Source organism: Drosophila ananassae, chromosome 3R (assembly GCF_017639315.1).
Source record: "Drosophila ananassae strain 14024-0371.13 chromosome 3R, ASM1763931v2, whole genome shotgun sequence".
NCBI lineage: Eukaryota > Metazoa > Arthropoda > Insecta > Diptera > Drosophilidae > Drosophila > Drosophila ananassae.
The window spans coordinates 16,522,795-17,067,518 of NC_057930.1; the positions used below are offsets into that span (position 1 = coordinate 16,522,795).

The 544,724-nt window shown below is 43.8% G+C and overlaps 84 protein-coding genes, 5 long non-coding RNA genes and 1 other non-coding gene across 124 annotated transcripts in view; 51 read left to right on the forward strand and 39 right to left on the reverse strand.

Moving 5' to 3' along the window:
- Positions 1 to 9,971: 9,971 nt before the first annotated feature.
- On the forward strand, positions 9,972 to 10,603 carry LOC123257437. The gene is made up of 2 exons (XR_006507516.1): positions 9,972 to 10,222; positions 10,288 to 10,603. It is a non-coding gene; the product is annotated as an uncharacterized LOC123257437 (long non-coding RNA).
- Positions 10,517 to 11,460, reverse strand: LOC6498439 (deoxyuridine 5'-triphosphate nucleotidohydrolase, mitochondrial). The gene is made up of 3 exons (XM_001962788.4): positions 11,401 to 11,460; positions 11,234 to 11,343; positions 10,517 to 11,173 (listed from the first exon to the last, which is right to left on the reverse strand). The coding sequence occupies exon 3, from the start codon at positions 11,171 to 11,173 to the stop codon at positions 10,622 to 10,624; it is 552 nt and encodes a 183-aa protein (XP_001962824.2). The 5' UTR covers positions 11,234 to 11,343; positions 11,401 to 11,460; the 3' UTR covers positions 10,517 to 10,621.
- Positions 11,461 to 11,620: 160 nt separating this feature from the next.
- On the forward strand, positions 11,621 to 13,978 carry LOC6497063 (ran GTPase-activating protein). The gene is made up of 5 exons (XM_001962787.4): positions 11,621 to 11,948; positions 12,007 to 12,688; positions 12,763 to 13,261; positions 13,310 to 13,483; positions 13,547 to 13,978. The coding sequence occupies exons 1-5, from the start codon at positions 11,843 to 11,845 to the stop codon at positions 13,874 to 13,876; spliced, it is 1,791 nt and encodes a 596-aa protein (XP_001962823.1). The 5' UTR covers positions 11,621 to 11,842; the 3' UTR covers positions 13,877 to 13,978.
- Positions 13,979 to 14,039: 61 nt separating this feature from the next.
- On the reverse strand, positions 14,040 to 20,183 carry LOC6498438 (DNA topoisomerase 2). Its single transcript, XM_001962786.4, has 5 exons — positions 19,920 to 20,183; positions 18,494 to 19,096; positions 18,011 to 18,434; positions 14,930 to 17,952; positions 14,040 to 14,870 (listed from the first exon to the last, which is right to left on the reverse strand). Exons 2-5 carry the CDS (start codon positions 19,061 to 19,063, stop codon positions 14,517 to 14,519), a joined length of 4,371 nt encoding a protein of 1,456 aa, XP_001962822.1. The 5' UTR covers positions 19,064 to 19,096; positions 19,920 to 20,183; the 3' UTR covers positions 14,040 to 14,516.
- Positions 20,184 to 21,677: 1,494 nt separating this feature from the next.
- On the forward strand, positions 21,678 to 24,398 carry LOC6497064 (alpha-tocopherol transfer protein). 2 transcript variants are annotated; one of them, XM_014906026.3, is made up of 6 exons: positions 21,678 to 21,834; positions 23,145 to 23,307; positions 23,378 to 23,472; positions 23,537 to 23,881; positions 23,942 to 24,120; positions 24,180 to 24,398. In XM_014906026.3, exons 2-6 carry the CDS (start codon positions 23,172 to 23,174, stop codon positions 24,295 to 24,297), a joined length of 873 nt encoding a protein of 290 aa, XP_014761512.1. In that variant the 5' UTR covers positions 21,678 to 21,834; positions 23,145 to 23,171; the 3' UTR covers positions 24,298 to 24,398. The 2 variants fall into 2 exon arrangements, with proteins under 2 accessions (XP_014761512.1, XP_001962821.2); XM_001962785.4 differs by lacking the exon at positions 21,678 to 21,834 and adding an exon at positions 22,744 to 22,864.
- A 5,705-nt stretch (positions 24,399 to 30,103) lies between these two features.
- LOC6497065 (transcription factor Maf) lies at positions 30,104 to 33,642 on the forward strand. Its single transcript, XM_001962784.4, has one exon. The coding sequence runs from the start codon at positions 30,673 to 30,675 to the stop codon at positions 32,251 to 32,253; it is 1,581 nt and encodes a 526-aa protein (XP_001962820.3). The 5' UTR covers positions 30,104 to 30,672; the 3' UTR covers positions 32,254 to 33,642.
- Positions 33,643 to 48,062: 14,420 nt separating this feature from the next.
- Positions 48,063 to 49,819, reverse strand: LOC6498437 (nucleoside diphosphate-linked moiety X motif 19). Of its 2 annotated transcripts, XM_001962783.4 has the most exons (6): positions 49,674 to 49,818; positions 49,373 to 49,614; positions 49,043 to 49,303; positions 48,782 to 48,863; positions 48,513 to 48,720; positions 48,063 to 48,454 (listed from the first exon to the last, which is right to left on the reverse strand). In XM_001962783.4, exons 1-6 carry the CDS (start codon positions 49,749 to 49,751, stop codon positions 48,252 to 48,254), a joined length of 1,074 nt encoding a protein of 357 aa, XP_001962819.2. In that variant the 5' UTR covers positions 49,752 to 49,818; the 3' UTR covers positions 48,063 to 48,251. The 2 variants fall into 2 exon arrangements, 1 of the variants encoding a protein (XP_001962819.2); XR_001408650.3 differs by lacking the exon at positions 48,063 to 48,454 and having other exon boundaries at positions 48,578 to 48,720; positions 48,782 to 48,871; positions 49,674 to 49,819.
- A 409-nt stretch (positions 49,820 to 50,228) lies between these two features.
- Positions 50,229 to 51,919, forward strand: LOC6497066 (proteoglycan 4). Its single transcript, XM_001962782.4, has 2 exons — positions 50,229 to 51,191; positions 51,264 to 51,919. Exons 1-2 carry the CDS (start codon positions 50,255 to 50,257, stop codon positions 51,803 to 51,805), a joined length of 1,479 nt encoding a protein of 492 aa, XP_001962818.1. The 5' UTR covers positions 50,229 to 50,254; the 3' UTR covers positions 51,806 to 51,919.
- A 1,230-nt stretch (positions 51,920 to 53,149) lies between these two features.
- Positions 53,150 to 54,312, forward strand: LOC6497067. Its single transcript, XM_001962781.4, has 2 exons — positions 53,150 to 54,032; positions 54,094 to 54,312. Exons 1-2 carry the CDS (start codon positions 53,158 to 53,160, stop codon positions 54,206 to 54,208), a joined length of 990 nt encoding a protein of 329 aa, XP_001962817.2. The 5' UTR covers positions 53,150 to 53,157; the 3' UTR covers positions 54,209 to 54,312.
- Positions 54,313 to 58,393: 4,081 nt separating this feature from the next.
- LOC6498436 (nucleoside diphosphate-linked moiety X motif 19) lies at positions 58,394 to 59,867 on the reverse strand. 2 transcript variants are annotated; one of them, XM_001962780.4, is made up of 4 exons: positions 59,625 to 59,867; positions 59,355 to 59,569; positions 58,952 to 59,294; positions 58,394 to 58,833 (listed from the first exon to the last, which is right to left on the reverse strand). In XM_001962780.4, exons 1-4 carry the CDS (start codon positions 59,718 to 59,720, stop codon positions 58,429 to 58,431), a joined length of 1,059 nt encoding a protein of 352 aa, XP_001962816.1. In that variant the 5' UTR covers positions 59,721 to 59,867; the 3' UTR covers positions 58,394 to 58,428. The 2 variants fall into 2 exon arrangements, with proteins under 2 accessions (XP_001962816.1, XP_014762128.1); XM_014906642.3 differs by having other exon boundaries at positions 58,692 to 58,833; positions 58,891 to 59,294.
- Positions 59,868 to 59,983: 116 nt separating this feature from the next.
- Positions 59,984 to 61,305, forward strand: LOC6497068 (nucleoside diphosphate-linked moiety X motif 19). Its single transcript, XM_001962779.4, has 2 exons — positions 59,984 to 60,169; positions 60,252 to 61,305. Exons 1-2 carry the CDS (start codon positions 60,077 to 60,079, stop codon positions 61,242 to 61,244), a joined length of 1,086 nt encoding a protein of 361 aa, XP_001962815.2. The 5' UTR covers positions 59,984 to 60,076; the 3' UTR covers positions 61,245 to 61,305.
- On the reverse strand, positions 61,260 to 62,714 carry LOC6498435 (cytoplasmic tRNA 2-thiolation protein 2). Its single transcript, XM_001962778.4, has one exon. The coding sequence runs from the start codon at positions 62,511 to 62,513 to the stop codon at positions 61,302 to 61,304; it is 1,212 nt and encodes a 403-aa protein (XP_001962814.1). The 5' UTR covers positions 62,514 to 62,714; the 3' UTR covers positions 61,260 to 61,301.
- A 122-nt stretch (positions 62,715 to 62,836) lies between these two features.
- LOC6497069 (zinc finger protein swm) lies at positions 62,837 to 67,508 on the forward strand. Of its 2 annotated transcripts, XM_001962777.4 has the most exons (6): positions 62,837 to 62,956; positions 63,245 to 63,528; positions 63,600 to 64,059; positions 64,119 to 66,419; positions 66,476 to 66,604; positions 66,666 to 67,508. In XM_001962777.4, exons 2-6 carry the CDS (start codon positions 63,470 to 63,472, stop codon positions 66,888 to 66,890), a joined length of 3,174 nt encoding a protein of 1,057 aa, XP_001962813.1. In that variant the 5' UTR covers positions 62,837 to 62,956; positions 63,245 to 63,469; the 3' UTR covers positions 66,891 to 67,508. The 2 variants fall into 2 exon arrangements, with proteins under 2 accessions (XP_001962813.1, XP_032310880.1); XM_032454989.2 differs by lacking the exon at positions 62,837 to 62,956 and having other exon boundaries at positions 63,041 to 63,528.
- A 402-nt stretch (positions 67,509 to 67,910) lies between these two features.
- On the forward strand, positions 67,911 to 72,072 carry LOC6497070 (DNA topoisomerase 3-alpha). The gene is made up of 5 exons (XM_001962776.4): positions 67,911 to 68,151; positions 68,219 to 68,852; positions 68,937 to 69,398; positions 69,460 to 71,757; positions 71,816 to 72,072. Exons 1-5 carry the CDS (start codon positions 67,987 to 67,989, stop codon positions 71,974 to 71,976), a joined length of 3,720 nt encoding a protein of 1,239 aa, XP_001962812.2. The 5' UTR covers positions 67,911 to 67,986; the 3' UTR covers positions 71,977 to 72,072.
- Positions 72,073 to 72,148: 76 nt separating this feature from the next.
- On the reverse strand, positions 72,149 to 78,016 carry LOC6498434 (rho guanine nucleotide exchange factor 18). Of its 3 annotated transcripts, none has more exons than XM_032455219.2 (3): positions 77,609 to 78,016; positions 76,776 to 77,536; positions 72,149 to 76,247 (listed from the first exon to the last, which is right to left on the reverse strand). In XM_032455219.2, the coding sequence occupies exons 2-3, from the start codon at positions 77,476 to 77,478 to the stop codon at positions 73,018 to 73,020; spliced, it is 3,933 nt and encodes a 1,310-aa protein (XP_032311110.1). In that variant the 5' UTR covers positions 77,479 to 77,536; positions 77,609 to 78,016; the 3' UTR covers positions 72,149 to 73,017. The 3 variants fall into 3 exon arrangements, with proteins under 3 accessions (XP_032311110.1, XP_001962811.3, XP_032311111.1); XM_001962775.4 differs by having other exon boundaries at positions 77,602 to 78,016; XM_032455220.2 differs by having other exon boundaries at positions 77,594 to 78,016.
- Positions 78,017 to 78,631: 615 nt separating this feature from the next.
- LOC6498433 (protein lev-9) lies at positions 78,632 to 86,630 on the reverse strand. Of its 2 annotated transcripts, XM_001962774.4 has the most exons (16): positions 85,784 to 86,088; positions 85,097 to 85,399; positions 84,846 to 85,025; positions 84,600 to 84,791; positions 84,357 to 84,533; positions 83,581 to 83,763; positions 82,648 to 83,450; positions 82,370 to 82,577; positions 81,322 to 82,298; positions 81,110 to 81,217; positions 80,726 to 81,048; positions 80,524 to 80,669; positions 80,339 to 80,453; positions 80,160 to 80,278; positions 79,944 to 80,103; positions 78,632 to 79,790 (listed from the first exon to the last, which is right to left on the reverse strand). In XM_001962774.4, exons 1-16 carry the CDS (start codon positions 85,833 to 85,835, stop codon positions 78,863 to 78,865), a joined length of 4,974 nt encoding a protein of 1,657 aa, XP_001962810.1. In that variant the 5' UTR covers positions 85,836 to 86,088; the 3' UTR covers positions 78,632 to 78,862. The 2 variants fall into 2 exon arrangements, with proteins under 2 accessions (XP_001962810.1, XP_014762127.1); XM_014906641.3 differs by lacking the exons at positions 78,632 to 79,790; positions 79,944 to 80,103; positions 80,160 to 80,278; ... (6 more) ...; positions 82,648 to 83,450; positions 83,581 to 83,763 and adding exons at positions 83,908 to 84,287; positions 86,541 to 86,630 and having other exon boundaries at positions 85,784 to 86,164.
- Positions 86,631 to 86,659: 29 nt separating this feature from the next.
- On the forward strand, positions 86,660 to 93,012 carry LOC6497071. Of its 2 annotated transcripts, none has more exons than XM_032455491.2 (10): positions 86,660 to 86,750; positions 88,061 to 88,185; positions 88,248 to 88,450; positions 88,588 to 89,854; positions 89,914 to 90,019; positions 90,083 to 90,891; positions 90,948 to 91,695; positions 91,753 to 91,943; positions 92,013 to 92,488; positions 92,547 to 93,012. In XM_032455491.2, exons 2-10 carry the CDS (start codon positions 88,115 to 88,117, stop codon positions 92,765 to 92,767), a joined length of 4,092 nt encoding a protein of 1,363 aa, XP_032311382.1. In that variant the 5' UTR covers positions 86,660 to 86,750; positions 88,061 to 88,114; the 3' UTR covers positions 92,768 to 93,012. The 2 variants fall into 2 exon arrangements, with proteins under 2 accessions (XP_032311382.1, XP_001962809.1); XM_001962773.4 differs by having other exon boundaries at positions 86,688 to 86,944.
- On the reverse strand, positions 92,972 to 93,924 carry LOC6498432 (dolichol-phosphate mannosyltransferase subunit 1). The gene is made up of 3 exons (XM_001962772.4): positions 93,734 to 93,924; positions 93,469 to 93,679; positions 92,972 to 93,402 (listed from the first exon to the last, which is right to left on the reverse strand). Exons 1-3 carry the CDS (start codon positions 93,835 to 93,837, stop codon positions 92,992 to 92,994), a joined length of 726 nt encoding a protein of 241 aa, XP_001962808.1. The 5' UTR covers positions 93,838 to 93,924; the 3' UTR covers positions 92,972 to 92,991.
- Positions 93,925 to 93,961: 37 nt separating this feature from the next.
- On the forward strand, positions 93,962 to 100,295 carry LOC6497072 (centrosomal protein of 104 kDa). 2 transcript variants are annotated; one of them, XM_014906027.3, is made up of 8 exons: positions 93,962 to 94,452; positions 96,496 to 96,663; positions 96,722 to 97,802; positions 98,198 to 98,336; positions 98,395 to 99,380; positions 99,434 to 99,579; positions 99,655 to 99,756; positions 99,816 to 100,295. In XM_014906027.3, exons 1-8 carry the CDS (start codon positions 94,413 to 94,415, stop codon positions 99,950 to 99,952), a joined length of 2,799 nt encoding a protein of 932 aa, XP_014761513.1. In that variant the 5' UTR covers positions 93,962 to 94,412; the 3' UTR covers positions 99,953 to 100,295. The 2 variants fall into 2 exon arrangements, with proteins under 2 accessions (XP_014761513.1, XP_001962806.1); XM_001962770.4 differs by having other exon boundaries at positions 93,963 to 94,452; positions 98,222 to 98,336.
- LOC6498431 (transmembrane reductase CYB561D2) lies at positions 94,888 to 97,922 on the reverse strand. Of its 2 annotated transcripts, none has more exons than XM_014906640.3 (4): positions 97,816 to 97,922; positions 95,676 to 95,948; positions 95,361 to 95,553; positions 94,888 to 95,285 (listed from the first exon to the last, which is right to left on the reverse strand). In XM_014906640.3, the coding sequence occupies exons 2-4, from the start codon at positions 95,838 to 95,840 to the stop codon at positions 94,954 to 94,956; spliced, it is 690 nt and encodes a 229-aa protein (XP_014762126.1). In that variant the 5' UTR covers positions 95,841 to 95,948; positions 97,816 to 97,922; the 3' UTR covers positions 94,888 to 94,953. The 2 variants fall into 2 exon arrangements, with proteins under 2 accessions (XP_014762126.1, XP_014762125.1); XM_014906639.3 differs by lacking the exon at positions 97,816 to 97,922 and adding an exon at positions 97,685 to 97,807.
- On the reverse strand, positions 99,761 to 100,703 carry LOC123257339. The gene is made up of 2 exons (XR_006507386.1): positions 100,567 to 100,703; positions 99,761 to 99,940 (listed from the first exon to the last, which is right to left on the reverse strand). It is a non-coding gene; the product is annotated as an uncharacterized LOC123257339 (long non-coding RNA).
- Positions 100,594 to 104,565, forward strand: LOC6497073 (ethanolaminephosphotransferase 1). Its single transcript, XM_001962769.4, has 5 exons — positions 100,594 to 100,948; positions 101,197 to 101,265; positions 101,354 to 101,976; positions 102,033 to 102,213; positions 103,299 to 104,565. The coding sequence occupies exons 1-5, from the start codon at positions 100,862 to 100,864 to the stop codon at positions 103,626 to 103,628; spliced, it is 1,290 nt and encodes a 429-aa protein (XP_001962805.2). The 5' UTR covers positions 100,594 to 100,861; the 3' UTR covers positions 103,629 to 104,565.
- On the forward strand, positions 102,335 to 103,165 carry LOC26514738. The gene has a single exon (XM_014906876.3). The coding sequence runs from the start codon at positions 102,609 to 102,611 to the stop codon at positions 103,050 to 103,052; it is 444 nt and encodes a 147-aa protein (XP_014762362.1). The 5' UTR covers positions 102,335 to 102,608; the 3' UTR covers positions 103,053 to 103,165.
- A 1,200-nt stretch (positions 104,566 to 105,765) lies between the features above and the next one.
- On the forward strand, positions 105,766 to 107,225 carry LOC6497074. Its single transcript, XM_001962768.4, has one exon. The coding sequence runs from the start codon at positions 105,886 to 105,888 to the stop codon at positions 107,047 to 107,049; it is 1,164 nt and encodes a 387-aa protein (XP_001962804.1). The 5' UTR covers positions 105,766 to 105,885; the 3' UTR covers positions 107,050 to 107,225.
- A 920-nt stretch (positions 107,226 to 108,145) lies between these two features.
- On the forward strand, positions 108,146 to 109,644 carry LOC6497075. Its single transcript, XM_001962767.4, has 3 exons — positions 108,146 to 108,523; positions 108,581 to 108,758; positions 108,828 to 109,644. Exons 1-3 carry the CDS (start codon positions 108,223 to 108,225, stop codon positions 108,880 to 108,882), a joined length of 534 nt encoding a protein of 177 aa, XP_001962803.1. The 5' UTR covers positions 108,146 to 108,222; the 3' UTR covers positions 108,883 to 109,644.
- LOC6497076 (protein ref(2)P) lies at positions 109,618 to 112,182 on the forward strand. The gene is made up of 3 exons (XM_001962766.4): positions 109,618 to 109,789; positions 110,231 to 111,709; positions 111,780 to 112,182. The coding sequence occupies exons 1-3, from the start codon at positions 109,618 to 109,620 to the stop codon at positions 111,923 to 111,925; spliced, it is 1,797 nt and encodes a 598-aa protein (XP_001962802.1). The 3' UTR covers positions 111,926 to 112,182.
- LOC6498430 lies at positions 112,001 to 115,547 on the reverse strand. The gene is made up of 3 exons (XM_001962765.4): positions 114,848 to 115,547; positions 112,855 to 113,077; positions 112,001 to 112,788 (listed from the first exon to the last, which is right to left on the reverse strand). Exons 1-3 carry the CDS (start codon positions 115,226 to 115,228, stop codon positions 112,457 to 112,459), a joined length of 936 nt encoding a protein of 311 aa, XP_001962801.2. The 5' UTR covers positions 115,229 to 115,547; the 3' UTR covers positions 112,001 to 112,456.
- A 1,849-nt stretch (positions 115,548 to 117,396) lies between these two features.
- On the forward strand, positions 117,397 to 123,967 carry LOC6497077 (CD109 antigen). Its single transcript, XM_001962764.4, has 7 exons — positions 117,397 to 117,704; positions 119,130 to 119,858; positions 119,919 to 120,345; positions 120,416 to 120,759; positions 120,822 to 121,375; positions 121,447 to 123,584; positions 123,647 to 123,967. Exons 1-7 carry the CDS (start codon positions 117,622 to 117,624, stop codon positions 123,884 to 123,886), a joined length of 4,515 nt encoding a protein of 1,504 aa, XP_001962800.1. The 5' UTR covers positions 117,397 to 117,621; the 3' UTR covers positions 123,887 to 123,967.
- A 1,427-nt stretch (positions 123,968 to 125,394) lies between these two features.
- On the forward strand, positions 125,395 to 126,428 carry LOC6497078. The gene has a single exon (XM_001962763.4). It carries the CDS (start codon positions 125,657 to 125,659, stop codon positions 126,323 to 126,325), a length of 669 nt encoding a protein of 222 aa, XP_001962799.1. The 5' UTR covers positions 125,395 to 125,656; the 3' UTR covers positions 126,326 to 126,428.
- Positions 126,429 to 127,702: 1,274 nt separating this feature from the next.
- Positions 127,703 to 129,047, forward strand: LOC6497079 (transmembrane reductase CYB561D2). The gene is made up of 3 exons (XM_001962762.4): positions 127,703 to 128,318; positions 128,379 to 128,571; positions 128,655 to 129,047. Exons 1-3 carry the CDS (start codon positions 128,013 to 128,015, stop codon positions 128,963 to 128,965), a joined length of 810 nt encoding a protein of 269 aa, XP_001962798.1. The 5' UTR covers positions 127,703 to 128,012; the 3' UTR covers positions 128,966 to 129,047.
- Positions 129,048 to 130,692: 1,645 nt separating this feature from the next.
- On the reverse strand, positions 130,693 to 139,769 carry LOC6498429 (protein spitz). Of its 5 annotated transcripts, none has more exons than XM_032455233.2 (3): positions 139,623 to 139,769; positions 133,779 to 134,045; positions 130,693 to 131,665 (listed from the first exon to the last, which is right to left on the reverse strand). In XM_032455233.2, the coding sequence occupies exon 3, from the start codon at positions 131,431 to 131,433 to the stop codon at positions 130,744 to 130,746; it is 690 nt and encodes a 229-aa protein (XP_032311124.1). In that variant the 5' UTR covers positions 131,434 to 131,665; positions 133,779 to 134,045; positions 139,623 to 139,769; the 3' UTR covers positions 130,693 to 130,743. The 5 variants fall into 5 exon arrangements, with proteins under 5 accessions (XP_032311124.1, XP_014762124.1, XP_032311123.1 ...); XM_014906638.3 differs by having other exon boundaries at positions 133,783 to 134,045; positions 139,623 to 139,768; XM_032455232.2 differs by lacking the exon at positions 139,623 to 139,769 and adding an exon at positions 134,417 to 134,871 and having other exon boundaries at positions 133,783 to 134,045.
- A 488-nt stretch (positions 139,770 to 140,257) lies between these two features.
- On the forward strand, positions 140,258 to 141,721 carry LOC6497080. Its single transcript, XM_001962760.4, has 2 exons — positions 140,258 to 140,568; positions 140,630 to 141,721. Exons 1-2 carry the CDS (start codon positions 140,398 to 140,400, stop codon positions 141,569 to 141,571), a joined length of 1,113 nt encoding a protein of 370 aa, XP_001962796.1. The 5' UTR covers positions 140,258 to 140,397; the 3' UTR covers positions 141,572 to 141,721.
- Positions 141,722 to 141,808: 87 nt separating this feature from the next.
- LOC6498428 (actin-binding protein IPP) lies at positions 141,809 to 145,138 on the reverse strand. The gene is made up of 6 exons (XM_001962759.4): positions 144,257 to 145,138; positions 144,147 to 144,200; positions 143,938 to 144,075; positions 142,956 to 143,800; positions 142,642 to 142,897; positions 141,809 to 142,578 (listed from the first exon to the last, which is right to left on the reverse strand). The coding sequence occupies exons 1-6, from the start codon at positions 144,734 to 144,736 to the stop codon at positions 142,444 to 142,446; spliced, it is 1,908 nt and encodes a 635-aa protein (XP_001962795.1). The 5' UTR covers positions 144,737 to 145,138; the 3' UTR covers positions 141,809 to 142,443.
- Positions 145,139 to 145,349: 211 nt separating this feature from the next.
- LOC6497081 (peptide chain release factor 1-like, mitochondrial) lies at positions 145,350 to 146,693 on the forward strand. The gene has a single exon (XM_001962758.4). It carries the CDS (start codon positions 145,458 to 145,460, stop codon positions 146,634 to 146,636), a length of 1,179 nt encoding a protein of 392 aa, XP_001962794.1. The 5' UTR covers positions 145,350 to 145,457; the 3' UTR covers positions 146,637 to 146,693.
- On the reverse strand, positions 146,681 to 147,626 carry LOC6498427 (exosome complex component RRP41). The gene has a single exon (XM_001962757.4). The coding sequence runs from the start codon at positions 147,453 to 147,455 to the stop codon at positions 146,706 to 146,708; it is 750 nt and encodes a 249-aa protein (XP_001962793.1). The 5' UTR covers positions 147,456 to 147,626; the 3' UTR covers positions 146,681 to 146,705.
- Positions 147,627 to 147,795: 169 nt separating this feature from the next.
- LOC116655996 lies at positions 147,796 to 148,572 on the reverse strand. The gene is made up of 2 exons (XR_004311022.2): positions 148,218 to 148,572; positions 147,796 to 148,085 (listed from the first exon to the last, which is right to left on the reverse strand). It is a non-coding gene; the product is annotated as an uncharacterized LOC116655996 (long non-coding RNA).
- A 64-nt stretch (positions 148,573 to 148,636) lies between these two features.
- Positions 148,637 to 155,732, forward strand: LOC6497082 (phospholipid-transporting ATPase ABCA3). 2 transcript variants are annotated; one of them, XM_001962756.4, is made up of 15 exons: positions 148,637 to 149,071; positions 149,204 to 149,327; positions 149,384 to 149,587; positions 149,656 to 150,126; positions 150,186 to 150,338; positions 150,401 to 150,579; positions 150,651 to 150,867; positions 150,927 to 151,227; positions 151,289 to 151,601; positions 152,403 to 152,554; positions 152,616 to 152,802; positions 152,889 to 153,126; positions 153,186 to 153,800; positions 153,864 to 154,875; positions 154,931 to 155,732. In XM_001962756.4, the coding sequence occupies exons 1-15, from the start codon at positions 148,889 to 148,891 to the stop codon at positions 155,376 to 155,378; spliced, it is 4,797 nt and encodes a 1,598-aa protein (XP_001962792.1). In that variant the 5' UTR covers positions 148,637 to 148,888; the 3' UTR covers positions 155,379 to 155,732. The 2 variants fall into 2 exon arrangements, with proteins under 2 accessions (XP_001962792.1, XP_032310895.1); XM_032455004.2 differs by having other exon boundaries at positions 148,945 to 149,071; positions 149,232 to 149,327.
- Positions 155,733 to 157,534: 1,802 nt separating this feature from the next.
- LOC6497083 (E3 SUMO-protein ligase ZBED1) lies at positions 157,535 to 160,329 on the forward strand. 2 transcript variants are annotated; one of them, XM_032455282.2, is made up of 3 exons: positions 157,535 to 157,944; positions 158,005 to 158,179; positions 158,235 to 160,329. In XM_032455282.2, the coding sequence occupies exons 2-3, from the start codon at positions 158,043 to 158,045 to the stop codon at positions 160,090 to 160,092; spliced, it is 1,995 nt and encodes a 664-aa protein (XP_032311173.1). In that variant the 5' UTR covers positions 157,535 to 157,944; positions 158,005 to 158,042; the 3' UTR covers positions 160,093 to 160,329. The 2 variants fall into 2 exon arrangements, with proteins under 2 accessions (XP_032311173.1, XP_001962791.1); XM_001962755.4 differs by having other exon boundaries at positions 158,025 to 158,179.
- Positions 160,330 to 160,573: 244 nt separating this feature from the next.
- Positions 160,574 to 166,662, forward strand: LOC6497084 (brefeldin A-inhibited guanine nucleotide-exchange protein 1). Its single transcript, XM_001962754.4, has 3 exons — positions 160,574 to 161,737; positions 161,921 to 165,957; positions 166,016 to 166,662. Exons 1-3 carry the CDS (start codon positions 160,942 to 160,944, stop codon positions 166,151 to 166,153), a joined length of 4,971 nt encoding a protein of 1,656 aa, XP_001962790.1. The 5' UTR covers positions 160,574 to 160,941; the 3' UTR covers positions 166,154 to 166,662.
- An 878-nt stretch (positions 166,663 to 167,540) lies between these two features.
- Positions 167,541 to 169,458, reverse strand: LOC123257354. Its single transcript, XR_006507416.1, has 4 exons — positions 168,598 to 169,458; positions 168,490 to 168,532; positions 168,057 to 168,247; positions 167,541 to 167,922 (listed from the first exon to the last, which is right to left on the reverse strand). It is a non-coding gene; the product is annotated as an uncharacterized LOC123257354 (long non-coding RNA).
- An 809-nt stretch (positions 169,459 to 170,267) lies between these two features.
- On the forward strand, positions 170,268 to 176,755 carry LOC6497085 (carbonic anhydrase). The gene is made up of 3 exons (XM_001962753.4): positions 170,268 to 170,546; positions 175,550 to 175,708; positions 175,773 to 176,755. Exons 1-3 carry the CDS (start codon positions 170,513 to 170,515, stop codon positions 176,390 to 176,392), a joined length of 813 nt encoding a protein of 270 aa, XP_001962789.1. The 5' UTR covers positions 170,268 to 170,512; the 3' UTR covers positions 176,393 to 176,755.
- Positions 176,756 to 176,839: 84 nt separating this feature from the next.
- LOC6498426 (tRNA-specific adenosine deaminase 1) lies at positions 176,840 to 178,150 on the reverse strand. Its single transcript, XM_001962752.4, has 2 exons — positions 177,220 to 178,150; positions 176,840 to 177,158 (listed from the first exon to the last, which is right to left on the reverse strand). The coding sequence occupies exons 1-2, from the start codon at positions 178,110 to 178,112 to the stop codon at positions 176,840 to 176,842; spliced, it is 1,212 nt and encodes a 403-aa protein (XP_001962788.1). The 5' UTR covers positions 178,113 to 178,150.
- Positions 178,151 to 178,183: 33 nt separating this feature from the next.
- Positions 178,184 to 179,369, forward strand: LOC6497086 (STING ER exit protein). Its single transcript, XM_001962751.4, has 4 exons — positions 178,184 to 178,417; positions 178,483 to 178,643; positions 178,698 to 179,006; positions 179,077 to 179,369. Exons 1-4 carry the CDS (start codon positions 178,297 to 178,299, stop codon positions 179,227 to 179,229), a joined length of 744 nt encoding a protein of 247 aa, XP_001962787.1. The 5' UTR covers positions 178,184 to 178,296; the 3' UTR covers positions 179,230 to 179,369.
- On the reverse strand, positions 179,213 to 180,003 carry LOC6502471. Its single transcript, XM_032455172.2, has one exon. It carries the CDS (start codon positions 179,859 to 179,861, stop codon positions 179,367 to 179,369), a length of 495 nt encoding a protein of 164 aa, XP_032311063.1. The 5' UTR covers positions 179,862 to 180,003; the 3' UTR covers positions 179,213 to 179,366.
- A 2,348-nt stretch (positions 180,004 to 182,351) lies between these two features.
- Positions 182,352 to 188,199, forward strand: LOC6497087 (protein son of sevenless). Its single transcript, XM_001962749.4, has 7 exons — positions 182,352 to 183,742; positions 183,797 to 184,154; positions 184,225 to 185,147; positions 185,211 to 186,059; positions 186,116 to 187,009; positions 187,074 to 187,704; positions 187,762 to 188,199. Exons 1-7 carry the CDS (start codon positions 182,678 to 182,680, stop codon positions 187,803 to 187,805), a joined length of 4,764 nt encoding a protein of 1,587 aa, XP_001962785.1. The 5' UTR covers positions 182,352 to 182,677; the 3' UTR covers positions 187,806 to 188,199.
- Positions 188,200 to 189,763: 1,564 nt separating this feature from the next.
- Positions 189,764 to 192,101, forward strand: LOC6497088 (cysteine sulfinic acid decarboxylase). The gene is made up of 3 exons (XM_001962748.4): positions 189,764 to 190,758; positions 190,958 to 191,325; positions 191,383 to 192,101. The coding sequence occupies exons 1-3, from the start codon at positions 189,988 to 189,990 to the stop codon at positions 191,978 to 191,980; spliced, it is 1,737 nt and encodes a 578-aa protein (XP_001962784.1). The 5' UTR covers positions 189,764 to 189,987; the 3' UTR covers positions 191,981 to 192,101.
- On the reverse strand, positions 192,090 to 195,898 carry LOC6498425 (DNA polymerase subunit gamma-1, mitochondrial). 2 transcript variants are annotated; one of them, XM_014906637.3, is made up of 4 exons: positions 195,630 to 195,854; positions 193,832 to 195,570; positions 192,961 to 193,771; positions 192,090 to 192,906 (listed from the first exon to the last, which is right to left on the reverse strand). In XM_014906637.3, the coding sequence occupies exons 1-4, from the start codon at positions 195,641 to 195,643 to the stop codon at positions 192,252 to 192,254; spliced, it is 3,219 nt and encodes a 1,072-aa protein (XP_014762123.1). In that variant the 5' UTR covers positions 195,644 to 195,854; the 3' UTR covers positions 192,090 to 192,251. The 2 variants fall into 2 exon arrangements, with proteins under 2 accessions (XP_014762123.1, XP_001962783.2); XM_001962747.4 differs by having other exon boundaries at positions 193,832 to 195,898.
- Positions 195,899 to 196,033: 135 nt separating this feature from the next.
- Positions 196,034 to 197,839, reverse strand: LOC6498424 (actin-related protein 2/3 complex subunit 1A-B). Of its 2 annotated transcripts, XM_014906636.3 has the most exons (3): positions 197,751 to 197,839; positions 197,420 to 197,685; positions 196,034 to 197,352 (listed from the first exon to the last, which is right to left on the reverse strand). In XM_014906636.3, the coding sequence occupies exons 2-3, from the start codon at positions 197,490 to 197,492 to the stop codon at positions 196,292 to 196,294; spliced, it is 1,134 nt and encodes a 377-aa protein (XP_014762122.1). In that variant the 5' UTR covers positions 197,493 to 197,685; positions 197,751 to 197,839; the 3' UTR covers positions 196,034 to 196,291. The 2 variants fall into 2 exon arrangements, with proteins under 2 accessions (XP_014762122.1, XP_001962782.1); XM_001962746.4 differs by having other exon boundaries at positions 197,420 to 197,771.
- Positions 197,840 to 197,901: 62 nt separating this feature from the next.
- On the forward strand, positions 197,902 to 199,439 carry LOC6497089 (origin recognition complex subunit 5). The gene is made up of 2 exons (XM_001962745.4): positions 197,902 to 199,038; positions 199,093 to 199,439. Exons 1-2 carry the CDS (start codon positions 197,941 to 197,943, stop codon positions 199,375 to 199,377), a joined length of 1,383 nt encoding a protein of 460 aa, XP_001962781.1. The 5' UTR covers positions 197,902 to 197,940; the 3' UTR covers positions 199,378 to 199,439.
- On the reverse strand, positions 199,392 to 200,540 carry LOC6502470 (DNA polymerase subunit gamma-2, mitochondrial). Its single transcript, XM_001962744.4, has 2 exons — positions 199,850 to 200,540; positions 199,392 to 199,793 (listed from the first exon to the last, which is right to left on the reverse strand). Exons 1-2 carry the CDS (start codon positions 200,538 to 200,540, stop codon positions 199,393 to 199,395), a joined length of 1,092 nt encoding a protein of 363 aa, XP_001962780.2. The 3' UTR covers position 199,392.
- On the reverse strand, positions 200,537 to 201,039 carry LOC6502469 (glutamyl-tRNA(Gln) amidotransferase subunit C, mitochondrial). Its single transcript, XM_001962743.4, has one exon. It carries the CDS (start codon positions 200,981 to 200,983, stop codon positions 200,537 to 200,539), a length of 447 nt encoding a protein of 148 aa, XP_001962779.1. The 5' UTR covers positions 200,984 to 201,039.
- Positions 201,040 to 201,202: 163 nt separating this feature from the next.
- On the forward strand, positions 201,203 to 201,867 carry LOC6502415. The gene has a single exon (XM_032455289.2). It carries the CDS (start codon positions 201,245 to 201,247, stop codon positions 201,863 to 201,865), a length of 621 nt encoding a protein of 206 aa, XP_032311180.1. The 5' UTR covers positions 201,203 to 201,244; the 3' UTR covers positions 201,866 to 201,867.
- Positions 201,868 to 202,037: 170 nt separating this feature from the next.
- On the forward strand, positions 202,038 to 213,408 carry LOC26514994 (mucin-2). 5 transcript variants are annotated; one of them, XM_044716147.1, is made up of 3 exons: positions 202,038 to 210,651; positions 211,066 to 212,918; positions 212,988 to 213,408. In XM_044716147.1, the coding sequence occupies exons 1-2, from the start codon at positions 202,043 to 202,045 to the stop codon at positions 212,864 to 212,866; spliced, it is 10,410 nt and encodes a 3,469-aa protein (XP_044572082.1). In that variant the 5' UTR covers positions 202,038 to 202,042; the 3' UTR covers positions 212,867 to 212,918; positions 212,988 to 213,408. The 5 variants fall into 5 exon arrangements, with proteins under 5 accessions (XP_044572082.1, XP_044572081.1, XP_032311175.2 ...); XM_044716146.1 differs by having other exon boundaries at positions 202,038 to 206,377; positions 206,756 to 212,918; XM_032455284.2 differs by having other exon boundaries at positions 202,038 to 205,801; positions 206,180 to 212,918.
- Positions 213,409 to 213,831: 423 nt separating this feature from the next.
- LOC6502416 (DNA-directed RNA polymerase II subunit RPB3) lies at positions 213,832 to 214,725 on the forward strand. The gene has a single exon (XM_014906762.3). The coding sequence runs from the start codon at positions 213,832 to 213,834 to the stop codon at positions 214,657 to 214,659; it is 828 nt and encodes a 275-aa protein (XP_014762248.1). The 3' UTR covers positions 214,660 to 214,725.
- On the reverse strand, positions 214,666 to 215,516 carry LOC6498423 (probable 28S ribosomal protein S23, mitochondrial). The gene is made up of 3 exons (XM_001962738.4): positions 215,344 to 215,516; positions 215,131 to 215,292; positions 214,666 to 215,077 (listed from the first exon to the last, which is right to left on the reverse strand). The coding sequence occupies exons 1-3, from the start codon at positions 215,385 to 215,387 to the stop codon at positions 214,714 to 214,716; spliced, it is 570 nt and encodes a 189-aa protein (XP_001962774.1). The 5' UTR covers positions 215,388 to 215,516; the 3' UTR covers positions 214,666 to 214,713.
- Positions 215,517 to 215,607: 91 nt separating this feature from the next.
- On the forward strand, positions 215,608 to 265,816 carry LOC6497095 (centaurin-gamma-1A). Of its 2 annotated transcripts, none has more exons than XM_014906030.3 (8): positions 215,608 to 216,498; positions 258,989 to 259,221; positions 262,586 to 262,727; positions 263,106 to 263,240; positions 263,311 to 264,609; positions 264,673 to 264,790; positions 264,852 to 265,227; positions 265,294 to 265,816. In XM_014906030.3, exons 1-8 carry the CDS (start codon positions 216,165 to 216,167, stop codon positions 265,615 to 265,617), a joined length of 2,961 nt encoding a protein of 986 aa, XP_014761516.1. In that variant the 5' UTR covers positions 215,608 to 216,164; the 3' UTR covers positions 265,618 to 265,816. The 2 variants fall into 2 exon arrangements, with proteins under 2 accessions (XP_014761516.1, XP_001962766.1); XM_001962730.3 differs by lacking the exon at positions 215,608 to 216,498 and adding an exon at positions 248,179 to 248,838.
- Positions 220,084 to 220,891, reverse strand: LOC6498422. The gene is made up of 3 exons (XM_001962736.4): positions 220,749 to 220,891; positions 220,406 to 220,684; positions 220,084 to 220,343 (listed from the first exon to the last, which is right to left on the reverse strand). The coding sequence occupies exons 1-3, from the start codon at positions 220,785 to 220,787 to the stop codon at positions 220,134 to 220,136; spliced, it is 528 nt and encodes a 175-aa protein (XP_001962772.1). The 5' UTR covers positions 220,788 to 220,891; the 3' UTR covers positions 220,084 to 220,133.
- LOC6498420 lies at positions 222,844 to 223,757 on the reverse strand. The gene is made up of 2 exons (XM_032455364.1): positions 223,632 to 223,757; positions 222,844 to 223,568 (listed from the first exon to the last, which is right to left on the reverse strand). Exons 1-2 carry the CDS (start codon positions 223,708 to 223,710, stop codon positions 222,919 to 222,921), a joined length of 729 nt encoding a protein of 242 aa, XP_032311255.1. The 5' UTR covers positions 223,711 to 223,757; the 3' UTR covers positions 222,844 to 222,918.
- LOC116654468 lies at positions 224,284 to 225,264 on the reverse strand. Its single transcript, XM_032455363.2, has 2 exons — positions 225,106 to 225,264; positions 224,284 to 225,035 (listed from the first exon to the last, which is right to left on the reverse strand). The coding sequence occupies exons 1-2, from the start codon at positions 225,173 to 225,175 to the stop codon at positions 224,326 to 224,328; spliced, it is 780 nt and encodes a 259-aa protein (XP_032311254.1). The 5' UTR covers positions 225,176 to 225,264; the 3' UTR covers positions 224,284 to 224,325.
- On the forward strand, positions 226,421 to 227,512 carry LOC6497092. The gene is made up of 3 exons (XM_001962733.4): positions 226,421 to 226,579; positions 226,644 to 226,809; positions 226,867 to 227,512. Exons 1-3 carry the CDS (start codon positions 226,474 to 226,476, stop codon positions 227,456 to 227,458), a joined length of 864 nt encoding a protein of 287 aa, XP_001962769.1. The 5' UTR covers positions 226,421 to 226,473; the 3' UTR covers positions 227,459 to 227,512.
- On the forward strand, positions 227,628 to 228,769 carry LOC6497093. Its single transcript, XM_001962732.4, has 2 exons — positions 227,628 to 227,819; positions 227,980 to 228,769. The coding sequence occupies exons 1-2, from the start codon at positions 227,678 to 227,680 to the stop codon at positions 228,726 to 228,728; spliced, it is 891 nt and encodes a 296-aa protein (XP_001962768.1). The 5' UTR covers positions 227,628 to 227,677; the 3' UTR covers positions 228,729 to 228,769.
- On the forward strand, positions 228,964 to 229,893 carry LOC6497094. The gene is made up of 2 exons (XM_001962731.4): positions 228,964 to 229,193; positions 229,259 to 229,893. The coding sequence occupies exons 1-2, from the start codon at positions 228,994 to 228,996 to the stop codon at positions 229,809 to 229,811; spliced, it is 753 nt and encodes a 250-aa protein (XP_001962767.1). The 5' UTR covers positions 228,964 to 228,993; the 3' UTR covers positions 229,812 to 229,893.
- A 1,320-nt stretch (positions 265,817 to 267,136) lies between the features above and the next one.
- LOC6498418 (protein SMG5) lies at positions 267,137 to 272,616 on the reverse strand. Of its 3 annotated transcripts, none has more exons than XM_014906633.3 (6): positions 272,461 to 272,616; positions 271,878 to 272,028; positions 270,177 to 271,819; positions 268,777 to 270,114; positions 268,460 to 268,618; positions 267,137 to 268,386 (listed from the first exon to the last, which is right to left on the reverse strand). In XM_014906633.3, exons 2-6 carry the CDS (start codon positions 272,015 to 272,017, stop codon positions 268,145 to 268,147), a joined length of 3,522 nt encoding a protein of 1,173 aa, XP_014762119.1. In that variant the 5' UTR covers positions 272,018 to 272,028; positions 272,461 to 272,616; the 3' UTR covers positions 267,137 to 268,144. The 3 variants fall into 3 exon arrangements, with proteins under 3 accessions (XP_014762119.1, XP_014762120.1, XP_001962765.1); XM_014906634.3 differs by lacking the exon at positions 272,461 to 272,616 and adding an exon at positions 272,126 to 272,408; XM_001962729.4 differs by lacking the exon at positions 272,461 to 272,616 and having other exon boundaries at positions 271,878 to 272,408.
- Positions 272,617 to 274,108: 1,492 nt separating this feature from the next.
- On the forward strand, positions 274,109 to 277,742 carry LOC6497096 (angiotensin-converting enzyme). 2 transcript variants are annotated; one of them, XM_001962728.3, is made up of 8 exons: positions 274,109 to 274,214; positions 275,153 to 275,212; positions 275,280 to 275,826; positions 276,170 to 276,533; positions 276,592 to 277,158; positions 277,223 to 277,363; positions 277,422 to 277,594; positions 277,657 to 277,742. In XM_001962728.3, the coding sequence occupies exons 2-8, from the start codon at positions 275,174 to 275,176 to the stop codon at positions 277,671 to 277,673; spliced, it is 1,848 nt and encodes a 615-aa protein (XP_001962764.1). In that variant the 5' UTR covers positions 274,109 to 274,214; positions 275,153 to 275,173; the 3' UTR covers positions 277,674 to 277,742. The 2 variants fall into 2 exon arrangements, with proteins under 2 accessions (XP_001962764.1, XP_032311431.1); XM_032455540.2 differs by lacking the exon at positions 274,109 to 274,214 and having other exon boundaries at positions 275,071 to 275,212.
- Positions 277,743 to 277,840: 98 nt separating this feature from the next.
- Positions 277,841 to 280,380, forward strand: LOC6497097 (angiotensin-converting enzyme). The gene is made up of 4 exons (XM_001962727.4): positions 277,841 to 278,162; positions 278,215 to 279,164; positions 279,233 to 279,793; positions 279,852 to 280,380. Exons 1-4 carry the CDS (start codon positions 278,022 to 278,024, stop codon positions 280,156 to 280,158), a joined length of 1,959 nt encoding a protein of 652 aa, XP_001962763.3. The 5' UTR covers positions 277,841 to 278,021; the 3' UTR covers positions 280,159 to 280,380.
- Positions 280,381 to 280,504: 124 nt separating this feature from the next.
- LOC6502418 (acylphosphatase-1) lies at positions 280,505 to 281,104 on the forward strand. Its single transcript, XM_001962726.4, has one exon. It carries the CDS (start codon positions 280,633 to 280,635, stop codon positions 280,981 to 280,983), a length of 351 nt encoding a protein of 116 aa, XP_001962762.1. The 5' UTR covers positions 280,505 to 280,632; the 3' UTR covers positions 280,984 to 281,104.
- Positions 281,105 to 283,090: 1,986 nt separating this feature from the next.
- LOC6497098 (angiotensin-converting enzyme) lies at positions 283,091 to 326,402 on the forward strand. Its single transcript, XM_001962725.4, has 9 exons — positions 283,091 to 283,640; positions 283,725 to 284,231; positions 284,677 to 284,835; positions 284,896 to 285,136; positions 285,192 to 285,916; positions 291,515 to 291,618; positions 291,673 to 291,771; positions 325,711 to 325,851; positions 325,920 to 326,402. The coding sequence occupies exons 1-9, from the start codon at positions 283,404 to 283,406 to the stop codon at positions 326,227 to 326,229; spliced, it is 2,523 nt and encodes an 840-aa protein (XP_001962761.3). The 5' UTR covers positions 283,091 to 283,403; the 3' UTR covers positions 326,230 to 326,402.
- LOC116656088 (skin secretory protein xP2) lies at positions 293,658 to 296,462 on the reverse strand. 2 transcript variants are annotated; one of them, XM_032455542.2, is made up of 4 exons: positions 296,229 to 296,462; positions 295,555 to 296,019; positions 294,904 to 295,494; positions 293,658 to 294,782 (listed from the first exon to the last, which is right to left on the reverse strand). In XM_032455542.2, the coding sequence occupies exons 1-4, from the start codon at positions 296,238 to 296,240 to the stop codon at positions 294,777 to 294,779; spliced, it is 1,074 nt and encodes a 357-aa protein (XP_032311433.1). In that variant the 5' UTR covers positions 296,241 to 296,462; the 3' UTR covers positions 293,658 to 294,776. The 2 variants fall into 2 exon arrangements, with proteins under 2 accessions (XP_032311433.1, XP_032311432.1); XM_032455541.2 differs by having other exon boundaries at positions 293,658 to 295,494.
- LOC6498416 (mantle protein) lies at positions 305,037 to 307,110 on the reverse strand. Its single transcript, XM_001962723.4, has 2 exons — positions 306,968 to 307,110; positions 305,037 to 306,328 (listed from the first exon to the last, which is right to left on the reverse strand). Exons 1-2 carry the CDS (start codon positions 306,977 to 306,979, stop codon positions 305,495 to 305,497), a joined length of 846 nt encoding a protein of 281 aa, XP_001962759.1. The 5' UTR covers positions 306,980 to 307,110; the 3' UTR covers positions 305,037 to 305,494.
- Positions 316,617 to 319,314, reverse strand: LOC6498415 (zinc finger protein 512B). Its single transcript, XM_001962722.4, has 3 exons — positions 319,181 to 319,314; positions 318,921 to 318,955; positions 316,617 to 317,888 (listed from the first exon to the last, which is right to left on the reverse strand). The coding sequence occupies exons 2-3, from the start codon at positions 318,930 to 318,932 to the stop codon at positions 317,067 to 317,069; spliced, it is 834 nt and encodes a 277-aa protein (XP_001962758.1). The 5' UTR covers positions 318,933 to 318,955; positions 319,181 to 319,314; the 3' UTR covers positions 316,617 to 317,066.
- A 1,381-nt stretch (positions 326,403 to 327,783) lies between the features above and the next one.
- On the forward strand, positions 327,784 to 333,022 carry LOC6497100. 3 transcript variants are annotated; one of them, XM_044716317.1, is made up of 5 exons: positions 327,784 to 328,436; positions 331,005 to 331,179; positions 331,233 to 331,350; positions 331,405 to 332,105; positions 332,176 to 333,022. In XM_044716317.1, the coding sequence occupies exons 1-5, from the start codon at positions 328,134 to 328,136 to the stop codon at positions 332,280 to 332,282; spliced, it is 1,404 nt and encodes a 467-aa protein (XP_044572252.1). In that variant the 5' UTR covers positions 327,784 to 328,133; the 3' UTR covers positions 332,283 to 333,022. The 3 variants fall into 3 exon arrangements, with proteins under 3 accessions (XP_044572252.1, XP_044572253.1, XP_001962756.1); XM_044716318.1 differs by having other exon boundaries at positions 331,405 to 332,109; positions 332,190 to 332,333; XM_001962720.3 differs by having other exon boundaries at positions 327,785 to 328,436; positions 332,190 to 333,020.
- A 729-nt stretch (positions 333,023 to 333,751) lies between these two features.
- LOC6497101 (tenascin) lies at positions 333,752 to 335,196 on the forward strand. The gene is made up of 4 exons (XM_001962719.4): positions 333,752 to 333,987; positions 334,047 to 334,604; positions 334,662 to 334,865; positions 334,916 to 335,196. The coding sequence occupies exons 1-4, from the start codon at positions 333,809 to 333,811 to the stop codon at positions 335,172 to 335,174; spliced, it is 1,200 nt and encodes a 399-aa protein (XP_001962755.1). The 5' UTR covers positions 333,752 to 333,808; the 3' UTR covers positions 335,175 to 335,196.
- On the reverse strand, positions 335,111 to 339,974 carry LOC6498414. The gene is made up of 6 exons (XM_044716220.1): positions 339,607 to 339,974; positions 338,863 to 339,426; positions 338,224 to 338,724; positions 336,419 to 336,856; positions 335,582 to 336,118; positions 335,111 to 335,520 (listed from the first exon to the last, which is right to left on the reverse strand). The coding sequence occupies exons 1-6, from the start codon at positions 339,894 to 339,896 to the stop codon at positions 335,211 to 335,213; spliced, it is 2,640 nt and encodes an 879-aa protein (XP_044572155.1). The 5' UTR covers positions 339,897 to 339,974; the 3' UTR covers positions 335,111 to 335,210.
- On the reverse strand, positions 337,213 to 337,770 carry LOC116656001 (platelet endothelial aggregation receptor 1). The gene is made up of 2 exons (XM_032455043.2): positions 337,505 to 337,770; positions 337,213 to 337,449 (listed from the first exon to the last, which is right to left on the reverse strand). The coding sequence occupies exons 1-2, from the start codon at positions 337,669 to 337,671 to the stop codon at positions 337,251 to 337,253; spliced, it is 366 nt and encodes a 121-aa protein (XP_032310934.1). The 5' UTR covers positions 337,672 to 337,770; the 3' UTR covers positions 337,213 to 337,250.
- Positions 339,975 to 340,183: 209 nt separating the features above from the next.
- Positions 340,184 to 341,474, forward strand: LOC6497102 (cell death abnormality protein 1). Its single transcript, XM_001962715.4, has 3 exons — positions 340,184 to 340,675; positions 340,744 to 341,286; positions 341,345 to 341,474. Exons 1-3 carry the CDS (start codon positions 340,356 to 340,358, stop codon positions 341,439 to 341,441), a joined length of 960 nt encoding a protein of 319 aa, XP_001962751.1. The 5' UTR covers positions 340,184 to 340,355; the 3' UTR covers positions 341,442 to 341,474.
- A 4,733-nt stretch (positions 341,475 to 346,207) lies between these two features.
- LOC6498412 (multiple epidermal growth factor-like domains protein 11) lies at positions 346,208 to 348,901 on the reverse strand. The gene is made up of 2 exons (XM_001962714.4): positions 348,602 to 348,901; positions 346,208 to 348,101 (listed from the first exon to the last, which is right to left on the reverse strand). Exons 1-2 carry the CDS (start codon positions 348,821 to 348,823, stop codon positions 346,299 to 346,301), a joined length of 2,025 nt encoding a protein of 674 aa, XP_001962750.2. The 5' UTR covers positions 348,824 to 348,901; the 3' UTR covers positions 346,208 to 346,298.
- Positions 348,902 to 349,737: 836 nt separating this feature from the next.
- On the forward strand, positions 349,738 to 353,775 carry LOC6497103 (multiple epidermal growth factor-like domains protein 11). The gene is made up of 5 exons (XM_001962713.4): positions 349,738 to 349,932; positions 349,995 to 350,097; positions 351,458 to 351,513; positions 351,579 to 352,500; positions 352,564 to 353,775. The coding sequence occupies exons 1-5, from the start codon at positions 349,862 to 349,864 to the stop codon at positions 353,542 to 353,544; spliced, it is 2,133 nt and encodes a 710-aa protein (XP_001962749.1). The 5' UTR covers positions 349,738 to 349,861; the 3' UTR covers positions 353,545 to 353,775.
- Positions 353,601 to 371,374, reverse strand: LOC6498411 (leucine-rich repeat-containing G-protein coupled receptor 6). 3 transcript variants are annotated; one of them, XM_032455242.2, is made up of 15 exons: positions 371,283 to 371,374; positions 363,258 to 364,169; positions 362,229 to 362,300; positions 361,490 to 361,633; positions 361,004 to 361,147; positions 360,352 to 360,423; positions 360,223 to 360,294; positions 358,713 to 358,781; positions 357,481 to 357,618; positions 357,254 to 357,394; positions 357,113 to 357,178; positions 356,904 to 357,047; positions 356,480 to 356,847; positions 354,583 to 356,358; positions 353,601 to 354,472 (listed from the first exon to the last, which is right to left on the reverse strand). In XM_032455242.2, the coding sequence occupies exons 2-15, from the start codon at positions 363,812 to 363,814 to the stop codon at positions 354,165 to 354,167; spliced, it is 4,071 nt and encodes a 1,356-aa protein (XP_032311133.1). In that variant the 5' UTR covers positions 363,815 to 364,169; positions 371,283 to 371,374; the 3' UTR covers positions 353,601 to 354,164. The 3 variants fall into 3 exon arrangements, with proteins under 3 accessions (XP_032311133.1, XP_044571972.1, XP_032311134.1); XM_044716037.1 differs by having other exon boundaries at positions 371,082 to 371,372; XM_032455243.2 differs by lacking the exons at positions 361,004 to 361,147; positions 371,283 to 371,374 and having other exon boundaries at positions 363,258 to 367,179.
- A 1,229-nt stretch (positions 371,375 to 372,603) lies between these two features.
- On the forward strand, positions 372,604 to 373,932 carry LOC116656035. The gene is made up of 2 exons (XR_004311049.1): positions 372,604 to 373,487; positions 373,565 to 373,932. It is a non-coding gene; the product is annotated as an uncharacterized LOC116656035 (long non-coding RNA).
- Positions 373,933 to 378,012: 4,080 nt separating this feature from the next.
- LOC26514813 lies at positions 378,013 to 380,224 on the forward strand. Its single transcript, XM_014906890.3, has 2 exons — positions 378,013 to 378,381; positions 378,439 to 380,224. Exons 1-2 carry the CDS (start codon positions 378,219 to 378,221, stop codon positions 379,878 to 379,880), a joined length of 1,605 nt encoding a protein of 534 aa, XP_014762376.1. The 5' UTR covers positions 378,013 to 378,218; the 3' UTR covers positions 379,881 to 380,224.
- A 1,361-nt stretch (positions 380,225 to 381,585) lies between these two features.
- Positions 381,586 to 381,657, reverse strand: Trnaq-cug. Its single transcript has one exon. It is a non-coding gene; the product is annotated as a tRNA-Gln (tRNA).
- Positions 381,658 to 385,930: 4,273 nt separating this feature from the next.
- Positions 385,931 to 391,667, forward strand: LOC6497104 (very long-chain-fatty-acid--CoA ligase bubblegum). The gene is made up of 6 exons (XM_001962711.4): positions 385,931 to 386,088; positions 388,136 to 388,401; positions 388,500 to 388,845; positions 388,917 to 389,416; positions 390,331 to 390,922; positions 391,027 to 391,667. The coding sequence occupies exons 2-6, from the start codon at positions 388,163 to 388,165 to the stop codon at positions 391,348 to 391,350; spliced, it is 2,001 nt and encodes a 666-aa protein (XP_001962747.1). The 5' UTR covers positions 385,931 to 386,088; positions 388,136 to 388,162; the 3' UTR covers positions 391,351 to 391,667.
- On the reverse strand, positions 391,605 to 394,110 carry LOC6498410. The gene is made up of 3 exons (XM_044716597.1): positions 394,018 to 394,110; positions 393,572 to 393,947; positions 391,605 to 393,059 (listed from the first exon to the last, which is right to left on the reverse strand). Exon 3 carries the CDS (start codon positions 392,576 to 392,578, stop codon positions 391,919 to 391,921), a length of 660 nt encoding a protein of 219 aa, XP_044572532.1. The 5' UTR covers positions 392,579 to 393,059; positions 393,572 to 393,947; positions 394,018 to 394,110; the 3' UTR covers positions 391,605 to 391,918.
- A 5,052-nt stretch (positions 394,111 to 399,162) lies between these two features.
- LOC6497105 (long-chain-fatty-acid--CoA ligase heimdall) lies at positions 399,163 to 401,512 on the forward strand. Its single transcript, XM_001962709.4, has 2 exons — positions 399,163 to 400,272; positions 400,403 to 401,512. Exons 1-2 carry the CDS (start codon positions 399,203 to 399,205, stop codon positions 401,376 to 401,378), a joined length of 2,046 nt encoding a protein of 681 aa, XP_001962745.1. The 5' UTR covers positions 399,163 to 399,202; the 3' UTR covers positions 401,379 to 401,512.
- Positions 401,197 to 403,764, reverse strand: LOC6498409 (insulin-like growth factor-binding protein complex acid labile subunit). The gene is made up of 4 exons (XM_001962708.4): positions 402,880 to 403,764; positions 402,122 to 402,715; positions 401,865 to 402,065; positions 401,197 to 401,586 (listed from the first exon to the last, which is right to left on the reverse strand). The coding sequence occupies exons 1-4, from the start codon at positions 403,723 to 403,725 to the stop codon at positions 401,539 to 401,541; spliced, it is 1,689 nt and encodes a 562-aa protein (XP_001962744.1). The 5' UTR covers positions 403,726 to 403,764; the 3' UTR covers positions 401,197 to 401,538.
- A 7,999-nt stretch (positions 403,765 to 411,763) lies between these two features.
- LOC6497107 (neuronal acetylcholine receptor subunit alpha-7) lies at positions 411,764 to 465,494 on the forward strand. 3 transcript variants are annotated; one of them, XM_001962705.4, is made up of 13 exons: positions 411,768 to 412,022; positions 413,020 to 413,815; positions 432,466 to 434,040; positions 440,136 to 440,275; positions 449,793 to 450,128; positions 450,346 to 450,421; positions 453,492 to 453,686; positions 454,560 to 454,646; positions 456,106 to 456,215; positions 460,276 to 460,427; positions 460,682 to 460,804; positions 460,891 to 461,029; positions 461,267 to 465,494. In XM_001962705.4, exons 3-13 carry the CDS (start codon positions 433,182 to 433,184, stop codon positions 461,417 to 461,419), a joined length of 2,370 nt encoding a protein of 789 aa, XP_001962741.1. In that variant the 5' UTR covers positions 411,768 to 412,022; positions 413,020 to 413,815; positions 432,466 to 433,181; the 3' UTR covers positions 461,420 to 465,494. The 3 variants fall into 3 exon arrangements, with proteins under 3 accessions (XP_044572533.1, XP_001962741.1, XP_032311135.1); XM_032455244.2 differs by having other exon boundaries at positions 411,797 to 411,851; XM_044716598.1 differs by lacking the exons at positions 450,346 to 450,421; positions 453,492 to 453,686; positions 454,560 to 454,646; ... (3 more) ...; positions 460,891 to 461,029; positions 461,267 to 465,494 and having other exon boundaries at positions 411,764 to 412,022; positions 449,793 to 450,134.
- On the forward strand, positions 419,512 to 420,874 carry LOC6497106 (fibrillin-1). The gene has a single exon (XM_001962706.4). The coding sequence runs from the start codon at positions 419,626 to 419,628 to the stop codon at positions 420,760 to 420,762; it is 1,137 nt and encodes a 378-aa protein (XP_001962742.1). The 5' UTR covers positions 419,512 to 419,625; the 3' UTR covers positions 420,763 to 420,874.
- Positions 465,495 to 476,203: 10,709 nt separating the features above from the next.
- Positions 476,204 to 530,566, forward strand: LOC6497108 (AF4/FMR2 family member lilli). 2 transcript variants are annotated; one of them, XM_044716639.1, is made up of 8 exons: positions 476,204 to 476,927; positions 477,090 to 477,659; positions 477,820 to 478,082; positions 478,213 to 479,442; positions 526,772 to 527,320; positions 527,456 to 527,656; positions 527,759 to 528,476; positions 528,546 to 530,566. In XM_044716639.1, exons 2-8 carry the CDS (start codon positions 477,263 to 477,265, stop codon positions 528,980 to 528,982), a joined length of 3,795 nt encoding a protein of 1,264 aa, XP_044572574.1. In that variant the 5' UTR covers positions 476,204 to 476,927; positions 477,090 to 477,262; the 3' UTR covers positions 528,983 to 530,566. The 2 variants fall into 2 exon arrangements, with proteins under 2 accessions (XP_044572574.1, XP_014761518.2); XM_014906032.3 differs by lacking the exons at positions 476,204 to 476,927; positions 477,090 to 477,659; positions 477,820 to 478,082; positions 478,213 to 479,442 and adding an exon at positions 505,636 to 506,316.
- LOC6498408 lies at positions 480,808 to 482,151 on the reverse strand. Its single transcript, XM_001962702.4, has 2 exons — positions 482,014 to 482,151; positions 480,808 to 481,955 (listed from the first exon to the last, which is right to left on the reverse strand). Exons 1-2 carry the CDS (start codon positions 482,065 to 482,067, stop codon positions 480,930 to 480,932), a joined length of 1,080 nt encoding a protein of 359 aa, XP_001962738.1. The 5' UTR covers positions 482,068 to 482,151; the 3' UTR covers positions 480,808 to 480,929.
- Positions 530,567 to 531,618: 1,052 nt separating the features above from the next.
- Positions 531,619 to 544,724, reverse strand: part of LOC6498407 — a 16,821-nt gene continuing 3,715 nt past the window's right edge. Inside the window, exons 2-6 of the mRNA XM_001962700.4 lie at positions 535,353 to 535,755; positions 532,920 to 535,285; positions 532,723 to 532,860; positions 532,452 to 532,659; positions 531,619 to 532,390 (exon numbers count right to left, since the gene is read on the reverse strand). Of these exons, the coding sequence (XP_001962736.1) occupies positions 532,080 to 532,390; positions 532,452 to 532,659; positions 532,723 to 532,860; positions 532,920 to 535,285; positions 535,353 to 535,755 (3,426 nt within the window). The 3' untranslated portion in view covers positions 531,619 to 532,079. The remainder of the gene's footprint in view (positions 532,391 to 532,451; positions 532,660 to 532,722; positions 532,861 to 532,919; positions 535,286 to 535,352; positions 535,756 to 544,724) is intronic.

Here is a 544,724-nt window from a genome sequence, read left to right on the forward strand (position 1 = left end):
TTCCGTGACGTCACTGACTTTTGTGGCTGAAAATTTTTCAATTTTGGGCCGCCACCAGGCTCGGAGGACTAGGCGAACAGAAATGGCCAGTAGGTGGATTCTAACAGTCTTATGTGAATATCTCGGCCATTTTGCTTCGAATCCAGGATCGTGATATGTCATAAAAAGCGCAAAAATAAGGCGCGTCGAGTGGCCAACACAATCTGGTCTTAGCCAAGTTAACACCGATGGGAAGTTAAAATGGGCCCAAAACAAATATTTTTCTAAGTTACTGTTTTTTCGATTATGTATATCTCGGCCATTTCCCAACCGATCTGGAAGCGGGGTACCATATTGAGATCAGATTTTTAATGTCCTTCGATATCCACCAAAATATCCTTCATATCCTTGAACAAAAATTTTCCCGATAGTGAATACTAAATACATTCGATTTTGTTCGAATTCAAGGATAAAACGTCCTTTGATGCAAGAACTTTTGATGAAGTTCGAAGGACCTTAAAGTCCTGACTCTGATATGGCATTCTTTTCCAAAATCGGTTATGGATTTCCCGAGATATAAGCTAAGGAACTAATCAAAAACAAAATGTTTGGCCAAAAACATTTTTCCCACGGTGTTAACTTGGCCATTACCAATACTTTTTAGCCATGCAGGTGGAGACTCTTTTTCCGCATTTTTTGAGCCATCCCAATCCAGGATTGGATGCGAAATGGCCGAGATATTCACAAAAAACATTTTCAAAAATCGAAATCGACCTATTGGCCATTTCTGTTCGCCTAGTACTCCGAGCCTGGTAGCGGCCAAAAATTGAAAAATTTTCAGCCACAAAAGTCCGTGACGTCACGGATTGAACCTCTACATGTGACGTCACACTGGGGGGTGTCTTGGCTAAAGGATCCACATATGTCCCACACAGGATCCACATTTAGATCCGTTACATTTGAATTCAAATTCAAAAATAGATCCTGCCCGCGCCTACCCGGGCTTTTTCAAATATTCAAATTCAAAATTGTGGCCCGCCCCCGCGAAATTTAAATATGAACCGGTGACTTTAAACGGTTAACCGGTTCAGCCAAGACACAGCCCACTCCAGCCAAGATACCACCAAGTGGTGACGTCACGGATCGCAGCCTATTCCGTGACGTCACTGACTTTTGTGGCTGAAAATTTTTCAATTTTGGGCCGCCACCAGGCTCGGAGGACTAGGCGAACAGAAATGGCCAGTAGGTGGATTCTATTTTCTGAAACAGTCTTATGTGAATATCTCGGCCATTTTGCTTCCAATCCAGGATCGTGATATGTCATAAAAAGCGCAAAAATAAGGCGCGTCGAGTGGCCAACACAATCTGGTCTTAGCCAAGTTAACACCGATGGGAAGTTAAAATGGGCCCAAAACAAATATTTTTCTAAGTTACTGTTTTTTCGATTATGTATATCTCGGCCATTTCCCAACCGATCTGGAAGCGGGGTACCATATTGAGATCAGATTTTTAATGTCCTTCGATATCCACCAAAATATCCTTCATATCCTTGAACAAAAATTTTCCCGATAGTGAATACTAAATACATTCGATTTTGTTCGAATTCAAGGATAAAACGTCCTTTGATGCAAGAACTTTTGATGAAGTTCGAAGGACCTTAAAGTCCTGACTCTGATATGGCATTCTTTTCCAAAATCGGTTATGGATTTCCCGAGATATAAGCTAAGGAACTAATCAAAAACAAAATGTTTGGCCAAAAACATTTTTCCCACGGTGTTAACTTGGCCATTACCAATACTTTTTAGCCATGCAGGTGGAGACTCTTTTTCCGCATTTTTTGAGCCATCCCAATCCAGGATTGGATGCGAAATGGCCGAGATATTCACAAAAAACATTTTCAAAAATCGAAATCGACCTATTGGCCATTTCTGTTCGCCTAGTACTCCGAGCCTGGTAGCGGCCAAAAATTGAAAAATTTTCAGCCACAAAAGTCCGTGACGTCACGGATTGAACCTCTACATGTGACGTCACACTGGGGGGTGTCTTGGCTAAAGGATCCACATATGTCCCACACAGGATCCACATTTAGATCCGTTACATTTGAATTCAAATTCAAAAATAGATCCTGCCCGCGCCTACCCGGGCTTTTTCAAATATTCAAATTCAAAATTGTGGCCCGCCCCCGCGAAATTTAAATATGAACCGGTGACTTTAAACGGTTAACCGGTTCAGCCAAGACACAGCCCACTCCAGCCAAGATACCACCAAGTGGTGACGTCACGGATCGCAGCCTATTCCGTGACGTCACTGACTTTTGTGGCTGAAAATTTTTCAATTTTGGGCCGCCACCAGGCTCGGAGGACTAGGCGAACAGAAATGGCCAGTAGGTGGATTCTATTTTCTGAAACAGTCTTATGTGAATATCTCGGCCATTTTGCTTCGAATCCAGGATCGTGATATGTCATAAAAAGCGCAAAAATAAGGCGCGTCGAGTGGCCAACACAATCTGGTCTTAGCCAAGTTAACACCGAAGGGAAGTTACAATGGGCCCAAAACAAATATTTTTCTAAGTTACTGTTTTTTCGATTATGTATATCTCGGCCATTTCCCAACCGATCTGGAAGCGGGGTACCATATTGAGATCAGATTTTTAATGTCCTTCGATATCCACCAAAATATCCTTCATATCCTTGAACAAAAATTTTCCCGATAGTGAATACTAAATACATTCGATTTTGTTCGAATTCAAGGATAAAACGTCCTTTGATGCAAGAACTTTTGATGAAGTTCGAAGGACCTTAAAGTCCTGACTCTGATATGGCATTCTTTTCCAAAATCGGTTATGGATTTCCCGAGATATAAGCTAAGGAACTAATCAAAAACAAAATGTTTGGCCAAAAACATTTTTCCCACGGTGTTAACTTGGCCATTACCAATACTTTTTAGCCATGCAGGTGGAGACTCTTTTTCCGCATTTTTTGAGCCATCCCAATCCAGGATTGGATGCGAAATGGCCGAGATATTCACAAAAAACATTTTCAAAAATCGAAATCGACCTATTGGCCATTTCTGTTCGCCTAGTACTCCGAGCCTGGTAGCGGCCAAAAATTGAAAAATTTTCAGCCACAAAAGTCCGTGACGTCACGGATTGAACCTCTACATGTGACGTCACACTGGGGGGTGTCTTGGCTAAAGGATCCACATATGTCCCACACAGGATCCACATTTAGATCCGTTACATTTGAATTCAAATTCAAAAATAGATCCCGCCCGCGCCTACCCGGGCTTTTTCAAATATTCAAATTCAAAATTGTGGCCCGCCCCCGCGAAATTTAAATATCAACCGGTGACTTTAAACGGTTAACCGGTTCAGCCAAGACACAGCCCACTCCAGCCAAGATACCACCAAGTGGTGACGTCACGGATCGCAGCCTATTCCGTGACGTCACTGACTTTTGTGGCTGAAAATTTTTCAATTTTGGGCCGCCACCAGGCTCGGAGGACTAGGCGAACAGAAATGGCCAGTAGGTGGATTCTATTTTCTGAAACAGTCTTATGTGAATATCTCGGCCATTTTGCTTCGAATCCAGGATCGTGATATGTCATAAAAAGCGCAAAAATAAGGCGCGTCGAGTGGCCAACACAATCTGGTCTTAGCCAAGTTAACACCGATGGGAAGTTAAAATGGGCCCAAAACAAATATTTTTCTAAGATACTGTTTTTTCGATTATGTATATCTCGGCCATTTCCCAACCGATCTGGAAGCGGGGTACCATATTGAGATCAGATTTTTAATGTCCTTCGATATCCACCAAAATATCCTTCATATCCTTGAACAAAAATTTTCCCGATAGTGAATACTAAATACATTCGATTTTGTTCGAATTCAAGGATAAAACGTCCTTTGATGCAAGAACTTTTGATGAAGTTCGAAGGACCTTAAAGTCCTGACTCTGATATGGCATTCTTTTCCAAAATCGGTTATGGATTTCCCGAGATATAAGCTAAGGAACTAATCAAAAACAAAATGTTTGGCCAAAAACATTTTTCCCACGGTGTTAACTTGGCCATTACCAATACTTTTTAGCCATGCAGGTGGAGACTCTTTTTCCGCATTTTTTGAGCCATCCCAATCCAGGATTGGATGCGAAATGGCCGAGATATTCACAAAAAACATTTTCAAAAATCGAAATCGACCTATTGGCCATTTCTGTTCGCCTAGTACTCCGAGCCTGGTAGCGGCCAAAAATTGAAAAATTTTCAGCCACAAAAGTCCGTGACGTCACGGATTGAACCTCTACATGTGACGTCACACTGGGGGGTGTCTTGGCTAAAGGATCCACATATGTCCCACACAGGATCCACATTTAGATCCGTTACATTTGAATTCAAATTCAAAAATAGATCCCGCCCGCGCCTACCCGGGCTTTTTCAAATATTCAAATTCAAAATTGTGGCCCGCCCCCGCGAAATTTAAATATCAACCGGTGACTTTAAACGGTTAACCGGTTCAGCCAAGACACAGCCCACTCCAGCCAAGATACCACCAAGTGGTGACGTCACGGATCGCAGCCTATTCCGTGACGTCACTGACTTTTGTGGCTGAAAATTTTTCAATTTTGGGCCGCCACCAGGCTCGGAGGACTAGGCGAACAGAAATGGCCAGTAGGTGGATTCTATTTTCTGAAACAGTCTTATGTGAATATCTCGGCCATTTTGCTTCCAATCCAGGATCGTGATATGTCATAAAAAGCGCAAAAATAAGGCGCGTCGAGTGGCCAACACAATCTGGTCTTAGCCAAGTTAACACCGATGGGAAGTTAAAATGGGCCCAAAACAAATATTTTTCTAAGATACTGTTTTTTCGATTATGTATATCTCGGCCATTTCCCAACCGATCTGGAAGCGGGGTACCATATTGAGATCAGATTTTTAATGTCCTTCGATATCCACCAAAATATCCTTCATATCCTTGAACAAAAATTTTCCCGATAGTGAATACTAAATACATTCGATTTTGTTCGAATTCAAGGATAAAACGTCCTTTGATGCAAGAACTTTTGATGAAGTTCGAAGGACCTTAAAGTCCTGACTCTGATATGGCATTCTTTTCCAAAATCGGTTATGGATTTCCCGAGATATAAGCTAAGGAACTAATCAAAAACAAAATGTTTGGCCAAAAACATTTTTCCCACGGTGTTAACTTGGCCATTACCAATACTTTTTAGCCATGCAGGTGGAGACTCTTTTTCCGCATTTTTTGAGCCATCCCAATCCAGGATTGGATGCGAAATGGCCGAGATATTCACAAAAAACATTTTCAAAAATCGAAATCGACCTATTGGCCATTTCTGTTCGCCTAGTACTCCGAGCCTGGTAGCGGCCAAAAATTGAAAAATTTTCAGCCACAAAAGTCCGTGACGTCACGGATTGAACCTCTACATGTGACGTCACACTGGGGGGTGTCTTGGCTAAAGGATCCACATATGTCCCACACAGGATCCACATTTAGATCCGTTACATTTGAATTCAAATTCAAAAATAGATCCCGCCCGCGCCTACCCGGGCTTTTTCAAATATTCAAATTCAAAATTGTGGCCCGCCCCCGCGAAATTTAAATATCAACCGGTGACTTTAAACGGTTAACCGGTTCAGCCAAGACACAGCCCACTCCAGCCAAGATACCACCAAGTGGTGACGTCACGGATCGCAGCCTATTCCGTGACGTCACTGACTTTTGTGGCTGAAAATTTTTCAATTTTGGGCCGCCACCAGGCTCGGAGGACTAGGCGAACAGAAATGGCCAGTAGGTGGATTCTATTTTCTGAAGCAGTTTTTTGTGAATATCTCGGCCATTTTGCTTCCAATCCAGGATCGTGATATGTCATAAAAAGCGCAAAAATAAGGCGCGTCGAGTGGCCAACACAATCTGGTCTTAGCCAAGTTAACACCGATGGGAAGTTAAAATGGGCCCAAAACAAATATTTTTCTAAGTTACTGTTTTTTCGATTATGTATATCTCGGCCATTTCCCAACCGATCTGGAAGCGGGGTACCATATTGAGATCAGATTTTTAATGTCCTTCGATATCCACCAAAATATCCTTCATATCCTTGAACAAAAATTTTCCCGATAGTGAATACTAAATACATTCGATTTTGTTCGAATTCAAGGATAAAACGTCCTTTGATGCAAGAACTTTTGATGAAGTTCGAAGGACCTTAAAGTCCTGACTCTGATATGGCATTCTTTTCCAAAATCGGTTATGGATTTCCCGAGATATAAGCTAAGGAACTAATCAAAAACAAAATGTTTGGCCAAAAACATTTTTCCCACGGTGTTAACTTGGCCATTACCAATACTTTTTAGCCATGCAGGTGGAAACTCTTTTTCCGCATTTTTTGAGCCATCCCAATCCAGGATTGGATGCGAAATGGCCGAGATATTCACAAAAAACATTTTCAAAAATCGAAATCGACCTATTGGCCATTTCTGTTCGCCTAGTACTCCGAGCCTGGTAGCGGCCAAAAATTGAAAAATTTTCAGCCACAAAAGTCCGTGACGTCACGGATTGAACCTCTACATGTGACGTCACACTGGGGGGTGTCTTGGCTAAAGGATCCACATATGTCCCACACAGGATCCACATTTAGATCCGTTACATTTGAATTCAAATTCAAAAATAGATCCCGCCCGCGCCTACCCGGGCTTTTTCAAATATTCAAATTCAAAATTGTGGCCCGCCCCCGCGAAATTTAAATATCAACCGGTGACTTTAAACGGTTAACCGGTTCAGCCAAGACACAGCCCACTCCAGCCAAGATACCACCAAGTGGTGACGTCACGGATCGCAGCCTATTCCGTGACGTCACTGACTTTTGTGGCTGAAAATTTTTCAATTTTGGGCCGCCACCAGGCTCGGAGGACTAGGCGAACAGAAATGGCCAGTAGGTGGATTCTATTTTCTGAAACAGTCTTATGTGAATATCTCGGCCATTTTGCTTCGAATCCAGGATCGTGATATGTCATAAAAAGCGCAAAAATAAGGCGCGTCGAGTGGCCAACACAATCTGGTCTTAGCCAAGTTAACACCGATGGGAAGTTAAAATGGGCCCAAAACAAATATTTTTCTAAGTTACTGTTTTTTCGATTATGTATATCTCGGCCATTTCCCAACCGATCTGGAAGCGGGGTACCATATTGAGATCAGATTTTTAATGTCCTTCGATATCCACCAAAATATCCTTCATATCCTTGAACAAAAATTTTCCCGATAGTGAATACTAAATACATTCGATTTTGTTCGAATTCAAGGATAAAACGTCCTTTGATGCAAGAACTTTTGATGAAGTTCGAAGGACCTTAAAGTCCTGACTCTGATATGGCATTCTTTTCCAAAATCGGTTATGGATTTCCCGAGATATAAGCTAAGGAACTAATCAAAAACAAAATGTTTGGCCAAAAACATTTTTCCCACGGTGTTAACTTGGCCATTACCAATACTTTTTAGCCATGCAGGTGGAGACTCTTTTTCCGCATTTTTTGAGCCATCCCAATCCAGGATTGGATGCGAAATGGCCGAGATATTCACAAAAAACATTTTCAAAAATCGAAATCGACCTATTGGCCATTTCTGTTCGCCTAGTACTCCGAGCCTGGTAGCGGCCAAAAATTGAAAAATTTTCAGCCACAAAAGTCCGTGACGTCACGGATTGAACCTCTACATGTGACGTCACACTGGGGGGTGTCTTGGCTAAAGGATCCACATATGTCCCACACAGGATCCACATTTAGATCCGTTACATTTGAATTCAAATTCAAAAATAGATCCCGCCCGCGCCTACCCGGGCTTTTTCAAATATTCAAATTCAAAATTGTGGCCCGCCCCCGCGAAATTTAAATATCAACCGGTGACTTTAAACGGTTAACCGGTTCAGCCAAGACACAGCCCACTCCAGCCAAGATACCACCAAGTGGTGACGTCACGGATCGCAGCCTATTCCGTGACGTCACTGACTTTTGTGGCTGAAAATTTTTCAATTTTGGGCCGCCACCAGGCTCGGAGGACTAGGCGAACAGAAATGGCCAGTAGGTGGATTCTATTTTCTGAAACAGTCTTATGTGAATATCTCGGCCATTTTGCTTCGAATCCAGGATCGTGATATGTCATAAAAAGCGCAAAAATAAGGCGCGTCGAGTGGCCAACACAATCTGGTATTAGCCAAGTTAACACCGATGGGAAGTTAAAATGGGCCCAAAACAAATATTTTTCTAAGTTACTGTATTTTCGATTATGTATATCTCGGCCATTTCCCAACCGATCTGGAAGCGGGGTACCATATTGAGATCAGATTTTTAATGTCCTTCGATATCCACCAAAATATCCTTCATATCCTTGAACAAAAATTTTCCCGATAGTGAATACTAAATACATTCGATTTTGTTCGAATTCAAGGATAAAACGTCCTTTGATGCAAGAACTTTTGATGAAGTTCGAAGGACCTTAAAGTCCTGACTCTGATATGGCATTCTTTTCCAAAATCGGTTATGGATTTCCCGAGATATAAGCTAAGGAACTAATCAAAAACAAAATGTTTGGCCAAAAACATTTTTCCCACGGTGTTAACTTGGCCATTACCAATACTTTTTAGCCATGCAGGTGGAGACTCTTTTTCCGCATTTTTTGAGCCATCCCAATCCAGGATTGGATGCGAAATGACCGAGATATTCACAAAAAACATTTTCAAAAATCGAAATCGACCTATTGGCCATTTCTGTTCGCCTAGTACTCCGAGCCTGGTAGCGGCCAAAAATTGAAAAATTTTCAGCCACAAAAGTCCGTGACGTCACGGATTGAACCTCTACATGTGACGTCACACTGGGGGGTGTCTTGGCTAAAGGATCCACATATGTCCCACACAGGATCCACATTTAGATCCGTTACATTTGAATTCAAATTCAAAAATAGATCCCGCCCGCGCCTACCCGGGCTTTTTCAAATATTCAAATTCAAAATTGTGGCCCGCCCCCGCGAAATTTAAATATCAACCGGTGACTTTAAACGGTTAACCGGTTCAGCCAAGACACAGCCCACTCCAGCCAAGATACCACCAAGTGGTGACGTCACGGATCGCAGCCTATTCCGTGACGTCACTGACTTTTGTGGCTGAAAATTGTTCAATTTTGGGCCGCCACCAGGCTCGGAGGACTAGGCGAACAGAAATGGCCAGTAGGTGGATTCTATTTTCTGAAACAGTCTTATGTGAATATCTCGGCCATTTTGCTTCGAATCCAGGATCGTGATATGTCATAAAAAGCGCAAAAATAAGGCGCGTCGAGTGGCCAACACAATCTGGTCTTAGCCAAGTTAACACCGATGGGAAGTTAAAATGGGCCCAAAACAAATATTTTTCTAAGATACTGTTTTTTCGATTATGTATATCTCGGCCATTTCCCAACCGATCTGGAAGCGGGGTACCATATTGAGATCAGATTTTTAATGTCCTTCGATATCCACCAAAATATCCTTCATATCCTTGAACAAAAATTTTCCCGATAGTGAATACTAAATACATTCGATTTTGTTCGAATTCAAGGATAAAACGTCCTTTGATGCAAGAACTTTTGATGAAGTTCGAAGGACCTTAAAGTCCTGACTCTGATATGGCATTCTTTTCCAAAATCGGTTATGGATTTCCCGAGATATAAGCTAAGGAACTAATCAAAAACAAAATGTTTGGCCAAAAACATTTTTCCCACGGTGTTAACTTGGCCAATACCAATACTTTTTAGCCATGCAGGTGGAGACTCTTTTTCCGCATTTTTTGAGCCATCCAAATCCAGGATTGGATGCGAAATGGCCGAGATATTCACAAAAAACATTTTCAAAAATCGAAATCGACCTACTGGCCATTTCTGTTCGCCTAGTACTCCGAGCCTGGTAGCGGCCAAAAATTGAAAAATTTTCAGCCACAAAAGTCCGTGACGTCAATCATATATTTGTACTTAAAAAGGAAACATTTCATGACCAGTAACACGTGTCCCTGCCAAATAGGTGCTAATGAAGCAGTCGATACGAGTTTGCGAAATTCCCAATGCATCCCAGATGACCCCATGCATAGGGTGCAGAAAACGACGACGACAAGGACACGACAACAGCCGGCATAGGAGGAGCCCATCATGAAAGCCGGACCAAGGGATGCGACGAAAGCTAGCTGTAGCACTGGAAAGCCTGTAAGAAAGAGTTAGTTATATACTAGATATCCACAAAAAGCCGTGAAAATTTCTTACAAAGATCATGTCCCCCAGGTGACTCCTCCGAAGAAACACACCCTACAGAAGGTTACCCATGATGGTGACCTGACCACCACCTCCACTCAGCACCACCCAACCCTCCAGACGCCAGAGACCCACAAACACGATCAGCAAGTCGGAGCCTCCCAGGTAAGTCTAAAATATTTTTTGTATATTTTCTGGGGTATTCGCTTTAACTTTATGAAAAATGTATGGATGCATAACCCAAAACAAAAATTGTGGATAGTTTTCAATGCTTTTGGAACTTTATGGATTTTGGAACTAGATGGAGGTCCCTGTTATGGAGCCGAATGTCGAACATTTCGCTTAATACTAAGATGATTTAAAGTTAAACAGATGCAGGCTCAGGCTCAGACACCTTCTCCCCGTTGCCGTTTTGCGCCTTGGCTTGCGGTAGATCCTTGACGCCGGTGGAGCCAAATCCTCCTTCTCCACGCTCGGTATCCTCTAGCTTATCGACCAGCTCCAACTCTGGATAGAAAATGCGCTCGCAGATAAACTGAGCAATGCGGTCTCCGCGTTTCACCTCAAAGTCCACGTCGGAATGGTTAAATAGAACGACGCCGAGGTTACCACGGTAATCTTCATCTACCACTCCGGCACCCACGTCGATGAAGTTCTTAACCGCCAAACCAGACCGCGGAGCCACTCGTCCGTAGGAACCCTCTGGGACCTGGACTTGTAGGTCAGTTTTGACGATGGCCTTGCCACGGGCAGGGACAACTAAGTCGTAAGCACTGCGAAGATCCACACCTGCAGCCTTTGCGGATCCACGGACCGGCTCCAGGGCTTGTTCTGTGAGCTTGGCGAATCGCAGGACGCACTTGTCGATCTTCATCTTTTTGGCAGCTGGAATGTCGTCGGCAATGGGTGAAGGCATCTACAAGGAACACAATGAGTGATTTAATTGGAAAGCTCATTAAATGAACTTAACACTTACTTGCAAGTTTTGGAAATGAAAAATGGCGCGGCGTCGCCGGCTTTCATTACATTTTTTGCAAAAATTTGGCGGTCTCAACAGCTGTTTCTGCAGCTGCTAGCTTGTAGTGGCTGGTCTTACTATTAATTTACCGGTTTTTCAAAATTGGCTGCCACCAAGAAACTTACCCAAGTATAAAATCGTTAAAAAATTTTTAAGTTTTTTTTTTTGTTAGTCCCTTGTATTCCAAGCTAGGAAGCTATTTATTGCAAGAAAATTTCCGCTTTACGAAGCACCTCAAAACAAAGATCCCACATGCTGTGAACCAGCTGTTAAATTCCAAATAACGTATATTTTTTACTATATTTTTTAAATAAGATATTTATTTATCTTCGAACATTTAAAACTTGTGTAAAAACTAAATCCGTAAAGTGGTTTTAAAGTTTTTATTAAAATATATCGATATTTATTAACCTATCGCAAGCAGTGTGACCTTCGTATTGACGGCGAAGTACCAATAAATGCCATTTTCTAGCGCCTAATTTTGCGAGGTTAAAATTTCGCGACCGGCTGTAATTGTCCCAGAAAAGAAAGAAAATAACATTAATAGAAATATATATATAACCGACCATGACCGCAACCACCTTCAACTTCGCTAGCATGGCAGCCCAGCTGGGCGAGGAACAAGGAATTTCATTCCAGGACAAATCGCTCACCTGGAACACGGCAAAAGATGGTGAGTTGTTCAGAGTGACGCTAACTTTAAAAATGGCTAAGCACGCTCTTCCCAATAGTCCAGGATGTAGTGGACGCCTTAAACAAGCAGACAACAGTGCACTACCTCAATCTGGATGGCAACACACTTGGAGTGGAGGCGGCCGAGGCGATTGGTGAGGCATTAAAAAAGCACCCGGAATTCCGTAAGGCGCTGTGGAAGAACCTCTTCACAAGGCGCCTCAAAACCGAGATCCCGCTTGCTCTGAACCACCTAGGAGCGGGTCTGATTGCGGCCGGGGCCAAGCTCACAGTTCTTGACCTTAGCGACAATGCATTGGGCCCGAACGGCATGCGTGGCCTGGAGGAATTTTTGCGATCGCCTGTATGCTATTCCCTTCAGGAGTTGCATCTTTTCAACTGCGGACTGGGTCCCGAGGGCGGTACTATGCTGTCCAAGGCACTTATCGACCTCCACGACAATGCCCAGAAGGCGGGATCGCCTCTGCAGTTACGTGTCTTTATTGGCGGTCGGAATCGACTCGAGAACACGGGAGCCAAGGCAATGTCGAATGCATTCCGAACACTAAAGACCTTGGAAGAAATAGTTCTGCTTCAGAACTCTATATTTTACCAGGGTATTATATCCCTGGCCGAGTCCTTCAAGGAGAACGTTCACCTGCGCGTGCTCAACTTAAATGATAATATCCTGCGTCCCAAGGGAGCGGCTAAACTCGCCGAAGTACTGCCATATTTAACTATGTGCGTAGGTTGTTGAAATCTATTAGTTTATCTACTAGTTTAATGTACTAACTGTGCTCTTTAAACAATTGCAGGCTGCGTGAAATAAACTTTGGCGACTGCTTGATGAAGACGAATGGCGCCTACCATTTAGGTGAAGCCCTGGAAGCCTCTAACGAACAACTGGAGTCCATCGACTTGAGTTTCAATGAGATCAACAGCGACGGCGGCCTGGTACTGGTGGGCGCCATGAAGAACAAACCGAAACTCCGATACCTAAACCTGGATGGCAATTGCTTTCGAAGCGATGGCTGCGAACAGGTAATTGCGGAAATGTCCAAGTTGCCGAACGCTAAGGCCCTGCAACCGTTCGAGGAAGACAACTCCACAGATGAAGAGGAAGACGACGACGACGAGGAGGAAGGCGAGGGCGAAGGCGAAGCCGGCGAACTGGAAGAAGATTACGATGAGGAAGAGGAGGAGGAAACCGATGATCACGATCATGGCAATGACACCACCGAAGAAGCCGATGAAAACGAAGAGGATTATGCCGAGGAAACGGCATACGTCACCAGTAGCGCCTTCACAACCAAGGTAGGCTTTTCTTTTTTTTTACTATTAATTTATTAATAAAGTTATTAGCTCTTTAACGAGACAACGAACTCGAAGGCAGGCGATACTTTTGCCATCAACAAGACTATCAGCAACAAATGCTCGCCAGAGGAATTCGTTCTCAGCCAAAAGCCCTGTTCACAGAAAGATTTTGACGCGCTAGACGAGGAAAACAAACTGCAAGCCCTTAAAGGCATTATTAATGTAAGTGATCTATGATTTAATAATCCGTAGTTTCCAGCGATTCAATTTGTTTATGATTTTCAGCAATTCACTGATGATAATCACTTGCTGCTGCTCGTCTTCACCACCCTAAAGTGTGCCCATCTGGCGCAGTCTTCGAAACCAGCCCTAGAACTGGCCGAGTCCCTATACCAAGCAACCTTCGATTATGCCATAAAAACTAAGCAGGAGAAGCGCGTGCTTAACTATGTCCTCAAACAGTTGGAGCTATTGCGATCCGAGGAGTCCTTCAAGTCGGAGTACAACGTGAAGAGCTGCCGTTATGCTCTGAGCGAGGTCCTCAAGAAGCCGCAGTTCGCCAACGACAACATAAAGAATACATTTAAAATCTTTCTCGAAAATAATGATATCTAGGCTATGCAACCGCATCCAAGCCGCTCCAAAGAGATTGTTTATATAAAAAACGTTCCAAATCTTGGCTTTTTTGGTGAAGAATATAAATATATTTAAAATCAAGTAATATGTTTATTTATTTGAATAGTTCGTTTGAAAATTCAAAATGTTTAGATGGGAAATGTACTTTGGCATCCACCATTTATTCGTAATATGTTTTATATAAACTACAAGAATGTATTCCATTTGTATTTTTGGGTAAAGTTAATTTATTTACATGAAGTTGTGGGCCTAAGACTACTTTTATAAAACATGTTAATACGGAAATAGAAGTTCCTATTGGTGGATAGACTCTTAGCTCTGGCACAGATATCAGAAACAATAAATGAATGTATCGAAGTGAATATTTTAAAAAATTAAATTCAAACACAAATAGAATAGAATAAAACAGACGAGAAATATTGGGTGTGATTGAGGAGGGGTGTGTGAAATTATTAACAATTGGAGCGGTCGAATATGCTTATTAATGTATATGCCTCCTCGGTCCTAGTGTCTCCTAATTATAATGCCGATTGCGATCGCTCGTTTCTTGCTAAATTCTTTTTCTAGAATTAGGCGAGAAATGAGTTGAGAAACTATATTATGCGTGTAGTTTAGCTCTTCAGCATTCAAAATCAGAATCATCATCATCGACGTAAGCGACATCGGAGTCCTCATCGCTTTCGATGACGGCACGCCGCTTCTTAGGAGCAGACTTCTTTTTCGGTCCACCGCTGCTGTCTTCTTCCCTAACTCGCTTGGTTGGACGCTTGTTGGGGGATGACTCGCTATCGTCACCATCGCCGCCATCACCAGCATCGCTGTTATCTCCGTTGTCGGAGCCCACGTTGCCGGCACCTTCTTCGTCGGAGAAGAGGGAGCTATAATCGATCTTCTTGCTGGCCGCTCGCCGTCCTGGACGTTCCGCCCGTGGGGCAACCTCATCGTCGCTCTTATCCGAAGTCGCTTTCTTGGTCTGAAAATGAATAGAGTATGTGAGATTTTTGGATGACTTTCATTTATAACATCGCTTACCTTGGCCTTGCTAAAGTCAATCTTTCCCTGCTTGAGGGCTCCACCGTTCTCCTTCTTCTGGCGCGGCTTCTTCTCGGCTGGTTCCTTCTTGACCGCCTCTTTCTTGGCTTTGGGAGACGTTTTCGAGCCTCCCTCCACCAGGGCATCGAACTCATCCACCTCTTCCTCGGGCTCCGCCTTAACAGCGCCCTTGCCCTTCGGCTCCTTTTTGACTTTGGGTTCCTTTGGCTCCTTTGTGGTTTTGGCGCTCGCCGACTTCATCGCTGCAGCCATTTTCTTGATGATTTCTTCGGTAACCTTGAACTCGACCCGCTCGCCTTCGGGGTCAGGGAATACATCGCCAGCGCCCGGGGCAGCCGATCCCTTTACCTTACGCCCCTTAGCTGTGGTGGCGCCCTTTTGGCTCTTTAGCGATTTGGCCGTCTTGAGGTTGATTCCCATCTCTTCGAGTCTCTCCTTCTCCTCCACCTCGTTCAGTTTCTGCTCCAAGGCGTCCAAGTCGTCTAACCAAAGAAGCTCTGGAGTCTTCTTGCGAAGATTTTCCAGTTCGGCCAGCTTGGCGTCGCGCTGTTTCAGCAACTCGTTCTTCTTCTCCTCGGTCAACATCCACATGGACATGCCCAGCAGATAGTCGAACTTCTTGACATCGGTTAGCTTCTTGAATGCCTTTTCCGGATCGGCATCCTTCTCCTTTTTGACCTTCGAGCTGGCGCTGGGAGCCGCCTCTTCAGCTTCCTCGTCTTCATCGTCGTTTTCCTGCTCGGCGTCCTCCATCTTGATGCGGCGCTGCCACTCCTTGACAGGATCGGGGCGATAGCCGCGCTTCACAAGCTCATCACACATGGCCTTCCGCTGCTTGTTCTCCACCACCAGTGTCTTCTCGCACTTCTCGAGAATGAAGCGGGCCTGGTCGCTGAGTCGGTCTGCCTGGGCCGTCAGTTGCCCGACCAAGTAGTCCTTACGGCGTGCATAATACTCTAGCCGGAGCTTGTAGAACTCCTTTAGGACGTCCATTGTGGTTGGGAAGCGACGCAGACAGTTGTTTTGGTCGAAAGCGTGCATCTGGTTCGTGGAGAGCGACGAGGTCAGCTTGAACACGCGATAGAATCCTCCATCCTCGCTCCTGATGCGGTTGAACTCGCCGGGAGCGAAGCTGACCACGAATCGTACTGTGGTGTCCGTGTGGTACTCTCTGTACTCGGATACCACCGCCTTTACCTTCTCTGTACCGTTGGCCAGCGCCTCCAGGACGTTCTCCTTATAGTTCTGTGTCCACACGCCCACTGGCAGCTCAGTGATCTCCACCCGATCCCCGGGAAGGATTTGGATGTTACCAGTGTGCACGTACCGACCATCCGATACGTATTCCATCCGTCCCGCGAAATTCTTGTACCATGGATGCATGGCCACTGGCTCCTCGCTGTTTATCATTCGCCTCAAGTTCTTCATTATCTCACGGGGGTTGTGGTTGGCGATCTTGGTGGCCCACCCAGTGCCTATGCCCTCGGCTCCGTTCACCAGAACCATGGGAATAATAGGGAGATACCACAGCGGCTCGATCCTCTGCCCGTCATCGGTCTGGTACTCGAGCAACGGATCGTCGAGCGGATGGAAAATCAACCTGGTCAGCGGGGACATCAGGGTGAAAATGTAACGAGCACTGGCGCAATCCTTGCCGCCCGTCAACCGAGTACCGAACTGACCTCGGGGCTCCAGCAGATTAATGTTGTTCGAGCCGACATAGTTCTGGGCCAAGTTTACGATGGTCATCTGCAGTGACACCTCGCCGTGATGGTAGGCCGACATCTCGGCCACTGAACCGGACAACTGGGCTACCTTCACTTCGCGCTTATCGTTTCTCTTGAAGCAGGTGAACATGACCTTGCGCTGGCCGGGCTTCAAGCCATCCACCAGACTGGGAATGGAGCGCTCGTTGTCGGCGTTAGAGAAGAGAACCAACTCCAGGTTGATGAAGTCCGCGTAGGTGATGTGCTTGGTGCCTTTGGTATAAAGATATCGCTCCGGAAGTCCCAGCTCTTTGCGCCGCTTCACCTCGTCCATGTGGTTGGTGAGCCACACCTTTCGGGACTCGATGTGCTTGCGCGAGAAGGCCATCACGATGCTCTCGTCATCGACAGAGCCATCGTACTTGAAGAGGATTCGGTGGCGCTCCATGTCCTGGAAATACTCCTTCGCCTCCTTGGAGGTCGAAGTACCCAAACCCTTATAGTACTTGATATTGTACGTATGGTGATTGGGCGTATCGATCTTCCACTCTTCAAACTCCGGCAGCGAATAGAACGAGATCTCCTCGTTCTTCTTGGTAGCCTTCACGATCGGCGTAATGAATTCCTCGAGGAAGGGCAGGCGCAGTAGCTCCGGCCAGTTGGTGTGGATGAAGTTGATCAACAAGCCCTTGATGTGAGACCCGTCCTGATCCTGATCAGTCATAATCATCACCTTGCCGTAGCGCAATGTCTTTAGGTCGTCCTCGGTTAAGTACTTTTTCTTGTACTGCAACCCAATAATCTTGCAAAGATTGTTTATTTCGGCGTTCTCGGAGAGCTGCTTGAAGTTGGCCTCTCGGACGTTCAGCAGCTTTCCCCTGAGCGGAAACACTCCGTAGAAATTGCGGCCAATCACACCCAGGCCGGAGACAGCCAAGGACTTGGCCGAATCTCCCTCCGTTAGGATGAGAGTGCAGTTGATCGAGTTCTTGCCACCGGCTTCGTTGGCGTCCTCCAGCTTGGGTATGCCCTTGATTTTGCTCGACTTCCGTCCTCCCGTCTTGGCAATGTCGTTCTGCGCCTTGAACTTGGCCCACGCCAGGACAGACTCTACAATTCCAGACTTGGACATGTTGGAGATGAACTTTTCGGAGAGGGCGCACTTGGAACCGAAGCTCTTCGCTTGCAGCGTCATGTTCTCCTTGGTCTGAGAGTCGAATGTGGGGTTCTCAATCAAACAGTTGACGAAGATCCAAAGATGGTTGCGCACTTGGAATGGCTTGATGTTAATGCCACCTGGGGAAATTATTGGATATAAGTAAACTTTAAAGAGTGCAAAGTATGATCTCCTCACCTTTGTTTTTCTTCTTCAGGACCTCGATGAGCTGCTTAATGACACTGTCCACCACATGATCCACATGCCTGCCACCCTTGGTAGTGGCTATCGAATTGACGAACGAGACCTGCTGGAATCCGCGATCTGAGGGACAACAGGCCACCTCCCAGCGCTCGTTGGCCACCTCGTGGACGATCTTGATGGGCTGCCCAGCGTCGTCGTCCTGGTTCTTAATGTGCAGATCGATGTAGTCCTTGAAATTCTTCACCGTCAGCTTAGTTCCGTTGAGGAACACAGCAACGCCTTTCGTAGAAGCAGCCACGTCAAAGGCGCGGCGAGACATTAGAGCCACAATGTCCTCTTCCAGACTCTCCATCTTGAACTTGGCCAGATCGGGGCTGAATGTAATGCGGGTGAAGTCGCTGCCGTTGAAGTCCTTGATCTGTAGATAGGAAAGAGATTGAGAAGGAGCTCTCTGGAAATGATATTTTAAACACATACCGTTGGGTCGGAGGCCTTCGCCATATTGTTGCCCCAGGTCTGCTTGAAGCTCTTCTTGTACTGCTTCGTTGCCGTCTCCACAGTGAAGCTGGTGGAGAATATGTTGCAGAGCTTCGCACCATAGCCGTTCCTGCCGCCAGTGACCTTCTTCTCGTCGTCGTTGTAGTTCGAGGAGGTCAGCAGATGGCCGAAAATCATCGTTGGCACATACATCTTCTGCTCCTTGTGCATGGTAACCGGAATGCCCTGGCCGTTGTTCCAGATGGACACTACATTTCGCTCCGGATCAATGTCGATCTTGATGGTGTTCATGGACTTGTCGCGCTGCTTGTTGTCCGCCGCATTGACCAGAATCTCGTCGAAGATCTTGTACAGACCCGGCACGAACGAGAGCTCCCTTTGCACCATCCGGTTCTTCTCAAAGTCATACACCCACATCAGCTCCTTGGTGTACTCCACAGAGCCAATGTACGAGTCCGGTCGCAGCAGGATGTGTTCCAGCTGGGACTTTTTCTGGTACATCTGTTCGATGGACATGGCCCCGCCAGAGGCCTTGCTGCCGTTCTCCATGACGCTGCCGCTGCTCTTGTGCCTTTGCTGGAACTAGAAATGGACAACCATGTTTAGTATTCCGAAATCAAGTCCAAGTTATAGCCTCCGGTGCTAGCTATTAATCACTGTTGGAATTCATTCTTTAAAATCTTTTTTTTTAACTTCTTTTCTTGGTTTCTCTGGTACAGTAGTAACTACTTTTCGAAATTATTATTATTATTTTTTTTTACTTTCCCACTTTGTTCTTTCTATCAGCTTCTCACTTTTCAAAATAAAAAATACTTTCCTTGAAAAGATACCTTATGGAATGTCTACTGTATCTAGTACAGTAAGCATAAAAAAAATAAATAAAACGCGCGCGCGCGCAATGAAAAGATAATAATTGCTGACGCCCGGAACACCTAAACCCCTTTATGAAAATGTATCTACAATCAAGAAATAGTTTTAAAATGTAAACTAATATTTTTGGTGTTGTTACTGTACCCCTAGAGGCCCTTTCTTTGCGACACCCCTACTTTCGCGGCATTTTCGACCGGCTTTTGTGTCTGTGTGCGCTTGGGCACGGGTGTGAGTGTGTGCGATTTGTTATATTTTCCGGCACGAGCAGCCCTAAATAAACATAATCATAGACATTTTCTAAGTTATACCTTTGAACTAGAGTAGGTTATTCTTAAAGTATGGCTTGGGGGCACGAGGAATTATTATATTCTTGGCCTTAAATCCGCAATGCGTCTCTATACCGGCAGCGCCATTTTTAATTTGCAACGAACGACGCTTGCGGACGCGAGGTGTCGGGTACTGCGGAACTGACCCACGTAGTATGGGTTAACTTATAATCCATAATGATAGATTCCTTTTTATTGAGTTTATTTACCTGATTTAAAAGTTGCACACTTTTTCCAGTCGCCTTCTGTGGATGCCGCCGACAACCGATGGGCGGCAAAAACGAAATTTGCAGGCGATGCACGAACTGACGCACCACTCCAATCACTAATTACTTGCGCCTGGCCGATTTCTTACAAAAGTGTTTAGTGACTACACCGAGTTAATATATTGAAACATTTATATTTTCCACCCGAGGATTAGCAAGCCGACAACAAAAAAAGCAGACGATCAGAGTGACCAGTAGGGAATAAATCGAAATATCGACAGCAAGGATAGGGTTGTTGTAATATATCAATATATCGATAACCTTTTTGTAGAGACCATTTTTTACATACATCTTACCTTACATTTTACACCGAAACACAATTCCAGCGCCAAATTCAATTTTCTATCTTTTACTTAATTTATACCTTTTCTATAAAATGATATATTTTTGAAAGATTTCTCTCTTTTTATGCGAGTTTTTTTCCTTACACCGTTGCCAGATGTCTGCAGCACATCTAAGATGCCGTTAAATTTAAAAATGATTTTCTTCGATGCGTACAGATCTTTAAAATAAAGTAGATTACCAGACATTTTAAATGCTTTTATAAAATGGTTGATAACGCATTTTCTGTTATTGTCTTTCCTTTTTTTTTTTTTAAATCAATATATAAGAAGAAAGCCTTAATAATTTTAAATCAATGAGGAAAAAATAATAAGAACATTTAGAGATAAATAATTTATATGCAGAAATTACTTTTCAATTAACCACCTGGTAATATTACTCATAAAAAATTGATTGTAAAGGCTAAACGCGAACAGGTTTTAGCTTTCCTCCAACTAGCTGCCTGACCTTGCCCAACAAGATGTCATAATGGGCAGGCCCCTCATCGACACTCTCCTCTTACAATTATTTTGCTAAAAAGAAACCTGTCTTTTATTGGCGCAAAAACTACTTAAGGAACATTCTGGACCAACGCATTTCGAGTTTTGTTCTGTTGTTGAAAGCGTAGGAGGGCAAGAATATACCCTTCATCAGCCTGACGTCACAGGGCTCATTGAACTTGTCCATCAGCAGATCACGTTTAGAGTTGTATCCCGCATCCACAGTACAAATAATTTTTTGTTCGACAAGCATCTCTCTTTGTACTTCAGTATGTACCCTATTCTGTTGGGGAATTTTAGGCGTAAATTACATACATACCTCGTAACTGGGAAAAACATTCAAATGCAAAATAAAAATATTCAAAAAAACATCTCCATAAAAAATATATGGACTTTGGTTTCAATTTACTCAAAGTTTAGGGATGTATACGAAATTGTTTAAAGAATTACCTATTCTTTTAATTATAAATAATAAATATAGTAATAAAGTAAAGTTTAACACTTGGATTAAACAAAAAAGGATTCGATACCCGTTACTTCTCACTTTCTCCCGGTATTCTTTTAGTATTTAGTTGCATACTTCTAGGTTTCCAGATTGCTCGAAAAAGCCTTAAGAATAACATTTCTCGATATTTGGGAGAAAAACCTTTTTTTTGGGATCTTTGTGGATATTTTTAATATCCTTCCTCTGTAACATTCGATCGCACGAATACAATATACCCTTGATCTTTACGAGTACCGGGTGTAAAAACTGCTCAGTGATGCTGGCTACTCATTTTCCCCTTACTGGTTTTCTAGTTATTATTGCTCGGAAGTATCCATTGAGAGTTCTGGCCTGAGCTTGGGGCGTTTAAATTGCTTTGTTCTAAAGCATCTGAAGCTCAGTTTAAGTACAAACTTCTGCGATACCACTTGTGCCAGCTGAGTGCGATCTTTGTTGACTCGGATTACGCGTCGGGCCGTAAGCTAAATAAGCGTGATAGCCGGTAATCTCGGATCGGAAAAAACAACCACAACTCGGATCGTAGTATTACCTGGTAATGCAAGTGGAGACCCCGAACTAATGGGGTGATAAATCAGGTGTTGCCCGACGGATGGGGTTCACAACTAATTGCTTATAATTTAGCACATCAATTGAGATAGTAATTCTTCTAATTATCGTTGCGTGGGGGAGAATAGTGTCGAGGGGGTTCATTAACATTTGAACCCGAGAAGTGAGACAGGCGAAGGGTGGGCGAGGCGACACTTTAAATGTTTATCGCTAGAAAATATGGGCTACACCCCCCAGAAAAGCGTGAAAACATTGCAATGAGTCGGAATTCGTAAATATGATTAAATATTGACCCAGGCACTTTGCACATCTACCCACGTGCTGTGTATTTTGGGTGCTGCACTTTGAGATCGGGGTGTCATCATCGTAATCTGCGGAGTACGTGTTGGATTCGCAACACTGCAACACCGAACCCCAAGCAACCTGATTAGGAATTGACGATTTGCTTTACCCGCTTATCAGCGACCCGGGGCCTGTACGACGCAATCGTTTCAGTTGCGGGGATCAGACGAGGGCGAGGCTGGGTCTGTGACTTGGCCAAAGTTGGGATGGGGATGATGGGACGGAAACAAACAATTACAGTAGGCATCCAAAGTAGTTTCTTTAGTTTTCTATCTTTTTAATTAATTAATAATATTTATATTATATTTTTTAAGTTTAGAGTATCATTATTTTATTTTATTCAAGATTAAATGGATAACAAATTTATAAAATATTTATTTCTAAACAGAATACTTCTAAAAAAATTTATAAATACAATTAAAATAAAAATTGAATTCATATTAATTGCAGTCAGAAAGTAACTGAATTTTTGTGATAGACTGTTAACGGCTGATTAGCCGCTATCGCAAAACTCTGTCATGTCCATTGTTGTTCGATTTCTACTTAATATTTAATGGTCCCATACATGTGTAACGACAAACAACATTTTGCATGGGACTGGGAACATTTGGCCTCATTCCGTCCCGGGGCTCAGTTTCAGACTTGAAGCCGATCGGATCGCAACTCATCAAATGGTAACCGAAAAATCGAACATCTCTATAACTCCACTAAAAAAGAGAATATATTATAATATTTATATAAATAATATATGATATAGAAATGCCAATGTCAAAGTTGAATAGTGGCTAATACTGAGGCACGTGAGGTCGTTCTATGCATATACGAGACGAAACTCTATTTATTTTGTATAATTACCTGTGTTGTGTGAAAAACCCCTGAGAAACCTGTGCGAATTCTACGCGACTAACTAATAACAAATATTTACATGGCCCGGTTTAATTTGTTTCTATTCAGACGAACATCAGTAGTAATCCCCGCACTATGCCCGCCATCGAGCATAAGTTGAACGTCACCGAGGAGGAGGTTCCGGAGCACATCCGGCGACTGGCCAAGGAACAGGGCGAGTGTCAGAGTTCCAAGGGTCAGACCATTGAGCAGTTCCGCAGCTACATTATAGGTGAGTCTGCCAAGCTATAGGTTTCTAATATTTTGTGAATATTTTGTGAAACACCTTAAAAAACTCGCAGAGCGAAACGAGTGCCAGCCCCATCGGAATGATGACAAGTATCTGGAAAAGTTTCTGAGAGCCCGATACTGGAAGATCGAGAACAGCTATAAATTGGTGAGTATACTTTTTAAGAAACTATCTTTATATTCTATATATCCAACTTTATATTTTTTCACAGCTGTGCAGCTACTACAAATTCCGGGAACACAACAAATCCTACTACGAAAAGGTTCGCCCCTTGGACCTACGCCACGTTGGAGAATCCGACATCCTGACAGTGACGCCTTACCGAGATCAGCATGGCCACAGGATACTCATATACCGGTTCGGGTTGTGGCGACCCAATCGAGTGACTGTCGATGATATTTTCCGGGCTACTATTATTCTGCAAGAGCTTGGCAGCTTGGAACCGATCTCTCAGATTGTGGGTGGTGTTGGAATATTCGACCTTAAAGATTTGGGTTTCGAACACCTACTCCATCTGAGTCCTAGTGTGGCGCAGAAAATGATTGCTCTGCTTGTGGTAATATAATATTCTAATTTTTATAATTATTAACATTATTTAATTCAAGTTTCTTTTCAGACCTCCATGCCCATTCGTACTTCCGCACTTCATATTGTGAACCAGAACTGGGTGTTTAATGCCGCTTTCAAGATATTTAAACCCTTCCTCAATGCCGCCATGCGCGAAAAGCTGTACATCCATGGCAGTGATATGAGTTCCCTGCACAATCACATCAATCCGGAGCATCTTCCCAAGCGGTAAGTCTGCGATTATTTTAAGTTCCTGTGACTCTCAAACAACTTGATTCCTTTATCAGCTATGGTGGCCTGCACGAGGATTACTCTTACACGCTCTGGCTGGATATGTTGAAGGAGCAGTGTTCTTCGAATAATGTCCAAAAGGATATGGAACAATTGGGCTTCATTTTTGACTAGGACTCAATTTTAATTTATTTTAATATTTTTATAAAATTTTGTTCCATTTGGCACTGATGGTCTCTCACTAGATTTTATAAATAAGATGAATGGGAAACATGCATCAAAATTTTCTTTAAATTATCCTTTATGCCATAATACCTGAGATTCTTACGATAAAAGAGAAATCTATATCCAAGTTGATGTCCTATTTGAGGTTTGGTTATAGCAATTCGAGGTTAGATCCAACATAAAATTTTATATTTCGCACATTTGCCGGCCACATAATCCCTAAAACTCAGATCTGTGTCTGTGAACGGGCAATAATAATTTTGTCTAACCGAATCAAATGGTCTAACCGAAAAAATTTGTCTAACCGAAAAAATTTGTTCCGGTCAAGGAAACAGCGAGCCCGAACATCTTGGCCATGTTCGTTTTATGCGTTTTGTATGCAAAGTGGTATGTGTATGAGTGGTATGAGTTGTGTGTGTGCGTGGGTGTAGGTGCCAGAGCGAAACAACCATTCGTCGTTATGGTAATTGAGTGTTGGACAACGCATAAAATGCAGTTGGCGGCCATAAATATGTTTGCACTCTCGTCTGGCGACAGGATGTGAGAGGGATGCCATGATGTCGGAGAGGGCAAGGGAAGGACACTCCTTCTGACCGTTACAAATATGTTTGATATTTTTTATTGAATCCCGTATGACCCACCATCATCATCCCCTGCCACCGGAAGTCGTTCCCGTCTGCGTCCAGTTTGCAAACAATCGCTAAAAAACGTATGGAATACCAGATAAATATACTTATTATTCGGAAAATTCTACACTTGATATGTTTAAAATACAATTATTTATAATGGGAAGGGCTAGCCTAAGGTTTGCTGCTCCAACTGAACTGTATTATTTTTTTAAACAAACATTATTTGCAGGGTATTGAAAGTTCTTTACACTCTTTCCATCTTTTTCCTATGTCCGTGCTTCGCCCTCTGTTCAAACGATAGTGAAATTGATTTTGCTACCGAGGGGTCTAGGTTTCGGCACTGTGGCTACTGGGGATTTCTGGGCTGCCAGTGTCCGGTGCCTGTGTGTGAGTGCGTATAAAAGGCAGCGACATTTGTGCGATTAAAGCGACAAGATTAAAAAATTTATTGCACAAATATTTATGGGGGGACAGTAACAGTGGCATTGGCAGAGCCAAATAGAAAAAAACAAAGCGGAAAGACAAAAAACACATATCCCATAGCCTACATTTGGGAGGCACGGTCGCTGTCCCGTTATTAGTTGACTTCTGGCCTCTGGCAACACGTGTGTGATGCCGTGTCGATTCCAAACTGGACATAATTTATGGCTGGCAAACTGAATTTATTCGAATTTTATTGAAAAGTAAAGAAAAGGGAGTCTAACAGGGCTATCATGTGACAGGGATTCGTTTTCCTTTCTATTGGTAAAGAACAATAAGAAATTTTACCTTATCTGGTAACATGATAGGATTGTTATAGACTTTATACTATAAAGTATATGCTACTGCATAATATAGTTTATTTATTTATTATTATTGCTATTATTTTCTTCTTTAATTTATCATTTCAATTATGGATTATCTGGATTGGATTTTATTATTATTTTTTTTCATTTTATTTCCGAAAATTATTATTATCTGTATTATCTTTAAGAACTCCTTCATTTCGCACCCAACTCCAGTTTCATCGAAAAATTAGCCATATTATCCTGACGACACACTTGTGGGCGTATCCTTCGCTGTCAACTGTCAGTTGGCTGTGTCAAACTGACAGTCGTTGACATCCGCCAGGGTACCTGACCTTCAATTTTTCCAGTCTGGGACAGGAGGAGTGGGGTGGGTTCGCAACCCTAAACGAATAATTGCTTCCTAATGAGCCGACAAGGGTGACCGACCAGTAGTTACTGCAACCCTCACTCACACCCCGAAAGAGATCTCCTCCCTTCCGCATAGTGCCATTACACTGGCTTATCACTGAAAGCAGTTTATCATTCAGCGATTGACAGGCTGAGCCAAAGCAAAAGCAAAACAATGGGAGCAAATAAATTATGTCCAGCGATTTGTAAACAACTACCAAGCGGAGTCCGAACGGGTTCCAGCAGGGTCAGTCCATCTCCAAAGTTGGAGGGTTAAATTCCATAAATAAAGCCGAAGGCAGAATAATTGAAATATTTGCTGTCAATTTGTTGACTCCGGAAGAAGCTTCCGACCCGAGGCAAAGGTGTAAGCCGCATAAATACCGCCTCGTTATGGACATTGTTGTTGTGTCGCAGACACCGATTACCGCAGGACCGATCCTGCGGCAGGACGCGTGCTGTTTGCCCAGCGAACGACCACCCAAGATGATAAATGGCTGCGAAATATATTTTCCTTACACAATCGAATCTGGGACTGGGTGCGCCAAAGGAAATCATTGTTGATTATGTGGGATTGAGAGATCAAAGTCGGGTGTGCGGTTAAATAATTGTGGGTTATTTTTCAAAAGGATGTATAATACTTAAAAACAAATAGTTTTAAGCCATTTATTTTCCAGCAGAAGATTATATTTTTCCACATACATAGTAAGCTTTATCGATTGTGACTCTGTTTTTGTCGGAAAGTCCTTTTCTCATGTCATTACACCCGAGTCATCGGCGACCTCCAGGGGAGACTGCACTCGTGCTGTGATGTGCAGTTAAATGAGACGGTTTGAGGCCTGTAGAAGGATGCAAAGAGGACGAAGTTGGTCCCTTATTTGTATTTTTCAAAATTGATTTTTTGCTTTTGATTTGCCAGAAATTATTGCGATAAAACACGACCACACTTCTGAGGGATGATGATCTGGGGGTGGGGGAGAGCGTGTGGCAAGTGGCGGCACCATGATAGAATTGGAGCAATCAATCACATCACCACATGCCAGACTTGCGACCAAGTTCGAACGCCTTTTTATTTTATTCCCATGTCGCCGGGAAGTTGTAATGCTGCCTAATCCGGCGTAATAAACATTGTCAAATGCGTTCACATGGATGCGGGAGGAAACCATTATTGACGTCAACATACAAATCCACATCGTCATCTTCGTCAACAATTGAAATGCAATTGAAAAGAATCGCGTACAAATATTTGCACTTGGATTAAGCGGCAGACAATGGGAGGTCCTTCGCAAGGAATGCAAATGAGAAAGGATAAGTCGTAGAGTGCTAAGATCTTAATACAACGACTAAAATATGAGTATTAAAGTTCCCAGGTAGATCATATTTGTAAATAAACATGAGAAATAAATCCCATCTTTATGTTTTCTGAACAAATGGTGAACTTTTGGCATCTTTGTTTGCATACTTTTAGGCTTGAGAATCTAGTTCAAATAAACGATATAAATAAACTTTCCAGCACGTGTCTGATAACCCCTTACCACCAAACACCGACTTCTCGAGTCGAATATTAAAAATATTTTTAATTGGCCGCAAACAAATATTTGCACACCTTTAACCCTTTTGTAATAGGCTGAAGTGCTCCTCACACCTGACCAGACTTCGTCTACGATTTCCTTGTGGATTTCCGATGGTTCCACTACCCCGGTTAATCCCCCCCAGTCCGTCGGAGTGACTAGAAATCAGTGCAGACTGCCAAATGGAGCATACACAGGATAATTCGATTGTGTTCAATTTAATTTTGACAAGCTTCAATGAAGCCTGGTACTTTCGTCTCGGCCCCCACAACCTCTTTAGTCATACGAGTTTCCCACCCACAGCAGTTGATTTGATTTTGTTTTATGTTTTCCTGCTGGCGGAGATCCTAAGAAGCAGCATGTTTTATCCTCCTCGAACGCCCCCTTGTCCTTCCTCCTTTTCCAATTCTTTTCGACACAACAATTGCGTGCGGAATGGATGTGCCAGGAGTGGGGTGGCACTACCCCCGAACAGAAAGTGAAACAAAGTTTTTGTGGTCAGTAGTTGGGCTCTTAAGTTAGCGAATCGGAATGGTTATAACTAGGGGATGTGGGTTTTTTTTGGGGGTAACATGTATTCATAATTTAATTAATTTATTGTTGTAGAAGGAAATATTTTTTAGAGCCAAAAATGAAGGCTTAGAAGCTATCAAGAGCTAATTAAAAGTTAACCTTCAAGTTGGTAAAATACAAAACAATCCTAAGAGTTCATATTCCCACAAGGCACCCACCTCCTCAACCTCATGCTAAACCCCTACTTGTTGCTCAAACAGCCCACCAATCTCGGGCTTATTACATTAGAGAATACTGTTTGCCCAACGAGGCCAAAACACTTCCCCAAAACAAAGAAAAAACTGAAAACGAGAAAAAAACTACGACTAAGAAAACATACTCCAAATTAAAATAAAACAATAAAAACAGAGTAGAAGCCCGTGTCCAAGATGGGATCGAGGTTGGTAAGGTCCCGAGTCCGTTTTTTGCTGGCTCAGCAACTAAGTGCACCTGTGCACTGTGGAATCCTTTACCCAGAGCAAACACACAGATACTTAGATACTATACTGCCCACCACACGTGCAGCTCGTACGGAGAGTATTATATACGAGCCAAAACAAATCGAGCGACTTATCTCGGCTAAAACATCTCACATTGACTTATGCACTGGAAAATGGAACAGTGGACGAGGCCACACAGGATGTCTGGCCGTGTGTGACTGTGGGTGTAGTAGTACGTGTGCATGGCTGAGTGTGTTTTCCGCTATTCTTTGTATTCATATCCATCTCCCTATACATTTCCATTTCCATTTCCCGTACCGCCAACTTCTTAAAGCAATGGCCAGCCAAATAAGACTGGAAGTCGCGAATGCCGCTTGGCTATGTAGGAATTTTCTGTTCTAGCTGCTCATAAATATTCACAAACATACATACATACAAAGAGAGCCATGCACACTCACACTAACACACACACACACATAAGCTGACAGCATGGACAAGTGGGCGGAGCCGATAACAGCATAAGGTGTATGGGTATCTGTACATCTATGGGTGGTGTATGAGTGTGTGTGTGTATGTTTGCCATTTTTTATGCGCTCCATGGCAATTCAAAAACGCCTACTTCAAGAGCTCTGCCAAAATGAACTGAACAACAACAACCACACACCACAACAACAGCAACAAAAAAAACAGACCAACCACCGAAATGAGATCCCAGAAGGCAACGGAGCTCAGATGGGGGAGACGGAAGCAAACACGGCTGTCCGGAGCATAACTATGTGCTCCTGCACAGTAGCTCGAGATTGTGTTTTTAGTTTTTAGTTCTTTGTGAATTAGAATTTTTCTCATTGAGAAAATATACCGTTCTCCCAATATCGTATCAAATTCCTTGCCTACATTAGAGGGCCTTTTAAAAATTGCGCATTTGTGGCGACAAATTTAAGTATAATATTTATTATGCTCTGTATTTGAACTAGAAATACTATTTTTTATATTTTTTAGAAAATATTTTAGATTCCATTTTATATTTTGTTAAAATAGAGACACTGTGCAGTGCAGTGCTGAGAGCTTTCTCGGCTTGACTTTGGCTGCTTTTTGCACAATAAACCAACAACAATATGGTTCAAAGGGTGCTCGAGAGTTCGGCTCTGGCTGTGGCTCTCCGCTCTCGCAAGCTTTCCATTCCGCTTCCACTTCCAGCAGGAGCCCTCCGGGAAAAAGCCATCAGCGAATGGCGTGCGAGCTTGGATTGGTTGTTGTTGTGTTGGTCGGTTTTTTGGCACGACGTTTGTGTGTCGGCTTGTGGCACTTGCTGTGAGGCTGTTTGTATGTTTGTGTGTGTGCTGAGGTCGGACGATGCGCGCGTCGTAGTCACTCTGCCAGCCCCAATCCAGGGAACAGGGCTCCGGCCACCCTTCAGTCCAGTCCAGCGCCGGATCCGGAGTTCAGTCGCCACCGTTAACTCTTTCAAATTGGACGCAGCGAGCGGCGAAAGCGCGTTCGCGACAAAAGCCAAGCCTAGTGAGCGAGAGAGGAATAGTTAGAGCGAAAGCGAGATATTGCCTATGGATATTGCCTCGAAAAAGTGCGGATAGTGATCGTATCTATCAGAATTTAATATACAAAATTTTGATTAAATCTTAAATCAAACTAAAAATCTAACTCGAAAAATTTATATTTGTCGCAAGAGAAAGAAAGGATTCTTGTGGAGACAAATGAACTACATTTTATAAAAACCAACATAATAATCATAAAACTATAAAAAAATAAACAAGATTAGTATATCTACTAATTAGTTCTAACCGCCTAAATTCCAACCAGAGTTTAAATAAAAGAAACTTCAAATATTTAGTGTCCGTGGCCCGGAACGTGTAGTTGAACCTCCATTACGCCAGCATCCCGCGCATAAGCTTTGCATGTGAGGCCCGTAAACGACCTTCTTCGGTCCCTGGTCGATCCAATGAAAATGGAAGATCCCACCATTGCCGACACCTATGTCCAGGAGTTCGATCTGCACCATCTGGAGGTGGCGGGTGGCCCCGGAAATGCAACAGCAAACGGCCATCCGAATGCGGGTGCCACGATCACTGCCATTGGTCATGTGAAGCGCGAGGATCATAGTCCGCCCCAACCGGTGGCGGTCAAATGGACCACAGTTCATGGAGACCCCTCAAATCCGGAAGAAGTCTCGGAGCCGCTAGCACTGGCAGGACCAGAAGCCGCCGGAGCCGTGGAAGTTTCCCCGTCGCCACACATAAAGCTTCGTTCGTTTTCGGGACACCACCAGTGGCATATGGATGAGCGCCGCCTGCAGCCGCTCTCACCACCGCCGGAACAGTACGGACCGTTGCCTGGCCAGGCTATTTTGGTGGCCACATCCTCGGGCGCTAACACGGCGACAGGTTTACCTGGTGGTGTGCCGTCCACTCCGCCGGAAACACCGCCAGTGGTAGGCTCGCCCACGGGCAGCAGTAGCTGTCCGGCCCAGACATATGCCCACCATTATTCCCGGACGCCGGGTACCGCTGCCTCCGCCTCCGCCTCTGCTGCTTCCGCCGCCTCAGCGGCAGCGGCTGCCTCCGGAGCTGCGGCCGTCAGTGCCGGCCTGAGCCACGACATGATGTGGCTGACGAACTCCATTCGTGCGGACCAACAGCCGTTGGATTTGCGGCCCCTAGCATATCCGGGCTCGCAGGAGGAAGCTGAGGAGTGGGACCGGCAACGAGACTTAGCTCTGCAGGCGGCGGCGGCCCACCACCATCATCACGGACAGCCGCTGATGCAGGCACAGCACCATCCGCACGGCCCCACCGGCCACCCACATCCGCACCAGGTGGTGCTCCAGCAAGCCAAGTATCCGCATCACCACCATCACCACTTCCACAACCTCGAACTGACGCCCCTTAACATGCACTCCAATTCCTACGTTGGCGCCAACAGTGGACCTTTCACGCCCACTTGCCTGCCCCAGGTTCCGAGCAATGGAAGCGGCAGCACCAGCAGCGGAGGCGGCGGTGTGGGGGGAGGAGCGGGACAAGGTAATAGCGTTTCCGGCAGTGTTGGAGGTGGATCCTGCATGATTACCCGAGCGTCGCTTCAGCCCTGCCGTCCGCTCTCCGCCAGCTCGACGAGATCCTCAAACAACATGTCGCCACGCACTTGTTCCGGAGCTTACAGCAACGCCACACTAGAGGACTGCATCAATGATGACATGCTGACCACCCTGACAGTGCGGGAACTGAACAAACGACTCCACGGATGTCCCAGAGAAGAAGTGGTACGCCTAAAGCAAAAGCGTCGCACCCTGAAGAATCGTGGTTACGCCCAGAACTGCCGATCGAAGCGACTCCACCAGAGACACGAGCTCGAGAAGGCCAACCGGCAACTGAACCAGGATCTGCATAGGCTGAAGCTGGAGTACTCGAGGGTGTGCCAGGAACGGGATGCCCTGATGCAGCGCTTGCAGAGGGTGGGCGCCGCTGGCAATGGAGCAGCAGGCGCCACCGGGGATAGCCAGAGTTCCCAGGAGTTCTACCTTTGACGCCAGCTGGCGGCGACCAGCGGCTCCTCGTCATCCTCCTCCGCATCGCACCACCAGCAGCTCCACCTCCAGCATCGGGGACCGCAATGGAATAGTCAGCAGCTCGTCAACTAAGAACTCCTCCAGGTAGTAGGAAGGTATTCCCTTAGGACGCTTATTTTTTGAGCAGGATTGCGGAAATTATTAGTTTCCAAATCTTTTCGTTAGAAGTTTTCAATCTTATTATGATAATAATAATAGTTTCAATCCATAACGGTTCAACCTTTCAAACTTTTTCTATATTTTATATTAATGTTTTATCCTTATATTATTTAAAAATATCAACGAGCTAGGCTTCACAATTTGTTTAAATAATTTAATGTTAAAAGTCTACTCAGTTCCCGATATTTTTTGAAAAATAATATTGACGCCGACTCTTATAAATCGCATATCATTTCTATCATTTATTTAAAAACATTTCCATTTAAAAAATATGTATTTACTGTAAGAGTTTTGAATGAAATGTAGTTCCGGAAAATCGCCAAGCTACCAATAATTCTCTATAATTTTAATTGTGACAATAAATTTCAATTGAATTTAAGTTTGCGAACTTTTAAAGTGATCGATAGAGATTGATGTACATGTAGGTAGATTGAGATAGAGAGAGAGTGCACGTTTGGATGGAACTTTTGCTGATTATCAGTCTGACTTAAGCAGAGACCGATTATGAGAATATTTATTCAAACCCCAAGTATGTATAGAGAACAAACATTGTATAAAACAAAGAAACAAAAACAAGAAAAGTGAAACACACTTGCTGCTTCTGATTAACGATCGCTACTTTATTACAAATTACGAGTTAGTAACACACGCTTATTTGTTGATTAGTTCTAGCCTTAGTTTCTCTTCTAGTATTAAGCGAGAGCAGAAGCGAATAATAATAAATAAATAAATATCATAGTTGCGACAGTAGCACGCAGAGTTATTCTCAAAGGTCGTGTTTCCGTTTCCGCTTCCAAAATCCCGTTGCCAAGCCGTCAGCCGCCAAGCCAAGAAAGCAATAAAATCACTAAACTAAAGGTTGTATTATGTTTAAATATCTCAAACTTAATCTGATGTTGTATAAAGCAAAACTCAACTCTGAAGTAAACTAAAGCAAACAAGTCCTATACTATATAACGAGCACTCGATGAGAATGATAATGGCAAATGTAAATACACCTACACATACATTTTAAGGTTTTTGCAAATCGAATTCAAATATCGCTCTTTCTGAAATCAGAAGAAGATCACGAATCCTGAATGCAACTAAACGAATGATAAACAATTAAATAAAAACAATTGTGAGTAGTTGATAAGTGTGCATAAAACAATTTAGCAATAAATACATTTAAAATAAAATTAAATTGAATTGTTTGTCCTTTTCTCATGTTTCTTGATGGTTTTGGTCTTAAGAGCTATGGAAAACACGTAAGTAAAATCGAAAATATTCTAAATTTACAAAAAATGAACTCTAAATTTGACTCTTAAAGTGTCTTTTCCTAAGCTGTGGGTTTTATTTGGAATATTATTAAGAGTAGAGGAGTCAAAGTATGAAAGTACATATATACCTATAAGAAGTGTATTCTTGATCAGGATCATCTCCGGGGATAATCTGTCTGTAAAGCTATCTTCCTGCTAACCTGGCCCTTAAAAAAGATAACTCTCTGGTCTTAGTTTGACTGTATCCCCGGAGCAAGCTCTCCTTACTTTGTTTTGATAATATAATACTTCAGTATTTCATTGATCAGAAAATCACAAGTAGTTAAATATTATATTTATAGTTATAATATTTTAGTTATAAATTACTGTAAGGTATTATTCTATTACTAAGTTTTCTGTGATATAAGACCTCCTTACTTAAAACAACTTCTGATCTCGGGTGCGATCAATCTTAGACTTTACTCCTAGGATTACAAAAACGCCACCAGATTTCGGAGAAGTGCATTAGCTGTGTGGTCTGTCGGCATCGATAAATGGGCTTCCAGCGACGACGACCACCATCGCCAGCAACACTTTAAGAATCAAAACAAACATCTCGCCGACCGACGAGGATCAGGGAATTGTGTCGACAAAAAATAATCTTTTATCGCGTAACGAAGCAACCTACAGCAGCAGCATTGAATTACAGTCTCCAACATGGAGATCAACAACAGAGACCATGGCAATCCGGCGGATTGAGCTTAGAGCCAAGTGGCGTAACTCGGTATAGTGTCGCTACATCTGAGGCCTGAGTCCGGCTGGACCGTCTTGCCCTGTAAAAATTATCCATTAATAAAATTTTAACTTTGTTTGTTTTCATTGCATTCCAGATTGTGTTTGGACTGCGGCTGCGGCTCTGTCTGATTCTGATCTTGAATTTATTATTTTTATTTTGTTTATATGATTTCCTGCCCTACCAAGAACTCGCATATCCTCCGGTTCCCCCCAAAAGCTTATGTAATGAGACAAAACCACTCGATCGTCGGATTGCGCAAGAACTCTGTCGAATTCGAATTTTTTTATTCTCCCAAATTATGACTATCGCATTCAAGTGGCATTTTATTTGCTTTTTTTTTGGTTTTTATTTATTTTATTTCTAGCTCATTTCTTGGCCAGGAAGTATCGAATTTCTATATCATTCGCCGAATTCAAAAAGTTTTGAATAAAAAGTTTCTTTATCGAAAGTTATGTATAATTTTAATGAATATGAAAGTGATCATTGGTTTAGTTTTTTCTATTTATAAACCCTAATATGTATTGTAATAAATTTTAAAATATTTCAAATAATTCTCAATATTGATTGTCCCTTAAATTTAATAATATTCCAGTCCTCCTCTTCCCTACCCCTGGGACAGAAACAAATCCTATAGTATTATGAACTCCCATTCGTTTTCCACTTGAGGTCTGCGACATTTTCGGCTTTGTCCTCAAGTGCAGATTAAACAATAATTATGAAATTCTGATGCAAATCGCTGGCGACTGAGAGTCTCCTTTTCTAAGGACCCCCACCCCGGAGTTATCCAGACAGCTCTTTAGTGAATGTCAGGAGTGGATCAGCCGGAGTGGAAGGGGTCAAGCCTCGGGAGGGTGGTGCCGAGGAAGTCCCGGGCCTCTTGTCAATTGGAATTTATGGACACGGCAATGACAATCGGTAAATTGTCATGACCATGGGGCTAAGTTCATCTCGGGCATAATCAGTGCTTAGGGGCAGAATCCGAGACCAGAATCGAAGCCGAGACCATCCTGGACAACTGGGATGATTGTCAACATTATTATGGTCTGCACACACACACCGTTTGATTATGCTGCGTACTCGGGGCACTCTTTTTATGCCTGCAGTGCGACGTGTGACGGCTTTGATGAGAGCTACACTGGAATAAAAAATATATGAGAGTATTTCAAAGGTAATTAAACTTTTTCCCTTCAATTTAAGAAAAAATAAAGTAAAGAATATCCAATTATTTCATATCACAAGAAGTGTAAGGATTCTGCTACAGGCATATAATTTTTTCAAGTGTATCACAGAGATCGCTTGGAAGGGAAGAACATATCTTTTTCGTTCGTCCGACTTGCGGGGTGGTGCGTTTTTTATGATGCTTTTCAAGTGGATGAGCCAGCGCCGAGCGACACGCTTAAGTGGCTCGCCATCGCCATCGCCCCACTCCTCTCCAGCGTTGTCTTAATTCAATCGATAGTTCACACATGTAATCGCATGGCCGGATGATTGGGGGCTTCTCTTCCTGCTTTCAGCCTTTATTCTGTTGCCCGAGTTCCGTCCTTTCTCCGGTTTGCATGCCAAACACGTAACGTTGACATTGAAAGAGGACGGGGTGAGTTCTGTTCCTATTTTCCAATCTGACTTTAACCTTAAATCGTTAACACATTAGTTACCAGCAATTGCCATGTCATTCCTGGTCCTTGGCGAACCAGCGTCTACTCATTAGCTTAATGATGAGTGGAGCCAGAGTCCTTCAGCTCATTAGCTTTCGCCTTGTTTGTTGTTTGAAAGTTTTTCACAAAATATGCTCGTAAATCTAGTTGTGGCAGCTTCGAACAGGGGGAATAGATATCGCCAAAGGACAAGTGCCTATAAGTTTTTGGCTTTAAGCTTATCAATCATTTGTTATATACGATGTAGGTTTAGGCCACCAACTAATATTAAAAATTAGTAAAATTAAAAGGAAAGTAAAACACATGCCAGTTTTTATAACCCTTGTAATCAGAAAATTTAATATCTACAAGCATTGCCTCACCATTTGATATTTCGTCACCTCCTTTCCGCACTTTTGTGTTTCCCCATTTGTAATCTGTGGGCTGCCATCTCTTACAAGTCCAGGACCTGCATCCCTTTCCTACGATCCTTGTCTATTGTCTTGCGTTTTTTATTGATGGGCTGCCTTGAATGTTTTTTACGACTTTATGCGAACGGTCAGTGTCAAAGCCGTCCCCTCATCATCTGTTCAAATCCTGTACGGCGTCTGAAGATTCGTCCTTTGTCGTGCAGTTGGGTCAGTCGACAGGACGTCCCAGAGGCGATTCTCGTACATCCGATTGCAATGTATCTTTATCGTTTTATACCGCTTCCGTACACAGTGCCTCGACTCCGGCGTCGCATAATTTCCGTAATGACCAATGATATAAATGGAACTCATTTGCCAGTCCTCCCCGCTAGCCAGGACTCGGGCCAGGACTTCTTCGTGGAATTGATGTCCTGCCCTAAATCGTTTTGCACTCCGCCACTCCCTTTATCTCAAGGCTGCGGAGTTTTTCTGGACTTTGTCCAGAAAGGGCTTGGACTCCTTTAACGTTTGTAATAATAAATTAAATCACATTTCGGCTTTTTTCAGCTTTTAATACTCTAAGTAAAGGTCTTGAAGTCGCTCAGCTATTGCAGAATGAGGAATAATTTATACATTTTTTAGAAAAACTACAAAATAAATAAGTAAGAGGACAATCGGATTTTTTATTGAATAAGAAATAATAATTTTAGTTATTCTGAAGGCCTAAATAAAAGTTTCCGAACATCACATCTTCTTCAATTTATTCAACAATCTTAAAGCTGTATTACTTCTTTGTTTATTTAAATACTTTTACTCATTATTTTTTATGTAGGGTATTAAATTCCCAACATAGAAACAAATTCGTTCTTTTTTAGGGCGCTTGGTGTGCGTCCAAGTGTGTGGGCCACGGCATGATGTCTCTTCGGTTCATTGGCTGTGGCCCATAAAAAGAGGCAACTGGGGGAAGGGCAAATTGTAGCATAAAACATATGAAGACATTTGCCTCTGCCTTCACTCCGGGCCATTACAAATTGGTTGAATTTGATTTTGTTACGAAAAAAACCAAACTCTTCGACTCATTCTGCGGTGTCCACTGCCGCGTTGATTTGCAGTGTTCCGGGGATTGAGGGCGAGGGAGATGAGCAAAACTATTCTGGGGCAACCTTCGGCTGGAGCTCGCTGTTGCAGAAGGTTGAAGCAGTTGGCCACCACCCCATTTAGCTGACCCCCTTGCCTCCCGAAGAAGCCCCAAGCCAAATCCGAGAACTAAACCAGCCAGAGGTAGAGGTGGCGACACAGGTGCATTCAAATTGTTTTTGCCTTCATTACCTTTCGGTTTTTTTTCTTTTCACATTTCATTTCGGTGCATTATATTTTTTGGTATTATGGTTTTTCTTCACTCCGGGCTGGGTGTTTTCTTTCCGCCGATTCGGCAAAATGTATTTTTTATTCTTCTTTTGAGGAGGGGCTTATATAAAGAGGCAAACAAAAAGCTAGATGAGTAATGAGTACACTTGCCCATAGCTTAAGATTGGATATATGTATGTCTGTACTTGTGTGTTCACATTGCAGAGAATTATATATCCCCAATTATTATATCGGCTAAGAGTTTCCTGGAATTCCGAGAGGAATTCTTTAGGAGATTATCTCCATTCATGTGATAAGAGACTGGAAGTGGAAGTCTTCTCGGAATGTCAGGGATCCAGGAATTTGTGGACTCACATTATTGTCCTATTCTGATATAAAACTAGTTTAAATAAGGACAATTAACACATTTAACTTTAGAAGGAATGGCAATAAATTAGGTGACATTTGATCATATCATGAGAACACTAGACATATAAACAATAATTTGAAAACTACGTTCTGATTATTTGTAGAATCTTGGTTACCTCGAAAAAGTGTGCAACAACCGTGGGAACCTAAACATCGGCTTCCCTCACGTTCCGTTTGCATATATAAATATTTTTGAATCGAAACGAAACCCAACGTCATTGCACAACTCAGACAAGTGCAATTAGAGCCCTGAGATTACCAATCAGGTCTGTAATTTGAAATCTTCAGTATCGTTTGCAACTATATCTTTGATCTTAGAATTTTAAATGGAATTTTGTATTGCTTTTTAGATTTTATATTGTAATTCCTTAAAAAAAAAACTATAAAAAATATCTTTAGAAAGCTTCTAAAATTTGTTTATATCCAGGTCCAGTCTTAAGATATATTATTACATACATCTTATAGATTTGTTTGACACACATTTGATTGATCGCCAATATATTTAAATAACTTTTTGGTTTCACCTAGAAATCCTACATGACTCCTAGATCTTGTGGGATGATTAGAAATATACATATAAAAAAAAAAACACCGGCAACTGGGCTATGATTGCAACACGAGGCGTAAGGTGAGGGGGACTATCAACGTAGCTCGTGTCAGCAGTCGACGGGTCGACGGTGTCGGTCGATGAACCCCGGGCGGAAAACTAAAAAAAATTACTAAACCAGCAAAAAAATAATAATAATAAAAAGTGATTGGCATAGCAAAAATACGCTTCCAAGTCTCTACAGAAAGACTGCAACAAATTGCACGCGCGACTTGCATTCATAATGAGGTTACAAAACAATTTTCCCCTTTTCTTTTTTAAATAAATCAATTTAAATATTTCGCCAACATATTGTTATCAGAGCAACGAAACGATTTTAAATAACTTTTTGTCGAAACTATTTTTGCTGAAATTGCAATTAATTCGAGAGGGAAAAGAAAAAATGAGTAACGAAAAAACCTGAATCGATTGCAGTAATCAGCATTCCGTCAGTCCGCAGCTTAATTTATTTATTGTTTTCGACTTCAAATTGATGATTTAATTAATATTGAATTACATTGCCATTAAGACCGGCTCGATAATTATACAATATGCATCTGAAAGAGTAAATTGCAGGAGCGAGAAGCGGCTGTCACTGTTTTTGCAAGTTTCTGTACTATCTCGCTTGCTCCTTGATGTCGAAATTGTGGGACTGTACCTGAATTAATTTATGCCAGGGCAAATATTTAGCCAATAAACAAACACCCATACTCACATACGCACAAGTTTGGCGAGGGCTTATTAATTAAGAGGACACGACCACAACCACGGCCACGAGCAAGACCAGGACTCGGGAGCAAACAGCCTCATTTCCCTGGCACTTTGCTCTTTGCCAGGAAATCGGAAAATCATAAAAGCGTAAAATCGAAATGGTGGCTGCCGAGCAGACTACTTCCTGCCTCACTCTCCTTCCTCTCTGTGTCCTGTCTGCCTCCTTCCTGGCCTTCCAGCGCCACCGTCTCCCCTTTATTAACACGCATATCAATTCATTTTGATTGTAATTTATGCCGGAACCAATCGCTGCATATCGCTCACATCGCCCCCACTCCGGCCCCGGCAGCAGGAGGGCAATAAAATTATTGTTTGTAGATAGATGTTACTGATGCAGTTAAAACCAGCGCAGAGTCTGTCCGAGGAAAGTAAGACACATGCGGATTTCGATTTTGGCCAATTTTCCTTTGTTTTGTGTTTACTGGAGCGTGATCTTGAAATGGAAATCTCCTTTTCGGAGGAGGACATTCGCATGTGCACATGGCGGGTATCAGATAGATTTATGACGCTTTCCAAAGTATGATTTCAAAACTTGGTAATATTATAGATACTTGGCTGTCAAACGAGGGCTTTATGAGACCATAAGACTTTTATGATTCGGTTATTTCAGTTTTTAAAGAGGTAGACTACTTTGACAGACCAATATGAACCTTAAAGCTTGACTATCAGAGGACTATCATTACAAAAAAGTAAGCCATAAGCAGTTCCTGTATTCGATCTGCAATTGTCGAACAAATATCAATGGGAACAAGACCCTGACCGTGCAATCAACCTAATTGAACTGCTCCAATGGCCAACTTCTGGCCCCGCTTTCTTAGTCTCTAAAAGAAGAACCGGAGCGGGGTCGATAGGTCGGTCCTAAGCCCCAAGCGTTCTAAATCAAAAGACAAACGTCGACAAATGACCCAGCACAGTGAATAAATGAATACCAGAAAGCCGGCAAATCGCACTGAATGTATTCGGTAACAATTCATTAAGCAAATAGAAATGTGCGCTAAACGCATTAAGAGATTAGCACACATCGACCAGGAAACACAATGTTGGGGGAGCACAACAACACCCATCGATAAACCAATGGTCAGCCCAGGGCGGCAGCTAATGACCCTCATTTGCCAGTCCGCCCAGTGCAGGGAACTTGGTGGTCTGTGGCCCAGGCCAGAGACCAAATTTAATTGCAAGCAAAAAGGGGCCTTTCCGTGTGCGGTCTGATCTCCGATTGGTAAAGTGCCATTTCTGAATAGGTCTTATGCAGCATGTGTGGAAAGGTGAAATCACTGTTGCTGCTGGTTTGTTAAGAGCTCATTGTTTCGTCAACAATGTTGCCACGTCCCAGCCTCCCGAATGCGGTGATGCCTGGATGTCTCGACGTCAAATGCGAAAGCGGAAGTTGCCAGTTAAAATTCACTTAAGTGCAATTTAAGGGTTATGCCTAGGGTTTATTGTAAATAGTAGGAGAGCCTTGCATTGGATAGAGAAGGGGCTTATAACCAAAATTCACAATACAATAATACAATAATAAGCTAGAAGCTAGCTAGAAGGTATGTGCATAGAATTTGAACTAAAAGTACAAAAGTTGAATTAATTTTGCCCCGAAAACTGCGTGTAATCATATCCTTGTTTTCCCACTTCCTTCCCAATCGGGTTTACTCCAATCTTTCACGGAAGTGACCCACATAGAATCCTTAAACTCCAGGCGACCAAACATCACGTTCCATCTTTTTCTTTTTTCCCTATCCATTTCATCAAATCGCTTTCCTCTCTTTTCAGAGCTCGTCCTGTCGCTTTATAGTACGCTCGTCCGCTGGCCGTGTGATAAACGTTTATGATTATTTTATGTTCTATCTGTTCGAGACTCGACTGGAGTTGGCTTTCGCAATTTGACGCTGGAATATCCGGGGACTTGATTTAGTTTAAATAGCGCCGGGGAAGTTTCAAAAAGGTGTCCGCGTCAAACACAGGAAGAATCCACTCCAGCTAACAGCTAACTCCATTAAGTGAGTTCCAAAAAAGTGTTTTTCGAAGTCTATACAAGACAATTGAAACTCTAAGAAGAACTATTCCAAATAAACACAAAGCTAACGCCTTAAAAAATAAGATTATTTTTTCCAGTGTTCTAACTTCTCTTTGCGAATGCAATTTATGACTTTTTAGGGGGAAGATTCGACAAAAAAATATATAAAGAATATGTAGCAGCAAGTCACACGTGACTGCAATGAACGTTGCTTTCGCCACCCATCAACTCCAACACCCGATACCGCCCACATGTGTGGGGTGTCCGCTGTGGATGCGGGTCCTTAGTCGTGTCCAGCGCTGGCTACGTGTCATTTGTCCTATCTGGTCAGGCAAATCTCTCGCATCCCCTCGCTCTGTCCAGTGCAAATTCTGGGCCGGACAATTTCCATAATCGTTGGTTAAACAAGACCGCACACCCCACACACTCTCGCCAACGGAGTTGGTCAAACTGACCAGAGTTTATACTTCTGGTTTTATGACCGTAAGCCTTTCTGGTTACGCTCCTAAGTTCTGGTCAGATCCCTCTGGTCAGGACCTTGTTTGAATTATGCTTTTACATATTTTTATTCACTTAACACATCCCCTCCAGTGGCAAAGAAAAAAGGGGTTCATGGGCTTAATCAAATTATGGCTTATCTCGGCGGAGGTCAAAACGCAAATAGCCATAAACATGTAGATTAAATCCCCATTGACCAGGTCCGACCGACAGTCAACCGGTTGGTCACCCACATTGCTTCTGGCACCATGTGACCTTGTTTCTTCCGGGGATTTTATAGCGTTAATCCCTTTAATGGTGCCCACACAATGCACCGTACAACTTCACACATGTTTATTTTTAGTTTCGGTAATTAAAAGTCTAGTTTTATGTAAGCAACTAAAGAACAGCGAAGGGCTATCGATCATTGGTAAATATTTAACTAGTATGTATGTACTAAGTTTATGAATACTCTTGGCCATGGGTGAGGATGGCAGAATTATGTAGCATACATTTCAGCTACTTTTTAAAGTATCGTAAAAAGTTTTAGTTAATCGATTTTCAGACGCATTTCTTCTTATCTTATACTAAATTTTATTTTTTTTTTTATTTATTAGCATTAAAGAGAAAAAAAACTGGAAATTTTAAAATTTAGCAGATAATGAAGTGGGTGAAAATTGGCACGTATCCACAGAAGATAATAACTAGTTTTCACTATCGTTTCAAATACGGAAATGCTAAATAATAATTTATTACAAAAAGCGAAGGTGTTTCTTTAAAGAAACAAAATTGAGATAGATCGTTTCAGTGAAATTGAGAAATTGTGGGCAATGATTAAAAAAAAGAAAGTTTTAAAGAATGGCGTGTTCCTGTCTGTGAAGTCGACCTAAAGCACTTACTTACAGGTATCATACAGGTATCTCAGAAATTAACTTTAATTTAAGAAAATCCTTTCGTTACAGTAAAGCTCTAAAAATATTTACAAGACATTGGGATGTTTTTCTTGAACATGTAACTTCATTAAATATGAAATCAATATGTGGGTCTAAAGCAGTACCAAAATTTCCATCTCATTTAAAGGGAATTCTAAATGATTCTTTAGCATTGTTAGAATCTGTTCCCCAAAACGCAAAATGAGCCACAGGAAATACATAAATATCGACTCGAAATCTGAGAAGCAGTCGATATGGTACGGACCAGCAGGAGCAGTCAAGGAACCGGCATTATTTCATGCTCAATTCAAATGTTGTTCAATCTCATTCAAACAATTTGTATTGTAGTTTTATTACCACAATAAAACGGATTAAGCAGCTCGCTCTCCCCTCCAGCCCTGGGGGGGAAAACCAGAAAAAAGGATACAATGAAGTCAGACCCGAGAAAAGGGGGCGTACCGGCTCTGGTCGTGTGTGTTCGCCTTTTAAATTGGTTGAATTTCCGCACGAATTAAATTTTCTCGAAGCCAAGTGAAGGAGTGAAAAAATATTTCACGCTTCGGCTGGTTGTCGATTGGAGGGGAGGGCAGCAAGGAAGGGAATATTATAGAGTCCTTTCCGGAATATTTCACACTTTGCCCGTACAAATCAGCGACACGTGGCAAGTGCCATATAATTTATAACAGTGACTAAAGGCCCACAAAGACCTTCAGATTTTGATGGGGACGTGCTGAGTCTTTAATTTGATACCCTCAATCTGCTTAACTTTTCCGGCCTTTGAAGGAAACTTTAAACTTTTTTTCTATGCCTTACCTTCCATTGAAATGTCCAATTCATTTGGCTTAAAAATTTATTATCGTCAATCCCCAGCAAACGGAAAAATTAATTTTTCTTTTGTAGGATTTTAAAGAATATTTTCAGTCACTTTCTTTTTGATATCAAAGAAAACAGAATCGATTTACTTGGATTTCACGCTATGGCTGGTCCTTTCTCAGGGAAGACCTTTGTCGGAATACCCTGGCCAGCCATCTATTCGTACATATGTCTGATTCATATCTAAATCTATTACAATTCATATTCATATGCCAGGCACACAAACATCAACCCTCCTGCCCACAAAAATTTTGATTTCTAAGAAGGGCAGTATGTTTCACTGAAATAAGTTTTCGTAATTGTTTCTTTTATCTATTTTATTTGAACATTTTGTATTGTATATATCTCAAATCAATAAATATTCCTTGGACTATAAAATTTTCATAGATAGACGACTAAATATCAAGTCTCAACATTCTTTATGTACATCCTTGGCTTACAGTGTAGGTCCTGCCTGGTTCAATCAAGTGTTAAAGAGTTTTTTGAGGAACTTCTTGTGTCGAAATTTCTTTTTTACTTTCTACCCCTTTGGTAAGTGTTTTTCGTCTCAATGCTATTGCTTAGCCTAATATCCGAATAAACATACTTTATCCGTTATTGCCGTTAAATTTATGGTTTCTTAAATGCCACCCAGACTTCTAAGGAGCACATCCTGTAGAAATATGAGATAGAAAAAGGGGACTTTGAAAAGGGTCTTTTATGAAGTCAAATCGGGATCTTTTCAATCGAATCTTTTGGTCAATTGTTGCAGGATAAATGTACTACATTAATGCTTTTTCTTTGAGGTGAACAAAATGAGCATATGTATGTATGAAGAATGATTGCTGAAGAAATTATCTCTGTATTTAATTTTCAATTGCAATTAAACCAATGATACAAGGTCACTGTTTTTTGCACAGATGACAGAAAAGTGCCAAATGTGGCGCCGCTAACGAAATTGCAAATTTTGCACAAGCACCACCGAAATGCAACGCTGTTTGAACACATATTTTTATGATTCAGATTGTCTGTGTGGTGTTTCTGTGGAATGCAATAGAAATCCATGACAAAATAGTGCCTTTCACCTACCCCAATGCAGGCAGGCAGCAGTAGCAGCAACAACAACTGCCAAGGCAGGGAAAGCTCCATTTCCCAGTGTGCCCTTTGCGCAGGTCCGACACTGGAAAATGAATTACGAAGAGTCCTCCAGTTTTGAGGGAAAATATCCGAGAGGGAGAGCCCCAGGCCCCATCTTTTAGGCGTATGTATGTATGTGGGAATGTGCTGAGGCTGGGTGCGTAATGGTGACTTAGGTGTGAAACCTGCAAGGAGCCCGAAAGAGAAGGACATACAGGCGGCGAGAGTGAGAAAGGCAGCAAACAGCTAAATAGAAATTAACGGGAGCAAGTGGAGCTATGGAGCTACAACATCAACAATACAGGTTTGGAGCAAGCGCATAATTCATATTTCACAGAAGCGCTACGCCCACAGTGCGTATGTGTGCGATTCGAATTTCGGGGCGTGTGTTCAGGTGGTTTTCGTATGTAAACATACAAACAGGTATTACTTAAAATTCCCTTCAAATATTAATTAATGAGTTCCTTGAAGATAATACATTACTATCCATATGTACTTATGTAAAATAAATAAAAGTTTTTGCTTTTAAAAGGATCAAACGTCAAAAACGTAGCATATTTTAGATTCCTTATTATTCTAGAGTGGTTTCACCACTTCGAAGACATTTTTAACATAAAATAATGATGCATTACCATTGACCAACAACATATTTGCCAACATTGATATATCTTTTGGATGAAATATCAATTCTTTATTACTCATTAGAAAAAACCTATATTTAAAAAGGTCATAGACATAATGAAAAAAGAGCCTCACATTCTAGTTATTTCAGGTAAGCATTTTGTTCCAAGTACTAAATTTATAATACTAATCCCAGTAAGTATCATTTATATCTAAGAGTAAAAAAAAATATATATTTAAAAAAATGTCGAACATTAATATTATAACAATCTATAGAATCTTTTTATTAACTTCTTGATAAAATTACACATTTTTTTGTTGAATGTTTAGAAGCAATATATAATCCACAAAATATAAAATCCATTATCAATAAAACTAAAAGCCTAAATACCTGCATTCACTCGGACAAGATACCTGTGGGAGGATAAAGGAACCACCAAATAAAGACATCATTAGAAAATCATGTAGCGCATTAGTCGAACTGTCGTCGCCACACCCCCGTGCCGCAGCAACTCCCACACCCACTCCGGGAGGCAGCCGCAATTGCCATTATGTTGAACACGCAAGTCAATTGATGCAATTTGTTCGACCAGCCGGAGACGGAGGGCTAGAGAGCCGGAGTGCTGGAGTGCCGGAGCAATTTCCCCAGTGACAATCTGACATGCCGTAACAGGTTCACGGTCTGACGAATAGTGGGTGGTGCCCTGCGGGTGAACGATGTGGAAGGGTGGAAGGGCCTGCTCTCATCAACAGTTAGCAGATTTTACTGGTGCTCCAAGGGTTGCCAATCCGGCCAGCAGGCCAGCCGGTCCGCCCTTAAATGAATTGCGGCGATTTATTGCGGTAATACTCATTTAGACGACCTGCTCCCTGCTCCCAGCTTCCAGCTCCCAGGGGGTGGTGTGGCAAGGAGATGGTGGAGTCTAGTGCAAACAATGCACACAATAAAAATAAATCTCTCCTGGCGGGACAAGTGTGTGCGTGTATTTTGTTACACCCGTGGGAAGTCCGGGTGAGAAGTTGTCAATTACTTGTGAATCGATCCAACCGATGGTCCACTCCGCTTTGGCATTCATGTCACCACCAGATACCATGGACATCCTCGAATAATCGCCCTAATTGGGCGAAAAGTACGTGATATGCATTTCCACCTGGCAGGGCAATTAATAAACCCCATTCCCCCCAAGTTATCGGCGTCCACGTAAATCAGCATTATGTCGCCGCAATGAAAATGAGCTCTAAATTCAATTACATGGAATGTCTTCATCGTTCTTAGCCTCCTCGCCTCAAGGGGTCCTCTCTCCCGCATAAATCAAGATGTCCTTCCAGCCAGAAGCCAGTTCGCCAGGGCTTAGAATTTTAATTTACCCGAGAGACCTGTAACGTCTTAGTAGATGTAGATGCTAAGCGGCTTTGCCGCTCATAACTCACCGGGCACTTTGTCACATTATTCATTTAAATTTAATTTGTAATTTATGGGCGGCTTTGTCAACCTCTGCCGCCCCCAGAGGAACATCTAATTGGAAAGTTTTTAGAGGAGGGAAATTATTAAAAGTATTATTACTATAAATAATATATATAACTACATATATTGCCCAATAAAATATAACTTTTTCTAAATTTACACATATTTTAAACTTTTTAAAAATAAATCATAGTCCTTGCCACACCCGCCCACCTATTGTGCCTCTCTCCATGATGGTTAACTTCATTGGGGTCGCATAATAGCATAATTAATCGATATTAAATGAACAGCAACAAAACAATAAACGCCGGAAACCATCCACAAAAGGTTAAATTAAACGAAGTAATTGTTACACAGCCTTGGCCGCTACCCCTGCAACGGAGTTCCACCCCATCTCGAAGTTCTTCAGTCCCCGTTCAAAAGATAGTCCTGGCTGGGTACTTCACAATGCATAATAAACAGTTGAGCAAGCACGGAGCAAACAAAAGTGGGGACACGAAGCTCGTTGAGATTTTGATTTTTAAACGGCTCGCCGGGGGTGGCAGTTGTGGGCTTGAGCCTGGCCAGGGGTATTCAAAGGAAGAAGCTGTAATGCGCACAATTCAACACGGCAGGTGGCATTAAACAGCCCAAATGTGGTTGGAAAGATCTACACATAAAGTGATTTAAATGCATTCCTAATGGGATGAAATTATGTACTGTCTGGACTAGCTACCTCCTCTTCAAACGCATTCCAATTTGCGGTTTGAGGGGAGCGAATGAATATGCATGGAGTTGCGCTTTTGATGTGTCACTTTTCTCCAAGAGGGTTGGAATACTAAAGCGGCCACTTGACCGTAAGATAAGTTACAAGATCCGCTAACCTTAAATTGTACGTTTTTAATTAAAATTTCGCTATAAAATTATAATTAACGCCATTTTTGGAGACATCTTTTTGATCATTTGCTGGCCGGGTAAAGCCGCTTAAAATAATTTCAAAACAACAATTTGTGATGGCTCTATTTCAGGGGTCACGTTAAGCATCTTATCAGAGCTTAGCAGCTGGGGTCACCACTGCCCTTAATGGTCATCCAGTCAGCCCGGGAATGTGATTACAACTTTTGCCTCTCCTGAAGGAATTTTAGCGGTTTCAAGTGATTGTTCGGTGGAGTAAAATTAAGTTCCACATTAAAAACGGATCCTTCACTAGTATAGCGATGTATTTGTTTCGAACGGCTCTTAAACTCCTCCAAAGTTCCAGGAAAACTGATAATCTCTCGAACTAAATGCGGTTCTGGCACATAAAAGTCGTCACCTAAGGAATAAATTATACTTTTCATGAGAGTTAGAGGTATTTTTAATATGAAACTAACCTGGCAGCACAAACACCATCCGTCCCTCGCATTCGTAAGTCACTGGGACAAACATAGTTGTGCCTAGCGCACTGCGTTTTACAGCAAAATCCAAAAGACTAGTATATGTTTTTACTCCCATTAGTCGGGATAACTCATAAATTTGAGGAGGAAGAAGCCAAATTTCTCCAAGTTTAGTCATTCGTAGAAACTCAATCGGGGTTGACCACTATTTCATTTCAAAGCAAAAGATTCTTTAAAATTGTATTTAAAAAATCGAATAGTCTTACCAGTGTCTCTTTAACTTCAGAGGGCTCCGCCAGTAAGTTAGGTTGCGAATTCACAAAAGCCATGAAGAAGACGGTTTCATAGCTATGGGACTGCATCTTTAGTTTTGGACGTTTAGCTCACTTTTAGTTTCATCAGGACCGGATTAATAGTTTAAAATTTGTATATCTATTGGTGATGTCTATTTTTTAGGGCTCCAGGGCTCCAATTTTTCAGAGGCCCAGGATCCCTATACTTAATCCGGCCCTGACTCTGATTCTTACCCTTTTCGCATAAATCCAGGACTGGTCCAAGCAGACCACTCATGCAGACCCCACAGATCGGGCACAACCTTTAGCTCCCGACACAGGGTCAGAAACTCACTGGGTTTGTTGTGCACTCGTTGTTGCCAGCTTTTTAGATTGGGCACATTCTGAAGGGAGGCCACCGGACCAAAGTCCTTAAGATCCTCATGACTTCGGCACAGCAAGACACCCACCTCTTCAAAGCATTCCCGTATAGCATTCAGGCGCAACGTAATCTCTCTTGAAAACCAAACAGGGCAAAGATCAGTTTGGCAATCTTGGTGGAGTACCCGTAACCTTTGGACCTACCTCGACCAAATTATTGTGTTTTTAAAGAAACGATCGTAACAACCGGTGCCCTGTGGAGCCAGAATAGCAGGTCGATCATTGCTAATGAGTACCAGTCGACGCAGTTCCTTTTGGGGGACACCGAACTCCTCAAAGTACTGCAGCCAGGCCACGCTCTCATCGGCCTCATCCAAGAGGCCACCGGGGAATACGGTTTGATTGAGCACTACTGCCGTGGTGTCACTGCGTTTCAGCATCAGCAACTGAAAGATTTGGCCAATAAGCACTTAAAATTCTATATTTTCGTTAAAAAGTTACGTGCTTTATAGTCTTTGCTTGTTCCTTCATTTGGGGCCACAAGAATTACGCTGGCCGAGGTTCGCCTAATACCCGCCTTCATGACTAGAGATCAATAAATAAAAACATAAACTTTTCTGTTTTGTTTTGCTCCCCAAACAGCTGATGATAGTAATTCGATTCATAACGGCGATAAAAATTACCATGCGAGGTTGCCAGAGTGTTGCGGTGGATCCTATAGGAGATCCCCTTTTAGGGTTGGAAAGCGTGAAAAGGCGCGAAAACCTTTTGAATTTAAAAGGTTCTTAAAAGAGAAATGGACGTATATGGAAACAAAGTGTTCGATCCGTATCTGCTCACTAGAACATTCAGAATACCCATTCTTCTGCTATGAATATGCAATATTTGAATTTCGTGCGGAATCATAACTTTCGGTTATAGCTAGATTAGAGCATAAAGAATTGCGAAAACTAAAGTAAAACAAAAAACAATGAACAGCGTAAAGATTAGAGGCTGACACACGTGTTTAGAAACATATTTAAGCGTATGCCCTAGCCCAACTTCGACACTTGCAATTGCAAACCCACTTGAGAGCTACCCACAGAAATGAAGATTTTTGTAGCGTTTCTCTTTGCCATCGCCTGCTTGGCTGGGGTCCAGGCAGAGGATCCGATTCTTGAGGCCTTGGAGGAAACTGCCAAGGACGCCAAGGAAGCAAAGGCCCTCCTTATAAACATTAATGATGTTTCCATAAGGACCCAGGTTGCTCTGACGGAACAGCAGGAGTCCTTGAAGGTTCTGGATCTCATCAACACACTTGTAGGACAGCTTTCTACCGCCTTGGATATCAAGTCCCAGGAGACAGTTGCAGCCCTTCTTAACATTTCTAAGGAAGGCGAGGAGTACGCCAGCCGTACGGAAGCCGAGTTACTGCTCCTGGCTCGACTGCAGGAGGGCACCGCCCTGTTGATCAACCAGCTGACGATCAAAATGGAAGCCTACCAGCAGCACGTCCTCGACAGTTCACGCAAAATCGACCAGGACATCAATGGCCTCGCCAAGCTCATTACCCGGACTGTCCTGCCCCATTTGAATGGCCTGAAGTGCTCCCTTGACAACTTGGAAACCTCACAGATTAATGTTGAAGTTGAGCTGAAGGACCTGGCCGGAATCAGACAAGTTAGCGAGAGCACCAACCGAAAGTTAGACGTCTTGGAGCAGCAATTAAAGCAGCTGAATCACACCCAAGAGGTGCGCTTGGATGGACTGACCACAGCCGTTAACCACCTGCAGCCGTTGAACACTTGGAAGGTGGAGGGAGCTTTACGTGAATTGATCATCTCCCAGAAGCGTATTGAACTGGACCTGGAGCAGTGCAGCCGACCTTCCCACTACCCGCACCATGGCCATCATGAAGAAACATACGCTCCAAGCTATGGTTTTGAACCCTCATATTCTCCGCCTGAGCCCCAATATACACCACAGAAGCCCGAACCAGTGGATCTCGTACAGGTGTGGAATATTAAGGAGCCGCAAAAGCAGGGTAAGTTATTTGAACTCAAACTGAAATTTAAAGGATAAAATAACGATTTATATATGATCTTTATATTATTAGGAGAGCAGCCATCCTACCATCAAGTAAGAGCCTACGCCCAGTCACCGGAACCGAAGAAGCACTATCCAGTATCCCGGCGGGAACCACTGCCTTGGGAAGCTGCACAACAATATGATGCTGCCCCAGCCCTTGCCCACCGACCAGTTCCTGTTTCCCACCATCAGCCAACTTCCAACCCTCACCATGAGATCTGGAACCCAGCCCCAGTTTACGCCTCCACCTCAGAGCCCCAACGAAAGCCTTGCCCAAAGGAACAGCAATCGCTTGCGCCATCTTACGGACCAATACTGATTCCCCAGCAATCTTATAAGCCTGAGCCGCAAGAGCCCCACAACCTGAAACCATACGAACCCCAATCATACAAGCAGGAGACACGGCCAGAGCCCCATAAACAGGAAAGGCACCCAGACCAACCGCATAAACCTCAGGAACCTATTAACCCGCAATCTCATCATGGAAAAACCTATAGAGCTTCACCTGTCCAACCTGGAGAGTCTTACAGAATCTGGTACGCCGACGAGTCTTTGCCCAAAGGATACTAAACTCAAATTTTATGAAAATGATCTCCCGAACGATACAACCTTTAGAAATATTTTTTTCAGCACCCATATAGTAAATTGTAAACACATAATAAAATTTGAATAAATAATTATATAAACCATTACTATTAAATTTTAATATTATGAATTTAAGATTACCAATAACAATTAAGAACAAGTAAACACCATACCGCAGAAAGGAAACTCGAAGCTTCTATACCCTCGCATTTAAATGGCAACATATATGAATATTATATGTGTATTGAAAAAATCTGTTAAAACGGCCGTTTCTGAAAGGATATTTTAGTATCAGACCAATTTTATATACTACCTTTATAGGTAGTAGGACCTTGCATTTTTAAGAATGTCTAAAGCTTCTGCCCTGAAGAATACTAAAGGTTAGAATATTTTCGATCGTTCACTTTTATAGAAGCTATTAAGTTTAGTCGGCCGATCCTTATGAATTCAGTAGAATAGATCAATTCCTTTACGTAACTGATAACTGTTAAAATGTAATTTAAAACATCAAAGTTTTTAAATTTCAGATTGTTAAGTTATATGATAGTTAAAAGTTAAGTTTTCGAATTATACAACTTAAAAGAAAGCTACAAAGGAAAGAACTATGTGTTCCAAGTTAGGGACCGAGTTTCGAAAGCTTTAAAACCAAAAGACTAAACAGGCATATAGATGGAAAAATATAATGCATATATTGACTCAGGAAATGATCCTGATTCAAGCACTTTCTTAATATTTCATAGGTCGTGCATTTCGATCAGTCTCAGATCATACGATGTTTTATTTTTCAGAAAGAATATCTAAAATTCGTTCTTAAAATGAATTTCCTTTGCAGTTGGAAATAAAAACACATGTATACACAAGTACTTTCTGATTCTCGTGATATCTTCTCACCGTAGACCTATTTTCTGAATGAAACGCATAAAAGTGATGATATACCACGTTTTCTGTGTAATCTTTTTACCTGCTACCCACAAAAAAGCCGGTCAACTTGGTTATCAAAAAAGACCCATTTGAAAACAAAGCAGAAATGTCAAAACGTGCCAATCTCTTAATTATTTTACACTCTCGAAAATGTTGTTAAATGAAAAACTACTAGTTTGTGGCTTTAGTTTTATCTTTCCTACATAGTCCAACATTTTTTTCCGTTGCTTGAATCTGAAGATTATATTGATTTGCAGAATGCCCTTGGTGGGTCAACTCAGATGAAGATTGGAGCAAAGTTTGCAGCTGCACCCACGTGGTACTTTGTAGTTTGATAGAACTTAACTCGTTCGAAGACACGTTTTACACCATCACTTGCACTACATAAGCTGAAGCTTAGCACTACTAGAAGACACATGAGAAGTAGCATCCAAGCGAAAAACACCATGAGAAACCAACTGATCTTGGCCACCATCTGTATCCTCCTCTGCGTTACCTCAGCACAGGAGGTGGTATCAAAAGAAAATGAGTTACTCGAACAAGTAGGAGAACTTCTCCGACTGGTTCTCGATCTAAGCTTCCAAACAAAGGGCATAGAGGAGAAATTCCGACATCAGCGAGATGAGATCGAACGCATTGAAGGACTCGAAACTACTCTGGTGAAGTTGGAGACTGGCATTCTGGACAGCATCAACATCACCGCCGCGGGTGTCGGTAATTTGACGGCTTTCATTGAGGCTGCGCAAGCCCAAAACGACCAGGCCATTCAGAACCTCACCACGGTGGACGGTGAAATCCGAAACGTTCTGAGCGATGTGGAGGCCAACCAAAATAAATACGAAAAGGATCTGGATCAAGTGGCGGCGTCGATTAACACACACCTGAGTGAGATTGAACAACTGCTGCGGGACGCCATCGTTGGTGGACTAACTGACCTGGACCACAAGACCTTGATCCTCCAGCAACAACAACAGGAAATCAACGGCCAGGTTGGCCATGTACAGGAGCTTAATGGTCTGGCACGACAAGCCAACTATAAACTGCAGCAACTGGAATGCGGCCTTACCAAGCTGAACAGTTCTCAAACGGAAAGCCTAAACACCATCAAGGGGTCCGTCATTGGAATCCAGGTATCCTCTTCCCAGATCGATCAGAAAATCGGAATCCTCTTAGATAACCAGAAAAATATTGAAAAGTCCCTGGGAGGATGCTCAAAGTGGCGGCCTTATGAGCAAAAAGGTGATAAATCTCACGAAGTATGGACACATCCAGAACACGTCTCGGAATATAAGTAAGTACATTTAATTTAAAATGTACTTTAAAGGTAATTTAAATTTATTGCTTTTCATTAGACCCCACCAGGAACACAAACCGAAATTTGAGACCACCTATCCATCTGAAGAAGAAGCGACCTATCTGTATAAGCTTTGGTACGGAAAAGGTCCTGAGAAATCAAATGGTTATTAAAAGAAATAGAAAAATTTACCACTGATCCAAGTTTACCACCAAGATCTTTCCAATTGCAACGAATACAAACTAATAAATATAGTTTCTTTTATATTTTTGTGAAACTACTTTTGTCTTGCTCAAAATGTTTAATAAAATCCTTATATCTCATAAAATTCTTGCATTCTGAAAAAGCCATTGGAGCCCAATACGGCGCCATACGATGGCTATATCTTGGCCAATTTCCAGCCGATTCTTGAGCGGAATACCTTAATCGATTTGTAGATCGATTCTCCATCATTCTACATTTAAATCTAGAAACAAAATATTTTAAAGATTTTTTGTAAAATTTTGTGGGGGGGCCCCTTCGAAATTCATGAAAGGACTCCATGGCCCCTTACGATGGCCCCTTACGATGGCCCCTTCGAAATTCATGAAAGGACACCATGGCCCCTTACGATGGCCCCTTCGAAATTCATGAAAGGACACCATGGCCCCTTACGATGGCTATATCTTGGCCAATTTCCAGCCGATTCTTGAGCGGAATACCTTAATCGATTTGTAGATCGATTCTCCATCATTCTACATTTAAATCTAGAAACAAAATATTTTAAAGATTTTTTGTAAAATTTTGTGGGGGGGCCCCTTCGAAATTCATGAAAGGACTCCATGGCCCCTTACGATGGCCCCTTACGATGGCCCCTTCGAAATTCATGAAAGGACACCATGGCCCCTTACGATGGCCCCTTCGAAATTCATGAAAGGACACCATGGCCCCTTACGATGGCTATATCTTGGCCAATTTCCAGCCGATTCTTGAGCGGAATACCTTAATCGATTTGTAGATCGATTCTCCATCATTCTACATTTAAATCTAGAAACAAAATATTTTAAAGATTTTTTGTAAAATTTTGTGGGGGGGCCCCTTCGAAATTCATGAAAGGACACCATGGCCCCTTACGATGGCTATATCTTGGCCAATTTCCAGCCGATTCTTGAGCGGAATACCTTAATCGATTTGTAGACCGATTCTCCACCATTCTACATTAAAATATAGAAACAAAATATTTTAAAGATTTTTTGTAAAATTTTGTGGGGGGGCCCCTTCAAAATTCATGAAAGGACACCATGGCCCCTTACGATGCCTATATCTTGGACAATTTCCAGCCGATTCTTGAGCGGAATACCTTAATCGATTTGTAGATCGATTCTCCATCATTCTACATTAAAATCTAGAAACAAAATATTTTTAAGATTTTTTGTAAAATTTTGTGGGGGGTCCCCTTCGAAATTCATGAAAGCCCCTTACGATGGCTATATCTTGGCCAATTTCCAGCCGATTCTTGAGCGGAATACCTTAATCGATTTGTAGATTGATTCTCCATTATTCTACATTAAAATCTAGAAACAAAATATTTTTAAGATTTTTTGTAAAATTTTGTAGGGGGTCCCCTTCAAAATTCATGAAAGGACACCATGGCCCTTTACGATGGCTATATCTTGGACAATTTCCAGCCGATTCTTGAGCGGAATACCTTAATCGATTTGTAGATCGATTCTCCATCATTCTACATTAAAATCTAGAAACAAAATATTTTTAAGATTTTTTGTAAAATTTTGTGGGGGGTCCCCTTCGAAATTCATGAAAGCCCCTTACGATGGCTATATCTTGGCCAATTTCCAGCCGATTCTTGAGCGGAATACCTTAATCGATTTGTAGATTGATTCTCCATTATTCTACATTAAAATCTAGAAACAAAATATTTTTAAGATTTTTTGTAAAATTTTGTAGGGGGTCCCCTTCAAAATTCATGAAAGGACACCATGGCCCTTTACGATGGCTATATCTTGGACAATTTCCAGCCGATTCTTGAGCGGAATACCTTAATCGATTTGTAGATCGATTCTCCACCATTCTACATTAAAATCTAGAAACAAAATATTTTTAAGATTTTTTGTAAAATTTTGTGGGTTGTCCCCTTCGAAATTCATGAAAGGACACCATGGCCCCTTACGATGGCTATATCTTGGCCAATTTCCAGCCGATTCTTGAGCGGAACACCTTAATCGATTTGTAGATCGATTCTGCGTCATTCTACATTAAAATCTAGAAACAAAATATTTTTAAGATTTTTTGTAAAATATTGTGGGGGGTCCCCTTCGAAATTCATGAAAGGACACTATGGCCCCTTACGATGGCTATATCTTGGCCAATTTCCAGCCGATTCTTGAGCGGAACACCTTAATCGATTTGTAGATCGATTCTGCATCATTCTACATTAAAATCTAGAAACAAAATATTTTTAAGATTTTTTGTAAAATATTGTGGGTTGTCCCCTTCGAAATTCATGAAAGGACACCATGGCCCCTTACGATGGCTATATCTTGGCCAATTTCCAGCCGATTCTTGAGCGGAACACCTTAATCGATTTGTAGATCGATTCTGCATCATTCTACATTAAAATCTAGAAACAAAATATTTTTAAGATTTTTTGTAAAATATTGTGGGGGGTCCCCTTCGAAATTCATGAAAGGACACTATGGCCCTTTACGATGGCTATATCTTGGCCAATTTCCAGCCGATTCTTGATCGGAATATTTTAATAGATTTCTAGATCGATTCTCCATCATTCTACATTAAAATCTAGAAACAAAATATTTTTAAGATTTTTTGTAAAATTTTGTGGGGGGTCCCCTTCGAAATTCATGAAAGGACACTATGGCCCCTTACGATGGCTATATCTTGGCCAATTTCCAGCCGATTCTTGATCGGAATACCTTAATCGATATGTAGATCGATTCTCCATTATTCTACTTTAAAATCTAGAAACAAAATATTTTTAAGATTTTTTGTAAAATATTGTGGGGGTCCCCTTCGAAATTCATGAAAGGACACTATGGCCCCTTACGATGGCTATATCTTGGCCAATTTCCAGCCGATTCTTGAGCGGAATACCTTAATCGATTTGTAGACCGATTCTCCACCATTCTACATTAAAATATAGAAACAAAATATTTTAAAGATTTTTTGTAAAATTTTGTGGGGGGGCCCCTTCGAAATTCATGAAAGGACACCATGGCCCCTTACGATGCCTATATCTTGGACAATTTCCAGCCGATTTTTGAGCGGAATACCTTAATCGATTTGTAGATCGATTCTCCATCATTCTACATTAAAATCTAGAAACAAAATATTTTTAAGATTTTTTGTAAAATTTTGTGGGGGGTCCCCTTCGAAATTCATGAAAGCCCCTTACGATGGCTATATCTTGGCCAATTTCCAGCCGATTCTTGAGCGGAATACCTTAATCGATTTGTAGATCGATTCTCCACCATTCTACATTAAAATCTAGAAACAAAATATTTTTAAGATTTTTTGTAAAATATTGTGGGGGGTCCCCTTCGAAATTCATGAAAGGACACTATGGCCCCTTACGATGGCTATATCTTGGCCAATTTCCAGCCGATTCTTGATCGGAATACCTTAATCGATATGTAGATCGATTCTCCATCATTCTACTTTAAAATCTAGAAACAAAATATTTTTAAGATTTTTTGTAAAATATTGTGGGGGTCCCCTTCGAAATTCATGAAAGGACACTATGGCCCCTTACGATGGCTATATCTTGGCCAATTTCCAGCCGATTCTTGATCGGAATATTTTAATAGATTTGTAGATCGATTCTCCATCATTCTACATTAAAATCTAGAAACAAAATATTTTTAAGATTTTTTGTAAAATTTTGTGGGGGGTCCCCTTCGAAATTCATGAAAGGACACTATGGCCCCTTACGATGGCTATATCTTGGCCAATTTCCAGCCGATTCTTGAGCGGAATACCTTAATCGATTTGAAGATCGATTCTCCATCATTCTACATTAATGCAGCCCAGCACCACCCAACACCATACCGCATTGCTTGCCCGGATCCAGGCGGCCGGAGATCCACTTCATATGTCAAGATCAGCCAGTCGGAGCCTCGCAGGTAGATATTAAATATGTTTTTCGATATTTGATTTTAAAGAAAATAGATTAAGGTTTATAGGGGTAAAGGGTAAGAAGGCAGTTTCCCCAACCAAACCATGTCCCTCTATAACTTCTTCGTCTTCCACGAATTTCAAGGTTGGAAAATAGGGACCACCGGGGCCACCTTCGAGACCACCTATACATGTTTTTCTTTCTTTAAAATTTAATAAACCAAAATAAATATCATTCGTAATAACATTTATGCAAAGCTACAGTTTACAGTTTACTTGGGTCTAAAGGGTGAACCTGACCATCGCCTCGGTCAAAATTGATCAGCAAATTCGACTGATATTGGTTCCAGTGCTCTGAACGGTGCAATTTTCCCTTGGCCAGCAATCGGAAATCCTCGACTGACAAATTAATGTCGATTTTGTCGGGGGTAGCGTCCGGATCAGCGGGATACAATTCGTCCCCAGGCAAGAGATGCACAGTGCCGTCGGTGCATTTGTACATAACTGGATGGATCAGATCGGTGCCTTTGGCAGATCGCTCCTCAGCAAACTTTCGCAGACCTTCCAGAGAGCTAAAGTTAAGAAAACGGCTGAGCTCATAAAACTGCGGAGGCGGCAACCACAGCTCCCTCCTTAGGCATGCTTTAAGGTAATCCAACGGGGACCGCCACTAGAATATGAAAAACATTGAATTTATGAATTAACAAACAGAAACAAGCATATTTACGCATTCGTGCATTGCCGAGATCAATTATTTTGTCGTTTTTCTTATATTATGGTTTTCTCACCGCACAATCTTTCACTTCATAGGGTTCGATGTGGACCGTTGGCTGCTCTTCCAGAGCAGTCAAGAAAAAGGCGGTTTCAAAACGTTTTTTAAAGGTTGAGGGCGTTCGCCAGGCGGACCACTCGTGGAGGGACCACACATCCGGAACAACATCAAGCTGCTTGCACAACTCCAGAAACTGGCTGGCATCGTTGTGGACTACATGCTGCCAGTGGGCGCGATCGAATTGATCGTAAAATTTTCCGTATCCGCTGGTAGAAGTTAATGACTTTCTGTCCCGGCACAATAGAATACCAAGTTCCTCGAATGTTTCCCGTATAGCGGTCAACCGAAGGGACAGATTCCTTTAATGAGATGCATAGATGTAAATATGTTTGGCAACAAAAAATATAGTCTCATCTTACGGATCTATTTTCTTATCAGTCTCCTCTGCCTGGAAAATTTCTGGCCGTGGACCTTTCACGTGGCCCAAATCACGTAACTTGGCAGCGTCAATTTTGCCACGATGAAAATGTTCCAGCCAGGCTGGTGAATTGTCAGTAACATCACAAACTCCTCCTGGAAAGACTGATGATTCCGGCATAAAGCTGGACTTCTGAGTACGGGTCAGTAGCAGAGCCTAGAGAATGAATTCATTAACTACTTTGCATCAACAGATAGATGTTTATACTTACATTGTAATCAAAGGATTTTTGTTTCGGCGCCTGGTCCTTGGCCAGCAGGATAAGGCTCGAGGACGGGCGGATTTTAGCCAACACCTGCTTGGACATGATCGTTACTACAGCTGATATCGATAGTTTTTGATGGCCAGACAGCTGATCTACTTAGTACCCATTGGGTAACTAACGCAGTGGGTTACTTCATCGCCTATTAAATTTATTAATGGAAGCCATTTATTTTATTTTCCGTTGTTCATGCGACCTCACTATATTAATAAATAATAAATAAAAATAATTATTTGTGATCTACCTTTTCTTATTTATAATCAAGTAGTTATAAGCTACAGGGTATCAGCTACTCGAAACCATCTAACAACACTTTGGGAATAGTTTATTTTTGATTTGAGAAGCAAGTACGAAGGTTGTGGACATCGATCATGGAATATTTGTGGACTGGACTATAGACGATGGTTGCTCATAAAAAAAATGGAATGTATAGACCCTCTGCCAGCCTAATACTGGCTGCCAGGGAGGACCCCTCGGCTGAATATGACTACAGTGTATGTAAAATATTGAAATTTGTTCTAAAACCTTATAGACCTATGTACCTATCTATGTGCCTTCGATATCTTCTCTTTTAAGTTACTGCTGATTAAACGCTCGGAGCGCACTTCATATGCTTTAAATCACTGTGTATTCCCAGGTGGGGTGCTGGATCCGGAGGATGAATCTTCAGATTGGCTAAACTATTTCCGGTCATTTGGTGTCTCCGATGAACACCTCACGTCCCTTACCCAAGCTCAACAAACTCCTAGGCCGAAGTTTTTAACTGGTGGAGAGCATTTTTCCAGAGATGTAGCACTAAGGCTCACTGCTCTCCGAGAAACTTTTGAGGAGGTTGGCCTCTTAATCTGCACCAGCCAAGAGACTTTCAACAAATGGGATTACAAAGATGGACAACCGAGGACTTTGCTCCTAGAGCCAAGCGATCGTTCCGAGTGGCAAAACAAAGTGCACAACAACCCCAGTGAGTTTCTAGAGCTTTGTCGGCAGTTCAATGTCATTCCCAATCTGTGGACTCTGCAGGAATGGTCTGTGTGGAGAACAGCAGCCACTGCCTCCCGTAAATACGACACTGTCTACTATGTGACTGTTTTGGAAGAGCAGTCAGAGAAAGTAAGCCTGCTATTAGAGCCAGAGGAGGTAGACTCAGCCCACTGGATGAGCCCGTCGAAAGCTTGGTGTCGTTCCCAGGACGGAACTATTTGGCTTCCATTTACTCTTCTCTACGATACTGCCCGTCTAATGAACCTTCGTAGAAGGCAAGAGCTTCTGGACTTCGTTCAGGAAAGAATCATTCATGGTAGCACATTGGTGCAGCCCGTCTACTACCGTTGCAGTGACTGCATGTTCGGGGTGCTTCCTGGGGACGAACGCTATCCAAGTGAGCCCGGAAGCTGCACGCAATCAATAATTCTGCCTGAATCTATTGAAGAAATCAATTTAAAAACCAAGCAATATAACCGCTACATCGTGTATAACTTCCACAAGGTTGTGCTGGCTTCCAATGTCCCACCCAATGATGGTCACCTCCAGTTGCAGTCGCATGTGAACACCAAGCTGGCAAAGTTGTAGTGCAAAAGTCGGAGATATTGTAAAGTTTGGGTAAAAATATATTTCTGTTGCCTATGATTAACTTCCGTTTTTAAAATCAGCTTCTATACTACTGCAAGCGTGACACAGTTCATCATTTAATTTCATTCTTCGCTTGGAAATTATTTCTGGGTCTTCAATAGCTTCGTTCAGACGCACACCAGCCTCCGACACAGATCGGGAATACTCAATGGCGAGCAGTGTATCGGAAAGCTCCACATCCAGTGCTGACTGGCAGTGGTTACATTTAGCCTGCTCTGGATGCGTGCTCTCAGAAATTTTTCCTCCTGTTCGGAACACTGTGGATACCGTTGACGAAAAGTTCTTCTGCAGGTTGGCCACAAAGGCGGATGTGAGGTTTTGCAGACTGGCCGCGTCCCCCAGCTCTTGACCGTATCGGGAGCTTGCCATGAGCAGTGGCTGCAGTCGCTGGGCATGCACATAAAACTGCACCTCCTGCTCGGTCAAATCCTTAAGTGGTCTCAGCAGCTTAATACCGGCCGCCAGTCTGTCGTCCAAAAGAGCTACATCCAGTGCGGCACTTCCGCCACGGCCCAAGGCGATCGAAGTCAGTAGCTGAGTGGCCAGATCCACGCTTATGCTGGAGTTGAAGACATGACTGCAATGTAGCTTCTGGGCCACGGAGGCAATCAAGTTTTTGCGCTGCTGTTGGAGGTAATCCTGGCGACTTGTCAAACTGCGCAGTTGACTGAGTTTCTGGATGAGCTCATTAGATTCCTGGGCCACGGGGGAGTAGTCTTTAAGCAGTTTTAGGGAGCCAACCGGCAACCCCAGTGTAATCACGTAGAACTCGAATGCCTCATATCGTTTGGACAGCGCCTCGAGTGATTCCAAATCCGCAGGATCTCTGCCCTGTACCGGTTGATCCTCTAGATACACCATACGTGCACTGCAATGCAGCCTTTTGAATGTGTTTTGCGTCTGAGCGTAGTATAGCATGTCTAAAAGGACTAGGGACTCGGCTGAGCCGTCGACAACAAGGAGAACCTCGGCGTCTCTGGGCAGAACCTTTGCGGCACCCAGGGCGGCTCGGAATTTGTGCCTTACATACGCTAGGAAACAGTCCCGACATTCTGGAGTTCGGAAATTGAGTTGGAAGAGCTCGTCAGAGGAGATGTCACACTTGCTGCACTCCCCAGGGCTTAAGTCGATACCCGAAGGCACTGATCCCGCAACCATTGCATGGGTACCACCCTCATCCCCGAAATCGTCCTCTCCAATGCTGCACATGGCAATTATTTACGCGTATTTCACAGATTAATGAAACAAACCAGGGAGGAAATATAACATGGCTTGAGGTGATAACGAAGCAGTTTTCAAGCCATTTGCTAACCTAATTGGATATCAAAGTAAACATTTGCTGGAAGATCATAATTCTTTTTTTATATCTGCACAAACTCTTAATAATATTTTAAAACAATCTTCAACTGATATCTAAAATAAGCAATTAAATAGTATAAATAAACCTTTAATCTTCCCGTTCTTAGCTTTACTTTACTGAACAGCTGGCAACCCTGCGTCGCTGTTATCGGCAGCGCTACCGATAACGATTACTGACTCTCTTCAGAAGCAACCTTGCAACAGAAAAAGTTCAGTGAAAAACACAAAAATAGCAGTTTAAAACTATATTTTGTTGTACAAGAATTAATCATAAGTTTAATTTAAGGCCTAAGGTATGTCCGTAAAGTGATTGTGTCAGGGAAACTCAGTACTAAGCAACCTTAATTTGGGCGCAAAAAACTGGGTGCTGCTGGGACATATGTGAACTGTAGTGGTGTGCGTGCGACTGCCTATATGTGTGCTCGTCTCGTACGCAAGCAAAAAGTATCGGGTAGCAAAATCGAGAAACTTTCTTATTGACGATAGCTGGGGAAGAAGAAGAAGCAGCTACACTGTGACATTTAATTAAAGGGCAGCGAAAAGCGGCGAAAAGTGAAGTAATTGGTGTCATTTAATTTCAGCAAACCCAAGCGGAACCCAACTCGTCTTCAAGAAGTCAGAGAAGAATAGAAAGCAGTGTAGAAGTGTCGCCTGTGCGACAGAGGTCATCTTAAAAATACATTTTCGGGCGTGTGTGCATGTGAGTGCCCCCGAGCTCGGTTAACCCCCACCCAGACCAAATCTGCCTAGACCAACGCAGCCAACAATCAACTAAAACACAACCAATAGTACCATCCCGCCTCAGGATGATTCTGGAGAATTCGGACAAGCTCAAGGACTGGTTGAGCGTGGTCCTGGAACCTCTGTAAGTTCAAATAGAGTTCCTACTAGCAGTAATCAATTCTTAAACTAATATATAACTACTTCTATTAACAGCTGCGATGCGGACTCTTCGGCCTTGGCGCGCTATGTTATCGCGCTATTAAAGAAAGACAAATCGGATAAGGATCTTAAGCGGATTATGATCGAACAATTGGATGTCTTTTTATCGGAGGAGACGACGCGCTTTGTGGAGCGCCTTTTCGATGCCATTGCCAGCGAGGAGTACCTGACGCTGCCCGCTCCCGTTCCGACGGTAACTGGAGCTGCCTCTGAGCTGGATCTCGACCAGGAACTGGCCCTGGCTATCGACGGGGCCCAGGACGAAATCGAGGCCGTGCTTGCTGCCGACTCCCCTCCGCCACTACCAAAAGAGAATGTGATAACCCCCGATAGCAATCAGGCGCAACAGGAGAAGGTAAGCCACGATGCCATCGAGGCAGAGGCCTTATCGTTTACCAGCCAGGAAGCCAGCATTGCCTCGAATCCCGCGACTGACGCCAAGTCCGCCTTTGATGTAAGCACTTTTCACTCCTTTTTTTAAAATTTTAATAACTCTTGTCCTACTCTTTGCAGCACAAAACCAAAGAATCACACAACTCACAGTCCGCCTCCCACTACCATCACCACCACGTACGCAGCGCTAGCCCACCAGGCAGGAGCAGCGGGGTAAGTGGAAATGGAGGTGCAGCGGGCGGTGGCAGTATGGCGACTGGCTATGCCGACAAGGAAAACCAACCGCGTGACAGTCGACGGCGCCGTGCCTCCTTGCGTTCGCGATCCCGATCACGGTCGAGATCTAACGAAAGATCCTTCCGACGATCCCGGTCCCGCGATCGCCGGGTCAACGAACGTGAGAAAACCCAGCGTCAGTTTCGCAACAAATCCCCGCCAGGTTCGCAGACAGACAACCGTCATCATGGGCGTCGCAACTTTGACCGCCGGCGCATCGGTGGGAATGCGGATGACCGTCCACGCTTTGGCAACAACAAAGGCCGGAGGTCGCATAGCAGATCCATGTCTCCAGAGCGCAACATGAGACGCAACCAAAACTCCCCTGATCGAGTTACAGCTGGGCAAGGTATCCAAGCACCAGCTCTAGTGGCACCACCTACACCCGTCGAGCATCCTGCCGCCCATCCCCGACAGAGATGTCGCGACTTTGATGAGAAGGGCTATTGCGTGAGAGGCGAGACGTGCCCTTGGGACCACGGAATTAACCCTGTCGTCTTCGAGGGAATCAACAACTCGGCACTGATGATGTCCATGCGCGAGTACAATCCGGATGCACCAGAAATTTGGGCCCGTGGCGGAGGACCTCCGCCAGGAGCTGGCCAAGGACCAGTGCCACCGCCTGCACAGGCGGGTCCGGCCAACATTAATCCCTTCAGTGGTAGTGTGCGTCCTAATGCGTTGATGAGTGGATCGGGACCCAATCCGCTGGGTGTGCCCAACCCCGCTGACTATGCCCGTAACTCGGGCGCTCCACCGCCACCGCCTTCCATGATGCCATTCCCCTTCAATCCAACGGCCGTGACAACTCCGCTTCAACGCCAGCTTATACCCATACCTGTGGTGGATGGGGCACCCTCTGGTGGCGTGGCTGAGATCGGGAAGCGGCGGTTCGAACTGGAAGACACAGTGGCTATTGCAGACGTTCCCTCCAAGCGAAAGGTGCCTATCAACAGCCGACTGGGGCCGAGAGTCAACCCCAATATGCAGCAACACAACAGTTCCTTGGAGTTGCGCAAGGTGCCCCGCGGACTCAACACTATTGCTCATTTGAACAACCACTTCGCCAAGTTCGGCAAGATAGTGAACATCCAGGTGTCTTACGAGGGCGATCCGGAGGCAGCTATTGTTACGTTTTCCACGCACGCGGAGGCGAATGTCGCCTATAGAAGCACCGAGGCAGTTTTGAACAACCGGTTCATTAAAGTCTTCTGGCACAACGATAGCAGCGGAGTTGAGGTGGGCCAACTGAATCCTATGGGCGGTGGAGTGGGCGGAGGTGGCGGAGGCGGAAGGAAGAACACAAGCCAGTACCATTTGCATAACGTGCCTGCAATGCCGACTCCCAACGCTGACAGTGCCAAGATTAGCAATGCAAATCCCCTGACCGAAGCAGGAGCGGCGAACAATGCAACGCCTTTGGCGGAACAGGCCAGCACAGCGGCCCCAGCCTCCATGCGCCTCAAACTTAATGCGGCAGCGCCAAATGCAGGAGCAGCGGGTGGAGCGACAGGAGCTGCGGGCCGTCCTCTGAATCCTGCCACGTTGCGTAAGAAGCAGGAGGAGCAGCAGAAGGCGGTACACCAGCTTGCCAACGGACTGCGGAAGCGCAAACAGGAACTGCTTCAGAGCTACCTCAAGCAGATGAAAACAGCTCTGGAGTTGGTGGAACGAATGGATCCCCAAGACCCCCAGAGGGCTCCCACATTGGAAACTATCAAAGTACTGCAGCAGACCATCGACAAAATGCGGAAGGACGTCCATGCGGACCAGGACCAACTCCAAGCCCAGATCCAACAGCAGCAGCAGCAACTACCGCCTATTAAGAAGACTAAGGAGCAACAGAAGAAGGAACTGCTGGATATGGAGCTGGAGCTGATCGCGCAGCAACAGGAAGGAAACGATACGACAGCCATACAGAAGCGACTGGAGGAACTGCAACGAAACCTAGGTGTTGGCGGCGGCCAGGCCGGAATGAACCCCAAGGCACCGCACTTTGCATCCGCACCTGGAGCCGCGGGTGGCGTTGGACGGAAACGACCAAACCTTCCCGAAGGACCAACGCGTGTGGACCGGCGACCAAAGGCCATAGTAGTCACCGGATTTGCGGCCGAGGAGGCGGACTTTGTCCTGGGACACTTCAAGGTATGCCTCTACTATTAAGTAACCGAAATAAATATACATTATTTTGTTATCCACAGAACTTTGGTGAGATTTCCAAGCATGATGTCGACCGTGAGATTCCGCAGCTAATACTCTCGTATGCTACCCGCCTTAATGCCGAGCAGGCCGTGCTCCGAGGCAAAATGTACAAAGACAAGCGTCTTCAGGTTAGTGGTGAACTTCAGTAAGTGGAGGAATCGCAACTATTTTTATGCTACGTCTCTGTAGATTTCGTGGGCTCCGGTGGTGACACCAACGCCAGCCCCCATGGTGGCGCCTGTCGACAAAACTCAATCGCCAGCTCCCGGCACAACCGGCCTTGGGAACCCCAAAGAGTTTATTCAGTCCGTCAGCGAGAGTGAAAGCCTTTTGGGCAGCGACACCTTACCGGAGCTGCGTTTGGAGGATGAAGAGGAGGATGAGGAGTCCGAGGACCGTTCCTGGCGTCGTTGATGCACTGCCCTGCGCTACTAAAGCGTCCAAGCAAGCTCCATGTGGCTCAGAAGTGTTAGGAAACCCTTAACATGTATTTGTTGTTATTCTATATCTAACTGCGGTGTGTGCGGCCGTGCTATGAAGGAGAACTGCAATGCACTCGGCACACTTCCGCCATAATTAAACGCTCTAAATATTACTAATATTTTACTGAACATAAGTTATGAAATGCATAAAAATACGAATGAGTTTATAGCTAAGCCTAAGTCCGAAATAACAACACATAAAACTACAACTTTAAACGCGAAATTCAACCAAATCCATATCTCTGCTAGAGACGAAACATTGGTTAAGAGTCGTAATTCTTTGTATTTACACATTTTTCACTCTATCCTTTTCTTAAATACAAATATATATACCTATATATAATTGTTAAGATTTTATGTTGAGTTAAAGCTATAAAAACACTAAAAAACAAACAAAAAAATTGCAAAACAAAAAGTCCCCAAAAACAAGCGCAATGAAAAGTCAAAAATAATAACAAAAAAAGAGAAAAACATCGTAGAAACGAAAAAGCAAAACAGCAAGTTATATAGAGAGATATAATAAAGTAAATAGTTTCGTATTTCAGGATAATAAAATGTTGTTTGAATTGGATTTAAAGTATGGATGGATATGGATATAACCAAAAGGGGGAAAATTTGATGAGGCCACAATTCCACAGCAGTTACTAAAAACTGTACCTTCGGACTGAAATTTTAAATTTAAAAATCTCAACTCTTAAAAGTATATTAAAAAACTTTTTAAATTAAATCTCCAGCTTCCCCAAATTTAAAACTAAAATTTATTTGAATGAAAAGTTGTAGTATGACTTCTCCCAAGAAGAAGGAGCATATTGAAAAGATATATCACTGGATTGGAATGATATATTGTGATTTATTCAAAAACCAATTGGGGTTCCAAAAATGACGTCATAACTACAAGTTCACCTTCTCTTATGGTTCCGTGCTTCTTATCGATGGTCTTATCGATAACATCGATAAAACTAATCTGTGCCTCCTCTACTTTGACCGAGGCGCGATTAAATGTTTGTTTATTTCGGAGAAACTCATGAATGACGGCAATTTTAAAATGTTTACGCCATGCCCAAATCGCCTTACAACGTTGCTACTGCGCTAATACTGGAAAAAACATAGAAATGAAGTTCCTCAATGTAGCCGAGAAAAACGACGCCGCTAAAACGATTTCCGGACTCCTGTCGAATGGAACAGCACGGCGGGTAAGCCAATGTACATCTAAGCACTGTTGGACAAGCTTCTTAAACACTCCTTTTTATTTTCAATCAGCGTGAGGGTTACTCTGTGTACAACAAGGTGTATGACTTTGAGGCGGTTGTGCGCGGCAGCAACTCTAAGATGGTGATGACATCCGTTTCCGGCCATCTGATGCAACTAGAGTTCTTGGTTTCCTTTCGTAATTGGCGCAATGTCGATCCCGGCTCTCTTTTTGATGCTCCTGTGCGGAAGTCTGTCGGTAAGGACTACGAGCCAATAAAGCGCACACTGGAACGCGAGGTACGCGGTTGTCAGGGTCTAATTATCTGGACGGATTGCGATCGAGAAGGCGAGAACATCGGGTACGAGATCATTGACGTCTGTCGTGCCATCAAACCCAATATTACAGTATACCGAGCTAATTTCTCGGAAATTACGACGGTAGCAGTTCGCAGAGCACTGCAACAGCTTGGTCAGCCAGACAAGCGCCAGAGCGATGCGGTGGACGTACGCTCAGAGCTCGATCTTCGCACGGGTGCCGCCATCACTCGGTTCCAGACCATGCGATTTCAACGTCTGTTTCCTGCGAAGATTGCCGACAAGCTCATCTCTTATGGAAGTTGCCAGATCCCCACTCTAGGATTCGTGGCAGAGCGGTACAAGGAGGTTGAGGCCTTCGTTTCGGAACCATTCTGGAAAGTTAAAGGTATTCAAACTCTTTATCGCAGAATGTATACATTGAAATATTTTATTTTAAATAAAATATGTGTTAACAAGTTTTCCTTTTAAGTGATTCATACAATCGACGACCTAACCGTCGAGTTTAATTGGGCGAGAAACAGGCTCTTTGACAAGGAGGCCTGTGAAAACTACTTGCTGCTCTGTCTAGAGGTGCCCGCTCCGCGTGCACTTGTGGAGAGTGTAACCGTGAAGCCAAAGCACAAATGGCGACCCACACCTATGGACACAGTGGAAATGGAGAAACTGGGCTCACGAAAACTGAAACTTTCTGCAAAGGAAACTATGACAATAGCCGAGAAGTTGTATAGCAAGGGTTTTATTAGCTATCCCCGTACAGAGACGAATCAGTTTTCCAAGGAGTTTGAGCTTCTGCCGCTTGTTGAAATGCAAACGGGTAACGCTGCATGGGGACCCTTTGCCCAGCGAGTGGTGGAGTGGGGTCCGAATCCCCGAAATGGGAACAAATCCGATCAGGCGCATCCTCCCATTCATCCCACCAAGGCTGCAGATAGTACGTATCCGAAAAAAAATATATCTGAAATAATTACTGTAATCTGTTTTTATTTTGATAGATCTTCAGGGAAACGAGGCTCGTGTTTACGAACTGGTTGTCCGACACTTTCTTGCCTGTGTCAGTAAAGACGCTGTTGGTTCTGAAACTCTAGTAAACATTGACATTGCCGGGGAGAAGTTTACGGCCAACGGGCTAGTGATCCATGAACGAAACTACCTGGACGTTTATGTGTACGACAAGTGGAGCGCCAAGCAAATTCATCACTACGAGCGAAATCAGCGCTTTGAACCGACGGAGGTGTCACTTCATGAAGGCGCCACAACTGCTCCGCCTCTGCTGACGGAAGCCGACCTTATCGCTCTGATGGAGAAGCATGGAATCGGAACGGATGCGACACATGCAGAGCATATCAACACTATTAAGGAGCGTGGTTACATCGGAATGGTAGACAAGGGTGCCTTAGTACCAGGTGTGATCGGCATGGGTCTTTACGAAGGCTATGGTGCCATGGAATTGGCTCTAGCCAAGCCTCAGCTAAGAGCGGAATTCGAGCTGGACCTCAAACTCATTTGCCAAGGGCAAAAGGACCCAAAGGCAGTGCTCGCCGATCAAATTACCAAATATAAGCAATCATATCAGCAAATCACCGACAAGATTACCGCAATGGATGCCAAAATTGCTGCACGTATTAATGAGATGCCAGCAGAAAATACTTCAGGTCAAGAAGGAGCCCAGGGCAGTGAACAGAACCAGCCTGCGATGCAGACGCTGTTTCAGTGCCCCAAGTGCAACGTGGCTCCGCTTGCTCTAAAGGCCAAAAAGAACCAGCAAGGCTGGTACATTGGCTGCACAAACTTTCCAGATTGCAAAAACGCTGTTTGGCTACCCTCAGAGTGCAAAGATGTGACGGTGACGAATGAATCCTGCTCCAGATGTGGGGACAGTCACCGCTTGCTAAAATTCCGCTTTAGCACGCCCTATTATCGCGGAGTCTTCAACACGCCCCATGGCTGGTACAAGACATGCCTGCCCTGCGACAATCTCTTTCGGTCGACATTTAACATCAATTTGGAATCTGTAAAGCGTGTGGGCGGTATTGTAGATGAGGCAAGAGGCGGTGGTGATAGCTGGGGACCGGGACCTGGTGGTGGTGGAGGAGGAGGAAGTGGAAGGGGACCTGGGGGTGGTGGAGGAGGGAGTGGATCGGACGGAAGACCTGGCGGAGGTGGAGGAAGCCGAAATCTTGGCTCTGGAGGTGGTTTAACCTGGGGTTCTGAAGGAAGTAACGATGTGAATCCTACACGGAAAGGAAAAAAACCTGGAACTGGAGAAACCAAACCCAAGAAACCACCAAGCGAACCAAAACCAAAAAAGGCATCTAAAAGCTCCGAAAATAAAAACACGAACAGTAAATCAGCAAAGACTATTCGAAACTACTTCAGTGCTGCATCAAGCTCACCTGCAAACGAGTTGGACGGATTCTTCGATAGTAATGATGGTTTTGAAGAGGCCATGTTGATTGCTGCCGACACACTGGACGCGGATCGAGTGCAATCGCAATCCTCAAACGTGGTTGAACTGGATGATGATATAGCCGCTGCCTTTGCTGCAGACGATGATGCTGAGTTTGAGGCTTTAGTAAATGGAGGGAACAGAGATGAAGACCAACTGGATATGAGTCTTTCTGCCTGGGTGAAAGAGCAGGATGATGCCAACGAGCGTCCCATGGTGTGGGGAAGTCGAGCACGGGCATCCTCCAATGTGGCTTCTACACCTCCACCAAAACCAGCCCCCAAGCGAGCGAAATGGGACAGTACAGATTGGGATGTTCCTTCCTCGTCAGCTCCGATGTCAGAATCACCATCGGTGCTGTGCACTGGATGTCAACAGGCAGCTATTCAACTTACCGTTCGTCGCGATGGGCCCAATAAAGGCAGGCAATTTTATAAATGTCCCAAGCCCGACGAGTGCAAGTTCTTTCAGTGGGCTGATGAGCAGCCTGCTGCTCCTAAGCACAACAGCAACAATTCTTCCTCGTCTACCTCATCGTCTTCTTGGGGAACCAACCGTGTGACCACACTGTCTAGCCACTCACAAAACAGCTCTTCCCAGTATCGTAACCAAGGCTCAATGCGTTCCAATTCGAGCAGCACAGTCACAATAACTAAAACAAAAACCACAACTACAAATACTCCATCCCATGATGGAGAGGAAGTCAAGTGTAATTGCGGACAACTGGCCAGTAGGCTGATTGTTCGCAAAGATGGACCCAACCAGGGCCGGCCTTTCTTCGGTTGCCCCACACGGGAATCATCTTGTGGTTTCTTTAAGTGGGACGACGAAAATCCAAATCAAGGTAATATTTGAATCCTTAATTTTCTTGAAAAGTTTAGCTAAATTATTTATTCCTAAAGGTGGAGCTAGCAGTGGTTACTCATGGGGAAGTGGCAATCGAAATGTTCCTTCCAAAGCTACAAACAAATCCGAAGGATCCAAATCCCGAAAGTGTGGGCTTTGTCGCCAAGAAGGACATACACGCAGCAAGTGTCCCCGTAAGAATGATTTTGATATGTAGATAGTATCTGCATTACTATGTAGAGATACAGATACTTGTATTTATGTAAATAAAGTGTAAAAAACAAAAAGATTAATTAAAAATTGGAAAAAATAATTAAATGACTTTTTAGCAATGAGGAAGTACGTGGTTGGCAGAGGCAGAGCTTGTCTCTTTGGAATCCAATAAACTCTAATAGTATATTCTGGTATATTTTCAAAATTTTGACATTTATTGGAAAGAGCTTAACACATTGCATAGACTTTAGAATCTAGTGCTTCCATGTCCTATTTATACATACACATATGTAGCAAGGATAACATAGGATATTTTAAGCACACATACAATATATTACAAAGAAAGTAGCTTTGAATGTATGAAAAAAATTGATAAATAAAATAAATTATAGAGCCTCCCCAATGGACAGCAATTAAATTCGCATTTCATCAACTATATGAGTTGAGTATATAATCCAGGAATTAAAATTTGTTTACATTTTATTTGGTTTTGTTTTAAATTTATAACATTAAATACGTTTTTTTTGTAATGGAAGAAGTAGAATTGGTTAGGAAACACCCACACATATAATTGGTTTCAATAGCTAGTTGACGAATTTCATTTAAAAATATATATATATATAAATAAAAGTTAATAAATAGTTTACTTAGTAAGTTACTGAACAGTTTGAGATGCATTGGATTGGTAGCGAGTCATTGAAAAATACCATTAAGTACAGTACATATGTATTCTTAAACTAAATATATGCGATGTTCGGTCTGGAATGGACAGGTTGGATTCGTTCTTGGAGTTAAATAATTATATGTTTATAATTAAACAGCAATAGAGACACATGTTGTCATGTTCACTGAAATTGAACATCAATTTTCGAAAATCTAATTCACAAAAATGTGTTTTTGGAAAACGAATCTTCAAGTGGCGTTTGATATTGGAAGCTTATTGCTTGAGTTGCAATTGACACCAGTTCAATATGTTATTTGAGATTAAATCACGAAATCAGTTTAGTTTGGAATCTTAGATTTCGACTTCTGGCGTAAATTGGCGTCAAAAGTAAATCTCCTCCTCTTCGGCCTTGGCCCGCGGTGCTGTCCCACCGCCTACTCCAATGCCGGTCGTTCGGGCGATTCCCGTCCGACTGCTCGTCGGAGTCCGTTGCATATAATGAACGGTGGAGTCCGTCCGAGTTACTGCACTCGTAGTGGGCGTGGCCGCTGTCGTTGTCTGCTGGATAATCGCCGGGGAGCTGCCCGTACGCGAATGCTGCGGGACTATGCCCGATGGAGTCGTTGCACTATTTGCGGATGTGACTGCCCTCCTGTCCGCCAATTTAAGGGGAAACATCTGCTGCACACTGCCCGAAGACACAGACGGAGAGGCGCTATTAAAGCTGGCGGATTTGTCTACCCGAGAGCTGGAACTGCCACTCGAAGACAGCGAAGAGAGCTTCATGGGAATCTTCTGCTTAACTAGAGTTGCGTTAGCCTTTGGCGCATTATTCGCGCTAAGTAAATTCACGGGCGGAGTCTTGCAACTAGAGGGGCCACTCAACCATTTCTCTTTTCGACGATCTACAGTGCCGGTCACGCTTGGCGTTGTGTTTCCTGGTCCTGGGGCGCCTGTGTCGAGTTCGTGACCATCCTCTAGAGAGGCAATCGGAGCTAGGGGACCAGGATGTTGGGGATGATTGGTGTTGACCGGAGGTAAAGGAGTGCTGGGCGAAAGAAGCAAGCCTTGGCTTGAGAGCAACTCCATTTTCCGGTAGAGTTGCTCGCGTTGCTGACGCACATCCTCTTGCTCGGCCTTGATCTGTTGCTGCAGTTTCAACTGTTGAGCCCGCATCTCGTTAAGCTCGTCTTGTTGCTGCTTTTGTTGCCGCTGCCACGCGGTCTTCTCCTCCTGCAACTTGTCCTGTAGATTGCGTAGCTCCTCTAACTGATCCTTGTGTGTGTATGCGCTGGACCGAGGACTCTCCCTGTAGAGAGCTAGCTGCAACTGAAGACTGTGAATGCTGGTCATCTGCTGCGATATGATGCAAAGCAATGTCTGCAGATGGTGCGACACCTGCAGCACTGCATAGTTATTCTCCAGAGGCTGCTCCGGCTGCTTCGACTCCCGCTTCTCTTCAAGCTCCTGGAGTCGAGGTGTAAGCACTAGCTTAGCACCGAGTTTTCCCCGCTTTTCGTCAAATCCAGCAAAGGTTTCCGCTCGTTTCGGCAGAGTGGGCGATGAGAACTGTTCACTTTGCTTCTCGCTTACGCTGCTTAGTGCTCGTGGCACTGGCTGACCCGTAACTGCCGAGTATATGGTGGATGCCAGTTGGCTTATGTCCTGCACTGTGTTTAGGACTCGGCGCCAAAGCTCATTCGTATCGCAATCAGCGGTAACAAGATCCTTGTATGAGCCGAAAGCCGCCAAAAAGCTTGCTGCACTACCGCCATTAGCGGTACCAGTCACATCGCCAAAGGGTTGCTGCTCCTTGAGCAGATTCAGCTGCAACATAAGCTTCTCCTCCAGCAGCAATGCCTGCTCGATATCCTTTTGCCGCATCTTCTCGATAGTTTCACGCCTGTTGACGCCGATTCTCAGCTTTTCTTCTGCTGTGAGATCTTCCGCTTCAATGATATCCGTGGCCGGACAATCGAGTACAGCTTGTCGGATAGTCTGGATCCATGTGTTTTTGTCTTTTGGCGTTTGCACCTTCAGCTCGTACATCTCAGGGAAGTCCGGATTGGAGCTAATGATGTATATGCCTCGGGATTCGGTGCCAGCCTTTTCGCGAATGAGCAATTTTTGGAGCGGCACCACTCCGGCCTTATGTTCCGGGGTGAAAAACGAGTATTTGTTGTGGCCAGAGTTCTCACTAAGGAAGCATAGGCAATCAGTGAGTACTACCACCAGGACCAGTTGCGTCTTGGCCCTGCCCTGCATCAAAGTTGCCAAGCCATCGAACTTCAGGCGTCGCCGCGACTCCACGCCGAGTTCCGTTTTACGGAAGGGTTTGTTCTTGTAAATAGCAAACGATTTGGGGTCCACACGTCCATAAATCTCCAACTGCCGTTCCCGCAACTCCTTCTCCGCCACGCAAGCATCTACATCCACTAGGAGGGACTTAACCAAGTTTAGAGCATGCTGTAGTTTGTCCGTCTCCAACTTGTTATCCCGAGCGCTCTTCAGCAGGGGTTCAATCAATAGTGGATACTTGGTGAGACGCTGCGTCACAAACAGGATGCACTCAGGGATGCCCTTTTTCTTTAGGAGCGGATTTTGAAGGCAGTGTTTGTACCACTCGGCGAAGCTCTGCTCAGTCAGACACAATTTAAACTGCTCCAGCGCACTGCGATGATTGGCACAGAACTCGCCGTAGGCCAGCCTCAGGCACTGCGCCTGCTCCAGAGAAAAGAAGTCCAGCAGAATGTCCGCAATGCTGTCCACCATCGGCTGCTCACGCTGCTTGAGGCGCAGTTGACGTAAAAAGCATGTGTGCAGATCGGTGAGCTGCTGCAGCCTCGGGAACATGCTGTTCAGGTTAAGGGACGGAAAATGCCGTTCTAGACTCTCGACAAACACCTTCTGCATAACAATCAGCGTTTGGCAGTGGTGCTTTTCGGTCATGATGAATTCGTAGATGTGCTCCTGCCGTTTGATCTGCAGCTCCTTGAGTGATTTGAGCAACTCCTTTGGCACCCCAGGTGTCCATGAGTCATGTTCCTTGAGGACGATACCGAGGGACGGGTCGGCGCCCAGATCCTGGGCCTCAATAGGTGGTTCATTAAGAAATTGAAGATCGGAGCGGATGAGCGGCTGATCCTCTGGATTGCTAAACGCACCGGCATCGGGACCATCGTAGAAGTCCTGGCCGGATGCCATCTTTCGTACCTTGCACTCCAGGTGATGCTCCTTGATCTGGGCCAGTGTGATGTTTGCTCCGCACACGTCGCAGGCGCTTAGTTGTCCCCCGACTAAAGATTTCGACTTTGTTTTGGGCTTCTTTTTCCGAAAGAAGAGGGAGCCGCGCTTCGGGCGCTTCTCTGCGTTGTCGTAGACCTCGATCTTGTGGGATGCGTGAGAGCGCAACAGACTCTGGTTCTCATCTTCGCTGTCCGTCAGATGGCGGGCGATCGCCTTGATGTCCTCCTTGGCGATGATCGAGCTGGTGGAGATGCTCTTCTGCAGTGGTATTCGGCTAATTATCTCCGTGGCCAGGCTCCTTTTGGCTGCAATCCGCTCGAAATCCCGCGCCAACTCCGCCTCATTAAGCGAGTGGGTGGAAATGCCTGGAAACAATCGACTTGGTTAGTAATTACTAATCGTAAAGGTTTCGATTCGGAACTGCCAATGCCAGAGAGCCTCAGATAACAGGCCTTTGTGGAATTTCTTATCGAAATTGAAACTAACTTGGCCCCTCAGTCCCTACACTTTTTATTATCGGCATATCAATTTCAAAAATGAAAATAATTTTGTTTCTTCCTAAAATATTCCTAATATTATAAAAACAATGTCTTTCCTACTGTAGCCATTCGTAAATTGTTAATTTGAAGATATTTTGTAGGGTGTGACATATGTCGAAGACCTCAAAAACATACATTCGTCTCTCGTTTATAATTACTTTTTCACCTTTATGACTGGCCATAAAACAAACGCAACGGACATAAACAAAAAAATAGCAACAGTGCAATTTTTGATGTATTTTTTAAACGTTTGAAGACTGAATTCCTAACTCACTCTGGGTACTCTATTATAAACCAAAACTCTGAACAAAAATATTTCTATATTCTTAGAAATAAAACAAAAGGAATATATACCTCCGGTGCTATTTCTCGCCGACCTTCGCCGCTGTTCGGTGACACGGATCGTCTCCTGCTCCTCGCTGTCCAAGCTGGATAGACTGACGCTTTTGTTAGTGCAGTCGCCGCCGCCGTCGTCCACCGCTGTCCAGGACTTCCTGCGATCGGTGTGCAGGAGCAGACACTGCTGCGGCGCATTCGATGTCCACATTGCATATTGGGAAGAATGAGCACCGTGTGCTCCAGAGCCCGTACCTGCACCTGTAAGATCTGGTAACGAGGAGCTAAGAAGGGCAGCGGAAAGCATGTTATGGTTTCCCAAACCATCTTGCATGGGGTGGCTGGATGTGGAGGAGTTTTTCATTTGGACCACCGTCTCGCGGATACTCTGCAGCTGACTGAGTGTGTCCTCAAATATGTTGTTGTACTTGGAGGCGAGTGCCGGACTGTGTGGTGTCACATTAATGGTGGGTATCATGTTGTTGTTGATGTTATTATGCTGAGGTGCAGGAGTGATCACTGAAGGGGGAACTGGAACCGGAGCCGACTCGACAGGCGGGGCAGGAGCGTTAATGACGGGTATACAGTAGTTCTGGCTCTCAACGGTCACCCGCTGGACACCGTTTACAGCCGAAGAGGGGGAAGTGTTAGGATCGCTGCAGTTAGAGTTTAGAAAATCGGTCACTACATCGCCGTCGCTGTCGTCGCCTGCGTTATCCATAATCCCCTAGTTTGCACACAGCTTTAGTGCCGATCTCTTTTGTTTGGCAGCTGGAACCCTAGAAAAAGAAAGTTTAGTATACGACACGCTCTCACACCCACACAGGCAGACCCACAAACGAACCACGTACAACAAAACTCGCGTATGCACTTGTTCTCCGATTTTCCTCTCCTCTATCGATTTTCCTCCAACCCCTGCGACACCTTGTTGCGCGGGGAAATTGTTGCGCCTTTTCCAGGACTTTGTCACTTGTCCTTGCACTACTTCAGCTCAGCCTAAAACAACAACACAACAACACCTCGCAGTGGTGCGTGGGAGACGAAAACAATGCAAATCGAACGAAGGCTGCAGCGGAGGTCAAGTGGGGGAGGGAAAAATTAATACGTTGCACTTATTCGAGAACTGTTAGCGGTACGGGCTGGTTAATGCTTTTATTTTATGTTTTTATTTTAATTTTGTTTGAGACACATTCAGAGCTCAGAGCTCCGTAGTTCTATATTGGTATTTATTACGATAACAGAAACGGTCTTCTAAAATTCTGCATTCCTGCTGTTAACATTATGTTAACCTATGTTTCTCTGTTAAAATTCCAGAGTTGCCATACCTATTTATACAGCCACATCATAATGGGTCAAATAAATATGCGTTGTATAACGATATTTTTAAATAATTTATGTACGCGTGAGAAAAAAACGAAGGTTTTAAAATAAGAAATTTAAATGAACTAACATTGTTCATTATAATTAATAAATTGAGCTATATTTAAATATGTAAAAATATTTTGTAAGAAAATGTATACTAACTTGAATTTTTAATTTCTTTGCTGTTGTTTTTCATTAGTTTTAATATGAAAATAAAGACTAGCTCCTCCCGCATCAGATTATTATACAAATAATTTAATCCAAGCTTAAAACATTTAGGCGAAGGAGCCTCACAAACGACACCAAGGATCCAATAGTCGGGGAAACTAAAGGAAATCGGGCGAACAAAAATGTATTTAATTCCGTTAAGAGTCTCTAAAAGTATGCAACGAATATTATTTTTAAAATCATTCTTAGACTAGATAGTTAAATTATAAAATAACGTTTATGAATAGAACGATCAATGCTCGGGGAATATATTTTATATAAAGTACTCCGAGAAGGTATTGAAATTCATTCATGCGACGAACATTTATTAATAGTAAAATGATGAGCGTGCAATACGGGTACAATTACAATTGCAAATTGTCATTTAATTATATCGCAAGTTAATATAGTAGAGGCGTGACTATGCGCTTGAATGTGCTCTAGTTAGTACGCAATATGTTTTAGTATCACTCTGGTATAACGCATCAAGTTCCCAAGCACTCGTTGTTTGATTATGATCCGGACCGATCAGGAACTTATCCCATGGTGGTGGCCAGGTGCTTGGTGGAGCTGACAGGCGCAGGTCCATCGTTGGCGACACATGTGGGAATAGCGCTGGACCATTTTCCGTTCTTCAGGCACTTAAGTACCTTGGAACCACGCAGCTCGAGGCCAGCATCGCAGGTGAACGTGATGCTCTCGCCGATGGCGTAGTAGAACTTGACGGAGGACATCCGACCGCTGATGACCGTGCCCGGGTAGGAGCAAGCCTGGACGCACTTGGGTAGCCCACCCGACCAGCGCCCGTTGTCCTGGCAGGCTATGATCGGTTGGCCTTGCATCATGTACTCCGGGTTGCAATTGAACTGGACCACATCGCCGGCCCGATAAGGGGCCGAGCCTTGGGCGTAACCGTTTTGCGGCGCCCCCGGGTTGTCGCATTGCACCTCAACGCAGGTGGGCAGCGGTGCTGACCACTCGCCCGTCGGATTGCATATGGCCTCTGCTGGGCCTCGCAATCCATATCCAGATGCGCACGAGAAGGCCGCTCGGCCGCCCACCTCGCGCGACAGCACAGAGACGCGCGGCGAGCTCGCGTTGCTCCCCAACGGGATGTCGCCACACTCGACGCTCTCGCAAACCGGCAACGGAGCGCTCCAATTGCCACTCGGCAGGCAGAAAAGCTCCGAGGCCCCGATCAGCGAGTTCCCATTGGCGCAGGACAACAGGGCGCGGGTGCTGAGTTTAGTGTCGTTGGTGTTCACAATCAGTCCACGTCGCATCGGTATCTCCGGACAGTTGATTGCCAGCACAACCACCTCAACAGTGTGCTCGTGCCTCGCCGGTGTCATGCAGGAGTAGAAGCCGGTGTCGTCGCTAGCTGCGTCAAAGATGCTCAGCCGGTACTCAAGCGTCGAGTCCCGGCCCTCATCGGCTTCGGTTACCCAGCCCTCTGTGTAGTTCCTGAAAGCAAATAAATTGATGAGTTAAAACCTAAAAAAGACACGTATTTTAAATGGATAGTTCTCATTTACAAAAGGATCCCACTTTTGGAGGTAAAAAAAATCATTATAAAAAACAAATTTAAATAAAACAAAGATACTCTCCAATACCCACTTGTGTACATGACTAACGTTCCACTTGGGATTTCCAAAACGCCGCATCCACAGACACTCCATATGAAGAGTAGTGCCCGGATATACGATCAGCTTGCCATCATTGCTTTGGGCAATAGGTCCGTTCTGATGGCGGAATAGGATAGTCGGCGCTTTCTCCACTAGATTGATGGAACAGGTAAGGTTATCTTTTCCGACATCAGACCAAACCACTTACTTGCATAGTCATTTTCCTGATTGAGGCCAGAGCAAATGGGCTTGGTGTTGGTCCACTCGGAATGTATGCAGGTCCTTTCGTGGCTGCCGGTCATAGAGAACTTTCCAATGTCCACACACCTGACCGAGAGAAGCATTACCCAGACAGCTAATGAAGTGATTTTCTATCGAAAATGTTACCTGGAGATGATACTGGCTCCGGGAGGGAAATCCACAACATCTTCACGGATCTCCAGGTCATTGTAGAAACTAACCACATTGGGCTCATTGTTTTTAAACACACACGTTCCGTTCTCTGCGAATTAAAGCTATTATTTATGATGATCTGCAGATTAGCTGATTAACATTTATAACTGAACACTAACCGCAATTATAGGATCGTCCTATCCACTGCCCATTGTCGCAGATTATGCGCCATGTCTGCCTATCTCCGGCTGCATTGGGGATGCAGTTGAAGAAGATCTCTGTGCCGCTCTCGTAGGCGCCATCCAACTCCGGGTGGTCGGCATTCCTTCGGAGATCAAAGGACTGTAAAGGGTGACTCCCTCTGCCAAATCCATAACTCACTTGTAGATCAGGGCTCCGTCAGTAAGGCTGGGCGGCCCGCACATCTTCAGGTCGTCGTGGTCATCTGTGCCGTTGTCGTGGTGGTGATCGTGATCGTTTTCCACGTCATTGTGTGAGTCCACCTTAGTGTGAGTCGTGGGTGTGGGCGTGGCATGTTCCACCTCCTCGCGTGACTTCCTCAATCCGGACTCGCAGTGGATGCTTGGTGGGGTAAGAACGCCCTTGTGGCACGACATTTCGATGGGATTATTGTTGGTGGAGAGGTCACAGCGAACGCTAACAGTACTGCCATGACCTATGGTCAATCCCGCTCGATAGCCTCCCTGAAGTAATATTAAGCTGGTGACTTGTTTGAGATTAATTTTTCAACAATTGATATCTTACGTCGTAAATCACTCCCGGGATATTGGGCAAGGTGCAGGGCACCGAGGTGCATTCGGAGAAGGCATTCACCGACCATGATCCATGGGCACATCGGAGTTGAGCGGAGCCCTAAAAATTAGGAGAATACATATTGACAATTTTAGTTAACTTTAACAAAAAATATACAAAATTAAAACTTTTATTTAAAGAAAAGGTTATTTTTTATGGTCGACCTGAATGTTGAACCCATCCTCGCACTCCAGGGTAATGAACTCGTTGGACTGGATCTCCTCGTAGGTGGACAAGGGAGTAAGAGAGGGCTTGTCGCTTAGCTGCTTCGTATGCGGCTCCACTTTGTAATATTGGCCATGCTCTACGGCTGGAACCAAACAAGGCGCGGAGAGGCACTTTGGTGTCTCTGGCTTCCAAATTCCCCGGATACACCGTGCCGTAGCGTTCTCGCCCTTAATGTTTAGCTTGAATCCGGCGTTGCACTCTAGCTGAAGCATAATTCCAACGGCATTTCTACCCGGAGCCTTGCCCGGTCGCACCGTGGTGATATTGGCAAAGCTATCCCAGTCGAGATCTTCACATGGGCCGCGCAGTCTCTTTCCGTTGCCACCTTTTCCGCCGGCTTCGCCGCCATCGCTGCTGTCTACATCCACTTCTGGAAGTGTGGCTGCCGAAGGAGGAGGCGCCTGACTGGAATTCCGTTTACGTCGCCTCTTGACCATTTGAGCCTTGAGTTGCTCCATGTACGACCTAGTGGTGTTTACGTGGTTACTGCGCGGATCCATTGGCGGCGAATGGTTAGCCAACGGCGGATCATTGGTAACATGATGGACACTGCCCTTCGGTCGAGACCTCGTCCGCTGGTTAATATTGGGTAGGGGCACCACTCCTCTGTTTCCATTGTTTCCATGGTTGTTTCCGCGGTCATAGTCCTTATAGTTGGTCTTGCTTTGCAAGATCATCTCACCATGGTCGTAGGCATAGAGATTCTGACTCCTGGGGTCGTGGTCATAAATCTTGCGGTAGATCTGATCGTGGCTCAGCATTTTAGCCACATAGCGCTGGTAGCGCTCCTTGATTTTCTGGTAGTACTTCGAGAAGGCAAGATCGATGTCGGAAGGATGTGGTTTCGGCTTTGGGGCTGGCTGGGGGCTTCGTTTGACGCGGTAGTGGCTCGATGGCTGAATAGGAAGATTTACTAAATAGAAAAATATAGAGGGAATTTATCTACAATCTTTAATTATTATTTTATCTATAAAATACACCCACCTGTTTGGAGATATTTTTCATTCTCAATAAGTTGTCTTTGGAGTTGACGTTGCCGTCTTAGCAGGTACACAGATCTAAGCTGCCGGATCTGAAGAGAGCGACGACGACGGCGGTTCCAGCGCAGACGGGGATGCTGCCCCAGCAGACACTGTGGCAGCTCCAGAGGACGCCACTTACCACCCACGCATGTGGCTCCCGGCGGACCAATCTGTAATATAATTAAGTACATAAAGGTACAAAAATGTTTTTTAAAATTTTTTATGATTTTCTTGAATTACCTCTAGAACATAGCCCTTCTCGCAGTCGTACATTATCTGCTTGTTGTTCACTATTTTTTTCACATAGGGCCTGTAGTCGTACAACCCCATGTTGCCCACAAGTAGCACCTTCCCGTTCTTGATGTATCCGGGGAAGGAGCAGAAGACCTCGTCACACTTGGGCGTCTCCCCCGTCCAGTTGCCGAATGAGCAGGTCAGGACATAGTCATGGGGATCAGTCACATCCTTTCCCTCGGGACTGACCAGCTTAAAGCCGTCCTTGCACTTGAAGCGCGCCTTCATCCCGTGCTCCGTCTTGGGCGCCATTACCATTCCATGCTTCGGAGGCCGGGGCATGCTCTTGCATCTGGCGGGAACGCATCGTGGTATGATGCTCCAGGTGCCGTTGTTGCAGGTGGGTGGACTCAGCACTGAGACGGGAAACTCGTAGTTCTCATCGCACTTCACCTCCAAAGCCGTGCCGTGTTTCACCTTCTCCACGCCGCCGCCACCGATTGTCTGCGCCTGAGTAGGCGACTGTGTCGTCGTGGTTGTGGGCGTGATGATAGTTGTCCCATTCTCATCCGTGGTTATCTCGATGGGGATGACGATGCCCTGCGAAATGGTGGGCACCACACAAGGAGCCAGGCACTCGGGAAGGGCGTTCCGCCAGCGACCGTCGATCTGACAGACACTGGATCCTAACCCGTTGATCGTCATTTCCGGCTGACATCTAAAGATTATGCTAGCCCCCAGCCCAGTGCCGGCCTCAATGTTCTCAATCCATCCATTGTACAACACTCCAGGATGTCCGCAATTAATTTCTTAATTTTTATTTAAATAACAAGAAAAAGATTTATATCAAGAAAGTAAATCCAAAGAAAGGACGTACAAATATGTCTTATATTTCACCTCCAACTTAATAATTTATCAGCTCTTGAGTTGGATACTCACCTTTGCAGGTGGGCAGTGTGCCACTCCACTTGCGATCCGCACCACATCGGCTGGAGCTCTCGCCCACGAGGGTGTAGCCGTAGCGGCACTCGTAGCTCACCACCGAATTGTAGGCCAGGGTGGTGTAGGTGGCCTTACCGTTCTTGGGGTTCTCCGGAGTGGGACACACCACCGAGGTGACCACTGGGCAGCAGGGAGGAGGAGGAAGCAGGAGAAGCGAGTTAGCATGGGGAGGCTGGGAAAGGTGGGCTATGCTAAAAGTTACCACAAATCTTTGAAAGCCGCTGGCAATCGATCCACCAAATAAAACAACTTCAAGTTTCTTTTTCAAATGTTTCAATAAGTTTCTTTTGTTTTTGCTTAAGATTTGCGGTAACTTTTATTTATTCATTATTTATCAACATTAATTGGCCAACAACAACAACAACAAGGTATTGCATAAAATTTGAACAATCTGTTGGTAACGCTAGATCAATCAATCAATCAAATAGATGGATAGATAGATAAGGAGAGAGTGTTTGTGGTTAACAGGACAGCCATGAGCCCTGACCAAAATTACGCTTAATAGTTTCTTTCTCAGTTTCAGTTTTCTGTGTTTCAGATTCAGATTCTGTTCGGATTCTGCCAGCTTTAATTAGTTGGTAACTCAACAGGTCGCCTCGTCTAGGACAACGGCGCTTGGGTGGTGGTTACATTTGCGCTATCCGCTTCAAAGGTCAGAGGTCAGAGGTTCGGTTACTAGGCACTACATCGCTCTAATCGCATTGGATACTCACAGACACAGGTGGGCAGCTCCTTCGGAGTCCACGATCCATCCGATTGGCAATACCTCTCGTGTTTTCCCACCAGCTCATAGCCTGTTCCACAATTGTAGGTGATCTTGCATCCGTACGTATAGCACTCGCCGGCATGCCATCCGTAGGCCGGATCCGGAGGCTGTCCACATGTGCGGGCTGAAGTCAGAATATCAAAAATCATTAAGGGGAATCATATCCTAACATTATATAGAATTAACTCACGTTCGCACTGAATATCCGGACCATACCAGCTAGCCTGGTTGTCGATGGCCAGGCACTTGGCCCTGGGGAATCCGTTGGTCACGTAGCCGGTGTGGCAATGATACTGCACGGTAGAGTCCAGGTCAAAGGTCTCCTGCTCCGGCAAGGCTGAATTCCGAGCATGCTCAATCTGTGGCGGCTTCAGGCAATAAACTGTAATGAAATACAAATTAAAAAGGATTCAATTTCCTCTTCGGAGATACTTACTGTTCTGCTTACAGGCTGGCTCGGCACCGGCCCAATTTCCATCCGCCTGGCAAAGACGACTCTGCAAGCCCACCACATGGTAGCCATGGGGACAGGCATAGGATGCACGAGCTCCAAAGTGACGACCAGCAACAGTGACTTGACCCAAGGTGGGCTGCGCTAGTTCCGGGCATTCGCGATCTGTGTGACATTTCATTAAGAATAAATTCCTAATAAATATTTCTATTAAATTTAAAAATAATTTCCATTACCTGGCTTAATACAAGAGTTTCCACAAACGCCATCGCACAGGCACTTCTTCTTTTTGCTCTTACAGTCCTCATCGGAGGAACACTTCCTCAGACACTTTTGTCCTAGGAGAGTGGCCTGCTCCTCGTCACGAGGACACTCGGTAGATGGGGAGTTGCGAGGATTCTTGTAGACACGTCCATCATCGTCCGATTCCAGGGAGTCATCATCCTCATCCCAGTCGTCGTCGTCATCGTCCTGCTGTGGTATCTCCGAGGTGGTCTGTATGCTGGTGCTCATCGTGCTGGTGGTTGGCACTGAAATCACTGTGGAAGATACCATAAAGACCAGCTGTTATTGGAGGGCGATGGAAGGAGGAAATGTTCAGAAGCCACCCCTTGTTGGGGCTTCTGTTTTGGTTTCGGATTCGCGTCTATTTTGCTTCAAGGCGCGTGTTGGCAAAAACATTGACCTATTTCCCTCGATGCCTGGACCAGATGTCAGACGGCTTCGTCCCAGACTCTTTTGGAGCCTGCGCACTGGCCGACCAACTTATATAACCCAGCAGCATATACATTTTTCATCTTGCCAATTTTTGTGGATTGCCAAAATTTAATATTAATTTCATGTTGATTATCCTGCTTCTAGTTGCATTGAATCTTAAGTACTAAGCCTACTGGTAGGTAGTGGACTATTTGGTTTGTATTGACCTTTGTAGACCAGGATGGTGGTCACCAGACACTGTAGCAGCAGACGATTCATTTTGATTGTTTTTGGGTGTGGATTTTCCTTTTTGATTATTCTTCTCTTTGCCAAGTCAGTGCCAGTGCTTTATAGCATTTTATAGACTTTTAGCTCCTTCCGGAATACAAGCTTGTTGGAATTTTTCTTGCAGCTATGCGGGCTCCGGAACTTCTCACTTGGGGGTAAAGAAACGAATTGCACCCAGGCCAGCTGCTTTCGTCTTTTTCAGCCAAGAGATTTTGACAGATCAAGCGAACAGCAGCCAATTTGACAGCTTTCGATGGTGGTTGGTCTCTCGAAAAAAGCGAGGATACAAGGATAGTGGTAGAAGTATTAAAAAGTGTAGCCTATATTTTGGGGATTAAAATTACTTATAAGAGGATGTTCGATGTATTATTATAGTTTTAATTAATTAGTAATCATGTTATTACCAGATATACCAGACTAATACAAATTGAACACATCCTGGAACAATATCCTTTTTCTACTTTAAAATAATAATTGTACCGAAAAAATAAATATAGTGAAAGGTTGTAGTGGCTACTACTAAATAAACCCTAAATTAAACCTAATTTAAAAAAAAAAATAATAAAGATATTTAGAAAATGTTTCATTTGTATATCCAACGATTCAAAATGCCGCCTTTTCCTTTTCGCATTTAACGGTAATTTAGAAAGTAGAATGCAGCCCTCGCAACGTGAGGAAAGCTTTCGCTGTACGCACTCGCTGGCCCGACGAGCCATTTCCCAAAGCTCTCCGCAGGGCAGAAGTGAAAACGCACAGCTGCGGGAAAACTATCCCATCCGATTCCGATCCGAATCTGAATCCGACTAAACGAGAAGCGCGTACCGCCAACCAAAAAAAAAATATATATATAGATAAAAAGGAGAGGAGCGGAATACATACATTTTAGGCGGAATGTTTTCGGGGCGAGTGTGTAACAAACATTTTGATTAAGCAATTAATTAAGGCAAAGTGCATGAGTGCAGTGAGTGAAAAAATGTTTTAGATTCGGGTCGCTTGTGGTTCGGAATTGGGAACGGGTACGGGAACGGATACGGGAAAGGGCAGGACTACGGGTCGCGAGGGTCGGTTGGGGGGCGCATGTGAAAAGCGCGTAAAGAAAAGTAAGTGCCAGAAATTGTGTATTAAAATAAATCAAATAACCACTAAACGATGCATACACACAGTGCGCTGGCTGGCACCAGAGTGAGAGTGAGAGACGGTGCACAAATGATATCCCATCTGAACAAAAAAAAAAAATGCAGAAAAAAAGCGAATATATGGATTGCCAGATTCCGAAACAAAATCGTACTTCTACGATTTATACGAGGAGGATATGGGGCAGAGACGGGACCGGGAATGTCGACTTTGACAAATTAATTGATATTGAAAATTTTTCGAAATTCGGTCGCGACAAAATGTCGAACTAACAAATTCAAAAGCATATATTCTGTGTATATAGGGGAATTTATTTTTAGCCGTATCCCCCAAATACGAATTCTGAAAAGTGTGTGTGTGTGTCGGTTCGGAGCGATTGAAAATATTTTGATATCCAATAAATACTTAACTAAAGCAATATTTTGCATCTATAGAGATTTCGCTTTGGGGGGGATGGCCAGCGAGTGAGGTAGTGAGGAAGCGAAAACGGAGCAAGTGCGAGGCGGTGGGGCAGCTCGCGCGTCAACAATTTTCAAGCGTGTACACAAAAATCCAGCCAAGCGCATTGCCCGCAATAAATCCGAGACGAGACCCAGACCCAGACCCACCAGAACCCACCACCGAGCCACCCAGCCAACCAGCCATCCAGCCACCTAACCACCCACCCCACCCACCTTGTAGCCCCCACAACCAGCTCAGTCCGACCACTTGATTAACGCCAATGCCAATTCAAACGCAGAAAATCTCTATAAAAGTTCCAGCAGAGAGCATGCGTTCACCCAGAGCTTTTTCTCTCGCTGCGACACAGGATATATGCTCCGTGTCCCTAAGCACTTTGTTTTTGTCATTGACCTGTTGTGGAAAAAATTATAGCCATGGGAATTCATGAAAAATTTAAGGCAATCATTATGGAACGATTATAAAAGATAATTGCGCTGTCCCCAAAAATGAGACAAATCTTTTTCGAAGTACTTTTAATATTAAGTATTAATTACTATCCAAAGGATTATATATCCTTTCAACAGCTGTGAAGTTAGCGATAGGATATTTTAATACAGTGTGTTTCTGATTTTCAATTGCAGGACATAAGGAGTCAATTGTAATTTAAAAAGGAGGGAATCAATAGAGGCTGCATCATGGGTAACGTTTGCAGTTCCGGCCAAAAGAAAAAGAAGGACAAGGACAGTGCCTCCGAAAAGTCCGATGAGTGAGTGTCGTTTTATGACGTCGATTGTCCGAAGGAGATTGATTTCATTTCTGTAATTTTAGCTCACCTCCCTACCAGGAGGCTGACCAGAAGGACACCCTGATCTCCACCGATACCAATGCCGGCGATATGAAGCGCGCCCCCCTGGCAGCTGTGGAGGCGCTGCCGGAGGTGACACCTTTGCCGGAGAACAATGGCAACCAGCTGCAGGCCCAGAAGCAGCAGCCACCGACAGCCCAAGGAAAGAGCAGCGGAGCAGACAAGGGTGAGTGCTTTCTATGGACATACTAAAGCTCAATTGTACGCCATGGGATTAACTATTTTTAGATAGACTTGATTTTTAGACTTGATAGACTATTGATTTTTTTTAAGAAAAGTTGAATTTCTTTGATTTACCCACAGATTCCAGCACCACCACACCTCAGGGGGCGCAGGCGCCCAGTGACGTGGTCAACGCAAATCCGGGATCTGGGAATCTGAGCGTCTTGCAGGGCAAACCCCCGCCTAGCCGAAAGATCGAGCGGGACAAGAAGATCGTGGTTTACATCCTGGCGGACAATAGCACCGAGTACAAGAAACATAAGCGTGTCGTCCACAGCTTGTACAAACACTTCAAGAGCAAGTGCCAAAGCCGAGGCTTCGACTTCATCATTTCCGATGTGCACGATAGCGAGCCGGATACGGAGTTGGGCAATGGAAACGGTCGGAAGGACTTCTCACGTCTGCAGGAAGTAAAGCGCTGGACACAAACGCCACTGGAGGCACAAGGCGGACATGAGGAGGCGGCCAACTGTCTGTGCGAAATCACACGCCACTCCGCAGGAGCTTACATTGTGCCTGTGCTCTTCTTGGGTGCCACGCTAGGCACTCCAATGCTGCCACTTACCATCGAGAGCCAGGACTTCACCTCTGTGCTGGGTAGCGCCAGCGAGGCGGAGCGCCTTCTCCTTGAAAAGTGGTACACTATTGACAACTCCTACCAACCGATGTGCCACCGGCTCCACGCCCAACAGGTGGACCCTTACTCCGCCCAGGCAAACGGTGAGCTCAACGAGCTACTAGCTGTGCTGCTGCGCCTCTTTTCCGACGACGTCAAGGACTCGTATCTGACCACCGTCGTGGAACAGGAAATCAACAACACGGTGTTGATGAGCCAAGAGCTGGCAAAGCGCTGCATATGGATCCAGACAGGCGCCCAGCTATCCCGGGCACCGGAGAATGCCACCCAGCTGGAGCTGGAGGTGCAGCGAAGGATTAGCCGTGTCTATTCGGAGCTCAAGAGCCAACTGTGTGAGAAGAACCTGATCCGGCTACTGCCCACAATGAGCATCTTGGACGAGGAGCTTTCGGCCGTAATCGAGAGCCTTCTGGACAAGGCAATGGCCGGTATTTTCGAGGAGCACCAGCAAAAGAGCAGCATTCCCTACAACACGCTGGGCGTGGACCGGGTGCTACTCGAGGAGCTGCAACTGATTGGCCATTATTCGAAGCTTCTGGCGCAAAACTCAGCCAATTTCGACATCATGAATGACGTGAAGAGATATATACGAGACAGCACAGCCCAACCGTTGGTCATATCCGGTGCTCGAGGGTGCGGCAAGAGCGTCCTGGTGTCAAAAATCATGGAGAACGTGCATCGCTGGAAGCCAGAGGCCCAGCTCATATTGAGGTAAGAAAACGCTTCCATTTTTAACTAGAAACGTGATGAGAATCCTGTCCTTTTATCAGATATGCCAACTTGAGTGCCCGATCCTCGGATCTCACTTCGCTACTAGGTTCCATGGCCAATCAAATGTCAGTACTGGAAACAGGCCACCAATGCCAAGTACCACATGTAAGATAATATTATGATATAGGTCCAGAATTCTAATCCTAATTACATGTCCTCCAAATCCAGACCCTTGCTGCTTATTCTGAAGTGATTCGCGAGATCCTGGGGCGACAGCAGCGTTTCTTCGTTCTGATCGTCGACGGCGTAGATGAGCTGCAGCGTGAGGAGACTCTGGAATGGCTACCCCAACAGCTGGGCAACTCCAAGATTATCCTGACTGTCAGCGAACTGGAGGAGGAGAGAGACGATGCGGATGCGAGTGGTAACTCTGTTGATATGCTTGCCGCGCTGGCGCAGCTGGGCATACCACAGCGGTGTTTCCTGCGCCTTCGCCAATTCACAGAACGTCAGTGGCACGATATCCTCAGTTCCGGTGGCGGGGACTTCTATGCGGCCAATGGAGCTCTAAAGTTACCCGACGAATGGAAAACCCTTCACGGAAAGACTCCATACCACGCAAAGTCTTTGTGGTGGCTCGCCTGGCTGGGCCATGTGGCCCAACCTATCAGCGAGATCGGGGACATCTCCGGTCGGATCTTGCAAGTGCTTGAGTCCAAGTTTGCCACCGATCAGGTGGAGCTGCTCCTGTTGATTGTACGGCTTTCGCCTTGGGGAATCCGCGAAAGCGACTGCCTGGGTGTGTTTCAGAAAATGACCCAGCTGGAGGCGCAGGTCGCCTTTAAGATATGGTCCAAGTTCTGCTGGCTGATGGGACCAATGCTGTTAGGTCTTAAGAATATTAGAATAGCAGACAGGAGCTTTGGATTTGCCGTCCTAGCGAGGTACGCGCAGAAGCAGTGGCTGGTTCATGAAGCGCTGCGGGACTACTTCGACCGGCAGGACAGCGAGTTCAAGGGTATCCAGGGTGCTAACACGTAAGTACATCATATATTCGGTATATTCTAAAACTAATATATATTCCCAATGGTAGCTACAATTACCAAAAGTACTTAAAACTGCCTTATCATCACTTCTGTGCCGTCATCGAGGATAAGCCGGCGCCGCACAAGATCGACATACTCTTTAACTGTTTTTACTTTACCGACCTGCCCTGGATCGCCAACAAGGTACATGCCACAGGGCCAGACCACCTGCTTAACGACATTCTACAGGCAAATTGGCTAGCCACCAATAACGCCAATGACTCTGCCCCTAGCTATGTCCACATCAACTTCCTTAAGGAATTCCTCGAGCAGTATCTTCACGAATTAAGCTACGATGGCAAGCAGTTCTACACTCTAATGAAGTACTACCTGAAGACACGCTTCCGGGAATCGCCAGAGCTCAAAGACGACGAGAAGATAAGGTCCTGGTGGGAATGCACCAACGAGCTGGAGTTCGCTTTTCTGGAGATCTTGAATGCAGACATTGATGCGGAAAATGGTAATCGGCTGGAACCGGAACAGGAGAACGCCACCGTCGAGGGAGAAGCCCAGGAAACTAATCCCGTGAAGGGCTACGATGTGCTGATGAATCTTCCGCAGCCCGGATGCTATGTGGCTTCCTTGTGCACGGAGCGCGCTGAGATCTGTATCTGGGATGTAAAGAATTGCTGCCGCATTCGTGAGCTTCAGGGCATCCAGCAGCCTACGGCAATGTGTCCTGTCGGCAACTATGAAGCAGCAGTCCTATGTCGCCGTGAGATCCGTGTAATCAATCTTGACGAGGGAAAATTCAAGGTGATTTTCAATATTTTGACTTTGAATTTCATTTGCTAATAGATTTGATTTCTCCAGGTTACACTAAAGGGAGTAATGAACCAGAAGATGCCCTACTTTGGGTTGCATGATCAGAACCACCTGGTTTGCCTTTCCCGCAACCGCATGTATGTCAATCTCATGAACCTGGAGTCTGGTGACTGTGTGACCACTTTTAAGGCCGGCGAAGATCGCTTCCTTAACTCCCTATTGGTCTCTGGAGATGGACGGTAAATAAAAATGAAAGAAGCTACGTTCAAGAATTGATAGGCTGACACTTCCGGTTGTTTTATTTTCAGCATCCTGGTCTGTGGTGATGAGACCCAAAAACCCTTCCCTCTGCTTGTCTGGCATCTGTCGCAGCGCAAACTCCTGTATGATCTCCGCATCCCGCACCACGACTTCATCACCTCGCTCTCCGCTATCACCCACGAAGGATCCTACGTCTGCGTAGTGGCCAAGGAGCTGAATGAACCGACAACTCCCAACTTTATTGTGGTCTACGATCTTCAGAGCGGGACCTTGTTCAAGAAGTGGAAGCCAAGTTGCAACACCGTTTCCCTAGCCATCTCCCAGGTGAACGCTTGTGTGATAGCCGGCCTGGAGGATTCCAAGATTCTCATCTGGGACCTAGTCACGGGCAACTGCAAGAGCACTCTCATCGGTCACAATGCACCGGTGACTTTCCTGAAATTGGACCCACTAGGAAAGGTTCTGCTTTCCTATGACAAGGAGGGACGTGACACTGCAATTCGAATGTGGGAGTTGAATTCAGGTAAGTGTCTGGAGGTCTTTCCTATTTTTCCTGAAGCTAAATTATTTCTTTTCTACAGCCAAATCCCTTGCCGTTTTTAAGCCACCTGCTCAAGTTAGCACATGTGAGATACTGCCCAACGGGGCTTTTGTTGTCCTGGCTCTTAAGGACCGCAACGCCCTGCTGACCCTAGCTCTAAAGAATTATGGTGGCGGCTCGGGTAACGTCTTGGAGGACGATTGCGGCACTCTGTACGGCAATCCGGACAACCAGCGCAAAGTTTTCGACTTGAGTAATTAAATCAATTAATGCTAGTTATCATTATTCAAATTATAAATGAACTTATCGGAGGACGCCCCTGGGAAGAACTCTGAATTATTATTAATACGGCAAACAATTTCTCAAACATAATTCATAGTTGTATGTAAAATTCTTTAAACAAATCTTACCAAATGTACAAAAAAAAGCGAAGAAAATCCAAAGAAATTTAAAAGTTTAAAAATCTAATCTGTCAATAAGAATGTTTATGTGGTTGCAAAAAGGTACAACAGATTCTTGGCAAACTGAACGATCTCGGTGCCTCCAAGCTTGGAGCTGCCATAGATGCGGTCGACAAAAGTAATGGGCACCTCGCCGATGCTGTATCCGTGCTGGCGAGCTCGCACTAGCATCTCCATTTGAAAGACGTAGCCCTTAGACACACAGCTGGCAATGCACTTCTCAAGGACATCCTTTTTGTATAGTCGGAACGATCCAGTCAGATCGCTGGCGTTAGGTCGGAGCAACACCTGGGACAAGAAGTTGGCGCCGCGCGAGATTAGCTTGCGTTTGAAGTCCCAACCGTAGACGCCGCCGTCTCCTGCGTACCGGGTGCCAGATACAATGTCTAGGTCGTTCTTCTCCTGCAGCTTGATGAACTCGGGAATGAATTTGGGCTACGAAGGAATAAACCAGAGTTAAGTTCATCTACACGTCAGTTTAGCAACCTTATCTATGCTCACATGATGACTCAAGTCGGCATCGATAATTATTATAAAGTCCCCAGTGGCGTGCTTAATTCCATGGATGTAGGCTGTTCCCAGGCCCAGCTTCGATTTGCGAGGCCTCAGGATAATTTTATCCTCGCCGTAAATGCTCTGCAGGTCCTTCGCCACCTCCAAAGTTCCGTCCGGACTGCCATCGTCAATAACAATCACCTCGTACTCGTACCCACTGGAAAGGTAAACATTATTCGTATTTTTTAGCCATTTAAGATATTTTTCTCACCTGGCACTCATGTATTTCACAATTAGCCATATTATTATAGGTAAATTGTCCTTTTCATTGTAGGTGGGTAGCAAAATGCTGTATTTGTGACTGTTTGTTGGCATATCTAATTTTTGGTTCTTCTAATTTTGTGTTACGTTGCCACTCTTGGGATGCCACTGTGATGGCAATGTAGCCACTTTTGAGTCAAATTTAGCTATTTTTTACAGATTGTGAATGAAAATACTCAGTCATAAAGTAACGGATTATTTCCAATTCAAAAACTTGAATTTATAAATTTTTGAGCTTATTTAATATAAATTTAAGATCTGTTTACAAAAAACTGTTTTTGAAGGGTATCTAAGAACCGATTACGTTACACAGTCATGACAGAGTGGCCAGATCGGTGTTGGCCAGAACGAAACCGTCGACGGTTGCGATAAAGGCCAAAATCGGAAACTCAATAAAACCAATAAAAAGTGAAAAAATCCACCGAGTTGACACTTGGTTGTCACAATTATGTGATTTCCGCGACAGTAACGGTCTATTGTGATAACATTTATGTGCCCACACTAACCGACAGCGACGATAGTCAACAGACGTGGTGCAAGGACCTCCCTGAAAGGATGTCCCATCTTGGAGTCTAGGAATTCAAATAAGTCTGTTGTGGACATAACATTCCGTATTAAAAGTCGCCAAAATGGCCAAGAAAATTCCATTTAACGTGGTATTCGCTTCAGGTAAACAAACATTATAGTATATTTACATACAAAAAAAAAATCAAACCAATTTTATTTATTTCTGTATTTAAATTATTAAATTTCTTTATTTTTTAATTTTTTTTTTACATTTTTATTATATTTTTATTTTAGTTTTTTTTTCTGGTCATAAGTAAAAACATCCGTTTTGCGCTCACTACTCCTTTCACAACTTACTGCACTTGAGAAATCGATAAAACACGGATACGCCTAGTGCGCCAGGACGTTGGGATTCAAAAACGAATTACATTCGCACTTAATTGCAGCAAATTCAATTTTCCATGGGCCATTACTCCGAGGGGAACCAAACCACTGCAACCGCGATGACCATAATATTTCATTATAATATTGACATATTGCCGGCAGCCTCGGTTTTTTTAGTGTCTGCATATCCAATTAAGAATTGCGGCCAACAAATTGCATTTGGCGTCAAGCCAATCTATTTATTTAGTTAGCCTCTATGGTTTTTAGCTCCATCTCGAGTTATGAACTCTTTGCCACCTCCTTCGTCCTAGCCCTGTACCTCAGCTTTGGTAACAGGGATGCTACCGGTGCAATCACAGACAGCACATAGACGATAGTGGTGACTAGCATCAAGGCCGGAATGAAGTCATTGTCCACAAACTTGGTGAAGAACTTTGAATAGTAGCCCAGGAAGATTGCTCCCATACCAACAGTAAATGTGACAATGCCGCCTAGGTTGTGCCGGAAGCGCAGTTCCGATACAGGATGCATCTTCAGGGCGAACTTTGGCTGGAAATAATTCACCAATCCTCCCAAAATGCCAGCCACACAACCGAGGGTAGCCAGAGCTCCTGCAAGACCAGAATAAGTTAAATTATGCACATATCCTTATGAATATAAGTTGTGGAAACCCCGGATCCACTCACCTACACGTCCGTGCCAGGTGTTGAAGTGCACATCTTTACTGGAAAATTTACCGGCAGCTCCCAAGAGAATCATGAAACTGCCCACGATTTGCACGACAGCATGAAAGCGCGACTTGTTGCGGTGCGACATCCATCGGGTGAGAGGATTTACCTTGTAGTGTGACATCATGGCTTGGGCCATTAGGACGTGGAACTATCGTGGATAGGAAAGGAAAAGCCTTTTAGCTGATATTATGATAAGATAATGACGTTGCTATTTGACTACCCCGATTAATACTTCTAATAGTACTGATAGCATTATCGGTTTGTACTCACTCCGGTTCCACATAGAAACATATGCATGGCAGTATCCTTGAACTCCAAGCTGCGGGCGAGGATGAAATAGAAGACAGCCACCAGGAAAATTAGAATGTGGTTTATGCTGTTCAGTAAGCTCTGGATTTGCAGCCACGCATCTTTTCCCGTATAACTCTCCGGCATGTTGTCCACTATTATTTATGCTATCCGGAGAACGTAAGCAATGATACAGAAGTATGTTATTGAAGAACCAGGTGAAATACGACTAAAGTAACGTGTAGCTCGCAGTTGCTTAAATACAAAACAGAGAACGTGGACAAAAATGTATTAGAGAGAGCCACAAGTGAGATAGAGTCGCACAACTGAGGTTAGATGAATAGTTCCATGTCATAAAACTACACATTTTAATTAATTTAAAACACATTTTTTATGTTTTCATGGAAAATAAACAAAATTAATATAATAAATAAAATTATTAATAAAATAACTAACATAATATTGTGTCTAGTTGTGTTTTTCCCGATCGACCACTACTAGTGTAAGAGTATTATCAAATTCCTTTGAAGAGAAAAGTAAAATGATAAGAATTATTATGATGCAATAACATACTCTTTCAGGGTAAGAGTATCTACCGGGTTTAAGTCTGTCTATCTGATAATTTTAAATCTATAAGTGTAAAGGGCTATGGAAAAAATTTAAGAGTATGTGAACTTCGGCATTAACCGAAATTAACTCACTTCTTTAGCTTTATTTTGGGACACGTAAGAGAAATTGTCACTCAGAACCAAATACTCTTAATCAGTGCAAGTAATGATGACTATCAACAATTTTTTTTTAGACGAGGATACCAACTTTCCGGCCAGCGAACTGAATACCCACGGACCCACTGTGCATGGCTGGAGAAGTGCTTCGGAAAGAGGACTCACTACGCACGACATTATCCTCCGATTCCAGCAACCGGCCAAGATCTATCGCATCCAACTTCTAGCCCACCAGTATCTAATTCGTAAGTAAATCCATACCTAGCAAGTGTCCAATCTAATCCTAATTTCTTCCCTCCTAAGCTGAGAAAGTAGAGCTCTGGTTGCACTACTCACCCAAATCTATCCCCAGCACTCCGTCGTCGCAATACTTCGACTTCCTCGGCTTCGTCGCCCTAGCGGATAATGCCAACACAAACTACAAATCCCGAGAGCTGCAGAGCGTCACAGTGAGTCCCCGACGAGGAACGCACCTAAAATTGCGACTGATTGGAGTCCAGGGCAACGAGTACAATGCTGCAGGTCAGATCTCGCTGATGGCGGTTAATGTGCTGGGGGAAGATTTAGAATTAAACCCAAATAATGGAAACGGAAACGGAGAGGACAACTTGGGCAACGAGGCGCCACCGCTTGACACGGCCACCGGAGAGCTGGCTTTGGCGTCCATTTGCGATGACCTCCTATTCTCTATGTACGTGGAGGACTCCGTGGTCCAGTGCATACGGGAACTCGAGCAACGAAAGGCGCTGGCTGTGAGTGCTGAGCGTTTCGAGTACGCCCGAAAATTGAAGTTATGTATGACCGCTCTGAGGACTGCCGGAGAACGACTGGGCCGCTATGCTCTGGCCAAGCGACAAGCTGTGCAACAGGAGGACTTCACAACCGCCAAACTGCGAAAGGAGCAGATAGAGATGTACAGAGCGGCGGTACTACGACAGCTGCAAGTCCAGCAGTTGCTGGAGCCACAGGGCGTACTCAGCTCCAACGATCAGAGCTGCGAAATTTACGCGGCCGGAAAGCCCAGCCTGCCGGCGGCTCCCAGCCTGCAGGACGTCGCGCAGGCTCTAGCCGAGGCCACTTTCAGTCCCAAGAGCATGGCGAGCCTCAGTTTGGATGAAAAATCTTCCACCGACGGTTCCCAGGGGCAAGCGAGTAATGACAACGTTGTGGTAGCACCCGTTCCGGCCACGTTGCAGGCGGCACCCGCACCAGCACTGGGCGGTTGGAGGAAATCTCATGATGAGCTACCACAATCTCCACGCCTACCTTCACGCCACAGTTCGCCAATGTCTAGCCGGCAAGGATCACTCCGCAGGCGCAACAAAAGTGTTCCGCGCAACTCGTACGAGGACTACGAGGAGCGGGCAATTCCCACGTTGAGACAGTGAGTACCGTACCATGGGTAGACGTTAATCCGTTGTCCTTAACAGCATAGATAAGGAGCTGTTTAATTGGTAGCAGTAATAAATTTTTATGATTTTTTAAAGTAACAGTGTTGCATGTCATGGTCGTACTTGATTTTAATCAATAGTGTCGATTGTTCGATAGAAAATAACGGTCTACTAGTTTGAATTTGAACCAAAGAAGATTTTCATTTAAAAATTAACTAATTTAAGTTATTTTAAATACAATATAGTATACTAATCCGAAGATATCCTTTATTTCTAGTTAGCTTGTACTTATTCATGTATCTGTTCTTACTATTTCTATAATCCGTAATCCGTATCTTAAAACGTAAACGTTGCCGTACCGTTATCCCAAAATACAAACCGCTTACAGTTCGAATACTAATGAATTTTTAAGGGAATGTCAAGGAAACGCGCTGCTGGAGGCAGATCCAAACCGGGGACGTTCGCGATTAAATGACCGCGAGCGTCGCCAGGCAGCCTTGCCGATCCTGGTCTTCGGTAGTGAGTTGGTAAGTCCATTGGAATCCCTTAGCCTTTCTTTGCTTAATGTATTTTCTGGTCTTTCAGGTAGAGCAGTTCTATTCCCGACAATTCCAGGATAGAGAGGATGGTTTAATGCGCCTGCGGAATTTCCTGAAGGATCAGGAGCTTATGGAGGCCTCGGGTAACGAACTCGCCGCCAGCCCTAATAAAGTGGCACGAAGCGCAGCCTTGCTACTTCACAGGGCTGTGCGAGATGCAGTCTACTCGGTATTTGGTCAGGCTACAGAGACTGTGCGCGTTTTGTTTCTAGAATATGTACCCGGGCGGGTTTCGCCCAGTGAAGTAGCCCGCTGCGTCGATCGGCTTCTGCCCGAACTGCTAGCCAAATCCGGCGATCCATCTGCCCGTCTTCACACCCTGGCCCAGCACACAATCCTAAGCATTGCCGCCTGCCCTGAGGTAGCAGAGCAGCACTTGGTCGCACCGGCTCTATCGCGAAGCGTTGGATCCGGAACTCACCAGCGGCTGGCCATGAGTCGCCTACAAATGCTAGAGCAGTTGGTTCATACTCAAGGCATCAGTACGGACAAGCACAGTGGACTGACATGTCGAGCTCTATCCGAGTGCGGCTGCTCGGGCATCCACCATCCGGCAGAGCCGGTTCGCAAAGTAGCGGAGCGTATCCTGCTCCTGGTTTATAAGGTTAATCCTCGACTCGTACGCAAGCAGCTGCCTCCCGACGACGACATCACGAGGCGCAATCTTCTCTATCGTCAGTTGTTTACGGAGTTTGACAAGCTAGACCTAGATCGGAAACAGGAACTGCTCGAGGCGGCTACGTCCCCGGCTGATAAAGCCTCCACTAGTTCGGATGCGTCGCGACAGCTAAAAAGTCATAGCGGACATGCCACAAGTCCTGGACATTTAAATAGCTCCAACAACGGGTATGCCAGCTGCAACGGAAAGCAGCGATACAACGAGCAACTAAAACGCTCTATGCTTTCCGCCTCGAGTTCCCGGAAGGGCTCCGCCACTAACTCTGAATCTACCGAAGATAATGTGCCCAAAATGTAAGTATATTGATAACTCCTTTTAAAGAATTTACAAAAAATATGTTTTTCAGACGATGTCCTTTTTGTGAATGGTCGTGTGCTGGAAGCGATACTAGCCAGTTGGATAGACACTATTGGAAATCTTGTCCCTTCCTCACCAAGTGCCCTCAATGCAGCCAAGTGCTGGAGATAGCAGCACTTAACTACCACCTGACTAGTGAGTTTTAAAGATTTCTTTCTTTCTATATATGTAAATACATTTAAATGAATATTTATATCCTATTTTTTCCAGCTGAATGTGATGCCAAGGATAGCTATGTTGTTTGCGCCCGCTGCACTGAATCAGTCCATAAACAGCTCTACGAGCTTCATCAAATGGAAGACTATTGTCGTGGTAATTTCTTTCTTAAATATATTTTAATAATAATTATTAGCATTTGTAAAATTTTGTAGAATTGAAAACGGGAGCTGCGCGTTGTCCACTATGCCACGATGATGTCCATCTTCCACAGGATGGCGGCTGGAAGTTACACCTACTAAGCGGAGGCGGCTGTCCTGGGAATTCTCGAAAAAAGAATCTGAAAAAATAAGCTTATAAGCGGCGTAAAATTAACTGATCTATTTGCAAGCGTAGCGAATTTATTAGAGCAACTATACTAGTCAAGAGGAAACTAAGCAACTGCAGTCACAATAGAAATAAGCGTTATTTTATTTATTTTTACACTAAACATTCAATTTAGACAGATTTTGTTATGCCAATTAGTTAACTATAGATTTATTTTTATGAATTCATTTGTATGTTTTATGCGAAATGTGATTTGTTAATAGAGTTACAAGAATTTTTGAAACGTCCTTACAATAAATAAAGCCCATCCATAAAGTTTTAAACCAATCTTTGTGAGTATATGTCTTTTCTATTCAATGCACATTTATAACCGAGGCCAAAAGTGCATAGTTCATAATTTTTAATTGCATTGATTAATTAATATTAATTGCTTTGTGGGTGGAAAAATTGCTATCGAAAGTGCAGTATGAAAGTTTACAAGAATAATAATTATAATTATTAAATTATAAGAGGAAAAATTTTGAAAACAAAATTTAAATTAAAGAGATTGATTTTACAATTAAAGATTTAAATAATTTCAAATTCTATTTAGATAATTCTAACAATTTCAAATAACCGATAACCCCAGCGTTGCCGGACCTTTTAATGGGTTTCCTTTGGTAGCGCTACCACGCTGTGCTGCCAGACTTCTTAATTTATTTTCGATAAGACCGGCAGAAAAAAAATTTTGCAATAAAAATAAACCAGAGCTCCCGGCGCGACTTGCACGCTAAATTAAAAAGTCGCAACCGTTTGGAAACATGTTCTGAATTGGCCGTAAATTACATTGAAGGCAACATCAGGCGTTGCTTACATCAAACTCCCGCCGCCCCACTCGCCGGTCGCGTGTTTTTCCGTTTAGATTAAAATACTTCAAATTTCAAGAGCAGCAATCATGAAGAAAATGCAGACGCTGGTGAGGCGATGGATGGAGTACAAATACCTGACCGCAGCGCAAATCACTGGATTCGACAACTACAAGGTATGCAACTACATAATCTGCATTTCAGGAAACCCGAAGGGGTGGCTGTACCACGGCTGAAAAAGGAAGACGGTGGTGTGAGGGTCGTCCGCTGTTCTTCAATTTCAAAGAAGCCAAGCCAAACCAGTTCTTAGTACTTGTCTTTTATTTCAATTAAAATCTATTTTTAGCAACCTCAGTGCCAAGCAAACCAAATATCTTTTTGTCCGTTCCTCACTTTCCATTCTAATCCATTGTTTTTCTTACAGTACAGTGCCATCGACACCTCACCGCTGAGTCAGTATGTTATGCATCCCTTCTGGGATTGGCTAGTCAAGGTTAGTATTCTGAGAATTCATTGCTTGCAAAAATCAATACTCATAATGTGGGGGAAACCAACCCACCCAATCCGACTTACTCACTCAGTTCTTCCCGCGATGGTTTGCCCCCAACCTGATGACATTCCTGGGCTTCCTGTTTAGCGCCATGAACCTGGTGCTTCTCTCGTACTATGACTGGAACTTCGAGGCTAGTTCCGGCGAGGAGGGAACAACTCCAATTCCCACCTGGGTCTGGATGTGTACAGCGATCAACATTTTTGTGGCCTACACGCTGGACGGTATCGATGGCAAACAGGCTCGGCGCATCGGACTTTCCGGCCCGCTGGGCGAGCTCTTCGACCACGGTTTGGACTCATACACGGCCATGCTGATCCCGACGTGCCTGTACAGTATTTTCGGTAGGAGTCGCGTCTACTCGGTGCGACCGATGCGGATGTACTACGTCTGCCTTACGGTTTACTTCAACTTCTTTGTGTCGCACTGGGAGAAGTACAACACCGGCATCCTCTACCTGCCCTGGGGCTATGATTTGAGCATGTGGGGTAGCACGGCCATGTACCTTGTCACCTGGTGGATGGGCTTCGAACGCTGGAAGTTTGAAATACCGTTGGGCTCCTATGGAACACTGCCGCTGGGAAATGTCATGGAGGCGGTTCTGCATGTCAGCGCCATGGCGAACCTTCCGTTGGTGGTCCTCAATGTTTACAAGTGAGTTAAAGAATTATATTTAAATAATGGGACTCTAATGGCTGTTTTCTAATTAGCTCGTATGTTCATCGTACTGGTCGTCTGCTGTCCTTCTGGGAAGCTATCCGGCCGGCGTGGCCCTTCCTCACCTACTTTATTATCCTACTTGCGTGGCCGTTTTTATCACGAAATGACATTATGGAAACCGATCCTCGTGCTATCTTTATGCTCAGTGGCACTATTTTCTCCAATGTCAGCGTAAGTAATATTTAGAATCTAATAACCTGCTCAATGTTCCCTATTTTTTAAATTTTTCTTTGTAAAAATAACTTGGTTAGATTCTTTTAAATTTTATTATGAAAGGCTTACTTAAAGGTATAACCCAATTGCGGGGCTTTGATAAAAAAAAGGGGACATTCGACTTGTAGAACCAATATACTCCCATCCAGTTCAGAGTTTCCTTATCAAACTGTGTCGCGTGTGAATTAGAATCATATATGTATAATATAGATAAGGGCCGGGTGTGTCAGCCTCTATGTAAGTCCCCTGGCCCGGCGTTAACTGCCAAAAAAGCTATAACAATCATTGAGTCACTCGACTGCCCCATACCGGAATTGTTTTTGTTTAAAACTTTATCTGAATAAGTCTTCGGAATGCCACCCTTTTGCTGTGGAGGTCGCCGCTGCGCGAAGGACTTGGAATATGAAAAACTTCACCAAGACGGACGCGATTCTGCAAGGGAAATTATTTATACTACCATGCCGGAATATGAACGACCATTGTCCCTGAAGTTCTACGCACGACATGACTGGCCATATTTCAATTGCACCGATAATGATGTGCGCCACATGCGCGAGAAACTGGATCCTGAGTCCCTGAAAAACGCCTCCAAAATAGCCAAACTCCATGATGGCGAGGATCAGCAGTACGAGATGAAGCATGCGACACCACAGCCGATGACTGTTAACCAGATATACGGATGGTATTCGGATCGGGCCCACCGCTATCTTAGACGGGACCGCGGCACCTTCGTGTTTCCTCACGAGAATGATCCACTGTTTACGCAGGTTTTGATGGGCAAGCTAAATACTAAATAACTCATTTTGGATTTCTTTAATTCAAAAAAGTTCCAAAAATTAAAGTCATCTTAGTTTAAATATAGTATTGATATTGGCACAATAAATTAGGTCTAAATTTTTTGTAATTTCAAGCATCCATAGGTTTCATAATTAGTGGGAAAGTGTCAAAAAAATATCCAAACAACTCAAGTATGAAACCTAGGCAGAAAATTGGGTTCAAACTCCATCCATTTTGTGATATTAATAATTAATTTTTAATTGCAGTGCCGGCTGATTGTGTCCCAAATGTCCGTGACGAGATGTGATGCCTGGCACTGGCAAATGCCCATGTACGCTCTGTCACTATTAGTCAGCCTCTGGATACCGTTTTTGGAAAGGCCTCTGCTGTATATGCTCTTGATAGTGACGACTCTCAGCCACTGGCATTATGGTGCCAGTGTGGTCAACCAGATGTGTGAGCATTTCAATCGTGTCTGCTTCACAGTGCACAAGCGGGTGCCGGAGGAGGTGCAGCCGCCAAAGGCTCCATTGGGGCAAGACCAAAGAAATCTGCAGGAACAGGAGGTCGACCAAACTGCAAAGAAACAGGATTAGGCAGATGGCAAAAAGGACATCGTCAGCTTTTTAATGTGCATGCTTTTATCGGAGATTGCGCTATTCTCGTTTTAGCCGAGTGTTTTTTTCCACGCTCTTGTATCATCATGGAGGCTGTTTAGTTAAATGATTCTTGTGAGATTATGTATAATTTGTAATAGTTAGAATATACTTACGACAGTAATTATACTAGTTCTACACTAACGATGGACTTTCCCCCGATGACTATTTACGAAATGCTCTCTTCCAATGATAATTCATTAACTTGACTATTGATTGAATATTGAATGTAAAAGCTAAAGACCCGTCGTAGATCAAATGAGTGTACAAGTCATGACCAGTGATATTATCTGTTTCAAAGATATCACAGTAGTATTAATGAAAGCCAATAATTGCGGCCAGATAAGTTCCAGTCCATAAACTCAATTATGCGAGTGCTTAAGCCAACACAATATAAATCAGCTTAAAACACAGTTTAGCCTAGTAATTTAAATTTCTCTTCAATGATTATACTACAGCGCAAATCGTAAAAAGACAACGCTCGCTTCCTCTGACCTTAAATGGCAAACAATTTTTCAGTGTTATATATATTTGTCTAGACCTAATCGAATAATTTGTACGTGCTATGCTTAATTTATTTTTATTGTATTATTTTCATCTGTTCTACAATAGTAAATATACAACACAGTCACTAAGCCACTTAAAAATAAAATAACCGCAAAAACCTCTAATTATTTAAATACATAAACGTATTTTTGTATTATTTAAGCGAAACTCAATGTCATTCAACTGTAATGTGACGTCGTCCATAGCGCCCGCTTGTATAGATATATTCATGTACCCCCACCTGCACTAGAACCCGAACTTTCCGGATTCCCACCTGCCCCCTCCATTACTTAAACGACAGTATACAAATAAAATCATGTTTTAAAAATCACAAGCCGTGTTTTGGTATGAATTCGTCTTTTGATTTATGTTTATTCGCTGACCACTTTCAAGATCAAGATTCTCCAGATCGCAAAGTAAACATTTTGAAAAAGTTGATGAATCTACCTGGTGTTTGTAGGCCAAGCGAAGGGAATATTAGGCAATTTATTGTTCAATAATATTCAGCAGCTAATATTTAGTGAATTAAATTAAGGGTATACTTGGTTCACAAGACAGAGTTATCATTTTTATGGTCATTATTTGAGTTCTTTTTGTAAATTTTTTAAAGAATACTTGAATGAATTATTGGGATGGGCGTGCCTGTAGCTTAATGCTGCACCTATATTTGATTTATCCATAAATCAAATTAATATAACTCTCATGATCCGATTGATATCGTTTGCTCAGGTGACAGCGGTGCTGATTATATGCGTGCTAGGTCTGTTTTTCTATCCAGGGAGCGAACCAACCGCTTCCTCATTAGCTAATTGGCGTGAAAATCGAATTGAGAGCCCACTGTGCCAGGCGGTGAGAACCGATCCCATCATACACCCCCTCTAACCGACTCCGGATCAGCAGAGCCCATCCACTGACTGGGCAATATCAACAAACGGAGACGGACGCCCGGCTACCAAGTCACGCAGCCGAAATGGGCACGGCCGAACAAAAAGCGACGACCAGTAAGTGGCATAAATAAACCCAAAACCAGAACAAGAACCGAGCATTGAGAAGAGAGAAGAAAGCTACCGCAGCAGCAGAAGTAAAGCTACAGAGGTAGAAAAAGTGGTAAAGAAAGTCTTTTCCAATATGCCAAATAATATATCTGACAGGTCTTAAATTAAGTGTAGAGTATTAAGTCATACTCTTCATATACTTTTTAATTTTAAAAATTCGTATAATACTGTAGTTATTATTTCATATTATTTCAAAGCTATTTATTGAAGCTTCCATTAAAAATATATAAATAAATATCAGTAAGTCAGTAAACACTAAGTTTTTTAGAACATTTCTAAGTATATTTAATAAACTATTTTTAGATCCAAGTATCTCTGGATATGGAAGATCTATTTCAATAAAAATATGAAGTACTTAGAGTATATCTTATAATGAGAAATAACCTCTTAATAAACGCACCCATTTTTTCTCTCACTGCAGCGACACCGACTGTGTCGGAATATGAAAGTTGCGCCTGCGCCGACGACAACTTCGATGCTAACATCGCAGCCCTCCCTTCGAAATGGGGATCAGTTGCAAGGCAGAAGCGCCCGAGTCAAGAACGCCAAGCGGAGCAACCTGACCTGTACATTGGGATCGAGATCAATTGAGAAAAATGGCCTGGACCTGGAAGACTTTCACAATAGTGCTGTTGACAGTGGCGCTAGTCAGTTCCAGTCCCTTGCTTTCCACCACGGAACTACCGACAGATCTGCCTTCTCCGAAACCTCAAGATAATAAGGAAGAGCACTTTCCGGCCATGGCTCCGCCCCAGGCTATCGAGGCGGGCGGAATCAGTGGTCAGCCGGCTCTGCTGCAACCTCCACCACTACCACCCTCAAGCGGAGCGGAGGATGAGCCAGTGCGTCGTCGGACCGTGACCTACGACCAGCGGCAGGAAGGACAGTACAATATTCGCGCCGACCTCGAGAACTTTATGATCCTGCTGATTCCACCTGGCCCACAGGAGGGTATCAGCTTGCTGGAGCTGCTCGGACGGGGAGCCAATAGAGGTAACAGTGGTGCCTCAAAGCGGAAACACTCTCTCAAAGGCAATCCCCTGAAGTCCTTCTACCAAAAGAACCCCCTTCAGAAACTGCAACAGCCGCAGCATCTGCACCCTCACCAACCATCTCTATCGCAAGGCGTGCTTCCGGAATTCATCGAAGGTCGTTCCCCGTACCATGTGGACATCTCGGCCACTGATCCCGAGCAGGGGCAGCGATTACAGCGCCAGCAAGTAGATGTCCTACCTCCGCAGTTGATTCCTATGCCTCAATTGATAAAGCCCTACCACTTGGAAGCGGAGCCAGAGCTGATCCAGGCCCTGCCTCCAGTAGCAGCCGGTAGTGGCAGCAGCAGCAGTGCCGGATCAAACCTTCTTGATGGATACAGCCACTCGGGATCCCATTACTTCCGCGGATCTCGATCCCTGCAAGGCGATAACTATCTGGAAACCAATCGCCTGGGCGGCAATGAATTTGCCAGCCCTCGATCCATTAGTGCCCCAATATATCGCAGCGATGTGGGCGGCGGTGCCAACGGTCTTTATCCGCCAATCGATGCCCCATCCTATATTGTGAATCAGGGTCGCACCTGGCACCTGGACGAAGAACCTACCCGTGTTCAGGCTGCAGAGCCAGAGATCGTTAGTTTCGATCTGCTAGCAGACGATGACCTGGCCGATTCCCGCTCCCTGTTGCGGGATGGACTGGCACGCTGTGCTCGTGGAGAACGGCGGGATAGTTACGGCGCCTGCCGCCAGATCGAGGGCTACTGAAACAGAAGAGAAGAACTGCAAGACTGCCAGCCTATATATTAGCTTCGTATTCGCACACTTTAGACTTAAGCCGTAATATCGTCTTGCAAAGGATTAAAAATACATAAACTATATATATAATTGATCTTAAAACTATATTTTAATATTAAAATAAATTTTTTATTTATTGACTTATACTTATTTTGAACTATTCATATTTTTGGAATGGAAATAGATGCCGGAACTATTCAGGCTTACTTTTAGGCTTTTCAAATATATCATTTTTTTAAATAAAATAAAAGTAATATTTATAGCATCATAACGTAATAATTTGTAAGCTTTGAATGAAAACTTGAGTTGTAAATCACAGGTGAGATGTTTACCTTAGACCGAAGGCGGAAGTTGAGGTCTAGGCTAACGGTCCGGCAGCAATAATGATGATCCGCTGAAGGATGAGGCCAACATCTTGACAGCCAGGGGCTAACAAACGTCAGTTACCAACCAGAAATAAAGGCCAGCTGCTGGGTAATTTGTGGGTAGGTTCTCTAAGCGAAACCAGTTTACAGGTGGACGCACCCAGTTCCCATCCTCTTCCTGTGGCCAAGTCATTGAACCTGTACTGGCGCCCAGTACTGCAGCCCAACTAGATAAATGAAAAAATCAACACATTTCGGACGATGACCTACTGCAATTCACTTTATTAGTATACTGTTAATGATTTATCATTTTTTCTAAGGTTAGTCCGAATTGAGGTTAATGGGTTACTATTGAAACTTTTTATAAATGGGATTATATTTTAAAAATGTATCACAGAATTATGCAGAATTATCTCAACCATGCCATTTAATTAGAATGATTCCTTTTATCAAATCATTGAAATCAGAAACCCCCCGAGAATAGACTCAATCTCCAAGGATGATCCCCATGCTGAATAGAAGTTGTGTCTTATATGGCTGCTGGAGAAGCATTAGAAGTGCACCAATCGCAGATTCCCACAGTACCCTTGCAATGCGGAAGTCTTTGGGCCAAACATGTGGCCATTGAACTGGGTGTCCAACAATCGGGTTTTCTTGGCTTTAGAGAGGTCCAGCCATGCTGGGCCTGGCTTGGTCGCAGTCAAGAACCTCAGCTCATTCGATGCCCGCCATCGGAGCACGCTGGTCCTAACGTTTAAATCGGCAATCCGCTGGGAAGATGTGCAAGTTCAGCAACCGCCTCTTCATATTCGCCCTGTTACTGGTGGCTCTTGAAGGTGTCCTTACCCAGCCACTTGGTGGAAGGGGTCATCCTGGGAAGCAGAAAAATATTGTCAGTGATCTGCTAGAGGTTTTATACGACGACTATAGCGATAATAGCTACCAGCAGGAGGAAATCTTTTTTGATCAACGACAAAAGGGGGCGGAAAACCTTCAGCTAAGCGTGGATGGAGTTGTCATAAGCATGGCTCCGCAGATGGGTTCCAACTGGCTCTACACAATTGCAGAATATTATCTCAGTATTTTTATAAAATAAGGCACCGAAATATTGTATTAAAAAGTTAATTATTCCACAGGTGAAATGATGCTGCGTCAATCCACTCCGGAACCGGATGCAAATCAAATCTATGAAAAGGAGAGCGTTACAGAAGCGGATCCTAGTGCTGTAGAGGTTATAACAAAAACTCCAGATCCCCCCAAAAACGATTTGGAGAGCAGGCAACATCAGATTATATCCCCACAAAGCTCCAGTCGGTAGGTACAATTAATACAAACTTTATCTTTATTTTTATAATAACATTTTAATTTATAAATTTTCTTTAGTACGCCTGCTCAACTGCTCCAGTTGCTAAAAATGCTGAAAACGTCTCAAGTTTAATAACATAAATTCTAGATAAAAGCGTGTAATTTAACAAAATAAAATGCATATTCTTGTATACTATTCAAGTTTTTCGGCGGTAGCTAATATATTTACATAATTGATGCATTTAATTTGAATTTTAATTTGAATCTCTGCCAGTGCAACCCATTTAGTTTTGAGATACTAATGGGCAGTACTAAAAATGATGGCAGTTGGAGACGTTATCGATTATGTAAAATGTGAATATCGTAGAGTAAGAGCTGCCAACTTCTTTTTTATAAGCAAAATGAAGCTCCAGAAAATCGTAACGACTCAAAATGAAGCTCCAGAAAATCGTAACGAGAATTTTACGTGCTGATTTCTTGCTAAGAATGTGTATATCGATACATCGATATTTTTTTACGTTATCAACCGCCCCCCACATCGATAAGCAAAATATTTTGATTCTGAAGTCCAGCTTTGGCATTACTAAACAAATTTTTACCTTAAAAACTATAAAACAGAGTCAGCCCTAGATCAGATCGTGAGTTGCAACAATTGAAGTCGCGAACCTTCAGGAACATTCGGTGCAGAGGGTATATAAACGACTGGCCAACCGAACTGGTGCACATACCGAGTACCACCTTCGAAGAAACCTACGACGCAGTAGGCGAGAGCAAAAAAAATCTGTTGAACAAGTGAAACAAATTCCCTGCAACCATAAACAAATCAACTGCTGAGCTAAGCGAACGAACTAATAAAAACTTTACGAAAATGCCGGAAAAACTATTGAAAATCAGCTACCAGGGCGATGGAGCCCAAAAGAAAATAAATGCGTATTTAAGGATGCCGTCGCAAACCTACTCCGTTTTGCGTCGCGAAATCGAGTTATATTTGTTTACTGAGCGCCACCTGCCCCAGTGTGAGATCAGGACCTTCTGGATCGGTGAGTGTTAATCCAATTAAAGAAAAAAATCAAATATTTTGGCGAAAAATGCACTGCCTGCAATGCATACATACATGAAAGGTTTTGTAACCACAGCTGTGCTGGCACAATGGCTGCAATATTGCTGATTTTCTTGTTTTTTAAAAAGAATTATGGCCATGTCCTAAACTAGTTTTCTTAAAAATAAAAAAAAAAATAAAAAACCTATTTTTTGCATTGCCAATCCACGTACTCGTTTACTTCGAAATGGCTCTAAGCTAGGGCATTAAAATTCGATTTATAACGCCATGCACCTATACAATTATAAACTAAACCAGTTGCTAATTTTGCCACCCGACCCCCTTTGTGATTCACCTTTGAGATTAAAATAAAACCATTTGATAACCAAAACTTCATGACTCACAAATTTTTGTCTATTTTCTTTTGGGCTTCCCTTTTCAGATACCGATAATGATGAAATTGAGATTGTCAACCAGAATGACTATGACATTTTTCTGGCCAAGTGCGAGCAGAGTATGCACGTCCAGGTAGCTCCCCTCACTCCCACGGTGGTGGAAACCGATGCCATCAAGAAGGAAGCTTCCGCCGCCGGCGCTTCAGTTCCCTCGGCCGATGATCCAAGCAATTTCACCATCCACGATCTTGTTGAGTGTGACGGCTGCGGACTGTCGCCGATTGTTGGATTCCGGTACAAGTGCGTCCAGTGCAGCAATTTCGATCTCTGCCAGAAATGTGAAGCGGTCCACAAGCATCCGGAGCATTTGATGATTCGCATGCCCACCAATGATGGGCCCAGCTTGATAGAAGCCTATATTACAGGATCGAATCCACATGGCCGCCGTTGCAACCGTCGTTCTAGAGGCCACTGCCCCTTTGCAGAGGCTGCCCAGGGATCAACTCCATCGGGTGATGCACCCCGGGAGAGTCGTCGTGAGCGCCGCCATGCTCGTAAGAATGTTTTTTCCCATATTATGGAGGTGATGTCCAATTTGCCTCTAAACGAGCCAATAGTGGCTTCTACTGCTGCTACAGCAACTGCTCAACCGAAGCCCCAGACAACTGCTGCAACGGCTCCACCTACTGAGTCGGTTCCTTCGAAGCCAGAGGACAATGCTAACGCTCAAAAGGAACCCAAACCATCTGAGGAGAAGAAGAACTCCACGGCTTCAACTGAGGGGCCTACCATGAACAAGGAACCAGAGACTACCCCGGCTCAGGACACACCAACTCAAGGCAGTGCTCCCACAACTCCAGTCATAAATCTTGAGAATCTCTCGCAAATGGTACCACCCGAGTATATGCGTGCTGGTATCGAAATCTTGAACAATTTCAGTGAGATGTTTGCCAAGATGATCGATCCCGCTGAGTCTGCTGCTTCGGGCAGCTTTGCTCCATCGACGACCTCTGGATCCGAGGTCCCCAAGCCTACCCCAAATGCACAGTCCGCTGCTTCTTCAGTGAATCCATCTGGTCCAACCTCTACTGCAAGCTCCTTTGCTGAGGCTCCTCTTGATACAGAGCCATTGCTGCCAAAGGAACCGGCTTCACCAAAGGCCACCAACGAGCAGGAACCGGAGAGGCGCCGTTCGGAGAGTTTGGATCATGACTGGCAAATGGTCGACGGTAATGTCTCGGCTTCAAGTTCCAAAATGGCCAGCACTGATGCCTTGATTAGCATTGATTCTACCGGTCCCCCGGCTGCTCCTCAGCAGCAGGTGCGTGACTTTGGACAACTGGGCGAAATGCTCCGCCAACACATTAATGAAGAGGCCCGTATTGAACATGCCACAGCCAATACCCAGACCTCCCAAGTGGACACTGTAAGCACATCGACTTCAACCACATCTGTTTCGACCAACAGCGTCGGTACATCACCAGCAGCCCCAGAGGAGAAGCGCAGTGTTCCCGTCTACCACACCAGTAAGTCCCTGACACACCTATCCGACACCCTTGAAACGCATTGCTAATATTTATTCAATTATATTCGCAGATGAGGGCATTAATTCGGCCATTCACGCTATGATGGCCATGGGCTTCAGCAACGAGGGGGCCTGGCTCACCCAACTGCTCGAGTCGGTGAATGGAAACATACCGGCTGCTTTGGATGTCATGCACCACTCGCAAAATCGCAACTAAATCGGCGTTCTTAGTTCATATAAGCATATATATCTATCGTGTATCTTCAATATTTGTGAGCCCAATGAAATTGTGGTATTTTTTTAATCAGTTTACAGTGTACTAGTAGGTGCTTTTTCGCTTGGTGATTGATAAAACGCGCTACCAAAAAACAAAAAGTGAAATGTTTAAATGTGTTTTATGTTTCAAATAATCGAAAATATGTTATCAATGTATTCAATATATAAATAAATGCAATAAAACTAAAAGAATGTCAAAATGCTTCATGTTTTAAGTACGTTCGGAAAAGAAAGCTTACTTTCTACCCAAGATAATGGTAAAATTGACATGGATTTCATTGAAAAGCCTTTGTGGACTAGATAAGACTGTGTTTTGTTTTCGTGTTGAGTGCCTTCACCTATTCGGAAGTGACAAGTTTTTATTTGGTAATTGATAAACCTACAATACTTATTTGTGGAATATTAACATCCAATATTGTCTATCGATCTGATATTTTCCCAGAGTAACTCTACTCAATCAAAGAGTTTCCTTTTACAGATCATCCCTTGTGGAGACCGTCTCTGGTCCAATCACATGGCTGGTTGCCAAACCAATTAAATCTCTGGCAAATCGACGGAGCTCGTAGTTGACCGTCAACACAGTGGCAATAAACGTGAAGAACTTGAAAAGTTTCTGGTGCTGAGGCTTCCATTGCCTTCGCCCAAATCCGGTGTTATATCCAAACATTTGCGAAACCATCAGGGCGAGAAATCCGGCCAAACCGAAGAACCGATGGATCAGCTTCAAGGTGGAGCCCGCATTGATGAAATACAACGGCAGCCCAGTGACTACGCTGCCCAGCAGAAGTCCGCAGCCGATTATGCCTGTTGGCGAAATCCGTAGGATTAAATTATTGTCTTATTATGGAAAGGTATTACAGATAGACTCACCATAAAACCCGTGGTTACTCCGGAAGTGCCTAACCGTTGCATTTGGGTCTTCGCGTTTGCGTTCCAGCTTCTGCAGGGTCTTGATGGCAATTCCTCCGACGCCGACGAGGAAGGCCAGCAGCCCGAGAGCGGCGTGAAGACGATTAAGATTTAGAGCCCCTAGCCACGATTCCAGATACTTGCTGTTCCGGACCAAAAGAGCCTCTCCCATGAAGAACACAAACTGTGGATGAGAATTAGGAAAAGGAAATAAAAGATTAGTAGAAATGATCATTTCTGTTTAATGATAGAAAATTAAGGACTTTGCAACATTTTTTTTATGCATGGCAGGACATAATGGCCCACAACTATGGCCATATCTTGGCCAATTTTCATCTGATTCTTGAGCGGAATACCTTAATCTATTTGTAGATCGATTCTCCACCATTCTGCATATAAATCTTGAAACAAAATATTTTTAAGATTTTTTGTTAAAATTTCTGGGGGGTCCCCTTCCAAAATCGTGAAAGGTGCATGGCAGGACAATATGGCCCACAGCGATGGCCATATCTTGGCCAATTTCCATCTGATTCTTGAGCCGAATACCTTAATCGATTTGTAGATCAATTCTCCACCATTCTGCATCAAAACCTAGGAACAAAATATTTTTCAGATTTTTTGTTAAAATTTCTGGGGGGTCCCCTTCCAAAATCGTGAAAGGTGGATGGCTGACAATATGGCCCACAGCGATGGCCATATCTTGGCCAATTTCCATCTGATTCTTGAGCGGAATACCTTCATCGATTTGTAGATCAATTCTCCACCATTATGCATATAAATCTTGGAACAAAATATTTTTGAGATTTTTTGTTAAAATTTCTGGGGGGTCCCCTTTCAAAATCGTGAAAGGTGCATTGGCAGGACAATATGGCCCACAGCGATGGCCATATCTTGGCCAATTTCCATCTGATTCTTGAGCGGAATACCTTAATCGATTTGTAGATTGATTCTCCATTATTCTGCATCAAAACCTAGGAACAAAATATTTTTCAGATTTTTTGTTTATTTTTGTGGGGGATCCCCTTTCGAAATAGTGAAAGGTGCATGGCAGGACATAATGGCCCAAAACTATGGCCATATCTTGGCCAATTTTTATATGATTCTTAAGCGGAGTACCTTAATCGATTTGTAGATCAATTCTCCATCATTCTGCATCAAAATCTAGGAACAAAATATTTTTGAGATTTTTTGTTCAAATTCCTGGGGGGTCCCTCCAAAATCGTGAAAGGTGCATGCCAGGACAATATGGCCTCCTGCGATGGCCATATCTTGGCCAATTTCCATCTGATTCTTAAGCGGAATACCTTAATCGATTTGTAGATCGATTCTCCATTATTCTACGTCAAAATCTAGGAACAAAATATTTTTGAGATTTTTTGTTAAAATTCCTGGGGGTCCCTCCAAAATCGTGAAAGGTGCATGCCAGGACAATATGGCCTCTGCGATGGCCATATCTTGGCCAATTTCCATCTGATTCTTGAGCGGAATACCTTAATCGATTTGTAGATCAATTCTCCACCATTCTGCATCAAAATCTAGGAACAAAATATTTTTGAGATTTTTTGTTCAAATTTCTTTGGGGATCTGGGGGATACTGAGGGAAGCACAAGTTGGCCCCCGCGATAGCTATTGCTAGGCCAAATTAAACATTGTAATATACAATTTACGATTGTACGGTAGGATAACTTGAAACTTTAAAGAGGAAAGTTCACTACGTTGTATTACTAAACCCTCAGAAGGGTATAAAGAGAAACATGGTGCCCTTGATCTCACCAAAACAATGTCTCAATAGTGCCTAATGATATGCTGAAATATTCTTGTGTTTATCTACATATACATGTATGCACGGCTGTGTATCTTTCGGATTCCAGTTCTGAGTTGGAAAAGATCTTAAAAGTTTTATGAAGAAAATCGAACATTTGACCTTTGAAGGACCTTTTTCCTGCGAACTTACGGCGATTGTGCAATAGAAGGCATGTCCGGCAGTGTGTACCAGCTTGAGAACCAGGCATTTGTAGACAATGGCGCCCGTGATCCCCGCCAGCAGAATATGCGAGACGAGCGTACAGAAGCCAAAGTAGAATCCCTCGTAGGAGGAGCTGGTGGAGCTAATCCGCTGATCAGGAAGACCACAGACGTCGTCCAGACAGCCTTGTAATTGTTCGGCACTCGTCATTATCTCGATAATGGGGAATTTGCTCTTATCTACTACGTGAGATGCGCACGTTGGGGCGATAACTTCACTGCCACGGAGAACTACAGATCGCGTCCGCGCGGTGCGAGTGTTAGAATGTGTTTGGCGCTTGACGGCATGAAACAGCTGGGGAAAAAGCATACGATAGCTCCTCTCCGGAGAATTCCGCAAAGAAAATAAAACCCCACTTTCAAATCAAGTGGAGCACGGTGCTCAATTTTTGCTTTTCAAATGTGACTCAGCAGTCGGAACGGCCCGTTCACGTGTTTTACCTTGGCGCGAAAAAGGCGGCAGCGGCAATGGACACCACAGGTGGCTCTGACTGTGATTGTTGCGATTACTGTTATTTTTGGAGCATTCTAAAACCAGTTTGTGTAATTGACCAAGCCAAATATCCGGAATTAATCATTAGTACCATGCGTCCATTAAAAACACAATTTTATATATTGCGGACTTTTAAATATAGAATTCTAAAATAATCGTTATTACTAAAATACCTACTAAACTTATTAAACTTTTTTAATTTTAGACCCCCTTCTTGTTTCCTGTTCTACGGGCCTTTTCTATAAAAGCTTTATAAAGAAAAAAGCTTAAAGAAAAAAACTTCCTAAATATTTGGTCCACCCTAAAAAATAGCCTTTGATGCTCTAGACTATTTGGATACCCTTTTAAAGGGTTTTATAATTTTTCGTCGACAGAATATACCACTTGGCCTTATAGTAGTAGTTACTTCTTTCGCCAAGAAGTACTACTGTGTTATAATTAATATTATTGATCAGATTCGTCAAGAGTACATAAGAGTCGGTTAACACCGAAATACATAGTTTCCTTTCATGATAATAATAGGAAGAGTCTGATAACGAGCACCGAAAACGCTTCAGTGATTTCTGTACATCATATGTATGTATTTATGACACATGTAAGTACATCAGATAAGATATCATACAATATATAAATATTGAAACAAACTTAATAATAAACATGTATACATTAAACATTTTTTGATAACTTTTTCCTACAATATAGTTTATCAATGATATCAGTATATATATACGTACATCAGATTCGTACAGGGTATTAATCAATCGGTAGTAGCTATAGATAACAGAAAAATAAACACATATAAAAGAGAGAGCAGAAGGGGATCTACCGAACCACAATCAGGTTTAGCGAATCTCCTATATACAAACATTTCTTAGTCATTTCAACGTTATGTATACGCCCCGTTGCACATTCAATCGAAATACAAGCAGAGTGACGTCACTTTTCGGCAAACTGTGAGAGAGAAAAACAAATAATACAAGCAGAAACAGCTGAGAGAACCAACACAAAGTCGGAGAAATGAGATATATAAATGGGCTAGTCACTTCGCGGCAGTATTCCCAATTGAGAAGTCGCCAGTTAGCTTTAGCTAATCAACAAGTTCAACAAAACATCAAACGCAACCCAAAATAAAAATATTTATTAATTTTCTTTGGGGTTTTTTGAGCCTATTAGACAAAAACAAGCCCCAAATAAATCCCCAAAGTGATTCTACGAACGAATTTTGTGGATTTTCCCCAATAATATCCCACATCTCATGTACGTAGACCTTATGTGACATTTAGCAGACTCAGTTTCTATAGAAATAGAAAACTTTTTTAGATAATAGAATGACAATTATTGGTGACAATTAAGTGTAAATTATTAAACAAAAAAACCCACAAAATAAATCACTAAGTAGAGTTTTGCATGACTAGAGGTCTGTGACAAACATCAAATTCTTTAGATGTGAGCTTTAACAATTAAAAAATTAATTTAGGGTAAACCCATTTTCCCCGAGTTCTATATAAATGGCAATTTCTCAACAAGATATCATGACCCTGCCCATTAAAAATTACTCAATGCTTTTAAAAACAATTATAGACATGACGCAAATATTTGTTTCACAATTATTGAAATCGATTTTATCTTTTTAGTAATGTTTTTTTGAAATTAAATGGAAAAAAATCCAAAACTTTTTGGATTTTCCAAATTTAGGCAAAAAAAAGATTAAAATTTTAAAAATATAAAGCATATTTAAATATTTTGTATCGTAAGAGATTTAAATGATTTAAACGAGAGAGCTTGCCCAGCGGTATCTTTTATTCCAAGTGCCGGCATTTTTTGTGCTTTTTGTTTTGGTTTTCTTGCCCCTTTCGTCACAGATTTGTATATTTGTACGCGATTATATACAAAGCTCTCTTTACGTTATTTGCTTATAAATTTTATCAGTATCAGTATTTATTTATTTTTTTTTTTTTTTTTTTTTTTACGACTCTCAGCTCAGTCCCCGCCGGTTTGGGTCTGGGTTTGTGAGTTTCGTCGCTGTCGGTCGGGGGCTATAACAATTCCGTGAGCCCGTCGCACTGAACCAGTCTGAGCTCGGCTTGGAGCCCCATCGGTTGTGGCAGCTTGCAATAGTTTTCTGCAACATTTTTTTTGAATCGCTCCCAGGTGTACTAATTTGGTTTTTATTTTATTTTCATCGATATCGATCATCACACGCACACAAAATGCGTCGCGCAGACGCTTTTGCGATCGCGGTTTGTGCGACTCTGGCTCTTCTGCAGACCATGGAACCGGTAAAGGCTGAGGGGTAAGTGGAGTTCCTATATAATAAACGTATAATGTGTTAAATGATCCAACGAATCACACAGCCGTGGCTAAAATAGTAGGATTAATATATGAAAAATAGCAGGGTAAAATAAAAGAACAATAAAATAAAGGCAAATTAGCAGATTTTTTTCAATATACAATCTTACATACACATGTTTAAATAAATTTAGCCACGTTATAATTGATTTTCAAGTGGTTCTAATTCACATAAATGTATCTACATAGAACTTAAAACAATATAATTTAAAAAGTAATTCCCTTACTTTATTATAAATCTTTATAATTCATATTTAAAAGAAAAAACAACTTAAAAAGTCACTACTATTTTTCTGAATTTAGTCGTACAGATGTAACGTATTACTTTTTTAATTTATACATTCATATAGACCGGGTTTTCGAATTAATTATTCAAGGTAATTTTAACTACATGTTTTTGTTTTTATATACTGTTTTTATTTGTATATGAATCCCTTATCTTTGTCCTTGAACAGTCAAACTAAATTAAAAATATATATAGAAATACGTGCCAGGTAACATAAATTTTAAATACAAATTACCCATATACATCTCATATAGAGAGTACATCGTTTAAGCCAATATCTATATAGATTTTCTCAGCAATCTTTCATTTTTGTTTATTTTTACCTGTGATGCTAATTGAATTTCGAAGTTACCCATTTCTACAGATAATCATTTTTTCTGTTTAAAAAATACACACGTCTCCTCCAATCGTCGAGCTTAATTGAGACTGTTGTACTGTTTTTTATGAATAGCTCATTAATCTATGACACGATCGTACAGATCGTACATATCTATATGCAATTATCACTAATTACAAAAGACTGTAAAACTCGATTATTGGATACTATTCGAAAATTAAAAGCGGGAATAATTCCAGTCTAAATAAGAGCTTATTGGAGCTTATTCTGATGAAGCGAGACAAAACTGGTCATAAAAAATATAGAGATGACTGTTTTTTTTTAATAAATATTGTACGTGCCTGAGGACACTAACCGCTAAAAAAAATATTACTTTTTATAATGAAATTGGATTATGCAATCACTGTCCCAGGCTGTTTTTCAAATTTTTTTTTGTTCTCGATCTTAATACCGTTATCTCCCGAGTCTATTAAAAATTCAAAAACATAAAAAAATATAATGAAAACAAAAAGAAAAACCAAAAGTCAAAAATTTCAAAAGAATTTTATGAGCTCTTCACAGAATTGATAATGATGTAAGGTTAAAGGCGCCAAAGAACATCTCATAGTTTATAGTCGGCGTGATTTTAAAACAATAACACTGCTGATTAGCAGAAAATCATTAAAATTTAATAAAGCTTCGTTGGATGACACACATACATATATGAATATTTGATAATAAACTAATAACAAACAATTTAATTGCAGTAAATACACCATTGTGGGTCCCGGAACCATCCACTCCCACCGCGACTACAACGTGTCGGTTGCCGTTCACCAGACCAAGGAGCCGGTCACCCTAAAAATTGGAATCACAGGCCCGTCCTACAATGAGACCCAGACCGTGGAGTTGGCCACCTCCGATGAGTACAAACAGATCACCTTCAGCTTGCCGCCCCTCAAGTCGGGTGACTATAACCTAACGGCTGAGGGCATCAAGGGATTGGACTTCAAGAATTCCACAAAGCTGAACTATGAGGAGTTCAAGCCTTATATCAAAATCCAGACGGATAAGGGCAAGTACAAGCCCGGCGATACAATCAACTATCGTGTGATCTTTCTGAATGAGAACCTTCTGCCCGAAACGGCTTCGGACGAAGTGGTGGTCTGGTTCGAGGACTCCAAGCGTAATAGGATTAAGCAGGAGAAGCACATCAAGACCACTGGCGGAGTGTACACTGGCAAATTTGAGCTCTCCGAGTTCGCCACCTTGGGTTCATGGTCCCTCCAAGTCCAAAATAGCGAACAGGCGTCGAACAGTGGTAGTGGACTCTTCGGAAGACCCATTGGAGGTTTTGGTCATTTCTGGCGTCGCTCCGACGAACGGGTTAACTTCGAGGTGGAGAAGTATGTCCTGCCGAAGTACTTTGTCAGCATGGAAGCCAACCAACAGGTCTCTGTCCGTGATGGCGAGCTTAATCTGGTCCTGAAGGCCAAGTAAGTAGTCAAAAACTCCATGTACTCATGATCACACAATAATATTTATCCCTTTTATAGTTACACCTATGGAAAGCCAGTTAGTGGCAAGGTCTTGGTCAATGTTCACTTGGACGACACGAGCACTTGGGAAAATATTAATGGCAAGACCGAGCGCAAGGACTTCCCTGGACACTCGGTAATCGGAACCACCGACATGGTCAGTGGCAAAGCCAAGCTGAGTCTGGACCTCAAGGAGTTCGCCAGCTACTTGCCACACAAAACATCCTCTTCCTACGCCACAATTACGGCCACCGTCGAGGAAGATTTCACTGGCGTGAAACTCAACGAAACCGCCGGTGTTCAACTGTATCCTTACCGCTACGAAATGTCCTGCGTAGACTACTCCAGCTGCTTTTCGTTTAAACCGGACAAGGAATACGAGATAACCTTTAAGATAACCTTGGTCGATGGGACTCTTCTGACCGACACCAAGTCGGTGGTGAAGGTATGTCTTAGTTGGTGATAACCTCATTAGCCGGGAATCTCTAGTCGCTAATCTCTTCTCTTAATTGCAGGCCAAGTTTACGGAGGGAATCAGGCGCACCTACGGATGGTATCACTACGGTATGGAGGAAAATCAGCCGAAGCTGCCAGAGATCGAGAAGAAGACCCTCGTATTTGAGAGCCATCTGAATGAATCGAGTCTGGCCAATTTTAAGGTCAATCTTCCAGACCTGCCGGACATGGAGAACTTCACCCGCTACTACAGCATTGAACTGGAGTTTGTGGATGAGAAGCGAGAGCTCTACACCACATACCCCTACAGGGAGCCCAAGAAGCTGGACAAGCCCGAGGATGAAGAGGAGAAGGAGAAGGAGTGGTTCAAAGCCCAGGTTCAAAGGCCCAAAGACACCTGGAGGTAAGGGCACAGTATGGTAAACCCCATAGACGTTTTTAAACATCTCCCTCCTTTGTTCACAGCCTGAAGATCGGACAGGAATACCAAGTGACGTTGAACTCCAGTCGGCCACTGAAATACTTTGTCTATAACATTGTCGGCCGTGGAAATATCCTGGAGACCAAACGCGTCGAGCTTGCGGAACCCCAAAAGGTCTACAACGTCACTTTAAAGCCAACTTTCCTGACCGCGCCGAATGGTCGCATCTACTTCTACTATGTGGACGAAACCGGTGAGTTCCGCTATGCCGAGGAGAACTTCAGCGTGGAGGTGGAGCTGCAGAACACGATCGAAATCAAAGGACCTGAAGAGGTGAAGCCAGGAGCCGATGTGGAGCTGGAAATCAAGACTCCAGCCAAGTCCTTTGTCGGCCTGTTGGCCGTGGACCAGAGCGTTCTCCTTTTGGGAAGCAACAACGACCTGAACAAGGACTCCTTTAACTGGCGCCTGAATGGCTACGACACATCGACGCCCTGGCAGGGTGGATACTCTTACTATCCGGGAGAACGCAGCGGCGTGGTGACAATGACTAATGCCAACTTCTTCTACAATCGCACGGCACCTGTATCTCATATCGGTAAGTCTTACAAAGGATAACTTTCTCAGAACAACTATCTAAAATGTCCTTTCTTTTTATGAATATTTTAGAAGCTTTTGGTGCCGGTGGAAGCAACTTCGCCATGAGAAAAACCGCAGTGGCCCATGATGCCGTCCTGCAAACCACAACTGCCACGCTGGGAGCAGCTGCCCCTCAGGCAGTCGGATTCGCTGCAGAAGGTGCCGTGGCCAATACTCCTCCGGTGCGTAAGAACTTTGCCGAGACTTGGATCTTCGCCGATATTGAGAGCACTCAAGAGGAGGTCTTCAAGTGGGTGAAGACCATTCCGGACACAATCACCAACTGGGTGGTCACTGGCTTCTCGCTGCATCCGGAAAAGGGCCTGGGCGTTACCGACGACAAGGTCAACATCAAGACCTTCCAGCCTTTCTTCGTGTCCGTGCGACTGCCGTACTCCGTGAAAAGGGGCGAGGTGATCAGTGTGCCTGCCCTGGTCTTCAACTACCTGCCCAAGCAGCTGGATGTTGAGTTAACCCTGGAGAATACAGATGATGAGTACGACTTTGTGGATGCCTCCAATGAAGTGATCGGTGACCAGAAGCGCTCTCAGAACATTCGTGTTGGTTCCAACGAGGCAGCGGGCGCCAACTTCCTGATTCGGCCGAAGGTGATCGGAAATATTCTCCTCAAGTTCTCAGCTATATCGCCGCTGGCCGGCGATGCTGTACACAGGTCGCTCAAGGTGATTCCCGAGGGCATAACCAAGTACCAGAATCGGGCCTTCTTCATCAACCTCAAGGACAAGGGAGAGTTCAAAACCAACTTTGAGCTGGAGGTGCCGGAGGACATTGTTCCCGACTCGGAGCGCGTGGAATTCGGACTGGTTGGCGATCTACTCGGCCCGGTGGTTAAGAACCTTGAGAATCTGCTCCGACTGCCTAGTGGATGCGGCGAGCAGACCATGTCCAAGCTGGTACCAAACTATTTGGTCAGGGACTACTTGAAGAGCATCAAAAAACTAACCCCCGCTTTGGAAACGCGGATCAAGAGGAACCTGCAGGAGGGATACCAAAATATGTTGCACTACCGCCACGATGACGGAAGCTTCAGCTCCTTCGGACCCCACAAATGGAGGCAAGATGAACCCGAGCGCAATGGATCCACCTGGCTCACAGCTTATGTCCTCCGGTCCTTTAGCAAGATCAAGAATATCGTGGATGTGGATGAGCAGATTTTGGAGAAGGGTTACAGCTTCCTCCTGACTCGTCAGGCCGAAAATGGCAGCTTCACCGAGAAAGGCGAGTACTTCTATGGCTCTCAGCGATCAGCTCTGACTCTCACAGCCAACTCCCTGCTGGCACTGCTCGAGCTGGAGAAACCGGAAGCCTATCAGGGAGCCATCGACAAAGCGGTAGAGTACCTAGCCGCCAATACGGCGGAGTCCGAGACGATACTGCCCAAGGCCATTGCCGTCTACGCTTTGCAGAAGGCCAAGGCCCCCAGCGCCGCTAAGCAGGTGGAACAACTCAAGTCCTTGGCTCAGAAGGAGGAAGACCGCACCTGGTGGACGGAGGACCTCGATAAGTTGCGTGCCAGCAACGGTTGCGGTCGTTGGTGGTGTTGGGTGTGGAGCAACGATGTGGAGATTACCTCCTATGCCCTTCTTTCCCTCCTGGAATCTGGTGAGAAGGTGACGGACGATACGGTCGTGAATACAATCCGCTGGCTAGTTGCCCAGCGGAACAGTTTCGGTGGCTTCGCCTCCAGTCAAGACACCGTTGTCGGTCTCACGGCTCTGATCAAGTTCGCCGAGACATCTGGCTACGAGGCATCCAAGTGGGAGGTCACCGTGACGAACAAGGGAAAACGCGAAAAGACTGAAAAGCTAAAGACCACCGATGAGAACGATCTCCTGCTCCAGACCGTTGAGTTCCCTCAGGGCTCCAAGTCGCTGGAGTTTGAGGCAAAGGGAACGGGCGCTGCTCTCGTCCAGATCAGCTACCAGTACAACATTGTGGAGAAGGATCCCAAGCCCAGCTTCAAGGTGGAGACTGTTGTAAAGCCCGAGACCACGCCGGCCAAACTTGAGCTGGGCGTGTGCGTGGACTTTGTAGAGGAGGGTAAGGAGAAGACCTCAAACATGGCCATTCTGGAGGTGTCGCTGCCATCGGGTTACACTGCTGACGAAGAGAGCTTCCAGGAAATCCGCGACATCGAGCGTGTGAGGGTAAGTTATATTAATCCCATTCAGTTACAGGATAAAGAAATAACATTCCACTTTCTATTTAGCTCGTGGAAACCAAAAACGGAGACTCTGTGGTTGTGATCTACTTCGAGAACCTGGCCAAGAATGAGAAGAAGTGCATTCCCATCGAAGCCTTCAAATCGCATGCGGTGGCGAATCAGAAACCGTCCTCGGTTGTCCTTTATGATTATTACGATACCAACAAGAAGGCCACTGAATACTACTCCATCGATTCGAAACTGTGCGACATTTGCGACGATGCCGAGTGCAAGAGCAAGTGCTAAACTATGTCTATGATAAACCAAAACTAATTAATTAATTGTGGTCTTGTAAACGAACAATAAAACTATGTAATTATAATATAATTTGTTGGCTTTTATTTCATTTGGGATGGATAACAATGGGATAGGTTTTAGATGTAGTTTCCCTCAAGTACATCATACCCTTTACTCTTGGAGTACCGGGTATTACTAATCGGCAGACACCCCAAAATTATCATGCAGTCGCCCGCTTTCAGCAAGTCACGAGAGTTGAAGTACCGATCCAGTAAATCACTCCGTGCGTATCAATCTGGGCATGGGAACTACAGGATTGGATCTTTTAATAGGCGTTATTGAGCAAAGACCAATTCAAACTAATCGGGTTCAATGTCAGATGGCAGATAAGAATCTGCAAATTCACGACATTGGTAAACATTAAACTACTTTATTCCATTAAAGAATTACTTATCTCGCCGCAAACAAGTACCAACAAATTGTAAAATTTAATTACTGTTTGCCAAATCCCTCCAATTGGCGTCTGCCTCGATACCTTGGCCGGAGGAGTACTTAAAGTTTCTCGACTATATGATATCCGGTACTTCTTGTTTCTTCTTTCCAATCTTATACCTTGGGCGGAGGAGCACTTAAAGTCTCCCGACTATACGATATCTGGTACTTCTTGTTTCTTTTTTCCAATCTTATCATCTATATCCAACTTTGAGAATAGTTACGAACATTCTTGCTTGAAGGTGTTCTTAGAGTTTCCCGACTGTAAGATATCCGGTACTTCTTGTTTCTTCTTTCCAATCTTATCATCTATATCCAACTTTGAGAATAGTTACGAACATTCTTAAGATTCGTAGATCCTATAGGAGTAGATACTTAAAGATATATAAGATATATACTTAAAGGGGCGGATACCACTCCATTTCCCTGATACATTCATGTCGAAGAATTCAATATACCCCTTGACGCTACTAGTACCAGGTACTATATACCTAAAAATATATATAAATATTGGTATGTTTTGTATTGGGGCGTATGTCCGGTTAACTTTATCTTAGTACGTGCGATTTTGCATTCTGATAAGGCTATTCTGGCACGAAATACAAGTGTATTATGTATCAATAAGTGGAGCAAAGTGGAGGGTCACTCAACAGCCAAGAACCTAATTAATATTAATAATGCCTCTAAATTTAGACCCCGGCTCTAGGCATTTTCGGGGAATGGCCAACGTGCGCCCCGGCGCATAAGGCATCCGTGAAAGCTACGGTAAGCCCTCCTCCATTCCAAAAAATCTTACATACATACATACATATGAGTGGATGCATGGATGTCGATAAGATGACAGACATTTCATTGAATCGTTTAACATATGTATGATAATGCGAACGTGAACCGCCACTCAATTATATAGTATAATCCTTTGAGTCGAGTTGCATTAAAAATGAAATTAGCGGAAACGTGGCTGATATAAACCGATAACAAATATTATATTCTGGCAGCCAAGTGAAGTCTTAGGGCACTCCAATGGCAATAAAAACCTTGCTGGAGAATGTTGCTGTAACACTTGGTGCGAAATGTTTCAAAGTCTGGCATAGCTCTTAATAGTTTTCAGGATATTCTTAAGATCCTTATAGAACTTTAATATAATTTAATTCAATAGATACTTACTGGAGCGTGATATATAACTACCATTCCAAATAAATGTGCTTTAAAGTGCTTTAATAACAAAAAATATCTGAAATATTTGTGAATTTTCAACCGAATTAAATAGAATTTAATAAACCCAAAATGAGGGCAGAAAAATCCGAATCCACGTCCGTGTTTCAGCACATCGAGTCGGCTCTGTATGTGATCAACCAGCTATGCATCGGTTTTGTGACCATTTGGGTTAGTTGGACCTGCCTGCGCCAGGACCTCTCCGGCATCCGCCTCCACGCTTGGCTGGTTACCTTCGGATTTGTGTTCCTGATGGCCGAGGGCATGATGTGTTTCTACGACGGCAGCTGGCTAACCGTGCGCTATTCCCGCAAATATAAGACAACCTTCCATGTGGTGCTCCAGGTGCTAGGCGGCGGGATGGGCGTAGCCGGATGTCTTATTCAATTGATCCGGGACGATTGGTCGGTCAGTGTTACACTTCATGCCCGTCTGGGCTTCGCCGCCTTCATCCTGTGCCTCATTTCCCTGCTGAGCGGTCTGGCAGCGGTGCTGGCGAGGTCCATAGGACGGGTGGTTTCCCCGCTGATCAACAAAACCTTCCATGTCGTCCTGAGCTTCGCCGCATTTGTGATCGCAATGATGGCTCAGTTCTACGGATACACACAAACTGGAATTTTCAGCGGCCAAGGGCAGGACTTTGTGATCCTGATGCAGGTCGTCACCATGGTGGCCATGGTTCTGACAAGCATAGGAGCCATCAAATCCCTTTACCAAAAAATTGGGAGCTTGGCTAGCTAATTGGCTGCATATAGACTAGAAATTAGGAATATTTATTAGTTAATGCAATTGTACAAAGTTAATTAAGATTATTTAAAAAAATAAAAATAAAAGTGAAAAACGATAAAAATAAAAAAAAACATGTTTTTTACATTTAAAAGGGAAATAATTTTTAAAAATATTACTAATGCGGGTGAAATTAAACGTCCATGCGTAATGAGCATAAAAATATATAAGTTTTTTTATGATCAAAAGCAATAAAAATGACTAATTGATGTAATTACATTTTCTGTTTTAATTCTTGTAGCTGTATTGGAAAAATGGGGTTCATACAGGCAAGTAATGTATATTATGTATATAATAGACAATTTCTACGTACATGTAACTTTTCTTTTCTGCCAAAGCTTTTAAAAAGGGAAACTTTGGGTTTTTTTCTCTTAAATTAACAATTAAATTTTTTTTTAATTTTTTAGATATACATACATACGTATTACGTATTCGTAAATATACATTTTATTAGATATACATTAGGGCGGTTCGATTTGTAGGGGGTGAAAAAAATCGCTTAGGCCCATATGATTTTTGGATTCTTGGGATCAAAATAAGAAACTTTGATCAAGAGACCATACCTCTAAAATGAATTCTGATGTCCCTCGTTTTAACGTGAAGGAAAAATCCTGTTTGACCCATTTAGAGTGCCCCAATCGAGTCAAAATGTATGAACGACCGCCACTAACTTTGGAGGGTCGACCCACCCATGCTTGTGGTACCCCCCTAGGATCCCACAGGAGGGATTCTCCCTTACAAAAATATCACAAAATCACTGCACCTAAAAGTATGCTATGAAAATGTAACTCAAAACCTGTTGCTCCGCCCACCGCCTCTCCTCCTTTTCGTCCCTTGGTGGCCCCAGGGGGGTACCACAGGGGGGTATGGGTGGGTCGACCCTCCAAAGTTAGTGGGGGATGTCCCCCCTTCACATTAAAACGAGGGACATCAGAATTCATTTTAGAGGTATGGTCTCTTGATCAAAGTTTCTTATTTTGATCCCTAGAATCCAAAAATCATATGTGCCTAAGCGATTTTTCAATCGACCCACCCTAATATACATATATATTAGACAATAGATATATTTTAATTTACACGTGTAAAAAGTAAAAAAAGCCAATAGCTTAAATGCCATCACTGAAAAGCTGTTGCAGTGGGAAGATGTTCTCGTCAGTGTTGAAAAGTGCAAACTGATCATTGCCAAAGACCCGCTATCGTAAAATTCAAATCGTACAAGGTTCTATTGCGGTTTTGCGTTTTCCGCGGCTTTGTGGCCTGCACTTGAATAGCTTCTCCAGGACGTAACCGATATGAATAGGGCATAGAAATAAAACACTAAATCATTTTGTGGTCAAGAGCGGCGTGTGCGAAGATGACTGTGCAGGAAAGCCAGTCAGTCGCACTTCGCAGCCGAAGCCGTTGATTTAAAACGCGAACAACCGGCGAGGTTCAATGGGCGTATCTGCTTATTACCCCATTTAATTGCCGTCGTTCGTTCACTGGTTTCCCCAGCTGAATAAGAAACAACAAATAGTTTGCGTAAATTTGTGAGTGAATATTGGCGGGCAGTATTTATCAGTCTAGAATTGTATAAATGTTAACACGAAAATAACATTATTCGAAAGCACTGATAAGGCCCCGGGGGCGAACAGAAATTGAAATGGAAACTACATTGTCCGAAAGCCAGCAGCCGGTTGTCAGTAGCACGCAGAGAATCGTCGACTACGGAAGCACAATCCGCCCGGAATCCCAGCGCCGACCTTCATTTGTTTTCATCGAATCCCCGCGTCGGTATACGAAAATGAGCCACCACACCGCGTCCCAGGATCGCCTCCAGCGTGTGGAGTACTTCCTCAATGTTCTCAACCAGATGTGTATCGGATTCATTACCATCTACATTTCATATCTGACTCTACGGACCGGATTAGAAGGAACTGGTCTCCACGCATGGCTAGTTACCATTGGAGTAAGTCTTTCAAGAGGATGTCATTAGTTCCATGGATGGATTCTAAAGGGATATTTTCAGTTTTCCTTCTTTATGGCCGAGGGCGTAATGATCCACTATGAGGGCAACGTTCTGACCAATGGATACAAACGGAAAACGAAAACCACAATCCATTGGGTGGTCCTGACCCTGGGCGGAGGCTGTGGAGCAGCAGGTGCCCTCATCAAGATGATCCAAAAGGGATTTCTGTTGCAATCCACTCACGGGAAACTAGGTAGGTTGAGCAATTAAACAATTAAAAAAAAAGTGAATCCCATAACGTATTTGAATAACAAACAAAAAATGTTCTTCCCCTAGGGATGACTGCGTTCGTACTCTGCATTCTCGCCATGACATCCGGATTATCCGCTCTATTCTCTACGCGGGTGAAAAAGCTGATAACACCACTACTGAACAAAACGTTCCATAACTTTCTGGGATTTGCCTGCTTTGTGATTGCTCTGGTCACCCAGTACTACGGTTACCAGACGGGCTACTTCAAGAGTCGCAGTGAGACGGACTTTCAGATCCTAATGAAGTGCCTCACCCTCACATCCCTGGTCCTCTCCAGCTACGGGCCGATGAAAGCGCTCTATCAAAAAATTAAAAATATATCCCAGCAGTTTTAGGCGGCTGGATACAGTAATTATTTCGAATTTAAATAATGTACATATATGTATAGATAGCAAAAATATATTTAATTTTATTAGGAATTTAAGTGTCATTTTTTGACCTATCTAACAATTTTCAGGATTTGTTAGACTGCTAATCTTATCTCGGCTCCCAATTTATGGACCTCACGTAAGTTATAAAGCGATTTGCCTATGACTCGTGGGCGACTGGGGAAAACCTTTGATTTATTATGAAACCAAAGAAAGAAAAGTCTGTACTAGTCCGTTGACTAAATGACACACCAAAAATCCCCATTTGATTGATTTGGTTGATAACGAGAACTGAAAAATTGGGCAAGCGATACGTTTTCGAAGTTGTAAAAGACAAGTACTATCGTTGTGAAACTTTAGCTCTTATTATGATAATAATTAATGGAATTAAGAGAATTTTAAGTGGATCGGATAATACTTTCCGAGATTCAGATACAATCTTCAATCTAACTCCATCTCAAAACGAGGTTTTCAAAATCGCTTAGAAAAATTTCTTCAGAACTACTGAACCAATCTTGATGTCAAAAAGGTCTTTGAGATACAATTCACATCTAGAACAAGTTATTTTTATATACTATATACACCCGGTACTCGCATCCCTACATTCTAAACAATATCTTTCAAAACAAAATTCCTCGAATAAAATTTTGTGGCATAATTTTAGGTGTTACTGCAGTCTAAAATAATCCCTTATGGAATTGGAATATTAAATGTATATAACTGCTCTAAAATATGCGCAATTTAGATGTTTTTGTGTTAAATACATCAATTGGGCCTTTGTCTTCTATAATAATATTGTCTTCTATATAAATATAGTCTTCTGGCATTTAAAATAATTATCTTAGATCTCGGAAGACCCAGATCATATCTTAGTTCTCAGAAGATACAGATAGAGATACATATATCTTAGATCTCAGAAGATATAAATATATATCTTAGATATAGAAGATACACCTAGATGTAGGATTCCCTGGGCAGAGATTCCCATATTTTTCTTCAAAAACTTCATCGAAAATTATATTCAAAAATATTCTAATAACTATGTATCTTTAAATTTACTAAGAGTTTGAACTAACCAGTAATTTATTTAAGTATTAAATAATGATTAGAATAGACCCCTTACTGTCAACAAAAATGAACTCCAGTAATCTGTTTTAAATATCAAATAATTGACATTTCCCCATTAACGATATTAATGCCTGCGATAAAAAAAAAAATATTAACAGGAAGAACCATGACATTTTGGAGCCGCATAATTGATTGCATAATTATTTAACATATTTATTTAATTCCGCATTTCCACTAGTCCAATTAATAAAAATTAATATTGCTTGGTGCATTCATTTTGTTTATTTAAAAATTATTTTCTAAAAAATATCATTCTTCTTATATAGCTCATAATAAATAATACTTGGCGCGTGGATCGCGTTGTGTTTGTGTTTTGATACGGACATCAGATAGAAATAAAAATAAATAGCTATCGTAGGTGTAAAAAATACAATCAATTCGATAATACAAAGCCGGACATGGTGACACTTCTTCTCTGTGTGAAATGCTTTCGTTAAAAGCATGCTTTAGCTTTAGTGTTTGCTCTTAGCGTGTTTAGTAACTAGGAATTAGAACTTCAGGCTGACTAAAGTTCGCTTCAAAATTCGAGGCATGCAATTTTTTGTTTGTAGACAAGGCATATTCTGTTTTTTTTTTTTTTGTTGTGGTTTACTGCGAAGGTCTGAAGGTCGGACTCCTCACAGTTTGTTGCTGCGCCGGATGGCGAAGGACATCAGTGCGTGCTCCAGCCGCATGTGATAGGGTAGCTTGCGCTCATGGATCACGGGCTCATCACTGGCCAGTGAACAGCACTGATTGCGGCAGCACTCGCACTGCGCCTCATCGTCCTCGTACTCCAGCTGCTCCTGCTCCAGTTCGAATGCCTTCTTAGCAGCCCGCTGCTCGAAGCGCAAATAGAAGGCCAGGCAGACGAACAACATGAAGACCAGAGCGCACATCGCTCCGCTGGCGATGCTCGCCTTCTCCAGCATCGGACGCGGCCGCTTCGGCAGGTAGGTGTTGTCGATCTCCTTGTACTCGCACCGCTGTCCCATAAACCCGATGGCGCACTCACAGCTGTAGACCGGCAGGTCGGCTATCTTAACGGCAAAGCAATGGGCATCGTTCAGGCAGTACCACGCATCGAACGTCTCCGGGCATTTGTACGTGGGGAATGTGATGTTGGGACGCGCCGTGGTTGTTGTTGTTCGCATCGTGGTGGTGCTGGTGGTGGCCGGGGCCTGAGTCGGCGGCAAAGCTGTCCCGGACATGGATGACGAGATCGATGGCCTCGGCTTGGGCACCGTGCGACTGGAGCAGGCCTCACCGAGGCGCGGATACGCCAAACAGTTGACTATCACTACGGTAAGCAACATTTTGGAATGCATTTTTGATGCTTTTTTTGGACTTGCTTTTTTGGTTTGTATCTTTTGGTTTCTTACAGGTGTATAGACTAAAAACTAGTAACTAATCACATAAATAAATAGTATTCTAGTCGTTGTTTCGCTGCGAAGGCGTCGTCAGATCTCTTTGGAATCGGATTCGGAATCGGAATCGGGGCTCTACATTAAATTTTCTGCATATGGAACGTAAACGTTGAATTAGGGTAGGATGTTTAATCTGTGAGAGAAATAAAACGGAATTAGTGGCCAGTAACTGAATCAGAGGAATATAACTCTAGAACTGTGTACTCAACAAAAGGGGGGTAAAAAAAATCAAACTGCATGAAACCATAAATATTAATATAAATATAAATATATATAATTAAAAATTACATATAGTCAGTATAGAAGTTTATAAAGAATGTTATGTGTATGTATGATCCATTGTTTTACAATCTGGGTGTCTGAATTTTCTTTTTATTTTTCTATTTTTGATTTTGTTTCACAACCAATTCACTTTTTGTTATTTTTTTTTTTTTGTTTTTGAAATATAAGATTTATGTTGTTTCCCGTTGATTATCCTAGCTCATCAAAGCTGGCTGTGATATGCGTTGGGTATCCATATCACAACCACTTGATGAGGCTTAGATAAGCAACATCGTGCCGATGAAGATATAATTTATTCTCAATATTGCACCAGATTTTTGTTTTTTTTTTCAGCCAGCAGCTCCTTCACTTCCCCATAGGCCATTTTAGCTAAAAAAAAAATATTGACAAAAAAAAAATTTAATTAAATGAAAAATAATATAAATACCGAAGAAAATGTGCTGGTGAGAGTGTCAAAGAGGGCGAGTATTATGATTGATTGATTGATTGATTGATGTACGATACATAACGCTAAGCTCATCAAAGCTGGCTGTGATATGCGGGCAAAATGGAAATGCATTTCACAACCACTTTGTGAGCCCAGCAGGAATGTGCCAATATTTTTGTTGTAATTTTCAGATACAGGATTCGGAATCGGTATCGGGATAATTGACTGCGGGAGAATTACGGAATTTCCAATTTCGATTTCAATGCTGAGATGTGAGAGAGATGATGCGAAATAAATTAAACACTTTGATTTCTTCATTTTTTTATTATTTTTTTTTTTTTTGCTGTAATTTGCTGAAAAATCACTAATTAATATTATAATTTTATTTGTAATTTTTTGATTTTTTTTTTTTTTTGTCTTGAGCATTGCGTCGCTCCTCAAAGCTGGCTGTGATATGAATAGGCATAAAAAGGCAAACATTTCACAACCACTTTGAAGAATGACACAATTCTCCTGTGGGATGGCGCCGAGGTCAAGGTTCAGATTCAAAATTGAGACGACTCTTCTTCGAGTTCTATTGCGTTCTCACGGCCACGGACGCCAGAGATCTTTGCTTTCTTCTTCTTTCTCTTATTTATTTATTTCACAATCAACAAATACAAATACATATACATAACAACAACAATAACAAAAAGGAAAAACAATAAATGCGATGCCGGCAACAACAACATGATTATTATGACAATGACGAGCTTAAACACACACACACACACACACAGTCGTGCAAGAGACAACATGAATGAGGAGCAACAATGCGAATGAATGGAGCAATTTTGGAACAAAAAAAAAAAAAAAAACATCAACAGGCAACAGAGAGTGCGGTGATATGAAGAAGCAATGCACCCACAATAAAAATAATGCGAAAACAAAATGTAAACATCATTTTGGCGCCAGCCTGCCAGTAATTTGTCGCCAAAATGTACTTTTTTTTTTTCAATCCAATGATAAGGAACAACAACAACAGGATGGAGAGAATGGGGCATGGGATGGGCAGCGGAATCAACAAAAACACAAACAACACTGGAGACTGGAGACTGGGGGATGCATGGGTGTGGGCATAAATTATGTATACGAATGCTTTTTACAGTTAACAATTACTGCACTCTCTCTTCCCCCTCTACCGCGCTCTTTCACTCATCGTCAGAAGTAAAAGCGGGCAGCTTATTAAAATTTCCGTTATAAAAATTAAATCCTCCACCGCTCTTCAGCAGATCTTATGCATGTACACATGCGGTCATAAAAATAGCACTAATGTCAAAAAAAAAAAAAATAAATTATGAATTTGGCAAAATTTATTTCAATTCTACTAGTGTATAGGTCAAGATCAGGGGGGCGGGGCAGCCTAAAAGCCGAGAAATCACAGAAATAAAATAACAAAAAAAAACACAAGACAACATACATACAAAGCACCACAATAATTACAACAACAATAACTGCAACTATAAATTAATATGAGCGACAAAAAAAATGTGCATACATACATGACAACAACAACACCCGCTAATAAAATACTGTTGGGGCTGCTGTGGGACGCTTTTCTTCTTCTTTAGCTTGGAGACTTCTACAACTTCTTTGGAAAGTTTGTTGTTGCTGTCGTTTTTGTTGTTGTTGTTGCTGTTGTTGGAGCTTCTCTTGTAATTTTCATGTTGCCTTGTGCTGTTTCATTCTTGGGCGTCGCTGCACGAGTTCGTTGGCTCTTCTCTCGTGAGTGTGTGTGTGTGTGTGTGTATGTGTGTTTAGAAAACTGTAAGAAAAGCAGTGTGTGAAAAATGTGGTTAAAGAAAAATTCCGGCACACGAACAAGAGCTCCTCCAACAATAAACGCAAACGCACTCTCTCTCTGGCTTATATGCGCTCTCTCTGCAGCGTGCATTTTCAAAAATGTACCGGTTTTTATGATTCGCATTTGCAAAAAGTGCAAAAACAAGTCCCACAAGTTTTACATTATGGAGGGAGAGCAGAAAAAAAAGAGCACATTTAGCATGGACACCAACCATTTGAGGTGTGTTTATGCTCTCTCTCACACAGACACACACACTCACACACCTACGCTGCCCTCACTCCATTTATTCTCTTTTGTGAGAACGGTATAACGAATTTTTTTTTTTCCCCTACCACAAATATATGCTCGCGGTTGTATATATCACACTTATGTATGTGTGCGTGTGTGCGCGGGAATGTTGTCGAGAATTCTAAGAATTTTTGCACAAGCTACCAACAAAAAACAAGAAAAATGTTTTATGCGTTTCAATAATGCACACGCCTACGTTCCACCTTTTTTTCGGCGGCAAAAATCGGCTTTTAAGGTTATTTTTCCATTTCACTGAAAACCATTTATTTTCAATTGCCATTTTGAACTAATTGCGGTAAATTAAAATCACAGAAAAGCGTCCGAAAACACATCACAGCGGCACACGAGCAGTAGAAAAGTGTTTGTTTTGAAAGCAAACGAGATTAACGGATATGTGGCGCGTTCGGCGAACTCTCTAACTCCACACCACAGTTCTCTTCATCTGCCCGGTCCGTGAGTTGCTCACGCTTCGGCTGTTTGTTGCTGTTTGTTGAGAAATAATTAAGGTTGTTGATAATATACGATATTTTCGCCAAGTATTTCACGTTTTACACGATTTTTTTGAGTGTTCGCTTCGAACATAATCGGCTCTCGAGCCGGTTGGGTGTTGAGCGGTTGTGCCAGAGCGAGAAGTCACTATGGGATCTTCTTTTATATCTCACACTTCGCAACATGTTGCGTATTGTCCCGTTGGACCAGAGCGAGAGATCCGATGTTGCGCCTCTGTCCGGTGCAACATCCAACATGTTGTGTCAAGAGAAGCCCTCGGTTTTTATCAATATTCTTAATGTTTTTTTTGTTGAACTCTGAATAAATGACTTTATAATAACATCAGTCTTGAAAAATGTTAATTTCAGTAAAGTTTTATCCCCTTTCTAAGGAAGGTGCACCCTGTGTGAATTCGTTCTCCCAATCTCACCAATACTTTTACGCTCTTGCGGCGTGGGAGATGTGTGTACTCGGAGAGCAAATACGAAAATTCCGAAAGGCCGAACAGAAGCGTAGAGCGATGGGGGAGAGGGAGCTGGATGAAGAGAGATGAATTGGGGGATTTGCAGAAACTGCAACGGCTCTCTCTCTCTCTCGCTCTCTCCACTTCCCCGACTAGTTGCGGCAAAATAACAACAATGCGGCATGGCTTTGGAGCTTGTGGGGAACTACAGTTTTTTTTTTTTTTTTTGTTGCCAGAAGAGATCTCGCACGATATAGGATCAACATGTCCGCCCCACCCCGCCTGGCCGGATTCTTCCCACAAGGTAGCTTGGTGGGGCAAAAGTCACACAAACAAGAAGTGACGCAGGGCGGTGGTAGAAGAAACCGCCAACGCAGAGGTGCTGGAAGGGGGAGGGAGGGGGGAGGCGACAAGGGTAGCCGGCCAAACGGGACGAACAGGATGGAGTTCAGACGACATCTTTCTGGCTGGCTGGATGGGACGCGATGCGAATTTCATGGAACTGGCCCGAAGGTTGTGATGCGCAGGCGCGCGCACGTAAACAACATTCCATTCCCCGACGAATTTCTTTCTTAAAAAAGAGAGCTCTAGAAGCGCGCCAAAAATAAACTAGAGGGGATTTTAGGGTCTACCTACATGTTAAAATCATAATATTTTTTAATTTTAATTTAATTTAAGTTTAAAATCTATCCTATTTTTCCCATCAAATTTATTTTTAAATGAATGAGAAATGAAAATAAAATAGTATTCTTATACGGGCGGTTGTGGAAGTGAGTCTGTAGCCCCACGAAGCCCCTCCACAACTACTCGTTTCCGGTAGAGGCAGGCAGTCCGTCCGTAAAGTGGGCCGTCGACACCATTTAAAACAAATTTACGTCACAAGCGACAAAAAGCACTTGCAGCAACAACAACAACCTGGCACAACGTTTTCTGGGTTACAATGTTGGAGGAATGCAACGGGCGACAGAAAAAAAAAAAAAAACGAAAAACAACAAAAATACGATACATTGATTCGGAAGTTGAATCCGGAGAACAGAGCCACCTTAAGGCCGGCTCGGCTCTCCGCTTGGCTGTCAGTTTGGGTGTCACGGGTTCAACTGTACAAGCAACAAGGCGGCAGGGTCGAGGGGGAAAGGAAAAAAAAGTTAATAAATTGCCCTAGGACCTGTCCTCATTCCGTTGCCATCTTAGTCGCTACGCTTCTGCACTTCGTCTTGTTGTTATTGTTGTTGTTGCATTCTCCCAGTTGGATTCTTCTTCTGCACTGAGGGCCTCGCAGTTTCTCCCCTTTTTGCGGTGTTGCTTCAATTGTTGCACTTGTTGTGTGCGGTTAGGACATTGAACCAAAGCCACTGTATATATGTACATATAACACTACATATCTGCATGACACGCAACTAGATGGAAAGCTACCGTCAAAAGAATATTCCTAAGTTCTTGAAAGGCTAGTCTAGAAGAGTAGACATTTTCCATCTATTATTTTTAAATTTACAAATAAAATAATAAAAATTTCTTAGCAATTAAAAACTCAATAGAGTTAACCCCATCACAAATTTTCTATTTCTCTCTCACACACACATGTAATGAAAGGTCAGGCCGAAGAATTTTTGCCAATTTCTGGCTGGGTCGGCCAGTCTGGGTCGCGAGACATCCGACTAGACAACATGCAAATTGTAACGGTAATCATTAGACACGTACACTCACACACAAACACACACGCATACGCATACAATATCGCTCTCTGAAAGTATTTTATTATTGCCTTGCTCCTCCCTCCTCGTCCTCCTCCACCTCTTTCGCGCGCCGACCACTCTCTTTCTATGTTGAGTTCGACGGCCTTCTTACGTAAAATCGACATCACCGCACCGAATAAACGCGCTGCGGCATTTTTTCTTCTAATAAGCGGCGTGGGGATGGTGGGGGCCCACTCAGCCAGTGTTGCCATATCGAGCCTCACATCAAACTCGTTTTCACTGTTTTGACTTCACACACACACAAAGGTGTTCCAGTGTGTGTCTTTGCAACTGTACAAGAACTATGCAAGACCACGGGCAGCATAAAAAAAAACAACTTGGTACACGGCGCAGACGCCAAGAAAAACAGTCGCTCCCCTAACCTTCCCCTCCTCCAGCTCCTTTCCATCCCCCATTCCCCAACAACACAATCGCCCATCCCTGCGCTTCAATACAGCATACATTTGCTGTCTGTCTGGCCGGTCTCTTTATGTATGCTTTAGGTGTGTCAGTCTGTGTGTGTGTGTGTGTCGGTGAGCAGTTTTTATTTTTCTGAATGTAAAGGAAGTGGCACGTACTGTACTCAACACACCGAAGCCGCTAACGACGACAACAACAGCAAAAACAACAGGCAGTGACAGCCGGATCAGGCTGGGAATGTGGAATTGGGAACTGGGAATGAGAGCGGAGCGCGTCGCATTTGTGTTCCACTTCCACATTGTTCCTAAGCAGCGATGGCACAGTGGTTACGACAAGTGAGACGCAATGAAACCGAAATTCGATGATCGTGAGCAGATACGGGGGATAAGAGCGAAAGTAACCGGAAGTCCGTTTTGTGAAGACAATGTCCTACTTTATGGATAAGTTTTTGTCATATTTCTCATATTTGAAAGCTACGGGCTCTGGCGTAACAAAATGGGAGTTTCTCCAAAGAACAAAATATACTATGATTTCATTTTAAAAATTTAAATTAATAAGTTCTAACTTAAAAATAATTAAGAGTCTCTTCCAAGCGTATAAAGACAGGAATCTGACAGTTAATTTTAACTTTTTTTAATTACGTGTAATTTATTTTTTAAATAAAACGCGCCTGAATAGATTTCAATTTTCGAATTCTACAAATTTTTTTATGTTTAAAATAGTTTCATTAAGAAAACAACAGGTATAGCCCCAACACAGCCCACTGTGCGAGAGAAGAGACGCGTCTCCACTGCAGACAGACAACGTCGGGAAGAAGCAAAGGAAGACGCCATGCGTTCAGTGGCCTGGAAGGAGGGTTGATGGCGGGCGTGTGTGCCGCAATATTATAAACAGGAAATGGAATTTACCCACACGGATGCAGCACCGCACACACACACACATATATCACCTTACATACATAGTACACATAAATTGTCCGACAAACAGACGCGGTGCTTAATTGACAAATGAGCACACAAGAGATGGACTTCAGAGAGAGAGAGAGAGAGCGAGAAGAGACGAGAGAAGCGTTGATTGAAATCAATAGTGTGCGAAAGCCAAAGACAAGTGTATGTACATATGTCTTGAGACTTCCCGTGGAATGTGTGAAAATCGCGGCCAATGACGGCAATCAAATGCCGGGGAGCAGCAAGAATGTTGAACTCTGGAATGCGGCTGGAAAGAATATAAGAATAGGCATAGGCGGCGAGTCAAGCCACGAAACCTGGGGCACCTGATTCTTGGGCGATGCCACGCCCAGGCGTGTAGGCAGCTGTCTGTGGAAACATGTTGCACAATTGCGCTTGGCAGGGACCTCCTCTCTATATACAATCTGCAATTACCTTAACCCGTAGTATACACACACATATAGGCACTCACACCAAGGAACAATTGCAGATGGCGTGTAGTTTTTTCCCAGAAATGAGGAATGAATGAAATTTTGTTGTTTTCAGCGTATACCCACACAAGCTCACGGGCACACTCTCACACACACACATATATATATATATACATGCAATTGAGAGCAAGAGAGAAAGTCTACACGACATGCGCTCTGGCGGCCAGTGTGTATACAATTTGTTTACTTTTTGCGCTACAATTGGCAAATAAAACAATAATCCTGACATAAAACGCCTAAAAGCATTTTAACCTACTTTAATGTGGCGCCTACGACCACAAACAAGTTCTTCTCTTTCTTTGGTTGTACCACCGCTTCGTAAATATTCGCATTAAAATAAACAAAAATGTCGGCAAAATACCAAGCCTTGTAGTGTGCGAAAAGGAGATGGCCATATTAAAAAAAAAAACCACACATACATACACACAGGAGATTTACTGCTGCTTGCGGTGCCCACACACACCTATCTAGTATATAACTACTGCGTAGAAACGTCCAAACTTATATTTTGGAGTGAAAAAACTTAAATCGGGCTTTATTTCTTGGTTACATTTACTATTTCTTATTTATCCCTACTTTTTCCAGTTGTCCCAACCCGTCACTTTTTCTTTCTCACACATACACACGCGCATTACCTTCAACTATCTTGGGTTTTTGGGGGATAATTGTACAGTTTTCCTCGATTTTCCTTCATCTGGTTCACTTACTTTATATTTCGCTTCTTCTGTTGCACTTTTGAGGCCAGATTTCAGGCCATTTTCGTTTCAGAAAAGTTAAAGGGCGAAATCGGTGCTCCGTCGCGTCTTAATAAAACAAGTATGACCGTTGGTGAGGTGTCTCCCAAAATGCCCTATCCCCAAAATTGATGCACTTATATGGTACTATTTTTTCCAGAAAATATGGTATTTTCTGGTATTTTTTGTTTGATCGCTTACCAAGCTTCGCAACACTGACGCAACTGTTCCCAACATGTTGGGTATTGTGCAAATGCGCCAAAGCCAAATTTAAATGCATGTGTTTCTTTAAAGTACTGGCCTTTAAACAAGATTTTGTCTATGATTACAATTAAAAATTTCTAATATTTCTTAAATATTTTCAGTTTTTAGTTGCATCTAGCTTTTTTTATATCTGCAAAAGGTCTTATCCAATCAACTCCTAAAGATGGTTTCAAAGGAATTACATTTGATGTGACAAATGTCACAAACAGATGTGACAGATGTCACAAAAGATGTGAATATAAAAGATGTAATAAAAGACGTGTCAAAGGCTTAATTATTTAGAGATTAGTAATAGTAGTAGTAATTTCCCCGTTTTTATTTTTTTAAAACAGTATAAAAACAGTATATGTCCAATATCGATAGGACCAATGAAAATATCGATGGCTTGCCACCTCTAGAGACGCTATTTTAAAGTACTAGCGCGGCAACGAATTATATTTTATTTTGAAACAAACAGCTGCGCAGTAAAAGTACACAGGCCAAAATGGGATCCAAAGCAACCAAAATGGAGGGTGAATATCTGCCGGATACGCCCACACTGAACAAAATGCGCCTTGCCAGCCAGAGAAACGAGAATTTGGAAATGACGCCAACTAGGGAGCAGCTAAATCCACTCGATCCCCGCTCTCCAAATGGTTGTCGGACACCGCTGAACGTAATTAACAATGGAGTTTCCATATGGGCTTCAGTTTCTAACCATAATTGTATATATGTAGTTTTTGCAGACTGAGCCAAGAGTACAGGATTTTAAGGACGCAAATCCAGTGGTTCAAAGTGAAAACGCTTTTTCTCAGCTGCGCAAGCGTCTTTTAAAAGGATTCTCTCTCAATGATCCTCGCTCGCCGCAGTTAAACCGAACTCCTTTGGTTCTAGACGAGGTGCGCTCCCTTAATATGGATGACACCTTTGCCGACCTTTTTGTGGACACGCGGGCGCCATCATCCCGCCCAGAGGCACCGGACACCCCGTCTACTCCTGTAGATTCGGCCATTGCTGACGAAAGTTGCGATAGCTTTGGAACCCCACCAATGGAGCACAATAACAGCTCACTCGAAATCGTGTCCTTGCCCTACGATGAGGAGGAGACCATGCCTTGCGAAGCTAAGCTGCAAACCACTCCACCACAGCAGCTACATGTTGATCCACGCTCTCCGAGCGTTGGAGTAGATCGTACCCCGATCATCTTCTGCGACGACGAAGAGGAGGAGGCGCGAGAGGCTCAGATGCTGGAACAAATTCTCGAAACGTTGACACTTAATCTTAGTACTGATAGTAGCATGGCCTCGTTTGCCTGCCCGCCGAACGAACCTATTTCAGAAGAATCTTTCTTGCCGTCCAACAAACACTTGGAGCGAGTGCGTTTGGGACACAAGCGTCGAATTCCGCCCCAAAAGCCGGCCCGAGCCAACAAGCCAAAAATTTTCGTTGATCAGGAATCGCAGGTCTACAGCGGAGCGAGCATAGCTAAGTCGAGCAATACCCCGCTATCGGCCCAAAAGCGTACACCGCTTAGTTGTGTTAAGAACCGGGAGCACCTTCGCTCCCAGTCGACAGAGAAGGACTTGCGGCAGACGCCTCTCGCCCAGCAGAATGGCCAGGCCAACAAAATGGCACTACACGGGCGCCGGTTAATAACTGGCGACGCACTGAACGGCTGAAAGGTTTACTAACAATGGCTTAGTACCTTCAGCTGCCTTATCACCCACCTATATTTTACCAAATTATCATATTTTTCACAATTTACACGCATATCTATACGCATTTATTATAATTATCTTCATTTTATTAAAGATTTTTACGGTTTACAATGAATGTGTTTTTGTTTCGTAGCAGGATGGGGGCTAGGAATAAGGATAAAGGACACTCCCCACCTTTCACAAACAAAGATCAAGAACTGTTGTTAGATAAGTCGTTTATTTTGATAATACACCTATTATATTAATACAGTTTTCATGTTTTTGATTGTATTTATTTTGTTTTAACATTTTTTTTGTTTTGGTTCATAAAAATCCATTCCGTTGCAGAGTTGTGTGGATGGAACGCTCTTCCCAAGGGCGTCCGCAACACTACGCGCTTTGAAATCGAAAGTAAAATATATAATTTGAAATGAAAAACAACAAACAATCGATTGAAATAAGTTTCAGCAATTACGATACGTCCCTATTAAATAAGCAGTTGAATTTATTTGCCGTCGGTGTTTTGGTTTCGCTTTTTCAAAGGATAACTTCAATCAACTACGGAACAATCTGAAAGGCTGACTGTTTTTTCGATCTTGCTAACTACTAATAAGATTAGCATGTGTACTACCTGGTAAATAGCTGCGCTACGCTTCTCAAATAACATTTATCTTAACAATTCACTTACATATCTTTGGCAAGAGACCACTACATTCAAGTTATTCGAAGGGAATAGGACATACTTTTTTCTTGTGATGCTTGTGTTGTAACGTATACAATGGCGTAGAGCTAAAGAGTTATTACGTTTAGGGTTATGCTTAAACCGAACTGAGATTATGTATTTTAGGGCCATCTTAGACGACCACTGCCCCGGCCTCCGAGCGGCTAACAGGTAGATCGGGACAGTTTTTCCAGGTGTCTGATAGCGGATCATAGCACTCGACAGCATTAATAGTCACTTGAGCGCGATAGAAGTTTACCTCGCAGGGCTAGAAAGCGATTAAATGATAATTAGTAATGGATTTAATATTATCAATATAAATGCCAGGTACCTGATCTCCTCCAGCCACATATAGAAGTCCGTCGGCAGCGGCTACAGCGGGAATGGCTCGAGGTACGTTCAACGCACACACCATGGACCACTTGTCCTCGTCAAAGCTGTAGCGCTCCACGGAGCTGAGAATGTCTTGGCTAATACTGCTTCCACCCACCACATACAGATACCGATCTAAGACAGCGACGCCCATTTGGCAGCGGGCGGTTTTCATTCGGGCCAGCTGTGTCCATTCCTTGGTAACTGGATTATAGCTGCAATAAAGAGGCGGATAAATGATATTCCTGAAGCAGAGATTTAAAGCATGAGTACCTTATAAGGTCCGGCAAGTGACGGGTTGTCGTTGTGCATCCACCCACAATGTAAATCAGTCCCTCGAAGCTGACCACTCCCATGCTGAACCGAGGTTGTGGCATGTTGCCGATTAACTCCCACACATCCTGATCTGGATCGTAGCACTCCATTGAGCCGCCAATGTCGTCGCCAACCCAACCGCCAACCGCAAATAGGTTTCCACCCATTGTGCAGAGGCCGAACTCGCAGCGAGGCACAATCATGGGGGCTATCGGATGCCAGACGTCGTTCTGTGGGTCGTACACCTCTCCGTTGGCCAGGATCTGGGAGCCGCGTTCCCCACCCACCACATAGATCTTTCCGTTTAGGGCAGACACGCCCGGCAAGATGCGCCCCACCTCCATCGATGCTGTCTGGGTCCACTCGCGCCGGAATATATCGAACTTGGCCACCGTTTCGAAGATGCAGTCGGCCGAGTTCCAGGTGCGCGGCGTATCCCGATGCGAGCCGCCAATAATGTAGATATTTTTCTTGGCCAGCTGCCGGGGACAGACACGTAGTGGCACCAGCTGACCACGCTTCGACGCAATATCCCGGCAAATGGAACGCAGGGCGATTTTCACCGACATGTCCCGACAGTCATCTTTCAGCGCCTTGTCGATCACCTTCACCGGCACCAACGCCATCCGCACGTGGGAAAGGATGTCGAAAACGTAGCGGCGTCGTTGGGTAACATCGTGCTTGATCCAGCGCAGGGCCGCCTGGAACACTTGAGACTCGGAGTCCACGCGCAGCAGCTCGGAATTAAGCAATTGTGATAGCAAAGACTGTGGAGTTTCCAGAAACTCATCCTCCAGAGTTATCTGTTTGAAAACAAATAAATAAAATAAACAATTAACAGCGAAGAAAGGTACAAGATACTCGATAGGGAAAGCTATACAACAACAGTCTTTGGCCCGATAGAAAGATAGTAGAGTTAAGCCTTTCAAGTACCACTTACCGCTGGAAAATTGGCGTGGACAAAGTTCAATGCACTCTTGGCCAACGACTCGCAGTTGTGGGCTTCCGCAAAGCGTAAAATGCCCAGCGCATTAGAGGCATGCAGCTCTCGACAAAGAAACTCGCAACAACCGTCGACCTAAAAAGTAAAAACATGAAGGATTAACGTAATAACTATACTTTTAAGATGAAAAGTAATTCAATACTTACCACCTCGTTGAGCTGTAGCATGTCAGCGGCGGCAAGAAGCTCTTGGACATTGGACTGCAAATAATATAATTCTTTAATGGAATCTCCTTAGAGAGGATGCGGCAACTCACCTGCGTTATCTCACAGCGACCTGTGTAGATAAAGTCCAGCAGGATGTGAAGTATGTCGCCGTCGATGGTGTGCAGCACCACCGACTTCTGCTTGACTTCGTTCAGGCCGAGCTCGGGACGAAACATGGCCTCGAAATAGGCGCTGGCTGCGCTCAGAACGGCACGGTGGGCACTGAAGGTGGCCTCCCCGGCGATGATCTCCACATCACAAAAGCGTCCCTGTTCCCGGAGCTGGTTGAGATTGGACAGCACCTTGAACGGATACTGGGCATTGCAGTAGGAGGGAAGATTTGTGCGTTGGGCGGCGATGGCGGCTGCTCCCAGGACAGCTCCTGGCGTCGACGCGCCAAAGAAGTCACAGTCGCTGCTGGTGGGATTCGCATTTGCGTTCGAGTTCGCGTTCTGATTGGGACTCGGATTGCCATTGTGACAGTTGGCATTATATTCGTGGTGTATCTGGTAGGTTTTTAGCGGTGGCATTTCGTTACTTCTGATTTTGCTCGTTAATAAATGCACTTTTGAGGCAGCACCCAGCTCAATTGGATATCTTAATTAAACTTAATTGCTGCACTCTGCTCGGGTGTTGTTGCTACTTTTGTTTCCAGCCTATTTTCCATCAATCAGAAGAGAAACAAACACACACACACACGACCAGCACCAGACTGTTTGGTTGGCATTCCACACGCAGATCTATCTGCGATTGTCCGAATAATGGAACTTTTTTCTGTACCACAGCGTATTAGCTAATCATTACGATTCGTTAGTGGGAAACTCACATATTCTTTGTGATTTCTTTTATCTCAATATTTTTTTTTGCAAATAGTTGTAGGTGGTAGAGGTGGAGACACATCGATGTTAAAATCGATGTCATCGATGTTTTGAAAACATCGCTGACATCGATGTTTGGCAATGTGTACCCTGTGGCGCGTAATTCAAATTAACTGACTGATGATATTTAGCTTATCCGTTCCGGGACACTTATATTAATATTAAATCTAAAAAGGTATGAATTTAGTTCTGCGTATACTTTTCATTAAAGCATAAGAACAATTAAAATTTATTTCTAAAAATAATGGTATTTTTATGGTATTTCTTCATTTTGATAACATATGTTGGGGTTATTTTTTATTGTTATCGGTGGGGTCACGTAAAATTATTATTTAATTTTTATATTGAACCGATCTTCCTATAACTGACTGAAATGTTGGTGCGAAAACTTTTAAGCCCTCGCATGGGAAATCTGGCACGCCGCTGGGCGAGCACCAATCAGCTGAACTTTCAAAACGAGAAAATGCAGGGGTATTTGGAGTGCCTCCGCCAGGAGTACTACGGACTGCGGGTATCTGCCGGTGGAAACAGCAAAGCATATGCTCGCCTTGCACAACTTGAAGGCGTGGTGACAGCCTTGGAACAGCGGCGCGTCCTGGAACGCAACATAACCAGCGCCCAGGATATGGAGCTGGAAAAGGACGAGGATATGCGATCGCTAATGCAGGAGGAGAATGCCATCTATACCGACTTACTGAGCAAACAGGAGCAAACCCTGCTGAGGGAACTGCTCGCCATGGCCGACGATGAAGTTTACCCTGCGCTTATTTTTGGAATAAATGCTGGGGCCGGTGGCCAGGAGGCAATGTTATTCGCACAGGAGCTATACGAGATGTACACTAACTACTTCGAGCATAAAGGCTGGGATTACGAGGAGTTTGCCCACGAGACCACCGATATTGGAGGGATAAGGCATGCCAGCATCATGGTGAGCGGTGAAGATGCCTTTACCTGGCTGCGCCACGAGGCGGGTGTCCACCGGGTCCAGCGAGTTCCGGCAACCGAGAAATCCGGTCGCATGCACACCAGTACAGCCTCCATCACAGTGATTCCTCGGCCGGCTGACGTGCAAGTGCATATCGCCGACAAAGACTTGAAGATTGAGACCAAAAGGGCTAGTGGAGCTGGTGGCCAACACGTAAACACCACAGATTCGGCGGTGAGAATTGTCCATTTGCCGACCGGCTTGGCCGTGGAGGCACAATCCGAGCGTTCGCAGCTGAAGAACCGGGAGTTAGCCATGAGTCGCCTGCGTTCCCGGTTAGTGCAGCGGCAGCTGGAAAGCGCCGAAGCCAGTACAAAGGCCACTAAGAAGGCGCAACAGGGAAGTCTCAACCGCAATGAAAAAATTCGAACATATAACTTCGTCCAGGACCGTATCACAGACCACAGGCTTCAGGGCGGCACAATGCACAATCTCGATGGATTTCTCAAAGGCGGCGAGCAACTGACCAGTCTTATTGAAAAGCTGCAGCTGGAACACCGCAAGGAACGACTAAAGGATCTCCTGGAGGCTTGGCAGCCCCCGCAAGAGGCTATAAACAAAAGTTAAAATATATGTTCTACGTTAAATTCGATTTAAAAAACTAATATGCGTATATTGAACAGATCACTTTTTATTTTAACATACTCGACCCCAATCTGCCGCACTACCCATGTGCAACAGATGCTCCTTGACTACAGCCTCAAGAATATCCCGAATCTCTCTACAGCCGGCCATGGCCGTCTCAATCACTGTTTCCAAATGGTCTATGTGAAATCGTTCGCTCATTTCAAGGAAGGCTATCTTCTGGGCGGTGGGTAACGCAGCCACCGTTAGTTTTGGGCCGCCGGAAACCTCCTCAATGTGGGAGATATCCGTGAGTGGGATGTTATTCTTGCTCAGGGAGGCGGTGCAGGCCACTATCAGTTCGTTGAGGCAGATGCCGGCATCGATCAGCGCCAGAGTTGCTGCATTGAGGGCCACTGCATAGTTAGCTCCGTCAGCCTGAAGCACCTCCACGTAGACATCTATCTGGGATCTGGGATACAGCTCCGATTTTATGGCCGCACTGAGTGCCTGCTGCAGGTACATCTTGAACTCTTGTGACTTTCGGTCGCCGCGCGGTCTATTTTTGCGTTCCGCCGTGGAGAAGGTGGCTTGGCTGTACTGGCAGTTGATGATCACGTCATTGGACTCGGTTTTCTTGCCCTTGGCCTGGTGAGGTCCGTAGACGGCGGCCAGAACTTTGGTGTTTCCCTGTTCCATGTAGGCGCTGCCGTCGGGCTGTTCGAAAACGCCCAGTTTGCACTGTATGTGACGCAATTCATGCGGCCGCCTGCCGTCCAGACGCAAGCCCTGCTCGCTGAGGAGCTCAAAGTTGCTGGCCATTACTCAAAAGCGTAGGAAATCTTATAAAATCGGACTATAAACAAAAAATACACGTGCCGGGTTAAGAAGCAACAGACATTACATACGCTAATCAACACTAAGATAATATTTTACATTTTACAACACGGTTTTGTGACGATAACTTCGATGCATCGACATGGTTATCGTCCCATGACATATATAGAGGTGGAGAAACATCGATGTTCGCAAACATCGATGTTTTCGATGTTTTCAAAAAAAACATCGAGTGAAACATCGATGTTTTGAAAAAAAAAAATGTTTTTTTTTGTTTTTTATTAGTAGAGAATATAGCGCAAGTGAAAGACTAATATTTTTCAAATTACAACAAAGAAACAAAGGCTTTATTCGCAATTAAATAAAAAAAAAAGATCATCCGAATCCTAAGAGATCATCATATTCACATTTTGGTACGATTAATTAAGAAAAAATATCTTAATTTTTTTTAATAAACATTAACTTGTCCACTACACCAGGCTTGAGCCTAGTGCGCCGATCCGACACTATCTGTCCAGCTTTGCTGAAGCTCCTTTCGGACACACAGGATGTTCCTGGTACACAGAAGTATTTAAGTGCAACCTGTTGCAGCGATTCGTATATGTCTGCTCTTGTCTATAACAAAAAAGAATACTTTAAAATTTGTGATATTAACTTAATCAAAACTTCGGCTATATATAGAGTTTCCTCGCGCACGCCTAGGCATGCAGGTCGTCACCTCGTGGACTTCCGTCCACAGTGATTCACCTTCCAATATTTTAGTGGGTCGCATGTTTCCGGCACGTTTTGGGTTTCGAGATGTTGTCTTAGTAGGATCACAGCGTCGGCTCGCGGTGAATTTATCTTCGCTTTTAATTTAGAATCAAGGAATGAAAAAGCCTTGGAGGGGCCGTGTTCAACTGGTGGTGTAGGCTCCATCGGCGGTGTTGATTTTTCCATTGGAGATTTCTAGATTATACTATGGAGTTCCTGCTCCAAAGCTTTAGCCGCTTGCTCAGCATTGTAGGGTGATTCAAACCTGTCTTTTTTGAAGCGGGGATCAATAAAAAAAAAAAATTTGTGATGTGACAAAAACATCGATTGTGGCGAAAAAACATCGATGTTTCTAGAAAATTTTAAAACATCGATGCATCGATGTTTTCATCGATGTTTCTCCACCTCTAGACATATACCACCACCACACCTCCCCACCCTCCATTGTTGATTCGTAATTTTACAATCTCCCCACAATATATATGCATCGGCCTCCCCTAAAAGGAGGGGAACTTAATGGGCGGTTGCTACGTTGGATTTGATGAATTTTTCCCAAACATTCGGCCATCACCAATTTTGAAGGGTACGCTTGGTCAAAAAAAAAAGAGAAAAGGTGCTGAGAAGCAACAATACTCAGTGGAGAAAGTAGCCGCCGAACATCTACTATGGGTTGCAGCTGGAGTCCATTGTTCATTGTTTTCCTGCGAAAGAACCTTTTATACTTGAGATGCAATATTATACCGCTAAGCTGCATCCTGATCGGATGCGGCGGATTGTTGTGGGGCTACTTGCACTGGACCTTTCAGCCAGCGAGGTACCAGTTGGAAGAGTTCGAATCGAAGAATGAAGTAAGTAGGCAGCAGCTATCTCTATTTGTACTTTGTTCGTTTGTAGCGCACAGTAATGTTACACAAAAAGGCTGTTGTATAAAGACCGCATGACCCCGGTTAGCACCTAATAATATTGCGTCTTCCCTGTAGCTGGCGCTTAAACAATTGTATTTCCCAGCCAACGACGAAGACTACATATACTATGCCCCCAAAACACAGGATGTGGAGACGTTGTTGGACCTGGTGCGGCAGGACCTGGGGATTGCCCAGGAACGTAAGTAAATTTCTTAGTAAGCTAATTCCCTTGATAATGTTATCTATTCCCATCAGATTACCGAGCATATGGCAACAGTGAGGATATGCAAATGGAACTGGAGCTACAGTGCCGGGGTAGCTGCTTTGCGATTAACTTTAACAATTTGCCCAGTCCCGGCTCCGTTGGTGGAAACTTCAGTTACAGCCTAAGTGCGAGTCATATGCGTTTGTCGCCCAAGAAGCGCTTCGTAAACGATGTGGAGATCAATCACCAAAAAGGTGAGTCCTGCAGTTCCTCTCTTCATTGTTTGCCATTCAACCACACCCATCTTTGTTCCCCCATCCAGATGATGACGATTATATACGGGCTGGTTTCTTGACCTTGCAAAATATACTGGACAAACAATACTTTAAATATCAGAATTTGGCAACCAATTATGAGGTTTGGGTGAGCTCTATGCCCAACCTGGAGGTTGTTAGCATGGACAGCCATCGACTAATCTACTTTGGTACTCTGTGCAGCATCATCTTTAGTGTGGTTCTGCTGAGCACCTTTGTTGTGCCCTTTGTGGAGGAGAAACAGAACGGCCTAAAGGAGTTCCTCAACCTGGTTACGCCCATGAGTTTCCTTAATGGCCTAACCTTTTTCCTCATTCGTTTTGTTTTCTACGCCACATTTTTGCTGATTGTTTTGATTTTGGCGTATTTTTACCAGGCGCTCAATCAGATCTGTTTTGCGTATGTAGCCATACTTTATTTGCTGTACATATTGGCTACCATGTCGTATGCATACCTCATATCTGTTTGCTTTCATTCAGGTAAGCAATTATTTCGGAATACCTTATGTTTCCTTCATAAATCGAAATTTATTTTGCAGTCTTTTACGCGAAAATTGGAGGCCTAGTCCTGCTGATCATTCCATATGTCTTTAGTTTTGTTCAAAGTTGGGCCTCCTCGGTGGCCTACGTCATGTTCAGCACGAATGCGTTTCTTGAAGGATTGGATGTGTTCCAGACGTTCTCCAACAAACGTAAGGGGCAGAATGTATTTCATATTTCACTTTTCTTATGAAAAGAATTGTTTATATTTCAGATCGCCAATTTGCTGGGGCGGAGCTATTCCGTGAAATAAAATATGGATCGAGTCGCATGTTTTGGATTTATTGCGTTCTTATTTTCCAATCTATAATGTATGCCGTGCTCTACAACTATCTTGGTTGTGTGTTTCCTGGACCTGGAGGACTAAAGCGTCCATTTTTCTTTTTCTTAGATGTAACTACAAAAATATTATCATAGCTTTAGTAGTTATGCTTAGAAATAATGCCTAATTTTCACACTTCCAGCCTAAGACATACCAAAAACGACAACGCAATGAGTATACTACCGCTCCTCGGGGGGCCCAGGCTATCATAATCACCGAGTTGTGCAAAAAGTTCAGAACTGGAAACCGCGAAACAATTATTTCGGATAACTTGAACATGACAATCAACAACAAGGAGATTACTGTTCTGCTCGGGCACAATGGCGCTGGCAAAACCACGATGATGAACATGATAATGGGTATAATTTGAAGCATGAAAATTTTTTATAATAAACTACAATTTGCATTTTATTTTCAGGACTGGTGCCGAAGGACTCGGGAAAAATAATCGTGTGCAGTGAACGGGATGTGGCTTCTTATCGCCACCTTATTGGCTTCTGTCCGCAGCATAGTGTGTTCATGAGTTACATGACCTGTCACCAGCACCTCGAGTTCTTTGCCCAACTTCGCGGAGCAAGTCGCCGAGAGGCCAGCGAATGGGCAGATACCAAGCTAATCAAACTCGGCTTGGGCGGTAAACGAGACGAGTTTGGTCGAAATTTGTCGGGGGGCATGAAGCGACGCTTATCGCTGGGAATAGCCATCGCCGGAAACACAAAGTACGTTCTTTTTTTAATCGTTTACAATCGTTGCAAATTTTAATGCGGCTTCCGTTTTAAGAATTGTTATTCTTGATGAACCGTCATCCGGTCTTGATATTAACTCGCGGCGCGATCTGTGGGACATCCTGCTTCTTCTGCGCAAGGAGAAGGCCATTTTGGTGACAACGCACTACATGGAAGAGGCCGAGGTTCTGGGAGATACCATCTGCATCCTGGCCAACGGTAGGCTACAGTGCTCTGGCGCGCCCTTGGAGCTAAAGCGCAGATCAGATATCGGTTACCGTTTGAAACTCGAAGTAAACGACTTTACGTTCCGCGAAAACGAAATTATGCAGTTGATCCACTCCTACGTACCAACTGCTCGAGTGCTGGTGAGATATTACAAGGGTTTATGTTCTAATCGAACTTAAGGGGGCAGGATGGTTTCAGGGGCTGAAAAAAAGCACATTTTTGCGATTTTTTTTCTCATTTCTGAGTGAACGAAATGATCCAATTTTTTTACACGATAAATGGCTATATTTGTAGAGTATTTAAGAATATTTTTTATTAGGAAATAATTATTATTTATTCCGTGACGGCAGTCGGCCGGAGTCGTTTCAAAAAATTGGTCTCTTGCGGTGCGTAAAGTCTGGCCTTACAGTGTTATCTAAAATCAAAAAATTGAATTGATTTACTTAAAATATTTGTTTTTTGTGCGGATGAACGAAACCATTTTGAAAAATATGCAATTTTGGATTTTTGGCGCGGTTTCAAAGTCAAAAGTGCCATTTTTACATAAAAATCCGCCCATTTTTGCCCCTAAAAAAAGTAAAAAAAAATTAAAAAAAAAAAAAAGCGTTCGTTCATCCGCAAGTATTCATTGTATTAAAGATGTGTACAAAATTTTATTAAGATCCGAGCATTACTTTTTGAGTTACGTTACGCACCGACTTGAAAAAGTTGTTTTGAGAAAAACACGTCTAAAGTTTTAAAAGCAATGGAAAGTATATGGAGAGAAAAAAACTAGAAAATCGGTATCTCAGCAAGTTTTAGTCCGATCGACATGAAACTTTCACAGGATATTCCTAAGATAATGTTCTATTATATAAAAAATTTCTGAAAAAAAAATTTTTTTGAAGTCTCAAACCATCCTGCCCCCTTAATAATGAAACATTTACATCCATTTGCTATAGAATGTGGTGAAGCCAACTGTGTATGTATGTTTGCCGTATGCCTATAAGAGTACCTTCCATGAGATGTTACACAAGCTGGAAATGAAAGCCACTTCTTTGGGCATAAGCACCATCTCTATGACAGACACCTCCTTGGAAGATGTTTTCTTAAAGTGAGATCCAGTCGCAAATACTTTATTTCTTGAATAATCTAGACTATAATCGAATTGGCAGATGTGCTGGGGAACAGGATCAGGTGGACACGCCGGATGGCTCTAGGACCGATGCCCCTTTGTTGTCTGCACCCTACAAGCGCCTACCCAGTCAGCATATAGCGCCTAGCTTGTGGCAACTTTGGCTGGCAGTATTTTACAAAAAGTGGACTTTCCTCAGAAATGAATGGCTGTACTCGTTGATAATGGTAAGAACCGCACTCTATATAAGCGATAAGGTAGACCAATATTATTATCTCATTACCCACCCTTTTCCGGGTTTTCCCACAACTAGTTGAGCATTCCGGTGGTTTGCGATCTAGGCGCTCTGTTTACCATGCACGCCATGTCTGTGGTGGAGTACGAAGAGTCGCTGCCGCTGAAGCTCAGCCAGATGCAGAGCGGTATCGTCTATATTCATAATCCGAAACTGTACTATCCCGATGTGGAGCAGCAAATACGCCGACAGATCGAGCTAAATGGATTGATGGCGAAAACAATGGAGACACGGGGAAACAACGATGTGAAAAACGGTGGGTGTGGATTTTTATTTATTTATTTAAATTATTTCATCTTTGTTTTTATATTTCAGAGAGTCTTGATTTGCAACGTGAGAACCTCGCGGATTTCCTGCAAAATGTAGTGGGCATCATAGACATGGACCGCAGTACCGAGGACAGCCCGGCGTTAGAGATTTTCTTTTCTGGAAATCGCTATCACAGCTCCGTGGATCTTCTTAATCTGGTGGACTCCAGCATGCTGAAACTCAGCCGTCCAGAGTCCGACATCGATACAACTTACGTGCCAATTCGACGATTCGTCAGCGAAGTGAGTCCCACTCGGCTGGAATATTACGCAGTGATCGTATCGGTGGGCATGTTTTTCTTCATGTTCTATTTCATCTCCCTGCCTTTCCGCGAGTACGCTAATGGATTTCGCCAGCTCCAGACAATGTCGCGCTTCACGTTCTGGTTTTCCACATTTGCCTTCGACGTGTTGGTCCTGACATTTGTTTGTTCTATTCTAATGCTTCTGCAGCAACTGTTGATGCCACCGGAGCTTTACTCGACGCCGGAGTTGCGAGTGATCGTGATGAGTATCTTCTTCTATGGCTGTAGTTACCTACCGATTCTGTACTCGTTGGGGAATAACTTTAAATCTATTTCGACGATATCCACCTACCTACTCCTTATGCTGATTGTGTCAGGTACTGGTTTATATCCAAACTTATTATATCCAAGTATTCATATTTTCTTAATTTTTTTTATAGCGATAGTTCCGCTGATCACGTCCAGCAATGCAGCCGCCATGAAACTGCACGAGACCAAGATTGCTTTCCTGTGTTTCCTGCCGGACTTTAATTTGAACCACCAGTTGCGCATCATCAATGAGAACTTTATTACCCGTCGACGGGCCGGACTGGCTCAGCCCCTAATCTCTGAAGACCTCTTCTTTGTGTATGCTGTAGTTGTATGTGTCCTGGTTATGGCGCTATTTACAATTGTGCTAGAACACAAGTATCTCCGCCGTTCTCTCACTCAGCATCTGACGAGTTGGCGAACCGGTTGCCTGTACAACGCAAATAAAAACAAACGCACCAGCATCAGTCCCAGTACTCCACCTACGGAAATGGACGATTGTGCTAGGGAGGAGGAGCGTGTAAAGGTCCTCATGAAGGAGTCAACGCAGGACTACCCGCTGATTGTAAGCAATCTGCGAAAAAGCTACAACCAAGTATTGGCAGTGAATGGATTGAGTTTTGCGACGAACCGGGGAGAGTGCTTTGGTCTGCTTGGCGTGAATGGAGCTGGAAAAACAAGTACATTCCAAATGATCGCCGCCAATCTGGCCATTGACGACGGCAGCATTCGCATCGATGGCATCGATATTCTAAAGGATGAAGTGGGATACCGACAACGCTTCGGATACTGTCCCCAATATGATGCCCTGAACAAGTTTATGACAGCCGAGCAGTGTCTCCACTACATGGCTCTGCTTAGGGGCTTGAGTAGTGCCAGCGAGGGTCCAAACAGCGCAACAGAGAACGTAAAGTTCTGGCTGGAGAAAATGCATCTAACCAAGTACCAGCAAGTGCAGGTGCGCCACTACTCGGGCGGAACGAAGCGCAAGCTGCTGGCTGCCATGGCGATGATCGGGGCACCGACACTAGTGCTGCTCGACGAACCTACCACTGGCGTGGATCCAATATCCAGACGGTTCTTGTGGCAGTGCATTAAGGACTTCCAGAACCAAGAGCGAACCGTGGTACTCACATCGCATAGGTATGGCCTATAATAGTTTGTGAAATATACGATTTTAATACTTTTTATCTTCCAGCATGGACGAGTGCGAGGAGCTGTGCAACCGCCTGGCTATTATGGCTCATGGAAAGTTCAAGTGCTTAAACAACATATGCGCCTTAAAGCGATTAAGTGGGTTCACCATTAAACTGAAAATGCGGGAGGACACTGAAACGGACGAGAATGTGAATATAATAACGAGCACACTGAACAATCAGTTCGAGGGCCTGGAATTGCGAGAGGATCATGCAGGGACTCTCACTTACTTTGTGGGTACTCAGGAGAGTATAGTCCTGTGGTCGCATGTGTTCAAGATAACCGAAGATAACCTAACCGACCGGTTGGGCCATATCGTAGCAGATTATTCAGTCAACGAGTGCACGCTCGAGGATATTTTTCTAAAATTCGAGAAACAATCCAAATCGCAATCAACTTCAAATCAATCATCGGTTCAACAAAATCTAGACGGCCCCAATTTCGTATGAGATTGCATGGCGGGATTGCATATCGAAAAGACTGAGCCCAAGATTGCTGTCGGAGAAGACTTTCCCGGCATCCTCACATCTCCCCTGTAAAAATTCCATCGAGCATATTTTTTGGACAGTATATACATGAACTACGAATCTCCTAACCATTACGAGAATCAGTTATTCTTACGACGGCGAGCACTTGGGCTCAGAAATATCGGCATGATTTTCTACTTAATTTATAAATTTAGAGACTAATATCAAAGACATTGTCGGCATATATTGTGAAAAGAACCTATTTATTAATTATTTCCTAATTTCTAGAAATAGCTTACATTATAAATAAATGTAAACAGAATGTTTCTTTCAAAATATATTATTTTTAATGTAATTAAATCTGGGAAAGTCATTAATGCATCTTCTGCAGCGATATTGGCCTAGATATGGCCTTGGCAAGGGCCACTACCTCGGAACCTTTGATTTTCCTTACTTTTGAAGGGGGTCCATCGAAAAATATCGAAAAATGCGATCAAAAATGTTGTTTCCAGATTTTGATCTGGAATCGCAGGAAATCCCGCAGGAATCGGATGGATATTGGCCAAGTTATGGCTTTCGCAAGGGCCACTTTTTCGGGATCCTTGATTTTCCTTACTTTTGAAGGGGGTCCATCGAAAAATATGGAAAAATGGGATCCAAAATTTTGTTTCCAGATTTTGATGCAGATTTAAAGAGAATCGACCCACAATTCGTTAAAGGTATCCTGCTCAAGAATCGGATGGATATTGGCCAAGTTATGGCTTTCGCAAGGGCCGCTTTTTTCGGGATCCTTGATTTTCCTTACTTTTGAAGGGGGTCCATCGAAAAATATGGAAAAATGGGATCAAAAATTTTGTTTCCAGATTTTGATGCCGATTTAAAGGGAATCGATCCACGATTCGTTCAATGTATCCCGCTCAAGAATCGGATGGATATTGGCCAAGTTATGGCTTTCGCAAGGGCCACTTTTTCGGGATCCTTGATTTTCCTTACTTTTGAAGGGGGTCCATCGAAAAATATGGAAAAATGGGATCAAAAATTTTGTTTCCAGATTTTGATGCAGATTTAAAGAGAATCGATCCACGATTCGTTCAATGTATCCCGCTTAAGAATCGATTGGATATTGGCCAAGTTATGGCTTTCGCAAGGGCCACTTTTTCGGGATCCTTTATTTTCCTTACTTTTGAAGGGGGTCCATCGGAAAATATGGAAAAAAAAGGATAAAAAAATTTTGCTTACTGATTTTGATGCAGATTTAAAGAGAATCGATCCACGATTCGTTAAAGGTATCCCGCTCAAGAATCGGATGGATATTGGCCAAGTTATGGCTTTCGCAAGGGCCACTTTTTCGGGATCCTTGATTTTCCTTACTTTTGAAGGGGGTCCATCGAAAAATATGGAAAAATGGGATAAAAAATTTTGCTTCCAGATTTTGATGCAGAGTTAAAGAGAATTGATCGACGATTCGTTAAAGGTATCCCGCTTAAGAATCGGATGGATATTGGCGAAGTTATGGCTTTCGCAAGGGCCACTACCTTGGGATCCTTGATTTTCCTTACTTTTGAAGGGGGTCCATCGAAAAATATGGAAAAATGGGATACAAAATTTTGTTTCTAGATTTTGATGCAGATTTAAAGAGAATTGATCGACGATTCGTTAAAGGTATCCCGCTTAAGAATCGATTGGATATTGGACAAGTTATGGCTTTCGCAAGGGCCACTACCTCTGGATCCTTGATTTTCCTTACTTTTGAAGGGGGTCCATCGAAAAATATGGAAAAATGGGATAAAAAATGTTGCTTCCAGATTTTGATGCAGATTTAAAGAGAATTGATCGACGATTCGTTAAAGGTATCCCGCTTAAGAATCGGATGGATATTGGCCAAGTTATGGCTTTCGCAAGGGCCACTACCTCGGGATCCTTGATTTTCCTTACTTTTGAAGGGGGTCCATCGAAAAATATGGAAAAATGGGATAAAAAATTTTGTTTCCAGATTTTGATGCAGATTTAAAGAGAATCGATCGATCGATCGTGGCCCGATTGGCAAGGGCCACTACCTCGGAATCCTCGATTTTCCTTACTTTTGAAGGGGGTCCATCGAAAAATATGGAAAAATGGGAACAAAAAATTGTTGGACTAGTTAGTGGGGAAATTCAATTCAAGTCATCTAACAAATTCGAAAAACAAGCTCAACAGAGGATCGTTATTTTTTAGCAATGTTTATTAAAATGTGAAGTTTAAATTTTCTGCCGCGACTCCTTTTCATCACATTTTTACTTAAAAATATTCTTTCCAATATCAGAAACTTTCATTTCGCCATTTTTCTTTCCTAATCGTAATGATCGCGGCTCCAAATTAGAATAACTTTCGATTATTTCTGTAAAATACATCTTTGAAGTTTAGATAAAAATTGCAGTTATTATTAACGCGTTTATAAATAAAAGTTAAATTATTAAAAAAAAATTGTTTTAGTCAAACTGCACTAAGCCGTCTTGGAAGCCCAATTTGTTGTCCAGACCGAGAAGTTAAAGAGTTTGGATTTTAATCTGTGAGTGGAAAAATTTAGACTTAAGATGATAAGTCTATATTTAATCATTTTGACATATAGACAAGCGAATTCTTATCTAGTTCATAGCCCTCTCGAAGATGGCTCGTAGCCGGATTTGGAGGTACTTTGACAAGCTGGACCAAAACACAGCCCAGTGTCAGATTTGCGAGAAGACAGTCAAGACCAGCGGCAGCACCACCAATCTGATAAAACACATGAAAACCCATCCCCAGATGTAAGTGCCCTAGAACTGAACCTATAATTGTTTATAGAATTCTTCTACTTTTCAGTAATATGGCCGATAAACAGGCAATAATAGCTCGGGCCATCTTAAAACGAAAGCTTTTACATAGCCCTTCTGGCTTTGGCCGCCAATCATTGATAAAAACATTCAAGGATGAGAACACAGAAGCTGTAATCAAGTACGAGAAACGATATCTGCCGGGGTCAGTGGTGGAAATAGCCTCAGATGGTAACGAATGGGCATCAACTGAAGCTTTAACAGACACTCTAGAAGAAATCCCCTGCTCCGGAGACATTATCGAGTTTGAGTCCAAGGAGAATGTGGAAAAAGCTGATAAATGTAACCAATGCCAAATCTCAGATATGGATAAGGATGGGTTTGTCCAAGAAATCAGAAAGCAATCTAAACCGAGCAGCAGGTCCAAGAACCATTCCTTTCATCGGCATATGGCCTTCTTCGTTTGCCGCGACCGCCAACCATTAAATGTAATCTGCGGAGAAGGATTCCAACACCTGATAAACGTGCTGTGTCCCATCTACAAACCACCTAGTCCTTTGGAACTGCAGACTGTTATCTCCAAGGAGTTCAAGAAGCAGACGACCAAGCTACGCAAACGACTGTCCTCTTTACCCACGCTTAGTATCAGTTGTTCCGTGGCAACCACAAAAAACCAAAAAAGCTGGCTTGAAATGGTGGTCCATTTTCAAGAGCAGGGAAACCGAATAAATCGAAACCTTCCCGCCCAAGCACTACCAGAGACCTTCACCGCTAAAAACGTGAAACAGTGCTTCGAAAGAATGTGCAAGAAGTTCGACATTTTAAAGTCAAATATAACCTGTATCGTTACTATGAGGTCTCCCCTTTTGGAGGACGCGGTGATCTCCTTTCTCAGTGCCCAACGCCACTTGCCGTGCTTTGGCAACTTTATGATCTCCGTTTTGGAGGCCGTAATGCAGCGGCCCGTAGTATGTGAATGGTGCCAAAGGGTGAGTCGTTATGTAGAACGGCAAAAGGTGCCTCAAATCCCGATGAAGAGACAGCAACCCGTCACAGACTCGATGGATCGACCACTTAGTTTGTACCAAATGTTAAAAGGGTACCTTAAAAACAAACTCCTCAAATCGAATAGTTGGGAACCACCACTTTCTTCTGAAGAAGAGGAGCTAGCTCACGAGGTAGTGGATTGGCTAAGACCATTGATTAGTTCCATTAAAGAGCTGTGTCGAGCAAGTTTTTCGAGTGCTAGCCAGGTTCTGCCAATCACACTCACCCTAATTAACGAACTAAGGCAGGAGAAGACTCAGGTGCACCAGATTATACAGGATCTGCGCATATTCACGGTGCAGCGACTGCAGGAGCACTTCGAGTTCCTCGAGAGAAACAAACAGTTGGCTATGGCTACCCTATTGGATCCCCGGTTTCGAAAAATGCCCTTCCAGAACAGTGCTCTTGTGGCCAAGTACATGAAACAGTTGTACGACTTAATTCCAAGGAATAAGAAAACAGGCGAGCTTGTTCCACTTGATTCTAGTGAACATTACGACATCTGGTCGGCGTATTATAAGTTTTCTCTCGGGGAAAACAGCACTTCTCAAGAAAATCCGAGTGACAAACAGTCAGTCATCCCCATTTACGAGGACGAGGTATCTAGTTATTTTTCCTCTCCAATTAGCTCGGTGCGGGCTGATCCTCTGCAGCTGTGGCAGGAGCTGGCTCCTGCCCACCCCTCCCTATATGCTGTGGCACAAAAGTACCTTCACATTCCCGCAACGACTATGCCCTCGATACAAGTCCTTACTTCCGAAGGGTTTTCCCAGGTGGAGCAGAATTCAAAGCTGTTGGAAAATGCTATGGATAAAGTTATATTTTTGTCTAATGTTCCTACGGATGAATGGAAACTATAAGCAACAAACTCCACAGTTATAAAAAAGGATTTTTGGTATAAGGATTTAATGACGACGCTGTAGAATTGTATTTAAAGAAGAATAATGCGAATCCCTTTAAGAAATTATTAATGTAATAACAGTACACCTGGCCGTTGTTTATGTCGAAAAAGAAGAAACTTCACAGGTTGTATAAGGCGATTGATTGAGGCGAAATTTGATTACAATAAAGAAATTTGATCATTTATTTAAAATTAATTTTATTTCTTTCGTATAAAAGTTAAAAAAGGCACTATAAGTTTAAGTATAATTAACAAAAGAAGATTTATTAGAAAAAAAGTAGCATAATTTTTAATTTTACTAAAGATTAATCGAAAACCATTAATTGGAGTTCACAGATTTGATCACTTAAATTAAAATTTTTAAAGTGTAAGGTTCTTTTTAAAATTTTATTAAACAAATAAACGGTCACCAATTTTCTCGCTTTACAACACTGTTCTGGTATTTTTTGGTATTTTTTCTGACCGCTGTCACACTGCTGATGACGTTTTTTCGCATTGTATTTTGAAGCATATTTTAATGTGGAAAAAGTGAAACATTTGCAACATGCGATCGTACACATCACGAAAGTAACACGACGAGTCAACCAGTTGACAATTTGTCCAAAAAGTCTACCACACGACAGCCACTGGAAGGGCCGAGGCCAGAGGAGAGCCACTATCAAAAGGCAGCAGCGAAAGTTTCGTTGCTGTCGTTTCCGCTCAAGGGAGGAGTGGGGTGTCAAAATATAGGAGCGGAGGAGAGAAGGCCAGTGAAGAGGTGTCCAAGGAGGAGCAATCAGAATTCAACCGTTGGAGGCAGACGCCCAATATGCTAAGCACCAACTCCACGAAGACCAAGGAAATGTTCATCGTGCGTGCTCTTGAGAAGATCCTTGCCGACAAGGACATACGGCGCTCCCACCACTCGCAGCTGAAAAAGTCCTGCGACTCGGCGCTAGAGCAGATCAAGGCAGAGCTAATTAGTGCAGGCCAGATCGCCGAAGGCAATGAGCTGCCCTGTGCCGCTCTTCCGTTGCCCAAAAATGATGCGGCGAGCATTATTAATGCAGAGACCTATTTCCTACCTTTCGAGCTGGCGTGTAAGAGCCGTTCGCCACGAATTGTGGTCACTGCCCTGGACTGCCTGCAGAAGTTGATCGCCTATGGGCACCTGACGGGCTCCATCCAAGATTCTGCGAATCCCGGGCACTTGCTCATCGATCGCATTGTGGTTACGATATACGGGTGTTTTAGTGGTCCCCAGACAGACGAGGGCGTTCAGCTGCAAATAATTAAGGCCTTGCTAACGGTGGTCACTTCGCAGCATGTGGAGATCCACGAGTTCACGCTGCTGCAGGCGGTTCGCACCTGTTATGACATCTACTTGTCCAGCAAGAACCTGGTCAACCAGACAACCGCCCGCGCCACCCTCACTCAGATGCTAAATGTGATCTTTGCCCGGATGGAAAACCAGGTGTATGAAATGCCGCCACCGCCCAATCCCATCAATGGTAGCATTCACTCGGAAGACTGCAACGGAAGTACGGGCGGAGGTAGTTCAGACGAGACGTCTGCCGATGCCGACGAAGTCATCGCCTCTGAATTACTTGCGGAGATCATAACAGGTGGGTTGTAATCAACGAAAAGGGGCTGAGCATGATTGTAGTTTGTGGAGAATTCTCAACACATTGTAAGTGGTATGAGTCAGCTCCGTAATTACCCTGATAAGGTGCAGCATGAACAGCCGCGCCTGCTGAACGCTCATAATCATAATGAATAGAATAATAAAATGACAATTTATTTTTCAGCCGCCTACAACGAGGCTATGAAGGACGTGGAGTCTGGCGGAGAAGGCGAACCTGTGGCCAATGGAAATGAATCCTCACATTCCGACCACGACAGTGTGGAGTTGCACAGTGAAAACGATGCGGTGGTCACCGCCAAGTTTACTCACATTCTGCAAAAGGACGCATTTCTCGTGTTTCGAGCGCTGTGCAAGTTGTCGATGAAACCTTTGCCGGAGGGCCATCCCGATCCCAAGTCCCACGAGCTGCGCTCCAAGGTGCTATCGCTTCACCTGTTGTTGCTGATCCTGCAGAACGCTGGACCGGTCTTCCGATCCAACGAGATGTTCATTATGGCCATCAAGCAGTATCTGTGCGTGGCACTGTCCAACAACGGAGTGAGCCTGGTACCTGAAGTGTTCGAATTGTCGCTGTCGATATTCGTAGCTCTGCTGTCCAACTTCAAGGTGCATCTGAAGCGCCAGATTGAGGTGTTCTTCAAGGAAATCTTCCTTAACATTTTGGAAGCCAACTCGAGCAGTTTCGAGCACAAGTGGATGGTTATCCAGGCGCTTACGCGGATATGCGCGGATGCCCAGTCGGTGGTGGATATCTACGTTAACTATGATTGCGACTTCTCGGCGGCTAACCTCTTTGAAAGGCTTGTCAACGATCTCTCGAAAATCGCCCAAGGTCGCCAAGCCCTGGAACTGGGCGCCAATCCCATTCAGGAAAAGTCTATGCGCATTCGTGGCTTGGAGTGCCTCGTATCCATTCTAAAGTGCATGGTGGAATGGAGCAAGGATCTATATGTGAACCCCAACATGCCAGCTCCCGCCTTGCAAGTTCAATCCCCCACAGCAACAGATCACGATCAGCCAGATACCACCATCCAAACAACTCACAGCGGTTCCAGCCACAGCTTAAACTCGAATCAGGAGCAATTTCAGGACTTGCCCGAGGCCCTGGAGGAGCGAAAAATGCGGAAAGAGGTCATGGAAACTGGAATCGAACTATTTAACCGCAAGCCGCAAAAGGGTGTGCAGTTCCTGCAGGAAAAACAACTGTTAGGCTCCACCTGTCAGGACATCGCGCGCTGGCTTCACGAGGACGAACGGCTGGACAAGACCGTGATAGGAAACTACTTGGGAGAGAACGACGAACATTCCAAGGAGGTAATGTGCGCCTACATCGATGCCTTCGATTTTCGGCAGTTAGAGGTTGTGGCCGCCTTAAGAATCCTGCTCGAGGAGTTCCGGCTCCCAGGAGAGGCGCAAAAGATAGATCGTCTGATGGAGAAGTTTGCCAGCAGGTATTGCGAGTGCAATCCCCAAAACCAATTATTCCAAAGCGCCGACACAGTCTACGTGCTGGCCTTCAGCATCATCATGTTGACCACGGACCTCCACTCGCCGCAGGTGAAACACAAGATGACCAAAGAGCAATATATTAAGATGAACCGCGGCATCAGCGACAGCAAGGCGGACTTACCCGAGGAGTACTTGTCCTCCATCTACGACGAGATCGCTGAGCACGAGATTAAAATGAAGAATAATTCCGGGCTGCTGCAGCCGAAGCCAACTGGGAAGCAGGCATTCATCACGGAGAAGCGGCGTAAGCTACTGTGGAACATGGAGATGGAGGTCATTTCACTGACGGCCACCAACCTGATGCAGTCGGTATCGCACGTAAAGTCGCCATTCACCTCGGCCAAGCATCTGGAGCACGTGCGTCCCATGTTCAAGATGGCCTGGACGCCTTTCCTTGCCGCCTTCTCGGTGGGATTGCAGGACTGCGACGACCCTGAGATTGCAACGCTTTGCTTGGACGGAATACGTTGTGCTATCCGCATCGCTTGCATTTTCCACATGTCTCTGGAAAGAGATGCCTACGTACAGGCCTTGGCCAGATTCACGCTCCTCAACGCCAACTCACCAATAAACGAGATGAAGGCGAAGAATATCGATACAATCAAAACTCTGATCATGGTGGCTCACACCGATGGCAACTACTTGGGCAGTAGTTGGCTGGACATTGTCAAGTGCATCAGCCAGTTGGAGCTGGCGCAGCTCATTGGCACTGGCGTGCGACCGCAGTTTCTCTCTGGGGCGCAGACTACTCTCAAGGACTCGCTGAATCCCAGCGTAAAGGAACACATTGGTGAGACGAGCAGCCAAAGTGTGGTGGTGGCCGTGGACCGCATCTTTACCGGGTCCATGCGACTGGATGGTGATGCCATAGTGGACTTTGTAAAGGCCCTGTGTCATGTGTCGGTGGACGAACTGCAGCAGCAACAGCCGCGAATGTTTTCGCTGCAGAAAATCGTTGAGATAAGTTACTACAATATGGAGCGTATCCGTCTGCAGTGGTCGCGCATCTGGCAGGTCCTTGGCGAACACTTCAACACAGTTGGCTGTAACAACAACGAGGAGATTGCATTCTTTGCTCTGGACTCGCTGCGTCAGCTTTCGATGAAGTTCATGGAGAAGGGCGAGTTCAGTAATTTCCGATTTCAAAAGGACTTTCTGCGACCTTTCGAGCATATTATGAAGAAAAACGCTTCACCGGCCATTCGCGACATGGTGGTTCGTTGCATCGCCCAAATGGTCAACTCGCAGGCTCATAACATTCGTTCCGGCTGGAAGAACATCTTCAGCATCTTCCACCTGGCAGCGGGAGACCACGAAGAACCAATCGTGGAGCTCGCCTTTCAAACCACGGGCAAGATAATCGGCGATTTGTATCAGCGGCAGTTCGCCATCATGGTGGACTCCTTTCAGGATGCTGTAAAGTGTCTCTCGGAGTTTGCTACCGCTCGTTTTGCGGACACCAGCATGGAGTCGATTCGGCTAGTGCGCACCTGCGCCCAGTGCGTCCACGAGGCTCCACAGCTATTTGCAGAGCACGCCGGAATGGAGAACGACGCCTCGGTGGCTGAGGAGGATCGGGTGTGGGTACGCGGCTGGTTCCCCATGCTCTTCTCGCTCTCCTGTGTGGTCAACCGGTGCAAGCTAGACGTCCGAACTCGTGCCCTGACCGTGCTATTTGAGATCGTCAAGACCTATGGGGAGAGTTTCAAGCCCAACTGGTGGAAGGACCTGTTCAATGTGATTTTCCGTATCTTCGATAACATGAAGCTACCTGAACACGTCACCGAGAAGTCCGAATGGATGACGACAACATGCAATCATGCTTTGTACGCTATTATCGATGTTTTCACGCAATACTTCGATGTCCTGGGTCACCTGTTGCTGGAGGAGCTGTTCGCCCAGCTCCACTGGTGTGTCCAGCAGAGCAACGAGCAGTTGGCGCGATCTGGAACGAACTGCTTGGAAAACTTGGTCATTTCGAATGGCTTTAAGTTCAATGAGTCCACATGGGACAAGACGTGTCAGTGCATCCTGGACATTTTCAACGCTACGCTGCCGCAGGAGCTGCTCAGTTGGCGGCCAAAGGCACATTCCAGTAATAGCCAGCCCCAGGAGCACAATCACTTCGAGGCTCTGCATATTCGATGCGTGGTTCAGCTGGAGCTAATCCAGACAGTGGACAACATTGTGTTCTTTCCGGCCACATCGCGCAAGGAAGACGCGGAGACACTGGCACAGGCGGCCGCCGACCTCACGGGGGGCAGGAACGGTTCGCAATCGCAGCTCCTTGACTGCCAGCGCGAGGAACAGGGCATGTACGGTTATTTGCGTACACGCCAGCTCCTGACCCTGGCCGACTGCCTGATGCAGTCGCACCGCTTTGCCAAACGCTTCAACGCCGACCAAGAACAGCGCAGCCTGCTCTGGCGAGCCGGATTCAAGGGGTCGGTGAAGCCCAATCTGCTGAAACAGGAGACGTCCTCACTTGCGTGTGTCCTGCGTATATTTTTCAAGATGTATGGCGATGAGAACCGACGCAGCGACTGGCCGGGAATCGAGAAGGAGTTGGTGCAAGTGTGCAAAGAGGCACTGGGCTACTACCTAAGCCTGCAGAGCGAGGCACATCGCGATGCCTGGACGTCGCTCCTACTGCTCATCCTCACGCGTCTTCTTAAAATGTCCGATGCAAGGGTGAGCTTTGAACTTAATATTTAACCACAAATAATTAGCATGATTAACTCTATTTCAGTTCGCCACTCACGTATCCAACTACTATAGCCTGCTCTGCGAAATGATGTGCTTTGACCTCAAGCCCGAATTGCGAAGTGTCCTTAGGCGTGTCTTTATGCGTATCGGTCCAGTATTTAATATTATGAGCGCTAAATAGTCAAGGAGGAGACAGAGCCACCTGGCTAGCTGACTACTCACTCGGCCATGTTAATAGTTCGATCGTCCCCAAATCTCCCTCCCTCCCAAAATCATTGTTCCATGAGCACTCCTCGGTTCCCTCGGCTTTGTTGTTTTGTTTGGCACTTAATCTTACAAGCGAGTATATATTTTTATTATATTTATAAACAATACATAGTCGAAATGTAATGTTTATTAGGTTTAAAGGAGAATGTTGTTGTTTTTATCTACATATTTATATACATAACTATGTATATGCTATATAAGGCTTTAATGTGTGCGTGTGTATAGTTTCCCTCAGTTACGAATTTGGATTTGTTTTCCCTGGTGTAACCACATCATAATAATTCCCTTTTACCGGTTAATGAGTAGCCTAAATACCGATTAAACGAGCATATTTTGCAGCCTGTATATTGCTAGTGTTAATTTAAATCAAAATATACCTATATGAATATATTTCAAATATACAATATTAATGTATTACAAAAATATAGTCTATGATTTATTGGTTTTATGAAAAGTCTTTGCTTTTTGTCGCTTTTTAGGATCAAGTTCAAGGTACATTGTCAGATCTGATCTGATCATTTTCCTATAGATATTTGCCAATCTATAAAAAAGACATAAACATTTTTATATTTCTTGTCTCACGTTCTTAAGTTTGATTTAAATTCGAGAAACATTTCGTCTTGTTAAAAATAAAATGATGGAAATTAAGTGGTTCGCATTTTGTTGGTGTCACTTGGCTAGTCTTTGGGGACCCAGATTTATGGCATTTTTATTGTACCCCAGATATGTGCGCCGAATTCATTGAAATGATGTTAAGAGCTTTATGCCATTATGCTGAATTCGGACAATAAAAATTTATTTTGGTGGAGCTATATATTATTCATAGAGTATCCTTACGAGCGCTGTTGATTAATAATAAAATTGGCAAAGAAATCACACCTAGGGATATTAATTTTTAAATCTTTATTCTGTGACATGTTTAAAGAAATATTTTAATTTTTCATATTAATCAAGAGGTTTCTGATTCGGGCCCTCTAAGTAAGTAACTTGGGTAAGATCTATCCAAACTTTTAGGTGAAAGAAAGGTGATCATTGGAATATTCCAAGAGAAGTTCGAGGCCTTGCCTTTGTGCAAAACTTGTATCCACTATCCACATGACATGGAGTGATATTTTTCGTGCCACTTTGTTTGTTTGCTGGTTAAACAATTCGATTAACACGGAGAGACTACAAACTGCCCGAAACTGAGATGATCGGGCTGGAATCAATGGGGCTTTGTATGGCGAAGAATGCAGGGAATGAAGTCTCCCCTGGCTCCAGTGTTGAATGTGTGAGTTGGAAATTCTTAGCCATACGCTAATAAATCTTGTTAATATGTCAATTTTCGTGGAAACTTAATCACGCTCTCGATTTCTGATTCGATTTGCGAAAAATCACAACATCAGGTGCTAATTGAGGGATTAATTTTGATAGAACCTACATGTTTTCTATCAAGATAAATTATAACAGGCGTACAGCTTTACCTTATGACTGTTCCCAAAATCTCACCCAATCCCTCTTGAGCTAATCATAAACCGGAGTTCAAGATCTTTGACAAGCCACGCAGTCAGTTTACTTTATTATCGTATAATACACACAATAAATCCGGAATTATAATGGTAAACAGGTGCTTCCAAAACAAAATAAAAGAAAATCCTTAGCCACGCGTGTTACCAGTCCAGAAATACCTAAAGAAATAAACATCTACCAATAAAAGAATAAAGAAAGACAAACAATCTTATATGTTTAAAAAGCCTTTATGCTTCGGTTATCAGGACACATTATTAGGTAACCCAAAATAGTGTCCACCAAATGAGTTCAAAAACTGTTCCAATTACCTTGAAAAGTTGCTTGAACTCTCCAAAATATATTTTCGTTGCAAATATGTACGTCAGTAGTGATAGAAACGGTTACTTCCTGAGATTCAGATTATCAAGATTATACTAATCTCCCGACTTTTGGGTAAATATTTAAATTTTTTCGCGAAACTACAGTTGTTTATGTTTTTTTTTGCAGAGCGTATCCGAGTCTGTAAAAAAATATCTTAAGTTATTAAATCCAAACTATGTACGTGGCTCTGGGTTATTTTAATAAATAATATTTTAAATCCTACAAATCCGTTAAAAAATAATGATTTTGAATAGGATATTTTCTTAAAAAGAAGCAATTATATATAGAATAGTATATAAATTAATGTTTTATTTATAATTTATTTAATTTCTTAGAAACTTAGAACCTTCTAAGATTTATTTCAATTATTCTCTTTGTTACCTTGTGGTGGTAGGTTTTTTATTCTTTTCCTTTAAAGACTTCCCTGATTCAGTCAAAAAAAGTTGATTAGTCACGTGGGTTCAGTTAATTCCCATTAACAATAATTACCCGACCTTGAAGTGGGCTGTCATCGCGGGAGCTTAAATCAAATTCTATCCAGATATTGTACATTCCCATTTTCATTTCCATTCCCATTTCCATTTTGCCATTTTGCCATTTTGCAAAACGGCGAGCGGAATGAAAAAAGGCGGAAGCAAATGACTATAAGCTGCACGTGAGGTAGGCCAGTGGGGGGATATGGCTGAATAGACCTCTGTAAAATAATCATATTAATGTAAAGTAAATAGAATATGCAGATAATTGAAAAACAAGCCGAGCCGAGTTGAAAAGTGTGCGATAAGATTTAATCCAAACGCAAACACCCGCCAAATTGGTTGCGCATACGCAGTGGTGGCCGTAGAGGGGCGAGTACCGAATAGATAACGATCGAAATTGGGCGATTTGGAAAGAAAAACAAAGTCTATCCACAACAATGGATAGTGTTAGCTTGTGGATCCATGTAACCAATTTATTCTATTGTCCATTTGGGGGAAAAAAAGTGAAACAAAAGCGTCGCAGAATTGAAATTAGTGACAAATTTTGAGCTTAACTCGCTGAAGTGGCTTCGTGCTACTTGGTGACTGTGGATTGCCTAATGGACTAATGGAATAACATGACCAGCGCGTTGATGGGAATATGACGGAGGATCCCTCTGGCCCTTCTCAACCTGCTTACCCGCTTTTCCAACCCAAACCGCGAGAAAGCTCTCTGTGGGCGCAGCTCCCCAGAAAAGTGCCACGATTAGCGTATCATCCCTCATCCCCCATTCCCCATCCGGACCATATATTGAGATATATATACATACATATAGATGTAAAAATATATAGATGTGGATGTGCTGTCGAGCGCGCGATCGCGATCACGCTTTAAGTCAACAGCAACAAAAACAATGCACAAAAGTTCGACAACAAAACCGAAATAAAAAAATAAAATTAAGGCATGTATGAAGCAATTTAGAAAAGTAAATGCACAGTGGAACATCAAATTATGTCATTTTATGGATATACATTTTAATATAATATATATTAAATAAATAAAAAAAATCCTAAGCAACTTCTTAACTTCTCATGATCTAGAATCTAGTCGAAAATCCCTATAATTGATCGATCGTGCTTAACAATAATCGATTAACACTTTCCGCTCTCGAGTTCAGTTCCATTTCCTCTTTCTGTCCACCGACTCAGTCCCGGCCTGGCAGCACTTGGTGTAGAGTCAAGGTCAAACCCAGGCCAGGTAGTGCAAAAATAAACAGACTTTGGTGTTAGACGCTCTGCGAAAAGCGAATGCGAACTAATTACGTATTCGCCCCATAGTACCGCACTCATGTACGGCTCGCTGGCTGGCTGGCTGGCTGGAGAACGGCGGCAAACTATTGAACCCAGTAGCACTGTCAACGGCTCCAATGACGCCGCAGCCGGGCCGCAACTATTTGCCCGTCCCCCTGAGCCGCCCCAGGGTGGTTCCCTGCCTCCCTGCCTCCCAACCACCCACGGTTTTTGGGTTAAACAGTAGTTTATTTCACTGGCTTTCACGCTCACCTCTCAGCTTTTTCCTACTCTCTTTTTTAGCCGGCGCTCTCTTATTTTTTTATTATTTTTTATTCTGCCCACCGCTCGTAAGGTGCGTACTGCTGCTGCTGCCACCGCCGCCGCCGACGACGACGACGCTGTCAGGTTTCAAGTCAACGCCGCCGGCCGAGTCCGGCAGTCTACAATCAGCGGACTATCCAAGCAGTCATCGTTCCGTTCACCAGCAAGTGATTCCGCGATTCTCCGGTGCTGCCATTCCCGATTCCCGGTTCTCTATAAAGCAACCAGCCCGATCCCCAGCGAACCCAGACGCGTGTCATAGCCCGCGAGTTAAGGTCCTCCCGTGTCCAGTTCCTTCCTCTAAATAGACATCTAATATCCACCCAATAACCAAGATGAGCCACCACTGGGGTTACACCGAGGAGAACGGTAAGCTTGGAAGCTTCGGTTGTGGGGGCGAAGAGCTCTTCTCTCCGAGCTCTTCGGTTGTTTGTTTTGAATTTTTTTTGGACAGCCTCCGCGGAATCAGGTTCCCGCTTTGGGTTTGTTTATGTTGTTTACGGGCAAGGCGGAGAAACCGCTTCTCTTGGGACGTCTGGCCTTCGTCTAATCAGACATCGCCGTCTGCTTTTATTTCCATTTTTGAGTCATAGGCACGCTGCGCATGCGTGCCATTATATCCAGTATTTGCATCGTTTATTTGCCGCCTAGGGGGCGTGAGGAAAGTAGTGAGATGGGATCTTCCGCGATTTTTCACAATGTTTGTTCACCGCGAGACAGTGTTTTATAGGAAAACACATCTGTTATCTGTTATCTTGCCCAGATATTACGGCAGGAATTTATTCCCTTATTGTTCTTTTGGGACAAACCTGATCTATCTGAGGAAAAACGTCACGTTCCCGAATCAGACAGAGGTCTATAACTGAGTCGTTATGCGATAAGATATTTTCCAGATACACACGGGCGCAGGCATCGAGGGGCCTAACCCAATAAAATCCGGTTAAACACAACAATGTGTGAGTAACTTCTAATAAATAGGTAATTAGTCAGATAGGTTACCACTTAAAACACTCAAAGGAAGTGCAAGATTTCTGTTATCTCAAAGGGTTTAGGCAGTTGACGCAATGAAGAAAATGAAATAGAAACTTAACTGGTGGGGCTTACTTCCGAAGTAAGATCCCACTAATGATTACACAATGCATTTGAACGCCCTGCACTTCGATTTCACGCTTCATAGGCAAACCGAACGACTGACGGACCGACGATCGGAGCGTAAACAGACCCCGTCACTAGACTTGGCCACCTCATGAATAATGGGAATATTAATTAAGTTTTAACTCGGGGAGTTTCGCACGAGCTGTGTCTCGTGATTTGGCTTTTAGCGGCAGGGCGGGTGCTTCCCAACAACCAGTCGCTGAAACAAAAACAGTCAAACGGGTTCGAACTCAATTCGCATTCGCATTCTCGAGCGATCGAGCGATCGATTGTCTCTTTCTGCAAGACCTCTACCGCTCTCTGTCTCTTCTGCCTTGAAGGCAGGTTCATTTGCTTGTCAAGTGCATGTTCTTCGGCGGCTAAGGACACACACCGAAGACCGGTTCTACCGCCATCACATTGCCAAAGACATCGACGTATACGTAATATTCATGTTATGTTTGTGTGAAATACATGGCATTAATAGAATATATCGATTCGGACGACTGGCCGCCATATCATTTCAATTAGAAAATCAAAAAATCTACAATTTTTGACAATATCAATTGATTTGCTTAACTGGTCGTGATTGCTCTGATTGATTCGATGCTGATACTGATTGGTAACTTTCCAACGCAAGAAGACCCTTATCAGTGGGCGCCTACTTAAAAGACGATCCTATAATGGCCCAGCGATACATACTTTCCAAGTCGTAAATATATATATATATTTTTTTTTTTTGAGAAGCGATTGTGCGATCGGTGCAGCCAGCCACCCTTATCAATCGCTCAGGTTGCTTCTCACCCCTGGCCCTGTCAAAAGTGTCTGAATGGTAACCGCCACGCTTCCATCTGGGCATTTCAGATTACAACTCGCGTGTTTATGTGTGAAAGATCAATGGAGTGTTCCGAAATCGGAATCCCATCTATCAGCTTAGCTCTAACTTTTCCACTTAGACTACTGGCTTAAAAACAACTCTCAAAAAGCCTTAAAACCATGACAAAGTTATCTAAGAAAGATAAAATGAAATAGCTTTTGTCAATGTTTTCGCAAAGAAAACAAAATTATTTCTCCGTATCTTGAAATTGCCAAAGTTTAAGTGATCGATGGATTTTTAATGTTCCTAAATTATACTTTTCCTTGTCTTATCAGTTCCTGAAGTTGGATCAAAATTACTTAAGAAATAATTGATTCACAGTGTATATGCTACACTCGTATAGACGAACTCTCAATTCGCACATCAAAGTTCAATTTCATGAATGTCCATCAATTGAATACGGTTTTTATTTGCCATATAATCGCCAGATCAAATCCAGGCCCCCGCCATTAAAGCCAATATTTATGAGGGGACAGGGAGGAATAAAAAATAGAACTACGAAAACAATTTCTCACGCAAGGAACGTGCGAGATATCGCCAGTATGATATTATTTTTGGCCGGCTCTATAGATACAGCAGTTGACTTGCCCATCCAGATATTTTATCGAACGTGCTAATAAAATGATTCTGACAGGAATCGTATTTATAAATATATATACATCTTTATATCTTTATATCTGCGGTTTTCTTATAAAGAATCCGCCAATATATGGGTTGGAAAATTTTCGAGAAATAAAAAAAACAATTTAACTTAGCATCCATAAATATAAGTACATACACTTTTTACGAAACATGAACGTGACCGAAACTTTTGAAAGTAAAGGCTACGATGGACCTTTAGGCTGAAAAAAAACATTAAGAAACGTACTCAGTTGGTTTCCTTGAGTTACGAGTTACGAATTCAATTATTTCATTGTCGGTTTATTGTCACCATTTCACATGCAAACAAATAATTACAAGCTAAAGGTTTTTGCAGGTGATTGAAGGGTTGGACGGGGAAGTCGATTGCTTTCTAGTTAGATAAATGGTTCAGCTTAGACCGAGAAAGCCCCAAGGGTTGTGTGTACTTCTGGGGCTTCCTCAAGGTGGCCCATATAAATGGTAGAGAGACAGTGGGCCTGGATCGTTGGTCAATCGAGGGGCCATAAAAAGCAAAGGCACTTGACCCATCAGTCCAGCTATATATCACCTGACTGACTCATATATATCTCCGTATACGGGACGTTTGGAGGTGGGGTGTACTTTCCCAAAACCTGTTTTTGTGAGCACTTCCTTACGATCGTCGCAGGAGGAAAAAAACACGCAACAAACCCATGCCTCCGTCCATTTCCGATGATTCCGGTTGAAATTATCATGCAAGGCTCGCTTAGAATCGCTTAGCTCGTAAATTCGTAAATGCTAATTGCTTATGTTTTTTTTTTTAAAGCTTTTTTAGAACAGTCGTAACGAGTATTTTTTAATTGACTCTCGTGTTGTATTTTTGCGCTGTCTTTACTTTTATGGCGAAAGTTTTTGTGTACAACATTTTTATTCTTTGATGAATCACTTAAAAAAAGGGAATATTCTATCGGAGTTATAAGTAAGTTCCCAATGGAGCTTGTTTCCGGAGCAAGTTCTCCCTGACAGCTGCCAATTTTCCTGGGTTCTGGGTAATTTATTTGCCGTAATTCAATGAATAAATCGCTTGGATTTTATCACAACATTAAAACAACAATCGCAGTGGGGCTTTTGTTCGTTGTGATCTAAATTGGATGAAATAAACTGCAAAACGAGGATGGGAGAAGTGTTTGAGAAGTGTGGAAATAATAAATTTGCAGTTCATAAAACTCATTTAAAAATGGAGCTCTAATAAAGCTCCGTTTGATCAGCCTGCTGGGACTATCAAGTTACCAACATGAGGCCTTTTATTTCCTCGTTTTTGTTCGTTTCTGTTTAAACAAGTGTGACATTTCCTTGCCGTTCTTTACTTTCTTTTAAAGCCTTTTCCAGTCGTTGCACAAATGCCGGCATTTGATATTTAAGTACTTACAGCTAAAGCCAGTAACAAACTTGTTAGGTAAACAAAAGCAAATATCTAGTTAGAAGCGTACAAAAATTCATACTAAAACGGAAAAAAGCTGCGGCATTAGTTTAAGTCAATATGTGTGGGAATACCTCCACCAGTTTTTAACTCAAATATGTACAAAAATACATATACAAAGAAATATATGATTGCGGAGAATAAATATGGCCGGAAATTTGCACTTGCCTGTGAAGTTATAAAAGGATCGTGCCACACATGATTTGTATGCCCAACGTGGCGTATACGTGACTTTCATACGACCGATCTTCGATTTAGGGATTTTCTATAGAAAATTCTTATATAATATGTATGGCACACCATGTTTGTCATCAACTAGAAAATGGAGGATTTTGATAAATGCATTTCACCTGACTTTTATTTATTATCAATATTATAGAGGACTTTGGGGGACTTTAGTGAAATGAATACTATATGTTAGGTACTGAGCATTTGACGCTTTGAGCTCCGTGATTTATCATATGACAGAAAAGGCTTTGCTTGGTGTCTTCGGGCTAGATAAGAATGGTGGTTGCCTTCGGGGTGGCAGTCTTAGACAGGTACCATGTTACCCTCATAACCCTAGAACATTTGTTGGTATGGTTTGGACAAATGATTCAACGCCTCCGGGCCTCCGACCCCCGATCCTCTTGAAACTGAAACTTTGCGGTTTATCTGGAGCGTGCGTCTGCAACGAACCTAGTATCACATGACTTGGGGCCTGCGGTCTTAAGAGTGATTTTGCTGGCACGTGACGTTGTTCTGTGCCAATATTTGCTCTGACTTTGCAACCTACCGCCAGCCAGTAATTAAAAATAATACGCATAAACTGCAGTACACAGTAGAAGAGTAAATACTTGTGTTGTCACAGCCGGTTGGTCAGATAAAAAATTTCTATGCAAATATTATGACTGCCAGTTGAGCAAACGATTAGCCTGGCGACATTTTAATAAAAAACCAAAGAAGTTTACTCAATGTTTCAGTAAATAAATTAGCAACCTTATACTATAGGTCGTATGTTAAAAATATTTATCCATTTTCTTATTGATAAATAAATGAATATTTATACTGTCGGCCAATAATGGAGTCTTTCCTTTATTGTCTCTTCCATCAAGATTTGATTTGGCCCCCTAATGACCCATAATTATCGTCTCTGGAGTGTTTTCCAATAGCGAAGTGATTGATTTTACTTGATTTATTGTTTCTTATCGTTGGATTAACACTTAAAGTACCTTCGGCAAACACAAACAGTCATTAAATGGATTTATATTTAGCCCCTCTCCTTTCATTGGATTATTTCAGGACCTGCCCACTGGGCCAAGGACTACCCACAGGCATCGGGACATCGCCAGTCCCCCGTTGATATTACCCCCTCCAGCGCCAAGAAGGGCAGCGAGTTGAAGGTAGCCCCTCTCAAATGGAAGTATGTGCCGGATCACACCAAGAGCCTGGTCAATCCTGGTAAGATATATTTTATTTACAATTATTAGAGAAGAAATTATTAATTAATTAATGATTTTTACAGGCTACTGCTGGCGCGTGGATGTTAATGGCAATGAGTCCGAGCTTACTGGCGGACCATTGGGCGATCAGATCTTCAAGCTTGAGCAATTCCACTGCCATTGGGGCTGCACAGACTCCAAGGGCTCTGAGCACACCGTCGACGGAGTGTCCTACTCCGGAGAGCTTCACCTGGTGCACTGGAACACCACCAAGTACAAGAGTTTCGGAGAGGCGGCTGCCGCTCCGGACGGCTTGGCAGTGCTGGGAGTATTCCTGAAGGCTGGAGACCATCATGCTGAGTTAGACAAGGTTACCAGCCTTCTGCAGTTCGTCCTGCACAAGGGAGATCGTGTGACTCTACCCGGAGGCTGCGATCCCAGCAAACTACTTCCCGACGTGCATACCTACTGGACATACGAGGGTTCCCTGACCACTCCCCCATGCTCGGAGTCGGTCATTTGGATCGTGTTCAAGACCCCCATCGAGGTATCCGATGACCAGCTGAATGCCATGCGCAACCTCAACGCCTACGACGTGAAGGAGGAGTGCCCATGCAACGAATTCAACGGCAAGGTCATCAACAACTTCCGTCCCCCGTTGCCGTTGGGAAAGCGTGAGCTGCGCGAGATCGGTGGTCACTAAGTTCCTTGGAATCAGTCGTTTCAAATTGGATGGTCATATGGATTCGAGACACTCGATTAGCTGTTTGCACCCACACATCACATCCCCCGATAAACAGCGCGCCAGGACTACGCCTCGATCTGGACCTGCACATCCCACTGTTAAAATATCGTCGTTAGATCGTACTACTCCCAGAAAGCATAACTACTATATGTGCATTCGCATCCTTATTCACATCTGTTTATGTCTAGCTTTAAATGTAAACTTAATTGTAAATGTACGCCTGTTGGATTGTTTGTTCGTTAAACGTTTGCAAAATGACAATTAGTATATATTATTATGGTATTAAAAACTAAATATAACACGCTTAGATGTTGCATATGATTAAAGCGATTTTTATTCTTATACTAAAATTTATTTAGAACTATATCACAAAGATTGGGTTAAATATTTATATACATAAGCGAGCTAACTTTTTACGGCAGGTTTTTGAGTAAAATTTAGTAGTCGACTTGGCTTTGTGGTCCAGTTAAGAAAGAATTCATCTTTTAATTGTAGCCAGGCTTCTTGGTAAACCGTTGACCAGCTTTTACATGTTGCGTATGTTATTTCGTCGAGGTTGGTACATTTTCTGCGAAACTTTTCGCTCAGATCAGGGTTGGTGCTAATGCAGTCCAGAAATGTTAGAAAAAGTTTAAACTTGCTGATTTCCAAGGCAGCTTGTGGAGAATTTATCTTCTTTTTGGTCAACCCTTGACGTTTGCCATTTACAGATATTTCATAGGGCCTGCGAAAAATGAAATATTTTATAAGAAAAATCTAAAACGGAGGAATCTTATAGAACTCACTTCTTATTCTCAGGGAGTAGAGACCAAACCAACCCATTCGGAGAGGGCTGCCATTCAGCACACTGAGCAAATTCAAAAGAAATATCAGTGCTTATGCGAATTGTTGGTTTTTGAGGCTGAAATCTTGGGTGACTAAAGTTACGGCCCTCCCACCGTTTATAGATGGCTCTATTTAGAGATTCGAAGTGTGCATCAGCACAGCAAAAGTTGAGGGTGCTAAAGTAGATTGGTTTCGATATCAGCGAGTCCAGAAGCGCTCCCTGCACGCCCAGTACATTCCACCTAGACAATTTATCGCTACAAGACATGGATAAGGTGGGAATTCCACGACCGGGTTTGGTTCTGAGAGCTCCTGGTGTCTGCTGCATGGCATCGATGCATGCTTCCTTCGATTCAATGTCCTTGTTTATTAGTTTAGCCCCGGTGAATATAACATCAGACTCTTCGGAAAGCCGGGGACGCTTTTTTGCCCTCTCAGGATCCTCTTCTACCACGATGCAGGCATCTCCGCAGGGCGTCTGAGTGCTCAGAAAGTGATATTCCACGTGATCGTCGAGGTCGTAGCATTGACTGTCACAGTTCCAATGAAAGATTCGGTCTTGTCCTAATTCGTGGTACAGATAGCGTTGGAAAGCTCGTCGTGCTAGAACTTCAGCATGCGAATCATTCAGTATGAATCCATTCTCGCAAAGTTTTGTATGTGGAATGCACTTGGTGCCCAATCCTAAGGCGACCACTTCATGGCTCTTCGTTTGCAGGTTTGACTCCACGATTCCAGCCAAGACCGTCCACTGGTTGGAGGTGGGTTTCCCAGTTTTTGGCAGTGATTTATATTTATTGTAGCAGAACGTAGCAACATCCTGTACAGAAGGATCCTTATCGTTATCACACATGATTATTGTTTATTTTAAACTAACGCAGTGTTGGAAAACGTTGGCGGCAGTATTTTTCTGGTATTTAGTATCCAATTCATTTGGCAATTCGTTTTTCCTCGTTTGAAATTTGGTCGCACCGGTAGTTTATTTACATTTTTACAATTTTATGAAACTAAAAGATAAACAATAAATAGCCAGAACCATGCCTAAAGTAGTTTCCCGAAGTATTATATGCTCCGACACGAAGGATCAGGAAGAGTACAATGAGGAAAAGCCGCTAAATATCTATTACTGCTTGTGTAATAAGATGGCTTTGATATTAGGTACGCATTGTTTTGTTGAAATATAAATTCCACCAGTTTCTTTTATATTTAATTTCTTGTTTTAGATTGTTCCTTAGAGCAGCTTCCGTTGCGAGAAGTTGACAATGCACGTGTAATAAATGCGACTGAGCATGCCAACAAACTCACCTACAATCCAACGCCAAGGATGATCTACATAAAGCGCAAGAGCAGAGGCAATGCTATTGAAAAACAGTATCGTTACAAGGTAGTAATCAGTTAAAACTGAGTTGATTTTTAACTAAAATTAATTTAATTTCAGTGCCGAAGCTGCAATTTGCCACTATACTATCGCCACAGCCCAGACTCGAATGTAACGTTTGTGATGTTCAATGCCCTCATGCGAAACAAAGGAGACAAGCCCTTAACCAAAATTCTCAGCTCTAGCTCCGAAGCTAAGAGCAAAACTTCAACTTCCACACAATCAGGTGCGAGTGCCGCTGGGGAAGATTCGGGCATTGTTGACGCCAGTGGAAAGAAGGTTATGGTAACAAGGCACACCAAGAATATGGGCAAGTTCAGTTCGGTCACTGTATCCACCATCGACGAGGAAGAGGATGAAATCGAAGCGGTATGTTTTTTATTATATTGTTATAACTCGAACCATGCTAAAATTGGGTTAATTCTTTTTTTTTATACAGCGTGAAATTGCCGATAGTTATGCGAACAATGCTCGGATTATAGAAAAGCAGCTACAACGCAAGGGCGGAAAGCTTAGTGATGTAGGGATCAAGGGAAAGACGGAGGATGCACCCCCACCAAAAAAACAGCGAGGCACACTATTAGAAAGATAATATTTTCCTAAATAAAATTTACAATAAGTCAAATATGTATGAGCATTATTATAACAAGACAAAAGCCTAAAAAGTATTCCATTCTTTAAAGAATACCAGAGACGCTTTTGTATAATTATATTTAGCCCATCAAATTTTTACCTAATATTTTTTTTTTTGGGTTTTAAACTTGGATGCTGGGTTAATAATTTTTTTAGCCGCTGACGCATCTTTTCCGCATGCTCCTTATGAGACAGGGCGCAGTTTACAAAGCCACATTCAGGACAAAAAGAAAAATTCAATTTCCGTGGCGATTGTGACCTAGATTTACTCATTTTTTGCATAACCTTCTTCATCCGGGTAGTGGTTCGTGGAGAACTGTAGAGGGCCGTTAAGGGTCGGATGGGTTTCGGACTCACCAAGGACTTTTCCAATGCCTTCTTTTGGTTGCTTGAGACCATTTGACTGGCACGACTGGCCCGTTCTTCAGCAAGCTTTATCTCAGTAGGAGTTTTGGACAGGCTCCAAAAATATTCGATCCACTTTCGCCGAAGAGTCTTTATATATTCAGCATCTATTGGTACGGGGATGCTGTGTAAATTACGGTGGTCTGTTTCCTGCGCAGAATTATCCTTAAAGGAATGGGTAGCCATGCTCCAAGATATCAATTTTTTAGTACAGATAATTTCAGAAGCTGTTTATTTTCGTTGTATAATATTATCATCCAAATAGTGACATTTTGATTTTTTTAAACACGAATTGTATGTTAGTCCCCTTACACAGCGCTATATAACCAAACAATGATATATTTCGAAACACAAAATCATGAAAGGAGCATGGGAGGCAATATGGCCCCGCCGATAGCTATATCTTGGCCAATTTCTATCCGATTCTTGAGCGGAGTACCTTAATCGATTGGTGGGTCAATTCTCGATAATTCTGCATCAAAATTTCAGGACAAAATATTTTTTAGATTTTTTGTTAAATTTCCTGGGGGTCCCCTTCGAAAATCATGAAAGGAGCATGGAAGGGCAATATGGCCCCCGCCGATAGCGATATCTTGGCCAATTTCCATCCGATTCTTGAGCGAAACACCTTAATCGATTGGTGGATCAATTCTCCATAATTCTGCATCAAAATCTAGGAACAAAATATTTTTTAGATTTTTTGTTAAATTTCCTGGGGGGTCCCCTTCGAAAATCATGAAAGGAGCATGGAAGGGCAATATGGCCCCCGCCAAAAGCTATATCTTGGCCAATATCCATCCGATTCTTGAGAGGAACACCTTAATCGATTGGTGGATCAATTCTCCATAATTCTGCATCAAAATCTAAAAACAAAATATTTTTTAGATTGTTTTGTTAAATTTCCTGGGGGGTCCCCTTCGAAAATCATGAAAGGAGCATGGAAGGGCAATATGGCCCCGCCGATAGCTATATCTTGGCCAATTTCCATCCGATTCTTGAGCGGAACACCTTAATCGATTGGTGGATCAATTCTCCATAATTCTGCATCAAAATCTAAAAACACAATATTTTTTAGATTTTTTGTTAAGTTTCCTGGGGGGTCCCCTTCGAAAATCATGAAAGGAGCATGGAAGGGCAATATGGCCCCGCCGATAGCTATATCTTGGCCAATTTCCATCCGATTCTTGAGCGGAACACCTTAATCGATTGGTGGATCAATTCTCCATAATTCTGCATCAAAATCTAAAAACAAAATATTTTTTAGATTTTTTGTTAAGTTTCCTGGGGGGTCCCCTTCGAAAATCATGAAAGGAGCATGGAAGGGCAATATGGCCCCCGCCAAAAGCTATATCTTGGCCAATTTCCATCCGATTCTTGAGCGGAACACCTTAATCGATTGGTGGATCAATTCTCCATAATTCTGCATCAAAATCTAAAAACAAAATATTTTTTAGATTTTTTGTTAAATTTCCTGGGGGGTCCCCTTCGAAAATCATGAAAGGAGCATGGAAGGGCAATATGGCCCCGCCGATAGCTATATCTTGGCCAATTTCCATCCGATTCTTGAGAGGAACACCTTAATCGATTGGTGGACCAATTCTCCATAATTCTGCATCAAAATCTAAAAACAAAATATTTTTTAGATTTTTTGTTAAATTTCCTGGGGGGTCCCCTTCGAAAATCATGAAAGTAGCATGGAAGGGAAATATGGCCCCCGCCAAAAGCTATGTCTTGGCCAATATCCATCCGATTCTTGAGAGGAACACCTTAATCGATTGGTGGACCAATTCTCCATAATTCTGCATCAAAATCTAAAAACAAAATATTTTTTAGATTTTTTGTTAAATTTCCTGGGGGGTCCCCTTCGAAAATCATGAAAGTAGCATGGAAGGGAAATATGGCCCCCGCCAAAAGCTATGTCTTGGCCAATATCCATCCGATTCTTGAGAGGAACACCTTAATCGATTGGTGGACCAATTCTCCATAATTCTGCATCAAAATCTAAAAACAAAATATTTTTTAGATTTTTTGTTAAATTTCCTGGGGGGTCCCCTTCGAAAATCATGAAAGGAGCATGGAAGGGCAATATGGCCCCCGCCGAAAGCTATATCTTGGCCAATTTCCATCCGATTCTTGAGCGAAAAACCTTAATCGATTGGTGGATCAATTCTCCATAATTCTGCATCAAAATCTAAAAACACAATATTTTTTAGATTTTTTGTTAAGTTTCCTGGGGGGTCCCCTTCGAAAATCATGAAAGGAGCATGGAAGGGCAATATGGCCCCGCCGATAGCTATATCTTGGCCAATTTCCATCCGATTCTTGTGCGAAACACCTTAATCGATTTTTAATTGATTATCCATTTTTTTGCATAAAAATCTTAGAATAAAATATTTATTATAATTTTTGGGGAATTTTCTGGGGGATCCCCTTCAGAAGTTTTAAACTATGCAAGGAAGGACAGCGATTTGTGGTGGAGCGTTTCGGCTTTGTTCAGCATCAAATCCTAAGATCAAAATATTTGTATATGATTTGTGAAAAGTTTTAATTCCTAATTTGATAATATTATTAATGAAAATATTTTTTGAAATACTAATTGTCGTTATGAAATATTATCGACCATTTCAATAACAATTTAGGGAAATTTGTGACTCATCTCTAGTAGCAGATTTCACAGTGTTGGAAACAGTGTTGCATATATTTTGAATTTCCTGTGCTGTAAAACGTTCGTAGTAAGCAGAATTTGCAGAGAAAAATATTGAAGATACATATACTATACTGAAAGTGCCCAAGCGAATCGCAAAGAAACGAAAAACGAAAAAACAACGCGAATCATTGAGTGAACACAATGCGACGCTCGCAGTGGCGCCGCAGAACGCTCTAGAGCTTTGGAGCTTGCTGCTCCGGTCGTCGCTTGACAAATACAAACAACGGGCGTGGAGCGGGAGGAGGAGCTAAAGAAGGAGCAGTAGAAGCAGCAGGGGAGGCACCTACGGAATAGAATGTTCTCCGGACCCAGCGGCCATGCACACCACCATCACCATACCATCAGCTACGGTGGCGGAATCGGAATTGGCGCTGGTGGTGGTAGTGGTGGCGTTGGTGGTGGGGGCGTTGGAGGGTCTGCTTTGCAAGAATGCGATGGCTACGACTTTACCAAGGGCGAGAACGCGGCCCGCTGGCGTGGCCTTTTTGCGCCCTCTTTGAAGAAGGTTTTGGAGCAGGTTCATCCGCGCGTCACCGCCAAGGAAGATGCACTTCTCTATGTGGAGAAACTTTGCCTCCGTCTTCTGGCAATGTTATGCGCCAAGCCACTGCCCCACTCCGTTCAGGATGTGGAGGAAAAGGTCAACAAATCGTTTCCAGCCCCAATAGATCAATGGGCCCTCAACGAGGCAAAGGAGGTTATCAATTCCAAGAAGCGAAAATCCGTCCTGCCCACAGAGCGGGTTCACTCGCTTCTCCAGAAGGACGTGTTGCAGTATAAGATCGACAGCTCGGTTTCAGCTTTCCTTGTGGCCGTTCTCGAATACATTTCCGCCGACATTCTCAAAATGGCTGGCGACTATGTCATTAAAATCGCTCATTGCGAAATTACCAAGGAGGACATCGAGGTGGTAATGAACGCCGATCGCGTCCTCATGGACATGTTAAACCAGAGCGAGGCACACATTCTACCCAGCCCGCTGTCGCTGCCGGCACAACGAGCCAGTGCCACCTACGAAGAGACGGTCAAGGAACTGATTCACGATGAGAAGCAGTATCAGCGAGATTTGCACATGATCATCCGAGTCTTCCGCGAGGAACTGGTTAAGATCGTCTCGGATCCTCGAGAGCTGGATCCGATATTCTCGAACATCATGGACATCTACGAAGTGACGGTAACACTGCTTGGCTCCCTTGAAGACGTCATCGAGATGTCGCAGGAACAGAACGCGCCTTGCGTTGGCAGCTGTTTTGAGGAGCTGGCAGAGGCTGAGGAGTTTGATGTGTACAAGAAGTATGCGCATGACGTTACATCTCAAGCGTCGCGAGATGCACTCAGTAATCTATTATCCAAACCAGGAGTAAGTTGATTTTATGCTATATCTGACAAAAGCCTAATATTTATTCTAATCCAGGCATCATCTCTTATCTCCGCTGGACACGGCTTTCGGGATGCCGTCAAGTACTATCTGCCGAAGCTGCTATTGGTTCCTGTCTGCCATGCCTTTGTTTACTTCGACTACATAAAGCATCTCAAAGATCTCAGCTCGTCGCAAGACGACATCGAGAGCTTCGAGCAGGTCCAAGGCCTGCTGCATCCGCTCCACTGCGATCTCGAAAAGGTAATGGCCGGCCTCTCCAAGGAGCGCATGGTCCCAGTCAGTGGACGTGTGCGTCGACAGCTAGCTATCGAGCGAACCAGAGAGCTCCAGCTTAAGGTGGAGCACTGGGACGATAAAGACGTGGGCCAGAATTGCAATGAATTTATTCGGGGTAAGTGTTCACTCAAACTATCTTTAAAAACAGGAATTTAAAATTAAATAAAATACATGTTTATTTGCAGAGGACTCACTGAGTAAGCTGGGATCTGGCAAGAGAATATGGAGCGAGCGCAAGGCTTTCCTCTTCGATGGTTTAATGGTGTTGTGCAAGGCAAACACGAAGAAACAAACACCATCAGCGGGAGCTACCGCCTACGATTACCGGTTGAAGGAGAAATTCTTCATGAGGCGTGTGGAAATTATTGACCGGGCGGACAGCGATGACCTTAAGAACAGTTTCGAACTGGTTACTCGAATGCAACCGGCCCTAGTACTGACGGCAAAGAACGCACAACACAAGCATGATTGGATGGCGGACCTGTTGATGGTGAACACGAAGTCAATGTTGGATCGAATATTGGATAGCATACTGCAGGACATTGAAAGAAAGCATCCACTGCGAATGCCTAGTCCGGAAATATACAAATTCGCAGTGCCGGATAGCGGCGATAACATTGTACTTGAGGATCGGGAGAGTGCTGGGGTTCCGATGATCAAAGGAGCGACTCTGTGTAAATTAATTGAGCGACTCACCTATCACATCTACGCGGATCCTACCTTTGTGCGCACCTTCCTCACCACATATCGATACTTCTGCTCGCCCCAACAACTTTTGCAGCTGTTGGTGGAACGTTTTAACATCCCCGATCCCAGTCTAGTGTACCAGGATGCTGGGATCACGGGAACTGGTGGCATCGGCGGCGGTGGCGGCGATAAGGAGCACAAGAATTCGCAGCGCGAGGACTGGAAGCGCTACCGCAAGGAATACGTCCAGCCAGTGCAGTTCAGGGTACTGAATGTACTTCGCCACTGGGTGGATCATCACTTCTACGACTTTGAGAAGGATCCAATGCTGCTAGAGAAACTCCTCAACTTTCTGGAGCATGTGAACGGCAAGTCCATGCGCAAATGGGTAGACTCTGTACTCAAGATTGTTCAACGAAAGGTAAGGCCACTTATTAACATACTTTCTGAGATAAATATTTAAAATAATGCTTTTCACTTACAGAACGAACAGGAAAAAAGCAATAAAAAGATTGTCTACGCCTACGGGCACGATCCACCACCCATTGAGCATCATCTCAGCGTCCCAAATGATGAGATCACCCTTCTAACTCTGCATCCCCTCGAACTAGCTCGACAGCTTACATTGCTAGAGTTCGAGATGTACAAGAATGTAAAGCCCTCCGAACTAGTGGGCTCACCGTGGACTAAAAAGGACAAGGAGGTTAAAAGCCCTAATTTACTAAAAATCATGAAACACACAACCAACGTGACCCGCTGGATAGAGAAGTCCATTACGGAGGCGGAAAATTATGAGGAGCGGTTGGCCATCATGCAGCGGGCTATCGAAGTGATGATGGTGATGCTGGAACTAAATAACTTTAATGGAATCCTCTCCATTGTCGCCGCCATGGGCACAGCATCGGTTTATAGACTTAAATGGACATTCCAGGGATTGCCGGAGCGATACAGAAAGTTTTTGGATGAGTGTCGGGAGCTGAGTGATGATCATCTGAAGAAGTATCAAGAACGCTTGCGGTCTATTAATCCCCCTTGTGTGCCATTCTTCGGTCGCTACCTGACCAACATACTCCACTTAGAGGAGGGCAATCCCGATCTACTGGCCAATACCGAGCTAATTAACTTCTCGAAGAGACGGAAAGTGGCCGAGATAATTGGGGAAATCCAACAGTACCAAAATCAACCATACTGTCTCAACGAGGAGTCCACTATCCGACAATTCTTCGAGCAACTAGATCCGTTTAATGGTCTGTCCGACAAACAGATGTCCGACTATCTCTACAACGAGAGCATGCGCATTGAGCCAAGGGGCTGCAAAACGGTGCCGAAGTTTGTAAGTAATTTAAATATATAAGTCTCTGTTTAAATATTAAACTCAAATTTTTATAGCCTCGTAAATGGCCGCACATTCCGCTTAAATCGCCGGGCATCAAGCCTCGTCGACAGAATCAAACCAGCAGCAGCAACAAGGTGAACAGCACTTCGTCTGCGGCCGCCTTAGCATCGACAACGGCCACCACAATAGCCACAGCTGCTGCGCCATCAGCCCAGGCGTCGAGTACGGTAGATCCAAGCGCAACAACGACCAATGCTGCAACTGGAACTCTCGCCGGTGAGCAGAGCCCACAGCACAATCCTAATGCGTTCTCAGTTTTCGCGCCGGTTATAATACCGGATCGAAGTACTTTAAGTAGCTGGAGCGGCACACCTCTACATACTAGGGTGGCACCGGTGGACAACAATAATGGGGAGGTTGCAGTGCCGGCACCGCATCTCCCCCGCAAACCAGCGGCACACGTATGGTCGAACAATCCTAGTCTGGCCAATGCGTCGAACATGGATGCGTTTAGTCCGTCGCTGCCTGAACACTTGCAACTGCAATCGCTGCCGGACAGCAATACGTTTGCTGATTCGGATGCCCCGCCCTCTCCTCTGCCAAAGCTGGTGGTCAGCCCGCGTCATGAGACTGGAAACCGCTCGCCATTCCACGGACGAATGCAATACAGCCCAACGCACAGTATCGCTAGTACTGTGACACTAATGGGAATGGCTGGAGGTAATCTGGCTGCAGAGGAAGTTAGCCCCCAGACGGGTGGATTTTATTACAATAGCGCCAATCAGGGACACACCGGAGCAGTGCCCATCTCACCCCACGTCAATGTCCCTGCGGCTTCAAATCTAGAATATCGAGCGGTTCCGCCACCATTACCGCCCCGCCGCAAAGAGCGAACGGATAGTTGCGCGGATATGGCCCAGAAGCGACAGGCGCCAGACGCACCAACAGTAAGTGTCCCCTTCATCTTAGCAAGAATCATATTTTTCTAAAAACATGTGTGTTTTTCCGCAGTTACCCCCGCGTGATGGCGAACTGAGTCCCCCGCCAATACCACCCCGGCTCAACCATTCCATGGGCATTAGCTACTTGCGTCATAGCCATGGTCAGGGAAAGGAATTTGTGGGAAAGAGTAGTTTGCTTTTGCCCAACACCAGCAGTATTATGATTCGGCGGAACTCTGCGATTGAGAAACGGGCTGCAGCCGCTGGCCAACCAACAGAGCCGGCGGCGATGGGTATACCTAACACTACCTTGGTGACGGTGTCGCAAAGTACGGCGTTGGACGAGCAACCGCCACAGTCAATCTCGCCTGCCCTGAGCTCATCGACCACCACATCGCCACACACATCAACTCCCGCCACTCCCATGTCGCCCAACATTCCCAGCCATCCGGTCGAGAGCACGTCGAGCAGCTATGCGCATCAGTTGCGAATGCGACAACAGCAGACTCATTCGGCGATCTACTCTCATCACCATCATGCGCAGCATCTTCCTCACCATCACCCCCAGCACCAGCATTCGAATCAGCAATCGCAACCGCGTTCGTCCCCCAAAGAGTTCTTTCCGATAACCAGCAGCTTAGAGGGCACCCCCAAACTTCCACCAAAACCTAGTCTGAGCGCTAACTTCTATAACAATCCAGGTGAGTAACCAAAGTAGTTATCTCTAGTATCCAGATACTTAATTGTTTTTTGAATAGATAAAGGTACGATGTTTCTTTACCCAAGTACAAACCAAGAATAATTTAAATTGCCTGGCGATGTGATAGGACTAACAAACTATGATCCGTAAGATTCATTGTTGAGGGTACCGCAGCTAAATAAGAATGGAGCGTAAGATATATACGTAGGCAGAGTTATGTATTCTAGTTGGCATACATGTATGTATGAAAATATGGACCGAGTTGGATCTGAGGATTTTAAATAATTAGAAACTCATAAAAAAAAACAAATACACTCTCATTTACAAAGGAAACACACCACAAGGAAAACTCACAAAAAACAAACAAACAAACAAATGCAAAAAAAAGAAATTATGTTATTATATAATTATTATTATAAATATTTGTAAATATTGAGAACATTGTATTGATTGTAGAACGTAAAACAATAAAATATAACAATATTGTTAGACAGTTGGTGATGTCTTTTCCTCCATTCGGTTAATTGGACGATTATATTCATAGAAAAGCATAAAGATCTTCTAAATTTGTAGTAATTTTGATGTTATTAGTTTTTTGGAGGCTGTCTTTTAAAGACTTCTGGTATGATTTTTTTATAGGCTCAATGACCCTGAACTAACCACCATTAACCAGTAGCCAGCAATCTCCTACTGCAACATCTGGCAGAATCACATTATCTCCAGCATAATTGTATCCGTTAATTACATATTGTGATAATTAGCTACGGTAGGAAAGAGAACCCAGTCGGAGGTTTAGCAACTAGAGCGGCTGTTGGCGGGCTAATCGACGGGCTGTCTCAGTGCATTTTTTGTGCAATTAAATAAGATGAATACAGAATACGCGTATGGAACAAGTTGTTGCCTTTCGCTTTTCTAACGTCGGCGACGTCATCGACATGACACCGCTGACAAAATGCTTCCTGAAATTTTTGGCTTCTCGACGGAACTGGTTTTTTGTTTTTCAATTATTTATATATTCTCCGGGGGAATGCGTGTGTCCAGCCCCTTATCACAAGTTATTGGCGGAGTTATGGGTGCATCCAATAAATTCCCCCAGTTACTGCCCACCGCCCAAACTGATGTGTCATCCGATGAACCGATTCTCAGGCTTGGTGAAGTACCGAAGGCTCAACCATAAAAATTTGTTTACTTCGTTTATATTAAGATCGTACCTAGCACGTGCTGGTGATGTTGTCAAGGTGAATAACCACGAACAAGTCCTTTAAAAATATATCGTTAAAGGAACCTCATACGTGATATATATTGTAGAATCTAGATACCCATGTACCGATCTATCATTTGTGGAATTTCCGTTGAATGTGCACTTTTATTTATAGAGATTCAATGTACTCAAGGCCAATGCCCAAGATCAACAGCAGGTATGGCGGGGGCTTTCGTTTTTCTTCAAACTTGACCAACATTTGGGTGGCAATTATCAGAATCTAAGCGACCTACACCAACCCACCCATTCTCGCCTGCAGCACCTTTTTCCTATTCTCCCCGATATCACGTTTCAGTTGTGCAATTTACACAACAATTGGCCAAGAATTATTCAATGAATTTGCATTTAATGCATTTGATTGCCGCTAATGAGAGAGAAACCACAACAGATCCCATGGATGTGGATGTGGAGGTGGAGACTGGAGGCCTCTGCGCATAATCATGAATTACCTACATAATTATATTACATGAGCATATCAATTAGGCAATTAGCCAAAGCAACCTCTCGCCTCGTAATCACAACTTAAATATTAAGAATTCCGATGAATGGGCCAGGGAAATCCCTTTTCAGTGAAAGGCCCCTTAACCGATGACTGGCACCTAATGTGGTCCGCATCAAGGAACCGTAGTGCAGCAGGTGGGCTGTTGGGCAGACACACTTTCCCCCCCAAGGTTCCGACCACAACCAGAACCAGAATTCAACGAAACGATTCGAGCCAATCCGAGTCAATCCGACGACGACAATCGCTGTCGGTTCTCGAGCGGCATTGTCTTTATGTAAGTGGCATTCGGTTTCGGATTTTCAAATTGTGGAAGTCGGCAAGCTTTTATAAAAGCAGCAACAACAGCGCCAGTTCATTCAGTTCGCCACCGGATCATTCAGAATCATTGTCAAGTGCAGTCTGATACCCAGCCAGTAGCAGGGAAAGGACCAGGAACCCACAACACTACCCGATATAATATATAAAAACAGAAGCGTTAGCCAAGTCATTTACAGTATAAACATTAACCGAGAGCCAAGAAAATGTTGGCCAGCAAGAACTATCCCACACATCACTTTAAGGAATCTATATTTAAGCCTTACAGTACAAGTGGCGATGATTTGGCAAGCGTTAACACACTGACAGCATCGGCAGCATCCGCAGCAATGGTGGCGACCACGTCGTCATCGGCTGATACTGTCGCAGTTGATTTTGAGAACGCCCGCAGAATGTTAGCCACAAACGGAGGTATCGCTAGCAACGGTAACAATAATAACAACGTCCTGGATTCCAAAGATAGTTTGTCTGGCTTTGTGGCCAGTCATCCCGCCGCCCAGTTTGATGGATTTATCCGGGCCTGCGTCGATGAGATCATCAAGCTGGCTGTGTTTCAGGGCACCAATCGCTCCTCCAAGGTCGTCGAGTGGCACGAGCCCGCCGAGCTGCGACAGCTCTTCGACTTCCAGTTGCGCGAGAAAGGAGAGTCGCAGGATAAGTTGCGTGAACTGCTCCGGGAAACGATCCGGTTCTCCGTGAAGACAGGCCATCCATATTTCATCAATCAGCTGTATTCGGGAGTGGATCCATATGCCCTAGTGGGTCAGTGGCTCACCGACGCCCTCAATCCCAGTGTCTATACTTACGAAGTGGCGCCTCTTTTTACTCTGATGGAGGAGCAGGTGCTGGCAGAGATGCGGCGGATCGTGGGATTCCCCAATGGCGGCCAGGGGGATGGCATCTTCTGTCCTGGCGGCTCCATAGCCAACGGTTACGCAATCAGCTGTGCCCGCTACAAATACACACCCGAATCCAAGGTAAGTATCCATTTGGATCCCCTTCAGCTCCCCAGTCAGTTGTAGTTTTACGGAAGTTGACAAACCGCATACGGTTAAGCGATCGGATCCAGCAAGCTGGAAATATGAGTCATGATACCTAATTAAGATCACAAGTGAAATTTAATTAATTAGCAATAATTAAAGACATCATTAACAGGAGCCCCCTCTTCCGTTACAGAAAAATGGGCTCTTTAATGCCAAACCCCTGATCATCTTTACTTCCGAGGACGCCCACTACTCTGTGGAGAAACTGGCCATGTTTATGGGCTTTGGGAGCGAGCATGTCCGGAAAATAGCCACTAACGAGGTAGGAAAGATGCGAGTGGAGGATCTGGAGAATCAAATTAAGATGTGCCTGGAAAACAACTGCCAACCGCTGATGGTCTCAGCAACAGCAGGAACCACTGTACTGGGTGCCTTCGACGATCTAGTGGGGATCTCCGAACTGTGCAAGAAATACAATATGTGGATGCACGTAGATGCTGCCTGGGGTGGCGGAGCTCTCATGTCCAAAAAGTATCGTCATTTGCTCAATGGAATCGAACGGTGGGTACAAGAGGAAACTATAATTTAAATCAGAACTCATAATTTTTGCATTTTTAGGGCTGATTCCGTGACCTGGAATCCCCATAAGCTGCTGGCCGCATCCCAGCAGTGCTCAACCTTCCTGACGCCCCACCAGCAAATCCTGGCCCAGTGCCACTCAACCAATGCCACGTATCTGTTCCAGAAGGACAAATTCTATGATACCTCCTTCGATACGGGCGATAAACATATTCAGTGCGGCCGGCGAGCGGATGTGTTCAAGTTCTGGTTCATGTGGAAGGCCAAGGGCAGCCAAGGATTGGAGGCGCACGTGGAAAAGGTCTTCCGCATGGCTGAGTTCTTCACCGCCAAGGTTCGGGAACGTCCGGGCTTCGAGCTGGTACTTGACCAGCCGGAGTGCACCAATATCAGCTTTTGGTACGTCCCTCCCAGTCTCCGGCAGATGGAACGCAACCGTGAGTTTTACGATCGCCTGCACAAAGTGGCGCCGAAAGTTAAGGAGGGAATGATCAAGAAGGGTTCCATGATGATCACCTACCAGCCGCTTCGCCAGCTCCCGAACTTCTTCCGTTTAGTCCTGCAAAACTCGTGTCTGGAGGAATCGGATATGCTCTACTTCCTCAACGAGATCGAGTCGCTGGCTCAGAACTTATAAACTTGTTTGGGTGGAAGCGGCAGCTTGTTTCCTGGCTTAGTGTTGAAACATTCTCTTTATCTTGTATGTTAAGTATTATGTGCGACAAATAATATATATTTATAGGTGATTTGACTTAGAATAGATCTGTAGTTTTATTGAAAGAAATTCCTAAAACAATCTTACAGAGACTAACAATACTATCAACTATCGAGGGTCAAAGTATCAAAAGGATTTTAAAATTAATTAACACATGTCATTGGCACTTTGCAATTTAAACTCATAGGGAAGATCACTGCCTGATCCATGGCCACTTACTGACATCATTTCCACCAGCATTATCTATTGCCTCAGCGATGCTCAGACTCTGCCCAGGCTTAATCCCATATCCAATGCCAAGGCCGTGCGGATTGGAGGGAGTTTTGCAGTCCATGGTACACTCCTTCCGCAACACAGTGTCCACCTCAACGGATGAAAAGAAGGCCACCGACATGGGTAGGTCTTTGAGGCCGATCCGAGACACGCAATAGGAGCGGGTCATTAGATTCGTAATGTGCATGGCCAGTGCCGCTTTATAGGCCACTTCCTCCTTAACCAGGTAGCGCAGCTCATCGTGGAAGCTCAAACAGAAGCGAACATGGGGCCCCATGAGCCATCGCATACTGACTAACATCAGGTGCAAGAAGTCCACGGCTCCACTTTGCACCACCCAGTTAATGCGAGTGGGCAGGAAACGCTGCTCCTGCGTCGGATCTGAATCGGCTTCCAAAGCGCGGCTCAGACGACCTCCTAGGAACGGTGTTTGAGGTTGCGACTGCGTGGCAATGTCTTCCAGTCGATTGAACATGGCACTTTCGGTGCCGCCCTGCCAGATGGGACGATGAAACACCTCTCCTATAGTCCTATTTCGCTGAATAGCCAATCGTGAAGCTTCATAACTGCTGTAACTATACGAAGAAAACTTTAAAATTTAAATTTTGCAATAATTAGGAGCCACTTACGCCCTATCATCCAGCTCATCATGGAACTCTTCGCGGAGGCGATACTCCCGTTTACCCTTGGTGATGGAAAACATCTTCATGGCCTTGGCCTTGGCCTCTGAAGCACTGAAGGTGGGATTAAATTGGCGGAGCAGAGTCTCGGCAAATTGCTGCCCAGCTCCGTATATGCGTGCGTAGTTGATTACTTTGGCGTGATCACGAGAAATGCCTACTGCCTTGGCAGTGATAGAGTGCATGTCGCTGCCATTCGACTTGCTTCCGCTAAGAGTCATCCAGCCAAGCGGCGTGGCTCCGTGCTCACCACATGCGTAGGCATCACCCAGCACTGAAGCGATCCAAAGTTCTTGTGAGTCCACATCGGCACCCACCAATTTGTAACCGGGAGGAGCCTGGACCATGGAACGCAGCTCAGATCCCAATCGATCCGGACGGGAGTTAGAGGCAGTCATCCAAGTAGGCTCCATGGCACGACGTGTCAGTGTTCCGCAAGCTACAACTTGAGGACAAATGGCTCCGTAGGCTCTGATCGGTGCCACATCCGGTGGCAACTGTTCAGGATCTAACCAGACTACCATCTGGCCTGTTATGCGGTCTCTATTGTTGCGCCAGTAGGACATCATGCGAGCGATCTCGATCACCCGAGCGGCCGCATGACACGAGGGATCGCCGCTGCTGAGAATGTTCTCCGAAAACTTGTTTAAAAAGTCCCTGGACAATGGGTTGCCCACTCGAAAGCTGGGTCCATTCTTGTGTGGCAGTTTAAGAAAGAAACAGCAGTCGTCTAAAACTTTGTTGCACCATACTCCAGAGCCTAAAAATATGTAAGATTAGGTCATTATAAGGCCATTATTATATTTATTCCCATTCTCACCTTGATACTGTGCCTCCAGTCGCTGCTGTTTTTGGGAGAGCTTCTTCTTGTGGTCTTTTTTACTTAAAACCTGCTCCAATTGATCGGAAAGCATGTCCAATGCGAACTCACTCTCCCTTTTTGACGCCTGTTGCCGAGCATACTCCGGAACTGCGCAACGTTCTAATAGTTGCTCAATGGGCAGCCGCTCATTCCCCGCACCTTCACTCCGAAAGGGAACTAGGAAGCCCCAGCCTTGTTCCCTCTCGTAGTGGAGTGGATATCCCTCCCAGCAGAGGGACAAAAGCTTTGGAGCAATTTGCATGCCGGTGCTGATCTCGGTAGGACCAGGAGACCACGATTCCTGTTCATTTTCCAAAACTTCATCATCGTTTTGACTATTTTTTGGTGGCTTTTGACACAGCTTACGATACCACAAAGGGTAGCCTGGAAGCAAGGGCCGCCGAGCCGGTAGTAGGCTCCGCTGATCGTAAAGGTATTGGAATTTGGCCTGCAGACGACGCTGCTCAGCAGTAGATCCGCTATCGGGTTGTTCCACTGTTGGTAAAGGCTTTTGCTTGGGCGGCTGCTTTAACTTCAGCTCTTGAACGGACCAGTCTTCGTCCCACAACCAGAGATTCTTACGGTACTGCTCATCCAGAAGCAGCGAGCAGGCTTCCTCTGCACGACGGCCCAGATGGTGCTTCGCCTCAATGTTAAGGTCCTCGTAGGTAAGCTGCGATTCTCGTATGTAACGTTCCCAGTTCGAGTTGACTGGCAAGTAGGCAGAGCCCATTTCCAACATCCCCGCTAAAGATGCAGGATGCGGAAAGCGCTCAGCATACAACGGATACAGAGCCTGAAGAACACGATGGGTGGCTTCCACATCGCTGGCACAGTAGTTGACCAGCGACTGAAAGTGCTGACGTACTTGTTCTAGTGTCCCTTCCACAAAGATGTTTCTTGGCTCTTTGGAGAGCGGCTCACCACCGCAATAGAGACGATGCACCTCTACTAAACTGTTTAGAGAGCTTTTGTCCAGCCAGCCTAGATCCTCAGGAGCAGGCTCTTTTTTCGACTTCAGCATGGCTCGTTGGTAGCTGGTCACCCCACTGACGCACATGTGCAGCGACATGGTGTCCAAAAAACGGTATCCCGTGTCTTCGATCAAGTACTGCTCCTTCAGTCGGGCCCTGTCATAGGAGACGTTGTGTCCCACTACCAGGCCTGGTCCTTCAGTTCCCAAGGGTATAAGTTCGTCGGATCTATAATGAGGTCGCTCAGAGTCTGTGTCTATGTCTAAAGGTTCCATATTTATTAATTTCGGACGGTGTTTGGTAAGCTTTGGGCTAACCCAGGAGTACCATCGCTCCGAGCTGACTGCGGTGGCTAAAACTGGGGTCGGTCCTTCATTAACGCAGACCTCCACATCAAATATGAGTCCCTTTTCCAGAGGATGATCCACTGGACTGGGTTCCCCATCGACAGGATCATAGGCAGTCCAACCAGCGAAAAATTCCCACCGTTTCGGCCTCCTTGGGAGCTTCTCGCACTTCACGAGGGGCAACAGCAGCTTCTCGTACGGCTCCACTTGCTCCTTAGCTATATTGAGAAAGTGCTCCTCAATGTCCCTGCCCTTAAGCGGTGGTAGCTTCAAATGGACATCCGGCACTGAGGCACTACTCTCAAAATCGACTCCATGGCGGCGTAGTTCTTTCTGGTAGAGTTTCGCTGAGGCAATCTGCTGCTCGGAGGTACTCCTGGGGCATTCAGGAAAGAGTTGAGCATGTAGATTTCGGGAGATCATTTGAACTTTTACCAAATTCTCGGCATACTCCGCAGGTGTTTCCAGATTTTCCGGTGTCTTCGGTTTGTTTACCTTTGGTTTCATTTTACGGAAGATCTTTATGCTACTACTGGCGTAGTGCTCCCGATTGGCTCTGCTGGCATAGTTTCGCATCAAGCATAACTGCATAGTTATCTTATTAAATTTAATTTAAATAAAAAGTGTTTGGGATACGCGCGGTCATGAAGTAAACATTATGGTGCCCAACGTTTAGATTTGTTTTTCAGAATAAGGTCACACTTTGTTTACAGCCAATTAGTTTATGCGTTGCATTTCACGAACATGAATAAATAATATATATACATATCTTTTTATAATCTTAAACTATCTTTTCCATTTATAAAATTTAAGTGCTAATATCCAAAGACTTTTCGAAATGTTAAGAATAAAAACATTTTATTCAGTTTGCTATAAAGGCGAAACACATTAAAACATACACACAGACTTTCGGAACCATTATGGAAGTGGAAGAAAAGAACAATCTCTTCAGTTAGTTTATATAAAAATGCTTTCTCGCATGGTACAAAACAATGGGAAAAGCGATTTTGAAAAACATTTTGGCAAATACTGCGCACCTGGCCAGGCCAACACACTCGCTAACAGACAATAACACGTTACTCTAGAATCCAGACACACTAGATCTGAAGGTTGCGCATTCCACCATTGATGCCACCCTGCTCAACGCTCCAGATGACCAACTGTCCGTCGACGCCAGAAGTGGACACTTTGTTGGCGCACGCTTTGTCCCCGGCGTAAAGTCGCACGCTTGTGATGGCGTTCTGATGAATAGAGTCCACCACCGTGTCCGTATTCTCAGTACGCATGTTGCGATCCATCGACTGGAATATGCGCATGGCGGTAATGCCGCTGGCTTCGCGTTTCTGCGACTTGTCCAACTTGCCGCTTAGCACGAGCTTCCCATCGGCCGTAAGACTGTAGAGAAGCGGGACACAGCTGTAGCCGGCCACCACGACGGAGGAGGGCGAAACCCACTCGCAGGAGAGGAAAGGCAGGTAGCCGGTACGGCAGCGAACTACAGCGTTTCCATTGGTTGCATCAGCAATATTGACGCAGCTATCGTGGCCAACCCAGCATACCTTGTTGCCATCGCTGGAGAAGCTAACACTGTTAATCCATCCTCCGCCGGAAGTTTGCGAGTTGCGGAATTCCGCCATCAGCTGACCAAGAGGCTTTCGGTTGCCCCACGGCGTTGGCGTTGGTGGCTCTTCGATGTCCTTGATAAAGGCAGAGAAGACTCGCACTTTGTAATCCGTGGATCCGGCCACCAAAAGAACATTGTTCGGGTGCCAGTCCAACGACGTGACCGTCGATCGGATGGGCTTCTTAATGTGCTTGGACACCCACCAGTCGTTTTCAGACTCGAAGTAGCACACAGAAATGAGACGGGCACCCGATCCCACAGCGAACTTATTTTCTGACGGCGACCATTTAACACAAGTAGCCGCCCGATTGATGCGCAGTAGCACTAGCGTCGGCTTCCACTTGCCGTCCTCACCTTGGGACCACACATAGGCGTTTCGGTCGGCGGCACAGCTTACGATGCGGTTGGTGTTCTTGGCCCAGTCTATGCCCATCACCCGCAAATCATGCTGGTTGAGCACGTCCGCCAACTTCCAGTCGTTGCCATCGCGGCTGTATATGTGGATCTCATGGTTGTTCGGCGATAAAGCAATCTCTGCAGAGGCACAAAGCAAGTGAGTCACAATGGATGAGTAATTGGGAACAACTGGTGTGCCACTTACGCGTGCGGTCCTTGTTCCAGGCGTGGCAAGTAATGGAGGCCAGGGAGGTGCCAAACGTAAATGTCTCAGCCATCGTGGGGGCTAAATGCACTTGGAATGCAGAATGATGTCAGGATCCTACCACACGTAGTTTCTTCGGTTCGCCGGAGTTTTCCGTTCGAGTGGGCGTTGTTTCGCAGGCGGAGCTTCTATCTAGGTTTAATCGCGGACTCTGGGCCGTCTACACGATTAAGCTAGCGTTGGAGGGATAGAGAGCTCAGGTTTTCCTGCACAGGTAAGGAAAATCCGCGTTAAAAACTTTACCGAAAAGTAAAATGCACAATTTAATCACCCAAAGTGAAGCAAAAGTATCGGCGTTAGGGATGGACTTGCACCGTCGCCGCCATCGGCAGCGGCGCATCAGCGATAGTTGACCCTGTGGCAACTACTAGGTAGACCCCCGAAGACGCAATGCGGTCACACAGAACAAAACAGAGTTCGCGCCCAGCCGCTTGTAAACAATTGGGAACCGCAGATCCAAAATGACCGAAATTTGTGCGGCTATGGAGGCGCTGTTCCCCTGCCGGGAAGCTACTATCGAAACACTGGGGGACCTGATAGGAGACTGCGAAGACGTCTACCCTTCGGCCATCTACCTCTTCGGACACAGTGGAACAGGAAAGACATCCATAACACGGGAGTTTCTCAGGGAATGTGGCAGGAGGCAAAAGGTGAGGACCGCCCACTTGAACGCCATCGAGTGCTACACCACGAAGATCATGCTGGAGAACCTATTGGATTCGTTAGCTTCCGGGCAAGGTCCCATCAAAGCCGACAACATGCTGGATTTTGTGGAGCAACTGCGACGGTGGCACGACGATCCAGAGGGACTTTCAGAAGGCTTCCTCATTGCCGTGGATAACGCAGAACGCCTCCGAGACATGGACGCTAATGTTTTGCCGGTGCTTCTTCGATTGCAACAGCTCACCAAACTTAATCTGTGTGTTATTCTCATGTCGCAATTACCCTTTGAGAAGTTCTACAACAAAACTGGTCTGAGCGATGTGATCATTCTCCATTTGGCCCAGTATAACAAGGGAGAGACTCAGCGGATCCTGGCATCTGATTTTTCCCAGATGCGTGGTAATTTAATTAAAAAATATGCCAAAGAACATGATCGCTTAGAGATATTCAAGGAGGTCATGACCGAGGACTTCTACAATAACTATATGAACATATTCCTCAGCGTTTTTTACAAAGCATGTCGGGATTTACCAGAGCTTCAATTAACTGCAAGGAAATGCTTTTCAATCTACTTGGAGCCTGTGCTGGATGGCAGTGTAGAGGCTACAGACATATCCCGCCTTTGGCGACATATCGCAGGTCCTCTTCGATCGGCTCTTACACAAATCTACATGCGCATTGAAAAGCCACTAGACGAGGCTGAAGGTTCGACCAACTTAGAGGATCAGAGTGTCCGTAAAATGGCCCAGTCGCTGGAACTGCCGTACTATGCCAAGTATCTGCTGATTGCTGCATTCCTAGCCAGTCACAATGCCGCGAATCAGGACAAGCGTCTCTTTGTCAAGCACCACGGGAAACAGCGCAAGCGAATGCAGACTGTTAACGCCAGAGCGAAGGTGGGTCTATAGTCTGTTAGTCTCACAAGAAATTACAATTGAATTCTATTTTAGACCACCGAGAAAATGTCAACATTTGTGGGTCCTAAATCCTTTAGCATCGACCGTCTTCTGGCTATTTTCTACGCTATTCTCGAGGAGAAAGTGGGTTTAACATGCAATCTTCTATCCCAGATCTCAACCTTGGTCCACCTCAAACTGCTTAGCTTTGTCTCCGGCGAGCAGAACATTATGGACGGCTCCGCTCGGCTGGAGTGCACGGTGGGTTTGGAGTTTGTTCTTCAGATCGGAAAGGTGGTGGGCTTTAATGTCCGTCAATACCTCTGTGACTTTATGTAATGTTAAAGTTTAAGTTTAATCTTTTCTGAATATATTCAATAAATAGTCTGGTACATCGCTGATGTGTATTGTTTCCGCTATCATTGTGTCCCGGCTGCGCAGCTGCAGCAATCCATTTTTTAACGTTTGGTTGCTTAACATTAGGGTATAAGGCACCCCTAGCATATCCGATTCTGACAGGTACTCTGATGGTCGCTGCGAAGACTCTTTGGTTAACTCAAAGCCACTTTCTTTGCAGAGGCGCAATCCACTTTGGCTGATGACGTTCGTCAAGTGCAGGCATAGATCCCTCAAGTCCTCGGATAGACTAGACTCTCCGTCAAGGCAGGCGATTCCGCATTGATAAGGAGCTAGAATACGGTTTAGCAAAAGAGATTGGGTTTCTCGTCTATGATCGCATCCATCCAAAAGCAATGCTAAGGAAAAAAAAAACGTTTATTAACTCATCATTTAATGTTTTAGTTCTTATTACCAAAGGTAGCCGTTTCAAGCTCAATAGTAGATCGTATTACTGTTGGAATAACACGCTCGCCAGTTCGGGAATCGGGCAAAATGAAGTCTTCATTGTCTTCCATCTTAACGAGACTCAGTTTCTCCACAACAACTTCTCCTGCTTCTCCATATTTGGATGTGATGTCAATGGCCTGATACATTTTAGAGTCGAGGTCCTCCGGCAAAGGACAGGGAAGAATGCTAAACCTACTGGGGTCCGATGAGAGTCGCATCCACCAGATCTTACTCTCACGTTGCATGTTGTAGAAGTGTTCCAGGGCGCGGTAGGGTTCTACCAGAAAGTCTGTTGTTAAAACTGTACCCGGCCCATTAATTCTAAACAGTGCATTATCGTTGAGGACACACGAATTTGTGTGATGTTTGATCAACGTAGGGCACTTTGCCTTTCTGGGATGGTCTTTAAGAAGCTTTCTAAAATTGTTAAGAAACTGTGGGCTGCGAGCAAAGAAGAAACGATGGAGGTTGGAGTCTGAGCTAGAATTCTCGGAGCTCCCCAGATGTGCGGCTAGTGGTCGCAGATTTAACCACTGCTGCTGGAGAAGTTTGGAGTAAACTATCCCATGGGAAAACAGCTCCAGTTGATTATCTGCCAGCGAGCGAATGAAGCCTGCGGAGGCCAGGGACGTCAAGCAACGCTGAATACGATTCATTGTTCCAAAGGAATGTTGCCTGGCGGGGAGACAAAGTAGTCCTCATCCGTCACTTTGGCGTTGCTCAGAACTTTGCCACGACAGTCGCCCTCTGTCACCAAGTCGTTGCGTAACTGGAGTTGCTGCTGCTCCAATACCGTATAAAGTGGACGAACGTTGTCGGTTTGGATGTGGGTTATCTTGTCCGCAAACTGGATGCTGCTTTTAAGGGTTTCTAATGCCCGCTCGCTGTCCAGATCCACCAAAGCCAGGCGCTCTAGCAATTGAATGCTCTTTGGGTCAAGTTCTATTTCGTTGGCACTGGTATTCGGGAAGGCGGCCTTTACTGGTGTCTGCGGAACCTTGGTAGGGTGGGTAAGTTGCTTGAAGTTCAATTTCTCGGGTCGGACTTTCGTTTTAGTTGCAAATTTGCAATAAAAACGTTTATTTAACAGCCGCAACATCCTCACAAATACTAGAAACCCCAGACCCCACGAGCAGAGTTGCCCATCTTTTAAATATTTCAAAATATTTTTTTTATTTTGGCCTAAAAAGTAATAAAACAAAGAATCGTTGAAATTTCAATTCAATATTTTTACGTTTAATTATTAAGATTATAAGGTTTTTAAAAATTGTTTTAAATTTGTATTAACCTTTCCATCAAAACAGTAGCAAAGGTGTCTTTGGTCACACTAATTTTTCTATTTATTTATTTTGCTTTTCAGATGGACCACGCTACTGCAGATTTAAAGGAATTTATCACTGATCTTGTAATGCCCCACCAGCGGTGCAATGTCAACATCATTTCGGACCACATCACCATGCTGGATGGCACAAAGATCAAGAAGCAGCATACGCGGAAGCGGAGAGCCCACAAATCAGCGACTCTGAACCGTCGGGAATATGCTAAGTTAGGCTTAAATACGCTTCCTACAAGACAAATGAAGTATGAAGATGCCCTGCCACTTAACAGTCTATGGAAGGGATACATTCAGGAGCATTTGGGATTGAGGGAAGGCGATCAGGTTCCCCAAGTCCACGATTCGCGGTACGAGGAGTTCAGTAAACAATTGGTTAAAATGGATTTGCATGGCGCCCAGCTGACTGTTATTCAATCTAAATGCAAAACCCTGGAAGGACTACATGGAATATGCGTAATGGACACAAAAAACATTCTAAAACTTCTTGGCCTTGATCATCGTATAAGGTCCATACCGAAGAGCGAATGCGTCTTTGGATTAAAAGTAGGCAACATGGACTTCACCATCTTTGGCCAACACCTCAACATTCGACCCGCGGAAAGAAGTGTGAAAAAAATAAAGAGTTATGTAGAGCCTTTCAAATAAAATTAAAATGTATTATTTTTAGTAATAAGACATAGAAATACACATTGTTACATTAGGGGTCCAGTCCAGTCTTCGGAGTTTTTTATTTCCGAAAACTCATGAATGATAAGGATGCTCTGATTTTTCTTTTTTTTTTTTTACGACTGTAATAAATTATTGTTATATTTGCTTTTTAGAATGGAAACAAAATTTTTGCAAATGATTATACTTATTGTGATATTGGTGCATTTTTTTCTACTATTGGTAATCTTCTACGTATGTTTATATTTGGATAAGCCTGCTGCAGCCGAGGACCGAACTTCCGATAAATACGAATCTTCAGCACAGCTTAGAGCACAAGATCCAGACCTTCCACACGCCTCAGGTCCAACAGAAACAATAGCACAGTCTAATGGTACCCCAAAATCCCAAACTTCCACGGTGACAGGGTCAATAAGTAACTCGTATCCCAATGGGAATCCTGTAATACCATTTTGGAAATTAAAAAGGGATGTAACAAGTGAAACTAATACGGCAATGAGAATGTTACAGGAAACATTTATACCAGGCTCTGTTAAAGATTCCAGAGATGCAAGGTCTCAAGAGGAACTTACTGTTCTTAATCCGAAAAAACTTTCAAGACCAACGAATACCCCAATAAGATCGAACAGAATTTTGAACAACAGCGACATTGTAAGTATTTTAAATCCGAATAATGTAACAATGCCAAATAAATCAGTTAGGAAAAGCTCAAGAGAAAAAATGGATGCATCCAATCCAAATATAAAAAATACATCAGAGAAGAAAGAATATCTACGTAAAAAAACTACAAGAAAGGAAATATTCATATCCAATCCGAATAAAGAAAATACATCAGAGAAGGAATATGTTCGTAAAAAAACTACACGAAAGGAAATTTTTATATCCAATCCGAATAAAATAACTACAAGAGAAAAGACAGTATATAAAGGAGAAAAAACCACAAGAAAGGAAATATTTATAGACAATCCGAATAAAGAAACTACACCGATAAAGACAGTAGCTGAGACCACAAGAGAAGAATTAAATATACCCAATCCGAATAAAGAAACTACACCGATAAAGACAGTAGCGGAGACCACAAGAGAAGAATTAAATATACCCAATCCGAATAAAGAAACTACACCGATAAAGACAGTTGCTGAGACCACAAGAGAGAAATTAAAAATACCCAATCCGAATAAAGAAACTACAACGGAAAAGACAACAAGTACTAGTAGAAAAACAACCAGAGAAGAAATAATTATTCCAAATCCTAATAAGGAAACAACACCAGGAACGTCTAAGCCAGAACCGCAGAAAACAACACGGGAGGAACTGAATCTTTCAAACCCAAACAAGGTTACTACACCTCCATTTAAAAAAACAACAAGGGAGGCAATACTTATTCCCAATCAATTTTTAGTTTCTACAACACGAAAAACGAAATCTACGAGGAAGCCTATTGTTGCAACAAATCCATTTAAGGATACGACTACATTCTTCACAAAATCAACAAGGGATGAAATTGAAGTTCCTAATACATTAGGAGACTCCGGAATATCCAAAACATCTAGAGCTTCATTATACATTTCAAATCCATTTGAACAAACAACCAGAGATTTATTATATATTTCCAATCCATTTGAAGAGGCAACTGCTGGAACAACAAGGGCACCAATAGTTGTTTCCAATCCGTTTGAACATGCACCAACTTCGCCAACCACAAGGAAGCCAGTGGCAATTCCAAATCCATTCGAAGATTCTACATCACGAACGGTGGGAACTACGAGAGGGGAACTTATAATTCCAAATCCGTTTGGGCATTCAACTGGAATGGGCGTAGACGACACTACCAGAGAGGCGCTAGTGGTTCCAAATCCCTTCGAACCAACAGCGACATCGTCTAAAACCACAAGAAAGCCAATGGTTGTTCCAAATCCTTTCGAGAATTCCATATCTACAACGTCGGGTACAACGAGAGAGGAATTAATGATTCCCAATCCATTTGAAGGCAATACAACACAAAATCCCTTCGCTCCCACAACGACTAAATTAAAAACTACAAGGAAACCACTGGCAATTCCAAATCCTTTCGAGGATTCGACGACGCCGGGAACAACGAGAATAGAACTAATGATTCCCAATCCATTTGAAGGCAATACAACACAAAATCCCTTCGCTCCCACAACGACTAAAATAAAAACTACAAGGAAGCCACTGGCAATTCCAAATCCTTTCGAGGATTCGACGACGCCAGGAACAACGAGAATGGAACTAATGATTCCCAACCCATTTGAAGGCAATACAACACAAAATCCCTTCGCTCCCACAACGACTAAATTAAAAACTACAAGGAAACCACTGGCAATTCCAAATCCTTTCGAGGATTCGACGACGCCGGGAACAACGAGAATAGAACTAATGATTCCCAATCCATTTGAAGGCAATACAACACAAAATCCCTTCGCTCCCACAACGACTAAATTAAAAACTACAAGGAAACCACTGGCAATTCCAAATCCTTTCGAGGATTCGACGACGCCGGGAACAACGAGAATAGAACTAATGATTCCCAATCCATTTGAAGGCAATACAACACAAAATCCCTTCGCTCCCACAACGACTAAATTAAAAACTACAAGGAAACCACTGGCAATTCCAAATCCTTTCGAGGATTCGACAACGGCGGGAACAACAAGAAAGGAACTATTGATTCCCAATCCGTTCGAAGGCAATACAACACAAAATCCGTTCGCTCCCACAACGACTAAATTAAAAACTACGAGGAAGCCACTGGCAATTCCAAATCCTTTCGAGGATTCGACAACGGCGGGAACAACAAGAAAGGAACTATTGATTCCCAATCCGTTCGAAGGCAATACAACACAAAATCCGTTCGCTCCCACAACGACTAAATTAAAAACTACAAGGAAGCCACTGGCAATTCCAAATCCTTTCGAGAGTTCGACATCGGCGGAAATAACAAGGGAGGAACTTATGATTCCCAATCCGTTTGAAGACACAACTAGCATGGAAGGCGAAAACACAACCAGAGAAGCGATAGTGGTTCCCAATCCTTTCGACAACACAGGGACTACTTCGAAAACGACAAGGAAGCCAATGGTTGTTCCAAATCCTTTCGAGAATTCCACATCCACTACGGCGGGAACAACGAGGGAAGAACTTCTGATTCCCAATCCTTTTGAAGACACAACTAGTATGGAAGAGGAAAACACAACAAGAGAAGCGATAGTAGTTCCCAATCCTTTCGGCAACACAGGGACTACTTGGAAAACGACAAGGAAACCATTGGTTGTTCCAAATCCTTTCGAGAATTCCACATCGACAACAGTGGGAACAACGAGAGAGGAGCTTATGGTTCCCAATCCGTTTGAAGGCACAACTAGCATGGAAGGGGAAAACACAACCAGAGAAGCGATAGTGGTTCCCAATCCTTTCGATAATACTGGGACTACTTCGAAAACAACAAGGAAGCCAATGATTGTTCCAAATCCTTTCGAGAATTCCACATCCACTACGGCGGGAACAACGAGGGAGGAACTTCTGATTCCCAATCCGTTTGAAGACACAACTAGTATGGAAGAGGAAAACACAACAAGAGAAGCGATAGTAGTTCCCAATCCTTTCGACAACACAGGGACTACTTGGAAAACGACAAGGAAACCATTGGTTGTTCCAAATCCTTTCGAGAATTCCACATCGACAACAGTGGGAACAACGAGAGAGGAGCTTATGGTTCCCAATCCGTTTGAAGGCACAACTAGCATGGAAGGGGAAAACACAACCAGAGAAGCGATAGTGGTTCCCAATCCTTTCGATAATACTGGGACTACTTCGAAAACAACAAGGAAGCCAATGATTGTTCCAAATCCTTTCGAGAATTCCACATCGACAACAGTGGGAACAACGAGAGAGGAGCTTTTGGTTCCCAATCCGTTTGAAGACACAACTAGTATGGAAGAGGAAAACACAACAAGAGAAGCGATAGTAGTTCCCAATCCTTTCGGCAACACAGGGACTACTTGGAAAACGACAAGGAAACCATTGGTTGTTCCAAATCCTTTCGAGAATTCCACATCGACAACAGTGGGAACAACGAGAGAGGAGCTTATGGTTCCCAATCCGTTTGAAGGCACAACTAGCATGGAAGGGGAAAACACAACCAGAGAAGCGATAGTGGTTCCCAATCCTTTCGATAATACTGGGACTACTTCGAAAACAACAAGGAAGCCAATGATTGTTCCAAATCCTTTCGAGAATTCCACATCCACTACGGCGGGAACAACGAGGGAGGAGCTTATGGTTCCCAATCCGTTTGAAGACACAACTAGTATGGAAGGGGAAAACACAACCAGAGAACCGATAGTGGTTCCCAATCCTTTCGACAACACAGGGACTACTTCGAAAACGACAAGGAAACCATTGGTTGTTCCAAATCCTTTCGAGAATTCCACATCGACAACAGTGGGAACAACGAGAGAGGAGCTTATGGTTCCCAATCCGTTTGAAGGCACAACTAGCATGGAAGGAGAAATCACAACCAGAGAAGCGATAGTGGTTCCCAATCCTTTCGACAACACAGGGACTACTTCGAAAACGACAAGGAAGCCAATGGTTGTTCCAAATCCTTTCGAGAATTCCACATCCACTACGGCGGGAACAACAAGGGAAGAACTTCTGATTCCCAATCCTTTTGAAGACACAACTAGCATGGAAGGCGAAAACACAACCAGAGAAGCGATAGTTGTTCCCAATCCTTTCGATAATACTGGGACTACTTCGAAAACAACAAGGAAGCCAATGATTGTTCCAAATCCTTTCGAGAATTCCACATCCACTACGGCGGGAACAACGAGGGAGGAGCTTATGGTTCCCAATCCGTTTGAAGACACAACTAGTATGGAAGGGGAAAACACAACCAGAGAAGCGATAGTGGTTCCCAATCCTTTCGACAACACGGGGACTACTTCGAAAACGACAAGGAAACCATTGGTAGTTCCAAATCCTTTCGAGAATTCCACATCGACAACAGTGGGAACAACGAGAGAGGAGCTTATGGTTCCCAATCCGTTTGAAGGCACAACTAGCATGGAAGGGGAAAACACAACCAGAGAAGCGATAGTGGTTCCCAATCCTTTCGATAATACTGGGACTACTTCGAAAACAACAAGGAAGCCAATGATTGTTCCAAATCCTTTCGAGAATTCAACAACGGCGGGAACAACGAGGGAGGAGCTTATGGTTCCCAATCCGTTTGAAGACACAACTAGCATGGAAGGAGAAATCACAACCAGAGAAGCGATAGTGGTTCCCAATCCTTTCGACAACACAGGGACTACTTCGAAAACAACAAGGAAGCCAATGGTTGTTCCAAATCCTTTCGAGAATTCAACAACGGCGGGAACAACGAGGGAGGAGCTTATGGTTCCCAATCCGTTTGAAGACACAACTAGCATGGAAGGAGAAATCACAACCAGAGAATCGATAGTGGTTCCCAATCCTTTTGACAACACAGGGACTACTTCGAAAACAACAAGGAAGCCAATGGTTGTTCCAAATCCTTTCGAGAATTCGACAACGGCGGGGACAACGAGGGAGGAACTTATGGTTCCCAATCCGTTTGAAGACACAACTAGCATGGAAGGCGAAAACACAACCAGAGAAGCGATAGTTGTTCCCAATCCTTTCGCTAATACTGGGACTACTTCGAAAACGACAAGGAAGCCAATGGTTGTTCCAAATCCTTTCGAGAATTCCACATCGACAACAGTGGGAACAACGAGAGAGGAGCTTATGGTTCCCAATCCGTTTGAAGGCACAACTAGCATGGAAGGGGAAAATACAACCAGAGAAGCGATAGTGGTTCCCAATCCTTTCGATAATACTGGGACTACTTCGAAAACGACAAGGAAGCCAATGGTTGTTCCAAATCCTTTCGAGCATTCCACATCGACAACAGTGGGAACAACGAGAGAGGAGCTTATGGTTCCCAATCCGTTTGAAGACACAACTAGCATGGAAGGGGAAAACACAACCAGAGAATCGATAGTGATTCCCAATCCTTTCGACAACACAGGGACTACTTCGAAAACAACAAGGAAGCCAATGGTTGTTCCAAATCCTTTCGAGAATTCGACAACGGCGGGGACAACGAGGGAGGAACTTATGGTTCCCAATCCGTTTGAAGATACAACTAGCATGGAAGGAGAAATCACAACCAGAGAATCGATAGTGGTTCCCAATCCTTTCGACAACACAGGGACTACTTCGAAAACAACAAGGAAGCCAATGGTTGTTCCAAATCCTTTCGAGAATTCGACAACGGCGGGGACAACGAGGGAGGAACTTATGGTTCCCAATCCGTTTGAAGATACAACTAGCATGGAAGGGGAAAATACAACCAGAGAAGCGATAGTGGTTCCCAATCCTTTCGACAACACAGGGACTACTTCGAAAACAACAAGGAAGCCAATGGTTGTTCCAAATCCTTTCGAGAATTCAACAACGGCGGGAACAACGAGGGAGGAACTTATGGTTCCCAATCCGTTTGAAGATACAACTAGCATGGAAGGAGAAATCACAACCAGAGAATCGATAGTGGTTCCCAATCCTTTCGACAACACAGGGACTACTTCGAAAACAACAAGGAAGCCAATGGTTGTTCCAAATCCTTTCGAGAATTCAACAACGGCGGGAACAACGAGGGAGGAGCTTATGGTTCCCAATCCGTTTGAAGACACAACTAGCATGGAAGGAGAAATCACAACCAGAGAAACGATAGTGGTTCCCAATCCTTTCGACAACACAGGGACTACTTCGAAAACAACAAGGAAGCCAATGGTTGTTCCAAATCCTTTCGAGAATTCGACAACGGCGGGGACAACGAGGGAGGAACTTATGGTTCCCAATCCGTTTGAAGACACAACTAGCATGGAAGGGGAAATCACAACCAGAGAAACGATAGTGGTTCCCAATCCTTTCGACAACACAGGGACTACTTCGAAAACAACAAGGAAGCCAATGGTTGTTTCAAATCCTTTCGAGAATTCGACAACGGCGGGGACAACGAGGGAGGAACTTATGGTTCCCAATCCGTTTGAAGACACAACTAGCATGGAAGGCGAAACCACAACCAGAGAAGCGATAGTGGTTCCTAATCCTTTCGACAACACAGGGACTACTTCGAAAACAACAAGGAAGCCAATGATTGTTCCAAATCCTTTCGAGAATTCCACATCGACAACAGTGGAAACAACGAGGGAGGAGCTTATGGTTTCCAATCCGTTTGAAGACACAACTAGCATGGAAGGCGAAACCACAACCAGAGAATCGATAGTGGTTCCCAATCCTTTCGACAACACAGGGACTACTTCGAAAACAACAAGGAAGCCAATGGTTGTTCCAAATCCTTTCGAGAATTCAACAACGGCGGGAACAACGAGGGAGGAACTTATGGTTCCCAATCCGTTTGAAGACACAACTAGCATGGAAGGCGAAAACACAACCAGAGAAGCGATAGTTGTTCCCAATCCTTTCGATAATACTGAGACTACTTCGAAAACAACAAGGAAGCCAATGATTGTTCCAAATCCTTTCGAGAATTCCACATCGACAACGGCGGGAACAACGAGGGAGGAACTTATGATTCCCAATCCGTTTGAAGACACAACTAGCATGGAAGGGGAAATCACAACCAGAGAAGCGATAGTGGTTCCCAATCCCTTTGATAACACAGGGACTACTTCGAAAACAACAAGGAAGCCAATGGTTGTTCCAAATCCTTTCGAGAATTCGACAACGGCGGGGACAACGAGGGAGGAACTTTTGGTTCCCAATCCGTTTGAAGACACAACTAGCATGGAAGGGGAAATCACAACCAGAGAAACGATAGTGGTTCCCAATCCTTTCGACAACACAGGGACTACTTCGAAAACAACAAGGAAGCCAATGGTTGTTCCAAATCCTTTCGAGAATTCAACAACAGCGGGAACAACGAGGGAGGAACTTATGGTTCCCAATCCGTTTGAAGACACAACTAGCATGGAAGGCGAAACCACAACCAGAGAAGCGATAGTGGTTCCTAATCCTTTCGACAACACAGGGACTACTTCGAAAACAACAAGGAAGCCAATGGTTGTTCCAAATCCTTTCGAGAATTCAACAACGGCGGGAACAACGAGGGAGGAACTTATGGTTCCCAATCCGTTTGAAGACACAACTAGCATGGAAGGCGAAACCACAACCAGAGAGGCGATAGTGGTTCCCAATCCGTTCGACAACACAGGGACTACTTCGAAAACGACAAGGAAGCCAATGGTTGTTCCAAATCCTTTCGAGAATTCCACATCGACAACGGCGGGAACAACGAGGGAGGAACTTATGGTTCCCAATCCGTTTGAAGACACAACTAGCATGGATGCAGAAAACGCTACTAGAGTGTCGCTAGTTATTCCCAATCCGTTTGATCATCCATGGCAAGCTATAAAAAGCACAAGAAAGCCCTTGATTATTCCAAACCCGTTTGAAAATATGGCAACAACAAGGGATAGGTTTCACTTAAGTAACCCCTTTATGGACTATGAAGATGTTACCAGGACGACAGGAGGAAAAACAACGTCAAGGACAACTCGAAGCCCAATAACGTCAAAGACAACTAGAAGCCCAATAGTTATCCCAAATCCGTTTGTGAGTGCCACAAGGACAACGGGAAAAGGAGCAACGAAAACAACGAGAGAGCCAATAACTATCCCGAATCCTTTTGAGGCATCTACACCAAGAAAGGTTATAAGTGTTTCCAATCCTTATATGGGAACAACAAGGGACAGGTTCCACTTTAGTAACCCGTTTATGGATTATGAAGATTCTACAAGGACGACAGGAAGAACAACAACGTCAAAGACAACTAGAAGCCCAATAGTTATCCCAAATCCTTTTTTGAGTGCCACAAGGACAACGGGAAAAGGAGGAACAAAAACCACCAGAGAACCAATAACTATCCCAAATCCTTTTGAGGCTCCTAAAAAGACAACTGAAAATTCAAAAACGAGTAAGACAACGAGAAAGCCTTTAATTATACCGAATCCGTTTGAGGTTTCTGTATGGACGACGTCAAAAACAACAACGACGAAGATTACGAGAGAGCCAATAGTTGTGCCAAATCCTTTCAAAGCTCCAATGACATCTACACCAAGAAAGGTTATAAGTGTTTCCAATCCTTATATGGGAACAACAAGGGACAGGTTCCACTTTAGTAACCCGTTTATGGATTATGAAGATTATACAAGGACGACAGGAAGAACAACAACGTCAAAGACAACTAGAAGCCCAATAGTTATCCCAAATCCTTTTTTGAGTGCCACAAGGACAACGGGAAAAGGAGGAACAAAAACCACCAGAGAACCAATAACTATCCCAAATCCTTTTGAGGCTCCTAAAAAGACAACTGAAAATTCAAAAACGAGTAAGACAACGAGAAAGCCTTTAATTATACCGAATCCGTTTGAGGTTTCTGTATGGACGACGTCAAAAACAACAACGACGAAGATTACGAGAGAGCCAATAGTTGTGCCAAATCCTTTCAAAGCTCCAATGACATCTACACCAAGAAAAATAATAAGTGTTTCCAATCCGTATATGCCAACAACGAGGGACAGGTTTCACTTTAGTAACCCTTTTATGGAGTATGAAGATTATACAAGGACGACAAGAAGAACAACAACGTCAAAGACAACTAGAAGCCCAATAGTTATCCCAAATCCGTTTTTGAGTGCCACAAAGACGACAGAAAAAGGAGCAATGAAAACAACGAGAGAACCAATAACTATTCCAAATCCTTTTGAAGCTCCTAAAAAGACAACTGAAAAATCAAAAACGAGTAAGACAACCAGAAAGCCTTTAATTATACCGAATCCGTTTGAGGTTTCTGTATGGACGACGTCTAAAACAACAACAACGAAAATAACGAGAGAGCCAATAGTTATCCCAAATCCTTTCGAAGCTCCAAAGACGTCTACACCAAGAAAGGTAATAAGTATTTCCAATCCCTATATGGGAACAACAAGGGACAGGTTTCACTTCAGTAACCCGTTTATGGATTATGAAGATTATACAAGGACGACAAGAAGAACAACAACTTCAAAGACAACGAGAAGCCCAATACCGTCAAAGACAACTAGAAACCCAATAGTTATCCCTAATCCGTTTTTGAGTGCCACAAGGACAACGGGAAAAGAAGCAACGAAAACAACGAGAGAGCCAATAACTATCCCGAATCCTTTTGAGGCTACTAAAAAGACAACCAAAAAATCAAAGACGAGTAAGACAACAAGAAAGCCTTTAATTATACCGAATCCGTTTGAGGTTTCTGTATGGACGACGTCAAAAACAACAACGACGAAGATAACGAGAGAGCCAATAGTTGTGCCAAATCCTTTCGAAGCACCAAAGACGTCTACACCAAGAAAGGTAATAAGTGTTTCCAATCCCTATATGCCAACAACGAGGGACAGGTTTCACTTTAGTAACCCGTTTATGGAGTATGAAGATTATACAAGGACGACAAGAAGAACAACAATTTCAAAGACAACGAGAAGCCCAATAACGTCAAAGACAACGAGAAGCCCAATAGTTATCCCTAATCCGTTTTTGAGTGCCACAAGGACAACGGGAAAAGAAGCAACGAAAACAACGAGAGAGCCAATAATTATACCGAATCCTTTCAACAGTTCTAGAAAAACAACAAAAAAATCGAAAACGACTCAACCAACGAGGAGGCCCATAATTATACCGAATCCATTTGAGCATTCTACAAGAGATCCAAGACCAACAAGATTAAACATATTTATTTCCAATCCGTTTAAAGCATCTACTCCAAGAAGGGTAATACATGTTTCCAATCCCTATATTCCTGTGAAGAAAACTACCAGAGAGAGGTTCCACTTTTATCACCCGTTTCTGGAGTACGAATTCTTACCGCAATAATATTATTGTAATATTGGCATTCAACAACCGCATACACAACAGCTAGAAATCGGTATGATTTATGACTACAAAGTCACCAATTCGTATTTATATCTGCATTTTAAAAATTTTTGTATTTCAGTTTTACGTAAGCAGGTTGTGAATGGACTTAAGACTTTGTTGGTCGCTGTCATGTGTGGATGGTCTATGAGAAGCTTTTTAAGATTGGGATCTGCTACCTGATAAGGTTGGAGCAAATCAGCCAAATAAGCAAATCAATTTGTACCAGGACGGTAACCAATCCAAGAGCAGATTCTCATTGCTCATAGCAATGTTTTATGGGGAGAGTTTAAAAAACTCTTTGTTCATAATCGGATGAAGTTCGTGGACTTTTGGCAAAGCTAATACTTTAAATCGCAGGCTATCCTTAAAAGTGACATCGGAAGAAGATCTGCCTTTTATAGTAAATTGACACAAATTTTATGTTTTATATATGAAGAGGATTTTTTAAATTGTAACGTGAATTGTAATTGTTTGTGACAATAAAATTTGTTTGTTTTGAATATATTAGTTTTTCCTTTTAAATCCTAAAAAGTATCTTTGCTCTTAGAAAGAACCTCATTTTATGGTTAAAAATTCCCAAAATAAATTCAACTTTTTTAGACAACTGTATCAATTTTTAGTTTACATAATACAACATGATAGTTTCTAGCTATTCATTTTTTCTTTCCACTGGGAACTAAAAAGTTAAGAGTATCAAAAGTGGAACACTTTGAAATTAAATTTCAAAAAAGACGTCTATTGCGCCAGTGTTTCACTTTACAACACTCAAAAACGATATGTTTCTTATCGTTATCTGTCTGTCTACCTTATGGATCAAACCAATCGATATTTGATAAAAATAAATATTTTTGTCATCCCTAGACAAAAAGCGGCATTCTTAATATTTTTTCTCTATTTGTCTCTGAAGGCAAAAAACTAGCGATATGCCTTATGCTAATCAGCCGTCTGTGCAAATAACCGAGCTGACCGATGACAACGTTAAGTTCGTCTTGGAGGATACTGAGTTGAGCGTTGCGAATAGCCTGCGACGTGTGTTTATTGCTGAGACGCCGACGCTGGCCATTGATTGGGTGCAACTGGAGGCCAATTCCACAGTACTGTCGGATGAGTTCCTGGCGCACCGCATCGGCTTGATTCCGCTTATCTCCGACGATGTGGTGGAGCGTCTGCAGTACACTCGTGATTGCATCTGCCTCGACTTTTGTCCCGAGTGCAGCGTAGAGTTTACCCTGGACGTAAAGTGCAACGAGGAGCAGACGCGCCACGTGACCACCGCCGATCTCAAGTCGAGCAACGCCAAGGTGTTGCCCGTGACGTCGCGAAATCAAGGAGAGGAGGACAACGAGTACGGGGAGAGCAATGACGAGATTCTGATCATAAAGCTGCGCAAGGGTCAGGAACTGAAGCTTCGCGCCTACGCCAAGAAAGGATTCGGCAAGGAACATGCCAAGTGGAACCCTACGGCAGGTGTTTGCTTTGAGTATGACCCTGACAACTCTATGCGCCACACGCTATACCCAAAACCAGATGAATGGCCGAAGAGTGAACACACCGAGTTGGAGGATGATCAGTATGAAGCTCCCTACAATTGGGAGGCCAAGCCGAACAAATTTTTCTTTAACGTCGAGTCCTCCGGTGCTCTCAAGCCTGAAAATATCGTGGTAATGGGCGTTCAGGTGCTAAAAAACAAGCTGTCCAATCTGCAGACACAGCTCAGCCACGAGTCACAAAACGACGCTCTGGCCGTTTGAGTCGTGTTCCATTTTAACACACAAATGTTTATTATAAGTAAAAAAATGTATTGCCTAATCCTTGAACAAACTGTCTATGTTAATGCCCACTCCTGCATCCCGTTTGGTTTTGGGCGGAGTCGGTGGGGAGGAAGATTTAGTAGCTTGGCTTTCGCTTGCCTCCTTAAAATCACTCAAAAGCTGAGTTTTCGTTTCTGTGTCGAGCTCTGGAGCTGCTTCCTCTGGGGTGGCCTCCAATCGGGACTGCTGACGCTGCTCGGCCAACAAGTCCAGAGCGGTTTCGTAAATTTTCTGATCGTCCAAAGCACCTTGGGTCTTCAAGTTCTGATAGATCTGAACGAACTGTTGCGACTGGGAGCTACGCCGGTTGTCAAGCAAGGATATCGTTTCCTGGGGCTTGTTCTGCCTATGAAGCTTCCTGAATAGATCGTAGATTAGAGTCTTGGAGAGGCAAAATCATGAGAGACTTACGCTCGCACCACATCTTCGCCGTAAAATATTTTCTTCACTGGGACCTCGGGTGCGACCCTGTCGAATCGGGGCTCCGCCTTGGGAGGAAATGCGGCATAAACATCGTACCAAATGGGCTTGTCCTCAGCTTTCATGGCGCCGCCTCGGAGAAGGCCCTGCACTCTGAAAAACAGCTGTGTCAGAAAAGATTAAATAATTCATGCCAATAAGAACCTTGTGAAGATAGTCCCAATCTTTTCCAGTCTGCTTTGAGCCATGTTGGACAAGTTTTAATTGATAGTTATGCAAGGAAACCACCGGGAAGTGTTTTTATTTGTTTACAGGTTATGGAATAAAATCCACAAGATCCACAGATTCGCAGCGCTAGTGGTGTGCAAATGTTTATAAAAAGGGCTGCCCAAGCAAAGACCCGAACCATCCCAATACAGTGTTGTAAAGCGAATACAGTAGTTCATGTATCGATATCTTTATATTTTGATATATTGATATTTTTGATATTAAACAACCCTATATCAGACGTAAAACCTGGAATTTAAAAGAGCTGAATAAACTATTAAATGACAACGCATTGTACGGAAGCTCGGGTCGGCGGCTGTGTAATTAAAAATCTGCGAAAATCCAATGACAGTTCCTAAATGTGTTTATGGGGCGCTGGCAACGTTGTAATTTATTTTCAAAAGGTGTTTTGATTGTTTGTACAGGTGTATAATCGATTTACTGAATTGAACTGAGCCAATAGACAAAAGCAATGCTCTGACAGCACGAACTGTGAACTGCGACTCCACAGCAAGTTGCCGCGCCAGCGTTCTATTGCCCCGATTTGTTGTTAGTTGTTATTGGAAAATGTTGCGCGTCTTCGTTCGGGAAAACTGTGCCATCGCATCTGTGTAGCGTGTGTGTTGATTCTGTGTGTTTGTGAGTGCGTGTGTTACGTTTACGTTTTGCTCGTCGGCAATTCAAGTTAATTAAAAACGTTAGCTAACTCTATATTCCACCGCCATCGCCATCGCCGTCGCCATCGCCCCCGCTCCAACATGAGCAATTACCATCCCCACTCACTGGCGCATCCGCATCCCCAACAGCTACAGAATCAGCTACAAAACCAGATACAGATCCAGCATCCGCCCCCGCAATCGCGCCACAACCACACCATACCCACCGCCGCCCCATCCGCGACGGGTTCATCCATTTTGGTGGCTCAGCCTCCACAGCCGCTGATTAGCAACTCCCTGGCCATTCGCCAGGAGATCCAGCGGTTCGAGAGCGTCCATCCATCGATCTATGCCATATACGAGCTGATTGATCTTCTACCGCTGGCCGATGCCCAGATAGCCCAGTCCATTCGGGATCATGTGGTTTGCATAGAAGGTGAGTCCATTGCAGCCTCTTTTGGCCAAGTGTATTGATTCTCAATGGCATTGAAGGAAAGGAGAAGGACTGGAACATCCTTTGATTAAACGAGTTTATTGCTGGGAATTTTATCCACACCTTCATTGTTATTTGTTATGGGCCTGGGCCCAGCGTCTGGACTTGTGGTTGCCTTTGTTTGGAGTGCTTTATGCTAATCTCTGACCGAAAATCTATGAAGCAACAATCGAGCAACCCCCGTGCTAGGATTATTGTTACCAAAATGCCCATTCAAGCGGACCAAGCGGGGCCATTGAAAGTGTTGTCGTTTGGCTCGATGCTCCGCTCCGTTGTTCTCCTCAAAAGAAAGAGCTTTTTGTTTAAAACATGCTTTTCTGCCCAATTTCCAGTGTATGTGTATGTTCAACTTAATGTGTGTGTGTTTGGCTTGTGTGTGTTGGTGTGGGGCATGAAATTTGATGCCCTCTTCCCCTTCTGCTTTTGCGTCATCCTCCGAGCACTGTGGCAGCCACCAAAACTGAGACCGTTCACGAAATCATACTAGAAACCGGTTTGTAAAATGGTTTATTAGAAAATCTCTTGTCGAGCAGAAGCAGAAGCACCACCAACATTCACCAAAAATGTAAACAATACTGTCAGAGCCTCTTTTTGTTGCTCTGGAACATGAATTTTCTGTCCGCGCCTATCCTCCAACCAGAAATGAAACCCGAGTTTTGCACGCGACTTTCTTATTGGCATTGACCTCTTCACGAACCACCCAACCACTGACAACCCCACTAGTTAGGATACTGTTCCATTCCGATTCTATTTAACTGTCAGCGTGATGGATTACTCTACGATCTACACTAAAAGGGGGTATAACTATTATTACAGATGGTATAATAATAGGTACTTTTCTATAGAGTATTTCTGTATACTTTCCCTGAGCTTTGGGCTAGTTTTTATAAAATGAAAGGGTATTTAGGCTTCGTTTTTGCCTGAAGCTATCTTTTAATGTATTTAGATTTCTATTGTCATTTTCCCGTTCAAAAATTCCTATTAATAGGTATCGGTAACGGTGCCCGGCAATTCGGGAAGGTCAAACGCATTTAAAAGGGGGGGAATTTAGTTTATTAACCCCTTTCTTCAGGCGTTCGTTTTATGGAACGTTTTTCCCAAAATGATCTTAACCCTGAAAAAAGAGAACTTGTTTTCGATTTAGTTCAATTAACCCAATGATTTCACTCCAATTAAAACATTTCAAGTGACTCATGTAACTCTGAATTAAAATAAATGTTATTAAGATTGTCATTAAAATCTAAAATCATGAATTAAAAATCCCCCCAGTTCCAGCGTAAAATTTGAGATATTTTTGGCAACAATAGGAGACTATTGACTGCCTCCATAAAATTACGATTTTTGTCCATAATACCCTGATAGTTCTATCTTTAAGCTTCTTGATGGGAAATCGATGGCTCGAAATCATGATGATCACCCCACGCACTATCACATAAAATTGATAATTGCATTGTGGCCTGTTCATAACCGCTGGGCATAAATAGCTTACCTGGAATGCGCATTCGTTTCTCCGACGTGTTTAACCAAACACAAAGGCCGTGCGTGTGTTGTCTCTCTGTTTTCTGTTTGTTTGTACTATAAATACAAAAGTAATAGTCGGTGCCCTGCGTACAAAAACAATCAACGCTGAAATTCCGCCAGCGGCAGTGAAAAACAAATTTCCTCTCTTATCTGAAATGGCCTGCGACTGGGGCTCTCCCCATTAAAGCAATTGCAATTAGCCCCATCGACTTTTTCAGAGGTTCACCCTTGCCTTAGATGGGAATTTCTATTTTACCTGTTTCTTTTCTTAAAATTGTGTAATGTTCATTTATTTACTTAAGTTGTTATTTTTATTTTAATTATTCTCTTTTTCGTAAGTCCAATTCTTCAGATTAACTACAGCTTAATTTATTTTTAAGTATTCTTGATATTGTGGTTTATTTTATTGGAGTGGTTTTTAAATAAAATCACACCCGTTCATTTATAAAATAGATCACATTAAATTGCCTCATTAGAAAAGATTATTTGTTTACTTTGATTTTATTTTATTGTACATCTATAAAAATATAACAAAATTATTGAAACAACAGTGCGATAGCCTCACCTCTCTTTTAGGGGGTACAACGGTTTCACTGGCGAAAAAATTAATGTTTTTAAAACTAAGATAATGAAATTTAAGCTCACTTTGTTTGCTTATTTTTAAAATTACACATTTAAGCAAGAATTTGTGAAATTAAAAAAAAGAAACTTTTAATTTTATATATAAATATTTACATATTTTTTACATAAACCGTAATTAAAGTTGAAAGTGACAAGAGGCTATACTAAGAGATAGACTTCTGCTTCTATTGACTTTATATCCAAACATATCCCTCAATACTAGACATTATTATAAAGATAGTGTAGATAAAGATAATAATATTTTTTGATGCCATTAAACTCATGTAACCCCTTAAAACAAACTAAGTTTTCGGCATCTTATCTGTGTCTAGTTGGCTTCTGTCTTTATGGGTGCGCTGGGCTTTCGGCAAGTGTGTTTATTTATTTTTAATTGTAAAATAATATTGACAAGCGGATTTTTGAGGGAGTTGTTTGTCGCAGTCGCATATCAGCTTTTTTTTTTGATATGGCTTTTTGTCTGTGTGCCAATCGGAAGTGGAAATTGTTGTTGTGCATCGATACGCTCGAGAGCGTGACATGTTGATGCCATTGGGGCCCCAAATGTACTACACAGTAAAAAATAATTATATGATTGATTACTAGACTTTTCGTTTAATATACATATTTATCTATCAGATACAAAAATTTATAACAAAAAATTAATTGCAGTGTAAGTGAAGATTCTAAAACGACACATGGTGCAACTGGCATGCATATCGTCTGCTGCCTCACCCTTTTCCCCTTAGTTCGTTTATTTTTAACGCATTTTGCATTAAAAATATCTTGCACTTTGCTTGCATTTGCTATTTAAATTGCAATTGCACAACTCTCGGTCGGGGCTGTTGTTGCTAAAATTTATTTAAATTCTCGTCCGGCAGGAAAGCGGGAAACAAAATAAATGTCAATGCGAGAAAGAATTTTTGCAATGCAGTAATTAAGTCATAATATGTCCAAAAATGGTCCCTGCCGGAGAGTGATTCACGAAATCGTGCCGAGTCTCTAGAAAGAAATTTATCACTTCATTTAAAGGCAGGCCTCTCCCTCGTCTCACAGTGCGTTTCACAAATATTAATCGGCATTTTTTTTGTTTTAATAAAAAAAAGAAATAATTATTTAATCTTCATAACAATACAATCTACACTTATCTTTCATCTTTAAGAATGAGCTGATAAGGTTCTCTATTAAAATATTATATTTTTAGTCTGTTAAGAACTGTTATAACCTCTTCGAATCTCACGTTACTTTTTTTTCCAAAATATTCACATAATTACATTGTATATTTAAATCACCGTTTAAGTGTCATATCAACCGCTATCATCTATCGTATTGTATTGTCTTCCAAAACTGACCATTGTTGGTACGGTAGTAGGTTGAAAATTGATTTAATTGCGTGAATAAACAGTTTACGGTTTATTACTTTTCTTTTCACAATAAAACTATGTTTGGGAGGCTTTTGACAGACCGTCTATGTGATTCTCAACGACTTGGCCACTGAACTTAGCCATCTTCCAGACGTAACCTCCGACATCCGCTATGAACTGTGACGATATGTCTTGTAATTTCTTTCCAGTTAGCAGGAGCTTGTACTGCACATCGCTGAGATTCGTCTCGGATTCCCGATTCAGCAACAGTGGAGATTCCTTAAACTAATAATAAATTATAAAATATTAAGTTTTTATAAATATTTAATAGATTTGTGATCACATACCTCTTCAAAGACATTGAACCAAATTTTTTCCTTGGTTTCCAGATCTTTCTGGGCCACAGCTTGATTTAAACGGGTCAGGTACAAGGTTATGTCTCTGAACCTTTTTGTTTGGGGGCCCAGGTGCGACTTAACTTCTGTGAAGTAGGCGATTTGAGAGCGAAACAGAGAATCAAGAAGATGTACTGATTCCTCCTTGGCCTTCTGTTGCAGATCTCTTTGGACTGGATCGTTGAGGTCTAAGGACTCCTGACTGGGTTGGCTGGGCGCTGCCAGAACGAACTTTAGAGAACAATTGATAGGTCAAGTGGAACGGCAATACTCGAATCCTTATCGCTTCCCCTACCTGAGCTAGCAAAAGTAATCCCAAGTATTTTGTCAGCATTATTATGCGCAGCCTCTGAATTGAACGAAAGCCAGTTTCGAACTAATCCCTGAAATATAGACAAGCTTTAAGTCTGTACATTCTCCGAGGAAACTGATTACCAGCTCAGAACTAAGTCTCTTGCCAGGAATTCTCGTGCGGCTCTCAGATCACTGGATTGATAATACCTATTGCGTTTTGGGTGGCATTCTCTTAGCATGTTTGAAGAATCACAATCAAAGCGACTCAGCGTTCTTTATGGATTTTTTTGGTTTAAGTCAAGGTCTGTCTAGCTGCCTGGGTGGTCAGGCCTCGCATGATTTCACTATCAGTTGTCTATAAACAGTGTCTCCCTCCCTCACACACTCGTATCAGGGGTCGATATTGCTAAAACAATAATGCTACAAACATTGCATAAATTCTGTTAACACTGTAGGAACACTGAGACTATTAGTTCGTCGACCCTGGGTAAAAAAACGATAAGAACAAGCGGTTTCATATCATTGCGTGTTTGGCTAAGGTAGCTACAGAGCTTACATACTGTCAACTGAACGATCGGATATGACTTTCCGGAAAAGATTGCCCGGCGATGGCTATATCTTGGCCAATTTCCATCCGATTTTTGAGCGGAGTACCTTAAACGATTGGTGGATTGATCCTCCACCATTCTGCATCGAAATCTAAGAACAAAATATTTTTCGATTTTTTGTTAAATTTTCTGGGGGTCCCCTGCAAAAATCGTGAAAGGTGCTTGGAAGGGCAATATGGACCCCAGCGGTGGCTATATCTTAGCCAATTTCCATCCGATTCTTGAGCGGAGTACCTTAAACGATTGGTGGATTGATCCTCCACCATTCTGAATCAAAATCTGAGAACAAAATATTTTTTCAATTTTTTGTTAAATTTTCAGGGGGGTCCTCTGTAAAAATCGTGAAAGGAGCATGGAAGGGCAATATGGCCCCCGGCGATGGCTATATCTTGGCCAATTTCCATCCGATTCTTGAGCGGAGTACCTTAAACGATTGGTGGATTGATCCTCCACCATTCTGCATCGAAATCTAATAACAAAATATTTTTCGATTTTTTGTTAAATTTTCTGGGGGTCCCCTGCAAAAATCGTGAAAGGAGCTTGGAAGGGCAATATGGCCCCCGGCGATGGCTATATCTTGGCCAATTTCCATCCGATTCTTGAGCGGAGTACCTTAAACGATTGGTGGATTGATCCTCCACCATTCTGAATCAAAATCTGAGAACAAAATATTTTTTCAATTTTATGTTAAATTTTCTGGGGGGTCCCCTGTAAAAATCGTGAAAGGAGCATGGAAGGGCAATATGGCCCCCGGCGATGGCTATATCTTGGCCAATTTCCATCCGATTCTTGAGCGGAGTACCTTAAACGATTGGTGGATTGATCCTCCACCATTCTGAATCAAAATCTGAGAACAAAATATTTTTTCGATTTTTTGCTAAATTTTCTGGGGGTCCCCTGCAAAAATCGTGAAAGGAGCTTGGAAGGGCAATATGGCCCCCGGCGATGGCTATATCTTGGCCAATTTCCATCCGATCCGTGAGCGGAGTACCTTAAACGATTTTCTTTTATAAATATATTGCTATTAAATAAAATAATTTCTATAATTTTGTTCTGCTTATCTTAGCATACTTTTGAGCTGCTCGCTAGGTGGGTGTAATATTAACTCCTGAAAGCGAACTATGCGTTTTATCAGTTTTCTACCCCTGAAGGTGTACTACACCATAGTTTTGATAATATTTTTGGATTCAGGGTGAAACAAGGATCATATTAAAGAATTATGGTCTTATTTTTAAGAAAACTAAAATGAATGTCCTAAGTGGCCTTAAGCGGCTTTTCTTAATAAGACTTCAGTCTTTATATCGCCCAATCAATTATCGGAGAGGTAAAGGAAATGCTATTATAAGCCTAATCTAAACGATTAGATTAACCAAATTGCTGGGGCGATTAGTGTGTTTTCCAGCCGCTGGTGGGCAGATCAAATAAAGTTCGCACATGGTTTATGGCACACACGTTTGGCCCAACCGCTGTTTATTGGCTGTGCCAAAATTAGGTAATTTCTTTGTCTTTATTGGAATTTTTGGCAATATCTTTGGGTAAATTTGAATTATTAATTGGGGACTGTTAGTTTCCCGTAATAATGGCGATGATATCACTCAGGGTACGGTCACCGATGAGGTCGTTACAGATGGGAGTGAGGAGCTCATCCACCCAGTTGGCGGCATAGTCGGTGTTGTCGTTGATGGTCAGGGTAACGAACTCCTCGACGATTTCGTTGAGCTTGCGGTTCAGGATGCGGTACTTGGAGAGGTTCTCGATCTCCGACTTGACGTTTTCCACCGAGGGGTAGACCACGATTTTCTTCACCCTGAGGTTGTTGGAGATGACGCCCAGGGAGTAGCTGATCTGGCCCTCGATGTTTAGGTTTTCGAGGGCAACGAAGGCGCCACCGGATCGCTCGATGCTCCAGCCGCTGCCCACATCAGCCTTGTACTGGGTAGTGATGTTGACGCTGGGGAATTTGAGGTGAAAAGTGAACCGACTTCTGATCACGTCCAAGTTCATGATTATAATTTCGTAGCCATCGAGACCTTGCAGCACAAAGTCCTCCACCTCGCCACTGATCTTGAACTCTCCGCTGCTAATGTCGAGGGACTTGTGGGAGGCTGTCAGGGGAGCCAGAACGGGAACTCCACCTCCGCCGGTTCGCAGGAACGACCTTAAATCCTCGTCAACGAATTCCATAATAACGCTGGAGAAAGAGCGGTCCTGAGCTAAAAAATTGGCAAAGCATTACTAGGGGTTTCTCTTTCTTTATTGAAAATTAATAGGTTTACCTGCCAGAGGCTCAGCAATCTCCGCACCATGGCAGCTGGCTACTGCCAAGATAAGTGCAATCACGAATACGGACTTCATTTTTAGACACCAGTTTAGCAACTTAACACTTTGAGCAAGCAGAAACTACTAGTAAAATTTAAGCAATCCATGGCTCTTATATAGGCATCAGTCGTGGAGATAGACTATCTCTACACAAAGAAAAAATCTAGGAGGTTTGCAAACAAATTAAATAAATACTGACTGTCATCGGGGTTAATTTAAAAATTTAAACAAATAGAATTTCAAGGATTATTATTTTTATGGCATAAAAAAAGGTGTATCTAAAAGACAGATACCATAACTGGAATATCCTTAAACTATAAACCCTATTTTGTAGCATACTTTTAGGCATGCTTGTAACAAACTGTCCTTATCAAGTATTGCATGTTCAAGTAACATTCTTTTAGCTCTATTTTAATCGCTCTCTAATTTGCCAAAACGTTTTATAACCGATAAGACTCTACTTGAGATTAGTGCGATAGTGACAGGTGATGATGGGTGCTGTAAATTCTAAAGAGGTTTTAAAAATATCATTTAATTACTGAAAGCTAGACAATCTCGAGAAGCACTATCCCTCTTAGATCCCCCCGCCAGAAAAGACAAAAATAACAATTGTTTGATTCAAAAATTGTAGTTTTATTAACCCTTCAGTGATTACCAATCGAACTCTGGAGGAATGCAGACCTCCTTCTCGCCACCCTCGCCTCCAGTACCGCCAGCAATGACATCGGCGATGCTGACATCGTCCAGGATGCTGTTGACCACGGGCAGGGCGATGCTCTCGATGGTGTCGGTGATCAGATCCTCATTCTCGTTGATGGCCAACTCGACGGCCTCGGCCAGGTACTCGTTCATCTTCTCGTTGATGGTTCCATCGCCCAGGATGCCCTCGATCTCGGAGTCGACCTCACCCAGGTGGGTGCGCACCTCCAGGGACTTGAGCTTCAGGTTGCCACTGATGACGCCCAGAGAGTACTTCAGAGTGCCCCAGATGACCATATCCTTGATGGCGAATTTGGCGTGGCCAGCTCCGATCAGGTTGACGGTGAAACCGTACTTCTTCAGCAGCACCTTCAGGTCGTACTGGGTGTCGACATTCACGTCGCGGAAGGTGAACTTGTAGGTGACCTTGCTGGTGAGAGCGTTGATCTTCATCTCATCGATGTCGAACTCATTCAATCCGTTTAGACGGAAGTGGTCGACGGTGCCTTCGGCCTTCAACGCCTCGGTGTCGATGTCAATGTTCTTGTGGTCGATTCTGAGAGGAGCCAGTGGCGGAATGCCCAGGCCGGTGAATCCGCATGGCATTTGCTCCTTTACACCCTCAATAAGATCCACCACGGTGCTGGCAATCGAGTGGTTATCTAAAGACGGAAATCAAACACAGGTTACCCCCAATCTTTAGCCCAGGGATGCATATTGAGATAAACTCACCGATGGGTACGCCGACAGTGCCAGCACTGGCAACAGCGACAAAAGCCAACAGGGCCACAAAGTATTTCATTTTTGCTTTTCGACTGGTGAGTCCTACCAAACTGATCGTAGTACGAACTGCTTTTATACTACTCAACCGTCCGGCCAAATGCTCTGCTTTTTATAGACGATTCCACCGCCCCACCAATCCACCGCGTCCACCTCGTCCAGGTGGAGTAGCGATAAGGGAGCTTCGCACCCGAGAACGATTTGATTAGCCACCAGGGGCTACCTTTCGATCGGGGGCTTATTGCTGTCTTATCTGGCCACTGTTTCCCCGGTTGGCCAATTTTTAATTTTAATGATTAGTTATACAACCAGGGTACTTATCCCGAGGAAATGATCTGATCCCAGGGGGTATAAATAGATATAAAAATAGATAGTTTTCACTGAAACAATAACATTTCCTTTCTGTCAGAGCGTGTGATCAAAGTCTCTTTTGGGGTGTATCTCGAAAGTCCACTTTTCCTGATCATAATAACAAAGGTAAGTCTGAAACAGCACCTGTGCTACGCTCGGTATTAAAATAGCAAAGGCTCTCAGGATCTAAAAACGTCTGTGTTTGATTTACAATCAAAATACTTTTAAGTGGATTTGAGTGATTTATAGCCGATAACTGGTATAGGCTATTTAAAGGACTTACGGCTGGTGTTTTTAATAAACAAATGGCAACATATTAGGCGTGGTGACCCGCTAATACACTCTAAATGAGTTATGAGAGTTATGAGTTCCTAGCCCAACCGCTAATTGGTTAGTGGGTTATTCAGCAAACGGTTTAGTTCCCACCATAAATCCTAATCGCAGACACCATAAATCAAATTCAAAGTCAGTCTGTAAAGTCTTGAAGAGTAGCTAGCTAGTCTGGGTGACTTTGGCGAACACCCTATATGTACCCCCAATCGAGCGATAGGAATCAGTCAGTGGCCGGTAATCCGTGGACACCTGCATTGTTTTTGACGCAGTTTTGTTCCCCGGTAGTCGGACATTTGCCTATTTCCCCAATGATAGGCCATATATATTCGCTAAACGCTATTGACACTCGATTGCCCAATTGCCGGTCGAGATTAGGACAAAACAAGCCACTCCAGTCGGACAAGCGCTACTTGCTTTTTTTAAACCAAACATCGAGTGTTTGAATTCCTTCGCGGTAAATCGGTAGCGTATCGCAAATCATGCAGAGTTCTCCTAATCTGTCAAAGCGATTAGGTTGTGTATAATCAAGAGACTATAATGTGACGCCCAGCCTGCGCCCCGCCCCCGGCTCATCGCCCCCAATTTTTGCTATAAAAGCCAAGTGACCGGCGGGTCTGTTAACCAGGTGGCTATACAATGAAAGCTATCGTATGTGTTTTTGTGGCCCTTTTGGCCTGCGTAGCAGCCTACGATGTGGAGCTGTTGACCGAGGACCAGTGGAACCAGCTGGTCGAGCGTAATCGTAAGTTCTTTGTCCCAAATCACTGCCGAATCCGAGGGTTAACTTTTGTGCGACTTGTTAACAGCTGCCAAGCCGGATACCTATGGTCTGATTCTGAATGGATCGGCCAAGAAGGCCATCAAGGGACTAATCAACCAGATGCCCTGCGGCTGGCCCCAGTACGGCATTCCCCCTCTGGCTCCCTACACCAACGCTGACCTCAACATTCACTTGGCCGAGTCGGTGGTTGAGTAAGTTTCTCTAGATCCCACGAATCCTTCGATCTCCAAACTCATTCGATATGTTAGTACCCTATTGCAGTTCCTGCGCTTCCGCCTCGACGGTCTTGACGACTTGGAGATCAAGAAGCTTAAGGTCAGCTACACCTTCAGCAAGAAGGTCAAGTTCCACTTCATCTTCAAGAAGATCTCGGCCAGCGCCCACTTCCTGGACACCGACACCTTCGTCGATCTGCTGAAGCAACTGGGTCTGTCGGTGCGCTACGAGAGCTCTGGACCCCTGGGCTTCAGTCTCGAGAATCTTTCCATTTCTGGCGAGTTCAAGTACAAGATGCCCTTCATCTTCGGCTCCATCAAGATCTACAAGTTCGAGTGCGCCGTGTCGTTGGGCGGAGTGTCCTCCAACATTGGTGGCTTGATGGGCAACGGCAGGATCAACGAGTTCATCAACGACATGATTGACAAGGAGGTGCCGGCCTTCATCAATGGCAACCAGGCCGCCATCAGCTCCCTGATCGAGGAGATTTTCGTGCCGCTGGTGAATGACCATCTCACGGGCCACAAGATCTGGTACTTGTTCAGTCTGCTGAGTGCCACCACCGGTACCTGCAACCCCACTCCCGCCCCCTGGCTGGCCGTGGAGTCCAAGAGGATAGACTAAGTCTCCACCCAAAACAACAATAGCCAAGAACCAATAAAAAGCAAATCAAGCGAGCCCCCGATCACCGATTTAATTAGCCTCCACTCCTGCGTCGCTATCTTCGCAGCAGTATCTGCTGCCTTTCTGTTATCGCCCCGGATGGATTTCGGTATATAAGAGTCCGGGCTGGGGGTTGGCCAGTTCAGTAGCGAGTTTAGTTACTTGTAGCCACAATCAACAATGCGTTTCCTGGTAGTCTTGGCCTGCTTGGTGGCCGTTTGTTCCGCCGGCACTTTGCCCAACAGCGTGGAGCAGCGTCTCCTGGAGTTGGCCGATCAAAATGGCGACATCGATCTCTTTGCCCCCGAAGAGGGTGTTGAAGGTGAGACAGGCGATTGATTTTTAGGGGTTGCTAGGCTGTTTTTATCAAAGATCTAACAAACTAAACTCATTAAATAAGCTATTTGTGTATAGCTTGTTGTAGAAATGATTAAATGGTCACATTATGATCAAAAACTACAAGTAATTGGTGCTATCTCTAGTTGCCCCCCAGTTCATTGTCTCCTGGCAGGCGCGTCGCTTCATCCGCAAGCTCCAGAAGAACATGGAGTGCGGATGGCCCCAGTATGGCATCCCGGTGCTGGCTCCCCTCCGCATCAACGAACTCGACCTGGACTTCAAGAAGGGTATCTTCGAGACCCTGAACCACGTCTTCCGTCTGAAGATCGCCGGCCTGGATGACTTCAAGATCCAGAAGTTCAAGCTGAACGTGATCACCAGCAAGGTGACCTTCGATTTCCTGTTCGCCAACATCGACACCACCGCCCAGAAGTACAGCACCGACACCCTGATCGACGCCCTGCGCCAGTTGGGTCTGTCCGTGGAGTACGAGGGATCTGGAGAGCTGTTGTTCGACTTGGTCAACCTGCGCATTGCCGGCACCCTGAAGTACAAACTGCCCATGCTGTGGGGATCCGCCAAGATCACCTCGCTGAAGACCACCATCTCCCTGGAGTCCGTGGAGTCGGACATCACCGGATTCATGGGCAACGGCAAGATCAACCGCGCCATCAACAGCCAGCTGGAGAACATCGTGGTGAAGGCCATCAACAACAACCAGCAGACCATTTCCGATACCATTGAGAACACTGTCCTGCCGCCCGTGAACAAGATGCTCAAGGGCAACGACTTCTGGACCCTCGTGGACCTGATCCTGTCCAGCAGCGATGGCGAAAGCGAGGACGATCCGATCGTCGTGGACTGTGATCCTGCTGCCGATCCCTGGGCTTAAAGCATCAGCTGAATAAGTTTTAATAAAGGCTTCCAAATACATTGGCGACTAGGTCTACTTTAGGGGATTAGAGATTTCTACCTAATACGCCTTAATGGGGACTCTTCAGTCTACATTCGTTGACATGAAATTAGGAACAGCCCCGCTTATCTTCCAGGCACCTGGCCTAATCCAATCTTATCGATTTTGGCTTCTTAAGTGGCTAATCGTATCTTCTAATGGGCAAAAACCTGTGGCTTTTGGCAGTTTATAGCTAGTCTTCGCCATGAGAGCTTCTTGTGTAATTGTCGCGGTTCTTCTCTGCTGCTCCCTGAGCTCCGCTACGCTCTTCGATGATCAGCTCCGCGAGTTGACGGAGTTCATCCGCCTGCAGATGCGTTGTGGCTATCCCGCCAGAGGCGTTCCTGTCTTGGCTCCAGCTAAGATCGCCTTCCAGGAAATCAACATCAACACAGATAACTTTGGGTAATAAGCTTTGGGTCTCAATACCTCAATACTGGGAATACTGACTTTGTCCTGCATTTCAACAGCTGCAATGGAAACTTTACCGACCTGGTTGTGGAGGGCCTGGACGGGTACGAGATTTCCCAGCTGGAATGGAGTAACATCCGTCACACCATCAAGTTCGACATAAAGTTCCCCAAGATATCCCTGAAAAGCACCAACTACAAGCTGAACCTTCTGGCTGGTCTCTTCGGAGATCGGTTTTTCCTGTGGGGCGATGGGGTCTTCGATCTAGAGTTGGTCGACTTCCGAGCCCACGGCAGCTTCATTATCAGACCGACCACGGCCACCAGCGGAGTGCATGTCCAGAGCTGGAAGGTGAATTGGGAACTGGGAGAGGCCAAGTCCCAGACTACAGGGATCATGGACAGTCGCATGTACTCCAAATTCATTAATGAGCTGATCAAGGAGTACCTGGACATTCTGGTCAACGACAACCCCACCGAGGTCAGCGAGTTCATGGAGGAGCTCATTGTGCCGCCCATGAACGTGGTGCTGGCCAATGTGGCCTGGTACGAGATAACGGCTATCATTCTGGGCCTGGTCAACGGCGTTCTGCCGGTGGAGCCGATTTGCTGAGTGGCTCGCCCAGGAAGTCGGCAGCCAGGTGTTTCAAGTGGTTACCTTTTAATAAATGACTCACTCGAGATAACAATTAAAAGGAATTATAAGCTTTATTTTTAGTTGTGGGAATTAAATTAGGAAATAGTAGTTACTTAACGTATTCCATTACTAACAAAGTACATTCCTTCTTCTCTTTACAGGTAAGCCTGATTAGATTTCCCCTCAAATGGCAGTGGGTATGCATTATTCCGTCAATAGTCCTTCTTCAATAATTTCTATTTTCTATTTTGGGGGTTCTAATCGGTTGGACCATAAATTAATGTTGATACTCTTCTGTGCGCGTTGAGGGGAGGCGAAAGCAAAGTCCATAATCGGATTGGGAATCAAGAGAGAAATGCAGCCGAGCAGCGCCAGCAGGACATCTCAATTTCCTAGCCGAAGCCGCACCACGAGTCCTGTCGCAGCAGGACATCAACGGGTGGTCCCATCACTTTCTAGCCTCAGATTTGGCAGTGGCTTTGCTTTTTGTTCGCCCAGCAGATGTTTCTCTGGCTGCCTCTTTTTATATCCTTTTTTCCATTTCGCCAGGATTCTTTTTTAAAATCGGTTCTAATGTCATCATTTGTTGTTAATTAGTCCAGAGTTCTATGGAGAATCTCCTTGATCTGTGGCCTCTCGAGCTCTCTCTCTCTCGAGAATCCCCGGCTTTCTTTCGCCGCATTGGAATTCGTTTTGGCTCATTTCATTTGCAATTTACGAGCAATCGATGTCCTTCCCCCTCCACACATTCTGAGGCACACCTTGCCGGCCGGGTCGCCAGGTCGTCTAGAGACTAGAGGCTCTAGAGGCTGTCATAATGCAAAAATGAAACAAAAAGCCGTTTCGGGTTTAGGTCATGAGTACGTGCTCAGTACCCATCTGCGAGATATCCTGCTGGTTGTGGTATTGTCTCACAGGAAGTTTTACGACCTACCGGACAGTCTGTTGCATTGTCATTGTCCTTGTGAGCTGAGAGACATTTTGGCCGCACTACCGTCTAGAAACTATTCAAGCCAGTCATAAAAAGCCACCAAGCCAACCCATCTCAGGCCACACCAACAAGTTTTGCATCATTTGTTGACATTTACGATGCAATTTTCTAAAAGTCATTAAATTCTTTGGCAGAGTACCTCCCTCTCTAGTCGCTTCGGCCTAGTTTGATTAACCTCGATTTGGATATGACCACAGAGAGTGGCTACCACACAGAGAGCCCTGGCCCAAACCCATGTCATCTTCAATGGAGGACTCTTAAGATTTTGCATATGCACGGTACTGACTGTGAGGCTCCTTGAAGATCTCAGCTGGAGATACGAAACTGTTTAAGGGGATCGGCTTTATTGTTTTTATTATTATTTTCTTATTGTTTAAGGCATGGTTTTGTCCTCAAATCTATTGACTTCTAGATCAGCTAACTATGTATTTTTCTTCTTTAATCTTCAAGACTGCATGGCACTGACTATAGATTGTAATCTATTAATCTGTAAACCTCATAAGAAAGTTTATAACATTTTAATTGGCTTAGCATTCCTTTTAATCCTACAGATATCCCTTTTAGCGTCTCAAAGTTGGCTTTATTCACCCGCTAAACCCACATCTGTGAAAGCCTTTTTAGGCCAACTCTAATTGCTTGAACTGGTTTTCGGGCCTCCTCACCGTGTTACCTGTTGGCCCCAGCCAAGCCGAAAGGCTAATTGAAAGAGCTGGGGAGACAGAGCTTACCTTTCATTTTCCACACTGGGGAAGGACGTAAATATTTGCATTCTGGGCAACCCTCTTCGGGCTGGCCCAGGAGTGGATGCCAGAAATTGGGGTTAATTTAAAATTTATGATGCACTGAATTGTTGAACACCAGAATTAGGATTCATTATAGAGCACTCTGCCTCATAAAGGCGGAGAGGAGAATAAATCACGGAAGGCCTTGGATGAGACAAGATATGAAATGGGTTACAACGCAGGCCTGCGCCTCCTTACAAAATATCCTTTTTGTTTATTCAAAGGAGCTTCTGTAGCTGTTTGCTTTCTTGTAGTGCATTAAATGGGTTTTAATTTGAAACGTAGTAAGATCGCCTCGCGAAAGGGGTGCCCCTCTATCCGGGCAATTGTCCTGGCCAAGTCAACAGTGAAAATGCGAGGAGAAAATTGAAAGCACCAGGCGCAAGGATTGCTGTAATTGAGCAGCGCAATTTCGTGAAGAAATCGGCATGGGCACGGGAAGAAAAGGTGCGCTGTCCTGTAAATGAACAGCCGCCACCGAAAACGGTAGCACGGCAGCGAAAGGATGCTGCAAGGATGCGGCTCTGTTGCGTGTTCGTTTTACTTTTATTTTTTCAATTAAGGTTGACATGGCCCTCTACTCATCTTGAATTTGTTTCATGTGCCCAGTCGAGCTGAAAATTGCGCATTTTGTTGCGCAGATGGTGGGGTGGCGAGGTAACTTCGTCCTCGAGTCCTTCGCAAAGTTTTGCCTAACAGGATTATAGCATCTACTTGCAGTGTCTGTCTCGTAGCTTGCTTGGCTCGTCTGGTCCTTACTTTATCCTGATGTGGCTGCGATGGGAATCAATCAATTTATTGCTCTGCTGGTTGCACTAATTAACAAGTTCCTTGGGAGTGGTGGCCAGACACCTGGGGAAGGGGCTCTTAAAGTGGAGTTAGTACCACGATAACCAACCTCAACTCTTTCCACTTCTGCTGGTACTTCTAATGAGCCCAGCCCAGCCCACATGTGTGTTTGGTTTATCCTTTCTCTTATAGCCTCTCTAGCCTAGCCATCCATCATTCAATCAGGGACTTCAATTGAAGGCCCTAATCCTTGCCAGGCATGCACGAGGAGGCACTCCTAAATATTGAATATGACTTATTAGCATTCTGACAGCTGTCACACCAAGAAACGCAGCCAGACACTTGCAGTGGGCTTTCTCATATCCTTCCAATCAAAATTGTATCTCGGGCGACTGCCAAGCTGTTCTTTTAGCATAACAAAGGAGTAGGTGTCCCACCGCTCTACTCTGGCCTTCTACCACCGCTGCCAGGACCAGGACCAGGACCAGGACCTCCAGCATTGGACAGCTGTTGCCGGGCTTACATCGTGTCCTTGATGTGACACTTTTGTCAAATGTTTACACCTTTAACCCTTTGGCGCCATTGTCCTACAGATCCCTGGAATGTGACCCTCGAATGGTACAAAATAGAATCTGTATTTGAATTGTTCGAGTTGCTTTGTTAATTTTATTTTTCATTAAGAGTGTTTGTTTGGATTTTATAGGCTTCTGAAGTAATTTCTACAAGGATATATGGAAAATATCTGTAGTAGCCATAAGATGATCTAAAAACTCTTAAATTAAAAGCCTGATTTAATGCCAAACTCATTCGCAATACCCTCCAGCCATAACGAAATAAAGTTTTCTCCGCCTGTCAGCAGCTATGGAAACAATCTCGAACCCCGTCCCGACGGGTCATTCATCAAAATTATGTCAAATCATGCAAGCGGCTGTAAAAAATATCCACCAGGACAAACAAAAAATGAAAGGAGCTGTAAATGCTAATGAAAATCAAGGCAAATCTGCAGAAATTTTCGTGCAACCGTCAAGACACGAGGCTCAGGCGCAGGCGCAGCTGCCCCGGAGGCTGAAAAGCGGACGCATGAAGCTGTCATGTTTCTGGGCAGGGCCACCACACCACACTATACCGCAGTCATCCTCTTCTGACAGACAACAATTACAATATCCCTCCGACGGCGACTGCAGCGTCATTCCTTGTCCTTGGACTCGTCATATTTTCCTTGCGGCTGCCTTTAGCTGATTTGCATTTTTAATCTCATAAGGATGTGCTGCCAGGCATTGTCCTTCCTTCGGATTCTGATGCATGTTTTTTTTTCCGGCGCTGCGGTTACTCAAGCTGCAGGCCAAGATGGAAAAAAATTACAGTTGGCAAACACACAAAAAAAATCAGCCCCCCTGTCAGGGATCCGCTTCCCCGATCTACATATGTTTAATCCTGGATTTCTGACACGGCAGACATCGGCTGAGGGATAGCTGTCTCATGTGAGAGTGTCGTAATCCTGGCTGTCTTGAGCCGCTTTGTCCCGTCACGTTACGCTTGAATAATTAACGTACAATGTACAAGTAATTAAAGTTCTTTTCAAAACACGAATCTCAGCTTAGCTTTCCTGTTGTCGGGATTAGGAGTCATCTAAACTGACAGTTCCTGCGGATGCTGCGAAGGATTTCCATATGAAAGTGTTGAGAAAAGAGTACATTTTTTTGGGTTAAGAATACTTCTATTAAACTCTTTTTTCGGGGGATTCAGCTTCAACCAAAAATTATTACTATTACTAGAAGATACTCCTTAACCTTGAATCCTACAATTACTTTTCTTAATTGCCCTTGATCCTTTTTGATTATTTTTATTCCGTCTGAGGTTTCCCAGTCAACACAGCATCAGATATGAAAGAGTTTAACTTTATATTGTGTCACACAAGTCTCTATTACGAATGAATGATCCTTGAGGTCCTGCACTTTCTTCTCCTGCGGCTACATCTCCAGATGCTCCAGACAAAGGCCATCGATCTGTTTTATCTTCCAAAGGGGGAGGGTTCGAGCCGAAAGAAAGAAAATAAATCATACAAAACTCAACAGAATCGATCGGCCAGTGACAACACAAATTATGTGAAAGTAATTTCTTAGATGAGAGCACTGAGATAAAGGATATAAAGGGATCTGCAGGATCTGTAAAAAGATCAGAAAAAACGGAAGATGCCTGGCCAAAAAGATGCGGATTCTCGTATGTCATCAAATTCCGATCAATTTGCGGTTTTGGATGTCACTGCGATTTATTCGTAACGGTTCAGTGGTTAGCACTCAAGTGATGCTCTCCGGCACATGTCCTGGCATCATTAATCATCCTCCATGTGTCGAGGTTTCGGGTAATGATGGTGGAGATCGTTTTTCGCCACTAATGGAGTGGACTCTTCTCGCAAAAAGTGTTCTTTGGTGTTCGACATGAGTCGGGGACATGGCACTGGCCTTTAGGCCATTAATGGAGGATTTCTGGTCAATGAATGGAACTTACATAACTAGGGTTCGATGTTTAGTGCAGATTTTTTCTAAGGATCATTAATCACTCGAAGGAATTTCTGCATTTCATTTCTGCAAAGAAGAGAACAGAAGAGAGTTTTTGAAATGGAAATTGAAAGAGAAATGTATTTCTTTCTATTTTACTTTAGTATAGGATATATGAATTATATTATTTTGTCTTGGTGGCAAGGCATTAATTTAATATTTAAATATAATTATCATAAATCCTTTTCTTTCCCTTTGTAATAACCCCCTTCCATCCTCCAATTACCACAAATTGCTATAAATCACAGCTATCATAGGGTTTTCAATGTAAATATTCCTCCCATAAGATCAGATCTCACATATTCAAGTTACTGAGTATAGATTCGTCCTTTTCCCGGCAATATGCAGATCCTTAAAAACCTTATGAAGTCCGGGCTCTACTTCTTACTCTACTTAACCCTTGGCGACCGCCAACTGTGCAGGGGCACAATTATTAGCACTTAGACGACACATTCAGGCCTACTACGCTCCTCTGCGCTCTGCTTCGTCCTCCGATCCAGTTCCTGTTCCTGTTTCCCGCCCCGAAAACGGGGGGGGCAGCCGACAACCCTTAAGGCAGCCGCACAAGTGTCGATGACACTTGGAGGGATTTTTTGGGTTGCTGCGGCAAAAGGATATGCAACGTCCTATGCTGCTGCTGCTGTTGCGCCTGTCAGGTAAAATGTAAAAGGTAAAAGGGGTAAGGTCCTGGCACGTCCTGGCAAACACTTAAGCCAAAGTTAAACGCTTCGAGTGCTGTATTTTTGTTTTTGTTTGCGTGTTCCCCAGCTTGCTCCGTTTCCTTCAATACACTTTTTATTTTATCCTTAAGCCACAGCAGGAGATGTCTTTGCAGTTCGCTTAAGACCTTTGCTCGCTTTTTCAATTCTTTATTCGGCAGGCTGAGCCACAACCTAAATCAATACGAACTCCGTTTTAATTCGCTTAAATTGCCGGCGGGACATCTTAGGGCTGGCTGGGCCAGAGTACGGTGGATTCTTTGTGCGAATCCCCGAAAGGATTGCCCTCCTTGTGCTCGGCAATTGTTTGCCCCGCTGTTGTCACAGCTCTAAGCGCTTTAATTTTGATTGCATTCGATTTGTTGTTGCTCTTGTTTCCATCGCTACACCCATCCCCCGAATGTTTGCACAACTCTTTGACAAATTCACAGGCTACCACTGTACACTGATGTACGTATATCCGGGATGCCAGCCCAGCATCCTTGGCCTGCGCCTCTGGGCGGTTTCGCAATTTTCTGGCGGGCCCAAAAGGAAAAGGATTAACTATTTAGGTTTTTATGTCCGTGTCAAGGAAGTAGCCGACTGAATGTCCTTTCTGTTCTGCTACCTCCCGGCAGTTCCTTTTTGCCCATCCTGGCAACTTCTGTTGCTGCGATTGAGGTTGAAAATGGCATTCAGTTGTGCAACGAACTCATTTCATTTGCAATTCTCCTGGTTTTAGTATTTTGGGAGGCTAAAAACTGCAGTTGAGACCGTGTGACAGACACTTTTCAATGTTTGGATTGGGAAATGCCAGCCGGGAGTCGGTTGGGGATTCTATTGCGGTTGGGCGAACTATTTGCAGCTGGGTATTGTGGGTAATTTTTAGGCCACAATAATATTTAAGCCTTCAACTAAGTGCAGTATTATTCAATGGCTTAGCAGTTTTTATTCAAACTCTGTATTCATGAACGTAAGAATGTGGGAAAGCAGTTAAGAGTATCCCTTGTATCCCTTCAACAGAGATCTTACATTACTCCAGACTCCATTCAAAGCAGAGCCCATTATATCCAATCGATCGTCACAGATCATCAAATCGATCTAAGCCAATTACACAGACAGCTGAGGCTCATAACTCTGGGCTGGAAAGGTGTGAGATGAAGGACAAAAGCCCGGCCAACTTAAGCTAATTTGTTCTGACACTCACACGTTGCAGGATTCAGGATACCAAGAAGACGAATTCCACTCTTTACTGGGAAAGGACGACATATTTGTCAGGGCATTGTCAGATTCGCTCTGAATAAGCGACAGTTTTGCGACAACAAACCGCCGACCCACTTTGCCGTACAATAGCCAGCCCGGCTGGGCTGAAAATGAAAAAGTCAGGATAAAAAGGACGAGGGCGCGGAGAGGAGTGCCTCCTGCAGCAGCAGCTTCAATGTAGAGCAAAACTCATTTAGTAGCTCCTGTTGATGTTGATATTTACTGTGTTATTCCTTTTATATGCAGGACGTAAACGGGAGCAGGGCCTACTTCTGGCCAGAAAAAGATAAAGGAGCGCATGGAGGAGCTGCAGCACATGGCCATTTCTCATTTGGCAACAAACACCGACATTTCATCAAATGTAGGCCGTTCCCTGGAAGGCGAAACTGTCGCACATTGTTGCCCCTTGCCGCTGATAGATTACAAGCCCGCCGCCGCACGGGGCACTGCCAAAGAGTAGTAGTCCTGGGCTCTGTGTATGCGCAGGTGGCATGTCCTGCATGTCCTATCCTGGCCCTAAGCCGTAGCACAAACCAAACGCTGACAGGCGACTAATTACGCGCCAGAGCAGAGCTAAAGGGATTTCGGCATCAACAGGATCAAATTCTTACGACGGCCAGAGATTTGCGCAGCCATCGGAATTCCCCGCATTTGGACAAGTCCATGAATGACAGGCCTTCCAATGTTCTCCTTTTTTTTTGTGTTTGCTTTACCTGCCGGGCTATAAATCCCGGCCTGACATTCTGTCAACGTCAATGTGAAAAAATTCCTGGCCGCCCGGCCTGCATAGGAAGGCCAAAACAGAGCACGCCCCGTTGCGGAAATGTGCAACAAAAAGGGGCAAAGCCTGAGCGGAGAATCGATGAGTTGGAGTCACCAGAGATTAAATGCCTTAAATCAGGGCTTAGATACCCATTATTTAAAGAAGGATTCAGCAGAGTCTGGGTTTATAAGCCAACCGCACAGATCCTGGCTAGCCTTGCTCTTATTTTTATAGGAAACTGTACTTAAAGCATCAATTAGGGCTACTTTGGGAGTACTTTTTAGAGTCCTTTCGATGTCCCTGTCACATTAATCCAAATCCCATGCAAATGAGAGCAATGTCCAATTGACAAATGGCATTAGCCTTTGATGACCATTAAGTCCACTCAACGGTCAGTTGAGTAATCAATCAAACTCTCTATGCCCGCGACTTGGCCAGCAACCCCCGGAGCTTGACCGCTGGCCGGCTAACTGACTGCCTGACTGACTGACTGACTGACCGACTCGCTGACCGTCCACCCCTCTGAAAGCGTACTGCACTTAAACTGTCTGCGCCTGCGCTTCGCTTAAAATCCTGTGCGGCGCAGGATATGCAGCGCAGGACACGCGACTTGTTCAGTTCATTAAAATAAAAATGCAAGCGCTGTAATGAGGAAAATGCACCGTAATGAAATTAATGCGAGCACGCAAGGGGGGTTACAGGACTAAAGTCAGGACTAAAAAGTATAGGGGAAAGCATGGACGGCCCGCTGCTTAGGCATGTGCACTGTGTAACGATCAGTATTCGTCATCCCTCCAGTCTACTGGGCATTTGTCAAGTACCGCGCTATTTTTTGCACCTTGACTCGGCCGCGGCCCGCATAATTGGAACTTTTTTCGCTAAAAATGTTACCACTCGGCGGGCAGTGGTGCACTCATTAGTTCTAGTTTGTTTGGCCAGGACAATGCTCCCGGCATATTCATATATGCAAAAAAATTAATAATAACAAGGGCAGCATCGAGGATATTGCGGTCTGTGGAACGTGCCGAGTGTATGGATGTGTGGGCTTTGCATTTACCCACAATACCATTACTTAAATCACGTAATATCAGAGAATAGGCCCCCATCCCGGCCGAGGAAACTATGACAAGCTTAGACAATCAAGGTGTCAAATAAAAATGTCAAGTTTATGGACCACGCGACGATCGCCACTAATCTGTCAACAAAGGTGAGGCGGGCAGCAGCAGCATTTCCTGTTTCTAGATCAACCCCTTTTCGCCGGACTCTGGGCTCTGGGCTCTGGGCCTGGGCTTGGGCTGTTGCGTGTCCATGTTCCGGACTTACAGGCTGACTTACTGACCGCCGGACGGAGGGACAGACTGGCGGACAGGCGATGCGGTACGCCCCGACAGGAGGACAGACAGGCCTTTTCTGTTGGTCGGCTGTCATAATTAAAATATGACGCGTGTCTCGTGGCAGGACAATAGCTCCGCTGGAAGCGGATACACAGAGAAGTTTAATGCCACAAACAGAGTGAAAGAGGGAGCGAGGGAGAGGCGGCGCACTGTATCCTGTCAGTTGCAAGTCCTTTCGTCACGCAAGCAACAGAAGCAGCAGCAGCAGCAATAACACTGAACCTGGTCAAGTCCTAGCAATATGAATATATACAGGCAGAAATATTCGTTCTGGACCTTCGGTCATTGTCCCAAAACTGGGGTAACTGCAGCAAATTGGTTTAGCATGCGCCAATTATACAGATTGTAAAAGGAAATTGCCTCAAATCAAAAATTATAGCCCAGAAAATGGTATAAAGAAAGAAGGACTTCTTTGTAGAGCAAAGTTGGTAGAATGTCACGGCTGTATGCGGCAAAGGACAAAGTTAATTGGGGCAATTTAGATGTTTTCCGATTCGGCATACCAAAGGCAGCAGACGGAGGTCTAGCTGGGAGTCCAAGTGCTCATTAGACTTGCAAACGATGGTAGAGTTCCTCGGAAATATTGTTAACTATTTTACTAGTTATGGTTAAAAAGTCACTGACCCAAGGGATAAGTTAGTGGTTATGATGCCACAAGACATGCTACCATAATAATTATAATGCTACCATATGACTTTCTAACTATATCATGGACTGTACGTGCCCGGACTGCTTATGACTATTAGACGTGTCTCCGTGGCACACTTCTGCCATGGCACGCCGTAAACAATTAGTTTGCATAACGAGTGTTTTACTTTCCAATTCGAGAACAATGCGAACCCTCTCAGCCCTCAGTCGCTGGATGGTCAGCGGACGGCAGCAGCTGTAATAATCATAACAAACCCAGAAGGGCCTATCCATGGACCCATCTACATACGCTTTTATTCATCACTTTCACTCCGGCCCCGTCCTGGTCCTTTCCACACCAGATGAGATGCTTTCAGGCTCAAACAGCTGCCATCACCCATCACCCCAAAACCACCCATGCCACTCTCGCTTTGAAGTAGGTGACGTTTATGCAAACATGAAAGGGAAATGCTGTCTGTCGGATGCTGGCCAGAGTCCGATGTTCCATAAACTGTGGCTGCGGTGGACATGAAATTTCATTACATCAAGATATGAGCTTTGAATTATCTCTGATCGCCCCGAGGGATGAGCCGGGCGATGGAACGTGCCCCTTTGATAAGCCATTGGTAGCGGTAGCAGCAGCAGCAGAAGCAAATAAAACAAGAAAGGAAAGCTAACTTCGGGCGGAGCCGAAGTTGATATACCCTTGCAGTTCAGTCGCAGTCCGCTAGGTGGCGCCACCCATCTTATTTTATTAGATATATAGCGGATCGTTTATAGTCGGCCGATCCTTATGAAAATTGGCAGATCAGATTGTTTTCCCCAAAATAGAATCTGTACCAAATCCCATCTTTCTAACTTAAAAAACACCAAAGTTATGCCAATTTCGATCGTTCTATGACAGCTATAGGATATAGTCGGCCGATCCTTACGAAATTTTGTACATAAGATATTTTGGTCAAATATAACATGTGTAGAAACTCCCAACCCTCTAACTTAAAAAACACCAAAGTTATGGCATTTCCGATCAATCAGTTATATGGCAGCTATAGGATATAGTCGACCGATCCCGGCCGTTCCGACTTATATACTGCCTGCAAAGGAAAGAAGGGTGTGTGCAAAGTTTCAACTCGATAGCTTTAAAACTGAGAGACTAGTTTGCGTAGAAACAGACAGACGGACAGACGGACAGACGGACCGACGGACAGACGGACAGACGGACAGACGGACAGACGGACATGCTCATATCGACTCAGGAGGTGATCCTGATCAAGAATATATATACTTTATAGGGTCGGAGATGTCTCCTTCACTGCGTTGCACACTTTTGACCAAAATTATAATACCCTCTGCAAGGGTATAAAAAGGATATACAGGAAAAAAAAAAAAAAACTAATTCCGAGGCAAAAACGTGCAATGCACTATTGATAAGGATAAACTTTGGAGGGATTCGAGGGAGATCAACCCTTTTGGACGCCGCTAATGAGCACACTTGAGCGAGTCACGGCTGCATTGTTTGCTCAGGCCGCTAATGAAGAGCGGGATATCCGCTGGCAGGACATGCATTCATTGTCCTGTGGCGACAAAAGCGACGCATGTCCATCAAGTTAAATCACACAAAACGGCGAGTGGGGGTTGCTGACTGCTAACTGAATCCCAAACCAGAATTCAACCCGCTCATCCAGTTGTCCTTTGTCCAATGTCCTTTTTTTTTATTTTGATTGTGTTTAGCCTTCAACCGGATAGCTTTAAATGATGTTTTTTCTGCTGGTGTTGCTGCTGCATTTTTAATGCCGTGTAAACTTTATTGTTTAATTGCCTTTTTTGGGTGGGTTGGTCGCCCAGTCCCCTCGCCATTTCACTTTCAATTTCAATTATTTTAATTGGGAATGCCGCGAGGGAATTTTGTTCGTTTCGTGGACATAATTAACTAATTTCTGGCGATTTGTCAGTGGAACCCGCAATTATGAATTAGGATGACTGGCCCGGAAAAGGACACGCGTCATGTGTAGGAAAAACCTTTACTTGTGGTGGGTTTTCCACTTTTTTTTCGGCTGGTAGTATCAATTGCATGTTTTTTAATAGTCCTGGAATGGTTGTATTGCCAAGTCTTATCGCATGTCCTGGGCAGGCAAGCCGCAAGATAAATGGACGGATATGGGGTGCATATATGTACTCCTCAGATGTCCCGCAAGATCTTGACATTGAAAAATTCCGATCGAGGCCCGGCTTTCCCTCTTTCTTTTGATTGATTTGGCAAACAAATTTCCATCGGTTTTTGCACAGAAAACTCCTCATTTCTGGTTTAGATTCTCGAATGAAAAATGGCTCTTTTCGCAAAAATTTCTTTTATTTTTCGGGCAATTTGTTTGCAATTTCAGTTGTTGATTTAGGCCACTGCGGGGTGGCTATGGGCAAATGGAAAATTGCGGACGGATTCCTTCTTGAATGGCACATACGATTAGGTTTTGTTTATTAATTCACTGTAATTTATTATCTACGAAAGATGCCGAGAAACGAGCTTCTCACGAATCAATCTTATTTCTTTTTCTCGTTACAGGTAAGCTCCATTGCATCAGCAAGTTATTCAGACAGCCAGAGGCTTTTAGTCACCCAATGACTAAGGTATCTCAGGAATAAATTAAAATCCATCTTGTGTCACTCTGATATCATCCCAAAAAGGCTGACTCAAAGACATGATATCAGCAATTGGTTACAGCAAGTATTAGAAGGCCAAGTAATGTACGGAACTACTCTAAGACAGCCGCAACAAATCCTTCTCCAGCAGTTACTGTCGAAGAGTGAACAGTTTTAGGGCATGTTCCTCTAATGCGATCATAAAACCGTCACATGATCTCACAACACCGCATAAAAAACGTAAAAAGAATGGAAGAATTCGCATCAAAATGTCAAAATCATTTTTTCAATATTAAATTTTGCACGCCATTTAAAGAAATCGCATCCCTAAGATGTTCCCTGAAAAGGATTTGCAGTTCCACCCCTCGAAATTATTGGCCCAAAAAAAGAGAATAAAAGAGGGAAATTGAATTTATGTCCGAAAATATAGGAAACATTTTTATGCGATCTTCTTTCTTGCGAATTTCTTACCCCTACTTAGTAGGTCTTCCCATTTGAACTGTGACCTGGTTCTGAATGAGAAAAATCACTCGAGTGTGCCTCTGATCGAGATCTGATCGAGAAACACCCTAAAAAGTACATCGATGTGAAATTTTAATTAATTTTTCGATCGGTAATGGAGAAAACGGATCAAAATTAGTCGTCATGAGAAAGGTTGTTTCTATAAATGAGAAAAGTGTTATTATACTTTCAGTACAATTCCTCTATACTACTGCCAATTATTTAAATCGAATTCTTTAGAATAACAAACGATCTGCCCCCAAGGGCGCCTCGTGCATATTCATGTAACCCAATTCGTTAAACCCAATTACAATTGGCCATATTCAATTATCGAATGAGCATTCGCTTCTAATTTTAGAAGCATCTCCTACATATATGATGTATCACATATCGCGTGTAGTAATATTTCCCAATAGACTTGTTTTTCTCCCCACTAAATCCCTCAACAAACATCTCTTGGAAGATGCTTGGCGGCCTGCAACAATTGTGATATTTACAAAAATAAAATAAACAGAAAATAAGTAAAAATTCAAAACAAATACAAGGGCTATAGCTACGAATGTTCTCCCCCTAGTACCGCTCACCCACTGACCCTGAATGAAAACAATTTGTTGTATTCCGGGTACTCGTAGCGCCCCTAAATTCGCCAAAATTCAGTTCAGCAGAGTTCAGTTGGCCGGGAACTTGCGTCAGATGTGCTCTTGCTGGACTTGCGTATGGAAATAATTGGGTTTTGCATATGAAAGCGAAAATATAATTTAATTGTATCAGAAAGCGCAAAAAGTATACATATATTCACTTGCAATTCATAATCTTGTTTCTCGCCAGAGAGTCTCATTGGTTTTTTTCTCTGGGGGGCATCCCCAAAGGGCGACTGAGGCAAGTATCTCAGCCAAAAAAGTGTAAAACCGGAAAATGACGAAAATTATATTTAATATTTGAGATGATTTCTTTTTACATCAAAAGGGGAAGTAGGGTGGAGTATTCCCTGAAGCTAAAATATACACAGGAGTTGGGAATTCATTTCTTATGTGGGGTATCTTGGTGAGAGTATTCATGTATCTGCTAGAAGTCTAAAAGTTTTTATAATAAAATTGAATTTGACTTCTTCTGGCTTGAGGCGCCTCCCCAACTTAGCTTTTCTTATTTTTTTCAAAAGGACTCCCGAAGCTGAGGAGCTGGAAACGAAGTTTTGGGGCTACAGGGGAAACACACATTCAAAGATGAAAACTCTGCTCCACCGTGCTGACTTTTCTCGTCCCTCGAGCTCATCTCCACCGTTCCACCGGTACTTAACATATTTGCATTAACAAGCAGACTGGCAGCACACAGCTACAGATATCCAGATACAAACGTATCTTCGCATTCATGTGTCTGCATTTGATGGAGCTTGGGTTTTGTGGGATTTGGGGAAGAGCGGCGTATCTCTGCAGGCCAGGCCATTAAAATTATTGATTTTCTGCCGTCTGCAATTGTGCCCTCTGGCCAGCGCAGTTAACCCCCCGTAGTACTGCCGTTCCCCCACGGATCCCCACATTTAAATTAATAAACTCAATTTGCGTAAAAGTGCAATGGCAAACGTTGATTATGTGAGCAGACTTGTCACTCCAACGACCTGGAAGTTCCTTCTTCTTCTGTTCATTTTTCTTTTTTTATTTTTTTGCAATGAAAGGTTGCCCTGTGGCCCGGAGCTCTTCGAACCCTAATAATTATGTCATGTCTCTTCGGAAAATTATGGGAGGAAAATGCTTCTTCCTCAGTGCTCTTGTTCCTCGCCAATTTCATGGATATCACAAATTTCGCTAATGTTTCTTTCACGCTTCATTATGGACGGCCTGTGAAGGAATATTGGCAAAGGCAGTTACTTGCCAAAACCTGGCAGAGTATTTTCGGTGAAATTATGAATTATTAATTATGCCAAGGGTGGCCGGCCAGGAGAGCCTCCCAAAATCACCCCTTCCGGGGCCTAAGCGCATTTGCCGTGAGAACTAATTCGCTTGTAATTGCAACCGAGGAAAATGGAAATCCTCTCGGCTAGCCGAAAGGGTTACAGCCTGCGAATGACTTTCCATGCAAATTATGAAAGTTATGAATACGAAATTAGTTGTGCATGATGGCTATTAAATGAAATTGGCCAGGATATAGGAAACTCGTTTAGGAAAGGTACACCTAAGACGTTGGTAATCCTTTTAGCCAATTGTGTTCCGATCTAATGCGAAATATTAATCATACCCATGTTGTACATCTTAAATTCCAGCAACTGTGTATAATTTTTCATTTGAAATTTTTGAATAATCCATGAATCATATACGCGCTCCCTCGCAGAGACATGTGTGGAAACTCGCTGCTGCTGACTGCTGGCTGACCCCCTTAAAAAAAAGCGCTCACATCAAAATTTATTTCCATCGCCAATGAGGCATAGTTCCCCTTTGTGCTTTGCTAGAATTGTTGTGCGTATTTCCTTATTTTGCACAACGAATCAGTGAATATTAAATATAATCAAATAAACATCAAATGCACTCAGCTACATCATCTGAATGGGTTGTCATAAGTCATGACAAATCGTAGGACTGCCTTCAGGGTGGGAGAGTGTCAAAGTCACCATGATGAAGTTCCCTAAGCCCAGCAAATATTTGCACAACAAGCTCCGAGTGGGTGTACAGCAGCGGAAAGTATCAGGTTTCAAGGCAGGGGTGTAGCAGCCCTCGTGGTTAGCCACAGTAGCCGAGGGAAGCCTAATTTGTTTGAGCGTACGAGGGTGCTGCCGGGTGGTAAACCACTCCAGAGCACCCAGAGTTCTTTCTTAAAGAGGGGTGACTCTAACAGTAAATAAAGCCCATCTAATTAAAGTTTTCACTCCTTGGATTGCATAATGTGTATTTACTAAATTTTTATCCTTGCCCGCAAATCTGCACCCTGACCTGGAAGCTGAAATTGCCAACCAATTGCTCTGGCAGAGGGAGTCAGAGTTACAATTAGAGCCCTGGCACCCTCTAGTCGTAATTAGCCCGCGGCTGCTGTGGGTGGGGGTGGCACAAAGTGCTACTGTTTAGACTTTTTAACCCTTAAGCCCGCAGAGAACTGTTTTATTAACGTCATTAAAGTTGCTTTTTTTTATCTCAATCATGTGATTCGGCGGAGTAAACCGAGCTGAACTGGGACAATCGAAATGGAAAGTGTCGCACATGCCGAGGGGCAGAGTCCGACCCACCCACAAGTGCAACCCCCATGTGGTGCCTTGCAACGTTCGTCAATGAAATCTGGGCAGGTCGGCGGGCCGAAGGGCTAACCTCTCGGGGTGCGACCCAGACGGGCGTGTCCTTTTAGCAGTCCTGTTTCTAGTGTCGCAGGTTGATTAGAAATTCCATTAAAATTCCGTAAAAAATAATGTACGCACTCGGTGGCAGCCGCACCCAGCTCCCAGTTCCTCATTACACTGATAGGAATGACAGTAAACGAGCTTCTTATAAGGTCTGAATGATTGAGTTTTGTGGTGTATTTTTTCGCAGTGTCGTAGTTTTGTCCTCAAGGGTGTTTCCTTCCTTCCCAGAATATCCAACCAACCACCCACCCGCCGGAGACGCAACTTGGTGTTGCACTGCCATCGCGTGCGATGTCTTGCCGTCAATGACTGTACCCCCGGATCCGGATCTCCTTACTGCCCCGTTCCGTTCGCTTTGTATTTCAATGTCGCTTGCCGCTGATGTTGTCTAATTAAGTCGCAAAGTGTGTCCCGGAGTGGGTTGGCTTCGTTTTCGGTTCGAATTCGGCTGCGGATTCGCTAAAGTGTGGAGTGTGGCCCCGATAAGTGAAGTGAAGTGAGTTCAGTGCGGCAGTGTGGCGAGCGTGTCCAATTATCGGGTTTATAATGCAGTTCACGTGTCGCTGTCGGTCTCTGGGATTCGCAGCTTAGGCGACTGCCGAAGATGTAATCTGAGCAAACTGCAGCCTGTTATTCAACAAAAGGGCTATAATTTATACTGATTTAGGGCTCTGGTGGCTTGACTTTTGATAAACTGGGGCAGCAGTGGGAAGATATAATAGGTCATTATCTAAGATGCCTTCGGGAATAGATGGGATTTATTTTAACTGCATTTTTAATAAAGTGTGAGTGTTAATATACCTAATTCCATACAATACCATAATTTCTTATCCCAAAGACTAATCTGCAAACCGGAAGACCAGCAGATACCTGCCACACTCATCGATTGGGCTTGCATCTGGACACTGTGTGTGCTTCCACTTTCTCCTCCCGCCCTGGCTCCCATGGCCGTCCATGTTGCATAAACCAGCAATCGACAAATTATTGCGCTCCATAGTGTCTGGTGGGCACATGTCCGAATCCCCGCCAGCATCTCCTCCTCCTGGTGTCTGTAGGAAGTGAGTTGGACTGAGGAGGAGGAGGAGAGAGGCCCCAAGCGGCCCACTAACCGAAACCCCAACTAAAAACAATAACCACAAAACGGTGTCTGCACTCCAAAGAGGGGGAAGAGATCTGCACAGTGAAGTGCTCCCCCCACGAGTGTTGTATCCCCCCGGCATTATTATCTCCAGCTTCATCATCGTCATCATCCGAATGTTTATTATTGCATTTTGATTTCCGTGTGATGGTTTGTTTATTGCGCAGTTTTCTCTTCCTCATGCTCTTTGCGTCATTGGCTCTCTTTGTGGCTCTCTTTTGCGTCACTAGCCACCCCCTAGGTGGAAAACAGCTCTCTCTTGGCTCTGTTATGTCCGAGTTACTGTTAATCTTATCAGCTAATGTATTGATCTTATCACTGAGCAGGGCTGGCCAGGTAGGTGACGAATGTTGGACAGAAAATAAATTTAGATTTAAGGTTTAATTTTAGCACAATTTTTAATGGAATATAAAGACTAGAATTCTTACATCTTATCTCACATGCGACCGTAGAGTGAAAGCTTATCACAAAATCACAAAAATTGTTGGAAAATTATTACCTTACCTTTGTTTTGGCATTAAGTACTAACTCTCTGATAGCAGTGTTTATTTTTATAAACACTGAATCACAATTGTATTGCGTTGCAACCGAAAATCACCCGAAATGTATGCATTTCCGTTCAGTAGGCTCCTCGATAATGTCGCAAAGTCAGTGGGCGGCTTCCGCTGTTCCGATGTTGACGGAAGCAATGGTATTATGTTTCGAGTATCAGCAACAAGCTGCTAAAAAACAAACCGGCTTGCTACCTCTTCGCTTGCTTACCTGCCGCTCTCGGATTACCTCTGCCAGCTGCTAACAGCACGTGGCAAGAGCTAACAGTGCTCTGTTAGCCGTTCACCCTCCGTCAGTAGCTACCTCACGAATGTATCTCTCGCATTTGTATCTCGACCCTTGCTCGGTGCAGACGTTCGTGCGGATACTTGGTTTCCCCAGCTGCGTTGTAGGGCCCGCGTATGTTTTCGCGTAAATAATTATTTGGCAAAATAATGGCCACCATCACGGACTAGATGTCGTCAGATATATAAATATTTTTGTGATTTTTTTCGCTTTGCTGGCTAAATCCGAATGCAGAGTGACAAAATGTGTTAGTCATCAGAGTTTATTTGTGTGCTAAAATGCAAATTGAAGTCGAGCGGACCGAACAAGTTGCAAAAATGTGGCCGAGGAAGCCAATAAGTGCAAATATAAATAAATAGCAAGCTAGAAAGCTAAAAGGGGATTACACCAGACAAACAAACAGCAAAAAAGTGTAAAAATAGCAAATCGCAATCGCAAAAAACGATTTTCATTGCCAACACGCGCTAAGAGGCCTTTCTCGTAAAACCAAAACAAAAATTCTAAAAAAGCAACAGCTGAGAAATCAAAAAAATGTTGGCGGTTAAGAACTTTTTCCTACCGGAACGGGCCAAAGCTCCAGAGACTCCGCAACGATTCTCCCGGATGCCGGAGGCCTTTCTTCGCTCCATCCGGAGGCGCTCCCTGAGGGTGAAGCGGGCCAAGAGCCTGGTGGTGCCCGATCGCAGCGAGAAACGTAAATCAGGTGAGGTACAGTGTCGATGTAAAGCGACCACAGAGGACTACTCATATCTATAATAATTAAAGACCTTTAGATACTTTTTCCCACACTTTATGGCAGACCTTGTCCCTCTCCAACACCCCAAAACTATAAACCTTTTGATAATTAGTTTATTATAACTCAGAAACCATTTGGTCCGAAGCTTTATGCAATTTCGTTAATTACATTTTGGGGAAAAATATGTGAAATCCTAAATGTGTGACCTTGCGCAAGGCTTATTAAAACCTCAATGTGCAACAGTCCAACTAAACTTTCGGTTAACTCCACTAAAGTGTTTGAAAATAAATGAGAGAAAGACGCAACAATGTGGCACATCGCGTGTCATGTGTCAAAGTGTGAGGCAAGAGGCAAACTCGGGGCGTTACAACACCAGCCGCCACAAAAACAATGCAATTTGGCACAGTTTCACTCCGATACTTCCTCAGTTCCGTCTCGGGGGCTCATTATGCCAGTGTTATGACAGCATAATGTCTTGTTTTCCCAGCTTTTTGCATGAAAATGCCAGCCAGAAAACAAAAGTTGCCAAAATGGAAAGGGAAAGGTCTGGAAAGCGAAAGTTTGCCTATTAAAAAAAGAACTGATTTTTGGTGAAGGTAGGGGCTGTGGCACACATTTGTAATACCACTCGGCATTGACTCTTCTAGTAGCCAGGGCCAGTAGCCCTGACAACGGAACTCGGCACTTGGCATGCAATTATCGATTCTCGAGAGCTGCGGGTTCCCGCAACCTGCCGACCAAGAATCGACAGAGAAGCCGATCAATGCCACTTAATGACGTCAAGCGAGAGAATCAGGAGGCCTGAAGGATGGATGGAATGGGTGGTGGAAGGTGCCAAGTGCCGAGGCGTTTTCCTGTCTCTGGCTTATCGCGGACATCCATCCGTTGGCTCGTTAAGTATCGGACTGGGATACACGCCGAAGAGTTGACAAGAAGCTGGTCGTGTTTTTGGGCTTTGGAAAATGTGTCAACCAGCAGGGATCTCGGCGAGAGATTACTTGATTGATCTGCGGCGAGATGTGCGCGATTCGGGTCATGATTCATGGCTGTATGGAACATGCCAAGTTTTCTTTGTTTAGTCCAATATAGATACAAGTTCTTGCATTCTAAATATTTGCTTTAAAACTTGGCTAAAAGAGAGATGGATTAGCTTACTCATGCCACTCGTAATATAAAGTTAAACTCTATCCCTTCCCTGATCGTTTTCTATTCGTATTGCTGACTGCCTATTTCTGTGCTTGATTGCACTTTTCAAGCTGCAACAGATTCCCGATCGGCTCATTAAACTCGACTCGAATTGCGAATTCCATTCGGAATCCCATTACACCAGAATGCCTGTGTTCTGGCTTTCGCATTACTTTCCATTTTTTTTTTGTTCGACGGCTGCCCCTAATGTCAGGCGCCTTAAACCCCGATAAGATAAGGAGTGTAGTTCCATTATTTATATTCCATATACTTTAAGAATAAGTAAAATATGCCTCTATTTATTTCCGTTTTGTTTAATTAAAAAAGAGCCTCTTAGAGCCTGCCTCTCTATCCGCGAGCTGATAAGCCACAGATCCCCGATAGGCCTGCCCCCAGGTGAATACGAAATGCCCATCGAGATACCTGGCAGATATTCGAGCCCATGTGCTCCAGTTCCAATTCCCCATTCAGCCGTCAGCTCTGTGACTTTTCAAAGACCTTGACAGGCATCTAGATAGCTCCCTAGATCCCCTTTCCTTAAGCGTTTATAGTCCCCAAAATGCTTTATGTTCTGAGCGATTTCAATAGACGCTCTTCCACGTAACACTTTTTATGCTTTGTATATTTTTTTTGTATATTCGCTTTGCTTCTTTTTCCTGTTTTTGTATACTTAAAATTTTATTTCTTTAGCCGCCCGTGCACTCAGCGCCAAAACAAGATAAATAAAAAGTCAACACAGCAGCGGGGCAGCGTAAAACGCTTAGCACTTTTAGTGCGAAATACAAATACCACCAAAATAGAGCTTTTTAGACACACATGATTCGATTTAAAACGCAATTGTATTCATTCGGATATTTATAATCTGCATAGAATATGTTTCCAGATCCCGAGACCGACATGAGATCATGTCACATTCGGCCTGACGGAGTGACCTCAACGGGTAACAGAAAGCTACATATGTATGCCTGTGGGAAAGTTCAGTAACTGGTTCTGATTAACGACCATTTAATTGGTTAAAACATAAAATTTGTCAGCTTGCCTCCCACTCTCTACTCTCTGACCTTTGGAGGCCCACGGAGATGCGGCCACTTCCTCGCGTGCCCTTAATTAGCTTCTGCATATTCTGGCTCTCATCATGGAGTCTCGGTATTCGCCAGTTGAATTAATGACCCGCCCACGTTAATTAATCCGACTCCCACCATATACTAAGAACTCATAGATCGGTGTTTGACAAACCTTAAAAGGCAACTAGCAGACTCGAGAGACTCTCGTTTTCGCCTCTGATTTTAGACCGAGCTAGTGCTTGAGTCACATCGGATTGGATCCGTGGAAGTGTCACTCTTGACTCGCTCGGGGGGCACGCGCACCGATCTAAGACGGAGTTCAGCGATCGGCCTCGATTGCGCCATCCATTAATCATTATCCACTTCACGGTCGCCGCTTGGAACACTTCTTTATATGGTCATCTCCATCTCGGAATTGTTCTGTTTTTCTTCTCTCGTCTACGCACGCGCGCGCCTCTTTTGAAATGCACCTTTCTTCTGGGTATCTCTTCAGCACACGCCTTCTAATTACAGAGCCCACCTTTCTTCCACATTGTCTCCAGAAAGCAAAAACCCAGGATAACCTGTAATTAATGAAGTTTTACGATCTCTCGCTTAGTCATAAAAATATGATAATTTCTCGGCGTATCTCGTTTATGATGTCTTTATCTGGGAGATAATTTCTGGTTGTTATTAATAGATGGAAATTGAGGCATTTTTAGTTTCAGCAAGTCATGGGGCCAAGGCAGATGGAAAGTGTCTTATTACCATTATTACTAGTAACTTTTTGGCAAAGAAAAGTAACTCTACAACTAATTTCAAGGTATATAAGACTGAAACCTGCCGTAGAAGCCTGGGAAAAAGAGCTCTAGACCTCATACAGACTCTGTCAACCATGACAAGAGTTAGACAATCCCGAATTTTCAATTAAATCTTACGAGGAAGAGACTCTTAATAATAGTCATGCAGTAATAGTAATAGTAATAGTAATAGTAATGCAAATTAGATGACAACCGACACGTCTAAAACGCCGCTTCCGCCTCAGAACGGTGGGACACTTGTTGGGAAAACAAAAATATCTATCCACTATCCGGGCTATTCCAGCCATCCACCACCAAAGTGCCGGCGTTTTCTCCCCAAATTCAGCCAGGGAATGGTAGTTGGTAGGGCCAAGCCAAGCTATTGGTCAAGCTCCCTCCAGAATGCAAAGTGTATCTGAACAGAACGATCGAAAATTGAATTTTGAATGGGCAGTAGGCAGTTGGCCGTAGTGATCATAGATTCGTTTTCCCTTTGCCACGGCCCTTTTGTTTTCTGTTTTTTACAATAAACATAAAATCCAGAGCCACTGGTTCCTCTCTATATGGAAAACGCATACCGAAGCGGAAGTTCTTATTTAGGTTTTGTTTTCGCTCCGCTCCAATCTAGGGTCTAATGCCCATTGAAATTCAAATGTGGCGTTGACACCGCCGAATTGGTTGTGGGGATTGGGGCGCCGCTTACTGGAAGGGAGCAATTCCAGCACTCACAAATAATAATAATAATAATAATAATAATAAAATTCCGAGTTACAATTGGCCATTCCAAGGTTCGCTTGGCCGCTGATCACTGAGCTAGGTAGTCTTTAGTTTATAGGCTTTAGTTTCCTATATTGTATGGATCTCCCTTGGCTGGCCCGAAAGTTCAGTCACTTTTCTTCAGTTCGATTCCTTCTCAGGAACTGGCATGAATCTTACAACATAACCGGTTAAATCTGATCGTTTTTTATTTCCTTTTTTGTATTTCGATGGTTTGTGGGCAGCTCTGATCCGTCTGTTTCTGCTGGGGGACTGATATCGACACTGGCCTACGGAAGCTGCGGGTTTTCTCACAAGATTATGATCATAAACGTCATAAAGTGTGGAGTTAATAAGGCACATTCATTGAAGAGATATATGATTGGGATTCAAGGCCTTTTAGGTCTTTTGGGAAATGTATTAAGGTTCTTCCTTGATGTCGAGTGTAATTCAATAGCCTTCTCAGAGGCTGCCTTGGCGTATGACTGATAGCAGCGAGTTACTGCCGGCTGTTTGTTGGCCAACAAGTCGTTGAACCGCGCCGAGGCAGTGGGACAAGGAGACTCGCATCTCCGACACCCACGGAAGACACTCTTCTGTGCGAGACTGACGTGTGGCGCAATCTGGTAAGGAAACTCTGCCGGAACGCACACGTTGCTTGTTTGGACCGGGCTAGCATCGCACACTCGAAGCCAGCGCCAGCAACTCCCATAAATAAGATTGTAATGGACGCAGCCGCGCCGAGAACAATGGTCATCATAATTTCTTGCTCTGGAAACAGAAAAGATGTAAACGAGCTGGACAATGGCAGATGAGACGAGATTTCTAGGTACTACCGACTGCCGGAGACTGCCAAAAATTGGCCAAGTAGAAAGGTAGAACGTGACCGAGCGAGCGAGAGGAGAGGGCCTCCTCCTCCGGCAGAACGAAAAAGTAAAAGTAAGAAATTTAATAATTTGTTGCGCCTGAACGACCAAGAAAGCGGAAAGGAAAGGAAAGCAAAGGAAAAGTCAGCTGGTCAGTAGCCAGCAGTAGTAGAGGGCTATTGGCCAGCTGGTTGGTTCCTTAACGAGGCGCCTGACCATTCCAAATCGATTTTATTTAAACTCAAATTTATGAGACATAAATGGGAAAGAATCCTCCGGAATATTTCTGTGTTTTTTTTGCAAATCCCCAACCGCAAGAGGAAAACCTCAAAGCAACGACAGACCCCGGGAAACAATCAAATGCTCATCATTGACAATCTCACCGCATAAATATTAAACACAAATACGATTCCAATAATATTTCGTTTTATGGCCGGCCATAGGCCTGAGCCTAGGCCCAGGACAGGGAGCAGCTGACAAGAGGAGCAGGAATCCCAGGAAAAATCCCATTTCCCAATGCACTTTCTTTCCACCTTTCCCTGGCTTTCTTTCTGGGATTTTGCAGCCATTGTCTTCGGGACTCTGGCACTTCATAAATATGTCATATTTAATAGAGAACTGTGAGTACTGCCAGCTACCGAGCAGGAAAAGTCACTGAGCCACCACCACCACCGTGCGAGATGATGTCCTGTTCGTCCTTGGCCTCTCACTTGCTTTCTCTTGTGGCATTGTCAGAGTTTTGATTGACTCGCCGGGTGTAATTTTTTTTTGCGCTTTTTTGACTAAAAAAAAATATCATCCTCAGGGTGGAGAAACAGGGACCTCCTTTATAAGAAAAAAAAAAGGTAAAAAATGTAGAATTTCCTCCCCGATCATTGTAAGATGATCTCGGGACAGTCGTCTCATAAATTTGACATTTAATCGTTTTGGGCTGAGAATGGCTAAATTATTAATTGAATTCCTTATGAAGACTATACGCTGATGTACTCTGATGTCATCTATGAAAAGATTCACGAATTTTATAAGAAATATTTCAGACATAGATTAGATTGCCGATGATAAGGTTGGTCAGAGAGATAGGCTTTTGAGGAAACAGAATGAATGTTTCTGTAGATAGACTTGCACATAAAAGTTCCATTACCCGTAATGCCTATTTTTGTTAAACTTCAACTAATAGCTTACGGCTTAGAGGTCTGTAATTGTGAAAATTAAATTAGAAAATACCTGAAGCTGATAAGACAGCACCATTTTCCCCATTATGTGGATGGGCTTTGGTTGCCAAACGATAAGGAATCGTAGCCTATGGCCGAGTGATTTCCTCTCTATTTGCTTTCTGTTACTTTTTATTATTTTACTGCCGCGTGTTTTGCAATTTACTTTTTCCAGTGCCCGCATGATAAATGGGTTTCGAAACAGAAACAACCTCAGTTCGGCCCCAAAACTGATAAACGACCCAAAAACACCCATCGAACTCCAACAAAGGAACTCGCTTCTCAATGAGGTGTACTTTTTAGGCGAATTATAGAAACAAGTTTCTTTCTTGAGGAAACAAAAATGGAGTGCTAGGATGCTTTATTACCTGAGGGCATAAATCTACCAGCCAATGACAGCATCCAGGGCAGGATTCCGAAAGGATCTTGAAGATCTTTTTAACCCTTTGGCTCAACTGGGGCGTGGTCTCTTGAGTGCTAGCTGTTCCCTCTTCCCCTGCCACTTCCCAGCGAGCCAATTTAACCTTCAACCGTGTTTGGACAGCAAATTGAATAAAGTGAAATTGCCCGCTTTGAATCCAATTCATCAAAATCCAGCACATGCTCCGCCGATCTGGGAGATCTCCGCCAGCGAGAGATATTCGCCAGCCATCTGTTTGTTTGTTTGCGGCGATGTTCGCGCAGTTGCTAATGATGCGTGAATTTCTGTGTCAAATTGGAATGGTTTCTGTGGGATTTCTGGCCGATGAAGTCATACCGACGAAGATGCCTCCAGTGGGCGCTGCCTCCAGTCCTCCGTCTGCACGTGACACTGGGCGGCGAGTGTATCTGACGGATTCGGATACAGTTTCAGGTACACACCCATACCTTGGTGTGTTCCTCTCCCATTGCGTGACGCTGACGTTGATGATGCCCCGGCGGAACCTTGAAGTGTCGCAATCATTCGTGCAGAACCTTTACCCACTACTTCAGAAATAACAGTTGGATGAGCTGGTGGCCCCCTTATTTGTTTGTTTTGACTTGTAATTAATTCCTAAACGTAACTTGGTCTGTAACGAGCGTAATACTCGCTTAACTTGGCGCGGGGAGTGTCTGCTAGTCATACACTACTTTGTCCTTATTTTTGGCCACTGCAGGAAACTGTCTGTGACATCCTTGGCCTGCTTCCCAGCCTCCTTCGCCCGCTCCTCGTGTAATCTTGTTTGTGCGATCGCCCTTTTTGCTCCGAATCATTTGTGGGCCTTGCTAATTTTCTTTGCCTTTGTTATTGTGTTAGTCTGCCAGGGGACTGAAAGGAGAGGCTGTCTGCCCTGCTTCCTACAGCAACCTGGCCACCAGACGCCTGTGATCTTCTTTCTCCGATCTCTGGACAAAAAGAAAGTAAATCAGATTTTGGAGCAGATGTGCAGAACGTTTCCGCAACCGGGTAGGGGAACATCTACAGACCAACGAATTGAGAAAGGTACCAACGAAACGCCAACACCAACGACTATAGAAAGGCATCTAGCGTGAGGGCCCTGAGATTTATGGCCTCTTGTTCTGCCAGCTCTCTTTCAGGACTGGACACTGTCGACACGGCCTACCTAAACATTATCGTAGGCCTCGTGGGCCAATGCAAATAGGATGCAGCTCGCATCCATATGATTTATTTTAAAAGTCTATTCATAATTTCTTAAAGAAGGCAGAGGCCTGAAAGATATTCCTTTATGGTCACGGCTTATTAAAATCATATTATTTGGCCCGAAAGTATCAAAACATGGAAAGCAGCCTTCAATAGATGAGTTATAGTAGCCGTGTGTGGCATCTAATTAGCGGAAATTGAGGTTCAGGGATGTGGGGCATCAGCTAACCGCAGCTGATTACTCAGTTCTGCGGGTTTACAGCCCAACTACTCATAATCAACTATCAGAAGAAGCCCAAATGAATACATTTTCTGTTATTTTATGGTTTAAGATGTCCTTCAGCTGTGTTTGTACAAAGGACAGTCGTAAAAGTGGTCGCGATGACAGCTCTAACTGCTCCTAGTGCCTCCTAGTTGTAGCTACCGTAAACAGCTAAACGGTTATAAACATTTTAACGACATTCCGAGGCGCCTCCTGGTCAAATAGAATAAATGGATATGTTTCTGGGATGCCTGGCACGCTTCTGGTGATAAACCTCTGCTTTCTTTCGAGGCCCTCATGTCCCAGCTGTCTGTCGTAAAAGTAAGCTATCTATATCTCCAAGACTCTGACCCAAAGAGGTCACCTGGTCTTGGTCTGGGTCTCGGTTAAAGTAAAAAAAAAACACGTTTCTCCGGACAAGAGCTGTAATGGAAAATGAAAATTTCATATTGTTCGCTAATTAAAATGCTTAACCCACATCAAGAGCCGTAAATCCCAGCCTTCTTATCGCCTCAATGGCAAAAGTGTACAAAACACAAACAAACAGAGGACACACAGAGCATAAAAGGATAACAAATCCCGACCAACAGAAACCCCTTTTGGAACAACAAACAAGTCGTCGGACACTTTCTTTCCCTTGAAAGAATCCTTTAGGAATGCAAATGGAAAGTTCGGCAATCGAAGCTAGTTTGCATACGTAATTATTTTGGGAATTTTGACAGCGATGGCGACATTTGACATGAGTTTGAGTTACGATCCCAGAGAGGAGATAGAGATGCATGGGGTAGGCTCTAGCTCAAGGCTCTGGGAAGAGTGCTGGGAAGAAAGGGTTGCCCACGGTGCTGGTGGTTTGAACTTCACACATAAGCCGATCGCTATCCGGGGCTATCCCGGACCGATCCCGGGCCGATCCCTCGGGCGGCAGTTAACCCGAGATCCCGATTCCAGACATTTGACATCATTAGTCAAACTTAAAGACGCATTTGTAACTGGCTTGTAACTGTAAGCGCTTTAGGCTAATGACGAGCCATTAATTAGGTGGGATTGTCTCGCGGTATCTGCAATTTGTTACAATTCGACCATCGAACATGGAGAACCAGTCTTGGCAAGAAACCCGCCATTTTTGTTTGAAACCAAAACCCATTCTTTCTTTAAGTTTTTCCCCATCGGAGCATGCAAATTGCAAAACCGCGCTAATTTTTTATTCTATGCCCTCGGCAGGGCGCGTATCACTTTCAATTGGATGGAAACAATTGAAATGGTCGGCTTTTTCAGGCATTTATTTCGGTATTCCTAGTATTATATAACAAAAGGCATATTTATTTCGTTTTAATTTGTAATTTTGCGCTCTGGTCAGCGCGTCAGGGCGAGAGTGCAGGCCAAACCAGTTGAACTTGTCTCGTCTTGGCGTGTCTTGTCCATCTCCGGGCAGACGGACGTACGGACGGATGGATAGAGGCAAACGGGTTCCAGCCCCTTGAGAGGGCCACTACCACGGAGAGTATCCATGTCCATGGCCATGTCCCTGTCGCCGAAGAAGAAGTCCTCTGTGTTTACTTAACAAACTCTTAACAACTCATAATAGAGCAATTTTCACGTATTTCGGGGTGCAGTAAATCATCGCTGTTCAACTGGTCAGCCATTGTCACTCCTTCCACCCGGCAGGGAGTAGGTTGCTTGACTGAACTGAAATTGATCGTGGGCACTTGGGATTCTAATGACTGGGGACTGGTCTGGGAAGATTTATGGTGGCTCCTTCATCCGAAGCACAACAGATGGTTGTGCTCAGATCAGGGCGTGAAGTGCACCTTCAATCGAAAGCTCCTCCGATGAAACAGCTGGGCTGCCTTGATAACCATCGGGTTTCAGGCTTCAAGGTGCCTTGCCCATATCAGGCATCCATATGCTAACCTTGAAATCCTCAGCTCAGCACCAACAAAAAAGGAATACCTTAAGTCTGATTGAGTGACTGCGATCCGACAATGAGCTAATTTAAATCAGAAAAGTGTTCGAGCAAACTGACAATCGAAAAGCTTTAGGGGCAGAGCCAGACAATTGCCGAAAATTGAAAAGGAAGCTTCGCGGCAAACATCCAGGCTGTCAATCAAAGGGCGGCTTGGAAGACGCCCGAAGGATGATGAATGTATGTTGCTAGTGTATATGTGTTGGGATGGATACATTTGCATAATGATGTGAGGATGGAAGGATAGGTTCTTGAGAGCTGGAAACTTTTGCCCGCGACATGTAGGTCAAAGAGAGAAACGGGTTCTGAGATCGCTAATTACGCTGCCAGGACTTGTTTTTTCTATTCTGCTCCCAACCCAAAACCGAAACTCTTTTTGCTAATGATGATTTGATGTCTTCCCGTTACAGATTCGTTTGTGAACAGCCAGGAATGGACGATTTCGCGCTCGGTTCCCGATCTCAGGCTGGGAATTGTCGGATCCCTGAACTCGGGCAAGTCGGCGCTGGTGCATCGGTATCTGACTGGTTCTTACATGCAGGAGGAGTCCCCCGAGGGTGGTCGCTTCAAGAAGGAGGTCTTCATCGATGGCCAGAGCTACTTGCTGCTTATCCGCGACGAGGGTGGAGCTCCCGAAATGCAGGTGAGTTTTCTTTTTGGGATTTATTTACTTCTATTGGTTCTGTTAGTTATAAAATATTCATGGGAATGGGAATGGGAATGGGAACGGGAACGGGAGAAATGATGTATTGCGGGGGTAGTTCGCTGACTTGGCAGCCGGAAAAGTTTCTCCTGCCGTAGACAAATAAATTTTCCCTTATCATCTTGTAAATATTTGAATTGAGGTCAATATGGGATCAACTGGGAGCAACTTCTTTTGGGGGTTGTTGGTCTCTCTGAGTTTTTTTTTATAAATATAATTTGATTGAAAAGCTTGGGAAAGTAGAACCAACTACTAACTAAAGGTAACTTTTATTCTTTTAACTTTAATGGAAATTTAAAAGCACAACTTTTTGGTATACGAAGTTTCCCTTTTGTCCTTTCAGTCATATTCACAGTTTTTTGCCAGCAATTATCCAAGTTTCTGCCACTCGACTTGCCTCAAAGTTTGTGCCTCAAAGGACTTGGGCTTGGCTGAAGGCATGAGTCACTGGCAATCGAATTTCAACCTTTGCCAGAGACTTTGTCGCAATAGCAGATAAGCGGGCTGTCTTTGCTCCGGTTTTTTGCTCCGACTGGACGGCTATTATGGCAGGACGTGATGCAGCATCATCCACTCCTGGCCGAGAGCCAATAGACCAAAAGGCTAGAGGTTGATCGGGACAAAGTACACAATGCCGTAGTACTCTCAACTGATTGCCAACCCCTGGCTGAGCTTCCGAGCCACAACCCCTGGCACTGTGCAGTTGGGCAATCAAAGTTCCTCCGGGCCCCGAACCTCGAAATGCAATTGAATTTCGTCTTTTGTCAATACGGGCAGTAGGCAGCAGGCAGCAGCGTAATTAAAGTGAACTTAACCACGGGCTATTTACATTCGAAGGGGGCCTTGACTCATTGATTCCCCCGAGGCTTCTGCAGCTCAAGGAGCTTTTGTTCGGCACTTGGCTTTGATATGTAGTCCATACGTACTATGTGTGTATTATATATTCGCATTTAAAATTTGCAATTGCATTTATAATCCCCGCTACCCCGCAGGCCCGGGCCTGGCCCTGAGCCCGAGGCTTAAAGGGTGAAAGTGAGGATTATAAATTTTAAGCTGCTTTCGCCTTTCACTAGGCCCTCTCATTTTTTATTTGCGGTTCTATTTACACGACCTGGCGGCAGGGGGGAGGTGCTCTAGGTCTAGGGGGTTGCTCAGTTGCCAGAAATAAAAAAAATGTGCCAGACACGCGACCCTCGGAATCCCAATAATGTCCCTATAATCTCCACTGACTGACAGGCTTTCGCGATTTCCCGACTCCCGTCGCTGGCCATTTTTATTCAAATTGCATTTTTTTTGCTTCCGTTTGCTGTTTAATTACAAGTTTGGATGAAATTTTTGCAAGTCAAGCAGATGATTGACCTAAATTATCGATAGGATGCATAACAAAGGATTAGGATTTGGGGGAAGTTTTGGCACGAGGACAGTCTTGGAAGCACAGTACAGTTTGGGAGCAATTTTAGCGGCTACTGTTTTAGAGCAACTATTGTCATACATTGAGGAAAACTATTTTTTTCGCTTCATTTCACAATTTCTCTTCATTGCATGTGTTGCATAAGCGTCACCCTTCACTTCCCGTCAAACTGTCAATCAACCCTCGCACTTGAGAGCACAAACTTAGATCCTCCCCCTCCCAAATGAATAATTTCTTCCAATTCACAAATTCGAAGCAAACGATTCAACTAATTTCATATCACTTTCTACTTTCTTTGGCCAGTTATATCTGTGTAGAACACAATAAACCCATATTTCATAAGCAAAATAACCCTCATTTGTGTCAGAGCCAGCAAAAGTTACACCAACTGTAGCAGCCACCCCCCAGAACCCAGAACCCAGAACCCATGGGCCCACCCTCGCCAGCCATAGTCGCCCCGACTTTGGGTGAAATCAGTCATTCAATGGGTGACTCGTCGCCACTCGGTCGCGTTCTGTAGTTTTTCTCTTTTTATTGTGTCCTGCGACGGAGGATATCATTACCATATAGGAGGGGCGGGGAGAGACGTCTGGAGCGACAACAATATTGCATGCGACAAGGAATTGTCGATTCGAGACAAGTACAGAAATGCTAATTCCAATAGGAGCTTTTTATAAAAATTATTAAGAAAAAATAGTAAATTGGATAATGAATAAAAAAAAATAAGAATAAAAATGTTTACTCTTTGGAACTATATCTAAAAATATTTTTGAAAAAGTATCTATATTTCTAACACGCACTGTACTGGCTCTATAGCATACATATGTGCAGTAAGCACTCGCAGGAAACCCCCAGGACTCTCACACACACACACAGATGGTTCGAGCCTTTCGTCGCCGTTCGTTGCAACTTTTTTGCGTCCCCCGTTTTGGTCTGCTCTTCGTTTTGCTTTCCTGTTTCCTCTGCATACATTTTCACAACAAATCATAAAAAGTGCCAATGATGGCGACGCCAGCTGAGTGGGAGTGGGGGGTCCTTCCAACCAACCACCCAACCACCTAACCACCCACTCGCCAGAACACAATGCACACAGCAACACAGGACAGCAGACTGTGTCCTCGTTGCCAGGATGTTCTGGCTGCCAGTTGTTTGTCGACTGGCGTCGCGTGCGGGCGGCTTTTTTCTCCGGGTACTAGTCCTCTGCTGTGACAGGATAACGTAATACATACAAACACTCACACACACACACAGACAGACAGAGCACAGAAAGAGCTCCATGAGCGAGTTACATAAATAATTGAGAAACAGAAGTCCAGGTAAAATGCCTTTTGGTGAATATTTAATTGATTTGCTCGAAATACTTTCAATCAATATTAACTGGAATACTCCTGGAGTAGTCCTCCTCGGCAATAATCCTGCGCAGCAACAGCAGAGCCTGTTTACATCCCATATAAGAGTTCATTATCCTGGCGAACTGTTAAAGTGTAGGCTTTTGTGTGTGTGTATGCCAGGCATACGAAAATCACTAAAAAGTTTAACACACGCCTGGCGAGCGGAGCTCAAGGCTTCAAGTGCTTCATTAGCGACTTTCTCAAGTGTGTGTGTGCGCTAGAAGAAAAAAAAAACATACTCCTTTCCCGCAAGGAACTCCTTCTCAGGTTGTGTGTCCATTGTTTGGCTTGCTTCCGCCAGACATCCCATTTTGTTTACACCCCTTTCCCTAACAGCCCAGGCCCAAGTCGCAGGACCCTCGCAAAGTCAAGGACTCGTCGCGTCCCAAAACGTTGTTTTCGCAGCACACTCTTTGTTTTTAATTCTTGGCTTTCAGTTTTATGTTTTTCTGCCTTCTGCCCATTTTCTCATACTATTTTGCATCCTCTCGTATCCTTACAGTTCGCTGGCTGGGTGGATGCCGTAATCTTCGTGTTCAGCCTGGAGAACGAGGGCAGTTTCAACACCGTCTACAACTACTACACCAAAATGGCGCACTTTCGCAATGGCCAGGAAATACCAATGATTTTGGTTGGGACGCAAGGTAAGTGATGTGGCTTTACTACAATATTCTAGAACTTAAAACTATGAATCATAAAGTAACAGATAATTTATGGATTATGGCGTAACTTATGGCTCATACCTTATAATTATAAAGTATACATTCTCAAATACAGTTTGTTTCGTAAACCATTAATCAATAGAATATAATAGTTCATAGAACTACTCGTAATAGTACCTGAGGAATACTCGAACTCCTTAAAGAAGGTATTTGATTTTCGGACCAGTTCTTAAAATCATAATAAATCATCCTTGAAACCCTCTTTCATAAACAGTCTGTTATTATATGAATATCACAAACACATCCTAACGTTCTCTGTCAGATTAAAAAATACAAAAAAATTCAATATCCAATTTTTAGATGCCATCAGTGAGCGTAATCCTCGCGTGATTGACGACACCCGTGCCAGGAAGCTGGCTAGTGATCTGAAGCGCTGCTCCTACTACGAGACCTGCGCAACGTATGGCTTGAATGTTGAGCGCGTCTTTCAAGATGGTAAGGTTTCTCTTTTAAATATTCAAAGAAACAAAATCTAAGCTAAGTTTTTGTGTTTCCCTCTCAACAGCCTGTCAGAAGATCCTATCCCAGCGCCTGCCCCTACCGCCCCAAGTCCAGCCGGCGAGGCCCACCACACCCCAGGGCAGTCGTCTAGGACTGGGGCCCTACCAAGCGCCCACCAACGGACAGCGCAGCCAGCAGCAGCTGCCACTGCGGATGAGTGCAGACTTCGCCCAGGCCGAGCAGAAGCACTGGTCTCTGCAGGCCAGTGCCTCCTCCTCGTCGGTGGCTGCCACCACAAACGAGAACAACAACATTACCAAATACAATCCTGGAGCGGCCAACCCATTGCAGGGCGACTGTTCGCAGGTACAGCTGCGAGATCCTCGCGACCTGGCGCCGCCACCCGGAAAGGAGTTGCCCACGCCCACCTCGACCCCCACAACCAGCCGAAAGAGCCGGCGGCGCTCTAACCTGTTCATCCCCTCCTCCTCGAAGAAGGCCGACAAGGAGAAGGATCCAAAGGGCAGCGAACTGGGAAGTGGCAGGTCGATTCCAATCAAGCAGGGCTATCTGTACAAGCGCTCGAGCAAATCCCTGAACAAGGAGTGGAAGAAGAAGTACGTGACGCTGTGCGACGACGGAAGGCTCACCTACCATCCGTCACTGCACGACTACATGGACGACGTGCACGGCAAGGAGATTCCTCTGCAGTACGTCACAGTGAAGGTGCCTGGACAGAAGCCACGCGGCTCGAAGAGCATTATTACGAACAGTGCACTCACCAGCTCCCTCCTGGCCAACGGGCAGAGGGCTCAGAACACGCTGAGTGACGGAATCGGTTGCCTGACGCTGGCCAAGGATAACCAGCGCAAGCTGAACGAGAAGCTGTCGCTCCTGGGCGCTGGATCGGGAGCAGCTGGCGCTGGAGCAGAGCCCCTGAAGTCGAACAGCTCGCAGCAGACCAGCGGGGACGAGGGCATAGCCATGTCGAACTCGAACTCCCAAACCTTCAACCCTGGCGAAGCGGCGGCCACAGCCGGCAAGTTGGAGGCACAGACACCGAATGTCAAGAAGCGCCACCGCCGTATGAAGAGCAGCAGCGTGAAGGCCAACGAGGCGGATGACAACGATGGCTACGAGTTCTACATCGTCTCGCTGGACTCCAAGCAGTGGCACTTCGAAGCCGCCAATTCGGAGGAGCGCGACGAGTGGGTGGCAGCTGTCGAGCAGGAGATCTTCAAGAGCCTGCAGAGCATAGAGAGCAGCAAGACCAAGCAGGTAACCAGTACGGACCTGGCCGCCATGTTGGCCATCCGACAGAGGGTTCCAGGAAATGGATATTGCGTTGACTGCGGAGCACCAAGTAAGTTCTAGTCGAAGCCATGTGTTTGTAGAGTTCTGTGACTTATTTCTTTCAACTTTCTAGATCCGGAATGGGCCAGCTTGAATCTGGGAGTACTCATGTGCATCGAGTGCTCGGGCGTGCATCGCAATCTGGGCTCTCATATTTCCAAAGTTCGCTCCTTGGGTCTGGATGACTGGCCGTAAGTAACTATTATTTTCAACCTACTCTTCAGTTTCTAATCAAAATTCCTCTCATAAAAGGTCTCCGCATCTCAGTGTGATGCTTGCCATCGGTAATAGCTTGGCCAACTCTGTTTGGGAGTCGAATACCAGGCAGCGGGTGAAGCCCAACCCCCAGGCCAGTCGGGAGGAGAAGGAGCGGTGGATACGGAGCAAGTACGAGGCCAAGGAGTTCCTCACCCCACTCGGCAGTGGATCTTCAGGGCATCCAACCCCGAGTCCAGGCCAGCAGTTGATCGAGGCGGTTATTCGAGCAGACATTAAGTCAATCGTTTCCATTTTGGCCAACTGTCCGGCGGAGGTGACCAATGCGAATGTCAGTGCGAGGGATGTGCGCACTCCACTGCTGCTAGCCTGTGCCATAGGCAACCTGGCCATCGCCCAGCTTCTGATTTGGGTAAGACATCTGCAAAAAAGAACTTATATATACAAGTTTACTTATATATACCTTTTTTTCTCCCAGAATGGCGCCAACATCAAGCACACGGATCACGAGGGACGCACCTGCTTGGCCTATGCCCGAGCCGCCCAGTCCCTGGCCACGGCCAAGTCGATGAAGGCAGCAGCTGCCGCGCAAGCCGGCACCACAATCCCGGCCCCAGCACCGCCAGCCAATGGCGGAATACCGGCTCCCCAGTACAACGTAGAGGACACGACGGCGCTGGTGGAGCTGCTAGAGGGATTGGGTTGCCCCGAGGCGGCTCCCTTGACCGCCAGCGGAACGCTGCCGCGGAGACGCGATACCCTGGGCACGCCGTACGAGAAGTCGGTGTCGGGCGTGATCTGAATAATATAGCAAAATTTCAAATATGATTAACGTGAATTAGCAATTGTGAAACTCATTCGATTTTGTTGTATGTAACTGAGAAATAGTTTAATTTCGAGCATAAACTTGTATAGCGATTAGTGAAATAGGTTTTAGGAATGTTGTGCAAATGTTTTACTATTATTATTATTTGGCGAGCGTTGAATGAAAATTCACAGGATTTATTTATGTTTTTTTTTAGTTTGTTTAGTTCCTAAGGCCACGAAACCTGTACAGCCCTGTTGTGTAATCTCAAGTGTATAATTTATTATTTTCTTATTACGTACTACTGTAATTGTTTTTATCGTGTGCAGGTTTTTAGTATCGTTTGCAAAACAACTAATTAGTAATATTACTTTCCAACTCTGTTACCATCAGCAGATAATACAAAAGACTATTAAAAAAAAGGAGAAAAAAATATAAATAGCACTTAGCAATAGGCACAAGCTGATGCAAAATATACGTATAAACGGAATGAATCTAAGATTAAAGCCAAAAACAAACTTAAACTATTCAATATACACAAACACATATATTATATACATAGTTGAAATTGCTTGATAATCGGTTAAAATGAATGAAAATGCCTAAAAAATAGCTTATGCTGAACCAAAATCACAAATAAGACAAAATCCCTGCTAATAGAGACCCCACAAAGTAAAAGTTTAAAGCTCGTTTGACAGGTTGATGGATCTGTGCCGAATTGAAAAAATTTAATTGAAAGTATTTCAAACAAATTATACAAAATAGTTATAAATCAATCTATAATTACTATATGTATACACCCCCTATATTGTGTACGCTATTTGTACGAATTACAAACCACACAACGTGACAAACTCAATATAATTGGAAGGAGAAGTAGCACACAAAATCCAAAAAAAAAAACCACAAAAAAATGACAAAAAGAAAAATCTTTAAATAAAAATCTATTAAAATTTTACAATTTATTGTTTTATTTCAATTTTTTAGGATTTATAAACTTTATATATTGGGCTACATAGTTCCTCATGCTCACACCTTTTAGGAACTATAGAAAATTCTATGATCTTGCTATTGCTCTGGATCTGGTCCATAGACTAGTTATCCAGATACTCCATCCCATATCCGATATCCTAATCCCATACTCCATATATCATATATAGTTAGTTAGTTATAGTTATATAGTTAGTTTAGATTCTATACTCCGTTGTTGGAATAAAAAATAGTTAACAAATTTTAAACTATTTATTTTCAATGCTTTTTATAGTCTATATCTTGGGCTACCCAGTTAATGCCTTTATAATCCCACATTTTAGATACTATAGTGCTATGGTACTATAGTAAAATAGTTTAAAAATTGTGGTCTATGGGTTGTCAATGGTTTTTATATGGGCTAGTAGGTGGATCTTGGGTTAGTTAATATCTTTATAATCCAATATTTTAGGAACTATGGCATATTTTATGATCCTACACTCCATATGCAGTTCAGATCCTGTCACTAGAATAAAAAACAAATACATTTTTGTGGTAGGGCGCTTTATTGAAACAAACAAAATCTAACAAGCTTTCAATTTTGGAAACGAATGGTTTGAATGATGGAGAATTTGGTTTATATAGGTATATGTGCGACATTTTTCCTTATTTCGTTGATGGGGAAGTTGCATTCGAGTCCCACGAGCGAGACTTCATTGGTTAAGACTTCATTACATTGTAAGTTGTTAAACATATATGGTTGTTAAAACGAAAATCACGCGTAAAGGTTGTCCCAAGCGTGCAATTTGAAATGTGTTCCGTATACCCTGCCGAACCGAGAACGTAACACAACTGGTAGAAGGTCGAGTGGCACTGGATACACAGTCCAGCTCGAAGCAGGGAAGGCGGAAATTGGGAATCGACGTGGTACATTAAGAAATAAACCGATTGGCAGGCTGATCCACTCTGGTCGCTGTCATTCCGCTTTCGTTCTCCTTGGCCTATTCACGAACGTGTGTCTGTGCCGTGAACTGCCTGGGCCCTCGCCTTCTCCTAGGTTTTACATTTTTTTTTGCATTTGTTTTTTAGTCTTGATTTTGTTTTTTTTTTCCTTTATCTGATGTATTGATTTGGCCATTTGTCCTTTAAACATTAGCTGGGGTTCGTCATCGTATTTGCCATCGAGTTGAAAGTGAACGTTTTTGATTGATATTCTGTTATGGTTTGGTCTAAACACAACAAGCAAAATCCACGCAATGCTGCTGCATGGGCTGATGGGCTGTCATCCGCTGATGGTAACAGTTTCAGTTTCATAATTTCTTTTTCTTTTTTTTTGGTTTTTTGTGGGGGAAACAGTTTTGCGGCCACAACCGAGGCTGCAGCAGCGATTGCTGTATTGGTTTTGCCGTCGTCCGCTGGCCACGGCCATCGTTAACTTTGGAACTCCATGTCGTTTGTTGGTTGTACAGAGAGAACACGCTCGCACCCTTTTTTGCTCGCATTGCATCTGGTCTGCAGTTGCCCTTGCCGTCGTAGCCGCTCCTCTCGGACCAGTTCATTTTTTGTTGGCCTTGAACTTGGCGTAAAAGCTCTGGATCTGGGCATAGCGTACGGGTATCGAATCTAGGATGCCGGTGTAGCTGAAGTTCTGCTGCTGGCGGTTCTTCTCGTGCAGGTTATCGCCCGACAAGTAAGTCACCACATTCTTCTGCAACTCGCTTACGTGCGGATCGGCATGATTGGCCACCAAGTGATTGCAGAACTGAGCAATCTGCAGAAAAACTGAAGCGTCACGATCTGAAAAATAAAAAACAAAAATATTAGTTCTCACTTTCATTTTAACAATCCGTCATCCGTCCGATAAACTCACCCATCTTGCGTGATATCTTCAGAAGCGAAAGAGGCTGGCTCTCGTTATCGCGCTGGGCACGCAAGTGGCGGTTGCCGTGCTTGAATTCCTGCTCCAGCCAACGGATGACATGGCGAACGTTCTCGCTGCGCTTTTTCAAGTCATCCAGCTCATTAAGTACTAAAAAGAGATTAGATTTGAAGAAACAAATGATTCAACGTAAGAAAAGTGGTAAACTATATAGTATTCTTGGTAAAGCCAAGTTAGAGACATCCTACCCTTTTATTAAATATGTATTATGCAAAGGAATCAACCCACCCTTCCCTCAGGACACTCACCTGCATTTGGAATGAGGACAATGCACTTCTTGGTCCTCACCAACGACTTGACAATGCCATTGTATTCGGTCAATGCCTTCGAATCGACCACAACAAATGGGGACATCACCACATGGGCGGGACTGTCACGGAGCTCCTCCTCGAGGGCCTCGACTTCGTTTTGCAGCCACAGCTTACCCATGAGTTCGCATTTCTTTGACATGGCCTCCGAACGCTCCTCGTCGGCGCCCGAGCTCGATTGTACATTGAGTTTCTCAATGACGCTGTTTGTGGTCGTGGAGGCGGAGGTGCCGCCTGCCACCGAGGTGCCAGTGGCGCTGGCTAAGGCGGCCGCCGCCTTCTCGGCATTGCGATTTCTTAGGTAGCCCTTGCGCGGTACCTTGCGGCACTCCTCCACAGTGTCCTTCTCCTCGTTGCTGGTGTAGCTCTTGCGCACGATGCCGTTCTTGCGGTCGGAGTAGCGACGAGTGCGTCCCTCATTCCGCTTGGTGCGATTGGTTTTCGGAGCGGTACGACGTTCCCGGCGACGGGAGCCACCACCCTTCTTCTCCTCGCGTTGCTTCTTCTTCTGGTTCTCGGTGAAACGGCGCGTCTTCACGCAGAACCTATAGTTGAACTTCTTCTGCTTGCAGATGAAGAATCCGAAATCGACCATCTTGAAGATGCGGAGAATAGACTCCTCCTGCGGCGTGACTCGCTCGCGTATGATAGTCTCCCAGTCGAGGGTGATCTGGGTGCTTTGGAAGATGTCGAAGTTCTTGAAAGCAAAGTCCTCGGTGAGCGGCACATTGGCGCGGACGTCGAAGAGCTCCACCAATGAGTCCCGGACATTCGAAGTGGTCAACAGCTCCCGCTCAAAGTACACCTTCCGAGTGAAGACGTCTATGTTGCAGTAGTTCAGCAGCTTCATGATCTTGTGCACAAACTCCGGATTCGAGTGGTAGCATCCTATCAGGATTTCCGGATTGATTCGCAGCCAATCGAAGAGCATTTTCAGAGCCCGGATGGTGGGCTCGTTGTGCAGACAATCAATGACGATGTTCGGATTGATCTTGGTATACTTGTTGCGATAAACCAGCTTCTTGGGCGGCTCCGAAAAGGTGATCGGTGCTTGGGCCGGCTGCGAAACCTGCTCCTGATTGCCCTGCGATTCTTCGGCGCTCTTGAAGTTCAGCTGTAAGACTTCAAAGCTGCGGAGCAGCTCCTCCGAGTCGACCTCCTGTGAGTTAGATCTTCGCTCAACCTCCTCGGGATAAATGATTTTCTCTTCCTCAATGACCACGTCCTCGTTATCGGAGTAAGCTCCGCCAGATTTGCGCTCTTTCTTGCTGTAGGAACCTGAAGAAAATTAAGGAGAATATTAGTTTGGAATGGACATGAAACCAAACTTCCCAACTCACCTGTTTCATAGCGTTCGTCTACTCCGGGCTCCCCCGGATCAGCTGCATCTATGTCGCTGAAATCCGTATCGAAGTTCGAGCTCAAGTCGGTGTAGTCCTCCTCGTCGCTGTAGAAGTCCGTGTCCATTTCGCTTTCGCTGTCGTAGCACGAACTGTCATCCGACTGGGCGATCTTGCGGCGACGACGTCGCAGGCGCATGCCCCGCCGCTTGCTCTTGCAGGAGAGCGGAGTCTTGAGGTCGCTCTCCTTGGCCTCGTCACTGGACCGGGTGGACACGGCTTCTCCGATCTTCTCGCCGTCAGTGGCTTCTTGGGTCTTAACCTCCTCGCCAGAGTGCTGACTGGCGCGCGAATCGGAGCTGCAATCCTTGAGGGAATGCGGACGCGGCACCATCTTCTTGTCCTTACGCTCGCACTCGCCCACGGCGGCCAGCCAGTTCTTGTACTCGTTGCGGGACTTGCGCACCACCGTGTCGAACTCCTGGAAGCGCTTCTCGTACTCTGCCTGGAAAAGCTCGTTGTCTGCGGAACGCGATAGGATGGTTTGCTCGATGTTAACGATGCAGGCGTCCATCAAATCGGAGCAGGCAGCCACCAGGAAAGCGTGCAGCGAGTACACCTTGGGCGAGTTGATCATCTTCAGCTTGGAGAGGCAGAAGAACAGGATCGAAACGATTTTGAAAATGCTGGCTTCCGGCACGCGCAGCTGCTGCGAACAAAGGATCTTTCGAAGGTCAATGAGGACGCAGTGGCACAGCGAGTTGAAGTCCGGCACCTCCTTGTCGAAAAAGAAGATGTCCACGATCAAGTAGAAGCGTGCAAAGAAGTCTTCGATATTGAAGTCCAGCTTTTCGGGGTCCATCTGCTCCAGATACTCGGTGTGCTTCACGAACAGCTTGTTGAGGTTGTTCTCGCTCAGCTCGAAGGGAATAATGCAGACCAGCGAGTATAGGTAGTGGTAGGTGGAGTCCAAGTCGTGGTTCTGGCCGTAATAGAGAGTGCCCAGCTGGTTCTGGGCCATTCCAATGGCTGGGTTGAGCTTGAAGGCTTCCAGATAGTACTTGGCCACCTGCTCCTTGTCAATGCTCAGCTTGCTGTCGATGCGAAAGTCCAGAAAGTAGCGATGTAGGTCTCCCAAGCTGAGCAGAGATGAGTGTATGGTGTCTAGGGCGAAAGACACTGCCTCGAGGCTCTTGTCCACGGCCTGGGTGCCCTGATGCGAAACTTCCCGGGAATCGCCGATCATGTCGCTTATGTAGCCATCGCTGATGATGGAGAAGTCGATGAGATACTTCAGATCCAGATCGTAGATCTCTTCCATGCGTGCCGACAGGCGCTTGTAGTTGAAGATGCCGGCGCAGAGGAAGCGTTCAAGCTTCTGCATGTTCTCGTGGGTCTTGGCAGCATCCGCTCCCTGCTTGTGCCAGTTTTTCTTGACAAAAGCAATGAACTCGTAGTAGCCGCGCCGCCACATCACCTCGCGTACCTTCTTGCCCACCGACTGGTAGTCCTTGAATATGATCTGCTTGCACAGCTGCACCAGTATGGAGCGCTTTTCCTCGATTTCGTGCTGGAACAACTGCTCAACGGACTGTACATTCTTCTTCGCCTCGTCCAGTTGTTTCGATGCAGTGTAGAGGGATCTGCCGATGAACAAGTGAGTAAGTAAGAGCCTCTAGTTTGGAGTGTTGGATGGCTTACCTGTACAGATCCTTTACCTCCTGACTGAGCAGGCATGAGGTGCCGTTGTGCGGCTCTAGACAGCGGGTGCGATTTGTCCCGCCATCCATGGCACACTCGCTGGAGGCGTTAGAGCCCCCCGAGCTGAGTGTGGTCTCCATTTCAAGATCGTCTGGAAGGAAACACGGAAAATATTATATATCTCCTTTAAAATCCTGGCAGCAACGGTTTAGCGACGCTGGCAACTCCGCGTGGACCACAACACCCACGCGAATCGACTGGATGCTCGACTTCTCCAGCTGTTTCTCGACTTGCACGGTGTTTTTTTTGCTGACGAATTGTTTTTCTCGAAATAAATTTACTTTTCTCGTAGTGTTTTTGTTTTTGTTTCTCAACTGGTGACGCACACGAATACAGGGGCAGTCGTGTGCGTGTGTGTGGCGTAGTTTCGTTTTATTGAATAATCAATTAAACACTGTGTTGCTTTGCTGCCTTTGCTTTTGCGACTGCTCTGGTATTTTCGATTCTGCTGCCTATGTAGCAGCAGCTGCATCGACGTCCAGGTAGCCGATTCCTGAAAGTCTACCTGCCAGATATGCATTACCTTTAAGAGGGTTTTGGATTTTGTTGCAGAATTTCACGTTTTGCGTTTGCCTTTCTTTGTTGAACAACTGAGTTTGCGCGGTGCTGCGAGCCCAGCTGTTTTATGGCAGTTCCTAGCCATTTTGGCAGACGACACGGATCGACTGGCGAAAGACGTTTATTTTAATCTCCAAGAACAGATTGCATTTTAAGACAATGACACAATAAATAAAATCTTAGTAACATTTAGTTTTTACTTCATTCGGTCTTTTTATTCGAATTTTGTACATGCAAGTTTGGCTTCACCTTATTCAGCAGAGCAAAAGGGCCACATGCACGTTCAGACCCCGGAGCCCACTCCGGCGTATGAGCTATTTTTAAACGATTCTCTAAGATATTTCTTACAAGTATTATAACATTTTATTTACCTTACTTTGATAAGAGTGAAGTCCTTTTTGGATATTTCTTGCAAGCCGCTTTTTTCTTTCAGTCAGAATATTTCAATCTGAATATTTCCTCCATAACAGTGCTGTAAAACGCACTTACTTGTCATAACGACTATAATCGATATAAATCGATAACGATTGGGGGGGATTGGCGCATTATTTGAATTGTCGACCGTTTCACAGTTTTTAAACAAACAAACTTAAAACAAATAAGGATAGTTCATTAACCCAAGATATTTATTATCAATTAGCAGGCAAATGTAACACGGAAAGTACATTAGCCTCCTAATTGGCTCGGTGGCTTTGCATTTGAGCTTATTTTTTCAACAATAAAAGGAGATTTGTGGATATGTATTTATTTTTGGTTTGAAAATGATCGCCTTGTCATCTTTCTTTTATGGAGTACCTTCAAAATTTGCTAATGAAGCCGCCAACTAAGAAATGTGTCAGGCATATTAATGATCCCATCGTCGGCTTAGTAGCGTTTCTACCTGACTGAGAATCAAATCCCTACATATCAAGTTGGCTTAAATTTGAGCGCATTAAGGGGGGAATAGAGTTAACATGTTTAAAAAAAGTTAACATTTTTATAAATTATAAACAAAATACTAAATCGTTAGTCAATTGTGCATATAAATTGTATTCATAAGTTTACTTAATAAATACAAAAAAAATACACTTTCTAAATAATTACTTCATAATTTTTTTTTTTAATTTAAGCTTAGGTTTAAAGTATTAGGCGATCATAAAAAATTTTTATTTTTTAAGCCTTGTTCCCCCCTTAAAATAAATAATGCTCGGGTTTATCTGACACTTCTCTCGGCACGCTGAGCCCGACGTCCGATTAGCTATGGTCACGTCGCGAGCCGATCGGCCCTCTTTTTGGTACACTAAGAAAAAATATAAAATTGAATTAAAATTATTAACCAGTTTCTTCATAGTTGTGATCTACATACAGTAAAGGTCGATTTAAAACCCACAAAGTCAATTTAAATAGATAGAAACCGTTTAATGGAATTATCATTATATAAGAAACTTTATTTAGATTTATTTATGTGGCATATAAATTATATTTAAGTACATAATATTACGATTGAATAACAATTTTGTATTTATTTTGAAAAAATGCATTACCTTTGAATAATTAAAAATGGAAAAAAAAAACGGCGGCATTGAAGAATACTCTCAGTGTGCTTAGTACTGACTATAAAACGCACGCATTTAAACGCAAACATTTTCAGTTTTAGTTGAGCTCGCCGGCGGGTCGGTCGATTTAAAATTATTCCAGAGACCTTGTCGGACTTTCCATCGCAGTTAATAGATACGAATAGTAAGTTTCTCTTTCGGTGCCTCATTAGAACTTGAAGATCTTGGATCAAGCCATTCCCCCCGGCTCGCAATTAGCGAACTTACGAATAGCCTTTGTTTAATTAAAATTTTAATTGCTTCTTGCAATAAATTATGATGTAATTAGTCGGTAACTGTTATTGCCTTTTATTGGTTTATTGACTGGTATAGTTCGAATTCAATTTCACCCGTCTCATAATCCTGTGGTAATCTTATCTGCCTCAGCTTATACACGGCTTGGATCCATAATATTTACCGACAGTCATCCCACTGGACATGGTTATAAATTTTGGAACACTATTTGGGAGCAGTCATCCGATCTTATCGGGAATATTTATGATCCTGATACGGATATTTGTGTATAGGCTTTTTCAGGGCAGTTCGTTACATATGCAATTTGAAACCTTAGTTGCACATGCCCCGTTGATAAAATTGTCATTAGGCCCTAATTTCCTATATAATTATCTGTGGAAAAGTAATTTGAAGAGCCATTCTAATAACATCCTGTGCAGTGCAACTCTATAATAGGAATACAATTTGTTTCAAAATTACAGTCTCAATTGGCAACTTACGTCTAGAGTATTTTTTATGCGCTTGAAATTGATTTTGTAATTGATTACGACGATCGAATCAATTATTAGTTCTTATCTGTTTTTGGGTCTGAAAGTTCTCTGGGAACATTCATACAATATAAGTAGGTGCTTCACTTTCACTTGAGACAAATATGGTATAGTATATATCAAGTGTTTGATCTGACCCCGAAAGTCAACCCAAGCCGGGGCACATGTATTAATCAATTATCTGAGAGCGCCTTTCTCGGCTCCCCATAGCATTAAAATTAGTCAGAGACGTCATCGGGCTCGCATCACAGAATGTCGTAAAACTTATCAAAATTCAAAAATGTTCAACATCAATTTCTAGGCGAGAAAGTCGGAGCACAAAATGAAGCTGTTACTGGTAGCCTTTCTGGCTATGCTGGCGGTGAGTTTGTGGACCTCTGTGTGGTGTTCAAGAACCGGTTTATAATTTTTTGTATACCAATTTTTAGGTGTCGCACGCCTTGGTCAAGGAGGAGATCCAGGCCAAGGAATACCTGGAGAACCTGAACAAGGAGCTGGCCAAGCGAACCAATGTAGAGACTGAGGCCGCCTGGGCCTACGCCTCCAACATCAACGATGAGAACGAGAAGAAAAAGAACGAGATCTCCGCCGAGTTGGCCAAGTTCATGAAGGAGGTGGCCAGCGATGTCAAAAAGTTCCAGTGGCGCAGCTATCAGTCTGATGACCTCAAGCGCCAGTTCAAGTCCCTCACCAAGCTAGGCTATGCCGCCCTCCCAGAGGCGGACTATGCCGAATTCCTGGAGACCGTTTCCGCCATGGAGTCTAACTATGCTAAGGTTAAGGTCTGCGACTACAAGGACGCCACCAAGTGCGACCTGGCCCTGGAGCCGGAGATCGAGGAGGTGATCAGCAAGAGTCGCGACGCCGAGGAGCTCAAGTACTACTGGAGAGAGTTCTACGACAAGGCCGGCACTGCTGTGCGGTCTCAATTCGAGCGATATATCGAACTCAATACCAAGGCGGCTCATCTGAACAGTAAGTTTTTTACAAATATTTTTTAGTTTTCAGTAAAGGTATAACTATGATTTAAGACTTTTTTGTTTCAACTAACTATTCATTTTAATGGCTTTGTTTTTAAAGTTTTAAAGGGAATAAGTAATAAGTTGAAGAAATTATAAATATTATTTATAGAATACTATTTATTTTTATTTAGTTCATACGTGTATACAATTAGTTTTTTTTTGGCTCGTAGACATCAAGGTCAGACCTTTTCATATTTTAATCTTAGTTGAGCATTTAACGTTGGTCTGTTTCCATAATTGAAGTACAGTACAGTAATTATAAATATTACAACTAATACTAATGTTTTTCTCTGCAGACTTTACCTCCGGCGCAGAGTCCTGGTTGGATGAGTACGAAGACGATACGTTTGAAAAACAGCTGGAAGATATCTTTGCCGAAATTCGTCCTCTGTATGAGCAGATCCATGGCTATGTGCGTTCCCGCTTGCGCAAGTTCTACGGAGATCAGGTGGTGTCCGAAACTGGACCTATTCCCATGCACCTTTTGGGCAACATGTGGGCCCAGCAGTGGTCCGAAATCGCCGACATTGTGTCGCCATTCCCCGACAAGCCCCTGGTTGATGTGAGTGACGAGATGGAAAAGCAGGGATACACTCCTCTGAAGATGTTCCAAATGGGCGATGACTTCTTTACCTCCATGAACCTCACTAAACTGCCGCAGTAAATTTATTGACTACTGAAAAGTATAGTGCTATTACTGAGTTCCTCCTCCTTTCAGGGACTTCTGGGACAAGTCGATCATCGAGAAGCCCTCTGATGGACGTGACCTCATTTGCCATGCCAGCGCCTGGGACTTTTATCTCACTGACGACGTGCGCATCAAGCAGTGCACCCGTGTGACCCAGGATCAGCTCTTCACCGTCCACCACGAGCTGGGTCACATTCAGTATTTCCTACAGTATCAGCATCTGCCATTCGTCTATCGCACCGGTGCCAACCCAGGCTTCCATGAGGCCGTCGGCGATGTACTTTCTCTTTCCGTCTCTACGCCCAAGCATCTGGAGAAGATTGGCCTCCTGAAGAACTATGTCAGCGATGAGGAGGCCCGCATCAACCAGTTGTTCCTCACTGCCCTGGACAAGATTGTGTTCTTGCCCTTCGCCTTCACCATGGACAAGTACCGCTGGTCGTTGTTCCGCGGCGAAGTGGACAAGGCCAACTGGAACTGTGCCTTCTGGAAGTTGAGGGAGGAGTACTCCGGTATTGAGCCACCAGTGGTGCGCTCCGAGAAGGACTTCGATGCCCCAGCCAAATATCACGTATCCGCGGACGTCGAGTACCTGAGGTTGGTATTCATTCAAATGGATCAATGGTCAAAAGGATTTATATTGTTTTCTTGATATTTGCAGATACCTAGTTTCCTTCATCATCCAGTTCCAGTTCTACAAATCGGCCTGTATCAAGGCTGGACAGTACGATGCCACCAACCCTGAACTGCCTCTGGACAACTGCGACATCTATGGCAGTGCTGCAGCTGGCGCAGCTTTCCAGTAAGTCTGAGAAGTAATATTCCACTTAATTATCTAATTTTCTATCATACAACCTTAGCAATATGCTTTCGTTGGGAGCCTCTAAGCCTTGGCCCGATGCACTGGAGGCCTTCAACGGAGAACGCGTCATGAGCGGCAAGGCGATTGCCGAATATTTTGAGCCCCTGCGCGTGTGGCTGGAGGCGGACAACATCAAGAACAATGTCCACATTGGCTGGACTGCTTCAGATAGTAAGTCACTATAATTTTAATAATAATTGCATTTTAATTATTAATTGATTTCCTCTTTTCAGAATGTGTTGCTTCTTAACTGGCTATGCTATTTTGTTTTATACAGTTCATTGCCTAATAAAGTTTTACAATGTCTTTCTACCTTCTACCTACCTCTACCTTTAATCCTGATGGGGTTTTCTGTTGATTTTTGTAGTTTTCCCCCAGAATCTGGAACTAAAAAACATAGTTGTGGGTGAAAATTATAGTTAAAACAAGTCTAAATGAATAAAAAATAGCTTAGAGCGGGTATAGTGGGAAAAATTAACGAGTCCAACAGAGCCAGTGTAGAGTAGTTAAGTTGGGTAAACACGTTGTGGTGCCGGCAAGTGGGGCACATTATAATTACAAATAACCACCGGCTCGATTCGGTGACCATGGAGTGTCGATGGCCCGAGCCAGTTGCCTTATGGAGCTGCGCAAGTGCAGAACGTTTGCACGGTTTGGAGAAATAGTGCCGGGAATTTCAATGAACCCACTAATTGAGTTGCGAAAGTGTGGGAATATGTGGCTGTGCTTAGGGGTTTTGGTGAGAAAAACCTTTTCATAAAAGTGATAACTTTTAAAGAGTTCCTTTTTAGTTATTGGTAGGCCTGTCACAGGCTATTAATCCTTTACCTGATCCAGTTTTTGAAACATTTCTAAATGAAACAAACCAACAACTTGCTGTCATCTATGATCAGGCTGTTCTGGCTCAGTTGCTGAGTGAACTGCGTGGTCCCAATGACCTGGTGGCCCTCTTAGAGATCGAAGTCACTGATGAGAAGCTTCTAAAGTTCGTTCGAATCCTAACAACGCGAAAGGCCAAGTTCAAGCGGCTCGGACTGGGAGATGCGCTTCAAAAAAGACAGCTCGCTAAGTTTCCACAACTGGGCTATGAGGCCCTGCCCTCCAGGGATTTGGATCGTGTCTATGCTCTGGCCTCCAAACTGAGTGATAATTACAAAAATGTAAACCTGTGTGCTTATAGGCAACCGAGTAATTGTTCTTTGAAACTCATACCAGATATACAGTCCATAGTTCAAGCTAGTCGCGATTTGGAGGAGATCGAATATTACTGGTTCGAGTGGCGGAATCGAACTGGTCTGGCCACCCGGCCGCAGTTCGTAGCCTTCATGGATCTTTACAAGAAGACAGCCCAGTTGAATGGATATCCTCGGGCGGAGGACTACTGGTTTCGATCTTTGGAATTGGAGGCCAAGGACTCTATGGCCCTTCTCGATCACATAATGCATGGATTGCGGCCTCTGTTCCTTCAATTCCATGCCCATGTTCGAGGCTCACTGAGGAAGATGCATGGAGAGCATTTGGTGCCCAGGAACAGGCCGTATCCCCAGCATTTGGCTGAGGTTTTTATAGGCAATGCCTTTAGGCGGGTTGAGGCGGAATGGTACATGGACTTACCTTCTCCTCTCACCGGTCTGCTAAACATCACCCAGGAGATGCATCGTCAAGGGCTGACCACCACTCAAAGGATTTTTTGGAATGTGGCCGAGTACTTTAGAGGTTTGGGTTTTCCATTGTTGGAAAGGTGAGTAGAACAATTGTCTGGAAAAGGTGTCTATCAGGCTGCTTTTATGTACATTACTTTTATCTCAGCTCTCTTTGGAACTTCGCGCAACCAGTATCCTTTGGGGATGATGATCGTTGTTGGCATAAAGCCTGGCGATACTATGCTTTGCCGAGGATGAATTTCACCTACTGTCCTTTAAAAGATGAAGAGCGTTTCTTCAACATGTTCGAGGCCCAAAGCGATGTCCACTTTTATCGGTCTGCTTCAGTTCAACCAACATTGTTTCAGGAGGAGCCATTCCCAAACTTCAGTGATGCCATCGGAAAGTGTTTCTCTTTGGCAGCCAGTTCACCGCGCTATCTTCAGAAACTAGGACTGATCAGAGAAAAGAAATGGAAAGAGCTTCCGGCTCGTCTGAATCGGCTTTATATTCTGGGACTGAGAACTATATTCCTTCTTCCAGTCTTTTATGTCCTCGATCGGTATCGTGTGGAAGTGCTGAGTGGTCACATCGCAGCAGATGACAACGAAGCCTACTGGAGATTCACGGAATACTATACGGGAGCAAGAGCCCCCACGAAAAGGACCAACGAGCAGTTTGACGTGCCAGCCAAGCTCTTGATGGAAGTGGACGACCAATATGCAAGGTGAAATAGTTTCAAAATGACTCGGAACTATAATAACTAAAATCATAATTCATTTCAGTCACTTTCTGAGCATCGTCCTTCAATTCCAGTTGCTCAAAAAGTTCTGCATTCAATCAGGACAGTTCGAAAGGGACAATCCCAGAAAACCATTGGATCTGTGTGATCTCTCCGATCATCGGGAAGTTGGTGGTGTGCTCAAGAAGGCCATGTCCTTGGGCTCCTCGGTCCACTATAGAGAAGTGTTGCGAGAATTGGTGGGGGAGCCAGAGATCAGTGTAGATGGGTTGCTGACTTACTTCCAGCCCTTTCATGATTGGTTGCAGCAAGAGAATTTAAAAAATGGTCTAGAAGTAGGCTGGATTTGAGAGGATTGGAATCATTTGGTTTTTCTTTCTGTTATAATAAAAATTAATCTCAGAGATATTCTATGTTTTTTACTTAATATTCTATCAAAAATATAATACATAACTTGACACATAATGCTTTTAAATTTGGTATTACATGGAGAATCTACAAGTGAGAGGTAAACACAAATCAAGCTACTCCTAAATGTATGCTAGAGGTACTTCAAAAATATCTTTAATAAATCGCACTTAAAAATATGTTGTACAAATTTTATTTAGTGACTGAAATTACTTTAAAATCTGTCTTAAAACTTTATCTTTTAATGGTGATTAGGATGTTTTGTTAAAAATAAACCTGATTTCATTTTATTTTAAGTCAAATTGTAGGTTTGTTCATTTTCTACTTGTGGTTTTCAGTTACCCATCTTCAAACAAAATTCAAAATTTGGTGTTTGTGTTTTTGTTTAATTTGGAACGACCCTCCCGCCATCCGCCATGGCGGCCGACGGTGTTTATTCGTGCGAGTTTGAAGTTTTTGGTAAGGTGCAAGGAGTCTACTTTCGTCGGCACGCCATGAGGAAGGCGAAGACCCTGGGCCTCCGCGGATGGTGCATGAATACGGAGAGAGGCACGGTGAGGGGATATATTGAAGGTCGACCCGCAGAGATGAATGTCATGAAGGAGTGGCTGAAGAACACCGGGAGCCCACTCTCCAACATCGAGAAAGTGAAGTTCACTAGTGAGCGGCGACGGCAAAGATATGGATTTACCAATTTTCACATCAGGCCCGATGCCACGTCCGACCCTGCCGGAGTTACAGACCCAGAGAGGAGGGCGCATCATTAGAAATGACAGCACATACATAGGAGAAGTCCTATCACGGAACCCAAACAATGTCAGAAAATGCCAACAAAAAATTCTAAAAAAAACAATATATTCAAAAAAGCTACCTAACACCAGGTAGACCCAAAATGATTTTTAATTTTGTTCCACTTTGATTTAGTTTCATTTCTTAAACAAACAAAGGAAGCAGATTTATAATTAAAACATTTCCTATTAGAAATATATAAATACATTTCGCCCTAATGATGATTAACTTGTGCAAAGAGCTCGGCATTGTCTAGCTTTAATTGCCGGAAAGAATCTAAAACAAATGCAAAACATAAGCGAGTACTATAATTAAAATGCACTTGATTATGATGACTCTCGGAGGCTCTTCGCTCTATAGTCGAATAGCCTCATATTATAGTCGAACAAATAGCTGTAGTTGGGAATAAATATAAAAATTATTGGCGGTACGTGCTTAATGTGCGTCATGCTAAGTGGTCGGTGCCTTGCCGCCGTATTGACTTACACAAGCCATCCACTCGTGTAAATTAATTACTTACGGGCACTGGGCGCTATTTTCCCACGGTTCTTACAGGGCCAGAACTTGTGTGTGATCAGGTATTTCTATATAGAACTGTCTACAGCTTGACCTTGGCTCTTAATTAGCGCTATACCCGAAATATACTTATAATTTTTTTTAGGGATATACAAGCAGCGAACCAAATCATAAATTTTGCAAATATTTATGAGCTCATTTCCGAGGTAGATAGACTTCACAGATCCCAATCTAATTATAGTCTGAATCACATATCTTTCGTATATTCTGTTTACTCTCGTTTGTGTGGCAATCAAGCCATCAATCAGCGTGCCAAGTCATTCAATTCATTTGCTCGGCCAGTCATGACACACAAGTCAGCACCTGAGAGGATAGTTTTCTCCCCATGTCCCCTTATCTTGAGCATCTCCAGCGATCGTTCCCTAGTCATGAGTCAACCTTTTCATGTGACTCTGGGTCACCATTGCACATTCCATCAGCGAGGGTGTAACGCTCCCGACCTAACACCTTGCATTTTAATGGCAAATTTCCTAGTCGTGAAAATTGTTATTATAATAAGAAAATTCGATTCAGGTGAATCATGTAAGTTAAGCAACAAAGAGTTGAGAAAGCAAAACATATTCTTAATTCTTATTGTGTTAAAGTCATTTTCCCCAGAAAGCTTCTGAAATATTTCAAGTTTACCGGCTTGTGGAAAAAATATTTACATGCCCAACTGCATCCAAGTCACAACACATTAGTTTCTGGCCATTAACCTGAGTTGAAACAGTGATTTGCACTTGCCGCCAGGTGGAACGCATTGGTTGCAGCTACGTAAATTACACCTGTTTGACTCCAAGCTGTAGTCAACACAGTGTCCACATTTCGCTGGGTCAAGATCGGCAGCAAACATGCCACAAATGCGGGTGGATGCTGAATGAATCGCAAAATATGTGTGGAGCGCATGCGCAGCATTAGCTGTGCTGTGTAGATAATATATTTTAAGCTAATTGTTAATAAGTTTTTCTCTATTATTGTGCTGTTATTTTTAAATAATTTTCATCTACTAATTGCTGTAATTTTTATTAACTTTTAGTTTTCATTTTGAGTGAGTTGTAACCGCAGCAGTCCACTCAAATGTCGTTTACTTTCGCACAGTCAACTATTATTATGCGGTTGAGTTTTTGTCTGATAAGTCCACAACAACACACAAGTGTATGGTGGTGTACTTGTATGTGGGGGCACCCTTACCCTCCCTTATAATAGCCAACATGCATGTCAAACACATTTACATACAAATCTGCTCACACATTCGAGTGTCCCCCCATTGTTGTTCCCAAGCTTTTGGATGATTCGCTGGTTGTGGTGTACTTTTTGTTTTTGTTCCCCTAGTACCGACATCAATTGAGTCCCAGTGCTAATTGCGATTATCTCACACGAATATACAAAATATATATACAGATACGTACATCACAGACGACGACGCCAACAGCGACGTTAGCTGCAACTGAGATAGCGACTGCGTTCAAATTTGAATTCATTTTCGAGTTGGGAAAAAAGTGGCAAGTAATTTCGAAAAAATATTCTTACTGTCTAGTCAGTAGGGTTTTAGACGTGTTACCGGACGTTACGTGGGTGGTGCAAAGTGCTGCAACTGCGAAATCGGAATAAGTGTCTTACAAGTGAAAGTGAAACCTGAAAAGTGAATGAAAAAGGTGGATACTATCTCCTTACGATCACTTCGAGTTCTAACCGAAAATTATTTTCAACCCAATCCATCTTGTGTGCTAAAGTGGTCTCAGTACCTTGCAATTAAGATACTTAATTGCTGTGAAAGAGCTAACAAGCGTTGCTGTCAGCAGCGACCTTGGCAGTGTGGAATATAGATCTTAAGATAAATATAATGCAAAGTGCTTCGGTTCTGGTCTGGCTTTGCCTCAGTCTCAGCTTAAGTTGGGCCGATCCCCAACTTAACCTGCCCACCCCCCGTCCAGAGGTCTTCTACAACGGCTATACCCCGAATGTGGCCACCACGCCCGCCCAACTGCGAGCGGATCGGGATCGAGACCAGCGGTACGGACCGCCCTATTCCGATGAGGGTGGTGGGGCCAATGTCGACGATGGACTGGACGACTTTAGGGTTAGTGTTGGCAGAAATGAAGAATGTTTTTCAAAGCCAAGAGCATAGCCAAGTGTCCCTAATCTTTGCCCATCCCACTTTCAGTTCGGTCAGACCAATGACGAGCGCCAAAGGCTCGGTTATGCGTATCCTTCCCCGCGAGTCAACTTCAGTGACACTCCCTTCAGCGGGGACCGCTATTCGAACCACAATTATGGCCCAGTTTCAAGCACCACGGATCGTGCTTTTGGAAATGATCCCAACTTAAAAGGGCGCCTTTCGGACGGACCCTATCCCACCCAAGGAGACCGAAACTTCAATCCCAACGACCAATACAACTACAATAACAATCCAAATGTGGAATTTGTGGGCGTCAACAACCGGAATCGGTTCGAAAACCCCTTCCTTTCTAATCAGGACCGATTCAACTTGAACCAGGGATACTTGGAGCGCCAGAGGTATCAACAGGACCGTCGCTACCAACAGGAGCTGGAAAAGCTGCGCACCTTGCTCGTGGAGTCCGACCAGAAAGGATCCCTAGAGTGCACTGCCAACGTGGCCGCCCAGTGGAACTTCGAGACGAATGTCAACGATTTTACCCAAACGGAAGCGGTGAGTGACTGTTTTGGCCACTGTTTTGGCCAAATGAAAAAAAACATTCGTTTTCGTCCATCATGTAATTGTGGTTATGAGGCACGCGATCTTTGCAATGGTGGTGGAGAATTTTCTCATGGCCTACGATCGCAGTTTTCTTACACACACGCACACACTCGGCTTAGTCAGAAAAGTCGAGTTCTCAAGGTCGAAGCGCCTTGTCAGATTCCCAGGCAGACATGCCAATGTCAAAGCGCTGTAGATATACAGATTTTCCGAGCTGACATACGAGTATCTTGATGTTTTTCGGAATATTCGGTGATGGAAGGTGGATGTATAAGAGCGCCTTATGTTTTAAGAAATCACTGATCACGGAGTCTAAAAAATTTAAATGATTTTAAATATTTATAATAATTTTATTCTACTAAAAAATTGTTATATTCTTTTTATTTTATTGTCGTAGCTCAATGCCCAGCAGCGTTATGTAGAATTTCAACGTATTACTGCCGAACAATCTAAACGAATTAACAAAGATCTCATTTTCGATCGTCGCCTCTACCGACAACTGATGTTGCAATCTGAAGTGGGGCCTAATGCTCTGCCCCTGGATGTTTTAGACAGGGTAAGGGATATAATAATTATTATATTATACTTTACAACATCACTATGTTCTGTCCTGTAGTACAATCGTCTGCTTAATGAGATGTTGTTCCTGTACAACAGCGCCAGCATTTGTGCTTACCAGCAGCCATTTCAATGCGACCTTCACTACATACCCCACTTGAAAGACATCATGGCCAAGAGCAGGGATTGGGATGAGTTGCAGCACACGTGGGTGGAGTTCCACAGAAAGGCGGGCCGTGGCATGCGTGATAGTTACGAGCAGTTGATTGACGTGATGCAGGAGGTGGCCTATGTAAACAGTAAGTGAGGTATCCTTGAAATTTTCTTCAAATATAAAATATATTTTTCTTCAAGATGTTACCAATGGCGGAGAATATTGGTATTTGGCCTATGAGTCCGGCAACTTCCGCCAGGACATGGACATTGTATGGGAACAGATACGTCCGCTTTACGAGAGCCTACACGCATATGTGCGGCGGAAGCTGAGGGATTATTACGGCCCGGATCGGATCAACCGGATAGCTCCGATTCCCTCCCATATTCTTGGCAACATGTATGGCCAGTCGTGGTCAAATGCGCTGGACATTTTGATACCCTATCCGGGACGCAAATTGATCGACGTCACACCTCGTATGGTGGAGCAGGGTTATACACCACTTTTGATGTTCCAGCTGGCAGAGGAGTTCTTCACCTCGATCAACATGTCCGCAGTGGGACCGGAGTTTTATCGAAACTCCGTCCTGGAGCAACCATTGGATCGGAGGGTTCTGTGCGAGCCCTCCGCCTGGGACTTTTGCAATCGCCACGATTTCCGTGTCAAGATCTGCACGGACATCAATCAGAGGAGTCTGATCAGCGTGCACCATGAAATGGCTCACATTCAGTATTTCCTGCAGTACCGACACCTCCCCAAGATATTCCGGAACGGCGCCAATCCTGCCTTCCACCAAGCCGTGGGCGATGCCATCGCTCTGTCCGTTTCAACTCCTCGGCACTTACAAACACTCGGTTTGCTACAAAGATCCCTGGATGAATCTAGTTACGATATCAACTATCTTTTCACCATGGCAATTGATAAGGTAAGTGTTCAGCATTAAAATAGATAAGCTACAAGGCTTGATTTAATGAACATAATAATGTGGCTCGATGTTCCACCGCAAGGGGAAACTTATTGAGTTCTGAAAAACCAAAAATTGTGTTGATTTTTGTTAAATTTCCTGGTGGGTCGCCTTCCAAAATCGTAAAAGATGCATGAAAGGATAATATGGCCCCCGGCGATAGCTATATCTTGGCCAATTTCCATCCAATGCTTGAGCGGAATACCTTACACGAATGGTAGTTTGATTCTCCACCATTATGCATCAAAATCTAAGAACAAAATATTTTTTAGATTTTTTGTTAAATTTCCTGGGGGGTCCTGGGGGGCCCTTCCAAAATCGTGAAAGATGCATGGAAGGACAATATGGCCCCCAGCGATGGCTATATCTTGGCCAATTTCCATCTGATTCTTGAGCGGAATACCTTAAACGAATGGTAGATTGATTCTCCACCATTCTGCATCAAAATCTAAGAACAAAATATTTTTTCGATTTTTTGTCAAATTTCCTGGGGGGTCCCCTTCCAAAATCGTGAAAGATGCATGGAAGGACAATATGGCCCCCGGCGATGGCTATATCTTGGCCAATTTCCATCCGATTCTTGAGCGGAATACCTTAAACGAATGGTAGATTGATTCTCCACCATTCTGCATCAAAATCTAAGAACAAAATATTTTTTCGATTTTTTGTCAAATTTCCTGGGGGGTCCCCTTCCAAAATCGTGAAAGATGCATTGAAGGACAATATGGTCCCCGGCGATGGCTATATCTTGGCCAATTTCCATCCGATTCTTGAGCGGAATACCTTAAACGAATGGTAGATTGATTCTCCACCATTCTGCATCAAAATCTAAGAACAAAATATTTTTTCGATTTTTTGTCAAATTTCCTGGGGGGTCCCCTTCCAAAATCGTGAAAGATGCATTGAAGGACAATATGGCCCCCAGCGTTGGCTATATCTTGGCCAATTTCCATCCGATTCTTGAGCGGAATACCTTAAACGAATGGTAGATTGATTCTCCACCATTCTGCATCAAAATCTAAGAACAAAATATTTTTTCGATTTTTTGTCAAATTTCCTGGGGGGTCCCCTTCCAAAATCGTGAAAGATGCATTGAAGGACAATATGGCCCCCAGCGTTGGCTATATCTTGGCCAATTTCCATCCGATTCTTGAGCGGAATACCTTAAACGAATGGTAGATTGATTCTCCACCATTCTGCATCAAAATCTAAGAACAAAATATTTTTTCGATTTTTGTCAAATTTCCTGGGGGGTCCCCTTCCAAAATCGTGAAAGATGCATGGAAGGCCAATATGGCCCCCGGCGATGGCTATATCTTGGCCAATTTCCATCCGATTCTTGAGCGGAATACCTTAAACGAATGGTAGATTGATTCTCCACCATTCTGCATCAAAATCTAAGAACAAAATATTTTTTCGATTTTTTGTGAAATTTCCTGGGGGGTCCCCTTCCAAAATCGTGAAAGATGCATGGAAGGACAATATGGCCCCCAGCGATGGCTATATCTTGGCCAATTTCCATCTGATTCTTGAGCGGACCTTAAACGAATGGTAGATTGATTCTCCACCATTCTGCATCAAAATCTAAGAACAAAATATTTTTTAGATTTTTTGTTAAATTTCCTGGGGGGTCCCCTTCCAAAATCGTGAAAAATGCATGGAAGGACAATATGGCCCCCAGCGATGGCTATATCTTGGCAAATTTCCATCTGATTCTTGAGCGGAATACCTTAAACGAATGGTAGATTGATTCTCCACCATTCTGCATCAAAATCTAAGAACAAAATATTTTTTCGATTTTTTGTCAAATTTCCTGGGGGGTCCCCTTCCAAAATCGTGAAAGATGCATGGAAGGACAATATGGCCCCCGGCGATGGCTATATCTTGGCCAATTTCCATCCGATTCTTGAGCGGAATACCTTAAACGAATGGTAGATTGATTCTCCACCATTCTGCATCAAAATCTAAGAACAATTATTTTTCGATTTTTTGTGAAATTTCCTGGGGGGTCCCCTTCCAAAATCGTGAAAGATGCATGGAAGGACAATATGGTCCCCGGCGATGGCTATATCTTGGCCAATTCCCATCCGATTCTTGAGCGGAATACCTTAAACGAATGGTAGATTGATTCTCCACCATTCTGCATCAAAATCTAAGAACAAAATATTTTTTCGATTTTTTGTCAAATTTCCTGGGGGGTCCCCTTCCAAAATCGTGAAAGATGCATTGAAGGACAATATGGCCCCCAGCGTTGGCTATATCTTGGCCAATTTCCATCCGATTCTTGAGCGGAATACCTTAAACGAATGGTAGATTGATTCTCCACCATTCTGCATCAAAATCTAAGAACAAAATATTTTTTCGATTTTTTGTCAAATTTCCTGGGGGGTCCCCTTCCAAAATCGTGAAAGATGCATTGAAGGACAATATGGCCCCCAGCGTTGGCTATATCTTGGCCAATTTCCATCCGATTCTTGAGCGGAATACCTTAAACGAATGGTAGATTGATTCTCCACCATTCTGCATCAAAATCTAAGAACAAAATATTTTTTCGATTTTTGTCAAATTTCCTGGGGGGTCCCCTTCCAAAATCGTGAAAGATGCATGGAAGGACAATATGGCCCCCGGCGATGGCTATATCTTGGCCAATTTCCATCCGATTCTTGAGCGGAATACCTTAAACGAATGGTAGATTGATTCTCCACCATTCTACATCAAAATCTAAGAACAAAATATTTTTTCGATTTTTTGTGAAATTTCCTGGGGGGTCCCCTTCCAAAATCGTGAAAGATGCATGGAAGGACAATATGGCCCCCAGCGATGGCTATATCTTGGCCAATTTCCATCTGATTCTTGAGCGGACCTTAAACGAATGGTAGATTGATTCTCCACCATTCTGCATCAAAATCTAAGAACAAAATATTTTTTCGATTTTTGTCAAATTTCCTGGGGGGTCCCCTTCCAAAATCGTGAAAGATGCATGGAAGGACAATATGGCCCCCGGCGATGGCTATATCTTGGCCAATTTCCATCCGATTCTTGAGCGGAATACCTTAAACGAATGGTAGATTGATTCTCCACCATTCTGCATCAAAATCTAAGAACAAAATATTTTTTCGATTTTTGTCAAATTTCCTGGGGGGTCCCCTTCCAAAATCGTGAAAGATGCATGGAAGGCCAATATGGCCCCCGGCGATGGCTATATCTTGGCCAATTTCCATCCGATTCTTGAGCGGAATACCTTAAACGAATGGTAGATTGATTCTCCACCATTCTGCATCAAAATCTAAGAACAAAATATTTTTTCGATTTTTGTCAAATTTCCTGGGGGGTCCCCTTCCAAAATCGTGAAAGATGCATGGAAGGCCAATATGGCCCCCGGCGATGGCTATATCTTGGCCAATTTCCATCCGATTCTTGAGCGGAATACCTTAAACGAATGGTAGATTGATTCTCCACCATTCTACATCAAAATCTAAGAACAAAATATTTTTTCGATTTTTTGTGAAATTTCCTGGGGGGTCCCCTTCCAAAATGGTGAAAGATGCATGGAAGGACAATATGGCCCCCAGCGATGGCTATATCTTGGCCAATTTCCATCTGATTCTTGAGCGGACCTTAAACGAATGGTAGATTGATTCTCCACCATTCTGCATCAAAATCTAAGAACAAAATATTTTTTCGATTTTTGTCAAATTTCCTGGGGGGTCCCCTTCCAAAATCGTGAAAGATGCATGGAAGGACAATATGGCCCCCGGCGATGGCTATATCTTGGCCAATTTCCATCCGATTCTTGAGCGGAATACCTTAAACGAATGGTAGATTGATTCTCCACCATTCTGCATCAAAATCTAAGAACAAAATATTTTTTCGATTTTTGTCAAATTTCCTGGGGGGGTCCCCTTCCAAAATCGTGAAAGATGTATGGAAGGCCAATATGGCCCCCGGCGATGGCTATATCTTGGCCAATTTCCATCCGATTCTTGAGCGGAATACCTTAAACGAATGGTAGATTGATTCTCCACCATTCTGTCTCAAAATCTAAGAACAAAATATTTTTTCGATTTTTTGTGAAATTTCCTGGGGGGTCCCCTTCCAAAATGGTGAAAGATGCATGGAAGGACAATATGGCCCCCAGCGATGGCTATATCTTGGCCAATTTCCATCTGATTCTTGAGCGGACCTTAAACGAATGGTAGATTGATTCTCCACCATTCTGCATCAAAATCTAAGAACAAAATATTTTTTCGATTTTTGTCAAATTTCCTGGGGGGTCCCCTTCCAAAATCGTGAAAGATGCATGGAAGGACAATATGGCCCCCGGCGATGGCTATATCTTGGCCAATTTCCATCCGATTCTTGAGCGGAATACCTTAAACGAATGGTAGATTGATTCTCCACCATTCTGCATCAAAATCTAAGAACAAAATATTTTTTCGATTTTTGTCAAATTTCCTGGGGGGTCCCCTTCCAAAATCGTGAAAGATGTATGGAAGGCCAATATGGCCCCCGGCGATGGCTATATCTTGGCCAATTTCCATCCGATTCTTGAGCGGAATACCTTAAACGAATGGTAGATTGATTCTCCACCATTCTGCCTCAAAATCTAAGAACAAAATATTTTTTCGATTTTTTGTCAAATTTCCTGGGGGGTCCCCTTCCAAAATCGTGAAAGATGCATGGAAGGACAATATGGCCCCCAGCGATGGCTATATCTTGGCCAATTTCCATCTGATTCTTGAGCGGAATACCTTAAACGAATGGTAGATTGATTCTCCACCATTCTGCATCAAAATCTAAGAACAAAATATTTTTTCGATTTTTTGTCAAATTTCCTGGGGGGTCCCCTTCCAAAATCGTGAAAGATGCATGGAAGGACAATATGGTCCCCGGCGATGGCTATATCTTGGCCAATTTCCATCCGATTCTTGAGCGGAATACCTTAAACGAATGGTAGATTGATTCTCCACCATTCTGCATCAAAATCTAAGAACAAAATATTTTTTCGATTTTTTGTGAAATTTCCTGGGGGGTCCCCTTCCAAAATCGTGAAAGATGCATGGAAGGACAATATGGCCCCCAGCGATGGCTATATCTTGGCCAATTTCCATCTGATTCTTGATCGGACCTTAAACGAATGGTAGATTGATTCTCCACCATTCTGCATCAAAATCTAAGAACAAAATATTTTTTCGATTTTTTGTCAAATTTCCTGGGGGGTCCCCTTCCAAAATCGTGAAAGATGCATGGAAGGACAATATGGACCCCAGCGTTGGCTATATCTTGGCCAATTTCCATCCGATTCTTGAGCGGAATACCTTAAACGAATGGTAGATTGATTCTCCACCATTCTTTATCAAAATCTAAAAACAATTTTTTTTTTCGATTTTTTGTCAAATTTCCTGGGGGGTCCCCTTCCAAAATCGTGAAAGATGCATGCAAGGACAATATGGCCCCGGCTATAGCTACAGTTTTTCCAATATCCAACCGATTCCAGTCATCGACTTGTACGCTTTATCAATCTGAGTTTTCGGAAGACTGTATAACTTTACATTTCAGGTAGCTTTTCTGCCCTTTGCTTTATCGTTGGACAATTGGCGCTATGATGTGTTTAGTGGAAACGCAAACAAGCGAACCATGAATTGTCATTACTGGAATATGCGGTAGGTACGCTAATATATGCATTGTAAAAGGTGTTTAATTTTAATGCTATTTAGAGAAAAGTATTCGGGAATAAAGCCGCCAGTTTTGCGCTCCGAAATGGATTTTGACTTGGGAGCCAAGTACCATATCCCAGCAAATATCCCCTACATCAAGTAAGTGTCAAAACATTTGATTTATTTGATTTTGAATTGATTGCATAATTACTGGTAATATTTTCTCCTTTTTAATTATATTGTGCATAACTAGAGCAATTAAAATCCACACTGCTGCATGTTATTAATTTTGCTATTTCTGATTGCAATTTACACACGATTTCAAACATTTTCCGTCAAATTGCCGGCGATTACGCGTTGCGATCGCTGGGATCGGCGAACCGACCATAAAGTTGGCCCACTAACTTATGGCATAATGGCCAACACAGGCACACCGGAGCGGTGGAAAAAAATGAAATGAAACTGAAAACTCACATGTCGGCAATGTTTCCCGCATTCACTTTCCACTTGGCTGCTACCGCCAAGCAAAAGCGGGTTTAGTTGGCCATCATTTGAATAAGTCCGGACGAAAAACAGTTACGAAAATCCAGACACCACACGATATCCATTCGAGCTCTTAACCCACTAATCTACATATATTTCCTTTCGTTGATTTTCCTTTTCTCAGCACCTTTGTCTGGGTCTAATTTACTTGATTTTCTTTAAACAACAAAGTTCAACTGTTGCATAAGGCGGCTACTAAAATGTTTTGGTTACTTCTTATTAACTCATAGATAGACAGTAAAATAAAATAATTAAAACGTTCATTTATTATATTTAAATGTGAAAGACTTAGACCAGAGTCTGTTTTCTTGGCGTCTTCAATAGCGAAGTAATAGCTGGACTCTCCTCCACCAGAGCCATTAGCCAGATTTTATTGCGGCCATTCTTTTGGCATTAGCCGCACACTCAGAGGGGAAAATAGGAGGCGTCGAGGATTGGGGATTACAACACCAGGTCGGGCATTGTGCTGGCGATTATTTATTGCATAATCAATAAACTGCAAATGCTACAGTTACATAAACAAAGCTACCAGAAACAACTAGCCACCAAGAGAGTTAGCCCCAATATGGTAATAAAACGGAGTTGTGCCTCTTGCTCAGACGGGTATCCAGCGGTTCAAATATCGGTTAGCGGCACATGTCCTACAAACCGACTGGGGGAAAAACGTGATAAATCCATGGCCCACTTTATTTAACCCACTCTGCAAATTGCAGCGGCTTCAATGAAGCCGAAAATGCAAATTGAAACCAAATCTTTGTGGTCGCTGGAACAAGCCACCTTTGCCGCAGGCAAGGCAGCTCTAAAAAACAACACAAGCTCGCAACAAAAAACAAAGAAAAGCGAGTCCAAAATCCGAAACCTCCTCGCTGGTGCTAATAAAAAGTAATGCCCACACCGCAAAATAAACGCTAGGAAATGGACTCTTGGAGCTCGTGGAAAGCGAAATGATGGTGTGGAAAATGTAATAAACATGTTGCACCGTCTTGTCTAGCCTGGTCTCTTGTGTTCCCTTGCCTTGTTGGAGTCCCCCATCACCACCCCTGGCTGGCTGTCTCCGTGGGCGAGACACTTTGAATATGCAATTATGGATGCAAGGCGATGTTTAGCTCATTTGAAAATTAGATAAGACATTTATGGGCAATAGAGGAACGACTTGATTCCATGCTCGGCTGCCGCTGCGAGCAAAGGGGCTATGAGTGGGTTTTTGGCCAAGGCAAATGGTTGCAGTCACATGAAATTAATTGGCAATAAGAGGGCCAAATCATAGCTAAATGTTTAACAATCTGAACAAAGACTGAACACACCTTCTTTTTAACTGAACTCCGCTAATGTCTAATGCAGACATGTTTGCCAAATCCAAATGTTTGTAATTGCAAATTTTGATTTATGTAATGAGCTAATGCGGAACTCAAACAGTCTTTAAAGTTTAAACCAATCATGTCAAGAAAATAATTATTCGTTTGAAAGTAACTGGGGGAAATAAGTAAGCAAAATGGAGTATCTTGTTTTGATCACTTGATTTTTCATTGATTTATTTGTGTATCGTTCATCAGCTTCATTTTGTATGAGATTTTCGTTGTTGGATTTTATACAGAGTTGGAAAGATATTTGGTAAATTAAGTACTTTTTATAAATCCGTTTCGTCTGCTTTTCTACGAGTAAGCAAAATTACATAAGATGATAGATTAAAACTAGGTAGCAATGAATATTACAAAACTAATACAATACGTTCGATTACAAACTGACTTAAATAGGCGTCTCCTATCTCGAATATCGCACAAGCTTAAACGCTATCAGAAGTCTTATCACACGCTCACAACGCTGGGACGCTGCACACAACTGGACGAAGGACTCCAGAATGCCACTGGGGGTACATTCCTGGGGGTATTCCAGAGTCAACTTGGGTCGCACTTGGGAACCTGAACCGGGTGCACGAGTCGGGGTGGACCAGAGCAGAAGAGGGAGGAGCCGCGGCTGGAGGACAAAACAGCAGCGGCAACCACATCGATGATGCACCCAGGCGATGATGATGATGTTGATGGTCAGATGTCGATCGTTTCCTTCCATCCATCCAACAGTCCACAGTTTCCACAGATGGTGTGTCTTGGTGGTGGTGTTGGGTGGGAGTGGGTTGGTGTTCTAGATCTTGATCTTGACCTAAATCATCCCTAGTTGATGGTGTTGTTGTTGTGTGGGTCATGCCCAAATGTGTCGCTTTGAAGTCTTAACTAAGTTCCTTTACAATTCACTCATTCACATTGCTCACGGGGTTTTCGTCAACGTTTTTTTTTTTTAGGGTTTCCGTTAGTGTGTGTTTTGTGTTTAATTGTTGTATATTTTTTAATGTTTTATGGCTTACGGCTAGAAGAGATTTCGGTCTAAAAGCTAAGGGTTCGTCTGTCTCTCGTCTGGTTTCTCTGAATTTCTGTCATTTATCACGTTCTGCATTGCAATGTGGGGATATGGTATTGTTATGGATCGGTTTGAGTTGAGTGGCTTGGTATGATATGATCGGGTTATGGTTTATGCATTTTGGACTCTCAATGTTCGGGTTTCTTTAAGATTTTGGGAATTTTGTGGAAATGGAAACTTTTGGTTTTGCTTGCCATCCCAGTACATTCTCAATGCTGCAAAGAAAAGCGAAAGCGAGAAAGAAAGAGAGAGAGAGAAAGAGAGAGAAGAGATCAGTTCACCAGTTTAGTAGCCGTGATATGAATGATAATCATGAGAGGCAAAATCATGCTCCACCTCGTGCTCATGCTCCACGATGGGGTGAGAGTGATGCGAGTGGTGGATGGGGGCGTGGTGGTGGTCCTCCTCGATGTGCTTGTGGATGAACTCCGGCTCCTTGTAGCTGATGTGCTTCTCGTGGTACTCCGGCACGTGCTTCTCGATGTGGACATGGACGGGCTTCTCCACCGGGATCTTCACTGGGTACGGAACGTGTTTCTCCACCTTGACTGGCACCTCCTTGATCACCGGATAGGGGGCGGGCACATGAATCTTGACCTCATAGGGCACTGGCTTGTCAACGTGGACGGGTACGGGGCGATCGTACGGCACATGGACGGGCACGGGCACCTTCTTGATCACGGGCACTGGCACTGGCTTGTCAACATAGTGGGGCACTGGCTTGTCCACGTAGTGGGGCACTGGCTTCTCAACGGGCACTTTGACGGGGTAGTGGACAACCTTCTCGACGGGATACGGCTTGTCGACATGCACGTGCTTTTCCACGTTGTAGTGGACCACCTTCTCCACTGGGTAGGGAGCTGGGACATGGACCTTGACTGGTACATGGACCTTTTTCTCGACCGGGTAAGGAGCGGGCACATGGACCTGCGGGATAATCAGGGGTCATATGAGGAGTTCCCTAAGCCTCAAGAATAGAAAACCCACCTTTACGGGAACTGGACGATCGTAGGGCACATGGACGGGCACTGGAACCTTCTTTTCGACGGGATAGGGAGCTGGCACTTCATAGGGCACTTTGACGATTTCTTTGACCTCATAAGGCACGTGCTTGACCACTGGGTAGGGCTTTGGTACCTTGACTTTCACGGGCACATGGATGTGCTTCTCAACGGGCACATGCACGATCTTCTCGATAGGCACTGGCACGGGAACCTTCTTGATCACTGTCAGTGTCTTTTCCTCGTGCACCGGGAAGTGGGGCACATGGTGGTGGTGGTAGTCCTCGTAGTGGTGCAGACCGCGCTTGGACTTGGTGGTGTCCTCGCTGGTCGCTGCCTTGGCTTCTGGCTCGACCTTTTTCTCCTCGGCCGGGGCGGCAGCCTTCTCGTCCTCAGCCCGGACGTAGCTGGTGGCCAGCAGCAGGACCAGGGCCAGCGATGTCGCTGTGCGCTGTAAGTTAAAGGTGTGGGTGTTAGGAGGGTCTATATCTTTTTACCAATGTGGTGGTTTGAAGTAGTTAGTAGTTTCATTAGATTTCAAGATATAGTTAGAATTTTTCGAGATATTCCGAATGTTTATGAGATTTTGAATCACAGATGACCATTCAGACTATTCTTGGCCAAGCCTTCTCTGTACTTGCACTCCTCAACTTGACTTACCATTAACTTCATGCTTCTGAGTGTATCCTTCGATGGACGGGAATGGAAATCCGTTTTCCCTGGTCGTGTGGCACGCGATTGGCCCGCGGTCTGCGAGAACTGATCCCGTTTGTGTCGAGGGGATGGTTTATTAGGATCACTATTGGTCTACACGTTCCGTACCACTCTTGGGCTGTAGACTGTTCGACGGTTAACGGTTTAATGATGCCAACTGCAGCGCTTGTGCGCATTTTTATAGTTCCAAATCCCAAGCCGCCGAATGGATGGATGCACGAAGCGAATGCGCGACCACCAAGCCAGGTTGGAGCGAGCCAAAGCCAAAACCAAAGCCAGGCCAAGACAAGCCGAAGAGCAGGCAGCAACAACGATCGGCAACAATAATAATAATCGCAATAGCCCAAAACACATGCGGCGCAGCGAATGGTGAGCGGTCCCTCTTTTTTTTGTTGCGTTTGTTATTTTAGTTGCTGTTTAGTCGGTGTAGTTGTAGTTGCCTGTCTACTTTGGCTTCGGCGGCGGTCTGCTAGCTTCGCTGGAGTTTTCGAATTTCGGAGGCGCGAACTCAACGCAGCCAAGCGCCAAATGCAGCACTACCATCATCGTATAATAAACCATCAACAAAGATACAAACAAGAATGGTAGACCTCTTGAAATGCCTACTGTGTTGATACTCTTCAAGTTAGCAAACAATTTTGAGAAATAACTTTATTCGTAAATTTGTTAATTTAATTAATAAATTAGGGAAACATTTTTAAACACTTTCATAGCAATAACATCAACGTTCTGTTTTTCAAAAAACCTTTTTTTATGAAAATAGATTTGCGAACTCAGTTTCTTAAAATAAAGATAAGACTATCCTATCTGCAATGGACCATTCCAAAATGTTTTTATATTAAATTATATTTTACCTATTTACCCCAGACTTTATGTCTTTTAATAAACTTTAAGTGCCTGCCACAAACCTCTTTAAAAAATCATAAAACTCTTCATAGATGAATACTGAAAATAAGATTGCAATATACGGAGGAAATCCAACGAATTGGCAGGAGGGGGATCCGTCAGGGGATCTCTGCGAAATGCAGACGAGGGTCTATGGATGCGTGCCATTTTGCTGTTTAATTCGACTACCGTCAGCTGCCGTTTTATTTTTATTTTTCGCTTCTTGCTGCCGCTTTTGTGGCAGCCACTGGTGGTGCAGCAAGTCAATGCACGTAAAAGGCTTGAGAAACCGCAACAGCTCCAGCAAGGTAGCAGCAGCAGGCACCACAATTTCTGGCTGGTAATTGAATAATACCCAAATGGATGAGCCGCCTTCAAGCCACTTCAAGTGATGAGCTGTTTGTCGGTTTGTTGGCGGTTTTCATTTCAATGTTGTTTTTATGTTAATCACAGATGATTATGTACTCGCAATGGTACTTCGAGGAATGTTAAAGAATGAATAAGCTTTTTGGGAAAGAAAATATACCTATAAAAAATTTAATTATAGAACTGAGGGAAATCATAAATTTCTAATTCATTAGTCATCTTTACACCTCTCAAAATCCCAACCATTTTCTACAATTGAAATTCCATACTAATCCTTGTGCCCCTCACTTTTGGTTGCACCCTTTTTTGGGTCTCGTCGTCTGGCATTTCTCTTCCTCAACTGACCACAGACAATCCCCAGTCTGGCTGTCATCTGAATCCTTTTACTTTTCCCCCCCAATGCCCGGTGCCTTTCCCCCTTTGCATTATGCCATTATCCCGTTCACCCGACCCAGTCTCGATAATCCCCAACCAGTTTCCGCAACTTCCAGGTGGCGGCGATCGCGGGGACCAGAGGAGAACGTAATCTGGAGACTGGAGAGTGTGTCAGTCGGTCAGTTCGGTTGTGTCACTGCTCTACATGTCCGGGCAGCCACGGGGCGGTCACCAACCATAACCTGAGACAAAAAGGCGACAGCCGAACCGAGACGGGCCCGTCCAATCCATTCATTTGATTCCATTTCCATTTGAATTGCAGCGAAATTGACACCACCAGTAGCACCAGTGGGTAGGGGGTCCACCAGAGTCCAAGTGGAACCTGGCCGGCCGGGGCGGGGTCTGGTCTTAGTCCGATTACCTTCCTCGTTATTATGTCAATGGGTCTTCAGTCAGCTGCGGTTTGGCACACATATTGAGTACAGGTATACGAAAATATCACACTTATGACTAGTATGGATACGAGTTTAAGGTGCGGGTCATAAGAAAAGTATAATTAAAAAATAATAATTTAAAAATATTTGAAGTTGAAGCAGAAGTTAAAGAGCAAGACTGAAAACTTTATTTTTTAAAAATGGCTTCCAGAATAGATCTTATTCTTTCATTACCAATTAATCCATTATGGGTGGCTTATAAATATGTTATGCACTGTATAATCCAAGACTTGTTACGATAGCAAATATTTTCTCGCTTTCGTTGCATGCCTGCAACTTTCGATTTCGTTTCAATTCGCGTTTGTTGCATGTCTTGACCACATTGTTTGATTCACATTTCCACAACCGGCAGAAAGAGATGGGAGAAAGCCAGAAGAGACAGGGATGGGTGGACAGAAAGGAAGGAGAGGGGCAAATTGGAAGCTGGCGCTAGACGCTCCACCTCCAACTCCAGCTCCAGCTCCCGCACCAGCTCCAGCTGATGGTGATTATGTCATGTGTTTGTTTGCTGGAGCGCACGCCTACCGCCAGAAAGATGATTTCGAGTACATTGTCTTTGCCTCATCATAATCAGTGTTGGGGTGCAATTACTTCCTCGACATAATTACCATATGCGTCTCTGTGCACCTGCTGGCCCGCCTCGATTGTCGTGAGGTGAGCCCTTGCCTTCGAAGATCGTCTTTCGATTGGGGATTAGCTCCTTTGTGGCTCTGTATTCAGGCTGCAGCTCGTTTGTTTATATTGTCTCCGATGGCCTGACCTTGCCGTTGCTCAGTTTGGCGATAAACTGGGCTTTACATAAATACATTCATCTTTTTGTGCCTTTTCGGGGGCCTTTATTTGTCAACAAAAGTGTCAAAGTTGAACCAGCGGCCAATTGATCATCTATAGACCCGGCTGGGTCTGATTTGCATTTGGATTTTCGGATCCCCCGGTGTCTGATTTGTGTAACAATTCATTGTCGTGGCCCGGGCATTCCATTCCACATCGTTCCCAATCGCCATCGTTGGGTGCTATTTGTGATGTCTCAAATCTTGGACGAGTTCCAACAATATATAGAGCTGTAAGCCATGTAGGCGAAAACGACAGTTATGACATTTTATGTGCCGTTTACAAAAGTCTCATTCACCTGCTTGTCACCTACAGTTTTTCTTTATTTTTTTTTTTTTGCCTCTGTGGTTGCGGTTGCCACTTGTCAAGGCGTGTAACGGTTTTTGGGTTTGGGTTGTTTCACCGTTTTTTTCGCCGTTGCGGATGGGGCCTACCACAGGGTTCATTGAATTTCTGGTCAAGGTCGTTGCTGGGGCTTGTTAGCCTGCCCAGCTAACTGAAAAGTTGGCCACAAATAAATGGCAACGGTTTAAGGTTTAAGCGAAATTATTTGCAACAAGGGGCAGATATAAATGTTTTTCAAATGGAAGGATTCTTGTTTTTTTTAAAAACATTATTCATAATTCAAAATGATTTTAAAACTTGAACATGAAAGCTACATGAATCTTTGTATTCAATTTAATTTGGAGGGAAATCCCTCACATCAAGGTCAGATCTTGGCTTAACACTTTATTAGGTAAATAAATGTTTATTATAGACATTATCTGTTCGTTATTCAGGTTAAAGATCCAATCCACCGAACTGGCCGGGCGAGTGAGCTGCATTCGTGCCCTCACAACTCACTCTCACTTTCGACTAAGACCCCTTGTTGCAATTAGAGCCCAATCGGGGTTTACAATCTCAGTTAAACGCTAAGGCATCTTTGAACTGTTCGGCGAAGTAATACACCGAAGTAACCAGTGGGGAAATAGGGTCAATGGCAAAAGCATTTGAACTCTTGCGGCGCGTGAGCCGGCGTCTTCGGTTATTTTCGAATGGAGAATGATCGAATAGAGGCATATTTTTGAGAAGCCTTGTTGATTTGGTCACATTGTCACGCGCTGTTGAGCGCTTTGGCTGTGCTCAATTAAGCCAAAGAAAACCATAAACATGGCATGGATATCTATATCTCTTTATAGATTGTACAGCTAACCGTGACGTTCACTTAATCAAGTTTGTGGCTCCGAGTCTCCAATTTTTTGGTGGGCAGCAGGCACAAAGCTAAACTGATTAATAAGGAAGTCGAGTCGCAGGCGACGCTAAGCCTGCGACCCACCTGCGAATTTATGCAGATTTTCGGCCGAGAAAGCCAGAAAAACCAGTCAAAGAAAAACTGTTTAATAGCATAATAATTCCGCCTTTGGGGCCAGCTTTGTGTCGGACAGCTGTTACGGGGTGTAATAGTTGACCCATTGACTTAGTCAACAAATTTTGCATGGCTGGCAGAAAGTTTTCGAAATATTGTGAGGAAAATCCACGAGCTGCTGTCGTCACTTCTTCAGCAGAAATTATTTTAAATATAGACTTTAATTTTGATTTGGATTTGCTTTGGCTTTTGTTTTTCTGACCGTAATTACAACAACATTCAAAGTCGAAAATAAAGTTGGCAATCCAATGCTAAGCTCTTGTTGTTGCCGCAAATTGCGTAAATTGAATAAACATTATGCTGTAGCTTAGCCCAAACTTTTAGATAGCCGCTTCGTTTCTTGTCGGCGTTTTCGTTTTACATTTTGTAAATCTGTTTTTGGCAGCGCTTTGCTTTGTTGCCTTCTGAGCCGCACTGAGGCGAGGCAGCAATCAAGCGAGGTGGGCTAAATAACTTCCTAAGAGGCAATACAACAAAGGGACAAATCCTTAAAATTTATAGTCCAGAATTCTTTTGTTTAAACTGCGAATGGCAAAAAAAATATATACAAAATGTTTCTGCCATACATGGCGTATGAGTAATTTTTAAATACTATCATGTCACACCTCGCCCAGTCCAACAATATAGAGCGGAGCGTAATTAGGCAGCACTTAAATGACTGTAAATTAACAAAACAACAGCCATAAAAATATTGGGCAATTGCCAAAACCACATAAAACACGAAATGCCGCTGGAAAAGTGCTTACTAAACAACAAAAATATAACTAAGCTAAAGGAAAGGACTAACTATTCTTAGAACATTCCGTCATGACGAGATAACAAGAGTTAATCATTTCACATTAATTAGTAAGCAATGGAAGCTTAGTAAAAATAATACAATTATAGTAAAAATTTAAAAAGTAATTTAAAAAGTAAAACGACGGAGACAAATTGTAATTATTTCTTATAGACAATACTTAGAAGAAGTAAAACTCCAATAGTAGGATGGATAGTTAATCAATCAATAATAATCTGAATGAATGAAAAATACTTTATCATAATAGGTATATATGTAATAGGATTACTTAATAATATTACTAAGAAAGAAGATTTGAAATAAAATATGGTAATGGGCATCTTAAACCAAATATGGTATATATACTGGCGACATTTTTGGGAAACTTTTCTCCTTTTCTGCAATAAATAAAAATGTGTCAAATGATAGATATCTTAAAATTATCCATGCAACGTATCCACCTCCATTCCAACGCAATCTGTATTTTTGTGGCTGCTACTCATTTGGCTTTGTTGGATTGCCGAAATGTTGCAACCCATTTGAGTTTTGGAAAATTTCTTTGCAACCGAAAAGCTGCGCGCAAAAGAAATTGCAAGTCAATTACCGTTAGACGGTTTGCATGGCGCCATGACGCAATCGCCACATGTGGCAGCCGCACATAGAGAAATAGCAACAAAAGCAAAAGTGGCAACGACGACGTCATCAGCCGCTAATTGATTGCGTCTGTCTGCATTCGTGTTGTTGCATTCACTTTGCGTTTTTTTCTTGGTTTTTGGGTCGCGCCATTCTCCATTGCCAAACACTTGGACTCCAGTGAGCCCCGGATCGGTTCCTCGGGTTAGGACAAGATCAATGTTGCTGATGTTGGTCAATCCGGCAGGCAACAGTTTCTCCCAAAACGAAAGACTCAAGCAACGAACTTGAAACGCCTATCAGCTCTTTCTGGATTGTCAGACATTGTTGTTGATTGCCCTGATAAATGATACTGAACTGAGAAATATAAAAAGCACCCACTGGCTGTTAACGTATTAATTGTTGCATCATTTTAGCTGCGACTCGTTTTTCATTGCGATTTTGGCAAATTACCTGCCATTTTTTGCTTAAGTGCCTGAGTGATTATGTGAGAAATTGTAGAGTGAGAGTAAAGTGGTTTCATTCGAGTTGGAGGCTGGTCCAGTTCCTATATGATACACGTAACGTGCATACTTTCTTATCTACCTATGTGAATTCTCAAAAGCCTATAGTAATCCTTATTTCTGATGAAATTCATTCATCATACATTGTCCCTATCTGAACATTTGTAATGTTTCATATTTATAAACAAAGGAATTAGTAATACTCAACGAGACTTTTGTGGATAAGAGCTAATTACTCTCGACTTGAATAATGCATGAAATCACTACCGATAAGGGCATGACAAAAACAGAAGGGATTATATTATATGTGAACCATATAGAGAACAGGAATATATACTGTGAGTTCATACTATTAAGTTAGGGAGAATGATCACCTTAAAGTAGTCCTATTCCCTCTTGAATAAAATATTTTTATTATAAATTTTACAATTAGAAAAGTTTTTTAATTAGTGTGGCTTACATTTTAATTAGAACATTAAGTTATAGCTTCATGTCTACCAATACGTCTTCATGAGGGTTGTTAAAAGTTACTCCAGAGTCTGCTTCCCTTTGATGTCTCTTTTTGGTTTTATAAACAATAAAAAATAATAGAAAAATTGTCGCAATGAAAAGGACCAAGCCCGCGTAAAACATAAAATCAAAATTAAAATGTATGGAAGCCACATCAGGCTTGGGTTTTTCGGTTGGTATGGTTGTTTCAGTTGTTTTGCCTGTTTCGGTTGTTTCGTCTGTTTTGGTTGTTTCGACTGTTTCGGTTGTTGAACTTTCTTCTATTTTTGTAGTAGTTTCTGTAGAAGTTGTTGTAGTAGTTGTTGTTGTAGTTGTTGGCAAGGGTTTGCATTGATCATTGTCAGCTTTTTCGTATCCAGGGCAACAGGATTTAACTTCCCGTATCCTAACTTTTTGCTACGAATTGGTTTACCAAATTATTAATCACACACATTCTCAGCGAGGAGTCACTTACCTTTATATGTGTACCGAGAGAAATATTCAAAGATTTAAAAATATCTGCCGCCTCATTTCCAATATCCTGTGCCGTTAATGGAACTTCTTCAAGATAAGTTTCGTTCGTTGGTTGGTAACAAAAATGCGAATCTTCATCACAAATAACTAAGTCGTATAACGATATTGTTAAAATAAGTAAAAATATTGACTTCATTCTGCCGTTTGACTCCATTCGGACTGGCAGGCAAAGTGTAACTTTTTTACAAATGCATAAAATATATAAGTTGTTTTTTATCTTTCGAGGCATATATTTTGCGAACAAAAATATGGATAAATCCATTTTATAACGTCATCATATGAAGCTAAGATATTTTTATTTAGTTATGTATTTACATGTATTTATAAGTATTCTAGATAATGCAGGCACACTTAATTATATAATTTATATAATAAATAATTTTCATTTTGTGGCTTAAAGTTAACAGAATATCACTTTTTATGACATATTCGTAGATTGCAGATAGTATAAGTATTTTTAAATTGATTAAAAATTTATAATTTAAAATAATTAAACAATCTATATATTTTCAAATGTATTAAAGCTTCTGAAAGCTGTTCCTAGCTTTATAAAAAGTTTCATAAAGTTAAGCTTAAATTCAGCTTCCATAAATACTAGAGCCTAGTTTTAGGCGAATTTTAAAAAGGCCAACACGAACTTAACGTATAGGGTAATCCCTAACTCGAAACACTCTAATATTCTTAAAAATTTTAATATATAAATGCATCTTTTATAATACGTAATCTCTCTCCTTCTATTAAATAGAAATAAATCTTAATATTGATTCAAAAATTTAGGTAAAGAATAATATAAAACTCCCAACTTTTTTTAAAACCAACCCAAAACCCAGTTTTTATCGAATAGAAAGGATTATTATGAAAAGGTTCAGCCTTAGTCAACTCAAGAATTTTCAATTCAAATATTCTAATAAAGATCCTTAAATTAAGAATAGTATTTATTTGTTCCCTAAAAGGATCTAGGGTTTTACTGGAAATCATATTTGCATCCCATCTAAAAACTTTACATATTTGCTTGCAAAAATGCAGATTAATCGTCCTAAATCATCAATCTAGATTTCGTATTTTTTCCGCTTAAGACTTCTATTAATATAGATATAGTCTACGATGAAGGTTATGTTTTCTCTTTCCTAGAATTCGGTGACATTTTAGAAGGGAATGGTTCAATTATCATGCAAATATTATACCATACAAATATTTCAGACAACTGTATACATGTAAATATGGTCCTTTTTTAATTTTCTGCATAAGGTTTTACGTTGTATACTTTTTTAGGAATTGCATTTCTTATAATGATACTGCCTTCGCTTAAGGTAATGTGTTCTCTTATTCTGATTCAACAAGCAAGGCCATAAAAAAATATATCAGAATAATATATCAAATGTAAATACATTAGTCCTTTGTTTTAATCCTTAAAGTAACATCATATTATTCCAGTTTGTTTATTCTCCCATTAAAATCCACAACTTTTACATCATTTTCTTTTTATTTACATTATTTAAATATGTACAAACATTTCATAGAAAAGAAGTTGACATGAAAAAGTCGAAGGAGCAACTCGTCAGCATTTGTTTCTCAGTGATTGTCTACAAAAGAACTGTACACATGGCGGAAGCGGAAGCACGGAGACAGGCATTATTGGGGCGCCGTGGGTGTATGGGTGCTGGCAAGCTATCTTCATTAATTTTAACCCAAGTCCACGGTGGCTCCATTCATGTTCTTCTCCTGCCTCGTATCCCCCTAGAATTTCGGTTGGTATCACAAACTAAAAACTAAATTTTTTAAGTCGTACGTTGGCAGTTGCTGGACGTGGATAAGGTCGTGGGTGGGGTGGGTTCTTTTTTGATACTTTCGACTCGTTAATGCGCTCGCCTTCACCCTCGATACACTTCTCGATCGGCCCTCGTCAGCGATACGAATTTGATTTACTTTTTGTGGAGGTAGCCACCGTGGCCGGAGATTCCGTAGGAGGAGATTCCATGTCCGGAAATTCCGTGTCCGGAGATTCCGTGTCCGGAGATGCCGTACGAAGAGATGCCATGGCCGGAGAGTCCGTGGCTGATGATGGCCGGAGCTGGGGCAGCAACGGTGTGGGTGACAGCCACAGCGGGCTTGACGTGGCTCTCAACGTGGACAGGCACTGGCACGGCTACCTTGTAGGGCACTGGGCGCTCCACATGGACGGGCACTTTGTGGATCACGCGCTTCTCAACGGTGTAGGGCACTGGCTTCTCGACGGGCACGGGGTAGGGCTTCTCAACATGGACGGGGTAGGGACGGTCGACGGGGATCTTGACTGGGATCTTGACGATCTTCTCCACGGGGTATGGCTGGGGAACCTCGACGGGCACCTTCACGATCTCCTTCACGGGAACATGGACGATCTTCTCCACGGGGTAGGGTTGGGGCACGGGCACCTTAACGGGGTAAGTGACGGTCTTCTCGACGGGATAAGGCACATGACGCTCCACCTGGTAGGGAACCTGCACGGTCTTAATCACGGTGTTGGTGTGCACCTGAGTGGGCAGTTCAGCGACTGGATGGGCGATGGGGGCGGCGATGGCAGTGTGGGCAACTCCGATGCCCGATCCGAGGATGGCTCCTCCGGCGGATGGTCCGTAGCCGTAGCCCAGGCCGTGGCCGATGCCGCGTTTCTCCTGCTTCTTCTCAGCGGGCTCCGCGGCCTCGACAGCCTTCTTGGGCGCCTCCTCACTGGCACTGGCCACCAGCACGCACATTGCCACAAGGCCGAAAATGAGCTGCAATGGCAGAGGGTCAAAATGAAATTGTTTAAAGTATTGTTATGGTTCGCCATTTGGGTGATGTCGCTTGGGTAGATTATGTAAGCGAGTACACCTCTTCCGCCTGCACCTTCGATTGCCCCACCATAATTTGGAATATGACAATTATGCAATGTCTGGAAAGTGGCCTGGGCAACCAGCCAAGTTCAATGGTGGCCTAGTCCCCCAAGTTATTGGCAACGCTGCGTATACGTAATTTACAAGATTTTGATATAAAAATGTTATAAGGTGAAAATATTTGTAAATTTTTCCAAAATTATAATTAAAAAAAAGGTTGTAGTTCTATTTGGGATATTACTATCCTTTATTATAATTTCGTTTCGAAAACTGAAGAATAAATACTATAAAACTGAACTTCTAATAAACTTCTAAGATTACGTTTTTTTATATCCTTGAATATAGAAATTTTTTCTAGAACCATTTGATTTAACTCTACTGTTGCCACACAGAATTATCTTAATTATTCCGTTAATACCTTAGGTTTTTTTTATATCACTTTAACTGAAATCGAGTTCCTTTCGCACAAAAAATATTTATGGCAAAATAATGCTAAGCAACACTTTGAAGGAGAACACACTGAGTTTGGTCCGAACATACCATGGATTTCATTTTGCACTAGGTTTACTCCTCAACACTTTGCGATCAAGATGGGCTTGTTTGTCTCAACCAACCCGCAACAGTTAACTGAATAATTTCGCACAGACGTCGCGAGCTTTTATATCGCCGATGCTACGCCGGATTGTCTTCGCCGCGAATCCAGATCGCAGCAGCCGACCCAAAAGCTCGCTCTCTGGCCAACCTCTCTTTGGGCCGTGTACGTGTGAGCCGTGTTTGTCCAAAGGAAATGCGTCAGAAGCGAGCTTTTTCGGCTGCGGAGGGTGCTGCTCACCGACAGTGTCCGTGTCGTTCGTGTGAGATGGCGCCGGTGTGCGTGCCAGTCGGTGAGCGTCCGTGTTAGCCATCCAGGCCTGGCTTGTTAGCAAACGTCGAGTGTTCGAGCCAGATCTACAAGCAGAAAACAGTCTTCAAATTGTCTTACCCAAATAAATAATATATCCGTTTTTTCTTAGTTTGAATAAATTTGAATTAAATGCCTAAGATGTGCATTTTCATTAAAATAAAATGTATAAGAGGTTTAGAAAAGTTTAAATATACTCAAAATTTAAATAATAATGTTGTTACTTAAAGATTATTCTGCTATTAGTTTTTTATAATAAATAAAATCAAATTATATATTTTCTAAATTATTTCTTCAAATAGTACTTTTAAAAAACGCCACTTCTTCATATAATTTAATTTGTACGTTTATGAAATTCCTGAAACGTAAAAGCTCTCATTCTTCTGGAATTATATTTTTTGCATCCTAGGTAGTTTAGTAATAACTAATTTTAAGCTTTGCCTGCACATAATCAAATTAGGGACTCAGTAAAAAATATTTTCCCGCCACAAGGTAAATCCACATTAGCCACACATTTTCGATGGTTTCCCTGCAGCAGCAGTAGTACCAGTTGCCAATTCATTGTATAATTTTTTTTAAGCCAATGTTTGCGCCGTATAGTCTGCTTGATTCTGTGTGGCTTCGTGACTGAACTTTTGATCTCTGATTTGTGTTTCGGTTAGTGTTCTTTTTAGTCGTTTTTCAGATGTTTTTTGTTAAGCCTTAGATCAAGCCTTGGTGTAGGTGCATTGATTGAATGTATCTGGCCTGCGCCGCGGTGTGGGTAATTTGACATTTTAATGCTGCAGAGGAAATACTCGCCAATGGCCATGTAAATGGAACGTGTGAACAATGAGTGGACCGCAAAGGCGCACAAAGGAGAACAGATACTCAACAAATACTGAACAAATGCGAGCCATGTTAGATTTATGTGCATTAAATTAATTGTGGATATAATGTCCAGACATAATGGCATCGGAGCATATTAGGCGTATTGTAATGTGCAGTTGAAGGCGAAGGTCGTCCGAATTCATCACCGCTATAACCGCCATCATCACCATCACAATCGGTTGCAAAGTCTGAGACAAAGTTGAACCAAATTCGGGGGCCCGTCGACGGCGGGCAAGGGGGATCGGCGGGTGGTAGGCCTTGCCTACCCGTTGTGGCGCTTCTTTTGTGGCCCCAGCGCTTTGAATAATGTGAGGCTATCGCCGCAGAATCGCGGCACTGCAATCGAGCGGATGACTTAAGCGCTTCAATAAAAATCTATATGCAAACTAAATACGAATTCAACAAAAAACAAAAGAGCCAGGCCACAAAGCTCAAGTTCAAGTTTATGCATCAGGTTTTGTTTTACTTCTTTTATCTTTAGTTTGTTTTCGTTGGGGCCTTTTATGGTTTTTCTAGATCACTTTCATTTTGTTGTTGAATCGCAAAAAATACATTTAAATAAAAGATCAGAGATTCCATATCTTAGTTTGAACATTTATTATATGTTTAGGATAGGATACCGCTCAAAAAGAATATAATGATTTATTCAAAAAGTATTATTGAACAATCTTAGGCGTTAGCAATATTTTCCCAATGGAAGCTTATTAGTCTGGTCTAATAGAATTCTCCTGTTCAGGGGAACTTATTTGGTCATAAAGCTGAAATTATTTGAATATAAAATTATATTTTGCAAATTTGTTCTTTATGATTCCGGTTTTATGCAAATATCTCATTGCCTATTCAAAGTGTTTAATGTATATGGCTCCCAAACATGGAGTTTTCCAGTACCATAATAAAGATAAAAGTCCAGCTACTTTAAAATAAATTAGAAAGTAGCATACGCCCTAAGAACTAAGAACAAGCCCACAAATAATTATGAATAACTGAATATTCAAAAACGAAGTAACGATCATGTTTGTTAAATCTTCAAATTCACAGATTAACAACGAATTAGCATAAGATATAGTTCGTGGCGTCTGGAGTGGAGGGCCTCTCATTAGTTAATTTGTTTTTTGACATTTTGCGTTCAGTGGCCAGGTCGCCTGTCCAACCAATTTACTTATTGATGGTTTTCTGACGTCACAACAAAACTTGATATAAATAAGCTTAGCTGTAAACAGTCGGATATATTTGAATTACAAATACACTCTAATTGTCTCTATTACGCTTAAAAAATTTAACCAAATCAGCTCGTTTATTAAAAAAGTTGTTCTACTAGTTCTATATGTTTTTGATTTTTAAGAATTTTTAAGTAGTTCAAGGGTATTGAAGCTGTGTAATAAGAAGAACTTTTGTTTGTTTGAATATACAAAATGTTTATTTTCTTTTAGGGGATTTTTTTAAGTCTTTTATACGTCTTCAAAGCGTATTTTAAGTTCAAAGATGATATAACCAACTGAAATAAGTGTTCTTAGGCTATAAATTTAAAAAGTTAGGTGAAGAATCAGCTTAAAATTTTTCGTTGGCGATCCTGGCTTAGCATTGTTCTTCGCCAAGCATTAGTATCATTAAAAATGATTTAAATCTAAAACAGCGAACACCTTTCGTGTTAGCAAGCCATAAATTAAACTACATAAAAATGAACGAAAAAACATAAAGCTATTCAAATTTTTATTGAGCGTCTTTCACAAGCATTGTTCTTGTGGCGGCAACTTACTGCAAAAAACCCGAAAACCCAGAAATTTGTTCGTTTCAACGAAAAAGTTAAAAAAAATTATATGGAGGGTAATTAACTAACCAATCTGAGATGACTCGAATTTATTATAGGGAAACAGCACTCATGAATCTCGCTCAAATCAGTTTGACTTATTGATCGCTGCTGCTTAGCATTTGGCATTTGTTGGAAGTGTTTTTGCACCTCCACATAGCTTAATCCCCGAGCATTCTCTAGTTGCGTTTGCTCCAGTTTTAAGATGCCACGCATTTGTCAATCGAATGCCAAACATGTTTCTATGTCTGATCCGTGCAAATATGCTCCACACTGATTAATTTTGCTTTTAACTTTTTTTTCGCGAATAGAAACTATGAGCCACTTTTTGTGGCGAGTTCACTAATTGCGGTCTAATGGCATTTGAGTTGATTTCTAAATTGTGTCTAAAAAATATCCACGATTGATGCATTGGTCCTATTTTATATGAACTGAGAATATGTTCAGTTATTTAGCCTAATATGACAAATCAGTTGATTAGCTGAGTCATTTTCATCTGCCACTACTTCTTCATCTGCACTCATCAACGAATGTTAACATTTTTAATTTATCATAATCAAAAGGTCCGAAAGGAAACGGCGAAGGTAATGCCTCATTTAATTGAGCACTTGTTTTAGTACTTGTTGTTAGAGTCAGTCAGGGTCTTTTTTCGGGCTTTAATCGGACTGAAATTTATCATAATTAAGCAGACACTCGAGCGACACAATTTGACCCAAATTTTGGAAATTGAATTGGAATGCGAATGCAGTGGCAAAAGATTTTCTTCGACCGGCCGGCCGGCTATAAACGATTTCGTGCTGGAGCTAAGGTCTTTGGGATCGTTACTTGCGGCTGAGCCGAGTTCAGCCTGTGCTCTGAGCTCTAAGCCCGGGCAAGTAACATTTGTCAATTGAAATGGCCAGAAAAACAGAAACTTGTACAAACTCCGCTGTGAAGACAATCGTGCAAAACCTTCGACATTTAATTTTGTTTCGTTTTTGTTTATCTTTTATTTTTTGAGGCCTGCACGTTTGGTTAGCAAAGAAAATTGTCTAGAAAAAATACTGTTTACATGAAGCTATTTTTGTTGCTTCTTTTTCGGTTGATAATTGCCCGAAAAAAAAGGTCAAAAAGAGCAATCACAAATTTTTGATTCGTTTGTTGATGGACACTACTTTTCGCTACTGTCTTACCGCTGTGACCTCAACACCCTCCAAATTAACAACAATAATGACCTTTGGCTGGCGGTTCGCACTTAAATTTCGGGCTGTAATATTTTTGGGAAAACTCCACCAATCATTAGTCAGACCCCGAACAATAGACTCGAAGCGAAAAGAGCCAAAATGAATCTTTCGATTTGACATTTTCCATGTAATTGGCCAAATGCGGTTAGGGGCCCGGCCCCGCTTCGGACCTTGAATTATCAGACCAAGACAATACTTGGTCTACACAGCACCACCGTCGATCGCAGCCAAAACCGAAGTGCACACGGAACCAGACTCTTGTGCCTCCGACAGAACCTGAGTGGCAGCCTCCGCAGCTTTTGGTTGCCGAATCCAGTAAAGAACTGGCTGGCACGCCCTCTGCAACGCCCCCGCCGACACCTACAGCAGCGAGTCTGGCTACCAAACAAAAATATATAAATAAAATAATGCAAATTAAGACATTACTCGCGAGGCTTGGTAGGTTGGCCAACAAATCATTAAGGCAATAAGGAACCTAGAAATACAGGATTTCGATCTCAAACTTTTAATTATAAATTGTTACTTGAATACTTTTGGTTTAAAGCAATTAACTTTGCAAAAATAAAGTCACATTTTATTAATAATATCAATGATAATAATATTATCATTTGATCTCTTTTAGAAGTTCCCAGACTCAGTTCTATGGTCATTTATATTGCCTGCCGACTGCCGACTTCATTGACATTTTTGCTTTCATGTTTGGGGCGAACTCGTGTTTGGCAATAAAAATAAATAAATCATTTTGAACTCTGGCTATTGTTTTGTCGTACGAAAACTCAACAACAATTAGTGCAAAAAAAAACTTTTCAAAACAATAAGATCAGAAAAAACCAAGAAACGAAACGAAGATAAAAATTGGTTGCCCTGGGAATTATGTCGTTTGCTCGACTTTTGTTTTTGCATTTTATGCAACGTGTGAGAGTGTGTGTAACACCCTCAGATGTAATGAAAATGTATATTTTTATGTTGCAAATTTATAATTCCCAGGTCGTATATGGCATAACAATGGCACTCACACCAAATAGATAAGTTTTTGGGGTATTAACTTTAAAATCTTAAGAAAAATAGTATAAAATCCCTGGAAGAACAATATTAAATCATCCAAATTTGTGTGAGATTTAATGTATTGGTATTTTCTTTGCCTAACTAACCTAATCTAACAGACAGCTTCAATTGCTCCATTGACATTTAGCCAAGTACCCACCTGCCACGCCCACGAAGATCAATGAAAAATTAGGCAAATGATTCGACTGCAACTACATGTCATGACTCGACTCGACTTTGTGAAATACAAAATTACTAATATCAACAGCAGCCATACCATCCCACAGAAGACAATGAATGGACAGAAAAGAAGTGGCAGCCAGCGCAGAAGCCGAACTGAGCCAGCGACTGAAACTGCAACTGCAACTGTTTGCTGCAAATGCCACAGTGACACACTAACTGGGTGACTTCAAAAGCCTGCAACGACAACAAAACTAACAACAACCCCAACAGCAAAGGCAACGGCAACGGCGCCGAGACACCTAAATGCAACAACAAAAATTATGCAACTTCGGCTAAGTTTTGCAGCAGCTGCAGCATTGGACTCCTGCAGTGGCCCGGCAGCTTTGGCCACATTTGGGAATCTGCCACCACTGCAGCACTCTGATTTTGTTGCTGAGGTTGTTTTTGTGGTTTTGGAAAGATTTTTTCCAAGAGATTCGACTATTCAATTTGGATACTGCTCTTTGGCCGAATGCCCCTCAAAGGCGTTGTCTCCCATAGTTGGCTCATTTGACATAGTTCGCGAGCCAGATAAAGAACTCGAAGGAGTGTCCACAGTCCAGGGAGAAACACTTTCAATACGGAAACTGCCAGCGAGCTGAGGATAAATCGCATTGGATTCGAGTTCGTTGCCTAAGTCTTTTGTTTCGTTCGCTGAATGCTGGATGCAGGTGAAAGGATTCGCCTGGCTTTCGTGCGAAACACACCCGTGGTTAAGTCTAGACCAGACCAGACGCGGCCAGCCATAATTCATAGAGCAATTGCATAATCCGATTGAAAGCGATGCGGTAGCTTTTATAAAGTTAATTGTTTGCAATTTGACTGAACCCATGGGGCGGAGATGCCTGTGCAGTTGTCAAACAGAAGTCATAGAGGTTGAATTAAAAGATGAAATAGAGATATTATCTTAAAATTTATAAGCAGGACTATCAGGACTAGGCAGATGGTTAGAGTGATGGCTTCCACTCTTCGGTTAGCTTAGAAACCTCTCAAAAGGAATGCTTCATGGAGGGGTCAACAATCTTTGCATTTAGCAAAAAAGCGATCTACCTCCATGTCAATGACTTCAAACTGCATTGTAGACTTGCAAGTATTTGATTCGCAGTCGACTGGCCAAATGAAGCAGCGAGCTCTGCTTCAGGGCAAAACATAAAAATAAAATTATAGTAAAAAACTCATGAGGGAGCGTGTGGGAGGGCCTCCGGAGGGGTGAGTATATTGGGTAGGAGTCATTGGGATTTCCAGATTGCCAAAGACGTTCGCTTCACTTGACTTGCGCAGCGGCGACTTCGATTACGTTCGCCATTTGAGTTTTGGTTTTTGGTTTCGGTTTTGGGTTTTGAGTTTTGTGATCAAAAAAACTAGTGCAAGTTTTTTGTCGTGATTTTCGATTTCAACGGCGGCTGGCGCACAGACATGCATTTTGGCAAAAGGAAAAAATCAAATACTAAAACTAAACCAATTCATTTCGCAATCGGTCGACAACTGTTTGACGTTGCAGACGCATTCGGCTTGGAATTTGGCGATGGACAAGTTGCCGGTGACCTTCAAAACGCCACCGCCGACTGGATAACAGTCATTCATTAGAGCAAAAGTTTCACATTTGGCAACATGTGGAACGTCTTTCGATGGCCTTTTCTCAGACACGGGCACAAAAACAGACGACGACTTGTGCGAGAATTGCGAAAAATCGTTTTCAGTTTTCCCTCCAATCAGCTAGCCATCTTTTGTCTCCATCGTTTTGGGGCAATTAATTAAATTTCAGCAAATATGCGTACGTCCCTCATCATCAAGAGGCCCCCACCGCCACCGCCGCCTCACCGATCGGGGCAAGAAATATTGTTTTAATTGGCCGTCGCCGGTTGCCGCAATTTGTTGCCATGTCTTGCGCAAAATGCTGCAATTCAGGCAGTTCCCTCCATATGGTTGAGATCGAAATCGATCCAATCCAGCGGTGTGTGGGATCTTTTTTTTTTTAATTATGGGCGGTTACCATATATCTGTGATTTATGCGTTATCAGTGCTCCAGTTGGGAAGCTCATTTGCGAAGAGGATGTCGAATCTGAATATTCAGATTTCGCACACAATGGATACTCATAAATTCAATAATTTTAATAAATAACTATACCCAGAGGCTTATAATGACTTCATCTGTTCGATTTGGTAGTTAATTATTGAATTTTTATGAAAAATTAGGTATTAAATTAAGATTGAAAGATTTGTATTAACAGTCGCAAAGCGGTGGCATACATTGTCATGTTTTTTAATTTCAATTAGTTTGAACTTTTTTTCTCTTAAAATAGTTATTAATATATTATATGCAATTTGTCATTAAATAGAGAATTTCTTTAACATTTAATTACCATGCAGCCAATCTTGATCAGCATGCAGCCTTCTCGGTTGATCTAATTTGAAATAATTAGACCCTAAGCCCGACACCAATTAAAGTTGATAGAGAAATCCGCTTTATAATTGTGAGCAGTTGCATAACCTAAAAGACAATCCAAGTCAAGAGCAAAATTAATTTAGCAAATGGGAATATGAACATGTACACATGTCGTATGAGCAACACCTACGACTGCAAGTGTGATTGTCGGGCAAACACATGAGCGACAGCTTCAAGAGCTCACAGCAAATATAATTTGTAACAAATTATGGTTGAGAACACAGCATTACGGCGGCATGTAAGTGCGGTGGGACCCGCGGGCCACGCCCCTTTTGATGGGTGCATATGCTACTCAGAAAGCCGGGCGACCTTCAGGCAAAGCTAAGTCAATTCTTTGGCCAGGAACTGGTTCTGATTCCGTCCAGAAACGGATCGGCTCTCTTTTGTTTCTAAATCAAAGTCGAAGAAAATTAATTCAGAAATTAACAAGAACGGGTGACGACTTCTTATTAGAAAGTTGTTTCAGTTCCGTCTTTGCCAGTGATCGGCGTCCTTGAGATCGAGCCCCAGAGTGGCCCAGAGGGCTTTGGCCCCACCACAAATTAAATAAAAAATTTAAACGATGCCGCAGATTCTTCTTCATCCCGAAAATAAATTTTGCTGATCTCTAATATATGGCACGCGTGCTTAGAAAAACTTTTTTAATTGCTCTCGTTTGGGTAATACTTAAAATGGACCGAACCGGACTTTTGTTTGTTGCCTCTTCTGTGAAGTAAACAAATGCTAAATAGCCCTAAACTTAATTGATTCAATTCATCACACACAAGTGAAACGTTTTAGAATCCAGGGATGTTTGAAAGTTGATATTTTGGTATTTGGTTGTGGAGGAAAAACCCTGCCGAGTTCGTTCACTTGTCGTAAAAAGTAGAAGTCCGACATTAAATATCAAGTGACTACTCTTCTTTAGTCGTCAGTCCTACGCAATCTGCTAAAATTTACGACCGCCTCTTAAATAAACCCGATCGCAGTAGAGAAGTGCACGTCATCTTTGGCTACCGATTACCCTGGTCGACCTTGCACGTGTCTCCAATCTTGTATCTTGTATCTGGTATCTTGTGTCTGGGCGCAGATCAGAGCTCATCTCTTAAGTGCTATTTACATCGGGTAATCGATTAGCCTGTATGGTTGTCTGTTGGCGATATCCGTGGCGTGACATTTCCTTCCGCCTCAATTAAAATCTGTTCATTTGGGTCATGTCAGTCCAGGTGACTGAAAAAGTGAGAGGACATTTTGGCACAAGGAAGACTTGAAAATATTCATGAAATTAAATCAAGACCCCTATAAGCTTAGTGAATGTTTAATCTTTATGATTTATTATTTTATTTTGTTTTAATTAAAATGAATCCAAGGTTAAGCCCTTTTATGAAGTGAAAAGATTATTAAATTATGGATTTGAAAAGCACTTTAGGAAAAGAAGTATTTTGAAATGTATATAGACGCATTTAATTTAAATATCAGATAGTGTATATAGTTTCCAATATGTATATTCGATTCATATTATATTTATATTTAATTTGCCCCTCTATGTAGCCTTGGCTATAACCTAGAATATAAACAAACGATTTTAACAACGACAGAATTTTTATTTACAAAATATTTATACAAGACATTCGAAAACAATGATACCAAAAGTAAATTAGTTCCATCAGCCGGACAAATGACAAAGACAAGTTCAGTTAATTGTATACATTTTATTTTATTTGTCCTTAAGAGATTTTCACATACATATTTCTGTGGTTATCCATTCAATTCATTGTGCGGTGAAACCTTTAACTGATAAACTTGGCCAGCTAAGTTGTCCATAAATGGCAAAATCTACAAACATTTAGCTGGTATTTATCCTAAACATAGAATTTCAAGCGACACAATGGCTTCCATTGGATGGCTGGATTGGAAATAATTTACAAAAGGCATTCTTGTTGCTGCGTCTTGGGTTCTTAACAACTACAGAGAGTGGCAGGGCGGAAGTGGAACTTCCTGGGCTATTTTTGTTGTTTTTCTTGGGTGGGAAGGGGAGGGGACAGGATTGAAAATTTTGCTAGATTTTCCTCGGCTTATTTCCAGAAAGTCCGCTCGCTCCAATGGAATCCCCGTCCGTCCGACCATCCAATCATCCAACCATCCGCTTACTTGTGGTAACCGTGGTGATCGGAGTAGACGGTGGCGTCATGTCCGTAGCTGGAGATGGGTACGCTGGCCACCGGGTAGCTGCTGACAGCAACGGTGGGGGCGTGCTTCACCACGGAGTGCGACACGACGGGCACCTTCACGTAGACGGGGTAGGGGCGGTCCACCTGGACGGGCACGGGCACCTTGATGGCCTTCTCCACGTAGACGGGGTAGGGCTTGGCGACGGGCACGGGGTAGGGCTTGGGCACCTCAACGGGCACTGGGCGGTCGACGGGCACGTGGATGGGGACCTTCTCGTGACGGATCACTTCGTAGGGCTGGGGCACTGGCACGGGCACCTTCACGTACTCCTTGACGGTCACGGGCACCTTGCGGATCACCTCGTAGGGCTGGGGCACAGGAACCTTAACTTCGACGGGCACGCGCTTCTCATGAACCACAGGGTAGGGGCGGTCCACATGGACGGGCACTGGGATTCCCTTGGTGATGGTGATGGTCTTGTGGACATCGGCCTGCTTGCTGATCACATATGGGGCAGGAGCGTGGTGCACAGCGACGGCAGGGGCGGTGTGTCCGACAGCGATCGCGGGGCCGGAGTGACCCACGGCGATGGCGGCAGGCGCAGAGTGGCCAGTCAGTCCGTATCCGTGTCCGGCAATGGATCCGTGTCCCAGGTAGCCCACATCTAGACCAGCGTGTCCGTATCCATAGCCCAGGTCGAGCAGACCGCGCTTGTCCAGCTTCTTCTCGAGGGGCACCTTCTCGCCCTCGGTTTTGCTGGCGCAGGCGGAGGCCACCAGCAGAGCGGCTAAACAGATCTGAAAAGAATGGGGTTGAAGGGTTAGGATTGGTTAGAGTAAAATATATGCCAAGGACTCTTATTTAAGTGACTTATAGTCCTTTTTAATTAAATGATTTGTTGATATAACCTATTAGTTTCAGATTCAATTTAATCTGAAAAGATTTGCAACTCGATAAATAAACCTCCTCCTTTGTTCCCAATTCGAAATTAATTCTGGCTAAAAACAAAACACATTGCATAAGAAAACAGTCAATCTTTTATGACCACTTGGCATAGTTAATCGATTACCTAATCGCATTAGAAAGTGAATTCGATATGACGCCCAATTCAGTGATGTGTGCCTCCGGTTAACTCATCGCCCTCTTTCGCGATTCAAATGGTCAAGTGAAATTTGTGCGTGCCCCGCATAAACGATGCACTGCCCATCGCCACGCCTCCGAGAGGCGGAGAGCTTACGCCCTCCTTGGCAGGCATGACAAAATGCAGACTTTGCGTCACGTTACGCATGCGCAGTTGGCGTTTCTGGGTCTCTGCGTTTCTGCGAGTGCATCCGGAGTCGTACTTGAGTGTGTGGTCGGATTTAATTGACCAAATGAACCGGGCTGATTGCGGCTGGCTATTAGACGTGCCCGGCACTCAAATTATGAGCGTTCAGCTAAAAGACGCTCATTAGCCAGTTGTTCAAGTTGAAGTTTGTCATTTGAAGTCATTTCACCAGTGTTGCATGCAATTTAACGGTTTGTTATGATTTAGGAAGTGACTGGCAGATGGTAAACCACTTTTTTATTTGAATTGCAAAAGTGCAGGCAATAAGAATTCTCAAACTGATTGAATCTCTAACAAGTGCATGCTTTGGAAATCAAAATCGAATTAGCAACATCTGGTATTGTTTCGTATGTGGGATTCGACCATAATTAGTTCGGAATGGCTAAACCCTTTCTAGATTTCCCACATCTGGACTTAACAATTCATACGTTCACAAAATTAGCATATTAGGATCGATCTCTTGCGGACTTTTATTCTATTTATTTATTTCTATTGTACTTACGAATACTTTCATTGTGGAGACTATTGGAGCCAAGGCTGCAAAAAACAAAGAAAAATTGAATTATTAATAACGTATCAGAATACCGTTTTAGAAATAATATTATTCATGTTTAAACTTATTATCAAGAAGTGAGTAATTCAACACAAATGTATGAACAATTTTGAATTTTTTAGGAGCACTTTAACGTTTTTAAAACATTGTCATTTCATATATTACACGTAAATATTTTTTGAAAGAAACATAAACTTTGAATCACTTACAAGCAACTTGGTAACAAAGAAAATAAACTGTGGAAGGATTGTAGAATCACAAACGATTCCAAACCTTTGACTGGATGCTGTCTGTGGTCAGTGGCGCGCTTTTATACCCCCAAAGAGTTTTTGTGTCAAAACGAAACTGAAAACGCCACCGATCCAAGTCGCCAAGCGGTTCGAAAAGCTTTTCCGCTCGAATCGCTCTCTTCAAAGCTCCCAGGTTGCGCCTGTATTGGTGGGTTTTGCAGGTGTGAGAGTTTGGCTCGGAAAGTTCCAAGCGGAAGCACCACCTCTACCAATGCAAGAGGCACCAACACCAACCCCTAGCCCTCTGCCATTTGTCTGTGTGGGTGAAGTGAGCCGCTGACTCGTAAAATATGGGTGCCAATTGGATCAAATTCACTCGGAACCATAAAAGATGCACCATTAAATAAATTAACAATGACATGATATAAAATTTATATTGGGAAAGACCCACAGAACTTTTAAAACAGTTTTTTATACTTTGGTTTTAATTTAGATAAGCAGATAAAAGACTTAAACGTTCTCTTCACTTGAGTTGTTCCAGAAATATCGATCGACGAAAGGTCATATGTCTATCATTGTGTTTTGTTTGTCAGGTTTCAGAAGTCGAAAGTTTGGTTCCAACTTGATTCTAGAAATCAATAAAATAAAATCACTAGATCGATATTCGAATGATTTGAATATCTTTTGTGCTGATTCCATTAGCTTTATGTTTATTTGCAAGACGGGATTGAGAGATATTAAATTGATTTAATTTATGGTTTGTTTATCAACATATGAAATGCTAATAAAACTATTCATCAAAAAGGCAATGGAAAACTTTTTAAATATATTTTTATTATATTTATTCAGTGCTAAAATAATATCTTGTTTTTACAATAATTATATCTATAATTTTTAACTAAAGACTGACACTTGATACTTGTTTTTTTCATACAGTGTTGATTAAGGAAACGCAAGTGATGTCTCACTTTCAGGCATGGCCATTAGGTTTTCTGGCTTTGTCGACACCCTCCAGCTTCTCGGGTTTCGCCTTTGAACTTCCTACAAAGTAAAGCTCAAAGCGGAAGTTGCATTGTTGGAATACCTCGGCTCCTTTGATGTGAAAATGTCTCAATTGAAGGAAACTGATGCAACTGCAATGCATAACAGTGGTGGCGATGGCTAGTGGTGGTGTTGGTGGTCAGGACTCAAGTTTCGGATTGGAGTTCGATTATTGACAATGTTGCAAGCTCGACTATCTTAGGCGGGCACCCCACTCGGTGGTGAGAGACTGTGTGGTGGTGGCTCCAGCCGGGATTGCAAATGGATCTGGCTGGGATCGGGTGCCATGCGTGAGATCTCGGCACTCTGCCGCAAAAGTGAAAGGCCTTTATGGGTCGGCAGTGCAGTTTCCAAAGTGCGAGTACGAGTGCGCGGCAGTTGCTATTGCATTCGCACAAAATCAGATTACATATCAGCGGGGCTGAGCCGTGATTTGGCAATTGCCAGCATAATTATTTGTTAATGCGCAAAATGAAACCTGTTGAGTGTTGGACCCCGCTCCAGTCGCCTGACAGCCGAAATGATATGCGTGCGCCGTGATTGACTAATCTTATTGTCTCACTCTGCCAGGCGGGAAAGACATTTGCATTTTCTATTGTCATTTCCAGATTCTACTTGGGCAATCCAACTCAAAACAAACATTTAGCGAGCGGTATAAGAAACTACTTTCCAAACTCCATAGTGTTTTCGTCATTTCCATTTTGTTTGAGTGGAGGTTGAACTAATAAAAACCCGGTGCTTAAGCTTTGTCTTATTGCCAATAAACAAAAATATCGAGAATCAGATATTTAACTATCAACTGAACTCTATTAGCTATCAACTTGGCAAACTAAATTATCAATTAACAAATATATTCTTAAAAGTTTTTGAATAAATCTACAGCTAGTAGAATACTTAGAAGGATAACACATCCATGTTTTCTAAATATTCTTTGCGTTTTATTAAAGGAAAACCATACAAAAAGAATTATTATAGGTATTCAATATTATATTATAAATAGTTTAAAGAATTAATTAAGATCGTCAACAATATCGAAAACTTCCAATAAAAGCAGTACCATTGAGCTCCCCATTCTTGTTATTTTTCCCCATAAAGCGGATATTCCCACTTTAAAGTTTTAATCGATAAGAGACTACATCGAGTAGGCCACTTTTACTTTTTTTACTCTGCACAAAATGTGTCGTTTTCTATGTTTGCCCAGATGGAACCGAACCAAGCCAGGCAGGCAGGCCAATGCAGCTGCCTGCCCACAACAACGAACGCTACAATTCTGTCAGACGGCGACGTTCGAGCCAAACGTATCTAACAGATACGCCGTGTGGCGTCTGGTGGATGCTTTGGTGCATGCATCGGTTGCAACATCGAATAGGTAGTCCGCCTTTCCTGCGGCAAGTTGCATTTCGGCTCTGGTTTCAGTTGGCTCTTTTATTTGCTTCTTGGCCTGCTCCGGTCGGATTCTCATGTTTGAAGTCGCCATAAATTGTGGTCAACCGATGCGACGTAATTCATTGATTATAACGACAACAATAACTGCAGTCTTCCCCAAGCTCCCCCTTTCTTACGGCCATGTGCATTTGCTGCATACTGATTTATGGCCAATTGTTCCGAGTGTGTTAATGTTTGGATGTTGTGACTCTGGTGCATGCTGTTGTGGTCTGTTTTCTGCCGTTTGGCCATGCGATTGGCTTCCGAATATTCCAAAGAGACCCAAAATTAGCCAAATATAATTAAGGCTTATTAGGGCCCCAAGTCGCTGGCGGTCGGCGGCAATCCTCACTTACTCATTCACTCACTTCTGTGGCATGCGATAATTCACACAACGAATCCGAAGCTGTTGGGAAACTGTCTGGGAAATTTCTACAATAAGAAAAATACATTTTTACTTAAATGTTGTAATGCAAAGACTGCAAATGAAGTCATAAAGATATGTTATATTAAGTGTGCAATTCAGGGAATAAATATCTTCAAAACCACCTGCTTGGCCTCCTAATTTTTTTGGCATCCATCATCATTTCATTTCGATTCGAGTTGCCTTCCAAGCCGCAAAAGTTTACAACTTTATGCCCACGAAAGCCCACCAGAGGAAAACATATAATGTAAAATGATAAAAATACAAACTAAGCTCAATAGCAACCATAACAACTTTATGGCAATTCGAAAAGGAATTAGATCAAGTTCGCTGCCACGAGTCTGGGTTGCCTCGAGTGAATTGTCTGGCGATTTGGTTCGGTAGATTATTGATTTATGCGCACGGATCTGGCGGACAATCGCGACCACCGCCAACTAAAGTGCTCTCGAATTAAATGCTAATTAGGTTCGAAAACGCGGATCTAGAACAGCCAATAATGATATAATTAAGACTAGAATTAAATGGAATTGTATTTTGTTTAGCCGCTAATGTATCGGAATTGGGTTGCAAATGGCAGCGGAATCCGAGTCCGAGTCCGAATCCGAATCCTAAACTGAAACTGAAAGTGCATTGTGCAACGCACTGAATCGCCGTCCACATAAACATCAATTTGAACTCTATTTATGGCCAAGACAAAAAACCGGACCGACTTCTCGAAGCTTGTCTGTCCGAGTTGGACGCGGACTGCATCCGCAAAGTTTCTGAACGAGAAGAGAAGGAAAAAAATACCGTCAAGCTGAAAAATAAAATAAAACTTGGCCATCTGAGTTAGATCCAAGTAGCGATCTTTAAAGGAAGCCGTTGGCCATTTGTTGTCGTGGTCGCCTTAGTTTGTTCAAGCCACAAGCCGATGGCGCTTAAATGATTTGCTGGCCAGGAGAGCGGTGTGGTCAACAGGGCGTATGCCTAATGGACAGGCGGATTGGCTTCGCTTCGACATCGGGCTGGCCACGTTTTCTGCACACAGTTTTTTATTTTTTTGGCATTTTGACATATCAAGTGAAAAACTTAAACGATTTCCGACAAGTAACCAGTTTTCTTGCCATAGTTTTCTTTATTTTTTTGTGTTCCAGGTGAAGTACATTACAAATGCGCATACATTTTGACAATATTTGAATAAATCTAAGTCTTTTTTGGAGCGGGAAGAGTAATTAATGAATTTCCTAATGAAATCAATTTGTCATCGATCAGAAGTTTAGATAATAGAAGCTGGCGTTGTATTTAAAATAGTTAGAGGCGACGAGGACGTCATTTGTCTATGGAAAGTATTCTTATGATTTATATATTTGGAGCCTAATTAGTGTCTTTCTGGTTCCATTTCATTACAAACTTGACCCGTTTACCCCTGATGAACATGCTCAAGAAAGTCAAGGTCAGTCCGCAACAACAAGAAACTCCAAAAAATGTGTAAGCCATATAAATGAGCCACCGTCCAAAGTAATTTTCGCTCCGCCAAGCGAGACAATAAGAAAAGGTATTTGCCATAACCGTAGCCACATTAACTGCAAATTACAGGGCAAATGCGAGCTTGTCTTGAGAGTATCCCCCGAAACGATTCAATGCATTCGTGGATCCGTCAGTAGATCAGTCAGTCAACTGGTCAGTGGACATTGAACCACTTTCGGGGCATGGCTAGCAGCTACTACATGTAGAAAACACACCAGCGGCCTGAACTGAATCGATCTAGAGGCAGTACAACCACCAGTGACCTCAACCAGTGACATTCACATCGGTTGGAAAAATTGAGTTGGAATTAAATTATAGCTAAAACTAGAAATCTATAAGTATACCATATGTGGATAACTGGAGTATGATCACTAATCAACCTCCAATGAAAATTCATGGTTGCTTTCCTTGAGTCCGACAGACCCTCAGTATCGTTGTGCAAGAAGTTTGTCGCTCAAGTCTTTGGATTGCCCCCGACAGAAGCCGAAATGTCAATTCCGATCAATTGCCTGCTTAGGGGAAGACAATCATCGACAGTTGAACCGATCGGGCCGGTCGACAATTGGCCAAATGAATGGTTGGCGATGAAACCCCGAAAACCGATCATTAGCAGCTATCGCATAAACGACATCGCTCATACGCCCCGCGGCAAAACTCAAATAACTGAACTCGCTTTGTGGTCTCGGAAAATTAAAGATTTTTCGCATATTTTTCACTGCATCTGTGGGCTCGAGCACATGTTCCACGTCCGAGACGTTGAAAAGAATTTTCGCAACATTTAATTTTAGCACAATACAGCAGTAGCAGCACCACCAGCACCAGCACCACAAGCTGCAACAAAAATTGGACTAATTGCCGACAATGTTGGCTCTGATTGACTGGACCAAGACTGCTAACCCCGTCATCGTTTTGGTCTCGGACTGGCCGAGTGTTTGATTGAATGATTGAACGAATGGCAACCGTGGAGGCACTGGCAGACACAGCTGCCTAATCCCTGTTATTGGGTCATGTCGCGTCGTCTCTGGGAAAATGTGGCGACGATGTGGCAATGTGGCAACCGCTGCCAAGTGCCAAAAACATAACACACCACACAGTCAGCCAGTAAGCCAGTAAGCCAGGCCATGTTGCAGTTGCTATAGTTAGTGCCTTAGCTTTGCTGATGCACTTAACGGCGCTCTGGCACGTTGTTTCCACGTCTTGGGAGTCTAGCAGCCGTGATCGAACATTGTGAAAAGTGAGCATTAAAAATGCCATTTTTTCGTAGCCCAGCTTGCAACATTCTCGATGGTAAACGGAGGAATGTGTGAAGCTGGGGGAGATGGGAATCGAGGAGTCTGAGGTCGTGGTTCAACGCCTCAACAAGATCAGCTGGGAATCCCCCTCACGGAAGGCCAGAAACAAAAGCGCGGCCGGCTCTTTCCTTTCATTTAGGAAGAAACCAAAATAAACAAAACAGAGAACGAAAACCATTAGTTGAACTTGTTCTTGGGGCTCAGCTGGTTATAAGTTATTTATGCTAAAAAAATCCCCGAATATCTGCTAAAGTATTGCATAATTACTATAAATCACTACAGTTGGCCGATGAGTTGGCAAAACTCTTAAAATAGTGTTTCTAGTGAATTTTAATATTATATTTGGACTTTTGAAAGAAAACTAATGCGCTGACGGTAAAACAAATTCGAATTATCTCTTGAATAATTGCTACTTGATTGCGCAGCCGTCGCAATAAAAATAAAAATACAATAAAAATGCCATAAACATAAATGTGATTAAATGAGCATAAAGCAAATGGCAATTACAATACCACAAAACTTGACTTTTGCATGATTTCGAAACTGCAAGAGAACGACTTTGGTTGTCCGCTGTTTTGATTTGCTTCAGTTTAAGGCTTCAACTGGAGCTCGACCTTGAGCCAGAATGCAAAACGAGCAGCCAGCTCGACTGCACTGTAGTACACAGGCCAAAACAGCACTAACAACATGAGCTGACTCAGCTCGCAACTCTCACTCGAGTCTATTGACAATTTTTACGCTGGCCAAGAAGCGTGACCGCAGAGCCAGTCTTAGCCTCATTTGATTAATCGTATTAAAGCCATATTTCCGTTCGCTTGCAGGTACTTTTTCTCCACGGTTCTGCAATTCCAAATCTATAGAGCCATGTGCCGGGAGGCGGGGCAGTATATCCCGGGTGATCCCCGGAAGCCCTTGCACAAGTGCGACGTCTACCGACAGCCGGCAGCCGGAAACCTACTCAAGTAAGTCAAAGAAATAAATATTTTATAGAAATATTGCTAAACTATTGTCCCTCTTTCATTTCCTGCAGAAAACTCATGTCCAAGGGCGCCTCCCAGCCATGGCAAGAGGTCCTCGAGGAGACCTTACAGGAAGGACGACTGGATGGCACTGCCCTGCGGGAGTATTTTGCGCCTCTGGAGGAGTGGCTGCGGCAGGAAAACCTCCGCACCAATGAGTATGTGGGCTGGAACTACGATGGCGATTATTGTAAACGCAGCATCGAAACCGCTGGCCTTCAAGTCTTTGGTGGCTACTACAACAGTGCCCAGGAAACGGGCCCATACCTGCATCTGCTGGTCCTTTCGATCTGCTTTTATTTTAGATTTAATTTTGTATGAAGTATCAGAACCTAATCAGCCAAGAATCTGTTGGAAATCAGTCAGTCCAAATGTTGTTCCACTTACCACTTCCGCTTTTTCAAGTTGCACCTATAACCGAGTTGAACTTGAATCAATGCCAAAAAATACACACACACAATTCTAAAATTAAATAAACGAATACTAAATAACAACAAAAGCTGAAATGCAAATCTGACAAATTGCCCGACTGGCGGCACCCTAAAAATTGCAAAAGCGAACTTATGGGGAGTTCTCGAATAGGGGATACCGTGGGATGAGCATTCAAGACTATAATTATATTGATAATAATAAGTTTAAGAAAGTGTTTTTTATCGGCAAGTCATAAACTTGATTTAAACACCTTTTTTGTAGATTTTAAAGGTTCTGGCAAGCACTCGGACTGAGCTTACTCCTTCGAGTGAAACCAGTACCCAAATGGGCGGCGATTAAGGGGGGTTTTGGACAACTGAGTGCAACCCATGCGGGTCATTGGAACTCCAGCGTCGCACGCACATTGCTCACTCATTTGTTGGCTTGCCGCACCGATGTTGTTGCTTACAATTTAATCAAATAAAATAAACTCGCTGCTGCAGAGCTGCTGCAATTTCATAGTTGTGCTTTTGTTTTTCTCTTTATGACTTTTTTTTTTGCTGCAGCTGTCGCCCCTGCTGCGGTGGCCGTTGGCGGAGTACCCAACTGGTTTTATTATATTTTTTTTTGTGTGTGTAAATTGTATTTAATAAATTGCAGCCACCACGACAGCAACAACATCTTCAGTGTAAACAAGACAATCAGCACTTGCGTGGGCTGGGGGTGGTGTCTGGTCATCCCAGTGTCATTGTTCTAAAGTCTGTCTAAGAAATAAGACACTTTGGCTAAGTGAGCTGGGTGAGCTTGAGTGAAGACGACCATTCTGCATATTTACAATCAACTCAAGCGACGAAGCTGCGCTACGACATAAATGCTTCAAGTCCAGATAAGTGGGTTTGATGATTAATAATAACAGACTATCTAACTGGTGTCGACTTGTATGTCAATTCCAGTTGACGTTTGATGGGATTAACGATATTTATGTTTATTAAATCACCTCAAACGTGGGAATTATGAACTCTTCTGAGTATATAATATTTGAAAAGATTTTGTTTACTGCCAATTTTCAGATCAACAAGTTCTTGGTGGGCCGAGAAAAGCGCAAAGCAGTTCGAAAACAAAAACAATCAGGTTTTCGCCCCACAATGACAGCAACACAGCAGCATGTTAAGGACATGATCAACATTTCAATTATATGCAATCATCGCCCTCGTTGGGTGAGATTGCTCTGGGGAGTTGAGTTTCGTTCACTTGCAGTGGAGACTTTTCTGACTGTGTGCCAGTATGTGTCTGTGTGCTTTACATTTCACTTTCGCTTTGTAGAATTTAGTGCACAGTGCGTGCTTCCGCTCTCCGATCTCAAGTTCCCTCTCTACCCCGGTCGGCCTTTATTAGCTCGACAGCAATTTGCAATGACAACTGTATTTTGTTGTTGCTATTAAAGTGATTTTGTTTTTATTATTTTTTTTCCAAAAGGAACATTCGGGTGAGTAACAGAATCATCGTCAAATGGGAAACAGTTTTCACGAGACTCGCGATCCAAGCGTACACGCAGCGGAAATCAAGCGCTGCCCATTCTTAACGACCAAGAATTTTGGGGAGAAAGTGTCTATTTTTAGTGTCTACATATAGTATAACTATATTTTTAATAATATTAAATTTTTACAGTGAAATTAAAAATCTGTGAAGGACTTTTAAGACTTGCAAGTGTTGCCTTTGATGAAAATAAATATTAAGTCTGTTAATTGTAAAAAATGATAATGAATAGGAATAAAATCTAAAATCATAATCAAATCAAAGCAAAAGACACCAAAATGATGGCACAGAGATGGTCGGAGAGCCTAATCCTATGGCTGGCTTTATGGATACCACTGGGATCCACTGAGAACAGCAGCCTGCGCGTCAACACGAATGTGAAGGACATCGAGGCTGGGGCCAGGACCTTGGCTTCGATTCAGGGCCCCGGAAATATTTGCATACGCGAGGAGCCCTACGTCGAGCAGATCCAGATCCCGGAGATGCAGCCCGTGCGCGTGCGCACCTCCAGCTGGTGCATGGAGATCCCGCCAAGGTGCGCCACATACAAGACGGAAATGCGCGAAGTGATGCGGGTCCAGGTGAGTTGCCAAATGGTCGCCCTGCTAAATGGTCGCAGGTGTTCCGCTGCCGGCTCTGCCTTTGCGGGAATCCGTTACGTCACTGCCATCTAGTGGCAACACCTTCGCAGTGGGCATTTGGCCGTATTCACCATCTTGGGGAGCCTGCGCCACAAACCTGATTTCGATTTGCCCGACCAGGAAGCCGCTCACCAAGCTACCCATAAATTGGCCTGATTCGATGGAAGCCTTTGATTGCTTTTCCCGTATATACCGTTCGTTTTATGGGTTCTGTGGCTAAAAAGAGCTACGAAAAACTGAAATAAATTGCGCAATTCTTGCGGCGCTGAGACTTATTTCCTCTCCTTCAGCAATGGAGAACGGAAGTCGTTCGAGTTTCATTTTTTTTGGCAGCTGCCTCGAAGCCGTAGGAGCTGCACTTCGTTCAACTTTGATTCATGCGACCGGTTTTGACCCGAAACATCTCTGCGCATAAGTGGCGGCACTAAGTGTCCTTGGCTGCTAAACTTCTTGAACTACTGGGCACCTGTGGCGTATACGTAATGTCTCTGAAGTGGAAACTCTAGACTTGGGGGATGCGCGAAGTGGGATTACCCTTAAGTTATGGGTTAGATTGGTTTTTATCTATTTTTAAATAACAAAATAGACATTAAATAAACGAATTCGATTTATTTAACTTATTAATATATTAAATTTGAATGAAAAGATTAAGGATTTGAAAAGTTGAGTAATATAAATTAGTTTTGAAGAAGATTGATGATGGACACACATATTTGATTTTTTGCCAGTAAACCATAATTAATTTTAGGCAATTCTTCGCAAAACCATTTAAAAACCCGAAATACCCGCGGTCTTTTCAGTTTAAGCTTCGCAGAGGGAAAACCGAGAAAAACAACCGCAATGGCCAAGTGTTGACCAAGCACGGCCAGAATCCGGTTGCAGCCGTTTGCTCCAAGGGGTCTAATCAGGCTCAGCTGGTTTTGTTTTTTATTTCCATTTTTTTTTTAAAGCCTAGCTTATTTATTTATTTTGCCAGTTTTCGGCGCATGGGGGGTAGGCAGAAATAATTATGTCATGGTGTCAGTGATGGAAAGTGCAAATGAAAAGCGGAAAATCCAGCACTTATGGCCGGCCTGCCTAGGTTGGGTAGATAGGCTGGATCGGACCGATCAGCGGCATTAAGAGCTCCACTTGTGCGCGGCGACTTGATGCCATAGCTGTTGACACACTTTCGATTGCATCACTAAACAGTTGCAAGTTGCTAGAGTCGCCATAGCCATCGCCATCGTCGTGACAAGAGGCAGCCAGTTTTGGCTTAGTTTATATATTTTTTCACTTGGTTTCGTGTCTAATGATTTGTGCGCGTCGAGATCGACTTCGTTCGGTGGCTGGCTCGAATTAATTTCATAATTATTTTAATTGGAGCTCTTGGGTCTCCTGTGTGCTTTGTGACAAGGTGTTTGCGGAGAATCGCTATTTAATGGGTTGTTCCCCAAAAAAACATATTTCACCGCAAGTCGCAGATAGTTTCTAACCCTGCAACAGTGTTTTTGGCCTACATTCCTGGCGATTTTTGCAAACGCCTCTGACGATTTCTTGGCCAACACTTGCTTATGGTTTTTGGTCAGAAAATGCTGCCACCAATTCGCCAATTTCGTTTAATTAATTAACATTTACATGATCGCAAGGAGAAGTTTGGGCCGGAGTGGGCAAACACGTTTAATTCAATCTATGTTTGAAAATGTAGTAATTTTAGCCACAAAGTGCGGAAAGATTTTCGACAGATTTTCGAAATTATATAAAGAGAATATGTCACTGAAACTGATTGATGGACACAACCCAACCACATAGGCGGGAGTGAGGCAATGGGCCAGTAACTAGAGGGGATTCAATTACCATTTCAATTACTACTACTAAGCCATCCATAATTATGCAGACACAATGAATCAGAAGTAAAAACTCGAATCGAATTTCACTGTTTATATTAAAATTTCCGCCTTTTTCATTCGTGTGGACCCTGCTCATTTGTATGAATGCTGGTAGATTCAGATACAGATACAGACTCAGTTATCCAGATACAAATTCATCAGCTTCGGCATCAACCTCATCGCTGAACAATGCGTAAGTCAGGAAATGAAATGGGAGTGGGACCCAATCTCTGCAAATAAGTGTGTGAAGCTGGAATGGCATTCAGTTATCCACTTAAATTGGCAACTCAAGGGGTGTGTGTAATTCCAAGGCAGTGCCCTTTGTCCAAAGACCCACAATATTCTCCAGTTTAATTCTGTAACTGTCAAGATCTGGTCCATAGTCCACTGCCTCCCAGGGGCAGCCGCATATCACAGAGGCGTTGACAGTCATAATCGAGGGCTCTTGACAAGTTTATCCAATTAACGAACTCTCACAGTGAATCTCATCCCTCTTCAGACCTAAAGATCAAAGAATTGTTCACGGAAATGGAAAATTTCTTCAAAAAAGTAGCATATTTTTCGGCGCGCTGTTTCTATTGAAGCTCATGTGGCATACTTTTCGCATTTAAGCTTTTCCTTAATTTACATTTTTTTTTAGAAACTAAACAAAACGCGAACTGTTCGTTTTTGCTGTCAAGGCTATGAGGGAAACCTCTCCGATAGCCAGGCCACCTGCAAGCCCATTTGCAGGGGAGGATGTGGGCGTGGCAGCTGCGTTATGCCGGAAATTTGTAGCTGCGAGGAGGGATATGTTGGCAAGCACTGCACCCAGCGTAGGTGGTTTTTACTTTTTAACTTTATTTATACTAAATATTTTAATCTAAAGGCTGTGACCACGATCGCTGGGGCTTGGATTGCAAGAATATCTGTCAGTGCCAAAATGGAGCTGCCTGCGACAATAAATCTGGCATATGCCATTGCCTGGCTGGTTGGGCAGGGCAATTGTAAGTTGCATCACAACCTGCCTAGCATAATCTTATGTTCCCAACTTGTTTCAGCTGTGAGCAGCCCTGCCCTCAAGGAACCCATGGTATCATGTGCCGCAAGGTCTGTGATTGTGACGAGAAGCCATGCAACCCGCAGACCGGAGCTTGCATCCTGCACGATCACCAGCCGGAGTTGAATGTCAGCCACGTTATCGTGGAAACGGTGAACTCCACGCTGGAGAAAATGGGCATTATTCCGCGACCCGTCACCCCAAGTCCCCTCCCAGAAGTCATTGTAATCAAGCAGCCGGCGGGCCAGGAAGGTGGCCATCACACGCCCAAGATTATTGTCCATCAGTCTGGCAGCGAACTACTCGAGAATCTTCACACTTCTGCCGCTGGAATACCAGCTCCAGAGGTCATCCACGTCATAACCAACGGTATCACCTCGCCGCAGGAGCATCTGGCCGGATTTTCCGGATTGGATACCAACACCAGCCAAAAGGGGGCAGTCGATCCACAAACGGGGGTGGTGACTACTCTGGTGGTCATCATGCTGCTCTTGCTCTTCGCTATTGCAGCTGGCACGTTGTATGTGTTCCGGAGGTATCACCACAAGGACTCTACGGTTTATAACTCCAATGGGGTAATGAAGACACAGTCTTCGAATCCGGAGGTCATCCTCACCGAGGCCTCAGCCCTTGGAAAGAATTTCCACGAGCCCCTTCCGGAGCCACCCATAATATTTGCGGTCTCGCCGCAGTCAAACGATGGTATGTAAGTGTCTCCATTGACCGTAAAATATCCGGGAGCTCGCGGTGTAGTAATTCGATTAACACGTAGCCATTTTTAAACAGCTCCAGCTGAACTGTACGACACTCCCAGCAATAACTCGTCAATTAAAACACCGCCTTATGCTTATGCTAGGAAGGAGTCTCTTTACTCGGTGATCACTCCCAAGTCTCGCAAGGGCAGCCTGGACTCGCACCTGTACGATGAGATCCGCTACCATCAGCAGCACCACCATCAGCATCACCAACAGCATCAGCAACGAAGCCATCAAGGTCAGCACTCCACCACCGCCTCGGCCTTTCTGCCGGCCAGACCACCTTCGATGCCACTAGGTGACCAGTTTGCCGGCGGAAACCACCAATCCCACCAACGATCCCACCACGTGACCCACTTGATTATACCCCCACAGAATGCAAATTTCCTCCAGGTACCCGCTCAAATCACTGCCAAGAGAATAGCTCACCTCTGAGCACGGGTGGAGCATTTTCCGTAAAATTTTATTATAGTGTCTCTCAACACGATATGGTTTCCTGTAGATCCCATTGTTCCAGCTTGATGAAGTGTACAAATCTTTAATATTTTTCAACGATGCACAATACGATTTAATTAAAATACTCAAGTTGACTTTAATCTCTTTATATATTTTGAAAAACTATCAAGTATTATTAAGTTCTATGTTTATAAAAGTTTACGAGGTAGAATAGAATATGTAAATATAAGATATATTTCATATAATATTTAAATATACAGCATGGAAAATATAATTCTTAAAAACCATAACAAAACTCTATTACTTAAATATTATATGATGTTCGGTTGTTATATTTATAAGCTAAGAACCATCCGAAGATCACAAAACTTAGAACAAGTACAATTAGTCCGATAACAGATGTGGGTGAAAGGTTTATAGGCTTGTGTTTTTTTCCGCAGTTTTTGCAGGTTCCATAGTGTTGGGTATTGTTGTGGGAGCTATTTTCGGCAATTTCAAAATCATTAAAACTAATAATTTCCCGCGTTTTTCTTGAAAGATTTGAACGGTTTTGCTTATGAACCAAGGTGCTTCCAGTTAGGTTGGTACTTTTCTCACTCGTTTGAGACCCACAAAGAAAATAAGTTGCAAATTAATATTGCACCACAACAAAAAGTTACAGAAATTCATATTTTTATTAAAATTAAAGCGTGTTGGTTCGATGAAAGATGGACATCTACTGAATAACTGAAAGCCAATTGACGTATGTACTCCGTGGCCCACAATAATAAAAAGTAGACTCAAGGGACTCCTTTTATTCCCTTAAGGGAATAGTGGCTTTTTCAGCTCATACTTGCGCTCATTTCATTTCATTGTTTATTAGTTGAATATTGTTTATTTATAAATTCAGAAAAACAATCTTTGGGGGAAAACCCCAAAGGCCAATCTTATCAGAGTTCAATCAGAACAATATTAATTTTAATAAAAGGTGATTTAGGTTTACTTTTAAGCACTGACCATTGCCCAATTGTACAATTTTTAGATGTGCAGTACAACTCTTCTCTAAAAATGCACAACTCTCTTGAGTATTTTGGGATCGTTTTCCGAGAACGAGTGATGCTGGAGCTGATAAGACCGCGTAATTAAATTTAAATCCCGAAGCAGCTCGCTCATTCGCGCCACGACTTCGAAGCGAGAAACTATTATTAAAACGACATGCATTTTTGTGGACCGTCTCCGGTTGTGCTAATTGCGCTACTTGAACTGCTGGCGGTCCCGGCTCTCAGCGAGTCGGAATCGACGGAACTCTACGGAGATATTGTTATTCCCGGAGAGTTCGAGTCACTAAGCTTGACCCGCGAACGCCAGAAGCATCTCTGTCAACGAGAGGTGCCGTAAGTAAAATGGAGCCCTGGCTTTCAAAAAATGTTGAGTTGATATTTACTTTATTTAGTGTTGTGTTTTTTCAAACGGATAAGGACTTGATGCCGCGAGGGAATGGCTCCTCCATTTTCTACCACCGCATAGAGGTCTGCTGCGAAGGATATCGAAGGGATCAGTACTCCAAGCGCTGTGTTCCGGACTGCTCGCAAAGTTCGCCAGATAACTGCCGCAATGGCTTCTGCCGAAGTCCGGAACACTGTGAGTGCTTCCCGGACTTTGTCCGCAACGAATATGGCGTCTGCATTCACACCTGTCCGATTGAATGCCAGCACGGTCGATGCTACCTGAACGGCACCTGTGCCTGCCACCGAGGCTTCGCCCTGGACCAGGAGACCCGTCTCTTCTGCCGACCGCAGTGCTCCAAAGCCTGTGGCACGCATGAGACGTGTGTGGCACCCGGGGAGTGCGAGTGTTCCCCCGGATACAGGCGCACTCCAGATCTGGGATGCCAACCTGTCTGCGCCCCGGACTGCGGGTACGGCAAGTGTGTCGCCCCCAATCAGTGCGAGTGCTTCGCGGGATTCATAAAGCGTCCCCAGCGCAATGTATGCGAGGCAGAGTGCTACATGTATGTATAGACGGTTTTGGAAGCACTGCCTTAGTATCCATCAGGCTTATTTCACAGAAATTGTGAGAACGGCTTTTGTGAGTCGCGGTACAAGTGCCAGTGCCGGGAGGGCTATCGCTACGACCTGAACACCACCAGCTGTTTGCCGGAGTGCATCGAAAACTGTGGCCATGGAAATGGAGTTTGTATTGCACCCGGAGTATGTCGCTGCTTTGAGGGATACGAGGCACATGGCACGGAGTGCCGCCCCAAGTGCGACAGGTTCGTGAATAATGCTAGAGATTCCCAAATATTTATTTTATTTTATGCAGGTCCTGCGGGAAATATGGACGTTGCCTGGCTCCAAACATATGCGGTTGTGGACATACAGAGCAGCATTGCCTGAATGGAAAGTGTGAATCAGGAGACCACTGCCAGTGTCCTCCAGGAGAAACGCACTTTGTAGACCGGTGTTTGGGACCCAACCAACTGAACCATCAGTTGTCCACCAACGAAAAACGAAAGCATTTCAACCTACAGTTGGGTCACGAGTTTAATGCTTTGATCGGACGCCTCTTTAATCTTGTTTAAGACAATATATAATTATAATTGATTGCATTTTTTGATTTAGAGGGCCTGGCAGGTCTGGCGGCCTTTGATGCCGCTCTTGATGAAGCCGGGACGGCAGATGCAGAAGTTCGGGGCACTGCAGAATCCATTTTGGCATCCCAGGGGGCAGTGGGGCTGACATATGTTCCGCTGAATAGTGTCCTTAATGTAGCCGGGCTTGCAGTCGCACTGGTTATTTCCCACACAGATTCCATTGAGACAGGGGATGTCGCACTTGGGCTGGCATTCGGCGGTCTTACGATCCCACTCGAAGCCGGTGGCGCATTCGCACACATCCGGGCCAATGCAGCGTCCGTTCTTGCAGGGTCTGGTAAGGAGATACAGGTGAAATGGTTTCGTATCTAGTACCATAAGATCAATTCACTTACATGGTGCATACGGGCTCGCAGCGTCCATCTATCTTTTGGTAGCCTATGTTGCAGCTGCACTGACCGGGGGCCGTGCACTTTCCGTTCTCACAGCTATCGCACACCGGCTCGCAGCTTCCGTCCGCCGCCTGGCGGTAGCCCTGCAAGCAGGCGCATTTGTTGGGGGCCACACAGTGTCCGAAGGCACAGCCCGGCTTGCACTCCGGCTGACAGTACTTATGGGTCACCTGTTCCAGGACATATCCCTCGCGACACTGGCACTCGTTCCGTTCGTCGCACACCCCGTTGCCACAACCCAGGGGGCAGGTGGAGATGCACTTTCCCTCGGTGGTCCGGACATGGCCGGGAATGCAGACGCAGGTGTTCGGCGCCGTGCAGATCCCGTTGGGGCAGTCGTCGGCGCAGATTGGCTCGCAGCGGCGGTAGATGTGGGGATTCCTTTCGTAGCCGTCGCAACACACTTCGATGCGACTCATGTCGGGAGTGGTGCCGTTGCCGACGAACTTGTCTCGGGAGTTGCGAAGAAGGGAGGCAGTGCTGCGTAATGAAAAGTTGATAGTAAGTATTTCATATTATATTTTCACTATATTATTTCTCTACATGTACTATTTCAGAAATATATTATCGAAAACCTCAAGTAAAGGCCACGAATCTTATCGGAAAACTGCACAAATATAGTACATGTTTTTAACATGACGCACTTAATTATCAGCCCTGTGGAGGATGTCGAGGTCGTAAGTTCACTTATTTAATTGTGGCCTTGTTTTCGACTGCTCACCGATTCGGGCGATAATAATTTTCGGGTGGAACTATTGAAATGTTTGTTGAGGTACTTACGGAACTTCCCTGAAGCAGATTCCACTGGCCATGGCCGAGCGGGTTTTGTTGATGAACAAAGCCGTTTCATCCAAGATCTGGGGGGCACGGGTAACTGAAGGACTAATGGGCTGGACATAGTGACCGTAGAGGGGCGGCAGGGTGGAGGACTGGTAGGTCTCCGCCGGCACAAAACCCGCCGATCCCTGGCTGACGTGGTTCTGGGACTGCCAGTTGTAGGTGCTTTGGTTTTGGTGGTTCCATCCGTAGCTGGTCTGGTTGTAGCTACTCCACCCGTAATCGCTCGAATTGCCGGAAAGCTGGAGATTGCCAGATGGTGGCTGACGGGTCTTAATGCCAGCCGTCTTGAACTGGCCCTGGCCGGAGGCACAGATGGCCATCAGAGCTGCGAGAATCAGCATCTGATTTGATGACCTCATGCTGGTGATGTCGTTGGATTACGGATTACTTCTGAAAATTAACTTGGCGCCCACGCTCACGTCTGCTGGCGATTGCGGTTGCACTTCGACTAATCGACTGGCAATGAATGGGGAACTGTGGATCTCTCGGTCGCAAATCGCCTCCGGCGACCTCTTGCCCCGCCCCTAATCAGAACCCGCCGATGTATCAATGTGGGCTCCGCTCTCAGTCGCTCCAAGGCAGAAAGCAATTGATAATTTCTATTTGTGGTCAGTCGTAAATAAACAAACTTTTTTGAATGCCTAATGGGTATTTCCAAGAAAAGCTTAACAAATCTCGGTGTGTTCGGGTATCTCAAGACTGAGGTCTCTTACAAGTTTAAGCTACAGATGCACTCCATTTTATTTTATTTATTGAACTTTCTGAATTAATTTTATATCCGACACTTTCCATCTCTCCACAAATACCCCGGAGCACACTCACACCGACCAGGGGAGTAGCACAGTCCATTCGTGCAGTCCTCTTCGCAAATGGGCACGCATCTTAGATTCCTTGACGTCCCCTCATTCAGGTATCCATTACAGCAGTACGAAAACTGCCGCCTCCTGGAGTCCGGATTGATTGCCATCACGCTGTTTTTAAATAGAAATTTCAGCATTTTTCGAAAAAATTAATCGTAGTTCTTACTCTTTTTCGTCGTAACATATTCCTGAGGGCCGGTTGGCCAGAGTTTCACTCGACCATTGTTCTTCCACGGATTTTCTCCAAAACTGGCCCACTGCAGGAGGAGGCAGCTTGATGAGGCAGACCAGGCAGAATATAAGTAGGCTACCCACAGTGGATGTCAAGTGCATCTTCTCAGTATCTGGAATTACGAACGAGGTCGGGAGAAAACACGAGGCGAGGCCGGCCAACGTCTGTGATCTACTAAATTGTCGTCTGACTCAGGCTGGCTTCTGAGTCTATGAAGAAAGAAATTGTCTGAGTAGAGGGTATTTCGCTGACATAGGGGAAATAAATATATACAATGTTATACTTTAAGTTTCGAAAGAGCTATAGAACTATGTAGCCATATTCAACATTTATACTTAAATTTAAAAAGAAAGTATTTGAAGAAGCCATAAAAAATATGTAAATAAAAAAGCGTATTTTATTTGAATTCAAGTTTTCATGAGTCAATTTTAATTTAGGTTTAAATTTCCTTCATTTTTGGATTATATGGAAAAATAGAGTAAGCACCAGTTGCATTTCATTCTCCAGTTCCCCAGATATGAATATGAATATTAGCCTTCAGCTGACCCATTGATAAGCCCACAAAGATTGAGAAAAGTTTCAGTATTTATTAGAGTGTTTTCTTTGTGACTGTAGACGTGGGGGAGAAAGCAGCTCCCAGCTGCTTATCTCACAGCCACCACATGGAACTGTGCACGTTTTCAGAGCCGCCCAATCTGAAGTGTCGGCCCAGGAGTAGGTCAAATTCATGGATGAGGGAAGTGTTCACCCGGATGGGGTTCATCGAGGCGTATGTCGTAACCGTGTCGGGCGACATGCACTTGTCAATGAACCTTGTCTTGCCGGGCTCACATCGACAGCGTCCCTGGGAATCGCACAGTCCGAATTCACACTTTTGATAGGTACGGTCCGGTCCGGGGACCACGGCGCATCCGCACATATTGGGGGCAATGCATTTTCCGTAGTAGCCACATCCGCGATCGCATACAGCCTCGCACTTCTCTCGGTTCCGGACGTATCCGTTGAAACAACGGCAATTTCCCGGCGTAATACAGATTCCGTTATCGCAAAAGTCTCCGCAGTCCGGCAGGCAGCTGGTGGTATTCTCGTCGTAGCGATATCCATTTTGGCAAACGCACGTCGTCAGATTGGCACAGAAGCCGTTCTCACAACGCCTGAAAAGCAGAGTTCATTCATAATATCATAATTTAGTTTTAGTGATAACCAGAGTATGAAAACAAATGTGTTTGCAAGAAGGAGTTAAGTTACTTCATGATAAGCCAACAATGCCTTGGTTATCATTGTGGACTCACTTGTAGCAAATGCTCTCGCAGGAGGTGCCATTGGCGCGCTTTTGAAATCCCGGGAAGCATTCGCACTGGTTGGGGCCCACGCAGTGGCCGTATCCACAGTCCGGTATGCAAACGGGCTGGCAGCCCAAGGCCGAAGACTCCCGGAGGCCCCGGGCATAGCCCTCGGCGCACTCACACTTGCCCGGCTCTAGACAGATCTCGTTGTGGCCACAGGTCGTGTTGCACTGTGGCTGGCAGAAGCGTCGCGATCCGTCGAGCTCGTAGCCCCGATCGCAAAGGCAGGTGCCGTTGAGGAAACATCGTCCGTGAGGGCATCCCAGCGGACACGTGGGCACACAGTTGTTGCGGTAATTTAAAACAAAGTCCGTAAAGCACTGGCAAATGCCACCGGCCAGGCAGAATCCGTTCTCTTGGCAGCGATCTCCGCAGTCGGGGACGCACTTGCTCCAGTCGTACTCGTAGCGCCGCCAACCTTTGCAACACACCTCGATCACGTTGAAGTAAGGATTTGTTGTGCTGTTGCCCACGATTTTCACTTCCTTGTCGTACTGGAAGAACACGGCGCTAAAAGTGATATTGACTTTAAGGTTAAATTAGTTGTCGTTTTTAATTCCTAAAAATATGAAATACCATAAATGAGTATTAATAATAATAACCCTTTCATATACTATGTAGATTTGTGTTTCAAAATACATGCAGTGGTCGCGATATTTAACTTCAAACTTTTTTTCAACGCCCACTTACGGCACTTCCCGGAAACACTTGTCCGGATGCTCTCCCCGTCTTGGCAATGACAAGCCGTGCGGAATGATGTACGGCTTTCGGGTGGTGGATGTGGAGGAGAGTCGGCTCTGCTGAATGACCATCTCCCGCTGCAGCTCCCGCTGGCGTTGCTCCTCTCGCATCCGCAGCTGCTCGTCGATCTGGTGCTGCAACTGCTGCTCGTGAAGCTGCAGCTCCAGGGCGTGTAGCCAGCAGGCGAACAGGATCAGCAGTCCGGCGTGGATGACCAGTTGGCGCAGAAGTGGCGACATCTCCGGATGGGAACGATCTGGATTTGGTTGTGGTACTGAAGCGCTCAAGTTGTGATTGTTTACTGGGCTGGCGACGACGACGCAGTGGGGTCAGCCTTTAATCGCCGTCAGAGCCTAAGATAAGAGGGCTGGGTTTTTAATTGAATACGCAGAGAGATCCCCAAGTATGTCAAGTGGGAGAATGAACAAAATTATGTTTTATTACTAATTGCATTTAGGAATGGATCTTAAAGTATTTTGCATTCAAGCGGTAATCGCACGTCACAATATTCAGGGATTTTTTCCGCCTCTCCGTAGTCGCCGCTTTAAAAAAACCGAGCTCAGTCCGCTCTAATATTTTCAGAGCATTTAAAAATGTTGTATTGATAAGCTCTTAAGGCAGGGAACTCGCCTAACTCGAACAGTATTAGTATAAATTTAGCAAGCAAATTGTGAACACGATTCAAAAACAAATCACAAATGGGTCTCGTTAAGCTGATCATTTGTTTCAGTTTTTTCCTATTGATATTTGATGTTCCTTGTACCGCGGTGTATTCGCCAAACTATCAGGAATACGACCCCGCCCAGCGATATGGCCCCCGGAGGCCCGTGGGTCAGGAACAAAGCCCGTATGGTCGCGGCTACATGGAAAATCGACAGTTGTCGTACAACCGACCAGAAGGCGTTAACTTTGAAGACTCAAGAATATTGGATGAGCAGCCAACGAGTCGCCAGTATTTGATTCGAGAACATGAAACTGTTTCTGACAAGCAGAGGCACAAGTGCCGATTTTGGGTGCCGTAAGTTAACGAATAATTAATAACATATGCAAAAATAATTTAATTTATCCACATTTCTTATTTGAAAGGCCGGAGGTTGTCGACAAGTATCCCAACGCCACCATCACCCAGGTGGACAACAAAAACCGACTGTCGATGATAGAGGCCTGCTGTACGGGCTACTCGACTATTCGGCTCTTGGGGGTGACCGTGTGTCGTCCCAAGTGCGGGTGCCAGAACGGGAGCTGTCGGGCGCCGGGTGAGTGTGAGTGCTACGAGGGCTTCGTCCGGAACGACAACGGGGACTGCGTATTCGCCTGTCCGTTGGGGTGTCAGAACGGGCGCTGCTACCTCGACGGTAGTTGCCAATGCGATCCAGGCTACAAGCTGGATGAGAGCAGGCGCTTCTGCCGGCCCATTTGCAGCAATGGATGCGGCAGTAGTACAAGACACAACTGCACCGAGCCGGAGGTCTGCGGCTGCTCCAAGGGCTACCAACTAACGGACGACGGGTGCCAGCCCGTCTGCGATCCCGAATGTGGAATCGGAGGCCTCTGCAAGGACAACAACAAGTGCGACTGCGGATCAGGCTACAATCTTAAGGATGGGGTTTGCCAGGCTGATTGCTATCAGTAAGTAAATGTAATTTGCTTTTAGTTCCAGATTTACGACTGCCTATTTTTCTCACAGAAGGTGCTACAATGGAATATGTGTCAGCCGCAATCGGTGCATCTGCGATCCCGGCTTCACTTATCACGAACAATCGTCCATGTGTGTTCCCATCTGAACACTCGACCTTGCACACATCCTGCATTCCTTCGCCCCCAGTATATAAGTAGAAGTTCACGTTTAGAATTTTATTCTAATGCACTTCTTTTCTCCAATAACCTTTACCTTTTCCCCATCCAAAAACCATAAAAAACATTGAATGCTAATAATATTATTTTATTTTTAATTACTAATGTCTCTGTTTTGGAAAAATAAAAGTTATACCAATGAGACGCAAGTTACTTTTAAAGCATAAGCGACATAAGTTCAGACAAAAATATCTCGTTTTAAAAATTTTGCAGTTGGCTGTACAGGGGAATATAATTTTTTTAGGGGCTGTCTTTTTACTTTTATGGCTTTAAAAACTTTAAACATTAAAATTTATTGTAGAAAAACTCTCACGATCCCGGCCGCGTCTATAGAAAAATTAAGCCTGACCTCGCATTCTATTCCCCACTTCATAAACATTCCTAGACCTATAATATATATATATTTTTATACATAAAGCAACTAATATAGCAAAACCAACTGTGCCAAGAAACACAAATAACGCAGAATGTGCTTTTGCAGTCGTGTCAGAAGATTTAATCGGTTTCGGATTCGTGGATTTGGGAGGTTTTTGTGAAGATGTAGCAATTTCTTCAACTGCTACTAAACTATTATTCGACTTCGGACTCAAGTTCTGCTGTGTAGTTTTGGAAAAAATATTTGTATTATAAATATTCCCCTTAGTTATTGAATTTTCATGGGGCTTCAATATTGTCTTGTTGTAATGTTTCCCAAATATCATTTGTATTCTTGTTTGATTGAGGTTGATTAAATTCTGTGAGTTATTCTCTACATCACCTTTGGACGACGTTGAAGATATTGAAGATGTTGATATACCATAGCTTACATTCAAATATTTATGGAATACTAAACTGGAACGTGATTCCAGACTCGTAGTTTCGTTCTTAGTTGTTGAATTGGGAGATATAGAGTATGGTGATGTGCTTCCAAAAACTTTCTCGGTAGATGTTGAAAAAATAACATTTGTTGCACTTGAACCTGCAGTTATGAATTGGAGACTCATTTGCGATGGCGCTCCAACACTGAGTTGGGAAAGATTTTCAGATTTAGCATTATTTCCATCTGATACTAAGCTATTATTCGATTTCGGGCTCAAACTCTGCCGTGTAGTTATGGAATAATAGTACCCAGATTTGCGTAACACTGTACTTGTATTTGATTTCGGACTCGAACTCTGCCATTTTGTTATGGAATTAAAAGATGTAACGTTTAAGGATGAGGCTCCAACTATGGAAGAATTTTCATGAGGCTCCAACATGGTTTTATAGTAATATTTTTGAGATACCATTACTTTTGTTAATATTTGGATAAAGTTGATTAAATATGGTGATTTGTTTTTAAGAGCCCTTTGGGTGGATGTTCTTGATTCCACACTAGTCAATAAAGTGGGAGATGTAGAATACGGTAATGTGCTTCCAACAACCTTCTCGGTAAATGATGAAGAAGTACCATTGGTTGGATTTGGTACTGCAATTGAACTTGCAGGGGGTGATGGTTTCGGAATCGTGCGGTCGACCTTAGTTGGAGGATTGGCAGATGTGGTAGATGTTGGAGCCCTAGATGATGTTAACGTACTATTGCCTAAAACAGGTCCTGCAGTTTCACTTAATTCCGGAATTGGGGAGTCGTCCTTAGTTGCGGATTTCGGAGATTTAGAATATGGCCCTTCAGATGTGGAATTACGAGATGTAAGATTTTGTGATGAGGGTCCAACTTTGTCCACAGGATCTGCAGGATCTACAGGATCGATAAATGCAGTATTTGATTCTGGACTTCTGGCGACGTCCTCAGTTTTTGGTTCGAGAGGTGTAGAATAGTGTGATGTGTTTTCCACAATGTCGTGCGCTGTTGTGGAATTCTCTTTAGGAGTATTTTTAAAAAAATCTGGAGGCAGATTGATATGAGTAGCTCTAGATGATGTTGACGTACTATTGCCTACAACAGGTCCTGCAGTTTCACTTAATTCCGGAATTGGGGAGTCGTCCTTAGTTGCGGATTTCGGAGATTTAGAATATGGCCCTTCAGATGTGGAATTACGAGATGTAAGATTTTGTAATGAGGGTCCAACTTTGTCCAAAGGATTGGCAGGATCTACAGGATCGATAAATGCAGTATTTGATTCTGAACTTCTGGCGACGTCCTCAGTTTTTGGTTCGAGAGGTGTAGAATAGTGTGATGTGTTTTCCACAATGTCGTGCGCTGTTGTGGAATTCTCTTTAGGAGTATTTTTAAAAAAATCTGGAGGCTCATTGATATAAGGAGCTCTAGATGATGTTGGCGTACTATTGCCTACAACAGGTCCTGCAGTTTCACTTAATTCCGGAATTGGGGAGTCGTCCTTAGTTGCGGATTTCGGAGATTTAGAATATGGCCCTTCAGATGTGGAATTACGAGATGTAAGATTTTGTGATGAGGGTCCAACTTTGTCCAAAGGATTGGCAGGATCTACAGGATCGATAAATGTAGTATTGGATTCTGGACTTCTGGCGACGTCCTCAGTTTTTGGTTCGAGAGGTGTAGAATAGTGTGATGTGTTTTCCACAATGTCGTGCGCTGTTGTGGAATTCTCTTTAGGAGTATTTTTAAAAAAATCTTGAGGCAGATTGATATGAGTAGCTCTAGATGATGTTGGCGTACTATTGCCTACAACAGGTCCTGCAGTTTCACTTAATTCTGGAATTGGGGAGTCGTCCTTAGTTGCGGATTTCGGAGATTTAGAATATGGCCCTTCAGATGTGGAATTACGAGATGTAAGATTTTGTGATGAGGGTCCAACTTTGTCCAAAGGATTGGCAGGATCTACAGGATCGATAAATGCAGTATTTGATTCTGGACTTCTGGCGACGTCCTCAGTTTTTGGTTCGAGAGGTGTAGAATAGTGTGATGTGTTTTCCACAATGTCGTGCGCTGTTGTGGAATTCTCTTTAGGAGTATTTTTAAGAAAATCTGGAGGTAGATTGATATGAGGAAAATTTAATGTAATAAATATTTTCGACGAGTCTTTCATATTCAATATAAGCGCGGATGAGGGAGATGTTACATTTGATGATGGTGCTGCGACTTGGTCTTCGGAATCTGTTTCAGATTGACCATTATTCGCAACAAGTACAGGGCTTGATTCCAAACTTGTGGGGTTTTCCTTAATTGTGGGCTTGGGAGATTTGGAATATGGTGATCTGTTTTCAATAGGATTCTCAGTAGATTCTTGACTTGTAGAGACGTCTTCAGTTTCGCTTGTATCAAAGCTTGTATCAGTTACTGAACTTGTACTTGATTCTGATGTTATGGGGTCTTCTTCAGTTGTGGTATATGGTGATGTGATTTCAATAGCATTCTCTGTAGATGGGGAAGATATTCCATAGCCTGCATCAGTAACTGCACTTGTACTGGATTCTTTACTAGTAGAGATCTCTTCAGTTTCGCTTGTATCAAAGCTTGTATCAGTTACTGAACTTGTACTTGATTCTGATGTTATGGGGTCTTCTTCAGTTGTGGAATATGGTGATGTGCTTTCAACAGCATTCTCTGTAGATGTGGAAAATATTTTATAGCCTGTATCAGTTACTGCACTAGTACTTGATTCTGGACTTGTAGAGACGTCTTCAGTTTCAGTAGTAGATGTTGAATCTTCAGCTTCCATATATATACCAAAGCCTGTATCAGATACTGAACTTGTACTTGGTTCTGATGTTATGGGGTCTTCCTCAGTTGTGGTATATGGTGTGGTTTCAACAGCATTCTCGGTAGATGTGGATGATATTTCATATCCTTCACCAGTAATTGCACTTGAAGAATTTTGTGAAGCTTTTGTCGGTAATCCATAATTGTTGTTTGCTTTTAAAATGCCTTGGCAAATTTTTCCACAACTTGGTTTTATTTCGTTATCAGCTGCCTTGATTAAATCCAAACTAATAGACAGACATGCAATTAATGCGAAAATTTTTAACTTAGTCATGATTGAACTCTTCCTATTAAGATCTCCGCAGACCTTCTCAGTCGAGAGCTAGTACAAAACTAAACTAGCTTACATATTTTAATTGCTTTACACATATGGGTTTTTGCAATATTTTGTTCTTTTTTTATCATCGGTGGTAGCTGATTTCGTAGCACTATTTTGTGAAACAAAATTCTTAAGATTTTCAGTATTATTGATAAGCATCCGTCTGACTGTTCCTAAGCAGATTTCTATATTGTATGAACGCGTTAATACTCTCTAGGAGTTAACAAGCTCTTTTAGTTTTGCAGGCAGACTTATTAATATTAACATAAACTATCCTCTTCAAAACTAACATTCTAAACTAGCATCATTGTTGTTTCAGGATGTGGTCATAAAGTTGTTTCAAACTTTTCAAAAATGTTTTAAAGTAATTTTTTCTAACGATATATGTATTCATTTATTTATTTATTAGTAATGAGAACAAATTCGTATTTTGTAAACATTATTTATTGACAAGAAATTTCAAAAAAGCGTCGAGGAGTAGACTAGAGAAGTATTGGGTATCATGTAGTCGAAGAACTTAACTGAAACTTTAAATACTTTGAAATATTTTGCAATCGCATTTACGCCTAATAAAAGTGATTTCCATATATGTGCATATTAATCAACATTTTGGTCTGCTCGTGTGTCAAATTCCTAAATGTTGAATGGACTTATGTTGAAAATTTCTTACCCCTAAAGTGTGCGGCTTGGGTGCCAAAAAAAACTTTACACTTCCGTTTGCTTTAAGTTGTTCGAATTTAATTTTTAAAGAACGAAAATAACAATTTAATACAATTTTGGTTAAGTATAATTCAGAAATTTCAGTTTCTAAAGATCGTTTTCATATATTCCCGCCTGCATTGGGTCCATAGGCCTCTGAAGATTGCGTCGATAGAAAATGTAGATAGCAATCGCCCCAGCCACAAGAACTATGATGCCGGAACACCAAGCTATTAACATTACCCAGGTAGATGCCTTCTGGGTTGGTTTCATTGCAATTGTGGCTTCGGCTTCCTGTGGGCGCAACTTGGGCACCTTGCAAACATACCGAGTTTCCTCCGAGCTGTAGTCCTCGTCCCCGCTGTTGTTGCATGTTAAGTCGCCACTGTGTGGGTCACAGCGACAGAGGCTTAGATCCCGGCATGGCTTGTCCATTTCATCGCGACAAATCCTGGCGCACTTGGCAGTGCTCAAGACGCCGTCTTCATCAAATTCCGTCCAACAGGAACAGTTGGTAGTGCAATTCGTATCTTGAAGGTGAAGAAAGTCAGCAGATGTGATGGAAGTGGAGCTGGGATTAATTTGTATGGTTGTGGTCTCTGTTGGCCTCTGGCAACCTTCATCGGTCATTTCATAGCCTACCCAGCACTGACACTTCTCCGGGGCCAAGCAGTCACCGAACTCGCACTTACTATAACAATTCGGGGTACAACGGGTCTCCGAGCCTGCAATTTTAGTGTAACCCTCTAGGCATGTGCACTGGCCCGGAGCAGAGCAGCTTCCATTGACGCACTCAGTTTCACACACCGGAATGCATACCGAAGTTATGGAATGGTTGCTTGGCTCTGGCTGGAAGCCCACGTGGCAAAGGCACACATCCGGCGCCACACAGTCCCCGTTTAAGCAGCCCTTCTCGCAAATGGGCTCGCATATATGCTGGGAATCATTCCCAAACCGATAACCTTGATCGCAAGTGCAGGTCTCCGGCTGGGTGCAACGACCGTGGACGCAACTCAAGCTGCATTGGGGCTCACACTCTTGATCTGGTCCCATCAGGTGACCGATTTTACATATGCACACTTCCGGCGAGAAGCAGAAGCCATTTGGACAGCCTTTGCTACACTTGGGCACACAGTGGCTGCCATTTCCAGTTTTTTCATAGCCCGGATAGCACTCACACAAATCCGGAGATACACAGCGGGCGTAGTCGGAGCACTCGGGACTGCAGCGCGGCTCGCAGCGATCGCCCTTCATAAGGTAACCAGGATCGCAAGTGCAAACATTTGGGAGCATGCATTTCCCGTTGGCCGGACAGCCCTTGGGGCAAATTGGCTGGCATTCGTTGCCCACCAAAGAGTATCCCTCGTCGCATTGGCACACCTCCGGACTAACGCACCTACTGTGATTTCCACAGCCCTCACGGCATACGGGCGAGCAGGGTCCTCCGGCCGGATCAGACTGATAACCATCATCGCAGACGCACACGTCCGGGTCTTGGCAGCGCGAATTGGTTCCGCAGGAAGGCTCGCACACAGGTGCGCAGGTGGTTGTGCTGCCTTCCAGTTTTGTGTATCCTATATTACATTCACATTTGCCAGGCTCAGAGCAGAAACTATGATCTCCACATGCTTCCGGACACACTGGCACACAGTCGGTTTCGGACTTTCCCATCTCGTAGCCATCTTGGCAGCTACAACGATTCGGCTGGTTGCACACCTGATTCTTGCCACATCCGCCTGGGCAGACGGGCTGGCAGTCTGGTCCACCGTAGCCCTCCTTGCAGCTGCATTTCCCAGGAGCCTCACAGAAACTGTTCCCAGAGCATCCTCTTGTGCAGATTGGCTTACAGGCTTCGACAGATCCCTCGTAGCCAGAACAACAAAATTGCCTGTTTTCCATTTTGTAGCGAATCTAAAAAAGGGGGAAAAATATTTAATCGCTTCCGCTTAAAAATATGAGTAATTTCCATATAATAACTTAATAGTTTAATAATAATTGCTTAATGGTTTTTTTTATCTTTGAAGCTTTGATTTTGGAAGGGGCTATTTAATTTTTTTATTGTCTAAAGAAATTTTTCTTGGCGATAAATAAATTCCAGTAAAAATTAACACTTAATACTTTTAAGCAATTGAAGCTTTGTTTAATCATCAAATGTTACTTATAAAAAAATTTTTTCATTCACATACATTTTGGTAACGGGCTTTGGGGAGATTTTTTTTTGTGTTTGTGATTCACTATTATCAAAAAATGACTAATGGCTTGGAATAAATTGTGTTCTTAAAACTTTTTTAATGGATAAATTTCTTCAGTAAGGGCAAAATCATTTTTTTAAGTCAAAAACCACTTCACTGTCACTCTCACTTTCCATTTTGTTATGCTTTTTAAAAGAAGCTTGATCATTGTTGAATTACCTCATCTTGCCAGCTATATTCGCGACGATATTTTGTTTGCCATCCTCGCCACAAGCTATGCTCTTGGTAAGGAACCATTTTAGACTTGTAAACCGGATATAAATAGGTCACCATTTCAGGACGAATGCAAACATGAGATCCATAGGATTCAACGCCAGATAGATGATAAAGTTCTAACAAGGCTACGAACACCCAAATTTGGGCAAACAGTGCCATTTTCATTATGATGTTGAGTGTTTCTACCCTTCTTCGCAGTTTTCTGATCAATTCTCTCCAACGATCCAAATTAAACTGAGCTTTCAAACTGGAAACTGATATATAACCTCCTCAAGTACTTTGTATGAACTCATTTATTGTCATAAGATAAGTGGCGAAATTGAAAGCTCTTATTTATCTCTTTAGACTTTATATCCTGGTATGCTGTATAGAAACAGCTTTAAAAAAAATCACTTTAAATATTCTCTTTAAGGTCGCTATAAAATGTTGATGAGTTTTGTAAAAAACTTTGCACAATAAAAGAGAAAAGCACTCATTTGACCTTGATCTCCTCAAGTAATATTTCTTTGTGTTCCAGTTTTAATTGATAATTCTTAGTTCTAACTGGGGAAGGGCTTATCGAGTTGTATATATAGAAGATATTGTGCAAGTATTAATAAAAACAATGGATACAACAATTTCCTAATAAAAATTACTAAACAGATTAATTTAGCGAGTAAGGTAAGCAGTTAATTAAAGTTTTTGGGCAAAGAATGGCTCTCGGGTTCCATTGAATGATACATGGAAAGGTAAATCGCTATATAAGACCTCATTTAAATAAAACATTTACTTTTTCTATTATTTTTTTCCGCAATAAATTAATTAATCACTTTAGCTCGAAGAATAATTTGTACGATAAGCCACATCGCACATGTCATATTAAAACATACAGTCTATGTATGTAATAAACACTTGGTAATTTCAATGTTAAGGATCTCAGTTTGGGTGGACTGCACTTCGACTCGTATCTGAATCTGAGAGGCTATTGTTCTCCGAGACTTTGAGTTCATTAAACACATATAGCACATGGGTATCTGTGCCATATAAATAGCGATATAGGAGGAAAAATACAGCACTCAAATGATAAGCCCTGAAGTCTGATTTACAGTCTCTCGAATTACGATTGAAAGTCAATGGTGTGATCATTAGCAAAAAGTATCTTTCAGTGAGCAGTTGCATTAAAAACACTTCCGACGACCCACAGCCGAACAAATATAACGAAGCATGTTAATTTGTGTTGTCCTTTTAGTGGCCGGTTTTGGACTGCAGGTTCAGGCTTGTGTTAATCGCGTGCCGTGAGTTGAAATGACTTCTTTCAGTCAAGTTTCCACTAAATAACAAACTACTCGACTTTCAGGGTAGTGAAAATGCGCGGCACTCTGGTTACAATGCGTAAGCCCCAAAATCATGCAAACTGTACTGGAAACTGTGGATCCTTGGTGAGCAGAACTAGAACGGAGGTAAATGAGCCATTTCGAATCTGCATCAAAATCTGTAATTTTCTGGGGGATACCCTTTCATAATCGTGTCAAATGCATGGAGGTACAATTTGGCGCCCAGTGATGGCTATATCTTGGTCAATTTCCATCCGATACTTGCGCGGAATTCCTTAATCGATTTGTAGATAGATTCTCCATGATTCTGCATCAAAATCTAACAACGAAATATTTTTTTCATTTTTTGTTAGATTTCGTGAATCCCCTTCAAAACTTGTGGCAAGTGTCTGAAAGGACAATATGGCCCCCAGCGATGGCTATATCTTGGTCAATTTCCATCCGATTCATGCGCGGAATACCTTCATCGATTTGTAGATAGATTCTCCATGATTCTGCATCAAAATCCTAGAACGAAATATTTTTTGGATTTTTTGTTAATTTTCGTGGGGGATCCCCTTCAAAAGTTGTGGCAAGTGCCTGAAAGGACAACAATTGCGCGGAATACCTTAATCGATTTGTAGATAGATTCTCCATGATTCTGCATCAAAATCCTAGAACGAAATATTTTTTGGATTTTTTGTTAAATTTCGTGGAGGATCCCCTTCAAAAGTTGTGGCAAGTGCCTGAAAGGACAATATGGCCCCCAGCGATAGCTATATCTTGGCCAATTTCCATCCGATTCTTGCGCGGAATACCTTAATCGATTTTTAGATAGATTCTCCATGATTCTGCATCAAAATCTTTGAACGAAATATTTTTTGGATTTTTTGTTAATTTTCGTGGGGGATCCCCTTCAAAACTTGTGGCAAGTGCCTGAAAGGACAACAATTGCGCGGAATACCTTAATCGATTTGTAGATAGATTCTCCATGATTCTGCATCAAAATCTTTGAACGAAATATTTTTTGGATTTTTTGTTAAATTTCGTGGAGGATCCCCTTCAAAAGTTGTGGCAAGTGCCTGAAAGGACAATATGGCCCCCAGCGATAGTTATATCTTGGCCAATTTCCATCCGATTCTTGCGCGGAATACCTTAATCGATTTGTAGATAGATTTTCCATGATTCTGCATCAAAATCCTAGATCGAAATATTTTTTGGATTTTTTGTTAAATTTCGTGGAGGATCCCCTTCAAAAGTTGTGGCAACTGCCTGAAAGTACAATACGGCTCCCAACGATGGCTATATCTTGGCCAATTTCCATCCGATTCTTGCGCGGAATACCTTAATCGATTTGTAGATAGATTCTCCATGGTTCTGCATCAAAATAATTGAATTTCCATCCGATTGAAATTGTCTGATCCCCCTCAATAATATACATATATATTAGAAAGAGTTTTGATGCATACATTTCTCTAACATCTTAAATTATTTTTCTTTCCTCAAGACATACATGTCCTACGATGAAGTGTGCTGTGAAGGCTACGTTCGTGATGAGGATGAGTAAGTATCTGAACGACTGGGAATAAGTCCCATATTTATGTTTCAAAACTGTTTTCCTGATGCAGTGAGTGCGTTCCTCAGTGCAAGAGTTGTGGAACAAATGGGAAATGCCTTTCGCCGGATGTGTGTCTGTGCGGGAAGGGCTACTCGAATCGAAAGGATCGCGGTGTCTGTGAACCGGAATGCAGCGAGTCCTGCGAAAACGGTACTTGTGTGGCTCCGGATGAGTGCCAGTGCAATGAGGGTCACCGGTTTGTAAATGGATCTCTATCGGTGTGTGAGCCCGCTTGCCTCGGTGACTGCACCCATGGACGTTGCTTGGAGAGCGGAGAGTGCCAGTGCCAGGTGGGCTACCAGTGGGATGTTCAACTCAAGAAATGCGTGCCCGTTTGCCAAAACCCGTGCTGGCATGGCGATTGTGTGGCGCCCAACGAATGCCGTTGCCACATGGGTTATGAGCCTCTCTTCCTTCAACCCTGGAAGTGCGATCCCGTCTGCACGAATGGCTGTGCCAACGGTGCTTGTGTTTCCCCCGAGGTCTGCTACTGTAAGCCTGGCTTTGTTCACATCGACCCGAACAATGTTACCTCGAGCTGCCAGCCGCAGTGCAAACCGGCCTGCGTTAACGGTACCTGCATCTCACCTGGACGTTGCATTTGTAACGAGGGGCACGTTTTCGCCGATGCATCGGAGACCGTATGTCAGCCAAGCTGTGCCAAAAACTGCGAAAACGGCATCTGCAAGGGCCCCGGGCAGTGTGAGTGCTTGGCTGGTTACCAGAAAACGTCCCCACACCGATGTACCCCAGTCTGCTCTACGACTTGCGGACGCAATGCCCACTGCTCCGCTCCGGACGTCTGCGCATGCGAGCCGGGCTACAATTTTGTTAACGGCAGCACCACTGAGTGCGAGCCCTTCTGTCCGCGGAACTGCAAAAATGGAGTGTGCAGCAGTCCTGGCATCTGCAGCTGCTGGGAAGGGTACCAGGTGAGACAATACCAAAAAACACTACTAACTGGCACAATTCTATTCTATTTATTCTATTCTCAGGCTTTGCTAAGTTTTTACTGCATTCCCATCTGCACGAAATCCTGCCTTCACGGAATGTGTGTGGCGCCAAACGAGTGCCGTTGCTTCACCGGCTACCGACCGAGTGCTACGATGGGGTCGAGGATCTGCGAACCGATCTGCAGTCAAGACTGTGGACATGGCCGCTGCATTGCCCCGGAAATATGCCAGTGTGACCCGGGTTACGCCAAGCGATGGCCCATGGGCACCTGCGATCCCCACTGCCCGCAGAAGTGCGTGAACAGCCATTGCGAGGGCGCTGGGAAATGTCGCTGCTACGAAGGCTTTCAACTTCGGCCAAACTCTAGTTCCATCTGCGATCCCGTATGTTCGCCGGCCTGCCAGAATGCCACCTGCGTCGAGCCCGACACGTGCGCCTGTCTGCCCGGGTACGAGGACACCAAGGTAAAGTACCAATGCGTGCCCACTTGTCGGCCCAGATGCGAGAACGGGCGCTGTACAGCCCCAGGTCGATGTGACTGCGATCCAGGTCATGCGGTGACCAATGCCAGTGAGCCGCACTCCTGTCGCCCTCAGTGCCGGGAGCAGTGCATCAACGCCGAGTGCCTGGCGCCGGAGAAGTGTGTCTGTCTGCCTGGCTACCGAATGTTAAGTGGAAGTAGCAATGAGTGCGAACCAATATGCTCCAAGCCATGTGGATCGGGAAGGGTGTGCACCGGTCCCGAGATTTGTGAGGGAGAGAATGACGACCTGGATTCGGGAGTAGAATCCAGTTTAACCGAGTCCGGCACACATCTAGCCTTCCACTGGTCCATGTTTGTGCTGGCCATCCTGCTCTGCCTGTCGCTGGTGATGGCTCCTCTGCTGGTGATCAGGGAAATGCAGAGACGCAGACGCGGGGGCGACAAGCAGCGGACACATCTGATCGAGAATCCCTCCTACGGAGTGATGATCGCCAACGAGGACGCCACCAGCGAACAGGGCATCGGATTGGGGGACTAGTGGAGGGTATATTCGGTCTAACATCAAATAACTGCATTCCATTGACTCGGAAATAGTTTAATTTAAGTGTTTATGGCTTGGTTTCATTTTCAATGTCTACGGCGATGAGTGCTTGGCATCATCGAACACAATACACACGTACATAAATATATGTATCTATATAGAGTTACGCTAAATATTTACGATTAGTGTTAAGAATGTAATCTAATGTAATAAATTATGTTATACATACATTAATACTCTCGTCAATGCCGGCCGCTGGTTAACATGAAGCCGATTTTAAAATAAATCAAATTTTTAGATTGTAAAATAAACAGCCCATTAAAAGAAGTTAGGTCTTAACAAGAGCATGGGGGACTTGACTAATTGGGGTTTTAAAATGAGTTTCATCCATTTCGTACGGTTGGAACTTAACAAATTGACTACTTAATACTATAAATCTAATATCTTCTTTGTGGGTCTTGTGTATTTCGTGTCATTACATCCATTGACCCTCCTCGCCCCGCCCCACCCCGAATACAATCTATGAACACAGTCAGCTTTCGTCCTGTTCAATGTGCATCCTACAGAAAGGTCTCCCGGTTGGCTCTGCTCATCCTCAGCCAGCCGAAGTCCCACCATCATGGCGGGGCGTCATTGGGATCGGGCGGGGGTTTGGCTGGTTGCAGCACAGCCGGCGGTGGGGCGGAGGAGGGGGCGATGAGGAAGCCACTAGAGGCTCCTGGCAGCGGCATGCCCAGAAATCCAGCCACTCCAGCATTTGCGGAATCGCCGTCCTCCATAATGACCGAACTGTCGGCTGCCGAGGGGATGGTTGGCAGAAAACGTACTCCTAGGCGGGGCGGCGAAGAGTCCTCCTCCTCTTGAACAGCTTCCTGTCTAACCAGACGTGGTTTCACGGCCTCCAGTTGCGCTTTTCCGTTGTGAGCTGTCGTTATATGGTAGGGAATAATGATAAAGTAAGAACTGTTTAGTAAATGCAAGGAAGTAACTTCATCACAGGATGTTTGGAGAATCTATTTAAGAATAGTTACCTACCTATAATCGAGGGCAAGGGTGTGCTGCTCCCTGCACTGGAACGCGACAGCCGAAAAGTAGAGGTGCTGGCAGTAGTGGCCGAGGCAGATGAGTCGTTTCGCGAGCTGGACAGGTTCGAGTCCTGCGATGTCTTGCGAGTGATCAGCCAGGCGGAGTGGCGTCTGCGACCGTGCATGTGGCCGTGAGGCTCCATCATCTTAAGAGGCATACTGCAGTTACCCGGCGGTCCGGGTGCGGAGGAGGGTGGTCCGTGCCGCCAGCTGGAGGATCGCGAGCTGCAGAAGTTCTCGCTGGAGATGGAGCTGGCTCGGTTCTGACGCTGCTGGCGGAGCTCGGCGAACTGGTACTGGTACGGATTGGCAGCTGCTGCCGTGTAGGCTCTTTGGCGCCGCTGCTGTGGCTGGCGGCGCTGCTTGCGTCGTCGACGTTTTTCGCCGCAGCAGAAGGCTCTGAGTCGCTGCCACAGACTGGGCGTTTGCTCCATCTTGTGCCAGTTGGGCATTTCGCTGGGCAGCATCCTTAGGCATCGGCAACCTGGCGGATGAGCCACTGCCGCGGCAGTGGGCAGCAGCGGTGGGGGCAGCTCGCCCCGTTTGGTGCGGGCGCCACCTCGACCACCACCTTGACCGCCTCCGACGACCCGCGATTCCTCAAAGTGCTTGCACAGGGTCACGCAGTCCTTCTTAAACTGCTTGGTCATGATGGCGTAGAGGAACGGATTGCAGCAGCTGTTCAGAGGCAGCACAAACACCGTGAAAATCTTGGCCTGCTCCAGAGAGATCAGCTGCAGGCCGAAGATGGCAGTGATGGAGAAGAATGCGATTGGGGACCAGCAGAGGAAATCGGTGAACACCAGCAGGGCCATCCGCTTGGCTATCCGCGAGTCGTTCGTGTTCCAAGCCTGGCTGCCCCGGATGGCCCAGTACATCTTCAGGTAGCACCCCATCAGGGTCAGGAAAGCGCATCCATTGATGATCATCAGCGAGATGACGTAAGTCAAGCTGGCCGGGCCCGTGGTAGTCTCGAAGGGTAGGCACACGGCGAACTTCCGGTAGTCCGACACGCCCATCAAGGGCATCAGGGCCATGACCAGGGCAAATATCCAGCCCACCCCCATGATGTAGCCGGCCTGCCTCAGAGACAGTCTCTTGTTGAGGTGGATGGCATGTGTGATGGCGTAGTTACGCTCCAGCGTTATCACCGCCAATGTGTAGACGGAGAGCTCTGAACTCAGCACGGCAAGGAATCCCGACAGTTGGCACAGCAGCGACATCTGCCACGGTATGGCAAACATTCGGAACTCGCCCAGAGTGGCAGCATCCACAATGGCCAGGATGCCCAAGTAGATTCCCATGAAGAAGTCGGCCGCTGCCAGGTTGCAGACCAAAAACCTTGGCACATCCATCTTCGAGCGAGAGCAGATCAAAACGAAGACCACCGTTCCGTTTCCCAATAGAGCCAGGAGGAAGACCACCCAAACCCCACAGCGCAGAGTCCACCAGTCAAAGAGATCAGCGCAGGGTAAGAAAGGTCCCGGCATGGGGAGACACTGCACCGCACCGGGCTGAAAGTCCTCTGTGGAAATTCCCGAGAAGAGCCCGGTGCCGAAGCCGTAGCCAGTGCCGGGCCCACTCATCTCGTGCTCCTCGAAATACTCCTCCATGTAGCTGGTGGCGATCTGGCCTCCAGTCTGCGATTGCAATTGCTCCTCGTTGAAGTTGACGGCCATCTCCCAGGGATCGTGAATGGTGGCGCCCAGCTGTTTGCTCAGGTTATCTTTTGAAAGAATAAACAGTATGAACTTTAGTTCGCTTCATCAACATTTAACTTAGAAATTGGACTTATTTATAAAAAACCTTAAATCCTAAAGTTTGCAGTCATATTTTTTTTAACTCACGCATTTGGGGCCATATATTCATCATGCTATTGTTCCACAAAGTCATATCGAACTCTGCGTCCGAAGGAAATAGGACAGCTTCCTGGACCTGAGAGGGTTTTCTCTGCGAGGACATCGCCACCAAGGGTAGAAAGGCGCAGCAGTGATAGGCATATGACAAGATCAGCGTTTGAATACGGGGAAAGGTGTCGGGCGGAGGGAAGTCCCTTAGCTTCGGGTTGTTGAAGGTCTTCAAGTGGAGCAACGCCCGCAGACCCGATTCTGGCAGCTCGGGAAAGACGTTATTACCCAGATTCAGGTCCTCCAGTGCAGTAAATCCCGAAAAAGCTTCTTTGTGTATGTACGAAATCTCATTGCCCTCCAGATCCCTGAAGTCAGTTGTTTATGTTATTCGATTGTGTATTTGTTGTAAGGAGCGACTTACAATAGTTGCAGCTTGGGGATTCCGTAAAAGGCATCCTGAGGCAAGGACTTGATTCGGTTATAAGAGAGCAATAGATCATGTAGTTGTTTCAGGCCGTTGAAGGGTTTTCCTTGGACCGTTTCTATTTGATTGCTTGATAGATCTCTAGGTTGGCAAAGAAGTGGTCATGTTATTGGAAGTGAATGCTGTTACTAAGTTCTTTTACTTACAACAGCCTTAAGTCTCTGCAGCTACTTAAATTTGGGATGCGTTTCAGGGAATTGGTTTTTAGTTCTCTGCCACGACAAGCAAAAAATTATATTTTTAATTTCTTAAATCAAGGATATGAATTGCGTTTGAAATTAACTCACAAGCTCTTCAGTCTTGGCGTTTGACGGCACAGGTTAGATGGCACATCCTGAATCCCGGCACGGTCCAGCTTGAGAATCTCCAGGGCATGACAGGCTTCCAGTTCGGGAAACGATCGCAAAGTGCGTACGTCAGATAAAATCCTGAAAAATAAGACGAGTGCCGCGTTGTGCATCACAATGAAAATCTGTATGCAGCCAGATACGAATTGGCTTTGACAGACACTCACAGCTTCCGCAATTTTGTCATTCCTCGAAAGGCTCCTGTGGAAATGGTCGAAAGGGGGTTGGCCCTCATGTCCAGCATTTGCATGCTCCTGGGCAGATCTGTGTCGTTTATCCAGCGCATTCGGTTGCTGGTCATGGACCTGGTGGGGTGTGAGTAGAAACGATGACAGGAAGTTTAATATAAACGTTTATACAATGCCAAGAAAAGTATCTTTTGGATACACACTGCTGGCAAGTGGCACTCGGATGCAGCTGCATTTAAAAGTCAAGTTTTGCAAACACGCCAACAATGCCAAAAATAAACCGTGACAAGTGCATACTTTTCGGCGCTCGAGTACTATCAAAGTCGTTTTGCTTTTCTTGGCCAACGATTGCGGGGAAGTGGAACTGGGAATTTTGAGGAGAGTTCTGTCAAAACGGAAACACCCAGAAGTCCCAAAAATTCAATCAGCAACCACAAAAGCTTTAAATTTCGAGGCAAACAAATGAACTTTCATTTCGATAGCAACTTTTCCACAAACAAAATCCCTTTGTTTATCTCGTCTAATTTGTTGCATTGTCTTGGCTTGGATCCCATTCTTTTCCAAGTGGAGTCAACAAAATGAAGATGCTTACTTAGGGGTTTTAATCCTTTCAAATTGAGTTTTTTTTCTTGCATTTCCACAAGTATATACCGCACCCACATGGCGGAGAAATAAAAGGATTTTTTTCACCACACTCGTACAAATTTATTTGCCAGCTTAATTCCCCAATCATGGATGCAATGGCTCTGGTGCTGCAGCACAGCGTGGCTTTTATCGCAACATTTAACATGCTCATAATTATCCTGTTTACCAGAAATTGAATTTCCTTGGGGAGCTCTTGGAATCGCAAACGATGTCACCATTGGAATGACAGTTGCAACGGACTAAGATGTTGCCGCGACGTTGCAGTTGCTCGAGTTTTTCGAGGAAGCAAGTGTGTGACAAAAACAAAATGCAACTTGCGGTTCTCGATGCTATGGTATGCTGGGAGGAATCAGAGGAAAACTAAGCTGGCTGGCCATAAATTCGACATGTAATGATGCGTTATGATTTTTGGTTTCCGCTTGTTTGCCGCCCGACAAAGTAGGAAATGTTGTGGCAAGTCAACAACGTCAATTGCTCTCTGCCCCAACCCAGTCCATGCCATTCCTCTAACAATTTTGGTAATCCCGGCCAGTGCACCTGTGTTTTCGTATATCCGATGTACTTACAGCTCCTGCAAATGCGACAGTTTGTTGAGTCCTTCGGGCAGGCTGCTTATTAAATTATCATCCAGTTCCCTGCAATGGAAGAGCAACAAACGCACCCTTAAAGAACACTCCTTGATTTCGATTATAGAAATTGAGTTGCAAATTTGCTTTTGCAGTTTTTTTATTTTTGTGAGAATCACAGCCATTTGCATGACTCTGTTTGGGGGGTCAGTTTTTCTACGTGACAGCACGTAGTTCGATGCGGTGGGTTTTCCATTTCCGCTCGGGTGAAACGGGGCTAGAAGTATGCAAATTTATGCATGAACATAAAGTTTCCTACTACTTTTTATCAAAGGGCATTGATTTCAATTATTTATCGTAATATTTCGTAATGACCAACTTGACGAATCTAATGAACGTGAATCCTATTATGCCACATCGTATTTATAAAAGTATTTACAATCTAGCTTGCAGAAACCAGGTGCTCCTATTAACATACTTAGTCTGCCGAGCTAATGCTTTATTACTTTTGCTTGGGTGGATGGATGCGGCTTCAATAAATCTTGAAACAAATGCCAGAACGCACACAGAAATCTCCCCCATTCTTCTCAGCCCCTTAGACTTTCAGGTTGCATGGCGAAAGTTTTTCACTTTCACTTGATGCATCCCAGAGAATGCATCCCCTTAGCCTCTTTCGAAACGAGAATGGGACTCTGCCAGCCACAACATAAATTTACATATTTTTCCACCGCCCTGTCGAGTGATGCGGGGAGGCGTGGCTCTGGGCGTGTGTGCTGAATGGGGCGGTGCGTGCGGAGCGGCCGCAAGGAGCGCTGTGCAGCCCAAAAGCCAAAAATTTGCGGTAAACAGCAACGCAAAACGTCACCGCTGGCGTCGACAATTTAAGCTGTCGGATCCGCAACGAACTGGAGCTAAACTTAACTCAGCTGAACTCAACGCATGGGGGCTGCATGGGAGGAAAAAAAAGAATATAAAAGAAAAGTTCTCTCGCCTGTTCCGGAAAATTGAAATTTATTCGAGCCGTGGCCGCAAAACGGATAAACACCATTTCCACTTGCCACTTCTGGTTGAAGTTGCATCGCTTTCTTCATACCCTGAGCATTTTTAATGGAGAGGGAGCTGAGATGTCACTTTACCTTAACCAAAAATTGGTCGTCTCTTAATAAATCTATCTCATTTTGAAAAACTAAAATTAATTTTGTCGACACTTTCTTCCAGAAAGCCTTTTTTGGAAAGCGATATGAAAACTAAGAAGTCAGTTGTTCTTAAAAATTATATTTTTATGAAATTGTTGAAACCACTTTCTTAGAAATAAATTCTATAACTTTGAATTTAAAAACCCATAAAAATTTTAATTTAAAATTAATAAGGAAACTTAGCGAGTACAAAAAAATTTCATTCGACATCAGTTACTCTTCATATCAGTGGGGTTTCCCCACACTCTATTTGGGTTTTGCTAAATAAACTGCTCAAAGTATTTAAAGTTTCGGCTATGGTTTCTATTACTCACAAAACTTTCAAAGCGGTTAAATTTTTAAAAGCACCCGCGGATATTTTCATGATTTGGTTTCGCTTCAGCAAACTGGAAAAGATAGAGATTTAATGCATGAAATTGAAGTGGAACTCATGTATTACTTACAGAACGATCAAGTTTGGCATTCGTGGAAAGTCCTCGTCGTTTATTATTGTCAACAAATTGCTGCCCAAATTGCTGTCGATGGAAGCAGAAGGAAAAAATTATGAGCAATGCCATGATTTTATGATCCCTTAACTTTCATTTATAATTCAATGCTTTTTTGTGGTTCGACTAAGTTTATAGATTAAAAATGGTAATGTACGAATGCGAAGGAAGTTAGGGGGTCAATGTTCTAGAAAAACATGCACATAAAATTATTATTATTGGCTGTGGTTAGTTTATGTGGGAATTAATACTGAGCGAGTTAAATAAATGTTGAGATTTGGAAGTATTTGATTCATGCAAGCATGCACTATAAATTACTATAAATTTTAAAAGTTAGACTCATTCGTTTTGGAAATTTGTTTGTGGTCGGCAGCATAATTGTTCATGGTGAGTCCACTTTTCATAAACAGTAATCGCAAACAATTTACCTAATTGCATTGTTAAGCTAAAAAGTTTGCCAAAACTCATTCCGGAATTAATTTGCCAACAAAGAGTTCAAAATTTGGGCAATTAAAAGCGTTTGCCAATTGCGTTTGAGTACAAAATTTCGATAAACATGCAAAGTTAAATAATCAGAATGGAAAAGGATTGGGGCAAATCAAAGGCTCACAGTGCTTCGAGGGTTCTGAGTCCGGCCAGCGCGTTTGTGGGAATGCGATAGAACAGGTTGCCCTCGAGGCGCAGGGTGCGTAGTTTCTGCAAGTGGCCAAGACAATCCCCGTCCAGGTTGACCAGGGCATTGCCGTTCAGCTGGCTGCAGGTGCAGCGAGGCGGGCCGCAGGTGGGTGGGTGGTGGTGTCAGCCATTGCAAAGGTGTCCAAATAAAAAGGAGAAACGAAAAAGCAGCACAGAGAAGTGTGTAAGAAATGCGAAAAATACGGGAGAATAGCGTGTAATTGCTCATATTTATGGGTGTGTGGGTCCGAGCCAGGGGCCCGTAACGTAAAACAAACAAAACTTCCGTCCGGCCGTGAAGTCCTTGCTCTGCTTCGATATCCTCAGCTAATTGCAATGCTCAAAAGCAAACATCAACGTCCATTGACACACTCACTGACAGACATATTTTATTTTTAAACACTTGCTGTTGTATACTTACAGGCTGGTCAGCTGGGCGAGTCCTTGGAACGATTGCGGCGGCAGGGACTTGAGGCCACAGTTCTGCAAGCTCAAGCGTTTCAATTTGCCCAGACCATAGAATGCATTGGGATCCATATTAATGATGCTATTGTCGGACAAAGTTCTGCAAATAAACCTTCCCTCGGTCAACAATATAATACATATAACCGGCATAAAGTCAAACTAAAGTCGAGTGTCGTCGCCTAAAGTGCAGGAAATTGCAAGGATAGCACTGCCAGGAGTAATTAATCGTGCCAACTCGCTGAAATATACAGCGTAATCAAGTAATTTATATTACCCTGGCCAGGGTCGGGACCAGGACTAGGACTAGTAGTAGGATTTGGGGATGGTTGAATGGGGGATCTGCGGTTTGGTCAGGGTTGGGTCTCCCACTCGGTCTCAGGGTGTGTTGACCGCTGTGATTTTTTGCGAATGGGTTTGCTGTGAAATTGAATAATGAGTTTCTGCCACGCCCGCAAACGGCAACTTTGGCTTTTAAAATGACGAAAGTTTTTTATGTTGTCATATTTTGTATTCTTTTTTTCCAGACCACGACAGTTTAAAATGGGGAAGTTTTGTGGTTTCGGAAATACTCGTACTCCAACAGAGCTTTTGTTTAAAAAGTGTGGGATAATCTGCACTATGAATAAGATTGCTATATTAATCATTATTTTAAAACAAAACAAAAACTAAGAGTCATAAATTTCTCCTGTACTTACAGCTCCTCCAGATTCGGGACCATAAAAAATGAGTTCGCCTCCAATTTGGTTAAGTTGTTGTTTCCCAAATCTCTGTTTGGAAGGAAAACAATAAACAAATTAATAACCCGCACTTAACCACTCGATACGCCAACAATTCATTCGTCAATAAGGCAACAAGGACGTATTGCCATTGTCATGAATATAAGTGGAAGCTTAAATGATTCCCGAAAAATATGAGCCGGGTGGGGAGGATTGATATAAATCTCTGTGGGCCATCAATCAATCGGAAGAACGGCATGAAAACATATTGGGCTAACCCGAAGACCCCTCGCAGCGGAAAATGGCATAAAAATGAAGATGAACTGCCGGTGGGGCAACTTAGATTTGATTGCCAAAACGGAAACTTTGAATAAAGTCGGGAAATTCGTATTGAAAGTGAGTGCCAGATCCAAGCGCTGCAAGTGATTTTAATGGCTTATGATTGGTGCCACGGAGCGATGCGTTAATTAATAAATAATTTATTTATTTATGGACCGTTCGAGTTGGCCATTAATCAGTGGAAACTTTGGCCAGGCCAAAAGCGGTGCCCAACTCCTTTGAGAGAGCCCGTCGGCGGCAAGAAAACGTGACTCACATACGTGAGCAATGACAGCGTTGACGCTGATGACGAGGCGATTGGCCTGCGATTGCGAAACGCTGCACAACGTGGCGTATGTGTAATTAGATTAAACCGCATGCCAAAATCGTCCACAACCGAATCGAACCAAAGACTGCGAAATTGACTTGTAATTATGCGATTTGAGGAATGCTAGCTGCGGAAAATGGTTCAATATTTCGGACTATAAGTCGGCATAATCGCTTAATAAGGGAAGCTCTCGAATTGTTCTCCAATGTAATTAAGCAGGTAGCTCAGGCTACCAAAGACTATTGGCTTTATAACTCAGCATTGGGATAGCTTTAAGATAGTTTTAAAGATACTTTATAAATTATTATATTATGATTAACTTAGTATATTCGTTTTATAAGCCATAAAATATATATACTCACAGGACAATCACCTCGCCGGGCAGGTTGACGGGCACTGCCAGGATACCGATCCCTCGGCAGCTGAGTCGCAGGCTCTCCAGGCTGCCGCTGCAGTGGCAGTGCTTTTGCTGCCACCGCTCGCAGATGGTGTGCAGGGTGCGCTGCGGCTGCTGTGGCGAAGGATGCTTACCGCTGGTGGAGTTGCCGGAGGCGGTGGCGGTGGCGGATAGCTGGCTCCCGTGGTACTCTTGCAGAGACTTCTCGTACAGGATCTGGGCCTCCCGTTCGGGATCAGCCGAGGGCAGCATCACATTCTCCCTGATGCCGGTGGGCAAGCTGGCTGCGGTGGGCGTGGCCAAGGACTTGTTTACTGCAACTTGGCTGAAATTGTGTTGCAGCGAGTCCTGGAAGTCAGGCTGCTGCATGGCTTTTGTTCGATTTTCTTTGGTTTTCTCGCCTGCCACCTGAGCTGGCAACGTCGGCACCAGCAGCAGCAGCAGCAGCATCAGTAGAGGGCTGAGCAGCCAGAACCTGATGCTCTGCCGACGCCGCCGGCAACTTGCTGCCATCGTCGGCATCTCAGTCTCAGTCGCCGTCGCTGCTGTCGTCGCAGTTGTTGATTGATGCTGTCAAGCATTTGTCATTTGATGACAGTTTTGTGTGCGATTCGTTTCTCGCTCATGATTCCCGGCTGCCGTTGCTTTCAGCTCGCAGTTGCCGCTGTTCTTGTAACTCGCCACAAATCGACTCACTTCTCTGCAACTGCCGCTTATTTACTTTATTCACCCCGGCGTTCACTTTCCGATTCAGTTGCACTTTATTGTTAGCTCGGTTTTTTGCAGTAAATGGAATTCACTTTGATGGTCTGCGTTTTTACGCTTCACGTAACACAAATGCAGCGATTTCTTTGGTTATCACGGTGATTGATGCTGTCTGAGGGGATGCGATAATGAGGTGTCAGTTACGCTTCCTAAATTATTATTTATTGCCACTTGACGGTGGCACTACGCAATCAGCTAGAGGGGTTTCCACTCACATTAGAGGGGGCAAGCAAATTGATTTTGCATCACCTGAACCTTGATCGTGGTAATAGAATCAACGTGGAGACCAATAGACTCCCATTGTTCATCATAATAACTAACAGTCTATTCGGATTAAATTTAGTGTAACACTTAAAACAAAGCTCATGAAAATGGTTGACATTAATGGGGCAACATCATAAACTTTTTGTCACATTACCCTCATTTATGACGAGGGTTCAGCGCACAAAGGAAACTTTTTCAATCCCCCAACAGGCAGCGCACCAGCCAGGACAAAATTAGCCAACTGGCCATCAAACACTTTACACCAACAAAGGCCCTCAATCAGCCGGGCTAAAAACGAACTCCCAAACTATCCAGAGCCGAGCCTTGTTCCTGTCAGAGACAAAAGGCCAGAAGCTGATGAATGACAAATTTGGCACACAATGTTCTGTGCAAAATTGGTGGGAAAGGCCCATTTTTCAACACTATCCCCGAGTCATAATTAATGAGTCTGTTGACAGTTTTAGATTTGCAATGGGCTACAAAGTGTCGACGAATCGTTTTTTGTTATATGTACTATATATGTACATACGTTGGCATGGAAAAGCGACTAAATGAATCTTAAGTTCACAGTCTGCGCGCCCGAAATGTCACGATGATGGCCCGATGCAGGATGAGGAAGGACAAAAATATGTCCAAAAATAAAAGAGATTTCCCAGCACGAGCCTCCACCGCTGCCTCCACCGCAACATCGCAGAATCGCTCACACTTCTGCCGATGATTTATGGCATGTTTATGTTCCACTGACCTCGCCAATAGCAACTGAAGGCGGCAACAACTGAGCGGATAGTTGGGCACCTCGGAAACGTGGCCCGTGGATAATGGAATAAAAAAAACCGTCCAAAGCTATGAAGAAAGTCGACTATAATATACCTCTTGATATATCAATAAACTGCACCTAAAAGTTCCCCCAAAAACCTACCTAAGTATCTGAATGGTGTGTCCTACCTAGAAATACCCCTTCCTGATTAAGATTCCCTCTTTATATGCAAAAGGGACATCTTATAGAGGGGATTATTTGAATTGTAATCCTCTAATCGAATCTGGGAATCAGCTTGCGACCCCACTCGTTTCCATTCATGAATAATAATCTACGGGGTTCTCTCGGATTTGGCTAATTGTAAACAAGCATCAATTGTTATTTATTTGCTGTGCTTATCGATTATAAACAGAATATTTAGTAGCTCTAATGTGAATATGAAAGAGTATGTCCAGGCTAGCGACATGGCGATGAAAATGGCTTTGTAAACGAGGAGAAGCCTAATAAAAATAATTTTAAAGCGCTATATAAGACTTTTTTGTTCTTCCAAGTATTTCTTGTTTTTACTCCGCATAGCAACAAATCCTCCCGACAAACTTTCACCCATCCCTTCTACAAACCTAAAGCCATCTGCAAACGAATAGGAAAACTCAAATATTTACGCCCTGAGTGGGGTGCGAAGAAAAGGAGAAAGGTAAAACACGACCTAGCGAAACACGATTTGCGAAAACAAAATCAGACTAAAGGCAGCCAAATGCAAACACACGTTTTCCAGATTGAAACTATTTGAGGGAGAATTTATAGATTGTTGGAAAGGCTTTTCAGCCACTTCAAGCTGAGTGGATGTTGCCCAGAATCGAGCCCGTTTTAATATGAGCCTGGCCTGGCCAGCAGCTGGCGAAAGTTTCTGTTTACTTTAATATGCATAAATGTATAAGGGTGGCTAAGAGGTTATGAACTCAACTCCCATAAAAATATGCAATAAAACGTTTCTGAAAAATAAAACCCCTTTAAGCAATAAAATGGTACTTGATTACATTCCCAAGGCAAGGATAATGGAGAATGGCAGCCAGGATTCAATGGAAAAGCAATACATCATCAGGAATATTAGCCCTAATTTGTACCGGGACAAGCCTTAATTAACTAATTATAGCGTATTTAGCTGCCAAACTGATTAGTTGACATTGAGTGCGTATTGTGACAGATCAATCTCGGCGTTTATCACATAATCGTTAAAGCGGTTTATCGCAATTTTCGCCGAGCCATGCAAATTTTCACAGTTGAACGATTGCCAAGTCAATCGTTTCGGTATTTTACGGATTTAATTGTCACACGATTTTGTTGTGACTGTGACTTTAATTGATATATGGTCAGCTGGCATATAGTCGCACGTGAGTGTGTTGATTTCTGTTTTGGGTTTCCACGCACTTCAATGCCAATCCGTGGACAGCCCACATAACTCCACAGAAGGCTTCAAAAATTCATGAAAATCTCATAAATTTTTGCATTCGCAGCGATTAATTACAAGAACCCAGATACTGACACGCCCCAAAAAAACATTCTGTTGGCCAGCCGGTGTTTCTGTGGGGAGTGCGGAGTGGGTCTCAAAGCGCAAAATATGAAAAATATGAAACCCAATATGGCAAAAGTTTAATTTTCGTGTTGAAAATTGATTTTGACATGGAGTGAATTTATATTTCCCCAAAAAAGCACTTCACCGGCTAACTCTCGACCTGAGATGCAAACTTGTGTGGCTTGATTAAATCAATTTTTGGCTCACTTGATATGTAAAAGAAATCCACAGAAAGCCAAAACCAAAAACTTGAACGTCAGTTCAGTGCGAGAGCGTGTGCTTTTGTTTTGTTGTTTGTTGTTTCGATTTTGTGTATGTTTTGCCAAGTGCAGCTCACCAAACACAAAACTGGATTTTCAACACAAAATGCAACTTCAATTTGCCGCCGTTGCCGTTGTTGTTGCATTTATGCTGCCTTATGCTGACCTTGATTCATTGTGGGATATTTTCGATTTTTTGTTGTTTTTTCACTTTTTTCGCTCGACTTTATTAATGACAGCTGTTGCATAATTTATTTAATTTTTGGCGCGCTCAAAACTTTTTTAGACTAAAATAATTAAATGCGATTTCTGTTTAAGGAAAAAATCAATTTTCTACCGAGTATCCAGAAGCCGAAGATGATAATTCAATTATTTGAAAAATGTTTCTAAATCTGCTCTTCAGTTGAGTCTATTTTTGAAGTTTATTCCTTAATATTTTGTATTTTCGATCATTCATCAATCTGCCTTTAATCCAAATATTATTATAAACATTATGGTTTGCCCATAAACCCAAGAGATCCGATCCATACGAGTCTTTATTTAGACCTGCCAAGCAATTATCAGTCTCAGTTCTTTCCAATCGAAGTTAAGGCCAGAAGAGAGTTCACACCTCCGGTCCGATTGTTTCTTGGCCTTATCCCAGGGAACGGGCCACTTTTGATCGCTTTGATCTACACCTCTGCTTTGTGGCTTATTGTTAAAATGCTCACATGTACTTTGCCGTGTTATTGTTGCCGTCGAATCGATTTCGTGTTGCCTCAAGATGGCCCGAGGGGGTGATGGGAACATCTCGCTGCCAGCTCTCATTATTGCCGATTATTCAACTGTTTATTTTATGGCTTTCTCATTACACTCTGCTCAGCTGTGTGCGGCACAAATTGGCAGCGTCATCGCCGTCATAATCGACCTATTAGCCAAAAGGAGAGAAGGCTTCTTATTTACATTTCACGCTACTCAATTTTATTGGCAGTTTGGGTCAATTGTCTGGCGACTGCGATGTGTCCGAAATCGCTTTCTGATTCTTTGTCGGAGATTCACAAATGTAATTAATGCCTGCTCCCGGTCCCTTGACCCCTGATTCTTGCCAAAAACTTCTCGGAAATTTGCTTGCTCCAAAGCCGGTCAGATGAAAGTGCAACATTGTTTATTATTGCCGTGCATATGAGTACTCTTTTTTGTTCTTGGCTGGCAATCAATAGAATGTCGAGCACAAAGGCGGCTGCCAACTGGCAACTGACCTGAAAATGTGTGCGAAACTCGATTAAGTAAATTGTAACAGTGGGGGAGACCGAATCGTAGCAGCGATGGCGGCTTACTTCGTTTTGGCTATCTGTTCTAGGACGTGACACAGCTGCAACAATTGATTACGCATACGACCCGTTGAACCCGGCTAACTCTGACCGCTGCACCAGACACAATACACAATACCAGTCGAGGGCCAAGTCCGAAAGTTCTTTTCAGCTCGTTTGTGTTGTTTTGTTTTGTTGCAGACATTTTTATAGCTCCCAAATTGGTAACGCTCGAGTGGGTGGCCGACGATGTCAAAAGCAGGCTGCTCGGAAGGCAGGACCTTCCCAGACACCCAAACTTCCTTTATCTGGGTAATTGCCGACTGGGTTCTGTGGTTTGTCTATTGCCGTTTTGAGGCACTGTGTGATTCTGACACTTATAGCACACGGGCTCCAGCCGAGGCGCCACAGACCGTACAGCTTTAATGGAGGAAAAGTTTCCCCTAATTAATTGATGGAACAACTTAATCAAACACTTTGAAGCGAATAAAGAAACTGAAACCTCATCTCAAGTCAATGGAGGGTAAATTTTCATTCCCTCACCTTTTGAGGAAGGTCGCGTCGGAGTTTGCAGCCAAGCTCGAAGCCAAGTAGAAAATTTTCCATTTGTGGCAAATCCGCAAATTGCATTAAGGCAAAAGTTTTCCTTTCAGCTTGAACGATTTTGTCAGCATCTTCTGCTCTCCACATAGACGGAATACTCCCATTTTCCGTGGCACCCCGTCCCATTTGCCTAATTACAGCAATGTGGCAACATCATTAAACAACTTGCACAGTTCTTTTGATTAACGCCATAAAAAATGTGCACTTTTTTTAAATATAAGGAATAAAACTCATCATACAAGTATCTATATGCTGTGACACATATTTCGGGAATAATGTCAATTGCGTCTGCAATTATTTTCCACTGAGAAGCAATTTCCGCCGATGACGACCAAAAAAGAGAGCCCACGCCCACGCCCAAGATATCGTATCAAAAGCGATGTCGCCATTCAATAAATATAACAATTTAAATGAAAATGTTTATTTTTACGCTACCAATTTGTGATTGCAGTCGTCTGACTTGTTTTCTGGCAAAATACTCTATTGAGAGACGGTAGTTCTAAGTTTAAAGAAGCTGAAGCTGAGGTAGGTGATTAAAAAACTTTATTCAAATTTCTAACTAAATAAAAAAGAATTAAAACTATTGCACTTTTCAATTATTATTTTTTGTAGTTTTATCCCAAAAAGAGAATTGGGTAGTCGCACTTCGTAAAGCATTCTTCCCACTTCAGTCTGTCTGTGCAGTGCTTTTGTTTCTTCTCATTTTTTGTCGCTATTCATAATGAAAATTAGTTTGTTCATGCGTAATTTTTATAAACTGTCGTCATCAATAGAAGCCCCCCGGCTTCTGCCTGCTCCACAATCACCCCTCATTACTCTGCGTAAGCGGCTCGTTAACTTGCCCCGGCTCGCCTTGGAAATGCACTTAGGCTTCGGTTTTTGGTATTTGTTTTGTATACATTTTTCAATTAGCTGCAATTTAGCGGGTCGCCGAGGCAGCTGCCTGAGAAAGAACATTTGCCGAAATTGATGACGCCTCGGAGCAACCTTTTTGCTTTGCGAAACTCCAAGCTCGTAAATTAAAAAGAAAAAGGTTGCGCTCATCCTCGGGGCCGCTGATGGATTACAAATTAAGTTAAAACTGATGCGGGCTGCATCATCGAAGAGTCTCACTGGCTCTGATTAAATATGCAAGCCAAGTGGGAATCGGAATCGCGGGGAATTTTCGGTTTTGGTTTAGGTTTCGGTTTCTGTTTCGGTTTTTGGTATCTCACCATTATCCAGAGCCTAAATGGAAATCCAAACACGCGTCAACACTTTGTTGACTGTGTGGTCAGAGTGGTCAGTGGGTGGTGGTGCTGACTAGGGCGATGATTTCGGTCCTCTTTTTTTTTTGGCATTTTTTCTTTGTGTTCAATATTAATGAAATGCATGAGATGGCGGCTGTCTGCTGGTATCTTCAGCGCTAAAGTGTTGTGAACATTTCTGGCTACCAGATTGGCATACATAATTAACAATTGCACTCGGGGCGCGCTCTCTAGGTTGATGTCAACACATTTGATGGCTTACGAAGGACTTGTTCTGACTCCGGGTGCATTGACTTTTTTCGGGTTTTTTTTGGCTAAACGAAATCTGACTTCAGATAGCCGTAATGAATGGGAAACATTCACATGCATTATGCGCGCCTTGGGAAATTTTCGCAGAAGACATTCAACCGCGATTAAATGTAGCTTAGGGATAGAATAAATCTCAGCTTTTAAATCGGGGTGTTGGGGATTTGAGTTTATTGTTTTCACGAGAAAAAAATTAAGTCTGAAAGATAAATTGAAACATTTCTGAATCTAACAATCTCTCAATTAAGAAACCTACTTCAAATCACTATCTCAACATATTCAATATCTCAAATTCAATGTACTTCTTAACTGAATTATCATATGCGTTGACTCATTTTAATCGTATCACCACAACGCGTGTCATATACACATGCTCCAGATCCAATGAAAATTGAATATATACTCGAATACAATTTTATATTGGCTATCACGATCACAAATGCTAGGCATTTAAAGCGTCACGAGCCATGTTAAATAAATCGACGTCATAGATCAGTGTGCGAATTTTTATTATATTTTTGTGGCTTGGCTCGTTTTGTGTTTTTATTGAAAATTGAAAATCGAAAGTGTGTTATAAACACTCACACTCGCGTAGCTCACACACTCTCGGGTGACAAATGCACTCACAAACACAGCCGCTCGGGGAGATGAAAATCAAAACAGCAACAAAAGTTGTTGATGCCGCCAAAAAGTAAACGACCTTTAACGCCAATAAAAACACACACCAAAACAACACACGACTTCAACAACTGCATCTGAGTGCGGAGGAAAGCGGCAACAATATTGTCGACTCCTTGCCACAATTTGGTGCCGTTGCTGTTGATGTTGCTGTTACTGTTGCCGTTGGATCCGTTAAAATCGCGGTCAGAGCACAAGATATAATTTATGCGTAGCGAGTTCACGCGCCTACAAAACTTTGGTGGCACCTCGAATCGGAGTCAAGTTGTCGGTTCACCGGTGGCACTTGTTTCTGCCCCAACTGTTCGGCGAACTGCACACGTCGGACGCACAAAGCGTACTGAATCGCAAAACGCTTTTCGGAGGAGCCTCTGGCCAACACAAGCAGCGGAAAAGGCGGCAGCAGCCGCTGAACGCGTCAGCAGCAGCAGCAACTCGTACAGCAGGTTGTCAGCAACACTCAGAGTGTTGCTAGCAACATGCAATAATGTTGCCAAAGGATACGATATCTGTTGTGTCTTAAAATAGGTATTAAAAATCATTAATGATATGTACAAAATCATTCAATAAAAATACAAAAATAAATATCAAATACAGGTGTCCTTGGACATTAAAATAGTTTAGTTTATCTAATTTTTTCATAAATGGTGCGATATTACGTTTATAAATTTCATTTCATGATCTGTTTTTTCAATTTTGTCTTTTAAATAAAACATATACGCCTAATATTATAATATTGGTATACAATATTAGTATATATTAAAGTATATCTGTAACATAGATGATCTTAGCCATTTGCCATACTATATATAAACTTAAACGACCAGAACATGTTGCAGAGATTGCGCAGTTGATGTCCATTATATTGCCTATCGGGATATCCATTTCGAAGCATGTTCTGCTCGTAAATGTTCCCGAGTCCTTCGGCTGGGCGCAATGCTTAATGCAAGATTTACGCCAGCATTCATTGAGTGGCCATAAACACCTGTTGCTACCACGGCTCCTGTTGGAAAGTCCTGTCGCCCCCCGAACAGTCCTTTGCACTGACATTTGCTACATCTGCTGGCTACAAAGAAAAGTTTTTTATGGCCCAGTGCAAAAAATAGAGAAAAATAAGAAAAGTTCCTCCTATTTTTAGTCATTTTAATGCGGCTTATGTGGGACTAGAAAATTGTGTTATTGTTGGGCGATTTATTTGTACGGCGGCTATTATTGTTGCCAGCCGCTGGAAATATTTCCCAGACTCGGTTTTTCGGTTTGTTGCGCCACGACAGAGGTCAGTAAAGTTCACTTAACAACCGACCCACAAATAAATGTGTAAAATGTCAAAAAATCAAAAGAAAAACTTTGTCATGTGTTAATTGAAAAGCATTTAGCCTAAATGTTTCTGCGGTCGCTGTATGGAAATTGAATTGGCTTTTTCCAAGCTTGTGTAATTATTGAAAAATTTAGAGCACGAACGTTAATTTCAATTAGACCGTGATGTCACTCAATTACTGTCCATATTTAAATAGTTATTTGAAATTTATATTCATGTGGGCTTAGTAGACTTATCTTTTTTACCTAAAATACAAAATTTGCATAGAATGGCCGTAAATTTAATCCAAGCAACAGACAAGCCAAATTTGAAAAATCGAAATTAAATACTTTTCCACTGCGATGGAAGCAGTTTTTTCATTCTCATTTGCGAATTTTCACATTTCGCTGACAGCTCATAACTTCTGGCCATGAATGCGCTTCGAAGGGGTGGGACTGGTGGGATGGTGGAGCGCATTATGCATAAATTCCCGTTAATTAAAAGCGCCACAAAGTGCACGAGATGGTCATGGAGAGGGAGTGGGAGTGGGAGCGCGAACGAAATGGATATAGAATAAGAGAATAGAGGGCTTGAAGGATATGGTCCCTAATGCAGGCCCAATATAAAATATGCGTGTCGGTAATTTGAGGAATGCAACAGAGGACCAAAGGCCCCGTAAATTTTCAAGAGCTTGCCCAGCCGGGCAGCTGAGAATGGAACTCACACGCCACCCTTCACCCGATATGTCCTGCCCCCCAGTGCAGTCCCCGCTTCCTACATTGAACTCGACCAACCCAAACGGAAGCGGAAGTTGCAGCAAATGGCGTATGAGATTGAGTGTGTGTGGAAGTGCCAAGGAGAGCATGTTGGGGGGAGACCAGCATGACCCGACTGTCCTCGTAACAAGAGTCCTGACCATGCACACACAAACAGGATAACGACGATAACTACAACCAGGAACCTTTCATGTTGAAGGGGGCCTTTGGAGGGCAAAATATTTACACATACTAAATCAGGAGAAAGCCCTCGAGTGCAGGCCGACTTGGGAGTGTGTGTGTTTGGGTTTTCAATGACCTTGTAAGGATGTTTGCTCTTTTTGTTGAGCTGAGCTTTGGCTGCAATCTGCGAGTGGTTCGCCAACAATTATGCAATTAAGGTAAGAGGGCTTTGTTTGAAAGTTTTATCTAAAAAGAGAGAGCTTATTTTATTAAACAAAATTAAGTTACCAACTAGGCTACCTTAGTGGCACTTGACAAATGCTCCCCGAGCTACTCAAATATTTTTCACCATCCGCCATTCATGGAGCATAATAAACTATTCATTAGCATTGAAAACGCTGTCAGAAGCAGCGACATTTAGGCCATAACTCATCAGCGCTTTATTGGCGCAAAGAAAATCCGTTGAGTGATAAATAACATTTCTGTTTTCGAAATTATCATAAATCGCAGAGGCATAAAAAGGGGGATGATTGAGTGAAAATTTAAAGGTGAATTTATTGAAATGGAAAATTTGCTCCCTCCATCGACCCCAGACAGACTTCAAGAGTCATATTCAACCTTGTTATATGGCAGACAACTTACATAAATAAATTGCTGTCACCACTTGTGTTATTTTTTGGGTATAAGGGATCAATGTCTAAACAATAAACATACAGCAGAAGGCATCGGGCAACGGCCAACGTTTAACCCAATACTTCCATTCCGTAGCGACCTACTTACCAACGCTGGCATATTGATGGCTAGGATGGAAAATATCCCTGGGAGGGCAGCATTTAGCTCTCATTCGTTATGCGAGTGTGACAGTTGTCTGGGCGGGGAAAGTGGTAGGGGACATGCCATGGAGAAAGCGAGAAATGTAACCAAAGACGACCACCATGAACATGGCGCACACAAAATTGCATGTCGAGTGCTGCATAAAACTCGAATTACAGCAAATTTGTGGATATCGTTCGCCAACGAGAAGGTTTTTGGGGCTAGGGGGGTAATTCGTCTGTAAACAATCCAGTCAACCAGCCAAATGCATTCTGTTTTTATTTGACAAATATTTAATAATCCTTTCGGGGCAACCTCAGAACCCATAACATCCGGTTGGGTAAAAATTTATAAAAATTCATCCAAATTGGGGATTGGATCTGTTTTTTTCTCTCTGCATTTTCCTTATTTTGTTGTGAAGGAACAGATAACCGAGCTGCATTGTCCAAGACAATTAAAAACTGTAAAGTAACACCGAGAACGAGTCCTGTCACAGCCATTTTGACATTTTAATTGCCCCCAAAAATGTGAAGGAGCTGCCAGCGAGGACACTTTCCGAGAGACCGCGGGCGCGATGGCTCGGTGTCCTGCGAATCAAATGACAGCGACCACATAATTTGCGGCTACTCGGCTTGACTTTAATTGCATTTCCAGTTTTCGTCAAAAGCTTAATTTAAACAATTACAGGGTCGGACTCGGTGTCGGAACAAATCCCCAAAGAGGCCGGTGCTAGCGGCTGGGATAATGCATTCGCAGACGCCATAAAATGCAAATTCCTGTTGATCCTGTTTGGCGATGCCAGTGCATGTTCCCTCGCTAGCTGCCATTTAGTCGGGTTAACTGGGATGCCGTCTGCCCGACTGCCTTGTCATGTCTGCTGGGTGCCAATTTTCCACGACCTCCGCCGTTTCTGGTGCGCTTTTGCACAAACCAATCTAAGGATATTGTCAGGACGGCAATCCCACAGCGCAGCACAGCCTGCCAGTGGGTGGGCGGCATTTTTGTTGCTTGGATGTCGCCAGCCTCCTCCATCGGGGCCGAAGCACAAATATTTGATTCGATTCTATTTTTTAAACCACTCAACAGTTGCTTGCACCTTGAAAAGTAAAGGTAGAGGGTTCTGTTTATTATTGTCCATGAACTTTTATTATAAATTTATAATTAAAAGCCTCAACTTTTGATTATAAGAAACTATAAATATTTATTAAATTACCTTTTATTTTTTTCACTGTATACTTTTTAATGCTGCTCAACTTAGTTTTGCAACTGCACTGAAGCCGGCTCAACATAATCCCCAAGCATTTTAACGCTGGCATTGCACCTTTGACCCCAATTTCACACGCCTTCCCACCCCTCGGGAAAGAACTCATCAAACTACTATTACTGTTACCCGTAGAATCCGACAAGGGCAGCTGCGAAGTTGTCACTAGATTAAGCTCATAGTCTGGGCCAGGCGGTATTAGATAAATATGCAAATAGACTGCTGGCCCCCGAACAGGATAATATTAAGTATACGACATGTTTTTCACACATAAACTGCGATTAGTTCGCAACTCCAGATTGAGCCACGCAATGAATTGTCTAGATTTGAAGTCGGACAGAGACATAAATCACATGAAAATGGTGGAGCTCATTAGAAGACCCACAGTTCATTGACCGACACACGCGTCCTGGCCGACCAAACTTTCGAATAGTTCCGTTTTACCCTTTTGTGGAAGGTCGAGGAGCCCAAAAAGTAGGCTACACAACACAATTTTTATCGGGCCCACGCACGTCAAGGCTTCGGGCCCGTGTCACACACCCACTTCGCCCCCTCACAGGGTTATATATGTGACTCTATCTATACATTCATTGGTTTTTTGTTTGCCCTGCCATTGTGGTTTATTTATTTATTTTTTTAATTTACTTCTCATGTGTGTTGTTCGGCTTTGGCTTAGTTTGGTTTCGATGTTCTGGGAGGAGCTCCATAATTCAAAATGAAAATAAATAGCCAGAATCTCTAACATATATTTGAAAGCTTTACATGTATATTGCTGGCGGCTGCAGAAATTGTGCTACACAACTGAAATTTATATTTATGATTTTGTTCTAGGTAAGGCCCGTAGCTCGACTAAAAGAATATGCAGATTTTATTCAAGTAGATGACAATGTTTCTGATTACACCGGCCTTGACATGGACATATGGAGATTTTCATTAAGATGAAGTGAAAATATGGTTTAGAAAACCAGTTCTAGTTCTTGTTCAGAATCAAATTTGTCAACGACATCACTTTTATGCATAACACATAATGTAAACCTCTAAAAACAGGCAAAATAATAGCCCACTGCCTCTTTATAAACAACCGCCATTGAAATGAAATATGAGAATACTGCCAACTGATATTTAAGTTAACTCAAAGTTGTTATCTTCTTATAAACTATTCCCATCACCATAAAACCCAATCGTTTAAATGCCCTTTGACCTGACACATTGCGTTCCAGTGTTTTCTTTCTTTCTTTTTTGTGTGTACGTGCTGCGTGTTATGTCGTCCTTGAAGAGGCTCAACTTTAAGCAAGTCAAACCGAAAAAATCTGCCAAATCATAGGCCATTTCAATTTAAATGTCCCCAAAGATGTCCACGCCACCACCTCGTCCATTATCCTTCTCGCCATTGCTAGCCATTTGGGGGGTGGAGTCCAATGCTTAATGTGCTTCCTGTTGACGATGCCAAATCATGAAACTTGGCCTGGAGCTTTGTTTCCCTTCAATGCCCATACTCTTTAAGGGGATGAGAAGACGTGCCCTCAGAATTTGACCAGTTGGCTTCGAATGACATGTCAAACACGCAACTGGGAGGTCTTTCGGGATTTTCCCGGTTGGCTGTGTCCTAGCCCCCTCTAGAGAAAATATTGATTATTATTACTGTGGGCCAGAGCCTACCGCGGATTAGGTGAGGATCTTAGGGAAGTACCATTTGGCCATTGACCTTCTCACAACGCAAAGCTCTGACATTCCGGTATAAATGGGGCGGTAATTTTCCCCACTTTGCGGCTTTTTACCCGTGGGCGTTAATTTGTTGATAAATTGCAGAGGCTCAAGAAGACAACAATGTCGGCTCTTTAAAGGTTAAAATTTCAGTTTTCCATATCACTGGCCATTCTTTATGCCAGATAGCGATGTTTGTGGCTGTATTAAATTTGTCACACTGATAATCGAGATAAAAAGTTAATTAATTTTACTTGCTGTGTTTAGGAAACAAATGGTATCAGATTTGTTATGGATCCTATATGCTTTGAAAACCACGGCTGGGAGTAGGGCTGACATGTTTATTATCTGATTTTCAGATTGCTGGGATTCTGTGATCAACACTGTTTGTTCCACTACCAGTTCCTTAGCTTCAATGGATTTAAAGACCAAGTAGAAATTAAATAATCCAGCCAATAGCTCTCAATACAGTGACTTCCGTTCGAATAATTTCGCCTACGATTCCCCATAAAAGAAAAAGTTGTGCAATCACATTAAAGTTCTCAGAAAATGTCGAACAATTTTTTATGCCCAATTTACTCCCCAGCTCCAAAGAGTAGGTAGTGCATTCATGTTTTAAGGGAATGGTTATATTTTGTTTTCGTTGCTGGGCCTTTGTTTCATTTTATAAAAACTTTTTCGACGGTTCGCATATTTGTTTCATAAAAACGCATCATCAAAAAAATCGGCGCGATTTATCAATTTGAACAAAAAGAAAAATACAAATATCGCTGGACCATGCTGGAGCGATGAAAGGCGATAAGAACTGGAGCAAGGGTCCATCTGCAGCCGAATGTTTTTTTTATGCAAAATGAATGGAATTGTGGCTGTCATCAGAGCGGACAATGTCGAACGCATTTGGTCAAAGTTGAATGCGAAATTTCTTGGCAGGAAATATTGAATCAAGAACACAAGGCGGCCTAGAACCTAAAGTCTATCCAAACTCTGGCGTTTCAGTTTCACTTAAATTCCTGTCTTCCATCTATATGATTTTGGGTATTTGTGAAAATTTGTGTTTTTTATTTCTAAATTAAAATTTAGTTCAAGTAAATTTTAAGTTCTGAAGTAAAGTAAAATTGTGCCCATTTTTGTAAAATCAATTTTCTAATGCAACTTTTGATAAGAAACAAAAATGTCCTATCAAAAAATTCTCAATTACGGAAAATACGTTAGATATCATGCCAGGAGCTTGCGTGTTGATGCAAATATCCGTAAGACCGATTCTTTGGAAGATGCTTTATCCTTGCTGGGTATCCGAAGAAAGGAGGACCTTTTAAAATTCATTAGTAAAAGGGGTTAGTATATCCAGTATCTATTTTGGTGAAGAAAAATGACTAAAGTTTTAAATGCAGGAGTTAAGAATTCAAGTCGGGAACCATCCGTTCCTGCCTCGCGCTATGAATCTGCTAAAAGCCTTCGCACCCCAAAGTCAAGAGCTCCTACAGAGTCTCTTAGCTTTATACGATTCCCTGTTGATAAGGACCTGATACGGAGATTGCAGGTTGAAAAGCGTCAGCAACGAACTAAGAACACCGTACTTCCAAAGATGGTGGACGATTGCAAAAAGCGTAAAAGTGTCTTTACACGATTTTACCAGATGGCCTTTATGGCACTTAGTGTGGGCCCCATCGGACAAATTAGTCGCATTCTCATCGCTTTCTTTAGTTTGCTTGTGTCCATGGTATCATGTAATAACAACGCCAAAATAGTACCTCAAGAATCCAGGAGTTTCTTCCATAGAAATGTGGCATATCTTTTTCCACCATTTCCTGATGAGATGTTGGTGTATACGATTGATAGATTTGCAAAGTTGCTTCTAGGTTACAGGAGCAAGACGAAAGTCGCAAACCCCATAAGAGCGTTAAAAGGTGAGGAAACTAGGACCCAAGACCCCTTCGAAACAAGGAATAAGTTGGTCGTTACAAGTAACTGCTCCTCCAAAAATTCATCCGAGTCGCTTCTAATCGGTGGTTCTTTCTGTAAACCCTTTAAGGGGACAACTAAAGATCCCTTGAATACCAGGAAGGAAGTTCGCTCCATAAGAGAGTTTAAAGGTGAGGAATCTATGACCCAAGGACCCTTAAAATCAAGGAACAAGTGGGTCGTTACATGCAACTGCTCCTCCAAAAAGTCATCAGAGTCGCCTCTAATCAGTAGTTCCTTCTGTAAATCCTTCACGAGGATAAGAAAACCTACCACGAAGGATATAAGCCCCATAAGAAAGTTTGAAGGTGAGGAAACTAGGAACTATAGACTAAAATCAAGCAAAAAATGGGTCGTCACTTGTAATTGCTCCTCCAAAAGGCCAGCCGAGTCGCCTCTAATCGGTGGTTCTTTCTGTAAATCCTTCAAGAAAAAAACCAAAGATCCTTTGAAGTCCCCGAATGAAACTTTGCTTGTTGATAGCAAGATTTTAAAAAATTTGAAGAAAAGTCATAGAGGTCAGTTGGGGTCAACCAGCTCAATATTCTTGAAATCTTTCCCTACCGAGGAGCTAAATTTCTATGAGCCATTCGAGGATACGTCCGATCTCACACTTTTAATCAAGCCTCGGCAGAAGCGAAGGAAACCAAAATCTTTATGGTCCATGAGTACAAAGTGTACCCCTTCTCACCCTGAACCACCATGCATGGATTGCTCATTTTGCAAGGCCTTCAAGAGAACTCTTGCTCACATGGAGGATGGCTGCAAAAGGGCTTCTTATAAGGCAAGCTCCTTGATGGAGGATATCGAGCAAACATCAGCCAAAGTTATAGGCCCATTGTATAAGCGTTCAGAAAATCGGGGATCCTGAAATGCTTTTTAGTACTGGTGGTAATACTTTTGTTTTTGGCGTAAAATTGGTGTTTGGAAAAGAAATAATAAATATTTATTTAGATAACTAGTTTTTTGTTTGAAGAGAACTTAAATGGATAACCTCTTCAAAAATATATTATTTGCAATGCAACTTGGAAATCAATCTCATCCCCTATGGCCATAAATCCATTCCATCATTATGTGCTGTCCATGTGATGTTTGACCTATTCTGGCCTTAATGCGTACCGCGAATGCTCACATTTCATTGCATCAGTCACGAGAGGTGAATGAGGAGGAAAGCCATAACAATTCCACTCGACGTATTAAATGCAATCAACAAAATTTTTCGGGGCATTTTTATGTGGGAGCGAATCAACGAAGCGCGTTAAATAAACGCCACAAGACGAATCTCGTTTAGTTTTACGTTAACAGTTTTCCACCTAGCATGGCCCCCACCCTTAACCTCCTCCACAGTTATCTCCAAAACAAGTTCAGCAAAAGGGGTAAAGAAAATTCGCTGTAAAATGTTCGTCTTTGTCGCTTGTCTGGCTTATCGTGACAGCCACTACATTTTCTGTCTGGGACAGCTCGGGTGCTAAATTATTGAAATTTGACAAGCGAACCGGCAGGTCGAAGGAGTGGGGCTGCAGCTGGAGCCACCGACTACTGGTCAAGTGGCCAGCTCTCAGGTTTAACAAATTCAATTAATTAGCTCCCAACTTGTCAACACTTCGGGCCTGAAATTAAAGCTAGGCAGTGTTGCAATTGTTGCGCAATTTGTCAAATATCGATTATTGATTAGTCCCCTTCGAGTTCTATTATTAGCACTCGCTCATATTGGCTAATGCCGTTATTGCCTTGTAGGGGCTCTGTTTTCAGAGTCCCAGGTCAAAGTTCGCTGGGAGGAACAAATTGAAGAGATAGGGTAGGGTGAGTGAAATATATAATTTGATATTGAGACAATTTGAAGTTGAAGGAAGGGACAAATAGAATTCAGTGAAGGTGTTTAATTTGCTTAAAATCTTCAACACTTTCCACAAATTCCAAGTGTAGGATCTTTTCAAAGGCCCCCTTTCTACCACAAAATTCATTTTCATGAATGTCTGACTATTCTGCTAGTTAAACACTCATAATGGTCAGCTTAGTGTCGGCTAAAGTCAAGTGTTCAAGCGGGTTGCTGGTCGCTTCTGATAGATACTTTTGCCCGTTGTGGCTGAACGAGTATCTTCGAGGTTCTATTCATGTTTCCCGAAAAACTTTAAGCTGACAAATTATTCAAAACAATGTTGTTGAAGCCAAAGTTGGCAACCAAAGAGGCTAATGAAAAAGCTCAGAGTTTTCAATTGTTTGGCTTTCAGGCATTTCGTATCTTTCAGCGCGAAATGAGTTGCCACTTTTTATGGCCAATGCCGTTTTATTGGAGACCCAAAACTATTTGGTGCAGTTAAAGCTAAAAGGAAATAACAGGAGCAGTAACTGAAACTGAAACACAGACAAGCCCTCATACATATGCAAATGCAACTGGCTGTCTGCCTTTGCTTTGGTTTGTTTGTGTTGGTTTGATTGTTCGTTGAAGGTTTGCTGTAACATTGAAATAGGATATTTACTGGCCAAATACAGCAGTGCCAGGATTTGTCTACTTCATGGAAAAAAGAAAAACTAAAATATTTCTATAAAAAATATTAAATTTAAAATATATTTTCAGGTTCTACCGAGATTTGAACTCGGATCGCTGGATTCAGAGTCCAGAGTGCTAACCATTACACCATAGAACCGGATGAGTCCTTTAGGGATAAATCGCAGGTTTTAAATAGCGGGGTTTGTGAATATGTGGAAATTAAAACAAGAATATTAATATACTTAATTATTTAAATTCATACATATATAATAAAGATACATAATACACATAAATTTTATATAACCTAAATATAGGTGAGCGATTTAAATATAGAGATACAAAAGATAAGTCTTTTAGGAACAATTTGTAAGTTAAGCCCTAAAGAATTTGCATGACTTAACTTTCTTAAAGTGTTGCTGCCAAAAAGCAAATGTTTGCTTTGGTCAAGGACTAATAATAGTCCTTGTTTTTTGAGATTCTTTGTTTGGCTGTCTTGTTGTGTTTACTTTTCGGGGCGTTTCAAGTCAATTATATGCAGTTCACTTTCATTTGTCTGAGCTGGCTTGTGACTTTTTCTTTCTGATGGTGTCGCACGATTAAGTGGAGCTAATTAGCCAAACACTTGTTATCCTCACGCCACCAATACCCCTCCGCCGAAACTCTTGTTAAAATGCCAGCACACGTTCATTGTCTTGCTTACCTCCTGTTTAAATGGGTTTAAGCATTATTTTTACACAGACTCTCGGGGTATTTATACGAACATATTTAAACCTCCATACGTATGTCTGTATGTGTGTTTAGGGGTAGTGATGTCCCTATTCCGTTGCCCCACCGACATTATTATCACATCATTTGCATGCGTTTAGTGGGGGCGATGGAGGTAAATAAGTAGAACTTTGTGCAGCTCAGGCGAACGTAATTCGATGCCAACTTTGATGATGACAATCTCATTAACATGACATCGAAATCAGAGCTCGTCGGGTTATGTTGTCATATAAGCGCGAATAAAATCCGGGAGACAGTTCAATGATAGATGTTCGCTTTATGCTCCATTCTGATGTTGGGGATATAAATACCGAATCGCAATACAATTGCATTTTCCCATTCCTGCTCCTGCTACCATTATTTCAACTGAATGTAGACATTTCTGATTCTACTGTATTTGTACTTTTACTCAAAATAAGTACAAGGTACTTTTGAATGTGGAATCTATACACTACATTCGAAAAGCTTTTGGCCCTGAAAAGTTTAAAAAGGTTGCAAGCTTCGTTAGCGAAAGCTTCCGAAAGCTTTGACAGTCAGGCTAAAAAGTATTCCAACCAGCTTTCTTAACATAAATATTAGTTGTCATTTTATAGCTTTTAAATATATAGCTTGTCATATTAGTACACCTTTGAAGATCATATATGGGTATGCGTCTGTCTGTCTGAGAAAGATATATTTTTTGGATTTTTTGTTGAATTTCTTTGGGGATCCCCTTCAAAAGTCGTGGCAAGTGCGTGGATGGACAACATGGCCCCCAGCGTTGGCTATATCTTGGCCAATTTCCACCCGATTCTTGCGCGGAATACCTTAAACGATTTGTAGATAGATTCTCCATGATTCTACATCAAAATCTGAGAACGAAATATTTTTGGGATTTTTTGTTAAAATTCTTGGGGGATCCCCTTCAAAGGTTGTGGCAAGTGCATGGAAGGACAATATGGCCCCCAGCGATGGCTATATCTTGGCCAATTTCTTTACGATTCTTGCGCGAGATACCTTAAACGATTTGTAGATAGATTCTCCACGATTCTGCATCAAAATTTGAGAACGAAATATTTTTTTGGTTTTTTGTTAAAATTCTTGGGAGATCCCCTTCAAAGGTCGTGGCAAGTGCGTGTAAGGACAACATGGTCCCCAGCGTTGGCTATATCTTGGCCAATTTCCATCCGATTCTTGCGCGGAATACCTTAAACGATTTGTAGATAGATTCTCCATGATTCTACATCAAAATCTGAGAAGGAAATATTTTTTGGATTTTTTGTTAAAATTCTTGGGGGATCCCCTTCAAAGGTTGTGGCAAGTGCATGGAAGGACAACATGGCCCCCAGCGTTGGCTATATCTTGGCCAATTTCCATCCGATTCTTGCGCGGAATACCTTAAACGATTTGTAGATAGATTCTCCATGATTCTACATCAAAATCTGAGAACGAAATATTTTTGGGATTTTTTGTTAAAATTCTTGGGGGATCCCCTTCAAAGGTTGTGGCAAGTGCATGGAAGGACAATATGGCCCCCAGCGATGGCTATATCTTGGCCAATTTCTTTACGATTCTTGCGCGAGATACCTTAAACGATTTGTAGATAGATTCTCCACGATTCTGCATCAAAATTTGAGAACGAAATATTTTTTTGGTTTTTTGTTAAAATTCTTGGGAGATCCCCTTCAAAGGTCGTGGCAAGTGCGTGTAAGGACAACATGGTCCCCAGCGTTGGCTATATCTTGGCCAATTTCCATCCGATTCTTGCGCGGAATACCTTAAACGATTTGTAGGTAGATTCTTCATGATTCTGCATCAAGAAGAAAATTGAAAAGGGAAAATCGAGAAAATTGTCTTTTAATTTGTAACATATTTGGTAACATATGTGCATTGCAGTAGAGAAGTCAATTATACCGTATTAAAGATGGTGTTAAATATTTGATAAAAGTCTTGTTAAAATGAACATTTATTTTGTAAAATTATATCATTATGTATGGATTGTCATCTGAAGGGATGACGTTTATTTTCGGCGATAGCGACTATCTGTGATTTGGGGAAACGAAACGACCCGCAGGTGACAACCTGCACTCGGGGCTGCCACGCGATTCCACGGACACGCTTTCGCTGCCTGATAACAGCCAAAATGCGAATATGGGAATGTTTTAAAAATAATTCGCGAAATATAAACGCAAATTGGGCTAGCATTTTTTGATAAGGTTGAACTTAACAGAACAGCTTTCTATATAATCTGTATGGAAACACAAGCTGCGGGTAATCAAATCTGTGGACATTATGGGGGATTACAGTTTCTGATTAGCCGACATTGATTTGTGTAAAGATAATCCCAACAAGCCATAGACATTTTAATCAGGGCGATCCCAGGCACATTCTGATTTATATGAACCGTGAACTATCTTATCTAATCGGGGATAATCGCGAGTGTATTGGAAGGGTGACTGCGCCGAAAGAATTCTTTCAGTAGAGTTCAACCTTTAGTCATGTGGAACTATATGTCAATGGCTCCGGTATAAATTTAAAAGGAATCGCCGCCTTATTTACACCGACAGCAGTTTAATGGCCTTCAACTGGTGGTCAAGTGCTTAGTATTTATCAGATCGTAAAGTATTTGCAACTTGTGTAGTTCGATAAGAGTTATACAAACCCCAAAAATGCCACCCATTGGCAACAGCGAGCACAGGTCGATAGGCGAATCGCCATATTGTTTATATAGCCATAATATTTGCCGATAATTGCGTTTATCAAACTCTTGAATAATTTACTAAATATTTTGCTAATTTTTGTGAATCATTCATCCATTATCATCCAATATTCGCGGTAATTCTATTTATTTTGATGACTCTATAAAGGATCAGCTGTTGGTCTAAATTAATTAGTTTCTATTTAAAAATCAAGTTAGTCGAAAATGGTTTATCTTTGGCCCCAAAAATGGAAAGGGCTTGGCTTGGTCATATCTATGAGCCATCGAGATTTATGTGAACACCTGGTTCGTAATCTTTATTATTTTTTTTATTTCTAAAACTATTAAATAAACAAATTTTCCCAAAAATGGTAAGAGTTGATTTGTTTTTCTTTTTAGTAATTTTGTCCACAATTGCGATAAGAAAACCTCGTCACAAATCGTAATATTTTTCCAAATGCGTAATTTTTAGACTCATTAGTTTCAGGTTCTTAAGGTTATCAGCTTTGTAGTAAGAAAATGATTGAGTTACTCCATTATAAATCAGATTATTCATTTTCCGTGCGTATAATTTTCTCTTTTTGAGTGCACAGTGCTCCCCCAAAATGTTAAAATTTTCCTACAAGCACTCTGAAACTCTTATCAAGACTTCTTGAAACCCCTATCCTTAAACTCGAAAAAAAGAAGGATCCCGAGCTATTCAGCACCCCAAAATGATTAGATTTATCCAGTCCGAGAAAAACGATCTCCCCGAAAATAAAACTGAACAGTAATAATTCCCACATTGGCTCGGTGATAAGACCACTATTCCAGTGGCGCACAAAAGCAAGAGATTTTTTGGTTTCACTTGAACTTTTGTGTGGCTCGTTTTTGAGCCAAATGCTGCTGATAAGACGCCACCAGCAGGTAGCAGCCCCCATATCGACATTCCGGCTGACGGGGCTAATGCCGACGCCAACGCTAATGCCGAGACTTTTCTATAGCATCCGATCCTGATCGGCGTTCAGTTCACGCCTAGCCCTCACTGCCTTCGGTCGTCTGTTCTGTCGTGTCTCGAGCGCAAAAGTGGGAGAACCCAAGCGGAATCAATACGCGATCCCCGACAATTTGCAAAGAATTAATATCAAAGTTTTAATAGTTGACTGTGTAAGTTTTCAAAAGCCAGTTCATGTGGGAAAGTGGAGAGGAAAGCTATGTTGTTTTCAGGTGGCAAGTGCGTGACTTCCGTCCAACACGTGCGATTGTTTTGTCCAAATCTATTTTGTGGGTCAGTGCACTTTTTCGGTGGGTTCATTGTCATATCGCCTGATCACCGATCTCAATTCGCCGCACGGCTTCACCTTCGTTTGCTCCATTCCCCCAATCGAGCCCTCTTTTACATCACGATCAGACGATAGAATGGCTTGCCTTCGTTTTTTTATCGATCACTCTCTGCTCTCGGTCCACACACTTTCGAAATGTCTTTTGATCTCTCTGGGTCTCTGAGTCGAGGGAAAGGTGTCGTGGGGCAAGACGAGCCACCCGAATCGTGGAATAGTTGACAAATATTTTTAGATTCTGTGGCCTATTATCAGTTTTGTTTTTATACGCAGATTCTAGTGCCGCAAGAAATATGCGTCTTTTGGCGTGGGTCCCAAACAGTTCCACCCAATCATCCACAGATGACAAATGCCAAAGCTTTTTCTCATCGAAACCACGGTACTTTGTGGTTCAGTTTTTCTTTGAAACTATTTTATTATTGATTTTGAAATACATTTTTTATGAGATCAGTAATCTTCAAATACCTTCAAGTACCAAATTCATTCACTTTCTCTAAGACTTGTTTCCAAAAAGATAAACATACCTCGATTGGGTTGTAAAATTATAAGTTTTATGGCTCGCATTATTTATGTTTATATTATCATGCATTGATTGCGTGACAGTTCGAGTATTATCAGTCCGAAAAGTACCCGATTTCCTCCGCTATGATTAATGATTTAATGTCTGGCTCGAAGTAGTTCCTCCCATGAGTACATTAGGATGCTCAAAATTCCAAAGAGGTGTTCCCATTACCCAAGTAGTGTTTTGCTCAGCGGACTTTCCGTGTAGTAAGTCGATTTTACAGCACAATTTGCCCGTCAATCATATTTGCCTGCTGTCTATGTCAATCAATCCTCAGTAATCACTATCAGATCTCGGTAAAATAGAAAACTTGCCAATAATTATTATGTATTTGTTTCGCCTCAAAAGCGATAATTTATAGGTTGACCCTTTGGACTTGTGTTGTTATGTCAGCTGTTTGGTTTCTTCATTCGTAATTTCCAGAGTTACTTGCTATTTATTTTGGGTCTTATCGTTGCCAAGTTGGCCAGAATTTATTGATTAATAAAAGAACGCTGAAGACTGGAAAGTAAAACATGCAAACATTATTGTAGATATCGAATATTCTTGGCCTTTGTACCAGGAAAATAAACCCATTGAAGAAACTTAGCACCAGCGACTTCTGATATACCAAAAATGATAAGGAGGGGAATTAAAAGTCATTAAATGGCATAAGTTTAATGGTGTATACTGTATAATATGAGAGTGATCTTCTGAGGGGACTCTACAGGTGTTAAATATCTTCAGTTTCAATTTTATGAACTTAAAGACTGATATGTACTCTATGTACGAGTGGGAATTTTCGGGGATATCAGTTTTTAATCAGGTGTTAAGTCATAGGCGAGGGAGATAAGGCCCTCGCAGAACGGAAGCCATGACATTGGCCTGCCAGAGTGCCTGGGTTATCTTAATACGCATATACCGCACTTGTAGATCGTACGATTCTGGTCGGCAAGTTAATAACCCTAAACCTAAACTCAATTCTTCCCACACGCGACACAATCTTAAAAGGTTACATTTCGTTTTGTAATATTTACATTTTGAAGCTCTTGCAATGGAATTCATTAAGCAAATAGTTGTGCCTGCTATTGAACAAGCAGTTCGACTGATTATAAGCATGATTATGAAGCTTGAGTTATACCTACATATATTTGAAATTATTACAAATACCCGGAAAGCACAGAGCTTTGAAATTTGAATTCTAATCCATGAATAAGTTCTTGGGAGATGCATGCTGAGAAAACCAATATCCCCTCAAGAATATTCTCTTTTTAATCTCAACTATTTAAATCTGGCAAGTAAACTAATTGGTCCTTCCGCGACTCCATTTCAGACCATACACACATAGCCCTCCGCCACAATGTCCGCCACCGATGCTCTCTACAACCGTCCGGGCCCGAATCGCCTGAGGCAGGCGGATGCATACCGCACCACAAACCGCGAAGACGCCGTCAAGCTTTGGCTGGCCAAGGAGGGAATTGGCGCCGAGGAGCCGATCTCGGTGCCCGGCATGCTGAAGCGCACAGTGAACAACTACCCCGACTACCCGGCTCTGCGGACCAAGAACGGAAAAAACGGCTATCACACGGTCACCTACAAGTGAGTACCGCTAATCGAATTGCTGGCCAATTTCCAATTTTCCCTACCCCAATGCAATTATGACTCAATCGGATTATCCCTCTTCACCGCCCCCGCAGACAATATGAACAGAAGGTACACCAGGTGGCGAAGGCCTTCATCAAGCTCGGCCTGGAGGAGCACCACTCGGTGGGTGTGCTGGCCTTCAACTGCGCCGAATGGTTCTACTCGGCCATGGGCGCCGTCCATGCCCGGGGCATCATTGCTGGCATCTACACCACCAACTCCGCGGACGCAGTGCTGCACGTCCTGGAGAGCTCGCACGCCCAGATCGTGGTCGTCGACGACGCCAAGCAGATGGAGAAGATTCACTCGATCCGCGACAAGCTGCCGAAGCTGAAGGCGGCCATCCAGATCCAGGAGCCCTATGCTCCCTTCATGAAGAAGGAAGATGGATATTACAGGGTGAGTAAGACTTCATGAGTTGTTTCCTAGAGAAAGAATGAGAATCTTATACCTATAACTCACTTTTGCAGTGGTCGGAGATCGAGTCGATGAACGTGGCCGACGTGGAGGACCAGTTCAAGACCCGCCTGGAGAACATCGCCATCAACGAGTGCTGCTGCCTGGTGTACACCTCCGGCACCGTGGGCATGCCCAAGGGCGTAATGCTCTCCCACGACAATATTACCTTCGATGTGCGTGGCATCGTGAAGGCGATGGACCGGGTGATAGTTGGAGAGGAGGCGATCGTGTCCTACCTACCCCTATCGCACGTGGCCGCCCAGACGGTGGACATCTACACGTGCGCCTATGTGGCCGGGTGCATCTGGTTCGCCGACAAGGATGCCCTGAAGGGAACGCTGGTGAAGTCGCTGCAGGATGGACGACCCACGCGCTTCATGGGTGTGCCCCGTGTCTACGAGAAGTTCCAGGAGCGAATGGTGGCCGTGGCCAGCTCGAGCGGCAGCCTGAAAAAAATGCTCGCCGGCTGGGCCAAGGGCATCACGCTGAAGCACTACATGGTGAGTCAAGGGTAAGTATTCCCCGATGAACCAATGGACCCCGGTCCCGACCCGGCCCCCGGCCAAATACTTCAACTCCGACTTTGTGCGCGCATAAATTATGCAAAAAGGATGCACGGTTAAAGTGGCTGCAGCGACAGAATTCCTTGCCTTCTCCAGAGCCGCTTTTCCTCCTCTTGCATTTTTCATGGCCCAACCTCAGCCTGCTTTTTGGCCAGCCCGCTGATGGCCGAGGAGGCTAAGTCCCTGACATCCTTTGAGTCCGAGAGTGTGTGTTTGTAAGTGTGCAGGAGCCGTGTTTCGGTGCTCGCTAAATTATGCAAGCCAAGCAGCCCGGCAGCGCTCTTCGTTCCGCCAGCTATTCGCTGCTCTGGTTTAAGCGAAAATCACTGACAACAACATTACTCATACGTCCCGGGGAACACGCAGGCAGCTGGCTCCGGGAGCTGAAACTCCTGATACTCCTGCTTTTGGCTCCACCACCGAATAGGAGCACCAGGAACAGCACATGTCGTGCGAGCACGTCCTAGAAACAGGGAAGCCATGGGGAGAGGCTTTTCATGTGCAAATACTTGAGCTGTGATTGAAGCATTAGAAAAGCCATCCGGCTGCAAGCTCCAGGAACCAACGAAAGAGAAGGTTTTAATTTTTGTGAAAGTTTAAGCAAAGAATCGATGGCTTTGGGAAACATAAAGTTTATATTAAAAAGTTGTTGCCGAAGACACAGTTTCAAATTAAAAGCTTCTGGTAGTAGTAATTAGAAACGCTGCAATTTTTAATCAACGTATGCATATTTATTGAGGGGCTTTTAATTCGCAAGTTCTACAGCCAACAATACTCCCTCTGCGCCTCCCACAAAGTCGGCCTTCAACAAAACTCATCAGTCAACAAAGCTAATTAAACTTTTGCCCGCAACTTTTCGCAGCAAGAACACCGGTGGCTTCCGCTACAAAATTGCCAAGTCGCTCATCCTGTCCAAGGTGAAGGAGGCCCTTGGTCTCGACCGGGCACGAACCCTGGCCAGTGCCGCTGCCCCCATGTCGCCGGAGACGAAGAAGTACTTCCTCAGCCTGGACCTGAAGATCATAGATGCCTTTGGCATGTCGGAGACGGCCGGCTGCCACTCCATCTGCCTGCCGGACTCGGTAACTCTGAGCTCCATTGGCAAGACTCTTCCCGGCTGCGAGTCCAAGTTCATTAACAAGGATAGCAACGGCCACGGCGAACTCTGCATCCGCGGACGTCACGTCTTCATGGGATACATCGACAACAAGGAGAAGACCGAGGAGGCCCTCGACGACGAATGCTGGCTGCACTCCGGTGACCTGGGCTTTGTAGACGACAAAGGATATATCTCGCTGACAGGACGTTCCAAGGAGATCATCATCACCGCCGGAGGCGAGAACATTCCGCCCGTGCACATCGAAAACACGATCAAGAAGGAGCTCGACGGCATCTCCAATGCGTTTTTGGTCGGAGAGCAGCGCAAATATTTGACGGTGCTGGTTACCATTAAAGTGAGTTTGGAAACAGGGTGCTATCTTTATGTCCGTGTTTCTTTCGGGGAAGGGATTATTTAAATCTCACTTTAATTACACAATCAATTTGCATTATTTTTTAGACTGAAGTTGACAAGGACACTGGAGCCCCCCTGGACGAGCTGAGCCACGAGTCCTCCGTGTGGGTAAAGTCCTTGGGAGTTGATTACAAAACCGTTTCGGAGATCCTCGCCGCCGGACCCTGCCCCAAGGTGTGGAAGTCTATCGAGGACGGAATCAAGCGCGCCAACAAATACTCCATCTCCAATGCCCAAAAGGTGCAAAAGTTCGCCATCCTGAAGCACGACTTCTCCATTCCCACCGGCGAACTAGGACCCACTCTGAAGGTCAAGCGCAGCGTAGTTGCCAAGATGTACGCCGATGAGATTGAGAGCCTCTATGCCTAGAGTATCAGAGATCCCAGAGGACCGGAGTGGAGAATATACAGCCGGGAGGAGAATTCGAGCTTTAATGTGAAATTGAATTTAACGGACTTTCATGCCATTTGAGTGCCACTACAATTAGGAAATAGGCTGATGTTAACTTTTGGATATTATACTTAGAACGAAGGCGCTGCTTGCCGAGTTAGACATTAGCTTGCCCCGATCGGATCCAGATCTTTTAATTAGTTTCTAAGATTTAATGATAAAGTGTATGCTGGTTGGTTGTGCCAACTGTTTTTTATTGCCTGAAGAGCGACAATAAACTTGTAGCTAAATATAAAGGATGTATGCTGAGGGCTTCAAGGGTTGAAGGGATATAAATTTATATTTTAGACACTAGCTTTTTAAGGTTGGTAGAATATATATTTATTTTTTTATTTATATTAAGATCCATTTTTCAGCTTAGCGTGATTTAATATCCAATCTTGAAGATCTCTTAGAGAAAAATTAAATAGACACACTTTGGGGCGACTTAAAAGGTATAGAATGACATGAAGTGTACTTCAACCTACGGCATGAAGTGTACTTCAACCTACGGCTCCTCCGGCTCGGTGGTGGCCTCCGTCTCCAGTCCCTTGGCCAGCCGGTCGGCGACGCGCTGCATCAGCTCCTCCATGCTCATTTCGATCTGGACGCAGGCCCGACGGGCAGGATCGAAGCGCTGCTCATGGCCGCACTGTATTCTTTCGCAGCGCAGGCTGAGGCTGAACCAGCTGCTGGCGTCCTTGAAACCCGGACGGCACTGGCACTCGTTGTGGGCCACGCAGTGGCTGTGCTCCGGACACCCGCCCTGACAGACCGGGCGGCAGGTGAGCTGGTGGTGCCGATGGACGGGCTGCTGGTGGAGGTGGGAGGGCTCGTAGCCGCGCAGACAGTGGCAGCGGTCCGGCTCGCCGCAGTAGCTGTGCATGGGGCAGGGCTCCTGACAGACGGGTTCACAGAATCCGAAGAGAATGGTGCGGTAGCCGGGGCAGCACACCTGGATGTTGTCCCAACGCACCCGCTCCTCGTAAACCACATAGTTGTCAGCATTTCCGGAGCCTACGACTCGGTTCTTGGTCACTGGCACCTGGTACTTGACACTGATGTTCTTCTGGCAGTGGCCGTTGGTGATGGCCAGACCCAGGACCGGCAGCTGGGTCCCAGCGATCAGGACGACACCCACAACCGAGCACAGAACTGGGAGGAGCATCTTGCAGATCCGGATTCTCTTGGGGCTGGGCTCGAGATTGTGCGTACGCCGCTGCAAGTGCACTAAACGCAGTTGCCTCAGATTAAAGTGAAAGCCGATCCGATTCTTTTGTTTATTGTTCACTCAGAAAAACAGAAACAAGGTTTATGTTTTAGTTTGCTTGGAGATTCAACTAAAAAAGTTACTAGTACTGCTATAGTTATCTAAAAATAATTTATGTTTGGGGGAGAGTGAAGAAACTTTTGTAAAAGAGCTTTTCCTGTTTATTTGGGCCTTTTTTCTCCATGTGTGGATCATCGTGCCCCTCGCAGGCTTCTTTCTGTCATACGATAATTAAGTCTGTCGGTCCCTTATTATTATTTCTTTTTGCATCGCCCGCCATTCTTATCAACAGGCATTGGAAATGTACCGAGGCGACCGTTTGGAGAGTGGAGAGTTTCCCCCCAGTTCGAACAAGTTTGTGGTTGTTGTCTAAGCTTTTCTGCGAATATATAATAATGGCGGTATTTTTAAAAAATCGTTATTAAAAATCTCGAAGTATTTGAGCTTAAATTAATATTTTTCCTAGAACATAATTAAAAGTATAAAAGTATGAAAGTATGAAAATAAATTAAAAACTTAATAAAGCTTAACATTTTAAAGCTTATAATCTAATATTTAGAATCTAAACAATCTGTTCTCGTACCTGGAGAATCTTAACCTGTCCAAGAACAGCTGAGCATTTGCTCAACTGGTTCTGACAATAAACTTACGTACATGCTTAGTTGTTTACTAACATGCTGGTATAGATGTCGAGTTAAGCTTTGTATGTAGGCATAAAAAAGACACTTGGAAAAAAAACTGTTTAAGATTGAGCAAGAGAAATTTTGATATTTGGATTAAAAACTAATTAATTCCTAGTTAGAGTGGAAAACCTAATAAAACCCTCAAATTAGATAAGATTAATCTAAAAATCTAATTGACAACACAAAGAATTTTTCTCAAAGTGCATACACCCAGACACGTGCTCGTCTGATGGCCGAACACTGATGGCTGCGGATGGTATCCGGCGGGGGGCAGGACAGCCATTTGCCGTACAGGGTAGTGTGGTGTAGCTAGCGTTGTGATGCGATGCGATGTGCCGGGCGGGTATTGCTTTGCATATGGGCTGTGTGCGTTTGTGTTGCTCGATATATACAAATAAACATAAGCAGCCAGCAGGCGAGCAGAAGCGATTAGCAGGCCGAGCCACCAGAGCAGTGAGTGTGTGTGTGTGTGGTGTGCAATGCTCCGATGTTGTTGTTCCTCCCAGTGTATTGTGTGTAGAAGTGACGGTGGGCGGGCGGGCGGTTGGTCGGTGGTGGGGGCCGTTAATGCTACCCCATGAAAGCTAAAACGGTAACAGGCGACGTTCTCACAAATTCGTAGGTATGTAACGTACTGTACACATGTGTACATACCGTACCCGTTCGCCACGTCTATCCACATGCCCAAGTGCCGTGAGTATGTAATGAGCAGCAATAGCTGGCGGAGGCATCGCGAAAGCCGAAACCAGAAACGGAATGAAAATGAAATGTAATAGGCTGGCTCATTTAAATATGCAAAGCTAGCCGGGGGGGCTGCACCATGTAACCATGTAGGCAGGGCGACCTGTTCACATGCCAATCCGTAAGCTGCATTCTGGCGATGGTGTTGTGATGACGTATGTAACTGCACCCGGGGAAACTGCTTGCCGGCACGCCAACCTCCGCGGCCGGCGTCGCAGTCCGGCCGGAGCAGCGCCAACTTAATTTGTTGTTGGATCTGATTATCGGGGAACTTTCATGCAAGCTTAGTGAATCGCATTGTGTACAGTGGAGGGATCAAAAATTAGCCACGGTTTCCACCGAAGCTGTCTACAATAAAATATTGAAATAAATTATTTCTAGGGTAGATATAGATACAGATAGAGTAGACCTAAATCTTTCTATCTAATACCTCCTTTTCTTTTACTATTATCCACATTTTTCGACCTCAAAAACTTTAACATTTTTCCAAGTATTTGAATATTGGTTCCTATTTTTGGATATGTTTTTCAAGACCATATATTGTTCTTACTTCGGTATTACTTGAATGCCCAAAAATATGGGTATGTGAGTGTAATCTTCAAAGTTCTTTCAAACCAGTTTTAGTGGGAAAAAATGGAAATGTTTGAATCCTCCGCCGCAGCCACACCATGGAAAAGAAAGCCGTTCTGCTCCACTTGGGAAAATTGCGACAATCATTGGACAGTTTCCATGACTGATTCCAGATCATACGGAATCGCAGCGATTAAGCTAGTAGCGCCTTCAGAATTTTCCACTGATCAACAATGACGAAAGCAAAATCGCAGAATCATTGAAAACAAGATCCGAGCCTTGAAAAGAAACCTCTCGGGGAGAATCGAGCGTGAAGGGAGTGAAGATGTTCGTATTACTTCACCATCGACGCGTAACCGATTATTCGGTCATGGACTGTGAAAAGCTGTCACCGATGATAGTGACAGTAATGATGACTATGATGTCCGGAGAGGAGGACTAGCCGATCGATCAGATCGATCAGGTTCTGGAACTTATCAGCCCAATGCACTCGATTTGAACTCTTGCCCCGCTGACGACAGAATCGAAAAGGGGGACAACAGCGGATTTTATTTTATTTTATAATTATTATTTTTAGTTTCTGATGAGCTAGCTAATTCCGCTGGTTTCTAGTTTAATAAAAACCTAGTGTCTACAATAAGAACCTTTCACATCAAGTACCCCCTTCAAGTAACAGCATATCATAGAGCGACCTATGACACTTTCGTCACTGAACCATCGGATGAAGACTAGACGCCTGCTCACCTTCGTGCTGAGGCGGGAATCGACAACCGTTTTAAATACCGGTTGTTATTGTAATTGCTACTTATGTGGCCGACTGATCAGCCTCTGGGGAGCAAGCGCGATGGGGGGAGCAGAACGAGCCGGCTGGCAAGCGATAGAGCCACAGCTACAGAGACAGAGCTAGAGCAAGAGAACCCCAGCTGATATGCTTGTGTAGAAATGAGTTTGAATGAGTTGCAGGCTCCAAGGTGGTTGGGGAACGGTGGGGCCACAAGGGGGTGGTGCCTGCTGCCTGGTCGAAGGCAAGGCGAAGGCGCTGCATACCTACGTACATATTCGTACTGCTCGTACATCGCTTGTACGTACGAATGTATGTACGACTGCTTGTACGCGGTGCTTGTTTGTCAATATGTACACATGTTATTTGATTTTCGTTTCGCTTTTTATGTCTGCGATGTGTTGTTGCTGTGGGTACATGAATATAAATGCTGTTTATCTGTGCCTCCCCTCCCAGGCCCCAACGACCGCCCCCCTTCTAGTAGTTTTTATGTGTGTGCCTGTGTGTGTATATCGCTTTTTTTTGTATGTGCTCGAATGTGTTTCCTTATTGTTGTGTGTACTTGTTTGTTGTCTGATGTGGTTGCTGTTGCTGTCGTTTGGCTCACTTGCTCGCATGAACTTTTCGCTTTGGCTTCGGCTCTTTCACGCCTGCTAATCAATGCTGTGCGCCGGGTGGTTTTGCTATATCTATATGTACACAAACAAATCTACAAAAGTCACAGACATGCTCCACCCCGACTGCTCCATGGTCTCTGATTTCTGCTGGCTGCCACGCCCACTTCCCCCCTCCACATTAGGTCACTCAATGTGCGTGTAAATATGTACAGAAAGCATATTGCAGCACATCCAGGGCCGATTTAGGGCTTTCATATTGGTTCCCATTCCCATTATGGTCCCCATCGAGAGTCTGCTGTACTCATAGCCGAGCCGAGGAAGATATGGCAAATTGCCTTGACTGTCCGCCATGTATCATGTATCCGCCTAGTGGGCCCGGCACTTTCAGCTCGGCCTGCTCCATGTCCCTTTTTAGATGGTAGTTGCAACAACAATCTGTCAATGGATTTAGGCTGGACATGGCTGAAATGATGGGAGTGTTTTTCTATCAAAAGAATGTTGGGTTTTCTATAAATTTATGTTAGGTAAGAGAATAACTAAGTTGAGTTAGGCCACATAAGAATCTAATGATTTAGAAAAATATTTTACACTTAAGCTTAGATTATTTTAAAGCTTATTCACCTGTAAGTTCAATATTAATTCCTTTTTATGCAAGATTTGTAAGTATTAAATTATTTCTGTTTAATATTTTAACTAGGAGTCTAGTAAGTGCCTAAACCCTATTACTCCAATTACTTTAATGAAAAAATATAAATAATTATATGGAGTTTATTATTTTGAAATCCACCCTAAAGGTGTTCGATCCTAAATGCTCAATGTCAGTTCCACTGCCAGCTCTATTGCCAGTTGGCATTTAAAGTAAGCGCTTCCTATGCCGCCCCGCCCACTGTGACGCCTCAGACGCCCTCTTGTACATACAATACAAACGGTTACAGTTCCCCCTGCCATTGCTATTGCCCCACCCCCTGGCCGCTTACATGATGGTATATATATTCCGATTTTTATATTTTCTTTACCCTGGCCGATATAATTCCCATGTACCGTTACACATATCGCACTCACACCCTGCCCCAAAATACTTATATATTTATATAGTTACGAGACAAATAAAAAGAACAAACAAGGAACACAGAATATTGCAACTATTTGCGTTGTAGTTTTGATGCAATAAAAGCCCCCCTGCCGCCCGCCATAGCCCTAAGTGGGGACGCTGACAATGGCAGCACTTGTTAGCGATTCATGAGCTGCTGTTCATTGGTAAATAATTTCATAATAATGTTGTTGTTGCCAGCATAACAAGAGATAAGCTGCAATGGCAACAATTACGATTTAGTTAATAATATTTTTATTTTATCTGCTAAATGCTAAATGTCCCCCGAAAACGAATTGCAGTGTATGTAAATCGCCGCCAGCATACAAGTGGGCCAGAGCCACACTGCTCCGACGCGGTCTGACATTTAGCAATAAAATAAATTAAACAATAAATTATAAATTTGTACAAAAAATGACTGTTGGTCGAACAGGCGTCCAGCAATCACCAGCGAGTGGCAAACAAACAAATCAGCCGGCAGTAGGAATAGCAACAGCACCAGCAGCGCCGCCGGCTGAGTCGCCAGCGTTGACTGCGACGGCTACTGCGACGGCGACGGCGACGGCGATTTTCTGTTGTTGTCTTCTGGCCAGGCCAGGCCAGTGTGTGAAAGTTTTTCTCTCTCTATGTAACGAGGTGCGTGCAGGGCTGCCATGTCATCCGTCTAATGCGCCCGGATGACCCACAGGGAGCGAGGCCTCCGGGCTCAGGACTCTCAGCTCCGGGCAGGGTATTCCCCGCCGTAACATCGTGTTTCCACACAGCTGCATTACCTGGCTGCGGCCACGGGGCGTATGGGTTTTTTTTTTGTTACTTGCACACATGGTTAACTGGGTTCTCACGGATAACCCACTTATCTCACGCTTATGTGTACGAATTTACCTACCTCAGATTGCAATAGTACTCCAGTACCTGGGGTAGGTCAGTCCCAGTCATTTTGGGTCATAAAGCGCCCCTCCAGAAGGTCAATTATGATTTGCTTTTAACGAATCGTAATTAAGAGGCTCTAATGGCATAATTTCTGTGACGCAAATCCAAAAATCTTAAAACGTTCAAAGGGTTTTGAACTGAAGCCCTGTTTTGATTGTACTACGGATTGGCAGAATAAACCTTAGACTTATCTATATTTTATAACTCCAAAAAGTTAGGGGTTACATTTAGAGTAGTTGTTATGCTTGGTATAGTACTTATTTGTTGAGACTCAGTTTATAAAAAGTAAACATAGTTTTTTGTATTCATAATCACTCAAAAAACACTATCTAAATTATGTTTTTATGCGGTTCCAATACATGATAATATTAGTCCATATAATAGTCTATGATAGTGCCGTCTGGTTCCCTTTGAAATCACAACAAGATTACTTAATGGACCACTAAAAAGATTTCATTGGTTGCTATCGCACTCCAGCAATGAATGGGCCAACAAAATTTTATGAAGTCATGACCCCCGATAACCGACATCCTCCACATGGGCTTGTTGCCCAAACGGAACAATGTAATCAGGTCTCGGCGTAGACTGAACTCTTATCTGCTGAAAACCAATCCAGCACGTGTCTATAGGTCAATAAGTTTTGGTTCTCAGAACGTACTAGACAAGACTCTTGACTAATCGTATTTGGTGACTTTTGAGATTGGCGATGACCGAAGCTAACCCAATTATTACTCTCAAGCATTGAACTCAATTATGCGTATGTGTATTTCGAAAAATGTAATCTGTCTTTGTAAAATCTTGGTAAGTTCCTTAAACTTTAAATCGCTGGAAATTTTAGGCTCTTTATTTTGAAGCATTTTAGAATAACAATTTAGAATAATAATTGTATTTACAATCAAGTCCATGCAGCCGTTCAAAGGTCGCCGAATGTCTTAGAATATTCTGCGTCATTATCTGGTCGGAACTCCGGCTTCGATGCCTGCTGCCATTGTTAGGAGGCCATATGGCTGTACGTACATTCGCCTGTCTTATCAGCGTAGGGCTGCGATGCCTTAAATACCCGTGCCCAGAACCCGACCGTGTTTATTCATCGCCAGCGTCTGAGCAAGCATGACCGATCTTAAGCCGGCCACGAGTTACACGAGCACCTCGCTCCACGAAGCCGTCAAACTTCGCTTGGACGAAGGAGGAGACTTTTCGCAGAGCATCAAGCCCCAGACGATACCACACTTTTTTGCCGAGGTCTGCGATAAGTATCCTGAACTGCCCGCCCTGACATGGGAGACCCCTGGAGCGGGAGTCGACGGCTGGACCACCCTGAACTACCGCGAATATCAGGAAAACGTAGAACAGGCCGCATTGATGCTGCTGAGTGTTGGCCTCACGGAACGTAGCTCGGTGGGCATCCTGGCCTTCAACTGCCCAGAGTGGTTCTTCGCCGAGCTCGGCACCCTGCGTGCTGGAGCCGTGGTGGCTGGCATTTATCCCAGCAACTCGGCAGAGGCAGTGCATCATGTCTTGGTCACCAGCGAGTCCAGCGTCTGCATCGTGGATGATGCCCAGCAAATGGCCAAAGTAAGGGCCATCAAGGATAGGCTTCCCCTGCTCCAGGCAGTCATCCAAATCCATGGACCCTTCGAGGCCTTTGTTGACCAAGAACCGGGCTACTACAGCTGGCAAAAGCTGCAGGAGAAGACCTACCCCAGTGACCTCAAGGAAGAGCTGCTCTCCCGGGAGAGCCGCGTCTGCCCCAACGAGTGTGCGATGCTGATTTTCACGTCCGGAACTGTGGGACTGCCCAAAGCAGTGATGCTATCCCACGACAATATTGTTTTCGACACCAAGGCCGCTGCAAAAATGCTGAAAGATGTCCAGATCGGCAAGGAAAGTTTCGTCAGCTACTTGCCTCTCAGTCACGTGGCTGCCCAGATCTTCGATATATTCCTGGGGCTGTCGCACGCCGGCTGTGTCACTTTCGCGGATAAGGATGCCCTCAAGGGCACACTGATCAAAACCTTCCGGAAGGCGAGGCCCACAAAGATGTTCGGAGTGCCGCGTGTGTTTGAGAAGCTCCAGGAGCGATTGGTGGCAGCTGAAGCCAAGGCCAAGCCCTATTCCCGGCTTCTGCTGGCTCAGGCTCGGGCGGCAGTAAGTGAGCACCAGAATACAATAATGGCGGGGTGAGTAAAAATTCTTAAAGTAAACAGTGATGCTGAACAACTGAAACTAAAAGCCACATACAAACCTACAATGACACTTGTGAGAGAGTTACGTTACCATTTTATTAAATATGCTTTTATTATTTTTTAGGAAAACCCCTTCCATCTACGGAAGCGCTAAATACTGGGTAGCCTCCCGCGTTATAAAACCCATCCGCCAGATGATGGGTCTGGATAATTGTCGTGTGTTTCTGACTGGCGGTGCCCCAACGTCCGATGAGATGAAGGAGTTCTTTCTGGGCTTGGACATTGCGCTCGGCGAGTGCTATGGAATGTCCGAGAGTGCCGGAGCCATCACTTTGAATGTGGATATAAACAACTTGTACAGCGCGGGCCGAGCCGTTGATGGACTAAATCTGAAGGTCCTGGACCCCGACTGCAATGGCCAGGGCGAGATTGTGATGCGGGGACGCAGTAACTTCATGGGCTACCTGGGACTTCCCGAAAAGACTGAAGAGGCCATCAAGGAGGATGGATGGCTGCGCTCCGGCGATCTGGGCTACATTGATCCAAAGGGCAACCTTGTGATTTCGGGCAGACTCAAGGAGCTGATTATCACGGCAGGGGGCGAGAATATTCCTCCCGTGCACATCGAGGAACTTATCAAAAAAGAGCTGCCCTGCGTGAGCAACGCTCTTCTGATCGGAGACCATCGCAAGTACTTGACCGTTCTTCTGGCCCTAAAGACAAAGTCCGATCCCAAGACAGGAGTTCCCTTGGATGCACTACGAGAGGAAACTATTGAGTGGCTTCGTCCACTGGACATTCACCAGACGCGTCTCTCCGACCTCCTTGCCATTCCCGCAGACCTGCAAGTCACAAATGATTCGGCGGTTCAGGCTGCCGCCCTTGAGATTACTGCCGAGCCGAAGCTCCTGGAGGCTCTGGAGGAAGGTATCAAACGGGCCAACAAGAATGCCATCTCGAATGCACAGAGAGTGCAGAAGTTTGCCCTTATTCCCCACGAATTCTCCCTGGCCACCGGAGAGCTGGGACCCACGCTCAAAATCCGGCGAAATATTGTCCACGCGAAGTATGCCCAAGTCATCGAGCGCCTCTACAAGTGAGTGCTCCGGGTTCAACGCTTTCATTATAGCCTAGGTTAGATTTATTATACAAACTTCGATCTATTTAAGCTTACATTGTAATCATATTACATTTTTAGAAATTCCAATACATTTGTTTTTTAATATCGCCTAAATGCCGTGTTTGTTAGTGGGATGAAAGCTATGATCTCTGCTGATCTTTTCTAGTGGGCTGCCACTTGCTGACGTACTGAAACAAAACAAGGAGGTTACTGATAAGAGGGAATTTAGTGCCAATTGGAAAGATTAAGAGCCTCTGACGTTACTTTAATAGAGGAATGCCCTATAAAAATATAATATAATTTAGATTTGTTTAAACAGAGTGATACATCTTGGAAAAATGTAATAGATGCAAAGAATTTTGAAAGTGATGAGCTAAAAAAGATCAATCAAAAAGGTATAGAAACATTCTAGAAGCATCAGTTAATCGGCTGAGAAATCAAACACATAAACCATTTATCAACCAACCATATCATTCAGAGCCTTCAGCCTCTCACCCGTCCGGTTCTCATTGCGATCCACGAATCTTCTCAGCCATCGCAGTCCAGCGAAGGCGATTGCAATGGCCACCAGCATCCAAATTATGACTGATCTAGAGTCGAACCGATCTGTGGGTATTTTTGGCCAGGTCAGAGGAGGTGGTGAGGGGTTTGGCTCATCGTAGGTGAGCTAAAATGAAAACATTAAAAGATAACCTATTTTCTTACGCTAAAATCTTGTCTTACCTCGCCGCCGCAATTTGTATTTTCATTATGGAGAACCTCACCCACATTGAGGAGAATAATGGAGCGATTTGTGTTGCCCTCCGTGCAGTCCACTCCTTGAATGTTTGCCAGGTTTTCGCTCCAATTGTTCAATACTGTCCAAGGACGAGCAAAGTTTATCGAAGGGGGCAGCTTGCGCACCAAGTTACCCACCAACCAGGCACAGCTCCAGTTGTTATCCGCCAGGTTTATATGCCGAAAGTGGAGTAAGTCCTTCATACTGACCGACTGCAGGCGATTTGAACTCAGATCCACGTTAAGCGAGAGGCGATTCAAGGACGGAGATAGACTTTCCAGGAATTCGGCTTTGTCGAGAATATTTCCTGCTAACTGGATGTACCGCAAGTAGTTCTGATGCTTAAAAATCAAAGGCGATAGGGCCTTCACTCTGTTGTGGGCCAAAACAACATCCTCCAGTTGAGAGTTGGCTTGGAATATCTGTACCGGTAAAGTGGTTAATCGGTTGTGGCTGACATCGATTTGGATTAAGCTGGAGAGGAATTCCAGACTCTCCGCATCCATAAGGTGTATGTTATTGTAACTGATATTCAGGCGCTAAAGATAAGAAAGATTTATGATTAGCTTGTTATTTTGCAAAAAAGATAAAAATATCAAACTTTACATGACCTATATATCTGAAAACTTATTTTGTATCTTAATCTTAATCTTGTTGTATCTTCTAGAACCCTTAGAAGATAAGGAACTTTTCTTTATTGTACCTCCAATGAATCCAATCCAGAAAAGGTTTCTTTTTTCAGCTCGGTCAAGTTGTTGTGACTCAAGTCCAGGGCTTGCAGCTCAAAATTTTTAGAGAATCCCTGGTCCTCCAGCTTCTGCACCTGATTCTTGGACAGATTAAGATGAACGAGGCGGGCCAAGCCGCGTTGACTCAGAAACTGAAGACTGACGAGCTGATTCCCATCAAGACGAAGGCTTCGCAAATGTGTATTACTCTCGAAGGAGTCCATTTCGATGCTCTCGATGAGATTGTGCTGCAGTGCCAGGCTGGAAAGACGATGCAGTCCCTGGAAGAAGGTACCATCAATATGCTGCAAGCGATTTCCGCTGAGAATCAGGTGTTTTAAGTGAGCCAGTCCATGGAAGGAGTCCTCCGCGATCTGACTGATGTGATTGGAGGCCAAGTTAATCTGCTGCAGGTGAGGGAAAAGTGAAAAGCTGTTTTCCCTCAGCTTGGCCAACCGGTTGTAGCTCAGGTCTAGTGTTGTGAGGGCAGCCAGTGGTTCGCTGGACCACGACCTCAAGCTGCTTAGATTGTTGTGACTGAGGGAAAAGGACTGCAGTTTCGCCAGCCCATTAAGGGAGAAGTCGTCCAAGTCTGAAAGTCCACTATTTTGCACTTCCAGTTGAAGAAGATGGCTGAAGCGAACGAAGAAAGCATTTTCGAGGCGCGGCAGACTGCAGTTGCGGAGCGAGAGGTTGGTAATTAGCTCCGCATCCGGTATCAAGGGCACATAAGTCTTATTGCAGTCGCTTAATTGCAGGCAATCGACCCTGAAGCAAAAGCTAAACAGTAGGAGTGCGGCACAAACCAGAGGGTGGTACATCTCGCAGAACACTTAACCGGAGACTAACCCCATGGATCTGCGGCTGCCGTAGCCTTAGGCCTTATCTTATTGCAGCAGCGTGTGGTGCCAGCCGACAGCCCGTCAAGATAGTTAATCAGTTGATCAACTAGCCGCCGTGTACACGAGGACAATATTTGCCCACCTTTCAGTTGGCGGAGCAAAAGCTCGGCTACTGTTTCAAGAACTCGTTAAATGCATTGACTAAGTTGTACAGAATTGATATTAAAATCAGGGTGGTGCTTATCATAGACCATGACATTATTTCAAATATTATTTCTAAGAATACTACACCATCTATATGCAGCTCGTCCCTCATATATCATTAGTATTTAAATGTCCTTATTATAGAGTGAGAAAGGATTTAGCAAATATTTTAATGAATGTGCAACTACAACTTTCCGTTTGAATATTTCAATTAAAATTTGCAATTCCAGCAATTCAAATCCCTTCGCTTGCTTCCATTCTGAATCTCACTTTTTCTGTTCGGAGTTTCATGACTGGTTGGTTGGTTGGATTATTTGTCTATTTGGTTTGAACCTGCATTTCAACATTTACTTTATCCTATTTGTGGGTTTTGACGGCATTACGAGAATGTAAATGAATGTGCATGTGGCAGCACCACAGCCCCGACAGAGGGGGTGCAACACCAGAATATGAATATATCCATAGAGAAAGGGATAACCGGAGCAGAAAAGCCGCAACAAGCAATGCAGTGGACAGGAATATTAAAACCAGAACCTCCCCAAGTAAAACGATTATGGCAATACAAATTTGCCTGTTGCCACAAATGTTGCGATGTTTATTAATTGTGATGTTGAGACTGGGCCAAAAAACTTGTTGTTATCTCTGTTGCCGTTTTTGGCTGGAAAGACTGGAAATTGAAATTGATTTGCCGAGACTATCCGAGTATCTCTGGCATCAGAACTAATATTTGTTCAAGTTTTTGTCAGAAGCGGAAGCTTTAATTAAAAACATTTCGAGTTAGAATCAACATATGGTTTTTGGCAATTTCTTAAAGATTTCGGGGGCAATTCTCGGCTCAATTTGAGATCACTGCCTAAATGCGGTTTTAAATTTATTTCGGAAACAAAGTGGAACGGAGGACGAACTTTGACTTCTATGGCCCCGCTAGGACAAACTAGAGTTTGTCCGTGTGATAAAATGACAAATTTTATATGTACTTCTTGTCTGGCGCTTGTTTGTTTGCCTTCTCGGCGCTTTAGCTGCATTTTCCTTTTTGGCCAATGCAATAAAAAAGGAGAAATTACGAAGTCTTGGCCAAATGCCAGCTGGAGCAGCACGCAGTATAAAAAGGACAGCCAAAGCAGTTGCCAGAAGCATTGCAGATGCTCGGGACCGCCGAAACTAGTGGAGGGCACCTCCAGGAAGACGGTCGGAAGGACGAAGGAGGAAGGAGGGAGCAAACTGTTTTTTTATTTGTAAGCCAGTCTGGGATTCTCCTCTCTATTGCAGAGTATATTTCTGAGTGTGTATATCTATGTATATGGCATTAAAATATTTTCGTACATATTTCAGCTGCCAAAATTATTTCAATTTAGTTCCGCAAAATAAATTTGACTCTGTTTTTGTTGCTCTTGAGTTTCTGTGATTTCTTCCGTTTTTATACCATTTGGTTGGAGCAATGAACATGAAACTTCTCTATTATTTACTTATACGAATGATATTTATGCCAAGTGAAGCCTCTGGATGACGGTCCTCTCAAGCTATGCTCCTTGGAGGGATACAAGAAATATTTAAAGTGACTTGACAAGGTCCCCTCATTCTCTTAAACTTTCTAAGGATAAAACATAATAAATATAATTTAATTACTTTCCCTCTTTAAAGCCTTAGAGCAACAGATTAAGTAAGATCCACTGGTTTCTTTACCGTGCCCTTCTAAGCCAAGTCGAATTCATAATTCATCTACTTCGTCGTTGAGTTCACTTCACATTAATTTCCCCAGAAATCAGTTCATTTCAAGCCCCAGAACATGTTGCCTTTGCTATAAATATTTCAATAAGCGCATTGTCCTTTTTATATGTACACGTTTTTTCTTTGCCAAACTCCCACACAGGACTCATCCGGAATGCAGTCCCTTACCAAAGTACGACCTTCTCTCACCCACACCCTCACTGTTTCCTCTGCGTTACCCTTGGCTCATTGTAATTGCAATTCTGACCGTTGGCAAAGTCCAAACAAGGGCAGCCAAAAAATACGGCAAAAAAGAATTTGTTTCAGCTTGCTAGAAAGTTGCCCGTAGCCGAATCCTTGCCTTTTCATTTTTGATGGAATTTTTTCGTTATTTACCAAGACCTCTAATGCAATAGAGCACAATGTGAATTTAGTTAACTGTGTTTCTATTCCATAATACACGGTAATAATAAGAGGCTATAGGAACATAATTAGTCACTATATGTGGGTGTCATTTAAGGGTTATATGGTGTACTTAATCTACTAAATAATATTGAATAAAAACATTTGCTAGTCCATCAGGTATATTGTAGTCGTAACATTGAACACTTTTTATTGGTTGTCGGTGGGACTTCCATTTCTTGTCGAGCTAAAACAAACCCACAGAAAAAAACCAGAAAGAAATTTCGAAAGTTTTCATTACCGGAAACACAGGACTGCATTTAGTTTGTGTTTCCCTTCGGCTTCTGCAGTTGCAACAATTTCTCCCGACTGTGTCTGTTTCTTTATTTGGTGTGCAGTTAAAATTTTGGCATGCCAACAATGAAAGAGAGTACGGACACGAACACGTATGCGGATACGGATAGAACAAGGACACGGACACGGACACGGACCCGGACCCGGATCCTGACTCGTACCAAAGCCCCGTCCTGAAAACGCTGTGGAACCGACTGACTTTTGCACAGACTACCATTCGCATGTATTTGCCTGTTGGTCGTTGGCGCTTTTCCGGCCGCATGCTTTTCCTATTTAATTTCATTTCAGCAACCTCCCAGAACTAGTCGGACTCCCGGTTCCAATCTCGGTCCCTATGAAAACATCCCATTTGTGGCCGCCCGTCCTGGCCATGCTTCAATTCGGTTTTTTATGCCTTTTTTGTATTTTTTTTTCGTTGTTTTCGTTTTGGCTCTGTGGAGCTCTCGTAATTTCAGTGCATTTTTTAGTGGGCGTAGGCGGTGTTGTTTTAATTGCTGCTGACAACGAAACTTTCAACAAATCAGAGTCGTATTCGTCCCTCGGCCCTCTGCTGGAACAGGATTTGCAAAATGAATGATGGCGAAATGATTGAATAATCGACGTAAATTTCTGGGGATTTGCGGTGGTGGCCAGACATAAGCCAAAACAAGATGAAATGGATGAAAGTTTTCGTACGGATTTTCATTGCAAATGAAGTTCATTATTCAGTAATTTAATATCGAGAGATGTGTCAATTAGAGAAGCAAGCTGAAATGTGTTCGATGTGATTTTTAGAATATTAAAGTGCTTTTTATTCCATTTCATTATATGAGAACTAAGGAGGAAGCCGAAAAATATGCAACAAAACATTTATTTCGAACAAAAATGGCTGCCGTTCTTAGTTCTTGAAATAGGAGAGTAGTTTCCAAGTCGGAATTAAGAGCTATATGTAAGGGAAACTCTCTATAAATACTAGTTATTGTTTAAAACCGATCACATGGCAATTAAATGGCAGTCAGTTTGTAACGAAACAGCTTCCCGCCCTGTCAGGACAGATGGATGCAAATGCAAATTTGTTGACAGTCGTGTGCAAAAGGCGAACGACGTGATATCTTAGCTTATTCGGCACCAACAACAGTAATAAAGCAGTCGTTTCCGCCCCTTCCACGCCTTTCTCGCATCAAAATGGCTGACTGCACACACATTTCCGGAAGAGGACGCCGTGTTGCATGCCAATAAATCATAACGCTCCGACTGCAGACTGCACATCCATATATATTTGTACATTGTATATATATCGGAGTACGAGTATATAGCAAGAAAAATGCGGCCAAAGGAACTGGCCAACGGAGAAGAGGGCTTCGAGAGCGGTAATGGTGCAATCGGCCGTGTTATTATTGTTGCTGTTGCTGTTACTGCTCTTATTATTATTGTTCGCCATCGGCACGATTGAGTTCGTTTCGTTTGGCCCTTACGTTGTTGCCGGATAACTGGCTGCTTGCTGCTGGATGGCTGGGTGGCCGGCCAAGTTGACTTGTCATAAAAATTGAAATTGTTATCAACTCGTTCGTGCGTCCGACATTCAAGGATTATTGCATTAAAGTAACCAGAACGAAGCAAGCAAGGCTCAAAGGAGAGCTGCGAAACTATAAACACAAAATCGTTCTCATAAATACACTACTTGAAGTTATTTTCTTTGAAAAATATACATATAATCCTTAAAATAAAGTTCTTGGTCTATACACACAATAGTCTTCCCACCATAACAGCCCCAAAAAGTACTTATTTATTTTTCCTTTTCTCAGTTATGGCTTATATCTCGCGAAAATATGGCTACCCTGTGCCAAGGTATTGTATGGGAAAGAAGAGGGATTGAAGAGCTTAATGGAATATTCGCGTACAGGTGCCACGCCTCGAAAGCGGCTGCAGTTGGTCCTGATGCCACCTCCATCTGACGCCTCCCTCCGTCGGTATGGAAAGACTTTCCAGGGATTAATGCTCCCATAAAGCCTTTGTTCTTGCTGGTAGTTTTTCCGCATCTCAACGACGCTGATAAGCAGCTATCACTGCCGTGCAGTGAGTTGCATAACTCTGAAGCACCAGCAACGTATCTTTCAATGTTATCTCAAGATAATAAAAATAAATTCGGAAAGTGTCATAAAACTCTTAACGTAATTTCAATTCGACTTTCCCCATGCACTTTGCCACTGAATGCCTGTTTCTTTCACTATTTATTTCGTTTCTTTACTGACTCAGTTTGGCAGAAGAGTTAAATTCCCCCATCATTGGCTAAACTAATTTTAAACATCAATGGCCTCGACACAGTTTTCGGGCCACAGCCGGGAGCCGACAGTCGAGAGAGTCGAGAAATTTTCGCCAGGCGACAATTCATTTGACAGTCATGGAATCAATTGAAAAAGTGAACTGGCAGAAAGCGAGAAACGAAATCAAGCTGCATAAATTATCGAGAAATCAGAGGGACAAATTGAAGCAGTAAAGTGTCAGGGCTAATTTCAAAAAACAGTCTATTTGGAAGTTCCGTGTGGCCTTGTGCCCAGTCTCCTTCCTCCCGGTCTCACCGGTTGCACTCTGTGGGCGAAGGTGTATTGCAAATGGCTCGTGAAACCAGGCATCTGCCTATCCTCGGATTTTCGGAAGCGAAAGAGGATCCGGGATATAAAAAGCATTTTCACAGCCATTTTTCTCGGTTTTTTTTGCGAGAATTTGCCCTAAATTGCACTTTATTTGCGGTTTGTTGACTTTACAATTCTGCTTAAATTTCATTACACGATCCCAACCGAAACGAACTGGGCCAAGGGAACGGCGGTTCGGGGGGTGTGTGTGGTGGCTTTCGATTGAAACCGAATGCCAAAACCTTGATATGAATTAATATTTGAGCAGGGCTGCCAAGTGGAGCAGACATCCAAAGGGACTGGAGGGCGACGGACGGTAGTTGGCATGGAGTGGTCATTGCTTAAATTGGACTTTCAAAATATTAAACCTTTCGTTACCCCTTTTCGAATGGCTTTAAGTGTCTTGTTAAGTAAGTCCTGTTCGGACTGAAGAAATGTCCAGGCGAGGAAGGCTGGAAATCAGTAACAAAACATGGGAAAACGAGAAACGAGCGCGAAAACACGAAACATGAAAAATCAAAACAAATAGCAAGGAGGCAGCCAAACAAAGTGCTGAGCAAATTAAATAAAGTCCGCACAACAAAGAACTGCGGACCGGGCCGAAAGCGGAGGAAACGGCGAATGATACAAGGATACACATGCACAAAGATACTGGAGCAGGCCACTTAGATTGCGGTTGACACGGCCACGGATGCGAGGATACAAGGAGCGGGGACCAAGTGTGTTTGTGTTTTTGTTTGCGATAAAAATGAAGCAATTGAAACAGCCCGCTACAAACGCCAACAACAATGGCCAGAAAGCTCAGGAGGAAGGAGCAAACAAAACCAGAGCGGGAGACAAGGAGCGGGAGAAAATTAATTATCCTTGCTTTCAGCTCCGACTCTAGTTAGCATTTTTTATTGCATTAAAGTGTGGAAACTAATCGGAAATAATCAGGTTCAATTTATTTTCTCCCAGCGAGGATATCTAATTGGTATGCAGGAACTATTTCGATGAAAAGAGTAAAATTTCAGATGAATAGAAATAATTAACTTTTATGTCAAAAAAATGTGGAATTAAATGGATTTCATTTTAAATGGGGGATAAGTCGTACAAAGCAAACGAAAGTCATACGCTGCGTATACGTAATATGGAATACGAAAGCACCTTCTCCATAATCTTAATTCGGGGAATACGTCGCTGCAAGATCCCTGCTCGTGTTTTTGGGCGCGGCAGGGGCACCAGGGTCTTGCGAGTGCATATCCTGCAGCCACAGCCCGTGTCTGCACGTTACTGGGTGCCAGGCACAAATGCTGCCATTATCAGGAACTTTCATTCATGGATACCAACCGATGGCAGAAAACGAACAAGTATGTATGCAGGAAAAAGCCGAGCAGGAGCAGCGGTTCCTCCTTTGTCCTTCGTGCGCTTTTCAGTCGGGTGCGCGGGCCGAGCAAGGTTTGACAGCCACTGGAAGGATAAACAGGAATAAGTGCAATGGAAGGCTGTGCGGAGCTTAAAGCTCCGTGGAAGAGACAGGACGCTGGCTTCGGAAGAGGCAGCTGCCTACAAGTGTCTCGCCCGAAGAGCAGAGGTCCTTGTTAGCAGCTCCTTTGCAGCATCCTTTTGGGCGCACGCTTTCGCTCTTCTTCTGTCGGCCTCACACCCTATCCTTGCTCGCTCGCCCTCGCACTGAGGGCGCCCTGTAGTTTTGCGTTTGTAAAAGCCATTTTTCATTCATGCGAACTTACTTTAAATTAATTTTTTTGTGGGGTCATAAATCATTTTTGGCTCTGGACATACGCATGCTGCGTCTGTATGGGAGCGAGCCTGCCTGTTCGAATGTGTGTGTGCGAGCCAGTGCGGGTGTGTGTGCTTGTAATCTCTTATTAGTATGGGTGTAAGCTCTTGTATTGGCCATTTGTGCCGTGTGTATGAATGAATGTATTTACTCGCCATCTCCAAGACTTTCGAATTAGTTTCGATTGAATTGGGGGCTCTCGACGGCAGCACTAGGTCAAGCCATCGGGAATAAAAAGGCACAAAATATTGAAGGCAGTATTTTTAGGACCTCGATGCGGTTGACACTCGAATAACTTGAAATTTATTCGAAGCAATATCCGTCAGAGGAATATGAATAATTAAATGGCTTTTAGTCCTCCAACTACGGATATTTTTATTTTTTAAAGATAACAATAAATGAGGACATTTTTCCATTAAGATATTATAACATATTTTTCGAAAACCCCTTATTATTTGTATTTAGGTATCTTACATTTCTTAAATAACTTCCCCCAATACCCTCACAATTTTTTTAGCATAGCTTGTAAAAATTTGAAATATAACCCTGAAACCCTCTTAACCAGTTCTTCCAAAAATTTCTTACCATCTGGAGTTGACCACGCACAACTGCCAACACAATGGGAATCGACAGGACCCTGTATGAGCATCTATGAGGGTGCCAAGAGAGTCCTCCTCCCGAGCAAGGAGAGTGCGCACATCCTTGCGTTCTCTTACAGCCTCCGCGTGAAGGGGAAATGGCGGTCAAAAGCTCTCCGGGAAGAGCTAGAGAGCTGCGCCTAGGCCGCCTTCCAGGAGTCACGAGTCCTGACGACGGACCAGGACTCGTGGCCCATCTTCCAGCCAGCGGGCTGTGGCGGCGCAGCCCCAGGAGCTTGAATTCCTCGGATTCCTGCACAAGGATGCGTCGTGGGATGCTCGGCGGCACTCGGCTCGCTCGGAACGCTCGGCTCCTCCGGTGGACTCTGCAGTCACTTCCAGCGGCGGCTGGCTGGCAATGCTGCACGGGCATCGGGCTCAGTTGGTGTTCCGGTTTCGGGTTGTGTTGTCAGTTGCCTTCTGCCTCCATGCACAGCAGCTGAGGGATTGAGCGGTTGAACGGTTGAGCGGTTGAGAGTGTGTCCATCAGAGTCGGGAGTCGCGGCGCGTTGCCCGTGGTCGCATTCGCATAAGCATTCGCATCCCGTATCCGTATCCGTCTCCGTATCCGTGTGTCCTGTGAGTGCGTGTACTTGCCCCCAGTGTGTGTGTGTGTTTGTGTGCCTGTTGTCTGTCTGTTGGCGGTGCGCGCGCGTCTATCTGTGTGTGAGTGTGTGACTCTGGTGCGTGCCCTGGTGTGTGTGCACAACAACACTATCTATACATACATATTTATATACATATCTATGTGTATAATAAAAGAAAAACACACACAGGCAACAAAAAACAGCAAATAATAAAATAACAGAAAAGCCTAAAAGATATTAAAAGGCAGGTAAACCCATTGAACTAATCGCGGACCAACTTAGTGCTATAGATGGGCTATACCCTTGCGAGCCTGTGTGTGTTTTGTGTGTGTGTCTGTGTGTGGGAAATTGATATTTTTATTTCTTCTTGTGCAAAAAAAGCTCCCAATATTTTCTTTCGTTCCAAGTCCTTCTCTTTCGTGAGTGCGTGCGTGTGAATGTGTGAGTGTGTGAGTGTGTGTGTGTGCAGGGATTGTGAAAGTTCCATCATCATCACCATCGTCCTTATGATTATTTTCCTCCGCTTTACACACATATTTTTCCACATCCTTCCTGCATCTATTTGATATTTCTCTTGCCGATACTTTTATTTTTATTAGCCCAGAAATTCATTGAAAGTGTCGTGATGCCAAATTTCTAATTGACCATCAAGACAATTATGATTTCGAGTAAAAAAGTATCAAGTATCCTCGGAATACATGTCGAGCCCGCACTTTCCTTTCCCCATATCATCTGTGTGTGAGTGTGCCCAACAGTGTGTATAACAGGTGCCAAAAAGTAAATGGCAATGGTTACGTTTATGTTCGCATTGTGTGGGCAGCTGGCTGGGGAAAAGTGGAACGACTGAATAAAACCGAAAGACGTTTGGGCCATTGTCAACAAGTGAGAAGTTGCCGATGATTGCTCACTGAATAATTTGCGATTTGCCAAATTAATTTAATTCGTTTTCGATTTCCTCTCACTCGCCTCTCGTCTCGCCTCTACCACAGCCATCGACATGCATCGCACAAATAATGGATGTCAGAACTAAAACCAAACTAAAAACATAAATTAACAAGCTATATATATTCGATATTTTATACTAAGCAATATTTCATTTGATTGAGTGAGAACCACACGAAAATAAAAGATATACAAGTTCAGTAAATTAAATTTCGAAAATAAAAAAACCAAGAAATGTGAAAATACTCGAAACATAACCCGAAAACTTGACACATTTTTTATCAACAACGTTGGAGAGTCGGAAAAGGGAAATTTACAAAACCCATAATATTAATACAAAAAAAAAACTGAAGAAAAAACAATTTAAACCTCTAATACAACCCAAATAAGTAAACCAATTTGGGGTTCAAAAACGCACAAGATTGATTAATTAAAATTACATTTAACAATAAATTAACAAGTAAGTCGAACCAAACCAAGCTCGATTGGCTGAAGAAAACACTTAAGATCCATTTAAAAATTAGAACGAATAATAATGAAGTAAGAAAACTAATCAATTCAGAACAAAACTCGTAAAACACATGAGCATATTCCAATATTCGTATCCATTCGCAATAAAACATTACTAAGACGTAAGCTAGTTGCATTGACTTCATTAGTTATACAAGATGGTGGTTTGATAGACGATTTGAAATAAATTTTAAAATACAACGCCCGAAACCGATCAAGTTTAATCAGCAAGCATAACTGGAATCTTTATAGTAACAAATAATATTCATCTAGATCAACTAAATATTTACATAATAATTCGGAAATATTTTGATGGGAAAAGTAACTGAAGAGGTAAGTGGGATAATGAGAATGATATTCTGATATAAGATATGGTATTCTTTATTTATTTATTTTATTTTTTGATAAGGACATCACTTAGAAATGCCAAGTCATAATAAATTTTGCGAATATCTCGGCTGCTGTGGAAAGTTTTCAGCTTGAGTCGAAATTTTGTTTATCCACGCCCTTCAAACACATCGGAAAAATAAGTGGAATGGGACCTGGGCACTGGAACCCCCCCAGTGAGGTCCCCCGGATACCGAAAGCCATAACCACAGGTTATTCCTCGGCTCTCATCACCGCCGCACCGGTCACCCTCGAAGTTGCAATGCCTGTCCTCGTGTACGCAATCGGGCTTGATTTGCTTTCTTGTTTTATTTCTCGGCCAAGCATTTTAAAATTGTTCCATTGACCTTTTGGCGACCACACCGCCGCATTCAAATACACATCTGTGCCGCAAGTCGGGGGCGGGTTGATTTGGATGGGGGGCCCCAGCGGCGTGGCAGTGGGTGAATGAGTAGGCGGCAGAGGGTGTGTGGGCATTGGGCGTTGGAGGATGGCGGATGCTGGATGGAAGATGGGAGATGGGGAGGCTGGGGCAATGCCCAAAAGCAAACAGAGCAGCAGCCATTCCGAGGACAATAAAAAGCATCGCACAATTGCCAAATAAATAACTTGACGCTGGCTCGGTCCCTGCTTTATTTGCTCTTGTGCCGTGGTTTTTGGGCTTTGGCTTGATTTTCATTTTCATTTTCGTTTTCATTTAGGAAAACACAGCCCGTACACACGCATTCCGCCAAGACTGTTGCATATTAAAAGCGCTCTGGCTTCCTGTTTGTGTTTTCATTTTTTGTGTTTCACAGAGCAGCTTTTTCCTTTTCTCGCTGGCTGCTCATTTTGGCTAGCTCCACCCCCGCCTCCACCAGGCTCTTTTTCATTAATAATATGACACACTTCGTTCTGCATTGTCCCGAGCTTGCTGCGCCAGAGAGCACTTTCGCCTCAGCCGCCTTCTTACGCTCATTATGCCCATTTGAGGCTTTGTCTTCCGCACTACGGCTACGGATACATCCCAGACCCAGACCCAGAATCCGAGTCATAGCCATAGCCATATCCAGAGCCAGAGCACTCCCCCTCCGACTTGAGGCCAGGCTAAGGCTTTAGCCATTTCTTTTCATCATTCATTCATGCCGACTCCTCCGACACGGCCAACACACTCATCAGAAAATCCAAATGCAAACAGCGAGGCAGTGAGATGTCAACAAAAACAAAAGTGCAACCGTGAGTGTAGTCATGGTACTCTGAAAGGCTCAGGCGGGTATAAAAAATGCGTTAAAATCCCTGAATTATTTTTCGTTAGGATATTAAAGCCTTTAAGCAAATAAGAAGAGCTTTTGGTGATGCTTATCCCTTTGTTGCAAAAGTATATTGGATTGGTTTGAAATGGCTTTGATTTATTTTAATCCCACGTATATATTTATATACTTATAAGCCAATAATCCTTATAGGATATGGCTACTAGAAAGTATTTCCTCCTTAATTATTTGTTTGTAAAAAAAATGGATAAATTTATGTAACAGAGCCAACCTAATGTCGTCTTCAAAAGCCTCTACAAAGAGTATTACCGAAAGTAATTCACTTTTTCTTGTTGCCTTCGCTTTGGCCGACGATGTCCTTAATTATGTGCCAGCAGCCCTGACTGACTGCCACACTGCCACACTGACTGCTCAAAGGACACGCACACAGCCACATCCAGCCACCCACTCACGCACACACATCCGCCCCATCCGCACACACAAACAATGAGAGGCTCTCGGCACTCGCGACTGTTTCGTTCGTGTATGATGACGATGTGTCATGTTGAACTCGCCCCACAGTGTGTTAAGGATATTATTTAATGGCAATACCACTTTTATTTTCATCCACACAGATATATAATTTATATTTAAAAAATTGGTTGTTTTAAATTTATAAAAATCGATCCAATTGGTTCTCAATTTATCAATAAATAGGTGAAAAGTTCCTCGTTCTTCTTTTCATTCTTCACAAAATGCAATCACAAAAAATTATAAATAATTATGAAAAAATCATAAATGTTTAATTTTGAAATTAAATTTATATATATTTTAAATCAAAGTTTAAAAAACATTTATTAAAACATAGCCACCACTGTGCGTTTGCGTTTGCCCGAGTCTCGAGTTACAGAGTCCTTGTTGCGCTTGTTTTTATCGCTCTTGTTTGGGCCGTTGTTGATGAGTGTCGTCGGGCTGTAGTTGCTGTTGGTGTTGGCCGTTTTGAAGTGCGCTCCTCTAGTGGGTGTCATGTCCGCTTAGTTGTCGCTGCCAACTGCCAACTGGCAACTGCCTCTGTCTCTGCCGCAGCCAGTGGCTTTGCCGCTGATTCGTCCCGGCCACGGCTGTTTGCCGCCATACTTTGAGGCGATGACGTTTTTCCCACTGCTTATTTATGTATGAAGGACCTTAAACTTTGCAGCAGATGAAAATGGCCACAGCCGAGAGATGAGGAGCCCCTGAACCAAATTATATACACACACCCACGCTGGATAGTACACATGTTTGTTTGTATCTGAACAACACAAATGGCGTGGCTGCCTTATAATCACAGCCGGCGTCGCAGTTTTCAGTTTTCAACTTTCAGTTTCTCTTTTCCATTTGCAAAGTTTCTCACGTGTGTCCCCCTGATGTCCCCTTGGCCAGCTCTGGTACATCTATTTTTTCCTGAATCGCGTAGTGGGCCAACTGGCAGCTGGCAGCAAGACCAACCCAACGCACAAAAGCCGACCAACAATGCTCACTTTTTGTTGGACTCTTCCCCTCAGATGGCTGCGCTTGTTCCATTAACCTTCGCTCCGCGAATGGGCAAGAGACTTAAGGTTAACAATCCTCTATTTTTTGCCCAGGCCACTTAATTGTAGCCCTAAAAAACTAGGCCAGGGCAGAGGTTGGTAAATATAGATACAGATACTTGACAATGGCCAGTTTTAGAAGATGTGGCTAATGTCTAAGCTAACGAAGAGTGATAGTTGCGACTGAGAAGTCCTCACAAAAGGCTGAAGGATGTCTAATTAGAGGAGAACTCGATGTGATACGCAAGGATTTAATGTTGATAAATATCCTATCCATATACTCGGCCTCATAGCAAGTTCAACCAAATTTTGGCCGCACTAGAAACTCCATATTAACTGCCTTTGCCACCTCTTCGATGACCGAAGCACCTTCACAGGAACACCTTCCTCAGCTGCCATAATTTGAAGAGTTTTAGTGCTCATTCGAGGATTTGTCTGCTAATCTATAATTAAAATTATTGTCGTATCATTTGGGAGCTGAAAACTTTCGTGCGGCCAAAACTTTTTGGCCCCGAAAAGAGGACTTGGGCGGCGAGAGAGGCTTAGCAATGAAATACCTTAACATGCTGCCAGTTAAACTGTCCATAGCAAACGAACCACCTATCCGACCAGCCCGGGCTGAGCCGACATGGCCCAGAACTGATTCCGAGGCAGCTACGTGCCTGTGCATTTGAGCAGCAGATGTCACATGGGGCATGGGGCATGGGCCAAAGTTTTGGGGGCCGCCGGCAACTTAGATAATTTAACAGTTCACCGGTGGACGAAGCGGCGGAGGGAGCAGAGGCGTGCGACTTCCTTGAACGCTTTACAGGGGGTTTACCCTACGTGAGATAATGCAAATTTATGGCTGGCAATTAGCGGCTCGCGAATCGCAGCCGTAGTCCTGGTAATAAGTCAGGCCACCCCGAACTTTTGCTACTCCTGCGAGCCTAATTGCACCTGCCGACGTGAGAAATCTCAACCAGAACCGAGGACTGAGGACTGAAGACTGAGAGTGGACGGCTTTGGATTCGGCGGATATGGGGGTGCTTCTGTTTGGTTTCTGGGACAGAGGAAGGAGTGACGCCGGAGACAATGACAAACCAAAATCCAGTTAGCTAACCATTAATTATCTCAGGCGGCATGCCGCATATGTGATGTGGGCAACCGACTGGGAACAGATACAAATATATGCCGCCAGCAGATACAGCTACAAGCTGCGAACTGCGAACAGCGAGCTACGAGCTACGGATACAGATACGGGCGGGCTGTCAGTGGCACATTGTCGAGCGACGACGAGTTTGCAGTTTATCTGTTATCCAACAGTTACACTTTCCACACAGAGCCGCACTCACAAAAGATACTCGGCGTGCTGTATCTGTATCTGTGTATCTGGGAGATACACACTGGCTGGCTGAGGGCGAGCAAGGCATCAGTTGCAATCTGACTTCAATTCAATTATTTTAGATTAGAATGTGACTGTGTCACACACACTTTTGTCTCTATGTCAGCTGTCATTCATCCGTTCATATGTTCCATAAAGGAGCCCGCGGGCAATGGAGCGGGAGGCTAGGGCGAAGGGTAAGGCGCTCGGCGCTGCGGGAGCAAGTTGTAGCATTTTGCGGCCCTGGATACGTGAGCGACACTATGGCTTTTCCAGCATTGACAGATGCGTCTGTATGGGCTCCTCCTTTCGGGCTCACTCTGCTCAGAGCTGCTCAGAACTCGAGGCAAGCGTGACAAAAGTAACAAATTTGTAATTTCGCCAGAGCCAGTGACGTCAGGTCTTCCGGGGGGCTAAATATATGTTCGAGTGGTTCAAATCTTCACATAATTTATCCCACTAAATTGGATTGTTTGGTGTCGAGGCAGTCAGTGCCTGCCCACGAACTTTATTCCACGCCTTTATTCCACGCCTTTATTCCAACGACTCTATGCTGGGGAGTCTATCCGTTGAATATTTCGAACAAGTCAATCCGGGTTCTGGCTATTTCTGGAAAATATTTAATCAATTTTTAATATTCAGGGGTAGAGAACTGAATATGTAAATGATTGGATCCAAAACTACTCTCATGCAATTAACGAAGACCATTTCTTTTTGAATATCAATATTTATTGCCCAACAAAGTAAGCATATGGAAGTATAGTTTTGAAAAACACTGCAGGCATCTCTGGGATATTTTCGAATTTCTTTTAGTCTAAAAAGCAGGTAAATATGGAAAAGAGCAGGTACCAAAATGGACCTGATAACATTAGGGAGGGTTGAGAGTTACGCCGCAGAGCTACGATTTGTTCGAGATTTTAAAATATTTCATGACCCTGAGAACTAAATGCATTTCTAGAGAATGCATCGATGGAGGAAGTCATAAGGAAAATTAAAGTTCATACTATAAACTATTTAGTTCCGCTCTTTGTGAGTCACTTCGACATATCGGAACCTCGGCGAAAAACAATTGAGTCTTTATATTATTCCGGACTTATCGGCGGCTTTATGCGGGCAACTTATAAAGCGGGCTTAATGATAATATTCAGAATTAATGCATAGAGAGGGCCCTGCGATAAACAGTGAGAGGTTGACAGTCAGAACAGGACAGCACTGCATCTGCAATCTGAGTGTAACCTTTGGCAGCGGCTGAGATATGCTGCAACCCTCCGAGATCCAGACACTGAGAGAAATGCATACTCAGTATTTGTGTGAAAGTGGGATATATATAATCATAAGTCTTAAAATAAACTCCTATTCAAAAATTTCAAGTACGTTTATTGTCCCTTCCCATTTGATAAGTTTTTGAATGAAATTTTGTTCAGTGTAGAGACCGTCGTGTTTATCTAGCGGATGTTTTTGTGTCCTATCTGCCTGCCTGCTCTATCGATGATCCCTCGCCCAGTGCAGTTCAGCTCTCAAGCGGAGTTCGACTGAATAGTGACTTCAGTTTTGTGCCAAGAGTCGCTGTGATCGCACACAGACATCCTGAAAATGAAGCTGATCTGGGCTGTGTTTCTGCTGGCGTGTCCAGCTCTGGTTCCAGCGCTGCGGGACAATTACTGCGAACGAAACGAAACGGTGCGGTCCATGGTGCCAGTGCAGAAGCAGAAAGTCATCGTAAAGCAGCCGGCGAAATGGAAGATCTGGAAGAAGGCAGAGCGGATCACCGAGACCTACGACTCGGAGGAGGAGCTGGTGACCCACAGATTGGTTCGTGAGTGCTGCCAGGGCTACGCCAAGGTGGAGTCCGGTCTGTGCGAGCCCATCTGCAGCCGCGGCTGCCCGGCCCACGCCAGCTGCGCCGCTCCGGAACGTTGCGAGTGTATTGCTGGCTACGTCTCGGCCAAGAGCCACCACAGTGGCAGTCACTACTGCGAACCCATCTGTGAGACCGGCTGTGCGGCTGGAGCCCAGTGCGTCTCGCCCAACACCTGCGCCTGCCGCGACGGCTACGTCCAGCAGAAGCCCGCTGGCGATGGCGTCAGTGGCGACTGCGTGCCCACATGCCAGGTGGGCGGTGGCTGCGCCAATGGACGCTGCATCGACGTGGAGCGGTGCGTCTGCAACCAGGGCTATCGGTGGGACAACAACGACCAAATGTGCCTGGAGATAAGTGCCGAGTCCGTCTCTGAGGAACTGGACTCCACCGAGAAGAGCCTAATTGAAGTCCAGTCCACAAGCTATGCGGCCATCGTCACGGAGTGTCAGGAGGACTACGTCCTCTTTAACGGCGAGTGTCGCGAGAGGCAATTTAACAGCAACGAGGTCAGTTGCCTCACATCCGGCTGTGGCTCCCATCAAACCTGCCTCGAATCCGGGATATGTCAGTGCTCGGACGGCTATGTTCCACAGGAACCGACTGGAGCCGGGGAATCGCTCACCTGTCAGCGTGACCAGACATTGCTCGACCAGATTCTTGGCCTCAATGAAGCCGCTGACGATGAGGGCGACCTGAATCCCTGGACCATTCCCATCATAGGGGTTGCCAGCGGGTCTCTGTTTGTCCTGATGGTGGTGGGCTTGCTGGGAGGAAGGCGGTATCGCATGCAACGGGCGAAGGCAGCTGACAAGGAGCTGGGGTGCCAGTACTCCCAGGAGACCGTCGAGGGCGATCACTTGGTCCTGTGAGATGGCGGCCCGTCTTTGTTCTGGGCTGTGCTAGATTATATTTGAAGGTTTAATGTAGGGGAACTTTATTGGAAGAATGAATATTTTATTAATAAAAACTAATAACTAATAATTATTTAGCTTATTTTTGAAAGTACGTGGTTTGGAAGAGGGGAGTGCATGGTGTCACGTGGCGGCCGTTCTTTTTTTATTTCAAAAATATTAACTCTGAGAATATTAAACCTGGTTTTATGGACCACTAAGAGACTGTTCTTTAGACTGAATACTATTGTGTTCTTTCAAGTTTTGAAAATAATTAGAATACATAACTTATAATAGTACATTCTTATGTGGCTGGCTTGTAAATTTAAACATTTTATTACACATTTCACTCGATTCGGTTGCACAGGTGGATGGCGGGTCCCTCGGCAGTAATATGCACTCATCTGCTGATTACAGCCATATGTGAATGAAAAATTCATAAACATTTAAAGCAAGTGTGCTCGGAGCAGCGGCCTAAAACGCCTAAAAATAACAGCTCGCATACACAAACAGTTTAAGCCGCTGTCAGCCGTTTGTTAGAATTACAAGAGACAATTCGGATGGTTTGGAAAGGAAAACACCTACGGATCCAGAGACTGGGGTGCTGATTAGTGCTGCGGATGGGTATTTATTATTGATTGAGTTCTGCAGGATATTTAGCATCTGGGACAATGGATATTTTTAGACGAAATGTTGGTGGAGTACCAGTTTTTGCTATTACCGAGATGGCCCTTGTCGGGAATGTTGTTTTCTCATTATTAATTTAATATTTAAAGGCCCTGCTCAGCTCCTCTAGCCTCTAGCATACATCTGCACCAGCATCAGCTCCCCATCTGCGCGCTTTTGTGTTGTGTATCTGTATCTGTGTATTTGTATCTTTGCCAGGACGAAGTGTATCTCGCAACGGCACAAAGATCTTTTGGCCATAATCGCTGCACATTTATATACAATTCGCACAAAGGCAGGCACGGCACGGCATCGGGCACTCGCTCAGCTCAGTGGAGCTTTAAGGTGAACAGGGAGAGCCGAGCCGAGCCGTGAAAGAGCTATGCTGGCTTTCATGGAGAAAGTGCGAGCGAAGAGAGAAAAGTGCGTGAGAGCGAATAAACTTTGACAGCGTGCAAATTCTTAGAAAAAAAAAAAAAGGAAGAAAAACGTGGGGAATGTGGCAAGAAAACCAATATCTGACAGTCGGCCAGCCTCCGCCACCCTAGCACCCTACCACCCCCTCTGCACAAACACCACCCACCTCTGGGCAGGAACAACAACGCCAATACTTAAAGCTTCTTTAATTTTTATGTTGTTTTCTCTTTCTTTGTCGGTGCGTCTGTCGAGTGTGTCTGTATCTGTATCTGTAGCTGTATCGGCGTGTGTTTCTTTCAGCCATTCTCTTTGATTGCGCTGCTGCGTATCTGTGTGTGAGTGTGTCTGTGTGTGTGTGTTTTTATAGCTGTGTATGTGTGTTGGGGTAACCTTTGCTGGTGGAACGTTTTTGCGTGGGAAGTTGCCCAAGGACATGGCCTGGCTCAACTCAACTTGACTCAACTGGACTCGTTGCCTCGTTTAGCCTCGCTGCTATTCCTGCTCCTGCTCCTGCTCCTGCTCCCTTTTGGGCCTTTTCCGCTTTTCTACTCTATCTTTTCAACTTTTTCTTGTATTTTCCAAGCATTTGCTCTTTTTCTGCTAAGTTATTTATTTATTAATTGTTTCTCGCAAAATTATTTCAGCGTTGCGAGTGAAAAGCGTTATGGGTGGCAAGAGTTGTGAAACAAACGTCCAAAAACTAACAAAATGTTGGGAAATATTTCCCACAAAGACTTGACTTTGATGGTTGACATGTTTTTAGTTTTGTAGTGGAGTGTTTCCACGGCTCGTTGAATCCAAAAATGAAAGGGTTTTCGGCCACAATTCTAGCCCTTTTTAACAATTTTATGTTTTTGTTGAAAGAAACTAGCCTAACTGGAATAAAATGTGAAGGATATTAAGTACAACCTTACAGGTATTAGGATTTAAGTTAAATTTCAAACTCCAACTAGAAGCTGCACTCCCTTTTACCTCTCACTGAAGTCTAAAGTGCTCTTCTGACTTGGAATTTATCAATGTTACCTTCCGTATAGGCTGCTCCTCCCATCCGCTGGCACTGAAGATGCACCTGAAGCAACGGAGCAATAAAGTAAAATCAACAAGCCGGAGCTCTTACTCATTTCCCTTCGCCTCCCAAAGGGAGATCTGCAAATTATTCACCGTGTACTTGTTGATGCAGCCCTCGAACAACACTTTACTGCCCCACACTCTAGTTCCAGCGCCAGGGCCACCCCCAAGTCGCCTCCCGTTTTGCAAAAATGCATTGTCAGAAAGTAGGTCGCTGCATTTCAGCTCGGATGTAGTTGCTGCAGTTTGCTGCGATTGCCGCTGCCTCTGCTGCTGCCTCTGTCGCTGTTGCTGTTGCTGCAAAAAAAAATGCAAACAGCAGCCATCAAATATTAACCACTAGTTGATCCTATGCAATTTATGTGTAGGAATGCAAGACCCACGCCAAGCCACGCCACGCCCACTGGCACCCCAATTAGGTGGGAGCGGAGCGAATGGAAAATATGCAAAACTCGGCGCATTTCAACAGGAGCAGCTACTTTATGGTCGAAAGCTTCTGGGTAGAGCCAGGTGGGAGGCTGAAGGATCCAGGGGCGTGGCGAATGCAACATCATCTCGCCACTTTTACCGTCACGCCCAGTTTAACATCAGCAGCAGCAGCAGCAGCAGCAGCAGCAGTTGCAGCAGAAGCAACAACTCTGTTGACCTATTTTTCACGACGGTACGCAGACTTTGAAATTATTTACAGCACCAGAGAGAGACAGGCGATGGGGCTGGAAAGGGATGGGAAGGGAGGGAAAGGTACCACTGTGCCTGGCATGTGAGGTGAGGTGGCATGGGTAGGTGAGGACTGTATTTCAATAATTACAAAAACCCTGAGTTCTGGGTTTTCAGCCCCATCATAATTTTTTGCCAGGCAGTCAGGCAGCCAGGTTTTCAGCCTGTTTATTGTCAAAGCTGTGGCAAGGCCACGTTTTCTCTATCGGTTGCAGCTGCAGCTTTCCATGTGGGTGGTGGAGGGCTCGGCAGCCAGCACTTGCACTTCTAATGCACATCCTGAAGTGCGTTAATAAGTTTCGCTTTACAAAAAGTGCGCGAAGTTCCAGAAAGGAATGCACGTTGCCGACAGAGGCCTTTGTGGCCGTGTGACTTTCACGAACTGAAGCCCAAAGAAAGTGTTCGTGGGTCTGGGCACCACTCTCGTGCACCCATTCATATTTAATATTTTATGCTAAAATATTTCTCTTCTGCTGGATGACCTAAAAAATCGTTAAATGTTTGAAAAACCATTCTCTACCTTCGCTGCTCCCCGTTTCTGGCACAACCACACTCGTTTCACCTCCCTGCCAGCCCAGCTTTTTATTTTTATTATTTTAGCTTTGCCTTTTAGAAAGCAAAGTGCCCAGCCCGCAAAGCATTTAAGTTAATGCACATGGAATCACTTACATAAACGCATGGGTAGACGTATGTACAAGACTACTATATGTACATGTGGATGTGTTATATAAACTTCAGATGCATACAGCACACGGAGTACTCCGTGACAGCCGCCCAGGGGGTGGCGGGCTACCGAAGAACCTCCGACTCTGTCTCTGCAACTTTTTAGCTGGCTTTAACTTTATTGCGAAACAAAAAAGTTCTACTTATTCTGGATATAATTAGGTTTCGCATGTTGCAGAGGACGCAGTGACACGCTTCTCCGTCTATAACTTCAAGAAATTAATTCAATTTTCTAGCCAATATGCCTCTTTAAAAATATCAACTAACTAGTCTCTAAAAAGTGAAGAAGGAGGCCTCCTTTCATCACCTTATAATGGGTTTATTTCGAGTTAAGTGAAATTGAAAAAGTTCCAACTAATCCAACTATTTGTTAATGGGCTGGTTAACACCTGCCATAAAGCCGAAAACTTAAGAGAAGCCCAAGTGGGCCGTTCAACCCCTTCGCTTCTGGCACACTGCCTTCCACTATCCACTATTCACCATAATTATGAGATAAATTTCGTAGAAGGCCAAAAAAAGGTTAACGAGTTGCCATATATAAAGTTTTGCTGCAATATTTGCGGCATATTTCTGCCTCCTCACATCCAAATTTCTGGGCTGGGCTGACTTTGGCCAACAGCTGCGCTTCAAATAACTCAACTGTGCGTTAAGGCCAAAAGGAAGTTTCTCGGCCGAGGGACTGGGTAGTGGGGGGGCTTGGTATGTAAATGTTTTGCAGGTCCAAAGGGGGGAAGGGCCAGTACCTAGGATGGGTATACTGGCAGGCGATACTGGCTCGGGGACGGGCCAGAGATCTCTCCTTAGCAACGTAGCCTGGCTGCTTATTGGAGCAAAAATTAATTGAAAATGTTGGTCAATTGCCTCGCTGCCAGCTCATGGCTAGGTGAGGCGGAGTGGAGAAGGGTGGAGGCGTGGTGGCCATGTCTACACTACGCAATCCACTTTGACTTCAGCGATGAATTACCGCCTGTGGTGGTGCAGGCCACGGTGCACACGGTAATCATCGCCAGCCAGCAGCCAAAGTATTAGTAATTATTATTTACTCCCTTGGGACGCAAACATAACTGCAGCTACCATCCTCGTCCCTCGTCCTTTGGCGTCCTACCACCGCCTCGTAGCTATTTTAAACGCCGCAACATTAATTAGGTTTATTGGACTTTGAGGCAGCTCTGACAGGCGCTGGGGAGCAGGAGAAATATTGGAAAGTAAGGCACGAACAAAGGGCATCGCTTAAATTTGACTTTAATCCGGATAGATCATTAGGATTTAGTCTAGCTTGTGGGGTGAACTAAAGGATTAGCTTTGGTTATAAATTGAACAGAATAGGGAGGTCTATGGCTCAGTAGAACAAAGACTCAGTGGGGGGGATCTGTCAAGAAGATCTATCAATCAAAAATATATAGAAATACAGAACTCTACATAAGTTATGCAAATGATCTGGAACAGAATGCGAGAGCTCTCACAGGCAGACTTAGGCAGACAATCGAGTAGACAGAAATCAAATTACCTGAAAATTAAAGCCATTAGGCATAAATCCATAGGAGCAGTAGAGACCTGCATTATTGAAGAACTATCTGTGGCATTTCATCTCTGTGTATTATTGTGCATTGCCCCCCACCCTCTGTATCCTGGCAGGACAATCAAAATGAAAATGAAATTGCGTGCAGCCTTCAAGGAGCAAGTTTTCCGTGCCCCATGCTCCCCTGGCTTCTCTCTGGGTACTCTACAGCCATATAGATGTATATTTTTTCCTATTTTTTGCTGGCACGAGGCTAACATTAAAATTTCTATGCGTGCCTAAAAGACGGCAACAATTTTTGTTGGTGGAGAGGAAAACGGAGGAGGAAGATGGCTGGCAAAATATAAGAAGCGACTTCCAGCTCCAGCAGCATCCAGGGCTAAAATTTTAGCAAAACGAGCTTTCACCCACGCACCACACAACAACAACACACATAGGTAGGCGCGCTCTCTTACCCAAAAGAGAATGGCAGCCCGGTGCGAGAGAGGCTGGCTCTCTTTTCGGGGCAAAGGAGCAGGAATAGGCCATAGGCGATGGGGATGGATGGGAATGGGAGTGAGCATGGGAGTGGGAGTGGGGTTGGGAGGGATAGCCAGCAGCACTTAATTTGATTTTGAACCCCGAGCACCCTGTATTCGCTCTTTAAGTGTTTGTTTATGCGTGGCAAAGTAGGACAATGGGCGGTGTTGCAAGGGGCCAGCATGATGGGGGCTAGAGCGGTGGCACGCGGTGTATCGGCGAAATAAAATTCGGTTAAAAAAAAAGCCAAAGGAGGCTCCCTCCGTAGCCTTTGGTTTGCTTTCGCCCGTTGTGTTGTGACATTAATTTTTACTTAATTTATTTTTGCGCCGTCGCAAAGCAGCATCTTTGGGGCAAAAGCCGCCCGCCCCATCATCATGGGCATTTCTATGGCCTGTGAGTTGGTTTTCGGTTTTCGCTTTTGCGTTCGTTTTTCGTTACCAACAACAAACACACCCCCCACCCGACCGACCGACCGACCGATTTATATGGATATATATGTACGTATATTTATTTAGCAGCACCTCCACCACCTCCATCCACCGTCTTCCAGCTCATTTGCCGCTTCGACGACAAAATTTCAGTTTTCAGTACGTTAATGTGGCAGTGTGGCAGGATGGACAGGGAGTGGGGAGCAGGGTTGTTAGAGAAGTGGAGGGGGCGGATTAGACAGGGGTGTGTGAGCTTTAAGTGCCACCGAGATTTCGTTAGCGAGCGGGTGTCAGCTCATTGGAAATATGGGTCAAGTTGTTGCCGTCTGCGCGAAAAATTAAGTTGGCAACCCATCTGCGGTCGACGCTGCTGCTACTGTCGCAGTCTCTGCCTCTGCCGCTGTCGGCGTCATCCGCCTGGCAATAATTGCCATGGCACATTTAGGGTTAATCCTACAGCCCCCCACACACACACACACACACACATTCAACATATATACACAACACACGCCCTCCCTCTGGCCAATCCTCTTAATCGCCCCAAAAATGATTCTTATTTATTGCCGTAGTTTATTCGAGTCTATATGGCATAACAATTGTGGGCTGTTTGAGCTGCGCCCACTCTTCACACACTTTTTATTTATTTAACTTTTGCTACAATAATTGCTTTTGCTAATTTTGTAATTTACTAATTTCCATTTTTTATTCCCATTTATCGATAATTGCCTTTGAATAGGTTATAGCTCCACACCGCCCCCAAATGCATACCTAATCAGGTATTATATGACAGTTATCCAAATTGAAATTTAATTAGATTTAGGGCCCGAAATTAGTTGTTACTAAAATAACCAAAAAAAGCTAATATTACCCAGAATAAAAATAAAATATTAAAACAGACTCTCCCATGCCCAGTTATGCTTTGGACCAAGGCTGAGTTGGAAACCCTTCTGACGCTATCGAACCGACTATTAAGGATTGTATTAGCCATATTTTATGTGATTTCATAGCCATTCGGACCTGCAGCAACACTAATTTGGTAAATCACGTTCTGGTCATGTGCTGGCCATACCTAAAGGGTGGAAAGTTCACCCCGCTGGGACTCGGACTCAGCCCCAGCCCCAGCCCCAACCAGCTATTGGGTATTGGGTGTGTATCTACAAAAATCGGACTCTTGGCCATAATGGGCATGTAATTTATTTTTGGTCCTGGACGTTCTATATTTGGTCTTATGGGCCGTGTTAAATGCCAAGCTGTGCTGTTGTTAACGCAGCACCAGAGGGCGCTAGGGAGACAGGGACATACCTTTTGTTGTGCTTTTCTTTTATTTTATTGTTAAAAAATCGCTTGCTTTATGATATTCTGTTCGCCTTTTCATGTTTTCCTATTTTCGTGCGTCGGCTTGTGTTGGTCAGCAAACTTTGGTTTTTATGATTTTTAGTTTCCTCGAGGTTCGAGGTCCGAGATGCGAGATGCGGTGGTGCGTGGAAGGGTTCACCCACCCACCCACCACACCCCGTCCGTGCGGTAATGTGTCACGGGATGGGGATGGGGCCAGGATGGGTCGTCTTTCGGGTCGGGTTCATATGGTTCATATGGTCTGGCCCATTAAATTGGCCATATTTTTTGCTCATAAGCAGACGCTGAAATTGCATAGTTTATGTTTGGCATTCCGGGTTCCTCGTCGTCGTCCTTTCCAGTCCTTTCTTTGGATCTGTTTTGTTTGAAAAGTTTTGTTCAATGAATTGTAAACATATGGCTAGGGAAGTGTGTGTTTTGTTGTATCATTTGGGAAAGAGGAATAATAATCCATACATTTGATATGTTATACAAAATATTCAAGCTAAGATGTATAGTCCTTCTCCAAACTAGCTATCTCTTTAATTTCCATTCATACCAGATCCATTCCAATTCAATTTCCTCCCACAGCAGGAAGAGTTTAAGTGATGAATTGCAGTTCCATCCTCATTAGGAGCTCCTGCTCCAGCCACACCCTGGCCAGGAGAAAAAGTCTGTTGAACTTTGGCTTGGGTCAATGGCAATGCCTTGCCCGTGTTGCGGGCACCAATAATGATGTTGGCATTCCCCGTAAGTGCATATAAATTATATCTTGAACGACGGGCGAAGGAAATATTTTACAATCGGGGCGGACAGCCACCAGCTGGGCGGGGCTCGGACTCATTTTCATATGTACAAGCATGCAGGACTCCGCTCATGAATATTTGTTGTCGTTGCTTGTCGGCATGTTGCTTGCTTGTTGGCTGTTTGTTTGTTGTCGATGTGCGATCCTCCCTGGGCCTGGTCGCATTATCCTTCCGTCGCCATTCTTTTCCTGCCATTGTTGTTTGCATGTTTGTATTTAAAAACGGGCAAACACTTTTAGCCAAACACACGTAAGTGCTGTTGCTGCTGTCCCTCTGTCTCTCCCAATGTGTCGCCTGTCGACAAATAAAACCGAACATAAATCATCCGTAGCAGTCGCATAAATAATAAATACACACACTCTAACATATACCTCTGGGTGGGTATCCCCCCGACGGTTGCCTCTAAATCGGTTCTGCATTATAAGTTTAAAAATTTCCCTGCTCTCCGGCTTTAAAGATTATATACCTTTCTGGTCGAAAGGTTTATTTATGACCGACATGAAAGCGAGCTCTAAAACAAAATTTATCGGCTCGGCTAAGCCATTATTGCTCAAGATGAAGGCTTGGCTGCAATTCGCAAAATCTTTTGAAATCAATTAGACCAAGAAGTAAGAAATTGTCGGTCTAAGCCTTCTTTAAACCCAAGACTAAGGAACAACAGCGCAAAATCCACTTGTACAAATATTAATTTTCCAGCAAACCGAAAACTGTCGCCAGCTCTTGCCAGCTCTAAAATGAATAACAACGGCCGAGGAAAACTCTGGTCGAAACATGGCCAAGAACATTTCGGCACATAATTCTTTTTCCAGCCGCAAAATAAAAACTGGCCGTAGAGAACTGGCAAAAAAAAAGGAGTCGAGGAGAAAGCCGGCCGCCGGCAGGCCCTTCAAAGAGCAAAAAAACAAATTTATTTTTTTTGCGAGTTGAATTCATAATTCATTGAGCCAGCTGTGCTAGGGGAGCGGTGAGTGGTGACCGCACCAAGGGTTGGCTATCATTTACACCATGCAGTTTGCCCATTTCCATCTCTAGCCGAGCTCCCTTCCTCGGCTTCAGCTTCAGCTATAGCTATAGCTATAGCTCCCCCTCAGCTCCGCGTTTCGTTCATCATGCAAAAACCATTTTTTTGCTCTGTGTGCTGAAAATTAATTTGCTCACGCGCCAAACGGAAAACTCCCCGGAAAGTCTCTCGAGTCCGAAAAAATGGTTTCATCTGCAATGCGACGCAAACAGTTGCCATTTTGCCCCGTGCCACCGCTTTTCTCCTCCTCCTCCGTTGGCCAAGACTCGAGTCAGAGCTGGTCGTTCATTTTATGCGACGACCATCGCATAAATTTCACAAAATTCATACATCAATATGGCTGGATGGCTGGCTGGCTGGCGGACTGGATGGCTGACTGGCTGGCTGAAGTGGAGCAAATGCGACAAAATGGCAGAAAATTTCTGCGGTTGCCACTTCAGCTGATTAGGCGGACCGCAGCTCTCGAATATTCCCCAACACCGATTGCAATAAAGGCGATACCTGTGCAGCTCGCCCAAGTGGCGTATGCGCAATATTTGGACAGACTGGGCAGGCGGCCAAGAAAAATGTGCTGGCCGTGCCCCGGGAGCAATCGCTGGTGGCGCAGAACTAAATATTTGAGCAGAGCTCTTGTTGTGCCGTCTGAACCAAGTGACCCATAAAATGTCACAACGATTCGCCGCCAACTGTTGCAACTTCACTTTGCCGCAAGCAGCTGTCTCCCGCCTTCAGCTTCATCGCTTTATGCAGACCGTTTTGGACATTTCGTTTCCGTAAAGGTTCAATTGTAGTTTGAATGCAGTTGTGGGGCCCCTCAGGACACAGATTTTACTCCTGGCTTGAGATTTTCCGACGACTATGGTAATGCCAGAAACTATTTCTTTAAACGGCTAGCAATGAACTATTTATTAGGACTTCTTTGTATGAAAATTTCATTTAGTTTCCAATACCAAATGTTGAGGTAAAACGGGCATTTAGAAATGGTAGGGCCAATAAAACAATGCTATGAAATGTGGATGTCGCTGTCAACGTTTCAGATGCAAAACAATTTTTCCCTTTACATGTCGGGCCAGAGGTCTTACTCCGATCCTTGCCAGACGAAAAACTATTTCCATTTCTTTCAATTCAAATTTCACTGACATCTGCAAAAATGAACTTTGACAGGAAAGCAAACAGTGGAAGGCGAGTGGCAGAGGCAGGGCTGAGGCAAGTGCTTGTTTGTTGACATTTCCATTCTATGCATTTATTGTTTCCCCTTCTGGCATGGCAGAAACGTTTTCCGAAAGCTGCCAAAAAAACGGTCGCCATCGCCAATTCAGATGGCTAAAAAATATAGAGAGCAATTGACATTGGGACTGCTTAGATAAAGGAACAGGGTCCGGGTGTGCATTCACTCAGACTAAGCCGGAGGTCCTGCAAAAGTAATTGCGTGGCTCCAGTTTGATTGTCTTTTTCTTATGCAAAAACTTTGGGAAGCAAACTGTACGGAATGTAACAACTTTTGACATAAATATGCATAAGCTCTCTGGCTCGGGCTTGTGCTGCTCTGATCTGGGCCGAAGTCCTGCTTAACAGGACATGCCATAAACGTCCCGCACTCGTCCATCAATGTCAGGTTGAAGGGACGGAGTCCCAAGTCCGCCCTGCTCTTCAATAGTAAATCCCAATCTCAGCCCAACCCAACCCTGCGGGCTTTACTGTGGCATTTGCATTTTGCATCCTGCAGCTGCTTCAATTCCTGCTTGGCCATTTGTTGGTCGCCAGGATATGGCAGGGATACGCTTGTGTGTTTATCGTTTTGCATACGCATTATTTATTATGGCTGCAACTGAGAGTTGAGAGTCGGTCGAGTGTCCTGCGGGGCGATCACTGCAGCTCAGTAGTTGGCATTAAGTAGGCCTGCCGACGGCCATCCAGCCAGCTTCCTGGGCCTCTTGGCAGCTTCGGTTGCAGCTGGCCAAATTCCTGGGAGTGATTAGCATGCAAAATGTTTCGGGTTTATTGTTTTAGCAAAACTAATTAGTTTGAGTAATTGAAACCCGAATTCGGGCAATTGCTCCGAGAGTTGCTTCCTTTTGTGCCGGCATTCCTTCCATTCCACATAATCGTATGGTAGTTGCCTTTGTGGTCAGTTGCAGTTTCCTAATTGTTGATTCGGATTTATTTTCATGCCCATGGGGGAGTGGAGACAGCAAAGGGGCGCTGCCACATGGAGTGGAGATAAATTGAAATGGCAAATGCCGCAGGGCGAATTGTCAATAAAAGCCTGCGAAATGAAATGGATAATGCCCTGATTGCAGAGCGGTCGGCGGTTTGTGGGGGACTCTCGTACAAATACATAACCTTCTATATACTAATGAATGGGGATTTAAGCAAATACTATGAATAAGATTACTCTATGCTGTCATAACCACTCAAAAACTGAATGTATTCTAATTAATCTACTTCTTTCCGTTGCAGACGAAACACTTGTACACACAATAAGGAGGAAGTCGCTCAAGTCAATAGAAATCGAATGCTAACAAGCACTGCCATATACCACAACTGAATGCGAGGATTAAAATAGTAGTCGAACTCTCAATGTTTGTATTGAGACCGAACATAGAATAAAGAAGCCATTTTAGGAGAGGAAAACCACTTTTGAAGACCACTGACCAGGAAATGAAAGCGAAAAGGGTAACCGGAACAGCAACAGAATCTTAGGAACCTGTACTCTTAATAGAAGAACCATACAATTATCTAAAATAGTGATTTGTAAAGCTTAACGTCTCTCCCAGGGAGAAGGAACATTTTCGGAGACGAGCGGAGAAAGCAGAGCTGGGGAAAACTTTTATAGAAGAAAGCACATAAAAAGAATGGAAAGAAGCTCTTCGGGTTGTAAAGAAAACAAGAAGACAAAGGAACAAAATGCATAATAATGTTGCAAACAATAAAAAATAAACTTGCCATATGAATATAAAGGAATCACGTTGAAAGACGGTGAAAATTTCATAAGATTAGAGAGTATTAAGGCGGACACAACAAAGGGACTTAAACCCTATCCCGAAAAAGACAATGTAAGCTGCAGCAGCTGGATAAGGCCAAAAAAATCCGAAAATTAAATTATTGTAGTCTAGTTGGGAGTGAGCGAAGGCAGACAACATATCCGCTGGCAACAACAAACACCGAAAGAGACTATGAAAAATGCACAACTGAAACTGACTGAAGTTGACGATGACGAGCTGTGGCTGGCAGTTAGATTACCAAGCAGCAACAGCACCAGCAACACCAACACCAAAAGCAGAAGCAGCAGCAGCAGCAGCAATGATAACAACGGCAACCAGAATAACCAACAGAAGCAGCCAACACAACTGCAACCAAGGAGCTTAAGTACAAAACACCACAGCAACATTGCCCAAAATCAGAAGACAAAGCACTATGTAGCCACAGGCTCCAACCAAGTCAGCAGAAATGAGCAGCATCCACGGCTAGAAAGCAACATGTTGTCGCCAGAGACGGACAGGGCTGCAACAACCCAACAACCAACAAACATAAGACTGGGCGCACGCAAGCGACAAAGATTGCGTCGGCGACGAAAAAGAAAACCAGCAGTTACAGCAGCAACATCAAGTGAGGCCAGTGCAACATCAGTAGCAGCATCAACCACTAGCAATAGCAGCAGCAATCTGTGCCCGACAGCCACCTACATGCAATGTCGCACCAGCGACAACAAAGTCAGCAATCCGAGATCAAAACAGGACTTGTCCTCGGCCACTCTCTCGTGTCTGTGGCTGCTGCAGTTTCAAGTGCAGCATCGAGTGGCATTCCTGATTAGAGGGATCGTGATCAGCACCACCGCCTTCATTTCCTATCTAGGCAGCACGGCATCTCATCTGCAGAGGAATCGCAGGAGCAACATTTGCAGCACCCACAATAGTCATCACAGCAACAGCAACAGCAGCAGCAACAGCAACAGCAGTAGCACGCAAATAATTAACGGACTTAATAAACACTCATGGATATTTTTATTGATATATTTGAATTTATCTGCTAAAGGTGAGTGCCATTCAAAGACACTGTTCAATTTATCTCAAGTGGTGACACTCGAGCGTCTCTGCAACATGCAGCATCGGCGGCAAGCAACAGTTGCCGCAAGTCGCACACAATGCATGCCGGCGAAATATTGTCGCTTTGACACATAAAACCCACTTACAGGAGGGGGGATATTTTGTGGGCCTATGGACGTCCTGTCGTCGTGCAACATCCCCCATTTGATGTCATTGTTGTTTGTTCGTTGTGACATTTACGACAGCCTCAAGTGAAGCAACAGCAGCCATCTCAGACCAGTCTGTGGCACTTGAAAGCGTCTGCGCCTCAGGATATTTTCTTACATTTTTTGTTGCCCCCACTTGAGAAGTCCTTAGTCCTTGTTTGTGGCTAACGCGTGGCAGGACGCTTCTAAGGTGCTCCATAAGCCGTGTGGCATAAACGCTGCAGCATAAGATGCAGCTGCAAGAGGCCCTTCAAGGGGCATGCCACGAACGAATGCAATTAAAGTGATTGCACTTTCTGGGAATAATATTTCGGTTCTAGCCGAGCATATCACTACAAATTTTAAAACCCACTCAGGGCGAGGGAGGGAGTAGCATTCTCAGCTTAATTAAATCAAATTCCTTGCTTCGGTTGCCCCAAAATGTTTCAGCAAAAAACTATTCACAAAAACTAAGCAAAGTCATGTTGAACAATGTGTGGCCGGGGCTGTGCTCTGCTGTGCTGTGCTGGAAAGTTGCAATGCCATAAATACTTTCAACAAGCATTTTCTGCACAGAATTTTCCCATCTCAAGCAGCCGCTGCCATTGCCTCTCCATGCATGCGGTTGTGGCATGGGGCTGGGAAATCGTTTAAAATATTTTTTGCTTTTTCTATTCTGCTCTGAGCTCTGAGAGCTCAAAAATTCTTTGTCACGGCAACAATATTTTCAAACGAGACAAGTACCAAGTTCGGTTGCCAGCTCGAATGCCTACCGTTCCATTAGCATTAAGCAAAAAAAACCCAAAGACGCTGGAGAGGCTCGGCTCAGGCCGACTGCCACTTACACACATTGGGGTTATTAATGGTGGCCCATATGGGTAGGGGCAGGAGGCAGGGGCGACACAAGCCCAAGATTGAAAGTGTTTCCAATGTTTCAGGCTGTCGGAGACTAAGTCCCATTCGCGTGCCGCGACTAGCATGCGAAACTTTTGAAAAAGTTAAATACCCTCATGGGACAGTGGTATAGACTTTCTTTAATATTTCTTTACTAAGATTGCACTACTATATTTTTCTCTTCTATAATTTCTCTAGTGTTTAGGAGGAAGGAATTATATTCCATATAAAAATGATATACTTTCTATATATAGATATATTCTTAAGTATTCTCGACCACTGTCTCTACAACTTGTTTTTATAAATACAAGCACATGAGCCGGGGCAATGGCTTTGAGCCTTCAGCTCCCTGTTCCTTTGGCTGTCTGTCGTTTTGGCTTTGAGTTCATGTTTCATGCAACTCCAGCAGCAGAAGCAGCCGTTTCAGCAACAATTGCCGCCCTGCCATATGCGTGTGCATGTTTATGATTTTATGGCATCGCTTCCGTTTCCGCAATGTGGGCAATATTGTACAGCTGCCCTACCACCATGCCACCGTGCCGCCCTGCCACTTGGCCATCCTTCCACACTCTCCTGCCACTCCCTGCCATCGCTAATCAGATTTAAACTTTGCACAACGTCAACGTTGCTTACACCAGCTGTGGCCGGGGTGTGCGAGTGTGTGGCTGTTAGTGTATTCATGAGTGTGTCGAGTATGCGCCTGCCCTATGACATCGTTCATACGCCCTGTTGGCCAGCCAAGTGCCCCACCCCTCAGTACTCTGGTCATGTTCTGTAAGTATGACATTTATTGCTACGGAAAGGCTTTTGGCATGCTTCATGAGTTCAAGACTTTTTCGCATTTGACAGCCGCCTCTAATCTGCGCTCTTTCTCTCCCTTTGATTTCCTGTCCCAGGCCCTTAGCCGAAGACGTTGATTTAATTGGAATTTTGTAAAAGACAAATGCCCCCTTTAAGATGACTCTCAAAGGGAGAATATTAGGTAACCTACCATATGCCCAGAAATAGCTAAAAGAAAAAATTCGCAAAATGTCAACTCTCTCTATCAATCTATAATCGCACATTCAAGCTTTTCAGCTGGCACACGATGAATGTCACAAGTTCCCTTCCATCATTAGCTAAAGGGTTGTACACGAGAGAAGAAACACAATGTCATGCCTGCCATTTGCATTATGAAAGCATCCAAGCCCGCACACATGAGTCTGAGACAGATGATGGGCTCATCAGCCAAGTACAAATAATCCCCCGCCACTCCTATCCTGGCGAGCGTATCACAAAGGCTCGGGATCTGCTCGAGATGGCGGCTCTGAAGCGATGGCTGGACCAAAATCAATCATCAAATATGATAGCATTCATAATTTTCAATAGTGGACACAAGGCACTTTGATTGATGGCCCTGCCAGAGAATTCCCGGGAATGTCAGTTACTTTGAATACTTTGAAAAAAAAGGTTCTTAAACCTTCACAAATACGACTCGGGATGAGGTGTAGGAGTGAGTGATGCGAAACCTATTAAGTCTGAATACTCAGCTTAAGCAATATTTAATTTAATTTTCATTAGTTTTCCTCGTTTCTCCGAGTGTGGTGACTTCTTCCCTGCTGGGTTCATTCTTTTCCAAAACTGTCTATCGATTTGTTTCCATTTTTAAGCCCACTCGTGTCTCAGGCTACTACCGTATCCCTCTCATCCCTGACCGGGCCGAAAAAAAAGAGAATTAGGGAGCAGGAAAAGGGAAAACAAGAAAGTCATAAGCAATTAAATGCTTTCCCAGCTCCCAAGCCCCATCCAATTAAGGGGAACTGTGTGTGTCTGTGTGTGTGGGCCGAGGGCAAGGGAGGAAGGACAGAGGGTGGCAGGGTAGCAGCTATTGCTGTTGTTGTATGAATTTTTATTGCATAAATTAAGCTTTGAATGGTTGAGCGTCACCTTGGCGCTATTAAAACGCTCGCTTCTGGGCCTCCCTTCGCTTCTATTCTCTCCATCTCCATTTCCCTTCCCATCGTTCTGCTCCCCGTACAGCCATTAGCAGGTGAGAGATGCCCGGGTAGTGGCTTACATCCTTTCGAGCAGACAGCCATCAAGCTTCATCACTTTCGTCCTGCCGCCGCTAGACTCTGTCCTTCTCTGTATCGCTTTTTTGGGAGCTTAAGTGGCGTCGTGTCAGTTTTCGTTTTGCGAGCCTTCACTTTTTAATATCGGCCGGCAGTGCGAGCCAAATGTTTGTGCCAAGGCCTTGTCTGGGGCTCGTTAGTCCGGCTGAAGTCACAAAGAGGATGTGGAAGTGTCTTCACAAAAGCGTCCTACAATATACATTTTCTTTGAGTTCCAAGACTGTTTCTAGGACTAGTCTAGGACTACTTAAGCTAGCTATACATTTGCTATTTAATTAAAATAACTAAGAATATTGAATATTATTCGAGCTTTAGAGTAATTTTGCTTATCTGGCCACAAATGGTGAATGAAAGAGGCTCCATTTTCCGTTTTTATTCCGCTTCGGGAGCGTCGGCCAATTTGCTGTCGTTATTATTGGTGTCGTTGTGGCGTGTGTTCCGTAGGCAGCTGCATTTTCTAACCAATTTTGGTTGCTTTTTATTTTGGCCATTAAATTGGCCGCTACGCTACGCCTCTTGCCACTGCGGTCGGCCCCCGCCCTCTCTGGGGTGGCCCCTCTCGGTTCGCCGTCCAGGGCTGCAGCTGTTGCCGCGCTTCCTCTCGCTGTCTCCCACCGCCCGGATACTCCTCCCTTCGGCACTCTGTGTCTGGCCAACGACTTGGCATGGCTTTGTGAAATAGCAATTACTTTTTCATGCTCCACTGCAATAAAATTGCAATTTTATGCGGCCGACAAACAACAAAAACACTACCATCAAAACGGCAAAAAAATGGAGAAAATAACGAAAAGGAAGTGCAGCCATTGAAAAGGCATTTTGGAATAGCCACAGCCTATACAGAAAGCGGGCACAAGGAGCGGGGTACTTAGTTAAAGATGACAGCCCGACTGTCCAGAGTTCAAGCCACAAAAATGGAAAGTTAATGATTCCCGACATGAGGCTTTCGAATCTTTAATGAAATTAAAGAGCAAGTCCTTGGCTGAGACTTGGCATATGACTTGAATCAGTTTAAATCTGTTTAAATTTGGACTTAAAGGCGGTGGGTTAGAAGCGTTTTTAAACTTCTGCTGGCCTGGAAACAAAGACAAGTAAAAACAAAAGTCTCGTCCCATGATGTCGCAGTCAAAAGTCGGCAAGAGTCCCCTTTGTGTCCAGTTACAATGGCCACCAGATACTCGGCATCTCGGCCTGCTCTCATATTTGTTTTATTATCACATTCATTTTGACACTTCATCAGACGTTGGCCTCTTTTTGTTGTCCTGCTGGTTTTGTCTTCTCCAGAGCCTCTGTTGCGCTCCTGTTGCTTTGTTCTGGCCTCTCTTTTTCGCTTGGCTGGTGTCAATGCTTTGCCTTAAAGGCCTAACTAGTTGCTGTGTCCTGCCCATCCTCCTCCTCCTCCTCCTCCTCCTCCAATAACCCACAACGCCCACTCGCACTCATTGTTGCCCTGTGACTGTGCCAGCGCTCGTTAGCTGCAGTTTTTCCTTCATCTGCCCTCGCCTTTTTTCTTGGCCTGCAGGCTCGTCATTTTGTTTTAATATTAAATGAACAAGGAAGAGCGCGTGAAAGCGAATGAAATATGCAAGAAGCCCGGAGAAAGTGGCAAAGACGAGCGCGTGGGCGCTAGAGAAAGCTAGCCTGTGGAGAACTAAAGACAAATTAAAACTAAAAAATTCATGTGCATAATTTCTAAACGCTGTTCATTTCGTATGCAAATCTCCTGGTCTAAGCCAGCTGAGTGAAAAACTCCTGAACGTAAGCCGGAATACATTTTCCACCCAACAGGTTCCCAAAAAACAAATGTAAGGCAATATTAAATTATTTGAATAATTCACGAATCTAATTGCAAGCCACTTTGAATGCAGTGGTTATCCTTCCACACTCAAGCAGGGCTTAATTCAATTTCAAGAACCTCATCAATTGCAATTTTCCCAGATTATTTTTCCATTTCCAGCGATTCGCCACTGCTCCACTCCTCCACTCCAAGATTATGCCCTCGAACATGGACTGCATTCTCAATCGCTCAGCTCAATAAAGCCCCAACTTACAGCTACTTACCGACTGCTTATTGTCTTGGTGGGGTGGAGGGGCGCTGGATCTTGCTGAAGCTATATCTGAAGCAGGAAAAACTCTTAAGAAATTATCAAATTGAGGAGCAAAGAGCAGCAGGCTGGATGGCAAGTTTGCTTCTATTTCCACCTCCACCTCCACCACCGCCGCCGACTCCGTCTAGTTTCTTTTGTAGTTTCCTCTGCTGGCCATATTCATGCATAAATAATTCCACGATAACGATGCGAATATGTCTGAACATGCATGTGTGCGAGGCAATCTATTATCGCTGAGGAAAAAACGTAGCAAGAAAATTTGTATGTGAAAAACTTTTTCTCAATAAAAGTTTCCTTTTGTTATTCGCCTGCCAGAGAACAATAGAGACCGAGAAAGACATATGTGTGTTGGGCACAGCGAAGAACAAAAAGGGCTGGCAGGAGAAACTTTCCAGCACCATCCTTTCCGAACTCCTTCTGCTGTTGCCTTTCCAATCCAACGCCGAATGCGAACGGGGCCCGCATCCTTGCTTGTCCTGAAAACTAAGTAAGACCAACGACCAAGCACCAAGGACCAAGGACCAAAGCAAAACCAAGCTCCACAAACCAAAAACTCTTAAACTTTTGCATATCAATAAATTGTAGTTGCCGACTTTCTTTCCCTCCAACCAAAGCCATTTGCCGAATTATTGATGTTGATTTGCGGCGCTCCTGTAAAATGGCAAGCACTTGCTGGATGGTGCAGTCCTTCGGCAGTCCTTGCCTTGTCTGTCCTGCCCTCTCACCCCTTACTGTAACTAAGTTTCCCGAGTAGTTGTATGCACTAATTCGAGTTTTATTTACTTGCAGTTTGCCTAGCAGGATATCATGAAAAGAGACTGTTACATGATCTTTTGGATCCTTATAATACACTAGAACGTCCTGTTCTTAATGAATCGGACCCGTTACAATTAAGCTTTGGTTTAACTTTAATGCAAATTATCGATGTGGTAAGTACAAGTTTTATTTAAATTATTTACTATTAATTAGTTAAGTGTATGAATATCTGGTATTAAAGGATTAAACTAGTTATAAAGCAATACTTATCGCTTTCCATTTGAACAACTCCATTTCATTTAATTAGACTGTGATTAAGGTGGAAACGTTAGTGGGCATCCCTTAAATTTCCGGGCCTCATGTGAAAAGAAAACTTTCAGTTTCACAAGCTTCCACCCCCGTGGAAAGGGCGCCTTAAAGCATGCAGCTGAAAAAAGAATACCTGATGACACAATTTGGTCTTGTATAAAAAGTGAATTGCCAAGAAAGTGAAATTTTAATTATTTGCCGGGAGAAACGCACACACACACACACACACACACAGTTATGGGTCCTGTCTGTTGGCTTTTCCTTGAATGGCAGCTGGCGCTTCCTTAACCTCACCTCGCACATATATGGCCTATTTGCAGACAGGACACACACATATCCTGGCTGACTGGCAGTGTCGAGCAAATTACATGCAACGTCATGTGGCATGTGCGGCGTTTGACTCATTTTCACCTTTTGGATGGGCGGCCGAGTGGGCGGGCTGCATTCATCAGTTGAAAAAACTTTTCTCTAACTCACAATTGCGTAGAGGGCGGGCGGGCAGGCATTGGTCGTCCTGGTGAAAGGCTGCTATATATGGGGGACGAAAGCGAGAGGACACTGGGAAGGACTGGGGAGAAAGGACTGGTGGAAGAACGAAAAAGGTGGAAACTGTTGGAAAAGTCGACGCGATGCGAGGCGTTTGCTTTTGTTAGTGAGACAACCTCAATTCATATTAGATTTACATTGCATTTGTTCGTATGTGTGGCTTGTTTGTTTGCCTATCCCGCACAAAGTTGGGATTCAGCAAAATGGAGCGCACAAACAAAGGGCACTCACACATGAGGCATGAAAAGCAAAAACAGCAACGCAAAAAAGTTGCTTCTGGCATACGCGGCACATGTGGCAGAGGCACCACGGGTGATGGCAAGGGGCAGCACCAGGGGGAGCATCAGGAGCTGTTGGGAAAAAATAAAAACGAAAACGGTTCTAGACGCTAGAAAACTGCGCATTCAGTGACGCGCTAAAAGTCGCATACACAGTAAACAAATACAGAAATTTAAGCAATTACACTTGGCTATGAAACAATAAAACACATTACTAAAATTTCCTATCAAGTATGAGAAATTGGTGGCGTATACGTAATTGCGTATACGCCCCGGTATACATCAGGACTTAAGCAATCTCCAGAAAGTTTATTTAAGTAATTGTGCCAAAGAACACCAATATTTCTAAAAATAAATTTTATAAAATATTTAAAAATCTACAGTTTATTATACATATATTTTGTTAATTACTTATTCTAAAAATTGAAATATAGGCTCTTATTTTCTATTATTTTTCGACTTCCAAATATGTCCTGACTTTGAAACGTGCATTTACAATAAAACACACCCGTACACACTTGGCATGCAAATAAAATGAATAAATAAAATTTGCACATGTGCTTTCACACCTTGTGCCAAAACATATAAACCAGAGGGCTGGCTGGCGGTGGCAGGATGGTGGGCGGGGAGGCTGGGTAGCTGGATGGCCTGGATGGTGGTCTGGCGGTGTGCCGGGGGGACAGTAAAGCAATGAAGTGCGAGTTGCTGCTGGTGCAAAATGAAGTTGAAAGACGGAACGAATGGGCACAATGCGCTGGCTGGCTGGCTGGCGTTGTTTGTTGCCGCGCTGGGTGGCAGTAAAAACTGCAGCACGCACACTCGAAACGCAACAGCGGCGGCAATTACAGGGAGAACTGGGAAGGCAGCGCATAAAAACCAAAATCGGGTCATTTGGATGGAATGCCGGGGAGCGAGTGAGAGCTGTTGCCACCTTCGAATGCCAAACTAGGGTTTATGAGCCCTGTGGTGTACTCAAACTTTTATTGCGCCCTGTAACAGTAACTGGGACTGTAACTGGCCCGCTTAGATGTCACGGCAATCAAAAGTTGTTAATGCTTGACGGGGAATCGTAATCGTAAGGAAATTAGTTGCATATGGTGCGATAATAAAGGATATTGCCCTCTTGCCACATTTTCAGCTCTCAGCTTGGTTCTCTGGGCAGGCAAAATATTTTTCTGGCAGCTGCAGGTCGCCAGCGCCATTAGTCGTCCGTTGGGATATGCCAGCTCTTGACACTGGCCATATTTTAACTGCTAAATGCAATGGCACCAGCTGCATTTGCATATTTTTTCCCTGGTACCTTGCTTCTGCTACCTTGCTTCTGCTACCTTGCTTCTGCCAGGATCTCCGAGAAATTGAAAGATTTAGCACCTGCTATGACTCCGCATGGCACCGGCACCAAAACCATTCCAATTTAAAACGAACAAAGGAAAACGCTTACTTTGAGGGCTCCCTGCTTTCATCAATTTCACTTATCAGGCAATGTCAACACAATCGATTCCATCGATTCCTTTTCTCCGCCGCCAGCTTCCACAAAAGTAAAGTAAGTAAGCTTTCGAGGTCGAACTCTAAACGCACACTCCTTGAAACCTTAAGCATACACTCGTGTAGGCGGCTTCACTTCCTATTGATTTATGCAAAGCCCAGGTCATAATTGCCTGCCAAAGGAGTGAATTGTTACTATGAAAAGAACACCGCCACGGGTGTCCTTTTGCTATTCTTTTCTCCCTGTACATTTCCACTTTTCTTGGGATGGAACTTACATTTCCATATGCGATATGAGATTGCTTTCTGTGGGAGCCATTTCCCCTTGTTGTGGCCAACAGAATTAGAATTGGGGTGGCGTGTATTTACCAGCCGGTTCCATTCTTGCTATTTTGGTAGGCCATCATTCCAGGTTCCTCGTGTGTGGTGTGCTGGGAAATGGTTATGGACATGCTTGGCATACTTTCGCAATCGCTTTCAATGCATTTTCGGCTGAGGTTCTGGATGGGGGAGCGGGCTCCGCTCACTTTCACTTTGATTGATGTTGTTGCATGTGCAAATGACTGCGACGAGAGCGGAATGTATCTGGGTGCCTCATACACCATGCACCGTGCATCCTGCACTCGTCCCCCTTTTTTCGTCCCCAGATAAAACTTTGTCAAATGAGCACAACGTCACAAGCACACACACCGTGGAGGGACTCGTGGATGTAAGTGATGGCTGGATGGTTATCCTGCCCAGTAGATTGCTCAATGGCTTGTGGTCGGAATTGGGACAGCGCTTTGACCCGTTCCTTTCAACATGATGGCGGATAATCCTCAGCAGCTTCACGAGAACACATTTGTATAACCGAGTGAGAATAAAAACTCCAACAAGTTAACTCTTACATACTTTTGCGGAAGTACTTTATCCTACTGAACCACAAGGCCTTCAACACGAAGAGATTTTTATTGATTAATTGTATGACAGCCACAGGATAACATCTTTAGCAAGGATCTATGGACAAAGAAGCTAAGAATTTACTAAAAATATCAATTATAAACTTGTATCGCCAACCGCAACTAAGACAATTATATTATTTGGAGCCTAAAAAACTCCAAGACTTTCTGTCAAAGAGTTTTCCCTATTAAAATAATTGTCAGGACTCCCCAGCATTACAACTGTAATTGGTTTCAGATCCCCGAATCCCTGCCAAGGGAATTAAAGGTTTCTTCTCCATAAACCCACCTACAATTGAAGTCGAAGCCCAAACGCAGTATACGAGCAGCTCTCATATCCCGATAATAAAATCTCCATTTAATTAACTCGTTGTGTGCATTGAGTATTTCAGATACCGATACGTATCCTTTTGCTTTCCCTTTGTGTAGTTAGTACATACATATACACATATTAAAAGATATTATCCTCGTGTTTCGGGATGTGTACAATGTACATAGGAGTGGCGTTTGTTCAAGTCCTTGCAAATATTTGTTGTCAGCTAAAATAATGGAGTTTCGAATGTTTGCCATTCAGGCCCATAAACATTTGTTTGCTTGAGGGAAAATTGAATGCCGCGGAAATCACTTGTGCCCTCAAAACGATCAAAAAGTACCAAAATAATTGTATATTTCGAGTCTACATGATGCAGAAACTGTTTGGCAAGTGAATAAGTGCCTTCAGCCGCCTCAATACATTCTCGCACTGGCACTTCAATGAAGGAAATAAATATTTAAGTGTTTTTTAATTAAATGCGTTGAGTAATTGAAAGCGCAATTCGCACTCTGAAGCGATTTCGGCGGTACATGTAAATACATATTCTGATGGCGAAATAATACAATCGTTAAGCGAACCACTTAACGATTTTCAAGAATGACCCAGATTCGCTTTTATATTGGGTTGGAAATAAAGTAAGATTTTAATCCTTCTTGAGCAAAAGTTTTTGGATTTAACTACGCATCTTTACTGAATTAAAATATTCAAGTCTTAGACTACATTCCTTATACATCCTTTCTCCTAAAAACCAACCTCTCAAATGGATAAAAACCTGATTAGCCAACAAACCTACTTTCGGCATTTTCTGAAATCCACCAGCATGACAAATGGAATGGCAATTATCGGAAACTATGCTTAAAAAAAGTGAATGGAAGGCAACGACGAGAAAAGAAAGCATAAAAAAGGAGTTCTTGCCACGACCTCAGAGCCAGGACATCAGCCAAACAAAAACAGGACGAGGGGTAAACGAGGCGAAAGAGTGCAAATAAAACAACTCCCAGGCGCATTAATTAAAAAGCAGCAGACAAAGCGAGGCTCAGATTAATTGGCGTCAATGGGAGAAAGACAGCGGCAGTAAAGGAAGCTCAGATAAGGGCCAAGACACAGGACTGTCGGGCCAAGGATATGGCGGTGGGCTAGGGCGGAGGAGCGGAGGAAGTGATTAAGTAGGCGCAGGACGAAACGCGGGATAGTGGGGCTGAGTGAATATCAACGGATATCAGCGGAAAATGAGTAATGAAGTCGAGATGGGGCAGCCATTTTTTATGCATACAGGACAATGAGAAACTAGGCCTGTATGAGTGTATAAGTGTATGGGTGTGTGTGTGTCTGTGTGCCAATGTGCGTGGGGAATGCGCGCCGCGTTTTATGCTACATTTTCAGCCGGCTTCGAGTTGGTTTCTTTTTTAAATTCCCCAAACGTTGTTGGGTTTTTCCATGTCAATGAACCGACTCCGACTCAGACTCCGGCCTGTGTATTCTTTTCGAGCCAGTGTGTGTGTGCTTGCTCCGTGCATATGCAAATTTCCGCATACCGAAAGTTGTCTCTGGTCGAAGGCAACGGCGCGAAAAAAAATAACAAAAATGCCAAAGCGGGGGTAAATAAAAACTTCTGGGTTGTAATAATTTTGCCGTTTGCTTTTTCCGCTCATTTAAAATTCCACAACTGCCGCTCGCAGCCGCCATTTATTTATACACAGACCCAAGCACACACACCATATATATAATTATATAGCCATATATTCTTTTTTGACACTTCCAAAGGAACATATGTACCGACAGACATACACACCTTGCCACGCACACTATTTGAATGCGAATAAGCTTCGTTTCGAAACTGGCTCCTTTTCTGAAGAAAAACATCAGAAAAACACCAAAAGGCTCGACCAGGCCACTGCTCTTTTTGAATGTTTTCCTCATTCAGCCACTGCTTTTCAGGATGCAATAACAAACTCTGAGCCAAAACAGTCGCCATCAGCCATAAACAAGCGCCATAATATTCATACTTCTATGTGCATTACGTCTGGTCCGGCTCAAGTCTATACGAAGTCTCATTATATTTTTATACTCTTCTAAATCCTATGTGTTTAGAAAAACATATGTGTTTAGTTGCTAGAGTCTAGTTTTTAAGAGTACTTAACAGTTCGGCTAATTCCAGTCTCAAGACTTTAATTAAGTCTACCTTTTCACAGCCTTTGCTGTTTGAAAATTATAATTACGGGAAACCTTTTCATTTCCACTGAAATGTGGACTATGAGGCCTTAACTAAAAGCTGAACTGGAGTTGGTTAAAAGAAAGTCCTGCAGACCTACAACTTTGATTGTAAAAATACATTTAATATTTCCAAAATGTTCTCTTTAATTGACACGGCCATTTAAAATGAATTATTTCACAGACGACTAAAAGGAATCTCTCAGAAAGTCTTAGGCAACCAAATTAGAAGGCGTCAACAAAAACTCAATTTCGGAAACGGAATTTTATTATGTCGCTTTCGACGGAATTTTGCTGGCCATCTGCATCCTGCAACCCGTTACCCCCTTTCCATCCACTGCTGACTGGCAAAAACGAGCCATGGCACACTTTTTAGCGTCAGGCATTTGTTTTCTGCGGCGGTCGCAAAGTGCTCAGCAAAATATAAGTATTCGGGGGAGTGGGTGAGTGGGGCGGAGAGATAGCTGGCCGAAATGGACTCTGCTGCAGTCAAGTGCAATAATGTAATGGCTATATTTAGCCAGGCCCTCACACCCACCCACAAACATGGCGAGGCACGGACACGTTCCATGTTTGCTTTTCCACTGCGTTATGACCGAAATATTACCAAGTCCTGCCACGTCGCTCCTTTACAGCGTTATATTTGCAGGATGCTTCGATTTTGTTAGAGACCACACTCTCTATCCCATACCCCGATGGATACCAGAAACCATATTGACATCGAACTGGTCTGGTCGGGAAGGGGCCTGCGGGCTTTTGGCTATACTCTGGGCGAGGCAGGTCCATTTCATTTCCATCGCATTCCTGTCGCATATTCGGGCCCATTTGGTGATTGCACTCTGGCCAACTGACTAACGGAATATGCTTTCAGAAAATATTTGTGCGATGCGATCCCCGGAATGGCGAATCATCGCCAATCCCTTTTCTGTGGGCCTTGACTCTCTTTGTTAGTTAAGCGCGAGAGATTTGGATTTTGGCAGTTGTTTTCATTTTCCCCGGCGTGTTTTGGTTTCACTCTTTTTTGTTGTTTCAGGCCGAGTGGACCATGAATATTTCAGCCTTTTAATTGTAAATTACACATACGCCATGTGTGCAGCTGCTGAATTTTTTAGGACCAAATGCCGCTGCGGCGGTAGTGCCTGTTTTTTGCCACTGGATTCATTGTAATGCGCGGATTCGGGGATTCGGTTATTGGGTTGCATCCTTTGGGAGAGTTGGTGGTGTTTCATTTCAAAAATTTAACTCGCTTGATGAAAGCCCGCATGGTCAGAAAAATTTCACTTTGTGCATTTTTATTAAAGACTATATCGACTCAAATCCACAAACTTATCGTATGCCCAACAAACAAAATATTTAGTATAGGTTTCTCAGGGACGAACAAAGATTGTGGGAAACTTATTTTTGTCAAAAAACAATCATGGATTTCCACGTCTGAGCCATAGAATGGCTGTATCTTGGACAATTTTCATCCGATTCTCCAGCGGGATACCTTAAACGATTCGTGGAACTATCCTCTTCAAATCTCTATCAAAAACTCAAATCAAAATTTCGGACCCCAATTTTTCATATTTTTGTGAGGGTACCCCTTGCAGAATCTTGGATTTCCACGTCTGAGCCATAGAATGGCTGTATCTTGGACAATTTTCATCAGAATCTCCAGCGGGATACCTTAAACGATTCGTGGAACTATCCTCTTCAAATCTCTATCAAAAACTCAAATCAAAATTTCGGACCCCAATTTTTCATATTTTTGTGAGGGTACCCCTTGCAGAATCCTGGATTTCCACGTCTGAGCCATAGAATGGCTGTATCTTGGACAATTTTCATCAGAATCTCCAGCGGGACACCTTAAACGATTCGTGGAACTATCCTCTTCAAATCTCTATCAAAAACTCAAATCAAAATTTCGGACCCCAATTTTTCAAATTTTTGTGAGGGTACCCCTTGCAGAATCTTGGATTTCCACGTCTGAGCCATAGAATGGCTGTATCTTGGACAATTTTCATCCGATTCTCCAGCGGGATACCTTAAACGATTCGTGGAACTATCCTCTTCAAATCTCTATCAAAAACTCAAATCAAAATTTCGGACCCCAATTTTTCATATTTTTGTGAGGGTACCCCTTGCAGAATCCTGGATTTCCACGTCTGAGCCATAGAATGGCTGTATCTTGGACAATTTTCATCAGAATCTCCAGCGGGACACCTTAAACGATTCGTGGAACTATCCTCTTCAAATCTCTATCAAAAACTCAAATCAAAATTTCGGACCCCAATTTTTCAAATTTTTGTGAGGGTACCCCTTGCAGAATCTTGGATTTCCACGTCTGAGCCATAGAATGGCTGTATCTTGGACAATTTTCATCCGATTCTCCAGCGGGATACCTTAAACGATTCGTGGAACTATCCTCTTCAAATCTCTATCAAAAACTCAAATCAAAATTTCGGACCCCAATTTTTCAAATTTTTGTGAGGGTACCCCTTGCAGAATCTTGGATTTCCACGTCTGAGCCATAGAATGGCTGTATCTTGGACAATTTTCATCCGATTCTCCAGCGGGATACCTTAAACGATTCGTGGAACTATCCTCTTCAAATCTCTATCAAAAACTCAAATCAAAATTTCGGACCCCAATTTTTCATATTTTTGTGAGGGTACCCCTTGCAGAATCCTGGATTTCCACGTCTGAGCCATAGAATGGCTGTATCTTGGACAATTTTCATCAGAATCTCCAGCGGGACACCTTAAACGATTCGTGGAACTATCCTCTTCAAATCTCTATCAAAAACTCAAATCAAAATTTCGGACCCCAATTTTTCATATTTTTGTGAGGGTACCCCTTGCAGAATCTTGGATTTCCACTTCTGAGCCCTAGAATGGCTGTATCTTGGACAATTTTCATCAGATTCTACAGCGGGATACCTTAAACGATTTGTGGAACAATTCTCTTTAAATTCCCATGAAAATCCCAGTACAAAATCTTGGGTCCCATTTCAATGGGAGAAAATCAATTTTATCTTGAATCAAAATGCGCAGCTCTTTTTTACGTTCTCTATAACTTTAAAAATGGCAAACGATACAAGAGCTTCGAAAACTGAAACGATCCTTTGAATACCAATCAAATACAATTGAAAGAACAATTTTAAAATAGAACTCAATGTGTTTGTTCTCACAGTTTTAAGCTTACTTTATTTTTTAGAACCAAATATTTTAGCATAAAACTTTATGGGGTACACAAATTAGAAATTTTTTCCGCTTCTTAATTTACATGTAAAATATTTAGCATTGGTGATTAAAGCTTTTCATGGGAAAATAATCTTCATATCCGGTCCAAAAACATCCCAAAAAGTTTGTTCATTTTCCAATTGAAATTTTTTGCCCCACATGAGTGAGTAACCAACCAAATCCCACCGCAGCTCGCATCCGCTGCGGCAGGAAATACTTTATAAAAAACTTTCATGACGGGCTCTCAGTCAAACTCAGTTCACTCTATGAATAAAGTTATATGCTTCCTGGGTTTTTGCTATGTTAATTATTAATACTTGATTCCCTACGACATGTGTAATTAACATCCTGTTTGGGATGGGGTTTTTTTTATTTCTCTCCCGCAGGACGAGAAAAATCAATTGCTGGTCACGAATGTGTGGCTGAAACTGGAGTGGAACGACATGAATCTGCGCTGGAACACCTCGGACTATGGCGGCGTTAAGGATCTGCGCATCCCGCCGCACCGCATCTGGAAGCCGGACGTGCTGATGTACAACAGTGCGGATGAGGGATTCGACGGGACATACCAGACCAACGTGGTTGTGCGGAACAACGGGTCCTGCCTGTACGTGCCGCCCGGTATCTTCAAATCGACCTGCAAGATCGACATCACGTGGTTCCCCTTCGACGACCAGCGGTGCGAGATGAAGTTCGGCAGCTGGACCTACGACGGATTCCAGGTTTGATTCAGTCTCCCGCGCAAGCAAGGCAACCAGGAAGTACTCTCTTGAAGAACTCGTAGTTGTTATGCTTGACCAATCCGATAATTCGAGATTATTATCATACATATGTATATTTAAAAGCTTTATGATTTCCCTCATTTACCGTTTTGCATTGATTCGATGCGAGTGAGATATTTACATTATTCTACCCTCTCCCCGAATATCGTATAAAAAGCTGGATTTACAATTACAAGATGAAACTGGCGGTGATATCAGCAGTTACGTGCTCAACGGCGAGTGGGAACTACTGGGTGAGTAAGCCAACGTCCTCCTGCAGGAGCGACACCCTTCCTCTATATCAAATACTTCCAAAATGAAAAACACCCAAACTCAGACTCTGAGCAATCGTTCTCACGTTCTTCAGATTCAGATTCAGACAGATAAAAATTGAGATATAACTCTGTACATGCTCCCGATTCCAATTCCGATTCAGATACCAATTCCAATTCAGTGTGTGTGGCGTGGAAGCTTATATTCTCCGCTGGCTCCGCTCTGAAAAAAAAGTACTCTTCTATCCATTTTTCAAGAAGTTGTCCGTCCGGCCAACCTTGCGGCTGATTTATGGCGTACTCGTGCACGCAAACAAAAACACACTCACAGATATTCTTCATATCTCTACATCTCTCCTACTCTATATCTATCTATATAACTTACTCTATTTCACTCCCGAGCAGGGTTCAAGCTGCGAACTAAAGTTCCGAACTCGTTCCGTTCGAAACTACGACTGTTTTTGCTCATCGATATGTGATTGAAACCAAGACATCGCGCACTTTCAATCACCTAATGATGACAGTTATACATCACTGCTTTTTGACACTTTTCCACCGTTGTTCAATAGTTTGTCCAATCAAAATCTGATCAAAATCTTAAATTCGAGGTCAATGAATACGGAATGAAGTAAGGCACTCTCTGAACCCTGTTGTTATTCCACTCTCAAGTATACGCTACAAATTTCTTAACTTCTTTCGTACTTCACCCGACTTTACCCACGCTTAACCAGTGTTCTCCCACTCACTCTACTTTCAAAACAATTTCTGTTTACAACAAGACTATCTTAAAATTTTTGGGCGCTTTAACTTTTCAAGTCCGAAATAGCCGCGTAAACGTTTCGTTTGCCCTCAGCCAAGAGCTCCGCTTGGAGGAGCATAACTTTAGGTTTTGAAAATAACCTAAATATGCTGCTTCAATGCGGACATAATAAGTTATTATTGCACTGACAAAGAGGTAAGGCCCGGCCCTGGTTTGCAATTCTTTTAGATTATTTTTCGTTCCTCGAATCTCTACGTAATTATCATATTTTAAGCATTAATCGAGGCATGTGGCAAGCTTGTAAGATACGAAAATATACATGAATGCCGATTAGAAAATGCTTAAGTGCTGTACATAACCAGTATATAACTGCATTCTACCACCAAGCAGCCTTAGACAAATGATGTATTGTATTTTGCTTAAAACCGTAGGCTAAGGATTAGGAAGAGATTTTCGATGAAGAAGGCAGCATCTGTAAATACCACATAGTAATTGTAGAGAAAATCATACTAGTAGTGTTTAGGAAAAGGCTAAAATGCCGAAAAGTTGAAAACTCTCAATTAAAGCCTTGATTGCAGAAACCTCAGCGACTCTCTCAGTTTACGAGACCATTCAAATACTATCCCAACAAGTTTTTGTGAGCTGAATAGAATCCAAATAGGAGTTGCGCTCTTTAGCTGGCTATAGAAACATGGCCCAGAACCAATTAAGAAATTAAAAGACAAATAGTCCTGCATCCTCTCACGTATATGCACTATAAATTAGTGCCCATACAGACACAGAAAGTTTTCAACTCGACACTGGCCACAAAAGTGGAAAAGAAAAAGGCTGAGCAACAAATTTTAATTTTATTCGCCGACTTCTTTTGTTTCTCCATCCAGTATTTGAAGTTTTTTTTTGCATTCGAGATAGTTTTAATTTTTGGTTTAATGTTTTGGGGTTGTTTTTTTGTGGAGCTTTCGAAAGTTTTTCGGCGGTTTTTTGCATCTGTTCTTTATCCTTGCTGTTCTTTATTTTCAATGCGCATTTGCGGTTTTTTTGTGCTCCAGCAGCTTATGCAAATTATTTTGAGTTACCAAAGTGCTGCCAGATATAGGAGGTAATTTTGTTGCCCGAGAAGGACTAGACCGTTTGGGGAGCGTGCACAAAAGTAGCAGGTCATTTTTAAATACGCAGCCAAGGCGTTTTGTTCGCAGTCTCCTCCCCTAGTAATCCCTTTGGTAATCTTGAAGTAAGTTGGGCAGATAATTTAGCCGGGAGTCGGGAGTTTAGTTGTCGCCCACTGCCGCCCTCTCTCTTTTGGGCGTATGGCAGATGCTTTTTGCCAAAAGTTTTTATTACGAATATGTTAGCCAAACACGCCGGCAAGCAGACAAAGGGAAAAAGCAATTAAGAGGCTGAAGTTGTCAACAGTAAGGGTCCCATGGTTTTTAAATCATTTTAAATCGAGAGGAAAGTTTGTAGACGAAGTGGCAAAGCAGAAACTTTCAATCTGCAAGGAGTAGGGACTGTCTAAGGCCTTTCATCAATACGGTATTACGTTCTAGGCACAACTAATTACAATAATCTTACATTATAACTTTGATTATTTCGATTAAAGTTAATGAAAAATACAAAGAACACACCGAGACTCTCTTTACAACACTCTACACGAAACTTATTTTCTCAGATTTAACATTCTTTTGCATTCGAAAGTATTCCGCAAGGAAATTCTTATCTCTAAGTTACTTTTCTACTACGTATTTACATTTGGAAAGCAAGTGCATAAAAACTTTTCCCATAGTAACTGCTCGGCTTCACTCTGCTCTGCTCGTACTTAACTTTACTTACAATTAGTTGCCTAGACAAATACAACTCCTTCCGAAACTAAGTTCACACTCAACTAAACCCGAAACACCGACTCGAAAACATTCCCCGGCATGCACACACACACTGCACACACTTCTATGCATATCCACACCAGCAACACACATGTCTATGAACATCCAAGAACTGTAAATGGCAATCAAGCTTCAAGTACAACACTACACTCCACTCTAGACTTTGATCTCCTCTGCTCTATTACCATATACGCTTTTAACCAATGATCTGCTCTACTCTACTCTACTATACTATACTCTATACCTTGCTCAACTCTTGTATAAAGCTCAAGACAAGATGCTCAGTGCTCAGACCAAGTCCTAAGTAAAGACCGCCACAGATACATATCTGAAGAATACATACTTACAGATACCGATTTCGAGTAAGCCTGTACTGAGTAATAACTAATTGTGTATGGTTGAACAATCGCAGGTGTGCCTGGCAAACGTAACGAAATCTATTACAACTGCTGCCCGGAACCCTATATAGATATCACTTTTGCCATCATCATTCGCCGACGGACGCTGTACTATTTCTTCAACCTGATCATACCTTGTGTGCTGATTGCCTCGATGGCCCTGCTGGGATTCACCCTGCCACCGGATTCGGGTGAAAAATTATCGCTGGGTAAGTAGGCCCGGCATCGAGGGGCATTCTCACCCCTTTGGGCCACTAACTAGGAGAGGGACAGGGCTACATTAATTTGAAACCACTTACGTAACACAAATACTCAACGAAACTTAAGGGGGGCCCACACATGCAAACATCTTAAGAGCCGCTTCGAAAAGTATTTGCCAAGTACTTTTTAAATAATGACAGCCTCGTCGGCGGAGCAGGCAGCGAATTTCAAATTAGATGCCTTTCATAATGCTGTTGATGAGCGCTCCAAGGACCTTGGCCAGGGCTTTCTGACTATCCGACTTACTGACTGGCAGACCGGCTGACTAGCTGACATAGCACATTACCCGTTATTGCCCTGGCCACCCGTGCCGACTCCGGCTCCCGCCGCTGATGATGACGCCACAGTCTCCGTTTCGCTGGTAAACAAACTATTGAACTTTTAATGCCACCCCGGCTGAGTAGTAAAAAGTGTTCAACGAGCCGGGCGTAAGGAATGCTCCTGCCGCCTCGAAATGTGCTGTCAATCGCCGGGACAGGGAACATTAGTGGGGTGGAAAATCAGTGGGGACCGACGATGGCCGAGTACACAAAACTGAAATAGAAATAAATGGCTGGGAAGTGGGTGTTGCAAAGTGCACAGTATTAACAGCTTAGGGTCGCAGGCGCTTAAAGGAGACACTCTAGAATTCCTTGACTGATGTCAGCTGCGAGTCGACGAAATTCGAGTTATTTAGCTTGGGCATGTTACGGGCAAACGGATGGTTAACTCTAAATCAAGATAACCCCTTTTATTTACTGTTAGCCAAAGTACGTCACGGGTTTGACCGGACTTCTGTTCTATGTGATAATTTAATAAACATCTCCCCGTTTGACATCCAGGTGTTACCATCTTGCTCTCCTTGACCGTGTTTCTAAATATGGTTGCCGAGACAATGCCGGCCACTTCCGACGCAGTGCCATTACTGGGTAAGATCATTTTGTTTACCAATAGTAGTCGATGGTAGAGCTTCTAGTAAATGTATATCATGTTATCGCTGTCTACTTATTGCGTTTGAGTTTTTTAATGCAATCCATTAAGCTAAACATCATACTTAAATAAATCTATACTTACATTCTTGTTTATGAATAACTCTTAAGTGCCGTTGCATATTCATTACATAGATCCATGCATTTCTAAAATGATTTTAAAGTCCGAAATAAAATCCGATGATTTTATAATATTAAAACCTTGACACACAATTAAAAATTAAATGATATCAAATTGATTTAAAGCATTGCCACCTTTTAATATACATTTTCTTGGACAGCAAAGCCTTCCATCAAATGGTCGGCTATGAAGTCTTAAAGGAAAGTAAAAGCTGATGCTGCAAAAAATTAAACTAATTCGTAGAGAAAGAAAACTGTTTAACCGAATAACCAAAAGGGCATAAAAATGTTGATAACAACCTTTAATGTTTTACCAAAGACCATTTAATAAAGTAATTACTCTTTATATATATAATCTGATCTTTAAATACCCAAAATGATCAATATACATATATAAAAATAACACGAGTTGGTTTGAAAAATGCACACATTTGACAACGAGTTTCTTGCACGCTCTAAGTATTTATTATTTCGGTTGTTGAATAAAAATTGGAAAACACCTTAAGTTGAGCTCTTCAGAATCCAATAAATTGGCTTAAAATTTGTTCAAAAATAAAGACGAAAAATAATTTATTTGAACTGCTCTACTATAAAATTAAATTTTTGAAACAACCAATTAAATCCTTTTTCATAATTTTGTTTACAAAATTATACAATCTTCGAATTCGAATATATTTTATTCAAAAAGTGCATACGAAATTTCTATTATATGTTTAAATTTCTAATTCTACGTACACTTTTCGGTGTCTAACTTCTATATATACCATTAATCTATTCCTAAAGTATAAAAGCTAAAGTTAAAATCGTGTGTGTGTGATTTAAAAACAACATGTAAATCTAAACCTATTCTTCTCGACAATAACATTTGCTATGCCTTTTAAAACCGATGCAAAACAAAAACAAGATGCTAACAATCGACAAATTCTGCATTAATGTACTAACTAAAATATTTTGTACATATTTCTTGCCTTTTTTCTTTCTTTCAAACAAACTATGTACCTTCTGCAAAATTATATGTGCTCTTAAAATTCATATAATCCAATCAAAACCAAACAAACCAAACACTATGAACTCTGAATGAACTCTGAAATATGCGTTGGCCCGAACGAACCAACACAATAACAACTACTGCCAACCCAACTCGAAAACAATAAAACTAATCAATTATCACTTGCACCACAACAACAAAAAAACAATCACAATCTATTTACACACCCAATGAAATAAATATATATATAAATACTTATATATATTGCCGACACGCCCAACCAACCAACAGGTACATATTTCAATTGCATAATGTTTATGGTAGCTTCATCCGTTGTGTCAACGATTTTAATATTAAATTATCATCATCGAAATGCTGATACGCACGAAATGTCCGAATGGGTAAGTTTCAAATAGGTCAACCCACCATCCATTCCAAAAAAAAAAAAATATATAAAATAATAATACCACAGCAACCAACAAAACTCTATCCAACCAACTAAAAACAAAATACTGAAATAAGAAACAACTGCAAGAGCGACCATCACTCATCATTTATAGCTTCAGCTAGTTCTCAGTGGTCACAGGACTGCAGCTTCAGAGGGAGTGTCCTTTTTTGCTTCCTTCATTTGTTGCTTTGCCACAGTTTCACCAAAAAAAGTACAAAAAAAAAGAGAAAGTATTGTACAGAGGACACTGGAGGATCCCCCAGATCCCTCGACTGCTGCGGGCTTTGTGACCACTGTCGCATAGAATTAGCATTTTTATCTCAAACAAAGGCGAAAAAAATGACGAAATTTTATGCGAGAGCCATGCAAATATAATTTATGTGTTAGCTAGAGAAATGTTTTTGTGTTAGCTATTACCACATTGTTTAGTTACTGGTTGTAACTTGTGTTGTACTCCTCTGTTGTAAAACCAACCCCAATCTAAACTACAAATTTCTAAGCTAATATTAAATTCTATTCAACAATTTTAAATGCATTTTATAAAACCCATAAAATGTGATTAAAATTGAGCCGACATCAAATTCTCTGCATAAAACGGTTACTGAGGTGCTTTAGAACTTAAAATTTTAAATCAAAATTCGGTTAAGATCCAAACACAAAAATATTCAAAATATTCCAACAAGATACGACCACTTAAAGCACCTATAGACCGTAGAATGCTATAAAAACTGAAAATATTAAATGAATTATAAAAACGTATTTGCAAATAGTTGCACAAATAAATGTTGTTGTTTAGTATTATTTAAATGGTTATTATTGCTGATGTTGTCGTGCATTTATGTTTTATACACATGTCTTCGGTTTGGTTTTTATATTGGTTTCGATAGTTTTTGATGCCTACTTAGAGGCGTTTATGCAATTTGCTGCCGCAATTTGATTTTTCCCCACTTGATTACGTTAGAATGACCTACTATACATATATGTATCTGCTGTTCGGCTTTGAGAAGCAAAGCTAAGGCAAAAACTGCAAATAAATGTCAGTTGAGTTGAATTTGTGTGTGACCCAAAAACGTAAATCAAAAGAACGTAATGTAATGCCTCGAAAAACGAGGCGAGAAGCAGAGGAAGGGAGCAGAGCGAAAAGCCAGTGCCGAGCCGAAATGTGACGGACGGATGTACAGAGTACCAAATGAATGTTGTAACCATCCAACATGTCTAGCTACTATACGTGTCTACTATAAAATAATTTATGTAATGAAAAATATCGTAATGTTGATGTTGGGCCCATATTTTGTACTTACTATATGTGAATGTAAGCCACAACCTCGATCCCAGCAAGACACCCCAATATCACCCAACTAACCAGCAACCAGCAACCAGTAACCAGCAACCCGGTCCCCAGTCCTTTTTTTTGCTTGTAACTTTGTCACCAGTTGCACACCCATACGCTTTTGTATTTGCATCATTATACCCGTGTACCTGCGAAAGGACTAACAGATATAAAACAGATGCCAACGTCACAACTGCAGTCAAAATATGCATTATATTATGTGATGTGCTGGTGTACGAGGTCCTGTAAACGGTATTCCCTCCCGTCTGTATTTGTCTCTCAATCTCTCTTTTTTCTCTATAAATTATGTATTTACTCTGTACATAGTCTCTATATGTGTGTGTTACGAAAGATTATTGGATGTTGTGTGTAATTTTATATAACGTTCCTGGGACTACATGGCTTGCGCAATTAGAATAAGCGAGGTGACCTGAGAAGGCCCTTTAATGTATCGATGGAGGGAATGGATAATAATAAATAAAACTTACGGAGGGTTATATTACTCTAACTCAATTCCTGTGGCAGTTTTTGAAATGCAATGAATAGAGTAGCCTTTTAGCAACTGAATAGACTACTTTTTTCGGAAAAAGGAAAGCCTTTTTCTTCCCGTTGATATCAATAACGAAAGACATGACTTCATAGCCTTCTTCATAAGTCTGTCACGGGACTGTCAAGTGGAAGCAATTTCTACACATTATTGCAATTGCCTCGAAGTGCATAATGAAAAGTTCCGCTAGACGAGACCCAGAAATGTAAGAGGAAATCGGGAATAAGGGCAGCTCAGTCGAAGTCGATTGGCTTTTAAGAGCTCACTCGCATGAAAAGTTTTGTATGGTTTTCGCGTAAGAATGCGAACGGGCAGGGTCCTCCCATCCACCACTCACTCCATGCCGTCATACAATTGAATTTGGAACACATGAAGGAAAAACCAAAACGAGAAATCAAGCGCACAAAGTAACCGAAGACCCTTCTGAAAGGAGGTGGCCTGGAGGAGGAAAGGTGCCTGACAGTTGCCCCAGTTGTGAGTTGTCCTGACATGGCACCGAAAATTGAGCCAATTGGGCGGGCAGGTGCATTAGAAATGTGCATGCACAAGAAGTCCTTCTACGACTTTCTCGACTGTCGCCTGGCACTTGAATTGGCCCCAGAGACCTCCTTCCTCCAGTCAGAGCCCGAGCCAAAACCACAGCGAGTTCAGCCCGCCTGTTCCCGCGTTTCTGTGTGATAACAACAAATCAATTTGCTCAAAATTTGCACAAAGAAGAGGGGGCGGCATTGATATGGATATGGCAAATGCCAGTTTCTCCATTGCAATGGTTAACTTTGCATTTAGTTTGCATGCCACGTCCTGAAGCGCATTTCCATGTAAGCTTCTCGCTTGTTAGCCAAAAAAAACCGCCAACAAGGAGTGGGAGCTGAGCAACATGATAGAGGAGGCAACCGTCCAGGCCAGCAGGACGAAGGACAAAGCAGGAGTATGGCTGTGGATTGGGGTTTTGAGGGGGTGCATGGACAACGACAGTTTCACACAAAGTGCAAGCGGGGTTGTCAACTAAGAGCGTCGGTTTTTCAGCTCCTCAACAGAGCGGGATAAGCTGCGGGCTTCGTGGCGGGCGGATGGGGTTGAGGAGGGGATCGAAACACATCCTGACTATCGATTGGCGTTTTTTGCGTCCTGGGGGATTTTTTCGTGGCAGCTTTCGAATTCTCTTCGAGTACTCGTTCATTTAACCAGTTTACTAGTTTAACCAGTTGGGTAGTTACCAGATGGGAATGATGGGTAAATGGAATTACGACCCAGAGCTGAGATATGGATGTGAAAATAGTTCTTAAAAATAAACAGAAAACAACATGATATTAAAGAGTATATAAGGCTGACTAGACGAATAATACTTTTACCTTTAAAATAATGGGCCCCGAAAGCCATCCACTCAAAATGAAAAGCGAAACGAAATCCTTAAAAATTGAAATATGGGAAATAAGTCAAGGGTCAACTCGGTTTCGGCGTGAAAAGCTTGGGGGGGGGATTGTTTGCGGCTCAAGGGCTTAGGGCCAACTATTGCCATCTCAGCGATGTTTGTTATTTTTGTTAATACTAGTCTTGTGTCTGTGTGTTTGTGTTTCGTGTTCCATGTTCCTTATGTGTACATATATGTATCTGTGTTTGTACAGTAGATCATAAATTTTGCATGCACCATAGCTATAAATAAGCAGAGACCATGGCGAAAATCTAACACACTCCATCTCCCATGCTCAGAGACACAAATAAACGAATAAATATTATTATAGCTAAGTGTAATAACAAATCACCCAGCATACCGACTAAAATTCACCCTCGGACTAAAAGAGCACCAACATGTTGCTCGCCTTCGAGAGCGGTGTTGCTTTAGTTGTAATCAAAATCGAATATAAATCATACTTGTGGCCATCTGTCTGTGTGCTGGTATCTGTTCATGCAAAATAGCCATAAATCGTGAAACGCCCGGTTGAGGTTTTCACACATTGTTGGCAAAAATACCCACACAGATAGACTGGCACACAGTCGTCACCCACAACACGAACCTTTAACACACGCAATTGGAGCTTACACACACAAACACACACATTAAATTTGATTTTTTTATTTTTATAATTTTCTTGGGCTCCTGCCACTAAACGTTTCAATTTCGCCACCTGCCGTTAGATACGCATCGTATTTCTATGCTGGCTGCCATGGATACTACGAATGAGCCGGCCGGGAAGGCCACTGATCCTGGAGTTCCCGACCACGCCCTGCTCGGACACGTCCTCCGAACGCAAGCATCAGATACTCTCCGATGTTGAGCTGAAAGAGCGGTACTTAGCCACCGATTTATGGCCAGAGAAATAAATCAGATCTAATCAGATCAAACACAACACTAAGCTCTAAAGAAAGGCTTTAAATAAAATAGAACTCTTTTAGAAAGATCTGATTTTTTTCTCTGTGCTCTTATGGTTTTTGCTTTTGCCGGAACAACAACTGGAATTATTCACGAATGCGAAAGCAGGAACAGGAACAAATTATTCATTGTATTCTCGTGTACTAACTTACATTATTACCCCGATTCAAGCTCATCCAAGTCCCTGCTGGCCAATGTTCTGGACATCGATGATGATTTCCGTCACAATTGTCGCCCCATGACGCCCGGCGGAACACTGCCCCACAACCCAGCTTTCTATCGCACGGTTTATGGGTAAAGAGTCGCAATTGGCCCTTGGGCTATCATAGGGTTAACTGGAACTTGTTATTCACGTCCTTACCATTTCCACCCACTTGCAGACAAGGCGACGATGGCAGCATTGGACCTATTGGCAGCACCCGAATGCCAGATGCGGTCACCCATCACACGTGCATCAAATCATCAACAGAATATGAACTAGGCTTAATCCTGAAGGAAATTCGCTTTATAACTGATCAGGTAGGTTGGAGAATTTGAGTTCCTATTTAGCGGAAACGAGATATTCAACTGTATGTCAGATATTTGAATAATAAGATCTTTGAACAAGTCACGTTGCATGCCCTAGCACTCCAAGTATATTAAGCAACAGAATTTAATTGTTTGCCTCATCTTTTTCTCTCCAATTTAACCCTCTCTATCTCTTTGAAAATTGACAATACACCCAAACCATCAATACCAAATGATTCAAATAAACAGCTACGTAAAGATGACGAGTGCAATGACATTGCCAATGATTGGAAATTTGCAGCTATGGTCGTTGACAGACTGTGCCTTATCATATTCACAATGTTCACAATATTAGCCACAATAGCTGTACTACTATCAGCACCACATATTATTGTCTCGTAGCCATATGGGCGAGGTGGTTATTGTTATTGGTTTTATTATAAAATCAATTTGTTAATTATTAAATTAATAACGAAACTGTTTAAGTAAATGAAAACAAGCAAAAAAAAAACAAAAAACTTTACAAAACCCTCACAAAAAAATAGTAAAACTCATAATATAAAAACTTTTTGACTAAATAATACAACTAAAAAAACAAAAACAAAAAAAAAACCCAAAAAACTAAACAAAAAAATTAAAAGAAGTTTAAAATTTGTCTCTAAAAACACAATAATTTAAATATATAACTCTCCTTAAAATGTCTTTCATAAAAATCAAACATACACTGAAAGAGACTTAAACATCATATACTAAATCATTCAAGCTAACTTATTCCAATTTTCCTAAATCTAAAACAAAAAATTTAACAAAAATTAAACAAAAAACCCCTAAGCTTTCCCCACAAAATCCCCCAAAACAAAACTCACTCACTTCCCCCCAATCCTACTTAGCTATGTTTCTTCCACTAAATATATATATACGAATATATATGTTTGACAAACATGCAAAACGGGTATATTTTCTTTTTAAAATTTTATATTTTATAGGATAAGTGAGAGAAGTTTTCATAAAATAGACAGACGGATTTTCGAAATTTTTTTTTCGACATACTTCTAAGCGAATTGCAGTATTTTAATGGCAACACAAAACCTGTCCCCTGATCTTTAGTTTGTGAGCTTTATAGAGAAATAATGTAGTTGAAAACTTTCCAATATTTATATGACATGAAATGACATCCCAACGTTTTTGGATCTGCAAGCAAATAGTTGATTTTTGAACCCTCTTGAGAGTTGAAGTGAGTCCAGGGATTTGTTCCAAACCGTTTTTGCTACGATTAGTACCTAGAACAATTAAGAGATTCCACGAAATTCCCTCTCTAGAGTCTAGACAGAACTGCATTTCCGAAACACAGAACCAATTAACCCAACATATCCTCTACTGAGTACATCTAGTTCCCCTTCCCAAACTTAAATTCATTTAAATACGTATCATAAATCCAAAACCAAAGCAAAAACCTAAAAATATCCCAAAAACCCTGTAAGCTTACCAAAACCAATAGAATAACCAATCTAAATTGGAATTACAAACGATCAAAGAATTACTATATGATGGAAAACATAGTGATGGAGAATAATGAATAATGAAAATTGAATTGAAATTGAAAGAAGAAATATACAATTAAATCTTTATTAACGGGAAGGCAGAGTAAATGAGCCCAGAATCGCGTTGGTAAATTAAATGTCTCCGAAGGACCGCATTTCATTCTAACCGACGTAGCACGAGACAACGGAATTTTGAAATTTGAATGGTTGCGAGCAATAATATCTGCGTGTTGATGAATTGCATGATTTTTTGGTGATGCAAACGATGATCGAACGAGCTATTGTACGAGAGCCTAGGCAGCGGGCAAGAGTTCGTTCCTTCAACGCATTGAGAACAGCGATCCTATATACAGTCTAACTTTCGGTATTGATTTCACTCGTTTTGTAATTTGTTTTAGCTATCGAAATGCGAATACTCAAAGTTAAAACACTGTAAGACACCAGAAAGCAATTCACAAACAAGATCACAAACAAATATATGATCGAGGGAGAGACAAACAATTACTCGATATTTACCAATAACAATGAACATCACTAGACCCTGTAACACATAACATGCCGGTGCATGGGTAATTATGTGCTTGCTTAAGTATAGAGTGCACAAAACATACTAGATCACAGACCACAACAACCAAAACATATAAACCAAGGAGCTTTATACAGATATATACTATATATATGATCGAGTTGGGCGATATCCGAGCAACTCAACGTTTCGTATATCTGTAAACCACAAAATCCACACAAACACTCAAGTCCAGACAGAAAGTATGACTATTGTTCTATACAAGGATATAATCTTGCAGTATGTTACTGTCCGCTAACTTTCCAAGCACACAATTTCTGCCACAAAACAAGATATACAAGCACTAAAAATCTTAAAAATTACCACTGCCTGGGAACTGAACACGGAAGTGTAAGGGACCAGATGGAGTATATAATTCGAAATAGCCTTCTAGAAGTATGATTTTTGAGAAAAGGCGGCCAAAATACTCCACTTAGTCCTTGCAATACTTCTCATAACAGATCCCAATGGCGAAAAAAAATATTAAAGTCAGCAATACCTACTTTGACAAATTTCACACTAACTTTTCTTTCCACTCCGAAGCAAAGAAAACGTTCGAAATGAAATTAGCTTTATAATTTTTAAGTTACAGTTATTCTGCTTCTAATTGTAAATCTTGTGCAATGTAAACAATCAGAATTTTTCTTTGAATATAAACAAAATGAAAACAACAATACATAAGCAATCGAACATATAGATCACAGTAAAGAATAAAAATATGTCAAAAATAAATAACGGAAGGTAATCGAAAGGTACGATTAGTAAATAACTATGTCATTCAAATTAGACTAGGCTACACAAAAAATACCATAAACTGTATGTATTTGAGGACTCTCTCCGAAGAGCTACAAGAAATCGATTGGACAAGCTTGCAATAGTTTTACACGAAATCATTTAATATAATGGGAATGACAAGCAAATCGAAGAACCGAAAATATTGAATGGAAATCATTTTTTGTTTAGTTCTTTCCTAATTTCTCTAGCAAAAAAATATACTCAGAGATTTTGTATGACATACTGTACAAATTTCTGATTAAACTTACTACATTTTCGGTTAATTTATTTTTGAATGGCTTGAATTAGGACGAATAAGATTTAGCTTTTGATAAACGATTGAAAGTGTAAAATAAAATGAGAACTTGAAATATTTTGAAAGGTGAAATTCTTTTTAAATTTTGTTGAGTGCCCACAAGATGTCAAAAGCCAGTAGGAAAGCAAGTGGGTTTTTCTTAATCTTTTGATACAAATATTTTTTATTTTGTATACTTTTCCGATACTTACGAATGTCAGTGAGAACTCTTAACGATAGATTTCAATCCTAATGCTTAAGAAAATGTAACAAATAATAATAGTGAACATAGAAAACAAGCTGCCAGCATGAAAAATAAAAACAATAACTAATTTTAAATATTTTATACATTTCCATCAATTGTGCTTATTTAATGCAAAACAAAATGAATGAAAAGAGGAAACCCAACTGAAATAGCTGATGAAAGTTTTCCAATAGCAATCAATAACTGGATCATGTTCGACACTCACATAGCTGATGTTGGATACTAGTTTTCATATAAGCAATTTTTAAAGAAGATGTCACCACAGTAATAAATATATAGGAAATAGTAAGGCTCTATAGGCTGCAAAAATTAATCGAAAGAATTGTTCACAGCCAGGCTTCTGAGCAAGTTGATTGAGATGGAACTAATAAAGTTTAATGCATAAAACGAAAGTTTGGAGGACGATTAGTTCATCAAACATGACACACAAGTATACATATATGTAATATGCGTACATATATTATATATATGTGCACTCTCAAAGGCGTATATATATACATATATATATCTATATGAGTATGTATGTGCGGGCATATATGTATGTATACTTCTTTTTAACACTGACAAAAAAGTATATATATGGATACATCGCATACTATGTAATAAAATAAAAATAAAATATTTGAAGCAAATGATGAAAATTTTTCCTACAACTAGTTGCATTTAAATGAATTTTAAAAAAATATACATAAAAGGATATATTTATTAAAAACTAAAAACCAAAAAAAAAAAAAAACAAAGAAAACAAAATAAATAAAACACAAATCCAAAATCCTTTCTCTACTGAATAAAAACACATTACACTTTAAATTAATATTAAACTAGTCATTTAAATGGGGTTCAATGAATACCAAGCAAGATCAAGCAAAATGAAATTGTAACCTAGTAAATATTTAAATTAAAATAATTTTAAAAAGTGAAAAAGAAACAAAGAAATAGCAAAAAATAAAGCGCTGATTTTTTATGTCGTTATTAGTATTTAAATTTAAATAATTGCATATACATAATACATAATTAAATGAAAAACAAAAAAAAAACCAAAAACATAATATATGACATACCAAATTAGAAGAAAATTGAAATTGGTCATTTTGACCTAAATAGTAAATTATAGAAATGAAAATAAAAATGAAAGGAAACAATGAAAAGACAAGATGGAATCCCAAGTAAAACGATTGTAAAATTTTAATTATTATTATTCAATAATAAAAACAACAAAAAGATTTGACAGAAATACAAAAAAAAGCTTATTTTAAGTTTTATTCCCATTTATATTTTGAAATATCGACTGGAGGAAGGACATCCCAGGATCGATAGCTCTAAAGACGATCTGAGGAGAGGATCTTGCTGCTCCATCAAGGATCAACCCGGAAAGGTAAATTCTGTTCAAAATCTAGCTACACTAGAGATTCTAAGGATAATGGTAAATGTTTATAAAAAAAATGTAAATATATTTTATCAATGTTCATGAAATCGTAACTCATTATAAAATACATTCATTGCAAAAACACTGAATACACTGTAAAAACTAAAACTTAGATTATGTAGTAGCGAAAGGCAAACGAAATGAAAAACTTGAAAATATTTTTGACATTTATATTCAAAGTGGTAAAATTTCACACATGATTTAAACAATATAGAGACTTTTGAAAATTTTACTAAAAAAAAAATTCTGATTCCTCGCGCAGTTTGTCAACAACCAGCTGAAACTAAAATCCTCTTCCTTCTTTAGAATCCTCCTATTTAATAAAAATGTATAAATAAATACCTAGCTAGCCAAAACTACTGATTTTAGCTGCAGCTAAAGGAATTCAGCGTGTATGTATGAACTTTATTTTCATTTTATCCATTTTGTGGACACTTGAATCTCTGAATAAATTCTATATTTAACCCATTTCGGCATGATTTCTTAAGTCCTTCTCTTTATTTTAAAAGTCCACACAATCTAGCTTAATTATCTAAAAACCAAACACAATAACTTTAGTATTGAGTCATCTCTTCTCCTATTGTGCACTTTTTCTTATACATTTGCTTTTGCATGTTATCGTCACATCATTATAAAAGTGTTGTAAGAAATATATATAGTTTTTTGAAAAATTACTAAAATATATATTTTTATGTAATTCTGTTTATAACTGCCAACCTACCCATGAGTTACTTTTGGTAAGTATCTATGAATTATATTTTTTCAACGAGTTACTAAAGTTATTTTTCATTTCAGGACTTCTGTACGCCGTTGAACATCCTTTCAGCCGAATGTTACCAGAGGAAATACATTTTTAAATAAAATTTTAATAGTTTTATTTTGACTTTAATTTAGGAATTTATGTATTTTCTTATGTTTTATTAATAGATAAACAATAAATAAAATTTATAATGTTTAAGAAAAAAAATGTGGTCAAGAAACTCTTTGAAATAGCCAAAAAGGATGTGAATTACAATTACCTAAAATATAATATATAGTAATAAATGTTTGAGTTTTGAAAAGCTGCCGTATATTTGGAAAAAAAGCTTTATAATCGCTTTTAAAAAACATGAAACTTTCGAGCCCCATGGGGCTCCAATTCATGAACCGGAACTGGTTCCATTTCAACAGAGCGCCTTACAGCACTATGGTGATAACAGAATGTGAAAGTGATTTAATGCGACGTGGAGGCGAATAACGCTTTCAGACGCACAAAAAAGCATTTCTCTTTAAAAAAAAAATGCTTTATGCATTGCTGTTTTTTGCAGCAACAGACTTTTTCTGTTAAATGTTATGGCGCCACCTATTTTTAATGAACAATTTCGGAGTTTCGGAGTGATTATTGATGGCGCCATCTGGTGTTGGTTCTTTACAAATGTAGAAAAACAAGTATTGTGGGGCGAAAATAAAATAAATCTTTTAAAATTTAAATTAATAAATAAAAACTTTTCAATAATTTAAAACCTCGCACAAAATATAAGTAAATATATTTCCCCATTTCATTCTGGCAACGATATTGGTAAAAAGCTTGGCCTCTGAAAGTATTGGAAAACGTGTTATAGAAAATTTTTGAAAAAAAGCCCGCCATCTGATGTTTCAAAACTAAGTTTGACATAAAACCGAAAAAGATCAGTTGCATCTTGTCATGTTATCAGCCGGAATCAAGAGTCTAGAATTCATACTAACAATATTTTTATCTAACAGTATATAACGGTCTTATATAAGTTTAATTACCATAGGTATAAGTATGATTTAATAAACTAAAAATAAAGTTTTTTTTTGGGGGGTTTTTTTGTATGTTGTATAAAAAAAATTAAATTAGCCCAATATCACAACAAACGAATTTTTTTTTCAATATAAACAAATAATAATAAATACATAAAATAAATAAATTTAGCGCCAAATGCGAGAGATGCCGAAGAGCCGAAGCGAAAATGTGTGTCGTAAATGTTTTTTAGTTTATAGAGTTTAAAGGATGTTGGTGTTGCATGTGGAAAAAATAAAATTGCAGCGCAAATATGCAATCCCCCGGCCATCGATGGCTGACTGACCACTCTTATCATAATAGGGGTAGGTGATGAGCCCGTTCTATGTCCCGTCCAGTTGATGGGGGGCCCCCGCCATCGCTTTTATTTTTTGCTCGGCATTACACATTTTTGTGCGTGAAAAAAAAGAAGAATTAAAATGTGTATATATTATATTTTTTTTTCATATATTCGTTTAACAAAGCGGTTTAAGCGAGTACATAGGCATAATGTATACATAGTTATGGCTGGTTGTAGTTGTTGTCTATGTAAATAGAGGGGGTGCCACCTATGTACCCGCACACACAATTCCCTACTGCAGCAACAACACCAGCAACAATGCGCTTTTGTTGTACATTAAAATGGCCACCCTCCGGTCCCCCCGGCTTGGGAGCGCGCGAGTGTGTGTGACGGGGGGGGAGAGGGTCCTGGCAGTGCGTGTGAGTGTCGTGTAAAGTATATAATTAACGGCATTGCACATATGTACCAGTGTGCGTGCAACGTTTCGCGTACATAGACCCACCGCCCGTCGTCGTCCCCTCGCATTCCTCACTTACCTCATTACATGCGAAGAATACATAAAGTAAATGTCAAAAGCGACACACAGATACCCACGAACGCACACATCGCCACATAAGCCGCGAACTTGCAGTCGTTGATGTTGTTGTTATTGCCCCGGACTGCTGTTGCTGATTGAGTTTGAGTTGATGATGAGTGCAACTTGCGACCCACGACCCCCATCGTCCCACCGTCCATCCCCCAGCCAATACTCCAGCAACGACTGGGCCTACCTCAATATTAGCAGGCACACAGATACAAAGACACACAGACACTTGAGCGTGCGTGGGCGATTGGGCGAGTGGGTGGGGGTCCGGTTCTTTTGTGACTTCGTGTGCATCTTGGCCCTGCCCCCCATTAGCCCCACCATACTGCCATCCTGCTGTCTTGGCCATTGGACCCTGGACACTGCACAATAAGCACAAATTACGAGTACGAGTACGCATTTCGCAAGGAAGGGGGTAGGTTGGGTTGGCTCGCCTGGCGTGGGGCGGATGTAAGGGCTCTTCTTGCTTAGAAGACTAAGGGGCTGTCCACGGGGGTCAGCAGCGTTGTTGTTGGAGCTGTTCCTGGGTGTCGTTTCTTATGGCAAAATTTATGTGCAATTTTAATTTATGCATTTGCCGTCACATTCTGGACAGTGTGTGCTGAATTTAACGAGGTTTAGCAACTCCGAAGGGGCTGTGGTCGGATTTGGGGGTGGGATTATCTATAGGACTGTATGCAACCAAATTCACAGAAGTTTTTAAGACTTCTGAATGGGGAAAAAAGATATGTGCCAGGAAAACATAAAAAATAGGATAAATGATAAACTCATAAAATTATTATTCATTTTTCTATTGAAGAAAACTTTCAATATCATTTTTATAACCGGTCCTCGTCGAATTTTTTTGTTTTAATTTTAATTTCTGGATATGATTGGAGTCTGGCTGTTTAGTGGCCCTTCATTCTTTAAACCAATATTTAATTCTACGTTAATTGTCAGAGCTTACGTTTTGAATTTTTTTTCTTCTTTGGTACTCCTATGGAAGAGATGATCAGAACCTTCTCTGTTTTTGTAGGCTCCTGGATGTGTGCTTCTTTAGGAATAAAAAAATTGTAACTTAGTAGCTATGATTATTTGATAGTTTAAGCAAACATATCCTGACCTCTCTCCGGGGAGTATGATGGGAGTAAGAAACACATCATTAGAAATGAATTCACATTTTAAGCGAATAAAATATAATCGAATAAAAAATAAAATGTAGAATAATGTAAAGTATATTCTAACAAGAGAGTGAATAGAAACGTACAAATAGGGATCGTATTGTAATAAGATTTATTTAAATTATAATACCAGGTCCAAATTCATCATTCCTAGTGAAATACATAAGTGAAAAAACCAAACCTAAAAACTCCAACCTCCTTCTTGTATATACAAGAATATCGAATCATTTAAGCTTCTTGGAGAAGATTTGATGCGAAAATATATAAATGATTGGTAATTGCATTCAACTTATGATAAATAGACAAAAGAAAATATTTAAGCACATGAGCAAAAAACCGAGCACATTTAGAAATGGGCGATGCCCAATGCGATTATTTTAATGCACACCAACAGGCATCTGCACCCACACAAGCACCATATAAGGCCTATGTACTTTGCAGTTTATGGTAAATAGAAAACTGTACCGGCTTACGGCCCATCCTAATTATATACAGGCCGACATAAGAAGAATCTTGTGTGTGCCTTCCATCTTGGGGGGCAGAATGCAGAATGGTGAAAAACCGAATGAAACCGCCTCCCAAACGGCCCAAAAAACACACACACACACATTCATATGTGTGTGAAAAGGCATCGCCTAAGCATATGCAATATATTTTCAGAAAATGCAAGACAATGCACCGGGGCGGTGGGGGCGAGTTGCAAGAAGGCTTAAGATTTTCTTCGAGTGGGCAATGCAAGATGCAAGACAAACATAATGAAACATTTTTGGACAAGATGCAGCAACCCCAACAACACCCTCACGCACTCACAGCCCTCTATATGTATGTAAATATATACGAGCTGTCTAGGGATGCAGTTGCTGCACTTGTGTGAGCAGTGTGTGCGTATGTTTATGTTAGGTTTACTTTACTCATTTGCAATGTTTTTGGTAAAATGTAAAATGGAATTATTTAAAATTTAATAGAAAATCTTTGACTTGCTCAAAAATACACACACACACGCGACGAATATCTTCTTGCAATACGGATGTGTGTGTATAAATGTGAATATTTATACAGAGACTTGAGCTCAATGGACACCCCTTAGGAGAGCAGGTATTCACTTTTTGTGGGTATTTTGGGTTTTAAGAAAGATTCTTATAGAAGTGATATACGAAAATGCAAGCTCTGATAGCTGCCATAGAATTCCAGCATATATTTAAATATTTTCCAGTAGTACTTTCCCCTTCTAGTCTTATAACTAAGAAGTAAACTTTCCTATTTAAGACCTTTTCCAATATCAACATCTTCTGTCCTGAACATAACGAGGCATCCATCAGCCGTATATTTTATTTTTCTCCTATATATATTTATTAATACATATTTTATGCTTCACTTGACTAACACACATGCTCGCACAATCTCAGGCCTACGCACACTTGCAGAATTTTGAGCTTGAAAAGCAAAGACCAAGATGAAGAACTCAGTCCATCGTCCAATGTCCTTATGCATTCGTAGGCCTTGTTATCATTTTGGTAATTGCATTTTTGTGTTTGTCGTTGTTGTTACTGTTGCTGTTGCACTTTGCTGCAGTTTTTGCATCCTCTGCTTATTCTCTAAGGGGTTATTTTGGTAAATTTTCTCAAGAATACCCAAACCACTGCCGCAATGGCCCATAAATTCTTGGTTTCGTCCTTTCGGACCACCTCACATGGCACACAATGTGCCGAGTGCTTTTGTGCATCAATGTATTCGAATTTTGGACGAAAGGGCATACACAGTCTTAATAAATCCATTTAGGGATGGATTCTCTGCCACATGGCTTGTAATTTATTTTATAATAATAACTTTTTTTTCTTGGCATCTCTATTTTCCTTGGCTAAGCATTCGGGCGGCTTTTAAATCTATTCAAAACATCCATTATTGGACGTTGTATTTGTCTCAGGTCCAGGTAAGGAGATGCGAAAGGATAAATGAGATTGGCTTGTCAATGTGTTGGTGGTAGGATATTGTTCTACTATCCTTTGCTTCTCGACACGATGGATGATGCTAAATGTGGAATAAACACACATTTGAATCAGAAATTAATTGCTAAAAATAATAATAATATTAGTGATTTTAAATGAAAAATATAAGTTGATGGTTAAATAAAATAAACTTTATTTGAACTTAAAAAATAGCAAAGATCTTCTTGTAACTAATTTAATGAGTACTAGAATATGCAGTTTGTTACAAAACTGACCCTTTATCACATCTATAGTCTTTAGAGTCTTATTTTGAATCAAACTAAATATTCATATTATAAATATGTTCTATAATATGTGGAATATGAAGAATAAATATGTATAAAAAAATCGAACGTATTGGATTTCCTAGCCATTGCAAAGTTATATTTATTATATTTAAATGTTAGAGGTTCAGGGTTGAGATGAAAGTTTCTTGGTCAAAGTATCATTAGGTTGTTAAATAATCCCAATCTCAGAATCTTCATGATACTTTATATAAAAAGATTCTATATTTAAAACAATAGTCACACTTTTGTGGCTTTTCAGGATATATAAAGTCTAACCATTTCTATTCTCAGTTTTTCAAAAAGGCTTTGGCTTTGTGCACTGGATTGGCCTCCCCAGTGGAGCTGGCTGTGCGTGGAAGTCTCTCGATAAATTTCAATTACTAACCCAATTAAAAAATGTTCTGCGCTTTTAGGCGAACAAACAATGAAAAAGCGAAAAAAAATAAATAAAATAATAAATAAATGCATAAAAAAAGGGAAATATTTTCAATATATTTGCGCAGAGCTTAAAAAAGAAAAACAATGCGAGTGGAAAATGCAGCTACAGCAGCAGCAGCAGCATCAGCGGCAGCGGCTCAAACCATTTTTAATTTATTTTTCCTCTCCCGTCGATGTCGCCCAACGTTTGCCGACGTCACACATACGCACCATTGGCCCCGGCGTCTGTCCTGGGGTTTTTTTTATGGCCACCGCTGCAGCTGCCCTGCTGCCCTTCCCCAAGCCAGCCTTCTCCAGTCCCTGCCCATCGATGGTGGCAATCAGTGCACCTATATATGCACCCTGATCCTGGACCCAGGACATTGCTGTGCAATCGCTCCGGCTCGTTTGCTTGCACGCGAATCCACATTTGGGCATCTCTTTTGCTTTTTGTTCATTTTTTGAGCGTTCGCCGTCACCGAGGCCAATGGTGGCGTCGACGTGTTGGAGCGGTACCGTTATATATTTTTATATATTTTATTTTTCATTCGCGCACGCATGCAATAAAACTTGTAAAAAACGCCGATGCCCGGAAAAAACGAACAAGAGGTAAATAATGTACAGCGGCAGCAGCATCGGCATCAGCAGCAGCGGCAGCAGTTGCTGTCATATGCGTGTGTGCGAGGAAAGGAGTTTGGAGGGGGGAAGGCTGGAGATGGAGCTGGGAGGGTGGGTGGTATTTGGGGGGGGTGGTCAATGGGGCTGTCAGACAGATGGGCAGCCAATGCGTTGCATACTTTTAGGCGCATCGATGCATTTTTACAGGGGTTTGGGGACCGTTTTTTTTCCCAGCATTTGGGGCGTTGTCGGTTTTGTTCGTTTTTTGTGCGTGCAACAGCAGCAGCAGCAGCAGCGGCCGTGGCAGCTGAAGCGGGCTGAAAATAATGCGCTGTACTGGCACTTTTGACAACAACAACAATGTTAATGATAACAATAACAACAATAACAAGAACAAATAATTGAAGCGCTTGCAGAGAAGCCAGAACTGCCATCATCCGCTGCAGTTCCGTTCGCTTTGTGCTCTTTTTTAAATTGCAACTGAAATATGCGTTAATTTATGTTGCGTTGTTAAGCCTACAGGCCAACGTACACCCATCTACCCATCTACCCATCTACCCATCCACCCACACACCCACTTGGGCCAGCTCTTTTTTGTGCGTAAAATTGCGCCTTCCTTTCGCCGACCCTTTGGCCATATCCCTATGCCGCGCCAACCCGCGCTCCATCCTCATTATCTGCCTGCCAGAACCGACAACGAATCAGTTTTCCAACTGCCCCACCCGCCAGCCCCGACTTCTCAAATTTTTGCCAGCATCGGTTGCATTGGTTTTTTACCAGAAGAATAAAACAACAACTCGCTTCCTTTGTTGTCGCTTTTTAAATGCCCGATTTTGCAACAAAAAATTTAATAGTTCGTCAAATATGCAATTTATCTCAATATTGATTTTTGTTAATTGAGTCGAACTTCGAACAGTTATGAAGGCTACCGATACAATAATTTAATTTAAGTTTATAATTATATATGTAAATAAATTAAGTTTAAAAAACTAATAAATGGAAAAACAGTCCATTAGAAATGGAACTGGTTTGATGTCAAACATCTCCGCTGTCCCCTTTATTTTTCCCTAAAATAAAATCTCTCATGGTGGCAAGATGTGTGGACTTTTTATTGGTGTCCTTTGGCACAGCATCATAAGCATCTGAGGCAAGTTCACATAAATGCAGACGAACCGATCCACAAACAGACAAAGAAGTGACCAAAACTGGACATTATCTTTGCCGAAAAGTGAGGAAAAAAGGAGTCATGCGGGCCAAATCATCGGAAAACATCAGCATCAGGATCTACATCGGCCAGTGTAGAACCCACCCCAATAAAATGGACCCGACGGAGGCTGAAGATGACCATCGGCTGACCAAGAACCAGTCTCAAGATGGGAAGGGTTGATGCTCATCTTGGCCGGGATGCGTGTCAAAGTTCAGCGGCAGTTGAGGCTGATGTCCAGTTTGCAAAACCGGACTGGATCGGTGCTCTCTGCATTCTGGGTCCGAATCCGTTGAAATTTTGATGTGAAAGTTCATCTAAACGACGGAGGTAATTCTTATAAAAGTTTTGTGTCCGGCAACGGATGCGGATGCTGAGATCGAGCGTGAGAAAGTATCCTTTACGGAACCAAACTTGTTTCCATCTAATGTCCTGTCGCAGATGCTGCACTGCTGAGCCGTCTTCGAAGGCGAAAACCAGTAGGCTGCTTCTTTCGGATCAACTACTTAGCCGGGCAGTCGATTTATTAATGCTATTTGGCCAGTTGGTTAATTGCTTACCAAATGGCAAGTAGCCAGCCCCGGTAGACCAAACATTAGCTCACCAAATGGCCAAAAGCCATCCATTGTTTGTCTATAAGCTGCTTCGGTAATTGTCCTCGAAAGGAGTCGCCGTTTAGGTTCACCTCCTGGTCGGTCCTGGCGGGTGACGTGCTCTGCCTTATTAGCTTAGATATTCCATTAGGCGCATCGATTACTCAGACATGCATTGATTTTTTCACAAGTGACTGCCAATTTCAATGCATAAGCGATGAGGCCACGGCCACTAATGAGCTTCTGGCGGAGACCTTTTCGATTACCTTGATTTGGCATCTATTGGTCCAATGCTATGTGATGTTGTGATCAATTGGAAAGTTTTAAGAGTTGTGTTACTATAAAACATTTAAAATATACTAAAGATAAAAGATAATATCTTAAAATATAAGAATAAAGCTATCAAATTAGCTTTTTTAAAGCAGATAAATGGAAAACTACTTGAATTAAACATAGTTGAATTATTATATCATAGATAGGATTCTGTGTGAAAAAAAAGTATGATAAAATATAATATTTATAATTCATGTACATATCTTGGGGGAAGTACTAGTAGTAGATAAAATTCTTACTGTTTGGTAAACACTTTTCAATAAAACCAAGAAAATATAAAAAAAACTATATTAATATACTTATTAAAACTGTAAGAAATTTATATTCATTCATACATTGGAAGACCTCCCCGGAGCTCCAAAGAATATAAAATAAAGGAGTATAAAATGAATAATTCAGAAAAATTACAGTTTTCCGTTAACGATTTTTTGGCGGCCGAAAATCAACCAGTTTTTCATTAGTTTTGTCACATTTTTGAATGGGGTCGGGTCCAGTAATTATGTTGAACCCGGACGCTCGAATCAAGATGCAGACAGAAGTCATAGCAACAAGAAGACCCAAGATGAAGCCGGTTCTGGGACTGCGTTGACCAATAGTAGGATAAGATAAATTTCAGAAGCACACAAAAAACACACAAGATAATATTTAAGGTCTGAACAATGCCTCTGCACCCTTAAGATTTCTCCTAAAGGAACCACCACCCAAGACAATCCCGTTTATGAACGGGCAATATTGTCACTTTTTAAAGCACGCTTTTTGGCGGCTTAAAATTCAGAGAAAAATGTGCTTTCGTCTTGATTATGCTTATTTAACGGCCGCTTCGTTCTGTTCTTTTTTCACACAAAATACTTATCTTTTTCCGCAACAAATATTTGTGTAGTGTGGCGCAACATGTGACGCCTCGGTGGTGAGCTCGACGCAAAACAAGCAAACAATACACACTTCAAGGAGAAATAAAAAGGCGCAACAGGCGGCTGTTTGGAAATGGGGCTGGGTGGCCACCGAGTGGGGGTGGTGGGAGCTGGGTGGGTGGGTTTGCCGGCATCTAAACGTCATCATCGTCTTGTATTGAGCGAGAAAAGCGAGCGAAGCCGGCGCTCTTTCGCGCTCTGAGAACAGCCGAAAAGTGGGCTACTAAATATGCAAAACATCCATTAGCCCGGGTTAGGGGTGAGTTCGTCCTCGTCGGGTTGGCTCAGCCCGGCAACAAGGCGTTCAGCAGGGCTGTTCGAGATTCGCCGGCCAGCAATTGCGCAACTTATTGAGGTAGGCATCCATGAGGTTTATCTGCAAGATAGTCCAGCATGTGAGCAAGGACCTCACCCCAACCCCTTTCTTTCGGTTGGCTTTTCTGCAGTTTGGTCCTCGGTGATTCGGTTCAAAGTTCAAAGATGCCCGTTCAGACAACCGGTTTCTATCTGGACCAGCCTGTCTTCGACTGGACCTTCGAGGACCTTCCTCCGAGACGACCAAGCATCCGCATCTCCTCGAGATCTTCTCGGTGGGACGTCGATCGGTTGGTCATTCAGTTGAGTTTGAACTTTCATTCGGTCGCGACGCGTTCGCTGTTGTTCTTTTCTTTTTGGCCTTTAGTTATTTGTTGAGCCGAAAAGATTTGGGCGCTTGTTTTTCGTTTCCGTGGGATTTCTGTTAAATTTTAATATCGTTACAAAACACTGTTTTTGTTGACTTTTGTTGAAAAAAATTGTTTTTGGAAAAATTTGTGTTTGTTTTTATCCAATATTCGTTGAGTTTGTGAAAAAAGACTGTGTAGAAAGAAGTAGGTTACAAAAATATTACCTTTCAACTCTGTTTCTATCCAAAAATGGATGAAAATAATCCAATTTTTGTCATAAAACTGCATTATATTTTTAGATTGAATGTAAATTCTAAAAAAGAAATACAAACCATTAATTACACGTTCGGCCATTAACCTTTTTAGGATATTCGACGAAATCCCACCAAACGAATAATAGAATACAGCTGAAGCTCAAATTTTGAACAAAATTCTATCCTTGCCCAATGCAATCGATTATCCTTGGGACTTTGCTCTGATTGTGCGAGTTTTTTCAACTGAAAAGTGGGATTCGAAATTTTGGCCCATATCTACTAACCATGGAACACTCCAATGGCCGTCGCAAGCCCAGCCTGGACCAGCCAGAGCCTCCTCATCCACAGTCTTCGGTGCCGGGGTTTCCCTCGGCCGAGGAGTGGAGTGGCAAGCGGAAGCTCTATGCCATCGAGGAGCGGGAGGAGAGCTCGCCGGTGACTGTGGGCGAGGGGGAGGCGGAGGCGGCTTACGACGCGGACGTGGACGAGCTGGAACAGCCGGGGGGTGAGCGGGAGATTATCTACGCGCTGTTCCAGCCCTGGGCACTCTCCACCTACGGCGATCAGGCCAAGACCAAGACGATAACGCTGCGCAAGAAGGCACGCATCCTGAAGGCTTTGGAGGGCAAGGAGCACAGTCGCCCGGACAGCTCCAAGTTTCGATTCTGGGTCAAGACGAAGGGTGAGTTTTACAACTGAACCTCTCAAAGATCATCCTACCATAGCATTTTACTTTAAGTCTTACTTTATATTTCGAAGTTTTTGCATGTTTTCTATCACTCTTAAAAGTTTTATCTTTTCATCACTTATAATAGAAACTTAACAAAAATTATCATTAATAGGTTTTACTACCAACCGTCCCGACGGCTTTGAGGAGGCACCTGGAAGTCGCCGCTGTCTGAAGCCTCTTCCGACATCTGCCATTTTGTCGGATAATCCGAGAGATGTGGACCTTTTTGCTGCATCCACCAGCAAGGGGTTCGGTCGCCGGACTTACCGCAAAGTGGCATGTGTCGAGGAGTTCTTCGACATCATCTACAATGTGCACATGGAGCTGGGTGGACGCAGTGGAATGCATGCGGGCCAGAAGCGCACCTACCGCATTGTGAGTGTAGTGTATAGCTACTTATAATTATTTGATTTGAGAACTTAATTTAATATTAATAATATTAAAGAGCCATTTAATGTCTTATAATTTAAATCAATTTAACCTTTTTTTCTCTTCCTTCCCACAGATAACGGAAACATATGCGTTTCTGCCCCGCGAGGCAGTAACCCGCTTCCTAACCATTTGCCCCGAGTGCAAGAAAAACTTGCGCCCCTCCTCGCCCCTGGGGGGTGGCAAGGAGGCCGACCTGGGCGGCAATGAGAGCTCCTCGGAAGTGGAGAACTACCTGAATTATTCATCACACACGGAGAGCTCGCTGGAGGCGGGGCCCACGGCCAAACGTCGCCGCCATTCGAGCGCTGACCTCAAGGCCTCGATGCCGGTGGCCGGTGGTTTGGCCCTGGGAGGCAACGGAGGCGGCAGCGGGGGTGGGTGTGGCAGTGGGACCGTGGGGGCAAGTGGCGCCAGTGATGTACTAGGGGCACCCCAGCCGAGTCCCAGTCCCAAGCCACTTGGGGCACCGGGGGCAGTTGAAACCACGCCGGTTAGCGTGCCCAAAATTCGGGTCAAGACCCAGCTGCAGCGTCCGTTGAGTCCGCCGGGTGTGGTCAAGGAGTCGGGCCAGGTTCAGTCCCAAACCAGTGGTAGTGCCAGCACCAAGGCCAATCCTCCATCTCATTCGAGCCCCCAAAGCTTTGATGTACAGCTGTTGAAATCGCGGGATAATCTGCTTCGCTACTATGACTTCATGAGACGATTCTATGCTGGCGAACAGGTTTTAGCGCCGCCCATCTATGGCAGCAGTCTGCTTCAGAGTCTCAGCTATCCAACCAGCATCTCAACCCCAGCCACAACAACCCCTACAGTCCCGACAACCCCTACCACTACATCTACCATCACCACCACTTCAGACTCAGTTCTGGCACCACCTCCCAAGACACTCTCGCCCGGTCCGAATCCTGGTCTTTCTACGTTCAAGACTTCTCCGGACAGTCTGCTGCGCGCCCGCTCTCCAACGGTCTCAACTGTCACGCCCACCGCACCTCCCAAAGACAGAGCCCACACACCGATTAACCTAACCAAATCTTTATTTTCCAGCTCCAAGACAGGCAATCCGGCCTCCACTTCGACCCCTGTGACCGGCACCCAGGCACCGCTCAAGCTGGAGCTGACCACTCCGCCCAAGCCGGTGCCGGAGCTGCGGATTCCTCAGCTGCGCGGACTCCCACCAGTGGAGCTGTCAATGCCGTTGCCGCCACTGGACTTGGAGCGTTTGAAGCCCATTACTTCGACGTACTTGCAGCTGACGCGCAGCATGGGACTCAGTGACGAGGATGCCCTGCGGTTCGATAACCTGGTGAGTAAGGACTTCAAGTATTCTCTATAGAGTTAGGACTACCTGGTGGTATTTGATCCCAAATGAGCAATCAAAGCTGCTTTTCATTTAAAGTTTTATGAAATTACTATTCATCATGTCAGGGTTGAGGCGAATGCATCGCCCCACCTGACAAACAATCCAGTTTACTATTATATTTCACGTTTTATTATATTACATTTGAAAGCCTTTGGCGATTACTGCATTTATTAATGACTTACTACAAAAAGTTTATATACATTTTACTATTGTTGTAACCAAAAATATTAAAAACACGTCCGCAAAAAAAAAGCTCAGAATGAAGAGAAATTCTTCAAATATTCATGCGCTTTTTATTTATGGATCGCCTAAAAGCAGGCACCATGTTTTCATTTCTGCATTCTGCTGTCGCCTTGAGCGATTTTTTGAATGCGTATTTACTTTTTAAATTGTAGTATATAGATGCCCTAGCTAGACCTAAGATGCAACCTTTTATCGACTTTCATACGCTTGATCGTCCAACAATTTTTTACTAATCTAGTTTCTTTTTTCTCTGACATGCTTGGCTTATAAACGTAACGCAACTAATGCAATGCTAACGAGCGAGAAAGACAATGACAGAAAAAGACACGTGTCGGCAGGACAACAAGCACCACATTGCTGACCGCTGCACCACCACCCACCAATAATCCCCAAATCAGTATCAACCACACACTCTTTCGGCCCACCGAGCGCGCTTCCATTGAGCGGCGCACAAAATTATTCAATAGCTTTTTTACGTATTTTAATAATTTTTGCTTTGAAATTCAAATTGAATTTCTCGTTCTGCTTCCTTTGTGTTTTTTATAATTTTTGATCTCTTAATGCTTGAATTACTTTTGGCTGCAATTTATGTTTTTTGTTTAAATTATGTTGTTAACATGCTTAATCCATTAATGTTATTATTTATGTATTATTTTTGTTGATTTTCGTTATTATTGTAATTATATTTTTCTTTCTTTCCTTTTTTACAGCTCAGTTGTTAGCGAAAAACCAAAAATCGTTTGTAATAAATTAGCTATACAGAACTATTTATGCTTTTTTAATTAATTTGGCCAGCGATCTGAAAATAAAGAAATTATAACTTATCCCTCATAGTATATGTAAACACTCGTAGTTTTTGAATATTTTAATTCCAAGCTTTGTATCTGCTTATTTTTAGAGAGAAACAGAGTACTCCAGGTAAGATCGTGTAGTATATGCGATAATGAAAATAATACCAATTACCCGGGGAGGTATGTGCAAGTTTCTAATTTTCCCACTTGGAACTCAGACCTCGTCACTATCTCCGGGTTTAACCCCTTGATAAGAAAGTGTATGCTTGTGATGTTCGGCGGAACATATTTATATTTATTTTCGATTATTTTACCTGACTAAATATCAAGAATATAAGTTTTTAATATTTTCCATACATTTTCCCATATTCCATGTTATAGAAAGTAATTAATGGTTTACTTGGTGGGCTTTGTCTGCTTCAAGGGCTCGTTATCCCCCTTGACGGTGCTCAGTACGAACCTGGCACTCAAAACTCGTCCATTTTTGTCCACAATGGTCCTGACCACTTCCCCGTTCTCCTCCTCGATCTCCGTGGGAGTCAGATCGACCTTGGCCAGGAAGTCGTCGATGACACTGTCCGAGGCATTTTCTCCCGCCTTCAGGGGTGGTAGAGTGGGCAGTGGCACTATGGTCCTTTGGGTGGAAGTTGGCTGCTCCACTGGCACCCATCCATCTGTGTTGCCGGCACCTTGCGGCTCCGTGTTAGTTGGATAGGTTGGTGAGAAACTTGGTGGACTGGAGCCACCTGCTGCAACTGGGTTGAGGTTGGGGTTCGCGGGACCACTGTTACCATATGATGGGGCCGGAGGCAAGCTCGGATTATTGGGATAAAGTCGGCTACCTATGTTGGGAAATCTGGGTATTAGCTGGTCGAAACTTCTGGGAGCCAAGAACGGGTTTTGTCCGGAACTGGAGTGGGTGCTCCAATGGCTGGTGGTGACCGTGTAGTCTCTGCCGGAGGGATCCGAAAACGTTTTGGTTGTGACATGGGGCGTTACGCCAGGAGGCGGATTGAAGTCCGGGAAAAGTGTGGCAAACTGGGGAAAGCCGATTCCCAGGGGATTTATGAAGGGGTTGTCGAAGAACCTGGCCAGGAAATCGGGTTCCACAATCGGACGGAAAGGTTGGCGAGGTGGGCTGGAGACGTACTCCCAGTTCTGTATGTTCTCTGAGCCCCGATAGCCGCCGGATCCGCTGGGAAGTCGCAGCTCTCTGAGTCTAGTCCGAGAAATCTTACTTCCGTCGGGACTTAGCTCGTACGTCAGTGAAACTCGCTCTCCATTATCGTTCTGGGTGGTTTTAATGAGGGGCTGTCCGCTGCGCCTCAGTTCATCGTATTCCGGATCGGTTAGTCCCAAATCCAGGGCCTGGTTGCGAACCCACTCGTTGACCCCACTTGGGTTGGGTCGGGCAGCTCCCAACTGGAAGAATAATAGGAAGTCACTAGGTCTGTGTTAAAACGCAGTGTCCATGACCCACCTCCACCAGCAGAAGCAAGAAACAAGCTAGGCTAATCAGACGATTAGACTCCATCCTTATAATATTCAACCTTGTTGCGCTGTCTTCTGAACACTTTGACTATTTGAATAGAACTGATCTCGGGATTTAGAAACCTCTCTGATTATTACCAGCTTTGCAATCGCCACCTAATCAGCGATCACGCTCACAAATACTATATATGATTCGGAGCTCTATGAAGTCATTCTTCAAAGCTTCCTAAAGGTTATCGCTCTATTATAGTCTAGTTTTTATTCGGGATGCGAATTTAATTTTGTTTGTTTAGTTATTTACAAAACATACTTGAAATATTAAAATTAAGAATACATTTAATTTAAAAAAGGTAAACATCTTTAAGCAAAAGTAAACATACCCAACAGTATCATTTTTAATAAATCGCATCTCGGTCCCTGGGAAATAACCGGTTTGTTGTTGCAAAAAAACCTGGGTGCCTAGTTATGTTATTGCTTTTTAATAATATACCCTTCTAACAGTTTAAAAACTATTGTAAAATTAAAAAAATTATGTATGGATAAGTTGAAAAATATAGGCAAAAATTTGACTTAATTCAATTAATTAATTTATTTTTCGGAATACTTTTTACTTTCAAATGACTGTCATATTAATGACTACCGATCAAAGAGTATGAGTTCACCTTAACAATATTCCATTAACATTCAAAGTTATAGTATTGTAGGTAAATTCCTCATAACCCCATTAGCGAGAATTTCCACAATGAAACACAGATGATAATCTTTAAAGAATATTACTTCTACAATTTGTGATAAAAGGTGCTTGATTAAAATTAATAACATTTTGTAAAAAGATACACCAGACAATCGAAATTAATATGACCTGTTTAAAAGTCCTACAGCAGAGCCTGCTAAAATTAAAAAATAATTTAAAAAAAACCAAAAATAATTTAGCAATGCAAACACGTTATGATGAGTCTGCAAGAATAAAAGTACTCTTTGGTTTTTCCTCCCAGTGGAGGGAGATTGAGTGAGGTCTGCGAAAGGATATTGAAGATGTGTCCTGGTGATAGCTTGCCTTCTGGTTGGGCCAGGGTCCAGAACGGTCTTTCGAGGGTGCAACAGCAGGACCGGACTCCGGGGCTGGCCTTGCAGGATTTACGCTGAAAAGACGCCGTAAACTTTGAATGCCAACAGAGCGGAGGAAAAAAAGGGACCGAAATTGGAATTTGATAGACGCCCGGGCCCTGGTCCTTGTCCTGGCCCGTGGACCCGGTCCTCATGTCCGACCTGCCTGGGTGGGGGGCGTTTCCCTTCCGAGTTCAGGGGCCGTTGCACGATTCCCCTTTCCCCAAGGCTCCCCGGTAGCCCTTTTCCCATGCAGAGCGAGTATTGACGACTTTTTAAAAGGGTCGAAGCAACGTCCACGCTGTCAAGGATAGGAGGGGCTCTGGACGGGGCGAAAGAGTTAGGGCTCCCTGCCGAACGGGGATCAGAGAGTAGTGGCAAGGCGCCGAGGGGGTGCGTGCTATAAACCAACCGATTTGAACGAAGCGAAGGTGTCGGTGTTTGCCAGGGTGGCGAGGTAGTCGGCCAAAGTTATAAAACTTTACAGTTAACTAGGCTTGGCAATCAAGCTAAAAGCAAAGGCGTCGTCCTCGTCCAGTCCATGTCCTGCTGCTACCTCGGCTCCTGTGCGGAGTCTCGGGCCTCTCGCCTGGCGCCAACTAGCGACAGTTGGCCCCCATCCCCGGCCACCTTTGGGTCACCCAAAAAAAAAGGTAAACACCAAGCGAGTCCCTGCACCTCTAACTGTGGACAGGTCAACACCCACTTGACCGTGTGTGCGAGTGTTTGTTGCCCGGTCCTCAGTGTCCTGTTCGTGCTAGCCTCGGTCCCCGATGGGTGAGTCAGTTTGGCTCCATGCCACCCTTTCCACTACTGCCCCATCCAAAGGGATTGGCTTGCCCAATGCTCCGTATATTTCACAAAATCGTTTTCCCATTGCCTATTATTTCGGTTTTTTAGGACGTACTTTTTATCCTTCTTGAGTCTGATGTACAGTTATTGGAATACACATTTTTTTTTTGGTTTTAAGAAAGCAAGTAAATCATTTTAAGTCTAATGTCTAGTGTCTAGTAACAGAGGTATAACTTAGAGAACCAGTGGCATCTAATAGTTGGGTCATTAAACCTCGAAATAAATAAAAAATTGTCAGAAGAATAATATTATAGTCCCTGATATATCCTGTACAGTTAAAACATTCTTTGAACACTGTAGTTTTCAATCCAATAATGAAGAAAATATTGAAATTTTGGCTCAGTATCAAATGAACTTAACAAGAATTCTTACATTAATGAAATCTCTCCTTAGCGCTATGATATCCCTAAAATATTTTTAAAGAAGCTAAGGACACAGCCCCTTGAGACCCTCTTAGCCTGGATCGCACTTCCAGATCCACAACCCCCAGTCCCACAGCCAGTCCACTAACTACAAGTCCAAAGTCCCAGACTCCAGCCCCAAACCAAGGGACCGAGGCTTCTGTCTGTCAGTCCTCAATGGGCGGGGAGCGGAGGTTTAGTGCCTCTGGAACATGGGTCGGGCACTTCTTCATTAATTTTCATGGCGGCACAAGAACAATGCCCCGCCCACCCCAAAACCAACGCCCTTCCCCGCCCCCTCACCACCCCTGTGCGGAAGAAGCAGAAATGTTGGAGCGGCGAAAAAAAGTTTCTCCGGCTCGGACCAAAGTTGTGGGTGTGTTTTGTGCAAATGAGTGAAGGTGGGGACGCCGTTCTCGTCCTGTCTCTGCTTGGCAGTGACTCTGTATGTGTGTGTGCTTGTAGCAGGGTATCTGTGTGTGTGTGGGTTGATTACTTTCTGTTTAGGTGCCACCCCACCCCCACCATTCTGAGCTGCCTTTCGAAAAGGGACTTCTGAAGGCAAAAACGCATTTTTATGTTTGCTCGCCTGCCCGTCTAGCGGTCCTTGTTCTCTTCCCCTTTTTTTTATCGTAAGCAGGATGCGAAGCCTTTTTTGCGCACAGCCACCCGGCCACACCCATTGTTATGCCGGAGCGGGGGCGGGGGCGGGGCAGGGATTGTCTGTCGGGCAGGGAAAATCGTCCCAACCCCCATCGAAGTCTGTCCCAGGGAAAAATTGCAATTTTCGCTGAGGAAAAAAGTCAGGACAACGTCTTGGAGTCGCTTTGACATGGCCAAGGACCACAGACCAAGGACTAAGGACCAGCTACCAGTTACCCTTACCCCCTTGGGCTGCTCTAATGAATTTCCGTCCAGGCAACTGGGTAGCATCCCTGTTAAAAAGAAAATAGGAGAAGAGGAAAAAAACAATTAAAGTAGGATTTGGAGGAGTTTGGGCGGACGCACCCATAATCATAATTGCGCCCCGAGAAACTTGTCGATTCTGTCCAGGCCTCTCCCCCCAAGGCCCGACCGTCGGACAACCCCTTTTGCCTTCTAATTGTCAATTCTCGTTTCTCTTAATTGTCCACTGAGCTTTCAGATGGTTTTCCTTTTAAGATCCTTCGTTTTCGTCATTCGGCTGTTTTTGGAAAATGTTCTTTCTCCTTCAATTTTTCAATTCTTTCTGAGGCAGTGCCCTCCCCCCCTTTTTTTGACACAGTCCTGGGACTATTCAGTGTTTACTGATGAGTTCTCGAACAAGGTGGCAATTACTTATTTTTCCAGGCCCCGAGACTTGTGTTTTAATTACTTTTTCAAAAAAATCCCTAGATTTTGGGAAATAATTTAAAAAATATTGGAATGAGTTGGGAGGTGAACGAATTATTTTTGTTGTGTTAAGTATTTTGTATCCTTTAATTAAGAATATAAGAATATCCTTTGCTCCAACTTTAAAATAGTTCATTTTTATGAGAAATACTTGTTGCATTTTCAACAATTTTGTGGTTTCTTGTTCGAAAGCAGCCGCCTCCTTGAAGTGTTCCAGACATTCGATTCCCCCAATCAATGGCCCATCCTTCTCGATAAACAATTTGACTCCAATTACCGAAATACTGAAAAAGGAGCTCCCAGGAAGGAGAAGCAAAAATTCATTGTTACCGATTGAGCTTCCGATGAGTGCAGCAACGAAGCGGCACGGCACGGAACGATGACGTTGATGGCAAATAAACAAAAGATTAAGCCCAGACAATAGTAAACAAAGCTCGTCAAAGAAAGTCGCACAAAGCGGAGGCAGGACCAGGACGAAAAAGGACGAAACAGGAAGCGACAAAAAATGAAAACAACAATCAAATAATGAATTCCTTTGGCAAACGGCAAATTGATAAATTAAACGCCACTTATGGGTGTAGTATGTATGTGTGCGTGTGTGTGTGGAGGTCCAAACCGGAAGAAAGTGCAAAAAGGAAATGAAAAAAAACAAAATGGCAAGGACGCGCAGAGAGAAAAAACAAAAGCAACAACAACAACCGCAAAGTGCACGCAAATTGAGGCGGCAATAAAAAAAACAACAACATAAACAAGCAAGCGCCGGCAAATAAAAGAAAAAATAAAAGTCAAAGGACTCATTCACATACATAGACACTCGTGCAGTCTCACTCTCACTCACACATACACACATTCGCCGGCCAGACGAAAAAATAGAAGCAAAACAATTAACGTCCTTGACGAAAATGTATTTTTTATTTTATTTCATTTGGCCGCCATCGAAAAAAGCTAAAAAAGAACAAGTTGAAAAGTTGAGCCGTGTGCGGCATAATAAAAGCACAACAACAACAACAAATAAACAAAAAAAAAACACCGAAACGACCAAGAAAATTGGGGGAAAAACGGGAAAATCAGGAAGTTTGCCGAGGTTGTAGGGGGCGGAGGAGGTGGAGCTGAAGACACACAAAAGAAAACAGGAAAAAAGGCAAATGGGGAGGCAAAACAAACAAATAAGCAAACAAGTCGAGAGCGAGACGTCGCCCGACAATGGGAGAGTGCAGAAAGAAGAGAAGATGATGAGCATAATCGAAGGAGGCTTGAGGGCAGGCCCACACATACTTCACGTGCAAGCACTCACACACACAAATACATATGGCGAGCGGAAAAGAAATGCAAAGGGAAAAGTGTTTGGAGGCACCATGCAAAAAAGGAGCAAGAGTGACTAGAAAACGGCCAACAACAGAAAAAAGACCACAATGACAATGGCAGAGGAGAAGTCAGAGAAGCAACAGACATAAACACCTGTTGAATCATCGCGCACACACACACACACACAGAAACAGAGTCAGAGACACCGACATGGCTCACGCACTCGGCGAGAGAGGTCCTGCAGCTCAAGCGGAAATGCAAATAAACAAACACGAGGCGAGAAACGAGGACGAGCAGGATAAACGAGAGCAGGAGAAACTCGCGATGACGACGACGACGTCGACAAGGACAACAAAAACGACGGCATTGACGATGACGAGGGAGGTCCTTGCCATTGTATTGGTGAAGCGGAGTCTCTCCCGCACTCACACTCACACCCGTTCACTCATGGTTTTTGAATATTATTACGGAGGATCCCGACTTTCGACACTTTTTCCGATTTCGGCTTGGGCCGTAAAGCCATAAAAAGGGCAACAAATCGTATACCCGTCGCTTGCAACAAAATAAAACATAAAAGGACTCTCGCTCCACAAATAAACAGCGACGACGACTGTCAAAAGGATGCAAAATTCAACAAGCGAAAGTTGCCAAAGGAATTTACGACTTTCGGCTGGAATCAATTCAAAAGTGGAGCAGACGCCAAAAGAACCAAACGAATTCCCGAAAAACAACCAGACGAAGGGATGATGGGGGAGCAGATATATCCTTTTTATTTGCATATTCCAGAGAACTAGGGGATAAAGGACTTTTTCATTATTTTTTTCGCCTGTTAGTTGATTTATCATTCGAGTCGGTTGTGGTTGGCATTGAGGCGGCCTTTATTGGCGCAATTGATGTAACCGATTGATTGGCTTGTAATTGCTTTTTATTCGATTGCAATGGCGAGTGAAAGTTTCAGAGTTATTAACTGGCTTGCAATAAAAAGAAATTATTATTTTATGTCAGGATTTATGATATATTATTATTTTAAAATATTTAAGCAGACAATTTCTCTTTCTGTCTGTGGGTTATAATTTCTTCTTGAAGTTTTCTTGTCTTCTATGGACATCAGAGCATCAGAATGTATTTGTTTCAGAAGCTAGAAAGGCTTTTCCATAAGTTGCTGTCCACTCAGACACATGTACGGGGCTAGAGTTATATTTTGCAACTAATTTATAAGCTGAACGCCTCCCACACTCCTTGGGAGTGGTCCATTCCCCTTTCTTTGTCCTTAGCCCTCGAGAGTAGACGTTTCGAAGAAACTGCATTGATTATGCATGCGTAAATCCCCAAAACTCCACTGCGAATGCATAACCCGACACCACCCTCGACTCGCCTCGCCTGGCCGCCCAGGACTCTCGCTTTGATCTTGCAGCAACCCCCAGTGGTGTGGTGGCTTTCAAGTAAAAAGATAAGACAACAGTCTACTTTCTCTCGCCCAATTTCTTCCTGGCTCTCTCTCTCTCTCTCTCTCATCCAAGCTGGCCAAATGTCGTAAGATTCTCGCCAGGACGAGAAATATCCTTCCAACTCCCAACTCCACACAGGCAAGTTGAATTTTCTTCAAAATTTTGCACTTCTAAGGTCCTTTTCTGTGTGTGTCCTGTGCAAATTAAAAGCATTTATATATGTATGCGTGTGGGACAGCTCCTGGGAGAAATTACCCCCGACTCTCGTCCTGCGGACCAGCCCGGTCCGTCTTCTTTTCCCACTCCGAGGCGAATTATGCACAAACGTCGTTCGTCCAACAGTGCGTATACGTAACACACTGCTTTGCTCTTCGTGAGTATTTGTGTGTGTTTGTTGATTAGATTTTCTTGCAAGGAAACTGACCAAAGAGTTCCTCATACATCAGTTGACCACACACACACACCTACACACACTCCCTGCCACACAAACAACTGCAGTTGGGCAGAAAGAGAGAGATTCCTTATACTGCCTTACTTGTAAGAATTTCGGGGACTCTTGTGTGCTTGTATGCTTGTATTTTAAGAAGCTGACCGCAAACTTACACCCACACTCACCCCAACGCCCGCACAAGTGCAGCTGCAACACCCATTCACACACTGGCAGCCGGCAACCACATGCAGCTGCAACAGCTTCCGTTTCCTCATTCCACGCCGCCTAGCCTAGCCCCTGCCTCCTTACCGGCCACTCGAAAAGTTTCGTTTTGCTTTCTTGGACTTTGCCTAATGCACATTTTTGCATTTTGCTCTAGACAGAGTCGGCATGCCGACATGCAGGCCAGAGCGAGAGGGCTTAATTTTGGAATTTCTTATTAGAAAGGGAGAGGGAGAGCGGGAACGGATGTGTGAGCTGGGCGGGTGCCAGAGCGAGACAGCCGTAGGTACGAAGAAAGTGCACTAAAGCTTGTGGCTTCTACTTTCGGGTGCCAGGAATAATGATTGAAGGACAAGGCGGGAGGAGGTTTGGGTTTTTGGGGCACCGGTTATGTGCATCAATTGCTGACAGGGCACAATACAATTCCTTCATTTTAGTTTTTCGGTATGGCCAGATTCGTTTGTAATCCTTTTTGTAATTATCCCAGGAGGTTAAAGATGGAGGTCAATGAGAAAACATTTTCCATTGCCTACTTTTAGGGATAAGAAATATATTAAAATATAAAGTTTCCGGCTTGCTTGACAAAGAAAATAATTTTAGATATTATTTTAAACCTTTTTAATGAATATTTTGAGTAATTTATTTCTCTCCTATCAAATAAAGTAAATTACTCATTTATGTATGGAATATGCCACACCCCGATCGCATGTCCTTTGCCACAAGAATATGCATTTTCTTAAGACGTTCTAGAGTTCCCCAGCATCTGACACCTTAACCCGCCGCCTGAATCCTTAGCCCCAAAAGCCCCACAGGATGCGATACATAGAGTGCGAGCAGGAGATAGGCCACAGGATTCAAAGAGCGAGATGGAAGCACACACGTGTGTTGGTCGAAAATTTTAATCAAAATTTATCTTAAGAAAAATGGATATCGCCCCCACCAGAGCGTGGGCGTGCGGCAGTTGTTGTCTTTGGGGGCCGACTTCTAAGTGCGTGAGCAAGAACGAGATGTCAGGTTGGCCACAAATCGATAGCATTTCATACTTTTGGGCCTCAAGACTTATGCTAGATAGATTATTTCATTATAATTATGAAATAAAATCTTACATTTTCGGATTGGTTTTCGAAGGCTCATTAAAGGAGAAAATGCAGAGTAAATTAGAGCTAAGCACCGATTCTTGGCGATCACAAGGAATTGAATGCCTTATCCTTAAGGAGCATCGATAGTCTTATTGCAGCAGCAAGGGGGTACCGAGGTGTTCCCACAGTATTGTGTGTAACTCACACCTGTCTCAAAGGGCTGGCCTGTACATGTTTCAGCTTAGGCGGAGGTGGGGGTTTAGGGTCATGGTTCTGGTTCTGGTTCTGGCCATGGCTCTGTGCGTGTCGCTTTTGTTCTCCGATGATGCATCGTCGTCATTATGATTTTCTATATATTGTGTGTGTGTGGGTGTATGGGAGGGCGTGTGTGTGGCAGAACGGCAGTAGGGGTGGTGTGAGGGTGCCAGTGTTTGTGTTTGTATATAATTTTCCACATAAAAATATGCACACGGGTCTCTGTCTCCTCCACGCATTGACAGACCCTCCAGCCCTCCTCCCGGCACCCATGCTTTTACAGCCACGCCTTCCACCGCCCCCCTGCACTTGTGTGTGTAAGCAATTATGTGTGGTGTATGTTTGTGCACTCGATTCATTTTTTTCGTTTACCGTTGCCGCTGCCATTGCCGTTGCTGTTTAATGTTTTTATTGCATTTCTGTGTAGCGGCATCACATATGCCTATATGGCTATTCAATTAAACGCATTAACTTGATTTTCAATTAACTTTCAATATGACCGCAACAAGAGATTTTTCATGCTCTTCGCCTAGAAATTATGGGAAAGATGATGATGCTGCAGGAGAATCGTGCGCTTCCCTAATGAATTATTGCCGTGATATCAAATGATAGGCGCTTAATGTGATTAATGGTGTGTGAAATGGTGGATCGCACAGATCAGAGTGTCGTAAAGTCAGCCGAATATATTACCAATACATTTATTATTCACCTGATTTTCTCTGCATTTTCTATACAAAACTCCCACAGATCTAACGAAATATAAGGCTTCTTTGATATCGACTAAAGGGGCACAATGCTACCCACTTTCAGCTTGTTTCAATTAAAATAACTTTCCCTTATTTTGTGTATCCCAAAAGTAGTGGCACACCCCATTTCCTCCCACCAAAGCTGCTACCTCTTTTCTTACTCACATTAGCATGTGATTCACAAATGACTTGGCACAAACTACATCCGCGCATATAGGCATACACATATTCATCCACATATCAAAGAATTCTACAGAGAAACTTCCCATAAACTCAACCCTTTTCGGGCCACCCCCATTACTATTCCCACCACCGAATACACAAATTTCCCGCTTTTCCAGCATTATTTCCATCAAATACTCGAATGTTTTACTCAAACGCAGAACACAATTAACTGAAATTAAACTAGGCACAATCTCAGACGGAACAACCCTTATGAGGCCAGGCTCTATCATTGTGCCCCCAACCGACACCCCGGCCCCGGCCCCGGCCCCGGCCCAAATCCCTTCCTTGAGAGTTTCACCTGCATCTTGGTCCTTCAGTAGCTAGATGGTCCTCCATCCCCGATTTCCCACTTTTTAATCACTTTGTCACCCCTTAACCGAGTCCGTTCTGAACCCTTTTCAAGCAGCCCAACCCAAATGCAAATCAGAAACATTTTCCGACCTAAAATGAAAAATTCCGAACCCAACGGGAACAAATATGCGTCTGTATTTTTTTATACATCTTTTTTTTCTCTCTTTTTTCCTTTTTTATCTTTTGGGGATGTGTTAAGGAGGTTTTTAAAGAAAAATCAGTGCAAACCTTATGTAATTTCATTTTTTAAATTATCTTAATTATTTTTCATAATATTACAAAGAAAGTTATATTATTTTTATGAGCTGAAGGCTTTTTTTTAACGTTTATATGTCCATTTTATTATATTTTCATCTTCAATTATACCTAAATAATAATTTAAAAAAAAAGGAAAGATTTTTAAACATGGTTTCAAGGTAAAATTTCTTAATTACCTTTTTTTTCGAGGGTCTGACGCATTTCCTATAAAGTGAAATGTAATTTTGATAAGAACTACCCCGTAGAGTATAAGGAGTAGGGGATGGAGCTGAAACGGCCCCGGCTCTGGAGCTGTATCTGTGAGCCGGCTTCATCCATTAAGTGGCCCCCATCATCATCAAACTTCATCGCAGAAAATTACGAGGACCAGAGCCAGAGCCAGAGCCCACAACAGCTTCACCCCTAATTTGGGCTTTCTTCCTGCACGTAAGTCGAAAGATTTTGTGTCTTGTTGCCATGGCGGTGAAGACTGAGGGACGCTAGCTACCTTTGACCCGGCCCCCAAGCTCCATGCACCACAATCCCCAACCCGTGCCTCTCCCTCAGCTTCAGCATCAGAGACTGCCATGTGCTGGAAGCTTTCGGGCTAAGCGTAAACCGAGCTCGAGTCACCAAAATCGTTAGCGCCGCCAGGAGGGAGGATGTCTTTGTATTATTTTCAGCATTTAATTTGTTGCCTGCGACGACAAGGATGCGAATGGACAGGGCCTGTGGGTGGTTGCGACATTTCGGGAGAGTATGACGGGGTATGAGGACGAGAGCTAAGAAGGACGAAACCATTTGGCCCATCTCTGTTACTTTGTATCGCATTTTTCGGGCCCAAAAATAAAATAAAAATGGGCTAACTTGCACCCCCAAGCCTCGCAGCGAGGCTTTGCCCAATTTTACGCCACCCCCGCCCCTCACCAGGTCCTGTGCTGTTCCCCTTGGTCCTTCCGTTCTATTTCGTTGTGGGAGTGTTCACAATTTTGGACGCTCGCTTGCGTTATGTAATAACCTCGAATCTAATTACTTTTTGACAATATCGACAGAGGAAGAGGGCTTCACCCGGGGCTTGCAATCCCATACCAACCCCCGCCCCCAGGCCACTTCCATTTTTATTGACTGGCGAGCCTGGGGGGTAACCTAAGGATCATAATTGAAGGACTCTACATGCAGAAACCGAAATAATATTGCTTTTGACATTGGGTTTGTGGGCTGACTTCTCCGGGCTTAAGTGGGGGAAAGTTTCCACTCTTGTTTTCAAGAGTCGGAGAAAGTTTCTCATATACCTCTGGGACCTGTATCGATATTGCAGACGCTTCTCAGCTACAGACTGCGTTGATGGTAATCATTCCTTAGAAAACCTGCCATGATTCCCTTCTTTGTACTTCCATTAACCTCCGGCCCTGTCGTTCCTCCAGGCATTACTCACATATTCGCTGTCTTTTGTAGCCATAATTTTGGCATCTTCTCCGCCATTCTAACTGAAAAAAATCGAACCCCTTTTCCCACCCATTCTAAGGTGAGGCTTTTTTTTACAATTTGGGCTTTGCTACCCCACTCGAACTCTTTTTCGTTCCGAAATCCTCGTATTATGCAAAGCAGCTGGCGAAATATTCGAGAGCAGAGTGGGAGGATGGCGAGGAACAACAAGGAATCCGAAATCCGAATGAAAAACGGGCGTACGAATGAGGGGGTGGCTTCAGCCCACTTTTTAGGCCTAAAAGCAAACTTTTTTCCGTCCGAACGTTGAGGGAAAAGTTATGAAATATAAAAAGAAGTCGAAGAAAATAGCTGGGCCTTGGGATTGGGTTCTTAGAGGTGAGCCATGCGGCATATCCTTCATTAAATCGAAGAACAAACGAGCAGACGACCACAGCTGGAGCTGGGGCTCACATGCACCCGGGTCCAATAACCCCTCCCTTGCACTGCCCCGAAAAGTGTCTCCCAACAAACAAAAAGTGATCTTGTGAGGTCCAATCATAACCTAATTAATAATACAATCTGTATATATCTGTAAGATACTATTGGAAGATAGTAATACTATATGTCTAAGGTTAGATAGATATAAAAAACTTTTTCCACGGTGCAGCTTGGTCCTGTCCCTGGATTTCTTTCATTTTAGTTTCCCATTTCTTTGCTTACCCCGACTCCAAGTCCTGGCGATGTGTGCGACCCTCTTCAAATGTGCTTCTTTTTCCTCGGCCAGCCATGTGGCGCTACTGCCCCTCCTCCTTCTACTACTGCCCCTCCTGCTCCTTTTTCTTATTCTACTCCTGCCACAAGGACGAAAACGAAAACGAAGACGAGAGGACGTGGACTGACCCCCTCACACACCGCTTTCCCAGCCAACTCACCCAGTCACACCCCCACTTCTACTTCCACTCTCAGACCCACTCCCACTCCCACCCACCACTCGCCCACCCCCGTGGCTGCAACAACGTTTCAAATTCAACGACAATGATGATGAGGACAGAGTTGGATGGGTGTGGGACCGGGAGATGGGGAACGACGTCGAAAAAACTTTTTCTTGGCATTTGTTGAGCAGGAAACGAGCCGGGGACGGCATGGGATATAAGGGAATGGGTTGGGACGTTCACGGGCACGGGCACGGGTGGGTTCTGGGTCTTTGATGGGTGGTGGCAGTGGTTGGGAGAATGGGATTTTTTCCTTTTTTTTTTGGGAAAAAAAAGGCGGTGTGCCAGGACGCTAGACGAGCGCTGTTCCGAGCTGGTGGGTTGGGCCCACGCTCGCCTTGCCCTTTCGGAGGAAAAAGGGAAAAAGGGCACTGCTTGACTGACGAGCGCGCATTTTCATTTCGTCTCTTTGAGTTTGGGTCTCAGCACTGAGCGGAAAAGGTAACTTTCAAAATTAATACTATTTCTTTAAAATAATAATTTTCAGTAGAATAGTATTCTGTATTAGTGTCTTAAGTCGACTTAAGTGGTTAAGTGATCAAGTTTTCTCAACTGATTCAATGAAGTTATCATAATGTGGACTAAAATTATTATTTTAGAAACTACATCCATGATATCCATTTGTTTATCTTCCACTTTTATTGAATCCTTTTTTTCCCCGTGCATTTTTCCGCATTTTATTTTTATTTCATTTTTTTTTCGCTTTGCTGACTCGAGTTAGAGGTGGATGGGTTGGTGCTGGGGGACGGCTGATGGGAGGTTTCATTTGGGCAAGGCCGCAAGGATCTGCCAGGGGACCCGGCCAACAGAGTGTTACTTCGAGTCGAGTCGACTCGAGTAGAGACCCTCTGGCAGCTCGAAGCGTTCGCTGGGGGTTCGCTGCGGTAACCATGTCGCCTGATAAGACACAATGGACATATCAAATTGTGGCTTAGCCCGTGTGCATGTGTGAGCTTCTGAGTATTGCTGGGTGTGTGTGTGTGTGTGAGTGTGTTGGGTATGTGGTGCTCAAAGGAGACCATCCAACTTTGGGGCGCGGCAGTCAGCTGAAATAAATGGAATTTATGTGCGGCTCCCCGAAACACAGAGCCCTTGCTTTGCGTGGGAACCCCCGAAACGGAGCTTTAAAAAGCTTGTGCCGATTTCAAATGCTTTATGTATATCAAATACAACTTTGACCAAAGCGATAGGGGAACGGGGTGGAGCGGTCACCCAGTGGTGGCCGGTGGTGGGATGTGGGTGGCTGGGAGGCGCACCTCCAATCCATCAACTGTCAGTTCGCGGACGCGAAATGCCGTGGAAAGCATAATGCGCGTTACATGAAATGAGTTTTGATGTGCGGCGAGGGTTCGAGGGCCTATTGCCGTCGGCTCCACCTAACATAGTTATCCTTTATGTGTGTATGTGAGCCAGAGTGCCAGAAAGGGAGTCCAGAGTGTGTGTGTGTATAGCGAGGGACAATTTAATGGCCTGGGGTTATTTGGGAATAGGTTGAAAACAAAGCGCTGGTCAAACACTGCATCGCAGCCCCAGAGTGGACTGGCTGTGGAGTGGGATGGGGAATGGGCTGGGATTACGGGGTGGCTCCAGCCACGGGCTGCTAAAAGTAGGGACTCACCAGAAAAATATCCCCTTCCGAAATTTACCCGGAAAAAAATAAAGAACGGAACAGGGGAAAATAGTCGTTGCAGCACAAAGAGCAAATGGTAAAAATTAATGCAACACAGGGAATGGAAACTGGTGGGGATTTTGGCCAAAAGCCAAGGTAGAGACAGGAGGAGAATTGATAGGGACGAGTTGCCTGTAGCGTCTCTCCGTTTCTCTGTTCCTTAATAACAGAGACGGCCCTTTTAGAAGTCCACCGTCACAAGCCGAATATCAATTCCCACCCACTGCTATCTAACTAAGGCAAGCACTGAACTGTTCTTCGATTAATTGAAGTCAAAGTCTTGAATTAAAATGATATAATTAAAGGCAATTGAAGTCTCTATAAAATGCAGAGCTCCCAGACCAACATGGTGCAACAAGCTAGGAATCTATTCAGAGAGGAATGAATGGGAGCTACTTTCCCAACATGAATTGTTTAGATCGTCATGTCAGTTATTTCTTAATTGTATCATATTTTCCATGAAGAGATAATTAAATGTTCTGGTAATCTTTCTCAGAGTGGAATCAACATTAACTGACCCCACTGTGCCATCAGGGTAACCACCCCCACCGCCTAAGCAACCCCTTCAACCATTCTACCTCTTATGACGATTATTTTTATACCATTTATACCCCAGCCGCTTGGACGCAGCAGCTGCCCCCAGCCGCTTTGCAACTTTTCCTGCTGCCGAAATTTCAACGAGTCCTTTCGTCTCCTTAAGTCCACTCCACTCCATGGCAAGCCACCCAACCCAATCCCAACAATCCCATCCCCATCCTGTGCCACCCCGACCCTTACCTTCCTGCCACGCCACCATGTCCACCCTCCAAGCATTTTCCGAGCTTAGCGCAATGGAAAAGGATTTTTGGTCTTTTATTGCACGTCAGACTTTTTGGACCGCTCACAGGACTTCTTCTGCTGCTGCTGCTGCTGCTGTCCGGGAGAAGCGGAGTCTGATGGCCACCCCTCCTTTCTTGCTGCCATTATGCTGCAGAAGCAAGAAAAAATTTAACGTTTATTGCTTGCGCCAATGAGCTGGTTCTCCTTTTCAGCCATCCTTTCTGCCACCTCCCCAGCTCCACATCTGCCCCATTCCACTTCCATTTCGAGCTTAGTGCTTTTGCCTTAGCATTTGGGGCGCCAAGTTGTCCCTTCTCGTCTCCGGCGCGACCATGGCGATATCCTCCGCCTCTAGTTTCCTTCTCCCGCCTTCTGCCTCACGCCACCCGTCGTCCACCTTCCTTTCATTCCTGTAGCGACTGCTTTTGGGGTTTTTCTTCGGCTGCCTTTTCGTCCTCTTGGTGCCCTGGCTCTTGTGCTGGGAACCGCCATCTTGTTGTTTTGCTGAAATGCGAAGGACATTTGATGTAATGATGCCTGGAGGCAGCCACCACTGTCTGTGTATGTGTAGGTGTATGGGGGTGTGGGGATTGGGGAGTGGGGGTGTGGGGGTGTGTGTGTGTTTGGGGAATCAGCTCGGAGAGGTCCTGCGTCCTTTTTATACAGGAGCACCCCTGAGTCGCCAGCTCGCTTTGTTTGAGTTCACTTAAGTTCAACGCTTGGGTCCGGGCCCTGGTCCGGGTCCGGGTCCTCGGCTGCCGTCCACCGTCCTCTCCCGCCCATCTTGCCCACCTAACCCCGTTCTATTGCAAAGTTTTGCTGCTGCTTTCATTATCCTTTTGGCGTATCCTTGCCTTGACTCATGTGGGCGTCTTGAGAAGCCGTCGCCAAGGCACAAGGAAAAAAAGGCCACCGGCGGGGCGGGGTAGAAAAGTCCGAGCGAAGCCAGGACGATGGTGGGGGTAAGTAAAGGGACAGGACAGGAAGGACGAAAAGGCGGCAGCAGAAGAGGGAAAAAATAAGATGAATTACTTCTTTTGGCCGCAGCGCCAATGACCAAACCGAGTCCGGCAAACACCCCTCACCTTGGAGTCCCCTACCACCACCTTTCCTTGGCCGAAAAGCAGGACGACCAGCAGACCCCGGCCGGTCATCAATTTTCGTTCTGGCCGCAGGAAAGAGGGCAAGAACCATTCCAAGAAAGCTGTCCGCTTAGTTTTTCGACTGTCCGGAAAGGGAGAAAGGGGCGACTCGGGTCGGATCGGGTCAGAATCCTAGGCAACCGATGTCCAGTGTTCAGTGTCCAGTGAGCATCAGCAGCTACGCTATGAGATTAGATTTGATGGGTTTTAGGGTGCCCCAGCGAATGTGTCCCATCCCGGTCCGGCTCATCCTGTTTGCTCGCCGCCAGTCGTCGTCCGTGTCCGTGTCCCAGACCCTGTTCCAGTTCCTGTCCCTTTTCGGTCTCTAAGTCTTCGTCGTCCTGACTGAACTGGAGATTTTCGAGGGATATGTCTTACGCCATTATGTGATAGGTTTTTTGGCTTTCCCATTTTTTTTCTTTTTGTCTCTGCGGTGTTACCGAGTTGCCCTTGCCGCAGGCATTGCGCACGCAATTTATACTTGAATTTCATTTTGTTGGCTTTTGGTTAGTCTTGTAACTGAAGTATCTGAAGAAGACCAAGACTTACTAACCATACTAACTAAAATATTAATATATCTTAGCATAAATTAGTTCTCATCCCTAGAACTATTGATAGAAAAGTAAGTGTTTCACTTCGCCCTTAGATAAAATAGTTCTAAGGATGAGAACATAATACTTATAACTTAAATTATTGGTATAAAATATTTCCCGAAGGCATCTATCAACAAGAAAAGAATTAAACTGCTCAGGCCATCATCTTAAGTATTAATTTGTGATTTCAGCATCATTTATTCCTCTCAACAGAGGATAAGTTGATAGGCTGAGCAGTTGCTGATACATTTCTGTCTAAAATGCATGCATAAGTACACAACGTTGGAAATGAGGAAAATTGCATCTTTTTACTGCTCATCGACAGTTGCAAGTTTAATGGATGGTGCCCCTTTCCAGCTGCCCATCTCCGCTTGCAACTTGAGGCTTGTATACTGAAAGTACGTTGCACGTTCAATGGCCGGCCAATCAAAAGTTGAACGCAATTAGTCTAAATGCTTTTTGTTGGGTGAGGCCTGCTTAAGAGTGGAGCTTTAATAAACATATATTAAAATTTTAGTTATTTATGTAAATCTGGAGCGGGTTGACAAAGCAAGGCAAAGGCAAAATTTCAAATTGCAAAATATATTCTCCACATTATGTATTCGAGATACCTCAAGACAGTGCCCACTCTCCGGTCGATGGTCTTGGGAAATTAAATGCCATGCACATAGGCCTGGGCTTGGACTTGGGCCCGATCCAGAGACCGAACCTTTTGCAATTATTCACATATTTGTACAAAATTTTAAGAAAATGCAGCAGCAACAAATTTTCCAATCCCAAAGACGCCTGCCAACGGCAGCTGTCGGTGCGAGCGAGAAGGTAACCCGGCCGGTGCGAGCAGTCCGGCAAGCTCTTCTCAAGCAAAATCTTAAGAAATTGCACAAGAAACTCGAAGATGCAGTTGCATTTTCAGATGCAGTCGTAGTCGTTGTCGTAGTCGTAGTTGTTGCCGCTGCCACTGCACTTGCACTTGCAATAACAACTTGGGGGCCATGCCGGGCAACCGTGCGTATGCGTAATGTGTTGGACGGCGCCTAAAACTATGCAAAAGTCGGCCTGCCTTGGTGTCCGGGTGTGGGTGAGTGCCGAAGTGAGTTGCCGAAAATGCAGTCGAAGGACTCTGACTCTGACTCTGACTCTGCCTGCACTTTTGGGGGACGGACAGACCCTGTCTGGTTGGGGGTTGGGGGTTGGAGGCTGGGCTCTGTTTACTTGACATTAAGTGCATGGAAAACTTATTATTGCAGGCCCTGACACACACACACACACATACACTCTCTGCATGCCACTCTGCATGTGTGTGGGTGTACATAAAAAGATTGTGACTGCAAGTAGGCCTAAGATTTTGTTGCTAAGAGGAGTTCCGGACTTTCTCTTTCTCTCTCTCTCTGGTTCTCTCTTTCTTTCATTCTTGGTCTCTTTCTCGGCTTTGGGTTTCATTAAATTTTAAGACTACTTGGCTTTTTTGTTGTACATAAGTATCGGGCAGTAGGCGTACATACGGCCATGTATTGGCCAAAAAGGCCCAAGAAAACTCACACTCGGTCTTCATAAATTTCCAAAGAGTCGGGTTTAGTTTGAAAATCACCGAGCACAGCACTCGGCCAAGATTGGAGGCACTACGGTGGGTGGGATGGTGGCCCTCTGAATGCACTTTCCGGGCGCCCGGGATGAGCACTTGTGGGGGTGGCACGTATAGCTGTCCAAAATCGCCACCTCCTCGCCTCGCCCCTCTAAGACGCCATGGCATGTGAAGTCGACGCAGCTGCAGCTGTCGTTGTCCTGTTTCGGGCTCTGGACCCTCCATCCCTGTCGTCTTTAATGCATTATTTTGTGTGGCAACACTCAGCGGTAATAACCCCAAGATAAATCCACCACCTGCACCACCTCACGTCGCAACATCGGGGAGGTGGTGTGTGTGTCAGTATGTGCGTATAAGATGCGATGAGTGTATGATGCTGGAGATGTCGACCTTTCTCGTCGAGTCGAGTGCGTCGTGCGACTGGACTTGATTAAAATTGATTGAAGCAAATAAATGGAATTGGATTTTTTATAATCACTGATGGGTTCAGATTTGCAACGAAATCAAGGAAGCATATTCGGTGAAGGATTTCTAATTACTTCTGGTGAGGAATGGCCAATTACCTTTCAGGTCTCCAAAGTCTCTGAATGGCTTAAGGAGCTCTGAGAAGATTACTAAAACGGGCTAGAAATATTTCCATTGAATAGGTGATAGGTCTATCAAAATAATACAGAATAATATTTATTCTCTAAAACAATATTTATTTATAAATATTGCCCATGGCTCCATTCCTTGCCACGAATAAATACATCAAATAAATTGTTAGCGAAAATCGGAAAATTTTAGACCACACCCACATGTGGGTTTTAAAGCTGATTAACCAAACATTTGTATGCAGGTATAGTTCATGATTCCAGTGAATATATATTCTACTACCAGCGATATTCTACTGCTTAGCCTACCTCAACAATCCGGGATATGGAACGAACCCACGCAAAACAAACAATGGACCAGCCAATGGAGCACAAGCGGAACATCACACCACAATCATAACCATAACCGTGGTCTAAACTGCCGCCCCGCTGCACCACATTGCACCACAGTGCAACGCGATACTCCATCCCTCCACCCCACACCCCCAAAGTGTCCCTTGGCCCCGGCCCAGCAGTCGAGCAAAGCCCATTGGCAATTTTTGGTCGAAGCGTCAAAGCAGAAAAAACATAGACGAGCACAATAAAAGTTTTGTAGGCGCGTGCATAGGGGATGCTGGGATGGGGATGGGTCCTGTACGGGGATGGGTCCTGTACGGGGAATGGTGGCAGGTCCTGTAGCGGAGCGAGGTCTGTCCGCCCATGCGTTTGACTTTTTTCTATGGTCCCACCTCCCGGGTAGCGCAAAATATTTCGATCAGGCGTAAAATGTGCGCAAAATTCAAACAGCATTTTCAGTTTTTTTTTTTTTAAGCCAAACCCGCACTCTTTCTGCCAAGTTACCCCATTTTTTGTGTCCATGTGTGTTCCTGAATTTTATTATTTATTATGACCACACACACACACCCGCTGGTATGTATCGTTGTAGTTTAGTGTTGTAGTTGTCGCGCGAAAAAAAATATAAACAAAATGCGTTCAGCCTCCCTCCGCCGGTCAAATAAAAAACACTAAAAATAAATTCAAATAAAATTTTTGTTATATACAGTATTTCAGTGTGCGTGAGGAGGGTGCCTGGTTGCAGGATGCATTTTAGTTTGCAGCTCCATTTTAGCTGCCGCATAGGGATGCGATCTGCAGATCTGGGAAGGGAATAAAATTTAAATGGGAAAAAGGTAATAGATCTTTTAGCTCTTCCCTTAAATATTTTTAAAATTTTAAATAAAATGAATTTAGAAAATATAAAAATAATAATGTTTTCTACCTTCCACCTCAACGAAATACTTAATAGAAAAGCTATATCCTTTCCAAAGGATATTTTTTAAAGTCATATCCCATTTGAAGTGATTCTCTGCATTCCTGGTTAGTTTCACCCAGATCCCGTGCTGTTTCCGGGGGGCTTAAGTGGCAGATTTTTAATTGAATTGGCTGCAGTTGCTGCTGCATTGAATTCCCCCCCAAACAGTGACAGTCCTGGCCAGGACCGGACAGGACCACCCACAGGCTGAGCATTTTTTTCGCATATTACTAACCATTTGTTTTTTGCATTAGTTTTTTGTGAGCCGCAGTCGGCACAGAGGGAAGAGAGTGAACAAACAAATCATTTGACATTTTATACATATTCCATTATATGTACTCGGATGCATATATGCATCGGATATATATATAAATATATATAAAGGGCCCCTAGGCCTCCTACCACGCCCCCGCTCGCCTCAATAGAAAAATAGAGGCGACTGCGCATTTAGCTCCTACGTGCTTTTTTTTTATGCAGAGCTGCGCATTTTTGCAATTTATATAAATATTTCATATATTATTTATTTTACATATAACAAATTTTTTTAGTTGATTCGCAATTTTTTTACACACGGCTCTTTCATTTTGTGCGCTATATAAATATTTCATTAAATCAACTTTTTCTGTTTTTCGGTCTCTTTTATTTTTTTCGGCTCGGTCTTATTATTATTTTATGAATTTTTGATGAAATAGTTTTTGGATTTTGTTCAACTAATTTTATGGCATTTTTTTTAACTCTTATTTTTTATTCACAAGCACTGAGTGAGCGGGGGATGTGCGAACATAAATAAAATCGCTTGAATTTATGCGGTAGCCAGTAGCTGGTAGTTTTAAAAGATTTACGGCATTTACGAAACGATTCTGGCCATAGGTTTATTATTTTATAAATGCGATTTGATTTGCCGACCCTCCCATTGACACACCTGACAATTAAAGGTGAGAACCAGGGTGGCCCGGTTGATATGGACATCAATTACCCTTCGTTTTGCTCAGCTATCATATTTTGCTTTTAATTTTCATCAAATTTATTTTCCAAACCATATAATTCACTTTTAAATACAATTCTTTAGAGTGATAGGGAAGTGCTATGCGGAAAAAAGAGAATGTGGCGAAAAATATCATACCCCGCAGAGTTCTAACTGATTGAAATTGATAAATTCAAATTTATGTTTTTATAATTATTTTAATTGATTCCGGGAGTGTTTCTGGCATGAGATGGGTCATAACTCCAAGCAGTTTATGTCTAAATTCCAATTGCCATTACTTCTTTAGTCTCATAAAAAATGCTTATTGGAAAGTTATCAAAATAACATCCTGCCATCTCATTAGCTTTCACTTCCCAGTTATTTCCACCCCAGACATCTCTCTCAGAAGCCACAAGTCGGCTCAGCCGCCTACGTGAGACTCTTAGTTAAACATGCTTAAGCACACGTTCAGGTTAATACATCGCACAATGAGACAATGAAGATATCAATTTAACCTAATTAGCCACACTTGGAATATGCCCCACCGCCACCGCCACCGCCACCGCCATGGAGCGAACTTTAATTATGCATTAACCAAATGGTCAGTTAACTAACTTTTACACTTTGACTTTCAAATATCAAAGACACTCAACTATGCACACGGAACAAAGGAAACCGAGCCGAGTTGCCTCGGCGGCGCATTGAATATGTAAGGAATTTAGTTAATGGGCTTGCCACCGCGATGTTTTGACTTTGTACACTGCCAGAAACGGAAAGCATAGGGATGTCTAGAAGAGTCTAAACTTCAAGGAACATTTTCCAGTGCAACAAGAAAGCTGATAATTATTTCTGCCATAGGTATTATATGAGTTGGCAATTGTATTCTTATCACAAATACTATTTCCTGCCAGGAATCTTAATAAATAGTTTCAATATTTCCATTTGCTCTTACAGGTAATTGAAATTATTATTAAAGGTATTCCGAGAATAGTTTTTATGTAAAGTTATTAAGGATAAACTTGCAGTTGATATTTCCATATCATAGACCAAAAGAATGAGTGTCCTTCTTGGGAAAGATATCCTGAAAAACACCCTCTCTTCTATCACTTTCTCAAGATATCTGTTAACTTCCACGATCGTAGCGACGGAAACGGAGGAAGTCCTCTGAAATAGCGTCGGAAATAACGTTGAACAAGGCTGACGTTAACAGATCTTTCCCAGGCCCACTCCCCAAGCCCAGGTCACCCCTTCCAGGACCCCCGCAAGGAGCCCATCGCTCTTGACCCTTTTCGCACCCCACCCACGCACCGAAAACCAGCCCCCCGTCGCTTTTTTTCTCCTTTATTCTTTTCAAAAACTTTACGCTACCCATGGCCACCTAGCCATCCTAGCACCCATCCCAGCTAGCACCCCTTCCTCACTTATCCCGGCAGACAAGCGACAACAACGTTGTCCACTTTCGCACTCCTCCTGCCTCCTGCCCAACCCCACCGAGCCGGGAACGGGGAGCGAGCGGGACGGCGAGAGAGCGACAGTGAGAGGGCGAGACCGAGACCATTTCGGAATTCATGTTGTCCATGCCAACAGCAACAACGTAGCCGGCTCATATATTTTTCTCATTTATTTTTCCCGGACTCGACTCCCTCCCTTCCTGTATTTTTTGTGCGTTTTTCATATCCGAAACGCCGACAACGTCCCCCTGCCGACCACCACCATCACCACCACCCACTAACCCACCCCCACCTCCCAGCCACTCCACTCTACTCCAAGGCTCGTTCGCTCGCTTTCTCTTTCCCACCCCTGGCGACGTTCCAGCCGGCCTTTTTTTTGCGCCATGCCGGCGAAAGACAACAACACCAACAACAAGCGAGGAAGAGTCCACCACCCACCGCCACCCACTTACTCACTCTCCCACAAATGAAGGGAAAAAGCAAAAAAGATGAAAAAAGCAACAAAAATAATTGCCGCCCGGCCCTCTCTCTCCGGCGGCTGCCCACTCGCAGGCTCTCTCCCACTCCCACTGGCGGAACACCCATCCCATTCACAAAACCGTCGGCACTCAGCTGTTTGTCAACTCATCTGCCGCGCCGCCATCCGGCTGATTTTGCCCCACCACCCCCCGTCCGACACGTTCTCTCTCTTGGCAGCCCCCTCGGCGGATCCCACCTCCCACCCCCCAACCCCTGGGCAACGTGGTTCGTTGACGCCGAGCGTCGCGTTATCGGCGTTTCTCTGTTTTTGTACTCATATCCCTCTGCTCTCAGGCCCGTGGAGGGGGTGGGGGAGCCTGGTGGGGTGGGTGGTGTGCGACAGGGGGAGGGGTAGCCAGAGAGGGGGACGCATGTTGCACACTTTTCGGCATTTGCCCTGCACACGCACATTCTGATTTTGGCGGCGTCCCACATTCACCGTTATGGGGCGGCAGTGCGCAGGCGCTGCCACCTAAGGTCCTCTCACTCTCGTCGTACGCCGCTTCGCCTCTCTCGCCGACGTCGACGGAGGTCCTGGCGCCGCAGCTCAAAACCCATTTGGCCGTCTCTGTTTTGGTCAGTCAGCAGTTGGCTTTCGTCGTGTTTGGTTCGCCATTGGAGAAGCGCTCTGAGCTCTGAACCCACATCCGAATCCAAATCCACATCCAAAACCAAAACAAAACAAATCACACCAGTAGCAGGTGGAAAGCGATAACCATTAGCCCAAGGACTAGACATCCTCGCCAAGTAACTCTCTCGCTAGGGAAGTGTGCCAAAGATCCGATTCGCCGCGAAATCAAAGTGAAGAAGCTGCGAACTGCGAAAAAAAAACCGAGCAAAAACCCGCCAAAAAATTGTTATCCTGAGAAGTGCCAAGTGACAAGTCGCAGCAGCGAACCCGATCCCGGACAAGTGTTACAAGTGTGTTCTGTGCCAACGATACCAGCTGGGAGCCCAGTTGCGTCTTGAACTGCAATTTTGATATCGTCGCATTTTGGCAGCGCCTACTCCTCTTCAACTGCCTGGTCTTCGGGCGGACTACTCACCCCACGCAGGACCTACAAAAAATTGCCAAAATTCCGAAGAATCCGAGGAAAACACCAAAAACATCGACACGTACCGCATCGGCAACCGGTGGCGGTGGCGGAGGTGCTGGCGGAGGCGCCACCACCAGCACGAAAATGGCATCTAAAAGAAAAGCCTCGGTGTTGCTGCACAAGGTGAGTGCGGAGGAGCCAGATTAGACTTCCTTTCTGGTAGAACCTATATCCTTTGGAGATATCCTTTTCAAGAATATGGTCAGGAGGCGGCAATTGAACTCTTTCGTTTCGGAGGCAAGGAGATGGGGGTTATTGCCACAAAGTTTCTAGAAATTAACAGAAAAGTGTGATAAAATATGTAGGAGTCCTTACACAATGTCCTTATACATAAGTCCCACTATTAAGTCCCATAAAAAAAGGATCAAACTCATCCACAGGTTAATCTAAAAACATAATCACTGTAATTGGATAATGGAGAGCTTCATAAATCATTCAGGAGATATGCTTTTGAACTTAACTGCAGTTTCAAGTATCCTGCCCTTTGAAAGTCGGCACTTCACCAAATGGCATGGTTCCCTCGATTGCCATCATGGAGCTTCTGCTCCGGCTCCCTATCTTGCACCACCCACCATCCCGCCCAGACAGTCTCAGACACTCTTTGAGTTCCTCGAAGCCTTCTCCGTATTTTTTTCCGCTCCTTTCGGCAAGTAGTCCAATACGAAATCAATTTGCCCCCAAGCCACTCCTGGTCGAGTCCCACCGCAGACCAGACACATTTTCCCAGCCGCAGAGTAAACATTTCGAAAAAAATACATATATTTCGCAAGGTGAGGGGGTTGTGTGGGGAGAAAGGACTAAAAAGGAGCGGAAGAAACCTAGACAGTTGCAAAAATATTGCTAATACGCCGCGTAGGCAGCACTCGCAAAAGAAACCTGCTCATAATGCCTTTTTGGATAAAAAGGCGCCTAGGCGGTGGGGGACTGGCACTCTAATGATATACGAGGCAATGTCAGTGTGGGTATCCTCTCATGTGTGTGTGTGTGGGTGCTCCTTGGTAAATAGAAGCGCGAATTGCGACGAGGCGGAGGGCGTATGTATGAGTCTGCGGGCGAGGGGTGCTCGCAGGGTGGTCACAGTAGCGAGGGTGGCCGTGTTACGGCTTTGGGGTGTCTGACTTAGGGGTAAGGGCCCATGGCTGTGGGGGCTAGCCTCCGAAAACGAAACGATGCACACTCAGCGAAGCCCCTCACTACCACCACCACCACCATCTTTGTGGCACCCCCACACCACTACCACCACCCACAACAGCTAAGGGCGCACATTTGCTCTGCACGGTAATTCATCAAATGACGAAGACGCAGGCGAAGGCAACGGCGGCAACATGGGAAAGTGGGTGCGGGGGTGCCAAGGGTGCACGACGGTTACTTGGGCGCCACAAAAGAAGTTGCTTCTTGGGACCAACCCACCAGCACCCCAGCTCCACCACCACCAACACATAACCAGACACACAAAGCGAGTCCGGGGACTGACCAGCCCTCCGGGCAAGTTTCTTTGGATGTGTGCGGAGTCGGGTGACTGGGTGCTCCTGTACGCAGTCAGGGTATCGCTCCTTGGCTGTGAGGGTTGTGGAAAAAATAGCATTATTATTGGTCTTATATTTTACTTTAACAATAATGACTAATATGAAAATCTAATTAATTATTTTCACATTTAAACCTTAATTAATAAATAGTTAGATCGCCCAACTTCTTCCCAAGATCAGAGACAGTGTATTCCCGCCGCTCTACTTGATTCCAGAAGCCTCCAGCCGGCGGTCAGCACCGCAAAAGCATTGACTTTTGTACATAGCCAGCGACATTTGTATATAAATAGTTGAATCACCGGCTCTGTTTGTGTTTGTCAAAGGAAACCCCATTCCAGGGAGCCAGGACCTCCCACCACCCACGCCACCCCCCATTAAGTCCCGGCCCATCAACCCTTTGTGGGCGGGCGGGTCAAGATTTGCGCCTAAGCGCATTTAAGCCACCGCCGGGCATCGTGTGTGTCCATCCGAAGGAGGGGAGCGCCTTTGTGTTCAAATTTCGGGTATCGAAAATTTCTGCGAAGGCATTAGCTGCAAACTTTAAGATTTTCCGGCGAGATTGTAGCTTCCCGGAGACTCCCGTTCCAGAGGCACAACTTGTTATGCTGCTCAGCTGTAATCAAACATGATTCGTTTCAGCCAGCAGCGGGAGTCACTCATCAGCCCATGATCGAACTTTTTGAATCTATGAGGGTTGGGGGGTCGGGTGCCTGCTCCAGGTCCTGGTCCGGATTTCAATCCGGGGGCTGCGTCACCGTCACAGAGCTCAGCATTAGTGTCGCCGGCAGACGACGTGGCAAGCACATCGACGCAGACGCCGAGTTCGAGCTGGAGCTCGAGAATCGGGGGAGAATCTCTACGAAAAGCAGTCAATGTCGTCAAAAACAGTCTGGGGGAACGGAGATGACTCCGGAGCAGGACCAGCAAAAAGGGGAACAAGAGCGCAGGACGGGGATGCAGATGGAGCAGCATCGTTTAAGACGTCTTTCGACTGTCTTGACTGGCTCTGGCTCTGGGTCTCCACCTCGGTTAGATGTTACGGAAAATTGCTTACGGTTTTTTGCACACACTCGCACATGCAGGGCAGCACACACATGAATGGCGAATAGATGGGATTTGGTGGATGGGTAGATGGGTAGATGGGTGGTGGCGTGGTGGGATGTGATATGCCATCATACAAACAGACAAGTTAGACAGCCCAAGACCCTCATCTGCTCAGCCATGGCTCGAAAATAGAAATAGATGACAAGAACACCAAAGACGACAAGGCGGGGCCAGGGCCAGGGCCTGGAATGGGCGCTGGGAGCTGGGCTGAAGGTAGAGGATGAAGTTCGGGGATGAGACTCGATTGCGACAACGACTTTGGCTAAGGACAACGGCAAGCCCAACGGGTTTACTTTGGATTTGGAGAAGGACCACTGAGAAAGAGCAATAGTTTAAGTAGAAAAGATAGTTCTTTTAGGTTAGAAAATAATACTAGTAATAGTTTAAAAATATATCTTGAAGTCTTCAAAAACTCAACAATATTTCAACTAACTTTTTGATTCTCTAACTAACTAAGACTCAATAGTTCTCTCATGTAGTCTACTCAAAAGTCCTTTTTTAATCCATAAACTCTAAAAACCAATTGAAAACCAATCAGTATCGTTATTCTCTCAGTGCCTCGCACAGACCCTCCGAACTAAGATCCATCAGCTTTGGGCCACCTCTGTACCTTCACCACCCCATAGCCACAACCAAAGGAAGTGGAAAAAAAAAAAATGGTTTTCCACCCACCAGCAACGCTCCGACCCACCCACAGGACCCTCACACCCACAGACACTCTGGCACAGACCTAGACCGAGTCGCACAAGCAATCTGCCAACTCAACTCCATCTTGGCCAAAAAAGAGGAGCACAGACTGGGGGGGTGGGGGAGCGAAGGAAATGAAGAAGGCAACGATGTATTTCAGCTTCAGCCACAATCAAAGTTGCTTCAGCGGCAAGGAATTGGAAGGGGGTGGGGAAGGTGAGGAAGAGGTCCTGGAGGAAAGACTCTGGGTGGAGGGTCTGAGGCCAGACTTGGCTCATCCCCAGCTGGAGATAGAGATAGAAAAAGCGGGAGAGAGATAGAGCAATGAGTGCCACATCATACACAAGCACACCCAAACAGGCGTCTCCGCCTACAATCCACACACACACAAACACAAGCACACACTAACACACATATACCCGCCTACAATGGCACAAAAACAATGCCAAAAGTTTCTACACAAGCGCCTCGACCTCACCTTCAGTCCCAGCTCCCTCTCAATGTTGCCAAGCCAAAGACTCTGCCTTGGCATGCATGAGTCTGCCCCCCACTCCAGGCAGCCTCACATCATCCTTCTTTTTGCCCCAAATTGTATGCTACACTTTTCGTAGGCACAAATCCCAGCCCCGCCCCCATCAACCGCCTTCTAAGTCCGCCCCCGCCCCCGTCCATGTGTGCGTTTACGTCTTCGACTTGGCTTAGTATTTTTGGTTAATTTTCTTGCAGTTTTAGGTTACGTTTTTGGCTTTTACCACTGATGCCAGCTTTTATGGCCCTCGCACCCTCGCACCCTTAACCCTCCCCTCCCCCGTTGGATATTCACCCCTCAGGCCTTTCACTTGTGAAAGACGTTTGCTTAAAAGCCACCGCACACACATATGAGCTCTCTGCTTTCACCCCCACTTGTATTTAGTTAGTTTGTGATGGTTTTTAGCGCCGGGGAGACCGGAGACGCAAACCCGAGACATCTTAAAGGGGTGCCAGCACACACACACACACACATATGGAGATATAGAAGGAGTTCACCCTGAAATGGGGGAAGCTGTCCCTTTTCCCGCCTGTCGCCGCCAGGCAGCATACAAATGAAACCCACGTCATGATGTAGCTGAGTCCTGCACCGACGACTATTCGCACCCCAGACTACCGATCACTACCCCCAGCTGGAAGCTTACCCTTCATTATTTTCCATTTTGCCCCTGACGCTGCTGCTGCTGCTTCTCCTCCCGATGAGCTAAGCCCGGCCAGCATCTACAAATTTTTCTGGTCTCTTTCGCTCCGTCTTTGTGCAGGGTTTCGTCAGCCACATTTTACATTTATTACTTGGGACAAAGCCCCCAACCCCTAGTACTCCTACACCGCCCACCCAAATCCACTCGTCCGCCCAAGTTTCGGCTTAATGAAAATGAGGGAGCGCTCCTTGCTGTCGTTGGTCCTTGGTCCGGCACAGGCCTCACGATTGATGTGCAGATGGAACACACACTACGGAGAGTCTTGGGGCTCCCTCTCCCCAGCCACCCAGGCAATAACCTTTGGCCAAGTCCTGGCCAGGACTTCGCCCACTTGAGTGCTCAAAACACCAACACGAAACGATTCATCTTCGCTTGCTTTCGGCCGAGACCCATTCCCCACCCCAACCTCAAAGCAGGCAACTTTTCGCTTAGCCGGAGCGTTCGTCTTCATTGTACTTTCTTTTTACCGACTTGGGCCTTCATTTTTTTTTTGTCCAGAACGCCCGGCAAGATTTCGGGCTGCCAGTTTTATGCTCCGGGAGTTGGGCGAAGGCGGCAAAAGAAAAGATACGTACAACGATGCCAGGGATGGCCAGGGATGGCCGTTGGTACTGTCTCCACTTTCAGTCCCCGGACAGAAAGAGGATATGGGATGGGCGGGGAGTGGGCAGGATGGAAAAAAAGGTTTCCGGTTGCGCCAATGTTCCTTACTTCCTCAGGACAGAGATGAAACTCAAACACAAATTAGAGAACTCTGGGCCGGACTCGTGGGCAAAAGTTTCGAGGCACGGCCCAAGATATTGGAAAAAAATTTATGCCCAGCCCCAAACGTAATGAATGAATGAGGAAACGGACGGCAAATGGATGAAAACGAAGGAACTGACGAGGCCTCAAGTCGACTTTAAAGTGGGCGCACTTTCAGCGCGGCTGGGGCTAATCATATCAATTCCCGTCTAGCCATCTCAAATAGAAAATTAACCCCGAGTCACACCTACCACGAAACGCCTACAACCAAATCGGGTACATATCCATGCAGCTGGCAGGAGTCCCATCTCCCATCCCGGCTATCTGAACTGCTAATGAAATGCGCCACGCAGCGGAGGCGGAAAACTTTCTCCTCCAGGAAAGCGGCAAGCAGAAGGAAGGGTTGAAAGTACCGAGAACGCCGCGCCTCTGGATCCCCCTATCGAATTACTCAGGTCCCTGTTCCCCGACTCGGCTCCTGACTAGCGCAAGTCAGCAACATTTCAGCTGCTCAACCGAGAACGAGAAAGCTGTCTTGTACCCATTCAACGCTCTCATATCGCACCCGTGCCACTCCTTCTATTTCGCTCCTTGGGCCTCCCTCCACTTTCCTATCGTCCTTTGAACGTCCCACACGGACACTCCGAAAAAAAAATAGAAGAAAACTGAAAGGGGAGTCTATCCTGCAGGAGCTTTTATGAGGACGTGCGCCTTGTATTCCATTACCAAGACTTGGAGAAGCGTTCTAGGTTGGACTTCCAGGACTAGAGTAGAGGAAGGAGTTGGCACCGCTCTCCTGCACTGTGGAATGATTTTAGTCGAAACTTTCTTCCATTTCTTAAACAGTGGAGGTCCTCCATAGGTTTTAAAGATCTTAAAGAAATTTTCTTCTATAAAATATTTTAAAAAATGAACGCGTTAGATCATTATTTTTCTTAAATACCACTGTAGTGCCTTGCCTAGCTTCGATGCTGACGCAGACTTTTTATTCCACCACTCAGCTGCTCCGCTCCGCCTTTAAGCAGGACTATCTTTGCCGGCCCCCTGCCTCTGGCTATCCCACACGAACACCAGAGAATTGGGATTACAGCCAGACCCAAACACACACACAGATAGAAAGTCTAACCCTTTCGCTCGGCCATCCCTGTCCTCACCCTTTTTAAAGCCCCTTCCCCAAATAAATTCGCCGTCCGCCAGCAGGAGGGCACTCCCTTTCGGTAGTCGTCTGCCGTTTGCTTACTTTGCCAGCGCAATTTTTATACAAAAATTTCTTGCCCATCGCCTAGTCCTTCCGATTCGTCACCCCCATCGCCCATCGCCCTTTTTAGGGGGGTTGGGGGAAAAGGGAGCCCTTCAGTTGAGAGAGCTCACAGTCGAAGTCTCTTGGCAGCGGAAGAAACGACCACGCGGACTTGGCTCCTTTCCTCGCAGCGCCATTTGGGTTCCCCGCCCATCCTTGCTCGTCCTTGCTCATCAGCTTGCTTCTTCAGCACCAACGTCCTGCCGACTCCCCCATCCTCGCGTTTGTCCATTTTAGGTTCGAGCCCTGCCCGTGGCACTCATCCAGCGCAGAGTCCTTCAGCAGCTCCCCCTACCACACGTCCCCTGGAAACACCCCTCGCTAAACTCAGGGCCTGGCCCTCATTTATTTTGTACCCACGCTGGCAGCAAAGTTTGTCTTGCGTTTCGTTTGGGTTTCCATTTTTTAGATTATTCCTTGCCGCTTGCTGTCCAATGCTCCGCATTTTTATTTTGCACTCCCCAACCCACCATCCCATCCAGCACTCCTCCGGTTTTCTGGTTGGGACTAACGAGCATGTTACTCCTTACCCGGGCAACGATTTACCCTCCTCCTACTCCTGCTCCTGCCCCTGCTCCTGCTCCTCGGCAGCTTGCCTTTGCCCCATTCCTTTCGCTTTTATTATTATGCTTTGGCGCACATTCCAGGATGGGGCGAAAAAATAGAGGAAAATGGAAGCTGGACCCTTCTCTGCCAGTCCTCTGAATGGCACCAGCGTTGCCAGGACTACCAGTTCGGTGGCAGGGACATGGAGAAGCAGCTGAAGGATGGATGCAGCGATGGCTCGGTCGACGGCAAAAGTTGCAGTTGTCCGAGTCGGAGGGCTCTGGCCATATAAAATAATAACAACTAACTAAAAATCCGTTCGCTTTAGCTGGAAAATCCTTTTGTTTTCCACGCCCACCACTTCATTGCCACTCCCCCCGGCCACCGCTCCTCCTCCGTGTCCTCGGTGCATAAAAAACCCGAAAAACTACTGGCAAAAAAAGGACGCTAGCAAAATAGAAAAATTGTTTGCCCCGCTCAAATTCAATGCAAAAGTTTTGCATCGCCGTCGAGCTACCCCCATAAATTTCGACCCCATGCCGCCCCATATCCTTTCTATCCCCTCAGCACCCCCCTGTGCCAGTCTTCCTTTGGCGTCTGACTTTTTTGCGGCATGGGTCGAAAGTTTATCAGCGCGTTTATCTGCTGCCATCGCACACCAGCTCCCGATCCAGTTCCAGTTTCAGCCCCAAAAAAAAAGAAATCGCCAACTCAACCGCTTGTTTGTCTTACTTTTGACCTCTATAAGGGTGCAGTCCGGGGGTGGGCAGGAGATGGGGCTGTGAAACATCCGATAATGACGAATTGGCAGGCGGATTGCAGAGGATGTGTAGATAAAGTAGTGTAGTTTGTCACTAGAGTTAGTTCCATTTGAATATTGAAATAGGTTGCCTAGAAGTTGGTCTTGTAAAATATTGAATATATCTTCTATGTAGGACTATATCCTTTCTTATAAGCAATGTTTCTAAGATCATTCTGTACTTTCTCTCATTCCAGGTAAGAAAAAACTAGACTTGTTCTTTTATCCTGCTGGTCTATTGTAAGTACATTGCTTTTTGAAGCAAATCCAATGTCTGTGCCAGTTTTGGTAATCCCAAAATGGCAACTCCTCCATGCCCCAATTAGTTCAACAATGCCATCCAGCTCCATAACGACGAAATGAAGTTGGCCCAGACACGCGCTTCACAAAATGAAAATTAAAAATGTTCTCCTACCTTAAGCAGCTTAAAATTAATTTGCATGGACGGAGGAGCTGCCGAAGGTACTGGCTTTGGATGGGGAGTGGAACTGAAACTGGGCCGTGGTGGCACCAGGCAGGGCAGGGCTGGAGGTGGGGCATGGCGGTTAGAAAAACTTCAGTGCAGTGGCATAGAAGTATACATTTGCCGGCGGAAGTTGAAAGTGGCAGTCGCGGCACTCGCAAACACACAGCCCTCCCACGCAGGCGGGGAAGGTGAAAATCCAAAGCCCAACCCCCTCACCCCCGATGCCAGGACCCAACCCCTGACCTCCACCCTTGCAAGCACTTAATAATACGGTTTATTAGCGACATAAGCACATCCGACGCTGCCTCGTCCGCTGTCGTTGCAGACATTTTAATTGGTAGGCGAGTGCATGGGTAACATAAAAATTATAGTCCTGCGGTGGCAACTGAGGCGGGGTGGTTGGGAGTGTGGTGGACCAGGGGGTGTGCCTCTGCAAACAGTGACAGACACGCTGGCAGCAGCCGCAGTGGCAGTGGCAGCGGCATGTGTTAGGGCCCGTGGCGCGAGCGAGGGGCGGCTGCCTCCAAGGCTGGGGGCAATTGAAAAGTAGGATATACACTTCAATCATTGGCTGCCTTTGTCTCTGCCAAAGTATCGCGAAGTGGAACGAGAGTGGGGCACGCGGTTGTGTGGTGAGGGCCCGGCATTGCCACAAATTAAAAACTGCTGCGTTTTTTAATCAAAGCGGCATTAAGAGGCAGCCGCGACTCCATGGTTGCGACCAGTGAAAAGGGTGCCCCAACACTGAGCTGCATGAACTTAGGAGCATGTGAAGCATTGAAAAACAGAGAAAACTAAAGCCCTAGATAGTAACTACGAGGGCTCTGAGGTGCAACGCATTGAGATTTAGCTACAAAAAATAAAATAAAATTTAATATACTCTCATTCAAGTATCTCCCGCGTCCCAAAGCCCTTCTTAGCTAGAGAGAATCATGTCTACATTTTTTTTATAGTGAAAAGACCTGTCTGAATCTGGTGGAGATTGTTCTTCGGCATTTAAATGCAGCGAAAAACGCTGCCATAATGGCTGCAACAGCTTAACGGCCCTCCCTTTGTATGCCCCCCGTGGCAAGGCTCTCAAAACAATTCCATAGCCACCTCGAGAACCCTTTTCGCCGCTCCTTCCACGGCGAGTACACGGGACTGTGATCCTGGCGGTGGAGGAGCCGATTGCGAAGGAGTGGCGCACCCGGGTGGCAGACGTACGAATTTTCCACATCCCTAAATCGCTAATCTGCTACGCATTTTTGCCGTGCCACTCTCGGTGAACGGTCTCCCCTCCAACTTTGTAATAATTTCGTCCTCGCCGGGTGAATTTTTCTCCGTTTTTTTTATTTTGTGCCCAAGCGCAAATCGGCAACTTTGAGCTGTAAAGTTGGAGGTTGGAGCCCGAGGAGGGTTTGTGGCTGGAGCTGGATATGGGTAAGGGTCTGGACTCCGGCCGGGCTTGGTTCTGAGCATCTCCAACGTGCACATATGTGCGAGGGTGCGATAAGGCGGCAGAGAAATTGAAATTGTTACCATTGGCGAAGGTTGTCGCTGCTAGACGTCGCCGGCGAGGTGAGCTAAACCCCACCCAGCCCAACGTCCTAGCCGCGGAGAGAGGGGATGGATGGGGTTTCCGCCAAAAAGGACGGCAGCCGTGCCACAAAAACGAGCAAAAAGGACTCGGAGGACACGCGAAGGTTGTAAAACCGCCAACGCCGAGGCTGCTGGAAATTTTGTGCTGCCAACTTTCAGGCACTCCTGCTCCAAACTCAAGTGCGCTTCGGGGATTGAGTGGGACGAGGACGAGGGTCTGGTGTGGGCTCAGAAGTGTAGTGGGAGGAGAGGGGGGCCAGCAAAAAGCGAAACTCCCCCGACGCCCTTTCGCGGAGTTGGCGGCGCTGTTGATTATGACGGCGCCGGCCATCGACTGTCGCCTGGAGGGACGAGAAGTTTGGAAGCGGGTACGTGGTTTTATTCAGGCTTGGGCCAGCTTTGCAGACATCCAGGACTCAGGATTCAAATTAAGTCTAGGCAAAGTGGATTTCAAACTAACCTCCATTGGTTGCAGAAAAAACTATACCTTAAACTACACTCATCCATCAAATTATGAGCTCAAATTAAAACCCAACGATCTGTATATCATTATATTAATTATTTGAATTTAAATGTTTTGTTTCGTAACCTTTTTTATCCAATTTTTAATATATTTTCCACATACCAGCATACAAACCTTTTTAGTAAATGAATTTTCATTTCAACAATAACCCTTTTCGGGCGTCTAGCTGCAATCTAGCAACCGCCCCGCCTCCTGGTAACCGGGGAAAAGCCCGGCCGAAACTCTCTTCCAAATTAAGTCTCAGACCTAACAGCGCGGCAGTCCCGTAACCCCTTGTACTCCCCCGCCCCTGCTCCGCAATCGATGGTGGGAGCCAACAAATAAAAAACTTTTTTTTTCCCCGGAATGTTTGTTGTATTATCTGCTGCCCGGGGGGAGGATGAGCCGCGGGAATGGGTCCTGGGAACTGCCCATAAAAGACGCCCATTTTTAGGAAAAATATCACCAGCAAAAAAAAAAAAAGAGGAATACGAAGGACCCAAAGGGGCGGTGGGTGGGGCGTGGGGGGTGAGCCCACGTGAGCTCATGCCAACAAAACGTTTGCCGCATCTTTTGGGATTTCTTGCCTCGTTTAAAAATCATTCAAGCAGCAGACACCACCGAACCCAATCCAACTGCCCCACCCGGCCGCCTCCTGCCACCGGATCCCATCAGCGCCCGAATTCAGACAGTGGCACAAATTGTGTCAAAAAGCGTTTGGCCTGGATGGGAGTGGACTTTGGGATGGGTTTTATTTTTTTCGTGTGGGTGTGGATATAGATGTGGGCATGGGCATGGGCATGGGCATGGGCATGGGCTTTTGGTCCCCCAGTTCCACCTTTCGTGAAGCGTTTGTTTGGCCTGAGCATTCATTTTTATGTTTTTGCTCATCCACCCCAGACTCCTAGCCTTCAGCCTTCAGCCTTCAGCCTCCTGCCTCCCAACACCCAGTGGCCCGAAAAACTTTGACGCCCAACGAAAGAGGCAGCAAATAATTCATCATTTTGCCTTCAGACTTCGGAGTGTTTCCTTTGCCAAAATCCTGGGCCTGTCGTGGAGTCGTGGATTGCCACGCAGCTTTCTGGCAAGAAGATGCCACCTCGGCTTCCAACCCCTGAAGCGCCAAAGAAGAAAATATTATTTGGAATGGTTTATCATCAATTTTATGTGCGAATTTTGCTCCTTTTTCTTCTCGTTTGTGCTTCCTCCTCCAGTCTTGCTTGACACACCGCCACCCCACTGCCTCTCCCGCTTTTGTTGCCGTAGTTGCCGGGAAATGAGTCCCCGTACTGGAGGTTCAGTTTAAGGGGGAAGGACACTGAGCTATGGAGCCAGTGAGCCACTGAGCCACTGTGACTGTCTTTGCGAGTGAAAATCAACTGAAACTCGATTTGATTATGATTTGTTTCGATCGAAGGCGGGCGAATAAGGAGAAGGAGCGCCCCTTCAGGACCAACTCCTCCATCCTTGCTATTGCAATGAGAATCGTGACGCAGACTGGCAGTGAAAACTGAATTTGATTTTTCACATTGCTCGGCTTGGCATTGACAGCATCCTGGATAAAAACCATCCATTTGATGACGGGGGAGAGCCCTCAGCCAGCTAATGCATTACTCTAACAAGGTTTCGTTTTAAAATTGAAACGAGCTAGTAGCTAAAGTGAGTTTGCTGAAAGTCCACTGAAGGGTTAGCAACGGTTATCATATTAGTCCACAATTATTAAAGTTCCCATTGGGAAACTCCGGGTCCAACTCCAACTCTACAGTTGGTACAGTTTCGCAAACTAAGCTTATTCGTTATATATTTGTCTTTTTCATCACAGTATTATTTGTTTCAATTTGTCCAATATTTTTTCAGTATATCGAGGTGTGCTCGGTTCTTTGGCTATTATTAAAACATTTATGGCATCATGGCTGCTGAAACGCCAAACACAGAGGACCACATCAATCAGCGTCCATGCCACCAACATCCAATGTTTTTTATACATTTATCCACATTTATTTTTATACACGCATATACAATATTTTATTTGTGTTTTTAATTCTTTGAAATTTTGTTTAATTTTGCATTTGTGTTTGTTATGATTTTTCGTTAGACCATACTCTCAGTTTGCTTTAATATTTCATCCACTCAATATTTAATGGAGCTGCAGTGGGATCTCTGAACTATTCTATTGTACAGTAGGTTACATAAGTCGGTGTAAACAGTGTTGTTTTTCGTCCATATCGCACAACAACTGCAGCCAAAAAAACATTTATTTGAGCAATAAAAAAAATTAAACAAAAAGGGGCCGGTGGAAAAAAGCCTGACATACCTGAAATACTATTTCTTTTCATGCATATTCAAAAAATTATTAAATACACTGAATGCAAATCATTTTTTCTAAGGTATATGTGTGTATTTGGCTAAGAGTAGGAGTACATGATTTCAAAAATACACAGTGCTTTTTTAAATAAATACATTCGAAAAAAGTTACTTTGAAATATTCCTTTAAAGAGCTTTTTTCTCTTTTTTTTTTTTTTTTTTGAAGCTGAGAAAAAACATTATGTTGTGTATATAAATTATGCAAACTGGATATTGAGAAGGCCCAGCACAACAATATCAGAACCAGCCATTATTTTTTTCTTTAGACAGTCTTCGATTTCACCCAGAAGACATGCCATTCATTAATTAAACCACAAATTATAAATCGCAGGGGCTATTAAATTTTTGATTCGATTTCTGCATTACCCGCCGATCTGTATCCAGAGTTTAATCGTCTAAGCCCATGGCAACCTGACATAGTCCGGCCGTCCACCTTGACTGCCATTTGGCTTTCCCTCTCACCTGAAGTGACAAAGTCTCGCCATCTGGCATGCCCCAAAACGCTGTTGGCCGTCTGCACACCCGGCGTATACGCAATGTGCGTTAGATGGGGGAGCACTAAAGCTGCCATAGATTTCAGTTAACTGCAACGCATTGCCGACGTGCTGTTGTCGTCAGCAAGGAGCATCCTGTTTAGCACAGCCATCGCCATCGCCATCTCCATCGCCATGAGCATCTTCACATGCCTCATGATGAGAATTCATATGCAAATCCAAAACGCAAATCAGCATCGGAACTCGGGTCCCATCAGTGGCAGATGCAGTTGGCTCCTGCTGACTTCCAACTAGGCCCCGAAGAATGCCAAATGGTTTTTGAGGGGCCTTCAGAATCGTCAGGTGGGAAAATGAGGCGGCAAAGTAGCTCAGCAGGCAATAAGCGGATGTTAATGCACTTGCAACAAGTTGAAATTCTACTTGCTTCAAGTGCAGCAAATGCGGTGGAAGCGTCTTATGAAAATCAATCGGAATAATTATAAAATGTGTGTTTACTCACAGCAGGCTACCCATGATGACAATTAAGACTGAAGCTATTAACTAAAACAGTAACTAGAGGAAGTAGGAGTTCTATCAGTTTGTAATATTAGCATATTGCAACACTATCAAGTGTCGACAAAGGGCAACAGATTTTACTGTTTTCCGCTGGAAAAAACAAAACATTTTCTCCTATTTATTTGGCCGAAACATCCATCCCTTTTAGGCGATGAGCGCACGCATAATTTCACCTTCCCCTGCACCTGTCATCGCATCCCTTGCACCAGCCACCCCCCTTCGGCTTGTTCTGCTAATGCATTGACTAACGGGCACATCATGCGTGCAACTAAGGGCCGGTGGGGCATGGCATGGCATGGCATGGAGAGTGTGATTTGTTGGGGGGCAACATAAAAAATCCGTCCTGGAACGAGTTCACCATGAGGCGCAAAAACCAAAAATAAAATGCAATTTTTGTTTGCTGTCCGAAAGGGGGTGTAGGAATTATTGCGAGTGTAGCTGGCTGGGTGGGGGTAGGAGGTTGGGTGGCAGAGGTTGGGAGCTCTGCCAGGTGGGTGGTATTAACTGGGCAACAGATCCTGGGCCCTACAAAGCGACCAGTGCATATGCGTGGTGGGCATTAATTGTGATGTCTGGCATGGCTGGAAACTTGGCAGATGAGTAAGTAGATTTCCTTGTATGTAGGCCTGCATTTTTCCCGCCTTTTTTCCCATGCCACTGCAAGGGGGGCTGGGAGATATGCATCGGCTCCTCATTGATAATAAGGCCCCCCCGCAGAGTTCCCTTGATTTTTTGCACCTCCCGCTGCATTCGCATCGGCGCTCGTTGCTCGTCGGGTGTCTGCTTTTTTTTGCATCTTTTGTATGTGCCACATATATATATTTTTGTATGCGTAATATTTTACACGCCAACACAGATGCAGTGGAGCCTACCGCTGTCCAGTGGAAGCCGAGTGTGTATGGGTGTGCGTGTGTGCGTGCGAGCAGAACAGTTGCAGCGAAAAAAGGACCAAAAAAGCTCCGCCTTTAAAAATGAGTGCGCACCAATTGCCATTTGTGTTTCTGTGCTTTTCTCTTTTTTACTCTCACGCATCCCGCACGCAGCCTGCAATCCCTGATAAGCATGATATGGACTGAGACTCCCAACTCCTGGCTAGCACCATCTCTGGTGAAACCACCCACCTCCCACGCCTCAGACCCAGCCATCCCGGCCATCGCGTTGTTGTAAATAGGAATAAAAATAAGGGAAAAAGTTGGGAAGGCCGTTGCAGAAATGGCAAGTGTAAAAAGCGTTGAAAAAAGCGCCTTCCCTCGCCTTCCTGAAGAAGAAAAGTAGTATCCTGGCTGTGTTGTTGCATTTGCTTTCGCGCGGCTTCGGTTAACTGGTCCATATGGGGCATCCCCAAACATATGCGGGATATTCTTTACATACCAGTAGGCGTGTTTTTTTATTTTATTTACGCACCTCAGCGACAGATCGCTGGATCATGGGAGAGGAGAGTCAGGACATCCTAGGACAGTTAAGTGGCAGGACGAAAGAGACCTACTGTCTGGCAAACAGAGAAGGCGCTAGCTGGGGGAGAAGGACTTGTGCGGTTGCGGTCGCTGAAGGAAACGGGCATCAATGTCTGACAATATTATGTTTCAATTTCGAGGCACGAGGCGGCGAAAGGGGCAGATGGAAAAAGGATATATAGCACCGAGGGATAAATTACAAATGAGCCATGGCAAAGGGAATGATGGCAAGTGTTTGAGCCTGTCAATGCGAGGAATTCGACTTTACAATAAAAAAAGGACTCAATTGAAAGGGATTTAAGAAATTGAATAAAATTGAAGTTGATAAAACGAAACAATGATAGAAAAGTCCATCACCTAAATAATCAGATCAGAAGCGAGGTGGTGAGTCCTGTTTCCACCTCTCTGCTCTTGACACCTGCCCTCGCTTCGGCCAACAAAACGCTGCATACTTTATGATCCTGGCCAAATAATATTCGCGCCCGGCACAGGAACTAACGACTTTAGTTCCCCCTTCCATTCCCCTTTTGTTTCTGCCATTGAGTGGCGTGTACCGTTAGTTACAGTGGCCCCAAAAATATTTGTAACAAGCGCAGCGATTACAGCCCAGTGCCACCTACCGCCCCCCAAAAAATATACTCGTTTTGATGTGAGTAAGGTTGACCCGTTTTGTGGCCATGGCCAGCAGGGAGAGTGGAACTGGGACCTGGGAGCTTCGAAAAAAAATCAAGTAACGGAACGGAAGAGGATTTTTTTCTCCCATTTTCGTTTTTCAGAATAATGTTGCCTACCGCTGGTGGGCAGAAATAGAAAAGCAAACCATCATCAATAGCATCCAAAAACGAAGGGTGGAAGAGCGGAAAATCGCTGCCGCCACAGGTCGGGCCAGGGCTTCGGGGTTAAGGCGCCCGGGAGGCTCCATCCCCCATGACGTATTCCCCATCCGCACACATACAATCGCTGGCTAAGCTTTGATGCCACACCGTACTTCCTTTTCTGGTTAGGCGATGCAGTTTCTAATGCCCTCGCTGGGGGAATTTTGCACATCGTACTTCAAAAACATAAACTAATCACTAGGGAAAAGGATAAGGAGATAAATATTTTAACTTTTTGCGAATAGATTGTATGCTTTATAGAGGTCTATTCAATCCTTAGAGGTGTATTTGATCCGTATTATATCCCGATTATATTTTATTTTATATTTTATTCAAAAGAGTATGCCATTTTCTATGCAACTTGTAGTTTTGTTCATTTCTCGCAAGTGCATTGCATAAAAATAAGTGCAATCCCCCTAGTTCTCTCCCCCATAATTTGCATGCATCCCCTTTTTTTTACCTCCAGATGCATTCGCTTTTTAGTTGCAACAATGGCAACAACAAATCAGCAACAAAAACAGGAACAGCATCAAAGTTTTGACTGGCTGGCCCTTCACCACCCTGGGTCTTTGTGCGTGCGGCGTAAAAAATAAAATAGAATTTTCAACGGAAATGCGAAAATTTTACACCACACATCCACACTGAATATGTGCACTGGCGGCAGTTGCTATGCCAACATTCAGATGCAAAATATTCAAATGATTTGACAACAATAGAGAGTGAAATATATTACAGGTGTCCTTATAGATATGGTCTGCGTATAGAGTTTAAAATAATGGGCAATTATACGATATTTTTTATGGATAATAGAAAGAAACTGATAAAAAATACACATATATTCTTCTGAAATCCATGCAGAGCTTTAGTGGCCATAATCCCCATTTTGGACTATCAGACTAAGTCCGTTATTACCTGATCCATCACGCCCTTTGTACCTTTTTTGGGAGCCAAGCAAATAAATAACTTGCACTTCACACACACACCAGTTATGTATCAGTTATGTAAACAAAACAAACACATCGGATATGTATGTATCGGTTTCAATATTTCATATACACGATAGGGAGCCTGGAGGCTTCCTGTTCCCCTAAACCATCCAGCCCTCAGCTAAAACCATGACTGGTAACTAATTTGAAACTGGCCCAGCATCGGGCCACCCATTCACTGATTTTTTCTATACTTTCTATATATTTTTTTATAGGTGCACTGCCTCCCCCGCGGAGAATGCAGTTGCCGTGTTCCGACCACTCCTTTTTTGTAATTGCTTTGACCAGCACAGATATTATTTTATTGTTGAAGTTTTTTCGGGCTTATATACACATGTACCATATATGTGCACCATCTATGGGTGTACATGCATTAAATGCATCGAGGGTTGCAGTTGAAATTTTAACCTAAATGGGAAACAGACGAATGGGAGAGATTTACCGAAAGCGCATATTTAAATTGAAAAATCTTTAAAATGTTTCCCACAGTTCCAGGCAGTCTAAGACACTCTAGTAAAGTAAATAGAAATTTATTGCTTCTATAAAGAGCCCATTGAAGGACAAACAGATTGGACAAAAGTACACGTTTTTTATTAATTAAAATGCAATCCGACATAGAAAAGGAACCTAGACAAAAGTCTTGAGGGCAAACAAGTAACCGCATTTTTAAGAGTCCAAGTCCGAGTCGGAAACGGAAACGGAACCAGTCCGTCGGGAGTTCTTGTGGGTTTGGACTCTTGCTTGACTTAAGCTCTGGACTCATCCCGGGCAACCTTGACTTTGCCAGGAGCAAGGTAAGCCGAAAGATGAGCGCCGGTCCCTTCTTGGCAAGTAATTTGTTTTGGGCTGACAGCCACCCACCGGGCGTATGGGTAACACCTGCCTGCCAGAGAAGCATTGGGGAGCTGGGAGGTGGGGCCATAAATCCAAACATTTATTTCCATTCCCCGAGGTTGCTTTTGAAGTCTCACCCAAATTTGTAACCCTTTTTCGGCAGTGATGAGCTTAGGATGGGCGAAGGCAGGCAGCTCTCCTAAATATCAGAAATATGCGGGCTTGTGGCATCTTACAAGTAAAAGCAAAGCCTCGCAAAAGGGGAGTGGGAAAGTTCATTGCAGGAGGCAGTACCCACCCAAAACTAACAAACCGATGAGGTGACAGGGTGGAGGATAAACATGTGCTACTCCAGCTTCCTGCTGCCTTGTGTCTGGTGCTCGGTGCCGGGTGCCTGCCAGCCTAAAAGCAGACTTTGACTTCGGCTGCGTCTAGAACACACCACTACAATGCCGGCAACCTCTAAGCACACGCATAATGAATTACCACCCAGCCAGGAGTCGTCCTGTCCCTCCTCCATTCCCCCATACCGCCTCACACCCACCGCCAACTGCCGATGACATATTTCTCCAGACAGAGGCAGCCAAGCCAGCCTCCTGCTAGCAGCGCCTAAAAGGCAGCTAAGAAAATTTGCGTTTAACTCATAAGTGCGTGAAAGGGTTGCCAGGACCGGGTCCCAGTGCCCCGGTCTCAGCCCCAACCCTAGCCCCAATGCCTCCCGCCCTCTTCGGGCCAAACAACATCCCTTGCCAAGGGGTTGCCTCTGTGCACTGTCAAGGAAATTGTAGTTTAAATGAAATGGAAGTTGCTTTTATCAACGACGGAGGCGGTGGGCTGAGAACTTAGGGTTTCGGATTGAGAACCTGTACATAGAAGGGCTGGAGATGGAGCTGGGGCTGGGGCTAGTGTGTGTGAGCTTTCTTAGAAGTTCTCCCCCTTGCCAGCTTGTGTGTCGTATATAAATTAAAATGCCTAAACATATGCATTAGTTTTTGTCTCGGTCTCACTTCTTCCACAGGATGTGTGGGCCTCGGTGAGCTGGGGCTTGGGGTAGCTCCAAAGTTTTTGTGGTTGCGACATCGGTTTTTGAGGGAGGTGTGACTGGATGCTTGAGACAAGCAGAGAAGGTCGGAGGGCTACATTCGGGTGGTTTTAGGGGAACGAGGAACTTGGAACGAGGCGAACTGTCAGTCTCGAGTCGGTCTCGAGTTGTGGCCTGACAACTTAGTCTAATGAGAATTCAAATTCGAAACCCAACTACGCAATCGTGCTGAAGAAATTAAAAGAAATTGCACATGATGTGCTTCCCTGCATAGGTATGTATGTGGGCATGGAACACTGTGCCGTACATAGATATCCATGCATGGAGGTGTGTGCGTGTGCCGAAGGTTCAAGACTGTAAGCAATAAAGCAAATATTTGTTTCACTTTTTGGCAATAAACTCAAAAATATTTGTTCAAACCCGACTGCTGCAGGAAGAAATACAATTTTTGTGAGGTCTGCTACCACGTTGAGGTGAAAAATGTCAGACGGTAATTATCTTATAAATAAACCAGGTACAGTTGCAGTTCAAGGGTGTACCAACAGACTCCTGGACATAGAGATTTGATTGTTGCTGTGAAAGAAAAACCTTTTTCCCTTCAAAAAACATTCCACAAATCATTCCCCAGAGCCACCCACCCATATGCCTCAGAGATCCGGCAAATTAATGTTAATTAAGACTTGGAGTCCTTCCACGTTTAAAGGAAAAGAAGGGAGCTTCAATCTCGATGGCCATCCACACGGAACACAGCATCATTTCATCTTCTCCATCCCCCACCCCGACACAATCCCTTCTCCCTCGCCCATCCTGTCGCAGTGTCCTTCGACCGCAAAACCAAAGGAGTGTAGAGGAAAAAAGCTTGTGTGCCGGACACCCAACGTCTTGGGCAAAATGTTTCATTAGAACCATGTCGGCCGCAAATGGCAGGAAAGGAACCCAACCCAAGAACCCTCCCCTTTGAGGGACCCGGAACCCGGTTCCCGGCAGCCCGCCTTCAGTCCACCAACCCACCGGCCGCCCAGTCCCATGGCCACTGCTTATACTAATTTTCAGTGCAAAAAGACGGACTGTGAAAAAAGGCAACCCCAAGAATGGACGGAAGAGCCAGGCAGCCAGGCAATGTGAACTGGTACTGAGCTCGCCTGAAGATGAAAGTCGGGAAAAGTTTCCCTCGGATCTGAACAGGGGTTTGGGCAGCTTTCTTTGACGTTGCGTCTTTTTTGCATTCTTTTGAATTCTCTAACGAACTTCCAGCTGGCTCTCCATCTAATCATTGGGATTTGGCATATCGAACAGAGTCCCAAAACTTTGTGTGGTCTCCGCCAAGTTGCCTTGTAGCAAAAAAAATTTTTCAATATAAACCTGAAGATAACCAAGACACTGAAAGTTTATAAAAAAAAAGTGAATTCTGAAATTCTAGACTAAAATTTTTAGAACTCTCTAGTCTTTTAGATACTGACCACGATTTGTTTTCTTTTTGTGATTTATAGGAAACCATCCCAGCAACACCGACCGTGACCACCGATACCACCAGCAGCGTGGTTGGTGTGGCCACCGGGGTCGCAGGCGGAGGAGGTTCCGGTGCGGGTGGTGGCGGCATCGTCGGCGCAGGCGGACTCCTGGGCGAAATGGTCAGCGGCCTGGGTGGCGGCGCGGGCAGCGAATCGGAGGCGTACGCCGGCCTGATGAAGGACGCCGACAAGTTGAAGCTGATGCTGCTCGCCTGGAACTACCAGAACTCGACGGCGGTCCGCAACGGAACCGAGGGTCCCGACCTTTCGGTGGTGGGTGGTCTGTGGGCCCAGTACCAGAACGCTCTGGCCCAGAACGCTGCGGCAGCGGCGGCGGCCAGTGTCAAGATGGACAGTTCGTTGTCGCCGGTGCCGCGGCAGGACACTCACTCGCCCATGGAGACCCAAGACGAAACGAACTCGTCTGGACAGAAGGAGGAAGACGAGGTCTCCGAGGACGACTCTGACGACAAGCTGGATGAGAAGTTGGCCACCACACACGATCCCGAGCGCCTCAAGGCCTTCAATGTGAGTAATGCGAGTGAGATGAGAGCTGAGAGTGAGCAGCGAATGTAAAGCCAAGCGTTGCCAAAGAAAGCGCCAGGATATTCTGGTCGATATTCAGTTCGATCGGTATACAATAACGCTTCCCTTCGCTTTCAGATGTTTGTGCGACTGTTTGTGGACGAGAATCTGGACCGCATCATTCCGATATCGAAGCAGCCGAAGGAGAAGATCCAGGCTATCATCGACTCGTGCGCCCGCCAGTTCCCCGAGTTCAGTGACAGATCCCGCAAACGTATTCGAACCTATCTGAAGTCATGCAGGCGCAATAAGAAGACCCGGGATGGATGGGAGAATACGGTAAGTGGGACTACTCTTCTGATTTTTCATTTTTATTCCACACCTCCTCCTACAAAGCAAAGCAAACTTTTTAACTTGAATACTTACACCTCCTGCTTGCAGACCCGACCCACTCCCGCTCATCTCACGTCAGTGCAGGCGGAACAAATCCTGGCCATCGCCTGTGAGAATGAGTCCATGAATGCCAAGCGAATGAGGATTGGCCTGGAGCCCATTACCCACGCGGTTCCGGCGCCGGGCAGTGCAGTCGCCGCAGCAGCAGCCGCAGCTGCCGCCGCCGCTGTGGTGGCTGCCACCAGCTCAGGAGCCGGAGGAACCAGCACAACGACCGCTGGCAACGCAACCGTCACCTGCGGCGTGGGTGGAGCTGCGGATGCCGCCGGACTCACCAGCGTTGCGGCTGCAGCTCTGCCCTTTGTTAGTGCCGTCGGCTTCGCCCGCTCTACCCCCAACTCGGAGCACGCGGAGGCCCTGCCTTTTGGGGCGGCCGGCACGGTAGGTGGCAGCGCGGGTGGTGGCAGCGCGAGCGGGGGCCAAGTGGGCGGTGGTGGGGGCATGAGCTCAGCGCGAAGCTCTCCCCTCGCCCTCAGCTCCAATGCCAGCGTGAGCGGCGGTGCTAGTGTTACTGGCCTCACCCTGGCCAATGGCGCCGGGGCCTCCAACGGAGCCGGTCTGCCGGCCAGCAGTCCCTACACCACGGATTTCAGCTCCCCTTCGACGGCTTCGCCGTTTGTGGCGGCGGCGGCAGCAGCGGCCGTAGCTGCCGGCCGGGCTCCTAGCTATCCGGGATACTTTCCAGGTGTGGCTGGCCTGGGAAATGGTGAGTTTAATAATGATTTGAAAACCTAAATTATTAGCAGAAATGCATAATTTATTTTTTAATTTCCAGTTACGCCCACCGATCTCTCGATGAAGCCCAATAGCCTCACCTCTGGCATTGGCGGCAACTTGGTCAGCAACAACAACAGCAACAACTCCGTGGCAGGCAACATCAACTCCCAACTGAGTGCTGCCAATTTGGCCAGCCTGAGCAACGCGAACAACAACAACGCTCTGGTTACCGCCACGCAGCAGCTGCAGCAACTCCAGCAACAGCAGCAGCAGCAGCAACAGCAGCAGCAACAACAGCAGCAGCAGCTCCTGGGAGGCGGTGGTGGGGGCGGCATGGATGGGCAGTCCGCCCGAGCGCCGCCCATCCTACCGCACAAGTTGAGCGCCAACGAGGTGACAGCGGCCCGCCAGGTGATATCCGCTTACCGCGAAAGCGCCGCCTTTCTGCTTCGCACCGCCGACCAGGTTGAGCAGCTGCTAGTCCAGCAGCAGTAGGTGGACCGGGGAGCGGGAGACGACAAAGGCTGTTAGGAAGCCGACGGCGGGGCGCACTCTAGGTTCGAGACCCAAGCGATGCCAGGCGCGTGCGGGTTGTTCCTATTTTAAATTAAATTTAAAATGAATTACACACACACTGCAACACTGAAGCCAAACTAAGCGAAAAATAGTCAAACCATAGAGCAAACTAACGATGAGAACCAGAAGGGTCGATCGCAACATCGACAGCAGATTAACGAAATAGTCAAAGCAGTTTATTTAAACAAAACATTTTAAGTGTTTTTTCCTCCAACTACGTACAGCATATTTAAAATAGAATTAAACGATAAACAAAAACCAAAAGAAATATTGCAAATATCACAACAGTAAAGTACTTGGAGCTGCCTCAGCTAGCTTAAATGATTCGAAAACTGTTTAAGAGATCCCACCTTGTTTTAAATTCCAAAAACTTGTAACTATCCTCTGCATGGAAGGTTTCAATATGTTACTTTAATCTTCCGGTCCCAGATGAAAGCCTACCCCGTTTAGAACCATTTCAGGTAGCTGAGGTGGCTCCAGTTTAAAATAAAACCAAGCAACAGTTCAACATACTACAGTGTCTACTAAAAGTAAACCTACAATAGCCATACACACACACTCGCATTGATTTAGTTTCAACTTTTAATTATAGAATACTTTTTGACTCTCGTCCTTCTGAGAGCCACTGATTCCGGGCCCGTTTTTAAAGTGCGCGATTTGTTACGAAAATTAAAAAAATATAAGTAATAAGTTGAAGTATTGTTGTACATTTTAAGCAAAAGATTTAAAAAAAATTTTAAGGAAAGAAAAAAAAACAAAAAAAAAAACGTAAAACTATGAGAAAACACAGGGTGATACTTTGAAAAATTAATACAATGCATAAGCTAAAAATTAATGACAAACAAAATATGTAAAGAAAGTCGATTCGAGAATGGCATAGATGTTGGTAAATGTGTATTTAACGTTTAGAGTTTACATTTGAACACTGTTTTTTGGATTAATTGTATTTATCTTTTTGAGTTGTTGTCCCATTAACTTTCTCTTACGTGTATATATTTTAAATGGTTCTTTTCAAAGACATTTTAAGTTTAACTGTTGCTTTTTACTCGAATTCGATTATGGAATAATACAAGTAAACTAATTATATACAAATAGCCATTCATGTTTTTTGCAAATATAAATGTGCATGTAAAAATAAGAACAATTTAAAACACACACGGACGGTAACGAAAAAAAATAGTGCATCAGTTATGTATGAGTGTGTGGCAGAGAATTGGAGCATCGCCAGGCAAGGCAAATTATAGAATTTAATGATATAAATAAATTGCTAAAATTATTTAACCAACAATTATTGACTACACCTAACTAAATACTCCAATGAATCCGATAAATTGCTTGCAAGGCAGACAAAACATTTATACAGAATACTTAAACATAAATTAATGTGTGGCATTTGCGTAGGAGAGTAAACTAATTAAATCATCACGAGGCAACACGAATGAAACAAGACATTTTAAAAATCGAATTAATAAAGAATTTATGAGAATTATATGTACATTAAAAGTATGTGTTTTCATTTCAACTTAAGTGGAAAGTAATCGTTGTCCCTCGAATTTTAGGAACCCTATTTGTAAGTCACCGTTTAAAAATCGCAAAAGTGCCTCGAAGGACACTTTGGCCCACTGCGATGGCTGTATTTTGGCCAATTTTCTTGAGCGGAGCACCTTAAACGAATTGTGGATCCATTCTCCATCATTTTGCATCAAAATCTAGGAACGAAATATTTTTTCGATATTTTGTAAATTTTTGTGGGGCATCCCCTTCAAAAATCGCAAAAGTGCCACGAAGGACACTTTGGCACACTGCGATGGCTATATCTTGGCCAATTTCCATCCGATTCTTGAGCGGAGCACCTTAAACGAATTGTGGATCCATTCTCCATCATTTTGCATCAAAATCTAAGAACGAAATATTTTTTCGATATTTTGTAAATTTTTGTGGGGCATCCCCTTAAAAAATCGCAAAGTGCCACGAAGGACTCTTTGGCACAATGCGATGGCTATATCTTGGCCAATTTGCATCCGATTCTTGAGCGGAGAACCTTAAACGATTTTTGGATCCATTCTCCATCATTTTGCAAAATCTAAGAACGAAATATTTTTTCGATATTTTGTAAAATTTTGTGGGGCATCCCACAAGGACACTTTGGCACCCTGCGATGGCTATATCTTGGCCAATTTGAATCCTCTTCAACAATTGTGATTACTTGGGGCTTGGGGTTTTTCTGTGGCGCCTCCTATTTATAAAGTTATTTGCTTCTTGGCGCCATCTGTGAGAATAGCTTAGTGTGAGGCTCCACCTATGTGTGGTGGCGTTACACCTGAACATTTTTTAAGTCTGGCAGCTTCGGTCAAATTTAAAATTGGCAAGTTCATATGCCAGATTTTAACCAAAAATTAAATTTATAAGCTGAAAATTTAGCTATAGAGTGTCTGAACTATGAAACATTTTGAATTAAAGATTTGTTAAAGGTTTTTAAAGCTTGTGTGTCGGGTGAGTTAGTTTATGGGTGAGATAAAACCACCTTAATAGAGGAACACGAAATCTAGCCAATCTCTAGTTGAAAATTAAAATAAGGTGTTGTTTATTTCTTAACTATATATTATTTATTTTACACAATTTTGTAAATTAATTTGCATTTGATTTAATGCCAAAAATAAATTAGATATGAACTTAGCTTAGATCCCAAACAGATTCCTTGGTGTTTGTTTTTAATTACAGATTCTCTTCTCGTTTTCTTAAATTGAACTATGTGTAATGACTGTTTTATGAAGGCGAAAAAGAAGTGATATAGTAAGGTTCGCGGCAGCACCAATTCTTTGCGTGTATCCCTTACAGACGACGAATTTGCACCAGTTTTATGATAGAGATTGCAATTTCTTAGGCCCAACCAACTGGGCCTTGGCAAGATTTCACTAAGCAATTTTGTATGTGGTTGATGAAGACTCCTTCCTCCTCGCTTACCCTACTTCTTAAGGACTACGGATAAAACTGCTGGCAGACAGCTTTGGTCTCTTCACGCCAGGACACCATCCAGGGCGTGGATCACTCCGTTGGTGGCCGGAATGTTCGATGTGACCATCTGGGCGTCGTTCACTTTGATTTTTCCGGCCGACGTCTTCTGCAGGATTACAGTTTTGCCGGTGTACAGCGAGTCCTTGACCTGGTAGAAACGCATGCCGGCGGAGAAGAGGGCTCCCGGCACGATGTGCTTCATGGCAAACTGCTCCGCGGCCTCCTTGTCATTGTAGAGCTTTTCCAGCGTATCAGAGTCCAGTTCGCTGAAGCTCTTGTCCACAGGAGCAAAGACTGTGTAAGTCTTGACACCTGTCAGAAAACAGAGGAAGTCATACATTTAATGCAAAAAAATGGCTTGCATTTTTCTCACCCTTGCTCTGCAGCTTTTCGGACAATCCGGAGGTGTACAGGATCTTCAGGAAGTTGCTGAAGCGACCCTCGCGATCAGACTGCAAGGTTTGAAGCAAATCTCCGACAGGCAGGGGGAACATTACGCGGTCCACGGCATGGGCCACTCCCTGCGGTATCTTGATGTCCTTCTTGTTCAGTACAACCATGGCTCCATTGATTGTAGTAAGCTGAAGAGTAAGATTTATTATTTTTATACCCATTTATTTATTTGTTTAAAGTGCAAGACTTACAGTCACATCATTCCACTCCTGGTCATGCATGTTGTACTGATTAACTCGCAACTGAGTTCCGGCCAGGGAAACGCCAGTCATCTCGTCCTGCAGGGTGGCTATTTCGAAGGCTCCGGGGATTACGTGGTGGAGTAAGAGCTACATAATATCGAGTTAATAATATAATATGTTTTTTTTTTAAATAAATTAGGACTTACTCCGCTCAAGAGTCTGGGGTTCGACTGGAACTTCTCTTCAGCCCGCTCAGGCCCACCCAACTGCACCAGCAGGTTTTTGAAAGCCTTGTCCGTGGGCACGAAAATGGTATACGGTCCCGTCTCATTCAGGATGCTGTCCAGGCCAGACTGTCGCAGGTACTTGGCCATGGCGAACAGACCGTTGGCCTTGAGGATTTGGATCAGATCCTCGCTGGGGTTGGACAGCACGGAACCGACGGCAGGGCCAGCTTGGGCTGCCTTCTCACTGTTCTCCGTCTCCTGAACAAGGGCATCGGCGTATTGGGTGTGGGCTGGCACAGGTTCTGGGTTATGGGTGACGTCCGACAGTCGCTCGGTGACCACGGGGAAGTGGGTGGAGGCTCCGCCCAGGTAAGGCGCAACCGTAACCGTCGAGGCACTGTAAATGGGGCCAGGAGTAGTGCGAACCAGACTGGCGGCATTGGCATGGTTGGTGGTGCTCTCGAAGATCAAGTTGTGGCGTTGAGTCACTGGAGCTGCGGTTGTAGTTGTGCTAGTGGTGGTAGTAGTGGTTGAAGTCCTGGATGGGTGGTACTGCCTGTGGTTGTGGGGTGTTCCACGAGAAACAAACGGAGTCGGTGTGGTGGTCGTGGTAGTTGTGGTCGAAGTCGTAGTGCTGGGAGCTCTGGTGGTCTGGATGATCTTGCCGCTCTTAATCTCCACCAGCTCATCATTGGGCAGGGTGAGTCGGGAAACAGAGGGAGGCAACTTGATCTCGCCGCTACGGATTCGCTCTAGGATGCTCTCCACCTCGGCGCCCGTTTGCTTGGTTTCCTTCTCGCCGTTAGCCTTGACTCCTTGGATCTTGAAACTGCCATCGGACTGCTCCTCCAGGTACACGTAGGTGGCCTTTTTTTTGGCCGGCACTGGGGGCGGAGCAGCGGTGGCCGGTGCTTGGGATTTCGGGCTCAGTCCCTCGATCTCATATCCATCAGGGATGAGTCCGCGCTTGGCCAGTTCCTCGAGCGATGGTGGATCATCAGAGTCGGAAGTAATCACCGCCGAACTGGCAATACTGTTGGCTCCACTGCTGATACCCTGGATGTCGCCAGCTCCACCGCCGTACAGAGCCGCCAAGCCGGAGAGATCGACGCCGCCTGGCAGGGACCCGGTGGGCAGGGAGTCGGACTCTTGTGGATCAGGGGATCGGAGAATCTGCACCTTTCCGCCGCCGGGCAGCTCGAGGTCCTTGCTCTTGGTGGGCGCCACATCGCTGAGACTGAGCTTGGCATCGCCTCCCAACGCCTGCTGGGCCAGCAAAGTCTGCAACTGCTCCTGGGAGTAGGCCTTCTGGCCCTGCACCAGGTTGGGATCTGTGGTGCGGATCACCTGCACCCGTTGTCCATTGGGCAGCACCAGATCCATCTCGTCGTAGGTCTTGTTACCCGTCAATGGTTGCTGCGGAGCCTCGGACAAGGCAGCCTTCAGTTGCTTGAGCAGATCATCGCGGGCAATGGTCTTCACCGGCTTCTTGCCCTTCTGGCTCGGATATTTTCCCAGCTCCGACTTGACCTGGGCGTAGATGTTCTTCTTGGGCGTGGTGGTGGCCTCCGTTGTAGTTGTTGTTGTCGTTGTAGTGGTGGTTGTCGTCGGGTGATCCTTGTAGTACTGCTGCAGGGCACTGTTGAACTGGTTGTACTCCGTGGGATGCGCCACTGGCCTTCCTCGCACCGGACCTCCCACATACTGAGGAGACTGGTAGTTTCCATTGTGTTGCGTGATGATTGTGGGCAGAATGTGCTGCTTGATCTGATGCTGCTTGGCCAGGAACTCTTCGTGCTGCTGCCGCACCTTGTGCTGCTGCTTCTCGTATTGCTTGGCCACGAACTGCTCGTGCTTCTGGATCAGTTTCTGTTTGTACTCCTGGTCAGCTGCCTGCGTTTGGGCCTGAACCGGAGCCTGGGCATTCACGAACTGGTGCTGGAACTGGGGCTGCTGTTGTATCTGCTGGTGTGGCTGCTGCTGCTGCTGGTGTGGCTGTTGAGGTTGTTGCTGGAAGGTTCCTCGAGTGGGCTCTGGGAATGGAGTGGCCTGCAGATTGCTGAAGATTTGGGGCACTGGCAGTCCCAGCTGAGGAGTCAACTGATATTGCTGCTGGGTGGGCTGCTGCTGGTAATTAAAGGCAGGCTGCTGTTGCTGCTGCTGAGGAATCGTCTGGAAGGTGGGTACTGGGGCCTGGCTAGGCAGCTTCTGCGTGGTCTGGGGAAGCACTTGGGGTCCAAACTGCTGGGGTTGCTGAAAACCGAATTGCTGCTGCTGTTGTTGCTGTTGCTGGTAGGTTTCCGGCGAGGGTTGCGGAGGAAAAGCTGTGGATTGCAGCCGCGAGTCTACAGAAGAAGTCCAGGAAGTCAGTAAAAGGTGAAATATTAAAGAATATCTTCAAAATTATCTTACCGAATTGCTTGTGACGATGTTGCTGCTGCTGCTGGGGTTGCTGGGATCCCGCAAAGTTACGCAAGTCCAAAAAGTTCTGGTGATGCAGATCAAGGCCTCCGGCCGATGATGGCAACTGCTGATGCTGCGGATGTTGCTGCGGGAACTGGGGGGCTGTCTGCAGTTGGTTTTGGGTCGAGCGCTGGAACTGTTGGTTTTGCTGCAAGTGCTGCTGCTGGGGCTGTTGCTGCTGCTGCTGTGGGAACTGCCCAAAGCGGTGTTGCTGCTGCGGTGCCTGATGGTGGATGTGGGTGTGCTGCTGGGGGCGGTGGGGAATGGGCAACTCCACGCCCGCCTGGACAAAGTTTTGCTGGTTGTACTGTTGCAGATTCAACTGGCGGCGCTGCGAGTTGTGAAAGGGCGGCTGCAACGAAAGAGTCGCCAAGTGAGTTACAACTTTCCAAGAGACATTGCATCATCCAGGCCAATGCAGAAAACCAGATTTTGCTTTTGGCTGGTTTCTCCTTCACTGGCTTTGGCTGAGATCAGAGATAAGTAATACGTTCAATGAACGGCGAGCAATTGCCTCAATACTCCAAAAATGGACATGAACCAGTTACAAAAGCGGCTGCTCTATTTCGACGAGACTGCGGGTCTGGTAACGCTCTGGGGTCCTTTCTTTGGCGGCCAGTCGGTCAAGTTGAAGTCCGTAACAAATGTAAACTTGTTTTGGAAATGGCTTAGGCAACAACAAAAGTTTGCAGAAATTACTTCAGTAAGCTTATGTCTACAGATCTCAAATCAGCATAAATTCAAATGCAAAATCCGCCAGATAATGGCGGTCTCATCACGGGGCCCTCTCAATTGAAGACGAATGTATTCAGTTAGTAACCCACTTTTATTGTTTCCCATCGGCAGTTGTCATTAGTGGATCTCTTTCCCCTAGCGACCTGCTTATACAATATTGCAGCAGAGCCCGCCCTGAGAACTGCTCGTCATACACGGCGTATGCGTACTGGCAGCCCACCAACCAACCCACTAAATGGGCCAAAAGCATCGGTCAGGCATCAGGCAATTGTTCAACAACAGTTATCCAACACAATTGCCAAAGCGGCTTAAGGAGGCAAGGCTTAGTGGCTATCGGCGGAGGCCTGTCTTGAGAGTGTGTTTGGTTTATGGCCGAAGTGCTGCATGTATAATTTAATTGCGACGGCCATAAATCTTCTTCTGTGTTTCAGCCGATGCCAGATTGAGGCGTTATCGGACCACTCGAGCCACGGCTCTTTCTTTTCATTTCGCAGGGTAATTATGTTGTTGCCGCTAATGCCGCGCCTCATCATGCCACGATGATGCCGTCAAAAGTTGTCAGTGGGACGGCGGACGGCGCACGGCACTGGATTATGCAACCTAATCGCGTTGCAATGATTAGCCTGGCGAAAAGTTCAAACACACATTTCGAGCAGGTGAATGCTGGAGACGGGATTGTGGTAATCGAATAAAACCTTACTCAATTGCAAAATTCATTATTCTCGGCTTATGATTTCCCTTCGATTACTGCCAGCCCGCATAATCCAATCTAAACACAACAAACTCCAATGCCTTGTCATGCCACACAGCTGCTTTTTGTTCACCATCCTCGGCTTCGGATGGGTTTTCTTAAGCTTTGAATAGAAACGAAGATGACTTTTCCTCAACAAATTGCCTGGCTGGTGAAAACGCCAATCAATCACCAATCAAGTGCCAAAGCAATCAGCATCCCCAGCCCAAGAGCCACTGAACCCTGTCCTCCTAGGGCCAGTCATACAATATTTCTCTTGCTTTCGATTTCCTCGTCTTTCCTCCAACCTGAGCCCCATCCCCAGCCCCTGTCTCCAGGTATGTCGGCATGTGTTAAACATGTCAATTTCATGGTTTAGCGTACTCATTCAACATTTTCTCGGCGCCCGTATGCAAAACGCTTTCGTTTTTAACTGCCACCACAGTGCCGGAGTGTCGGCCACCAATAAATGCGCCGCGCATGCGCATTAACCCACCGAAGGCAGGTGACGTCCCCGACTATTGTTGTGGTTTTTGCTGTCACCAAATGCCACGCAGCCCACGCCATTGATACCCAACTGTTTGCCACTGTGGCTGAATACGTCAAATGATTGACAACCGGAGAGTGGGTGGTGAGTTAATCAAGTGGCACAAAGCAGTAGCTCATAGCTGGTAGCATACCCAATCATAAATATGATGAACTGTGACTTCTTTTTAACATATTCTGTGTGCCTCAACAAATCCAAATCATTTTAATGCCTAACTAAAACCCTGATTTGTTAAACAACTAATGTATTCCCTGGATTAGCAAAGAAAGTTCCATTAAACAAACAAATGTTGGAATGGGCCCCCGATAACAAACTCCGTTTCGTTACGTAAACTTTTCCACTGGCGGGCTGTCAAATTCAATGAGCATTATGCTAATGAGGGAAGATACGGCATGAGATAGCCGGCAACAGGTAGAAGTCACTGCATTCCACCAGATCGAAACCAGTTTTCAATTTTCAGATACTATTTTCGTACACTCGCTGGGGCGTTTCGTTTCGATACATGATGTATCTGTCAGTTACACGGCTCGAACTGCCGGCTAATTTGTTAATAATTCATAATTGATTTCACATCACACATCAGCTTGGAACAGGTAGTATTACGAGAGTTAGACAGCAGTCGGATGAGATTCAAGATCCAAAATGAAAGCGAAATTTTGGGAAATTTCTTTTTGTTGGCAGGTTTGGTTCGGTTTGGGTTTCGTTTCGCAGTGAAAGTCATTTGCCAGATATTTAGTAAGCATTTAAGCCGTTTATGTTAATTAGAATTTAATAGTTAAAATCAAAAGACGACCTTTGGGGGAAGCGATGCCCCCAGAAATGCCTGGCTTAATTAAGAGTTACCCAAAAGTCAAAAGCTGTAAATTCTTCAAGTCCCCAGTTGCGCAACTGCCTCTGGTCTCTGCATCTGACAGATGCTTCTCGAGTCGCACAATTTACCAGCTTGTTTGTTTTTTGGTCATGTCATTGGCCAGTGGCATCCAATCTGGCCTCGTTTTCCCCGATTGCCTTTCGGATTTCCTGTCTTCATGAAAAACTAAATGCATTTGCCTTCCAGTTTAAAGCTGATTCTGTGATTGGACTTCTTTTTATCTCACTTGCTAGCTCGTTGTTCGGTTCGTTTTTAGTAGCCTATGGGTTTTTGGCGATTCGAGCAGATTCAAGGTTGTTGCGACTAGAATTGTCTGAAGAATTGCTGCGAAGACCTGAGGATCTTTTTCGGAGGCGCTTAGAGTCGTGTTGTGCAATTTGTGTTCTGGCCAAAAAAAGAGGTGCACATGTCAGATGTCAGTTTGGGCTTCAATTTAATGGCCAGCTAATGAGAATCACGGTTCTATGGGGACTGGAGAGGAAGTTTTCTTGCGAAAAGCAGAGAACTGGGGCAATTAAGTCACAAAATTCTTTAGCTATTTAATAACTTGCAATATATTTAGGGCCTCACTAACTAAGATACAAATCATTGGCCTAAACTGATTTATGACTGTGTTGCAATTGGCTTTTATTGGCTCATTAAATTGTTTGTCTAGCTTATCATAGCAGGGCCATCGCCATCTCAGTTCGATCTTTGAAATCGTGCTCACACAATTTCAACATCCCAATCAGCCTCTCATCGATTAAATCTGAGTGGTGTCGAGAACTGAGTGCGGCATTGCGATATCCTAGCCCGGTTCGATCTTCTGGCAAATGCCAGAACTGGTTGGCAAGGCGGGCAGCCCCTGTCAGTCCCCCCAGTTGACAATTTCGTGTGTCAGACAGCAAATGTGCATAATAAGCTCTTGATGGCGGTTGATGGCTTAGTTTTGCGCCTGTTGCCGAAGAGCCTTCGGTGCGGAGTTGGTCAATCGAAGCATTTGGCAATTCCCTTTCACTTTTCCGGACTATCGACAAATGACTACAGCTTGCACAGAGAATCCCCGAAAAAAGAGGCAAACAAAATATGGGTATGGATTTCCTAAAGGCATTTTAATTGCCAACAAAATAGCCAGGCTGGCTAAGCAAATAAGTAATTAATTTGCGGTGCACAAAAGAATGCCCGACAACAATAGCCAACAGCAGGCAACAGCAAAAAGTGAAATTTACATAAAATTGTGTAATTAACTGAGGTAAATAAGAAATCGCCTCAAGCGAGGCTTTAGCCAACACCTACACCTAAAAAATATGTACCTTCCCCACCCAAAAGAAATCCACATGAAAGCGAAAGAAGCCACTGGGCAGCCACACCAGCCACAGTACCACAGCAAAGAAAAGGTTCCGACCAAGTGCCGCCAGCAAGTGAGACAAAAGCAGCAATAACCACCGAAAAACTGAAACTGAAATTGAGGCAAAAACAAATGTTATTTAACCGGGGCTTTAAACCCCCTCAAGAAGCGGCAAAAGATACTTGGCCAGCTCGGAGCAGCCCTACGATAAAATCTGACCCAAACGAGGTAAAAGTGCTGCAAACTGTATATAAATTAGGGCAATTTATTTGGCGGATGAAGATATCCTCAAGATATCTGTAATTATGGGCTAATATTGATGGAATCTCTTAAAAGACAATTCTTAAACTCCGGTGTACACTGCCTTTGATACTCCACTCTTGCTTAATTGAAAGTCTGGCATCCACAAAATTGCATAATCGCCTGCGGGCTCGGCCAGAAAATTGTGAGTAAATGCAGTCGTCAGTATCTTGGCACTTCAGACCTGAGTGGCATACAAGCTTCGTTTAATTGAATTGGAGATGCAGGCAAATGAGTTTGCGAATTAGGCAAACTGCCAATGGCAGAAGTTGCACAAAGTCGCTTCCTCAATGAGCGGTTTGCATCCGCAACTCGACACCCACTCACCTGCCTAGGTGACTCAAAGCCACCGAGTGCATCGCATCCAAGACAGTGCGCATGGAAGTCTGCTCATATGCTTAATTTGACACACTCTGACACTTTTTACGAGTAGCAAAGATTTATTACACCATTAGCACGGCCAGGGGCAGCATCTGCAGTTTCTACCACCGCCAGATACTAACTAAGGTAAGCAATTGTAATTTGAATAAACCCACTTTGTTTTTTGGCTTCGACTTGGTTTTGGGCATGAGAAAATGTGGGTTTATGGGCCATCTGTTTTTGGATAATTAACATCTTCATATGGCTAATTGCTCTGGCTTGGTTTTTATTATTTCTCGGCCAAATAGTTTCTTGTCGCTCTTGAATTACTTCCAAGACTTGATGAGAAAACTTTGGAAGGTCAGACCACGACTAGAAAGTGAGAATTATTAATAGCACTGACCTATTCACAGTCCTGTATCAGCACCATTGCTTTCCGAACAAATAACTCAATTTTCAGCCTCAACACACTTTCAATTTCGAAACCACAATATCAGCCCAATAATATCATAATACAATTATTATTTGGCAGACAATCGCCTGAAAGATCCTCATAATTATCAAAAGCCATTTGCGTGCCAGCCGAACATAAAGTAGGAGCCCCTAAAAATTATATTATTGTTGGAAATAAATTTAAATACGCTGCAATTTTACTTTCCAATTCAATAATTTTGGCGCACGCAGCTAAGCGAATTGCGTGCCATATATCTCTGTATCTCTGCTCCACGGACAAGTTACACTTCAGGTAGGAGTTGTGGATGTAGTTGGCGCCCACATCCGAGACAAAGATTTATATTCGTTTCTGTGGTGATGGACGGTGGCGAACAATCAAGAGAACCGCCAAAAATATTTTAATTTCGCATTGTAGAAAGGCCTTCCAGCCGAAGATTTGCATTCGCCAGTCTTCGTTACTCAACCGCTTTGCCGTGAAATTTCATTGACAGTGCCGGAACACGCCCAAAGCCTTTCCACGCTCATCATCTGTCCGGCCTGGTACCTTTTGTTCAACTCATCATCTCCAGCTCTTGTAATTTTTGTGCAATTTTTCCCATTTTTTGGCCAGCTGTCAGTGGGAATTTCAATGGCGCCAATATACAACCGATACAAACAGCCATTTCAAAGGCGCTTATTTCGGCCATCTCTTGTATTTCGCACTTGTATTCGCCTTAGTGACTTCACTGCCATTTAGATGGGATTGTTTGTCCACTCGTTTTCATGGGCTGTCACTTGAAATGAAGCGCCTCGATTTCAATTGATGCCCGGTCTTAAGGTTTTGTCGCTCTGCCAGCCTCAGATATATGGGTCACCAGTTGTTATCTTAGGGGTTTTGCCAACAAACTCAACCAATTTGCAGAGGTGACCTTGACGAGCGTATTAGATTGGCGAATGGTGGGAAAAGTTTGAAGATATAAGGTCGTCATGGCATGGTGTTTACTTAGATCTCAGATCTACCACTTCTTTTAAACCAATTAGGCACTTTTTATGGGCCCTTTTTCTGTCCCAAGCGACAGACATTTCTAGCGATCCGATTTAATGCTTGTCTAATGCATTAATTACACATCAGCATTGCTCCACAGAGCGCCAGACATGCAACTGGCGCTGGAAACCCCAGCCACCAGACTCCCCCATCGGTTCATTTGTCAAAGGGGGCCGCCATTGTTTGCCAAGGAGTGGAATGAAATGAAAAACTTTTGATTTTCTTCTCCAGTTTTTCCTACTTTTCCATTCCATTTTCAGTTTGAATTCATAATTTATGGGTTAGCAGTGCGCCAAAGCTAGCAGAGTCGAATGCCTCGGATTCGAAAGTGAAGTTCTGATAATTTTAATTGCATTTACTCCACGGAGGAACCAATTAAGTCATTTCCAGATTGTATCGCGGCCGGCTAGTTGGTTGGAAGTCGCAAGTCGCGACCCGCCAAATGCTCACATTTCTGGCTTCGGGTGGGTCTCGTGCCCGCTTTCGGTCACGCAAGCCCCGCTTTTCCCAGAAGCACAAAATAGAAGCTAAAGCTCGCCGGGGTCTGCACATGCAAATTACGGAGCCGGAGCTGGAGCCGGGTCTAGCCCGGGTCTCGAGGTCCATGGTCTGACAAATGTTTCGACTTGCCACCGACTCCGAGTTGGAGTCGGTAAACGGTGTGCTGGTGCAGTTCGTGACAGTTTTTAGCAATTACCCGGATGGGACGAAACGCGACAAAGTCGTAGCCCCAGCTGACCATTGTTTAGCGGTTAGTAACCCTTTGGGGAGATTAGTGGCCACTAGCCATGCCTGGGGCTTGTGAGACGTCTCTGGAATGCCGTCGAGCCAGCGGGTTGGGACAGCGGGTCGCCCCCGCTTGATCGATGCCAGTCTGCGGTGTAGAAAACAACACCCCGACCAAGAGCCATTTAGGCCTTTAGTTTTCTTGAAAGAAATCGAAAGCAAATCCATTGCGCCTCGCATGCTTAGGTGATGCACTCAAATGCGCAGAGGAGAAAAAGCACCGAAAACCGCCGAGCAAATTAAAATTTATTATTTGCAACAAAACGAAAACAGTTTTGTGTGCCGAAGAAGCGAATGGAAAATGCAACTGAAATGCCATGGAAGCTATGGAACTTTTGCGGTGCAGAAAAATCACCGAAGCTTGCGAAAAGTGTTTTTCTCTTACTGCAACTCTTGTTAGTTTTCTTCAAACCGAAAGTGCCAGTACTGGGACAGGGAGTACTGGGGTATTCGGTCGGTCGGTGGCGATAATGTGGCATGAAGCAGCCAGCGGCGGCAGACGGACGCCGGCAGCACTGTTGTGTGAAGTGGGTTGCATCCCGCCGCCAGTTGGGGGCGGATTCGGACCTGACAGCCACTAAGCAGAGTATCTCTCGGCCCCCAGGGCTTTGACTTCCTGCGCAGGGAACCTTCAAAAAGATGCCACATGCTGAAAGCGTTGCATCAGAGCCAAAGCTGAGCCAATATGACAGCCTCAAAGGTAAACAAGCTGGCTTGACTCCAAAATTTGCCTATTCATTTTCGATTGTACGAGGAGGTTGGTTAAAGATATTTCATAATGCAAAGAGATCTTCATACGCCCTCTTGGAAATATAAAAAAAAGTATGTGGTCTTTAAGGACTACTTTCTTACGAGTTTACTATCCTATCTCTATAAACTTTGACCTTTTGTTGCCCATCCTAGTTTTGTTTTTTTTTTTTATGTGAATACCAGACAACTGTAAAATTGTTTTAACCACTTTTGCATTGCAACATGCCAAACCGCAAAAATGCCATTAAATAATTTCGCTGCGCATTTTCTTTTTGCCGAAAAAAATAACAAAAATAAAGTGCAAATCAATGGACAAGTTTTTAGTGCTTTTAGGCATGGCTGGAGGCTAGAGGCTGGAAAAATTTGACTCCCACCGTGCCAGGCTGGCAAAAGGAAAACACACACAATTATGCAACATCTTCGCTGTCGTCTTGCAACATCTCTCGGCAGACCATGCCAGACCAGACCAGACCAGGCCCACTCCGACCCGGCCAACAGTTGCAGTTGCAGATGCCATTGCAGCAGCAGCCACAGCAGCAGCAGCATCAGCAACTGCGGCCTGTTTAAAATCTTGTTTTGGAACTGTATGCCAGCAACAAACGCTTCTTCATTTTCGCGCAATAAACTTTTCGCCCAGACACAAAGAAAACGAAAGTGCAACAACATCGGGCAATAACTGGTTGCCCAGTTTGAACTGAACGCTGGAACCGCTGGGCTTGGCTATCTCTATTGCTATTGCAATTGCATTACGTGGGCCAACTCAGGCGCTCCGGCGAGGATCGTTTGACTTTTGGCCATATTTGTGTTGAGTTATGGCGAGAAAGAAGATGAGGCAGCCCCTGCCTCTTCGTGAAACCCGTTTCACGTGGCGTATGAGTAACGCGGAAGTTGACACTTGCTGCTGGTGCACTTGGTAGTGACGGTACGGCGCCATGGCTGTGGGTGAAAATTGCCTTGATATATTTACTGCACATACCGCCACTAATTGCGGCATTCATCAGGCGAGTTGCAACTTCCAATTCCTATTTGTCGCAGTTTGTAATTAGGCAACAAAAAGTGGCAAACAAAAAGAAAGATATTATGACAAAACCTACTTTGTCTTCGAAGCGGCCCTCCGATTTTCAGTGGTTGGCCAATCCAAGCGACTTTTAATGACCCGGAGGAAGGGAAGCCATCCGGCAAGCTGCCTGTCAATACCCAGCGATGAATTATGTCGCCGAGCCCTTTTACTTTCTACCACCGATGATGTGCGTCATCTTCTCGATCTCAGTAGCCATGCGAAATTATTTTTTATACGATATGGCTTTTTATTTTCCACTAAGCTAATTTCTGGCAATGGCGGAACAAAGTCTCTAGTTAACTGGCCAAGTTAATGGCTTAATAATGGAGAAGTTCGGAGGGAACCATAGAAAGCGGAAGATGCCTGGAACCCCCACGT

Bases quoted from the DNA above. Each gene is read 5' to 3' on its own strand.
- LOC26514994 (XM_032455288.2), top strand. From the start codon at position 202,043: ATGGAAACAAAATTTTTGCAAATGATTATACTTATTGTGATATTGGTG.
- LOC6497079 (XM_001962762.4), top strand. From the start codon at position 128,013: ATGGAAACTACATTGTCCGAAAGCCAGCAGCCGGTTGTCAGTAGCACG. The intron at 128,319-128,378 runs GTAAGTCTTTCA...GGATATTTTCAG, and splicing joins CATGGCTAGTTACCATTGGA to TTTTCCTTCTTTATGGCCGA. The intron at 128,572-128,654 runs GTAGGTTGAGCA...TTCTTCCCCTAG, and splicing joins ATCCACTCACGGGAAACTAG to GGATGACTGCGTTCGTACTC.
- LOC6498432 (XM_001962772.4), bottom strand. From the start codon at position 93,837: ATGCCAACAAACAGTCACAAATACAGCATTTTGCTACCCACCTACAAT. The intron at 93,680-93,733 runs GTGAGAAAAATA...TTACCTTTCCAG, and splicing joins GTGAAATACATGAGTGCCAG to TGGGTACGAGTACGAGGTGA. The intron at 93,403-93,468 runs GTGAGCATAGAT...ATTCCTTCGTAG, and splicing joins ATGCCGACTTGAGTCATCAT to CCCAAATTCATTCCCGAGTT.
- LOC6497081 (XM_001962758.4), top strand. From the start codon at position 145,458: ATGTTGGTGCGAAAACTTTTAAGCCCTCGCATGGGAAATCTGGCACGC.
- LOC6497100 (XM_001962720.3), top strand. From the start codon at position 328,134: ATGATGGCACAGAGATGGTCGGAGAGCCTAATCCTATGGCTGGCTTTA. The intron at 328,437-331,004 runs GTGAGTTGCCAA...ATTTTTTTTTAG, and splicing joins GCGAAGTGATGCGGGTCCAG to AAACTAAACAAAACGCGAAC. The intron at 331,351-331,404 runs GTAAGTTGCATC...AACTTGTTTCAG, and splicing joins GCTGGTTGGGCAGGGCAATT to CTGTGAGCAGCCCTGCCCTC.
- LOC6497076 (XM_001962766.4), top strand. From the start codon at position 109,618: ATGCCGGAAAAACTATTGAAAATCAGCTACCAGGGCGATGGAGCCCAA. The intron at 109,790-110,230 runs GTGAGTGTTAAT...TTCCCTTTTCAG, and splicing joins GATCAGGACCTTCTGGATCG to ATACCGATAATGATGAAATT. The intron at 111,710-111,779 runs GTAAGTCCCTGA...TTATATTCGCAG, and splicing joins TGTTCCCGTCTACCACACCA to ATGAGGGCATTAATTCGGCC.
- LOC6498412 (XM_001962714.4), bottom strand. From the start codon at position 348,823: ATGAAAATGGCACTGTTTGCCCAAATTTGGGTGTTCGTAGCCTTGTTA. The intron at 348,102-348,601 runs GTAATTCAACAA...CCCCTTTTTTAG, and splicing joins AATATAGCTGGCAAGATGAG to ATTCGCTACAAAATGGAAAA.
- LOC6502418 (XM_001962726.4), top strand. From the start codon at position 280,633: ATGGCGGCCGACGGTGTTTATTCGTGCGAGTTTGAAGTTTTTGGTAAG.
- LOC6497086 (XM_001962751.4), top strand. From the start codon at position 178,297: ATGCCTAAAGTAGTTTCCCGAAGTATTATATGCTCCGACACGAAGGAT. The intron at 178,418-178,482 runs GTACGCATTGTT...TTCTTGTTTTAG, and splicing joins TAAGATGGCTTTGATATTAG to ATTGTTCCTTAGAGCAGCTT. The intron at 179,007-179,076 runs GTATGTTTTTTA...TTTTTTATACAG, and splicing joins AAGAGGATGAAATCGAAGCG to CGTGAAATTGCCGATAGTTA.
- LOC6497102 (XM_001962715.4), top strand. From the start codon at position 340,356: ATGGGTCTCGTTAAGCTGATCATTTGTTTCAGTTTTTTCCTATTGATA. The intron at 340,676-340,743 runs GTAAGTTAACGA...CTTATTTGAAAG, and splicing joins AAGTGCCGATTTTGGGTGCC to GCCGGAGGTTGTCGACAAGT. The intron at 341,287-341,344 runs GTAAGTAAATGT...TTTTTCTCACAG, and splicing joins TGCCAGGCTGATTGCTATCA to AAGGTGCTACAATGGAATAT.
- LOC6497082 (XM_001962756.4), top strand. From the start codon at position 148,889: ATGGGTTGCAGCTGGAGTCCATTGTTCATTGTTTTCCTGCGAAAGAAC. The intron at 149,588-149,655 runs GTGAGTCCTGCA...TCCCCCATCCAG, and splicing joins GGAGATCAATCACCAAAAAG to ATGATGACGATTATATACGG. The intron at 154,876-154,930 runs GTATGGCCTATA...TTTATCTTCCAG, and splicing joins GTGGTACTCACATCGCATAG to CATGGACGAGTGCGAGGAGC.
- LOC6497075 (XM_001962767.4), top strand. From the start codon at position 108,223: ATGTGCAAGTTCAGCAACCGCCTCTTCATATTCGCCCTGTTACTGGTG. The intron at 108,524-108,580 runs GTATTTTTATAA...ATTATTCCACAG, and splicing joins AATTGCAGAATATTATCTCA to GTGAAATGATGCTGCGTCAA. The intron at 108,759-108,827 runs GTAGGTACAATT...AATTTTCTTTAG, and splicing joins TCCCCACAAAGCTCCAGTCG to TACGCCTGCTCAACTGCTCC.
- LOC6498433 (XM_001962774.4), bottom strand. From the start codon at position 85,835: ATGAATCGTCTGCTGCTACAGTGTCTGGTGACCACCATCCTGGTCTAC. The intron at 85,400-85,783 runs GTCAATACAAAC...TATCTTCCACAG, and splicing joins CACCATCCTGGTCTACAAAG to TGATTTCAGTGCCAACCACC. The intron at 80,104-80,159 runs GTAAGTGGTTTG...CCATCAATCTAG, and splicing joins TCAGGAAAATGACTATGCAA to TGGAGAAAGCGCCGACTATC.
- LOC6498411 (XM_032455242.2), bottom strand. From the start codon at position 363,814: ATGCCGACGATGGCAGCAAGTTGCCGGCGGCGTCGGCAGAGCATCAGG. The intron at 360,295-360,351 runs GTAAGTAATACA...TATCTTTTCCAG, and splicing joins ATGCCAAACTTGATCGTTCT to TTTGCTGAAGCGAAACCAAA. The intron at 354,473-354,582 runs GTAGGTAACTAT...ATATAACGACAG, and splicing joins ACCCTTGCCCTCGATTATAG to CTCACAACGGAAAAGCGCAA.
- LOC6498422 (XM_001962736.4), bottom strand. From the start codon at position 220,787: ATGCTGACAAAATACTTGGGATTACTTTTGCTAGCTCAG. The intron at 220,685-220,748 runs GTAGGGGAAGCG...TGTTCTCTAAAG, and splicing joins GATTACTTTTGCTAGCTCAG to TTCGTTCTGGCAGCGCCCAG. The intron at 220,344-220,405 runs GTATGTGATCAC...ATTTATTATTAG, and splicing joins GGTTCAATGTCTTTGAAGAG to TTTAAGGAATCTCCACTGTT.
- LOC6502469 (XM_001962743.4), bottom strand. From the start codon at position 200,983: ATGTTGCGGCTGTTAAATAAACGTTTTTATTGCAAATTTGCAACTAAA.
- LOC6497066 (XM_001962782.4), top strand. From the start codon at position 50,255: ATGAAGATTTTTGTAGCGTTTCTCTTTGCCATCGCCTGCTTGGCTGGG. The intron at 51,192-51,263 runs GTAAGTTATTTG...TTATATTATTAG, and splicing joins TAAGGAGCCGCAAAAGCAGG to GAGAGCAGCCATCCTACCAT.
- LOC6497072 (XM_014906027.3), top strand. From the start codon at position 94,413: ATGGCCAAGAAAATTCCATTTAACGTGGTATTCGCTTCAG. The intron at 94,453-96,495 runs GTAAACAAACAT...ATTTTTTTTTAG, and splicing joins TAACGTGGTATTCGCTTCAG to ACGAGGATACCAACTTTCCG. The intron at 96,664-96,721 runs GTAAGTAAATCC...TTCCCTCCTAAG, and splicing joins AGCCCACCAGTATCTAATTC to CTGAGAAAGTAGAGCTCTGG.
- LOC26514738 (XM_014906876.3), top strand. From the start codon at position 102,609: ATGCCACCCTTTTGCTGTGGAGGTCGCCGCTGCGCGAAGGACTTGGAA.
- LOC6497073 (XM_001962769.4), top strand. From the start codon at position 100,862: ATGAAGAAAATGCAGACGCTGGTGAGGCGATGGATGGAGTACAAATAC. The intron at 101,266-101,353 runs GTTAGTATTCTG...TTACTCACTCAG, and splicing joins TCTGGGATTGGCTAGTCAAG to TTCTTCCCGCGATGGTTTGC. The intron at 101,977-102,032 runs GTGAGTTAAAGA...TTTTCTAATTAG, and splicing joins GTGGTCCTCAATGTTTACAA to CTCGTATGTTCATCGTACTG.
- LOC6498429 (XM_001962761.4), bottom strand. From the start codon at position 131,433: ATGCATTCCAAAATGTTGCTTACCGTAGTGATAGTCAACTGTTTGGCG.
- LOC6498408 (XM_001962702.4), bottom strand. From the start codon at position 482,067: ATGGAGTCTAATCGTCTGATTAGCCTAGCTTGTTTCTTGCTTCTGCTG. The intron at 481,956-482,013 runs GTGGGTCATGGA...TTATTCTTCCAG, and splicing joins TCTTGCTTCTGCTGGTGGAG to TTGGGAGCTGCCCGACCCAA.
- LOC116654468 (XM_032455363.2), bottom strand. From the start codon at position 225,175: ATGAAATACTTTGTGGCCCTGTTGGCTTTTGTCGCTGTTGCCAGTGCT. The intron at 225,036-225,105 runs GTGAGTTTATCT...TTCCGTCTTTAG, and splicing joins CACTGTCGGCGTACCCATCG to ATAACCACTCGATTGCCAGC.
- LOC6498431 (XM_014906640.3), bottom strand. From the start codon at position 95,840: ATGCCGGAGAGTTATACGGGAAAAGATGCGTGGCTGCAAATCCAGAGC. The intron at 95,554-95,675 runs GTGAGTACAAAC...TATCCACGATAG, and splicing joins TGTTTCTATGTGGAACCGGA to TTCCACGTCCTAATGGCCCA. The intron at 95,286-95,360 runs GTGAGTGGATCC...CTGGTCTTGCAG, and splicing joins CACCTGGCACGGACGTGTAG to GAGCTCTGGCTACCCTCGGT.
- LOC6497064 (XM_001962785.4), top strand. The intron at 23,473-23,536 runs GTGAGTATACTT...ATTTTTTCACAG, and splicing joins TCGAGAACAGCTATAAATTG to CTGTGCAGCTACTACAAATT. The intron at 24,121-24,179 runs GTAAGTCTGCGA...TTCCTTTATCAG, and splicing joins CCGGAGCATCTTCCCAAGCG to CTATGGTGGCCTGCACGAGG.
- LOC116656001 (XM_032455043.2), bottom strand. From the start codon at position 337,671: ATGCACTTGACATCCACTGTGGGTAGCCTACTTATATTCTGCCTGGTC. The intron at 337,450-337,504 runs GTAAGAACTACG...ATTTAAAAACAG, and splicing joins ATATGTTACGACGAAAAAGA to CGTGATGGCAATCAATCCGG.
- LOC6497097 (XM_001962727.4), top strand. From the start codon at position 278,022: ATGGCCCGAGCCAGTTGCCTTATGGAGCTGCGCAAGTGCAGAACGTTT. The intron at 278,163-278,214 runs GTGAGAAAAACC...GTTCCTTTTTAG, and splicing joins GGCTGTGCTTAGGGGTTTTG to TTATTGGTAGGCCTGTCACA. The intron at 279,165-279,232 runs GTGAGTAGAACA...CTTTTATCTCAG, and splicing joins GGTTTTCCATTGTTGGAAAG to CTCTCTTTGGAACTTCGCGC.
- LOC6498434 (XM_032455219.2), bottom strand. From the start codon at position 77,478: ATGGATAACGCAGGCGACGACAGCGACGGCGATGTAGTGACCGATTTT. The intron at 76,248-76,775 runs GTATATATTCCT...GATTGTTTCCAG, and splicing joins GGCGAGAAATAGCACCGGAG to GCATTTCCACCCACTCGCTT.
- LOC6497098 (XM_001962725.4), top strand. From the start codon at position 283,404: ATGCAAAGTGCTTCGGTTCTGGTCTGGCTTTGCCTCAGTCTCAGCTTA. The intron at 284,836-284,895 runs GTAAGGGATATA...TCTGTCCTGTAG, and splicing joins CCCTGGATGTTTTAGACAGG to TACAATCGTCTGCTTAATGA. The intron at 285,917-291,514 runs GTAAGTGTTCAG...TTTACATTTCAG, and splicing joins TCACCATGGCAATTGATAAG to GTAGCTTTTCTGCCCTTTGC.
- LOC6497106 (XM_001962706.4), top strand. From the start codon at position 419,626: ATGAAGCTGATCTGGGCTGTGTTTCTGCTGGCGTGTCCAGCTCTGGTT.
- LOC6497093 (XM_001962732.4), top strand. From the start codon at position 227,678: ATGCGTTTCCTGGTAGTCTTGGCCTGCTTGGTGGCCGTTTGTTCCGCC. The intron at 227,820-227,979 runs GTGAGACAGGCG...TGCTATCTCTAG, and splicing joins CCCCGAAGAGGGTGTTGAAG to TTGCCCCCCAGTTCATTGTC.
- LOC6497083 (XM_032455282.2), top strand. From the start codon at position 158,043: ATGGCTCGTAGCCGGATTTGGAGGTACTTTGACAAGCTGGACCAAAAC. The intron at 158,180-158,234 runs GTAAGTGCCCTA...TCTACTTTTCAG, and splicing joins ATGAAAACCCATCCCCAGAT to TAATATGGCCGATAAACAGG.
- LOC6497105 (XM_001962709.4), top strand. From the start codon at position 399,203: ATGACCGATCTTAAGCCGGCCACGAGTTACACGAGCACCTCGCTCCAC. The intron at 400,273-400,402 runs GTGAGTAAAAAT...ATTATTTTTTAG, and splicing joins CAGAATACAATAATGGCGGG to GAAAACCCCTTCCATCTACG.
- LOC6497067 (XM_001962781.4), top strand. From the start codon at position 53,158: ATGAGAAGTAGCATCCAAGCGAAAAACACCATGAGAAACCAACTGATC. The intron at 54,033-54,093 runs GTAAGTACATTT...GCTTTTCATTAG, and splicing joins GAACACGTCTCGGAATATAA to ACCCCACCAGGAACACAAAC.
- LOC6497070 (XM_001962776.4), top strand. From the start codon at position 67,987: ATGACGGCAATTTTAAAATGTTTACGCCATGCCCAAATCGCCTTACAA. The intron at 68,853-68,936 runs GTATTCAAACTC...TTTCCTTTTAAG, and splicing joins ACCATTCTGGAAAGTTAAAG to TGATTCATACAATCGACGAC. The intron at 69,399-69,459 runs GTACGTATCCGA...TTATTTTGATAG, and splicing joins TCCCACCAAGGCTGCAGATA to ATCTTCAGGGAAACGAGGCT.
- LOC6497085 (XM_001962753.4), top strand. From the start codon at position 170,513: ATGAGCCACCACTGGGGTTACACCGAGGAGAACG. The intron at 170,547-175,549 runs GTAAGCTTGGAA...GGATTATTTCAG, and splicing joins GGGTTACACCGAGGAGAACG to GACCTGCCCACTGGGCCAAG. The intron at 175,709-175,772 runs GTAAGATATATT...TGATTTTTACAG, and splicing joins CAAGAGCCTGGTCAATCCTG to GCTACTGCTGGCGCGTGGAT.
- LOC6497084 (XM_001962754.4), top strand. From the start codon at position 160,942: ATGCTAAGCACCAACTCCACGAAGACCAAGGAAATGTTCATCGTGCGT. The intron at 161,738-161,920 runs GTGGGTTGTAAT...TTTATTTTTCAG, and splicing joins ACTTGCGGAGATCATAACAG to CCGCCTACAACGAGGCTATG. The intron at 165,958-166,015 runs GTGAGCTTTGAA...ACTCTATTTCAG, and splicing joins TTAAAATGTCCGATGCAAGG to TTCGCCACTCACGTATCCAA.
- LOC6502470 (XM_001962744.4), bottom strand. From the start codon at position 200,540: ATGAATCGTATTCAGCGTTGCTTGACGTCCCTGGCCTCCGCAGGCTTC. The intron at 199,794-199,849 runs GTAATAAGAACT...TTTTTTCCTTAG, and splicing joins GCTTGAAACGGCTACCTTTG to CATTGCTTTTGGATGGATGC.
- LOC6498426 (XM_001962752.4), bottom strand. From the start codon at position 178,112: ATGTGTGATAACGATAAGGATCCTTCTGTACAGGATGTTGCTACGTTC. The intron at 177,159-177,219 runs GTGAGTTCTATA...CATTTTTCGCAG, and splicing joins CTACTCCCTGAGAATAAGAA to GCCCTATGAAATATCTGTAA.
- LOC6497089 (XM_001962745.4), top strand. From the start codon at position 197,941: ATGACCGAAATTTGTGCGGCTATGGAGGCGCTGTTCCCCTGCCGGGAA. The intron at 199,039-199,092 runs GTGGGTCTATAG...ATTCTATTTTAG, and splicing joins CTGTTAACGCCAGAGCGAAG to ACCACCGAGAAAATGTCAAC.
- LOC6498437 (XM_001962783.4), bottom strand. From the start codon at position 49,751: ATGAAGGCGGGTATTAGGCGAACCTCGGCCAGCGTAATTCTTGTGGCC. The intron at 49,304-49,372 runs GTAGGTCCAAAG...TTGGTTTTCAAG, and splicing joins AACACAATAATTTGGTCGAG to AGAGATTACGTTGCGCCTGA. The intron at 48,721-48,781 runs GTAAGACTATTC...GAAATGAAATAG, and splicing joins CTGAAGTTAAAGAGACACTG to TGGTCAACCCCGATTGAGTT.
- LOC6498423 (XM_001962738.4), bottom strand. From the start codon at position 215,387: ATGGCTCAAAGCAGACTGGAAAAGATTGGGACTATCTTCACAAG. The intron at 215,293-215,343 runs GTTCTTATTGGC...GCTGTTTTTCAG, and splicing joins ATTGGGACTATCTTCACAAG to AGTGCAGGGCCTTCTCCGAG. The intron at 215,078-215,130 runs GTAAGTCTCTCA...CGATCTATTCAG, and splicing joins GGCGAAGATGTGGTGCGAGC to GAAGCTTCATAGGCAGAACA.
- LOC6497065 (XM_001962784.4), top strand. From the start codon at position 30,673: ATGAAAATGGAAGATCCCACCATTGCCGACACCTATGTCCAGGAGTTC.
- LOC6497071 (XM_032455491.2), top strand. From the start codon at position 88,115: ATGGGTAACGTTTGCAGTTCCGGCCAAAAGAAAAAGAAGGACAAGGAC. The intron at 90,020-90,082 runs GTAAGATAATAT...CTCCAAATCCAG, and splicing joins ACCAATGCCAAGTACCACAT to ACCCTTGCTGCTTATTCTGA. The intron at 92,489-92,546 runs GTAAGTGTCTGG...TCTTTTCTACAG, and splicing joins AATGTGGGAGTTGAATTCAG to CCAAATCCCTTGCCGTTTTT.
- LOC6497101 (XM_001962719.4), top strand. From the start codon at position 333,809: ATGCATTTTTGTGGACCGTCTCCGGTTGTGCTAATTGCGCTACTTGAA. The intron at 333,988-334,046 runs GTAAGTAAAATG...TACTTTATTTAG, and splicing joins CTCTGTCAACGAGAGGTGCC to TGTTGTGTTTTTTCAAACGG. The intron at 334,866-334,915 runs GTTCGTGAATAA...TATTTTATGCAG, and splicing joins TGCCGCCCCAAGTGCGACAG to GTCCTGCGGGAAATATGGAC.
- LOC6497068 (XM_001962779.4), top strand. From the start codon at position 60,077: ATGGTTGCTCATAAAAAAAATGGAATGTATAGACCCTCTGCCAGCCTA. The intron at 60,170-60,251 runs GTATGTAAAATA...TTCTCTTTTAAG, and splicing joins CGGCTGAATATGACTACAGT to TTACTGCTGATTAAACGCTC.
- LOC6497080 (XM_001962760.4), top strand. From the start codon at position 140,398: ATGGGATCCAAAGCAACCAAAATGGAGGGTGAATATCTGCCGGATACG. The intron at 140,569-140,629 runs GTAATTAACAAT...GTATATATGTAG, and splicing joins GTTGTCGGACACCGCTGAAC to TTTTTGCAGACTGAGCCAAG.
- LOC6497096 (XM_001962728.3), top strand. From the start codon at position 275,174: ATGAAGCTGTTACTGGTAGCCTTTCTGGCTATGCTGGCG. The intron at 275,213-275,279 runs GTGAGTTTGTGG...ACCAATTTTTAG, and splicing joins CCTTTCTGGCTATGCTGGCG to GTGTCGCACGCCTTGGTCAA. The intron at 277,364-277,421 runs GTAAGTCTGAGA...ATACAACCTTAG, and splicing joins GCAGCTGGCGCAGCTTTCCA to CAATATGCTTTCGTTGGGAG.
- LOC6497092 (XM_001962733.4), top strand. From the start codon at position 226,474: ATGAAAGCTATCGTATGTGTTTTTGTGGCCCTTTTGGCCTGCGTAGCA. The intron at 226,580-226,643 runs GTAAGTTCTTTG...ACTTGTTAACAG, and splicing joins CCAGCTGGTCGAGCGTAATC to CTGCCAAGCCGGATACCTAT. The intron at 226,810-226,866 runs GTAAGTTTCTCT...TCGATATGTTAG, and splicing joins TTGGCCGAGTCGGTGGTTGA to TACCCTATTGCAGTTCCTGC.
- LOC6497107 (XM_001962705.4), top strand. From the start codon at position 433,182: ATGAAAAATGCACAACTGAAACTGACTGAAGTTGACGATGACGAGCTG. The intron at 450,129-450,345 runs GTTTGATTCAGT...TCGTATAAAAAG, and splicing joins GGACCTACGACGGATTCCAG to CTGGATTTACAATTACAAGA. The intron at 461,030-461,266 runs GTAGGTTGGAGA...TCAAATAAACAG, and splicing joins TTCGCTTTATAACTGATCAG to CTACGTAAAGATGACGAGTG.
- LOC6498439 (XM_001962788.4), bottom strand. From the start codon at position 11,173: ATGCCTTCACCCATTGCCGACGACATTCCAGCTGCCAAAAAGATGAAG.
- LOC6497063 (XM_001962787.4), top strand. From the start codon at position 11,843: ATGACCGCAACCACCTTCAACTTCGCTAGCATGGCAGCCCAGCTGGGC. The intron at 12,689-12,762 runs GTGCGTAGGTTG...AAACAATTGCAG, and splicing joins GTACTGCCATATTTAACTAT to GCTGCGTGAAATAAACTTTG. The intron at 13,262-13,309 runs GTAGGCTTTTCT...TAAAGTTATTAG, and splicing joins GTAGCGCCTTCACAACCAAG to CTCTTTAACGAGACAACGAA.
- LOC6498436 (XM_001962780.4), bottom strand. From the start codon at position 59,720: ATGTCCAAGCAGGTGTTGGCTAAAATCCGCCCGTCCTCGAGCCTTATC. The intron at 59,295-59,354 runs GTAAGATGAGAC...ATCTCATTAAAG, and splicing joins ACTGATAAGAAAATAGATCC to GAATCTGTCCCTTCGGTTGA. The intron at 58,834-58,951 runs GTGAGAAAACCA...TTCATATTCTAG, and splicing joins ATGAAGTGAAAGATTGTGCG to TGGCGGTCCCCGTTGGATTA.
- LOC6498418 (XM_014906633.3), bottom strand. From the start codon at position 272,017: ATGGAGACCACACTCAGCTCGGGGGGCTCTAACGCCTCCAGCGAGTGT. The intron at 271,820-271,877 runs GTAAGCCATCCA...GTTCATCGGCAG, and splicing joins GAGGTAAAGGATCTGTACAG to ATCCCTCTACACTGCATCGA. The intron at 268,387-268,459 runs GTGAGTTTATCG...TTTATTTTTCAG, and splicing joins GAAGATATCACGCAAGATGG to ATCGTGACGCTTCAGTTTTT.
- LOC6497078 (XM_001962763.4), top strand. From the start codon at position 125,657: ATGAGGGCAGAAAAATCCGAATCCACGTCCGTGTTTCAGCACATCGAG.
- LOC6498409 (XM_001962708.4), bottom strand. From the start codon at position 403,725: ATGTACCACCCTCTGGTTTGTGCCGCACTCCTACTGTTTAGCTTTTGC. The intron at 402,716-402,879 runs GTACAATAAAGA...TCTTATCTTTAG, and splicing joins CTGGATTGGATTCATTGGAG to CGCCTGAATATCAGTTACAA. The intron at 402,066-402,121 runs GTAAGACAAGAT...TTTTCATTTTAG, and splicing joins ATACAAATTGCGGCGGCGAG to CTCACCTACGATGAGCCAAA.
- LOC6497094 (XM_001962731.4), top strand. From the start codon at position 228,994: ATGAGAGCTTCTTGTGTAATTGTCGCGGTTCTTCTCTGCTGCTCCCTG. The intron at 229,194-229,258 runs GTAATAAGCTTT...GCATTTCAACAG, and splicing joins ATCAACACAGATAACTTTGG to CTGCAATGGAAACTTTACCG.
- LOC6498430 (XM_001962765.4), bottom strand. From the start codon at position 115,228: ATGCTTTTTCCCCAGCTGTTTCATGCCGTCAAGCGCCAAACACATTCT. The intron at 113,078-114,847 runs GTAAGTTCGCAG...TCTCATCCACAG, and splicing joins CCTTCTATTGCACAATCGCC to TTTGTGTTCTTCATGGGAGA. The intron at 112,789-112,854 runs GTGAGTCTATCT...TTTCGCCAACAG, and splicing joins GAGTAACCACGGGTTTTATG to GCATAATCGGCTGCGGACTT.
- LOC6498425 (XM_001962747.4), bottom strand. From the start codon at position 195,785: ATGCAGTTATGCTTGATGCGAAACTATGCCAGCAGAGCCAATCGGGAG. The intron at 193,772-193,831 runs GTGAGAATGGGA...ACATATTTTTAG, and splicing joins ACTGGAGGCACAGTATCAAG to GCTCTGGAGTATGGTGCAAC. The intron at 192,907-192,960 runs GTAAGTGGCTCC...TTCTTCGTATAG, and splicing joins GATGAGCTGGATGATAGGGC to TTACAGCAGTTATGAAGCTT.
- LOC26514813 (XM_014906890.3), top strand. From the start codon at position 378,219: ATGTCCTATCAAAAAATTCTCAATTACGGAAAATACGTTAGATATCAT. The intron at 378,382-378,438 runs GTTAGTATATCC...TTTTAAATGCAG, and splicing joins AAAATTCATTAGTAAAAGGG to GAGTTAAGAATTCAAGTCGG.
- LOC6498420 (XM_032455364.1), bottom strand. From the start codon at position 223,710: ATGAAGTCCGTATTCGTGATTGCACTTATCTTGGCAGTAGCCAGCTGC. The intron at 223,569-223,631 runs GTAAACCTATTA...CCAATTTTTTAG, and splicing joins GATTGCTGAGCCTCTGGCAG to CTCAGGACCGCTCTTTCTCC.
- LOC6498424 (XM_014906636.3), bottom strand. From the start codon at position 197,492: ATGGCTGAGACATTTACGTTTGGCACCTCCCTGGCCTCCATTACTTGC. The intron at 197,353-197,419 runs GTAAGTGGCACA...GTGCCTCTGCAG, and splicing joins CTGGAACAAGGACCGCACGC to AGATTGCTTTATCGCCGAAC.
- LOC6497074 (XM_001962768.4), top strand. From the start codon at position 105,886: ATGGCCTGGACCTGGAAGACTTTCACAATAGTGCTGTTGACAGTGGCG.
- LOC6502471 (XM_032455172.2), bottom strand. From the start codon at position 179,861: ATGGCTACCCATTCCTTTAAGGATAATTCTGCGCAGGAAACAGACCAC.
- LOC6498438 (XM_001962786.4), bottom strand. From the start codon at position 19,063: ATGGAGAACGGCAGCAAGGCCTCTGGCGGGGCCATGTCCATCGAACAG. The intron at 18,435-18,493 runs GTATGTGTTTAA...TCCTATCTACAG, and splicing joins CGAAGGCCTCCGACCCAACG to ATCAAGGACTTCAACGGCAG. The intron at 17,953-18,010 runs GTGAGGAGATCA...TAATTTCCCCAG, and splicing joins CCTGAAGAAGAAAAACAAAG to GTGGCATTAACATCAAGCCA.
- LOC6497095 (XM_014906030.3), top strand. From the start codon at position 216,165: ATGAGCAATTACCATCCCCACTCACTGGCGCATCCGCATCCCCAACAG. The intron at 263,241-263,310 runs GTAAGGTTTCTC...CCCTCTCAACAG, and splicing joins TGAGCGCGTCTTTCAAGATG to CCTGTCAGAAGATCCTATCC. The intron at 264,610-264,672 runs GTAAGTTCTAGT...TCAACTTTCTAG, and splicing joins CGTTGACTGCGGAGCACCAA to ATCCGGAATGGGCCAGCTTG.
- LOC6498427 (XM_001962757.4), bottom strand. From the start codon at position 147,455: ATGGCCAGCAACTTTGAGCTCCTCAGCGAGCAGGGCTTGCGTCTGGAC.
- LOC6497087 (XM_001962749.4), top strand. From the start codon at position 182,678: ATGTTCTCCGGACCCAGCGGCCATGCACACCACCATCACCATACCATC. The intron at 183,743-183,796 runs GTAAGTTGATTT...ATTCTAATCCAG, and splicing joins ATCTATTATCCAAACCAGGA to GCATCATCTCTTATCTCCGC. The intron at 184,155-184,224 runs GTAAGTGTTCAC...GTTTATTTGCAG, and splicing joins TTGCAATGAATTTATTCGGG to AGGACTCACTGAGTAAGCTG.
- LOC6497103 (XM_001962713.4), top strand. From the start codon at position 349,862: ATGTTAATTTGTGTTGTCCTTTTAGTGGCCGGTTTTGGACTGCAGGTT. The intron at 349,933-349,994 runs GTGAGTTGAAAT...CTCGACTTTCAG, and splicing joins GCTTGTGTTAATCGCGTGCC to GGTAGTGAAAATGCGCGGCA. The intron at 350,098-351,457 runs GTAAATGAGCCA...TCTTTCCTCAAG, and splicing joins TGAGCAGAACTAGAACGGAG to ACATACATGTCCTACGATGA.
- LOC6498414 (XM_044716220.1), bottom strand. From the start codon at position 339,896: ATGTCGCCACTTCTGCGCCAACTGGTCATCCACGCCGGACTGCTGATC. The intron at 338,725-338,862 runs GTGAGTCCACAA...TCTGCTTTTCAG, and splicing joins TGCGAGAGCATTTGCTACAA to GCGTTGTGAGAACGGCTTCT. The intron at 335,521-335,581 runs GTAAGTGAATTG...TCTCCTTACCAG, and splicing joins TGCGAGCCCGTATGCACCAT to ACCCTGCAAGAACGGACGCT.
- LOC6498410 (XM_044716597.1), bottom strand. From the start codon at position 392,578: ATGCTCCTCCCAGTTCTGTGCTCGGTTGTGGGTGTCGTCCTGATCGCT.
- LOC6497088 (XM_001962748.4), top strand. From the start codon at position 189,988: ATGTTGGCCAGCAAGAACTATCCCACACATCACTTTAAGGAATCTATA. The intron at 190,759-190,957 runs GTAAGTATCCAT...CTTCCGTTACAG, and splicing joins AATACACACCCGAATCCAAG to AAAAATGGGCTCTTTAATGC. The intron at 191,326-191,382 runs GTGGGTACAAGA...TTGCATTTTTAG, and splicing joins TTGCTCAATGGAATCGAACG to GGCTGATTCCGTGACCTGGA.
- LOC6502416 (XM_014906762.3), top strand. From the start codon at position 213,832: ATGCCTTATGCTAATCAGCCGTCTGTGCAAATAACCGAGCTGACCGAT.
- LOC6502415 (XM_032455289.2), top strand. From the start codon at position 201,245: ATGGACCACGCTACTGCAGATTTAAAGGAATTTATCACTGATCTTGTA.
- LOC6498435 (XM_001962778.4), bottom strand. From the start codon at position 62,513: ATGTGCAGCATTGGAGAGGACGATTTCGGGGATGAGGGTGGTACCCAT.
- LOC6497104 (XM_001962711.4), top strand. From the start codon at position 388,163: ATGTCCGCCACCGATGCTCTCTACAACCGTCCGGGCCCGAATCGCCTG. The intron at 388,846-388,916 runs GTGAGTAAGACT...TCACTTTTGCAG, and splicing joins AGGAAGATGGATATTACAGG to TGGTCGGAGATCGAGTCGAT. The intron at 389,417-390,330 runs GTAAGTATTCCC...AACTTTTCGCAG, and splicing joins CACTACATGGTGAGTCAAGG to CAAGAACACCGGTGGCTTCC.
- LOC6497077 (XM_001962764.4), top strand. From the start codon at position 117,622: ATGCGTCGCGCAGACGCTTTTGCGATCGCGGTTTGTGCGACTCTGGCT. The intron at 120,346-120,415 runs GTATGTCTTAGT...TCTTAATTGCAG, and splicing joins ACACCAAGTCGGTGGTGAAG to GCCAAGTTTACGGAGGGAAT. The intron at 123,585-123,646 runs GTAAGTTATATT...CTTTCTATTTAG, and splicing joins GCGACATCGAGCGTGTGAGG to CTCGTGGAAACCAAAAACGG.
- LOC116656088 (XM_032455541.2), bottom strand. The intron at 295,495-295,554 runs GTGGGTTTTCTA...ATTATCCCGCAG, and splicing joins ATCGTCCAGTTCCCGTAAAG to GTCCATGTGCCCGCTCCTTA.
- LOC6497069 (XM_001962777.4), top strand. From the start codon at position 63,470: ATGATTCTGGAGAATTCGGACAAGCTCAAGGACTGGTTGAGCGTGGTC. The intron at 63,529-63,599 runs GTAAGTTCAAAT...TTCTATTAACAG, and splicing joins AGCGTGGTCCTGGAACCTCT to CTGCGATGCGGACTCTTCGG. The intron at 66,420-66,475 runs GTATGCCTCTAC...TGTTATCCACAG, and splicing joins TTGTCCTGGGACACTTCAAG to AACTTTGGTGAGATTTCCAA.
- LOC6498428 (XM_001962759.4), bottom strand. From the start codon at position 144,736: ATGCCACCGCTAAAAACCTACCAGATACACCACGAATATAATGCCAAC. The intron at 144,201-144,256 runs GTGAGTTGCCGC...TATTATTTGCAG, and splicing joins GTCGCTGTGAGATAACGCAG to TCCAATGTCCAAGAGCTTCT. The intron at 143,801-143,937 runs GTAAGTGGTACT...GTTTTCAAACAG, and splicing joins TCCACGCCAATTTTCCAGCG to ATAACTCTGGAGGATGAGTT.
- LOC6497108 (XM_044716639.1), top strand. From the start codon at position 477,263: ATGGAACACTCCAATGGCCGTCGCAAGCCCAGCCTGGACCAGCCAGAG. The intron at 478,083-478,212 runs GTGAGTGTAGTG...TCCTTCCCACAG, and splicing joins AGAAGCGCACCTACCGCATT to ATAACGGAAACATATGCGTT. The intron at 479,443-526,771 runs GTGAGTAAGGAC...TGTGATTTATAG, and splicing joins CCCTGCGGTTCGATAACCTG to GAAACCATCCCAGCAACACC.